Source organism: Opisthocomus hoazin, chromosome 11 (genome assembly GCF_030867145.1).
Source record: "Opisthocomus hoazin isolate bOpiHoa1 chromosome 11, bOpiHoa1.hap1, whole genome shotgun sequence".
Classification (NCBI taxonomy): domain Eukaryota; kingdom Metazoa; phylum Chordata; class Aves; order Opisthocomiformes; family Opisthocomidae; genus Opisthocomus; species Opisthocomus hoazin.
This window is the reverse complement of record NC_134424.1, coordinates 1819490-2321167: the sequence shown is the minus strand read 5'-3', so window position 1 is coordinate 2321167 and position 501678 is coordinate 1819490. Positions and strand designations below refer to the sequence as shown.

Genomic DNA, 501678 nt, shown 5'->3' with positions numbered 1-501678 from the left:
ACCAACAATCTGTTGAATCTCTTTTAGAATACAGTTGTAGTTCAAATCTCTGCAACATCCTGTGCTGATGAGCTCCACAATGTAATTACACACTATGGGCAGAAAGGCTGCTTCCTTTTGGTTGTTTTAAATCTACTGCCTAATAATTTCACTAAGTAGTGGCTGTGTTTTGTACAAAATGCTGTACGCCCATTCCTGAAGAGCCTTCTCTACACATGCTGTTTATAGAGCACTATGTATGATTGCACGTTAGTACTTCACTATTCATTCCTTTTTCTGACCAGCTACAACGACCAGCACAAATCCAGTAACTCATCTGTTTGACTAATGGAAACCTCCCTCAATTCAAATAAAGACCTTTATCCTTACCTTCTGTTTCCTGTATGCTAGCAAGTTACTAATCCATTTTACACTATAAATAAAGTGGCTTTTTGTTTTTCAGGGGACCCTGCTGAAAGTGCTCTAAAAAAAAATTAACGTATACTACATCAACTAGATCACCCTTATCCAAGTATCCACTAACTCCTTCAGACAAATCTGATTTGTCAGGCAGGACTCCCTTGCAAAGTTATATTTTCCTACTATACTGTATTTATGCATGTATCTAATAATCTTTATTATCTATTAGCATGCTGTACAGAAGCCACACTTGCTTACCCATAGTTCCCCACATCACCTCTCCTACTCTTTCACATAAAGAAGGAGGTCCTTTAAGTCTCCATAACACTGAGGCTGATTTAAATGACAGGTTACTCTACAGTTAATAGTTCATATTTAAGTTTCTTTTTCACCAAAGATGCAGCCGTCTGTTCCCGTCATTTTGTTACTTTATTGACTGTTCTGACCATCTTCTACTGACACACCAATCTGTGACAGTTCCTTAGACTATTCCCACAAGAAAAGGAGCTGACAGGGAGCCTCCCTAAGCGTTCCTACACCGCGTGCCAAGGCAAATAATGCATTTACCTCTTCTACTATCACATTCCTTTCCTTGAATGTGACTTGTATTATTGTTTATTAGTTTACTATCGATTACCTTTTAACTGCAAATGCAGGATGAGTGCCAGACTGTAAAAGACTTGGTTTCAGAGTGTTTGTGTTTCCTTTTTTTTTATATCAATTCATCAGAATCTTTTTAGCTTTTCTTGTGGTTTTACATTTAAATTAACCAGAATGTTCGTTCTTTAAGTTTTCCTTCTTTTGCTAGTATATCCACTTCTGAAGAGCCTCTTTCACTTCAATTTTAAATCATGCTACCTTTTGGTGTCCTTTCCAAGTCATTCTGCATGAAAACATTACGCTCTCAGCTGTTCCTTTAAAATTCTTTTTAAACAGCCTCTTAAATAGGTGTGTTTTTTGAAATTAAATGATTTACTGTGTCAGATTTATTGCTTCTACCAGGAGAGCAAATCTGAATAACGTGATGACCAACTTCATAGTAGTATCCCGAATCACGTCCTGTTTGCTATGCAGGATCTGCCTTTTTAGATTACATTACTTATTTTGTTCAAAAAGTCAGAGGTTTGTAAGGTTTAAAATCTTTAGATTCTTACCTTCTGCCCCAAACCCAGCCAATATATCCATAACTGCAATCTTATTACTGCTTTTGCAGCTCTTCTAATCTCACTTAGCCTTTCAAGGACATTATCAGTATAATGTGACTGTAACTTCTGTCGTTGTCTCAAGATTATAATCTTTCTACACAGATATGATTTTTTATTCATAAAATTTCACAGGTCTTTTTTATGCAATTTATTATTTTATCCTATTTGACTCAAAGCTGTCTTGAATATATATAGCACAATTCCTCCACAGCACGTCCTGCTCTACCAATCCTATATAATTTTTACCCTAGAAAAAGACCATCTCTAAGTAACTTCCCTTCTTATTCAGAGAATAAATACAAGCATACGATGCTTGCCTAAACAGGCAATTGCATGATATGCGAGAATTTAATTCAGACTTGCGCGCACGTAACACTTCAGACCTGAAAATCCATGGAGATCAGGGTAGACAGACTTTGAAGAAAAGTTTTGGTCTCTCTGGTTCCTTTATTGTACTCATCAAAATAATACCTGTATACCCAAGGCTGGATTTCAGGAGAATCAATAAAATGATTTGGTGCAAACAGTGGAAAAATCATACCAAGCTTTTAAAGAAGTGAGAAACAGCACCTGTGTGAGATGGGGACCCAGAGAGAGCGGTTCCACGGCGCAGAGGAGTGCGGGCACGCAGCACACCCGGGCGTGCCCCCGCCAGAGCCCGCTGCGGCCAGCACGGGTTACCCACCCACCCATACATTAAGCCACATGAAATGCCGTCTGGATCCAAGCACGAAAGATGAACATCAAAATTCACAGAGCTACCCGTCAGAGGGAGAAAATAAACAGAGTATTACTTCCTCTGAGTTTTATCCTAAAGGAGAGTATTTTCCAAGGCTCAGAAAGCTGGGTCTGTGTCCCACTCAGCCAGGGGCACCAAAACCTACTGCTGATGGAGAAAGGTAAACCCATGTTTGCAAGAACGGCGTGTTACATGGCAGCTGTTTTCTCAAATAGGGCTGATGAAGTACACCAAAACCTCCACCATTGCTTCGGCCATGATCTTTTGGTTTACTTCCCTCACACATCCCCTGTGCGCAGAGCTTCCAGACCTGGGTGTCACAAGAGAATACCTGTCACTTCCCCAATTCATTGCAAGAGAAAGGAAGAAGAAAGCCCCTCTCCTGACAGATTTTTTTTCAGTAACCACAGCTTTCATCATCCCTGATCCGTAAGTAGTGCTGACGTCCCCAAGACACCCAGCACAAGCCCAGCTGAAGTGAGCTCCCTCAGTTCTCCCCGGGCTCACCCCAAAGACAAGGGCACTCGCCCATACTCCCCCCTCCCCGAGGATGCCCCCCAGGGCCTGCCAGGCTTGTCAGGACCACAGCGTCAATGAACTTCACTTAAACCAGGCAACAGCATTAAGGAGCTTTTGTTGAGACTGTTCACAAGTGCTCACATCTTCACCCACACTTGAGACAAGGAGACCTAATTGATTTTCACCTCACAAATCAAACCCACCATGTTGAATCCCCACAGCTTCAGGCACTGGGAGAAGAAGGAACGGTGATGGAATTCAGCCTGGCTGATGCAAAGCGAGCTCCTGTTTTACAGTGACACACATGGACCAGGAAACCAGACCAGGACCTTTTCCTCCCTTGCAGCTCACAGGTATTCAATTGCTAAATTAGGCCAAGTTCCCTTGATTATATAAAGCGATACAAGGACTACAGACATCTTGAAACTATTCGGTATCTGTAGATGAGAAAGATTACTTTCAAAAGCTGCCTGCTGTTCTGAAATTTGGGCTGCAGCTCTGCCTGGCCCCTGAAGGTGCTCTGCCACCTCCTCAGGGGCAGGACACCAAGCACACCCTGGCCCAGCCCAGGGAACAAGCCATGCCAGGGCCAGACCCAAAGCAGCACCAGACACCCAGCTCCAGCAGGGAAGTGTTAACACAGACGTTTGCAGACAACTTTCAGCCAATTACAGACACAGAATTTAACACGCACTCAAGCAACCTCATTAACTCTACAGCCAGAAATATGCTGCTGTAACTCTTACCAGCATGAGGGTGCAAGTATCTGTCTGGTGTAAAACTCCTCCAGACACCAAAATAAAATATTTCGTCAGCTGAAGTTTCTTTATGTCCCCTGGGTCACTCTCTCAGAGTTAACGGTGTACCGTAAATCTGATTTAACTACGTTGTATAAATCTAACTTTTCAGTGACAAAAGCTTACATAAATGGATGATAAAATCGTCTTGATTCCCCCACTGGGGGCTGGAGCTAAATGAGAGACAGATTTAGGGTTTCACATGAACTGAAAATACTTACAGGCTCTTCTAAATAGGGTTTGGGAATAAAAAAAAAAGTTGTTGTTTTACCTCAGGCTGCCATGTTTCTGTCTCGGCACAGAAATACATGCATACACACTACGCTCATGCAAACAGTCCCCACGCTCCAGGAGGCAGCAGATTTACGGCACACACACGACGGCACACAGGTACCCGCAGCTCTGCCCGCTGGCCTTGCTGCAGACAAACAGTTTTCCAAGGGAACACAAGACAGCAAGAGAAACACTCAGGTGCATCTTGTTCCTTTAAGAACGCAACCTCTGAACAGAGGTCAGATGCACAACAAGGTTATTTTGGTTTGCCAAATGTTTCAAGACTTATTACTAATGAATAACTGTAGATAAAAAAAGCTGTGTTCAACTGAAATTGTTGTTGCGATTGAACAACAATTGTTATCATGCCAAAAAACCCATTTTGTCCAGAGGCACCTTTTAACCGTGTTCCTACGACAGGCAGGAAAACGCAGAACTAGGTCCCCAAGCGCAAGCCACAGCCTCATCGAGGATGCTGCCCCGGAGCCGATCCCCCTCGCTCACTCCCTCAGCACAGCCATCAGAGGAGAACCCTCACTCTTCCTTCGCCAGTGGCAGCTGGGACGCTGCCCCTTGGGAAACCATCGCACTGGGGCTGCTGCCCTCCCCTGCCCCACCTCAGCGGTGCTGGCCCCCTTCCCCTCGCCTTGCTCCCCACGCCAGCCCCAGCAGCAGCTCAAAGCCTCGCAAGCTCAGCTCGTGGTTCCGTGCCGTTCTGCTGCTAGGCCTCCCAGCTGTGCCACCGTCCCATGGCGGGTGGGGGACCAGCGTGTCCCCGTGCTGGGCGAGGCCAGCCAGCTGGGCAGAGGCCTGCGTGCCCGCCGGCAGCGCCCCAGCCCGCTCCCCAGCTCCGAGCGGTGCCGACACGCTCCAGTGCCGAGCTCGCGCTGGTTTGCCCGTTCGCTTTCACTTGCTGTTGTTCAGCTGCCATTACTTCAAAGCTGAACTCCAGAATAGTTGAGAGGAAGACCTTGTTCTGTTTCTCCTACTGAACCTGTTCTTTTTTGCATAAATAAATATTCAGGAGACACAGAATTAGAATCCAGGCTCTCTCTGTATCACTTTGTCCATCCCGGGAGTCCTCTACCCCACTGGCTATAATCACTCTTTTCCATCACTTCTCTCTCAAAGACTAAATTTTCCCTAATAAGTAGAACAACTTCAGTAGTAAAGATTGAGAAATTAATTCTGCAGAATATTCTTTAGCACAGTGCTTAGAATATTTATTGAATATTAAAGGAAAATAAAGAATTGAGCACAAATCCCATACTAGAAGAAATTAATGATGTGTATACAGGACTCTTAGCACTGAGTAAACTATTTGCACAAAGCAATCCCAAAGACACACAGCAAATGTGCCATGAAGAGCGGAAGAAAAGATGGATTTGTACCCAGAATGGCTACGATACAGGGACAAAGGGAAGAACAAAATCGTATCACTGCATGTCCTGTTCCCCAAAACAGATTTTCCAAGAAACCTGACCGTCCCCATCAGACAGATTTGCACAGGAGGCTATAGCCCTCCCCAGATCACTAAACCCAGGCAGGGAGGCACTGCTGACAGATGCAGCCCATTACAGCATCTTCCAAATCTGCAGCCTACGTATCCTAACGTACCCTGAGAAACACCAACACAACTAGCAAAAAAGGCACCTCTGGTGTGGGGCACTGATTACAGGGATGAAGCTCAGCGTGCTTCAACCCCCACCATCCCTTCGTGCATACTTTCTTTTCTGAGAGCTTCTCTCATTCATTGAAGGCAACTAAAGCTCCTATCAACACTACCAGCTACCTCAACATATTCTAATCTTCTAAAAGTGAATTAGTAAGAACTAATATCCGAAGGAGCTTCCAGGCAAACAGAACATTACTGAACAGCCCATACCTCTGAAAACTTTAGGAACTTCCCAGAACAATGCACCTGTCACCACTGATGAAGTGCGCTATCATCCACCAAACTATCTCAAAGATTTATGTATTCCCTCCATTTCACTGTTTCAAAGATCTTAGCAGATGGATAAATTGATTTTTTTTTTCTACCAGTTTCTCAGAAAAATAAGTTCTATATACAGATGAACCTGCAATTCTCTTCTGCCTTCTTTGGCCTCCTCTTTTGATCCATAGCCCCAGCTAAAAAGCTTCTAAGTCCTTCTCGGGATATTGTGCTTCTAACCTGGGCTGAGAGTATCGCGGCTGCGAATGCAGGAATTGCCTTGTCTAATGGCAGTGGAGTGCTTTGTGCTTTTGCAACAGCAAGTAGAACTTTTGCCATCTCCCTTTGGTTCATGTTTAGTCTGGTCTACCCTGACTTGTAATGGTGCTGCCACTTACCTTTGGCATATGCAGTAGGGACATTTTTAAAGGTCTTTGTTTTTCAAGCATTCTCCCAACTAGACATGGTTATTAAATCTTCTATGAGCACAAAAAGCTCTTTGAATACCTCCACAATTTCCAAAAGTGAAATACGGTTCCTTATCAGTTTTTTTAAATGAGCTGAACTCAAGTATTAACATAAAAACAGTTAGACACTAATCATCCAGCTGAAGAAAATGACATTACAAACCTAATGAAAACAGCAGGGAAGCACAGGGGAAATAAGAACAATTCTTTGCCAGCAGCAGCGTGTCTGTGGGCACACCAAAGTTACCAATGAGCTGACATTTGCTAAACAGAGCACAGATGCAACCAAGTTTTACACAGGGTTTTAGACCTCCTGAGAATTTGCCATCAGAAGGATCTCAGCTCTGAAAAGCTAATCACATCCAGCTCAGCATAGCTGTTCTCTGCAGTGAAATCGTTGAGTTTCCATACGGTTTGACTTTGGATAGGGGTACACAGCAGAAACAGCCGACTGATCAGAAGGCAGAGAGCGTACAGAAACACAATGCCAGGCAAGCAAAACGTCTTCAATGTAAAAATGCATTAGTCTGCTTTTATTAACACATAACTGTGCTAACCAGTCTCATGCACAGACCGACCAGGACAGAGGCCAGCAAGCTCACCATTCCCCAAAAGCAGCTTTTCTACATTAGAGCTCATGCTTCTGGATCTGCACATACTCCCAGCTCTTTCATGGGCAAATTTCAACCCCATGCGTGTAACAAGACTGAAACCCTGGGAGAGGCTACAGTAGCCTCTAAAAGTAAGCACCAGAACAAAATCACACCTAGATCTTGCAACAACTGGGATTTTAAATTGTAACAACTGCTTTAATAGGCAGGGATATCTCTTCTTTGGGAAGACAAAGAATTGAAGGCATGTTTTCTGTAAGGACAGCAGCATTGAAAGTATGTGTGAAATACCTTTATCAGAACACATTTAAAAAAATAACGGCCTGTTCTTCAGGAGCAGCTAACGCTCAGAGGTTCCCAAAATGCTACTTGTTTTTTGCCATAGTTTACATAGCCTCTTACGCTAAAAAAGCATGAAGTCATTTACATGATTTCATGATTTAAAAGCAGAAAAGAAAAAAAAAAACCAATAACAAATGTGCTGAGATTTATAACCGCATTTCTTGGTATAGCCCTTCACTTTCCCTGCATCTGAGGGCAGTAACAATTTCCAGAACTCTGTATTAGATCTTCACTGAAGTGCCTCTTGAGGAGGCTGGATTTATTAGAGGAAAAAGACTGAAACAACGCTGAAAGAACACATGGACTTAGTTCATCTGTATCAAAGGACAAGGCCAGTCACTGGTGTTTATTCCAACTGTGCACTCATTTTCAAAAGTTAAATGAAAATAAGGTCATCAAAGCAATTATTCTGTGCAAGTCCTTTGTCTTCTCTATCTTTTCTCATTTCCAGCGGCCAGCAGGCAGCACCTCAGTGCACGGGCTGCCAGGTACACACAACATTAATGGACAAGGTAAGCAGCCAGGAGAAATGCTGACGTGTTGGGACAAATTCAGCAGCTGAGGAAGGGCTGGGCAGCTCCACAGGAGAGGGTCCTGGCTAGTGGCTGCAAATGGGCAATGGTCTCTCCTCCTAGCTGCATCTCTGTGCAGGTACATCTGCTTTGACTTCTATCATGACCCAAGGCAAGGTGGTTTGGGGATCCCAGGATCCTAAACCCCGCTGAGGCAGTCGGGGGCTTCACACTGTCAATGGTGGGCAATTCTGCATGCACAGAAAGGGTTAGGCCACAACTGAGTATAAGTATGCAAGTGCTAGTATCACCTACTAGTATTCCCACCACCACTAACTGCTAGCACAACATGTCACGTATAGTTAGGTGCCCATGTCTCATGACATCATTGGGAGCTATTTTCTTGTATCGAGCAAGAGTATACTTTCCCACAGTAAACTGGCTGGAATGCAAATAGTTGATTATATGGAGGAACCTGCAATCCACAAAATGGAGCCAAGCCTACAGCAGAAGCCTTTGTATCACACATAAATGCAACAGTAATACATCACACTAGTTTCATCCTGGAGAATTATTGTTATGTGCTGTTACTTGCAACAAGTCCCCTTAACACTACAGCTAGACAATGTCTGCCTTTTATTATTTCTTAAGCATTCAGTGATAACAAGCCAGATCCAATTAATCCTTCTTCCTTTTGGGAGCTACGGGCACCAAGCACAATCTAGTCAAAGTCAGGGCCCTCTGGCCCATTTGACAACAAACTGCTGCCAAATGACACCGAAAGAGAAGGAAGCTGATAAATCTTTAACAAGTCTCTTACAGCCTGGATTTGGATATTCAGGGTTTTTTTCTTACCTGGTAGCAACTAGAACACCATATACCTCGAGAAAGTGAAATGTTACCAGGAGAGATTGTTATTAAGAATTAATGTCTTTATTTGTGTTAAATGATAAAATTCAGAAGCCAAGCTTCAACCCTAACAGCACAATAGAAGGCCAGCAATCAGCTAACAGAAAGGACACATTTTTCATAAATATACCTCCCCCTGGCTCTGCCTTTCTTCTTGTGTGCTCAGCTGTAGCAATTAGGAGAATAATCTATAGGAAGCCTATCCCCGAAAGCCTCTCTCAGCTTTCTCCAGCTGTTTCCTTCTTTTTGTTGCCAGCAAACTCAAGCTCTGAAGAGATGATTCACCTCAGCAGGACTCCAAACTCTACATCTGCTCTGGGGGCATAATCTTTGCTGGGTACATGGAAATGGTCTTTAAACTAATGGAGGCAGTAGACTAAGCAAAAATTTTTTTCTCAGAATCTACATACTAAGGTTTAATTTTCAATTATATTTCTAGCTGAGTTTTTTCAAGATTATCATCTTTCTTCTTTAATCATCACAATGCTGCTTTGCAACACACATTGCTCATCTAAAAGCACCTTACTGCAATCTATAAATGCAAATCTGCATCTTCTTTTTATAGACGAAAAACCCCTATCTACAGTGACCCATCCAGCAATACAGAGACAATCCCTGGAAGAAGTGCAACTGGCATTCAGTTACCTTAACTCTCCCAAACCACAACACAATGCTGCCCCATAAACAACACTGTATTATTGAACATTACAAAAATATATTTTGAAAGTGAATATGAGCTTTCCATTCTTCAAGTTCAGTGTTCTCCCTTAATTACAGCAAGTGCCTGGCAAAAAGCTGTACACCTGTAATTCATGTGAAGTTTGGCTGCAGAGTGCTCCTTAGCCCAGGGAGAAACCCACAGCAAAACTGAGATGCAGGAAGGGGGAGAAGGACACAATGGGTTGAGGAGGAAAGTGCTGAAGCAGTGAAGCTGACCTGGACAAGCCTATTGAAAATCACTTTTTTATTGGTGATGGTAGATACAGAAAGAGATGGAAGGAAAGTGATACAGACATGACCAAGGAATCGCAGATTTCACAGCCCAACCCTCTTTGTGCCTCCATGTAAGAAATACATTATTACACATCGAGGAAGGGAAAAGATAACAGATTTCTCCCTGTTCATACAGAAGGAGTTCAGATATTTGACTCCCAGGACATGTGTGGAAGAGTTTCTACAAATCAGTATTATACTGAATAAAAGCACGCTGTTGCTTATCACTCAAGACAACGTACAGAGCAGCACCTCTGCTACAACTCTGAAGGAGACTTACACTGATCTTTACATTTGATAAATAAAATTTTCCCTTCACAAGAAAGAATACATAATTTCTGTGAAGCACAGAGAAGCTGGAAAGAGAAATGCTCACCTCCATTCTAATTTCTCCAACCGAACCAAGAAAGACTGCACAGGAGGTCTAATACATGCCTTTCTTCGTGTTGTAGAACAGAAGTAGTAAACTAGAATCTTACGCTGACAGAAAGAGAATAGGTTTTGGAAAACAGCTAGTGAGTCTCTACCTTTGAGAAAAACAACAGAAGATTTCATGGGTAACTAAATGCTGTTTTAATGGAGCCTCAGGAATTTCTTTGTTCATAAATACAAGCCATAGAAGAATGATCAAGAAGAACTCTGTTCTGGAGAGAGAGATTCCTTAGCTGTGAACGAGCCTGGGATTCATTTAGTCCAGTTCTTTCATTACCACACAGAATTTGTCAGGTACAATATCCTGTTCTGAAGAACAAGGCCACAAAAAGGCATTAAAAATAATGCACAGATCAGGAGAAAATGCCAGACTGACAGCGAATCCAAAGCAAGGAGAGACTGTAGACAAGGCCACTCTTCCAAATCATGGCAGCTTCCCCAATATTAGGGCTACACACGCATGTGAAAACAACTCAAACTTCTGAAGTCCACTGGAAGAGGAGGACATCATCCACTAAAAGATATTGACTCAGAATTCAAAGGAAAAAGTTATGCAGAAGCACAAATACACATGAATCAACACTAATAGTCACAGAAAGGACACAGCACTACGGATAAAACATTGAGATTTATGCGTTTTTCTTCAAAGTAACACATTTCACTAATGCAAAGAATTATAATAGTCTTCTTCCCTTACTGGTCTTTAGTGCATTCAACACCACAGATTACAAGAACCACCCCATATTTACAATATCTAATACAGAAGAATAGAGTCATAATTTTCCTCACCCAATGGTCTCCTAAGGTTATCAGAAACTTCTCTCACAGATGGTGAACAGGCCCATTTCCACTCTCCGGAGACCAAAATTTCTCTCCTCAACTACTGTGATTGTGAATTGTCACTACCTCCATGTTCATTACACAGCCACCATCTGCCAGGAACTAATAAAAACAACAGTTACCTCATGCTCCTAAGATAACTAATCTCATCACCTTTTTAGAATCATTAACAATGAAGAAAAGCAATCTTAATAATCCCTCCCTTGGTATTTGGAGTGCTAGGAATGTATTATTATAAATAAAATTAATTTTTATTGTATATTCCACAACACAAGTTTGTGTGCAAGACATAGAAAAATTGAGGACTAGGAAACAAAGATTGAAAAAGACCAGTCGGTCATGTATTATGCTTTGCCTCCCCAGGGAGGAGAGGATGAAACATGGTCCAAAGCTCAGCCTGGAGCTTAGCTGTGGACTAGCCTTACTAAAATAATTTAACAAACATAGAAAGGGACCCCACAACCCCCAAAAGAACACTACAAGGACTCTTGAGAGTATGCATTTTAGCTTCTGAAACATAACAATAGCACCTACTCATAGTCATGGCATAAAAAAATTATTTTCTCAGTAATCAGTTTGCTGACTCCCACTAAAGTAGACACTGTTACCTACAAAGAGCTCAACAATCTGTTGTTTGAAATGCTTAGATATTTCTAGTTTTGCATTTGTCATAAAAACATTGAAGTAACCAGCCAGCTACAATCAAATACATCAAAACATCCTCCACTGGATCTGCTGACAGGCCACCTGGGCCCCAGCACGCAGGTTCACCCTCCTCCACACTAATGCAACAGCTACCAAACTTCTACTATGAAGATTAAATTTGCTACAACTTTCAATCAAAAAGAAGAAAAAACTTATTTTTCCTTCAAGGAGGAGACTTTTCAACTCAAACACTGACATAATGGCAATGGATCAACAGCAAAGCATGAAAAACAAACCTTCAACCCCAAAGGACCACCTTTACATGACCAGTCGCCCACATTCTGCTGCAATGAAACTACCACAGCTCCAATCACACCGTGCAGCTTGTGGCATCAAAGGCACGCAGAGGAAGAAAGTTTCAGCAAATTCCACATTCTGTAGCGCTGATGATACAACCTTTTTCTACAAATCTCACCTCTGTTATGGTCTCTGAATATCAAGGCTATCTTTTAATAAGATCAACTGATACAGCTGGAGGGGGATCATACAAACTTTGAAGTACTCAAATCCTGAAGAAACACCCAAAGCTGTACCTATATACCCAAAAGCTGCTTGGTTATTCTTATCCTTGTTGACAGAGTTACTTAAAAATAGCTTATATACAGTCCTCAAACTTTGCCTTTCGCTTAGTTCATTATCAGGATTTGCAGTACTGCTTGCCACACAGAAGAATGAAAGAGACTCCAAGGAAGTGATGTATTGAAGTTGGCAGCACCCTATTGCAAGGCTCTGCATTAGCTATCAGTTATTCTTCACTCTGTAGTCAAAGATGTGAAGCTCTCTTTGGTGTATGTACTTCTCAGTATCATAAAGTCCTCATTTACATCTCAGTGTTGTATATTTCTGTTCATATCAGAAAGTCTAATTAGTCTCTTGTAACTAAAACAACTTGTTTTGACTAATTGGTATCAGGCAGAAGGGAAGGACAAGAATGCCTTACTGACAGCTTAAAAACGTTAGATATGCTTCCTAAGGCCATGTGTCAGCTACACTTGTATCTTGGTTCACATCGGCCATTTTTGGGGAAGTACCCAAACACTCTTGTTGCCTTTCATACTTTGTTTTTCTTTTTGTCACACCTAGCAAGCTAGGGTCCAAACTACAAACCATCTGATATAAATGCAATTCTTACACAATATTTTAAATGAACCAAATACTGGTATAACTAAACAAACACAGCAGTTTCCATGTGCATTTTGAAATGAGTTCTCCCCTTTATTCCCTGAAGTACCGCGGTGGCCCACTGCTGCTCTGCAGGCCAAGCAGCTGCTGGTTCTCTGCAGTCTTCCCTAACATGAACTCACTTGCAGGTCTCCTGCAAATTCCTACCTGAGAAAACCACAGCTCTAGTTTTCCCAAGGTTTCTGTCTCCTACTCATCTTCCAGGCTCTGGCAGTGCTCAGCCTTTACATGAGAGCTCCAGAAAAGCTGCCCACAGTGACAGCCTGTTCCAACACCCCTGTCTCCAGCACTTTGTGTTTCACTTTGCACAGCTACAGCAGCAGCACCATCCTGCAGTCAATGTTTACAGATTTTTCCCTGTGTCTTCGACATTTCAGTGTGTCTCATCTAACTGGAGCTGCAGCAATGAGACCTCTACCTTTTCAGGAAGGCTGCCAATGTACACCAAGCTGAGACTGCAATCGGCTGCTGAGCCCAGGGACTGAATGTGGAGGTAGGTTCTCATTCAAGATGAAACTCGGCACTCTTGCTCACGTTCCGTGGGATCGTAGTTCCCTGGCATTCCCTGGAAAGAGCAACAGCGGCACGCACACCTCCAGCCTGACGGCAGGCCTGGTGGCTCGACACACAGCAAATGTTTGTCCCCTGTGGCAACAAGCCGAATTTGAATTCTGATCTATAAAATCCTTAATTTTTACTTAGTGAAAAACCTAAGGCAGATGGAAAGCAGCAAGAAGGGTTAGAGAAAACTCATTATTACAGAATATGAATTATTACCCACAAGTCTCTTAGGTCACCTCCGCTATGCTGTGAAACACACATACTCTTAGCACAAGGCTTATTAAAATACAGACTATCTGCCAGAATGGGGCTATTTTTACCTAGGCTGAACAATATCCAGGCACCTTTCTCAAGCAGTTAAATCAAATTCATACTAAAAAGCACATTAGGAAGGAACTTAAAACCAAGCAAAGTATCTCAGAGGCTAGTTTTTGCCTGTATCCCTACCCTTCTGCTGTTTCTGATGCTAAGCATGCTAAAAATAAAAAATGCTTACAGTCACCAAGAAGCTACCAAAATGCTACACAAAAGAAGCGAAATTCACAAAAGAAGTGAAATTCTCTGCACTTCGTAAACCACACAAACCTTTCCACAAGATCACAGCTGGCATCTCAGTGTGCAATCTTCCATCACAGTTATTTCGACCATGTCTACACTGTGCTGATTTTAAACCAGCTGGCTTGGCTACTCCTGATTTCAGAGCTGGAGCTGGCTGAGCTCGCTGTTACTATGGCCGCGCTGCAGCAGGGCCTGGGTTCGCCAGCCTACAGCCAGCTCCTGCACGTCCCCATCGGTGGCAAGTCAACGTAACACAGGCATCCCCTTAAAGAAAAGGTGATGCTTGCTGCCTTGTGTGCTATGGCAATTCCTGGCAAAAGAAACTTGCAAAAATACTTCAGTAAGAATCAGGATTTTCTCAGACACTCCCAGCAGTTGTTCAAGAAACAGTATCAACTATGCCGCACACTACATGGCGTCTTTGTGTGGATCACCACCAATGCTTGAAAAAGTTAACAACTTTTCACATTAGACAATTAATTAATCAATTCTGTCTTTTGTCAAGAGTGTCAATGGCGAAAGAGGGAATGGTCACTGATATCCCAAACTCCCTCCTTCAGCAAGATGAAGAAACGCTGTTCTTAAAAAAGACACTGCCTGGAATATGCTGAAACCAGTATTACATGATCTTTACTTTCTGCAATAAACCAGATGTGAATATAAAAAGCAAGAACAAATATGTGCTTTCAGCCTGCCCATTACCAGGTATCAGCAGGCTGATAAGAACTGCACACACAAGAACTGCAGTGATAAAACTGGACAGACAAGTCGTCTGGTTACAACGGTATTCCTTGGAACCGCAATATATTCACAGCCTGTGTTGACAGCATTTAGATTCCTCCTGTGAATCTCTACTGGCCCTGTAAAACGTGAAGGCCACTGATTTTTGATCGCACAGTGCTTAGCTTTTGGCTTGCGTTATGAAGTCCCCACCTACTGCACAGGATTCCCCTGAGCGCACACCCAGCCCAGCCTCCCGAAGCAGCCCCCTCGGACGCTCCCGGAGCCCCCCTCACGCTGCACACACCCAGGCACCTGAGCACGACTGCTGCCATAACAACAGCACACACGGCACGCGGGGACTGCAGCGAGCGGATAAATCAGGGTAAGGCAGCAGCAGGCTGCTGCCTGCAGTCCAGAGCCGAAGTCACCGGCGTTGCGTGTGTGCTCACCCCACCAGGACCTCAGTGCGTACCCTGATCTCACCACAGCTCTGATCATAAAGCACATACCCAACAGAACTGTAGGGAAATCTGACGGGAGAGCATCTCATCAGTGAAATGACTGTCTGTTGTCATACCTATGTGATGTTGCTTTTCACGAGTCAAACAGTACAGAAGAGGATACGGACATCTGTTAAAGCACAAACAAATCTACTTGTTAAAATTCTAGCTGGCCATAAGGGAGGTCAGAAAGGCTGTCGGAGCCCTCCTAACACCTTACTTCACGCGGTTCTCTTTGATGAGGCGTGTACATAAGAAACCTCAGACGTAAATACACTCAGAGCACCACCATGCAGGACACTGTTGCCTCTAAATTTTTATAAACAATGGCTTATCTGAAATAAATTCTTTTTTTTTTTTAAATAAGGCTTCAGCATATCAGATTTAATCACTGACTGACAATCTTCTGCCTTCTCTTATTTTACGTACATAAACTACTGTCCTCCCTTTCACACACAAAACCCTACTGAAAAGTGTTCTCTTACCTCCTACGCATCTCATGGGCCTCTTCTTACCCCTGGGCATGCTTTTAATGGCATTACCAACTGGTTGGTAATTAACTTTTACTCTGGTTTAGTTATTGACCATTTCCCAGGATAGATTATGCAGAAAATCTATTTCACCCATAGCACAGTTTTAGCCAGAGGTAAAACACAATACCTAGTAACAGATAGTCTTCTTTTTTTTTAACCTTTCTGGGAGAGTAAGTAACCATGGATGCACAAGAAACAATGCCTGCAGATAAAACAAATGCCTCCAGATAATAATGTTTGTCAGAAGAGATCTGCACATTTCTTTGTACTGATATATTTATATCCTGCTAATTATTTGAGAAAAATCTCAGAGACCTTATCACAAAGAAAGTCAATGCTATGGTTTTATGTTTTCCCCTCAAGCCTAGGTTCCTTTTAAAGTATCCCTCAAATTTTAAGTTTGCTTTTAACAGTTTTCAGTTGTTTTAGTAACTTACACCTATGCAAACACCTCCACCCTAGAATGCACCTGTACAACTTTTCATGAAACATCTTTCAGATTGACGTCCATTAAAATTTTCTACAAACAGCTTAGGTCACATTCTGAGAGACCCGACTTTACTGTTAAATACTCACTCTCTTGTTCTTACTCTGCTTTTCCATGAAAAGCATGCAACGTTGCTGTTACTGCCGCACAAACACGACACAATACAACCAACAGCTTCAGTAAGCTGTGTAAGTAGGAAGCAAACAACAGTAAGTCACCTTCGGGTCTTTTTTTTTTGCCTTTCTTGGTAAGACGTATGTCATTCTCTTTCAGAAGACGAACTGATAGAAGTGGATTGGACGGAAGCTTACATGAAACATCCCAAGTAGCCTGAGCATGCTGAACTTAGATACAACTGTAGAAAAATTAGCTCTTTCTTACAAACTACAGGAAGTCTACAGTATTCAGTACTGATGCACATTTCAATCATCACTGACAACACAGAAAAATGATTCCACACACAAAAGTATCCCTTATTATAAGGATTCAAAAAACCCCACTAAACTACAACTGCTTCTTCACCATTAGGACAATGCTTACTAAAAGAATTTCAGTCCGCAGATTGTGTCATAGGAAATGTCATTATGTTCTACTATACCAATGGGAGTTGACATATTTCAAAAATAATATGCTTAAAACCATTTTACTCTACCAAACACACAGAGTAAGCAGAAATTGCGGATGTCTTCATGGAGGAGCAGATACCTCACACACAGAGCAATTCCTTTTTTTAAAGCCCAGTGTCTCAGTAATTCAATTCCTGTTTTGTTTAAATGATTAACAGTATTCATCATACTCTAGAGTACCAGTCTACAAAATCCTAAGAGTAACTAATACAATACACTAATAATAACACTAATAATAACTAATACTGATACAACTTATACAATACATAGAGATGGGGAAAAAGGATGGCCCAGCTTATCAAATTTCCTCAAGCTGACAAAATTAAATCAATGTGTACCAGAAGGGTATATAGAAATACTAATTTGTGAACCTCGAGGACTGTGTCAGATTCCTGAATTCAGTTACTTTTCAGAAAAGAAATTTGGAAATGGCATGACAAAGTGCTTAAAGGCAAAGATAACCTTAGAACAAAACCAACCCAAAAAACAACCACAGAAACAAAAAAAAAGGGAGATTCTAACACATTCCAAACATTTCAACTCACTCCTTCAGTCCAGTAAACACCACAACACTTCCTATGTTACCGTGATACCTTCTACGTTGCTTTATTATTTCACTCAAAATTAAGTGAAACAAAACCCGTAAGTCATGGTATGTCAATCATATAGAAGCTGATCTAAGTTTATATGAAAATATTTTCATTTCTGCAATCAAACAACCACCAACCTGATGTCGCTTAGTGGTAGATTCTCAGCTGACGTCAGCTGTCACAGTTCTCTTGACCTCAATGAAGGCAGGAATATTTGTATTACCTAAGATCCATTTCTCACTGTTTTTAGAGGGGTAAATCACAATCAATCATTTAAACTTCTCCAACAACTATGTGGTCATTACCAAAACATCTGCTGGGTACAAAAACAGGAGGCATATATATTTTATGAAATATGGCTCTTTTCACCCCTGTATACAAAACATACGCAGACACTGTAAACACAGCAAAAGCTGGTACGACAGCATGATTGCGAAGGGACAGGCTCTACCATGTCCCCTGAGGAGTCTCAAACTGTGACCTCAGAACAAAGGCGAACACAATCACTTGTCTCTTCTGAAAAGTTAGCTACATAAAATTAGGTATCCAGAGATTCATTTACAGCTTGTAAGGCCAAAAAATGCCATTTCTCATCTATTCTGACCTCCAAAAAAACAGAGTCCGTTAAATTTCACCAGCTACTCGCGTAGCTAGAGCTGTATTTTACTGTATTATATTTCCCAGAAAGCACGCTTCCTTCAAGAAGAAATATCAAGAGTACAATCTCCCTTGGCAGCGAGAACCCTGAGAAGTGGCTTCGTAAGGCCAAGAACGTTTAAGTGCAGGAAACACGAAGGAATGTGCAAATGGGCGAAGATCCCTAAGATCTGGCCCTGCTCTCCACTACAACAGCTCCCTGCCAACCGCGCACCTGCAGTCCAGCGAGCGGCCAGCGAGCCCAGCAAAGGAGCCAGGAGCTGCAAGCCAGCCTGACCTCCCAGCACAGCGGGGACGCCAGGAACGCCAGGACTGGCAACATCAGGACACGCACGGCAGTGGAGTTTAACTTGTGACTAATGGCTAGGGATATTAGAACTGAAACAATCTGAAACTGATGGGTTTTGCTACACACAACGTTAGAAATGCAAAAAGTCTGTCCTCACTGCAGCCACTGTAAGCAAGCTAGGGTTTATTTCCCCTTGTTATCTCTTTCTCATGCATTAAAGAATTCGTCTGCTTTGTTTATATTGTCAATAGTACTGTGTGCCAAGTGTGATATAAAAAATTATTTAGAATTTAATTAAGTTTCCAAAGCCACCGGGAAAAAAATGGAAAGCAGGCACGTGAGGAGAGGGAAGGAAACATTTTCATAGCATGAAGTCTGAAGCTCTTTTCCAGTTCTTGCTTCAAACAGAAAATATAAAAACCCGTCTGAATCTTGGACATGAACTATTTAGTCAAATTCCTTTAACACAGTGTACCTCCTTCTCAGGTGACTGGAATTAAAATTCAAGCCATCAGAAACAAGTGCAAGTGCATTTCATGATCACAGGCTTATGTATTTGTTTATATCCTGGAGTCACTTTGAAAGCATGTCCTCAAAACAGGCCAAGCCTGGAACACCAGCATCTTCCTCCAAAAACCAAAATTACAAAGCACTGTGTTCAGTTCTCACTGAAGGGCAGCTGCTTCTAATCAATACTACCAGTTTTCTATTTGAAAGCCTATGATGCATTTAGTAAAAGAAAGCCAGCAGCCAGATTCTAATCTCTGTTATAGCGGGTAATCCAGCGTAACACAACAGCAACCAGTACACCTGCTCTGCATTTATGTCAGCATGAAACTCAAGATGACTTCCACAAAAAATAGAGGGGAAGAAACCTGGAAGGGGCAGAATATTTCAAATACACAGCTCAGAAAGGACTCCTCAACTAATTTTTCACAGTGATGAAAGAAAAGTTGTTTCATTTAGAACAGAAAACCACCTGAATCACACCAAGATTATGCAACAGAATGACACGAAACACAAAGTGTTGAAATGACATAGTGAAGGTAGAATACAAGAGCAAACCTGGATAAAAGGCCACAGGAAGAAGCAGATTCTATGCAAAAAAAGAAAAAAATTCTGGTTTTGTTACTTTCTACAAAAATCTTGTCAGAGTCTTTCCACTGGGAGGAAAGTGTCTATGTCAAAGAAAGAGAGAGAACCAGAAAGCAGCAGATCTGAGTCAGGGGAACAAAAGCAGATCAGTACAGTAGAAACAAGTCAGCAGCCAGTCCCAAAACAGCCTGGCACACAATAAAATGTACCAGTAATTACCAGCTTCTGAGCAGACTTCAGTGAGAGACAGTGGAAGAGCTGCAGATGAGATGAACAGATGGAAAGACAAAGGCAATCAGGAATCAAAACACACAGTTCCAGCAAGGAGAATCTCCGCCACTGTACATTTTGCAGTCTTTATTTCCATAACTAGGTCAAGCAATTTCCCTCCCCCCCCCCCCCCTTAACTGCTGTCTGCAGTAAAAAGTTCTGAAGTGCGAAGGACAAATCCCTAAGAACCTCAAAATAATACTCTGAGCATGGATAAGACATGGATGAATATACTCATGTTGGAAGCCCTTTAAACAAGAAGTGCAGCAAAGACATAAAGTAAATTCCAGCAATGTAAACAAATCCAGGTTTGTAGCATCAAATTTAACCAAGGTACAGAACAGTGCACTCCGTAAGAATATATGGAAGGCAATAAAATACAAAGTGCTTTTCAGAATGACTAGAAAGGGGGGGAGGGGGAATTATATACAATGGTGACAGACAGCAAAGAGCCTTGGTAATTACATTTGGTTTTCTTATCAATAGGAATTACTTCTCCTCCCTTAAAGATTCTCAATACTCTGCTATCAAACCAAACTTGTGATGTTAATAATAGTCCACTTTATTCATTAGCATTCCATGACCACAGGTTTGCAAATGTATCAACTGAAAACTCAGGAGCAAACTAATGGGTTGTTCAGGTAAGTGTAGAAAATCTAGTCAACTACTAAATAATCCAAAACATTTCAGTTAATACCGTACAGGCATTATCAACAAAAGGCTTTCTCTCTCTATTCCACCCTGCACACTCAAATCATTCAAATGCTGCAGTACTGGCATACGTGTAGATAATCCTGAGCAGGGATGATTCTGAATGCTAATAACAGTGTATTTTAACTGAGTGGGAACACAGATTGGCCATTGTACAAAGGTTCCAAGTGATAACGCACAACAGCCTCAGCATGCTTTTTGGCACAACACATGTCCATCATTTCCAAGAATTTAGTCAATATTTGATCTAAAAAACCCCTAAGCACCGCAAGAATTACAAAGATACTTAACACTCAAGATAATGTTCCCTCTTCTGCAAAACCAGGCCTAACCAAAAGCCTGCTGATGTCAATGGAAGGACTCCCACTGCCTTCACTGGTGTTTGGCTCAGCCACAGAGGAAAAGACCATCATTGCTGGAGCTGCTGGAGTCCAGGAGTAAGGAGAACCATGGCAGCAGCAGGCTTGATTGCTCTGCTGTAGCTATGGAAGTCTGGCCAGAAGACAGAGATGGACTCAGAAGACCCGAGTCCCATGCTGCATCCTGCTAGGAGATCTCTGATGAGTCATTTGTCCTCTGGACCTCACTTCTCTGGTCTTTCATTCATCTCTTTTGTAAAGTTCTCCAAGATCTCCTGATGTGATTAAAAAAAAAAGAAAAAGCACAGGACATTGAAGCTCCACTGGTCTCTGCTGACACAGATCAAGGTCCAGTCCTCTCTGGACTTCTGATTAGAGTCTAGCTTCCCGCTTTTATATCTTGTTGGCCAAGAAACATCTTTTGGTCTCCCTGCCAGCCATCTGCAATCTAGCTGAACTGAGACACGTAACCACTGAGATCATGACTGCAATCACGGCTTTATAACAGTGGCACAAATGCCAGCACCAAGGACAGCTGAGTTTACTTTTCAAATGGTTATAAATTTTTTTCACTTGCTACAAAGGTTATTCCTTCATTTTCTTCAAGTGAAGAATGTCTTTAGAACAAATATTTGTTAAAGCTTTTAGACCAATGAAATTCAACAGTAAATGAAAAAATAGACAAGATGTGCACTACATAAGAAACTTCACATTCACTCAGAAGTACAAATTATAAAATGTTATGAAATTAGAATAACTGTATAAAATATTTATTATAGTAAGGGAGACATTAGCTAGCAGTATTGGATTGTATTAAGAAATAAAAAATTTAGTCTAAGTATTAGGAAACTGCCCTGACAAAGTGCTATTGATCTGGGAAAGTAACCTCCTGTGTGAATGCAGGGAGCCTCTTCAGCTGACAACTAAAACAATTTTGGACTGAAAAAAAAAAGCCCTGCAGAGGTACAAGGGAGAATAATTTAGTAAGAAGCTGGCTGTTTCTGCCCACAGAAAGCAGTAGCATTCAGCTGTGACTACCTCAGATGGTACTCGGGTTCTCTTCCCCTCCCATCCTCCAAAATATAATCTTAACAGAGGCTTTAAAATGCTTTAGTTACAAAGAAACTCACCAGACAGTGCTTTTTATTTACTTTCCATATTCTGAACTGCAAAATCACGTATTTTAGAAACATTAGAAAGTTAATCTGAGGCAGGACCCTAGATGTAGGAGCAGTCTGATGAAGCCAGGAATATGACATTTAACATCATCTCCCACACGCAGCCAAACATGGCAAATTCTCCAGGTAAGCCTATTTCAAACAGAGCTTTTTCTCCAGGCTCAGAAGGAACGAAACCGAACTGACACCTCTCCACAGGCACCAGAATGTTTTGTTAAAGCCTTGGGTTCATTATCATCAGTCTTACAAGATCAAAAAAGAGCCACTGCATTACAAATTACAAGCAGAAGTGGGTCAGGTGTAGACCAGCTTCTCACACCAGGTGAGCCAGTATCACAGGTTCAGATCCACTGATATCTGGAGAGGAGAGGAATTTAGCTCGCTACCAGATTTTTCTGCCCCATGCCGATTACTGGTGACTTTCAGGTCATTCATGTGGAACAGTGGAAAAGCTCTTGAGAAAGACTTTAATCACCCGAGTCAGAATGCAGGTGTTGAACTCCATCACTCTCCTGACCCCACGGCACACTGGAGCATCTGGAGACCGCTCTGGTTTACATCAGTGCCGTCTGCACGCTCAAGGACCAGGCGTCCTCAGACAAGTAAATGAACAGAGCTGCACCCTGCCTCACACCTTCACCCCCTCAGCCTCCCCTGTGTCACCTCAGCGAAAGCAGGAGCACTGCGACTCGTGCAGCAGCAGCTGCCAGCAACCACTCTGCGCTTTCAGTGGCGTGCAGCTGGGGTGGGGGGACAGCGGTAGCCACAAGAGGTAACGGCCAGATCCGGACCTTCTGCTTCACACATAAAGCACGAAGGAGGTGGACTGCAGAATGGGCCAAAGTTATTCAGAAGAAAGAGTTTTTTTGATGGAGTATTTGTTCATTTGCTTTTGAAGCTCTGTCTGCTCAATATGCTGTGGAAACTGATGCCCGCAAATTCCTGCACCAAGCAGGTCCCGGGTACAGATTGCCTTTTTTTTTTTTTAACAATTTCTCTGCCTTTTTTTTTTTTTTTAAATACTGTTTTGGTATGTCTTGCCAGTCACTGCACATCCCTCGTTACTCAGAAGCAGCTAGCCAGATACAAGCTACGTCCAACATAGTTGTTACTGAGAGTAGCTGGGAAGAAATCCCAGGGGAAGCACTTAGCAGAGACACACACGGATGCCCGGCTCTATCCTGGTGGATGAGAGGTCCCTGGAGCTGCCGGCATCCCCCAACACAAACTCTGCTGCTGCTCAGGCTGGGGCTCTCTGCTGAGCAAGGCGACACCTGAAACTCACTGATCTGATGACAGAATTCAACATTCACAACCCAAGCAGGACAGAGGGAGGTTACTTACACACTTAAACTGTTAACAGACACATTGGCAAGGGAGCAAAATGTATGAGAATGTTTTGGGTTAGAATGGTATCCTTCAGCAGAAAAGCTAAGAAACGCTGCTGCCAACTGGAGAGTTAGTAAAGTAAGGTGGGGTTTTGGGGGGGGGGTTTCTTTGGTTGGTTTTGTTTTTTTAAAAAAAAAGGCTATTATTGTATCTTTCTTCACAGGTACCCAAACATATTTTTACAGGGACAAGAAGGAACATACTGCTTAGTTATGGCTACTTCACAGTCTAGTGCTAGAGTCATGGAAGCAGTCTCAGATTTGAGCAATGAACAGAAGAGTTTTCTCTACAAATATTTATTTTAAACGGGATATTCTCAAAGAACTGATTTCCATCTGGAATTTAAGCCTTTCACATGCAACGGCAAGGGAGCAGATGCAACAGGATTGCAGCGCAGCACAAACACCAGTCTCCAGTGTCCTTGGTACCGAATGCAATACACAATGTGGAATCTGCAGTGCGATTTTTGATGGTCGGTTAGCTCAGCTCAGGTGATGGTGTTTATTCTGAAGATGTACACCAAGGCTTCACTCACTCCTCGGGGGCTTCTCTTTTAAACCAGAACTCTATCAACACCAGCACTCAAACAATTGTAACCTACAGACTGCCTCCAACTGACATCAGATTACACATACACGTTACACATCTAGATGACATCTATATTACACATAGACATATAGGCAGGTACAAGCACTGACAAACTATGACAGACTTCACGTGCATCTGCCAAATGCAGGCACAACCCACTACAAGAGAACAAAGCAGCCTCTTTCAGACATTGCCTCAGTCCATTTGGTATTAACAGTGCAACGGAGCACTCTACAGCTACCCCTCTGATCTCCCACCCGCCCTTCCCAAGAAGCGCTTTGGTATTTGGAAGACAAAAAAGTTTTTCGGTATTAACATCTCTGTGCTCTGGTGTGCCTACAATGACTGACTGTAAAATGGAGATCTGAAGAAGAGCTTTCATACCAGAAATCTTGTCTGTTCTTGTACCTCTGACAAATAAGCGATATTACCTCTTTCCACAAGCCTTGCCTCACTTGAACAGATACAGCAGCTAGCAGAAATACAAGGTGATTCATACTGGGGGGGGAGAAGGTTAGGATTATTTTTCTTTTTTTTAACATTCCATAGCTAACAGAAATCAATGTTGCACCACTACTGTTAGTGGACCTACATCAGCTGTACACAGTCTCAAAATGACACCTCCCTTAGAGTTGCCTTTGGATTTCTCTTGGAGAGAGACTGAGAAGTCAGGGCACAACTTAGAAATTTACTCTGTGTGCAGGATAGAAGTGTAACGCTTTCCAGAAATGAACACAGTACTGCAAAGCAGGCAATTATTTAAAATTATCATATAGCATATAGGAAGTAAGCTGATAAATACGTCGGTCTGTTCTAGGACAGGCCAGCAAAAACCTCAGGGAAGGTGGCTCTGTATTGTCATAGCTACCAGACTTTCCTACAAACTCATCCAGCATATTGAACGGCATTGCGCTGCCATCTCTTGGCAGATATTTAGATAACAATTTAAGTTCTATACAAGTACAGGAATAAATTGACATCAAAAAGACATTAGAAGATAAATATATATACAGACATGTTTCTCTTACTAGCCTAATAAAAACAAATTGAATCTCCAGGTGAAGAATCTGGTCTGTATCCAGTCTATTTCCCTGGCTCCAAAGATCTGTATTTTATGTCAGACACACAACTGAAAAAAAAACCAACCCAACTTGTTAAGAGTTTAAGTATGGTCTAAAATCCTCTTTTTGAGGAATGAGTGGTTGAAATTCTTTGGAACACACAAACAAGGATAGAAATGCAAGTCTCCCTCAACATCAGTAAATGTTTTAACAGAGCTATTACACAGGGAGTATGTGCACACACAGCCACCTGCTTAAGCTGGGAAGAGGAGTGATTTCTGCTCCAGTTTTTGCAAGAAACAGCTGCTTCCCAAAGAGAGTGACAATCCTGTAGAAGGGGAACCTTCTGTTTAGCACTGAGTTGGGTTTCTAAATACCTTTATCAAGCCTTGGGAAAAGAGGTTCTTTACGTATCTAACTCAGAGCCGTACAATCCAGTCTAAAAGCAATTCCCTAAACAATTTGAGAATTTAGTCATACTGCAATCCAGTGACACTTAGGGGACTCTTACAAGTGTTATCTGTAATTTCTAGAACTATATGCAAGTCATCAACTGAAACGTACAGTGCAGAATTGAGTGCCTCTGCAGTATGGGATACAGAAAGTCTTGGTAGGCCCAATAGCACAGGCAGAGCAACACTCATAAAACACAGTCTTCAAGCATTGTTTTCTAGCGAGACGGCGGACAAAGAGCAAAACTCTTACAAAGCACCAAACCTTGCACCAGTGTAATTTACCGTTACTCCATTTGAGCGAACAGAAACCATCTGCAGCAGCTGAAAGTCTAGCCCATCAAATATGTCTATTTGCAACATGTTATAAAAGAATGACAACAGCATGATCTTTAAAAAAACCCCACAGAATTATGAAGTTGCAAACACTATGCTGAGATAAACAAGGTCACTCTCTACTTACTCGAGATGCAGCTATACGAATTTGACCTTTCTGTAATAAGTGGTAATTTCAGTGAAGATAACCTTTCCGTTCAGAAGGAAAGGGAAGTAAGTCATGTATCCTGTAGTTGCAGTTTATGATGAGACTCCCAGTCCTAATTTAAAGGTCACCAACAATCCTTTGAAAGCAAGATTGCTTTTCACTTTTCCCACATTGCATAGAATGTTATCAGGGCTGACTAGTCCACAACAGCAATACCACACCGCTGCCTGGCCAAGAAGGAACTTCAGCCTTCACTTCAGTACTTATCACCTAGTTAGGCATGCCAAAATTACCAGCAAGAATGCTAAGAAAAATCACTAAGAATGTTGGTACAAATAATTACTTTGCTAAACTATATTACAGTCTTTGTATCAGTATTTGCACTGGTCTACATAAAGGTTGTGACTGGACAGTCAGTCTTTGCTTCCCGTTCCCCTAAAGGGGCTCATAAAACGTGATACAGATGGAAGTTTCTCTGGTTTTGTTTGTTTGGGGTTTTTTAAGCCATTCCTAAATTGTTTCTAGAAACATCCTGATCTCTATCAAAACTGCCTATTCTTAGTGGCCATGGTACCAGGAATACTAGCTGCAGCCCATTAATTTCTTCATTTCTAAGATTAAAAAAAATATGTAGGCATGAAAACTAATGACAGTTTTTAAATCCACTGTGTTCAAATTAGTTCATGGTTTGCACTCTGAGAAGGCAGGTGCCTTACCGGCAGCTTTTATATGTACAGGTCTTCTACCTGTTCCTTATTATTCGTCTTCTGTGATGAACAAATATAATGCATTCTCTGCCACAGGGTAAGAGAGAAATATCCACAAACCAAGAAGCATTTACAGAAGTTGGGAGGAAGGGTCAAAAAACAATCCATGACTGAAAACATGATGTCATACTTGGAAAATACTGCTGTTAAATGCAATACCCCAAGCATACCTATCAGATGTTAGTTTGTAGATGTTGCCAGTTAAGTAATTCTTCTGAGGAAGAGGCTCACTCCTGTGTCTTTCATGAGATAGCTTAACTACGTAACTTTCTCTTTGTTTCTTCAAACGCTTTAAAACAAAAGAACCAAATGGCATTAATCCCAATTCATGCTATCTTCAAGTCAGAGCAGACTATTTCCACAGCGGTTCAGCCACTTCTCAAACAGGAACAGTGTTCACTCTTCACCTTTGCCTGCTCAGCCGTTTGTGATGTGGGCTGTATGCAAAGGATACGCTTCATGGAGGTTAGTATCAAAGACAGGATTAATGATGTTCGGTGATAAATTCCTAAAAAGTTAACTTCCTACATGGAGACTCCCCAGTGTAACACTGGGATTGTCACATTTGTAGTTTTAGATTTGATTTGTATGTCTGGAAATACCTGCTGTGAGATCCTTAGTAGAGCTGGGGAACACCCATGGAGGAACTCCTAATCCACAGGATGCCAGAGCCTAGAAGCATGCAAAGAGCTGTTTGTCCTTTTAACTTACACCTGAAGAATTTCTTCAAACGCTTACTTACCCCAGCAACGCTCTCTCCAGGGAAGAGACTCAAGCTGGTACTGAAAACAAATAACAAAAACTCTGCGACCACACAGCACAGCACAGCTAAGGACTTTACTGAGACAAGTGGCTGGCTACTCTTTCTCTTCACTGAGCTTGACAAGCTAATTAGTGAGGAAAGCTCCATCACGTCCCTGAGGAAGCAGGCCCTGGCAGAGAAAAGGCCACAGGTAGTCTGCTGCAAGGGAAGGAAAGGTTTACCATTATCGATGCACTGATGCACCAGTTCATCTAGCTGTTCAGCTCCTGAGGGCTACTTCCTTCTCCAAAGGAAACACTACATAACATCTGCTGGTTGCTTTTAATCCATACATTTGCGTGTCTTCAGAGATGAGCCATCTTCACCTAATCGAAACACCCAAAAACTTCACTCTCCATCACCACAGCAACAACAACAAAACTGCAAGCAAATATAAGTATTCATATACCTCCAAAAGTTTAGTTTAGCTTTAGGACTAATAAAAAATGAGGGAACCATTACAGTGCTCTGGTCCATTAAAAGCCGACTGATTTTTAATATTAATAAAAGTTTTAAAAACTTAATCATGTGTCCAAATACAAGCCTCTCCAAGAAAACTGTTACGCTCATCCCCTGCCTTATGTCTTTCCCCTAGACACTACTATTGCTTCAAGTATATTGGCTGAGCACTGCTGTAATTTTTTTATTAGTTTGTATCCTGTGAACTGAGCATTTTTCATTGTGTTTTAGTGAACTGAAAATAATTTTGAAGGCTACGACCCTGCCCCACTGATGACAAATCACCTCAATGCAGTCAAGATTTCCTCTTTGTGGTAGCCACTGTGGATCCTGCAAAATCACTATGCTTTCTTCGTTAGGGATTTTTAAATACGCACCAGCGGTGACCAAGGTTATGCTGTACTTGAGATGAAAGCAACCAGAATCCAGCTGCTACTGGGCTTCCACCTGCCTCACACTCCTTTCAGCAGCGTAAAGAGGGAAGAACATGCTCATAAAACCACATGCCCATTGTGCCTCAAAAAAAATAATACTGATCTGTATAAACATACGTGAAAAGGCTTTCATACAAGCAAAACCCCTTCTTTTTTTTCTTTCCACCTCAAAAGACTTACACTGTGATGGGAGGCAACAGGGAGAATCATAAAGTTGTCAGGAGTCCTTCTAAAGTCTTGTTCACAAGATCCTCTAACTAGCTCCCAAACTATCTGACCTGCCAGATCACTTGGGATCTTCTGTCTGAGTTTTCTCTCTCCTCAATCGGGTAATACAGCCTTCTGGTATCAATACCTTTCCTTTCCTTTTTGTTTCATACATAAGGGATTCACTGCCTCTTCTTCACAGCCTGCTCTCTCTACGAACTGGAGTCAAACCCAGGAATGTGCCCCATCCTCCTTCCCCCCCCCACCCGTTTATTATCCATTCTGTGACCTGTGCTGTGCTCTGCCAAAAGCAAACTCCGCAGAAGGAAAGTATTGTGCAGGGTTCCTTCAACACCCTGAACTGCCTCACACTGTGGCGTGGTAGAAAGCAGGTTCCCTAGGCTTTGCAACACCTGCATCCAGGCTCTCACTGACAACAGTGCTGTTGGCGTATATGTAGCTGACATGTACAGCACACAACCCCATTGTAGTCTGCTCATTTTGTACGGATGAGCACTTCCAAGTAGTCAGTGTTACAAAACAAGGATGACAGCAGGCTGGAGATGACTTAGAAACATATTCAAAACATGTCCTTTCCACAGAGTGCTGCAGATGGTTAAGACCAACACTGCTGACCTTATCAAACAATCCCTGTTCTTCCCCTCCCACACTGGCAGTGCTGTTCCTACTCCCCAGAAGTAGCAAAGGGCAAGTAACTTGCCACAGAGCAGGGGATAGCTAATAATGTTCAAAAATTTGGTGATGGCGGCGATTTCAGCTTCTTCCCAGAAAAAGAGCAATTAATATGTCTGTGTACATCTCCCAAAAAAAATTCATGGAAAAACATTTCTCTAGCTAGACCCTCACTAGACCAGTAATTCTTGAACCCCCTATCAAGCCAGTTACCTGTTTCAGGCAGGACTGTTTAGGGGAAAGCAGTATTACAAATGTAGCCACCAAGAGCAATAAGACACCTAGACACCTTCTTCGTATCTTTAAAGTCCTGTTTAGAAAATCAATTTTTACTTGCTCAGCTACTGTTCAGTTCCAACTCTTCTTTTTTTTATTCCCCTTTTTTCTGCTTTACAACCTGCAGGCATCATTTGACAGCATCACTCTACAGTACACATTCATGGTCCCAGCTCTGTAGAACTTACAGAGAGAAGCTAGAAGGGTTTCTGCAGAGAAACTGGCGGTCCAGGTACGAACAGCAATCACATTTGCTGATTTGCTCCCTGGGCATCCAGGAGGTCATGCCTCCTGCTACCTGGAGTTCGCACACACAGTGCTGTCACTTACATGAGGCTTACACATGCCTAAGGGTACAGAATTAGACCATTTCTCAAGGCTCCCAGTTATCTGGACTACACTTGACTGTCAAGCATTCTGAAAGACTGAGAGGTACTTGAAAATCTTTGTTTCATAAAACACGCAGAAATAGTGTTACAGAGAACATTATTATAATCAAGAGATTACATCAAAATTAATAGTTTTTAAAGCTAATCAGAATCTAAGCAGCTGGAATACTATGCAAACTAACTTTTTTTAATAAGGCATTTCTCTTTCTTTCTTCCTAAATTTTCTTTTAGAAGGAACATTTAGAAAGTTTTAAGCTTTATGCCTTTGAGATAAATTTTATTTAAAGGTCACAGTGCAAAACTAGATATCTTAGTGCTGTACAAGATGGCTTATTAATTGCCCTAGACACACACACACTCATAAATTTGTTCATACAATTTGACAAAGGAAACTGATTTACTATCACAGTGAAATACTACATTAAAAGTGTGTAATTCTTTCTTTATACTGCTCCTCCCCTCTTAAAAGCATTCTGCTTGACTGCATGCCATACTGAATTATTATTCTGTAATCACTAAGTGATTTAACTACTACAGTACATACAGTTAACATTCATCTATATTCCTATTCTAATTTCACCTTTATGTTTTCTGTTGTCATACCAACAAGGAAAAATTATGGATTTCATTTAAACCAAAATACAGTTATAGACCAGCAAGATAAGATAAGGGACTTTTTTAGTCTCTCGTGATGCATGTTTCACAACAATGCAAATACAAAAAAATGCAAAATATCATCTTTTTGAAAGCATAAATAGTACAGAAATCATCAGGTTGAAAACATTGTAATATATTAAGCGAATATTACTTCGGGAAAAAAACCAAACCTATTTTTTATTACTGTCAAATCATTTAATAAAGGAAAGACTGCAGACCAAGACGCTATGCGTGAGCAGAACTGGAAGGACTTGTTCCACAATCCATCATGTCAGACAGCCACTTTCGGTGAAGATGAAAATGATTATTCCTGACTCAACCTTCTACTTTATTCTCAGAGCACTACAGTTTTCCATCAGCCTTAGCTTACGTGCATTTTTAGATGACTTGCATTCCAACAATTCTGGTGAGATCTTAACCAGCAAGGTGAAATCTGATTAACACTACAGTCTCAGAGCGCACCAAGTTCATTTCACATTCAGTGCAACGGCCTATGTATGCTCATCTTATGCGGCTTGGATGATCACCACAGTCTTTGCCACGACGAAACTGTACATTTCCCTCTACACCTACACTGATTTGGGGCTCACGCTGACTGGAAATATGGCTGAGGCACAGCATGTGTGCCTGAAGACACCTCGAATTAGTACAACACACAACAGAATTGACAGTAAGCCACTGACAAGAACCACTCCAACAAGAATGTTTACATGCACATTCGCACTAGCAATGAAAAATCAAGAACAAGAACCTAAATTATTTATTTAAAAGAGAAAAAACAAGAGACTTGATCATAAGAAATTATCATTACACCATGTTTTACAGGGTATAGAAATTACAGGGTATAGAAATGAGGTAGTCAAAATCATGAAGGTTTCCAGAAGTGCCAGGGATTCTGAAGGAAGGGAGAAGGAGGGAAAGCAAGCATGCAATCTCATCCATCATCTGGGATCCTTACTCAACAGAATAGCCTGAAGTAGACCTGGAAAAAACCAGAGGCATCTAGATTCTCAACTCTGAGAAGACAATTTCCATCAATATAGTCCTTTGGAACAAATTAAGTGAGAAATTTAAGCAAAGATGAAAACGTATTAAATGTACATATATACACACACCAAGGATATATTTATACACAAAGGTACACACCAGAACACTGAGGCACACACTTGGTTGGTGCTTCTATCCTAAATGATGCAATTCCTGCTACGTCCAACAGCACCACTCTCATATTCCAGCCCACAGCTGGGAAATGTTAAGCAGCCCCAAGCTCTTGACTTTCAGTCCACAACAAATGCCTATTATCCAACGGGGCTCACTGCACCAGGGAACCACAGCACAGTGGGAACATGCTTTTCCAGGCACTGGTTTGCTAACCACACTATAGTACTAATACATCAATTTGAAACAGTGGCTTCAATCCCTTGAAACTGTCCGTTACATATGTAGTCCACAAAAGACCTGAATGGTGTGCAAATACATTTCCCTTATCTACATAGAGCTTGCCAGAGGTCACTGATGGCAAAGGAAGTTTTTGCATACAAGGCAGATGGGGAGCACAGAAGAAATTTGACATGCACTTCAAAGGGAAGAAAATCCTTCCATCTGTGAGGCAATTCTATGTCTCACTTAGTAATGAGTTTCTTCTGAAGAAATATTGTTACACAAATCTATTTAACTGGAATACTGTTATATAGCATTCTCTATTAACAAAAGTAGGGTAATATATTCAGGACAGATCCCCTGCAAAACATTAGTACAATTTTAGCCAGTAGATGTGTAGTCCATCTAGTCTTTGCAAGTGGGTCACCTACACCTGTCAGGCCAAAATACTTTACAGGTGCAAATTTATTTAACTGAAACACATCCTGAGACTAATTTTCACTGAAACACGTTGCTATCACTCAGGAAGCAATATGCAGGGTGAGATCCAAATTGTTCCCATTGTTCTCAACTTGTTTTGTTGACATCTGAGGATGTGACATAATGCTGTTATATAACTTTTTTACTCATATGAAACTCAAGACTTTCTAAGTGCATGTGTATTGGCAAAAAGATTTATGGTCCATATTACCTATGCGACGCTGCAAGAGCAGCATAAGATGAGAGGTGAAATGCAAAACTCTGTGATAACCAAGAACAATTGCTCAACCACTGGTTAACTTATTTCACATGTTTCTGCGTCAGTTTTCTTATCTGTACAAGAAAGGAAACAAAGTTCATCTATCTCTGCGAAGCACTTGGAGATATTTTGATAAGCTATGCAATTCAAACACAGCATTTTCCAAGGTCAGTCTTCTCTGCACAGTTATGGCATACTTAAATAAACGGATCTTCAACAACTTCTTTGGATTTACAAACCTGATTACCAGACATGTCATTCCAGCATTCACTGACTTATGGAAGCTTTCGCCAGCTCATGAGCACACAGCAGGAGACAGTCTCACCAGGCAGCAGCCCCAGGCTCAGGACTGACCCTTCCAAGCTTAGCGAGGGCCAGGTGTGACCCACAGACAATGAGCTCAGCCATGCAAAAAGCAGGCAGCGTGCCAGCCAACCTCCACTGCACCACACCACTGCAGACGCCTGTGAAGACTGCAGTCTCTCATCATTCCAAATTCTCAGCCCATCAAGTATTTTAATGTACTTTACAAACTACAAAGCATAAATGAATTGAGCCGTAAACGGGTAAAACCTAGTTTCCTAGATAAGCAATTCGGAGAGAGTATTAATACATTTATTATTTTTTAAAAGACAATTCAGTGCATTGAGGGGAATCATACCTGCGGTCAGTCAGATGTTAAAGAACAGTACTAAAGCACAAGTAGCACATCTTAAAATAACTGCAGAGTGGTCTGAGAACAGTTCAAAAGTAGGAAATAGAAAAATATGTATGTTTGACTCCCCATCTTCAAATGGCAGACTCCTGTGCAGAGAACAAGCAGGCAGGCAGGGCAGCTGCGTTCATCACCTGTATGTGGTAGGCATCTCATACTGACCAGGAAAAAAGAAAAAAAATCTTTACACCTGGTCTTTCCACAATTCTCTGAGCACCTATGAGCAGGCACTGGTATGGAGTACCAGATTGCTCGTGTCTATATATCCTGCCTAAACACACTGTAGAACATTTATAGTCTACTGTTCTACTACTAAAAAAAAAAACCAATAAACTGCAAGTGTCATAATAAATCAAGGTACTTTTTTGCATTACCAAAACTTGTTAAAATTTCATTGTTTGTAATGAGACTTCCAGCCATGAACGCAGGCGAACAAAACCCTAACAGGATGTGTGTGTTTCATCTTACCTGCCTAGTCAAGGCCACATAGGGAAAATACCACCACCTTAGTGTCTAGACACAATCTTTGAACTTGACGAGACTTAAGACATTGTCACTCTACTCCACTTAATGGGATACTGATTTTTTATACCTCACTCTCTGCAAATCAATATTCTAATAGAGGCACAATAGACTGGCAGAAGGATAGAGAGTACATGCCCACTAACCTGACGGAGATGATTATCCAGAAATGAAGGTCAAATCAAAGGAAAATTTAAACCTGACATCAGAAGAAAAGCAGCGCAAAGGAAGAGTCTGCAAGGAAGGGAATTAAAAAAAAAAAAGCATCTAAGATTAACTACAGAAGGAAGAAGACACAACCTAAAGAGAGAATGGATAAGGCAGCTAAACCCTCAACCTGGGAATGATAAAGTCCCTTTGGACTGTCTGCACTCAATACCGTGATTTAAGAAGCAGTTTAGGAAACATCTCCAGTATATCACACAGTAGATGTACTTCCTTTGAAAGTAAAACAGCAAGTTTAAATAAAATACTTCAAAGGAATACTTTATTCTTCCAGAGACTGGTTCTGTAGGAAAACTACGAAGCAGAAGGGAGCCTTCAAACAGGCTTTTTTAGTAAAAGACCTTCTGATCACATCTTTCTGGTGCAAGCAGCAAACAGCTTTCCATGCTATGGAATTTGAAGTGGCCATCTCGCATGGTCTATTAACTTCCTGGTGTAACTTAAGGCAAGCTTGAGACAGAAAATACTCCAATGGTCCAGACAAACAGACGACCAGAGCAAGAGTGTTCCCGGGGCAGAGTATCCCCATACTCCAGTGCACTGGGAACTGACCAAGTGGCGTTCCCACTGAAAACCACCTCAGGGGTTACAACGAAAGCCAAGCTGCAAATAAGCCCAAAATGCACTCTCCCTGCAAATATGGCAAACCTCACGCCATGCTTACACAGACAGGAACACAGATGCAGGGACGTTATTAACGCTCTCTATTTGCCATGATGAGGTAGCAATGCAAGCTGTGGCCAGTTTTGGGCCCTCCAAGCTCCATGCTTATAAATGCTTATAAATATCTGAAGGGTGGGTGTCAGGAGGATGGGGCCAGACCCTTTTCAGTGGTGCCCAGCGACAGGACAAGGGGCAATGGGCACAAACTGAAGCAGAGGAAGCTCCGTCTGAACATGAAGAAGAACTTCTTCCCTCTGAGGGTGACGGAGCCCTGGCCCAGGCTGCCCAGGGAGGTTGTGGAGTCTCCTTCTCTGGAGATATTCAAGACCCACCCGGACAAGATCCTGTGCAGCCTGCTGTAGGTGATCCAGATTCGGCATGGGAGTTGGACTAGAGGACCCACAGAGGTCCCTTCCAACTGCTAACATTCTGTGATTCTGTGAAGCTCAAAGGATATGTAGAAAAATTGGAGATGATCCAGCAAAGGGCTACCAAGATGGCCAGGAGATGAAGCATATGACCAATAAGAAAAGTCTGAGGGATATATGCTTGTTTATTTCAGCAAGGACCACACTATGGGGTAATCTAAAGGAACGCTATGAAGAGTAACCATGAAGATGACAGAGTCAAACACCTCTCAGTAGCAATAAATAAGGCATAGAGGCAAAAAAATGCAGCTAGCAAAGTTCAGCTCTGACATTTTGAAAAAACACTCACTGGGAGGACAGTACAACCCTGAAACGGGTAGCCAGAGAGGCTGTGAAATCTCAAGCCATGAGAGTTATCCAGAAGTCAGCTCAAGAAAGCCACAGATGACCTGATCGAGCACTGGTAACGCTCCCAGTTGAAGCAAGGGTTCTGCCAGATCACCAGAGTTCCCTTCCAACCAACAGTACCAATGATGACACTATGAATACATGAAATCACTGTATGAAGTGTTAATCATTTGAGATTTCTTAGCTTCCACCATATTGACTTCAGAAAGAAAACTCTTAGAAAAAGCTTCCTTGATTCCAGGGCCTTCTGCCTACCAGAAAAGAGAAGCAGCTTGTATGTAATTTCTTCTAGACTAGGATTATGCCTGGTCTCCCGAGCACAGCTCCCTCACTTGCAGTCTGAGGAGGCGCAGGTTCACACACACCCCTGAGCTCCACCACCCTGTTACAATACACAGTATCAGCCACCAAAATTCAGTGAAGTGAGATGAAGACAGCCCTCAAATGAGCTCACTGTTCCAGGCACAGTTAACCTTCCAAACTCCAGTTATCAGATGGATATTAAGAAATCTGAGAAACTACAGAGGACAGTAATAAAAATGATTAATGAGCAGAAAGCATTATTTACTTAGGTAGAAAAACCAACAGCTATATACAAGTAACTTATCAAAGAAAACTGACTCGTATTGTCTCATCCTAGACACAGCATAGTGTGTTATAAAAGAAAACCAGAGCTGCACAAGGTGCCTTAGCTCAGCATCACGAAGTTCACATACAGTTCACTCTTTCAGCTCCATTTTAAGATTTCTTCCAACAAGAATTTTACATAACAAATTAAAATGAGCTTTCTTCAATTTTTCACCCAACCTGGACATCTCAACAGTTCAACCCATTCATAGCTCAATACGACAGAAATCCTGGGTGGGAAGAGGAGGAGGAGGAGAACACTGGAATTTCCACGACCTTTTGCTGATTTCCAAAACCCTGTCTCCTGTACATGTAAGCAATCAATCTGTTTCTTTTACTACAGAGTAATGACTCATCACTTCTGTCACTTAAAAATGGAAAATAATTCCATCTGGCACTAAGGATCAGCAGCCAAATTATGTGTGTCTTGATCTAAAGATTAATTTGGTAATGACAGAAAGCCCCAAACTACAAAGTGTATTTTAGTATCTGCTATCATTCAATATTTCAGCATCTATCTCACAAAACTGACCTACCGCCTTCCCCACAACGAGAAGTGCTCACACAATGAACGCACCAGCCCCACGAAGGCCGGGCTCAGAGGCATGCACAGAAGCAGCTGCTTGGGTGGACAAACAGAGGGGGACAGGCTGTGCATGTTTGAAGCCTTCCACCACTGCCATTCTATTCAGTTACGAAGCGCTGATGCTACAGGTACATTTCCTTTACTTTCACAGCAGCGTACACGGATCCAAGGTTTACACTGACCAAAGTCTTCCCCAAAATGATACTGACCAGATGTGGGGAGGCACTGACCTCTCAGAAGTTCCTCTTCCATACCTCCCCTTCTCTTACAGGCCGAGTACAAACCCGAACAAACCCGTCCATTATCTTCCTACCAGTGCTGCTATCCCCATTAACTGTCCCACGTACAAACACAAACTTTATTGTCCAGTCTCACCTGCACCTCTCCTCGGGCTGCTCAGCTCGTCTTCAGAGGCAGGAGGAAGGGGACACAACAGGTGAAGACTCTTTCAGTTGCCTGGATGTTGCAGAAAGAGGGAACAGAAGAGTCACATCAGTAACCACCACACAGAAAGAGAGATAAAAATAACACCTTGCTGGAGGGACATGGAGCATGCTCCAGGGATTTCTGTCCTCTAAGTCTGAGGAGCTCATTTCCAGATGATTTCGAAAGAAAAACACATGGTTCACACAAAAGAAAAAAGGAGGTGAAGAGATGGCAAGAGCTTCCTCAACCTTAGGCCCCAAAACAAATGACCCAATGGGCAAATCCAAAAGCTAGCAGAACCAGCAGCATCCGAAGGACACGTCTGACTTCCCAGACACAGCTGAGTTTGCTGTTCACAGAGCAAAGATGAGGCAAGACCAGCCACGACTGCTTGAATCCTGCTGCACAGAAGCAATTTTCTCACGACTGCTTTAGAAGAACATCATATACAGTACTGCCTCCCAGATCAAGCCAGATCTTGGATCCACGGGTCCCTATCTCCCTTCACCCAGAAAACTAATTTGACTGAATTATCTCCTGGCAAAGCAGCCAAGGGGAAGATGAGGGCCTTGCTCTGCCTTCCTGTCGGTACAAACCCTGCCAACTCTCTTCCCATCCCCAGACAGGAGGCGGCCGCTGCCTCCACTGCCAGGCTGCACCTGGCAGAGTTTCCGGGCCTTGCAAGATCTGGACACAAGACTTCCCAACCACATTACAAAACATACTAACTTATTAAAAAAAAAAATATATGTATATATATATAAAGGTTAATTAAAAGTGTAAACCAGCCAGGAAGAATTTAAAAAAAAAAAGAAAAAAACAAACTTTAATACCTTCAAAATAAGCAAAGATTTACGGTCACGTGAAGCATTAAAGGAACTCAGTAGCTAGTAATTATCATTCGGAATTACTCAGTTTTGAGGACTTTCACACCCATCACACAGTGCCACAACCAGCCTCAGGAACAGCAGCCCCACCGCAGAGAGCAACCCACGGTGGCAGCCACACCGCCTTCCCCCCGCCCCTGACGGCGGGCAGCCTCATGCCGCGGGCACCCGGCGACGCGTTGCTCCCCTCATCCCCAGCCCCGCCGCGGCCTCGCCGACGCAAACCGCGCCACAAGATGGCGGCTCCCCGCCGCCGCCAGGCGACCTCCCGCTCCCGCCCCGCCGCCCCTGCGCCAATCAGAGGCAGGCTGCGCCGCGGCCAGCCAATCCCCGCCGGGCCAGGGGCCGGGGCGATGGCGGCCGGGGCGGACCTGAGCGGCGGGCTGGAGCCGGTGGCCGTGGCGCTGGGGCCGCCCGGGGAGGCCCCGCCGGCCTTTCAGGTAGGGGCGGGGGCTGCGGCTGCCCCGGGAACCGGACCAAGGCGAGGGAGGAGACCGGGGAGCGGAGCGGAGGGGAGGGAGAAGCGGCCAGCGCGGCCCCGGGCCCCTCAGGGCGCCCATTTGCCGGCGGCGTCCCCTCAGCGAGGCCGCCCCGGACGCCGCCAGCCCCTCGCTGCTGCGCTCGCTTTTCGCCTTGCGCTTTAGTTACATGCGTATACTTTTTTTTTTCTCAAAATGTGGCGTTTTGTAGGTTTTAATCACGCGGTGAAGTCGTCGCCGTCAGGAGGAAGGCGGCTGTGGCGGGGTGGGGGGGGCCGGCGGCTGAGGGCGGCGCGGCCGGCCGGAGGGTGGCGAGAAAAGCTGGGGTCTGGGAAGGCGGGACCGTGCTTTGAGCCTCTGCCGTACTTCCCCGGGCATAGCCCGGTTCCTGCCGCTTCTGTATCGCGGGCAGCAAGTTCCGAACGCGTTAGCTGGAGGCACCCCTCGGTGCCTAGGCGTTTGCTCCGGTGGTGGTAGAGAGTCCTGATAAAGCAGAATGAAGGCGCTTAGAACAAGCTTGGGGAGGGAAAAAAAAGAAAGACTTAATCCAAACAGACCCTAATCTTCCTCAGTTGTGTGGTGTGCTGGTACGTAACAGAAATGGGACAGCTTGTAGTCATTGAACAGAAGAGGGTGGGAAGAGCTAAGGGCCTGTTAACCTTGGGTTTGGGTAAAGCCGAAACCCTGAGAAAGCTGATGTTTGTGAGAACAGAAACCTGTGAATGAACTGGCGTGTTTCCCAACACCCAGAAGCTACCAGATATAAGCTGCTGTGAAATGCAACGTTTAGTAATAACACATATTCCAGGTTTTCAAATAAAGCTATGCAAACTGAATACTGAGAAGAAAGTAAAAATATACATGTGGCAGTCTATATTTTGATTTTTTGAAATTCAGCAGAGTTTCTGTCAGCTTTTATTTTGCAACAGTTTGTAGTCTTATAATCACTCACCTATTGGGGGCATTAGTGTAATTTTGAGAACCTGATTTTCAGCTTTGGTGCTTTGAACAGAACCACATCTGTTCCCACAGGCAGAATTCAGGGTGAAGCAAATACTGTCTGACGTTTTACTCTTATGACAGAGGAGTTAGCTTTTTTTCTAAAGAGGTGTGCTAGTGCAACACCATCATCATTTTGTAACAGAAGTAGAAGGAGCAGGTTTTAATACATCTTGGAGAGATAAATTGAAAGTATCTTCCTTGTTAACAAAAATGGGCGTTTGAATTTCTATAACTTAATAGCTATCAACTAATCTTTTAAGTAGCTTATTGAGCATTTTGAAGGGGGAAAAATCACTTTAACGATACTTTGCTATTTCTATAAATAAATATCTTCACTAGTAAACTAGATCCAATTAGTTGACAAGCTTTTCCTGCTTAGGATTTTTTTTTTCTTTGTACACTATTTTGAGAAATTCAGTCACTAACAGACTACTGATTGTTTTTCAGTCTATAGGGAATATCTGATTTACATTCTTTAAAACGTTTTAGAAAAGTCAGACTTTTAGTTAGAAGACATTTACAGGAAGAGGAAGTGTTCATGATTTCAGTTGCCCACATTCAGGGATCAGTCGCTGCCAGACACTGACTTGTTAAAAATCCAATAGCCTGTGTGGAAAGAAGCGTTGAACGGGACATGGATTTGACTCTTGCTCTCTTTGCAGTATAGCCCAGACAACGTGGCTGGAGGAGACGGAGATGTTGACCCCACTGAAATCACCTTTCCAGGATGTTCTTGCATTACCAGCTCCTGTGTGGTTCACGTGTGCTCGTGTCTTTGCCGGGGTGAAAATTACACCAGCTTGTGCCTCAGGCCTACAGACGAAGAGGAGGGGTACGCCAGGCCTGTTTTTGAATGCAATACCATGTGCCAGTGTGGTGAATCCTGCCAGAACAGGGTTGTTCAGAGGGGTTTGCAATTCAGACTTGAGGTGTTCAAGACTGAGAAGAAAGGGTGGGGTCTTCGCACTCTGGAATTCATAGCTAAAGGAAGATTTGTTTGTGAGTATGCTGGTGAAGTTTTAGGCTTTAATGAGGCACGTAGAAGAATTCTGGCCCAGACATCGAAGGATTCGAACTATATTATAGCAGTGAGGGAGCACCTCCATAGTGGTCAGATAATGGAGACATTTGTCGACCCTACGTACGTTGGTAACATAGGCAGATTCCTGAATCATTCTTGTGAACCAAATTTATTTATGGTGCCAGTTCGAGTTGACTCAATGGTGCCTAGACTGGCACTTTTTGCAGCTACTGATATTTCTGCTGGAGAGGAACTTTCGTATGATTATTCTGGAAGATTCCATAATTTACCAATAACTAATAGGGAACAAAAGTCTTTAGAGGAAGAGAACAGATGGAGGAAACCTTGCTACTGTGGTTCCCGCACATGTACTTCCTTCTTACCTTGGGACAGCTCCCTTTTCTCCACGCCAGAGACGTGTTCAGGGAGCTCTGCATAGCTTTTCAGTCCTTCAGCATACCTAAAGAATGTGATTTTTTTCTAGTAGTTAAACTGCAGTAAATAAAACTCTGATTGTGTATTCTGCCAAGGAAGCAGGTGTGGTTTTGAGTGACAGCTAAAAGACAAGATCTTGAGAATAACTTCATGCAGCGTCCTAGAGACTGTTTTCAAGGTGGATGATACGATGTGAGGGAGCACTGGAGCTTCAAGATGTTCCAAAATCAGTTACTAAGCCAGACCTGGTGTTTTTTTCTTATTTTCTTCTGACAGCTTGCTGTATGTTAAAGCACCTCTCTCAGTCTGTACCTTTCAGAAAGAATGAACTTTAACGTTGGTATGTGGAAAGGACGTGTGACAGCAGTGAGAAATGTCACTGAAAATAACACAAGTGAGTAAGACAAAGGAACGTTGACATTTGACAGAAGGGCATTAGGTTTCTTACGTCTCATTAAAACAATATTTTTTTAAATTACTTGCTATGGTGTGTTTTGTTCCACAAAATGTATATAACTAATTATTATTCATGTAAAAAACTTGCCCAGAAGGGTTAGCTTGAATGCTGCTTTCCCCCCCTTTTGAATCTCCAGTCACATCTAGCTGCTTGCCAAAATCTGCTTTTAAGTGCCTAGCTCAGTTTCATCACCATGTAGCTTTTGTGTAAACAGCACAGTACTGCAGGCTCTGAGAAGTACACTCGTCCCATCTTTTTAAACCACAGCTTCTCATCTGATAATATTTCTGCAGTAATAGCATGCAGCACTTCATGTTACTTGCCAGCACTGTTAGACTCTTGGGAAGCAAATTCAGACTCTGCAGTCTAAATCAGTATGATGCTGCTGCTCTGACTTCTGAAATGGATTAAAGCAGGAAATAGAAAAGCACAACAACAAACCTGTTTTTAACACTGTTGAACGACTGGCAGATACGTGAGCTTTCCTTTCAGCCACTGTCTGGTTTGTTTTCACTACTTCTGCAGAGCCAAACAGTACTGAGCAAGGCTTGTCCTTTACCAACAGAGGGAGAAGGTCATTGCCTCTATTCATCATTCCTGTGCAGGTCTAACATGCGTACCCTGTTCTACTGAGACATCTCTACACCAGGGATACACGAGAGCGTGCTGGATGGGGCATGTTCTGCAACTGCAGAATGTTACTTCACTTCCTTCCTAGAAAGATCAAATTAAGGAAGCTTCAGACAGACTTGTTTTGAATTTCCCCCAACTTTGATATACAAGACAGATAAACTGCAATGCTGCTTTTTACAGTCGTGCCACAGTGTGCCATCAGTGCCACAAAGCCCTGGGTTATTTGCTTTGTACAGTTTGATCTGCAACTGTGTCCATAACCTTTGACATAACGTACTCCAGGCAGCACATCTTGGGGTGGATCTGCTATTTTGCAGACCATTTTTTATATTCCAGCCACATTTATAGTCATGCTTGCATCATGAAGAACTGCTGTTGAGATATACATAGGGTTGTGGTTTAAGATAAAGATTACCATGTAATTTTTTTTTCTTAGGGTCAAACCATTAAGTGTCAATACAGAGAGCTTCCAAAGGATTTCAGCTGCTTGTGAAAAGTAATTTACGAGCTGAGTGGCCGTTAACTTTATTGCTTGCCTTACTAAGGGTGCCTGTTTCTTGAGAAGTTCTCCACATCCCGTAACTCGGAATGCACTCTGCGCTAGGTACCAGAACACAGCTTAGGTGCAAGTTCTCCTGTCCTGTTTAGAGGCTTATCTGGTTTTCTTCCTCCGAAGGGCATTGCGCCAGGCACTTTCAGCCTGCAGGACTGGAGGGCTGGGAGCGGGTGATCCAATCTACTTCCTCTTTCCCTCCTGGAAAAAGTTGCAGGACTGGTTTTATACCATCTGTATTCCTACTCCTCAAGATTAGGTGGGTTTTCAAGGTGACAGCACTGTTTGCTAGCTTCCTGTTATGAAAGTGTACTTGGTGTGATTTTAAATAGTTATGGAAGTATAGATGAAAAAAAAAATACAACCCCAAAACACAAACCCCCAAACAACATTGGCAATATCTAGTCCTTGCATCACCAGCCTGAAACCAGAGAACGCAGCCGAGCCTCCTCTGTCTGTGCAACCCCATCCCCTGGTCGCAGCCAGCTGATGATGTTTCTAGCAAGTGAACAGACTATCTGTTACCTGGTTAGAACAAACTTTCACAGCACAGAACAAGAGAGGGTTGTACTGTGGAAAACAGCCAGCCACATCAAAGGCCTTGCAAGGGCACAAAATAATGTGGTGGTGTTGAGTTCTAAACCCCCGTGGCAATTGTTAATGGCCTGATTTCTATACAGCGTGTGCTTTATAGCCTGCTACACCTTAGCACTACAGCTGCCTGGGGGTGTGCAGCAAAATCCTACTAAAAGAAGAAAATCTTACAAGGGACTAAAAAGGAAAATAGCCCCTTGTTTCTACCTGCTGCATTTCTGTTGACTTTCTCCTTCAGATTCCTTTCAGCTTGATCGTCCCAGTCTGTCACTTCACAGCTCAGTGTGCTCTTTCACAACGAATCCAATCAAATGGCCCAAAAAGACTGCGAGCTCTGTGTAATCCTCCCCTCCTTTCTACTCTCAGTGCAGTAATGATTTTCAGTATTTCAGTATTCAGTACTTGCTCAAGCTTGGAGATTTACTTTCCCATTGAAATCTGCTCAGATTTATTCAAGGATGTTTCATGGAAGATCTTGTAATAAAACACAGTAACTGTTATCCAAAGAGAAGCCACGTGAATGGGACACATTCCACCACCTCCGCAGGAGACCAGGAAGCCTTTCCTCCACATGCCACCCCCAGCACAATGAGTGTTGACTGACATATACCTGATGTTGTGGCATCATGAAGCTGGTTGTTAGGACTTTATTTAGAAGAATTTTCCAATATATAGAATTGTGAGTTTATCAATGATTTTTTTGATGAATAGAAAAACAAAACTAGCTCCAGGCAAAATCTTCTATAAAGTATATTCCTTCTTGGGGCAGGACAGAAATGAAGGTAGAAGGAATCTTTCCCTATTACTCAGTAAAATACATGTTTTTAGTGCATAGATTTTAAGTAAACCTGTAGTGCTGGTAAGGCAATCTTCTGAGAATATTTCCACAGCTTTTAGCATGTATATGTGAGTGCTAAGTCATAGGTGGTGTGTTCTGGAATTGTTTTTTTCTGCTTGCTAGGATTACCTTTACGCTGCGGCTGGACGCTGGTGTTTGTGGAAGGGCTCCCCGAGCATTCTCCAGTATCTTCCTTTCAACATGAAACACAGAGTGGAGAAGGAGCTGGCAAGCGATGGATTTGTACTAACCCCAAACCCAACTTACTGCAGGAAAGACAATGCTGGAAAAGGCTGGCATCAATGCAAAATTTTGTGTTAATCCACCAAATTTTTCACTGTTGGGTCTCCAAGCAGCTGACAAGATGGCCAAGCTCAATCCCTGTTCTACACCCAGGCAGTGAAGAGGCTTGTTTGAGGGTGGCAGCACAGCTGACTGCGGCATGCTTGACCCGACAGCCGTGCTGGTACAGAGCTTACTGCATAGGCGATGCCTTGTTCCGTCTCCACTTAGAGCAAGCAATTGCCTGGCACAGAAATATTACCAGGTACTGTGTCCTGGAGCAAGTGACAGTGCAAAACACTGTCTGAAAGGCCCAAAATACATTCAGATCCCCAAGTGAGGTAGCTCTCATTACTCCCATTTCCCTTCCTCCTTGCTAAAATTCCTCTCCTTTTAAGTGAAATTAAAAAAAAAAAAAAGGCAAACCAAAGAGTTTCAAAATTTACCTTATTAGGCCTTAGGGCTCACAGTCACATCTAGCATCTTTTCACCGAGATGATCTTTTATTGAAGTGGAATCATTTGTTAGCTTCAGTTTCTAATGATGCCATTTCTGCAATTTGCAAGCCCCCAAAATAAGCCTACACCACGTCCAAGAGAAATTAAAAGGAAATTGCCAGTGTTTTTCCATCAGTAAAGTCTTCAGCATAAACAAATGCTTGAAATTTTATTCAACCATACAAGATTTCTAATCATCATCACCCTGAGGATTACCATCCCTCAGCTGCAGAAGGCACTTTTCAGAAAGGAGCAAGTATCTCATCACCAGAAAAGGTACATTTCTGGAGCTGATTTTCACTGCAACAGGAATGTGATACAAGGGCTGCGCTAACTGCCCGTGTGGATAGCTGTCTGTCTGCCGGTCCTTACCTCTGCCTAACTCCTTCAGTTTTCTTTTAAAGCTGTGTAAGAATTCTACACGGTCCTCGTTTATGGGATCTGAGTGCAGAAATTCAAACGATACATCAATAAAACTATTTAATAAAGATCTTTTCTAAAGGAATAATTAACCAGAATTAACCTTTTAAAACACAATCGGCATGTTTCTGCTCAGTTTTGTGCTAGTTAACTCCAGAATACTTTTGCTATACCCAACAGAATTCACTGATAAAAAATTTGGTCAGGATAAGAGTCCACACCAGGTTCCCCACAGATAAATACAGGAAGGTTTTTCAAGCGATGTTGAATAGTGCTGGACTTTTTCCCCTCGGCAGGAAGTTTAAGCACTAGATTTTTCTCTTCTGTGTCATCAGCGAGTGACACTCCACACATCCCTTCTTCCTCGGGTGAAACTCAGCCCTTCGCGTCTCCGCGCGACAGCCCACGGGGTCACGGTAGCTCCGGCGAGGTGTCCGCTGCGCAGCGGAATCCCAGGTTTGAGGCAGAGCTGTCGGGAGTGTTCTGGCTACGGGCGGCACAGCGATACCGGTAGCAGTAAGACTGGGAGGGAAGGAAAAGAAAGAATAAGAACTTTAGGGCGTAGCACAGCTTGTGTTTCCTTAGGCAAGAGTTTGTTAGACTAATACAGCAAAACATTTCAAAAAGATCAACGGAGTGATGCAGATCAAAATCACTTCTCAGAGGAAGGGCGAGCATCTCCGTGCCTTGATCTGTGCATCAGTGCACTGAGGAACGACTGGAAACCGGCGCCTGTCACAAGCATTTCACTGAATGAGATGCAGCAAGAAGAAAGGAATAACTGGAGGCAAACTCCCTCCCAGTATTCCTACGGCTAGCAATCTAGGGATATTTATAATCAAGATATAATCTGGACTGGTGGCTATAAAAACATTTACATTTAAAATTAAGCCATTGATAAAAATGATTCAATTGCATTTCAGATATTCCCAGTAGACAACTGTGAACTCTGCAATCACACAGCAGCTGCCTCTCAGAAAACGAAAGGAGGAACCATCATTGCCATTTCATTTCTTGAAGCGAGAAAGGAGCACAAGATTATTTCACAGGACTTGTCCTCACACCCATCAGATACAGCCATTTGATGCCACTGGCGCATGTCAGTGGGAAGCACCTCCGCGCTTCCGCTCCTAGTGTTGTTTGTCTTGTGCTTGTAGGATTTGATATTTCTGTGACAGACCAATATAGATCACAAATACCATCTTAAAAGATTTAGAAAAGGACTGCTGCAGGTTGCTTTGTGCAAGTTATTGTGAGAAAGGCTGTTAACTTATACACAACCAAATGAATTGCAACAGGACAAGGTCAGCCACCTGTGGAGCCAGGGACAGGCGTTGGTCTGTAATGTGTTTTGTGCACTCCCTGGCTGTACAGATTCGGCCCTGTCTTAGTGCACGTTAATATACTGCACTCCTTGAGAAAAGGAAAACCTGTGCTATTTGCCATGCTACAGAGTCTCCATTATCTGACGTTAGGAACTGGTTTCCAAACTGCAGAACCAACCAGTTTAAGCAGCGTGCCACATTAAGTTAGACTGACTGCCCAGCAGCAGTTACCCCTCGTAGCAGGGAGGGAGGACAGTCACGCTGATAACCGCACCAACGAAGCGCTGGGGCAGCACACCGTGCGTTTATGGAGCATCTCCAGGTCAACCCATCCAGGTTCTGACCCATTTTGCTGTTACTTCAAAAGATCTGGCTCAGGCTTTTTGTTCCTGTCCCCCCTCTCATCTCCTCCAGCCCCAGGCTCCCAGCCTCTGACAAAAAACCACCACGTTCATCCAGGCTGGCTCAGCTGCAGACAACCACACTCTGAGCCAGACTTCTGGAACAGCTGGCTTAGAAAGCAAACATGTTTCGTTTCATTTCTTTTTTTATCTCCCCCCGCCTTTTTTTTTTTTTTGGGGGGAGGGGTGAGGTGGAGGGGAGCAGCAAGGAGAAGGTAGTTTTTCCTCCTTTAAACCCAGATCACTTCAGGAGTTTGGGAACAGCTACTAAACAGTTCAACCGTAGCTTTTGTCAGCCGAGAGGTAGCACAAGCAGTAGAACAGATTCATCTGAGTAGGTTTTTAGGCACCTCATAAAGAGCCCTTGCACTAATAGTTTTCAGTGGGGTTTTTTGTCTCAACACACAGCCTAGTTTTATCACCTACAAAAGAGACTAGGACATACTAGAACCTTCACAAGCCTTTAAAACGGGTCACATTATTCATCACTGAAGAGTCTATTCCAGTGTTAATTTAATCAAAACTGCTAATTAACATCTGACATTGATTTCACCTAAGGAAATCAGTGTAGAAAATGGGATCTCACTGTAGAAAATTTAATCTAATTATGAGAGCGATTTGCCAGCTGCAGTCTTTGAAAGGGAAGAAGAAAAGGACAGCTTCAATGAGCAAGGAGATCTACAATGAGCATTTTTTCCAGCACTGTGTGAACAGAGTTTAAAACATGATTTGTCATGAACAGCTATTGCACTGTAGCGGTATCCACACTTTTCAGCAAGAATTTCAAGCCTGCTATCAGCTAATTTGAAACATTCATCGCCCAGCAAGCTTTCTGCAAACACTTGATATCCTTCTGTATTGAGAATAATTCTAAAACTAAAAAAAAAAAAATTCACATCCATATTTTCTACTCTTACAAGTATGACTCAAGCACTATAATGAAAATAGTGTTAGAGGGATACCTCAGTTTTAACTTCCACACCAAAAAACCCTACCAGGTAAAGCAGGTTTTTTGTTTGTTTTAATTCCAAGGCAACAAAAAAGAATTCCTTAACAAGCATCCAGGCTGTCAGAAGACCATGTCATTGTCAAGTCAGGTACTTTCAGGGGAAAGATCAATATGAAAATATCGCAGGCCTCTTCCCATTACCTTATGGCACATATAGGATCCGCCCTTCTTCACTCTGTCCGTCCCCGATGAAGGCCCCTTCTGTGGAGCAGAGGACCCAGGTCAGTACTCAGGGAAGAACAATTACCAATTGCAGGGTAAGGGTAAAAAGCTGTAAGAACAGGGAGATGGATAAGGAGCAGCCACAAATGTTCAAAGTAAACAAATTTCAGCTATGTCTGTCTGAACCAGAAAGCTTGAAATAATTCTGTTGTAAAAGACTTGCAGACAGGTGAAAGTAAATTGTTCTCCCTCCCCGCTGCTGCAAATATTTCACATTCTAGTTGCTGCCCGCTGGCCAAGAATGCCTTGTGCTCATTTCTGTAAAGCACCTGCTAAACGCAGTAAAAAGCGCAGGGGCAGCGGTGAGGGAGTGCTGGTCCTAGGAGACACACCGGTCTCTGCAGCTTCAGACGTTCCCTAATGAGAGATTAGGAAGTTTTCACATGCTGGCCTGCAGGTGTAGTGTGATCTGTGATTCACATCAGTTCTGCTGCTGCGGAACACACACAGTCACACCCCTGAGTGGGCAACAGGAACACTGAGCACTTCATCTTTCCAAGTGCAGCAACATCGCTCAGCAGCCAGCGGCGATGAGGGGCTGAAACGCCCAGTGCCTGGTGCCGATTCTCTTTCCAGTCCAAAATCCAGTCTGAAACACAAGTTAGTGGCTGTGCTGCAAGGCATTCTGTGTCATCTCCCAGTCACCCTGCACTACATTTGTTATTGTGGGGGATCATGACAGCTAAAACAGTCTGCAGCAAGCACTGCACTTAGGAGCAACAGTTTTGTAATGGTGTGTACGCTTGCAGTGTAATGCGTGGGATTTATTTGAAATGCTTAAGAAATTGGCCCTGGAATGGATTGAACAAGGCTATTTCACCATGCTTTTTCAATTCCAACTCCAAAGGATGGCCTAATAGTTCAGGGAGAAAGCTGGGCTTCCTTGCTAAGGCACTCTTGCTCGCTTTGCGGCGTATTTATTACGCAGGTAAGCAATCCTCCCACTTCATTCCTTTTAACTTTGAAAGTTACTGCTGCATTTATCTAATGCTTGGAGACTACTGCCACACTTCATGTTTCCACAGCTGATACCAAATATTCTTACGTGCTTTCTGCACAACACATGCACTGAGAAACTACTTCTAGGAAGGAGCCACAAGAACATGTCTTACAGAAGTGACAAACGAGATCAAGAAAATAAACTGTGTTTTACTAGTTAACTGGCAAGCCTGGCCTACAAGTTAGTACCGCCACTAAAAATTATGTCAAAGTTGTAAGAAACCCGAAGAGCATGTATTTCTACTTCTGTACATGTTACGCTAGCATGCGACAAAACATTTTCTTATCCTGTACAAGCCTCCAATAAAGACTTTTTGACTGAACTCAAGGTACAAGCTGTGGTTTCGTCACTGGTTGGTAGAGTGTATAAATCCAGTCTGTGTTTCTAGACAAAACCTTATCAGAAGAATTTGTGGAATACAGGAAGAAAAAAAAAAAAATAAAGATCTGTGTTGTTCTCCAAATCCCTGCATTTTCTAAGACCATTACCTTTACCAGTAAATACAGGTTACAAGAAAGCCATCAGCCTGGTTTTCAGCAGTTAGGAAAACACAATTCATTCCTACAGAGTACGTAATTGATATGAAATAGTATTATAAAAGAGTACGATAATAGGTTAAAACCAGACAACTGCCAAAAAAGAAGTTCTGCCAATTGGTTTGTCTCCTCGCGTCCAGCAGCCAGCCATTCTCCGCGGAAGTAGCTGGAGGGTGCCGTGCTTTCAGCCAAGCCTCAGGACCACCACCTCGACCAACGTAAATGCCGTCACCAAAGAAAAACTTCACTTCTGCAGTATCTCCTGAATCCAGGAATAATTTCCCTTTAAGCAGCAGGTTCCTAAGCGGGGGATTTCTCACAGAGTGGGACCTCTCCAGCTTTTCTCAGTGACCACCACTTTGACCAGTTTGGTTCCACCTGGCCACCACACTGTCCCACCCTGTGTCAAGGGATGTGGTTGTCTCCCACCCAGCTCCTGCATTACCAAGAGGTGAAATTCTAGAAGAATCAACACAAGCATTTGTTACACAATATAAATCATTGTACTGTATAAATCGATGATACAAAAGATTTCAATTTCTTGAAAGGTGTTACGAGCTACATGTCCCTCACCAGCGAAACCGTGCTTCTGAGGCTGCACACCAGAGCTCCACGCGTGCCCTTCTGACCAAGAGCCCTTTGCTCTGGGGGGTCGTTCTCCTACCCGCATCACTTGCTTAAACTTTCTCTTGCTTTACAAAGAAAATTAGCAATCCTTACATCTGCAGATGTAGAAATGTAAACTCGTTCCTGTCTGAGCGCTGGCTGCTTGGAGAGTACTGAAAAAAAACAACCAAGCCCCAAAAAACTTCACTGCTTTGTCTTCCACAGAACCACATGGATGTGAGGTACGGCGTCCTGAAAAGCCAAGATCCCCCCAGCCAACGGCTGTGCTAGAACAGCGCATGCCTTTAACTTACTCGGTAAAGTGAGAGGGTACAAACATCATCCCACTTCGGCCAACGTGACAGCTCAACATCACCTATTTCTTATAATTAAAAAGAGGAAGGCCTCCAATGTCAGTACTTGCTCATGCTTCTATCTTCCTTGTAGATAAAGGAACCCTGCTTTGTTTGTGCTTACCCACAATAAAAACTAATGAAAGCACTGCAATTACAGTCACATTTGATTAAAACAAGCAAATCTTTGTTCCACCAAACATTGGTTTACGCCTTTACCTGGAGAAGTGTACCATCTGGCACCGGAGTGGAAGGACATTTGCTGTCCACATGCAGAGAGCCAGAGCTGTCCAGACTTTGATCCCAGATTTAAAGAACAGCATTTACTGTATATTGGCAGTTTATTTTGTAGTATAATATTGTAACAGACATATTACAGTCTGACTGCGTGATTACAAGTGCTTGTGCAGTCCATTACCAAAGCTTCTAAGTAAGATTATTCTTTAAAGACTTATTAAAATACATCATAGAAGCTTTTTTTTTAAAATGAAAAAGAAAGTTGTCTTTCTTTCATTACATCAAACAAATGCTTTCTGAAGTTGCATCATAATTTCCTATGCACAGTCAGCTACACAACCACGCTGTTTTGAGCTAAATCCATTTTCAAACGGAGAACCGCAGGTCATAAGAAGCTATGCACTGTACATAGAACACCCGAGCCAGAAGTCATGACAACTGAAGTGGCCCCATAAAGGGACTGTGCTTTGATTGATCTCACACACACACACGCTTGGCTACTGTCTGCCAAATGATTATTTACATTTTTTCAAACAAAAAAAACACAACCCACCCACCCCAGTGCTTCCTAGCCCTGCCCTTGTGCACCAAATAGTAGCTGCAAGATGTAATAATGAAACATTTTTCACGAGTTTGTCTTAAATTGGGGATTTTTTTTACCATTCATGAGAAAAATCAGCCCAGCAGCACTTCTTTCCGACAGCAGCAGTGCTCTGGCTTTTCACCCACGGCCGACCTTGGAGAAGCTGAAGTATCGGTTTTATCTTTTCACAAGTGGATTTTATTATTCCCTCCAAACTGAGTCCAACCACACAAACCCCACCTCACGCACTTGATTAAGATGCGCTGCAAGCCTGTCCTTGTCCTGCTGTGTGGCCCCACACTGTGCAGCTCCAAGATGTCTTGGAGCAAAATAATTTTGGAGAACAGCAGCAAGACAGCTCGCTGCGTCCTCTCCTGGCACTCGCTCGGGTAACGAACTCCTCCAGAGAGGAGCCCCAGAACACACGATGTGTGCTGGAGGACAGCCATGGTGCGTAACAGCCTGGCACCCTAAATCTCGATGCACGACAAAGTTCTGCTTACAAAGGCTTCTAGTGGTTTGTGAACACGGACCAGGACTATGCTGGGAGGTGAGGGGAAGTTAGAAGAACGGGTCACAATTGAGAGACGCTATTCCATCTGAAATTGAGAAAATTTAGAAGTTATTTCCATGTGTAAAAGAGTTTTCCACAGGCATCTGTTTTAGTTGTGGCTGATTCTGGTTTGTTTGGGATTCCTGATATTTGAGATTTCCACTGGACCGTCCTGCTGCACTAAGCAAGTGTTACTGGCTTGACTGCTTCCCGTGCTTTTCTGGGAGAGCACAGCACTGACCTCCACTGGTCCTGCCTGCTTGTGAAACGGAGAGGCTGCCAACAGCCAAAAGGGCTGCACAGATCCCACGAGAAGCAGACATCAAGAGAACAGCCGCTTGCCCCTTCCGTTTTGTACACGCCACTGTTACAACACAAAGAAGCGTCTGGACCGGAAGAGCTGAGGAGACTCTTAGTTGCAGAAGTGTCCAATTCAGCTCTTAACGAACGGGCTGTGCAAACAAACCCCCGGCCGCACTAACGCTCTGCTCCTACCGTCACACCCTAACCCGCGGGCCGTCTCTGCACGCCGCTGACGTGGGAGCTCTGCCTGCACCCCCAAAGCCCCGCTCCTGCTAACTGGGCCCAGCGCTCCGGCGCTGCACAGCTCAGCGCCTCAGGGACGCGGTGCCGAGCTCTGCACTCCACGGACTTGAGCTGCATGAAAATCTTTCAAGTTTGCTTATTTGGCTTCAGTATTTGCCTGCACAGGTCCTCTGCCTGGCAAAGGAGAGGAAGAACACTGTGCCACTGTTAGAGCATAATGTAGACCTAACACCTTAAAAAGTAACGGACAACTTACAAAGCACTTTCAGGTGTCCCAGTTTATTTCTGCCTTTGGTAATTACTTGTGAACACAAGCTGCTCAGTCGCAGGGGAAAAAAACCAGAATCTATGTGCAAAATTCCACACATTCCTTGTCACCAGTCCACTGTACATCCAAAATCTCTCCAGTACTAGAAAACTGCTTTGAAGATTTCAGATGTTAAACTAAGTAAGTTAAAAACTTTCATTAAGCTCTGACCCTCTAGAAGAATTCCTGGTCTCTTAGGCAGAAAGAATACATCCTATATATAGGTTATGCTGACTTGTACTCTGGAGAGACTGAAGAGATTGGCTCTGATAGATATGGTGCTAATCATTCTTAATGTCTCGGAAGATACTGCAGCCTGGCTATTTTGGGACACCTTTTCACATTATGAGAGTCAGTTTCCTTATCCATTTAATCAGAAAAACCCTTTGGAATTCACTTTGAAGTGCTCTGCCTCAGACACTAGACTCTGGCAATTAGTTTCCAACTGAAAATAAACGCACATCATCATTGTTAACACTCAACTTTTAAATATTTTCTGAAATGTCTGCAAAATGTTTGTGCCAAATCTAAAAAGCAAACTCGTAGCCGCTGAAGTTTAACAGAGCAGAAGTCACACGACCCCTCTTTCTCACCGTCACCTCAGCTCAACACCACAGCACTGCCGCATTGACCTTATAACGACAAAGCGTCTCGTTTAAGTCAGTCATTCTAATGAAGGTGCACCACTTCAGAAACAGGATTTTTTTCTATTTTTCAAGTTCATACCACAGTAGCTGTAGTTCAGCAAAATGCACGCTTCCAGCTGGTTTTGTGCAGCTTGGCCAGGTTGGGAAGGCTGCCACAGACAGAGATCTGTTGTTTTTTCTGTAACGAACCCAGATGTAGTTAACTAGCACCAACAGCAGGGAAGGGATTAGCTGCAAGCTGCAGTTTGGATGAAGACTCCTGGAGGTTTTTTCCATTATTAGCACGTAACTTCCACAGAAATTAGTCGTTTCATGGCTCTCACCTACAGAAGCCAGTCATGGTGCATGAAGAAAAGGCCTAAGACTTTGCCAGCGATGACACAGAGCCTTTAAGCAGTATCTGTTTAAACAAACGACGTGCACTACCTCATGCTAACCTACAGACCAACCCAGACAAAAACCTCTGGAACATATCTAGGTGCAACAGACCCCAGATCTGTGACTTCTAAGTTCTCTATATAAGCACCATCAAAAGTGATTTTATCCTCCAGACTTGGCCGAGTTACTCCATTCTGGTTTCCCAGCGTTGCCACTTCTTGCCAGGGCAGCAGGCTCCTGGAGAGCTGTGCCCTCCTCCCTGCCCCGCATCGTGGGCTGCCGTCACACCGAGAACCGGAGGGAGACGAGCCGGGACCGTCGACACGCTACGAGCTGCCGGGCGCTGTCTGTCCCTGGAAGGGTGCGGGTGGGCAAGGGGTCCCCTCTCCTGCCCCAGCTCAGGCAGCGTAGGCAGATCGGGGCGCATTGGTGCCAGGCACCGAGGTGAAGCTGCCTTCAGCAGCGAGCAGGGTAAAGCAGAAGCTTCTCTGGTACAAACCGTGGTGACCACAGAGGCTGGAACGCAAAGCCCAGCCTTGCTCACTCCCCTCCTCCTCCTCCTCCTCCTCCTCCCCTGACTGAGGCTGCAATCAAATCAATACTCTGCCCTGCCAGGGCAGAGGTTTGGCTAGGTTTATTGTTCTTCACCTTCATCCAATTTACATTCTGCTAGCTACTCCAGGCTTCATCTTTAGAAATGTTGCTCTTAAACTGGCCTTGTTTCCATTCATAACACACAGAAAAAAAGTTACCCTTAATTGCGTATAAAAACCCACCAGAACGGAAACAGAGCTGCAAGACAGCAGATGTTTCTCTCCTAATCAATCAGCATGCAAACAGAAAAAAAAAAAATCTGAAGAATTAGTTTGAATGCTAAGTGTAAGTTCTGTCTGAATGTCAGCTGTCTACGAGTCACTGGATGAGACGGGGTGTTTACACGTTCAGAGACCGCTCCTGCAGTACAGCCTCCCATTACTGCCGAATCAGAGACCAGCAGAAAACTTTGGCTACTGTGAAATACTCAAACCACATCATATGGATTTGTGCAGAGTGTCAAAGCACGGAACAGCAAAAAGAAAAGTTCAGCAAGTTCCTCAAGCTACTTCCAAAGGCCTCCAGCTCAGTCCGGCGTACCAGAGAGACTACACATCGTGAGAGACCGCAGCACGGGGATACTCAAATCCTGCAGCAAACAGCGAGCTCCTGCCCTGTGAGGTTTAATTGGTTTTCTCTTTACAGATAACGGTGTCTGAACAAAACAAGCTCTGTGAGAGCAGCAGTGTGGCTCTCAGATTCAGTCACCCCGGATAAATGAGAGAGCAGGAGATGTAATACCAGAACTCCAACCTGGTGCGAGATACTGCGCGAGAAGCCCCACCTACAAAGCTCACCCTGCAGGACCTCTTTCTCTGCCCGCCCCGCAGAAAACCAAAGATTAACCTCTCAAAGCCTGGCAAGCTGCTTCTCCCCATACGCTTCGGCCTTGCTACATGCTGAGTTTTAAATGAGCTATTAGAAGCCAGAAAGATAACTCATGATGGTTTGTTCTCTACCAGGAGGAAAAAAGAAAAAAAAAGTAGTACAACTTGTAGCAACATAAGTGAACAAAAAAAATCCTTCCTCCTCTCCCCTTTTCCCCCACTGCCTCCCCCCCCCCCCTCTTTTTTTTTTTAATTCCACTGCATTAGCAAATTCTTGATTTATGTAGTCTGCTGCCAGTTTGGAAGCATTCAACTACCAACCAGTTGTGAACGGCTGTCCACGAAAAACAAATCAATAAAACCCCTGCCCTACAGCACTACACCTCCAGCATCCGATTTGTGGCTTCCTAATGCCCCAGCACCCAGCCGCGCCCCGGCAGAGAGGAGCAAAGCCCAGCAGGGTTTCCAACAGCACCCAGAGCAGCACGGCAGGAGGGAGCTCTGTCCTTCACGTGAGGCCAGCGAGACACTTACAGGGTTGTGAGCTTCGCCCGCCGAGTGGCCAACAGCCCACCAGTCAGCCGTCCACTCCCAGGCGTTCCCGACCATGTTGAACAAGCCGTATCCGTTGGGAGGAAACGCAGTGACCTGCACAAGACGGGGACACAAGCGCCAGTTCTGTAAGGCACTCCAGGGAAATCCTGGTTTTAACCCTGAAGGCGCGTTTGTCTCTACCAGGAGCTTCTGCTTTCGCATCTCAAAAGCGGGCACCCAGTTCGCAGCGCAGGACTAACGCCTTACATACGCCGTTTAAATAAAAGAGAAGGAAAGAATGAGCTGTTCCTGTCCCCCATGACCTCAGCACCCCACTCCCGCCGTGGCACAGCACACCTCCTCGCGGGCTTTGGAGACTGCTCCTCTGCACAGAGCCACTGTCTGGCCAGCAGACCCAGACCTGCGCGTCGCGTTGGTGACCTGACCTCCGCGCTGACAGCTTCCAGGTTCCCCTTCCCACCAAAGAAAAGCAAGGGTAGCTGCCAGCTCACGCATCCGCAGACTTCTCTGCTGATGAAGCTTTCTGGACTTGCTTTAACTATCATTAAATAATTCATTCGCATTCTTGATGGCCTTTAAAATTCCACTCCCTTGTTTGCCATACGAGACAGGCTGAAGCTTTCCAAAAAGGGAAGTTTCATTTCTTTTAAACTATCACATGATTTTTGTGCTTTGGGAACAACTACCCAAAAAAATGAGAGTTCAAAAAATTGTAACGCCAAAAGCGCAGGCAGAAAGTATTTCAGCATCTGACTGTAAACTGACAGGAAAGGGGGAAAAGAGGTCAGTGAGAGGAACTAAAAGTTAAAATGAAAGTAATCTTTACTTTTCAATTAGCTTTTAAAAAGTATCCCTTGGTAGTACTCCAGCCTGCAGTGAAATCTACTGTAACTTTAAAAATCTAGAGGTGAGAGAGCACAGGAATGGAAAACAGACGTGGCCCAGTGTGCAGACCTCGATTTCAGGAAGGCCAAGCTGGTTTCCACAGGATTAATTCACCCTGAGACACACTTACGGGCGCGGTGCCTTTGTACCCGTCCTCGGCAGTGTTGTCAGCTGGGAACACGCCCTGCCAGATGTTGGCATAATGCTGCCCTTTCGGCTGGAGCTTGTTGCCCCACGGGAAAAGTCTATTAAGAGACACAGAAGAACAGTTGTCAGACACTTTTTCTTTTTTAAATAAAAAATGAGACACACCACACAGCCCTCCCTTCCTCCCCACCTTACCCTGGAGAACCGCTTGGATTCCAGTCCCATCTGTACCAACATCTAGCAGGCTTCCAAGGAGAGCAAGGGTTCTACGAGGACGATTCGTACACGGAGGAGGGAAAGGCAGCACTGCCCCACACAGCGCAGAGCCCAGGACACAGGATGGAGCAGACCTAAGCCTGTTCCTCACCATGTCGTCCCCTTCTCCCCACGCCCACAGTCGGATGGCAGGTGGATCCGTGGCCCTGCAGTTGCTGTGCAGTGATGTGATCCTGGGGTGCATCAAGAAGAGTGTGGCCAGCAGGACGAGGGAGGTTCTCCTTCCCCTCTACACTGCCCTGGTGAGGCCCCATCTGCAGTACTGTGTCCAGTTCTGGGCTCCCCAGTTCAAGAAAGATGAGGAGCTACTGGAGAGAGTCCAGCGGAGGGCTACGAGGATGATGAGGGGACTGGAACATCTCTCCTACGAGGAGAGGCTGAGGGAGCTGGGCTTGTTCAGCCTGAAGAAGAGAAGGCTGCGAGGGGACCTAATATATACTTATAAATACCTGAAGGGTGGGTGTCAGGAGGATGGGGCCAAGTTCTTTTCAGTGGTGCCCAGTGACAGGACAAGGGGCAACGGGCACAAACTGAAGCAGAGGAAGTTCCGTCTGAACACGAGGAAGAACTTCTTCCCTCTGAGGGTGACGGAGCACTGGAACAGGCTGCCCAGGGAGGCTGTGGAGTCTCCTTCTCTGGAGATATTCCAGCCCCGCCTGGCCGCGGTGCTGTGCAGCCTGCTCTGGGTGACCCTGCTTGGGCAGGGGGTTGGGCTGGGTGACCCACAGAGGTCCCTGCCAACCCCTACTATTCTGTGATTCTGTGATGTAGTTATTTACTGCTTCAGCTGCTTCGCAACTCTCCGGGCCTTGGCACCGAGCTCTTTCACTACACCTTTTGTCTCCTGCAATAGCCTCAGCGTTTGGCACATCTCCTCCTCTCTCGGGCTCCCTGCGCTCTCCTCCCACTACAGAGTCCAGACCACAACATACCACGTAGGCATTTCGGGAAACTCACTCACATATAGGAATCTCCGAAGAGTAAGTCAGCGATCTGTTTACCACAGATGTGCATGCTACACAGGAAAAAGACACTGAGGGTAATAAAACCCCACACGACTCCCCCTTATCTAGTAAATACCAGTTTGAAACATCTATCAGGGACCCGCCCATGACAGGTACCTATTTTCCAGGCCCCCTCGACAGCTGTATTCCCACTCAGCCTCCGTTGGTAACCGTTTCCCTGCCCATGTGCAGAATGCCACAGCATCGTTCCAGGAAACATGAAGAACGGGATGATCCATTCTGGGGAACAAAATACACAGGGCAAGATCAGCAGCAGAACTAGGCAAGCTCACAGCTACGCAGCACAAGCGCTTCACGAAACTCTTTTAGAGACGGCCACAAAGGTCTGGGAGGAAGTTCCCAGTTTGGTTACAACTGGGCATGACATCTGATTATTTTTACAGAAAAGAAGCCATTTAAAGAAAGACAGCAAGTTGCTGGAAGGGAAGTGCAGCCATCAGAGAAAAACAAGGAAGAGAAAAAAAATGAACTTCTTCGTCTCATCCCGCTTTTATGTACAGCTCTCTACAGCTACCAAAGACACTCGTGGCTTGGGCTCTCTCTTGGTCTCACCTCAGAACCTGGCTGCTGCCAGGAGCCAGCGAAGAACTATCAACATTTCCACAGAAGCCAGAGTATTAGTGCTCAGAAACCCAAAGGAAGGCACCAAGAGCCTGCAGCGTTCCTACTCCTTGCTGGCCTGGCTTAACAGGAAGCGAAGATTCTTGATAGGAAACTTTACGTTGCAGTTTAATGGCGAACACTCATCACTTCCCTGCACACTCTTCTCTTCGCTGCAGGCTCTTTGCTGTCAGCTGTGGGGCTTTTGAGGGAGAGGTGAGATGAGACAGAGTCCTTACTCTTAGCAACATCAGCATTTGCAGCACCCAATCCAGGAAACGGTGAACTGCAGAAATTTAGCAAAATCGGTATTTTTCTTCAGGTGTTTCTGCAGCCCACAGTCCACACAAAAGCTCCCATCTTCTCTTTGGTTTGGTTCCAGGGTTGCCTGTGCAATCCTGGTCTCTTTTTCCAGAAAAAGAAAGAAAAAACGCCTAGTCGTTCTTGTCACAGGGATCCCCCCCATCCAAGCCTCTACTACACCAAGGTACTTCAAGCTGCGGGTGCTGGTCCAGAAGACAGTCACAGAGGACTTCTCTTGCCTGGCCTTTCCTGCCCGATTCAAGAAGCCAGCGCCTGCCTGCTGGGCCATCAGGCTACGGCCACGTGGCAACTTCACCAGCCGCTGTCCTCGGCCAGGCTCGCGCCATACTTCTGCAAGGCGAGATTTACACGGCAGGTTCCCAGCTCTCATCAGCTGCCTGTGACCTAAATTCCTCTCTCTCCCCCTACCAACGCCTCCTGACATTATCTCTATTTTTGCCTCAGATAATTCTTTCATTGCCCTTGGAGAACAGACAACGGACTTGTTACTAAGGAGTTCAGCCATCAGGTGATCTTGCACTAACAAAGCCCTGTCCTTGGAGGACTCGGAACCACGCCAGCATCTCCCAGATCTAGGCTAGAGAGCCTGACTCCATTTCAAACAGCAGTTCTGAAACTTTAACTAGCTGATTAAGGCAGCTGGTGCCAACTTCACTGACACCTGCCTAGCGAGAGGAAGAGTTGCAGTACAAGAGGTCCCAAACCAAGACAGTCACGTCCAAGTAAGCACACGGTAACACCCGTAACCAAACAAGGGCTTTCAACATGTGCAGCCCAGGGCTAGGTCTGCAGCATCCACAAAAAGCACCTGAGAATAATGAAGCCTTTTCATTTTCTAGGCATAAAACTCATTCCACTTCTGGATGGAAAGAGATTGCATAAAGACACGGATCAGCAAGTTTCAGGGTTCATGCTGGCAAAGCACGGCACTAGCTATAGGCTGTTAAGGTAAAGAGTACAGTTTTCCAAAGCATTTAGAGCTTCCAGATAAAGTCACAAGTCGCTTCCCACAATAATCAGCCCACAAAGTCAGAATACAGTAAAAAGCACAAAACTCTTCAGTCTTCTGCTGCCAGAGATAGGCCCCCACATCCCAGATGGAGGACGCGCTGCACAGACTCCCACAGCACGCGTGGGGCTGGCATTTCATCTTCCTCTCCAGACCCAGATCTGCACCGAGTGCTCTGGAGGTACCAACCCCCTGCAGATCTGCTCTGTCTCACCGCTGGCATATGAATGCGAACAGAAAACACGTCGAAGCACGTTTCAGTGTGGTCTCTCTTCGCTCGGGTGGGAAGTGCTTACAGACCTTTCTGAAACACTACCACGCCATTGACCATACGACCACTGAATATTGCATGCAACACGCTAGAATATGGGAAAATAGTTGCATAAACAGCAGCAGACATAACTAATTAAAACCCCTTTCTTGCCCCCCACCTGTGCAAGTTTACAGGTACATTGACAAGCAGCGTGTGTTATAACTGAATGGCCATTTATGGCTTACCTGTGGGAGATACTAGAGTCAGGACCCTCAGGGTGCTTCCAGTTGGCTTCCTTCACAGGCAGCCACCAGGGAGCAGCTGCAACCTGAAAAGGGACAAGAAAGGCCAGAGAAGAAGACTTAAATTCCCAGCTAAAGGCTATTCTGAAAAACCACCATATGACAACAAAGCTTTCATTTGCAGCTCTTGGCTCTGCCTGCAGCCCGTTGACCTCTCACTCCGACGAACCAAGGCGATCATTTGATCCACATTACAACACCGCTGGCCAGGGAACAGCACAAAGAAAATACCACCCAAAAACAAGAGAGGGAGACCAAGCCCTGAGCACACCTCCGCTGCTCTACGCGCTCACCTGCGGGTCTGAGACAAGGCACGGTTTATTCTCTTTAAGGCACAGCCTTCGGCACACTGACTGTCCTCTCAGACATTCTCAGTTCTTCACCTCTGAAAACACATGCCAAGAACACTCTGACTGTAGTGGTTGGAAGAGGTGGGAAGGTCAGAGCTTTGCTCTGCTCTGCTACACCAGTATGCCCCCAGTACAGCTACACCAGTTAACCTCCTGGCTGGCTTCAGCCTGACACATTCTGCAGAGATGATAAAAAAAGACAGTTCTGGCTTAAAGAGAATTTTCACCCCAATTATTTGCTCCCTCGACTCACAGGTCTTGGAATAACCAAAACAAAATCCTGATGACATCTTTCAACTCGGGTCAAAACACGCATCTTGCCACACATTTGCCTTCCAGTTGATTAACTCCGCAAGCTGATTTTAAATTATTTGCTATCAGCTTCCAGAAGGTGGAGACAGAAGAGCCACAGAAGTCAAGCAAAGCCTTTCTCCACCCCCCAGTTGGTTTGCTGAGCAAATGGAGCTTGCAGGCAAAATACTGTGCAATAATGCAGACATCAAGTACTTCTCTCTAACCAAAAGTCACAAATTTGTTTCTGCAATGCCAAGGAATTATTCCTGGAATACCTTCATGAAGGATTTCTTCTACTAAGCTTACTTCAAAGCTGAGAAAGTCAGTGCACAGCACATTTAACTATTCTATTCTGATTCACACTCACTTAGAAATACTTAATACCGGGTCCTTTCAGAAAATTGAGGCAAAAAAGAACACTTATGCTCATCATCAATAGTGGTTTTTTCCCAGCAGCTTGAGTGCTTGTTTCTAAAATACTCCTATTACAGAGATAATTTCCATAATGAACAAAAATCAAAGTAAATAAGCCTGCAGTGCTTCAGGAGTTAAACAGCCTACCGGGTGGGTAGCCCAGACCTCAGGGATCCCGATGCTGCTCCAATACCGGCCTGCAGAGCAACCTTCAGCAGCTTCGGCCCCCTCTGCTGCCCCTCAGCTTTCCCCCTCCAGAGGTGGCAAAGGGCAGAAGCAGAATATCTATTTCTCTTCATCATGCTGCTAAACCAACTTTGCAAAGCGTTACATACACAGGTAGGAATCGTGCCCAGAGCATTATTCTTTATCTCACCAAATGCTTCACAGGAAGAGTCCAAAAATACAAGTCACTGAAAGCTGGTACTCGGGAGACAGAGCCCGGTCAAAGAGTTTTAACAGCAGCTCTGGGAGGAAGCTGCATCCCTCAACAGTGATGAGCATTTAACATGTATTTACATATATGTGAGAGAAAAAACATCCATGACAAACAGAAGTTGTTAAAAAACCCTCTGATCCAAACTACACATCAGATCCCTCACTGCAACGTTTCAGTAGGAAAATAAACTGTAGTGCCTAAGAAATAGCAGTGCTGCTAATGCACAGAGACTTCTTACTTTCTTTTTACAGCACCTGATCAATCTATGCTCGAGCATCTCCCATGACAGCTTTTCACTCTCATCCCACCATCACAAACAGATTTTGCCTACAGCGTGCAGCTGGGTGCCCTACCTAAAAGTTCACTGCAAACCAACGGCAGTGCTGGACCGAAGCGGCAGAGCTGCTGGCCCAAGCCCAGCTGAAGAGCCCCCAGCGCTCTGCGAGCCCCAGGCAAGAGCGCTGGCTTCCCCCAGCTGCTGCAGGGCTCCTCCGGGCTGGGAAGCCACCCACACGCGGGTTTGCCACACTCTTCCAGAGCCAGTGAAGAGAAGACATCGGCATTAAGGACAAAGGAAATAAAGCAGCTCTCAGCAGCTTGCTGATGACCCAGACGCTCTGTCCATGTGCTCTCCATCCAAACAGGACCCTTCAGGCATCTCCCCAGCATGCCAAGCACCCACCACACAATTCTGGCTCACTGTTTAACAAAGCCAGCAACATTCTCCCCACAACTGGAGCCCCTGCCCTTTTCAAAAGGCCACGAGAGGTATTTGATCTCTTAGTAGAAGCTACAGCTCTGTTACTGAGCACTCAAGCCCAAAGGTGGCATCTTCATTCAGTGGGATCCTCAGCTCGACTCTCATACCATTAAAGCCTTAGAATGACCAAGCTGCTAAACAGATACCACCGTCAACAGGCTCAGAACTAGTCTGATTTAACCACTTCTTTGTATATTTTCAGCTTTAACCTTTAATGTGTACTCAAGACAGGACAGAAATCCAAAGTTTGAATTTTACAGCTCTTCAAAGAAAACACGAGAGCTGCAGCACCATTTGCTAAAGGTTCTCCATGAATCAGAAAGACCACGAGTAAGATTTCATCTGGATAGTTTCAAAGCACAACACATTTTTGTAAGTTAAACTGCTGGGCTTTGGAGAAAAATCTCTGCATGAGACTGCAAAGACTTACATTTTAGAAGACTTTAATTTTGGAAAACATTTTTGTTATGCAAAAGAAAAAAACCAGATGCTTTCAATCAGAATGGTTTATTTTAAACTGAGAAAAATATAGTCTCTCTGCATGAGAGCACTACGCGTGCACATCTTCTGTTTCTGGCTCTGCTGAGCTGAGCACCAAATGGCTGCCAGCCTCTGCAGAACACCCAGATCTTTAAAGGAGTTACACATATAGTACTAGGACAGTGATAACAGGGATAGACTAAGTACAGCCTTCAATAATTAATTAGAAACTAATCTAAGTCAGCCACTGACACCGGGAGCAGGCACCAAGATGCTCTTTGCAAAAGAGAAAGTCATGTACCTGAAATTTACAGTCCTTTCAAAAAACTGCTCAGAAGTCTTTACAGCTTTTAATTGCTCTAAATCCAATTAGTAGACGAGCTAATTAGACAGAGATAATACAACATCACAGTTAATACAGCAAAGCCCTCCCTTGCCACTAACGAGCTTAGTTCCTTTCACAATACTTCGCCTTCTCCTGCTTCACTCCAGACCGTGTGCTCGGTACACCGGCAACCGGTTCATTCTGTAAAAACAGCAGCACGCGTCGCTGAACAGATCTTGGGGAGACACTGAATTAGAGGACAGCCTCACCTTCCTCCTGATGAACTCTCCCCAGCGTAGCCTATCGCGTCTGACAGACCAGGGTAGCCCTCGCTGCCTCGACAGCCGAGGCAGCGCAGTTCTAGGGGCAAAGCACACCTCGGAGGCAGAGGAGCTCAGTGCTTGGTTTGGTCTCATCCAGCCAGAAACATGGAATACCCAGCTCTCTGCTCCAGGATTAAACCTTCCGAACTCACTGTCCTGCTTACCAGAGACTGGTAGAGCTGCGGAGAAAGAGAGACCACGACACAACAACACTGGGAAGATGTACTAACAGTTAAAGCCGACCTACGAGTTTCCCACTCAAAGCAATTTGCAGAACTGATGCCTGTACTCCCACTATCGGCTTGCATAAAATTCAAAGTATCCAATTTTCTTTTCAAAGTAGGCTGGGATATCCTAAGTTTAACGGCTCCATTAACTCGTGATTTTAAGATTTTTAGACTACTTTACAATCATCTTCAAGAAAATTCCTTCCTAAACATACATAGAAAAATGAAAGGGAGGAACACCAGGAAAGTCCATTTCATGGTCAGCATTACACGGTTACTGGCACTGCAAAAGCAGTACAGGAATACCCTCAAAAACACACCCAAAAAACACCCAAAAAACCCACCCAATAACCATGAAAACATCTGTTTTGGTCTTGCCCCTAACACGGCACTGGCTGTGTTAGAAAAAACCCAACCCCCTACTTTAGCTCCAAATCTCAAATTCAAATCACCGTTATGTGTTAGAAAAATCACCAAAAATAAACTCAACTGAGTAGCTAATCTTGGCTCTAATTCCACATCTAACATGCAGCAAGTCAGTTGAAATAACAAAGCTGTAGTTTTTAACCTTAAATCAGGCCCAGAAGATAATGAGGAGTTGGTGCTGTTGTGCAGACACGTAGCACCAAACACCTTGGTGCTGTGCTACAGCGTTACAACGCCGCGGTAATATCATGCGGCCTGCACGCACTAGGTCAAGGTGAACATCTGGAAGAAGCCAAAGTTGTTGCAGAGTAAGAGCTCCAGCAATTCAGGAATCAACGGTCTGAAAAGATATTTTCTGAGTGAGAAGTAGCCTAAGTCTGGAAAACATTTCAAGAACCGTTTATTAAGTGGTGGGTTCTTAAAGAACGATACGCACGCTTCAGCTTCCGAAGCCGACTTTGTAGGTCACCACTTCTTTGAGTCCGACCGTGTTAAACACTGCACATCTTCACTCTGCAAAAGCATCTGCCAGGCTACAACAGCAACGCGTGCTTCGGCTGGAAGCAGGGAAGTTTAGAAGCATTATCTCTGGGAAATACACCCAGTGGTCCGGACACCCTCATCGCTAGCGTTGGGAGAGTGTGAGAAAAAATTAGTTATTCAGTAAAGAATATAATTTTTGGATGAGGTTTTATTCTATCCATAGATCTCTGACAATTTTCCCTCCTCTCAGCCACATGCTAAACCCTGAACAGCTGATTAATGAACTGCTGAAGAAAGAGGCAGACAGAAAATAGAACATTTTTAGTAGGGCAGGGAGTTTAAGAAATAAAAAGAATTACTGGGCAACAGATGAGCCACTGTTGTTTTCCCCTCAGAAACCACAAAGAAATCGAATCAGGTGGGGTCCCGCTCACGAGTAACTTTACACCTATTTTCTATTTACATCTATTTTTCTAAGTACCTTCCCAACAGCCCTCGAACCTCCTCCCTCGCTAAGATCCAGGGCAGAGATCTCCCCCTTATCCCCCGGCGGGGGTCGTTCCAGCATCCCTCCCTCCGGCCCGCAGCCCGCTCTGCCGCAGGTGGGGAGCGCCGGCCGACGCCTGCCCGCAGGAGCGGACCACGGCCACGGACAGAGCTGCCAAGCGCCGGGAGCGCGACTCGGCAGCCCCGCACATCGGCACGCGGCAGCTCCTCGGGGCCCGCGGAGCGTTCTGGGTGGCTTTGTCACCACCGGCGTGAAGTCGTGCTCTGGGTCAGAGCGGGAAATCAGCGGAGGGCAGAGAAAAAGCTCAGCCCTCCTCTGATTCAGCTTTTCCATTGGATTCAGAACTCATCACGACATGAGGGGCAGCTGGAAACAAGCCGGAGCCAAGCAGTGGCCTCCCGTGATCCTAAAGCCACTTTCCAAAAGCAAGGCAAAGCCCCGCAGCAGATGCATGCTCCCCGTCCACCTTCGTCAGCCTGCAGCTCTGCTCCTCCTTTCGATGGGCACGGCGAGCACGGCGTGAGCGTGACCCATTTCTGTGCCATACAGCATCGCTACAGCAACGGGCTCGTGTTTAAGCTGACACAGCTGTAAGGGAGTCGGAGACATCGCCACGTGAACAGTGTGGCAGCGAACGCCGCTCCCAGGCTCGAGACAAAGAGTAGATCCCTCCAGCCAGTTATCAAGGTTGTCATAGCAGCTGCACAAGGGAGACAAAATCCACATATGCAGCTGTAACTCGTATTTGTACTTGAAAATACTCTGCAGAGAAGAACAAACCTTCCATAATTACGTAGATAAACCAAACTGAAACATGACAGTCAAATTCTCCACCAAATCAGTAATTAAGGACGCTGAAACAGCTTAGAAGTAGACAGTTGAGTATTTTTCCAGAAGATAACTAATGCTTCACCTTGCCAGCTTCTGCAACGCTGCTGCAAAGTCCCGTGCTGTTTATTATATCAAAAGTCCCAGCTCCCCAAAAGCTCTAGTTACAGAAGAATCTGTTTTCATTCTTATTTTCTAAAGCCTCTAGCCTCCCTCATTAACTCAGAGATGAAAGCAACAAGGGTTTTTCTTTAATATGGAATACTGACCTTGTTTGCCTTAGAATCATAGAATCAATAAGGTTGGAAGAGACCTCTAAGATCATCAGGTCCAGCCGTCACCCCAACACCCCCACGCCTGCTAAGCCATGCCCTGAAGTGCCACGTCTACACATTTTTTGGACCCCTCCAGAGGTGGGGACTCCCCCACTGCCCTGGGCAGCCTGTTGGAAGCCTTGAGTGAAGCCCCAGCATTTTAAAGTAGTTTGAAGTTGCAGTGCCCCATAAAGGAAAGGCAGCAGATTTACAGAATACGAATAAATATATTTTAAGCCATCAGTTAGAGAAAAGGTTTCAGACTTGATCTGAAACTAGCACTTTTACCAAGGGGCCTTTTCCTTTGCATTAGGAAAGGTCATTGAACCTCATTTAAACAGTGTAATACTTCACAGCTGTGTCAATCCTCCAAGAAAAACAACCAAAAATATTTGATGCTAAAATCCAGTAAGATTCATTAAGTGCAAGTTTTGGAATCCAAAGAAGCTTCTTTTGAGAAACTGATATTCCTGGTGAGTTCCACCTGTGGAAGTCTGCTTTTCAGCCAACGTCCAAACCTGCGCTCAAGCTAGTCATTTTCTCCAATGACCAAGTGAACGTCAGCTTTAAGAAAATGAGGCGTGCACGGATACATCTACAGCCTGAGGCACAAGCAATGCCCCTCTTTAAAGTTTTAATTTATACTGATAAATGTGGACTAATCTTACTGGTAATGCCCACAGAGATGCTTCCTGCACGTCGTTCTTCATCCCACTAGTGGGAGCACAGGATAAGACGACAGAGATTAACCGTTCAATAGCTCCATCCTCCCAGCTCCTTCTAGGGGGTATCTGAAGCACTGGGGTCTGCAGGAAACAAGCTCACCCATCTCTTCCTTTGGTTTCAGTTCCCTCTGGGAAATGCCCCTGAAAAAGCAAAAGCCAAGTGTGGCAGGGATGAAACTTACCCTTGAAGCAGCAAGAAGCGTATTTGTCCGCTTGTGCTTACGCATCCTACGCATGTTGACATTTCACCAGTATCAGACAAGCTCTACAACAAGCCACCTGCTCTGCCCCAAGCCGCAGATAAGCAAGTTATTAGTGCACGCTGTCAGAAGGCACCTTCTCTATAGTAACTACTGCAAACACTAGCACTGCTAGCCTACCTGCAAACACTGCTCATTTCATTATTATTTTGAAATTCTCATTTGAAAGGCCTAATGTTTTCAGTGTTTTCAGAACCGGAGTATGCCCTTTGAATTACAGGCTAGAGGCACGGCTGTAAATGGGTCAGCTGCCCAGCTCAAGACCGCAGCAGTGGCTTCCATACAAACAGGGATGAAAGCAGCACCCTGTAGTTCTAGACTGGCCAGAACTCCTGAGTAGCGTTTGCTCAAGGCTGCCAGTGAACCAACTTCACTGCATTCTCAGACCAAAAATCCAGTACCTCCTACAGACGCACGCAGTACACAGGTCTGTACGCCTTCCGTCTCTTCACGGCAGAATTTATCCGGCCTACAAACAAAAATTAATTTTGATATCTTCCACAAGCCAAGAATAAAAACGCTCCCGCTACTCTCCAGTAAGGAAATCTAACTTGCACAGCACTCCAGTCTCGGCGAGCGCGATCCTGTTTACCTGTTCCAGGGCAGCCGCACAGCAAGCGAAACTCTTGCAGTTATCTGCAAGCGCCCTCAAATCCCCTCACTGACAAGCACGCCTCGGTGCCTGCTCATGTCACAGACACAACCTCCATGCTTTCTGCTCTAGGATACCTTAAAATGCCACAGAAATGGCATTTATAACGCCACGGAATAATAGCACCGGACAAGCATTTCCCCCTCTCTCCTTCCTCAATTCAGTTACTGAGATCAGAGAGTAGGAAAACCGTTTCATCATAAAATCAGAATAGCAAAATCTCTGAATTTTGAGCTTTTTCCATTTCCCAAAATCCTCAAAAAAGAGAAGGAAAGAAAAAAAAACTCTGCGTGCCAAGTTACTGGCAATTCTAGACTGGGATTCATCTATGGCATCTAAACCAAAGGCCAAGTACCCAAGAAAGGCCATAACTTAATAGCTGTAATAGATGAAGTAATTAGTAGTTGGTTTTAATCTGCAAGTCTGAGAAGAGATTTCAATATGTGAAGCTATCAAAACTTGTTAAGCCCACATAAAACATTTTGGTTTCAAAGGACCTTCCACCCTCGCCCTAGAAAATCCTTTTTTATTTGGAAAGCTCCTCGCCAATTCTATCAGTAACACCCTCATCTGTTACGGTGCCGAATTTTCGCTCTGTGCCATGTCACCCCTGCAAACTTAGAGGCCCAAACTAAAAATCGAGTTCCCAGAAATGTAGAACAATTCAACTCCTGGCTGCCACACCCCTTGTTAGGGCTTCCCTTCCAGGGCAGGGTTAGGTCCAACTTACGTTCCTGTAGCCGTGGCTATCTGGGAGACCACCTCACCTCCAGGAAACGCACACCCAGAGCTCCAACAATTATTCTACGTGCTAAGCTGGTTTGCTCCTGCACTAGCTTTCACCAGCCCCACCTCTGTTCTAATTCAGCTCTCTGCTTCCTCTGAGGGGCAATTATAAACTGGCCCGGTTTAAGAACTGGAGAAGCCAAGGTGGCCAAAGAGAGCAAAACCCCCAGCACTCCCCAACAGACATGTGCTCCTCTTTATTTATAGGAGCTGTTATACACCATTTAGTTCAACATCTTCACTTCCACCTTTCCACAATTCTTTCATTGTGTATGAAATACTACTTCCAAAATACACATTCCTGTCACTCTTCCCCTAGATTTGCATTTGCATTTAGCACCCCTGGCCTTCAGCTGGCGAAAAGCCTTATCAAAACCAGCCTGAGCCACTAAGGCAAAGTAAAAACACTGTCCTTTCTCCCATCAGTTTGGTGGAGGGATTTCCAGTACCAGTAACGCACCAATGTTTGTGTCTTAGTTCTGCTTTTCACGGTGATAGTTATGATTCAAGAAGGTACATACCACAAGCTAAAATATGAGTTGGCTAAGGTATACATTGAGAAACAAGCCTTAATCTTCTCTACTAATGATCATTCCAATCTGCTGATGCAAACCCACTTCACGCAATTCACACTTCCTCTGATTACACTTGAACAGTTACACTGCAGCAGCCAAGTTTCAAACTGTGCTCGCTTTTTTCTAATTTTAAGGTGATTTAAAAATATTAGATTCCTTTCACCATTTTTCCCCAGCAGACACTAGTAGAAATTAAATATTTTGGGCAACGTAACAAGAGGCTAGCTTTTATTTTCTATTGTTTAATTTAAGCTTGCAGATCCCTAGGAAGAATTTGCTTTTGCCCCATAGTTGGGATGCTTCTGCATCTCAGCAGTAAGAAGTTTCTTGCCAGAAAGTTGTCTAGAGAAACTTCTTTCTTGAAAGCACGATCTATAGAAAGCTGCTAATGCATTTTCTTAGTTTCCCTTAGCCGGGATAAGCATGGCCTACACAGAATTTGGTTCTCTGTGAAGCAGTCTGACCACATTATATTTGAACTCCACATCCCCATGGCCGACGTTTCCCTTCCCTTCAACAGCAGGATGCTCGCCTGTTTAGCCTACAAATTGCACTGTCACAAAACCCAAAGACCCTCAGAACACCCACGGTCTGCACAGTACTCTCAACTTTTATGACCTCTCACAGAAAATGTGTACTGGCACACCAGAAAGACATGGGTTTGAGAGGCAGAAACATACAGATAAAATTCTAAGCTGTATCTTCAGACATTAGAGCTCTTTCCAGCTCTGCCACTGAGCTGCCTTCTGATACCTTGTCCTTGCAGACAGAAGCTCCTTGCTAAAAGTTGGATTTTGTGGTATGTAGCTGGCGAGAGGGCAGGCAGACAGGAGGAAGAAAAGCAGCTTCTAGTTTGTTTTTCACCTCCTCACAATATTACCATGCTTTAGAACATAAGTTTGTCCACAGCATCAGCATAAAGTTAAGAAGTGCCAAACTACAAGGCAGGCAGTCACTATTCTCCAGCTCACTTTACCAAAATAATTAGTACAATCTCTCTCTGGATCTATTTCAACCATGCTCTGCATGCTGGCAACTCGCAACATGGCCCAATAATAAATTCTGAAAACATGGCAAAAGGACAGGCTCCGAAAGTTTACTTTTAACAAATACAGAAAAGCTTCATAAAGAAGCAGCCAGAGAGACCAGTTTGGGCTCCACGCCAGCTCTCTGGCATAATACTTGTTCTGTTAGTGCTACAGCCAACACTCTAAAATTTGGCTGACACACCCAGGAAAGTGGCTCCAAACACTCTGTGTTTACACAAGTAGCCAAGACTGAGCTCACCCCAGCATTCTTAGGGCTTATTTGTTTGTTTTAGAACAGAGAGCCCGATTTAGGGATTTCTGCATCCCTAGGATGAACAGAACTAGGGCAGGAGAAAGAATTTCTCTAATACAGACTGTTGTGAAGATGGGATGAGCCCATCTGCATTTATTCTACCTTCAGCATCAGTTATGCTAGTATTTGGGAAGTCCAGTTTAGTCTTCTTGTATCTCACACGACACAAATGCTAGTCCTGAATTAAAAGATACCAAACTACTCTTGTAATAGTCCTTTTTCTTGCGGTAGGAAACGAAACCCCACATTTCGCCAGTCATGCACAGCACACAGGGCTTCTTGGAACCTCCAGCCTGTCAGTTTGCTCCTTGAAGGTAAAGAAATCAAACTCCCCTCACCCAAGAGCATCACTTACATAGAACAATGAATATTCATAAGTTATTGCACCATGCACGTGGAAGAAAAGTTCTCTTTGTGTCATAAACTATTTTGGAGACAGTTAAATGACAAAATACTAAAGCCCCAGGTATTCTCAGTTATTTGTAATAATAAATAATAATCCTCTAAACTCTTAAAGTTGCACCTTAGATCAAATGGTGTGCATAAGAACCACCTGCCACTAACTAAGAAATACCTCCATCTCAGGCTGCCCCATCTCTTCCTCTTTGCTTATCCAGCATCAGAAGGTGCACAAGCTGGCAAGAAACAGTTGTGCTCCTCTCTGGGTGCGGTTTCACTCGCACCTTGCCAAACTACTGCCAAAAGATGCAGTTTCAGTCCCGCTACCTTATCCCTGCCTTGTGTATGTCCTGCTTCCCTGTGTTGATTCAAGCAGTTGCAGAATGAGCCAAGTTCTCTTCACTGCTCCAAAAGAAAATTAACCAAAAAAGCAAAGAAATTCCCACCCAGAGTAAATGCACCTTGAAGCCACCCCCCCTCCACAGAACGCTTCATTTCTAAGGCATGGGACAAGAGACCTGGAAATGCAGTGTGTTCATCAGACCTGAGGATAGTTCTGATGGGAACGGACCTCAGGAGGGCATCTTGTCCAAACTTCTGCTCAAAGCAGATAAATTCATCCAGGAGATGACAAGACATAATCTGCTTACTGTCAGGAGCTGTAAAGGTTAAGTGACCTGTTTAGATTAAGGAGGAGGTGAATGAAGCCTAAGAAAGGCTCAGCAACACATTCACAACAGAAAGATGGGGGGAGGGGGGCAGGGAAGCTTCGCTACCAAACTTTTGGGTTTTTTTAAAACAATATTCACTTCCACTCAATAGGAAAACTGGATCAGCTCCAGTTTAATCAGCACTGCACCTACAAGGATCACTATGCTGCCCTAGCAACGTGAAGGGAACTGAAGAAAAAAGCAAGGCATACAGGATCTTCTGCAGAGATGGAGGAAGCACAGCAAGCTGAAGTCATTCACAACATAGCAAGGAGTCTTACAGACTCTGGTCTGCCATAGAAATGGCACTTCCTTGGAACATCTGCCTCTAGTTTACCTAGAAAAAGCACTCATGCAAGCATCGCTATTGTATAAGATACACAGATTACCCTTATTTTCTTACAGCAGTAGGATCCGGGATAAGACAAGACATAATTACGTCTTAGTTTGGACATAAGACTGCGCTGGCAGAGCGTGCCAGTCACACATACCTATGCTCTTGGAGCCAGAAGTGCTCCATTTCTTCACCTGCGCAGCACATCCCTCAGCAGAGCCACTGCTGAAATCCAAATTTCCAAAGCATCACTGCGTTACGTGTAATACAAAGAAACAGCCTCATGCCTGCACCACTTACTACAGTCCTAAGTATCTCTCATTTAGGAGAGGAAAGACAAGAAGGGGTTAATACTAACTCTTGCTAATCAGGAGCAGAGTTTCATTGTTTGTTTAAAAACAATTACAGAATAGACTGTAAATCCTCCACGCTCGAGGGAGTCTCTCATTCTAGGCCAAACACCCCTCCATAAAGCCCAGTTTTGTACGTGGCTTTGGGAACATCACACCATTTAGATATTCCTACCATAATTGCTCGCCCATCTACCCCAGTGACCGCTAAGTCAGTGTTACACTGCCGAGTTACTCACTGCGTGGTGAATGCCAGCCTTCACTCCTTCACTCAGCATCCCCTCAAACACAAAGGAATCGCCAAACTTCTCTGCCTGTAGAAAGAACAGAAGATTCGACCACATTATTAAAGGAACATTACTCTTAAAACGCCACTCACGTTTACAGCTTTATTTTATCAAGGACAAGGAAATTCTCATAGTAATTTTGAGTTCTCTTTGAAGGAAGCTGTTTTGGAACAGGAGAGAAGACATTTTATCTCTGGATGATGTTGTTCTTCAAGAGCCACTGGACAGAGGGCAGCTCACAGAACTTCTGCAAATGTTTTTACCTCTATTGATTAAAAATGCAGTTCCAGTTGTCCTAACTGCTTTGAAATGCTACAGTCAATTTAACATTCAAGGGCATATTTCATTTCTCTTATTTTGCCTTTGGGAATCACAATAACAGACTTAAGCCTTGTCACTTACGGCTCCTTCAGCATCACTAGCATGTTTTAAGGTGCTGTTACAACAGCAATAAAGGGTTAAAAGTAACCCAATCATTATATGTAGCATTATATAAGGCCAAGAGAAACAAAAAATACAAATAATTTAAATGAATCACACTACACGATACTAACACAGGGTTTTTTTGCCCTTGATAAACTAAGTGAACTGATATACTAGGGAAGTCAAAACACGTTATCAGAATTCAACACGTTTGCCCTTCTCAGTTTCTTTATTATAGGCATTCAGACTGAGAACGATCACCATGAGCTGCTTCTGCATGCTCAGAACTCTTCAAGAAGCACAGTTTAAAAGAAGGGTTCCATTCACTACCCAAATGGCAACAGGTTTTAGCATAGGACTGTAATCTTTATACATTCAGTTTCAGAAAGGAAAGAGAAGAAAAAAAATAGTGAATTTCCCTCACTTGGCCAGTCCAAAAGACCCAGACAGAGGCAAACGGGTTTATCACCTAAAGGATCCTAGATTTCAGTCTGACAGCCTCCACCAAGGGTTTTTTTTTTTCTGAAGTTTATTTAAAAATACTTTTGGTTCAACAAGACAGTTGTACATGCGCAGATTTTTTCCTTCAGCTTTCTATTTATTTTCAGGCTTCATTTGCCACTGGAGTTCAGTCTAGTCCTTAAAAAAAGAAAACCAAGAAGTAGGTTGGCTCTGTTTACCCACAGTAAGTAATACAGACATTGTTTAAACACACAAAAACCAGCTCAGCTGCATCCCCAAAACACCCTGCAGAATCAGTGCTGTTTAACTCCAAGTTTGTTTTTCCAAATCCAGCGTAAAAGGGGGCCCGGTGTGAGGGAGGAAGGGAGAAAGTGTCGGTGGAGCACCCAACTCCAGCAGCTGAGCCATGAAGCAGTCTGCAGCAGACGCCGTCCGATGCAGGGCTGCCTTTAAACACCGCTGCACCTCTGCTCGTTCCAGAAGCTGCTTGCAACAGGCCAGCCCTGTTCAAACTCAAAATTGTTAGGCGACCTTTTTTCGTAACTGAGCTAGGAACATAGAAATAGCGCCGCAGATAAAAGCAGCCCTTCATCCAACCAGAAGGATCCTGTCTTCCAAGCGAGAACCAGTTTATCAAGTGAATTCAGCAAAGTGCCTCCTCTGAGACCTCATCATCACCGAAGCTTTTATAAAACCCTTTTAGGCAAATAAAAGTTGCGTAGGAACAGTCAACTGTCAGGAAAGATCAGAGCCTCAGGCAGAGGTAGCTTCTTTCTTGGAAGAACCTTAACATATTCTTTCTTAGTCCTTTGTTCCCAGCAACATGCACAAAACTATTATTATACTTGCTATTATACCTTCTTTAGACAGCAGGGCTTTCTGTTGCTCAGCTCCTTAGCAAGCAGCCGTGCTGAACTAGCCTGCAGAGTCCTCAGCTATCACCATTTTTCAAAACTGCTTCACCCCTGTTCCTCTAATGTAAGGAAAATCTAACAACACAGTTGTACTGGCACAAAGATGTCCTAGGACCCAAAGGTCCAAAAAAGAAAAAAAACAATCCCCAAACAACAAACCCCCCATCCAAAACCCTGCACAGACATCTTAAGCCATCTGTTAGCTTCACCCAGGCTGCCTCAGTCATACTGCAGCGAAGATATTAGATATTCAGATATCAGGACACTTACTAAATGTAGCAGTACACATTTAAATGCCCTTTCAGACCCCCAGGCAGCAAGGCAAGACAACTTCATTCCTCCACTACTTAGATCAGAAATATTCTACTGTGCAAATCCCAAGCAAGTATTGTGATGTCCTTCAAAAAGAAAAAAGAAAGCCTAAGTCTTTAACAAGGATTTTGCCAACACAAAGAAAGACGCCAGGAGACCGTATACCTGTCCGCCTTACCTCAGTAACGTACCCAGTAGAATTCACAAATCTCTCAAACTCCTCATTGCTGACCTCGTACTGATCCATGTAGAAACTGTTAACGTGGACTCTTCTGGCAGGCCACTCTCCATCCTGCTGTATCTCAGGCTCATCAGTGCCCATGGTGAACACTCCTCCGGGAATAGCGACCATCTGCAGACAAAACACCACCCAGGAGATTACGAAAACGAAAGACTGAAGAGTCTCTTACCAGCCTTACTCCTCCTCCACCTCATGTTTGAAGGTGCTTTTGCTTTGAGCAGCATTTCATTGACAAAACCAGCACAAAATGGCACAAGTGGCATGTGGATCACCACCTGTTTGAAGGAAATAGCAAGCAGAAAAATTGAGAATAAAAACCCCACCTGCAGCTCTTTCTACATGAAGTCTGGGTAGTTCAGAACTTCTACCGAGGGTAATGCTTGTGCTCTAATGAAGAGAAACACGTTCCCCTGCTGTACCTAGGAGCCAAGAAACAATCCTGAGTCCTTTCTACTCATTTTCAGGAGAGGAGTTTTGGCATTTCACTATTTCTAGGAAGGCTCAAAGCATCAACAAAGAATCTGGAGATTACGAAACTGTAAAGTGCTCTTTTGTGGACAAGCCAATGCTTGTTTGCATACTAACTGCATAGTTTTTCACTTAATAACTGGCACGTGCAGCATTTTATTACCAACCACGCTGCCAACTGGCAGGTAGACACAGCACCTGCAGCTCCGCGCACCAGAGAGAAGACAAACTTCCAAGTCAGTTATATTCCACTCCTCCGGAAGACTGCCCTTGGGCAAGAGCCTCAAGCTTCAGACGTAAAAGACGAGCAACAGAATAACATTTTAACTATTTCAACAAGATGCTTTCCCTCTACGGGCTCAGCCAGTTCCCGGAGAAGCAGAACACATTTTCCTTCAGCTTTAGTGGGCTCTTTCCAGGAAGACAAGGGCTCCAGAGGTCTTGTCACGCCTTGTTACATGCATCCTGAGAGTCCTCTGAAGACCACAGACTGAGCAAGGCACTCCTTGCCCCCCCAAAAAAAAAGAGCATGCATGATCCCTGCTCACAGCTTGTGCTGGAATGAAGAATGACAGCTCGGGCTGTGTAAAATCTCCCCAATGGGCACGGGAGGTTTCGAGGGCTGACTACCCAAGCGCTAGCTGGCCGAGAAGTTACCCAACTCACCATCAACAGATGAGAAAACTGGGGAAGAAAACTCCCTCTCCCGTCTTCTGGGTATTCCTGAGCTACCTCCCCCCTGCCAACTCACACGGAATTCAGCCACCTTGCTTCTCCTCGGGCAACGGTCAGAGGCTTGCGAGTGGGTGAGCCCCAGAAAGCCACGCAGCATCTCACTGTGGAAAATCATCTGGCACGCCGTACTGCACCTGAAGACACCCTGCCAGCGACCTCTGATCACACATGACTCACACAGGGAACTCAAGCGGGCAGACCAGTAACAAGACCTAAAAAGAGCAAAGCCCGTTCTAAGAGAAAGCAGCATTTTTTTTGCAAGATCCTGATGTTTGCTATGCAGGAAATTCAAATCTACTAACAGAAATATTCACTGAGAGAGAAGTTTCCAGACTAGCAAGCTTCTAACACTACTTCAGAAATTTAGTTTAACTTCTGACAGAACAAGAAGCCAGGGTTTTAGACATACACGAGTTCAAACAAAATTCCATATGCATACAGTGGAAGAACACAATATGCAACACGTATATTAAAAGCAGCCAATCTGCAGAGATAGGGTTCTAAATAAAACGTGAACTGATGAAGTTTATTATTTAGATGAAGAGGTGAGTTCACAGAACCAACCGTTAACCTCAGACTTTGCACATATAGCCATCCTGCAGCACAGCTGAGATTATAGAGCCTTGATTCTTCTATGGTTGGGTTTTTGGGGTTGTTTTCCTACAAGATTCTCCTCACAAAGTTAGATGCTTTCCCCAAAACAGTTTATCTGGATGCCCACAATGACTCACGAACCAGAAAGACAAAAAGGATCATTAGTTACGTCCCAGCTTCTGGAGCTTACTGTTATTTCTGTATTTACACCACCACCAGCATAGCAAACGACCAGTAAGTAAGTCCACCTCAGCTACCCAGCACCAATCTCCATTCTTAAGAGAGGCTGGAGTATTTGAAATAACCCTGCGTATCCAATGTCATCGTCTGCACTACAGATCTCTCCTTTTCCTTGGGTATCTCCCACGACACTTCAAATCCACACAGCTTGCAATGGGCCTGTAAGAGGTGCTACAAATACTTTTTTCCTTTGAACTAGCCACATTTGAAGCTAGCTTCATCCTCATAAATTCTTCTCTACTCGAAAGAATCTGAGTACTTACAGATTGTCTTTAACTGAATCCATAAAAGGGCTTCAGGATAAGTTTGCTTACATTTTTGAGGACTTAGGGAATGACAATGGGGTACAAAGCTGCACCGCTTCCTTCCTTCCAATCTCTTTCTAACCCACTGTAGCCAAGGCAAGCTCTCAGGCAGTCTTCAAAGCAAGACTCCGAGCTCACCAGCGAGCTGCTGTCCAAAAGCAGCAGCGAAAAATTAGCTGTCACTTTACAGCCTGGCATTTGTTTCCAAAATCTGAAAAATCTCTATGGATTGCCAATGTGCGTTCAGCTCGGAAGGTCCAAAGGCTTCCTTACCAACTGCTGCTTCCGCAGCCCCCTCACACCAACACAGCCGAGACTGCTGGCACGTCCAACGTTGTGTGCAACTGACACCAAATACAGATTCCACAGGATTCTCCTTCCCCACAAGGTTCATTTCACAGCTCCACCTCCTGTTTGGAAACAGGACCTTCCTTTGAGCTGGGAGGTGGACTACAACACTACGTCAGGAACAGATTTTCTGCACAGACATCCAGAAACCACATTTGTACAGTTAATGAAGCAGCTTTCACACCCGGTTTGAAAATACAAGTAGCTAACAGCAAGGAACTGCTCTCTAAGAAATATCTAAGTTGAACTACAGAGACAGAAACCCAACAGCAGAGGCTGACAGATGTGTCATGCTGTATTAGGTAGAGTGTGCAGCAATAACTGCCTGTATCTTCGCTATTATGACTGAGCTAGTGCATGCAGTTCACTGTCCTTGAAGCTGAACTTCAGCAACGGGGACTGCATTTCCCTATGATTACACTTCTGTTGAAAATATTATGGTAATGTAGAGCAGACCTACCAAAATACTAGCTCCCCAGTTCTAAAAGGGTAGTGGAAATAAGGAGTCTCATTTGTGGTTAAGGCAGAAGCTAATCCCTCCCTCACTTCCCTTTTGGTAAAAACAGTTTCTAGCTAAGCATAATCAAGTTATGCTGTGAATACAGCTTAAAAACGAGCAGTAATTAGTTTTCATTACCTACTGTTGAAGTTGCCAGCTGCCTTGCATAAAGAGTTAAATGATTTTTTCACCCTGCGGCGAGACCCGTGGTGAAATGCCAAAATTTATTACATACAAAGTAGACCAGCCACACAGTCCCCAGGTGCAACACAACACTCGGATTTCTCTGCTGCAGCCGGCAATAGCAAAGCCATAATTACCACCGCAGATCCTTCCCTCCATCTGCTACGTGTCCGCACTGCCTGCGTGACACCAGCTTTCCCCACCCTGACACAGCTGCCCGGAGTTACGACACCGAGAGGCACCCGGAGAGGCAGCCCCTCGCATGTTCGCTGTTTGCAAGCCACCTCACACAGGAACAAGTCTGCTGCTGTGTAATTGTGTCTGCCAAACTCATTGCCATCTTTCATGAAACGAAACAGCAATTTCTAATAACTGAAGGCGTCTCATTCAGTGAGGCATTCGGTCTCCAACGACAGGAAAATCACAGAATGTTTGGGGTTGGCAGGGACCTCTGTGGGTCACCCAGCCCAACCCCCTGCCCAAGCAGGGTCACCCAGAGCAGGCTGCACAGCACCGCGGCCAGGCGGGGCTGGAATATCTCCAGAGAAGGAGACTCCACAGCCTCCCTGGGCAGCCTGGGCCAGGGCTCCGGCACCCTCAGAGGGAAGAAGTTCTTCCTCATCTTCAGCTGGAGCTTCCTCTGCTTCAGTTTGTGCCCATTGCCCCTTGTCCTGTCGCTGGGCACCACTGGAAAGAGTCTGGCCCCGTCCTCCTGACCCCCACCCTGCAAATATTTATAGGCATTTCTAAGGTCCCCTCTCAGCCTTCTCTTCTCCAGGCTGAACAAGCCCAGCTCCCTCAGCCTTTCCTCGTGGGAGAGATGCTCCAGTCCCCTCAGCATCCTCGTAGCCCTCAGTTCCCCTCCACAGCAGGCACCGCCATCGCACATCAGCCCACTCCAAGCCCTGGCCTCGTCCAGCAGGCAGCTCGGCTGGGGACGGCTCCTTTCGGAAGGGCAGTGACGGAAAAGGACGAGCAGTCACTGAAACTTTCACTCGAAGAGAACCCAGAAGGGTCCCTAGATACGGACACACAGGCGATGGCTTCGCCGGAACGCACTCCAGAGACACGACATGCTGACACGCTGCTCGCCGGCGTTCCCGTTCCACAGCCACCAACGCAGACCGAAAAGCGGCGGGCGGGGGAAGGCAGAGCCGCGGCAGCGCTGGCGGTCACCGAGCGAGGGACTGCTCCAGGGCAAGGACACCCCGCTCAGGCCGGCGTCACCCGGCGGAGGCGGGGAAGGCCGCCAGGCCCCGGGCGGCGGAGGCCGAGCCCCGCTCCGTCCGCAGGAGAGAGGGTGGGGTCCCCGTACGAGGCCCCCGCGCCCCGGCTCTCTCAAGTGCCCCCGCTCCCGTTCCCGCGCCCACCCGCCCGCGGCTCCCCCTCGGCCCGGCCCTCAGCCGCCCGCCTCACCGGCCCAGCGCTCCGCCCGCCGCCCGCCGAGTACCGCCGCGCCGCCGCCTCCCGCCCGCCGCCCCGGCTGGCTCCGCAGCCGCAGCCCCCGCCGGGACCGGCCGCCGCGCCCGCCGCCAGCCCCAGGAGAAGGAAGAGAAGGGGGCGGCAGGACGGCGCTGCGGGCGCAGCCATCTTGGCGGGGGCACCACGTGCCGCCCGCCGTCACGTGACTCCGCGCCTTAAAGGGGCAGCGCCGCGGCCGAGGGGCGGCTGAGCGGCTCTTCCGGTGCTGCCGGGCCGCGGCCTGGAGGGAGCGCGGTGCTGAGGCGAACGTGGCGCGGGTGAGGCCCAGGCTCGGGGCCCGGCCCTCGACGTCCGCGGCCGCGGTGCAGCGGGCGCTCGGGAGGGGAACATCACCGTGGGATGAGCACAGGTGGGGCCGCGTTCCTGAAAGTCACTGCTGAACCGCCCGCCGGCGGCATCCCTGGGCACCGCGCGCTTCACCTCCACGGGAGGGAGAAACGGGGAGATGCGGGCGCTGCCCTCGTCACCGAAAATCCGGGAATAAAACCTCGTCACACCACTGCAGTGTTAACAGGCAGCATTATTTATTGCAGCGCTGGATGCACGGGGGAGAATTCCACCCAACGTGCGTACCTCATACCCCTTCCGTGCAGTTTATATAAATCAAAAATATACATATTTATTTTATTTATGCATATTCAATATTATTTTCTTTACTAATTGGTGTAAATTTCTCTCGCTTCCCGTTTAAAGGTCTAGTTCATGAAAAATCGCGAGCGCAGACTCGAAGAGGGGTGGTGGCACCTCGGAGGCGGGGAGCCTTCGGGATGGAGGTGTGTTTTGGTATTAAAATGATATTAAAACGAGCAAAGTTCACGAGAGGATAGCACCTTGGCAAGGTTTCGAAAACGTGTTGGCTCAGGGGGCCAGCTGAGCTGCTGATCAGTTCTAGAGGACCATTTCTTCCCGCTTTATCATCACGGAGCAGGGCCACGGAGTCTCCACTCCGCTCCATCCTCTATGGTGTGTTGCAGGGAGTTGCTGTGTGAGTGGATTCCTCGCCTGCCTGCTGCAGCTGTGTCCCACTCCATCATTTCTCTTGACAAAAACACAATGACTTACTATGGTTAGCATTAATGGTTACCTAGAGAATAGACCCTCCGTCCCAATGCCCAGGTGGGTCGGGTTGTACCAGGGACATAGCAGCACTGTTCATCTTTATGGTCAACTGATTCCATCACCTCGGTTACACCCTTATCGCCGCATCGAGATGTCGAAACCCGCGGTGAGTGGACGGGCGGCATTACCGAGCAGTGGCCATCGTCAGGGGACGCAGCGAGGCCTGGCCCTTCGGTGAAGTCTCCTGGAAACCATCCCCCATCGCGGCACCGGGGATGATTCGAGGCCTTGGGCTGCGGCCATCGGTGTTCCTCTGTGGTTTAAGCTCTTTCTTTCTCTTTGGCAGCAAATGGCCGCAGCGGAACTGCAGCTGCAGGACAGCCCACAGCGTGCAGGCAGTGTTAGCATCAGAGACTCACACAAGGTGCAGGTCTGAGCCCCGAGAAGTAAGTGCTGACACCTCTGTGCTCAATAGCGATACGTAATGTAGGAGTGCGTACGTGCCTCCCTCCGGCGAGAACCCTCATCCCCCCTAGTGATGGGGGATGGCGCGACTCAGCGTCGTATCAGAATAAAAACTTGGGAAAAAATAAAGAAGTGGTGAATTCCTCGGGCACTTCTGTTTGTGCATCCATCCTTGGATTTGGATTTTTCACACTTAAAAATGGATTTTACCAAGTGTGACACAACCAGTCATGATGGCAAAAACATCACCGTGGAGGGGGGAAAACATCACTGGAGGGGGGAAAAGGAGAAACCTGCTTTTCTTTCCAAGTGAACAGCAAATCCCATTACTGCAGTCTGGGGGCTGCTTCACAGGAGTTTTCAGTCCAGGTGACTGAGAAGCAGTTTGTCACAAGCCAGGTGAACGGCAACATGGTAGTGTGGAAGCCAAGCAGGTCAGGAATGGAAACGTACTTCATGGAGGCACCATGGCCTCCTGCTTCACTCTTGGGAGAGGCAGCAATTTGCTGTTAGTCACAAGAAGCCAATTACTACCCCGCTCTGTGCCAGCTCGGGTGGCTGGGACTTTGTGATCAGAGCAAAGGCTCTTCCCACTCACGGTCCCCCTGCTAGGGAGCTGGAGGAGGAGCAGGTGCAGATGCCTGCTTGCTCGTGTGCCGTAAATCCAAGGTCCTGCTGTCTCATTCCCAGGCAGAAAGGGTGCACTGCTGCTGTATTCCTGCCTTCTCACTGCACAGCCAAGGTGCATCGCCCAAGGCAGATGGTGATCTGCTGCCTCAGTCCAGAACTGTCAACACCTTCTGCCTCAGGGAATTGGTAATTCCCTTGTTTTCCTTCGTTTTCCCTGTAGTTGTTGAAGATTTTGGTGCTCTGTCATGTAAATCTTTACTTTGTGGGGGAGCTTCTGTTCAGGGCTGTCAGCAGAATGGATCTTCTCCTGGATCCTCCCCTATGCCAAAAGAAATCTTTACTCATTCTGTGGGATATTAATTCAAAATATTTAATAATTTGTTTTCTGTATACCAATTAGCACTGTGCAGCGAAAAGAAGCGTGACCATAGTGAATTGGGGGGTGGTGGGTGGTGTTTCTTTTGTATTAATACTGGAAAGGAACAGTACTCAACTGTATTTGCTGTATTAAATGTTACTGAGTGTAAAATGACAGTGCTGGGAGTCTTCACAAGGATGCATTTCAATTATCCATCATTAGTCCCTTTTGGCCTGTGACGTACTTAGAAAAGCAACAGAGCGCAGGAAAACAAATGAATACAAATTTAATTATAAAATCAAGCCTTGCTGCTTCGGGGTCAGAAAATGTAAACATTCTTTTCATGTTGAAACAGTGATCTTAGCCCCGTGCATTAATGAATCTCTATGAAAATGCAAAGTAAACATAACTTGTTTTCTCCTTCCAAATTTCCAACGCTATTTACCGAAATGACAGCAAAGTCTAGGTATCTAAATTCTGCAGTCTGCTAGAGCTGAAAACAGTCTGCCAGGATAACTTCCCCTTATTAAAGCCATGGGATTCTGGCTGTGTCATGATGGAATTCAAGAAAATCAGCTAATTTCCAGGGAGCGGGGACAGTTCTCTGGTGTACGTTGCCCACTCGTTCTCATTGCTCGCTTTCCTAGAATTCTTTTCTGCGTCATTTCTGCGCTTCCGTCGGGAAGGTTTATGCTGCTGTGTTCTCTCAGGAGAGCAGGTGAAATAGTTACAATTACAGTTTGCTTCTGAGCGACATCCAACTTCCAGTTTGTCATCCTGAGGACTTCGGAGAACTTCTGCTGCTGTCATTTACTGATCATGTTTGTGCTCCCGAGTCATTTGCTCACAGGCAGCTAATCTCTTCCACGCAGGGTTTAATTATTCTCTTTTCCTCACGCTGACTACACCATGCTTCAGGATGAAGACACTGATTTCACTGTTATTAAAATATTATAGAAATGAGAGACTTTTCATCGCTCTGCTGGAAAGCTGAGACGGTGCCTAGCATTTGTCCCTATTGTTAGTAGTGCTTTTCATCTCCTAGCGCGGCAGTGGACAGCTCTGATGACGGGAAGCTTTTGTGATCGTCCACCTCATCATGAAGACCAGCCACCAGCAAGGTTAGGCAGTCTGATCCTTAGAGTCCTGGTGGCTGCCTGGAATATATTCAGTTCTAGTTTTTCTTCCAGGCCTGCTGCTTGTGCAGCTGAACCAACAGCAGAGGCAAAAAATGTGCAAACCCACCCAGCTGGCTGGAGTGCTTTCTGACCAAAATAGTCCAGAGAAGTCAACAGTTCATTGCAAATTCCGCAGCATAAAACAAGATAATATTGTTCTTATTCTTGGCAAATAAAAGACTTCAGACTTCATCTTAACATCTTTCATCAGTGTTGAATTCATGTAATTACTACAAATAAGGTAGTGACATACCAGAATAAAGTTCAAAAAGGAGAAGAAAAACGGAGTTCTCCAATAGCAAAAAACCCCTAAAATACTCTTGCAAGGTGTTTTCCTGTGACTGAAGTCACCTGTGTGACTGGGCTAAACATCTGTGTTACAGCACTCTGAAGACTGCAGCGGTATCTGCCAAGCAGCAATTTGATTCACTGCTTCCTCTCTGAATTCTTTAACAGTTCTCCCTCCTCAGGCCCTCTCTGTGTGCATGACCTGTGCCCAACCCCCTGTTTGCTACAGAGCGAATGCGGCTCTGTGGCCTGTCTCAGGGGCTGCCTGCTGCCGTTCACATTAGCAGTGAAACGGTTGCTTCAAGAGAGTAACTCTGTGGTACTTCTGAGTGTGAAATTTTGCATCCCCAGACCGCCCTGCCATTTCATCTCTTCCTAAAGGTACAAGATTATCGGAACCGTATGAACTCACCGTGCCTGCAGCAGCATCCCAAAGCAAGTCCCTAAAGAGAATCACACAGAATCACAGAATGTTGGGGGTTAGCAGGGACCTCTGTGGGTCACCCAGCCCAACCCACTGCCGAAGTAGGGTCACCCAGAGCAGGCTGCACAGGACCATGTCCAGGCAGGTCTTGAATATCTCCAGAGAAGGAGATTCCACAGCCTCCCTGGGCAGCCTGGGCCAGGGCGCCGTCACCCTCAGAGGGAAGAAGTTCTTCCTCATGTTCAGATGGAACTTCCTCTGCTTCAGTTTGTGCCCATTGCCCCTTGTCCTGTCGCTGGGCAACATTTTCTGCAGTTGGAAATTTTCATTATTATCTTGTCTTTGCCAGTACTCCTTCAAATCTAGCAAGGTCTTTGCAGTACTTGATCAGTATTTTGGGCTGAAGGGCCTTCAGGAGCGCAAACTCCACAGCCTTTGAAGAACTGACCAACACCAAGAAGCAGATGTGGTCTGTGAGAGAAAATGTAGGCTTTGATATTCTGCCTTGTGGAGTGGCTGCAGGATCAGAGGACTGGTAGGCTGCAGAAGCAGCAGGAGACGAAGGACGTGAATGCTGCAGGAGAAGCGTGGAGAGATGTACGCAACTCCTCGGACAGCGCGCTGAGGGTCTGCAGGCTGGGACAGAGCAGACTGTCCCCAGGTCTCCTCCACCGTCTCTTCTGCGCACTCACAGGATTTCACAGGGTCAGGCTGAAGTGCTGTGTGGCTGGGGGACCCGTTCATCCTCCGTCGGTGGGAAATCCCCCCAGACTGTGGCTTACATTACGTGCAATTTCTACCATGCTGCTGCTGCTCATATTTAGCGCTCGGCAGTGAAGATATTTCAAGGCACACTGCTAGTGTAACCACTAAAGGCGTTCGGTGGGCAAAGCTCTTTGCCACTGGCTCTAGTGACAGTCCCTATGTCACTGCCTAAGTGCACGAGACGTTCTAGGCATTCGCTGTCCTCAGCCTACTGAACTCATCCAGAGATTAGATTTGATTACACAAGAATTCATTAGGATTATCTAATGATATTAGGCACCATTACTCTGCCAAATTTCTGATGAGTAATGGCTTGTAGTATCGCAGCATAAGAAAATCATAGAACTCTATTCACCGACCTTCACTTAAGTTCCTAAGTCATGGACTGCAACTTCTGCATATTAGAATCATGGAACGGTTTGGCTTGGAAGGGACCTTTAAAGGCCACCTAGTCCAACCCCCCTGCAGTGAGCAGGGACATCTTCACCTGGATCAGGCTGCTCAGAGCCCTGTCCAACATGGCCTTGAATGTTTCCAGGGATGGGGCATCTCCCATCTCTCTGGGCAACTCTTCTTCCCCATTCTTCTTCTCCTCCTCTTTTTCTTCTTCCTTCTTCTCTTCTTTTCTTCTTCTTCTTCTTCTCCATTCTTCTTCTCCTTCCTTCTTCTCTTCTTTTCTTCTTCTTCTCCATTCTTCTTCTCCTTCCTTCTTCTCTTCTTCTTCATTCTTCTTCTCCTCTTCTTCTTCTTCTTCCTTCTTCTTCTCCATTCTTCTTCTCCTCTTCTTCTTCCTTTTTCTCTCCTTTTCTTCTTTTCTTCTTCTCCATTCTTCTCCTCCTCTTCTTCTTCTTACTTCTTATCTTCTTTTCTTCTTCTTCTCTTCTTCTCCATTCTTCTTCTCCTCTTCTCCTTCTTCTTCTTCTCCCCCCCCTCCGCTCGCCTCCCCTCCCCGCAGCGGACGCGGTGCCCCCGAGTACCGCCGCCAACCCTGGGCCCCCCGCTCGAGGGGACGGAGCTCCGCGCGTCTCCCCGCCGCTTGGCGCTCCCCGAGCCGCGGGCGGACCTGCCTCCGGCGGTCTGTCTCCCCGCAGCACCGCTCCAGCCGCTTCCGTGCCCGGGGAAGCGGCGCCGGCGGACCGCGGGTCCCCGCCCGAAGCCCCCCGGCCCGGCCCAAGCACCGCTCGGAGCCCCGGCCCGGGGCGCGCCGCGGGGCACGCCGGGAGTTGTAGTCCTGCGGGGCGCTGCCCGGCGGCGGCGCGGCGGCGGCGGGACTCCGCTACCCAGAAGGCCCCACGGCGCTATATAAGGCGCGGCGGCGAGCTCCGAGCGCAGTAACCATGTGGCTGTGGAGCTGAGGCGGCGGAGGGAGCACGGCGCTGCCTCCATCCTAACGGGACCGGCCGGCATGGGGCTGCCGCGCCGCCGCTAGCCCGCCCCGCCGCCACCGGAGACAGGTAGGGCCCGGCGGGCGCTGCGGCGGCGGTCGGGGTGGGAGGCGGCGAGCCCGGGGCCGCCGGGGCAGACCCTTCCCCGGGCAGCCGCTCCGGGCGGGGCCGGGGGTCCTGGCGGGACGGGACAGGGAGCTCCCCGCCCTCCGGGCTCCGCCGAGCCCGGTCCTGCGGGCGGAGGGGCCAGCGCTGCCGGGCCGGGGCCGCTCCGCTCGGCTCCCCGGGGCGGGACGAGCCAGGCCCGGGCGGCGGGGCGGCCGGCTGCCGGGGGCGGCGGGGGAGCTGCGGGCGGACGCTTGGAGCGGTGAGGAGCCGGGCGGGCGCGGGTGGGTGCCTGCCAGGGTCTGGGTGACGGGGCCGGCGGGCCGAATATGGAGCGGTTTCCTGGACTACGATAACCGGACTGGGGTGGGCGGGCGGGGGACATCAGCGTTCCCGGTGTGCCGTCGCCTGGAGCCGGTTTGCCTCCCGCTCCCCGGGCCCTGCTGCCTGCCGGGCTGTCCCCTCGGGCACGGCGGAATGAAACCCCGCTTTGCCCCGCGCGGGGTCGGCCTGGCTCGCAGTGTTTGGGTAGAAAAGAAAGATCAAGAAAGATGAGGAGCTCCTGGAGAGAGTCCAGCGGAGGGCTGTGAGCATGGTGAGGGCACTGGAGCATCTGTCCTACGAGGAGAGGCTGAGGGAGCTGGGCTTGTTCAGCCTGGAGAAGAGAAGGCTGAGAGGGGACCTTAGAAATGCCTCTAAATATCTGCAGGGTGGGGGTCAGGAGGATGGGGCCAAGCTCTTTCCAGTGGTGCCCAGTGACAGGACAAGGGGCAATGGGCACAAACTGAAGCAGAGGAAGCTCCAGCTGAACCCGAGGAAGAACTTCTTCCCTCTGAGGGTGCCGGAGCCCTGGCCCAGGCTGCCCAGGGAGGCTGTGGAGTCTCCTTCTCTGGAGATATTCCAGCCCCGCCTGGCCGCGGTGCTGTGCAGCCTGCTCTGGGTGACCCTGCTTGGGCAGGGTGTTGGGCTGGGTGACCCACAGAGGGCCCTTACAACCCCTGCCATGCTGAGATTCTGTGAGAACTCCAGCGGGGCAGGAGGTTGGAGTTGACGCCTGCGGTGCCTCGCCTGGCATGGCGTGCAGCGGTTTGCGCCTGCCTGCTCGACGGCGGGTGGGGCGGGTGGTGGTGTTGCCCCTCGCAGACCAGGGTGGGGGGAAGCCTGGTTAACACAGCCCAGCTCCTTGCCTGATGGAGACACCGTGGCTCGAAGTCATGCGCGGAGTGGCGTGTGGTAGCTGTTCATTTTATTTACTAACGAGGGTCGGTACCTGCGCAGGTGTTTTGTTTCTTAAACGTGCGCTTGGTTATGTGCCTTTGAGTTTCTTTCCCTGTGCTCAGAAATTTGCCTGATATCCCAGGACTTCCAGACCTGCTGAGCCAAAGGACTCGGAGCCTGGTCCGAAGGCCCGTGTCCGCTCGCAGGGTCCAGCTGTGTGAGTGTGGGATGTGACCTGAAGCCTGCATCCATTTCTTTCCCTCGCTGGTTTCGCTGTGGTGAAATTACAGGGCTGCCAGGCACTGGATTATTTGTTTGTTTCTTTTCTCTACCTCTACTTTAAGTCAGTTTCCTCACACAGCAAATATTCCAGGTTCGAAACGCTCACCGGCCTTACGGCTGTAAGGTCAGTGCCCGAGACAAGAACAGCACTGCGTGGCATCGTGGCTGTAGCGAAGCGGTGGTTGTCCAGCACCGAGTGTTCGACGAGCGGAGAAAGCTGGTGGCATGGATCGGGCCAAAAACTCTGCCATGGCAGGATGCCTGGCGAAAGAAATGTGAAAGCTGCCTGCTGCAGAAACAGGCAGATTGAATGGGTGCGAGTGTGTAGCGGCCGGCGTGTGCAATCCAGAAAAGGAGTCGTTGTGGAAATGAAAAACACGGTTCCAGTGTTTTTCAAAACAAGCTGTTACAGGAGCGCTGTCAAGTAAGCTGTTTGCTGAGCTGATTATTTCTAATGTGTTCTTTAAGTCCTCTTTCGCTACTCAATAACAATTTTTTCCTTGCTGCTATACCTTATTCCACCCTGAGATTAAAGTGTTTGCTTCGATGGGTTTTTATCCCGTCTGCTTGCTTAGCAGTGTTGATTAAGCCTTGAAGCAGGGACTGCTCTGGTTTCCTCTTACAGGGGTTCATAAATTAGGAAGTAAACAAACAGCAAGAGTGACTTTGGTTTGCCTTTGCAATCGTGGGGTGGAGCTTGACGGTGGGAAATAGTCCGTTCCTCTAGGATTGGCTCATCCTGAGCACCACTGTTGGAGGGTGGAAAAGGCCCTGGTGAAGGGCTCTGAAGGGGCGAGCGCTTGGTCGGTGCGTTTCTTCGTGGCCGTTGTTGGAGCTCCAGGGCTGGGTAGGACTGGCTGGATGGAGGAGGTGTACTGGGACCGATAAACAGGGTGGAGGGTGGCATGAATGGCAGCTACGGGCCCCGGTTATGAACCAGGGGTGTAACGCCATCTTATTCATGGCGCCGTCAATCCGCTTGCATCGCCTCAACAGATCCGTGCTGGTGTTGGGGGTAGGCTAGAAGGTGGAAAAATCAAGTTCAAGGGAAGGAATAACCTCCAGTCGTGGCAGCTCACGAGCCATTGCAACTTAGAGTGAGACTTGCAAACCACAGCATCCTTCTGTTGCGTGGCCTGAGGCCTTGCTCGAATTGTATGGTGACTCTTCTTGTAAAGGCGGTGCGGAATGAGCGTTACAGATGGCAGGGTGAGAAGATGGCCTGTCGCCTGGAAGGGTGCTGGAGTTTGGATGAACTGTGCAAGCAAGGTTCCAGCTCCCCCAGTGCTCTGTGCGTGTGCCGAGGGAAAGGTAGCAGAGGCTGAGCACACACCGGCCGGTGTGGTCCAGAAGCCCATTCTGGAAGCAGGAGCTCCTTTCAGCTGCTTCCTGTGAGATGAGCTGTTCTCGTTCCTGGTGAACTGCTGGGATGGACAGTATTGAGGCGAAACATCTTTTTCAGCGCTATAAAGCGGGCTTAGAACAGGCTGCGCGTGTCTGGAGCCTTCACCTTGTACCTGGGGTGCATTAGGAGGAGCGTGGCCAGCGGGTCTAGGGAGGTTCTCCTTCCCCTCTACACTGCCCTAGTGAGGCCTCATCTGGAGTACTGTGTCCAGTTCTGGGCTCCCCAGTTCAAGAAAGATGAGGAGCTACTGGAGAGAGTCCAGCAGAGGGCTACAAGGATGATGAGGGGACTGGAGCATCTCTCCCACGAGGAAAGGCTGAGGGAGCTGGGCTTGTTCAGCCTGGAGAAGAGAAGGCTGTGAGGGGACCTTAGAAATACTTATAAATATCTTCAGGGTGGGTGTCAGGAGGACGGGGCCAAGCTCTTTCCAGTGGTGCCCAGCGACAGGACAAGGGGCAACGGGCACAAACTGAAGCAGAGGAAGCTCCAGCTGAACCCGAGGAAGAACTTCTTCCCTCTGAGGGTGCCGGAGCCCTGGCCCAGGCTGCCCAGGGAGGCTGTGGAGTCTCCTTCTCTGGAGATATTCCAGCCCCGCCTGGCCGCGGTGCTGTGCAGCCTGCTCTGGGTGACCCTGCTTGGGCAGGGGGTTGGGCTGGGTGACCCACAGAGGGCCCTGCCAACCCCAACATTCTGTGATTCTGCCCTCGGATGAAGCAGTCGGACGAGCACGTGTAGCCTGTTCCGGGGGCTCTGTTGACTGCGCGGTTCCCCTGCGCTGCCGTGCGTGGTGATTCTTCAGGGCGTAGCGTGCTCCTTAGGAGGATCTGATGTCTGAAGCTGCAGAGCGTACTGCGAGTCCTGGAGACGTTATTACCCCATAAATACAAGATAGTTGTAGGATAATGTCTTAAGGAGGGGAGGAATCTCAAGATCCCGTGGGAGGTGGGATAAGGGTAGTGGCTCTGTAGTAGCTGGCAGACGAGCTGCTGGCTTGCCCGTGGGTGAGTGCAAGGGAAGGCAGCTTCACCAAAGCAGCTTATGGAGAGCAGAGGGGTTTAGAGGTAGAAAATGGTGTGCTGCTAGAAAGTTATGTAAATGCCACGTTTCTGTCACAGTGCAACCATGGTATTAATCGGGTTTCGTAAAAATCTGCCTTACGGTACCTCGCAAATTAGTTTCTCCTGCTGCTGAGACAGCACCCTCACGAGCTGCTGTTGCGTCAGTAGTGTGGGGCCTTGCTTTCTGCTTCTGCTGTGTGCCAGCACAGGAGTTAAAAGCCATCGAGCATTTTCACAGAGTGGCCTGTGCTGGGTAGAGGCAGCTATTGCTTTACTGGGTGCTGTAAAGGAGAAGGCTTGAAAAGCCGGCGGGCAGCGTCCGCGGGCTGCTGGGCCAGATCCTGCCGGTGTCCTCAGCTATTCAAAACGATCCCTCCGCTCTTCCGCTGCGCCTCTCCCGGAGGCTGCTGCGGGAGGCAGGGTGCCAAGCAGCACGAGCTGTGGTCCGGCTCAGTGGTCCCTTCGGGTTTCTGTTCCCGACGGACACTGCAGGAGCCCTGCAGCGACCGTGGCCTGGACCGTCTCGGCGGGGCCGGTGCCTGGGCATGGAGGCAGAGCTCTGTCTCCGGGTGCTGCGGCTGCTCGCTGGGTCGCAGAGGCGGCCGTGGGGAGCGCGTGTTACTCCTGCTTGTTCTGTACCTGTTGAGAAAGTACATTTCCAAGTCTTCAGAGCAGTTGTGTTTTATGGGACTGAATTCCTTTGGGGGGAGGAAAAAAAAAAACTAAGGTAAAACGAAAACTACAGGAACTGCAATTCAAATGAGGAAAGCTGCAAAACTGAACTGCGGATTCTGAACTCAGAAAAGTTTCCTTTTCATAGTTGTGGTTTTGGTTAAGCCTATCAAAACTTAGATCAGAACTTATTTTCCCCTCCTAACAGTGTTATATTGAGAATGAAATGTCGCTTAAGATCCAGGCCATTTAACCCTCTAGAGAGAAAAACGCATGGGAAACGTGCATGGAAGCGCGCGTTATTTTGCTGATTTATGGCTTGCAGCGACGTAAGTGCATCCTCGCCTGCCAGAACGCCAGCGTGAGGAGCGTGGCAGAAAGCGGAGTGTTCACACCTCGCCGATCACTCGGCTGAACAGGTTGTCAAAGGGTGGTGAACAGCTCACAGAAAGCTGAGAGCCAGAGGAAGCAGATTTCTGGGTTAGGATGTTAGATAATGTTTCGGCTTTTGGAGTAATTGGATACTAAGCTGCATGGAAAGAGGCTTGGATGCTGGATCCAGATGTGGTGATGTACACAAACAGTTCATTCTCTCCTCGTCCCAGCCGTGCGCAGGATGTCTGCAGTCGGAAGGCTGCAGTCTCAGTGCCTATACACGTGCGAAATTTCTGATCGCAGTAGGCCAAAAAATGGCTACTGCCAAAAGCCTGTAGCCTTTTTTTTTTTAACTTCTGGGCTTGTTTAGTATGGAACTTTTGCAAACGTTTCTATTGTGCCTTGGCCCATCCTGTCCACTTCTTCAGAATTTCAGAAATCTGCCAAGAAGTTCTGAAGAAAAAAGTTTTGATTGCGGTCCAGATAGGCCCTGTCTGCGTCCTGCTGCTTCACACTGAGGCGCATGGACAGAAAGGCAGGTACTCAAGTTGGCTGGTGACGCTTGATCTAAAGGGTTAATTGAACACTTACGATTAAAATAACTCCACAGCCGTTGGCCACTCCTCCATCTGTAAGGGTTAAGTAGATTCAGTTGCTAATGCTCCTTACGAGATAAGGTTGGTATGGTATTTTGAACCTTTGCTTCAGAAGAATGACTCGTGCTTGCATTCTAGAAAATTGCTGTTGGAGGGCCAACACGTCCAAGTCAACCTGGGAACGGGAGCCTTCATCTGTAAAGGAGCCCAGCCCGTCGGGTTTTTTATAGCTCGGCAGGGCTCAAAGTAGGTCCCCTGGCCACCAGTGGTTCTCACACGTGTGGATCATGTGCTGGTAGTGGCTCCTCCTCTTCAGCTCCTTGTCCCAGGCACTTGGGTTTTAGTCTGCAGACCTGGGTGCCTGCAGAGGTGTCTAGGAGGGAAGGGAAGAGCAGCGAGCTGACCCTCGTAGGGGTTGCTGTGTCTGGAAGACGAGAGGAGACTTACAAGCCTTCAATAGGAGAGACTTGCTACTGGAAGGAGAGCGTTGACTTTGTTGCCGGCGGGGACCCAAGGCTGGCGGGAGAGGTCCAGCAAAGCCCAGCCGTGGAAGGCGACACCGGTCCCACCATGGAGGAGAGAGAACCCCCACCAAGGTGCAGTACTTGCAAAGGGAGGAATGGGAAGGGTAGGACGTGGGAAAGGTGAAAGTCTTGGGCAAGTAGGGTGAGAGGGAGATGAGCAGATGCAGGCGGATGAAGGCTAGTGAGGCCGGCAGACAGACAAGGAGAATACTTTGGTCAATTTAGGAAGTGTTGCATTTGCTAATGAGTGTGTATCTTGTGCGGAAGAAAGCGTGGAGGCTCAGGTGTGAGGAATGGGGCTGCAGGAGACAGCCCGCTTGGTGGTGAAGCCTCAGCAGATATATGGCCACGCAAAATCAAATTGGGACTGTTCTGTACCCTCTTCTTCCCTGGCCATTTTTCTGCCTTGGCCAAACTCCAGTGGGTGTTATAAACCAAGCTCACTCTCTTTCCCCGTGACATTGGTTGCCCTGTTTCTTTTGGCGTGTTCCAACTCTCTCCTTCTGACAGAAATATGCTGGAAAACATTGTGTGCTTGTAGGGGCTTTGTCCAGAGGCTGACGTCTAAGCTGCCTTCTCCCATCAGGGTTAGAGCCAGTAAGTACGAGCTTCAGTAAGTATCGACTTCACTAAATGCTTCTTACTTTTAATGGAATTAAAAAGATGCTGTCAGGTTGTGCTTCGTTTAAAACAAAAAAATGATTTTTTTCCCCTGACAGCGTCTCTCTGATAGATTTTCTTTTCCCAGCTTTCTGCAGATGCCTGTCAATAGGATCCGCCAGTCGCATTTCTCACATCAGTCTGATGGCTGCTGTGTAAGATATCGTTGTCACAGTGTAGCTTCTGAGCGCGTTACTGTCGACCCGATTTTTCTGTAACCAGCTTGTCTGGTTGCACTGGGCGAATAAAAGATGTACAGGTGCTCTGTCTGAGGAGAAAAGGACGTGTGCAAGTCTGCTTTCCTGTATTGAGGAGTTACTGAGGTTGAAGTTAACAAAATGAGTTACTTTATCTCTTTCTCCCATTTTCTTAAACTGACTTTTGTTGCGTCTATGAGATAGTAACTTCTGAATAACTTTGTCATTGATATGGTAAAAAATAAATTTAAAACTTATTTATGTTATCTGTGGAGTGGCAAGTAATATGAATAGAACATAATTAACTCGGCCATTGTCTTGCTGTATGAATTTACACGCCTCTTCCAACTTCCTTCAAGAAAAGGGGGAAATGTGTGCTTGATTAGATGTGCAACAAGACTGGGTTTTTCCTCTCAGGAGAAAAGGGGCAGTGTGGCCGGGTGGCTGGGGATTCAGGAGACCTGGATCCAAATCTGGGCGCTGAGCCTGACCCGCTGCCTGTCCTTGAGAAAGTCACAGCGCTGGGCTGCTTCCCCCTGCCACGGCCTCCATCTTGCCTCTTCAGACTGCAAACTGTAGAAAATCCTGCGGCGTTAGGAGGAAAAATACTTCCTCTGAGAAAGTGCATTTCTCCTCTTTAATCTAACGGTTCATCAAATGACAATTTGTCTGCAGATAGCAGGCTCCTGGACATGAAAGGCTGCAGTTAAATGGAAAACAAGATCCTGTGGTAGATAAAGGTACCATGCTGATATATTTTTTTCAATGTGTAATCTCTACACATGTAACTACGTGTGCATAAAATCAGCGGTGCCGAACCCTCTCAAAACCTAACGCGATCCCTGAGCTGCCTCCTGCGTGCGGGGGCGAGGACCCGGGCACTGGAGACGGTGTGGCTGTGGGTTCCCAGTGCTGTTGTCGTTTTCCACATGGTCTGAGCAGTGCTGGTGTTTGAGAAGCGGTGGGATTTCACTCTGCTGTTGGCTTGGGGCTCAGCCGAGGTCCCTGGGATGGCCCGCTCGGTGTGCGGCTCGTACCCGGCTGCTCGGGCTCTGCTGCCCGAAACCCCTCAGATTTGCCCCTGCCTCGTGTGTGCCAAGAGCTCCGTTTAGATTTGCGAAGTCAGAAGCTTTGCAAACGACAGGGCTCCGTCCTGCAGGCCCAGAAGAGTGATTATTCACTAGATGATCTTTTAAATAGAGCACTTCCTCCTTGCTTTGGCTGTTTTAATGGGATTCTTTTGAATCTTTCTCACAGCCCTCAGGGACAAAACCTTCCTCTTTTTTTTTTTTTTTTTTTTTTTTTATTGAAAGAAGAATGGGAAACTTCAGGTTTTGGTTGCAATTTTTAACGAGTTAGCTGCACCTGTAAAAATAGATACAGAATGCTGGGTGGGTGTTACTCAGAAAGCCATGGAAATCATTAAAGAAACATTTGTTAGGAGAAACATTGAATCAGGCCTGTAGGGCCAAATTTTCGGTCGAGTAATCGTGGACTCGTGGAGTGGGTTGGGTTGGAAGGGACCTTGGGCATCATCTCGGTGCAGCCCCCCTGCCGTGGGCAGAGACCCCTTCCACTGAGCGGGCTGCTCGAAGCCCCGGCCAGCCTGGCCTGGCACCCCTCCAGGACTTGCCAAGTTGTTTAAGCACCGGGCTTTCACTTAACTCCGGGGACTCAGGGGTTTGGTGCATTTTAAAAACCGTTAGCTTGCTTGGCCTAATTTACAGATATTAAGGACCCGGTTCCATTTGGTTCAAACACGCTGACTTACCCCGTCTTGTGGGTTCGCATTTGATCAGGTCTTGATGTAATGTCAGCAATACCTGTTAATTTACGGATGGTTCTTGAAATACATGGCAGTAGCTTGCGCCATTAAGCCGTCCTCCGTGTTTGCTTGTGTGTTGTCTCTCCGCTCTTAGACTTTGATCTTTTTTCTGTTAAAAACTGAACCAAGTGAAAATTTTCACTGTGGAGATTCCTGTCTGCGGGAATGAAGTTGAAGCCGTTAAATACGATTTGAGATTCTATTCTTACCTAAACAATGATAAAGTGCTGCTCCAATTTCTGTAACGGTACATATAAAATTGCCAGTCTGTATTTAATTGAGCACTAAACCACAGTGAAAATATGGTAATAGAGAACTGAGGGCATCATGGGACTGCAAGGCACAGCGAGGAGCTTTGTTGCTCAAAACAAACATCATTAGAACCATCTTAATCTTTTTAAGTCGTTCGTATCCCAGTCGCTGGAAATCAAACCGTCAGCAATAAGGCATATTTGGTCTCATTTATTTTACAAATAGGATTTGCAGTCATAGGTTAAAGTATTAAAATCCCACACAAAGCAAACATGTGAAGCATGGTATCGGCAAAATAGCTTCAGATTCTTTGAAAAGCCTTTCAGCGTTGAATTGCTTGTGATGAGGAACAGCATACTGCCGAAATCTTGTTACAACCAGTCCCTGTAGGAGGGACTTCAAAAGGGAGCCTTGACTCCGCTATTCAAGGAGAGCAAGCTTTCAGCATTGCTCTGAAGCCTGTTTTTTCTAACTGAGCATCAAGATCTAGATGAGTGATGGGAGAAATTAGCGTGAAATGTTTACAAAGCAGTTGCGTTTCCTATTCTGAGATCTTCAAAAAGCAGCTGTCTCATTAAGGTATTTGATGTTTAACAGTCAGTTTGATTTCTAAGTGTTTGCACTGTTAATTCTGCTTTCACTACTGTTATGAAATGTGTTTTCATGAGAAAATGGATTGAAATGTCTGAGAGTTGAATTTCGGTGACTATATCAAACTTATACTGGCTCATTCAAGGCCGCCAGGCTAAGCACATGTTCTGCTTGTGCCCTAAAATATGTCCGAGTCCTCTGGATGTTCCCGAAAGCCAGTGGAAACGCTTACAAGGGAGAGGCTGCAGGACCTTGGGTTGGGAGAGGAACGGTAGTGCCGGTGGTGAAGGGCTTCGTACAAACCCTGCCCAAGTGCTTGGTTTGCATTTCAGGATTGTTTCCTTTCATTAGTTTTTGCTGCATGAAACACAGCTTGTCTGGAGGACACGCACAAAATAATCAAGAAGTAAGAAAACAATAAAAACCCGAACCCTCTAATTATGGCACTTTCTGTTCAGTCAGAAGACCAAACCCGTGGTCTTGTGATACAGATTTGTGTGCACCCGAGCAGTACAGAGTAGCAGGGGAAAGGCAAGTCCTGAAACTCTCGGGGTGAGCAGAAAGTTCCCCTGTGTTTAATTCACTGCCTGGATTTACCTAATGCGTTTTCAGACCCAGTCCCGTAGAGCAACGCTATAGACTGGCAAAATGACGTGTAAAGCATAGCTTGCAATTCACATGACATTCACCAGGTTTCTATATTTATTTTTGGGGGGGTAGTTTCTTAAACAGAGACTTAATTTTATTTTCCTGTGCAAATAAACTGTATATAAAACATACTTAAAGATGCACTAACATTTATATAGATAATATACATGAGGAAGTCGTCGCCAACGTAATGAAAAGAATTCAAGCTGTCAAGGCTGAAAAAATACTCTAGAATGTGTTAATCTCAGGTATTTTTTGATCTCTGTGGGTAGATATAGTCTGCTTCTCAACGTACAGTCCATTGTTAGTGCACGTTTCATTTCTTGTCTAAAAATTAAGTCTCTCTTTTTGTCTGTCGAAATTAGAGTCTTCAGCTTGGTGGAAAAAGAACAGTATTTTAAAATCTTGTGTTGTTGTCATTGCTGCCACCTGAGTTAAGCCTTATGATACTTGTTTGGAGAAACCTGACTGGCTTTTGGTAGATGTGTGTGTTAATATTGCCACACTGCTGTCCTTTCCTTATCAGAGTACTTCTTTAGCTTCAGTTATTCAAGTAAGTTCACGTAGAAGGAACCTTGTTTCGCCCCAGTGTTTCAGTGGAAGACGACGACAACGGTCCAACGCCGGGACACTGCCGTGTTACGGCTGGAGCACGATGGATCACTTGTAGGACTCCGCTCTTGCGAGGATGTTAGAATGCCGTTAAAACTGGGGCTGTGCTGTCCACAGGGACACGCACGGATGCCATGGCTGACACGGCCAGGAGGGCCCCTTTTCTCTTAAGTCACAGAATCACAGAATCACAGAATAGTAGGGGTTGGAAGGGCCCTCTGTGGGTCATCTAGTCCAACCCCCTGCCGAAGCAGGGTCACCCACAGTAGGCTGCACAGGATCTTGTCCAGGCGGGTCTTGAATATCTCCAGAGAAGGAGACTCCACAGCATCCCTGGGCAGCCTGTTCCAGTGCTCCGTCACCCTCAGAGGGAAGAAGTTCTTCCTCATGTTCAGACGGAACTTCCTGTGCCTCCATTTGTGCCCATTGCCCCTTGTCCTGTCACTGGGCACCACTGGAAAGAGCTTGGCCCCATCCCATGGCCTGCCTGCCCTGTGAACTTGGATCGATGTGCCGATGCTGGGAGACTTTTGGTGCCTCAGCTTCGTGGTTCTCAAGCTGCAGGTTCCTGCAGAGGTCTGGTTTCGGGGGAATTAGTGTGGTCAGCTGCTGTTGACAGTCAGAGCTGTTTATGAAAGGTTTTCAAACTGGGTACCTGGAAACTTTGCTCTTGAAAACGTTCTAGTTTCACTTTTTTCTCGCGTATCCCCATTGTCCTTCTTATCAGAGGTGGAAAAAGATTCCGTTTGTGGTAGCTGATCATTTAGTGTTTAAGGCAAACAACTGATCAGTTAGTGGAGTAGTTTTGTTAGGTGTCACGAGTGCCCTGTGAGAAGCTACGAAAGCAGCTTTGAAGTAAAGCTAAATCAGTTTAGAAATTACTCGCTTTACTTGTAAATCTTGTGTGGAAGGAGGCCTGTTGGGTCATTGAGTCCCTCGCTCCATCTGCCAGTTCAGCGTGTTCCTGAGCACCGGCCAACCTCAGAAACAGCGTGTCTAAAGATAAACGTCAAGTGGACTGACTTTTGGTATTCAGTTATTAAAGAATGCAATGGATGTAGGCAGCGCTCGTCATACCGGTTATGACTGTGGGTAAGCCTTGGGATAAAGCGGTATTTTTGGGGACTGGCAGCATGCCCCATGGGAGCAGCGCAGGCACGCTCCAGCCGCGGTATCTCCTGTTGCGTTGGCGATAACGTCGCGCTGATCGGCGTTAGAACAGTCATCAAAGAGGATACAAGAACGGGATGAGTGAGAACTGAGGTGCTAAATACTGCATGCCTGAGAGGAGCCTTAGGAAGGAAGGTTGTTGTAGCCAGATCAACCCTTTGGAAACCTTAGCTCCGGCCAAGCTGGTGGCCAGCAGGCAGCCTGGGGAGCGGGGCTGGGAGAGGCTGGGGTTCAGCTTGCGCCCCGAGCTGCACGGGAGCAGAACCTGACTCTGTAGCCATGGCTTCGCAAGCTCGCCCAGAGAAACTTAAAAAGCATCTGGTGAACAGACCAGCAGTGAAATTTGATCATACCGTGTGCCTGAAATTCTTCCAGACTTGAAACTACCATTCTGTTGTCCGTAACCATCTAGTGGTTATAGGTAAGGTTGCTAAACGTTTTATGAATGGAAATGTCAGTAAATTGCAAAAGGACTTATTTTAGGGGTGACATTATCACGGTGTACAACATCCTAGGGTTACAATATCATGGTATACAACATGGTATATCAGGAACTTCCTCAGTAAAGGAAATACAAGAAAATTTAGGCTCTGTTCTGGGAAGTGATGCAGTAATTTGATTGTCCATCCTTGGGCCTGGTCTTGGTTCACGGTCTGAGATACTCCCCCCCCCCCCCCCCCCCCCCAAAAAAAAAACCAAAGAATTCTTCTCTTCTCTGTGCAAAGTCAGTGATTTTGACCTTCACATTCTCTTGGGAACAGCTGTGGTGAACATCTGCCTCTTCTAAAGGAACCATGACGTAGTCCAGTAAAGTAATCCCCCTCGCACCCCGAACGGGGTACCTTAAATGCCATTGTGAAGAGGGGTCCTGTGGAAGTATCTGCGTTTCTTGTGGACTTGGGTACCTTTTGCTTTGGTTAATTTAGAGCTGCGCTTAATTTTGAGGGCTTGAAAGTTTTTAATATGACATTCGTTGTTTATATCCAAGTCGGGCAATGAGGAAAGCTGTATTTCTAGTGATGCTAATTCAGTCACTCAGCATATTTCTGTATGTTTTTGTGGCATATATCTTAAAATAAGTAGCGATGTTTTTCTGTCCACTTACCAAGAGAGAATGGGAATGGACTGAGCAACGTGCAGTGGCTGAGGGACTTGGCATCAAACAAGCGACCTGAAGCCAAGCGGTTGCTGCTGTGCGCGCACAGATTTGATCGCAGATTTCCTTACCCTGCACATGAACTCGGCACGTTACCTTTTGTTTTTCCTGAATTTGTTTTTAATTGTACAAATGACACAGGGATTTACAGACGGGAGAATGTCTATGATGTATTTTGACTTAAGGAGAGTTGTTATTATTGCCAGCACCGCCTGCCCTTCAGGGGCGAGGCAGTGAGGAGGAGTAGCTGTTTGCAGCTTTGCAGAAGAAAAGCGTAGCTTCAGGTTTTTGCCTGCGCTTCCATATCTGCAGTACAGTATCGACATCAACTTTTAAATCCCCATGAATCTGTCCTTTTGAGCTCCAGCCTTGCCGAATCAACTTGATCCTCACACTTTTGGTAAACAAGATAGTGTTCAGTGAAAAGGAATATTCATCCCCTGTACAGTGTCAGGGCTGTGCTCCATAATAAGCTTCATTTCCTGCTGCTTAGTTCTCCTGGTGGTAGACCATTTAAAACTGATTTGGGTGTGACGTCGGAGAGGGTGGAAGTGTTCCCAGTTATTTTCCCTGCTGTCTGGGGGTCTGGTCCTGGGCGGTGTGCCCTGGCAGGGCTGCTGGCCGAGCAGGTCGCCAGCCTGCGAGAGGGAGCAGCGTGGAAGGGCTGCGTTGCTGCCTGCTGCTGGAAACCTCAGGCAGCCAAAGCTGTTTCAGCGTTTTGAACTCAGTGATCAAAAAGCATGGCTTAGGAGGAGCTCCAAGAAACCGGTAAATGGCCCTGGCAAAGACTTCTTTGGAAATCTGTGCAGTTGGGCTTCTTTTTATCTGGGCTCATGTAGTTTGTCTCTTTCTTTGTCGCTGTGACAGATAGAAACTCGTTTTTCTATATTTCTTTAAATGACAGGTAGGTGCTGTATCATTCGGTCCAGGATTTGGGGCTTTAAAGAAAATAAGGATAGTTTTTAATACTGTGGAAGCTGACAACACTAAGTGGCTGTCTCCTCAGTGTCAGCCTAGGCAATTTCTTTTAAAAACAGGACTGAAGTATTCCTGATTTCACAGGGATTTGGCTTCCTGAGACATCCGTAGTTTGAAGTATTTGACTCTGAAAAATCTTAATCTTTATGTTTTTACATGCAAAATCTGTTGTCAGGCACGTTCAGTGGGTCGTCGCCTGTTGCTGTCCTTGGGACCGCAGCTGTCAGCAGGTGGCTACCTAGGTGTTGGTCACATCAATTTTGTGACATGACCAAAAAATACTGACATGAATCACATCAGTATTTTACATTACAGTTCCCACGAGCACCACTCCAGCACACCAGAGAACCTTTAAAATGCGCTCAAACCTACCTTTGATTCTGACAAAGGAGCTGGCAAAGGCCCGCGCTGTGATTTCGGTGGTACGAATCACACGCCTTCAGCTGAGGCAGCCCACTCTTCTCCCCCCTTTCCCTCTCGCGGGTGGGATGCGACGGGTCGGTACGCCGGGGCTGCAGTGGCTGTGAGCATCTGCTGGGGTGAACACAGCTGCCCGTGGAACAGTCACACCGAGTGGGATGCCAGCAGCTGCTTGGTTTTCCATAGTTTATTTTTCTAAGCAAGCGTTTTGACATGCTGTGTTTTCTTCGATACCTGAAATTCCAGTGTGAGAACTTGTTCTGTGTTCCAAACAAATGAACAAACAAAAGCAAAGGGCCCTGTGCTTGTAATCCCCAGTAGTTTACACCGAGAAATTCTGCCTGATACACAGTAACATTGTGCTTTATTCTTCTAGGGGCAGTAAGCCAGAGATGACCGACAAGATGTCGAGCTTCCTTCATATTGGAGATATTTGTTCTCTCTATGCAGAGGGCTCAACAAATGGATTTATTAGCACTTTGGGGTAAGAACAGCTGTTCTCTTGTACTAAAAACATGCGTAAGAAGGACTAGCAGAGCTCAGCTAGCTACCCTGAGCCAGACTCCCAGGAAATACTGGGTGAAGCAAGGTGGCTTTATGTACAGATTTGGCCCTAAATTTAAAAATGGCCCAAAGCTAATACGGGAAGTTAGATTTTTGGGAGGATAGAGAGTGTATCAATGGCTGTGGTGTGGTTTTGATGTCCTTGGTGGGAGGAAGAAGCTTGTCAAGTTACGGTGTGGGTAGAGGGAATGAATGCAAGAAAATGATTTTCGTGTTGTCTGTCGCGTGTCCATCCGTGTGTCCTGTCCTGTCCCTCACTGCCTCCTTCCCAGTCAGGGATTAATAGGCCCCAGTGCAACCTGCTGACTGGAAAAAAGGATATAGCATAGGCAATGGAAGTAGTTTAAAAAAAATAAAATGTAAAAAACCCCAAAAGAAGCCCTAAGCCAAACTGTTTATACACCACTAACTTACCACTATGACTAGCTTTGCCTTCTCTTACAGTATTTGAGGTTTCTCATGCAAACAAAATTGCACTTCTCCAGTCAAAGGAGAACGTGTTTTGAATCTTCAGCTTTGCCAGCGGCCAGCACGCCGGAGCTGCGGAGAGAGCCGTGCCTTGCCAGCTCCTGCCCCCTGCGTGCTTCCCCTCAAAGACACCCGAGCAGGTGCTCTGCAGGAGAGTGCCTCTGAAGCGGTGAGAAGTGTGTGCCGCTTCAGTAAACAAAAAGTAGCCGTTCACATAGGAAGAGTTTGCAGAGAAAAGCCGTGGAATTGAAATACAGCTCTGCCGAGTGACAGGGTATGTTTTATTCTGCTCCACTGCTGCTGAGGAGGAGTCTCTCTGAACATCAGAAGCTGGCAGAGGAGCCGTGTATTGGTTTGGAAGACCTTGCAGGGGGCTGGATGAGAAGCTCAAAGAGCGCATCTGCCACCTTGTCTCAAAGCAGTGAGAAATTAGAGGGAGGGAAACAGCGTGCATGACACATTGCTGTGGTACTTCACTACTGCATGAGTAGCAAAGAAGCGACCAGGAGGCTTGACGATGTGGTGAGTGGGCACGCACACAACATGCTCTTTCTCATTTCCAGTAGCCGTAAGGGCGTCAGGGTGGGTACAGTGACAGCAAAATTTTTGATGCCTACTGTCCAGCTGCATCTGATAAATGGAGCTCCCAAGCAGGGTACAAAGACAGCATCCTGGTAAGTCTCTCGGCAGGAAACGATGGGCTGGAATCTCATCTGAGTGACTCCACACTAACTTGTAGGTTTAGTCCTCTAGCTATTAGGATTCTGGAAAATAAGGGGGCAGAGAAGGAAGCAGACACTGAAGATGCACCATGATCTATTATAGGAAAGAGAAGAAAATATGGGATGCTGCCAGAAGGGAAAGAAGGTATGATAAAAGCAAGGGATGTAGTAAGTAGGGTTGGTCGAATAGTATTTGGCGAATGTATTTGACAAATTTCCCAGGTACTCGTCAAATATGACATGTACACTCTGCAGTATTGGATCAGCTGTGTAACTGGCCAAATACTATCTGCTGAAAACCGGCAAAACGAATGGAGCGATAATATACATTTGGCTATTTTTTTTTATTTCCTAGTATTGAAGCAAATTTGGCAGTAAATGATTCCAGAACTAGTAGAAAGTTGTTATGTTATGTTCAATCCCGTACAGTGCATGATGAACATTATGCAGTGGCTGTGGCTTTTGATGGCATTGCTGAGCAGACATTTTTCACCATGGGTAGTCCTGCTAGACATTACAGGCCTTAAGCACGTGTATTTTCTAGGCTTGGTGAGATGTTCTCATGGCAGGTCTAAAGATCCCTTCGTGTTACAAGCATCCACTTTGATTTGATTAGTACTGTTTTAAGGTAACTGCATTATACAATGGCCACACATCTTCTGAGCCTAATTTAAGCCAGAAATCCCAATTGCCATGTGAAACATGAAATGCATTATCATCTTAATAAGCCTTCATAATCGAATTAGTTTTGTCCCATATTTAATTTAGTCTTTGTCCTGGAGAAAATTAAAGAAGGAAAGGAAAGATTCAATGTAACTGTACTCTATACCATGTGGAGTTTTGACAGTCTTATGTCATAACAATGTGTAATGACTTGTTCATGTGATTAATGAAGGTTGAGAAACAGATACCGCTATACATGCTAATGTCGTTTGAGGAGTGTTCCTATTTAATAGTCCTATGACATGACTGTTGCTTAATCGAGACTTTTCTCTTGCTGTTTCCCAAACTCAGTGCTGTCATCATGATGATTACCGGTGTGCCATATATCCTCTTTTGTGTTTTGTGCCCTGTAAAATTATTTTCTTAGTAGTTTGGGAAGTTCCTCTTTACTTTCAATTTAATCTCAGGATGAGAGGGATGTATTGCACTGAGATTATCTCTGTGTGGAATGATTAGAGTAACCCATTTGACTTGATATTTTTTTGGCCCTTTGTTCACTAGAAGCCCGTGTTTCAGTCAGCTCCAATGTTAGTATTAATATTACTACTATTCTTGTTGGAGCACATCTATGTATACATAATACTGAATAGGGAGAAAATCCATGGGGAAAAAAGCAATTTACTCTGAATGTTTGCATTTGCAAATTTTAGATGCATAGAACTGTAGAGTCCACGTAATCTCTCTGATCTCTTAATTTTGTGCACTTCATTATTTTCTATAATTGTTGTCTCAAGATGCTCCCTGCATGTAACCAGCCTCTGCAAGGAACAACTCTCATATTCTAGGTCTCAATCTTTTTCAAGTTGATTCTGCATGAGAATGGACCTCTCAGACCTTTAAGACCTTGGAGTTTTACTTTCTACTTTTGCGTAGAAAGCCTCTTTGACAGATTGCCTTTAAGGTGCCAAACTGAGTCATTTAGGATCAACTCAGATCCTGCAAAGTTATTTGGTTACAGCTGCATTTTCATGATTTGGAAACAGCATTTGGTAAAAGTACAATTCCACGTTGATCCTGGGCATGTGAAGGGCAGAGCAGGGGTGACAGATGCATCTTGGCAGTGTTCTTGATTCTTTGGGCTTTCATTGACCCTCTTGGGTTTTTGCTGATGTGCATTCACAGGGGAAGCTCTGTCCCGGCATTCCCTGTTGGAATCTCTTGGGTTCACTTGTCCAGTTCTCCTCCTTCCTGGTAGAACAGGAGGAGGTTCGTTCCATCCCTTGACTTACCTCGTGTTTACGACTGCTGAGCAGGAGGGTGTCTTCAGGCCTTCCTCTCTCTTGGGAGTCAATTTTTATTGCGGCAGTTATTGTTTCTGCCTTTTCTTAATACTTGAGGGGTCATAGGGCCAGCGTCCGGTTTGCACAGTTGTCATATTTTCCCGTTCTCTACCCTTCGTATAAACATATTTGCAACATTATTCAAATCTGTCCAAGAGGCAATAATTGTTCTGAGGCTGTCTCTCACCTAACTAGAATATGGGCTGTTCTGTCTGCACCTCAAGGAGGGGACATAAAGATGATGCAGTATACAGGAGCAATGACTTATTTATTGTCCCACCTATCCAGGAGCATAGCTCTGGGCAACAGTAAAAATTAGCTGCATGCTTCTTAGAAAGATTTGGCATAAGTTGGCATTTGGGGAATGTCTTCTGCTGAAGTGGCCACTCGGGTAAAATGTTGCAAAGAAACGACTTTGTTTTTGCTGACTAGGATGTAAGCAATAGCGAGGGAATAAAATCTCACTTCACTTCTCATTTCTTTGCAGCCTTGTGGATGATCGATGTGTTGTACAGCCAGAAGCAGGTGATCTTAACAACCCACCCAAAAAATTCAGAGGTAAGGTTGTTAGACAGCTTATTACCCTTCTGGCTGGAAGAGGTCCTTCGTTTTGTGCAGTCGTGTAACTATTTTTGACCTCCGCGCTTTCTGTAGGGTATTTTAGTGTCATCTGCCTCCATGAAGGGCAACTCATGAGGGGAGAAGAAGTGTGTCGGTGTGAATGTCTGCGTGAGTCAAAACGAACGCTTTGTGTGGGGATGGAGCTGGGATTGCCAACTACCGTTGGCTTTTGGGTCTGTTCAAACTTACAGGGTCTCTGTGTTTAATTTCTTTTTCTCCATACCAGCATATATGCCATTTAGTACCAAACCTATCTCAGAGAAGCAGAAAATGAAAAGGAGCAAACGTTTGTAACAACTATTGTTGTTTGACCTCATTCGATATTAACTATGTTTGACTTGACTTTCATTCTGCCAGGAAACTTATGCTTAGTGATAAAAAATTAATGCCTACTTCTTTGCACCCTTTGACTGGGGCTGATTTGTCTAAGAGCAAAATCTCAAACAGGAAGAGAAGGATGAACTGGGATTTTGGTTTTTTGTTGAAAAAACCTTCTTGAATTCTTTTTTCACTCCTTGGTTGCATCTTTTACCCAAATGACAGCTCAGCCAAATATTCTAAAAATTTGGTCTACCTTTTACTGCTGTTCTTAGAGGTAGCAGCAACTGGTTGTCTTGTTTGTTGGATAGGTCTCATTTCCTTGGTTAGGCTTTGCCTTTATCAGGGGCTCAGAATTACCATAATTCTATTCAGGTTTGGCCAGAACTGCAGGTGATTGCCCTTGAAAATAATACACCTTCTGTACTGCTGGTTTTGTTTGCTGCTGTTTGTGTTTTGGGGTTTTTTGCCATGATACAATGATGTCTCATACAATGAAACTCTGTTTTTAGAATATTGCTGAAGTCTCTGAGTTCTTGGTGGTTTTTCTCCCTTTTTACTGGAGAACTAAATAGCTGATGCTTCAAATACTTGAAGAGGCAACCTGGGGAAGTTTTGCCATTCAGTGTTAAGCTCTCCAGAAAAAGAACAATGGTGTTACGTGAACTAGAGCCCTGACTCCAGGCGTTGCTTGACGTTGAAATCATATGAAGGAATAAAGCCAGATTTGTCTGAGACTGCTGGGTGTAGAAGGAGGGGAGGGGAGATTGAGAAAAGAGAATGAGAACCAGGCAATTCTTGCTAGCACAGTTTAGGAACTGCAAGTACAGAGAGACATTTGCCTGACATAAAACATTGTGGTTAGACATTGTAAGCGTTCTCATATTACTTAGAATTTATACATGGAGAAAGAATGGTGTGAACCTTTTCCAACCTTTTGTAGTTACTTCACTAAAGCTTTCATGGGGAAGTTTATGCTTAATGGTAAATGGCAACAAAAGTCATAAAATTTTAGCAGGCATCTCTGTTCTTTATACACATGCTTTACAAGTATAGTCTAAGATAAAATGCTTTCCACGATAAATATGTTCAGAAGAAGCAATAATGAAGTTTATCGCACTGTCTTCAACACAAATGGAAAAGACCCTCTCTTCGTTGTGAAGCGAAGGCACGCAGAGGCTGCGTGGGGTGTTGGACAGGAAGGCTCTGGCGGAGGCAGGCACGGCGGCCACATCTCTGCAATCTTCCTTGGCATTTTTATGACGCTTTGCAAGAATATCTCCCTTGCAAACGCAACACAAGGTCTTCCCTGAGGTGCATTTGTCCAAATAACAACGTTTACATCTGGGATCCAAAGCAGCCTTGGGCATCTGGTGGATGTAATCCAGTAGTCCCAGTATTTAGTTTTGTTGTGCTCGAAATGTAGTCGTCGTTGCCTCGGGCGGCGTCACGGGTGCTGTGGAAACGTTCTCGTATCCAGTTGACTTTGTATGCGGTGCCTGCGTTTGTTGAGTGGTTTCATAGAGTCCATACTGGTCGCCACATCTGACAGGATCGCTGCAGCTTGAGGCCGCAGAAGAAGCGTGAGCGTGGTTTCAATTCAGATAGGTGCCAAACACTGGCACTGGTGACTGAGAAGTATCTTCTGGCAATCTCGTTAGAGCAGGAATGGGAGTGACTTACACCATAGCTTCACACAGTACTGGAAAAACGTCTCTATGCCTTGTTCTGTTTTACATCTGTGGGCGAATCCTCTTTCAAACGAGCTGTGCTTTAAGGTGTCCAGACGCAGGGCAGTGACATCTGAGGTCACCTGCTGGGAGCAACACCAACGTGTGGCTTTGTGGCTGGTCTCGAGGATCTCGCTCTGGGTAGTATTTTAAGAAATGTAATTCTGAGCTTTTCTAAGCAGATCTGTCTTCTGTGGGCAGATGTAAAACAGTTGTAAATACAATTTTCATGCTTAATCAAAGTGGTGAGAGATATCTGGAAGCAAGATTCACTGCTTAGATATGCATACATGACTCTAAGAAAATTCAGTGTGAAACTAAAGCATATATATCCAGCGGCAGAACTGATCTATCCTGCTTTTTTCTTAGCCATGGGTGTTTCAGATTTTAAAAAGTCTTGTTGCCGAGGCTACAGTTAATCAGCTGCATCTCGTGGCAGCGGCAAGGCTCTGGTCTAGAGGGTGGTGAGTTTTGTTTCCTTTCTGCTTTAGACCCTTGAAATACAGCAGAGCTGCAGTTCCCAGAGTGCTGGTGTGTATGCACTGTCCTTCTGCCCGCAGAGAGCCTCTCCCGTGCGAAAGGCAGCTGACAGTAGTACTGAGCCGTGAGTACGTGCTGTCACGAAACGCCGTAACCCGCTTGCCATGTGAAAACAAGTCCCTGCCTGAAAGCGTGGCTCGAAAAGCAAACACTTCGTAGCTGAAACGGAGGTGGGTTCTGTGTGCTAGTAAGTCACTCCTTGTAAAAACGTTGGCTTCAAGTTGTCCTCAGGAAAATTCAGTGCGGGGAGCTCGAGGTGTGTTGGGATGAGCTGGGTTGAGCAGCGTGGTTGGCAGCTGCGCGGCTGGAGTCGAGGGTGGGAGCGGTACAGCCTCCCGCTCGGCGGGGAGGAAAACCGGCAGGGGTATCCTGAGGACGCGAGGGCTTGCTTTGGTGACAAAAGTTGTGGGAAAAAGTAGGCTGACATGTTAATCTGGTGGTGGTGGAGCCCTGGGAGGGATGGAACGCAAGAGGAAGCTGGGAGTAAGACGGGATAGCGTTCAGGTAAGATGCGGAGTGTGGTGTACAAATATCAATGGGACATGAGGAAAAAAATGCAGAGGGTGTATTGGATGGAAAAACCTGAAGTGTTGGAGTTGGAAAGAAAGCTAAAAGAAGGTGTTAGTCCAGCACCCGCAAGTTACTATGAGTGTTTACCAGTAGTTGTTCCACATATTAAATGCTGTCGTGCTTCTAGGTCCTTAAAATACTAATTTGATCACTTGAAGGTGTGAAGGCTGATTTTTTTTTTCTTTCCCCCTTCCTTTTTCCCATCCCAGTCAGAAGTAGATGGTGTCTGAAGTTAGTGGTTTGAGGTTGGATGGTAAATATAGTCTGTGAGATTTCAGTGGATTGTTTTTTTATTCTGGCTTTCTGCATCCACTTACAAAAAAAGAAAAAACAACACAGCCAAACCACGATGTTTGAAGTGCAGTGTTTCTCTGGCCCGTCATATTTTCAACTCCAACTAATTCAAAAGTCCTCAAACTGCCTTGCAAAGCATTAAAACTTTAGAGTACATTCGTTGGGATGTTTCTTTTTAAAGATGTTAAAATGACAATTCTAGTGAAAGAGTATTTTACTTAACTGGTCTGAATATACTGTGTACAGATGATGTTCCTGGAAAATATCCTAGTTGTACAAGTCTCCAAGAAAAGAAAGAATGTGACAGTTCCTTGGTTATCTGCGCTGCTTTGAACAAAAAAAAGACATTTTGCATGTTTTATAAAGCTGGAATCACTGCTCTAATTGCATTTTTAAGTATGACTGTGTGTCTGAATAGTGACTATAAATGAACATCCTTTTAATATGCATGGGTTTATGTGGAAAATATGAACTACAGCTGACCCTCTAGCTAGGCTCAAAGCACGAGTGTTTCATTAGAAATCATTCCTCCTTCAATGCACGGAGACGGGTAGCTGTTCTGCAAATCGAAGTCAGACCCAGCAGTAGCGGCGACGCTGAAGCAGAGCCCAGGGCTGATGATTTTGTTCCTTAGCTGCTGTTTCTGTGCTTTGTTAGTTAGTTTGGGTGCGCTTTTTGCAGAGGTTTTGTTTGTGTTTGTTTTGTATTGGAATGTAGCACTGCGCTAAGCCAAATGTGTTTGCTTAATGCAAGACACTGCTGCTGCAGCAGAACAGTCTGTCTGACAGCCTTCTCGGGAAGTGCCCGACGGCTCTTCATTCGGATGCAGAGCTGTCTGCCAGGGACCCAGAAGCTGCACGAAACGCAGGGAGAAAGGGCGCTTACGGGGTTAATTTGTCCAGCAGCTCCCTCCTTCCAGAACATTGTTTTAGTAGTTGCTGGGCAACACTCTTTTTTTGGCAAGATGTTCAAGGAATGAACCCGTATCTTAGACTTAAAATACCCTCATGGTGAAGCAGAAGATGAGTAGTTGAAATGCTGTTTGTTCTTTTGATCCTAATCCATACTGTGTGCTCCTCCTGAACGCTGCCTCCCCGAGGCGTTCGCTCAGGCTTGGCCGGTGGGGTTGGGGGCTAGCACCGAGGGTCTCTGAGCTACAAGTTCATCTTCAACAGAAGAAATGACCTGGATGCTGCAAAGAAGCTTTAATATATAAATATATGTGCATTTTAACAAAAATTAAAAATTTATGTGTACCCACCCCAGTTCTTTTGATCGATTTCTCTTACATTCACCCTGTGCTCTGCACTGAGGAAAGTCACTACGCTTCTCCGTGACAGAAAGGCTTTCAGTTATGTTTGGTTCTTCATAGCTTTGCCATCGATGGTCTGAAGCCTATACACTACTGCTTTGTTTAATGTGAAGGAAACCAAATAATTTATGCAACACTGATAAAGGCTGTGGAGTTATGTTGCAGACATACGGGATTATTTAGCCTTATTTAGCCAAGGCAAGCTTGTTTATAGTTTGGCATTAGGACTGCGATTAAGGGAATTTTCTGTTGAAGGGTCACATACATAGTTTTCCCAAACCCTTCAGAATATTAAAAAATAAAGTAAAATGAATACCCAGATCCCTCTGCCTGTTAGTTTTGGTAAAATATTAGCAGCATGTAGAAGTGCACTTTCTAGGTAGTAAGGTGGTTCGGTACCATCCCCTGTAGTCATCAAGAAGATTTTTTTGCGGCATTAGCCTTTAGGTGCTGTGTGTGAGTGTGTGTGAGTGTGGTGAGTTCAAGTGGGTGTTTTTCAGAGGTCTGAGGACATGTCCCTGGGTGATAGGGATTAGAGGGGGGTGATGGACTGGGCTGCACGGCCAAGTTTAGGCTGCTTTTCCTCTTTGAACATGGGATTTCTAATGCTGGTGAAATGTTTGAGTGTAAATGTATTGAGGTGCTTAGATTCCTTTAAAGAATACTTAAACTAATGGCTAAATTTGGCCCTTTTTTCACTCTGACAAACATATATTAACAAATAAAATAGCAGAATTTGTTTTTTGTGTAGGAGACAGAACTTTTGAGAGTGCTTGAGTGGTGAGTTCAAGGCTTAGCATGGTGATCTTGAAGAGAAATAAATCGCTGGCAATAGAAAAGTGACTCCTTTTCAGTTTTGAGATGTCCAAGGCAGGCTCAAGTGCACTCACTGAATACCAACAGTAGGAAGTGGGGCAACAATAGTAAGCACCTACTTCTCTGGTTTTCCCAAGAGCTGAATACTATAAAAAGAAAAAAATTATGTTTGTTAGCCCTATTCAAAAAGGGTACTAAGATCATGTTTTAGTGCAAAATCAAAAACTTTAGGGTTGGCACGATGGAAGAGAAAAATTATAACAATACAGTCTGATGCTGTGCCTATATTTCTTTATTTAAAATCGAAGCATTGGCCATTTTGTGTAGGAAGACTCTTTAATTAAAATCTTGGTGAATTAGGATATAGTTATAATATCCAAAATACATTTTCACTGCCTTGATGAGGAATCCTTTAGTATGATTCCTAAGTATTTATAGAATTGTACTAGAAAACTGCCAACTGCTGGTACACATTTGAATTTGGTGCCCTTTATGCGGTGAAGCAGTCCTGTCTCTGAAATGTGACTCTTTAGCCCACTGCATCCCACGTACAAGCAGATGTTGCGGACAGTTGTCACCGTGGCATTTAGGTGTTTCGAAGAACGGGAAAGTCAGAAGCATTGCATTTTCCTGCAGATAAATGCGCTTTGTATCTGCCGAAGCTTGGCAAACCCTGTGAGAGGGGGAATCCTAACGAGGAGTGATGCACAAACAGCCTGAGCCTCCTTCCCCTCCGTGGGCAGCATGGCAGGCGACGTACCCGGCCTTCTCTGCTGGCCCCCGGTCACTGCAGAGCGATGTCGTGACCGCCTCGTCTCCAGAGGGCTTTAACCACAGCTTCTGTGGTGGTACCAGTCTCATCAGTGATCCATTATCAGCAAGCAGAGGAGGAATCAGAGCTTTACCATTATGAGTGCAGCTGGAGAAGTAGTGTTAGACCCTAACTTGTGTAGCTGCTGTGTCCTGTAATGTGTTTAAGTGTGCATAAGTGGCTTGCATTGCTTTGAAATCCAGTAGTGACTGGATGCAGGAGCCAAAGTGAAGCTTTGTCTTTACATGGGAGGAGAAATATTGTCATGGAGAGTGAATCTGAAGGCTGATTTCATTTGCCATGTCTACTGCAGTGTGGTTCCTCACTGGCCTGTTAAGCGAGACAAGCTGGCAGCCATGCGTGCTGAATCACACAGAATCACAGAATGGTCGGGGTTGGAAGGGACCTCTGTGGGTCATCTAGTCCAACCCCCCTGCCGAAGCAGGGTCACCTACAGCAGGCTGCACAGGACCTTGTCCAGGCGGGTCTTGAATATCTCCAGAGCAGGAGACTCCACAACCTCCCTGGGCAGCCTGGGCCAGTGCTCCGTCACCCTCCGGACATCCTAAAGACATCCCAACTCCCTGGTGTGCTTTGCTGAAACAGTGGGTAAAGGATTGGCTAGATAATTACTGGTTTAATGGAGGTGGTTTAGCATGGTTTTGTTGTGTCCTAGTGATGGGGTACCAACACCACACTGGGAAAGGTCTGTATGGCACAGAGTACAAGAGTGCCCGTTTAACTCCGCGTTGAAAAGTTGTCGAGGCTGAAGAGGAGGAGGAGGAGGAGGAGACAGGGCTGTTTGGGATACGAGGGACAGGCTGGGAAGATTGGCTCGGCTGCGTCTGCGTGCTGGTCTGTGCCGAGAGTCCTGTGGTCAAAGAGCTCTCTGCCAGCTTCTGGTTTTAAAGTGCTTTCATCCTGGATGTGTTGCATCTAGACTGAGGCAGAGCAGAGCCCCGCTGAAGTAGGAAGTGGCCATTAATATGCATAACTGGAACGCTGTATGACGAACACAATCTGGCGGCTGAGCTACTGCAAAAGAATGAGAGGGGACAGCACTGAACTCCCGGTGTGAAGTTTTATGATCTGTGCGCTCCGTTTGCCCATCTGAAAAACGTGGGTAGGGATTCTGTGCTGGTGAGACACGCTGTGTGGGACGGCGGGGGTGCACTGGTGTGGGGACCATGTCCTGAAGATGAAGGAATAAGCAAAGCACTGGTTTAAATGTTTGTTCTTCCTGAGCAGCTCTTGCACCCGCAAGCTAAGCTTTTTCCCCTGTGGAAGGTTCAGGGTATTTCAGGTAGGATCGAGGGAGGGGTTGCCAAAAAGCGGTGCTTAGCTATTAAGTGGAACAGTACTGTTAATAAACCTAGCCTCAACCTTGTAGACAAAAGAATACTGTGGCTTTGTTGCCATAGTTTCAGTGCAAAATCTGACCTTAGCTACAATAACATTCGGTTAGAAAGAACTAGCTAATCAGTTTTCTAAAATTAGTGTGTTCCCTAGTACATAAGCCAGTATGAACAGGATATTTAATGAAATATTATACTTAGTCACAAGAGCCCAAGGGAGCGAAATGTCTTGATGAATTGTGGGGGTGGGGTGACATTGGTGCGTATCTTTTAATATAGCAAAGTTATTAAAATTTGTGGCTTGCTTAATATTTAGGGTAGCTCAGCTGTTGTGTTCTGTGGACTCAATCTACTTTGCTCTGCTTCTTTTAAAAGCTCTTGGAGTCTGTTCTGTAAGCAGGGACCATTGAGATGCTGGTGAGTCCCATCAGTACTACGTGCTCCCAGGGGACCTGCAGATAAACCTCAGAGCTAGTGTTGCGATTTTGGGGAGTACAGCCTGAATGCTGTGCCGATGAAGCAGTATTACTCATCTAAAAGGATACAAATACTGAAGCAGATGGGTAAAGTCATGAAGTTTGTGGAGAAAAAGCGGTGTGTGAGGGAAGCAGTCTCCCAGGTATTAGCCAGTAGACATCTTCAGCTTTTCACCGGTTGTCTAAAAGTGTTGAGAAACTGAAGGGAGAGATTCCGAGAGGGGCTGGCTCGTGAGGTGTGGCGTGAAATAAAAATACTGTGATCGGTCCAGAACACCTGACTGGAGAGTGCATTTATTATGCCTGAGGCGCACTGACCTGGCCTTGGGTGAGATTTTACCAAACTGTGGTAACCTAGAGTCAAATATTGTTTCTTGGCAATATGGGAACTGCGATGAATTACCAGGTTTTCTTCTGTGCAAGTAGGTTATCTGGGTATTAATATTAGAAAAATATGTCATATGCAGATTTGGGGCAGGAGCCCAGGTAAGTTGTCACTTGTGTTTGAAATTTGAGTTCTCATTCACCTGCTCGGTGTTTCAGCTGAACCGTATTGCCCTCACAGCGTTCTGCCATCACCAACACGCTGAGTTTTTCTCCCTGTAGGGCTGTGGTAGTTTGCAACTAAGAAGCTGAGCTGCCTTCTCTGCAAGGCTGACACAGCGGATCGTGCTAGTGAAAGACAGCTTTACTGGCATCTCGTTGGCAGCACCGAGACGAGAGCCTTCGTCGTCTGGCTCTCCATCCCGAGCTGCCTGCGGTGTCGCGCAGTGACGGGCAGTGCTCACTTGCTGCTGGAGAGGTACCAAATACACGGGAAGAAGATTTAGGCAAGGAGCATCTAAAGCATCTGAGCCATGCTTACCAGTCTGGCAATAGCTTTTGTTATTTCTATTAGAGTGAGTTGCTAGTGAATCGTCTCCTCTTCTGACGGTGCTTTGCAGTTAAGGTTGAGAGTGCCTATAATTGGTCAAAAGCAATTGTCATTCACTTAATGAATTTCCTGAGGCTTTGCTTTGGGCTGTCCTGGGTGTGCAGAAGCACGAACGTTCGGTGACAAACGCAGTGGGTTTTGCTTCAGGAAAACATTTTTCACCTTGAATGCGCTGACGCTTGCATAGCTGAGCTGTCAAGCAGATCCTCTTGGCTCTCCTGGCTTTGCCTCTGCGACGTGTGGCTTGTGATTCCTGATGAGGCACACAGTCCCGGGAAGGTGCGATCTGTGTTCTTGGAGCTTCCAATTCGGCATCGGATTAGCATGTTTATGCTTCAGGCTTTGCATTTTTCTGCCTCGTAAAGCCAGCTTGCTTCCCCTGTAAACTTCAGGAAACCATACCTAGCTTGTACTTTGGCAAAGGTATGAAAGATATTCTCGAGTTTTTTCCACTTTACGTTTTTATGTGACCAGATTTCATTTCCTCTTACCCCTTGGCTTGGTGTGATCATCAGACATTTCACTTTTCCGAGGGAGCCGATAAATGTGCTGTGACACCCCTGAGGATCTCGTCTGTGTCGAACTCTTCAGTGAAGTCTGTTCTGTAGAATCTCACCTCTCTGTTGCTTTTAGGACAGAGTGAAGTTCTGTGCTGCTTGCAATGGCAGTAAGTTATACTAAAAGCTTCAATTACTTTACTTTCCCTAAAAAATAAGGCTTTATATTTAGAAAGGACTTACAGTTCAGAAATATTTTCTATGTAGTTTATTTACTTAAGAAGATAAAAGTGCTGTGTACCCATACGGAGGAGGTCTTACAGGTACTAAGTGGCACATGGAAGTCGTTAGTCAAAGATGAACCCAGCCTCAACCCAGAAGTTAAATAATTTCACTTCTCATTTTCTGGGTAGCCTGTTCTTCTCTGAGCACGAGTCCTGACTAAAGCAGTGGTATGTCCTCAGCTGCGAGCTCGGGGAAGTAACGCCGTCGGTACTTCTGCTTGTCTGAGAGCAGTCAGAGGAAAAGCGAAGAGGCTGCCAGCGTAGCCAGTCCTAGAGATGTGCTGTTACGAAAGCCAGACCGTGCCAGTTGCCTGCGGTGAGGAGGCTGTGACACTCACATCTGCCTCTGTTCCCACGTTGCTCCTGGAGATTGAATACCTTCTCCTTCTCGTTGCAGAATTTGGATTCATCTTTCAAAATGAAGTATAGTACTTAATGTGTCAACGCCTGAGTGTGATTTCTGCTCTTCAGTTACTGACACATTAATAGCACCTCCAGCTGAGGGCTTCAAATTGCTGGGTGGAGATCAAGGTGCCAGGGCAGATCTTTCAAGCTCCTTGAGATTTGGGACCTGCCAGTATAAAAATCTCCAGTCTTTCCTGCATAACTTTAAAGTTTGTGATCCAAATACTGGGAAAGGAGAGAATTGTTGGTGAAGGTTCTTGAATCTGAGAACTGCATTACATTTTTGCTGTCCAGGAAGGAGTTTGCTGCTTTGAGGCCAGTCTTGAAAAGCACCTCCTGGTTCTTTAGGAATAAACTGGAAAATACCAGTCTGTTTCCTTGTTTGATGAGTGACTGACTGGGGGAGGGAGTTACAGAAACCCCAGATTAGCCTTTAGTGGCCCCTACCAAATGCAACCAGTATGAAGAAACCTGGTGTTTGTCACCTGGAAAAATCGTAGAATCATAGAAAATTTTGGGTCGGAAGGGACCCCTAGAGGTCACCTAGTCCAACCCCCCCGCAGCGAGCAGGGAAGTATGGTTTGTAAACAGATCTATGCTGATTTTCTCCATTTGCCTGTTTTTGGAAAAACAGCGTGTGTGTGGGAGGCTGTTTCTCATGCATTTCACTTGCCTTTGAAACTTCTGACTTTGTGGTCACAGCAGAGGACAACATGCCCGCGGCGCTGGGAGTAGATTTGTGGAAGCTCAGGTGGGGGCTTTGTGCCAGCTGGTAACTGGGAAGGGAGTGGTTTGTGCTGGGCTGGGGGCAGCCTGGCAGAGGGGCTGAGGAATCGAGCTCGGGAGCTCCGACTGACTGCTGTGCCGGCTGACACGTCTCAGGTGAACGTTTCAAACCCCAGAATAGCCATTACAGGTTGACTGACACTAAATGCAGTGTGCCTTCAGAATTTTATTCTAGTGTACGACTTATTATTCAGTCAAGTAAGAGAGTTACTTATGTGTTAGGACTAACACTTCCTTCATACCTAATTTGTGAAAATAATCAGTGCTGAGTTTTCAGTGTTGGCAATTATCATCTGTTTTGATTATATAATGTACAAAAGTTCAATGAAAACATAACTCCTTGTATTTTCGTTGAAGAGTCTTTCTGTAGCTCTCAGTCAGATTTTCAGCATAAGAAATCACCTCCAAGCTCTACTGACAGCAGAGAAACCGTGACACTGCTAGAAAACGCTGCGGCAGGATCCTCTCCTGCTTTAACTACAGAAAATTATCTCCAAGTCAGATTTTATTAAGGCCACAGCAAGCTTTGCTGTACAAAAGCAATCTGGTAGCACTTAGACCTTGTATTTAGTGAATGTCAGCCCTTTTATTCGTCAAGCTTAAAAATTATGCAAGGAAAAAATAAACACAGAATTTGTCGGCATGAGGAAGTGAGGGAGCTGGATGAGGGAGCAGCCATCCTGAAAAGGAAAAAATCTTAGCTATATCTACAAAAAATCCTTCTCCCCCCAGCCCCGTCAGAGCCGCCCCTGATCCCCAGCCAGCACCAGCTGGCCTGAGACGGCCCTCGGGGCAGGGGTGCGGGGTGCTGGTGGCCCGGCACCCTCGGGGACCCGGCTGGGAAGGGCTGGTTTGGGTTAGGGATTCCAGTCCACGACCGCTCCCGATGCCGTAAGGCTGCGTTTTGTTTTTGAAGCAACAAGAATAAATCTCGGTATGATTAGAATGTAACCGGCACCTATGTGGGAGAAGTTTGCTCCCTTCGCTGCAGACCTCTGCGGTGAGGTTGTCAGAGCCTGGTGACGCCGGGATACGGAGTGCGGCCGGAGGGAGCACTGAGCTGCGTTTTTAGCTGAGCATTTTTCAAAATACCTTCAAAAAGCAGGAGTTACAGTACTGAGCTGGCAAGCGCTCCGCGGGTCCAGCCTGGAAGTTTGGAGGAGTCTGCACCACAGGCTGCAGAGAGAGGCTGAGGAGCCAAGCGTGGGTTTGGGGTGTCGCTGGGTCACGAACGGCCCAGCGCAGACGGAGACGACTTTCTCAGCTACAGCAGCTTTCTGTTCATTTAACTAGATGTTCCCATCAGAAGCATCCAGGTGCCTTTGACTCCTCCCTCGTGTCTTAACATCAGTATGAAGCGAAGGTGCTTTTTGGGGTGTAGGCAGGCATACGTACCTACAGCTCTGGGGGGGGGTTGTGCTGACTTATTTGGTTCTGTCCTTCAAAAGTGCATTTTACGTTTTGAGTAAAATGTGAATATTTATCTGTACCTGTGTGAAGACAACCAAGTGACACTAGGAAGATGAGAGCAACTCAATTATCGAGTTTTTCTGGGAAACAAAAATGATACATGATGTGGTTGCTGTAACGGCGTTTAGCTGTGGAAACAGACTGGTGGCTGCATGCCCTGCGTGTGCTCGGAATGGGCAATCCAGAGGAGAATAATCTTTCCCCGCTGCAAAGGACGCACTCCAATAGGAATGACAGCACCCTACAACCTAGTGTCTTGGGGCTCGGAAGGTAAAGTCTGAAGGCAATATAGATTTTATGGATAATTCTTGGTTATCATTGACAAGTTTTAAAATAAATGAAGAATTTATATCTTCCCACTCCTTGTCAGGCAGATGGCCTTGGTCATGGAGAATGACAATGAGGAGAAGATCCTTCAAATATGATCTACAAGATTGAATTCCAAATATATTTTTTTCCCATATGCTATCAGTCATGTGCTTAAAGTTTTTGTCTTTTGTGGAGACTTGGGAGTCTTGGCAGGTGGTAATTCTGCGTTGGGATCAGAGATTGTCTGCAGAGAACTCTTCGGAATTTAACAGTTGATTTGCCTTACACTTTCCTTGCAGGTTGTCTTGTGTGTAGAGGTGTGTGTATATATATATATAAAAATAAAAACAATTGCAAGAGAAGAGTGTACGCTATATATAGGGGATTTTAAGTTTAAATGTAGTAGCTTGTGTGCTGAATATCCACTAATAGTTCAAATCGGCTGCTTTTAACCTTAATATTATGGTGGACTTTTAATTTCTAATTTTTATCTGATGCAGAAATTGAGAGGGTGTTTTCATGTTTGTTTATTTTTAATATTTAGCTGAAGTTAGCTTGAAAGGTCAGCCGTTGTCACTATAGCTTTCCGAGTCTTCACAACCCTCAATGCTAAGTAGTAATGTTGAAGACCTTGAAGGCATATGGGTAGCAGAGAAAGCCATGAAGAGAACAAATGTGAGTTAATTAGTGCTTTGCTTCGATGAACTGTTTGATTGAGGGGAAACCCTGCAGCTGCGTTGAGGCTAAACTCATGTGGGTCGGTGTGAGCTTGGCCGGAGGAGCGGCTGCAGACCCAGCCCGCTGCGGCAGCCGAATTCACGAAGGACCACGAGGAAGCTGCCCTGTGGGGTGGGGAGCTGGGGCGAGGGCCGGGCTGCGGGCACCCAGCGCGTTTGTCCCACCTCGCATCCCGGGCCAGCAGCCGTTCGAGGGGAGGCGGAAGGGGTGGGGGAGAGGGGGTCATGCAAGGTAGAGGGCGAAGCCCCTAGCAGGGAAGTTCGTGTGGGATTCTTCTTCTTGACGTTGGTGAGACTAAATGAACGTTCAGAATAAAACTGGATAAAATGTTTTATTTTTCAGCTTCTCCAAGAATCCTTTATTGAAAAGAATATGAAAACATTGAAGTTTTTTATTTTCTGAAATTCAAAAGATAAAAAAAAAACTGTGAACCAAAACTGTGGACAAAACTGTAAAAGTTCTTGGAAAAATTTTTTTCAGAAAAAGTGGGTTTTTTTCAGACACTTTCCAGGGGGAGGGGATTTCTGTTTGCAGAAACTTCTTGCTTTCTGTGTTGAAGCATTCACGACTGGTAGCTCGCACACGTCTGTGCTGCGTTGAGGATCTTGGTGATCCTTTGCTGAGGTTTGTCCCAGCCTGCAAGGCAGCTGGCTGGTGGTGGCTGGGAAGGGGCCGAGTGGAGCTGTCTGCTGCCCGTGTGGAATTAACTCTGGCTTGCTGTACCTTGCTTTCTCTTTAGGTACTCCCAGCGCTTACATTTTCTCCTTGCTTGATTGCACTCTTTCTGTGCAGACATGACTGGGTTGGTTTGTCTGCTCTCCGCTTCGATGAGTGGAGTGAGCCTGGTCATTGCCTTGGTGGCCCTGCTGCTGCCATAGCTGCCAGACCACAGCTGGAGGTGGTAGGGAGGGCGTGCTGGTTGTGGAGCTTGGAAGGGGGGGAAAATCAAAGCCCTTGAGGTTTTAGTAAAACCTCAGCTGAGCCACACAAGCCGATGGGCGCAGAGCGTTGTGCTCGCTCCGCAGACAGGGTCCCTGTGAGACAGCGCGGTCTGGGGTCCCAAGCGGTTAAGTGCTCTGAAGAGCAGGGTGATGTTCGTGCAGGGTTTAAATTATGGCTAATACAGGATTAAAGTTAAACATTGTGTTGGGAACGAGACATCAAAGTACTCAAAAGTTTAAAAAAAAAAAAAAAAAAAAAAAGGAAAATGAGTTGCAGCCTTAGACTGAAAAACTCAGTAACTTTAAAAGAAAAACTGCTACCCTTCAGAGATTTGGAAGTCCCTGTCACTTCATGTTCATTCCTTCATGTCGTGGTTAAAGGCTCCTTTCAGAAAACCACAGTGACTCAGCTAATTTGAATATCTGTTCCGTTAGCGTGTGGCTCATGTTGGAAGCCCGAAGATTTTCTCCCACCTCCAAAGATGGTTTTTATTGGTGGGTACTTCATTGGAACTATCTGTTGCACTCTGCTAATTTTAAACATGTTTTCAATAATTAGATTTTTATGGACGTGTAAAGGCAGAGTACCCTGATATTGGCGAGTAGAGAGGAGAACATTTGTTTATAAATATTTACTGTTTTTCAAAGGCAAAGGTAAGTTTGTCTGCACTTTTTTCCCACATTTGAAAGCGACTGCTCCAGAGCAGTGCTGTGTAATGTTTGTTGCAGTTTAATGCTGGGTTATCCTGATCTCCACTGGAGGACTGAAAATCAGTTCCTTGGATGTTTTTTTGGATTGAATTGATTGACTTGAAGAAATGAACCTTTCCTCCTGCGGTGCTTCAGCCTCTTCAGATCTGTGTGCTGGTCAGGCGGGGCCTTCAGCGTAGTCCGTGGACATCTTGTCTTCGTGGTTGTGACCTGAGATGCGTTCTGCTGCGTTCCTCTGTCCAGCACTGCGTGTTCGTGAGGGCAGGACCTGCCTTGTTCTGTGCTTTATGTCCTCGAGCTCGTTGCTTGGGAGTGGTATGGGTGGCGTGGGCAGAGTCGGTTCTGGACGCAGCTTTTGCGGAATCAGTTGGGTGGCCTGGCGAGAGATGTTTCTGAACACATCAAAGGGATTTTTTGAGTAAAACATACAAATATACGTAAAACGGAGCCAGTAGATTGTACAGGAGGGAACTGTGCGAATCAGTCCTTCAGTGAGGTAGGGCTGCAGTGTATCTTTTCGTCCTTGTTGGGTGGACAGAAGCTGGAGGGTGGTAGGAGGAATAGGTGATGGCGTCCAGGTATTTGTAATGATTAAGAAAAGTAAGGTGTTTGATGGACTAACCCTTCCGTGAGAGGCAGTGACCTACAGGACGACTTTGTTAATGGTCTGAGATTGAGCTTCGTCAGGCAGCATCCTGTGTGGGTTTTCTGCGCTTGCGAGTCTGTGGCACAACCAGCTGTCAGGTTGGGCTTTTTATTTTCGTGTGGAGCTACTCCAATCTCTCGATGAAAATTTATGCAACTGACTGAATTGCTGAAGTGGACATCTTGCTTTGCAATGACTCTTGATTACTAGCATCACGCTGGTGCTGGATCTGAGGACACAGAAATAAACTCTTATTCATTTTCTCTGTGTTTCCCTGTTGGTACACAGAAGTGTTGCCATGGAGGAGAGCGTGGGGTGGGAGTAGGCAGGAGCCAGCTGCTTTAGGGCCACACTGGGAGGAAGGCTGGGGGAGGAGAACGCATGAAGTCTGCTCTCGCAAACAATCCTAGGAACTTCTTGCTGTCAAGTGTGCTGTGAGTTCGTAATGGAAGAGCTTTGAAGGCACGTAGGGAAGGGTGGGTCTTTTAAAGAGAGGAAATTGGCTTTCTCAGCACTGCTTGGGGGAAGAGGGTACGGAGCTAACGTGCACGGTGGACTTCACGGGCCTTTGTTTTTAGTCAAGAGTCCCTTGGCAATCTTGGGCGCCTTTACGCGTTGTTGAAGCAAATACTGCTTTTTAGTGATGTGGCCCTGCAAGGATGGGCAGCACAACTGGGTTACTTCTAGAAAGTGCTTTGCAAATTTTCGACCTAGCCACCACAGTAAGCTTGCTGATAATTAACACTCCTTTCCCACAGAATCACAGAATCACAGAATCCCAGCATGGCAGGGGTCGGAAGGGACCTCTGTGGGTCACCCAGCCCAACCACCTGCCCAAGCAGGGTCACCCAGAGCAGGCTGCACAGCACTGCGTCCAGGCGGGGCTGGAATATCTCCAGAGAAGGAGACTCCACAGCCTCCCTGGGCAGCCTGGGCCAGGGCTCCGTCACCCTCAGAGGGAAGAAGTTCTTCCTCGGGTTCAGCTGGAGCTTCCTCTGCTTCAGTTTGTGCCCGTTGCCCCTTGTCCTGTCGCTGGGCACCACTGGAAAGAGTCTGGCCCCGTCCTCCTGACCCCCACCCTGCAGATATTTAGAGGCATTTCTAAGGTCCTACAGAATCACAGAATAGTAGGGGTTGGAAGGGACCTCTGTGGGTCATCTAGTCCAACCCTCCTGCTGAAGCAGGGTCACCCAGAGCAGGCTGCACAGGACCTTGTCCAGGCGGGGCTGGAATATCTCCAGAGAAGGAGACTCCACAACCTCCCTGGGCAGCCTGTTCCAGTGCTCCGTCACCCTCAGAGGGAAGAAGTTCTTCCTCATGTTCAGACGGAACTTCCTGTGCCTCAGTTTGTTGCCATTGCCCCTTGTCCCCTCGCAGCCTTCTTCAGGCTGAACAAGCCCAGCTCCCTCAGCCTCTCTTGTGACCTGGCCAGCTGTGGCTTTGCGTGTGTGTCCATACACGTTCTTTTGTAAGATTTCCCGCAGCGCTGGAAACCTTTTCCCGTTGGCCATGGCCCCGCAGAGCAGCACGCTGACGGTGCGGGACGCGGTGTTCTGGTGGAATGAGACGAGACACCTTTACTGCAATGGGGTAACCCTTCTGCTAACTGCTGTCCCTGTTACCTGCTTGGGAGCGTGACGCGGTGCTCAGTCGTGGGGACGGCTGAGCGGGGTTTGGTGAAAGAATTGCTGCGCAGCCGCTCCCGCGCAGTAGGAAGTGGAGATCCTGAGTACCAAGAGATCGGGGACGATGGCGTGATGTGATGCTCTTTCCACACGCCTGCCATCTCGGTCAGTGTTGCAGTCGTTTTGCCCCATTTTTGTTAGCATTTTCCAAAGATTTCTGAAAACTTTCATCAGAAATCTACTAGAGCTTATGCAGGGATGATTTCTTCATCAGATTTCATTAGAGTAGAGCAAAAGGGTGTTCTGTTGCTGAACTGAAGGATCCATCCTTGCTACATCACAGCAGGTATATCAGCAGTCTCAGTTTAAATACTTTTAAAAAAAAAAAATTGATTTGTATACATAATAAGCAAATGGCTTAAAGCTTCTACTCGGTAGTTATTTGGATGTATTAGTAAAAGTACCATGCAGGGATGTTTGACGAGAAAAACTTGTTCCCTGGAATAAGGTTGGGGTTTATGAAGTTAATTAGTATTCCACAGGCGGCTCTCGAGTGAAGGCTGAAAGCTTTCTGATTTTAGCGGTCATTTGTGTCCCCAGACGTGGGTTGTCTGAGAGCGTGGGCTGGCTGATGACAATTTTCAAGACATGTTATTGCGAAGAAATTGAGATAATGTGCATGAAAATTATAATATTTGGCAATGTTTGTAGTAGTGCAAGTTCAGAGACGGGATACAAAAACTCTGTTATATGCTCACTCTGGCAGGCCATGTGCTGTGACCTACCAACACGCTCCCAGCCTCAATATTTCCTTGTTAAAAAATGTGATTACTCTCACAATGTCACAGAAGCGTTTTGGCTCAGAAACTTGCTGCTGTACCGTGCACACGATTCTCCAACGCTCTCCTTGAGCAGCTCATCTGTTTCTCTTTAAATCTTGAGTCTTTGTAATGTTTTTAACCATACTGTAAATGGCTTCACCTTGTAAAAGCCTTCAAAGCTTTTTGAATGACCGAGCGGGGAGAACTGCGTGGTGGAAGCCCTCCTGTGCTGCCGCACGGCAGGAGGACACAAGGTGCTAATGACCGCTGAAGGTCTTTCGAAGTCCTCTGCTTCTGTGGTGGTGGAGATCACGGGAGTAGAATTCCCTGCGTGTGAGTTCATACCAGCCAGTATCCTTTGGGTAACTCTCATAATCCTTCCTTCCTAAAAAAGTTCTTCGTTTAATAATGTGTAGTATCACCTGTGCTCTGATAATGATAATAATAATAATAAAAAAATAATGGATTTGTGCTTGAGAGTATCTAACGTGCAGTTTGTGTATTTGAGTGGAAAAGTAGCAGGCTTTTTGAATATTTTCAAAGGGCAAATAGAAGACGTGCTCAGTATCTTCAAGTTCAGCTTCTGAAAATCCAGAGACATGGCAGACAAGTAAATTGAAACCGCTGCTTCTAGCGACTTCCTTTTCGTCCTGTGAGTGACTTACTAAAATTGAAAGTCAAGGAGGAAAGTCCCAAGTGCTCATCCAGATCTAAAAGCTTGGGAAATTGCAGATAATCAACTTTTCACATCTTTGTCACTTAGTTTTTTGTTTCACATAACGTACATATCCTCCCCTTGAGGGGAGTTTTGGTTCTGCTCCTATCAGTTATCTTTGAATAAGGTCCAGATATTTAATCAGTACGGTTGGCACTTCCCATGATCAAGCCTTTGGATAGCATCAGTGCCTGGGTTTCTTTTGTGATTTGCTGAAATAGTCTTTATTTTTGAACTCCCAGGCAGAATCTATTTTTTGAGCATCTTTAATATCAAGAATACTTGCAATCCGTCTTTCATAACTCCTGTCTGGTTTATCGTGTGAGAGTCACTTGTTGGTTCAAGCGGCTGATGCACTTCTTTTTCCAAAAGCACGTGTTAAAACAGTTGTGTGTAAAAATTATCCCTGGGGTCTACCGATAAGTGACAGAGTCAAGTGCTGCCTCTTACTACTGTGATTTTCCTCTGAAGCCATGAATCTAGCAAGCATTGTTTCGGAGCTGCTCGGCGGGAGAGCTGGCATGGGACGCTGCGTGGAGTGCTCTCATAGCTGTCGGTGCCAAGGGCCGTTTTTTAGTGGCTGGGAAGAGCGGCTGGCACCGCAGCAGGTGGAAGGACGCTGCTCAGACCTCACCGCTTGTGAGCCCGGTTGAATTTAAAGCCGAGCAGGAGAGGGCTGCAGGGATTTTTCGAACACTCCATCACATCTCTGAAAGCAGCGGGATCGGGCCCTGCCTCTGGATGCTCTTTGGTCTGTGTGTGAGCGGGGCTGCCTTGGACGTGAGTCCCCGTGTCAGTCTGTCCTGGCGTCCCCCCGCCAAGGATTTCATCTCCCTGCACCGTTGCTGCTCTCCACTCTGCAGACCAGCAGTGGCAAATTGATGTTATCAAATCTGTTGGATATAATCATGGTTTTCTAGTTGCTTCTGCTGTTTCTGAATGCCAAGATCTTGTGTAGAAAAGGAAAATCAACCTGAAGTCCTGAAAATCAGGGCATAAACCTGACATAGTTCTGGAATTAGAGGCTGGACCACCTGACACAACCACAAAACGGTTTAAATACAATTATAATGTAAATAATAATTGAAAAAAAGACAGTGATTGAAATGAAGAGAAGGGAGAGGAGCAGACGATGTTAAAAGAGGACTGCAGTGCGTTTTTCTGAACTGCGAAGGTTATTGCTGCTTTGAGGCTGCTGAGAAGGGTGGCATTTGTGACCCGAGACACCTGGCTTTGCTGACTCCGTGCAAGTATGAGTGCAGGATGTGATCAGACAGCGATGCAGCTCTCACCAGCCCCTCCATCACTTCTGAATCCAGCTTTCTTCTGCACTGATTGATATGTTATCATTATGTCAATAAGGCAGCTTGAAAGATGGCTTCAAACACTGAAAATACCTAATTACTGTTCTGTATAGAAAAGGAATTTTTTAAACTGGATGTAACACTAAGTAGTTTGAGTACATTTACTTTCTCTAGACTTTTTGGAAGCAAATACCGGTAGGGATGTGTGTTGTGGTGGCAATGGTCATGCCTGGAGGGCGAGGTGATAATGCACAGTCCTTTCTGGTGTTTCCCTTGGCAATGCCTTGACGTGCTGCTGTTACAGTCCGAGGGCTTCACTGCAGTTCCATTACAGGGATCAATTAAAGGCTGGGAAAATGCACGTGAATCTCAGTGTTAAAGAAAGACTTTCAGGGCGGTAGTGATAGCTGGGTAAAAGTTTAATCATCACCTCTCCCCTCCCTTTTTTGAGCAGATGATGCGTTGCTGTGAAGGCCTCCCAGCTGTGACTCAAATACCACCCCGATGCACAGATTTGCTCATCCCTTTGCAGCTGGCAGGAGAGGGGACTGAAATAACGGATCTGTTGATTCACACACACTGTGAGAAGGCAACAATTAATAGGCTTTGAAATTCAGTGACTGGTAAATACTGTGCTCTTGAAGGTAAATTGGCTTAGGCAGCAGCAGGCGAGACTGAGGGCACAGGTGGGTGCTCCTCGCTTGGCGTTGGTCGTGCTGCAAATGAGAAAGCCAGGCATTGCAGAAGTGGAGCTTGAGGGTCTGTCACCTACATGTTCTTGCTGTGGTATCAGCATAAGGAGTTTTTTTGGGTGCTCTTATCTCCAGGATTTCAGGGAAATAAGGCAGGCGTCGTCGTGTGAAATTACAGCATCTAAAACCAAACTTGGTCTGCTTAATGGTTGGACAAGAAGTTAAAGAAATGAAACCGGTGGTTTCCTTCGCAGGTATGTTTGAACTCCCTGATTTATTGTATGAAATTTTGGTGTTCCTGGCACAGTCTCCTGCAATCTGTTCTCCAGGGACAGAATCAGTTGTGATAAACAGAGGAGCCCTAGAAGCTGCTGTGTCCGTTGGAAAGTAGACACCAAGTTACCCCAGAGTGTGTGTTTCTGCAAAAGGCTCCCATCTGGAGCCTGTATGAAACATCCCTTCGAGACAGATGATAGCGTGTTCTACTTCTTTTTTCTAGAAAATAATGTAGTAGTAGAGCAGGCTAAAATAAATTGGATGACATCCATGTGTTTAAAAAGGAAAAAAAAAAGAAAAAAGGAAGGAAAGTAAAGAAAAAACCCAACTCAGTTTCTTTTGAAGTTGAAAACGCACAGTATTCTCTTTAGCAACTCCACTGTTGTGCTTGTCCCCCTCTGGTAGCATCTTGGCAGCTTTGTACGGCAGCGTGGCGTGTGTGTCAATCGAGGATACCCAGGGCACATTTCGGATTTGGATTTTTGTCTTTGCGTGCTCACTGCACCCAGGTGCTGAGCACTCCAGGTGACGGTAAGCGCCCCACCAGCGTCTCTTTCCAGACATAATCCGTGGTGATTCCGTTGCCTGTTTAGAATGACAGCGTCGCATCGCGTTCAACAAAGTAACGCAAACCTCCCGTAAGAATGTGCTGTCGGCTCCTGCTGGCTGGGATAAATGCCGTCGGGCCTCCGCTGGCAGGCTCTGCTTCCGCTCATGGTCGCTGAACGTTTGTTCTTCCCGTTTGCAATCCGGTCTAGTGAAGCTGGCTTATTCACATTTCTATTATCCAGCTGTCTGGCGTTTTTAATACAGCACGGCTTCGCTGCTTTGGCTTCCAGCTCTCACTTGCCTTATTTGGTAAAGCAGCGCTCGTAAGCTGTTCCTGGAAGGGGCTGTTTTACTAGTTTAGGGACTGTTTTCCACTTTCATTTTTGATCTCTGGAGCTATAGATTGTGTCTCAGCAGCGGTGCTGGCATAGCTTAACTCTTCAGTGCTGTCAGACTGGAATATTGGGCTTTTTAGAAGTGCTCGAAGTGTTTTATTCTCTGCTCTAACACACTGGTGTGCGGCTGCAGACAATCTGAGCGGAGGCAAAGCACGGCAGCACTTGTGTTTACGGCATATATATACCTTGTCAGCACAGTCTGCTTCTTAAAATGACAACCAGAGAGTGATCTTCAGCGCTAAGACTACGTTATGAAGGACTCAGCCAGATTTTAATTAGCTGCATGATTTGTTGGCGTCTTCCGTGCTCTGTTCCTGTGAAGGGGAGTGGTGTACAGCGACGGAGAGGACTTGGCCAGATTGAGTAGCATCGTTTGATAGGCTTCAGCAAGAGCATCTCTGGTCCCCTGCCAAGGGGATGGTGGCTGTTTAAATAAAGAGAGGGAAAGGGCCTCAGTAAGTGAGGCGAGAGGCTCAAGCCAAGCCTAGGAGCAGAAAACAAGAAATAAAGCTTTCAGACTGGGAAAACAGATGTGGACAGTGGTGTTTTACTGTGTTTGCCTGGGAGTGCTGCGAAGTTCAGCAGCGGGACTCTGCCCTGTTCAACTCCAGGGCGGTGTTTCCTATAATTGAGACAGGTCTGGGGGTGTTTTCGCATATATCTGCTTTGCTGAGCTCTTCAAACAGTGCTGCTCGAGTTGGTCTGTAGCCAATTTACTGGAAGTCCGAACACCTGTGGGGCAGCACAGGCCTTGCGGATGCTGTCTGCGACGGCCGGCGTAGCGCCGGGCATCTGCTGCCGCGCTGCCGGTGCCCTCTGCCAGCTCCGCGGGGGAGAAGGGGACTCGGGAACGCGCTCAGAATTACCTCAAAAACTGAAGGAACCATCTGAAAACCGGCGCTGCCGTTCAGTGGGGGCATGTGTCAAAGGCTGCACTCGGCTGCCTGCATCCAGGGAGGAGGAGGAGGAGGAGGAGGAGGAGGATGGGCACACGCAGCGGTGTGGTAGGAAAGGGTCCGGGGACTGCAGGGATCACAGCGTGAACAGGAGTCGTCGGTGCTGTTACAAAAAGTGCAGTTGCCACCTTGGAATGTATAAAAAGAACCATTGCCAAAAGACATAGTAATTTTTTTTTTTTCCAATTTTACTTCCTGGCAGAGCCTCAAGTGAAGTATTTTGCTTAATATTGCACCTCGTACTTCAGAAAGATGTGAGCCAGCTAGAGAAAATCCAGAGGAGGGTAATGGTCAGGAGCAAGGGTGACGCGTCTGGCATCTCGGTGGTTGTGGGACAGGGACAGAGGAGCCTGCAAATAGTGCAGGGAGAGGGAGGAGAAGCTCTGTTCTGCGTGCCTACGTGGAGAGGGAAAGGAGTAATGGGCTTAAATTGTGAAAACCAAGCGCTTAGATACAGAAACAGTGGAGTGCCGGAACAGATGACTTGGGGAGATACGTCAGGAATGGAGCTGACATAGTTAATTCTGCCTTCGGGAGGGAGGGATGAGCCAAGTAAGCTTTGTAAGGGTCTGCCAGGCCCGTGAGCCTGTGGTACAGCAGTTCTGCAGGAGGCAGTGGGGCCAGAAACTGGGGAGACGACGCTCGGTGCAGAAAGTAGGAAACAAATGAACATTTCAGGCCAGGGGATCCCAAGCACTTCATTAGCGTAAGAAAAATTAAAGCACTGAGTTCAGCTTTACTATTTCTTCCAACCTAGACTTCAATAATATTATCAAATATTTATTTAACTTCCCTATATCTTTTTTTTTTTTGGCAATGTCGGTTGTCTTTAAGCCAAACGGATTTAAAAGCTGAAAATTGAGTTACTTTATTGAACAGCTGAGAAATTTGCCGTTTGTTTTGCGTGATGCTGTGGTGGCTCGTTTCTTACAACACACGCAGAGCATTCTTAAGTAGAACGGACTTTTATTATGTTGTTCAGTCACATCAGCTCTGTCTAATAGCACAACAGTGTTCTTTCCATACTGCTCAACATCGACGCTTGCCGAGGGTGTTTGAAATCCGATCTTTCATGTCCTTCCTGTGTCCGAGCCGTTCCCTGCCGCCTGCCCCCGCTTCCTGACCCGCTTCAGCAGGAACTTCAGTCCGGAAAAGCAGGAGCAAGTGAAGAAGCCAAGGTGAAAATGAAATCCAAGGCATGAGCGGTCGAAATAGAGTTAAATATGGCCAGCAGATGAGTACAGCTTGGTTTGCTGCCGGGGTGAAGTGCTGCTGAAAAGACCTGTGAAGATTTTGAGGAAGAATGTCCCAGGGTTTGTGTTCTGAGACTTGTGTTTTAGTGCCTTGAGGGAGAGTCATCATGGAATCTATTAAAAGGGAGATGGTGGCTGGCTTCCCAAGTGAAGAATACAGATTCCAAGGCTGGGACAAAGGCTAAGGCCACAGCAGTTTACTTAAAAATGCTTCTGCAACTCTTACACGCGTTAGTTTGCTGAATTCCCTGCATATAAACTATGAATGTTTCTCCTTGCAGCGTGTAAAACTTGAATTGCAGTACTTGTGGGAGAGAGAAGGGGTTGGCCTTGGGACTTGCCTCTTGGCAAGGTTTGCCGCTAGTCCAGGATTGCTTTTCCTGCTGGACCAGAGACGGAGATGAGCTAAGACAGTAAAAATGTTCGCTGAAACCAAGAGCTTTCATGGGTTCCTGGGTTAGCTCAGATTAATGTATGCAGTTGTGAACTCTTTGCTTCATTTCTTTTTTTCTTCTTTTTTTTTTCTTTTTTTCGTTCTTTCCTTCTTCTTTTTTTTTTGTTCTCCCTCCTTCTGATTTCCCCTCTCCTCGGCGTTAACAGGTTTCTTTTTCTGGATTGCATTTGTTACTAGTCAGGAGCCAGCATGGTGCTTTAGCTTTTTCTAAAGGCTCTTGAGATTATTCTTAAGTAGCTTCTCCTGGTCGAAGTTATCCTTTGTGTCCACAAATCAGACCTGTTCCATAATGCTCTCGGGGATGCCTGGCGCATTCACTCCCTGTCCCTGGGCATCTTGTCTGAGGCAGCTCGGTGTGGTTTTGTCTCTGCAGATCTCTTGTAGCCCTGCGTGGGCAGCACGCACGTTGCCCAAGAACACAGACGTTCTCCATCGCGGTGCCGCTCCTCAGCGACGAGGAGCCTGCCGGTTCCCTTGCGTTCCTTAATCCGACATCTTTTAGTTAAATGCATCGGTGTTTTTCTGCTTGTGTTTCTGTCCCTTCTGGCTTTGTGTTTTCAGAAAGCATCTTCACTCAGCGCTGCTCGCACCAGAGACTGGAAAACGAATCTGGTCTTTCCTGCGCATGTTTCCTTTCGGAGCTGCCTGTGTATCCCGTGTCTAAATATTTCCCTCTTTTCGAGTAGCAGTTTTCTCTTTGAAGGAGACCAAAGAGGATACATGCAGAAATAAAACAAACACTGGTGTATCTCTGGTACCAAGGATGTTTACTTAGAGGTGCATTTCTCGTGTGAGTCTTTTAGTAGTATTTTGGGCAGTTTGCTGCCGTTGTGGTGGTGAGGGCTTTGGAGGGTGTTTGCTCATCGTGTGGCGAGTCAGCTGGACCTGGCTTCTGGTTTACCCCGAGACGTGGCAGCGTGGCCAGAGCCTCACGAGGTGGTTTTCCCTGCGGGTGAGGAGCAGCTATGAGTTGGAGTAAAGGTGGAGCTTCCTTGTTGGAGTAAGGCTATCTTGCTCAGTGTTTGCTGAAGGACAGCTTTATCCCGCAGTAAATCTCAGTACGTCTAAAAGGTGGCGTTTATTGCTGTGAAGTCCCTAACAGTGTTGTGCGTGGAGTCCTGTGCGCATTTGTTACGTGGTCAAAAAGTCATTGCTTTGTAATTAATGTTGCGTTAATGGATACTGTTGATTTAGTAGGCGTTGATATTCAGTGTCCAGCTCTCAGGTATATAACTTTTCACTTTCTGAAATCATTGTTCAAGTCTTCTGCCGTTGGTTTGATGCATCAGCTCGAGGTTAATAGCAATTACATGATTTCCTGTGTTGTTACAGCTTGAAAAAATGAAGTAGCGATTTCCATTGGTAGAACTGTGCATAAATGAGTACAATGACAGGAGGGTGGTTGCCCTCATGTCTTGCAGATATGAATGGAGGGTGGTTATTTTAACATAAAAATTAAGATATATTTAGATCATAAAACATGCAGGCTCTCCATTTAAATGTTGGTTGCAAGGGTGATTTTCCTCCTTTATTCTGCTTTAAAAAGAACAGCATTGAAAGCCCTCGAAACGGGTAAGACGCAACAGCGTGCAGAAGGGAGGTAACAGACTTCACAGCACAGAAACCTCTCGTATATTTTGTCCTGTAATTAGTTCAGCATTCGAATCCTGAAGAGCTGGGCTGCTCTGCAGTGGCACGTGCGATGGTGACAAGACCTCTGGGCTTGGGGTACCAATGGCGTGCGCGTCGGTTTGCCGCGCGTGTGGCACGGCAGAACGGCGGCAGCGTGAGCTGTGACTCCAGTCGTCTCCCTGCCCCGGGCTGAGCGCGTGCGGTCCGGGTTCGTTTTCAGGCCTGTTCCACCGGGACGGCCGGGCCGGCGTTCGGTGCGCCCTGACGAAGCACATCCCGCGACGAGTTGCCACGCTCCCAGCAAAGCCTGTTCGCCGCAAATTGGAAATGAAAGGATGTCTTCTTATCACAAAGACAGTAATTTCACTAGGATCAGATGCGGTTTTTTTTCCTCCCTCTTCGTGGAAGTGCAGGAATGATTAATAATCAACACATTTCTGTAGCTGCTTTTGTTCTGTGTTCTTTGAACCTCTTAGGCTGTCATCTATTCTTTTTAAGCCACAGAGGGAACAAGTATAGAAATAGACAATGTGGGGATCCGAGGGCTGCTGGGGCGGTGCAGCTCGCCTGGGATTGAATATGTGCATTTTGTATTACTCTGTACACCTCCTGCCTGAAAATGGTTCGTTTAAACAAAAAAGAGGCCTTCAGTTTGTCTTTAAATAAATAATCTCATCATCCTGTGGAGCGTTATCAGCCTGGTGAGTGTATTAAAGCTGTGCAGCTTGCATGAATGTAAAGTCGAGAACTGCTATTTGCAGTGTTTCCATCATTGCCAGCTATGTTACTACCGCATCTTCTTTGCTGCTACTTTTTACATTTAAAATCAAAATAAGAAAATACTATCCTTATATTTATTCTCCGCTGTGAGCGGGCTCTGGCCTTGGGGAAATATCAGGTGTCTAAGTATAGATAAGTCTGAAGAGAAACTGCTAAATTTCAACAGGGAATTGCTAATTTTCTTTTAATTTTAGTATTGCTGCGCAAAAAGGAGGTGTTTTTTTCAAGTAACGAAGAAACAGCTGTGTTGGTGTTAAATATTCAGTGGGTTTTGTAAGTGACTTATTTAAATATCTTCATCTTTATAGATTTCCCTCATCTGAAAGTTCCCTAAAGTGTGATTTTTTTTGAGAGCAGGAATAATTTTTCCTGACTCTTACCTTTCTCCGGCTGGCATTTTGTAACGTCTGGGTCTCTGTTGGAAACACGAAGTAACGACAGGCCTTTTTGTTGCCAACAAAATATTTGATGCCTGCTTTCTCGAACTGCAGAGGAGTTGGTGAAGACTTTCTACTAAAGGCTTGAAATAGCCAGGGGAGATTTGGGCAGGACGCGGCCAGCCCGGCCGGAGCTGGCAGTGCTTCGTCTGGAAGCGAGCACGCGGGAGAATGGCAGAGGGTGGGAAATTGTGCGCAATTTTGGGCAAGTCTTGCATTCTATTTTATAATCAGCTTACTAACATACTACCTAAATGCTACCTAAATTCCCATGCAACAGAGACCATTTATAAAAAAGGAAGGAAGAAGAATCAGCCTGGTCAGGTTTTTGCTTTAGCTGAGAAGCAGCGATGTGCATGCCCAGCTGAACCGACCCCGGCGTGTGGAGCCTGCAAGCCGGCTGGCACTGGGCAGCGCCGGGGGGAGCTTGCCAAGCTTATGGCACATGAAACGGTGACAGTTTTGTTAAACCAGGTCCTGCATCCCGGAGCCCAGATGCTGCTACCCCTGTAGAGGGACTGAGCAGACCCACCCCCAGCCCCCGAGGCGCTTTTCCCAGATGTGTTTTTAAAGAAAGGGCTGTGTTCCTAAAATATAATTGGCAAAATGCTGTGGTGACAGTTAAGGGGAAAAACCCAGCCTTTTCTTTGTAAATTTGTTCTTCCTTATGCGTTGGGAGGGCAAGGTGCCTTGTATGGTGAAGCTGGAAAACCTCGGGAGATGAGGATTATCTGGGCAAAACATAATCCCTCCTCAGGTATTAGGTGGAGACTTGTGCAGTGCTGTCACGGGGGGAAGGGAAGGGATGGGTTAATCGGTTGTTGGGAGCAGAGTAAATCTGGGTGGAAGTAGAGAATCAGACTGGGTGGGCTTGGACTGGCAGGAAGGGTTGGGAGTTTGGAGGCTGAGACTGGGTGGGACAGGAGCAAGGTCTCGAGTACAAGAGAAGGGAGTGGAAAAGGGAGAAGAGAAAATGAAAATCATGGGGTAGAAAGAAGTGCAGTTGGAGTAAAGTAGCTGGCAAGTTTCTCTCTGTGTTGAACCCCTGAATTCTTCAGAACGTGGGATTTTCTAGCACTTCCAGTATCCTTGATTGTGATTATTCCTCTGTGATGCTGGTACATGCAGAGGATAACCCAACCCAACATTACTGAAAATATTTTTGTGAGCTTCAGGGGTCAGAGACCCATGTGGGGATCCAAATGTCCCAGCAGTGAGAGCATGAACGTATGGCCTGGTGCAGTTACGGTCTTGCTTGGTGCACTTTATTAGATGCAAAGCAACTGCTGACGAAAGAACAGGATTTAGCTTGGAAACACTGGAATGTTGAAATGAAAACATTTAACACATGTCCATATGACCTTCATTTGTCATCCTTGTGCATGTTCGTGAGGGGTTGGTATACATTTATGCAATCGCTTTTTCCTGCAGGGCCGTTGTTCGGTGGGCAGGCTGGCTGGTGTGTCGTCATTTCATCAGCAGTTGCATAGTATTTTATTCTGGTACTTCTTCGGTATGCAACTCTGCCATTTTTCACTGTATATCATGAAGATCTGAAAAGAAATTACATTCCTTCATGGTTAATATTCAACAAACAGTCTATAATAAGATGTAATTACTTTGCAGTAATAGCTTTATTTATCACTTTTCCTAGGTGGCTGAAGCAGCTTGAATCCATGATCAGAGCAGATAGCTGATGGTTCCAGCTGCTTTGGCTGCATTTTGGATCCGTTGGAAACAGCCCTAGCTTCCATAGTATAGTGTCTGACACGTCGTCGGTTTGTCTTCCACGGTCGTCACGACTGTGGGTTGCAGATCGCTGACCGTGACAGCACTCAGCTAGCACATCCTTGCATGCTGACTTCGGTGAACAGAAGCCTGTGGAGTCTGGTGATCTAAAAGTCTTCTGGCCATGAAGTTCGTGTTGTTTGACCCATGGCGAAATACACTTGATACTACCCAGCCTCTGGTTATTGTTAGGCTAAGTTTAGCTCCTCAACCACTTGAGAAATAGAGTTTGTAGAACAAATTAAAAATAAAACAACAACAAACAAAAACCCAAAACATGTTCCGTTTTCCCTTCTCATGTTGGGCAAGGTCAAACACTTGTAGACCCCTGCCCTGTGCTGCAGGGAGGAGAGGGGGCTGCTTGCAGTTAACAATTTGGGAGTTAAGCCTCACTTGACAACTTTCTTGACTGAAAAGGATGGGGGAAAAAAGTACACTTGCGCTGTGACTAAATCTGGGATACAATTAATTCTTCTATGCAGTTCTGTGTGTTAATTGCTGTCATTGTGTGAACTGATGGCTTAAGCAAAAATAGAAGATTTTATAACTGATGTGTTGCTTACAATGCATAGTCTTAGCTTAAAGTGCCAGCCTGCAGTGGCTTTTTGAATCTCTTCTGCGCTGTCAATCTCTGCGAATCATCTTTATGTAAATGAAAAATATATTGAAGAGAACAAACCTGGGAAGTGTGGTTTGCACTGTGGTTCAGAAGCTATAGGCTGGTAGTGTCAGAGTGGAGCTGAGCATTTCTGGATAGACGCAGTTAGATCTCCTTCCACGTACCCTCAGCTCTTTCTCTCCTTCCCTGGTATGTGTCACTCCATTAAAGATCCCCAGTGCCATACCCAGCTCCTGCTGTATCAGTCGCTGGTATACTGGGCCACCAGCTAAGCAGGCTGCAGGGATTGCCGTGGAGCTGTGGGACAAGGCAGTCGGCCCGTTCGGCAGCCGGTGGCTCGCTGTGAGATGAAGTGAGCATCTGCCACGGGTGCTTCACCCCGTTGGAGGGGAGCTGGGTCTGAAGACAGAGCTTCGCCCACCTGTGAAAGGTGTTTGGTATCGCCTGGTGTGCTCTAACCGTGCTCTGAGGAGGGACGAGCCAGGCAGGCAGGGCGACGTCAGACAGGTCTGTCCTTGAAGAAAGGCGTGAAGGTGTCCATCTCAACGGCATCCTGGGGTAAAATTATCAGGGGCTGTTTCTCGCAGGGCTCAGCCCCTTCAGCAGCTTTGACCTCGGGCAGAGCTGATGTAGCTTGTCTTCGGTGTGGGGTTTTTCCCTTGTTGGCTGACGTGCATCCCGTGTGTCTGTTAGCACAGCAGCCCATAAGCAGCCGTGCTTTTCAGACGGTGAAGATAAAACCCCCAGGCAGGTCTCTCCTCGGCTTGCTGCTTGCCCGGTTGCAGTGCTTGCCTGTGAGAGTGCACCAGGAGCCTGGAGAAGTACCCTGTGAGTTGGGAGCCCGAAGTCTTACCTCCACGCCGTTGCCCGAGGCGCTGGGAACAGCCTGCTGGCTTTTTTGGCACTTTGTTTAAACTTCTGAGCTGCTACTTTGGGCACTGTCTCTGAATAGCTGAATTTATTTTTCTGCGTGTTCAGTCGCTTAGCAACAGAGAAGAGGAAAAATAGTGAACACAGCTAATTTGCTTGTATTACTGATAAGTTAGCATCTCTTTGGTAGAAAAATGTATTTTTAAGAAGACTGATGAGCTGTAATCCTGGCTTTGGCCAGGCAGAATGTTAAATACACAGTGTTGGTGGACTGGGTAGAGAACCTGACGCCCCGAGGGGTTTACTGTTACCTGGAGCTGTGCTTTGAATGTCTGTGCTTGCGCCTGCTGTTTTTTGGGGGTATTTTATGCTGCTGCTACTTTATTAGGGGAGTTTCTCCAATTCTTTGTGCCTCCTTTTCCCTAGTGATAGAAGGGATTTGATTTAAAAACTAAACAAACAACAACAAAAACCAAAGACCCCAACCTGGTGTTAAGTGTGTGAAGTAGAGTACCTGCTTAAGCAGAAGATTGAAGAGTTGTGTGTGAGATGGGTCTGTTTGCCTGGGAAAGCTTAGGAACAGGTTACTGTTTTAGTATGGTAGTATTTTTGACTGGGACAAGTTACAAATTTTCTGGTCTTGCATCAGATGTTTGGCAGCAGCAGTTAATTTTTATCATTCATGGGGCAACATTCCTGTTGCTCAAAAAAGCATTTGTCTGATCAAGAGCTGTTTGGAATTTGTTTATAAACCCTTCCTTGCTGCTGGAATATTTGGACTATGCTGGCAGCAAAAATCCAGGTAATTACAAATGATTGAAGCCATCTCTCTCTTTATTTCATCTGTTTTTATAGATTGCCTGTTCAAACTATGTCCCATGAACCGGTACTCTGCTCAGAAGCAGTTCTGGAAAGCAGCAAAACCAGGAGCTAACAGCACAACAGATGCCGTGCTACTCAATAAACTGCATGTGAGTATTCATGTTTAGGCTGCTGATAATCATCAACGCTCTCATCCTTACTACCTCAAATATTTCCAATCCAGTTAACCCAGAGAAACCAAGAAAATATATAGAAATCTGTGTACGAGACTCCTTTTGAGACACTGGCTGAGACCCAGCTCTTCAAACATCCTCTGATTTATGACAACGTGCTGTTCGAGCTCTGTGTGTCCCAGTATCGGGGTGTATGATGCTGGGGTAGAGTCACGGTAGCCATTTAAGCTTTTGTCATTAACCTGTGTTAACCTGTAGTACTGCTCTACATGGGCATTTTGGGTGGTAACAGCGCAAAAATGGGACCCTTCAAACCGCACCATGCAGAGCAGAGGGTTCTCGGGCGTTGGATGTCGACGTGGGAGGTCACAGATGAGAGCCGTGCTGGTCGATGCCGTCTGAGCTACCGGTCTGATAAAGCTATTGGGATTCCTCAAACAAGCATAGCTGCTGTTGATACATGTAACGGTTGATGGGTAATTATGAGTAATTATGAGGCCAGACAGCCTCTCCTTCCTTATTAGCTCACAGTATTTAATATTTTCTGGGTAAAATGTTGACATTCAGCAGTTGAAAACCCAGTAAGGCAATTGATTGCTGTTTTTAGAACTCCTGTATAAAAAAAAGCCAACTTAACTTAAATACCATCTGTTGACTTTAGAGTTAAATAAACTCCATGTTTATGTTAAAATTACATAGCTAGAGTACTTGATGTCAAAATTACAGTTCTAAATATTTTTAGTTTCTTTAAGCCTATATTAAGCTCATTGTAGATCGAAATACGAAATGGCCCTGTAGGAGAGTGTCATTTGCTGATTGCCATATGGCTGCCTTGCTCCTGCATTTCACAAAGGCTGGCTGTTTGACTCCTTTTGCTGCTGAAAACATCATTTTATAACCTAGAAGTATTAAGCTGGCAAGGAGAATGTTTTGATGCTGGCTGTAGCACAAAGGTCCCTCACTTGTGCTGCATTTCTCCTGCCCCTTTAATGATGATGAGAGAAGTAGACCATGCCAGCAAGCTTTGAGTAGCGAGGGATGCTGGGTTTGATTTGTCTGGTGTAGAAGGGAAGGGAAGAGTTTATGCTGCAGGTTATGTGTGTGCCAGTTCGTGGCTTTTAAGAGAAAGTGTGGTCTAAATACTGCATCATGTAGAAGAAAAATACTGTTAATTGCCCTGGATCACAATGCCATTTAAAGTTGTGTTCTCTTTCCTCGGTACATGCTGGTTCAGGTGTTTGGGACCTGTTGCTATTCGTCTGACACTTTACTGTTTTGTGCCGGGGTCCTGGTAAAAATACAAGATTAGATATTTCCAGTATTTAGCTCCAGCAGAGTGATGTTTGCGCAGAAATGTACCGCCACGCGCGAACTGCTCGCTGGCTTTGGTGAAAGGCTTTAAGTACTTTACAGTTTTATTGGAGATTATTTAATATGCATCACTTTGAGATGAAAGCTCACCCTTTGTGTAGCATCTGGGATGTTGTGCTGGGGGGGTTGTGCCCGGAAACATGCGTACAGTTGTTAGCTCTGCCTGGGATTAGATTTCTTTATCAGCGCATATAATTTCTAACGGAATTGGTGATGCAAGATGTATTCATCATCACTTGCCTTTTTTGGCTTCTGTTTGTCTGCTGGTGGAATTTATTGTCTGCCGTGGAGCGCTCAATGCTGAGGTCAGGTTATTTTAAGTTAATGCCATTTAAGGGATTTAAAATCTGGGACACTTGTCTTTCTTTGGTATCAAGAATCAGTGCTGGTTGAGAAGCTGACATCTAGCGGCCAGAGAAAATGGTTCCTTCTTCTCGGGTGGGTTCGTGTGTACTTTTGAAATGCATCCGGTCTTAATCATATTTTCACAGAATACTCTATTTTCTTCATTTATAATAAATGTGGCACCCAATCCAGTGCAGACAGAGAAGTCCTTTATTCTGTGATTGCTGTTGATGGCTGAGAGGGCCCTAGTGTCTTGGAGAAATCCTTTCCCGATAGAATACTTTGAAATCAAGCCAAAAAAAAGTTATTTCAATAATAAAGAGAATATTATGCTGCATTGTATTTCTGAATATATTTTAGAGTTTGAATGAGCAGCTGTATTCCAGGTTCTTCTGGAGCAAGAACCAGCTGTCATACCTAGCACAACTTCTAAAAATAGCACATTTTGTGAAAGCTGGAGATGATGAAATTTTCTGACAGTGTACAGATAGCTCTTCCTTTGCAGTAGCGAAGCTTTGTCCCTCTTGTTACTACTTTACCTTACCACAGTTAGGAACTGTGGGCACGTTCTTCTCCTCCAGGAGTAAACTGGACCTACCATAGTCCTTGAGATCTGAGAACCAAACCATAAACATTGATGCTTAGCCTTCAAAAAGTCTAGCTTCAAATTACTCTCTACTACCGGGTATCAGTTAAAGCAAATACAGATTTATTTTTTGTTTTAATGAAAAAATCGGCTTCCATGTAAAGTAAGAGAATTTATTTACCAAATGGTTTAAAAGCAGCCTGTGCAAAATAGCTCACTTCTTTTAAAACAAAACAGAGCACAAGAGACTAGCTATAAATGAAGTTATTAAACAGAACAATGTATCCCTATGATCATTCAATTTTGCAAGGGCTCTCCCTTTGATTACCATGTTCGTGTGATGCAGAAATGCCCGGCTGCATTTTGACAGCCGGTCTGTGATGCAGCACAGAGCGTCCTTCAGCCCCGTGAAGTAGGAGCTCTGCGGGGCGGCGAAGCTGGGAGCTCACCTATCGAGAGCTGCCACGGGCATTTGTAACCATCTTCTGAATAACCCTGCTGCGTGGTGAAGGTGATGAGAGCCGTCGTTAAAAGGCAGGCTGTAGAACAGTTGGAGCCTCTATCAGTAAAAGTAAAATAAAGACACAAAGGTGCCGTCCTTTCCTTTCAGTTTCTATGGAAGTCAGTAGAAAGTATAGATTTCCTGGCTGGAGTTGTTACCCATCCCTTTTCACCTTCACTGCATAGGAGTGGTGTTGTCTTCTCATGGCTTGTCTTCTGTCTTGTCTGAGCTTTTCAGCTCATGTTTTATTCCAAAATTTTGACAAATTTTACCCAAAGGACGGGTTGCTTAAATGGTGTGTGTCTATCTTCCTAAACAACTGAACAAGGGAATTGGAAATTACGCTGATGGAAGTTGGAGAGAGGAAATTACGCTGTTTCAGATGCTCGTTGTTTTTCTGCTTCTTTGAAATACTCTTAAAGAACCTCAGGTGTTTGGTCACTTTTTTTTTTTATAAAACAGCCAGCAATTGAATTGTTCTCCTTTAATTTCAGCATGCGGCAGATTTGGAGAAGAAACAGAACGAAACGGAGAACAGAAAGCTGCTGGGAACAGTCATCCAGTACGGCAATGTTATCCAGGTAGGCTGCGAGCGTCTTTGCAAGCTGTGCCGGAGTTTGCTCCATGTGGCTTTCAATTTCTGGAACTCGGGGACGAGAGTCTGTAGTTGTGCAGGGTATGGCAGTGTCCTGAGATAGGATCCTGCGAAGCAAGAACTGGGCATAGAGCTGTGACGGAGTCACTTTTTTTATTGTGGGTTAATTGTGCGCCTTTTTTATTTGTTGAGGTCACCATGTGATTGCTTTCTTCAGAAATATTTCTTAGAGCCCTCGTTGGAGTTGGCCATTTGGAAGGTGGCACAGGCACCGTGCAGTGCCCAGTATGGTGTCTGGCAATCAAGTGTTGACATGTCAAATAGTGACCTGACACAGAGAAAGAAGATCAAGACAGACAAAGAATTGCAGTCCATTGAAGCAAAAGATATGGTAGATCCCCGGCGGGGGGGGGACATCAAAACCGATAAAAATGGAAAGTAGAGTAATTGCATAATTAAAAAAGGTTGTTCTTTAATAAATGGGGAACATAATGTGCAGCTGATGCGGGTCCACTCTGGACCCAAAGCAGAGTTGCTGCCACTGGATAGAGTGCCTCAGCACCTCAGAAGAAGGTGGGAGAGTTACCTAAGCATTTAGGTACAAAGGCTGTGAAGATGGTGAGGGGACTGGAGCATCTCTCCTATGTGGAAAGGCTGAGGGAGCTGGGCTTGTTCAGCCTGGAGAAGAGAAGGCTGAGAGAGGACTTTAGAAATGCTTATAAATATCTTCAGGGTGGGTGTCAGGAGGACGGGGCCAGACTCTTTCCAGTGGTGCTCAGCGACAGGACAAGGGGCAACGGGCACAAACTGAAGCAGAGGAAGCTCCAGCTGAACCCGAGGAAGAACTTCTTCCCTCTGAGGGTGACGGAGCCCTGGCCCAGGCTGCCCAGGGAGGTTGTGGAGTCTCCTTCTCTGGAGATATTCCAGCCCCGCCTGGACGTGGTGCTGTGCAGCCTGCTGTGGGTGACCCTGCTTGGGCAGGGGGTTGGGCTGGGTGATGCCCAGAGGTCACTTCCAAGCCCCACCACTCTGTGAGTCTGTGCCTTAGATTCAGAAATGCCTCTACCAATGTGTTCTGTTCTGCTGCCTCAGTACCGGCCCACAGAGGCGGTGGCCAGGAGTGCAGGCAGACTGGGTGCTCTTGTTGTGAGGAGTTGGGTGGCCGCCCTTCGAAGCAGCTGCAGGGTGGGGAGCGACCTGGTGGAGGTGGGGCAGGGAAGTGCCTGCCTTGCTTCAATTCAGTGCACGATTGGCCTGTCTGTTTGAGGCAAAAAAAATCTGCTTTTAATGACGAAAGAAAAATAATAATATCCGTTTTTGATTGGACTACAAACAACGCTAAGAGCAGTGAGAGATTTTTGCCCGTTTTCCCATAATTCCCTTATGTTCTGTGAGTATTTACGGCGGTCAAAAGGCATCCAAAAGGGGCTTTCTGTATAAAAGCACTTGTCTGCTGAATTTACAGGAAACTCAGCAGGGCTTGGTTGGGGCTGGGATGCATACGGACGCTGGCGGTGCGCAGCCTGTGCAGCGGAGCGTTGGTGAATGGGACTTTGGGAGGAGAGCCTTCAGAGGAGGAGGCACGGTTTCTGCTGAATGGGACAGAACAAAGCCAGACAGGAGCAGCTTTGCTCCTCACCACCCCTTCTTAGCAGGGAAAGCCGCTTCGTCCCCAGCATTCTCCAACTCACAGAATAGTAGGGGTTGGAAGGGACCTCTGTGGGTCACCCAGTCCAACCCCCCTGCCGAAGCAGGGTCACCCAGAGCAGGCTGCACAGGACCTTGTCCAGGTGGGTCTTGAATATCTCCAGAGAAGGAGACTCCACAACCTCCCTGGGCAGCCTGGGCCAGTGCTCCGTCACCCAAACTCTTGCTCCTGTGGTTTTGGGCAGACTGTCGTGAAGTGACAGGGGCTTTTCAACGTGTTTGTCCTTTGCTGGAGAGGGGATGGTAGGTTTAGCTGAAGGTGTTTTGTGCTGTAGGACTGTATATGTACTGAAAGAAGTGTAAGTGAAATTGTGCCCGAGTTCATCGCTATTTTTATGTAATTTCATTTTTATTTTAACTCCTGTGTAGTATTGTGGTTATCATTGTTATTTACTGAGGGGAGGAGAAATGAGCATTCTTAGAACTGAACTCTAATTCTTATTCTAGCTGCTTCACTTAAAAAGTAACAAATACTTAACAGTAAATAAGAGGCTTCCAGCTCTACTGGAGAAGAATGCTATGAGGGTGACCTTGGATGAAGCTGGAAATGAAGGTTCCTGGTTCTACATACAGCCCTTCTACAAGCTGCGTTCCATTGGAGACAGCGTAAGTGCTCGGGGGAGTATCTGCACTACGGCGTCGTGCGCAGCTCGGCGAAGCCCCTCTCAGGAGGCCGGTCTTGCAATTAGTGGAACGCGCAGATCTGTTAGTGCGCGATGATGCAGGAACAACCTTTTTCCTGTGCTGTCATGAGGGGGAGGAGAATTGCTATGGTAACTCGTATTTTGGAAACATGGAAAGATTTAACGTTGGAGGGAATAAGGGACCTAATTACACTGGCTTTTCACAATTCCTGTCCAATTCAAAATGGTAGGAAATGTGGAGTTCCTTCGGTAGATTTGGAATAAATAATTAATATCTTGGTTTTCAATGTTGTCAGTTTGGAATTAAAATTCATCATCATCTTGTGTATGAGGAATGAGGCAATAATGAGGTTAAATGGTCTGGTTCATGGGAAATCTGGAATATAATTGGTTCTGAGTTAAATGGGTTACCATTTTAGTCTCTTAATCTCTTTTTTACAAAATCTGAGTCACCTGGATATGCTATCTGCCTAAAACCAGGAGGTAATGAGCTTCACTGTGCTCTGTGGTATAGTGCAGGTATACATCTGGCACCTAAACACAGCAGACTTTGTCGGGTAGGAGTAATTTATCCTGTAGACTAGCCCCATATGTTCTGACGTGTTCCTTTTCTACAGGCACACACACACAGTAAAGCCAAAGCACAGGGCAGCGCAGTCCTAGTGGCCACTAAGCGCTTTTAAATCACGCCGGTTCTCAGACCCTTTATCACTAAGAATAGTGCTTTTCAATACAGAAAAGGCTTTGGGGTTTTAAGTAAGACTTTGCCCTAGAAGAAGGGAAGAACAGGAGCTTTACTGTCCATAATAAAGTGCGTTTGTCCTGAGTCATGTGCTGGGCTGGTCAAGAATCTGATTTTACAAATGAAAGTGCATCTTGGAGGAGGAGGATTTTTGGCTGACCTTTTGCTCTAGGAATTATTTGTTAAATGTTAACCAATGAAACAACTTCATGGAAAACAGCAGATAGGTTAGTTACCAGAACGCAGGCTGTGTTTCTCTGGCAAGCCTCTCAGTGCAGTAGTGTAGGGCTTTCTTTTTCTGCCTGAAAGACTGGGGTATGGTGAGCTGAATTCTGAAGCAAGCAGAATGCAAGTTTTCATACTCAGACTGGCATCTCTCCAAACTGCAAGAAGGTGATTTCCTCCCATCGCTCCCGTTAAAAAAAGAAAGAAAAAGAGCTTTCTCAGGGTGCATATTTCTGTCTGATGCTGCGCTTATCTACAGGTTGTCATTGGAGACAAAGTAGTCCTGAATCCCGTCAACGCTGGGCAGCCTCTCCACGCCAGCAGTCATCAGCTGGTTGATAACCCGGGGTGCAATGAGGTAAGGGCGGGTCGACACCGCTGGAGCAGCCTTAAAACCCTCCCTGTCTTTTGACCAACCTGCTTGGACTTGTTTTGTGAGGATCAGCAAGGTGGTCGGTACCTGTGGCGTTGTTTAGGAATGGTTACCTTGTTTATCGGCAATGTGTTAAGTTGCTTTACTAAGACTTTCCTCATATCTGTTGGGTGCTGGACAGAGGGTTGAGTCTGATCTCTTTTGCTTGACTGCCTAAAAGTAAGATTTTTCTTCAAAATCAGAAGTGGTGGTACAGTGATGTGTAGCAAGTGACTCCCTAGCAAGTCAGCTCTGTAGTTACTTGTTCTGGAGTAAGTACAGGCAAGACTTTCCTTCTCTAGAGTAATGCAGCAGGGACTGCAGTATTCTGCTGAAAATTGTCTAGAAAAAGGCAGTAGTTCATGGCAGTATCTTGTGTGGGCACAAGGCAGTGGGACTGATGGTTTTAGTTCTCCTTTTAGGTCAACTCTGTGAATTGCAATACAAGCTGGAAAATAGTCCTCTTCATGAAATGGAGCGATAACAAAGATGATATTCTCAAAGGGGTAAGACTCCAAACTCTGCTCGCTGGTAACTCGTTCGCTGCTGGGTGGCTTCTGCGTTGATGGTGCTGTCTGGGCTTTGGCAGGGGGATGTGGTGCGGCTGTTCCATGCGGAACAGGAGAAGTTTCTGACGTGCGATGAGCACAGGAAGAAGCAGCATGTCTTCCTGAGAACGACGGGGAGGCAGTCGGCCACGTCTGCAACCAGTTCGAAAGCCCTGTGGGAAGTGGAGGTAAGAATTGTACCCCAGGCTGGGGGTGGCTTTGTAGGAACAATTACTGTTTCTGTTGAAAAACAGAGTATCTGGATTTCTTTTATTAGGTAAAAGTCTTCCTGCTCTTAGAAGTTTAATCTTAAAATTTCTTTACTTACTGTGCTTTCTGTGCAAAATCAAAAAACAGAGTTCTGATCTTTAATGGTGCAGCAGATAGCTCTTAAATTCGGGTTCGTGACAATTCGGAACAACGGGACAGAGAAGCATCTAAGAAGTCATTCTCTTACCAGTCACTAAAATTTAACACCAGCTAACAATTTCAACTGTCCTGCTGAGTGTACCGAACACTCTGTTTTTGGTGTGGAATAATGTGATTATGCATATCCTCATTTCACAGGAGGTTGCAACCCTTTGCTAGTCTCTGTGCGTTGCTTGTCTGGACTGGTCTTTTGGTTTTTTTTTCTTGGCTTTTAAATAGAGTGACTAACACCTTGGCCATCACTGGCTTCTTAAAATATCCTCAATCGATTGGTATTATTAGAGTTGGTTTATGATTTTAAATGTTTGCCATGCAAACTACGTGTGAGGATCATGAGTATAAGTGTAACGGTGGGTAGGTGTTTTCATATTCTTTTTCCAGAAGTGGCTGCTTTGATATATAGCTTCTCCCATATTTGAATCGAAAGCCTACTTCCAATTAACATTACTTGGCGTGTTACAACACGTCAGTAGCTGCTGCGGTAACTCTCTGTGTGTGTGCAGTTACCGGTGGTGGAGGCGAGGCAGAGGTGAGGTAGTGCTTCCCTGAAAGGCTCAGGGCAGCTGTGCCGGGTTTTCCCGAAGGAAGCCGCTGTGCCCACAGAGCAGCCGACACGAAGCAGCAGATCTTCTGATGCTGGAGGCTCTGCTGGCCTCAGCAGAAGTTAGAGAGTAAATATGACGGTCTTCATATTGTTTTGTACAGCACCGTTGCATATGAAATATTTCCAGGTGTCTTCCCTCATCCCCTTCAAGAATGTTGAAACTTAGTTATACCAGGAAGGTAGAGGATTTGTTGCATTTCCTCAGGAAGTTTGTTTCAAGACCAAGCAACACGTGCACACCAAGAGCACCTTCTGTAATTACTTCTCTGCCAGCTTGCACCGTAATCTCCCTGCCATCATTCAGAAATTGTTGAACTGAACTAACCGTAGCCAGCTCAAAGCATTTACTGGTCGGTGTTGTTGACCTGTGAAAGGTTGTTTCATCTTTTCTGGAGCTCCTTGTTGTGTTTTAAATGCCGTGTTTGAAAGGGAGGCCGCTGGCGTAGGGCGTAAGTGTGGTTTCCCTTTCCTCGCAGGTGGTGCAGCACGATCCTTGCCGCGGTGGCGCGGGGTACTGGAACAGCCTTTTCAGGTTCAAACACCTCGCTACTGGACACTACCTGGCAGCAGAGGTAGGTGTTGGGGCTTGCTTAGGAGCTCTGCCTTTTCTTCCACGGTGTTTCCTTCCTTTTACACCTTCTGAAAATCTTTCATTTCCTGCCCTAAAATTTGACACAGGGGAGGGGAGGAGAGTGGTGTTTGGGTCCTTAGCACAGCAGTAGGTGGCTAAACATAGAAAACAAGGTGAAAGAGGCTTGAAGGAATACCACAGTGCGGGAGTAGTCTTGAGCTTATTTCACTTTTTTGTATGAATTCTAGGGGCAAGAACTCTTCTCTTGCAAAGAATAGACACTAAATAGTATCCTGTCATGTGGGCAGTAGAATCAGGATGGATTCATTCATTGATGAATAAATTGTAAATGGCTGAGAGCCTTTGGGGGAAAATGAATTCCACTGTTGTTAGTTTCTCTTGAATGACCGATTTCCGAGCAGAATTGTAGAACTGAATGTAAGATGAAAATGCAGTTAGACTTCAGACCAGTCTTCTAAGAACTGCAGGTAATGCTTAGCGGTCCAAGCACAAAATAAATTAGTCTCTTTCTCCATAGTGGACATCTTTCCCCCATTGAAATAAGATTACAAGATCTTTTGTTTAAAACAAAAAAGAAAAAAAAAAGTCTAAGGGTTATAATTTTGTAAGTTTTGCTGCTTAACAGTTGTAAATATTTGTTAGAACTACTTGTATTTACTGGAAAGCATGGATATATCTCCATGCCAGTACAGAAACCTCTGTAAGTGAAAGCTGTCCTGGATGTAAGAGTGTGTAGCAGGGCAGAATGGCTGTCTCAGCCCACAGTATTGACCCGAGAGCTGCAGTGGGAGAAGTCCAGATTAAATATCCCATTTTATATTCTTCTGATAAGCAGATTGGAAAAAACGCAGCATTTGGTCACATGCACACTTGCAAATCCTTTTCAGTAGTGATCCAGTGTAGAGCGTTTCCAGTAAATCTTGGGTTTGCTAATCAGCCCAAATAAAATCATGGTCTTACATCATGCAGTAATATACCAGGGGAGACTGCTCTCCTGATCCACAGTTAGAACAGTGTTTGTTCTAAAAGATTTCTGCCAAGCCAGTAATTCCTGGTTGGAAATTCCACTTGGGATTTAAAAAATACAAACCCTGAGACTTGGTAACTCTCTACCCATCTTGCTCCTTTGGTGATTACCCCGAACAAGATGAACCTCTCTGCATGTTTGCAGGTTACCTTGCTGCTGAACTGACGGACAGACAGATGCCCGACTAGCCGTGCGTCGGTGTGCGCGGCGTGTCTGTTCTGCATGCCTGGTAGCGCTGTAGCAGAGTGTGTTTTCCACAAAAGAAGTTTAGACCGCGCCGAGGTTGTTTCCCGCTTCCAGCTCTGTTAGAGTTTTGACGTGCCTGTGATTCTGTTTCATCAGGTAAACCCTGACTATGAGGAAGATGACCTGGAGTGTCAATCCTCAGTAAGTATAGGCAAGAGTATGATCTTGCCGCTGATTGAGGAGGGCTTGACACAGGCCCGGGTATTTACCTGGCCGCTGCGTTAAATGGTCCAGGCTTTGTTGCTAGTGAAGAAACTAAAAAACTGAGAAAGATCTGAAGGCTTTTAAGGCCTATCCATTTATCTGTTTTAGGCTTTAGTAAAGAGCAATGCACTTGGAGCTGAACTTATACATTACCTGGACCCCCTTGCCTCCCCCCTTTGTAGCAGCTCTGTTTCTGTCTTCCTGTTTCTCAAACCTTTGCTTCCTCGAAGCACTTGCTTGCATAGGTCTGAGGAGCAAGTTGCTCCAGGTGACACCGGATGGCAAGCGTCCCTAACGGGGTGTTCACAGAGTGCTGTGCCAGTCAGTCGCCTGACCTCCATGTTTAAGGGATGCGTTCCATCTCTCATGTTAGCTTGTCACAGGAAAGCCAGGGTAAAGGGTCTAGGGAGCAAGAATGGCGGGGTGAGAATGATTTCCGTGCCATTCTTCTGATTTTCCTGTGAAAGCAAGTCTGTGGTGTTTTCAGTAAATGTTGTTGTGTCAAAGATTGTGTGCTGGTGCTTTGTACTAAGAGAAGCTTCTCTTGGTGTCACAGGGAAACAGTGTTGCTTCAGTAGTTGAAAAAAAATAAAACTGGAACAGCACTTTCCTTTGTGGCTCACATTTTTGTAGTTGGATTTAATGTCGGCTTATGCAGCTTTCTTGGTCACTTATCCTGTATTATGGAAGATTTGCTCCATTTGGATATGAAAAAGAACCACTCCTCCGATTTTTAAAAATTCAGTGCTTTGAAATGCTGTGAGGTGGAGTTTTCCTCCTAAAAGGATTTGTCATTGCAGCCTGGCCATTAAAATGCTTATCCTTGCCCCCAGATACTGCACTGTTATCCTGATTAGTTCTTGGTGGTATTTGGCAGCAAACACTGATCTTCTGACAGCTTGACTTCAGTAAACATACTGGAAAAATGAAAAAATGAACAAAAAAATACCCCACCACACACAAAGCTATTGTTGGGGGAGAGAGGGATGCAACATTGAACTATTTTGTTAGATTAACTTTTGGAAGGTTAATCAGTGTCTTTTACGTAGCTATCCATCCTACTGGCGTTCCGCTGATGTCCCCATCTGATCAGCAGCGCAGTCGTGACGATAACGCGCTGGCTTCGGAGCTGTGCTGGTTCTCCCCTGCTCGGTCTCCTTACCACTAGGTGGCAAAAATGGACCATAAAGAGTAGGAGCAGGAGCACATAGCTCATTTCTGACAGAGGATCGCTGCATCGTTTAACATTGGCTGCTGACAGGGTGGTGTAGGCTGCTTTATCCAGCTTTATCCAACTGTGAGCCGTCTGCAGGATGGCAGGTTTCTCAGCGCAGCTCTGTGGCTGCTTGCCGTTTTCTCCTTACACCTCGGTGAGCTGTACAAGGATGGGCTTTAAAGGGGCATGGCCGAGATGCCAGCTGGTACCCCTGGAACGTGAAAGGGGACTGCTTTTGTCAGCTTTGGGCTTGAAGTTTTAGTTCTGCCCAGATTGCCCCGTTGCCTGCTTTCGGGTTTACTGCTCGTTTTCGGCTTTGCCACAGTGTCAGTAACTGACCAGTTGTCTTCCAAAGTACAAATTGTGAATACAGAGCAGCTGCCTTGCCGTGGGGATGGAGGAGGCAGCTGAAACTTGGAGAATTCATTCCAAGTGAGCGAGTTTCTCCTGGTGTAAAGCCTCCAGATGGACTCTACTCAGTGTACGGTTGCTCCTTCTCTTGAAGGCACACTCCCAATGTGTATTTCTGTTCCATACAGCTAGCTGTCTGTTCCCTTGTGCAAATCAGACTTTGAATGTCGCTGCTTGGCAGCCAAGTTCATTGACTACAAATGTGCTACTTGCAGAGTATGCTGAGGCGCAAGCGATGTTAGATACCTGTTCTGTGTGTTTGAGGATTGCCTTGCCTGATGCCAGGACTTTGAAAGACAGGTACTTGAGTGCTGATCGCTTTGGGTGCCTGCCTTCTGCTGGTGCCAGGATCACAGAGGAGCTGATAAATTGGTGGCTTGATCACTTTGAAAATTACATCTAGGGTTTAGGTGTGATGGGCAGCTGGTCCTGTGTTGTGTCAGACAGCACCTTTTTATCGACGAGTGATAACCAGTAGTTCCCTAGGAAAGGTTTTAGAGAAAGTTGTTGTGCCTTTTTCCTAGTTTATCTTTATTTTTTTCCTACCCTTGTGTCCTCTCATCTGAAAATCCACGATTTTACTCAGTTGATGTTAGTATCTTTACTTTGTTAAAGGAGGCTGGTAATTTGCTAGCACCTTGGAAATAAAGATACTTCTGATCCCATGTCCTTTGTAGCGTGTCATTGTGTTCGAGTGCATCGTAAGCTGACGTGTGACCAGCAAGACAGCTGACCTCTGGATTAGCTGGTGTGTCATTTGTCTGTGATTGATAGGTGCAAGTCCTGTTTTTCTGCTGAAGTTGATTATTTCCCAGCGAGATCGTTGGTACGTAGTGTTGGTGGATTTTGTAGTTGCAGCTCACATAATTACTTTGTTAGAATGATAGCTGTGGTACATCGAATACATTTCAAAAGCCAGTAGTGTCGGGGTGGGGAGCTTGGTGGGTTTGGGTCATCTGAAACGAGTCAGAGTTCCAGTGCGCTGTGGGGTGGATGGCCGGGGGATTCCGAGTCTCTTCTGGCACTGTCTGCAGGATATAACCTCTGTGATGTAGGACTTACTGTCTTTGTGATTCAGAAATAATCAGAAGTTGTTAACACTAGGGAAGGTGAAGAAATGGTTTGAGAGATAAGCGACTTGTCAGATTTACTGGTGTCCTAAAGCCCCGCTGTCTTAGCTGGTACTTGGAGTGCTTCAGAGTGATGCCTGAAAATTACAGGACACATCTATTTAACACTAGGCAGGTGGGTCTGGAGGGCTTGGTCTGACTGATGGGACTTCTTCCGCAGCTGGACCCTGAGCAGGATGCCTCCAGAAGAGGCTTGCACAGTGCTCAGGAGAAGATGGCGTACTCTCTGGTGTCTGTGCCTGAAGGAAACGATATCTCCTCCATATTTGAGTTGGACCCCACCACCTTGCGAGGAGGAGACAGCCTTGTCCCCAGGTACAGCTAAACATACTGTTAGAACTGACTGTCTGCTTTGGACTTGGATTTTTTTATTATTATTCGTTCATTTTAAGGTAAAGCTGTCTCCCACTTTTTTTTTTACATTCTTTGGCATTAAGATCCTTCCTCAAATTAATAAAGAAGTACTTAGCAAGTGCCTGAAGATTCACTTTAGTACTTTACAATTGAGTTATAAGTAACAGAATCCCATTTTAGAGATGGGAAAATCGAAATTAGGTGACTTTCTTGCCAGTGAACAAACTGGGACTGAAAGCCTTGGGCGTCCTAGCAAGCCACTCCCATGACCTGTCTGTATTATGTTAGCTAGGATGTAACATCAAGTATTTAGCATTTCATTTGCTGTTGTTTACACGTCCTTTACTGTTCCTGTGGTACCTCTTGCTACTTAAAAGATGCTGTACCTTTCGAGGACACACAGCCTGCATTTTTGCTGTCTGTCCCCCCTGAGAAAGCACAGCATATTAGTTCCTTATCTAAGCAACTCTAAATCATCAGATACTCCTAAGGTAGCAGAAGTTAACACGGTCAGCGAAAGCAGCCGTCCTGGCTGCCTCTTCTGTCCTTTGGGCTGCCACGGTTGTGTGGGGAGAGGAGGTTGTGCTGCAGCTGAGAGGCTGTTTCTTCTCCTGGCCCGAGAGGCTCATCTGTCCGTGGCTTGGTATCTTTTATCAAAAGACTGGTACACGCAAAGCAGTGTCATTGCCAGAGCTACCGGAGAAAACTAAGTCTGGGAACTGCTGTCCCCATAGGACTTCTGTTAGAGAAAATTGTTGCACGCTAGTCTCGTGTTCTGGTATCTTAACGGACCTCTGATGCGTGTACAACATTGAGTAGCTATACAGAGTCAAAAAATTCTCAGTTTAGAAAATATAAAATAGATATCAGGGAGTTGTGGGCTGAAAAGTACAAGGTAAGGGAGGAGGCTGACAGCTCGGATGCGCTGTAGCGTGTGGAAATGTGAGGACTTGCAGAGGCTTAAGCTGTTACTGTGCCGCAGCTGGGCTACAGCAGCAAAACGTAGATGTAGTTCTGTTTTACAGCAGAATCTATTTCATTATACAAGAAGACTTCTTAAGGTGAACTTATAGAATAGAATAAGGAAAGAAGAGTCGTATTCCTGCTGTGGTATGCAGCACGGATAAAGATGACACTTTTTTTTTTTTCCTCTTGTTGCTGCCAACGTCTTGCAATTCGAACAATGCAAAGATTTCCCGTCTGGGAAACTGACTCATGCTTTGAAACATTTGACTTTTTCAGAAACTCTTATGTCAGACTTAGACACCTTTGCACTAACACCTGGGTTCACAGTACCAATATCCCTATTGATAAAGAAGAGGAGAAGCCAGTGATGCTCAAAGTAAGTCCTGTTGCTTTCTATAAGCACGTCCTTTGGTTCCTATACGTCTGTGCAAGTGTTGTTGGTAGGAGAAGCTCCAGTCCCTTGAGACTGCTGCGTTTGTCGAGCAGCGTGACAGCAATGAGTAGTGCCTCTGCAAAACGTCTTATGGGAAAGGTCAGGTTTTCACAGTAGTTTGCTGGTTACGCTGTTCAATTTCTGCTGTACGACAGTCATCACGAGGAGGATTTTTTCCGGTGTTTACAACAGCATTTTGCAGTCTCTCCTGACGTTTCTCTGGATGCAGGGACACCTTTGAGCTCACAGAGAGTGGTACTGTTCTCAAAGTTTGACTTCATCAGTAGCCTCGCGCAGTCTAAGCGGAGCGTGGCTTTGCTGCTGTTTTGTTATCACTGAGTGTGTGAATCACTGCTTTGTCTGCTGCCTCTTGGTTTGGTGATAAACTTCTCTGTGTTTCAGATTGGTACTTCTCCAGTGAAAGAGGACAAAGAAGCTTTTGCTATAGTACCAGTTTCCCCTGCAGAGGTTCGGGACTTGGATTTTGCAAACGATGCAAGTAAGGTTTTAGGTTCCATTGCTGGCAAGTTGGAAAAGGGAACAATAACCCAGAATGAAAGAAGGTGAGGAGGCAAGAATCTGGTTCAGATAATGTTGTTTCCTTTATGCAGTAACTGTTTCTTTGAGAATTTTATCTGTGTATGCTATCTTCAGGAGAGGGATTTTGTTTCCTACATGATTAGGTTTTTTTTTTTTAAATGAAGTTGATGGGTCTTATTGTTGACGTGCCCATAGTGGAGGTTCTCAAGCCCGTTCTGTCACACCCTCCCTGTTGCTCTGTGAAATGGGACCATGAGAACTGTTGTTGGGAACTCGGAGGAGTAATCCGCAGCATACCTTTCTTGATGGGCTTTGCGAATGGAGTGTGGGAATTTATAATCCGTCTTGTGAAGACTGAGCATGTGACTTCTCACAAATCCTCTGACAATATCCGTGAAAAGTGCGTGGCCACACAAAAAGAGCGCAGAGTCGGCTGTGTAAAACCAGGGCCTGTGTACTTCTGCAGCCAATGTCTTTTGCCTGGCCTTGGGAGACATTGTCACCTGATTTTTATTTCTTTTTTCTAGCGATTTAAAGAGCTGCCAGATAGAACTTGGCAGGCAGATAGTTGCCTGAGAGTGATATTGTTGTCTTACTGCTGCTATGGTTTAGCTTAGACAGTAAGGCTATAGCAAAAGGGAGCATTAGTTCCTAACTTGAAGTTCTGTCCAAACCGATGTGCTTTATCCCGCATCTGAGGCAGTCTCTAACTGATACTATTTTCTCGCTTAGCAGTTTGAAATCTATGTAAACTTACACTGACATTGGTCTTTCATCAGATAGAATTTGTGGTCTTGTATTAACCACTTCTGGCCCTTTTGTAGATCTGTTACCAAATTATTGGAGGATTTGGTCTACTTCGTTACGGGTGGAACTAATTCTGGACAAGACGTTCTTGAAGTGGTATTTTCTAAACCTAATAGAGAACGGCAAAAACTGATGAGAGAGCAGAATATTCTAAAGCAGGTAGGCTGCACTTGTCTCTAAACAACGCCTGCAAGAAGTGTTGTCAGAAAAGAGAACCTAATAATAGAGAACCTGGCCAGAGTATTGGGACCAAAAGATCCTTTGAGTTTCTGGCTTTCAGCAGGCTCTTGGAGGTGGACTGTAGGCGTGCCATTGCTAGAAGAAAAAAAATTACAGAATACAGGGTTGTATAAAGGTGACAACATTGTCTTCTGCCCAGGCTACTCTATGGCCGAGAAACAAACTTGGTAGCTGTAGGGGATTCTGATGTACCTTTTAGAAATTTAAAGACGCTGACACAGTGCTTTTACATTAATTTTAATCAGATGAAGGCATTGTCTCATGGGATTTAATCTGTTTTTTAATAAATCTGTAGATTTTCAAGTTGTTGCAAGCACCATTTACGGACAGCGGTGATGGCCCGATGTTGCGGTTGGAGGAGCTTGGAGACCAGCGCCATGCTCCCTTCAGGCACATCTGCCGGCTTTGCTACAGAGTGCTGCGGCACTCTCAGCAGGACTACAGAAAGAATCAGGTTTGAAATATGTCTGTAGCTCTCAGTGACGCTAACGTTGTTCCAGTGCTCAAAAAAACTAAAAGCTGCATCCCAGTAATGAAACCGTGCTATGCCGTGCTGTGATTCCGCAGTCAGCAAGAGAGTTTTGGATTGCTCAGTTTCACTCTGTCTGGCGTTTTTCATCAGAGACTGTATGCAGCGTAATTAGTACCAGGTCTAAGGGGAATTAAAGAAAACAACAGAACTGTTGTCAAATCCAGGAGAGTTACAAGACCTGCTTCACTCTGGGGTACTACAAGCTCCGTTGAAAAGTTGACCTGTGTATTAAGGCTGTTCATTTTTTCTTGCCATTTATTAGAAACAAACTCCTATCAGATAAGGATAAATACCTTGGTGGTGTCTAGCCTGGGAGGGAGGGAGGTGTTGACATTGTCTGTCACCATTTGTTGTCTGTCAAAAGAAGAACAATTTGAATATAATCCACTTTGTTTCTTGGGATGATGGTATTGACAAACATCTTGCTGTTTTCTGTTATTGAGCATTTTCTTAAATTCTGAGAATTAATGACACCACCTTCCTTCTTCCCGCTGTGTTTTGAAGGAATACATTGCGAAGCAGTTTGGCTTCATGCAGAAGCAAATTGGCTACGACGTCTTGGCTGAGGACACTATTACAGCACTGCTTCATAACAATCGCAAGCTCTTGGAGAAGCACATCACCGCTGCCGAGATTGACACTTTTGTTAGCCTCGTGAGGAAAAATAGGGAGCCCAGGTGAGATCAAAGTGTCGGAGTTTATGATTACCCTTTTCCTCTCAACCTTCTGAGAAAAGTCTGTACCTGCCAGCTTGCTAGTGAGGAAGCACAGCTAGTTCCCTGCTTTTTTGGCACTCACCAGAACTTCCCCCTCGGGCAGCAGTCTCGCTCTGCAGTGTTAAAATGGAGTTCTGAATGTTTTCTTTCTGAAATGTAGATTGCTTCAGTCTAGATCTCAACAAGGATTGATACCCTTCTGGCGTGCGTTTTCCAACAGGTTTTTGGATTACCTCTCCGATCTGTGCGTTTCCATGAACAAGTCTATTCCAGTGACACAGGAGCTGATTTGTAAAGCCGTGCTGAATCCAGCAAATGCAGACATTCTCATTGAAACCAAGTAAGTTGATGCCTTTAAAGATGCTTTTCCTAGTGTGAAACAGAAGGAAGGTGATGCCAAGCTGCGAGCACTGCTGGCACGTCTAGAGAAAGCAGTTCAATATGCGTGGGGTCCTCTTCCAATACACAGTAGACGGGTATTGATGACAGCAGACGTCTGCCATGTGCAGCCTCAGTCCTGCAGGCAGAGAAATCTTTCGGGTATCTCACGTTTGATCAAAGTAGACAGACTTTGCGGGAAGGTGTGCAGGGTCTGGTGGGCCAGATCCTCCTCTGGGCTTCGGGCTTTCCTCCGTGAGCTGTCTGAAGCAAGCGAGCCCGTCTTGGGTGCGTGCCCACTGAGCTCGGCGTGCAGCTGATGCGTCTCGGCTCGCCCGTTTCTCCCTCTGCCGTGAGGATTTTGGTCTCCAGCTCTCCGCACGGCCCTGCCGTTGCTGAAGGATCACAGCAGGCACCAAATCCCAGTTGTCTTTCATAAAGATGGTTTTATTCAGTGCATTAAATAGGGCATAGATAATCATTATAAAAATACTGTGAAAGGAAGCAGGTCTTATCAGGTAGTCTTTAAAACACTAATGGATGAGAGTATTCTTGCACATTTAATTCTCTTCACAAAATCGTAAAGTCTCTATTTCCACCACCACTTAAAATTGCTACATCACTTATTTGTTCTTATCCTGGTGTATTTAATATCTCTTTTTTCAGATGCATGGGTGTTTTTGCTGAAAAGCTAAAAGCCCCCAAAACCTTTTTGGTTTCAGTAGCTGATTTGTTTCCAGTTATTTCACCGTGTAAGCAGAAAGAAATTCTGATCCAGCTGGCATTTATGAGATGCAGAACTAATTGATTTTCAGATATTTTTTTTTTTTTACAAAATCTTTTGCTGATCTGTTGAATGATCTTTGAACCAATTCTCCTGTAAAGATGTTTTTGAAAGTCAGCTAGACGTGTCTTTAACTTCCTTATTTCTTTAGCTTCATCAGTTGAATGAAGCTGAAATATTGGGGGTTTTAGAGACTGAATGGAAAGCTTGTAATCTAAATTAATTCTAACATAATGCTTTTAGTAATAAACCCCAAAGATTTCATGTAGTAAATTGCTACTGCTGAAAGAGTAAGATACTCTGCTTTTACTTCACAGAGTTGAGGCATGAAATTTGTGTTTTCTGAACGCAGGTGAGACCATAACATTAGTTACTTCTATGTCACCAGTACATTTTAGCAGGTGTCTTTTTTAGCAAATGTCTGGAAAGAAATGTTCTAAAAGATCTGCCTGGGTGCTGGCGGTTTGTAACCTAACCTAACCTCCTTCTGGCAGGCTGGTCCTCTCTCGATTCGAGTTCGAAGAAGTGTCAAGTGGAGAAAACGCCTTGGAAGTTGGAGAAGATGAGGAAGAAGTGTGGTTGTTCTGGAGAGACAGTAACAAGGAAATCCGCAGTAAGAGTATCAGAGAGTTGGCTCAGGATGCTAAGGAAGGGCAGAAGGAAGATCGGGACGTACTCAGCTACTACAGGTTAACAGCATGTGCAGTAGTTGGCTAGCAAAGTTCCAGGCTGTGTGGGGAAGCCTGTGGTACGTAGGCTGTAGCTGGTCTGGGGGAAAGGATACTGGTTTCGTGGACTAAGTAGCCATTAGAGAGTGAGGATGAAGTCTCTCTGAAGGGAGAGGTAAAAGCACAAAGTTATTTGTGGTGAGAACTCCAGTTATCAACACGAGCAAGTTTAAACTGAATTTAAAAAAAAAAAAAATAATCAAGTTGAGCCGTAGGGTGCGTGGAGTTTGCCCAGCACTCAGTGCCTGTACGTCTGCCTGGCTTCCTGAGAAGAGGGTGCTGCGAGAGGGCCTGCCCGTTGACCCTTTAGGGTGCCTGGATTCCGATGGTGGTTGGGGTGAACAGCTGCTTGTGGGAAGGACGGGATTTCAGCATGCAGGTGGCTTTGCTTTTGATTTTAGAGAAGTCACTGCTGTTCTCCCTGCCTGCCAAATTTCTTTCTAAGCTCAAAGCCTTTATTGGTCCTGTAGTTCTCAGCAGGAAGATATATGAAGTTACAAAAATGCCACAGGTTTGGCTTGATTAATGTGCAGTGCTCTTTTGTACGGCTTAAGCTATGCTTTTAGCAGTTTCTGACATGAAGCGATGTTTCCAGATGACTTGACAAGACACCAAGTTCTTGGCATAGCGTAAGATCAGGTTTCAGCCCAGACCAAATTCCTGTGTCTGGGTTAGAAACTTCTGAGAGTTAGTTTGAAGGACTCGATTGTGGTGATGCGGAAAGTACAACTAGAGTTTTTTATTTTTAATAGCTATCTTATTTTGCATTATCTCTTCCATTGAAATGGTTCTTGCAGTAGATCTCCTAATACGTGTTTTCGTTTGAGCCTATTGGAGGGCTCAGCTCCAAAGGAGACCTCTTACAGAGATTTTTATAAAAAAAATCTAGCTGCTTTCAAAACAGATTTTCTTGCACTTGTTTTTAAACAGCCTTGATAGTGTTATTATTTTTACTCTAGGTTATAGACTCGTGAACATGCTTAAAAAGAGTTCAGGATATGGTTTAGTCAAATTCCCTCGAGGAGTGCGGAGAGTGAGAAGGAGTCTGCTCGCAGTTAGATGTTCACTGTTTGGGAGCAGTGTTTAGGAAACCTCACAGTTGACACGATTCAACACAAGCCTGGTACGGACACTCGTGAATGTCGGGCACGTGCTTTATGGCCGAAGGCGAATGACCAGCCTGTTGAGCGTGCGTACCTTAAAGGCCCGTTGGTTGCTTTTGGCTTATGGACTGAAAAGCCTAGGAATGAAGCTTAGTTTTTCTCTACCAGTTCTTTGACTGAAGGGAGCAGAGCTCAGCAGTTGTTTCATCAGGTTCCTAATTTTTACTCATTTTATAGTCCATCTATGTTGTTGCCTCAGTGGACAACTGTGGCTTCAGCATCGCTGAGAGGTGTTTGGCCTTGAGAGGTGTTTGGTGTTCCAGCTGAGCTGCCTTCGGTGTTCTGTGGATTCTGCTGTAGCTTTCATAAACAGCGTTACTTAATTCTATGTAACTCTCAGGAAAATACGACGACTCCTTTTATTCTATTTTACCACTGTTACCGTTTACTAGTGTTTGAGAAGTACTTTATTCTTTCCTTAAGAAGCATAGCTATATTACTGGAAAGGGGAAAATTCATTCTGTTCATACAGATAAGAGCATATCGGTACTATACCTGGTGGATGTTTCTGGAAATTAAAGTATAAGCAGTCTGTTTATCTATTTTATTCTTTTTTTTTTTTCCCCCTGAAGATACCAACTAAACCTCTTTGCTAGAATGTGCCTTGATCGACAGTACTTAGCCATAAATGAAATATCTGGCCAGCTGGACGTGGACCTCATTCTCCGCTGCATGTCTGATGAAAACTTGCCGTATGATCTGAGGGCATCTTTCTGCCGGCTGATGCTTCACATGCACGTTGATCGTGACCCCCAGGAACAAGTAACACCAGTGAAGTACGCTCGTCTGTGGTCCGAGATCCCTTCCGAAATTGCTATTGATGAGTAAGTACTTGCTGGAATGGTGTGGGGGAGGAAATTACATCACTCTTGATTTGTAAAACAAAATCAGATCAATCCCAAACTCATGCATTATTTGTACTGTTTACGTTTAAAAATAAACTAAGAAAAAAAGAAAAAAAATCCGTAACATATTGAAACCCTGTAGCTTTTTGCCTGTGATGTTTGCTGGAGAGAATCTCCCTGAGAACAGGCCGACCTTCCTGCGTGTGCGTGGTGTCGGCTGTGGGGCCGCGGGGTCCGTCTCCGGCACGCGCGTGACCACAGCGACGGGCTGCCTCTGGCTCGGGGCAGGGGGACAAGTGACATGCAAGGGAGGGCTATTGCATTTTCCCTCCTGCCACATTTGATTCGAGTACAGACTCTTCAGGGCACACTGTCCCTACGGGAGCTCGCACAATCAGAAGCAAAAACAAGGGGGAAGGCACTGAAACAAGTGGTGTGCTGAGGACAGAGTCACATTCCTTAACCTCTGATGGAAAATACTCTGTACAGCGGTGACAAACCTGTGCAAATCCACAGCTGGACTGGAGACGTGATTTCTCGACCATAGGCTTGTATTAACTCTTCATAGTACAAAAAATTTAAAATTTGTAGTACTTCAGCTGTTCAGAACTCAATCTTTCAGATGGAGAAAATGAATATTTAAAATTCGTGTTAAATGTTAGGAATTTGATTCTTGTCAGTATTAGTACTGGTCTTTATCGGTCTCTGGTTTTTCCTTCCCTTCCCTCCTTACTAGCCCAGTTTTCTTTGCTGAGAGAGATGCAGTAGATCATATCCAACTTTAAATGCCAAAATAAAAACCCAAACAGCTTCAGCCCTGGCAGATGCTGAACAGTGATACGCGATCAAATGGGAAATCAGAAATAGATAGTGGAAGGTGATGGGGGCTGTCTTTTTCAAACACTCTGCACACGCTGAGAAACAAACCTAGGATTTGTATTAAGAAAAATTAATGTCTGCTTTGCATATATGTTGTTTTTATTTGGAGAAAAAAATAGGATCCAGATCCGTCATCTCCTGGCTGCATCTGCTCCCCTTAGTGCTGTACATAGCTTGTCATTGTTTCCACTAAAATAAGAAGGGTTTCTTTTTTTATTTATTGGGACAAAATTCGCTTTTTTGTTTTCCTCAGACATTTTTAAATAGTGCAGAATGAGCATATGGGAGAAAACAGCAAAAGCCAGGAAATTATGGTGTCAGCTTCCTGACTCCCCTCGTTTAGATAAATTATTTAACAGCCTTGAAATTTTCTTAGATTTTGACAAACCAATGTAAAATGGTATTGGGGGGGAAAGCCCTGTGTATTTGCATGCTAAGTTTTGTGTTTTTCTTTTTGTTTTTTTTTGTGTTGTTTTTTTCCTCTTCAGCTATGATAGCAGTGGAACTTCCAAAGATGAAATTAAGGAGAGATTTGCACAAACAATGGAATTTGTAGAGGAATATTTAAGAGATGTGGTGTGTCAGAGGTTCCCTTTCTCTGATAAAGAGAAAAATAAGCTCACTTTTGAGGTAGTTATCCAGTTCTGATTTTATCCTTTTTTTTTTTTTTTTTTTGTTTTTTCTTTTCTGTGACACGTTGGTACTTTTATCAGCACCGGGTAGATTGGCAAATAATTAGTGAGTGCTGAGCCTCGGCAGGCTGCCCCTTCCCAGTGTGGTCCTTTCTCCCTCTGCCAGCAGCCCCGCTGAAGCTTGCGAGTTTGTAGTGGTAGTTCTTGAACTGCAATTAATGAATGTGAGCTGATGTCTTAGATTTGCAGCAGCCTTGTTTACTTGTTGTGCTCTCAGTGTTATTGCAACCTCAAGCCTTACTGGAATAAATAGTCCCAAAAACTAAACACTGTGTCTGCGTGCACAGATAGTGTCTGGAGCTTGCAGTCTTACTCACAAAGCGAGCAGTGCAGTGTCCTGTGACTTACTGACCTATGAAAATAATCTGTGCAAATAAAATGTAGCAAATCCACGCAATAGTATTCCCTAAATAAGCATTAATTTAAGAAAAGATGTGATATTTGTTAAAAAAAAAAAAAAAGGCATTTGAGGGAATATGCTTCAGATAATGGAGCTATGTTAAATATTTGCACTATATGTGAAATTTTTATGTGTGGATCTCGAAGCAGTGGAGGACTTGTGGGGAAGCTTTATAACTTGGTAGCAGTAAGCTTTAGATGTGTGATAATTTTTCTTTGTAAGACAAACCATAAAAAGCATCTGTACGTTCCTGCTGGTCTTGATCTGTCTCACCTTTCCTGCAGTGAGACAGATCCAGTATGATTTTGTAGCTATAGAATATCAAATGCAGATACAGAGTGTTACTCCAGGCATTGCAGTGTTTGTAGGCAAGTAGACAACTTTCTGATGAAATGTAGAACTACACAGTCTTACAGAATTACAAGGTATTATGATAAGAATGTGGCTCGCAGCTAGGTTCTTGATCTTTTCATTGTGTTAAGACAACTTGGTTGTGATAGCAAAATGTTTAGTATTAATGAGGCTTTTTATTATTATTTTGTTAGGTTGTTAACTTAGCCAGAAATCTGATATATTTTGGTTTCTACAACTTCTGTGACCTCCTCAGACTAACCAAAATCCTCCTTGCTATATTAGACTGTGTGCACATCACTACCATCTTCCCTATTACCAAGATGGCAAAAGGCGAGGAAAGTAAAGGTAAGGCTGAAAAACGATTTGCAGAACAGATCCTTCTTGGGTAGTTTCTAGTTCATCTCAAAATGTGAGTGTGGATTTCAAATCTTCTGCTCCTTTCTGTCTGTGGCTCGGCCGTACAGCTGAGTAATGCCTGTGATGAAAGAGGGAGAGGGCAGGGGGCTTCTGCTGGCTTCCGTCTGTTCCAGGGGTTTGGGTGTCCACCTGGCCTTGTTTAATGTTGAGGCAATTTCTCTTCGTAGGGTGTTGGAGGGTCCTTGCCCTGTTACTGCAGTCTCATTACACCATCATAACCTTACCTGTTTCCCTGCCTCTCTGAAGGGAGCAACGTGATGAGGTCGATCCACGGAGTCGGTGAGCTGATGACCCAGGTGGTGCTCAGGGGCGGCGGGTTCTTGCCCATGACCCCGCTTGCTGCTGCTCCCGAGGGTAACGTCAAGCAGAGCGAGCCAGAGAAGGAGGACATCCTGGTAATGGACACAAAGCTGAAGATCATTGAAATACTTCAGGTACTAGCAAGACAAATACGTGTGGCATCTTGTGCTGTCTCTAATCTGAGCATTGCTATAGCGCCGTGCCTTCTGTGCGCCTCTTTAAACGGGTGAAGCATTACAAGGGTGACTTTTTCAGGCATGCAGCACTCAACTTGCATATGATGTTGTTATGCCATTACCGAATGTTTAATAGAAATGAGTTTGCAGTAGATATCTGCGTATTGAAGTGACTTGTAAATACCAGACTTGCTGAAGTGGAGCTCTCATTTTCCACCTTACTGTCTCAGCAATTTCACTGACTCTGCAGGACCATCTTTTTACGTGCCCCAAGGCAGAGGGAGATACTTCAAACTCCTCCTCATACGGCCATCAGCCCATTTGAAGCATGCACATTTGCCAGCCTCGCTGTCTTTTCCGTCTATGTCTGGCTTTTCTCACTTGTTTGCTCCTAAGCCTCTGGGAGACACAGAGAAAGGGTTTTCGCTTTCCCACAGCGCTGCCTTGATCTAGATGTTGCCGCAGACTCACTGCACTGAAATTTCTGGGCTCCCCAGTTCAAGAAAGATGAAGAGCTACTAGAGAGAGTCCAGCGCAGGGCTGCGAGGATGATGAGGGGACCGGAACATCTGCCCTACAAGGAGAGGCTGAGGGAGCTGGGCTTGTTCAGCCTGGAGAAGAGAAGGCTGCGAGGGGACCTTAGAAATGCTTATAAATATCTGGAGGGTGGGTGTCAGGAGGATGGGGCCAAGCTCTTTCCAGTGGTGCCCAGCGACAGGACAAGGGGCAATGGGCACAAACTGAAGCAGAGGAAGTTCCGTCTGAACATGAGGAAGAACTTCTTCCCTCTGAGGGTGACGGAGCCCTGGCCCAGGCTGCCCAGGGAGGTTGTGGAGTCTCCTTCTCTGGAGATATTCCAGCCCCGCCTGGACAAGGTCCTCTACAACCTACTGTAGGTGACCCTGCTTGGGCAGGGGGTTGGGCTGGGTGACCCACAGAGGTCCCTGCCAACCCCTACTATTCTGTGATTCTGTGATCCCCCCCCCAGTGAAGGAGTCCCTTTTCTGTTTGGTAGCTTCATGGGCAAGTTCATGGAGGCCAGAATGCTGCGAAAGCCTTGTGGGCGAAAGCGTGTGGAGCAGCGGGGAAGCTGTGGTGTGCCTTCCCCATGCCCTCGTGGGATGCTTTGCGTGTCGCTGGGTTGGGGGTGATGCTGGTCCCCTCGACAGCAGATGCATCACGCAGGGGAAGCTGGATTCACTTCATGCCACCATTGCTAATTTTAGCTAAAGCCGGAACTTCTCTTGTGGCCTGGCACGTGCAATGGGATATTTTAGCGTGCCAGTATTCCCCCTTTTACTGTGGGCTATTAAAACTGGCATTAAGCATTTTCCCCTAAATCTGAGAGAAGTGCAAGTGTTCTTTCCCTTGTACCCCTTTCCTCGAGAAGGCGGGCTGTGCCGTGCCGGAGGTTTCGCGGGCTGAGCCGGTGGCCGGGCTCTCGGGAGCTGGTGTCCGGCTTCCTCTGCCCCGCGCCCTGCGCGTCGAGACCTGCGCTGGGCTGTCGGGCTCCTGCGGTTTCGGAACGGGGGTGGATGTGCTGCTTCCCTTTCCTGGCAGCGGCGGCGGGGTGAGGGTGCCTCCGTCGGGCAGTGACGAGGAATCAAAGCTCTGCCAAAATCTTTTACTCATAAGTATTCATTACTGTGTGCATATCATACACTCATTGAAATCTATGAAAAAAAAATATCACTGAATTGTGGAGGTTTTTAAGAAAACCTTTATGTACCTCTTCTCCAAGTTAAATCCATATTTTTACTAAGTTGATCATACACGTTGGTAGCACTGCGTTATGTGTAAATCATACATGTGCTGGAAATCGGCAAGTTATTTCAACATTTTCTACTACTTTTCTGTATCATCAGTTTATTTTGAATGTGAGATTGGACTACAGAATCTCCTGCCTACTTTGTATATTTAAACATGAATTTGATGAAAGCAATGCCCAGATGTCCGAATCGCCCACTGGAAGCAGTAATCAAGAAATGCCAGCTAACGTACCAGGTTAGTTGCTTTGCAAAGAATGAATTTGTGTGGGTTGGGGAAGACTCTTTAATCTTAGAGGTGCTAATTGGATAATTGATTCAGGTTCTTGCTTTGGCACATGAACAGTCCCACTGAAGCAGAGGACCCTGCTAGCAGTGGGAGTAACAGTAGGAACCACTTCCATGTACCCCCGAAGAAACCCGGGGTTTGTGTCTGTGTGTTAAGTGTGACCGAGAGCCTGAGATGTATCCTTTAAAGAAAACCTGAAAAAAAGTCATCTGTCATCAAGCTGAATTTAAATCTTTTGTATTGATGTTTCTGGGTGAAGGACAAGGGTCCCCAGAGTAATCTGATTTCCTCCATCCCTTTCCCCTGGCCTGGTGCCTCCTCCCACCCAAATTTCTCTTTTCCAGAGGTTTTGTAGGAAGGCAAGACGTCTTGGAGGTGTCTGTGTCTCAGTGGTGTTTGAAAAGGGTGTGACAAAGCTGTTGAGGAGCTTGTCATGTCCAGTGTTCTTCCCTGAAAGCAGGCTAGGTGGTGGACAGGGTCGATGGGGTGTTGCCACTCGTTATACCACTTTCCAGGGCAAAAGGTGTCCCGTGGTTGGGACCTGTGCTGTGTGGGAATAACTGGACTTCAAAAGTTCTTCCTCAGTTTGGGGACTGTATCTCTAGATGCAAAGGAGAAAGATAAGGAAAGTGTGGTTTAGATGTGAAGCCTTCAGAGGGCGAGTGTTTCTTTTGATCTCACTTCAAAGGGGACGTGTTTACGTTTGTTTCTTGGGCTCCCTGTCCGGCAGCCCCCCGGGGTGCCAGGGCCTTCGGAGCGGGGCTGGCGGGGCGAGCAGCAGCCTTTCTGTGAGCTCAGCTTTGGAAGAAAGGGGTAAACGTTCTTGGCAAAGATGTAAAATCCCTGTGCTCTCATTCCGTTCCCCTTTCCGAATCTGTTAAATGTTGAGAGCTCCGAGTCTCTTTTACCATTTTTATTTTTTGATTTTGGAATATTGGTCGTTGGCCATCTGATAATATATACCTTCTGCTGAAAAAATGCAAAGACCTTTCTGTCTATTGAGCCACAAAGGTATTGCTGTCATTGCTGAATGTATGACTTTAGACCTTCTGAAGGCCGAAGCGTGGTGTTTCTTGTGGACGGCCCCTCTGAATGACACCAGGTCCCATCAGTGTCCTGCAGTGATGCTGGTGCACTCTGAAAATAGGCAAGAGAGGAATAAGCTTGGATGTTGCTGAAATTATTAAACAGTTTATTTTGTGAGCTGAGGACAGGTTAATTTATTGTCTTATGGTATCTAAGCAGGCTGCTTCAGTAAGCTCTCGCGTTCCTTTTGGCTTGTAATGACCCCTCGCTTACCCCTCCATCACCACTTGCTGTTTAAAACGGTTTTAGGCTGCAAAAATGTCTTTGGTGCATCTCTGACATAGCGCCTTTGTCTTGTTTATTTTCTCAGGAGCCCTCGACTTTGAACATATTGAAGAGCAAGCGGAGGGGATCTTTGGTGGAAGGAAAGTATCTCTTCACTGGTGCTAATCCAGGGGTAGCTCCGAAGTTCCCAGCTGCAGCCCTCGGGGCTCCCGAGGCGTGGGGATTGCAGCTGAACGCGAGGTGGTGGCTGGGACGAGGTTGGAAACAGCCACCACAGTGACCTAGGCTTGGTTTTCCTGAAATGCCTTTGATACAGCTCAAAGTAGTGTCCATTTGGGTTAAAAGCTACGAATAAAGGACAGGGGTCCTTCAGCCAGGAAAATCTTCACATGTGTGGGTGAAAGCCAGGTTGGAGGATTAGTGCATCTGAGCTGAACGCTGCAGTGAAATCTTAGGTGGAAAAGTTTGTGTAGGCAAGGACTGGGCCTTCTGCTGAGGTAAATGCAGCACTGAACGGCACAGGCATGACAGAGCACAGCAAGCTGTGCCTTCCCCGCCTGCCTGCCTGCCGCAGCAGCTGAGAGCCCTTCTGAAGTGGCGTGACGGCACGTCAGGGACAGGCTCCAAGTACTTGAGCTTGTCCTTAAGCTGCTCAAAGCTGCAGCTGTTTTCTGTAAACCCAAGAAAACTGGTTTCTGAAATGAAGGTAGAAGGGGAGGGAGAGATTCACTTACAGAATTAAGAGCCAGAATTTTTAATGTAAGCGTGCAGGCTCAGTTGGAAGCAGAACAGGGAGAAGATTCAGGGGGCACTGATAGGATACAACAGGAGTTTGTCATGCTCAGAAAAGAAGTGCAGGGGAAAGAGAGGGAAGAGGAGGATTTCAGGTGCTTCACATAATTAGCATTGCAACCTGGACACTGAGGTAGGGTTTTATTTCATCGGTAGTGAGAAAGGTTGGTACCAGGAATGGGCAAGAACAGTTTGAGCAATAGGGCGAGGCTGACATAGGGACAAATACTTTGGCATAGTCTGACCCTGAAAAATGTAAGCTGGACAAGGTAAGCTGAGTGAGCCGTGATTAATGAGATGCTGGAGTAGCCTCCCTATTAAGCAGTACACCGAAAAACCCTGTGTGTCTGAAGATAGTGCTTTATTTGATAAATTTCCCCTTTATTGGAAAGTAAGAAAAAAGATTTTCTGCTGCTGCTGACTGGACTTCAGACCTTGCTGGGACATTCAGTCTAATATGGTAGTGAACTCTGCGCTCTGTTTTCAGTGAGGAGAATACACCGCTGGATTTGGACGACCACGGTGGCAGAACCTTTCTCAGAGTTCTGTTGCATTTAACGATGCATGATTATCCTCCTCTGGTGTCTGGAGCGCTGCAGCTACTCTTCCGGCACTTCAGTCAGAGACAAGAAGTCCTTCAAGCTTTTAAGCAGGTATGTGTGTGTATTAAGGGAGTTATTCCTCATCTGAATATATATGTATTGCAGCTAAAAACAATCCTTTTGTGCAACTAATGAATTGCATTCGTGTAAGGTTCAACTGCTTGTTACCAGCCAAGATGTTGACAACTACAAGCAGATAAAACAAGATCTGGACCAGCTGAGGTCCATTGTGGAAAAGTCGGAGCTTTGGGTGTACAAAGGCCAAGGTCCTGATGAGGCTATGGATGGAGTGCAAGGTGAAAACGAGCACAAGAAAAAAGAGGTAATTGGGTTGTGTTTGCGCAAATTCACGTGTTAGTATTTTATGAAGATGTAACTGTTCCCAGAAATGTGATAAACCCCCCATCTTTCCAGCACGCTGCATAGCCTGGTGAGGCTCTCTGTATGGCTTTTAGATTAAGGCAAGAGTAAGAGGAGAGCTGGAGCTAGTTGATGCCCTGAAGAGGAAACTGCTCGGGATTAGCAGCCACTGAAGTGTCATCTTCAGGCTCTGCCAGAGCGGTTGGTTGGAGTTTGCTCTGGCTCCCGAGGTCTATCCTGTCAGCAATGACAGATTGCTGGGGTTCTGTATGGTCAGAAGTCCCTCAAATGGTGAGAGGGCAGAGCTGTGAACTGTTCAGGTGGTGCGTTTGGAATCATGGCACTATGGTTAAAAGAAAGAAGAGAATGGTGCTTCATCTGTACCTGATAATGCGGGACTTGCTTGGCATGCACATCTGGCTTTGAACTGATTAAACACCTTTGCCTCCATATAAATTGTGATGGAATAGAAAAGGCTGGGTGAGGGAATTCAAGAATAGTCCCTGGGTTATGAACATTGGTTGTTGGAAGTAAATAAAAGTAATTTACTTGTTGCTTTCCTTGTGCATAGTGCTGTGAGGCATCCCTTGATATCTATGGAATGGCAGTTCAGTAATAGTAGAGGGGGAGAGGAAATGAGAAGGGTTTTGGGGGGAGACATGATTACAGACAGAAGGTGACAAGCAAAGGAAAGAACAGGAGGTTGCTGTCTGTAAAGAATCATCCCACCCTCACCTTATTTTATGATACAGAGATTAGTGTGACTTGACAAGATATTTGTATGTATTTTTCTGAGACCATCAGAAAGTAGAAGGAATGGCATTCCTTTCCAGGAGGAGAGCAGGCAATATCCTAGAATGGTGATTTTAGCCTTCATGGAGGCAACTGTGTAAGCTACTAATAAATTCTCTGATTTTATCCTCAGGAAGGTCACAGCAAGTCCCAAAAGCCTGAAAGTACCAGCAGCTACAACTACCGTGTAGTAAAAGAGGTAAAACTTTGATTCTGGATAGTTATATGGAAGTGTCGATGAGTAACGCAGCTCTGGAGAGCTGCAGTCGGAGGGAGGCACCCGGGAAAGTCTGAGTCACTCTTCCATTGTGGAAACTATTTGCTGAGTAATAACATATCCCAACTTGAATGAGAAGCCAGGAATATAATAAGCACGACATGTGTATGGTTTCCTTAAGAATGGATTAGTGGGAAGCACAACATTTTGCTGCTGTTACAATGGTAACACAATATTTTTATTGTTAAGGGCATTGAAGGAAGTAAGCAAGTGGAGCAGCTGTTTAATTTTCCCTGCCCTGAGTAGCTTACACTCAAAACCACCGTGCTGTTGAAATTTAATTTCAAAAATCCCAGACCAAGAGCATGCGTTGGCGCTGGTGTGCTGTTAGCTGATGGGATTGCCATGGCACCGTGCTGTGGAGCCCGGCGCTGGGTTCAGGGGACACAGTGGCATTCTGCAGGACCAGCCCTAGTCAGAGGGGTGGTGGATGTTGCCCAGGCCGGTGAGCCAACAGATGAGGTGATAGTGCTGCTGCCACACGGCTTCCCTCGCCCGTGCCGGGTGGCACGAGGCTGTGCTGGCTGCTGCGGCGCTGGGGTGGGGGTAGCTGCTGCTCGAGCAGGCAGCACCCACCATCGCTCTCCCGGAGCTTCTTGGTTCCCCCTCGGTCCTTCTGCACCTCTGCTGTTGTTGCAGGAGCAGCCAGGCCTTAGCCTGCTCTTAGCTCCTCGACTCAAGACCCCCAAACCTCATTTTGCTGCCTAGAGCTGCTCTGGTCTGTGCAGATGCATTTCTTTCACTCTCTGCGAGCCGCCTGGCGTGTTCTGAAATAAAATGCGGAATTTCAGCTCTAAAGCCAGTGTCTTCTGCAGATCCTCCTGCGGCTGAGCAAGCTGTGTGTTCAGGAAAGCGCCTCGGTCCGGAAGAGCCGTAAGCAGCAGCAGCGACTTCTGAGGAACATGGGAGCTCACGCGGTTGTTCTGGAGCTGCTGCAGATCCCTTACGAGAAGGTTGGGTTTCTGTACGGCTGGCACCGTGCTTCACGTCACGTTGACGGGCTTTTAATACCTCCTCTGAATCTCCTTGAACCTTCCACCTTTATACTGCATGCAAAGAGACTATTTTAACTGTCCACGCTTCAAAAATAAGAGTCTTTGCCTATGCAGTGTTGTGCACTATCTCCTGAAGAAATATTTGCCCCTTGTAGGTCAGAGTAAGACCAAGGCTCAGCGCTCAGCTTTTCACGGGAGGCGTGCACTGCCTGGAAGTTCAGCTGTGCTGGTGGAAGCCAGACCCTCGTTAGTGCGACGGGGCGGCCGTGTGGCAGCCATCCCGGGAACACAGAGCGAACCAGGGTCCCCACAGGGTTCATTAGCAGGTCTGCCCAGTAGTCAGACGCAGACCCTCCCGGTTGCAGGGTCCCACACTCCCCTTTAGAAATGAAGGAACATCAGCTGGCTGTCCGGGCGAGGTCTGCTGTCCTCGTGGAGCCGTATCCGAGTGCCGTGTAATGCCAGCCACGCAGGTTGAAGCCTGCTGTGACTGGGTTGCTGTACGGTTTGAGGTTGCCCAGCACCTTGTTGTGCTGAGGAAGCACGCCCTGAGCTCGTCAACGGGTACTTATCGCTGCAGAGGTGAGGGGGCTCTGCATATTTTCCCCATCACTCTGCTGTCCTCTGTTCCAAACTCTATGGATTTCTGAGAACCCTGATTAATGTTAAGCTAAGTCTCATGCTGTCTTGCTTCATGTTTTGCTAAAAAATCAGCAGCAAGAACACCCTCCAGCACCTCTTGTCACCTTTCTGTCCCATGCATGTGAAAGCATATTGGACAGGCGGTGTGGAAGGTGTTTCACCCTTGGAAATATATGGAACTCCTTAAAAATAAAAGCAGACGCTGATTTTTCCAAACTGCATTTTATATCATCAGTGGACTGGTAATCCACACTGATGTCAGAGGAAAGGCACCAGTTCCTGAACTGTACTTGGAAGCGTGCAAGCAGTCTGCAGATTCCAGTAAATATAAATTGGGCTTGACGGTTGCAAGAATAACTTTCCATCTCCTCTTTGCCATGAACTACCTATCTGTCGCTGCTGACACGCGTTTCGATGGAACATGGCAGTCTTCCTCTGTAGCCCCAAGGTGATGATGTGTGGTTTGGCCAACGTGCTGGTATGTTCAGAAGTGTAAAAGTGACTGAAGCACGTTGCCGGCAGGCTTGGCCATGGACTATGCAATTTTAGAGAATAAACTACTGTAATTTCTATCATGGTCTTTATTTCTGGTGATCTTTAAAACTGTGAAGCAGGCCAAACTCATCCCTAATGTCTGTGAGCTGGGTGGAGGTTTGTTTTTCTTCGGAGTGTGAGAGAGACGTGACAGTTCCCTTGCAGAGCTGGAGCTGCGGCTCATCCCGTACTCACCTGAAAGTGAACCTGCAGATTCTTTTTAACCCCATCTTATTTGTCATGCAATCACAGGCTGAAGACACGAGGATGCAGGAGATAATGAAGCTTGCACACGAGTTTTTACAGAACTTTTGTGCTGGGAACCAACAGAACCAGGCATTACTGCACAAGCACATAAACCTGTTCCTTAACCCAGGGGTAAGAGTAACCTCATGCCGTGATTTATTCTTTTTTGTAGCAAGAAAAGAGAATGGATTGTCCTTGGTGATCGCCTCTGGGCTTGTTCTGATGGAAGATTGGTTGAAAGGGTCACATTTTGTTTTCATTCTGCAGCCTTGAAAGTTGGCAAGATCTGTTTGTTTCAGCGTAGAAAGTTCAAGAGGCTGAAATGGACTGAAAAACAGGCTGAGATATGAGCTGTTGTGTTGAAAGATTAGGTCCTCAGAATTGTTCTTTTCAGTCCTGCACCCTGCAGGAGAGCTGACTTTATCCTGACCTCTGTGTGGGTTTGGTGGTGTGTTTATTTTCTAATTTCTCTCTTTCTCTCATCCTCTCCATTAGATTCTGGAAGCAGTAACAATGCAGCACATTTTCATGAACAACTTCCAGCTTTGCAGTGAGATTAACGAACGCGTTGTTCAACACTTTGTCCACTGTATCGAAACACATGGCAGAAACGTTCAGTACATAAAGTTCCTGCAGACAATTGTCAAGGCGGAAGGAAAATTCATTAAGAAATGCCAAGATATGGTAATGGCTGAGGTGAGAGCTGCAGAGATTTGCAAGGTCTGAACAGAAGCTTTCGCATACCATTTGGTGAAAATGACAAATTGATCCTCTCGCTTCTGGGACTGCCAAGAAGCTGACAGTTAGCTCTCACAATGCAAAAAGAGCATACAGCTACCAGAAAGCGCAGGCTTTTTTGTGACTGAAGGCTTGCTGAGCTCTTCACCCGTAGGTATAACAAGTGGTCGGTTATTAATGGCGCTTACAAGTAACTTTGCAGGCTGCTACAGAGCAGCATATAGGTGGGCTGATGAAGCAAGGGTGCCTTTCTCTAGCAAAATTGGTTAGAAGAGAAATAGCTCCATATCAAAATCGCTAATGCAGAAGGAAAACTTTACCATGATAGTATTTTGATGGAGATTTCGTGTCTTACCAAGGTCTGCATTATTCAGCTGTGCAGGTGCTGAAGGGGGAAAAGTCTGAGGGTCTTCAGAAATTTGGGTGTCTACATAACTGGGAAGCGGAGGTGTCAGGGTAGAAGAGAGAGGTGAGAGAAGGGGGAATAAGTCCCTTGAAGTTGGATATTGGACGTGATCTGTTTGACAGCGCATCGGCGCGTCTGGTGGGATTTTTATTGGCCTCCTCAGCAGGGGGAGCCCAAGGATCAGATTTGTCAAGCGCTGGCCTTTGTGCCTCAGTCTTACTTGGATTCATCGAAGGTCTTAAATATTTCATCCTTCAGCTCAAAAATGGTTTCACGAGCTTCTCGACGCAATGTCGAGTTTGCGAGGTGCTCAGCAGTCGGCTTCTACAGGGGTCAGCGGCTGCTGAGAAAAGGGGGGCTTGCCTTGGGGTTGCCTTCTGGCTTTTATCTAGCTGAGCCCTGCGGGAGGAGAGCCCCAGGTCCCTCTGGCTGCCTACTCAGAGGTGCCCAGCCCAGAGCAGCTCTCGGTTTGCTCATTCTCATTCCCTTCGTGGAGTTAGAGGAGGTCTGAAAATGCAGGCAGCCGGGTCTCAGACGTGAAGCTGATAGAAACCTTCAGCGTGTGACTTCACGTGTCACTCGCTAGCCTTGGAAAATTGATGATGTTTGTTCAGAAGGGTGGAATTACTGAGCCCTGCAGTCCTCCCATCCGGCGAGCCCCTGGGGCGTTGCTCTGAACCAAACGGCGTGTCTGCAGCTAGCTGTGTGAAAAAGTCAGCTGAGGCCGTACGCGCGGAACGAAAAGGCACAATGGAAAGTCACAAGCTTCTTGGCACAACTTCTGTCTCAGCAGTCGCTTGGACTGCCTTTGAAGTTCCCCAGCAGTTCAGAAGTGGTAAATCCTTCAAGAGAAAATGTCATGCCCGAGCCCTCTGTCCCGTGGAGGGGGCACAGGAGGAATGCCCAGCTGACTCGGTGGGCTGCACTCCTTTTAAGTGCCTAAAGAATAGCTAAGCGGGCTTTGATCTGCTGACGGAGGGCTTTTCTCTCTCGGTAGCTGGTGAATGCAGGAGAAGACGTCCTGGTGTTTTACAATGACAGAGCCTCCTTCCAGACGCTGGTGCAAATGATGAGATCAGAGAGGGATCGGATGGATGAAAACAGCCCGCTGATGTACCACATCCACTTGGTAGAACTGCTGGCCGTCTGCACAGAAGGCAAAAATGTCTACACAGAAATAAAATGCAACTCCCTGCTTCCTTTGGATGACATTGTTAGGGTAGTAACCCACGAGGATTGCATACCTGAGGTGAGGGCTGGCCGGAGGCGCTGGCCTGTCTGTATTTGAAATGTGCTGGCTTGGAGTGGGAGATGTGGTATCCCCGAGTCTGGCCTGGGAGAGGCGGCGGGGCGGGTGACAGAGAAGACAGCGGAGAGCTGGGAAACTCTGTTCCTCCCCTGCTTCTGCTATCAGCAGCCCCACTGCGTCTGGATAGTGAGGCAAAATCGGTTTATACTGGTTTCCTTGCCCTTAAAATGGGGATGCGATGCTGTCCTTGCTTGTTTTATAGGGATCGTGAGGCCGAGAGGTTTATGGCGTGTGCTCTAACCTTGAACAGATGGTTCTGCAGAACTGGAAGTGATTGTTATGCTGACGTTTGGTCTGCAGTAATCCTGGTGGTTTTTATTGGATGATGTCTTGCTATTCATGGCATTAAATTTCACCAGTGCTTAAATAAAAGGAAGAAGTAGAACTACAAATGATTTATACAGCAGTTTTAATGTGACATTATGTTCATTCATAATACCATTCAGGTTTTTATTTTTTAATAGTAATTTTTTTCCTCCGCTTTTAGGTCAAAATTGCGTACATCAACTTCTTGAATCATTGCTACGTGGACACAGAAGTAGAAATGAAAGAGATTTACACCAGTAATCATATGTGGAAGCTGTTTGAGAACTTCCTAGTTGACATCTGTCGGGTAATGATTTCTGTATCAGAATTACAAAAGCTTAAATGAACCTGTTTAGTATACAGCAGGAAGAATAAGACAGAACAGTGCAACAAGGCAATAAGTACGCTGAATACTGCGTTCCTTCAAATTTATGCGTGCCTTCTTTTCCTTACGCCTGTGGATTTCATTAGTCATATTCCATGGAACGCATTAATATTTTCCTTGAGAAAAAAAATGAACCCGACAAACCTCAGAAAAGCCCCACACCCTGCTCTTTTGTCTAATGCGTTTTTCTGTTCTGCCACCTGGCTTGCATATTCTGGCCAGGGTAGTGAGCTCCTTCCCGAGCAATAGTCAACACTTTTTGGCAGGTCAGGACAAATTTTTTCCAAGCTTGGCATTTGTTTGGCCATATGGCTTTTTGCCTGGGATTCCAAGTATTTCCCCATACGAAAGCATTACACCTCAGTCCTCCCTACCCTACTGTTTTCTTTCCTCTAAGGCACTCTGGTTTTTTCCTTTCCTGCTAAACATGCTATATGCCAACACATTAAAGCAGTAACAATATTGGGCTTCTGCTTTTGTGTGTGCTGGAAATGCAGAGATCCAGGCGTCATAAATATCTTTGTGTCAGGGAACTGCTGTGAGCAGAACATGCAAAATCAAGAATTTTAGTCTGTAACACTAATTAATCTCCCTTGGTTGAACTGCTTCTGACCAAAGAATTGAATTGTCTTGCAGGCTTGTAACAACACCAGCGACAGAAAGCATGCTGACTCCATATTGGAGAAATACGTTACAGAAATAGTGATGAGTATAGTCACCACTTTCTTCAGTTCCCCCTTCTCTGATCAGAGCACTACTTTGCAGGTAGGACAACCTAGAGAGACAGAGAAGTGAAAATATGCTGCCAGCGCACTGATATTCATTCCACTTCGGTTTCATTTACCGGTTAAAATGGAACACGCGTGTTTGGAATGGGGGAGCAGATATGTATGCTTTGACGAGGGTGTTTCTTTGGCTGTAGAACTGGAAGGATTTATAGGTCAGGGTAGAGATGTTTTTCTAGAGAGGCTGAAGTGTCACGTTCCTTCATTAGTAGATTCAGCTCTGTGCTACCACAGAGATCACACAGGTCTTTTGGAGAGAGTTTCTATGTGTCATTATCAGGTTCCAGGTGAGAAAAATCACACTGCAAGTAGGGAAATGAAAGACTGGTCGGTGGTTTGTACTGCAGTTGTATCTAAGGGCTCCTCTTTGCAGCTGTAGATCAGAGTACGGTCGAATAAGATGATGTGGGCAGGAGCAGGAGAGCAAACAAGCGATTTTGCTCAGGGGTAGTTTGGCACGCGAGCTGTCTAGCAGTGGTGAAGCAGTAGCACGGCAGCAAGGAGTTCTCCAGAGCGCCATGAAGAAGGAAGATAAAGCTTTGGTTGCAAGCTTTGCAGACAGGAGGAGGAGGTGTTGCGTTGCAGAGGGCAGCGGTGATTGTTTAAAGAAAGCATGCTTTTATAGGAAGGTTCTAATTTCCTTTAAAAACAAAAAAAATTTGGTGTTTTTCATTAAGCTGGGTAATTCTTTGTCGTCTTCAAAAGTTGGGGAGATGTGGAGGAAAAGCTGGGAACATTTGTGAAGTGACAGAAAGTAGAGATTTCCCCTGCAGAAGAGCAGTGTCAGGACGTTGCCCTCGTGTTTGTATTGCAGCACAAAGATAACATCGTGCTTTTATTCACAAATAACATTGTGGGAGGAGTGTGGGTGGAGTGGTCAGGTGCCTGGCAGGTCTGTCAGAAGTTGGAGTGTGGTAGTTGTTGAAACTTGATGCATCCTCGTCGTGCCAAAGGCGGTCATTGGGAGTGCAAACTCCAGGTTTGTCACTGAACGCGGCTGGCAGCAGGTGAGGAGGCATCTGGCTCCCGAAAGTGGCCATAAAGGGCGCTTGGCAATTGATGTGTCAGTCCCTCATCCAAGAATTTCTGCTGACCCTTTGGATCGTGGTGCACTGCCTGGGTGCTGCGGTGCTCCAGGGCAGCGCACGTGGAACTGCGGCGTGACCGCGTCGGGTCAAGACCTTTACCTGCTCAGTATGAGCAAGAACGTTCCTGCTTTTCCCTCGCTGCCTGCCCGTATCTCTGCCCTCCCTGAGGCAGGCCGAGTGCTCAGCCCGTGTCTGGATGACCGGTGGCCAGCCTGATGTGCCAGCTGCTGGGCGTTCAGCACAGCCCTGCCTCTCGCAGGCTGACGCAGCCCTCCTTACTCCACCAAGGAGACGGTCACACCGACAGCAACCGTGCTGCGCTGGAGGTTGGCTCAGATGCTCTCAGATTGCCAAGCTATGGGCATGGCCTGCGACGAGAGCGCAGCGAGCTGCGGCGGCTGTGTTTGGGCTGAGCAGCTTTGGTAGGGTTGTGTCTCAACTCCCGCGAGCCTGAGCAGTCCAGCAGTTGGTTTGCTCCTCGTGTGACTTCAAAACGCCAGCTGCTATCGCGCTATCAGCCTCCATGCGAGTTTGTCAAAGCTTCATCTAAGGAAAATGAGAAATTGAGATCGTTAGCCTTGTTCCCCAGGGTGCTGCCCTTCTCTCTCTCCTCTGTTCCGTGCACCTTGGCTCTCACGCTTTGAATTGTCATCTCTGAGAGTGCAGCATTTGAATACACTTCCTTACCATCATATTTTACCCATCTGTCAATTTTATGTCAGCAGTTTCTCTTTAGTTTCTCAGTCTCTCCCTCTGTGTAGCAGGATGAAGTAACTTATTTCACCTCTCTCTTACCATCTCGGGTGATAGCTCTGTCTTACCCTAGATTCATCTTTCCATCTCGTCAGTTAAAAGCTCTGTTTCTCTCCCTTTTTCTGCCTGTCGAGACCCTTGCCCGTAACCAGGGACTCTCCCGTCCGTGGGGTACAGCCCGCTGGACCGCCTGGCTCCGCGCATCGCTCCTCTGGGTGGGATTTTTCCCCGCAGGGCCATCTGCGGCCGCCGCTACCCGGCCTGGTGCCGCCGTCTCCGCAGGCGAGTGGCCGTTGCCCCGCTCTCTCCGCGTTGTCTTTTGGATCCGGTGACTCCCCGTCCTTTCTGCCGCACCGTGTCATCTCGCTCCTTCCCCTGCGAGCCTCTTCTTGTCTCGTGCTCCTTCGTGTTACGGCTTGTTCGCCTGAGATTGTACCTCCTTTGAGTCAGGGCCAGCCTTGCTTGTTCAAGGAACACCTTGTACATCTGTCATGCAGTTAAAATAATACGAAATTAGGAGAACATAAATATGTCTTTTCAGAGAGCGGCTGTCCAAACCTTCCTCTTTAGCAAGTTCTGTTTAGCCCGTTTGCCTCCTAAGGGTGCTGCTGCCCAAGGCTTTGCTTCGCAGGCGTAGTTGGAGGCACGTGCAACACGGAGTAAATTTCTCATTTGATTTGTTGACCTAGTTTAAGTAAATAAAATGTCTCTGAAGCTTTTTAGGACCGAAAAGTCTCTAAATATGAACTGAAAGGAGTTCCTGGGTGGCCTAAAGTGCGGGTATTTTCAGTGCCCTTGGAGAGTAATGCTGTGTGCCGTGTGTTTGGTGATTGGGCTATTTCTAGACAGGTTAATAGCTGTTTGCCTCTTAGTAATTTTTGGTTCTTGAGTTTTGATTCTCCTTTTGTACATTTCATAATGGTGTTATTTGATTAATTGATCTAGTAGATTTAATTATCTAATAGATTTGGCTTTTGCACCTAACTCCACTTTTTTCTTACAAACAGGCATTAATCTTGACCAGAATAAAAGAGGTATTTTTTTCACTGGTTCCTAAGTCTTGTGAGCTTTGCACTGTGGTGTAGTTCACTTAGCTGATAGAAACATTACATAGCGGGTAGGCACGGGGCCACGGGATATTCCCTCTCAGTGTAAGTTAGTTTGAAATATTTAAAATGCTCTTTCCTCTACAAGTAAAATAGATGAATTGTTCTACTAAGTAATTCCTGTGCAAAACCAAGCAGGGAGTTTTGGTCAATATTGTTGGGACGTTGCAGAGATGAAAGAGCAGAGCTCGTGCATGTGTGTGTTGGAGTACCTCACCTGTCTGCGGTGGAAGATCACCTTGCAAGACACAGGGCTGAAAACCACACCTGAATTTTGGCTGATCCATAGCAGCTGCAGTGTTTGCCACTAATGACTACCTGTGTGCGAAGTAACAAGCGCGCAGCTGGCTGCTTCAGTAAATTAGATACCAGCTAATAACACTTGAAATGATGAGTTTTCAACTCTGGAGCAGTGCTGCTGTTTAGCCAAGAGCAAAGCCCCATTTACCTGTGGACTATCGAGTCAGCTACTGGTCAACGCTAAAAGAAGGATCGCTGTGTGCCAGGCTTGCTGATAACTCTGATGAAACAGATGAAGATGACTGCTTATTTCCTTTGCTTAGTCAGCCTTCAATTACTTGAGGCTTTACGCTTTAGAAGCTGTCTATTTAATATTTCCCTTCCAGCCCTCGTTCCCACCCTTCCCATTCAGTTGCTGATGGTGTGGTAGATCTGCTGTCTACATCGTGAAGTTGCCTGACGAGTGGATGCAGACCAGTTAGAAGTGACTGGTGTGCGGGGAGTAACCGGTATGACCTCAAGGTGATGCTGATGCATCTCAGTATGGCGTGAAGAGTTTGATTTTTCTTTTCTTTGCCCTTGTGTTCTAGACTCGCCAGCCTGTGTTTGTACAGTTGCTGCAAGGGGTGTTCAGAGTGTACCATTGCAACTGGCTAATGCCGAGCCAAAAGGCGTCAGTGGAAAGCTGCATTCGGGTCCTCTCAGATGTAGGTAAGAAATGGATGTAGTCAGACCTAACTGCTGCAAACGTGGTCACCCCGTGTTTGCTGCTTCCATGTCATCCTTCCGAAAAGAAACTGGAGGTTACTTCCAGCGGGTGCCACTTGCAGATAACTCGGAGCCAAGGCAACGTACAGAGCCAGAATTATGTTGATGTGTTGTCCTGGTTGGGCAATAGGTGTTGTCACTGTAACCTGCAGTGCTTTCTCCATTTAACCTCAAAACTCCCCGCAGTCCTGCTGAGCTGCAGCAGGGAAATAGTTCTGTGCCGCTCCTCCCAGTCATTTGCTCCACTGTTACTAGCAAGAGGAGTAATTTGTACTGCGTATGAGGCCAAACACGGTTGGATAGGTGTACGTGTGTGTTAACGTGAGATGTTGGGAGTGTGTGTATAAGGCTGGGTTCCTACTCCCACACTTCAGAGACAGTGAAGAGCTCTGAGGTGTGAAAGCCTTTCAACATAATGCTGCACAGAGGTCTGACCCGTTACCCAGGGACTGAGCGTTGCGTTGTTTCAAATGCACACGGAGGCGGTCGTAGAAGGAATTGCAAGTAGAGCTTGTCTTGTTCTTGCCTTGGTTGCAGTATGTGGGCTGCAGGAGTCGATTCTTACCAACTTTTGCTTGTTGCAGCCAAAAGCCGAGCCATTGCCATTCCTGTAGACTTGGACAGCCAGGTGAACAATCTCTTCCTGAAATCTCATAACATTGTGCAGAAGACTGCAATGAACTGGCGAATGACTGCAAGGAATGCTGCCCGCAGAGACTCGGTGCTCGCTGCCTCCAGGGATTACCGAAACATAATTGAAAGATTACAGGTGACTGCACAGCACCCCTTCCTCCTTTGATTAGCGCTTGCTCCCGGGCCTGCACAAAAGGAGGAATTTACAAAGTAGAAAGACCTTTGGGAATGAATTAACTAGTCAAAGTGCCACATGGTAATCAAGTAAGCTGATGCTGAATGTAATAATACTGTAACCCTGTGTGTAAAATCAAATGTAAGCCATTATATCAGGACAGGTAACGGATCGTGCACGGCTAATGGGTGTAGAAGTACTCACCGCAGGAGATGTTGGTATTTGAAGGTAGTGGTACTTGAAGCATTCTTGTTCCACCGTTAGTAATATTTCTTTGATAGGACAGGACTTGTGCATCATCACAGCCTTCCAAACTCCAGTGCTTTGCTCCTTCTACACCAAAACTGTCCGTACAATGAAAGGTGCCACAGCCCCGCCTGGAAGCCACAGTGGAGCCTGAAGTAGATAGGTGTATGGATTCCTTGTCAACCGGTTGCAGCCACAGTCATTCCCTGAAACAAAGTGTGCCCATTCCTATGCTGTTTTTGCTAAAAAGGCTGTTAAAACATGACGCTTCAATAGGGACTGACGTGTTACAGCTGTACTTTGTGTTCGGATCTGTAGGCAGTTCAGTGAGGCCTTGTTTATACCAAATGAAAGTCGTCATCTTGAATGTCACCTTTATCCTTGGAAGATTCAGTCTCTCTTCAAAAGCTTTTTCTGGCAAACAGTTCAAACTTTACATAAACTTAACATTACGTCATGTAAAAACACCTCCCAACCCATTCTCATGGAAATAGCTTCTCCCCCTGTATCTGTTCCTGTCTGTTTGTCCATCTTGATTGGATTCAGCTTCCTTTCTGGCGTGAGAAGTATTTTCTGCATGTTGAAGTGTTAGGATTAATGTGTTCACTTTTAAGGTAGCTACAGCTTTCCGAATGTCAAGGAAAAGGGGAAGAATTTGATTTTTGCAGAATTTGAACAGTAGTACTTTTTTGTCAGTTTGTGTAAGCATAAACAGCCTGATCGTTATCACAGACTTTCAGTGCAGCTGTGAGTCTGCATTTTTCTTCCTTGTATATCAACAAGAGCACCTACAAAGATGGGGCGGGTAGGGGAGCCAGGTAATCTGGGGGACTGCTGGAAATCAGGGCTTCCTTTGCTAAGACAACTACTGAACAGTAAAACTGAAAGTCTTCTCTGACCAAACTCTGAGGTCTTTAATGTAGTTTGTCCAGGCTGGACAGACCTAACTGTCCTGTCCCTCTTTTGCGGTTTGTAAAATTAAATTTTCATGTAAATTTATTTGTATTTAAAGTTTGTTTCAAATCTTGATATGATTATGTTCTAGGACATAGTATCAGCTTTAGAGGATCGCTTACGGCCCCTTGTGCAGGCAGAGTTATCAGTACTGGTGGACGTGCTCCACAGGCCTGAACTCCTCTTCCCAGAGAACACCGATGCGAGGAGGAAATGTGAAAGCGGAGGCTTCATCTGCAAGTGAGTTGTCCTGAAGTCTGTCTTGTTGGGAGGGTTTTGTTATGTTTTACTTTTTCCCAGTTTTCCCTTGCCCTCTGGAGCGATGCCCTCCTGCCCAGCTTTACGTAAAGCAGAGTATTTCGTGATAGGGTAAATGCAGTTTGTCCTCGGGATGGGGGAGGACTGCTTGACGTGCTCTCACAGCTAATGCTTAAAAGCCTCTGGCTTTTCTGCAGGATGGAAGCGTCACAAACAGTAGTATAAACTAGTCAAAAATTGTGAGCTTATCCCTATCCCTGCCTCTAACCCTGGCAGTGCTTGCAAGGTGCTCGATCTTGTAGCGCTTGGCGCTGGCTAGCTGTGTCCGAATGGCTTGTGGTCATCTGCATGGCCCAGTGCAGATGCCTCCCAAATTTGGGGGGAAGGAAAAGGAAGGATTACAAGGTCATTTGTAGGGCAAGAATCCAGCTTCTCGGCTCCCCTCCTGGAGGGGTGGATTATACAGAGAGTTTGTGGAAACGAGGTACCAGAGTAGCAAAGAAATTCTGGGTGGGATGGATTTGTAATGGTGCTATCCAGGACTCGCGGTATATTTTTTTTTTTAACATAGTAGTATGTGGAATAGTTTTCTTTCTCACTGTTAAGTGTTTGTTCTGGAGCACTATCAAGTCCTAAATCCCCCTGCCCCCTCCCCAATTCCTTTCCGCCTGCAGTCAGGGGGTTTATCTGGCTGTCCTCCTGCCTGCGGAGCTTCTCCAAAGCCTGTGGTCGCAGGTTTGCTGCTGCTCCTGAGAGAACGGTCCCGAGATGGTTGGGTAATGGGGTGGTAGTAAAACTTGTTTGCAGCTTCAACTAGTTAAGTAAGATAGCCACATATGTCTTAGCCCATTTTTAGAATAGTAGTACTAAAACAAGCTGTGATTGATTATTTTCAGGTTAATAAAGCATACTAAGCAGCTGCTGGAGGAGAATGAGGAGAAACTATGTATTAAAGTATTGCAAACGCTCAGGGAAATGATGACCAAAGATAGAGGCTATGGAGAAAAGGTAATGTAATTTACAGTTCATCATTCTGTGTTAAACACGCTGTCTTTATTATTCAGTAAAGGAAAATAAAATTCTCACTTTTTCAAGCTGTGTTTTGTATGTGTAAGCACTTGTCTGTACTGGATCAGGAACAAAACGTTTTTAGTCAACTAATAACTTTAAATATAATTTGAAAGGTAAGCTTGTTTCTGTTGCTTTTCTACTTTAGACTTGCAAGTTTAAGTCTAACTCCTGCAGTTGCCGGCATTGTAAAAATATTTAATTTTGTTACCTTTTTATGAAGGATATAACCTCTTTAATTGCTTTCTGAGTCTAGGTGATTCTTCATCAGGTCACATAATCTTAGAACGAGGATATTTTGTAGTTTAATTTACATACATCTGAGTCGTTATCTTGTTAATCATAGCTGGAAACTGTCCATGCACCCACGGTCCTTTTCTTTCCTACATGCAGCTCTTTTGCCTTGAGAAGAACGTTTTTCTGTAGGTACAGCCCTGTTCTCTATTTGCATCAGAAGAGTGTGGATATGCCCATGTGTTTGTGTATCTAGACGTTCCTACAGTCAGTCTCAGAACCCTCGGCCAAGGTATCCTGGGCATTTCTAAGCAGCCTAGGTTATTAACGTGCCCCACGGTGGGTGTACGGAGCGAATATGTGTATGCATACCCCCCAGTGACTGTGTTCATGAGCAGCTGAGAACTGGCAGTTGGGACTGGGGTTGGTGGTGGGGTGGAAGGACGCTCGCTGCAACCGGGAGTCCGTGCCCGGGGCCAGACGGCGTCTCCTGTCCCGAAAGTCGTTGCATAGTGCTAGATTCACAGCACAAAAAGGCAGAAGCTGTAGAGGTCAGACAGCTTTGTAACAGTACTAGCTGTTTGTAGCTGGAGTTGCAGCCACAAGGGAGGGAGATGCTCTGGAGGCAGAGGAACCCGTAGCGCGGCCGCGCCGACCGGCAGCTGGGACCTCGCACACGACCCCCGCTTTGGCCAGCCTAGCTGGGAGCGAGGAGGACGCAGCGCAGAACAGGGCGCTCTGCAGCCAGCCCGGCGAGAGGCGGGCGCTGGGGACCCGAGGAGGGAGAGCACCGGGCTGCGTGGGTGTGCACGTGCACGGGCTGTCACCCCAGCACACCCAGCTGAGCGCGGGGCGGGAGGCTCCTAGGAGGACACCCGAAGGGTAGGGACGGCCGGCGCTGTGCTCTTTCCGCGTTCTGGTGGAGGTCCAGCCCACCCCCTGCTCCCGCTTTGCTCTAGACCTGCAACCCTACCTAGGGATTTTCTCTTGGAGTAAACTCGTTGGCTTTGGAGGAATGCCCTCGCTGACTGCAAGAAAGCAGCCTGTCCCTGCGGGAGGAGAAGGGGAGCAGGGTAGGTAGGAAAGGGCAGCAACCACAGGTTTGGACTTACAGCGCGTTGTCCTTTTCTGCTGGAGTGGCAATATCGTGTCCAGTTCTGGGCTCCCCAGTTCAAGAAAGATGAGGAGCTACTGGAGAGAGTCCAGTGGAGGGCTACGAGGATGAGGAGGGGACTGGAGCATCTCCCCTACGAGGAGAGGCTGAGGGAACTGGGCTTGTTCAGCCTGGAGAAGAGAAGGCTGCGAGGGGACCTTATAAATGCCTACAAATATCTGAAGGGTGGGTGTCAGGAGGATGGGGCCAAGCTCTTTTCAGTGGTGCCCAGTGACAGGACAAGGGGCAATGGGCACAAACTGAGGCACAAGAAGTTCCGTCTGAACATGAGGAAGAACTTCTTCCCTCTGAGGGTGACGGAGCACTGGAACAGGCTGCCCAGGGAGGTTGTGGAGTCTCCTTCTCTGGAGATATTCAAGACCCGCCTGGACAAGGTCCTGTGCAGCCTGCTGTAGCTGACCCTGCTTCGGCAGGGGGGTTGGACTAGATGACCCACAGAGGTCCCTTCCAACCCCTACTATTCTGTGATTCTGTGATTCTGTGTGCTGGGTCGTAACAGCACGAGGTGAAGCCATGTGGAGACCTTCTGTCCTCTCCTCAAGGTTCCTCTACCAAGACATCTGCCATACAGTAGGAGTCTGTGCTGGAAGGGGACAGGTCGTAGCCTGCAGAAGTTGGTCTGCTCCTGCAGAAGGGAGTTGGGCGAGGTGATCCTCTTTAACGAGTGCAGGGTGCTGATACTTACTGTTGCCCAACGCTGCGCATGTAAAAGATTAAGTGCAATCATGGATTTGAGTTTTATACTTTGTTAGCACATCAGTGTACGTTCTCCTGTTAAAAACAGCCAAGAGAGACTATCCAAGGTCACCTTAAGTAGTACGAAGGGTGGGTGATAACATACCACATGTATACTATACACCCAACAAAACCCAAATGAGAACTTTGATTTTTTTTTTTTTTTTTTTTTTTTTAAATGCAATAGGCCACTCACATTTTTCTAAATGGAAATTCATTTGCAGGAGTTCCTTAGACTTTATTTGGCCAACTCGGGTGAAGCAGTATTTCTAGAAGATGCAGTTAACCTAACTTGCACCATTCAGACCGTGGAGAACCCCACAAGATTCTAAAAATCTTCAAAGTGTAGAAAATGCATTAATTTCTGGAACAGTCGACCAGTTACATAATGCAAGATAAGAATACGCTTGCCTGCGAAGTGGATTTCCGAATATGAAAAAGCAGCTGATTGCTTACAGATAGACTGCTAGTAGTAGTAGAACAGCTTTTGCTGTCTGGCTGTGAGAAGCGCAATCGTATTTATTCTCCCTTGTGACTCATCTAACTGTATTTAGTCACCACTTCAAAGGAAATACCTTTTGTTTTTGAAATCGTCCTGCAGTGTAAAAAAAAAAAACAAAAAAACACAAAAAAAACCCCAAAAAAACCAAAAAACAAAAAAACAAAAAAAACCCCAAAAAAACCCAAAAAAACAAAAGAAAGGGGGGGAAAAACTGGACCTATCCTAAACCACAGGAGTCCCTACATACATAAAGGCAGCAAAACTCATCGTGCAGGCAGTGCTGCTGGTGGGCCCGGCGTTGGCAGGACTGAGAGCAGCCACGTCAGAGCAGCGTTCAGCCGCAGAGCGCCCAGGAAGCTTTGGCGTAGCGTGTGATTTTTGCCGTAATGCCACGTGGTGCTTGCAATCTGATTTCGAAAAAGATTGCGCTCCTCCTCCCGCACTCAATCTCGCAGCACAGATAATAAAATAACCGCACCCTCCTGGCCTGTGCTCGTCCCTTTTGTGGGTGGGCAGCGGAGTGAGGGCGCGGTGTTGGCCGCTGCCATTAGCGAAGGCCTTCGTTCAGCAGCTGGGATTCCTCTGCAGCGTGCGAAAGCCGTGGGGAGAGCACAGATGTACAGAAGCCTGTGGGAAGGCTCGAAGTTTTACATATTGCTGAAGACTCCTCGTCTTGGCACGCGCTCGGGCTCGCTCAGTGATGGGTAGCAGACTGTGGTATATTTAATAGGCAGAAAACTTTACTACGTTGACAGTGTAGGCTAGACCCAAGTTTTTTACTTTGCTGAAACATGTCATTCACGCACGCCTTCCCGGGCGCCTACCAGATGATGAGCCTCGCTTCTGCAGGACTCGTATTTTAAAACTCCGTTTCTCTGCCCAAACTGGAAATCCAGCCTCTGCGCTCCTCCCGCTGCTCGCAGCTCTTACGCCCAAGGGTGAAGTTCTGGGACCTCGGTCAGCCGCCCGCCTGGTCTGTCACCTGGCAGAGGAACAAAGCCGGGCGCATCCCGCCTCCGAAGCTGCGGGCGCGGCGCTTGCAGCCGCCCCGGTTCCCCATCCCACTGCGTGCCGGGCGCTTGCAAGCGTTCCTCACGCCGGCTGTAACGCACTCGCGATGTTGGACGGCAGCATTGAAGTGTTAAATGATTTATAAGTTCCTAACGTGAAATTTATTGGTAATTTCTCTTACTAACGCTTGCTTTCAATTCTTCCCCTTCTTTCTTTCCCGGCAGATTACCATTGAATTGGATAATGCTGAGGTTTAAATTTTATTCATTTTCTACAGTGTCGCTTCTATGGTGTTTGTTTTATGAGTAGCCCTGTGACCTGTCCTGTTGTCTCTTCAGTATCAAGCTTCCCACCTCCTATGCCTGTGTCAGTTAGTTGAGTTTTCAGTCTGCTGTGTGTCTACGCTGGGAATAGTTACCATAACTAATTCCATGTGTCATTACTTGGGATATTAGCGTGTAATCATCATTTAGACTGGATATTAGGAAAAATATCTTTACTGAAAGGGTGGTCGAGCATTGGACCAGGCTGCCCAGGGCAGTGGTGGAGTCGCCATCCCTGGAGGGGTTCAAAAAACGTGTAGACGTGGCACTTCAGGGCATGGTTTAGCAGGCGTGGGGGTGTTGGGGTGATGGTTGGACTTGATGATCTTGGAGGTCTTTTCCAACTTTAATGATTCTACAGTTCTACGATCCGGTGCCATAGTAGATCCCATGAAGTTTAGGACCAGAGCTGAGTGCCTTTGTGGCACCAGCTGCCGCAAGCGCCATGAAAACGTCAGCATTTAGCACCTGGAATCGGTGAACAGGCTCCTTAGCGAAGCCAAATACTGAGGTTCAGTGATGTTCATGTGGGTTGGAAGAACCCGGAGCAGCCCCTGGATGCGGCGTCCCCGCTTGCTGCCTCGCGAGAGCCATTGCCCGGGGCACGGTGAAGAGCTTCCTACCATCCAAACCCTGCCTTCGGCTGGCAGTGCCGCAGCCCGGCTGTGGCCGTGCTGTCTGTAGCTGTTCGACAGGCGGAAAAGCCATTATTTGAGCGAGAACTTTCAGCTGAACAGCAGTGAAGCTTTCTGAGGACATGGAGAAGCAGTGTGTCTGGTTCAGGCACCGGCGCACGGGGTGGAGGGAGGGAGCCGAGCTGTCTCTGCTGCTGCAGCTTCCTCATCCAGCTCAAAAAAACCCACGTGTGGGCGCTAAATTGGAGATTTTTTTTGCATAAATGTATAATACTGAGGAAGTGATTGACTGACACCTTATTTTACTGAAATACCAAGAAAAAAAGAAATATTTTCCTCTCTGCTTTGTTTCCTGCGTTGTTTCCCAAGGAACCTTTTATTTGGAACAAAATTTAACCACTTAAAATGCTTAAAATGTTACTGCTCTCTATTGAATAGAGTAGATAATGAAATACACCGTAAATTGCTTTCTGTAGAACTTGTTAATTTTGATGTTGATCAGCTGAATTCACCTGGGTGAGCTTCATTCTGAGAACCAAATAATATTTGGGGACCTTGCCTGTTGAAGTGGAGTTAAAATCAAACAGTTTGCTGCAAAAGTAGACCCAGGAGTGGGCAGATCGCCCAGGGCTGGGGTGCAGGGTCCCTGCTGTTCAGTGGGGCTGTTAGGGGACGGCAGGAGCAGACTGCCTTGTGAGAACGAACCCAAGTTGGGGCTTTTTCGCCTCGTTTTTAACCTCTCCTCGGGTTGGGATGCTCGGGCGCTGGCTGTGCTGCGGTCGGTGCCGTCGCTGCCATCCCGGCGTGCGCTGGGGTCCCCGCTCCAGGCTGGAGCAGAAGGTCCAGCCAGGGTCCGAGGTACCGCTCCTCAGGAAGATTCAACGAGACTCCCATGGCTACTTTCAGCTTCAACGAAAAGCTTTTTATGGGAAAATCCGCAGCAAGAGCTGCTCGGAGCGTTCCCTTTTCTGTCTGCTGGTGGGAATTTCAGCCTGAAGAAGAGAAGGCTGCGAGGGGACCTAATATATACTTACAAATATCTGCAGGGTGGGTGTCAGGAGGACGGGGCCAGACTCTTTCCAGTGGTGCCCAGCGACAGGACAAGGGGCAATGGGCACAAACTGAAGCAGAGGAAGCTCCAGCTGAACCCGAGGAAGAACTTCTTCCCTCTGAGGGTGACGGAGCCCTGGCCCAGGCTGCCCAGGGAGGCTGTGGAGTCTCCTTCTCTGGAGATATTCCAGCCCTGCCTGGACAAGGTCCTCTACAACCTACTGTAGGTGACCCTGCTTCGGCAGGAGGGTTGGACTAGATGACCCACAGAGGTCCCTTCCAACCCCGACCATTCTGTGATTCTGTGAATTCTCTGCTCGTGGCGTGCCCTCCCCGCTGGCACGCGTGGAAAGTCACTGGTGGGCAGGATGACACCGCGGGCGAGAGTCTGGTTTTGGTCTGCAGGACAGCGTTCTGCGGGGCCCTTCCCTAGCACAGAACACCTCGGGTGTGTTGCGAGCCCCGCACCAGGCGTTAGCATTGCGTAGCTGCAGAGATGCTGCAGCATCAGACCTCTGGGGTCATTATTTTCTCAAGATTATTTTTTTTCCCCCTCTTACCTGGGGAGCGCGCGCCAGCAGCGTGCTCTGCTTTTGAGAAGTTCACCTGTAGCACGGGAACGTTTCCATCGGGCGCTAGACCCCGTAGCTTGCGTGGCACTGCAGCTGCCCAGAATAGCATAGAGAGATATATATAAATATATATAATTTTAGCTTGGAGAAACTTCAGACAAACTTGAATGGTTTAATTGCAAATTAAGTCGTAATGTGAAAGTCTTTCCCCTGCAGTTTCTGGCTGCAACGTGCTGTCTTTGCCTGCAATAAATCAGCCGGAGCGTGCAGAGCAATTTAGGATTTGGTTTGGAGTCTGCAGAGGAGGAACTTTATTGCTCCTCCGTGGAGCTCCTGCGTGGAGGGAGCAGGTGTGTTCATAACCGTCGGCAACGAGCGCGGGCTGCTTGTAGAAAGGCGTTCGGACGGGGCTTGAACCCAGGACAAGTCTCAAAGGAAATCCTGAGGTTTCCTTTTTTTTTTTGTTTTTTTCCCCTTGCCAATCCTGGAAGCTATAAACGTTTAGGGCAAAGAATAACGAAATCTCTGTTATTAGTAAAATTATTAACTCCCCTTTCTACCAAGTTCTGCACAATTTAATTTTTCTGATCAGCTGAAATGCTTTTTATTGCCTTAGGGTGAAACTCTGTTAAAGTAACCATCTTATGGCATGATTTCATAGTATTCATGTGAGAGAGAGAGAGATACAGAGATATATATACACTTATATGTAGATTATAAGTAGATTTATTTATCTTAGTTGCTTACTGCAAGGTAATTTCAGTGAGTGGTGGGTCCAGGTAGTAAAATACACTATTCATGTGAGATATATATATATATATGTGTGTGTATATATATGTGTGTGTGTGTATATATATATATATATATATGCACTTACATGTATACATAAGTAGGCTTATATATCTTAGGTGCTTATTGCAAGGTACTTTCAGTGAGTGGTGGGTCCAAGTAACAAAAGATGCCAGGAGGTCTGTGCGTTTGTTAACGAAAGTTGTGACAGAAAATTGGCATTCCAGTTGCCCTTGGTGTTGTTGTGAATGAGGAGAGGGAGAGCCCGTTTCCTGGGGTGGAGAACGCTGGAATTCACTCCGCAGAGCCCAGGGGGGTGGACCTGGCTGTGCTGGGGTGTTTGGGGCGCAGGGGGTGCGGTGGGAGCAGAGGGAAGGGGTGGCATGGTGACACGCTGCTGCCCTTACCCGGCCTGCTTCGCCTGCTCCCGTTGAGGGGTTTGTCTGGCGTTTGCTTTTGGCTTCGCTTGGAAAGGAGGGACGGGAGGGAACCGGAGTTTTCCGAGGAGAAGCAGTGTGGCGTGGGGTTTGTTCTTAGCATACTTTGAGGACCGTGATCTGGTCCGGCAGAAACACGGTGACAGCATCTCTGAGCTCTTGTAGATGTTTTTTGAACTTTGCAGTATCCGTTGTTGTGGCAGGGTTCATGCAAAAGGTTTTTCTTCTGGGGACGGGATTCAGGATACACGAAGAACGAGAGTCATCTTGCGGTATTTCCAAAACTTTTGGGTTCCTGTAAACCTGTCAAAAGGCATCGACCTCTGGGATAGCGGCTGCGTAAGACTGGTGTTAAAATGAAGAGCAGAAAAGGTAGCTTGCAAGATGGATGGAAAGCGTGATTTGTTTTGATAGAAACCCAAAACCCTCGGAAAATGTGAAGCATTTTGCACCTGATTTGTCCTGTACTTGCAACGCGGTCGCGTTGGTTTTGTCCCGATGTTGGGGAGCTGTGTGCTCAGAGCTTGCCCTTCGGTTTGCGTCGGGTCCCCTGTTCCTCTGGCTCCACGGGCTCTCCCGGAGCGTCGGGTGGGCGTCAGCTTGGCGCAGACCCCTTCGGCTCCTGGAGAGCTCAACAGGGTGGGCTTAGCGCTGGCTCTCTGCAGGTGTCTTGAGCAATAAAGCAAGCAGAAACACCCATGACAAGGCACTGGCACGTTGTCTATGAGATTCTCGGGCTGAGATTGGCTTGATCGACTCCTCACTGGGCTGGAGCCGATGCAGTCCCATTCTTGGTGGAGCTGTGGATTGAGCTGGCCTCTGGGAGAAGAGGTTCATCACCAAGGTAAATTCTTCTCGACTGCCATCAAGTGTGAATCTTCACACAGCAGTGATGACTAAACCCTGGTTGTCATTAGACACAACAGCTTAATTCACTTTTAATGCAATCCTCAGCCCACTGAGAAGCCCAGGCGTGGTACCAACGCGGGTTTTCAGGGTGCTGCACAGCCGCAGAGGGGCCGGTGAGCTGCTCCGTGGGCTCCCTGCGCTCCAGGACAGCGCAGCCAGCGCTAACCCTCCCCGCGGAGACGTTTCTGTCTGCGGCGCGACGTGCCCGGCCGCTCTCCCGGTCCCGGGCAGGCGCGCGGGGACAGCGCGGCCCCGTTTCCACCTGCTTGGACACCGAGCTGCGTACGTCCTCGAGAAACACGCTCCTATTTTACAGAGTAAAAAGGAGAGACGTCTTAGTGCTGACCTGCAGGTGGCATGCTCAGGATGCTGAATGTGCCTGGGAGATGGCCTACTTTTTATTTCATTTATTTCCCCCCCCTCCCAGGCACATGGCAGCGAGCGGCTCGGCTGGGCACCTGCCAACAGCCAGGCAGCGGTTACATAAGAACGGCTTTTTTTCCTGGAATTTGGGCCCGCCGCCGATGCGTGACCTTCAGCGGGAATTGCCGGCGAGCGCCGTGGAGATGTTGACGGGCACCGCGCCGGGGGCTGCCGGTGCTCGCCGTGGTCCCACGCCCGTCGAGCTGGGGGTTGTTTTTCAGGGTGAAGAGGGGGTGCTCTGCTGCTCCCCCCCTATGGGGCTGTGGGGCAGGGGCCAGCAAACACCCAGACGACCAACTCCAGCAAAACCCTGCACGCACCCAGAGCTCCCCGTGCCGTTATTTAGCCCTTTATAGGATCTGAAGCTAAAAATCTCAATTAATTAAACCCCCAGGGTTTTTTTTTTGTTGTGGGGGTTTTTCTATTTTTATTCGGTAGTGACCCTTCTTTATGCAACTGATAAAGCGGTATCCAGCAAAATACACCTGCAGACCCACTCAGTATAGTTTGGGCTGTTTTTTTTTCACCTCTTCACTTTGGTCTTGAGGTTTCAAGTAGGCGAAAAGGGAACTGAAAATCCTGGTTCGAAGGGGCTGACTGAAGTACCCTTCTCAGTGCTCTTTATCAGTGATAAACTAAAACTATGACAGCCAACTAAGGTGACAAATACGTGCTATTTTATGGGTCTTCTGACTGGGATTGGAAAATGTATTAACTGCTTAAGTGCTGGAGAGATGCACTTGTAAATTATTTTCCTTGTAGAGAGAGTCATTTCTCCTGTGTATTTTGCACTTAGACAGTGCTTCACTTGTTATGTCTCAGGCAGAGGAAATGCAGGCTCTCATAAATTTTTGTGGGCTGCCTTGATATTTTTTTTCCTTCAGAAATCCTGCAATCTTTGGACTGTTTTTATTGCATGAACTGGAACTGGTGAGCTCTTTGGAAAAGGAGCCTGGAACATTTCTTATAGTTATTTGTAACCAAAAAAAAAATTATAACAAGTATTTAGACTTTAAAAAAAACTGCTAATGTAAAATGTGTAGCAAAGATAGTTCTTGCCATATTCAGTTATTGTAGAAGACCTGCAAGGTTGAGGATTTAAAGAGCAGCAAGTGGTTGCACTCCCGTTGAAGGGCAGTGGCGTATCAGAGGCTGAGGTCTCTAACTCCGGGAAAGCCCCAGCCCAAGTAAAACATGCTTTCTCAACTGAAAACTCTGGAAAACGAGCAAAGGCACTCTCGTAGGCAGAGCTCGGTGACCTTTCAGCGCAGGCACTGGCAGCCCTTACGCCAAATTTCCCACCTCCTCATCTGGCAGCGCGCAAAGCCTTTCCAAATTCACCGAGATAAGGAGGGGGGGGGGTGCTTTGCCAGGTCCCCACCGCGGGTGCCGGCGAGGCGAGGGGGTGCGAGCGTGTGGCTGCTGCTCCGTCACGTGCCGGTGGGAACCCGGGGGGCCCCTCTGCCCCCCTAAATCCCACGGCTCTTCTGCGGGGGCCTGGAGGGCTGCGTGGCTCGAAGGAGCCCGTGCCAGGACAAGGGGCTGCTTCACGTCTCGTGCTGCCTCTTCATGTATGCAGGTGTGAGAGCCTCCATGGCTAAAAATACACCGCTGGGCTGCGGGTCTGTTACGGTGGTAAGCTGTGACGTGGGAAGCTTGTCAAAGCAGTTCAGTGCTCCTGGCTCCCAGCTATTCCCCTCTGCCCTGAAACCTATCCACAGCAAGTCAAATGTGTGTTTGACAAACACCTACGCAGCATCTGCAGAGGCTAGAAATTTCCTATCCGCGTTTTTTCTCGGTTCTGCGAGGTAGCAGTGTTGGCCTTACAGAGGCGGCTTGGCAAGCAGGTCACCTACGTGGAGTTCTCTGGTCTTGCTGACGAGTTAGGAAGGACGGCAACGTAATTAGTGGCTCTCGTCTGCTGTCACAGATCGGACCAGGCGGTGCTTTTGCTGCGTGTCCGTCGAGTAAGAGCGATGCTGAATGCATTTCACAGAGAAAAGAGGAGAAATTCAGAGGAGGGAGGAAGAGTGGAAAGGGACTTGCAGGGCTGTATCCAACAGCTTGGAACTCCAGCGGATGGGGGCGATGGTAGCGCAGGAGCTGAGGCAGACAAAGCAGGGCTTTCAGAATCACAACCGAGATCTGCACTGGAGTTCTTGGCATCTGGATATCCAGCCTATCTATCAAAAGCTTAATGTGACCTTTGGCTGATTGACTCTGTAGTTGTGGTTTTCCCCCGTTTATTTCCTCGTCTATGCCAAGTCTCTCCCCCCGCCACCTCGATAATTAGATGCCATATGCATGGAGTTGGGTTGGTTCCTGAATTCACAGATTTCAGGACCAGAAGGGACCGCTCAGTAATTTAACCCAACTTCCTGCGCAGGGCAGCTCAGTTCTCACCATGGCTTCCCCGCTGAGCCAAATCAACTGAGTTTGGCTGAGCTTCTGCAGAACCTTCTGTGTGATCCTTAAGACCTCCCAGGACAGGCATCAATTGACTATGGCCTGCACCAGCGAGTCACCTTCCCCTCCAACTTAGATACTGACTGGAGAATGACCTGAAGGAGCTGTGTGGTAGCTTGGAAAATGGCATCAGCCTGTGGAGGTCAAGCAGTCTGAGGTTGGTCACCTCCCAGTCCTTTGAACTTGGAGATGGCCTGGAGAGGAGGAGGTTTCTGCTTGTACATGTGCTGCTTTGTGCATTGTTTTGTCACAATTCCAACGTTTGGTGATGCTGAAGAGAGAAGGATTGGGTTTTTGAAAACGTTCATATGTGTGTGCTCGCAGAAACATGCAGGTTTTTCTGAAAAGTTTGTTTCCCACCCATCTTTACCATTACAATATGAGATGTTTTTCACCCTGTTTTGCTGAAGCCACTGTCCGGAGCAGACCCAGTCCATGTGAGCTGGAATCTCCAGCTGCCTTTGAAATGCGTTTCAAGCCTTTTCAGCGCTCAGTGTTCTGGATGTTTAGAGTTGAGTTAAAAAAAAATTTGAGAAAAGCAGTCCTGAGGCTTTAAACCTGAATGAAAATCTTTCTGGATTTCCTCAACTCCTTTCCTCTTTTTTTATCCACAGTGGTAGTTTGAATTTTCCATGAAAGACAGGATTAGACAACTTTCATCTTGATTGTTATTTTGAAAGCAAATGAAAACAAAATTTTCATGCCTTCCTCAAAACCATGAAGGAAAAGGACTGAAACCTCTTCCATATCTCATAAGTTGAGATCTACTGAGTTCAGACTTGGTGTCACTTGCTGTGGTGGTTTTTGAGGTGGACACATCCACTGTTGAGTCAGATAAAGACCGTTCTGGGAACCACACATAGTCTGTGTTGGGGAAATGGATGCTTAGAAGCATTACGGTCACCAACAGGTCAAAGAAATTCTAATTCTTCTGTTCTGGCTAATGATGAGTGGTTTATTCGCCAGCCTTGCAGGAATGGAAACTTCAAAGGAAGAGGGGGTTTTGCTCAGCAAGGTGAAAAGAACTTTTGCTACTGCTAGCAAAAAGTGAAGACTTTGTACTCTTCCCTGACCCTGCCACCCACTGCGTTCCAGTTTAAAAGCTGGCTGCTGTGTCCGTGGCACTCACCTGGCTGCTGTCCAGTATTCCACAGGCTTGCCCCTGCCCAACAGACCATCATTTTTGTTCTAGGTTGAGAGCTGAGGTATAGGGAGGCACAAGAAATGTAGCAAAATTACTGCTTCAGTCTACTCTCCTGCCCTAGTCAATCCTTCGTGTAAGGCATAAGGTGATACTTTGCTGTTGCAGTACACGGGGTAGTACAAAGCGTAGCACAGTAACCGTAGCTCAGTAATTCTTTGCCATTTTAACCCATTTTGACTCAAAGAATAAACAATTTCAGTCTCTGGCATTTATATTCTTACTGAAAGATTGCTGAAGGCCGTGCTTGCTTGGAATGATCCATCCGAGCATTGCCAAGGGCAGTGGCTTTTGCTTGCAGGCGAGTTTGTGGGGCTGGTTGTAACATGCTGAGCTATTTATACGTGCTGCCTGCGCTGCGGTGGGAAGGCACAGGAATCTGCTAGCTAGAAGATGTGGGTTCTTCCTTCTCCAGTTTAAGTTGGAAAGATCAAACTAATTTCATGCTGATTCTTCGTCTGTCCTGGTTTTCAGCCCCAAAATGTAGGCATATGTTTGATTAATTTGGGGTCATGGTGTAAGCCCAGGAGTAAGGAAGCTCTCATCAGGAATCCAACGTCCAGTACTTTGTCTTGTGGCAGCGGTGTCCGCTCGACCTGCCAGCTTCGGTCTCCCCTTCCCTGGAAGGAAGGTGCCTGCTGTCTCTTACAGGGAAACACGCACAATTTCCTTGCTGCTGTTGCCTACTTAAGAATGGAGGATTTTTTTTGCTTTGCTCTGAAGCACGTTGTGCGGGGGGTGTCTGCAACCAGAGCAACGTGCCCGGGTGGCCTAATGACTTGGTGTGACATGTCCAGTGTCCCGGCTCCGAGCAGCGCGGGCGTCCGAAGCGGGCTGGGCAGGAACCGGGTGTTCCTCCCCGTAAATGAGGTTCTTCCTGTGCGCTTCTGGTCCTCTGGCTTGGATTCTCCCCGCTTCAGTTCGAGCCGGGGAGAAATGGTTTGCATGCTGGTGAAGTTTCCGAGAGTGGTGACAATGCGAGGAAGTGGCGTACCACAGGCCGCGTGAGCTGGCCAGGAGGAAAGTCCATTAGGAGCAGAACGGAGAACAGTCCTTCCCGGCCAAGGAGCCCCTGCCCACGGAGCACTGCAGGGGAAGCGCTCGCTCCTCTGGCTCCTTCCTGGGAAGCCGCCTCGCTCCATATTTAGCCTCCTGGATCTCGTGGCCTTCCTCTCCCTTTGCTGCGCGTTTCCTAGGCTGCAGCGGATAGCGGGTTAAAACACCACGGTTTGCTGTAGGTGACCCTGCTTCGGCAGGAGGGTTGGACTAGATGACCCACAGAGGTCCCTTCCAACCCCTACTATTCTGTGATTCTGTGATTCTGTTGCTCTCCCAGCCTGTGCTTGGTTTGTCTGTCTAGTTCGTGTGTCCTCCGGGCAGGCACGGACAGCGCGTGGCCGACTGCATTCGGTATCACCCTGTCGTCCTTGTCTCAGTGTCTGTTCCTGAGAAGTTAAATTAATTTGCCCACGATGAAGCAGGCAGTTTCATCTGACTGTTTAGGTCTCTGTTGTGTGTCTAGGCTCTGCTAGATAAAAGTTGCTCGTCTTCATCTGTTTCAATGTGACGATCAGCATTTTAAATTTGAAAAGCTGTCACCGTTAAGCCTCTTGTTTCGTTGCTCGTGTTTGGTGCTGTATCACGTACCTTTTATCTCGGGGAAAAGTATGTTCATAGATGAGAATCCCCTGAAATCAATTTTTTTTTTTTTTTTAAATGAATGTTGTAAGGCTGCTGCCTGTCTGCAGCAGCCCTGGCTTCCTCCTCCTCCTCCTCGCTGCTGGGGCTGGCGGTGCTGCCTTCACCCTCTGCGCATCGCAGATCTGGGGGCACGGCCCGAGCAGGCTGCCCAAAAAAGTGCATTTCTGGATTGCACCTGAAACTGCAGCGTTTGGCCTGTGCCTCTGTGTCCGTGCCAAGTAGCTGGGGATGTTCCAAGGGTGGCAGCGATATTTTCAGGCCGTAGCCCTCTCGGAGGTGGGCGGGAGGCTGTAAACAGGGATTATGGCTGTAATTCGTTTGTGATGATTCAGCTCGAGTCGAGTGCTTTGCTAGCTCCCTTCCCCTAAGTGTTGACCACTAGATTTCTGTTGGGATGGAAGATTCTCGAAGAATGACTAATTTTTCTGCGTTTTACTTTCAACTAGCTGCCGCAGCCTCCAGAAACGGAAAGCCCTGTAGAGGTGTGTTGCTCACCTATATTTGTACAACAGGCAAATATCGGTGTTTCGAAGTGGTGCTGGTGGAGTGTCTTGTTGGTAAAAAACCCTGTGAAATGTGTGTTCCCGTGTGGTGTCAGACTGTGAAACGTTGGTAGATCTGTTGAAGTGGTTTAATCCAATACAGCATCAGCTTGTTAGTCTGAAAATATATTTAAAAAAAAAAAAAACAGTAAACCAGTCCCAAGTCTTTGTTCTCTTCAGCTGCTTCCCGTGTGCTTTGGAGGGAGGCACCGTGAAAAGCCGCCGCTGAAATCCCCCTGCATTAGCAAAATGAGACCGCTTTTCTCTGGCTCCTAATACAGAATTTGGTTTCCCCTTGGTCTCACTTTTTTAAAACCTTTGCTAAGGAGAGGGAGGTGTCAGAAGTTGCTGGCGGAAGCTGCGTAATCCCGGAGCAGCCGGGGTGTCCCATTGGAAGTGCCACCGTGAAGCAGGTAGCAGTCACCTCGCAGCTTCAGGGTTACCAACTCTGTAGTGAGTTGGGTACACAGGCGCATTGCCCTTAGGAGACACCCCAGCATCAGCTCTCATCAGGCAGGTTATTTGCTGAAGTGAAGGCGTAACAATTTATGAAAACTCAAATTCTACTGAAAATAATGGGATATCCAGAGATGGCGTTGGTAGGTTGTGCGACTGGGTGCTGCACCGGTGCAAAGGTAGGTAGGACAGAGGTAGGTAGGGCAGAGTCAATTCTCTGAGCTATGTAAATATGAAGATTATAACTATGTTTTGAAATAATGAAGAAAAAAAATGTAGTTTGTGGTGGTTTAGACCTTTGTGTTTGTAAGTTTTGTGGAGTAGTGTTTAAATGTAAACTGAAACTGAGTGGTCATAGAATGACTTTGAGATGTTTGGGAGGTGGCTCCTGGTTTGAGATGGGTCCCTGTGTAGGCTGGTTGTTCCTACACGTTTTCAGAATGCGTTAAAGCAGCAAAAACTCAACAAACTTCAGGTTTACAAAGTGCCCGTTCCATTCCTGAAAAGTGAGATCTGAAATATAAGAGATTTGATTTGGAAACACGCACATGCCGAGGGGCTTGGTTTAGCGAAACCCCGCTGGAGTCCGTGGCACTGGAACAGAAACCCCCAGGCTGTGTCAGGCCCTCCGCAGTCTCAAAAGAGCTTCGCTGACCACGGGCAGGTACCCTGAAGTACCTACACTTCCTCGCGAAGTGTGCGTGCGGCGGGCCGGGGTGTCCGTGTGTGCGTGTACCTGTGTATATGTGTGCATGGGCATGCATGGTTTGGGTTCCCAAAAACCCCCGTGTGTTACCGGTAACTGGAAAATCAGACGGCCTTTGTGTTTTCTTGAAACCCGTGCGAATGCGTTGGCGTCCGTGCATGGCGCGGGGGTCCGCGGGAGGGTGGCAGGGCGGACGGGCCGAGTGCTGCCGGAGCTGACCGCGGGCAGATGCTCTGTCGGTGGCTTGTCAGCCGGTCTTCCTCATCTCCCCCCTTGCTTTCAGCTGTCCCTCCCCTTAATATTTTCCATGAGTGCAAAGATGTTAGTGTCTCTTTAGTGTTCTTCTGCTTTAAAATGAAATTTCTGCATGTGCAGCAGGAGCTTGATCAAAGTCTACCGCAGAGGCAACTGGAGGATCATAGAAGGGTACGTACTGCAGTCGAGAACGTTCAGAGCTAATCCTCTACCTTTTCCTTTTGAACAGTGAAGCGCAGGTCGTGTAGGAGACTTCTGTGGTTAACTGCTTGCTGTCGGTCACCTGGAAAATCTGAAATGATCAGCCACGCTTACAAAACGGGGTGCTGGAGCACCTGCTCCTGCATTAAATAGAAGGAGCGAGCACTTGGCTGCTCTGAATTAAACCCTCAGATCGGGTCTAGTCCGTTCACGCTTTCAAAGCACTCCCCTTCGGTGATGGGCACGCCGTTGTGAAGGGAGATTAATCAGTGCTTGTGGAGTTCGCCTGCTCTGGCCACAGCTCCCGCTCTGTAAACAGCCAAGCTGCAAAATCCGCGTCGCTGGTACATGTCTCGATTTCTTCTGCTCTTGTAGCTGGAAACGGAAGAGCAGCAACTTCCAACTGCTTCACTCTGAAATATTATTAAACCTGCTCCGTTTCAAAGGTTTTTGGTACCACTTAAACCAAGTTGTGCATTGCATCCACATTACTGACACGTGCAGTAGTGTTGGTGTGCTGCTTGCTGTTAGTTTACCTCGACGGTGAACGCAGCTGATACTGAATCCGGTTGGGTTTTTTTTTTTCCTAGGTAGCATATTTGATTTTTCTTACTGCCGCCAAACATCTGATATTTGTTTGCATACCGTACGCATCAAAGTGGTGTACAACCGTAACATGATGGTTAAAGAACTGTTCTGGAGCCAAGCATTGCAGCTGAATTAATTAGAACATTTCTTAAATACCACTTATTTTTTCTCCCCTCTGCTTTGATCGCGTACTCATACACTTATTGGCTAGCACAGTGGGTTTGAATAATTTTGTAGGAAGCAAAGTTTTTCTGCCCAGTTAGAAGTCAAAATGCTGGTGACTGCAGATTGCCCAACCTCCAAAACCGTGGATCAGCACGCTCTCAGGCTGGAAACGCCAAATGCTCCGTACGTGTTCCCGCTTCTGTTTTCTGGTTACTGGTCCGGTTTTGGATACGCTGCTCCTACAGACAGCGGAGCTGCCATGGGTCTGTCCTCGAGCCGCAGCTCCCAGCGAGGCTTATCTGCTCGCCCCGACAGAAGTTGCCTTCTGCTCCGTGGTGGACCAGAAGGAAAGTCTAGAGACAGCACCAGGAGCTTCCGCTACCCTGCTGAATGCAGGAGGAGGAGGAGTTCACTGGGCAGCAGTTCTTGTGGTTCGATGTCTGGTGGTGTCTTTGTAGCGAGCAGTAAAAATTACTGGTTTGAAATGCCAGTTGGTACGATGACAGCCGGTTAGTTTAACAGAAGAGGAAAAAGGTTACGTGAGAACACCATTGTAACTTGATTTTTGGCATTGGGCTTGTATGGGTGTCGAGTTGCCTTTCTAATCAGTACACGTGTAGAAAGAAGATGTAGTTAAGGGTGTTCTTGTCTGGCTCGGCCTTGTTCTGTCATGTAGCCTTCCTCGCCTGCCAGACTGCGAGTGGGAAGATGGGGAAAGCACTACATCGTCTACTAAACACTCTCATGTCGCTGTCAGTCAGAGTGGCTCCTCTGGGATAAGATTTTGCGTGAGCTTTTGAATTTCGTCTTTTGCCTCTCCTACACGTTCAGTGTTTGGCCCAAGCGGTGATGGGAAGCGTATGCCCCTTGGAAAAGAGCTCATCTTCTCCTGTTGCTTCCAGAGTGACTTGTCTTTTTGTCTCTTTTGGGGGACTTTTGGAAGCAGCTGGTTGGAAAGCACTCTTCGTGTTTATTTTACGTCGTGTCTCCCTGCCGCTTCCCCCCGTCCCCCTCTGATTCCATCAAGCACCGCTCCTGTGCCGCAGCTTTCACGCTGAGAACCCCGAGGAGCAATTCTGAACCTGCTGAACTGCAGGGACAGAAGCGGGCGGCGGGAGCCGAGCCGCGACCACCGGCCTTGCGGGCAGGGCAGCCATCCCCGACCGGCTCCCGGCAGGCGTTGGGCTTCCCCCGGCCGAAGCGGTGGCTGAAGTTTGGGAGAGGATCGTCAATCCCCAGGCAGGTTTTTGTCTTTCCAGGGCGCTGGGGTGCAGGGGTTTCTCTGAGCTACCCATCGTGGGTGCCAGCTTTGTAGCCACAGCAGCGTGGCTGCAGCAGTGCTGGAGTTTTGTATGAGCCAGTTAATGCACGTTTACGTTGCTCAATTTAGTTATTTGGATTTTAAAGGCCTCTTGTGAAAGTTTGAAAAGTGAGGCTTTGCTTGCTTAACAGCTAATATTGAACTTCACGGTTCATGACATTTTGAATCTATAGCCAGGCAACTTGAAATGCAACTCAAAATTGGTGTCAAGCGCTTGTTTTGTGAGTGAAGATCAAGATACTGTACTTCATCCCGACATATTGGGTTTTTTTAATATGAAAATGTTCTTGGCTTTTTTTCTTTTTTTTTTTTTCCCCATTTTTTGGAAATCCCTTTCCTTCCCTCTCAGGGCCATTAGCAACGCAGTAGCTCCCAGCTGAAATAATCACCAGTTTTCCTTTTTGCCCAAAGATCTTAAAAAAATCCATTAATCCAGCTGTGTCTGCCCTTCGCTGGCAGCACCACCAGCCTTTGTGCAGTGCTCTGAATTTCTGGGAGTTCCTGCCCAGCCTGCAGTGAGAGCAGCGCGGGGTCCCCAGGATGATGCCAGCCGGGGCCGCGTGTGTCCCCTCCGGCCGGCGCTGACGGCAGCGGACGCGCTCGGCGGGGACGTGCTGGGCGCTCCGGGATGTCGGGGTTATCCGAGGACCGGTGTCCGCGGGCTCATGTGCTCGGATGCTGACTGCCGGCGTGACCGGGCGGCTGCCGGCGGGGACGTGGGGAACAAAGAGCTGGGATGCAGCGGGAAGCGCTCGGCAGCGCTGGATCGCGTCGGTTGCTGACGGAGGGGAGAAAAGAGTGCGTTCCTGGAACACTGGTGAAATGGCAAAGTAGGATACGTGTGAGAAGACGGGATTGCTCGCTCACAAAACCATTTCCAACATTACTCTTTCTCTAATCCTCCTCTTCATTTTGTGCTGGTGCTGTACAGATGCAAATTTTTCACATTTAAGACAGAGACAATAGATGCTAATTAAAAAAAAAACCCCTCCTTGAGAATAAAATCTGTCTAGAAAGCTTTACGCAAAAACTGAGCTGTAGCTGTTTCTGGTGCTAGGAACCTGTACTCTGATTTGAGCCCTGTGAGCCCCCCCCGAGTGTCCCAGCCTGCCCGAGCACATCGGGAGACGCTCAGTGGATTTTTTCCAGATCTCCAGGGTTTCAGTTCCCCCTCCCTCACTACCACTAGGCTAATGATAACAGCAGCCCCCTTGCTACTGACTGTTAGCGGTTTGTTTATTCATTAAGCTCACATCATGATTTCGTTGTCCTCTTTGACTCAAGGGTGAGGCACTCAGGCAAGTTTTGGTCAACCGTTACTATGGCAATGTGAGACCGGCGGGACGGCGGGAGAGCCTCACCACCTTCGGCAACGGCCCCTTGTCTGCCGGCGGCGCCAGCAAAGCCGGGGCAGGAGGTAGGACGGGCTCCTGCTCATCGCCGCTTCGTGCCAGCTGCCCTGCCAGGTGCTGTGTGTCTGTGTCTGCCTCGCAGATCGGGTGGAATAGGGGTTTTTTCCCCGTTTTGGACTTCTCCCCTACTGTTCTGTTCTATGAAATCCCAAAAAAGAAGGAACTGTTCACATGGATGGAAACTCCAACGTGTTTTAACTGCCCGTGAGGGATTCCGCTTTAGGCTGAGTGGGCATCGCTCCCCTGTCTGGTCATGTCAGCTGCTTTCTCCTCATGCAGATGAGAGCAGTGTTCTTTCTCTCCTGACTGTATTTGAGAAAGTACCTCAAAATTAAGCAGGCAGAGCTGTTTGTACTTTCTAGAGGCTGTCTGGGGTTGGCTTGAATTTTGCGACTTTGCTTTGAATCAGTGTACTTGGAAAACCTCATCGATTTAATGTTTGCAATAATGTTTGGGAGATGTGCTCAGAAGGATGTCAGATTATTAATCACATCTGAAACAAAAACATTTCATTGTGTTACAGAGAGATTGCGGGGTAGGATGAGCAAAAATTCAATCTGAAGCCGGTTATAAAGTGCCGTTTATTTAATTTGAGACCACTGCTAAAAAAGTCAGTCAAGTCAAGCGTGTTTTGTCAAAACACAGTTTGGTGGGTTTTACCCCTCCAAAGTACAGACTGTGGGTAGTTCTGTTGAATGCAGGCCTGGTTGGAAACAAAAACCAAAGCAACCAAACAGAAAAACCCCTATTTCCCCCTATTTTGTGAAGTTTATGTATATATTTCATTAGTCCTTGTGCTGTGCTGCCTACTGCCATGCTCTTCTACTTTCTGGAGCATTTTGCTTCTGTTCTTGTTCTTCCTGCCTCTGCCACAAACTCTTGCTTGCTTCTCGCTTGCTCTGTTGATCCGTGAAGTTCACGGCCCCGTGCTTGCACAGAAGGGTAGCGTTGGCTTTGCCGTCCTCTGCAATTTGTTTCGCCTTTTCTCCATCCCCTCACCGGTCCTGCAGAGCCGTCACCTCTCTCTGCGTCCCTGAATCCACGCTGTTTCCAGCGTCCTCTTCCAATACCCCACCGGCCGTCCTTCCATTTTCTGCTGCTGCTGGAGGGAGCAGGGGCAGGAACGCTTTCCCGTTGCCAGCCTAGGCTGTCCTCCCTCGGGACACCACCTCCTGCAGACTCGCACATGCCAAGGCCCTGTGAAGTGCCCATCTTACACCGTGCCCAACACGTGCGTCAAGTTACAAGCTCTCCCTTGCAGAAAGCCTAGGAGCCAAGCTCATCGCTGTTAATAGTGTGCGCGTCGTTCAGCGTAGCTTAATAACTGAAACCAGAAGAGAGGTGGCCATCACCGTAGGGTGACGGGGTTTGAATCTCAGCCTGTTTCTCATGATCGCTTTTATAGGAGGAAGCTCCGGATCGAGTTCAGTGAGCCGAGGTGAGATGAGTTTGGCAGATGTCCAGTGTCATCTGGATAAAGAAGGTGCATCCAACCTGGTCATAGATCTCATCATGAATGCCACCAGTGACAGAGTCTTCCACGAGAGCATCCTACTGGCCATTGCCCTGCTGGAAGGTGGGAACACGACAATCCAGGTAGGGAAACGGACGACTTCAGGCTCGCAACTACAACGTGTTGGGAAGGGAAATGTTTTTATGAAATTCAGGAAGCTTGAGGCAGCTAAGGAGGTGGGAGAGGAAATGACTAAATGTTCTTTGACCTGTAATTAAGAAAAATATTGGCATCTACCGTGCAAAAGTTAACTTATTAAATGTTTGCGTGGACACTTGGTAATTGAGGTATTTCCCAGGGCAATATAGAGTAATGTATAACAGAACAGCCTTGTAGCATAAGTTCATGTGACTGCTTTTATGAGGAAGTTTCACCAACTGCAACATGCTCAGAGACTTTCACAACTCGCTGTTAGATCTCGGGCTGGAATTTAAAAGAATGGTGTAAGGTAAACTCCAGCCCGGCACCGTTCTGCTGTAGTGTCGCCGTCCTGTGTTTCTGCGGTCCAAGTACGGGTTCACAGAATCACAGAATAGTAGGGGTTGGAAGGGACCTCTGTGGGTCATCTAGTCCAACCCCCCTGCCGAAGCAGGGTCACCTACAGTAGGCTGCACAGGATCTTGTCCAGGCGGGTCTTGAATATCTCCAGAGAAGGAGACTCCATAACCTCCCTGGGCAGCCTGTTCCAGTGCTCCGTCACCCTCAGAGGGAAGAAGTTCCTCCTCATGTTCAGACGGAACTTCCTGTGCCTCAGTTTGTGCCCATTGCCCCTTGTCCTGTCACTGGGCACCACTGAAAAGAGCTTGGCCCCATCCTCCTGACACCCACCCTTCAGATATTTGTAGGCATTTATAAGGTCCCCTCGCAGCCTTCTCTTCTTCAGGCTGAACAAGCCCAGTTCCCTCAACCTCTCCTCGTAGTGGAGATGCTCCAGTCCCCTCCTCATCCTTGTAGCCCTCCGCTGGACTCTCTCCAGTAGCTCTTCATCCTTCTTGAACTGGGGAGCCCAGAACTGGACACAGTACTCCAGATGAGGCCTCACCAGGGCAGTGTAGAGGGGAAGGAGAACCTCCCTTGTCCTGCTGGCCACACTCTTCTTGATGCAAGAAGATTCAGGGTTGGGTTTCCCTGAATGAGAATCGCACCCGGGATGGAGCTGAACACCAACCAGCTTCTACGTTTTCTCCCAAACAGAAAGCAAAACCTTTTTACGGCGCAACACGCCTACAAAGATTATTGAACTTGTAGGCTCTTACTGGTTTGACTGGGCGCGTGTTCAGTCCTGGGCGCTGGGCTTTGTGCGTCGCTGTTCCGGAGAGCGTTGCCCCTCTTCTAGCCCGCTGCCACGCGTTTCGCCTCTGAGCAAAGCAGTCGGTGGTTGGTTGAAGAAGGTCAAGTTTGCAGATTGTTCCTTTCACTCAGGGAAGTGATGCATCCAAATGTTGGACCCACATACAGATTTAGGCTTATAATTTGGTGCCATTTGTGCTGCATCCTAATTAGGAACGTTTATTTAGGTACTTAAAGATAAAATATGCTATCATTTTCAGAAGAGCTTGGGCAAAGAGAACTAAAAAACTCTCATACGTGTGGCCCGCTGTTCCCGGTGTGGTATAACCGCTCCCCAGGCCTTTATTTTTCTGCCCTGAAAACCAAACTGCCCGAGAGACCCTGTCTGTCTCTGGTATCGCTGCAGCAGCTGAGCGCCACGGCCGTGACGATGCTGTTCTTACCAGCCCTCCACGGCAGCCCCTGGGAGCGATGTTTGACCAGCCCGAGGGCAGCGTTCCACGGTCTGATCTCGCCGCCAGCCCCGCTCGTCCCCTTGCTGTGGGGGAGGACCAGCCTGCCGGCAAAAACGGATTTGATCCCGTAGAAAGGTCTGGCTCAGACCTGGCTGGGGACGTGCCACCGAGCAGCCGTGTGCTTTGGGTGAGACCTGACGCGTTCCCCCTGGTCGCTGTGGTGGAAACGGGCACTGGGTCTCTCCAGCAGCACCTCTCGCGTTGGTGTGAACGGCGGTTGAGAGGAGAGGGAGCCCTTTGGGGCTCCTTCACTGGCTCTGTCGTCCGTACCCTCTTTTTTTCCCGTGTATATTCTCTAGATTGAAGCTTCTTTGACTCCCACTTTGCCTTTTGCAAGCCTTTAAAATCCCGTGTCACCTTTAAAATCCCGTGTCACCTCTAAAATCCCGTGTCACCTTTAAAATCCTGTGTCACCTTAGACTGCAGTGACAGGATGAACGCTCCCTGGGGAGAGTCAATCCTTTGAATTTCCTGCTCTTCTCCAGTGTAAAGGAAGCTGAGCTTTCATCTTCCTAGCTCTCGGGGAGCCTCGGGTAACCTCACGCTGTCGTGCTGGAAGGAGAAAGAAGTTCTGCACCAGCCTGACGTGGAGAGATGCTCTGCTTGTGCTGGAACCCAGAACTGATGGACTGCGCAGAGTCCCCTCCCGCTGAGGGAGTGGTGTGGAGCAGATTCCTCAGCTCGTCTGGTCAAAACAAACAGGGAGATCTGCAGTCCATCTCCAAAGACACCTTCGTCACCAAAAAGGGAGATTCTTTAGGTTGCCCTCGCTGCCTGTAGCTGGGAGGCTGTGAAATAGCTGTGCAGTTAGGAGGGAGCTGTCGGCGCAGGGCGTTCGCAGAGTCACAGAATGGTCGGGGTTGGCAGGGACCTCTGTGGGTCACCCAGTCCCACCCCCTGCCGAAGCAGGGTCACCCAGAGCAGGCTGCACAGCACCGCATCCAGGCGGGGCTGGAATATCTCCAGAGAAGGAGACTCCACAGCCTCCCTGGGCAGCCTGGGCCAGGGCTCCGTCACCCTCAGAGGGAAGAAGTTCTTCCTCGGGTTCAGCTGGAACTTCCTCTGCTTCAGTTTGTGCCCGTTGCCCCTTGTCCTGTCGCTGGGCACCACTGAAAAGAGTCTGGCCCCGTCCTCCTGACACCCACCCTGCAGATATTTAAAAGCATTTCTAAGGTCCCCTCGCAGCCTTCTCTTCTCCAGGCTGAACAAGCCCAGCTCCCTCAGCCTTTTCTCGTAGGAGAGATGTTCCAGTCCCCTCCTCATCCTCGTAGCCCTCCGCTGGACTCTCTCCAGTAGCTCTTCACCTTTCTTGAACTGGGGAGCCCAGAACTGGACAGAGTACTGCAGATGAGGCCTCACCAGGGCAGTGTAGAGGGGAAGGAGAACCTCCCTCATCCTGCTGGCCACACTCTTCTTGATGCCGTTCGTTCGCAGCAAACGGCGTCGGTGCTCTCACATCCGCGCCTCGCGATCCTGCCGGCTGCTGCTACCCCCTCGCCCTTGCAGGCGTTGCTTCCGCAAGCCAGGGTGCCTCTTTTCCGTCCTTTCCCCCTCAGGAAGGAGCGCTTGGCCACTGTCTCTAGCTGCAGAGGATGTTCTGGGCCGCCGGCAGCGGCTCGGCGCGTGTGCGTGCTCGGCTGCAGCGGCGCGGGGCTGGGAGGGGGCTCTGGTGGGGGCTGCTTTGGAGCACGGAATGTTTTATAAACCAAATGGCTTGCGACGCCCGCAGCTAATGCGGTGAGCTCCGAGGTCTCAGACACACCCGGGAGCTCTTACTCATGCAGAGTACGGAGGAGACTTTATTGGAAATAAAATCCCATGGAGCGGTTGCAGTGTAGATACGCTGTGCGGTAGCAATCCAGCAGCCTGATGGCAAACGGCGAAAAAAGGAGTTTTATCAGTGCACAGAGCCGTTCCCTGCCTGACCCCTCTGTGTTTGCTCCTCTCCTGGCGCTAGGTAGCCAGCTCCCCGGCGCTTCGCTTCGCTTGCGCTGGCTCTGGCGCAGTCGGGGCCCGTGGGGACTGCTGCAGTGCCGGTCACGAACAGCACGTATTCGGCGCTCTGATCTTCCAGTAGTGCTTGAGTCATGAAAGCCAAGCAAGTAAAACTTTAATGGAAAAAAGCGGCGACCACAAAGCTTAGCTTCTGGGAGAACAGCTGGCTCCACGCCGGTGAATCAAAGCGAAGGTGGAGGTTTTGCTCCGTAGGAAAATCACGATTTCGGGTCTGTATCTCCCAGAGTAATCGCTGAATGATGTCCAAGATAAACTGGGGTCCTGAGCCGGTAAATTCACGTGACCAAGCTTTTATCTCGTCGCACAGGAAGAACAGTGTGTCTGCTCACCCAGAAAATGCAGAAGGCTCTGGGTGCAGCCCGGCTGCGTGGGGTGCAGCTCCAACCCCAGCGGGTCGTGCTCGAGAGTCTGCACAGCTCCAACCCCAGCGGGTCGTGCTCGAGAGTCTGCACAGCTCCAACCCCAGCGGGTCCGATGCAGCTGCTCTGTGCCACAGCGTGGTGCAGATCCATGGGGTGCAGCAGTGGGATGGTCTCCTGCTTAGTGAGATTTCGTTTTTATGAAATGCACCGTAAAATTTGTCTGCCTATGGAAGCTAAATGCACTGACGAAAGCGAACCCAGTACTTCCCGTGGTCCTTTATCCTGATCTGTGTCCTTCTGGTGAGTTGGGCAGATTAGGCAGGTAGGGCTGCACCACCTCTGCAACCTGCAGAGTGGATTTTCTGAAGTTCTGCGGCAGTTTCCAGTAACTGCCAGTGGAAGAGTCATCTGCAGTCTCTGGACTAATAACTGCGTTCATTTTGCATCAGATATGTTTGTCATTGTGAAAGTCGACGTCGCCAAATCGGCCAGCTTTGTCTTTGAGGTCTAACACAGTTTTAACTTCACAATTTTTTTTTTTTTGGTTATTATCAGCAGCTCTTGATTTGTACTGTTCTGAGCGAGTTCATTCTGTGCTCAGTCTGAATAATTTTTACTGAGCTTAAATTGCTTAGATCTAGGGCCTTTGAGAATAGGAAACCGGTGGGATAGGGACAGGTTATGTAAAAAGGCTTTTTGGCAGCAAAGCCAGAAATGTGTCACCCCCTGCGTGGCACGTTCTTAGCTCCAGGTTTTCACACGGGAAATGAATTCGGCCTGAAGTTAAGCAAAAGGTTTGCACTGACACACAGGAACTTGCAGATGATGATTGTAATATGGTTAATAATGGGAGTTCCCGGGTAACTCCCAGGAGCTTCAGTGGGAGAGCAGATCCCCGTGCTGCTGGGAAGGGATAACTGGAATAGGTGTTACCGTTTCATTAGGCACATCCAGGGCCAATATTAAGGCTAGGCAAAGTAGGTGGTTGCCAACTCTAGCAGAAAAGCAAATCTAGAAATGTTCCTGCTTATAACTGGCAGGAGTGATTTTTTTTCTTTTTTTTTTTTATTGTATTGTTAAGAAAATTAATGTGGAGGAGGAGCAGGACAAGAAAAAGTACTCGCAGTTTACCTTAGGAAAGAGGTGAAGCTGGTAGCGTGTGGCACAGTGGGTCCCGTGCTGCTCTGGGTTTTGCTGTAGGGGTGAATGTCAGCGTGATACATTAGTGTTCTGGGAGAAAGGCAGGGGTCTTTGCCCACTTAAAGCTCCCTGGATAGAAACTTTTCTGGGTTATTTTCAGTTTTTGGAATTCGCTTTAGAAACGCTGTCAGGTTCTTTGGTAGCAGAGACGCTGGTGGAAGTGCTGTGGCTGTGTCCGGTGAGCTGGTCGCTCCCCTCAGCAGGAGCTCGGGGGGGTTTCAGTGGGAAGCCTGCCCTCGTTTGTAAGGAGACAGGAGCGGAGGTGGAACCGCAGGGTCAAAACCGGATGACAAATTAACTTGACAAATGCTGCAGCTCACTGAACTGAAAATTACATAAACCCCTCGAATTTATGTAACCCTCAGCATCCACCTCGCGAGAGCTGGCGTCAGCGGTTCTGCGCGGAGCAGCCCGGGGGATGCTCTCCTCCGACGCGGCGAGGGGTGAGCGTGCCCCCGGGCTGCGGCTGTGCATCCCCTTTGGGAGAGGCGAAGGCTTGGTCCCGTCTCTGCTGCAACACAGTGAGTTTTCCTCCTTTAAAGCAACCCCAGCAAGTGAATGACAGCGGAGGAAATTGCTGAGGACTTCTGCTGCAACGCTTGCCTCTCAGCTGCCAAATGAAAATGATATGCGCCGTTACTCTGGCTCACCTCCGCGGAGTTTCGGCTTTCCTTGGTCCGTGGAAGTTAATGGCAAGTCAAGTCCCTTACATAACTGCCTCTCCATGGAGACTTTGGTCTGCTCTTTAATTAGGGATCTTCTCAAAAGTTGGATTGCGTGACAAATTACCCACGTGCCCAAGTTGGTATTTTCGGCAAGGGAAGGTAAAATGAGGTCGATGGCGTTAGTTTAGTTTCGGGCGTTTTTGAAGCGCTACCCCGCAGCGACGTGATGCAGAGCCATCGCTTCCAGGTGTGGCCGTGCCACCTTTCCCCCTTCATCCACAGCTCTGCCCGAGGAGGGCTGCAAGCACAGAGGAAGAGGCGATGGGAGTCAGCACCTCAGCAAAAGGTGATTATTCTTCAGGAGAGAAGTGGGATTTGCGCCTAGCTTGAAGGCATCTGAGCAGAGTCACTGCTCCTGCACAGAGGATGATGATGGTACCTGCTCTGCACCTCTCCTTCCCCCGGCAGCTGAGTGTGGGTTGAGGACCAAGGGCCACCATGGCTGGAGACAGCACCAGGAAGCCCATGGCGGTGGACTGGAGGGCTATGCCTCCATCATGGCACGGCAAGAGCAGATTGGTGGTGTGCCGAGCCGAGGTTTGGAGCTCTCAATATGGGTGAGAGGCTCCTTTGAGGCGTGACTGTACAAAAAACCACGTGGCTTTGAGTTGGTTTGACTTCCAGAGCTCTTCAAAGAAGAGCTGTGCGTTTTGTGTGCCCTCCTTGAGTGCTCGTTAGGGTTAGAGGCTATGGCCACATGGTACCACTCACTGCAGACCTACCCAGGGGGTCTCTGAACAAGCGAGACACCAGAAATCACAGCAGCCAGCTCTTTGTCAGTCTGGTTTAGTAGGAAATACTGGTTTGGGTAACGTGCTGGACTAACACGACTTTCCTGTCTCCAGCTCTGTCTTGCACCATATATGGGTTTGGACTTATTCTGACTTTTCTTCTCATGCGATGCCACCAGTAAGAACGCTCCAGCATGATGAATGGTGGTCTCTTTGCAGAGGCTGGTTCCTCAAACTGCCCAAACATGATGGACAGCTATTGAATAACTGCAGAATTGCTGCAGAAAAGGAGCTGAATCCAGAGCTGTCCACCAGCGTTCCTGGTGCGTGGGAGAGCTGCAGAATGCGGCGAGCTTGGGTGCTCCGGCGGGTGGAGGTGGGCTCGCTCCTGCAGCCGCCTGCCGCGGCCCTCGGCTTGGAGGGACCCGTAGCTCGGAGGCAGATCAGTGTCCTGGCCGTGAAACGCCGTGACACAAGTGGAAGGAGAAGCAACGCTGACCAGATCAGCAGTGAAATAGCTGGAACCAGCCAGTCAACCTCCCGCGTTTTTTTCACTTTCGCCGTTGGCCTAAAGGTGTCCTGTCCTGTTCGGCTGCCAAAACACTTCCAGCTTCTTTTTCTCCACAACTGTAACTGCCCTTCAACATCAGGAGGAAGTTTTACAGAACGTTACGGAAGTATTGATGATACAAAACGTAGATGTAGTGACACAGTCGTGCCTTAGCGCTGGTGGTTTGGACTTTTTAAGGCAGATTTACTGCTTACGAAGTTTGCAGCAGCCACAGATATCTGCAAAGACACAGAATCGTGCGTGGTGGTGAATGCTCCGGAGGCGAGAGTCTCTTTGGATCGCTAAGCTTTTGTAAATAGTACTTTTGGTTGCTGATAAAAAATGCCTCCTAAAATTTGTACTGTTTGTTGTTTGTTTATAATGGGCAGAATTCTTTGGTATAGGATGTTATATCTTTTCTACGTGGTTTTAATACCTGTTTAGGAAACTAATGCAAAACCAGCAAGCTATCAGCACGTATTAAGTAATTACCTATGTCTTTCTCCATTTTAATGAGCTTTTCTCAAGTTAATAATACATCACAATTTATTGGGTTTTTTATGTTCTGAGTATGTAATTTCAGAACATGGCATTAAAAAAAAAAAGTGAGTGTTGGTAAGGACCTACATCAGCCGTCGCAGTGGGCCGTGGGCAGTGAGCGTGTCCCTTTGTGGCAGAGAGCCGTCCCCGAAGCGCGGCAAGCCCCGGCCCCAGCCCTCCTTCGCGGCACAGACACCTCCCGAGCCAGGCACGGAGTCGGCGCCGAGGCCGTCCGCACCCCGATGCTCCGCTGGTCGGTGGCCCGTGAGGGGACTGGGGACATCCAGCCCCTGGGAGCACGCCGTCTCCTGCACGTGCATTTTAGTGTCTTCAGCACAGAGGAGTCTCGGTCTCACTTCGCCATTGGGCACCACCGTGTTACAAACAGACGAGCCCTACTAATAATGCGGGGAGAGACGGAACCAAAAGCTGCGAGGAATTTTTCCTGCAGAGGTGATTATTTTTTTTATCTTCGGGGGCAGCGAGATGCATAGGTGAGATGGAGAACAAGGTGGGCGAGGTGAGATTGTAATGATGCCACGCGTAGTCTTGCTGCTGCGGCTGAGAACACTTCTCTGAAGCATGTGTGGGCCGTCGGTGCTCCTATACCACAGCATCCCTCGGCCTTTTTGCCCAACGGGGGGTTTGACACTTGGATTTCGAGGTGCCCATCTGTGCAACTGAGTGATGGAGGTGAGAAAAGGAGAGGTGCCGTGCCGGGGTCCGGCTGCGTGGCTGCTCCCCCGGTCTCAGGAGCCTCGCATCGTTCATAGCTGTTACCAGGGACCTCTGGCGTGGCAATCCTCTCGGCATGCAGGTGTGGTCCTGGTCCTCTGAGGAGCAGGGGTTAAATCGCTCATCGTCCCTATTGCTCTCCGTGGGATCCGGGTCCAACATAAACTTTGAAGATGATCCCTAGCAGGATTAAAGCCCTCCGGGAGCAGGCAGAGGCAAGCTATTCCGAAAAACAAGGTCACACCGACTTTTTTTCTTTCCTTTTTTTTTTTTCTTTTTGGTAAGCAGAGGAATCAACAAAGCGCAGTTATGTAACTTCTATTTATATCCCCCCAGCTCCCTGGCTGCAGGCACACAAGGGGAGCCGAGGAGGGAATTTAATGAGCTCGCAGGGCTTGCTCACCTTCCCCGGCGGGTGGGAGCCGGCTTGTTTTTCAAGTGCGTCAGCAAATGAAACTGGTGGTGGGTGGGTGGTTTGGGTAGGTGGACTGACTTGTTGCTATGGTTTTCTTTAATTCCTCTGTCTCTCAAGAAGATCTTACACCGGGTTTTTTTGTGATTTTTTTTTTTTTTTCTTTTTCCTTTCTTCTGGGGAGCCTGCAGACTTCCTTGTTTCTCACACCTACACGGAGCCCGCTGGTTCGGCGTGGAAGCGGGATCCGTGCTCCTGCCACGCTCTCCCACGGGTGTGCCAGAGCAGCTCCAGCCCAGCTCCCCGCCAAACGTGGGTCAGGCCCCCCACTCTCCCATGCTTCGGTGGCCGTCTGCTCCGTCGGGGGGGATCTAAAACCCAGCCACCCATTTCTACCTGTCGCTCCCCCCGTGTGCCTTCGCTCCTGGTGATCACCCAGCGTCTCTTCACCCTCCCAGGGGTTTTACCCTGGCTCTGGGAGGGCACTGCCTCGCTGGGAAGTTTGTTCTTACTGTGTGAAATGACTTCAAATTGCACCGAGATTTTTGGCGTTGCGGTAGCAGAGTGCGCAGGGCAGAAGGGCTCTTCCCGAAAGGAGCGGTGTGATTCTGCTGCTGCTTTCATCTAGAGCCGGTTGGGAAGGCCGCGCGTTTACACGGGTGGGTCTGCGTGCACTCGTCCCCCCGAGAAGCACCCTGCGTACGGTGGGGCAGGGTCCCCAGCCAGGAGCCGAGCCGTGCAGCGTGGCGTCTGGGTGCCCCTGGCAGAGAGGGTTTCGTGTTTGTGGAGAGCGGAGCTGGGAAGTCCCCCTTCTGCTTTCGGGACAAAGTTTATTTTGCAGTTTGCAAAAAAACCCCAAAAACCAAGAAAAACCCGACCAGGCAATTGAGGTGTTCTGGCAGATTTTGCTTATGAGTTTATTTCAATCTGCGAAACATGCTCAGCATGAAATATTTCAGCTGCCGTTTCCTTAAGCTATGCAAGACTAATGATACCCGTCACTCCCGCCCCAGAGTGATGGATCTTCACCGAGCTGGGACGTATGAAAGACTGCAAGGAAAGAGAGGCATCGGTGATATTTAAAATAAATAAAGGAGGGGGGAGAGGAAGCAAAGTTAGGTTGGAATTTTCTGCAGTGGAAGCCCTCGCAATATGGTTAGGCAGAAGGTAAGGGGTTGGCATTTGTACTGAATTCAGGGCTTGTGCTAGCAGCGCGGCTCCCCTTCCAATGTGGCTGCTTTGAAGGAGCCCAGCTAGGAGAAGCGGTACGGGGGTGGCAAGCTCCTTCCGCAAACATGAAGCAGCACAGAAGTTTTGCATTAGTTCGTGCTGGCAGCCTGTCCGGATAACCCGAGCAAGTTAACATCCCCGTAAGAATTTCTCTCTAGAGTTGGAATAAAATGTCCCGAGTTGAAGCCAGAGAGCTGATCTTTCTCTTGCATCTGGAGGGACTTTCCTCTTTGAAAGATCGCTGACCAGTCAGGGTCGTGGGGTATTTTCTGTTTGCTGGCATTCGAGAAGTGGGGAGGGAGATGACGATGGTTTGCTCTAATTTGTGAGGTGTTTGCTGACGCTTTGCTTTCCCTTATTTATTGGCAATTCAATGTTAGTTTTTGTGGGGAACTCTTGGGGATCTGTGCGGATGGCCTGGCAGGGCTGGACGGCTGCGGTCGGTTGGAGCAGCGTTGCGAACGACCGAGGCCGCGGTCCGGGAAGCGCTGCGTCCTCGGCGCGGTGACGGCAGTCTGGGCTCGGGTTCTGCGGCCGTGCGCCTGCCGACAGCCAGGCCACCCCTCCTTCGGGAGGCGGCGTCGGAGCCGGGGCTCTGACACCCGGCGCGGTAGTTAGGGTTCTCGCAACGCAGTGCAGACAGCGCGTGCGGTCCAGCCTGGAATTACCGGGTCTGGGGCGGAAAGCCAAGCTGTTCGATGCAAAACAAGCCAACGGTTTTTCCTTTTCTTGGTTGGCAAAACGGTTGTGACTTCGGGGCAGGTCCAGCGAGCTGGTAACAGCGTAGAGGAAGGTGCTCCCAGTAAAGGTGACAGCACACACGGGCAGAACTGGAAAGCCTTTCGAAGCCAAGAGCTAGAAAGAAGCTGCCTTCAGCTGGCTGCTTTCATTTTCTTTTTCCATTGAACAGTCCTACGCTGGGCACAGCCTCGCTTCTCCGTGCCGTGTGGCTGTCCTGCCTCCGTCATCCCACTGCCCTCAACTGCTGGGTGGTCAGCTGAGCTGCTCCTCCACCCGTCACTGGAAATCACGTGTATCCCATGTCAGCGACCTTGGGAGGCAAGGCAGGAAGGGAGAAGAGGTGAAGTGGTAACGCTAGGAAAAGTGCCCGTTCTGTGCTGGTTTTTTTTTTTTTTAATGTGATTCTACCATCCAGATTGTTAATGATCTGCAATATTTAAGAACATGCCAAAAAAATAACCACCACAGAAAATGAGAGTAATTCTGAATAAAATGCCAGCAAGCAAAAATAGTATTTCCAGTTTAGCAAAAAAGCTAGGTAAATATTTAATAGTGTATGTAAATAATTTGAAGGGGAGAGGATACCAAGTTCCCGGGAATAACTACAGAAGAGACATAAACTTAAATTTTTTTTTCAAAAATCAGTGACTGGAAGTTAGTGACATAAAAAGGAGCTTAATCACATGATTCTAACACTGATTAACCGCTGGAACAGACTACAGACAGACACAGGTCATCTGTGATGCCTTCCAAAGAAAGACCGGATGCTTTTCTCGAGAAGATCCGTTAATTAAACACGCCTGTGGGCTCAGTGAAGGAGCAAGAGCGCAGGGCTGGTGGTGCTCAGAGGTGGGCCAGGCTGTAGCTCATCAACGCGCTGCAATTTAAACTTGGCCTTCGATTTATTTTCTAGTGAAATGAGTCACTTATGTCGCAGAAGAAGAAGCTGCAAACTGTTTTGCGTGGACCAGGGAAATAAAGTCGTAGATGGCACGGTGCTGGTGTTTACTTGCCCTCCTCCTCGGGCTCCGAGGCGGTGTGCCGGAGGGGCAGAGGAGGAAGGGGGGTGTTCTGCTGGGCGTGAGGTTTCTGCTTGGAGTTCTTCAGGAGCAGAGCCGGTTGATGGAGAGGAGCAGGAAGGAGAAGGAAAGCCAACTTCCAGCTCTTCAAGGAATCAGTCAGTAGGACCCCCTGGGCAATGGTCCTCAGGGACAGGGGAGCAGAACAGAGCTGGCAGATCTTTAAGGATGATTTCCAGAGAGCTCAGGAGCTCTCGGTCCCCAGGTGTGAGAAATTGGGAAAGGAAGGGAAGAGACGGGCATGGCTGAGTCGGGACCTGCTGGTCAAACTGAAGGGCAAGAGGGATCCACACAGGCAGTGGAAGCAGGGACAGGGATCCTGCGAAGAGTATAGGGACACTGCCCGGTTGTCTAGGGGTGACATCAGGAGGGCCAAGGCACGGCTGGAGCTGAACTTGGCGAGGGATGCTAAGGATAACAAGGAGGGCTTCTCCAGGTATGTCAGCCAGAACAGGTTAAAGGAAGCGTACCCCCCCGATGAACAAGAGTGGCAACCTCGTATCAACAGACGAGGAGAAGGCTGAGGTACTCAACTCTTTGGCCTCAGTCTTCACTGGCAACCTCTCTGCTCACCCCTCCCGAGTCGATGGACCGCAAGATGGGAACTGGGGGGTAAAGCCCTCTGCACTGTAAGGGAAGATCAGGTTTGTGACCACCTGAGGAACCTGAACATACATAAGTCTATGGGACCTGACGAGATGCATCCCAGAGTCCTGAGGGAACTGGCTGATGGAGTTGCCAAGCCACTCTCCGTGGTATCTGAAAAGTCCTGGCAGTCAGGGGAAGTCCCCAGAGACTGGAAGAAGAGAAGCGTTGCACCCATTTTTAAAAAGGGTAGGAAGGAGGATCCTGGGCTGGAACCCCTCTGCTGGGAGGAAAGGCTGGGAGAGCTGGGACTGGTCAGCCTGAGGAAGAGAAGGCTGCAGGGAGACCTCAGAGCAGCTGCCAGTGACTGGAGGGGGCTTGTAAGGAAGACAGGGAGAATCTTTTTAGCAAGGCCTGTTGTGACAGGACAAGGGGTAATGGTTTTAAACTAAGGGAGGGGAGATTTAGACTGGATAGAAGGAAGAAATTCTTTACAATGAGAGTGGTGAGGCACTGGCGCAGGTTTCCCAGAGAGGTGGTCGATGCCCCATCCCTGGAAACACTCAAGGCCAGGTTGGACGGGGCTCTGAGCAGCCTGATCCAGTTGGAGATGTCCCTGCTAACTGCAGGGAGGGTGGACCGGGTGGCCTTTAAAGGTCCCTTCCAACCCAAACCGTTCCATGGTTCTAAGTTACTCCACAAGTTTCCTGGTACCTGGTGGTGTTGGTTATTTTCCTCTGTGGTATTTTTGTAGAGCACGTTGGACATCGGGAGGAGGAACTGGTCCGACTGGCTTTGCAGACGTGCAATGCCTGTGCTGGATGGTTCTCCTTCCATCTCTTTGAAACAAAGACAGGCTCGTCATACCACTTGGTGTATCGTGTGCCTGTAAGAGAAGCAGCGTACTGCTGCTTGCCTGGCGTTTCATGCCTGCGTGGAAGCCGTGCACCACAAAAATATATTTACTCTCCAGACACCTGCAAGACTTTGAGCTGGCAAACCTTTACGCAAGAAGATTTTTCCCCTTGTGTGTCTTAACAAAGCTCTTTCCGTTGCCCCATGTTAGTCTTGAATGAGTTCATGTAGGTGGTGGTTGCTCCACCTTTAAAAATGATCGAGAACTCTTTGTGTGATGCCCTTAGGCGCAGTGAGCGCAGCCATCGTGTTAGAAGCTCGTGCGTGTCATATGCAGATGTTTTTGAGTTTGTTTCATTCTGTGGCCATGTAATTTATTACGGTCACATTATCTCTGGTATTCTCGCCTCAGAGAGAAGTCATGGTTCATTTAATCGGATGGTTGCTGGCTCTGGAGACGTATTGCGTCCCGTTGAGGTGTGTGTGCTTGTAAAGCTGTTTGCTGAATCTGGCATTCAGAAAACCAACCTCATGATCTTCTGTTTCATGTGATGTTGCTTGTTCAATGACAACAACAAAACAGAGCTGAAATGAAATACAGTTTCATACTGCATGGTTTTAGCGCTCTAAGAGCAGGCAACTGGTCCACCGCCAGCATCTCGAGCACAAGGTGAAGCTCGTACCTTCGCTTGCCTTTCAGGTAGCTTCTCCTCCGATCCCTTGTCCGGGGATAGCCAGCTGCAGTCCACGTACTGGTGTGTTACGGGTCACGGTTCCCTGCCCTGCGGTCGGTCTGTAGAAGATCACAAGTCCCAGCTGGCTGGTGGCCGAATCGGCAGGGTAAGGCTGGGCGATGAGGAGCCAGCTTGGGCTTCTCCACCTGGGCGCCGAGGACAGCGCTCGCTCTCGCTGACCAGATGCTTGGCTTCTGGGTTTGCGTCACCTTCGTCAGGGGCCCTCGAAGGAAGGGCTGATGCCAAATGCTCCCGTGTCAGTGGTACGTTAAAAGAACGATTCTCCAAAAATGCGTACAAGCAGAGTCTGCTGTTCTCTTCGTTCCAGGCTGCTCTCCTGTAGCACGCTTGCTGTCTCTGCAGCCTTGCTTGTGGTTGCACGACATCGATGTGCAAGCCAGGACAGTGGCATGTGGTAGTCTAAAGTAGCCGCTCTTTCCCTTTTAAAACAGGAGATTTTTCCAGTTTTTATTTTGAGGCTATATCTGTAAATAAATTTTAGGATTTCTGTCGTAATTATCACCACCAATTACCTGCTCTGGCACAACTTGCAAGATCACACCTCTTGAAACACAGTGTCTTTGATAGCTGGCATGTGGTTGATTCATATGTGTGAAGGTGTTAGGCATCCTGACCTAAACTGAAACAATCATTTTGTGACAACCATTGAACGTATGCGCAGCACGCCCAAGAAAGCTTTACTGGAAATGCTCGTTTCATGTGTTTTTTCTCTGAAGTACAGTGGAAAGTCAGTTAAGAAGCTTGAAAAGACGACAAAAATCAAGCCTGTCAGCAAGTAACAATTACAAGCATGCAAGAATTTCTTCAACGTGGTTCATTAAAAAAAATTTTTTTTCCTCCACAGCTGCTTGATGGCAGGGAGACTCCTCCTGTGCGTGCTCTTGAGCTGTGCAGCCAGGGGAACACCCATGGCTCAGCCGACGAGCAAATCGCCTGCTTTTGCAGTAAATGGCTTGTGTTGGTCTGTCCGTAAAAGATCATGATGGGTGTTCTTGTGGCGTGAGACTGGTAAAATTTTCAAGGTGCAACGTAGATGCAGACTCTTCCTCTGCCTCTGCTTGTAGCCACCAAGTAAGAGATGGTGCTGCGAAGGGGTGGCTCTGTCAGGTCACCAGCCCTGGCTTTGGTTACTGGTCTGCAGCTCGGGGTAACCGTGTCCATGCATCTCTTGGGTCCACTGGGTCTGGTCAGGTCAAAGAACCGGCTTAGAACAACAAAACATCTGGAGAAGTAAACGGTCATCAGACGAAGGGTGGTTTTATTTGGATATATTTTATGAGAAAACGTTAAAATTCTTGGTATGAAGTATTGGATTAGAGAACAATTCTACAAATACTGTTAAACGAATCGGGGGCCCAGATCTGCTTGCATCGTGTCCCGGGGCCCAGCCCAGTTTCTCTTGCAACGGCTTTTGGCAGAAGGCGTCTCTCGCCGTGCTCTGGCACGTCTGTTTCAGCGGGCTGCGCAGCGGGTGTCAGGAGAAGGCACCGGTGTGGCTGGCCGTGCTGACGTGCGATGCCCGCGCTGGGTTCTCCCTTCCATCCTCTCTGTTCAACACTAGGAGTAAGAATGAACTCTGAAGAGTTCACCTGAGATTCTCTGGGCAGGTAGAAGGTATTGCAGTGGTGGGAGGGATCTCTCGTGTGAGTCTTGACCAACTTCTCTAGATGGTCGCGCTGCTCCTCTGTAATCACAGATGCAGCGGTACGAGCGTGTCAAAGTCATTCTGCGCTGTTCTGACTGCAGCTGCTCGGGAGCGATCAAAGGCAGGCGTACCAGAGACGGCCTCGTGTGCTCCGCTGCGCAGGAAAGCGGGCAGGATATATTGCTATTCCCATTTTAATTTGTTTTTTCAATAAATCAGGCTTCGTTCCTATTCATCATGTAAAGCTGTTGGATCGTGAGCCGCTGCAGAATGCTAACTACTTTCATAATACCCTGCATAAGGTGACCCACTTACAAGTTCATCCTTCAGTCGTGTTTAAGCTCTGGTCCTGATTTATGTAACAGCATATTGGTTTCATCAAGAGTTGTCTGATCGCTCACTGTGTTGGCTCCTTGCTGACCTGCACATGATTTGTATTCTCCTCAATTTTAGGAAGAACTTTCTGTCTCTGTGCACATAGGGGCAGAAGAACATTCATAAACCTTTTTAAAAGTCGTCAATGCTTTCAGTTTTCCTGTCACTTAAAGACAGATTAGAGTAGGAATTAAAAGGAGTGTTAAGAAGTCTGCTGCAAACAGGGCAACGGAAACTTCGCCTGAAATATCCCTCGTTACATGTTTGTACTTTTTTGGACTGTGATTAACATTGACTATTGCATGTTATGAGTCACCGTCCCTTTGGTTTGAGGGCGGGAAGGCAGGACAGTTCTCCGTATTTTGCTCATGCTCTTTTGTTTCTGAGCTAAGAATCAAATTGTCGATAATTCCATTGTCGCTGCCTTACCTTAGCTCCATTGTTGGGAGAGAAGCGTGCTGCCTGAATGTATTAGGGCTAGTCTGATTTACTGCACTCACTTTTTTTAAAAAATGTATTTGGAAGCTGTTAATAAGGGAGCTAACGTAGCTGACACACTCGGGCTTCCCTAACGGTAAAGTACGAGTTTCCATTGCTCTAGGTTTCGGTGTACTGAAAACTAATTAACCTGCCAGTCCTTCAGGACAGCACGCAGTGCAGAGAGGTGAGGCAATCTGTATTGAAACCTGTGTATGAAGGTATAGATCCTGCTCCATTTTCTCTTGTAGCATTCGTTCTTCTGCCGACTGACGGAAGATAAGAAATCTGAGAAGTTCTTCAAGGTTTTTTATGATCGCATGAAAGTGGCACAGCAAGAAATTAAGACGACTGTCACAGTCAACACGAGTGACTTAGGAAATAAAAAGAAAGATGAAGACTCAGACAGAGATGTACCGAGCAGGAAGAGAGGTAATCCCCAGCTGTTCCGTTTCTGAAGTGACAAGGGAGTGAAATGCTGTGTTTTGAACTCCTTGCAACTGCTGCAATAATGCTCTGATCTCTGATCCCACAGAGCAAAGTTCAGAGATCAGTGGTGCCCTGGCTCGGGATTTCAAGAGCTGCATCCCCTCTTCATCCATGTGTGAGATTGTGCTATTGAAATGATGAAAAATATTTCTGAGATGAGACTCTGCCGCCTTGTCTGTCGTGACAAGCTGCCCAAATCTGATCCGTAGTAACGACCCTGGACTGTGGGTTGTGGTCAGTGCCTTCTCTAACAATAAGTGCAGCAATCCTAATTTTCTTCTATAGCAGGTCCTTTTATCGTAACCCCTGATAGTGCTAGATGTGTGTGCCCTAACCAATTAATACCAGAGTTGATAACTTTAATGTGGCTCGCATAAAAGGTGCAAAGAGAGTGACATGATACCCTTCTAAACTGGAGACCCTCACGTCACACTAAACGTACTTACCAAAAGAACGGACGATGAGTAGCTGGCCTGCGTGTGAAACTGTAACGGGAAACGTGTGAATAGATTCTCTGGTCTCCGTTATTCGCTTTGCCTGAGGAAGATCTGTTCTTGTGTGTTTTAGTGAGAGAGCCTATGACCCAAATTACCGAGGAGGTCCGGGACCAGCTACTGGAGGCCTCTGCGGCTACAAGAAAGGCTTACAACACTTACCGGCGGGAGGCTGATCCTGATGACCATTATTCAGCAGGAGAAGGAGCGCAGTCTGCGGCAGACAAGAGCAAGGATGACCTGGAGATGAGTGCTGTGATCTCAATAATGCAGCCCATCCTCCGGTTCTTGCAGCTGCTCTGTGAAAACCACAACCGGGATTTGCAGGTACAGCCTGGTTCCTGTGCAGGAGTGCTCGTCTCGCCTCGTGCAGTCACTGCTGTCGCATCGGTCCCGTGCTTTTTTAAACTGATATGTGACCGACTATTTTCTTTGGCCTTAAAGATAATCCAAAAAAACTATTGAGACCTTTCTGGGCAAACAGAGGGAAGTCCGGTTAGCCGGTGTTCAGTGGTCTTCTCAATGTATGTAAAAGGTGGTGGGGTCAGCACTTGATGGGGCTTTTTAGAAGTATATACTTAAAGCAAGCAAGTGTTTACTGATCTACTCTTGAGAGGGGAAGGAAAGAAAAAAAAAATCGTGTAGGAAAATAAAGAGAGCATTGGGACTTTGGTCCCAGCAGCCCTCAGGCATGTGCTTGCTTTCCAGTGAACAGGTTCAATTCTCATGAGTTTGCACGGACCTGTTCACGTACATAGAGTTGAGCACGTGGGGATGGTATCAGGAAAGCCTCAGCTGGAGCTGAATCTGGTGAGGGACATGAAGGGCAACAAGAAGGGTTTCTAGGTTGTATCTGCAGCAGGAGGAGACTAGGGAGAGCATGGGTCTGCTGCTGAAGGGGGCGGAGGCCGTGGTGATAAAGGACATGGAGAAGGCCAAGGTGCTCAATGCCACCTGCAACTTGGTCTTCCCTGGTAAGACCATCCTTCACAAACCCTGGGTTCCTGAGACCAGAGCGGGGAGATCTGGAGCAAGGATGACTTACCCTCAAGGGAGGAGAACAGGTTTAGGAAACCTTCCAACAAGCTGGACATGCACAAGTCCACCGTGCCTGGTGGGATACCCCAGGCCCCCTGTGGAGTGCTGGGTCCAGTCCTGGGCTGCTGAGTCCAGCAGGGAGTCTCGGAGATGACTAAGGGACTGGAGCATCCCATGGTCAAGGAGAGGCAGAGGGAGCTGGAGAGGTCAGGCTGGAGAGAAGAAGGCTCAAGGTGTCTCACCCGTGCATATAAATACCTGACGGGGGGGCATGAAGAGGACGGAGCCAGGCTCTGCTCGGTGGTGCCCCACGACAGGGCGAGGGGGTTGGAGTAGACGCTCTCCGAAGGTGCCTGCCAGCCTCCACTGTTTTGTGATACTCTCCGATGTGTTTTATAATTTCAAATAGCGAGCCCAGAACTTGCACATCAGTAATCCCATCTAGCGCGTGCCTCCACGGGAGATAAGATCTTTTGCTTACAAATGGCCTGCAATTACCATGATTTTTGTTCAGCGTAACCGCTGCCGCCGGGTTAGAACCGGATGCGAGCGAGGAGCTGGTGAGACGCGGTGCAATGCACTCAACGCCCTCGCGAAGGAGGAGTAATTGCCGTGATTGCGTATTGTCGTGCGGCACGCCAGAAACGCGGGACCCTGCGTGAGCGCTTTTCAGACCTGCCAAATGGCTTCTGCTGAACTGGCGTGCCCTGCTGCTGGCAAGGTGTGGAATCCAATCTGCATGGTAATGCTCGTGCTCTGCGAACATGGCATCGCTTTAGCGATTTGTAGGCGCCGGGGTTACATACATCAGGGTTTCTCCTAATTTTTTTCAAAAAAAAAAACTATTTGATCTTTGTTTTGTCAAGCAATTTTCATGCCGTTAGCGATGTCGGAGACAAGTAGGACGGCAGTTTTCTGTGGCAGGGGTCCAAACCGCAACGCACATGATGCCTTGCTGCTGCTGCCTTTGCCTGGGCACCGAAAGCTATAGGAGCAAAGCTGGATTCAAGCCAGCGCAGACACTCGCCCTGAGCTGTTCACCACCCCGAACAGTTAAATTCCCCAGACAGCAGGTAGCTGCAGTCAGCTCTGGGAGGAAAGAGGGGTTTTTTTTTTTTTAAAAAAAAAAAAAAAAGGTGCGAGGAACAACTTTTTCAAATATAATCCTCTTGCTGCTTGCCTGCCATGGTGCTTGCCTTTCTCCTTCAGCCCTGAAGGGAGGCAGGAGTGGCTGAAGCTTCAAAAGCTTTGCGTCTGCAGGTAGTACGTCGTAGCTGAACTCCGTCTCAGTATTGCCAATGGACTCGCTGCTCAAAGGAGTAAGACCTACTCTGGAAGTGTGTGTCTTCCAAGACTGAGTAAGTCAGATTTGAATTAGAAGTGGATAGGAATCACCTGCCCAGTTGCAGGTTTGACAAACCAAGTGTTTTACCAGCCGCTAGCAATTATGGGTAGCCTGATGTTGTGCAAAAACAGGACAATGAAAGTCCCGGCTGTAGGAGCTGGTATGTGCTTTTGAGCCTGGAGAAGGCTGAGAGGGGACCTTAGAAATATCTGCAGGGTGGGTGTCAGGAGGACGGGGCCAGACTCATTCCAGTGGTGCCCAGCGACAGGACAAGGGGCAATGGGCACAAACTGAGGCAGAGGAAGCTCCAGCTGAACCCGAGGAAGAACTTCTTCCCTTTGAGGGTGACGGAGCCCTGGCCCAGGCTGCCCAGGGAGGCTGTGGAGTCTCCTTCTCTGGAGATATTCCAGCCCCGCCTGGCCGCGGTGCTGTGCAGCCTGCTCTGGGTGACCCTGCTTGGGCAGGGGGTTGGGCTGGGTGACCCACAGAGGTCCCTTCCAACCCCCACCATTCTGTGACTCTGTGAGATGGCTTAGGGAGTTGCAGTGCTGTGCACTTTGCATCGCTCGGTTGTTCCCTTCGCAGACAGAACTGCGGTTTGCTCCGTGTTGCGCGGTCAGGATGCTGTCCCCCTCCAGCTCACTCCGTGGGTCTGGAGGAGGAGTTGCAATATTTTCTGCAAACTGATGCCAAGGCCTGGGACAACCAGGTGGATGCTTAGGTCTGTTTTGTTACCCGCGTCAGGCTGGGTGCATCAAATTTTGCTGGGGAGTACTCTTGATATCTCTGTGTCTCTCTCGGCACACGGGTACTTGGGTGCTCTTATTAAACTTGGATTAGGTCTGACCCGTGATTCGGTGCAAGAGCTTGGCCTTGCCAGCAAAGCTGTGGCGGCTCTGAATTGCTGTCACCAGGCTGGTTGCTACCCTCCCTCCAGTGCTGGTGGCACCCAGCAGCCTTCCGCCCAGCTCCAGCGCTACGCTTCAAAATCCCATCTTCGGGGGAAAAACATACTGCTCCGATTCTTTTTTTTTTTTTTTTTTCTTACCAAGTGAGTTATTTCTGTGAAATAAAAATATTGTAGTAATAGGCTAGCCGGTCATGCTCAGATTAAAGGTCTAAGCTGACAGGTTACGTACTGCTTTTGTGCAAACAGAGCAGGAATTGATACAATGGTTATCACTGGGTTTGACAGTTTCTTTTATTCATGATCCCTGGAGACGTAGCCTAGGTAGTGAAGAACAGCAAAGCTCTGCGTGCTGCAGGAGAGGGGTTCGATAATTCGGCTAGCGGAGCAGGACTGCTGAATGCAGAGCATGAACTGGTTTAGCTCGTCGTGGTTTAGGCAAGAAGCACGTGTGAGAATTAACTTTGTGAGACCAAGGAGGGAGCCTGTATTCAGTGACAGATGCCTTGCCTTACCTGGCTGCTTGTGAAGAAAAATCCGATCGCTTAAAAATATCTCTTTATTAAGACTTTCTTCTTATTTATGTTCTTTCTTTGCGAACTCTTTCCAGTTGGGGATCAGATTTCTGCTAAAACAAAGACTGCCCAAAGAAAACATTCAGGCTTTTGGGGGAATTACCCACTTCGATGGCAGAACTGTTCCTTCCAAGGGTTCCGTGTCCATCCCTCCTTGAGCTAACCAAGCTAGCGTTCCCAAAGCAGCCAGTTTTGGTTGTAGTCATCGTGTTTTCTCTGAAGGGTGCTTGGCTTTCGGCTGTGTGCTGGGAAGTGGTCTCCAACACCCCGGCGTGCCGTAGAGGCATTCCGAACCGGCTGCCGATGCTGCCTTTGCAGGCGTAGCCCTGTCTGCTCGTGTACCCCAGAAACGGGGAGGACGGGGCTCCCTGAAGATGAACGGTAGCCTGAAGTCCGCTCAGCGTCTCCAGAAGGTGATTCGCAAAGGTGGGAGTTTAAAGAGTGCCTGGCTTTGAGTGCACTTGGTCCCATCAGAAGGTATTTCTCTCTCAGGATCAGAGATCTCTCAGGATCATGTAGGATCCTGAAACTCGGGCAGTATGGATGCTGTTTTCCCCCTGTTCTCCTCGGGATCCCACAAGCTGCACGTTTTTCATGTGTTCTAGCTGAACCTGTAGCTCCTTATTCTGAACTCGGGGTCCTGTGGATGGTATCTTGGGTTCGTTCCCGCTGAAAGCAGTGGGATGGCACGTTCGATACCGCAGAGTGGTGTTCCCACTGTGCAGCCTGCGAGATGCTCTGGATGTCAGAAACTGAAGAGCTCGATCTGTACTGGCGGAGACGGCAACAGACGTTCCCCATGGGCAGTTTCTCACAGTGCAGCAGGGTCTTGTTTTCTAGGATTTTTTCCTTCCCCTTGTTTAGCTGTCTGACATCGGCCTTTTGCCTCCTGTGCCTCATTCCTCCTCTTTCCTTTGTGTTTATTGACTTTGGATCAAGAAGCTAAGGCTGGTATAAACCTAGCTGTAATCAGAGTAAATGCCATACTGCAGCCAGGGAGTGTTTTGTGTCATTGCTTTCAGTATTATCCATTATTTTTGCTTTTCTCCAGGAGGGAAGGCACGAGCTCTGATTTCTGTAGCATCAACCTTTCCACGTTCTGACAAGTTAATCAAAAGTCAGGATACTAAATGAGCAATCAGCTGAAATGTGCTGAATCACTGTCACCTTTAGTCTGCATTCGTAGACAGCATTTTCCTTTTTTAGCTTAGCCTTCGATTGAATCTGGCAATTTCTCAGTCTGTTTGCCTTAAAAGACTTAGTCTGACGCAGGCACTGGAGGCAATCAGTTAACCGCGCTCCTCTGCAGCCTGGCAGAAAAGACCTCGCCGGCTCCGTAGTCCCGTGCGTCTTGTTCATCTGAGGGGTTTGGAGTCCACTTTGTGAAGTGGTGTGTAACCTGCTAGAATTAAGCAGGATAGGAGTTCTCTTTGAGGAACTTTGAGAACTTCTTTGAGAACTTCTTCCCTCTGAGGGTGACGGAGCACTAGCCCAGGCTGCCCAGGGAGGTTGTGGAGTCTCCTTCTCTGGAGATATTCCAGACCCGCCTGGACAAGGTCCTGTGCAGCCTGCTGTAGGTGACCCTGCTTCAGCAGGAGGGTTGGACCAGATGACCCACAGAGGTCCCTTCCAACCCCTACTATTCTGTAGTAGTAGTAGTTTTCTGTGAAAAGAAGGTGGTGGTGGCTATCCGTTTTTACAGCGTGCCGCTGGAACACACCGACAGTGTCTGAGTCACTGGGACGTTGTTTGTCACGAGTTGTCCTTCTTTGTTTTGGTTGGGTTGGGTTTTTTTTTTTCTTTCAGAACAGAGGAGAGAGGAAACATGTTTAATCCATGCTGATAAATCTGGCGTTTCATTAGAGGAGCTGCTCCTAATCAGCAGCTTCAAGCAGGGATTGCAGTAATTACGTGGGAAGCCGTGCAGCTGAGAGAGCTGCGTTTCAGGAGGCCTTCCTCCGAGGCGTGCGGTCGGGTGCCTCCGTGCCGCGGGTGCGGGTGGAGCTGCCGTGAAGCCAGAGCCGGGGAATCGCTGCTGCTGTCATGGAGAAGGGGCTCGGGAGGGGAGAGCCCGCGGTGGTGGTGAGCACGGAGGCGAGAAGGGAGGCTTCCAGGCTCAGGAGAGCTTGCTGATCCACAGCGAATGGCCGGTTCCGTGCTGGGTCTCAGCGCTCTGATGGATGCGCTCTGTTCATTGCTGCGTGTCTGCTGCAGAGCTTGGAGCCCACGAGCTGCCCAAGAGAGCAGCGCACTGCAAGCAAGCCCCGAGAGAGGCTTAAATCGCTTGTCCAGGCTCCGGTGAAATTAGAGCGATGCGCCCTGCAGTGCAACTGCACGTCGATGAACTTAATAAAACGTGACGATCCCAACGTCGGTTTGTCTGTTGTTTTCTTCCCCTTCCCTCCCGGCTTCGACACTCTCCTCGCAGAATTTCCTTCGCTGCCAGAACAACAAGACCAACTACAACTTGGTGTGCGAGACCCTGCAGTTCCTGGACTGCATCTGTGGGAGCACAACTGGCGGGCTGGGACTGCTTGGTCTGTACATCAACGAGAAAAACGTCGCGCTGATCAACCAGACGCTGGAAAGTTTGACCGAGTACTGCCAGGGGCCTTGCCACGAAAATCAGGTAAAGCATCCATCGCGGCGCAAAGCGTTGCCCCTCCTCCCTACGCCTGGCGTGCGCTCTGCTGGGCTGGGCTCTCGGTCTTACGGACTGGTGGTGTCTTACAACGCTGCTCCCTTTACTTGCCCTACAAAGGGGGTTTGGTTTGGGGTTTTTTTTTTCTTTATAAACTCATAATAATCAAATTCTCTTTCTGAAGGCCCTCTCTGAGTTGAACCACTCAAAGCAGTAGAGATTCTTCTGCTTTGCCTAGGATTTAAGTTGCATTATTAGACTTGAGAGAGAGAGTGGGGAATTTTTGTACTTGAAATACTTTATAGTAAAAATATTGCTAAAACCAAACTCTGTTGCAAATGAGGCCAGAAATGTGGCTCCGCAGCCGGATGGGAGAAGGTTGAGCTCTGGAGGTCCGTTAATGAAGGTGATAACCGTGGGGTTGAGGTTGCTTTCAGACACAGTCTTGTGGGTAGAGCCAGGTGCGTGTCCCTGCCGACTGTCCCTGCGCTGGTCTAAACATGACTCTTGGTAGAACTGTTTCAACGAGTCCGCTGAAGTCTGAGGTCTAGAATAAACCAGACTAAAGAGAGAGCTGCGCAGGTCAGCTCAGAACCGGAAGTTTCTCTCTGTAGTACGGAGCGGGTGGAATAACACCCTTTAGATATGGGTGTGCATCCCTGCAACTCGGCGACAGCAGGGAGCTGGATTTTGAGGGCAGCAAGCTACCATCAGCTTGTACGTTTTCGTTATTGGCTGTTACCAAAGCAAGGTTAAAGGGTAAGCAAGAAGGCTACGGAAATTCACGTTCTTTGGTTAGACAGGACTGAAGTAGGTGTTGACTGGCACATCTGAAATAAAGAAAACTCTCCCTAATCTTAGTAAAACAGTCTACTTCCTTAGCTATGGGTTAAGCCTGGATGCTTTGGCATGTAAACGCTTGGTTTATCAGCTGTGTTGCTTTCTGCTTCTGCAGCTGGGTGGTTTCAGTAGGACATGCCGTGGCTGATGGTGATAGGAAAACCTTGAGACAAAATGCCTTAATCACTTATTATTCCACTGACGGGAGTTTTCTGTTCAATTATCCATCTCAAACAGCTTACGAGGTGATGAAAGAGGTGACTCTTCTGGCTGGGTCACCAGCCTAGGCTGCATTTTTAGTGTAGACAGTTAGTGCAGTTTGATGAATTTTCTTTGGACAGAACTGCATTGCTACTCACGAGTCCAACGGCATTGACATCATCACAGCGCTAATTCTCAATGACATCAACCCTTTGGGGAAGAAGAGGATGGACCTTGTGCTGGAACTGAAGGCAAGTGACTATTTTGTGTGTTCCCCATGAATAGTAAGCTGAAACATAGTTTTACTGTTGGAATTATGTGGGTGTTTGTTATATCCCAATATTCATAAGTACCAAAAAATTATATGCATCAGTGAGCTGGAGGCAGCGCCCAAAGATTGTTTGTCATGGGTATTTCATATTTTGATTGATAACATGGAGCCACCAGTTTTCAGATGGGGGGGTGCAGGCCGTCAGGATATGCTGAAGAATCCTAAGGTAATTTCCTGTTAAAAATGGAAAGCCAACCAAAACTTCTGTGTTGTCGGTGAGCTTTTTCATGTACAATGGAAGTGAGGTTTCTCATGCTACGTGCAGTTCCTTAATACTTTATTGCTGCTGTTTAATCAGTTGATGTTTAATCATCAAGAATTTTTTAGGGCTGTTCATATTAGTGGTGAAATAATGAGCCCTGGTGCTGGGTTCAAAATACGCTAGCAGGCTGTCTTCTAGCAAGAGTAGTCACAGAGCACTCCTGCTTCAGCCTGTGTTTTAGAAAGGAAATATTTCTGACTTATTGTCCTGTCTTATAGCGCAAAGTCTAGTTGTTTTCCGTTGCCGACTCACGCCATTATTATGGGTAATGTGGGTTTTTTATTATTCTAAATAAAAAATGCTTTTAGACTCAATTAGCATTATACTTCAAAATTAAATACTTTTATTGGTTTTTATTGTCAGTCATGATGGATTTTAATCTTAATTGTTCATATTAAAGTAGTCTGGTGCCTTGTGGTAGTTTCCCATTTCCTCCCTGTATTTCTTGGCATGAGCAGGTCGCAGAGTAATTTTCAGTTAAAAGCAGCAAAGCACGTCTGTGTCTTCAGCCTTGGCTGTCCTTTGATTTAATCAACAGTGCCTTCGGTAAAGCTGAGCTGCACCATTTTGGAGTTGAGAGCTTGTAGTAATGCTGCAGCTTCTCTAAAACAAAAAAAATTCTAATACAAGTTTGAAACGTCAGCATTTTAGAAATCTGAAGCTTGACGTGGGTTAATTTAATGTCTCCCAGTAAGTAGGGTTTGAGAAATATACAGCTTAATAGTATTTTTTACCAGTTTATGTGAATAATTAGAGGAGAGGGAGTGCTTGGCGAGGGAAGGCTGTAGAGTCCTGCAGTGGTCACCCTCAGCAAGTTTGCTGATGACACCACACTGGGAGGAGTGGTGGATACACCAGCAGGCTGTGCTGCCATCCAGCGAGACCTGGACAGGCTGGAGAGTTGGGCAGAGAGGAACCTGATGAGGTTCAACAAGGGCAAGGGCAGGGTCCTGCCCCTGGGGAGGAACAACCCCAGGCACCAGTACAGGCTGGGGCTGACCTGCTGGAGAGCAGCTCTGTGGAGAGGGACCTGGGTGTCCTGGTGGACGACAGGGTGACCATGAGCCAGCAGCGTGCCCTGGGTGCCAAGAAGGCCAATGGGATCCTGGGGTGCATCAAGAAGAGTGTGGCCAGCAGGACGAGGGAGGTTCTCCTTCCCCTCTACACTGCCCTGGTGAGGCCTCATCTGGAGTACTGTGTCCAGTTCTGGGCTCCCCAGTTCAAGAAAGATGAGGAGCTACTGGAGAGAGTCCAGCGGAGGGCTACGAGGATGAGGAGGGGACTGGAGCATCTCTCCTACGAGGAGAGGCTGAGGGAGCTGGGCTTGTTCAACCTGGAGAAGAGAAGGCTGCGAGGGGACCTAATAAATGCCCATAAATATCTGCAGGGTGGGGGTCAGGAGGACGGGGCCGGACTCGTTCCAGTGGTGCCCAGCGACAGGACAAGGGGCAACGGGCACAAACTGAAGCAGAGGAAGCTCCAGCTGAACCCGAGGAAGAACTTCTTCCCTCTGAGGGTGACGGAGCCCTGGCCCAGGCTGCCCAGGGAGGCTGTGGAGTCTCCTTCTCTGGAGATATTCCAGCCCCGCCTGGCCGCGGTGCTGTGCCCCCTGCTCTGGGTGACCCTGCTTGGGCAGGGGGTTGGGCTGGGTGACCCACAGAGGTCCCTTCCAACCCCTACCATTCTGTGATTCTGTGGTCTGGCTGGGAAGATCTGCCTTGCCCGCAGGTTGTGTTTGTAGACACGAGGGTCTCCAGCCCTGCTGGGCAGCAGGGATGGTACTGCTCAAGCTGGGTACCCTCGTTTTCTGACTCCTGGCAGTGATTGCCGTTGTTTTCTGCTCCCTTCAGAACAACGCTTCCAAACTGCTCCTGGCGATCATGGAGAGCAGGCATGACAGCGAGAACGCGGAGAGGATCCTCTACAACATGAGGCCCAAAGAGCTGGTGAGTCCCTGGGTCACCCCAAAGCTCCCAACTCCCTTCAAGCCAGGTAGAGCAGTGCTGGGGAGACTGGGGTGGCCATGGTGTCCACCTCGGGTGTGCTGCCAGAGGTCTGCGCATGGGTTGCGGGCAGCTGGGAGACCTTTCAAGGATTTGGTTGAACGAGTGCAGTATCCACAGGGGACAGGTCTGTCTTGTTCCCAGGCAGCACGAGCAGTTAGGGAAGCCACAGTGAATGGTACAGAGGAGGCATTCAGCATCCTGAGTAGGGCAGGGAAGAAGCATCATCTGACGCTTTGAACGTAGAAGCCGTTTGCACAAGAGACCGAGAGAACCAAAAATTCCTTGTGACCTAAAAGCTGTGCAGTAGACTGTAGCAGGCTTTTGGGCTGGTTAATGTGTTAACCGGTGAAAACACAAACAGGACATTCAAAGTACAGCTGAAACACTGTCGGCTTGTCTCGGTGGGGGCCGGAGGTCGGAATGCGATGCAGCGTGCCACGAGGGTGGCCCAGAATGCATTACTTGGAGGGGAACGTAAAGTTTAGCTGCTTGTGTTGATGAGCTGGGCTGAAGATGCTGAGTTCAGGTCTCCTGCTTTATCCTGGACATTGAGAAGCCCCCTGACCTTCCTCTTCAATGCGTATGCTCGGCTGCCTTTCACTTCTGTAAGAGTGGTGTGTGTATACTGGCCTTGGCAGACTTCGACCCTCAGCCTGAGCTGTCCTCATTGGCCTGTGTCTGTCTTTCTAGGTGGAAGTGATAAAGAAGGCTTATTTACAAGGAGAAGTAGAATTTGAGGATGGAGAGAATGGGGAAGATCTTGCGGCATCTCCGAGGAACGTGGGACACAACATTTATATATTAGCTCATCAGGTAGAATCTCACCTACAGCTTTTGTAGCACCAAGTGTCACGAACTGTGAATAGCAAGAGGTCCGCTTTTCCCTGAAATTGTTTCAACGGCTCACCTCTGAGACAAACTTGCTGCACGTTCTCCTTTTACCAGAGCAAGTTCCAGCCCTTAGAGAATCAGAAAAGAAAATGCTATAACGTAAGAAAATTTTTCGAGCTTGCTTTTATAATGGGCAGCAGGCAGGCTGCTGACCAAGTTGCTGAAGACACGTGATTCGGGTTCTTGGCAGTGCTGGGGAGCAAGGTATTATTTTTCAGCCGTATCAAAGGTTCCTTTATACTCCCAAAGAAATTCTACTCACGGATCGCTTAAATCGTAAGCAGAAATCTCGCTCTGCTTTTATGGCTCTTGCTGCATTCTCTCTGTGTTGGAGCCAGTCGGGCTTGTTGTATTGGTACGATGTGGTGGTTGAAAGGTAAAAGACTGAGGTGGGGAAAAATATCAAGATCTACTTAGTATATTGATGTGGCATAGATCAGTCCATTAGAGACTTCTTGCTCCTTTAGCATCTGAGAAGAACCACCATCGTTGCGCTGTAGGATGAATTTAGAGCGTCCAGAAGCGTTCGTGGAGCGGTGCTCGGTGCATCTGCTTTTCAGTTGATGCTAATTTTCCCTTCCACCCCTGCCTAGATACTGCAATTAGCAGACCTTTGAATTAGGGTGGGTGTAGAAGGATAGACCTAGACTGAACGCGACTGTTCAGAAAGTTTCCCAAGTCAGGCAAAGGGTGGGAGAGGATGGGGAAAAGAGGAGTACCACACAGATATTAAAAAAATACATATTTGAATCATTCTGACTTGCTCCCAAAATAGAGCTGCAGGGTGTCGGGTTGGAATAGAACAAGCCTTCTGTCAACTTTGCCCTTTCTTAGCAGCTGACTGCGTACTATTTCTTTTTTTATGCCAAAAATCAGAAATCTAATATCATAGAGAGACATCTGGTGTCTCCCACTCCCTGTGCATTCCTTTATTTTAGTTGGCTCGTCATAACAAAGAGCTGCAGAACATGCTGAAGCCGGGAGGTCAGATAGAGGGAGACGAGGCGCTGGAGTTCTACGCCAAGCACACGGCACAGATTGAGGTGCGGGGGAACTGGTGGCTGCTGGGAGGGGTGGGGGGGGTGATCTGCTGCGCAGAGAGCTGCTGGGAAGAGAGGCGGTGGAGTTCAACGCCGGCTCCATTATACGTGGTCTTTTGGTTGAACTGACTACCTGTGTGTGGACTGTCATCTTTGGCATGAGAATAGAAGGGCACTTTTTTTTTTAATTTATTTTATTTTTCGACAGCCGCTGGGGGGGAGCTATTTTTGAGCTGTCATGTGTGGGCTTTAAGATGGAGCTGAGCAGAGCTCTGTTGGCAGGAGGAAGTGTAGCTTCGCTTCTGTTACATTTTGGCCGGTGCTACTGCTGAATCCCAAAAGTTAGCGGTAGCTTTTGCCATTCTTTCTGTATTAAAATGACATTTTGGCCTGATGCGCAGTCTAAGATGCCTTTGAAAAGTACAACACGCACAAACGTGGAGAGCTCACAAAACTCTGTAATAAGCAATGTAACAATTATTCCTCACACTTGCATGTGAGATGCATGGCTAAAATTTGTGAAGGTTCCTGAGCTGGGTGACCAGATGGCTCTGAAATCCAGTGCAGCTTTGGAGCAGGATTCACGGGGCCCCTTGGAAGTCCGAGCTGAGAACGGTATTGTTGGGATAAGACTGCAGCATAGAAATCATCAGTCTTGGAGCTAAATGTAGGCCTGCTTTGAAAGGTAAATTAAGTGAAGTCTCTACCAAGCTGCTGTTCTGCAAACCGTGCCCAAGTTTCTACGTGTAGCTGGTTTGGAAGGGGAGGGGGGAGAAGCAGACAAACCAAGAAATAAAAGCGTTTAATAACTAGGAAGAAGTCTAACAAGGCTGCTCTTCAGATCGTCAGGTCGGACCGTACCATGGAGCAAATTGTCTTCCCTGTGCCCAGCATCTGTGAATTCCTCACGAAGGAGTCCAAGCTGCGGATATATTACACCACGGAGAGGGATGAGCAAGGCAGCAAGATCAATGACTTCTTCATGAAATCAGAAGACCTCTTTAATGAGATGAACTGGCAAAAGAAATTGCGAGGTAGGTTGCTGGTGCCGGCGTGGCTGCGTGGAGCGTTACCAGCGGGGCGCTGAGGTCGGGTTTGCGGCGTTGGAGACACTGACTCGGTAGCAGATGGTTCCCCAGTGTGGCAGCAACCCTGATAATTGTTTGAAAGAGCCTGCTCCTCTGCACGACAGCAACATGCTGTAACGAAGGCAAGCTTAATGCGAGAGCAATATGGACCAGCTGGAGGGGATCCAGGGGAGAGCGGTAAGAAGGAGCACAGGTCGTCTTTTTTAAGATCCAACAGGAAGGAACAAATTTGTGGAGGCTTAGCTTAAATGAGAAGGCATTTGGGGGCACGGAGGAATGGAGAGGACTCAGCTGAAGAAGGCGGTGGTCTGTTCTCCCTCCCTGCGCTGGAGACACGGAGCAGTTCCCTTGCATTGCGAGGAGGAGTAGGGCTGGGTGATGCCGCACGGACTTATGGCACCTCCAGCAATGGAGGTATTTAAGAACAGGTTGAACATGCATTTTCTAGCAATAGTAGAAGCAGAATTTGTCCTTTCTTTGGGCGAGGAATAAACTGGCGTATGTGTTGGTTAAGTCCTTTCCAGCCCCATCATGCTAAAATATCTGAAAGCAAGCATTTTCAAGCACTGCTTTTCCTTCCTTCCAGGTTCCTGCTGGCAGCTAGCAAAACTTTTAAAATTATGTTTTATTCCATTTTACTCCATACAGTGCCACTACTTCTCCCAGCAAACTAACTCATTTGCTTACAATTATTTAAAAAAAAATGAAATTCTTGTTTTGCTAAAGGAGAGATGTTGCACACGAGGCTCAGCTTCCGTGGGCAGCGATGAGCGGTTAGAATTTACCAACAACGACCCCCTGAAATGGGAGAGATAAAGCAGTTATTTCCTGCTCCAGTCAACGTCTGCCATCTGATACCACTGTTGTTCCCCATGCTCGAACCAGCTCCACTCCAGTTACGAGGGCAGGAGCGCGGACTGGTCCAGAAGTCCCTCCTGGAGCGCATGTGGGAGTGGAGCTGCGTGCAGCGGCGGGGTCCGCAAAGGCTCTGCCCCAGACAGAGACCCAGTCCTCGCTCAGCGTCCCCTATCACAGGAAAGCATGGGGCGAGAAGGGACCTCTTGACCTTCCTCATTGTGAAAGTTATTCTTTATGAAACGATTTCCCTTGTTGCAACCTCTGACGGCCGCGTTCTGCCCTCTCACTGTGCACCTCCGAGAAGAGCCTGGACTCTTCCCGGTTTCTTTTTAGGCTGCGTAGGCACAGTCCGCACCAGACCTGACAACGGGTTGCACCTTTGGTAACGGAAACTCAGTATTTGCTTCTGATTGCTGGGGTGTGTATATATATATAGTTAATATCTCTCTTAACAGAGAAAAGCAATTGTAATCACTTTATTTAAAATTACCAAAGTCAGGTATAGATAAGACTGCCTGAAACGTGGTCAGCTCTACTGCATTATTTTTCGTGTGTATGAATACTAAACAGAGTGGAGCTATTTCCACTGAGCAATGGATTAGTACTTCTGACAGCATCAAAATCCCCAGGAAGCTGCTTCCTACAATGACTTCTAAGAGCTCTGCAAGAAATATGGGAGTAGAGGACATCCTAAGCAAATGGGCAGCTTTGTCTTTGGCAGCATCCATATATTCTGTGAGATTTCACTGTTTGAGTTATTTTATTTGTCTTTGAGGCTATCTCCCGGCAAGCCGTGAAGACATCCGTCATTAACAACAGAGCACAAATTAATCAAGAACCACCTGCAGAAGTGGAGAATATTTCTTTTTTGTCTTTAAGAAACTGTTATCATTTAGTCAGTCTCCGAATATTCTGGTCTTGTTTGGCCTCGAAGTGATATTCTGTGCTTATACAATTGCTTCTCACATCTCAAGTGGAGGTTTGGGTTTTCGAGCAGTGCCCTGTGCTGCGCCCGTGTGACCCCACTTACAGTTGATTCCAACCTGAGAAAGACTTTTTGAAAAATATCTTTATAAAGACCCATGTACTTCCCGCTTCAGCTCATGGTGCCAGCCCATGGTCTGAGCACTGTAAGTCTCCCAAGGTCTTGATTACGAATTCTAATGAGCCTGCCAAAACCAGGCAGAACTGCTACACAGGGCAGATAGCCTATGCCCATCCCCAAAGGAAGGTTTAAAGTAAAACCTGGAACTTCATAATGGCCCTTCTTATAACAATTTCATACAAATGAATGCAGCCTGCTTACAAATTCTCCCGGTTAAAATGAAATTGAGAGCAGAGCTAATACAGAAATGAGTGTATTGTGTATTCGAAACATTGCTCCATCGCGTTTCAGTGAGGCTTGGCGTGTGCTGGCTAATGAGGTGCAGTGAGGCTTGTACTCCTGCAGTGACAGGGCACCTTTCTGCAGCCCTTCCCTTGGCATTCAGCTGGTCCATACCTTGGCTTTTTATGTGCATTTCAACGCAGTATAATGAGGCATTGTGTAATTCTTTTAACCTTTTATTTTTTTTTGGCTTAGGATGCTAGAAGAGGTGATTTGCTGAAGAGAAGTGGTGGCTGCTGTGAGGCTCAGAGTTGCTGCACTCGTTAATTTATTCTTTTCAGCCCCAGAGTTTGCATTTTCATCTTCTCCCTAAATTTCACTGTGAGCTTCTTTTCCTTTGCTCTCAGATATCTGTACACATTACCGTCTTCCAACAGGGGAAAACATTAGTTCTTTCCCTTCTTTGTGAGCAGTTTGAATAGATTTTCTTTTTTTTTTTTTTGCCACTCTGGGTTTCAGCGGTGCCCAGCTTGCAGTACAGCGAGCCTGCAGGAGCTGGAATCGGGGGGCTTTGGCCGCGATGCAGATGCAGTTACTGCAAGGCAGCTCCTTCGCTGTCCCTGTCGTCCTCTGCTCCACCACCGCTGCAGAAAGTGAACCTTTTTGCTTCCCGGGCCTCTTGATTCGAGCTGCAGAGATTATGAAATATTAGGAATCTTTTTTGAAAACGATTTATGTGTGAGGTTAAGAATTTAAACCGTGCAGCTGTTACGCTGTAGGCTTGGCTCTGTGCGGGTGTGCTCGTGCCCTGTGCCCCCAGCCGAGCTTCGACTGGGTGATCGTTCTGGGGCTGTGTTGGTCGTGAAGTAACGTCGCCTTGCTTGGCAGCCGCTCCTCAGCGTTGTAGCTTTACTGTCACGTCGCTACGCTGCGTTCTGTGTCCTCACTGTCCCCCTTGCACTCTCTTCGCTGCGTTTTTTCTGGCAGAGAAGTAGTCTGGAGGTGGGCAGCGTCTGGGGTAGGTGAGCTGCTGGCAGCAGCGTGACCGGGAGGGATGGGGCTGGATCTAGCCGGTGATAACGTGCACGGATTTTCTTCCTCCTAATTGTTCTGTGTGTGACTCAAAGTATATTGTTAGGGCAAACCTGAAGTCCTTGACCTCTGGCATTCCTGAACTTGTTCTCATGCTGCCGCTAAATCAATTAATGTTTGAAAACGCCTTCCTTTTTAACGAGAGTCCTTTGCCTGGAAGTACCATCTAGGAAACTGGAAGTACCCCAAAGATAAAGAGTGATCAGATAAACTTCAGAAGAAGCCATGATATTACTGCTGCGCTCTTGGGCAAACTGAAAACAATCTGAGTTTTGGTGGAGATTATTTTTTTTTATGTAGCACTCTTATTCTTTTTTTTGAATGCTCCATTAAAAGGAATTATTTTTCTCTTTTGCAGCTCAGCCTTTCCTGTACTGGTGTGCTCGCAACATGTCCTTCTGGAGCAGTATTTCCTTTAACTTGGCTGTCCTTATGAACCTGCTCGTGGCATTTTTCTATCCATTCAAAGGAATTCGAGGAGGTACCAATATTTAACTTACACCTTATTTGTTCACGTATTTTTGTAACGAGCCAAATTCTGTCCCCCACTTGTGCCTCTGCATCCCTGTTTACTTCAGTGGGGACAGTAGAACAGAAAATGGCTTTTTTTTTTGGATTGCCTTGATTTAAATTGTGCTGCTCTGACCTCTTTGTCAGGCATTTGTAAGGAAAATGTAGAGCTGTGCTTTTTTGTAAGGGAAAAAATTATCACAGACAGACATCCACCTGTAATTATGTGACTGTTCTACTTTGTTTTAAAGTTCTGTAATTAAGTATTGAACTAAAAAGATGGGAAATGTTGTTGTTTGACTTGAGCTTGCGCTTTGTTAATGCCGTTTTCCATAAAACTTCCGTGGCTATGTGGCACTTCAGGAGGGTGGGTGTCAGGAGGACGGGGCCAGGCTCTTTCCAGTGGTGCCCAGCGACAGGACAAGGGGCAACGGGCACAAACTGAAGCAGAGGAAGCTCCAGCTGAACCCGAGGAAGAACTTCTTCCCTCTGAGGGTGCCGGAGCCCTGGCCCAGGCTGCCCAGGGAGGCTGTGGAGTCTCCTTCTGTGGAGATATTCCAGACCCGCCTGGACAAGCTCCTCTACAGCCTGCTGTAGGTGACCCTGCTTCGGCAGCAGGGTTGGACTGGGTGACCCACAGAGGTCCCTGCCAAACCCTACCATGCTGTGATTCTGTGAGGCCCCTGCGTGTTGGGGCCGGGTGAGCGAGGTCACCCTGCGCTGGCAGGCGAGGCGACGGGAGCGACGTGACCTGCCTCGCGCCGTTAGAAATCGATGGAGGACACGGGGAAGGAGCCCATCTCCCCTCGGTTGCTGTCTCTCCATGGAGCCCCTCACCCCTGCGAGCGCTTAGAGCTGAGGCTGCCCTGGGGAGCGGGGAGGTGCCCACCGTGTCCCCTGCCGCCCCGAGGTTCCTCGCCGTTGTTTCGGACGTAAGGCAGGGGTTAACGTGTGCGGTTCCTGGGGGATCACACAGTCTTGCAGCAGTAGGTATCTCAGAAGTTGCCTTCGGTCCAGCCCGTGGGTTTGTGTGACGGCGACGGTTCCGAGAGCCAACTCTGAACGCTCCCAGTCGAGTCCTGATGAGATGCAGCTGCTCTTGCTCGGAGCCAGCCTCTCCCAAGAGATGCGCCCCAGGGCAGGTCAAGGGGTGGATTCGTGGCAGCGAGAGTCGGGAAGTCTGGAGAAATGATCTTGTGAACGCCCCTACCATGATTGTCACCTGCAAAGCCGGTGGAAGGGGGATGCCTGGGTAGGAGGTTTTGCCACATCTGTGTCAGCTGGAGTAAAGGAGGACTCCCGCAGCAGAAGCTCCTCCTGGAGAGGGTGATTCACGTTCAGGCCTTCACTTCCTTTTCTTGGAGATTCACAATGCAACAGGGCCAGTTCGATGCTGATCTTTTCCTGCTTAACTTCCCTCTGCATCTTTCTCGCGTTCATTGCCAACTACAGAACCCAAAGACAAGGCAGCCCGAAGACAGCAGAAGCCTGAGCATAAGAAAATGATCGGCTGGGGTCTGTGTGTGCGGCATAAAAGCCGCTTCACCCTTTTTGTGGCTCACGGGTTAATTTAGGTTGAGCAGAGCCCTAGTTTTGTCCGAGTAGTGTTTGATAACAGCTTATGGGCGCAGTGGGGTAAAGGCAGTGGGCACGGAAAACTTGCGTGCAGGAGTTCTGCATCCTGATAAAGCCTGTCAGAAGGTACAGGGTATTTTAGACCAAAATCTGGTGTTCCTGAGAGGTGGAAGAGTGCAGTTACCTTCTGCAGCGTTCAGGCTGTGGTTTCGGCCGCTGTGCCTCTGCGTCGCAGCCCCTGGGGCTGCCCGGATCCTGCTCTGGCCAGCAGCTGGGTGAAAGGTTTTAACAAGCATGAAGAAGAGCAGCTGAATTTTCTGTCTCTAGTTTCAAAGATCAAGAGTTAAAACCTAAAGGTGTGTACTTACGGCTGCTAGGAAGGCTGGTAATGAAGTGAGTTTGTGGAGATTACAAGTTGCAAGACTTGGGGGGGATCATTAGGCATTTTGAAGATGCCCTACCCTGCATATTTGAAATACTTTATTTATCAGGTTACGTTTTGATAAAATCTCTTCCTCTACTAGTTACAATCAAGAGAGAAAAATAAATAAATATATGTGTATTTTATATTTAGCTTTAAAAACACAAAAGACTCTTCAAAACAGACCGTTTGGGGGAAGTTGTCAGTGTCTTGAATTGCTCAGACATGGTGAGCTGAGCAGCTGACTGGCATCCGACTGTAGCAGAAGCAGTGAAACTTCTGACTTGAGGAGCAGAAACAGAACTGGAAGCCTGGAGTTCGGTGCTGGAACGGTGAGAATTCCCGAGACAGGGAGAGCTTCCTCCCGGCGACGTGCTCCTCCTGCCAGCAGTCGCAGGATGGGCTGCACGTGTTTGCAGCAAGCGCTTTGATGTTAGGTTGGGTGCGGACAGTTGATGTCAAGTTGCCACTGGCTTGGAGAGCTTCGCCAAGGGCCAAGACACCGCTCCCAGTCTGCTCCCAGTCTCCCTCCATCACTGGGGAGCAGAGACGAGCCCGTGCGCCGAGCCCCGCTCTTCCCTGGCAGCGCTCCGCTGACCCGCGTCCCGTGAAGGTCTTTTCACGCCGTGGCATTGCCCTCCTCGTGCTGATGGGTCGGGCCCTTCCCAGGTGGCTGTTGCAGGCGACAGTTGAGGACTTTGTTAACTCTAGTTATTTTTGCAGGCCTGCTGGGAACAACTCGTGGAAGCGAGTGTATTCCTGTGCCGTGGACGGCTTTGTGGTAGCTGGGGTGTGCAGACCCCTGTGCAGCTGCAGGCAGGATCCTGCAGGATCCATCCCTCGCAGCAATTCCCGAGCTGTTCCTGCTGAGCTTCCACGCGTTCTGCTCGCTCTCCCCTCCCTGTGCTATCGTTCCCACTCGGGTGACTCTGTTCCGAGCTCGGCACCGTTTGCTGTTTGACAGCTCGAGCGGCGGCGGCGTTGCTCTGGGATCCCAGACTCCCTTCAGACAGCGGAAACATCTGTTCAACTTTACGCTTATTAAGTTTTAATTTCCATCTATCCTCCGCTGTCTTTATTAATCTACAGTGATTTGGAACAAAATTAAATGGCTGCTCGTGATAGTCAGATGAGAGTAATATCTCCTAAGCCTTCTGAGTTTGGGCAGGGGGAGAAGGAAGCCCGCGGTGGATGTCTTGCCAGTAAGGCACAGCAGTCTGCTGAGCACGTGCTAGGGCTGCGGCACGCGGTGAAACCAGGGGGGGTTGCCTTTTGGTCTGTGGAGGGGACCAGCTGCTCGAAGAAAAGAAAAAAGATGTCCTTTGTATTCTGCATAAACCCAGGGTAAGCGGCATTTTCGGCTGAGTATTTTTCATGGCTCTTTCAGTGAAGTCTATTTTTAGCCCCACGGGCTGATGTTATGCAAGCAGACAGTCTCACGGGACAGTCCAAACAGGACCAGAAATGGCAAGAGATGACAAAAATGGGTACGAGGTTTTTGACCAGAAGCGTAATGGGAGAGTCAGGACCTGGAAGAGTGCGGTGTCTGTCCTCACCCACCCAGTCAGGGCCTCCGCGGGACGCAGCAGCAGAATGCCTCTCCTTTTCAGCATTCCAGGTGTATAAGTAATGAACACGAAAATGAAGAATCCTATAATACTGGCGCTTATCATTTACATAATGCTTTAGTTACAAGTTTGTAATTAAACCCTGCTGAAGGCATTGGGCTCAGATGTTCCACTTACCGCTTTGAAATCAGTGATGTCTGAGCATCAGGCTTAATGACGCTCCGCCAAAGATAAGATAAAATTACATTGATTTGGTTATTTTGGATTTGTTTGGTTATACAACGTATTGAAATGGGGTTTGGTTTTTCCCTCTCCACCCTAGGTACGCTGGAGCCCCACTTGTCAGGCTTGCTGTGGACTGCTATGCTGATATCTCTGGCCATCGTTATAGCTCTTCCGAAGCCCCACGGCATCCGAGCCTTAATCGCTTCCACAATATTACGACTAATATTTTCAGTTGGTTTACAACCTACTTTATTTCTTTTGGGTGCATTCAACGTGAGTATCGAGTGGGCTTTTCTGAAGTTCTCTTGCGTCTTATGTAAGGGTTTCTTACCTGCTTGTGAAGATGTCAGGCAAAAATATCCTGGGAGGTCGGTGGAAGTGGTGGGAGGAGTAATTCCTTCTTTGGAGCGTTTCTACCAGAACTGCTTTGCTGCTGCTTGTTTAATCCTGGTTCCCCAGGCTGGAGCCCTCTAAGGTTTCGCTGAGTTTTGCCACAGTGCAGTGACATCTCCCACCCCAGCCAGAAATGAGCAGGAGTCTCCGTGACCCTAAGTCCACGGTTATTCACCCAAACCCGTCTCCCATTCAGCGACTAATCGACGGTATTTTCGGGGTTGTGTAAGATTCGCTACACAAGGCACTTCCCCAACGCCTGCCTGCAGTCTGCCAGCCAGCCAAAAGCTGACACCAAGCAGTTTTGGTAGCGATGCGTGGACTGAGGATGTGAGCTGAGCCACCAGAGAACCTCATTAACGCCCAGACCCGGATACCTGTGGTCTCTTGTGGCAAGCGAGCCAAAAATGTTTCTCTCGGACTGAGTCAGCAGCTGTGCAAAGATGCATCTTCTCAAAGGCCTTGCCTTCATTACGAAGTGCCCAGCTTTCAAGTGCATCATTTAATAGCACTCCTTGTCCTCAGAATACGTCACTGGGTGCCTGGGCTATGGGGCCAGAGTTGCGTTGGGAGGGGGGGGGTGGTTGTTACCCATAATCGTAGCATTTAGCAGGTTCCAGGGAGGCAGCTTTCCTTTGGCGTTGGTGGCGGGTGCTGCTCGGGAGCAGTACCGGGTGCGTGATCCGAGGGCGAGTTGCTGAGGGAGTCTGGAGCACTTGCTTTGCAGCTCGGAGCAGTGAGGGTTGCTGGAGGCTGGAGAGTTCTCTGACTGCGGGAAGTGCCGTGCCTAGAACATGGTTGGGGTTTTTTGGGGGGAAGGTTTGCCTCTCACGCCAGGGAGCGGTTTGACTTTCTGCTTTAAATCTTAATCTTGATGCCCTTCGACAAGAAGCTGGAGACGGGAGTCAGCGCGCACGCTTTAGTAGCCGTGTCCTGTTTCAGTTTTGGCTCGCTGTCCCGGCTGTGCAGAGAACGCAACAGAAAGCAGGTTCTGACTGAGGGGTAAAAGGCTGTCGTGTAACAGACACTCTGAAGATGAGGAAGAACTTCTTCCCTCTGAGGGTGACGGAGCCCTGGCCCAGGCTGCCCAGGGAGGCTGTGGAGTCTCCTTCTCTGGAGATATTCCAGCCCCGCCTGGCCGCGGTGCTGTGCTCCCTGCTCTGGGTGACCCTGCTTGGGCAGGGGGTTGGGCTGGGTGACCCCAGAGGTCCCTGCCAGCCCCCACCATTCTGTGATTGATATCCTCACGGTGCCAAGTGATTTCCGGCTTTGAAAATTTGCTGCTTTTTCCTGAAAGCCACACGTTGTAACTAATTTATGGTTAATCTTTCCTTAGGTTTGTAATAAAATCATTTTTCTGATGAGTTTTGTGGGTAACTGTGGAACCTTCACTAGAGGATACAAGGCGATGATCATGGATGTAGAGTTTCTTTATCACCTGCTGTACCTGCTGATTTGCGCTCTGGGGCTCTTCGTGCACGAATTCTTTTATAGCTTGTTGGTAGGTATTCACTTGGCCCTGAGAACGTTGTTCTGCCTGTGTGTCTGTAAAGTCCCATCCTGGGCACGTCCGGGTGTGTCGTGCACCGCTCGCTTTCTGGGTTACTGCTGGGAAGCTGCGGTGTGGGTGCTCCTTTGAGGGCTGCACGCTGGGTGTTTGGCTTGGGAGAGGCTGTGGGACTCCTGCCACATCTCTGCTTCCCGGTCGGTACGGACAAGCAGAGACTTCTTTGTTCTTCTCAAGTGTATTAGACAAGACATGTTTAAATTTAAAATTCCTCGTGGTAATAAATGTGCCCGCAGTTGCAATGAAGGGCTCTAGCATTGCTCTGTATGTTACTCCTCCACTTCTAAGATGCAAGTTTTCTGGGCTAGATGTATTGCTTGTGACCCTGCTCTGACATCCAAGGTAATAAAATGATTTAAAATGCGTGACTCCGAGTAATATCAGCTCCTGGTGAAGGTTTAAGCCTTCTTAAGATCATCTAAAAGAAACAAGTGACTGAAGAACGTAGCCATAGAAATGTTCGCTGAACAGCAGGCACTTGGGGAGTTACCGTGCTCGGAGTGAGAGGCACACGGTCTCGGAGGTGGCTTACTCTGTCATTGTCGATAACCAGAACATCGTGTCCGTGCTTCTTGAGCAGCTGGTTGACTCTGGAGTGTCTCCTTAGCTGTAGCTAGTCTCCAGACCTGAGACGGCTGCCCCGGGTGCCTGGCGTACATGGTTTTGCTGTTTGGGGTGGGATTCATCTTGCAGAGGACAATACTTGTACTCCTTCAGTGCTTGTTCTTATATCTCGTGTTGGTGGAGAAAATGTGTCACTTTTAAAGCAAACCTGAAATCCCATTCAGAACACTCTATTTTTATCCCTTTGTTTGATGCTTGCTGCATCCTCTGGTACCTGAACTGGGTGTTTGCTGTGTTCCTGTAGGTCTGGTTTAGCAAACACTTGTTCTCTCGCTGGCAGCCGGCATCGCCAGCAGCCTGCCCGGGCTCTGCTGGGGAATGTCACAGACCCGGGGGAGTGAGAAGTGAAGGCAACGTCTGTAAAGAAATTTAAACAAAGAATTTGGGAAAAAAATACTGCTTATTTAATTATACACTCAATAAGCTAAGACTTAAAGGAGATGGCTAACTGCATTTTTGAAATGAGCTGTTCTGAGGTGCTGATGGGGCAGGTGATACTATGAAAAAGACACAGCGGTGTGTGTTAGCAGCTTTACGTTTAAAGCACGCACTGTACATCTAGCACTTCAGCAAGAAGCCCTGCCCTCACACCAGGCAGGGACTGCGTCCCGAGCTGCTGCTCAGGGCTGGAGTCCGTCAAGTGCAGATGAAGAGGAGGGTACAGCTGCCTCCATCCTTCGTGTTTCAAAGTGCGTGGCACAAGGCTGGTACAAGTGGGGGAGAGGGACCCCTTCTCCCTCACCTCCTGCTATATTTTTCTTTGCTAATGTGTTAAATTTCAAAAAAATGTGCTTTAAATGCTCTCTAAACCGTCAGGTTGGTATTGTTAACATGCAGCCCCACGTTGTGCCAACACATAGCATGCCACCAGCGGGGCTGGTAGTGCGTGTGAGAAGCAGCCTTTTATTTTGTCCGTTGTCCCCCAGCTCTTTGACTTGGTGTACCGAGAAGAGACCTTGCTGAACGTCATCAAGAGTGTCACTCGCAATGGCCGTTCCATCATCCTGACGGCTGTGCTCGCTCTCATCTTGGTCTACCTGTTCTCCATAGTGGGGTACCTCTTCTTCAAAGATGACTTTATCCTGGAAGTAGACAAGCTCCCTAACGAGACGTTATTGCCAGGTTGGTACCGGCAACTCGTTTTGACGGCTTGTGTTGAAGAAAGTAATGGGCTTTTCCTCCCCAGGGCATGCTGAGCGTCTTCCACCTTCTGCAAGACGTACTGATTACCTCACCAGTTTGACAGTTTCTTTCCCACAAAGGACACTGCTTAACTACAGAATAAAATTTGAAACCAATCAAACTGACTGGGGCAAATGGTTACCCCAGTATTTTTACAAAACGCTGTCATCTGCTGCAGCACAAAGATGGGTGGGGAGGAGGAACCCTTGAGGAACCCCTGGAGATAGTGCTTAGGCTCCTCTGCACATGGCTGAGATTTCTCCCCTCGCTGTTTGCTCAAGCAGTTGAGATTATCTAATTCAGCTACACCTACTCCTCCCCCGGTTTAATTACAAGCAGACTTTAGGTAGGCCATCGTGGAGAAGGCTCTGCACTGGAGAATTCACTTCTGCCTTGGTTTGCCAGATAACAAATGCTTATATTGGCTTTTAATGGTGGGGTTCCTTTCAACATAAAAAAAATTAATATTTTAGTCTGAAATAATAGACTGAATATAAATGAAGGGCGTCAGAGGGCATCAGAGATGCTTCTCTGAAGCAGAGGTTTATCTCTCTAACCCTGGTTTGATCACAGTCCTTATAGACTGTATTAACCTCTCTCAGATACTTGGTAGGGCGTAACCTCTGTGGCAGACTTCTCTGTGCTGACCTTAGATTGCTTATTGTAAGTTCAAATCTGGGGGGTTTTCCACCCTGCAGCATCAAGCTACTAATTCAGTGGGCGGGAAGCACAGAGATGAAATTTGTTACAGGAGAGGCTTGGGTTTTGTCTTGTTCCGACTTTGTCTCTGACACTCGAGCTATTCAGACAAGTATTATTTGATGTTCCCACTATTTTTTCTAATTTACTGCCAAACCTGTGAGAGACCGAAACCTCACTGACCCTCTTATTTCACGTTTCTGTGCCAAAGAAGTCTTAGGATGTGGCAGTAGGTTTGGTTTGCTACTTGCAAGGCATCGAAAGGCAAGTTTTCAAGGCACTTTGATGGAACGTAGTATTTCCAGAAGAATTTCAAATACTCTCTCAACTTGGGAGCTGATGCAAAATGGATGCACAAATTTGGTCTTTAATTCATAGAAATAAGAAGTTTTATGTTGGAATTTAAAATCCTTGAATGTGTAAATCGGAAAGTACTGTGCCCTGCTAAACTCTAGGATGATATACCATTCGAAATCTGCCTGGTAATTGCACACTGGTTGTGCTGGGGTACCTTAATATCTGAGAAGTAATCTTGCAAGATACAGGAAACGTTAAACTATCCATTTGATTCATCACCTTCTGTTTTTAGATCGCACAGAATCCGGCGAGACCATGACCGGAGAGTTTCTCTATTCAGATGTATGCAAAGCAGGTAGCAGTGAAAACTGTTCTTCAGTCATTCCTTCAGACCGTAAGTATCTGCTGTTGGATTCATAACTCACTCCTGGAGTTTTCATGCTTTTTCTAGCTAAGCACCTTAAATGAAAAAAAAAGTAATTTCTTTAAAAATCCTGTGTAATACATTTGGGAACAAAGCTATCGTGAGAGTATTTAACTTGAGAAAGGGTTCATTTAGGCCAACAGCATAAATGACATTTGTTACATCCAGTGATTAAACTAGAGAAACTTAGAACTAAACCATACTTTGATGAAACAGTCGTGTCCTTTATTTTTCTCCCTTACCAACTTGAGAAGGAAGCGATGCAGTTCACCTCTTTGCAAAGTTTATTATTTTAAAACATTAGGCTATTAAATGTGACCTCAGAGGATAATACCCTGTGAAATATGGAACAGAATGTTGTTTATTGTCAGCATTATTCTATGTAGATAAGCAAGGAAACTGTTTTTAATATCATGGCAGGAAGTCCTCAATGGATGAAGTAGACGGGGTAGCTTTGGGGGCTTTTGAGATCAAAAAAGTGCATGTGAGATACTGCTTGTGGCGCAGTTGCCAGCCTCGGCTTGGGCATTGAAATATTTCAGTTTTATTTTCTAGAAAATGTAATTTGCTTCTGGGAGATTTACGAGGCTGGCTGCGAGAGCCAGACCACACATCAGTATTTCTCTTAGAAGTGGAGCTCTCATATGGTCAGATGTTTCAAAGGTCAATCATGGCCACGAGCCCATGCTCGCAGGAGGAGACGGCTCTGTTTGGCTCAAGTGTCCTCTCTGATAAACGAAAATTCAACACTGATACGAGAACAGCTCTGTTCAGCTCTGGGAGTGTGCTGCTTTGGCTCGGTACGCTCTGGCTGCGGAGAGGAGAACTCCAGAGAGGTTTTTATATCATGAATGATCAACCTGATGTCAGGGTCTTGGGATGGACTGGGACATGGCCAGGGATATTAACAGTGCCCAAATCTTTGGCCATTTCTCTGCCATCTTGGGTTTTGGCTATTTCTGGATGGCACGGGGATTTGGGCCTCTCTGAGGCTGCCTGTGGGAAGGTGGGATCTGCTGGTGAGCGTTTGTACGAGGAAAGCAAAGTCATGAAACTTGTAATGGCTACAGGGAGAGTATATGAGATCAGGTAATTAATTCTAGCAGTTCTGTGACTGCAACAGTGAAGTTGGAGGCTTCAGCCAAATGAAGAAAGGGTCAAAAAAAGTGTGTTATTTTTTTAGTAAAATGCTGTTTCCATAAGCAGTGATATTTTAGCCATTTGAGAAGTACAAGTCGAAGTTGCCATTTTGAGTGCAGCCCAAAGGCTGTGCAATCTGTTAGGCACCAAGGGAGAGTGTAAGAGGCAACACTTTGTCCTCTGAGCTGTCAAAAAGCTATGATTCTGTATAAACAGGCAGCTGGTGATCCGAGCTATGCATGCGAACAGAAATGGAAAGAGAGATCTCACCAAGTCAGAGACAGCAGTTCATGCACAAAAGAAAACTCTGCCGGTGGGGAGAGGAGGGCAGGCTGAGCCGGAGCGGAGACCCGCTCCGATGGTCGGCTCCTTGCGAGAGCTGAGGAGGTCTGCAACGCTGGCTGGGAATCTGGCAGAGGGGGGAGAGAGCATAACCAGCAGGGAATGGAGAGAATTATGTAAAACTGGTCGTCTTGCCTTTTAAACGTGTCTTTGCTTGCTGTGTGAACAGAACTGGTTGCCGAAGAAATGGAGGAAGAGAATAAAGAGCATACGTGCGAGACGCTGCTGATGTGCATTGTTACTGTACTGAGTCACGGGCTGAGGAGTGGGGGTGGAGTAGGTGATGTGCTCAGGAAACCATCCAAAGAGGTAAATTATCACTGAAGGGGGGCGGGAGGCTGAGAACCATGCAGGGCTGGGGGGCTGGTGGGGAAAATGTGTCTGCGCTCCTTTCAAACAGACGTAGGACACATCGCGACTGGAAGGGACCACGCGTTAACTCTGTGCAATAGAGTTAAATCTCTGGAGGACCACATTAATCAGCAGCTGGTTCAAGCAAGCTGCTACCCATCCTTTCTTTAGGGCTTTTCTAGCTTGGGGGCTGTCCAGAATGGGGCCCCAAGGAACAGAAACGGGGTGACCAACAGGCTGTGCTTTGGGAGGTCAGGATCTGAAGAAGTGAGATCAGTACAAGCTAGCGAGCAACTCGCGTGAGGCAGCAGAACGAAAATGCAGTGGTAGCTGATGCCGTGCTAATGGCAGGAGTTTCTGCAGGGAGCATCCCTAGGGAAAGGTGAGGGGTGTAAAACAGGGAATGGGTGAGAGGACAGGAACCAAGATGGGCTGGAGCTGGGACTGCAGGAAGGAAGGGTGTTGTTTGGAGGCATCGTCAGAGAGCCAGCACCCGTCAAAGCAGCAGGAGTTTTTCATAATAATAATAAAAGCTGCCCATATAGCTGCTGCGTCAGCTCTTGGTGCCCATCTGGGTCTCAGGCTGCCCTTCCTCTGGTCGTTCCCCAAAACCACGTTGGGGCCAAGGAGCAGTCGTGGTCAGAGCGAATGCTGATCTGTGTTGTCTGCAATTTCGAAGTGTTATCTAGTGTTTAGCCTTATTTTCATCTTAAAGTGGTTTAAAATTTACATAATTCTTAATAAAAGTTTGGCACCCAACTGGCAGGACGATACTGAAAATGGGGGTTAGGTATTTGGGTATTCAGGCCTGCAATAAATATGAAATGCATACCTGGAGGTCCAACTTGGTGTCCTCATACATGGGCTGTTAGCATGAATGAAATGAATGCTCTTAAATTCCAGTGAAAGACTTTATGGTCACCACTGGTACTATATTGATCCGTCAGGAGATTAATACAAGGGCATAATTTGGATGGGCTTGCAGGGTGGGGGTGAGGAGAGAACAAATTTCAGAGTGTGAGAGAGACGAGGGCAGACGTGGACACAGTAAGCAGAACAACTCCGTAGCCATCGCGTACGGGTCGCTGACTAATTTGGCTCTTCTTTCAGTAGCCTTGCACTTTAGTTTCACTTGATGTTTTGAGTTGTAAGTTATCACTGGAGAGCATCAGAAATGGCGACTCGAAAGGGAGGGGTTGTGGGGCCGCGTGCTCGGTTGCTGAGCCGAGTTAATTATTGCGACCTGTATCTTGCAGGAACCTCTCTTTGCTGCTAGAGTGATCTATGATCTGCTGTTCTTCTTCATGGTCATCATTATTGTCCTCAACCTGATTTTTGGTGTGATCATTGACACTTTTGCTGATTTAAGGAGTGAAAAACAGAAGAAAGAAGAAATTTTGAAAACTACTTGCTTTATTTGTGGTAAGTGTAGAACCACGGTTAAGAATAAGGGGGTTACGCTGTCGAAGGCAGAGGCAGCTGCAAACTCACAGGAAACGGGAGGCTTGAATGCTGGCTGTGCCTACCTTGCGCTCCTCAGCTCGTCGATGTGCCCGGGTGCCACGTGCGCAGGAGCTTGGCAGCAGGAAGAGATGGGGAATGGATGCTCGGTGTACCATTTTTTTCCTAAAATGCTTAGTTTCTGTTTCTCCAGTGCTTCAAAGACTGGCTTGCTGTTGGAGTGGGACAGGTTTCTATAGCTGGTCATTTTTTCTGAGGGTGCGGGGTGTTGAGCAGCGCCTGCGGAAGTTTTCCCCGTCGGTAGGCTGGGAGCGAAGCTGCCGGCGGTGTAACGGGGTGGTCACGCGGCAGCGCGTCACGCACGGGCTGACAGCGGTAACCTTGGGAAGCCTGCTGCAAAGCACATGTTGCTTTTGGTATCATTTTGCCTAAAAATAGGAGATGGGTTATGAAATCCAGCAAACCGATCGCATACGAGGCAGCTACCCCTTTTTAACGGCAAGTTTTCCATTCTCTGCAGTAAGCGCCAGCGGTGCTGGTGATGCCTCCTCTCCTCCTCGCGCTGCGGCCGTTTGCTGCGAGAGGTCATGCCTGCTGCTCAGCATCTGTTTAAGAATGGTTGTGACTGTTCAGAAGGGCAGCAGGCTGCAGAATCAAGTTTTGTTCTTAGAGCTCGTTTTCTTGGTACCGGTTCGTAAATGCTAAGTGTCTGTCACTCTTGTAGGTCTGGAAAGAGATAAGTTTGATAACAAGACGGTCACATTTGAAGAGCACATTAAAGAAGAGCACAATATGTGGCATTATTTGTGCTTTATTGTGCTAGTGAAAGTAAAAGATTCAACAGAATATACAGGACCAGAAAGTTACGTGGCAGAGATGATCAAGGTGAGTTCAGAGTTCTGCTCTTTTCCCCCGAGATCAGACCAACCTGCTGGCATGTTGGGTCAATACAGTATTTTACATTTTATGCATTTTGTAAGCAAAAACTTGGGAGTAAGGCTTTTTCTGCAGCAGTAATCCAATGCCTTTGCTTCTAGAAGCATCCTCTAAAGCCAAGGCACTAAGGCTGTGCTCGGCCAGGGGACTCAATGAGAGGCGTTGCGCTGCTGGCAGCGCTGCGCCGGCTCCGACGCGCTCCCTGCGTGCGCCGGAGGAGGTGGCGGCGAGCGGTGGCAGCTCGGTCGTCTCCACGGTTTTAGACGGGGGGAAGAGAAGCTGTTCTGTTGTGAACACTAGTGTTGGAGGGAGAACAGGCTGCCCAGGGAGGCTGGGGAGTCTCCTTCTCTGGAGATATTCCAGCCCCGCCTGGACGTGGTGCTGTGCAGCCTGCTCTGGGTGACCCTGCTTGGGCAGGGGGTTGGGCTGGGTGACCCCCAGAGGTCCCTTCCAACCCTGACCATTCTGTGATTCTGTGATTCTGTAATATTTTCAAGCTGGTGGAAGTGTCTAGACTATAACAAACAGGTTACAACCTGTCCCAGTAGAAATATCTTAAACTGACTTGTAGGATTTGTTGTCATATGATTTTAGCTTATTAATGTAAGAAACTAAAATTAATATCTACTCAATTGCAAGGCCTTCTAATGAAGGAATTAGAAGCCTCGCCTCTGCCAAGCTGCAGGCTTAGAGCTCCTGGAATTAGACCCCAAACCCCAACTACTAATTTGTGCATCTTCAAACAGCAAAAGCTGTTTCTGATTTACAACATTTCAATTAGTTGTTTCTTTATTTGCCCTCAGACAAATAAATAGCAGCATACTTTTCTGTATTTGTCTGTAGCTTTTCTGCTGCGGAGGTACAACCCGCCTTCAGCGGGCGATGTGCCGTGGCCTGGTCAGAATGTAAATCCCACCGGGATCTGGCGGAGGTGAAACATGTTACTTCGGGGTCACTAAAGTGTACGTCCTGGTTCTGGATTTCTGCCTCTGTGACCAGGGCTTAAAGAAATCTTGTGAGCAGTCACCTGACAGAGGATTAGCACGGTCAGATAGCCAAGTACATCCCTGCTGCTTTCCAGCCTGACTGATCATACTGCTCCCTTTATTTATCCCACTGCGGCGGGCACTGCTTTGGGGGAGCACCAGGCTCTTTCAGATGTTTCTGCTTGTGAAAGATCTTGTGTTGTGTTAAAACTTGTTTGTTTTTTTTTAAAAGTTTCCATTAACAAACAATTTATTAACTAACTGTTATTTCAGATTAACAGTTCAAATTAGGTACGAACCAGAAACCAGTCGCTGAATAGGTTTGCAATAAATGTAAAAACTGGAGAAGTTTTATCAGAATTCCCATTCATGGAAGTGTCAGCGAGGGCTAATGTCTATGTGACGAATGGATAAATTATGGATAGACCAAGTGTCTCATACAGATGCAATTTTACATAACTGTATGCTCTAGGTAGAGCCTTGGAGTATGTCTCGTAGTCGGTGGGTTTCTGCGTGTCGTGAGCCAGTTTTAGATCGAGAACTGACAGCAGGGTCTCAGTGCAGCGCTCTTGAAAGCGAGGTGTAGCCCTACGAGCTGTGGAAGTGGGGAGTGAATCTGCTTTGCACCCCGGTGGGCTGCCACGACCCGGCACAGGCGTGACCGGAGCGGCTCGGGCTGCTGCCGCCCTGACGCCGTAGCTCTCGGCAGCGTTTTGCAGTCGGCGTATTCCTGAGGACTGGTCTGGCAAAGCTGACTCGGAAAACCAGAAGCAATTTCTTTCTGTCATCCTCTAATGTTAAAAACACTCTTTTCTGCCCTAGAAAATCTGAGTGTAAAGCACAATGAATAGATTTCTCTACCGGAGATGTTTCAAATACTTCTGTGAGAGTCAGAAATCCTTTCTTCTGCCTAAGGTGTATCTAGGAGTAGCTTGGGACGTGGGGCATCTTTTACTCAAGCCTTCCGTCTTCATCCCGTGAACCCAGAAGGACAGCAGAAGGAAAGCCTTGGGTGTGTCAGGGGTCCCAGAGCTGGAGGCTCACCCGTTGGAGGCGATGGCTGCTTCTGTGTTTGGACAGAGGGCGGGTGGGAGCCTGCGGCTGCCGCATTCTCCCAGAAAGCCTACGTGTGGCATGGTTAGATGTCAAAGGGATTTGCTCCCCACATTTTCAGACTGAAGGTGGCACTCCAACATCTTTGATAATGACAAAGGTGGGGCATGTCTTTGGTACCATTGTTCCGCTGCGATTTATACCCATTTTTAGTAGCTGGGGGTAGGAAGCATAACGTGCTCCAAATCATACCGTGATCACAGAACACGCCTCAGATACACTTCACCTTTGCTCTGACTCCCAACAGAGTATCTTTGGAAAACTCTTGGGTTTCTGGCTTTTGGCAATAGTGGGAAGAAAAATGTATTTTTTAAAAAAAATTGCCTCTGCCATTTAGTATTTGTGTGTTGTTCCAACACCACAGAACATTTAAAAAAAAAAAAACAAACCCAAACTACCCCGAGTTTAGGACACTGAAATTACATTCACCATCAGTTTGAGAGTTGCATCCGGTGCTGCTGTGCAGAGCTTTAAAGATATTTTTAAGCGCTGTGGTATCGAAAGAATCCTGGACAGTTTCAGTTATGCCGGTTGGTGAATATTCAGAAGCTTTAGGAGTGATCTTGAATTTTGATGTTTTCTTGTCTAAAAATAATGTGTGCAGAAAGGCGGTTCTGAGGATATCCACTGCACTGGGTATGGCGGAGCTGACTCTCGCCCATCAAATTCATCTCGTAGCCTGCAGGAATCTGAGCCAGCATGAAAAGCAATTGTAGCCTTGAAAAATCAATGATTAACTACCATTCTTTAGTGAATGTTATATTTCTTCATGGATAGAAGCTCGTTAAGGTAAAATGCAATATGCAGAAAGAAGTCAGCAGTTAAACTTGGAAACACAATTTAAGGTTTAGCAGCATTTTGAACACTGTAAGCCTGACTAAAACAAACGGTGATCAGACAAAAGAAAACGTGGTCTACTGCGTTTCAGGACTGACTCGTAAGCAGACCTTCCGTAACGCTTTTCTGATGCCATGGGGGTCTGTTGGTGCTTGCAGCCTCAGACCGTCTCTGCTGTCGTCGCCCCGTGCCGCGGAGCCCGCTGCGGTTGCGTGCCGCCGCCTGGGAAGCCGGGCTCCTGGGCTCTTGTAGCTACAAGTCAGGAGGCCTGGAATTCCTCGCCAGCTTTTTCCCCTGTCAACAGGGATAACACTCACTTTCATCACTAAGGTGAGCGTGTGCCCGCTGTGATACATGGTGTGAAACTGGAGATGTCTTAAGAACCTGAGCTGGGAATTGCTAGAGCAATGCGAGGAGGGAGATGGGCTTGCTGGTTCTGTTTGATGGAGAAGCTGAGCTTGCGTCCACACCCGAGCTGCTGCGGTGAATCATCGGCTCTCCTGCGGTCCTCCCCAGCCCTGGCGAGGCTGATAACCTCGTGGGTTTCGGGAGATGGCAAGCAGAAGCCTGGCATGAAGCAGCTCACCTTCAAAATGCACTCTTGAGCCACCTCCTAATATCTCTTTAATAGCACAGGCAGTACTGCAGGATGTGAGAAGACATCCAGCAGCAGTAGGTCTTTAATTCTTGGTGTTTATAAAGCCCTCCTGATGACCTAACTTGTGTTCATCTGCCTAAATCACTGCAGATGTGCGTGTAAGACAGCGAGGCTTCCAGATGGATGGATGCCTCTCGATCAGTGTTGATCTGGAAGGCAGGGTAATGGTGCTGTGGAGCGGGCAGTCCAGTGCCTCCCCTGTTCCCAGGAACAGAGGCGCACGGTTCAGCTGCTTCGTGGCTTCGCCGTCACCGGGGAAGATCAGGTGATGTCTGAATAATGCCGTGTGTGTAGGAGGTGGGGGGATCCACTTGGCCAGACACCGACATCCCCACCCAAATGACTAATGTGAACTCCATGCAACTCCCTGCAGATTAGTTCATTCAAATGCCTTATCTCCCCGTCCTGTCTCGAGAATTTCTCCGGAAGGTTTCTGCGTTTGCCCGCGGCAGCCTCGCCAGCAGCAGCCCCAGCAGTACGGCTGGCACGGGGGTCTTGGCAAAGGGCTGCTACCAACAGCTGTCTGCAGGCATTTGCGATACGTAAAGATCCTTCCTCCGAAGCCCGATACGTGGAAAGCCACACCTACGCTTGGGCTTTCTCCGCGTCCGTGAGCCGGGGTGCGCGCGGCTGCGGTGTCGGCGTGCACGCAGCTGCAGTGTGCTGTCACCTGCACGGACAAATATTTGCATACATAATTCTTGCATCCCCCAACGTGGGGATTTGCAGGCGCACCTTCGCCTCGGTGTCTGAGCAGCGTGGGCAAGAGCCGCGCGGCTGCCAGGGGTTCTGTGCACGCAGAAGCGCAGATGAAAAAATAAAGGCTTGTTTGGCAAAGTTTTTAGCACAGCTTCCTAACTGGCTCTTGCAGCTTCCACAGATTTTTAATCTGGTGTTGCACCGAGCAGGACACGTGTCATTCACCTCTGTTACAAAAGCGGGGTAGAGAGGTGCAAGGGATTGCCCAAGCTCACGTGTCCAGGTGGAGAGCGCCGAGTCCGGAGCCTTCGCCGGGGCTGTGCTGTCATCTGAACCACTTCTAAATGGGAGCGATGGCACAGATCTCCCTAAAGGAATTTGGAATGGAAAGGAAGGCCAAAGGTTTCCTTTTGTGCCCTAATTCACCTCTTTGTACCAAAGCGGAGATTTAAATATACTATTGGGCTTTTTTACTTACCACAATTAGAAAGTGTTTCTTATTGCTGTTTTGAGTGCTCTCCACTTCAAGAAAGATGAGGAGCTACTGGAGAGAGTCCAGCGGAGGGCTACGAGGATGGTGAGGGCACTGGAGCATCTCTCCCACGAGGAGAGGCTGAGGGAGCTGGGCTTGTTCAGCTTGGAGAAGAGAAGGCTGAGGGGGGACCTTAGAAATGCCTCTAAATATCTGCAGGGTGGGGGTCAGGAGGATGGGGCCAAGCTCTTTCCAGTGGTGCCCAGCGACAGGACAAGGGGCAACGGGCACAAACTGAAGCAGAGGAAGCTCCAGCTGAACCCGAGGAAGAACTTCTTCCCTCTGAGGGTGACGGAGCCCTGGCCCAGGCTGCCCAGGGAGGCTGTGGAGTCTCCTTCTCTGGAGATATTCCAGCCCCGCCTGGACGCGGTGCTGTGCAGCCTGCTCTGGGTGACCCTGCTTCGGCAGGGGGTTGGACTAGATGACCCACAGAGGTCCCTTCCAACCCCTACTATTCTGTGATTCTGTGATTCTGTGACGTGCTGGGCTTCGGGTGGATCCCAGGGCAGCGTGCAGGGTGGGCACCGTGTCCTGAGCCTGGGGCTGTACGGAGGGGGAAGGCTTCCAGCTGGAAACCATCAAGGGGGACTCGCTGGGGACAATAAACCGCTCGGTCTGCATGGCTGGCCGGGACGTAGAAGCCCCATGTGTGCCGAGGAGGTGGCCCAGGGCTGCGGCGGGGCGGCCGTACCCTGAGTCATCGCTGCCGCCTCCTCCAGCCCGGCAGTGCCGTGGAGCCCGTGACCCCGTGCCGCGGGTGCTCCGGGCCGTGCCCCGTGCCTTGTGCAAGAGCAGGTGGGTGACTGCAGCCATCGCCGCCAGCAGCTTCGCGTGCTGAGTTGTTTTGTCCTGCCCGGCTGATCGTGGCGTAACACGTCCTGCCTAAAACGTCGCTGCCGACAGCCCGGAGGAGGTTGCCGCGGTGAGGTGGCACTGTGCTTTCTGCACCAGTGAGGAGATCGCCTTCAGGGCTTCCCACCGGCGCCGTCTGCCCCAGTCGCACCGAGCTGGGCGATGCTGGGTGGGTGCCGTCACCGCTGGCAAATGGGGAGGCTCCAGGGAGTCGCCCGCGGCAGAGCTGTCCCTGGGACGTGCGGGGGGATCATTTCATGTAGGGACGCGGTGGTCGTCCGCCTGTGGACGTGGTGTCTGTCTTCCAGGTTCCCTGCTCTGCACCAGTGCAAAAGCCATATAGGTATTTAATCTGTGGGAAGAGTGAAAAAAGAGATTTTTATATCATTAGCCTTCTGTTTAAAGATGTGGTAGATGTGAGGGCTGGAAAATACTCTGTGTGGAGGGGGGACGCTGTCAAGTGCCGTTCTTCGGGGAGAAGTGCAGCTTGGTGTGGAAGAGGTGATGGTGGGCCCTTTGCAGAAGAGACGGAGAACCTGACGCGGGGCTTTTTCCAGGAAGCGCAAGAAAGAACCAAGAGCAGTTTCATCTCTCTGCAAACAAAGAAAAAAATTAATTTTCAGAGCGCTTCACAAAGCTGTTTATTAGCTGCGTGGGTATGATTTTTAATGACACGAGACAGAAACTGCAATTTGCTGCTGCCACCTTCCCCTACTGAACGACGGCTGCTGGGCAGCCTTCCTATGGCAGCCTACGGGGATTTATTTTGACGAGCGTTGAATTAGCCCTGAGGCACCCCATAAATGCTAGGTGCAGGGGGAGCAGAATAAATGGAGACCCAGCAGAGGAGCGGTGACTTCCTCGGGGCGGCGAGGACGAGCCCCGGTCCGTGCCGGCAGCGGCCACCTCCCGCCCGAGGAGCCGAGCTAATGCATCTCTTGGCACGGCTCGCGCTGAGGTTGCCTCAGAAACCTTTCTCAGAACAAACTCTTCGGCAGAAGCCGGGAGGAGCGGGCGCTTCTCAGAATGAATTGCATCTGCATCATGCAGCGCCGCTTCCTCTTTTTCAAATTTCCAGTCGTGGACGGTCAGCATCGCCCCCATGTCTGAGATTTAATGATATTTGCTTTACAAGAGGGACTTTTCCAACTTTACCTAGAAAAGAGCTAACCCGAAACGCAGCGCTTGCGGTTAGCCAGCTTCCGTCAGGGGCTTCAGTCAGTTCGTCCGCTGAAGCGGAGGCAGCTGCGACGGTGCCGGGAAGAGGGAGCTGACTGCACGCCAGGATCCCGCTGCCTGCGCGTGCGGCAGGACCGCAGCGGTCGGGGCACGGCCGGGACGGGGACCTCGCTCTCCAAACCTACCGAACCCCCGGGGAGAGATGGAAGGCTGCGCCTTTACAAAGCGTTCAGTGAACGCTCAGCAGAAACTAGATCCATCGAGATAGAAACCTTTTGATTCGCCCTCGGATAGAAGCGCTGCGCGGAGGGAGCGCTGCCGGGCTCGCCAGCCGCCGGCATTTCTGCATTCCTGCTTCTTCCCCTTTTCACCGTCTCCGCCTGAGGCACCGTTATTTGTTTATTTGAAAGAAAACACCCCCACCCCCCCCATCCCTGGCCTGCGTCTGAGCAGCGTGGTCGCATCAAGCCGCTCTCTGCGGTGCTGCTGGAGGTGGTAGGAGCAGGCTGGGAGCTTCCCATGCAAAGCCAGGGCGCAGGGCTTTGAGACGACAGTGTAAGCACGGAGGAGGAGGAGGAGGAGGAGGAGGAATGCCCCTGCATGCTGGCAGTGTCCCTGCTGCCCTCTCAGAGCGTCCCAGCAGCCGCCGCGGGTCAGCGAGCGCTGGTACCCGTTTCACCGGCGTCGATGCGGCTTTACCTGCGCGTCCGTCCCCGCGGTGCCTCACCTCAGGGTTTTTGCCCAGGCTGTCTGGGTGGGCGTCCCCTTATTTCTTGCTGGGTGGCAGCTGGACACTTCCAGGTGAACTGGAAGGTTTTGGGAGGTTTAGGTTGGCTATTAGGAAAAATTTCTCTACTGAAAGAGTGGTCAGACATTGGACCAGGCTGCCCAGGGCAGTGGTGGAGTCCCCATCCCTGGAGGGGTTCAAAAACCATGTAGGTGTGGCACTTGGGGACATGGTTTAGCAGGCATGGGGTTGTTGGGTGGATGGTTGGACTTGATGGTCTTAGAGGTCTTTCCCAGCCTGAATGATTCCTTGATTCTAACCTGGGGTTTGAGTCTACGAGGGTGGTGAGGCCCTGGCCCAGGCTGCCCAGAGAAGCTGTGGCTGCCCCCTCCCTGGCAGTGCTCAAGACGAGGTTGGATGGAGCTCTGAGCACCCTGGGCTGGTGGAAGATGTCCCTGCCCATGGCAGGGGGGTGGAACTGGATGATCTGTAAGCTGCCTGCCAACCCAACCCATTCTGTGTTTCTAGGAGTCGTGCCAGCAAGCAATAAGAAACCTGAACGGGAGCGCAGGTTAGGTCCAGCCCCGTGGCGTGGGCTGGCAGAGTGACGCTGGGTCCTTCCCTAAGCTGCCTCTGCGCAGAAGGTTTCCAGGTGCCCCATTAACTCTTTCTGCAGATGGATCGGGGCTTCGCGGGGTGTTGTCAGCGCCAGGCTCCGAGGCGAGCCCTGCCTGCACAGCTCAGCAGCCTGCCCGAGGGTCGTGACTCTCGTCTCCTCTCCGTTAGCCTTCTCCTTTCGCAGCTGGCGGAGCTCACATGGAGCACTTTTGGTTTTAATCTTTCACCATTGAGAACTAGAGAGGCGCTTTGTTGTTTTTTCAACTGAAAACCAAGATTTCCCATACTCAAGTGACTTCAAGAGCTGGGGCTTTCAGCAAAGCAGCGAGTCTGAAACTTCTGACGAGCCTGCAGAAGCTGGCGATGCTCTGATGCTGGTTTGATGTCCCCACGCGAGACTGCCCGTCACCCTCCCTGCCTGCAGTGACCAAGCTGCAGCCTCTGCGGCAGCGCCAGCGTTTGCCGGGATTGCAAAGGAACGTTCGCAAAGGCTTGGGGTGTTTGTGAAGGAAACCTTGCCCGTAGGGAAGGGTTGGTGTTTCCCGGTCCTGCTCCCTCGTCCTCTTCATCCTTCACGAGGATGGGGCCTGGGAGCACCCTGGGGACGGGCTTGGAGAGCTCACCTCTGGGAGCAAGTGAAGCAGTAATGTTTCTACAGCGAGCAAGGAGTGGGCAGGAGATGGGCAGGAGCTTCAGGGCTCTGCTCTTGCGTCTGCCTGGGAGCCGTAGGGCGTGGACCTGAGGGTCCAGGAGATCCTGCGAATACAAATGGAGTTTCACTCCAATTTGCTTTGTCCTTGGAAAGCTCTCGCCTGGAGGAGAGCAGGGAGGGGAACAGCAGTTGGTTTAGTTGGTTTTCCCTGCGTGGGGAGAGAGATACTGGGGGGGATGCTGCTGGACCAGAGCAGACGCGAGGAGCCTGCCCTCTCTTCCCTAACGAGGATTTTACTACGGCTGTGGAAGAATGCAGTGAAATGTTGCCTGTTGCTACTATTAAATCTTAATTGTGGGACTGTTGTTTCCTAAAGTCCAAAATATTTTGGCACTTGTCTTGATAAAGGCATATTTTTTGGTACATACATTTTTTTTTCCTCTTTTATTAGCAGAAACCATCTGCCCTGTAAACAGAGACCAGGAGAAGGAAGCCTCCCTGGCAGTTTTGCATCGTATGGGCACGCTGTGGTGCGGGGCGCGGGAAAGGGCCTGCTTTCTGCCTTGGACCTCGGCACGGGCAAACTCCAGGCAGATCAGAGGCAACAAATTCCAGCTGATGAGTCTTGGCATCGCAGCCGAGCTGCAGAAGGGCTGCGACCGACACTCTCCGTAGAGGTGCACGGCCCTGATTGAGCAGGGCGGACGCTCCCGGGAGTGGGCGAGCGTGGAGGGGGGAGCAGAGCGATGCGGAGCGGGTTCCAGGTGGAGATTTAGGCAGGGAATGGCGAAAAGCCGAAGAAGAGCATCTCCCCTACGAGGAGAGGCTGAGGGAACTGGGCTTGTTCAGCCTGAAGAAGAGAAGGCTGTGAGGGGACCTTATAAATGCCTACAAATATCTGAAGGGTGGGTGTCAGGAGGATGGGGACAAGCTCTTTTCAGTGGTGCCCAGTGACAGGACAAGGGGCAATGGGCACAAACTGAGGCACAGGAAGTTCCGTCTGAACATGAGGAGGAACTTCTTCCCTCTGAGGGTGACGGAGCCCTGGCCCAGGCTGCCCAGGGAGGTTGTGGAGTCTCCTTCTCTGGAGATATTCAAGACCCGCCTGGACAAGATCCTGTGCAGCCTGCTCTGGGTGACCCTGCTTGGGCAGGGGGGTTGGACTAGATGACCCACAGAGGTCCCTTCCAACCCCTACTATTCTGTGATTCTGTGATTCTGTGAAGAGAGTTGGCGGTGCCGTAAAAATAAGCCGTAGGTTTGAGAGAGAGCCCGGCCTGCGAAACGGGGCGAACGTCGGCCGCCGTCCATCAGGGCTGTTGGTCGCTCTTTGCGCTGGGGTGCTGTTAATCCCGTAGCCTATCACCGTTTCACCAGGTTTGTTTAAAATATTGCCAGCTGTTGCGGTGTCACCTACGAGAGTGCTCTCATCCGTACCTCATCCAGCCTTAGTTTAACTTCCAGTTCAGAAAGTATCTCCAGCGTGGGAGGAGAACCAGACGAGATAGGAAACCAGCTCGGTGCTGAAATGTAAGGTGTCAAGATGCGGTATGCACCCCTCCTCCTCTTTTGTGGCTTTCTGTTCCGTTCCTGCTGTTATTTTTAACGTCACTGGCGCGTACGTGAGTGTATGTGCGAGCCTCTGTGTACACACTGATAAAACGGAGCACGTGTCCACGGAAGTTCCTGGCTGCAGCTCAGCCCTGCAATATCACAGAATCTGTACACCTGAATGAAAGCTTTCTGATAAGCAATTCATTGCAGCTTAAGCTGTCCCACGTTTTAGCCTGAACCAGCCAACCAGAATATGAATTTTTTTCATTAAAAAGGAAGTATTTCAGCAGTGAAATTGTTTACAGGTAGGACATGGTTTCTTTCACTAGAAAGCACAGCCAAACTTGGCTTCACCAAAAAAGCAAACCGGCTTTATCAATAAAAAATCTTCAGCGCGCACAAATTCGAAGACTGTAGGATGGCAGCAGATTTCTAGTGCTGGCAAACGTTGGGACTGGAGCATCTCTCCTCCGAGGAGAGGCTGAGGGAGCTGGGCTTGTTCAGCCTGGAGAAGAGAAGGATGAGAGGGGACCTTATAAATGCTTACAAATATCTGCAGGGTGGGTGTCAGGAGGATGGGGCCAGACTCTTTCCAGTGGTGCCCAGTGACAGGACAAGGGGCAACGGGCACAAACTGAAGCAGAGGAAGCTCCAGCTGAAGATGAGGAAGAACTTCTTCCCTCTGAGGGTGCCGGAGCCCTGGCCCAGGCTGCCCAGAGGGGCTGTGGAGTCTCCTTCTCTGGAGATATTCCAGCCTCGCCTGGCCGCGGTGCTGTGCCCCCTGCTCTGGGTGACCCTGCTTCGGCAGGGGGTTGGGCTGGGTGACCCACAGAGGTCCCTGCCAACCCCTGCCATGCTGGGATTCTGTGAAACGCTTGTCCAGACCTGCAGCCTGGGCTGGGTTAGTGGCCGGTGCCCGTGTATTGCGCTGAAGCGTACCCAGAGAAGGAATGGCTGCGGGGAGAGAGAGCTGCTGGAAAGGAAAAGCCAGCAAAAAGCAGCCTCAGTTTTCAGTAGCTATGTCTGAAGTGCCTCACTGCCTCTAGCAGGCAATTTTGCAGACCTTCCAGTAAGATGCAACGAAAATAACTGCAGAGGTTGCGTGTCTGAGGAGTCCCCACCTGGCACCGAGGACCTGCCTGCGCCCAGCCGCGCCGGGGCAGGTTTTCACCCGGCAAATGCTAATTGTGCCCTTGTCTGCTTCTCAGGAGAGAAACCTGGACTGGTTCCCCCGGATGCGCGCCATGTCGCTCGTCAGCAGCGACGCGGAAGGAGAGCAGAACGAGCTGAGGAACTTGCAGGAGAAGCTGGAGTCCACCATGAAGCTTGTGACCAACCTCTCTGGCCAGCTGTCAGAGCTGAAAGATCAGGTAAGGGCGAGACGGCTGCCGAGGCTCGGGGCAGGAAGAAGGGTCCGCGAGCCTCTTGTGCAGCGTAGCTGCTCCACAGCCCCATGGCTTCTGCAAGCCCCAGGAAGGACCTTTCTGAAGGAACTCCTCTTTGGGAAAAGCGAACAAACCCAGTGTCCCCCCAGAGCCCCGTGCCCCAGCCTGGCAGCGCTGACCAAGCCGGTGCAGTCCAGCGTAGCGGCCTCCAGAAAGCGAAAACTCGCCTTAAAAAAAAAACCCAGAGCTGAAGTTGACTTCAACCAGTCCCCACTGGTGCAGGGAGCCTGTGTGTCTGTGGTGGTGGTGGTGGTGGTGATGGTGTTGTGATGGGTCTTAGCCCTCTGAGCTTAGCGCGATCCTGCAAGCCAGAAGGTGTGATACTGTCTTGTTTAACTTCTTCATCAATGACCTGGATGAAGAGTTAGAGCGTACCCTCAGCAAGTTTGCTGATGACACCACACTGGGAGGAGTGGTGGATACACCAGCAGGCTGTGCTGCCATCCAGCGAGACCTGGACAGGCTGGAGAGTTGGGCAGAGAGGAACCTGATGAGGTTCAACAAGGGCAAGGGCAGGGTCCTGCACCTGGGGAGGAACAACCCCAGGCACCAGCACAGGCTGGGGTGACCTGCTGGAGAGCAGCTCTGCAGAGAGGGACTGGGAGTGCTGGGGGACGACAGGGTGACCATGAGCCAGCAGCGTGCCCTGGGTGCCAAGAAGGCCAATGGGATCCTGGGGTGCATCACGAGGAGCATGGCCAGCAGGTCGAGGGAGGTTCTCCTTCCCCTCTGCTCTGCCCTGGTGAGGCCCCATCTGGAGTACTGTGTCCAGTGCTGGGCTCCCCAGTTCAAGAAAGATGAGGAGCTACTGGAGAGAGTCTAGCGGAGGGCTACGAGGATGATGAGGGGGCTGGAGCATCTCTCCTACGAGGAGAGGCTGAGGGAGCTGGGCTTGTTCAGCCTGGAGAAGAGAAGGCTGAGAGGGGACCTTAGAAATGCTTATAAATATCTGCAGGGTGGGTGTCAGGAGGACGGGGCCAGACTCTTTCCAGTGGTGCCCAGCGACAGGACAAGGGGCAACAGGCACAAACTGAAGCAGAGGAAGCTCCAGCTGAAGATGAGGAAGAACTTCTTCCCTCTGAGGGTGCCGGAGCCCTGGCCCAGGCTGCCCAGGGAGGCTGTGGAGTCTGCTTCTCTGGAGATATTCAAGACCCACCTGGACGCGGTGCTGTGCAGCCTGCTCTGGGTGACCCTGCTTGGGCAGGGGGTTGGGCTGGGTGACCCACAGAGGGCCCTGCCAACCCTGACCATGCTGGGATTCTGTGAACCTGTGTTAACCCTGGGGCTTGGAGGGACGGTGGGTGCTGTCCCCAGCCCAGACCCGGCGATGGCTCTGTGAACGCCGCAGGGCTGTGTTTCGCGTGGTCCGTGCCGGTTGCAGCCCGGCTGGAAGTCAGAGGGCAGATGCTGTCGCCTGCCCTGGTGGGAGCTGTTGGAGGCGGTGAAGGGACTGGCTGCTCATCTTTATGGATTAACAGCCCGAGCCCGGTGGTGCAATTAGTGAAGTTCGTATCACTACTGGCACCAGACAGAATGACTTGCACACGGTGGTGTCCCGGGGCAGTCGATGGAGATGCCCGGGGCAGAAATGGCCGACAGGTTTGGTTCGTTATCTCTCCGGCGGCGCGGTTGGCCCAACTCTCTCCAATGCTGATGGGGTTCCTGCTTCCCGGCCCTGCTCTGGGTCGGCCGGGTGTCTCTGCGAGGCGGTTATCTTCACGGAGACGTGAGTCTCTGGAAGCCAGAACTGACGGAGATCCCGGCTCCCCGCCTTCCGACCACGCTCTGGAGCTGGGCCCTTCCACCCACCGAGCACGAGGAAGGGATTAACGCGTAGGATTGGGAGCGGAAAGCCTTGCTGCTCTGGGCTGTAATTAGTCTGCGGACACGGTGCCACGGACCCCCTTGCTCTGGTGGGTTTTGAGGACGGAGGACAAGGGACGGTTGGTTTTTCCTCTGTGCTCCAATACTTGCTGGGTAGCGGTTTTGCTGTTTTGCCTGGAAATAATTATCGTGAAACACGTGTCCCGCGTCTTCTTGTCGAAGGGTCTGACTCCAAGTGGTCTGCAGACCCCGGGAGCCGTTCCACCAGCCGCAGCCAGCTCTGGATCGGGACGCATTGATTGCTGAAGCTCGCAGCTCCTGGCTGAGCAAGCACTAGAAACCCTTCTCGCTCTTTGTGAAAATAAGAATGAAGGATTTAGCTTTTAGAGAGCCATTTGACTGTAAAAGCGAAAGAGGAAACCAGCTCCATTAACGTTGTGATGGCTTTTAGGAAGTCCCCTGAGTGCGGTTACTGCGAGCCCTGCCTAAGTTGCAGGGTGCTCCAGGTAGGTGACAGAACCAGCGTATCCCTCCTCCCCGTCAGGAGCTGTCTCCAGGAAAAGGGACTGACTCGGGGGAACTTTTATTTGTAATTATTTTCTCGTATTTAAACAAAGGGAAAACCTCTCATTCATTTGCTTTTCAAGCTCGTTAGGTTTCTGGATCCCGTAATTGTCAGAAACTGAAATCCAGCACGCCTGCTGTCATAGAGAAGGTGCGCCACGAGCCGTTAAAATCTTGACCGCTTTAATTCTGTGCAAAAAAGTAACGAGGCGACTGTCTGCGGCGGCCGGGGCTCGGACGCGGGCACCCAGCACCCCCCTCACTGCCCGCAGCCCTGCTCCCGACCCCGGGGCAGCTCCAGCTCAGCCCCAGCCCTGGGCAGCGGGCGGCTGGGCGGCTGTGTGCCCTCACTGGGGAGCCCGCCCCGACCCAGATGAACTTCAGGCCCCTTGGTTTCGTTTTCCGACGCTGGCGGCGTCGCCCCAGCAGCTGGCAGCTGCCCATCCCGCAGCCCTGCGCCCTCCGGACACGCGGGAGGCAGCTTGCGGGATGGGGAACGCCGTGCGGCCACGCTGCCATCGCGTCGCTCGCTCTGCTCCGCGTTCGGTGGGTTTATTCTGCCCTGTTTCTGGCAGGCACGGCTGCTGGAGCCTGTAGGAAAGATGGGGACAATCTTTTTGGTAGAGACAGCAGTGACAGGACCAGGGGTAATGGTTTTAAACTAAAACAGGGTAGGTTTAGGCTGGATATAAGGAAAAAATTCCTTACAATGAGGGTTGTGAAACACTGGAACGGGTTGCCCAGAGAGGTGGTGGAGGCCCCATCCCTGGAAACACTCAAGACCAGGTTGGACAGGGCTCTGAGCACCCTGATCTAGTTAGCGGTGTCCCTGCTCGCTGCGGGGGGGTTGGACTAGATGACCTCTGGGTGTCCCTTCCGACCCAAACCTTTCTGTGATTCTGTGCTGCATATGCCTGCGTCGGGCTGCACCATCCCTTGTTCTGCACAGCATGAAAAATGCCGATTCCAGTCCCTTGCCATTGTTTTTTTTCTTTCCATTTTTATTTCGTGTGTCCTCTGAACCAGTTTATTGGCCGTGTGAAATCACAGTTTGCTCCTGGTGTGCTCGGTGAAGCTTATTAGTGCAGCAGGGCGCTTTTAAAATGAAGTCCTCATCGCCTCAGTGCATCTCCAGCTTGTGGGCTGTCTTGAAATACTGAAAACCCAAGGAATGACCGCGTTTCAGGCCTTTCCCGGGGGTGCAGTGAGCGTGACGACACGCAGCTAGCGGCGTGCACGGTGCTGGGCGGCCCGTGGGGCACGCAGGAGCCTTTCGGGGGGTGCCCAGAGCTCCCCATTGTGACCAGTTCCTCTCCCCACAACCAACTCCACACCAGCAGTCGGCCACCGGCCGGCTGCCCCGGCACCCTGGGTACCCCACGTGATGGGAAGACCGCTCAGCATCGCTGGAACTGGAGTTTTTAAACAAATACATTCAGATTTGGTTACAAACGAGCCGGATGTGTGAGCGTGCGGTCTCCCTTCTCCCGGAGCTGCTTCCAGAAACAGTTATATCGGCTGATATTTGTTGTTAAATATCCGAAAACTGGGAAAAATTAGGTTGTGGATGTAGACGCTGCAGGAAGAGCATTGCAGAGAACTTGGTTAATTCTCATGAAGAAAAAATACTCTGAAAAATGACTTTATCAGGCAAGCCAGCCAGGTTTTCCGGCGCGTGGGCGAGGGGCCGGCGGGGCCCGGCGGACCCCAGGGGAAGGAGCAGCGGAAGCGGGACGTGAGCGCGGCTGCTCGTCCACGCTGCCCGGGTACCGCCCCGCGCGATGGCACAGCAGCGCGGCTGCACGTCGCTGCGAGGGTGCCCGGGGCCCAGGTCCTGGCATCCTCCTCCTCCTCCTCGGCGCGGCTGCCGCACGCCGTCCCACGCGTCGGCTGCTCCGGCACCGGGGAGCACGTGTGGGGATCCAGCTGCTGGAGTCGCTGCCCGCGCCGGAGCTGTTCCGTACGTGGCGTGTCGGCTTATGCAAGCTGTCGGAAACCTCCCAAGTTCTGGGGGGGGAAAAAAAAAAGAAAAGAGTGGAGAATTGGATCGTGGCCGTTTTTTAACGTCGGTGATAAAGAGTGATGATCCATTTTCAGGTCTGATCAGGAGAAAGGTGGTTTTCTCAGGTGGGGAGCCGCTGCCGAAGCTGCGGCGGTCCGGCAGCGAGGCGGTTAACCTCCCGTCCCGGCCCCGCGTCTTGGCTCGCTGCAGATGGCGAGCGATGTTGGCTGGCTCCCGGCAGCGCTCGCGTCTGTTCCAGCGCAGACCAGGGTATTCCCAGCCTGACTTGAGGGCTCGTCCCTTTTTTCCGCCCTCTGCGTCTCGTCTGCCGGGCGCGTTGGACCGCTGACAAAGAATTCCGAACGGGGGGGGGTTCTGGGAGCACCAGTTCGCGCCGGGCTCTCCCGAGCGGTTTTCTTTTTGGTGGGCGTCCCCGGCGAGGGCACGGGCCGGGGCTGCGGCCGCCTCTTCCACCCCTCGGCGCCTGGCACGGCGTTGTTTGTAGCCGACGGGTTTCGGAGCGCGCGCTGACGATGCTGGGCTTGTTCAGCCTGGAGAAGAGAAGGCTGAGAGGGGACCTTAGAAATGTTTCTAAATATCTGCAGGGTGGGGGTCAGGAGGATGGGGCCAGACTCTTTCCAGTGGTGCCCAGTGACAGGACAAGGGGCAATGGGCACAAACTGAAGCAGAGGAAGCTCCAGCTGAACCCGAGGAAGAACTTCTTCCCTCTGAGGGTGACGGAGCCCTGGCCCAGGCTGCCCAGGGAGGCTGTGGAGTCTCCTTCTCTGGAGATATTCCAGCCCTGCCTGGACGCGGTGCTGTGCAGCCTGCTCTGGGTGACCCTGCTTGGGCAGGGGGTTGGGCTGGGTGACCCACAGAGGTCCCTTCCAACCCCCACCACTGTGTGATTCTGTGATTGTGATGCATGGGAAGCGCCTTGGCCTCACGAGCAAACTTTTTCCTTTTCCAGATGACGGAGCAGAGGAAGCAGAAGCAGCGCATCGGGCTCCTCGGACACCCTCCGCCCGTCAGCGCGCAGCAGCCGGCGTAGGTGGGAAGGGCCGCTTGCCCCGGGTCCGGAGCCCACCGCGGAGGCTGCTTCCGCCTGTACGCTCGGTCCTGTTTGTAAATAACCTGTTTTTATACTGTATGTATATGACTGCTACCATATAAAGTTTGGGGCGTACGTATTGTAATTAGAACTGCTGGCACGGGGCGGAGGTGAAACTTTGTGCCAAAACTATCAAAATTGCCTTTTTCTTGGAAGGACTAAAGAGAGCACCTGAATTGCACTTGAAAAGAATTATTTGACTACGTGACATGTATTTTGTATTTAAGAAAAAAGAAAATAAAATACAATAGCTAGTATTTATGTTTTTATACAATTGTGCAATATGAATTATGCAATCACAATATCTTTGTAACTCCGGAGTGTCCCCAAGGGAGTGCACAACTTCGAGTCCGGTGTGTTCGTACAATGTCATAAATGGTATCGAACTGCAGGTGTCAATGAGGCTGCTGCAAAACTGTGTTCCCGGTGATTTTTTTCCTACCCCTCGGACATTTTTGTACCATGTGTGTAAATACCTTGCAATGCCATATCTGTCGCCTCTTCCTCCCAGAGCGAACGCTGGGAATCCGCCGGCTGTTAATTGGTGGCAATTAAAGCGAACCCTGACTTGGAAGCTTCCGAGCGAGGCAAGCAGGAGGTATTTTTTCAAGTGACTTCTTCGAAGTGCTGCGGCCAGTAGGGCTCAGACACCGGGTTTTTTTTAAACGCTGAGATTTCTTAAAGGGAATTTTTTACGCGAAAGGAGGTTTGGGATGAGGATGCGCTGCCGGCGAGTCGGTGCAGTCTCCTGCGGGCGTGTGGTGCCACGGCACCTCGGCCTCTCCCGGGGCCGCCCAGGCTCGGCGTTCTCCATGTGTAGGATCCTTTCCTTTCTGTTTTTCCCTTGGAGACCTACGTGCCTGCTGAAGCTGTAGCGAACAGGCATTGCACCGACCGAACCGTGACCCGGCCCGTTAGGACTGGCCTACGTACCGCTTGTGAGAGAGCCGCTGGCCTGAGGCTGGGCTGTCCCACCCCTTCCTCCCCCCCTCCATTCCGCCACTTTCTTTCGGGTTGGATTCTAGAGAATATGAAAGTAAACTTGGTTTTTGGTTTGGTTTTTTTCCCCCTCCAATCCGTTGCATAGTTTTATACATGGACCTCATTTTACAAAAGCTAACTTCTCTGCAATACTGTCTACAGAAAAAAAAAAAAAAAAAAAAGCTACAAACAGAGCTATGAAAATTTGTAAATGCATAAATATAGGTATTTAAATAAATGATGCCAAATACTCTACGGCCAGAGGCTGCTGGTGGTTTGTCGCTTCCCTCCGAGGTGCTGGTTGCTTCGCCGGTGCCATGGGGAGCCAAGCTGCAGGGGCTGTGCAGGTAAGGACGGTGCTTTCCCCGCTCCGAGGGGCAGAGCGGGGGCTTCTGACACAGAGCGAGTGCTTCCTCCTCCTCCTCCTCCTCCTCCGGCAGCGAGAGGACCTGCTGCCCAGGAGCCTCGCCAGCCACCACTCCCGTTCAGGATGCTTCAGCCCCTTCCCACTGGTGGTTTAGGCTTGCCATCCTCAGACTGGAGCGGGCGAGAGGTAAAAAACCCCGGCTCCAGCTCCACGTAGCTGATGGTGGGCGCTGGATCAAGATGCAGCAGGGACTGCCCGGCGCAAGGAACCGTCCTTAAGCTGTCCGAGGAGGGTGCGTCCCCCTGCCCCGGGCCCTCCCGAAAGGTCCCAGCGAGCGGATCCGAGGAGGGCAGGAGGTTGGGCGGCCTGCCCAGCAGTCTCCGAGCCATTTACTGGTGACATTGTGACTTCTGCATCACACCTGGTTTCCATACGAATCCTGGTATAGGTGTCCTTCTCCCCTGGCAGCCACTGGCTCCTAGCAAGGTGCATGTAGAGGGAGTGCGACGGGTACGACTGCCATCGGGGTTGTGCCATGAAGGAGCCGAATTTCATTTTCTCTGAGCGGCAGAGACGCCTATCTGACTCCCTCCTTCCCCTCCTGCCATCCAGGGATAAGCAGGCGCACGGATATTCATCGCCAGGCGAGAGGGAGGAGGCTGCGGTGCAGCCCGGGACGACAGCTGCTTCAAGAAGGCATCGGTACAAACGCTCAGCGTCGCTTCGCCGTGACCTTAGAAATACATATATTTACAAATATCTGCAGGGTGGGGGTGAGGAGGATGGGTCCAAGCTCTTTCCAGTGGTGCCCAGCGATAGGACAAGGGGCAATGGGCACAAACTGAAGCAGAGGAAGCTCCAGCTGAACCCGAGGAAGAACTTCTTCCCTCTGAGGGTGACGGAGCCCTGGCCCAGGCTGCCCAGGGAGGCTGTGGAGTCTCCTTCTCTGGAGATATTCCTGGCCGCGGTGCTGTGCAGCCTGCTCTGGGTGACCCTGCTTGGGCAGGGGGTTGGGCTGGGTGACACACAGAGGGCCCTGCCAACCCTGAACATTCTGTGATTCTGTGAAAGGCAAAAACACCGGGCACTTCAGCAGCAGCCCGCACCCCGCTCGGCGCCGTGCTCCGTGTCAGCGGCGGCTGTGAAAACCGGGTGCTGTCACGCGTGGTGCTCCCTTCCCAGGAGACGCGGGGAGATGCAAAGAGCAGTGGGTTTTTTTCCCTTCCTCTGGTCCAGCTGCGGCACAGCGGCTGGGGGGAGAAACGGGCTGCGGCGTGGGGCGGGTGGGCTGGCCGGGGGGAGCCCGTCGCGGGGTGACGCAGAGGGCTCCATGGTCCTGCTTCTTCCCCAGCCTGAGCACCGGCTCGCTCGGCTGCCAGTCGGCAGAGGAAGCCTCCGGCCGCCTTCCTCCCCTCCGCCATTCACTGCCGCAGATCCAGCATCGCAACGAAATCTCAGGCACAACCACCGCACATTTTTTCATTTTTTTCTTCTTGCGCTGTTTGGCTCTCCAGACTCGGTTCTCCAGGCTGGCAGCAGGTCTGACCCCGAGGTGAACGCCTGCGGGTGGGCTTTCCCGTCCTGGGCCGGGATCTCGTCGCTGATCTCCGGGAAACGCTGCGTGAGGGATCTCTTCAGACGCCACATTTGGTGCATTCTTCTCCGCAAAAGCTGAGTATCTCGCGAAACCACAAAAGGTTTTATTAACAATTTGTAGACTCTAAAGTGGAAAAAGCCCCTCCAAAACCCGAGATCGGCATCTGTCGCCGTGCCTGCAGCTTCTTCAGGCCAGGAGCCGGGAGCCTGCGCCTCACCTCCGGAGATGCTGTCAGGCGGGGCACGTGGCTCTGGCCGTCCCCCTCCGCCGAGGTTTCGCCGTGGTGTTTCTCGGGGACATCAGAAATGAAGTGTCATCCCGCCCGGGGAAGCCTTCGGACGCGCTGAGGTTGGGGTGCGTGGTTAATTAGCTGTGAAAGTCATTAGACAGCTTCAAGGAACAAAACCAGCGCGTGCAGACCACGGCAGAGGCGCGGACGGGGTGCGGGAGCGGACTTTCCTCTCGGTGCAGAGCCCACGTGTGGCCGTGGCCGGGAGGAACCGGCCCTCGCAGCCCGGCGATGGGTGCAGAGCAGTGGAGATGGTCCAGCAGGGCCCATCGGAGGAGGCTGGGCTGGCAGCACGCTCCCGGGTACGGGGCAGGGGGTGAGTATGTGTGGAAAGGGCTCGCTCCACTCCGGTGGCCCCTGAAGCCCTTCTGGAGAACCTTCTGGTTCCATCCCACCTCCGGAAAAAGTGCTGTGGCCGTGCAGGAGGAAGAAAGCGAGAAGGATTTCTGGATTTGGGAAAAGGTGACTTGTGAGGACCTGGGATTGTGCAGCCTGGAAGACTGGGAAGGAGGAAGGGAGAAGTCCCACGTACTACCAGAGAGAAGATGATGTTCACCGAGGATGTGAGAAGGAACCACTCAACAGAGTCCAGGAGGTTTAGCTCCTACACGGTGCGGAGCTTTTTGGCTCTAGAAACAGTTTCCTGATGACCGGTAAAACTGATGATTTGGTGACCCTGACAGACGGCCGTTAGTGTAAGGACTGGACTGGGACTGGGGAGTTCCCAGTGGCCTTGCAGGCACCGGAGATTTTGTCTGGCATCGGGTGTCTCTAGGCAGGATGGCTGTACGCTAAAGTTTGGGAAGATGACGATTTTGTCTTTTAAATAAGAACTTTCATTCAGAGGTGAAAATGAAAGTGGCCTTCCGAGAAGGAAGGAACAAAAAGAATCTACCAATTTTGCTAATAATGGAAAGCCCTAGAGGGGAAGGATCTCCGGGTACTCGTCAATTTGCATGAATGGCTGAGTCTGTGGACAAGAGTTTTCTTCGCTAACGAAGCAGCTGAGACGTTCATCAAGGCAATGCAAATAACTGCTCCGAAAGCACAGCCGCCGCCCCGCGACCGCCACAACGGCGAATTCAAGGCTCGTCCTCGATTCTGCGGCGGATTGGCAGAGGGCAGGACAAAGGAGCCGGGATTGCGGTCGCCGTGCTCGCGGCGGGGACTCGCGATGGGGCGCGTGTGATGGGTACCTCGTTACATAATGGGGCCTTGATTGATGCCGTGTCGGGAAAGTCATAATATAGCTCCGTAGAACAATTCAACTCGTCTCCCAGAACGGGAAATGCTCCTACACACGTACTTAATAGGGTTTTTTAAATTGCCCATTGTATTTCTGAACAAGAGAAACTTATTTGGAGTGCTTTCCCTTTTACGCTTCCAACACAAGCACCCGACGACGTCGCCACGCGTGTTCGCTGCACTCCCGCAGACCCGCTCGCCGTTCCTCCAGCCCCCAAAGCAAGGCGTTGAAGGGCTGCCATGCCGAGACACCCAGAACAAGCCCTGCACCCACACGGGACACGGAGGGGCCGTCAGCCGACCGAGCGCCGATCCGGCGGGGTCTTTGCTGCAACCGCCCGGCTTTGCGCCGACGTCGCCGGGTTCTCACGTGCCACGATGGGCGTTGGGTCCTGAGGGGTGAAATTCCTGGCCCTGAACAGCGTCGAGCGTAACCCGTGCATCCGGCGCGGTTGCATCTGCTTTTACAGCCAGACCGACCCCCGTCCCTAGCCTTCGGTCAGCACCAGGCGCCAGTGTTTGGAGCAGAATCGGTACAAACGCTCCAGCGAGGTGAAACTGGCACTTTAACTGAGACCTAAGGAATAACTTCTGGCGAGACGCCGTGCTTCTGTGTCCAATTTTTTATTTACTACCTTTCCAACCTTCTTTCAGACTAAACATGTTAATGAGATGAATGTCAAAACCACCCACAAGTAAACTGAGCTGTCCCATCCAGTAGGCTAATGTTGATTTGTTTTTAGTAACTAGCAAGGATGCTGGAAAACCCCTATAAAGATATCATTTTTAACAAAAAGTACCAAAAACTCCACCAGTTTTGCATCACAAAGTAGTGGTTAAAGTAAAGATTTGAGTAAAGCAGCATGTCTGTGGTTTTTGTGGGTGGATGCCTCTCGGAATGACTATCCATCTGTCAGAGGGGAGCTCTGCGTGTCGTCTCTGCAGATGACGAGCAAAACCTGCAGTGACAAGCATCTTTCCAGCGCTCGGCTGCGCTGCGAGCCTCGCACCCCTCCTGCCACCCGTAATAGTCAAGGCTTGCAGCGTATGAACCCACTGGGTTTATTTTCTTTTTTTAAACCGAGACAAACCGAGGAAGGGAAGCGAAGCACGGAGCAGTGCTCTGAAGATGCCATCAGCCACCACTGCCAATGTGCTGAGTCATATCGAAATTCAGCTCCGGTGCGCACACGGGAGATGCCACGCCGAACAGTTGTGTATCAGACCAGCTAGCTCCCTTCTGGCATGCTCCCAGGAGTTTTTGCAGTGCTTCTCAGCTATATGCACGATGGGACACGTGGAAATGGAATTATGTAAGGCTGGAAGGGAAAAAAAAATAAATATGAGAACAACTGTTGACCTAATCAAAGCAACTCTAGGGAAGTCTGAGCACGGATGCAATTGGAATTGCACCTAGAGAAGTTTGCAGAAAGAAAACAGAAAATGATTTAGCCCTGAAGTGCTGGCAGGAAAATGCAGAAAAGCAACAGCGCTTCTGCTGCCGGTGCCGCGGCCGCAGCGACGGAGCGCGCTGCGCAGTCCCCGGCTGCGGGGAGCTGCGGTCCCCGCAGGGAAAACGGAGCAAAAAGGTCTGAAACGTCAAAAATAATCACGAGGTGGGAAAGCCACCCTGCTGCTGGCCAAAGACACAATCCCGGGACGCGTTCGTGGCCTACGTGGAAGCAAGCCGACGGCCGGCTCCAAGGCAGGAGCACCAGGGAGCAGGGGTCACGTCAAGTCAGCCTTCCCGTGCGGAGCAGCTACCCTCCCTCAGAGCCGCCCCTCGGCTCTCCCACCCCCCAGCCCTCCTCAGCCGGCTGCTCGCAGCCCGGCACTCGGTCCTCTGTCCCCCCTTCTCTCCGCCGTCTCCCTTCGGGAGTGACTTTGCAGCTCTGGCTTGCCCAGAGCCCTGCCACTGCCTGGAAACGGTTCCCGGTCCGGAGGGACAGGGCAGAAGCGAAGCCCGTTCCCGGGGCTTACTGAGGCAGCGGGTTTGTTTTCACTTTCCTTTTCTAGCGCTAAGTAAATACGGAGAGCACCAAATCCGAAGGCAGCGCAGAGTGGAATTGCGTCTCTGTTCCATGTGTTTCAATATGACTCTTAAAATAGCGGAGATGCTGTGTTATGATTTCCATTTCCCTTGTGTCCATAATACTGTTTTTACACAACAGAGATGGAAACGCAATCTGTTAAGTCGGTAAGAAACTTTTACTTATGAATGACGGGAGCAAACATCGCGTACAACTAAATTACAGGAAGAAAATTATATCCCCTCGGTGTTAGCATACCTGAAAGCAGTGAAAAATTGCCTTTTGCCTCTATTTACAGAGCATGGGAGTTCTCACATCGGTTTAGTCGCAGGGTGATTCATTATTCGTAGACCGAAGAACCGTTATAATCAAGTAGCACAACTACCAGCAGGATCCAAATCTTTTCCATCTTCCATTTCAAAATCTTTCCGTTTTCAATCCAGATCCATCTCCCAGTGGTTCCCACGCCCAGCCCCATAACCGGTGGGTAAGCTGCCCGGTAAATGGGCTGTAGACCTTAGCAGCGTGCCCTGGTGACTTTACTGGTAAAGGCACTTCTTTAGTTTGAGTTTTTGCAGCCACTGAATCTCATTCAAGTAGGAAAGGTCATCTCAACGGCTAGGAGGCTTTTGTGGAGAGCAATCTGGGTTGCGTCCGCTTAGGTCTAGAGCTAAGAGGATCGATCCATCTGAACCCAAACTGCAGATCATCAGAAATCCAGACGCACCCTGAAGACACCCCCAGACCTACGGCTGCCCCGGGTCTGGCAGAAGGCAGGACTGGAGCTGCGGAAACCCCAGAGCGGCAGGGCTGGCCAGGGCGGACGCGCCGTCCGCGGGGAACGCTGCCGACGGGCCCGTCCCCAGCGCACTCCCAGGCACTGCCCAGGAGCCGCTCGCGCAAGGCGTGCGCTTGCGGTCGGCAGCCACGAGAGCTGCCTCCTTTTTCCCCCTAAAATTATGAAGTGGGAGCAACAGGAGGAAACAGTGACCTCCAAACCTGCTCCGTGTAAACGCTGGGAAGGGAGATGGAAAGGCAGGTTCCTCGCGGTGCCTTTGGTGTCACTGCCATCACGGCCGCTCCCAAGTTTCTTCATGACCCCGTGCAGATCTCCCGCACAGAGCCAACGGCACCGGCAGCGGTGCAGAGGATACCCAGGCTGGATGGCCCCCGATGTGGGGGACCTGGCTGGCACCACCCCAGAGAGCCCAGTCCGTTTTCTCGGGGAATGCCCCACCAGCTAACCCTCAGCATTACCAGTGAGGACTCGCCATGGGGACTTCCTTCTTGTTGTGCCCCAGCAGGTCTCTCTGCAGGGCGGCCGGCGGGTGCCGGCACGTTTGGAGGGCTCAGCTGTGGCAGAAGCGGTTTGGTGTGCTGCAGCCTGAAGGCTCGGCCCCAGCAGGGACTGGATGAGCTCCAGGGCGCTGCCGGCATGAACCGAGGGCAAGCGTTACGGGAAACGCTGACGTGCCTGGGGAGTTTGAGCAATCGCTGGTGAGGACCGAGCGGAGATGCATGTCAGGCAGTTCACGCTGATGCAGACAGAATCCCAGAATCACAGAATCACAGAATGTTCAGGGTTGGAAGGGACCTCTGTGGGTCACCCAGCCCAATCCCCTGCCCAAGCAGGGTCACCCAGAGCAGGGGGCACAGCACCGCGTCCAGGTGGGGCTGGAATATCTCCAGAGAAGAAGACTCCACAGCCTCCCTGGGCAGCCTGGGCCAGGGCTCCGTCACCCTCAAAGGGAAGAAGTTCTTCCTCGTATTCAGCTGGAGCTTCCTCTGCTTCAGTTTGTGCCCATTGCCCCTTGTCCTGTCACTGGGCACCACTGGAAAGAGTCTGGCCCCGTCCTCCTGACCCCCACCCTGCAGATATTTATAAGCATTTATTAGGTCCCCTCTCAGCCTTCTCTTCTCCAGGCTGAACAAGCCCAGCTCCCTCAGCCTCTCCTCGTAGGGGAGATGCTCCAGTCCCCTCCTCATCCTCATAGCCCTCCGCTGGACTCTCTCCAGTAGCTCCTCATCTTTCTTGAACTGGGGAGCCCAGCACTGGACCCAGCCCTGCAGATGGGGCCTCACTAGGGCAGAGTAGCGGGGAAGGAGAACCTCCCTCGCCCTGCTGGCCATGCGCCCGTGTCGCTTAGAGCCCGCTCTCCAGCAGTGACCGGCCAAAAATGTGCCACCAGAGACTCGGGAGTCTGCCCTGCCCGACCAGCTCCGTAATAATCCACCCCAGCTCCTAAATACTGATTTATTGCCATCCTTGGGATAATCTAGGTGTGACACCTTGTGTGCATCCAAGCCCTCAGCCCCTCACCGGTGCAATCTGATCAAGTTCACGTTTTCAGAGCTGAGATGGGGTCAGACGTGTTTAAAATGCAGAGGGACCCAGCGTTTTAGCAGGGAGCCATGCACAAGAAAATGGTTCAGGCTGAAAGCTCGCTTCTGATGGCAGCCACCTTCCCAACAAGCATTTCCACAGCCAGAGCAGGGAGGATGCCGCCGTCTCCTCCTGAAACTGCTCTGCTTCACGTCTGGTAGCATTTATTGGACCGAAGAGAGCGACGACAGGCGCTGGTAGCACTCCGGGAAGCCGACCTGTGTGCAGTTGCTGGTTTTGTGAGTATGGAATGAGAACACTGACCTGTTGCCTGGAGCAGGCAGGGACAGCAGGGCTGCTGCACCCCAGAGCAGCGTGCTGCCTCGCCTTCTCACCGGGGGACAGCCCAGCGCTGCTGGGTTCAAAAGACCACACGCACAAGCAGGAATGAAGGAGCTCCTGTCACAGGGATATCTTGCTAGTTAGAGCTTTCACCTGGAGGAACTAGATTAAAATCTTCCCCGGGCATGGAAGGGCATTGCCCCCGGCTCCCACTGTAGGATGCTCTGCCTGGCTCCTCCGTGCTGCCTGCCCTGCGGTTTGCCCCCCACCTCGCCCCCGGGCAGAGCTCCCCGCCATGAGCACAGCGCGGAGAGGAGCAGCTCGGAGCACGGTGCCGGGTCTGCCGGCCGCTGCGGGAGGCTCTCGGGCCGCCCTCCTCCCCGGCACAGCCACCCTGCTCTCCCCATCGCCTGGCCAGCAGCCGAGGCCGCCAGCTCGGGGCTCGGGCTGGTGCCTACAGAGTAAGAAACAAAACACTCTTTTTGGTTTTGACACCTTTTCTTGGGTCTAGTCCCTAGTCTTTTTACGGGTCTGGTACTCAGTCTGACAGCACGGCAGGGAGAAGTCTTGCTCCTTACCCACAGCCTCACCCTAGCTCTGAGCAATCGGCACGGTAAAGCAAACGGGAAGGTCACACGCCTGTGAAATACCTACGGTGCTGCCCCCCAACCTCTCCCCCAGCTTCTCCCTCTGGGAGAGCAGGGTTATCTCAGCCTGTGCCAAAGCCAAATTTTATACCGTGGAAACATAACGAGGCAGGACCTTCAGTTTTCCTGAGCCGAAAAAGCAGAGGTGGTGCATGAAATCGTGCAAGAGCAAGCCGGGCAGACAGCATGAATCAGAGGGAGCAGTGACAGCACGGAGGAGGAAAGCCCTCCTGGCAGCCAGCCGGGATGAGGCAGAGCTCCCGTTGCGTGCGTTCCCGCAGCACCCTGCCCACCCAGCCTGACAAACCCTTTCAGTCAATAATGAATAACAGCGGGAAGCTGGCGAGCAGCGTCCTTCATCCGGCGGCAGCTCAGCCGCCTCGGCTGGGGTGACTGTCCAACGCGCCGTCTGAAAGCGAACTGCTCTGAAATTCAGAGCCATCACGTTTTGGCTTGCACGAGGCAGACCTGTGATTCAGGTCTATCATATACGCATGGGAAATATGCATGATGAATAATCATATATTAACAGACGAGAAATGTTCAGTTGCCACCTCCAGAAAGGAAAAGCACCTGGTTTCAGCCCCACACGCCCTCGGGTGCCGGGCTCGGCTGCTCCCCGGCGCTGGAGGCAGGCGTGGGTACGGCCGCTTCCAGCTGTTGTGGTCACCTTCTCCGGTCGCAGGTCACCTTCAGCAGCCTCTCCCCGCTCCGCTGGGTCCCTTCCAACCCCTACTATTCTGTGATTCTGTGATTCTGTTTACCGTAACTGCGGGGTGGCTGATGCCTGCAAATTACTGTGCTTGCATTGCATTCGGCCATTACTACACTTTTTGAGGGGGATGAACTTAGTTTTTAACTCAAAATCGAGCTAGAATTGATATAAACCATTAACCCATAAATCCTGCCTAAATCAACATAGCGCAGTCTTTAATGTAGACACTGACGAGCGTGCATGAGCCTTCTGGGATGGGCTGTGAAGGGAGAGGGCATTTTCTGCTCTGCTCTTGGAATTAGCATGCCAGGCCTGGCTCGGCAGGGCTGGAGCGCGCGGTCCCTCCGCGGCAGCGGGCACCGTAAAGGTCACGCCTGCCGCAGGCTGTTGTACCCAGCAGCACCGCTTGGCTGGTCTTCGCAGTCTAATTGCCACCGACCCCGTGACAATGAGGTAATGTCTCTGACTCCCGGGTCAGATAAACGCTGCTCGTTTTGTAACCGCCAGACACGTTACTGAAAAACGGATCGGAAACAACTGAAAGTCCCATGACTGGTAGAATATAAACTCTGGCACTCCTGGTCTTTAATTGAACACTCAGGGTTTTTGCTCCTGATGCCTGCTTAGAATCGGAGCCCTCGCCCCGGCTCTGGCCAGGGATGCTTCTCCTCCAGCCTTCGCCTCAGGTGGCCTCACCGAAACCAAGAGGGAGAGATGGGAAACGGCCAGGAAAACGCGCGGGTGGGAGGACGCCATCGGTGAGGAACAACGTGGCTGAAGACGATGTTCAAACGGATTTCCAAACCCCAGGCTCCAAACCAGCCGGGGCAGGAATCGAAGGGAAGAGCTGTGCCAGGGACTGCCAGCCGGCAACTCGCCTCACGCGAGCTCAGGGCTGCTGGCACGGCAACTCCGAACAGCGCGAGATCAACGCTGGCCTTCATTCTTCATCAATGACCTGGATGAAGAGTTAGAGCGTACCCTCAGCAAGTTTGCTGATGACACCAAACTGGGAGGAGTGGTGGACACACCGGCAGGCTGTGCTGCCATCCAGCAAGACCTGGACAGGCTGGAGAGTTGGGCAGAGAGGAACCTGATGAGGTTCAACAAGGGCAAGGGCAGGGTCCTGCACCTGGGGAGGAACAACCCCAGGCACCAGTACAGGCTGGGGCTGACCTGCTGGAGAGCAGCTCTGTGGAGAGGGACTGGGAGTGCTGGGGGATGACAGGGTGACCATGAGCCAGCAGCGTGCCCTGGGTGCCAAGAAGGCCAATGGCATCCTGGGGTGCATTAGGAGGAGTGTGGGCAGCAGGGCGAGGGAGATTCTCCTCCCCCTGCTACTCTGCCCTAGTGAGGCCCCATCTGGAGTCCTGTGTCCAGTGCTGGGCTCCCCAGTTCAAGAAAGATGAGGAGCTACTGGAGAGAGTCCAGTGGAGGGCTACGAGGATGGTGAGGGGACTGGAGCATCTCTCCTATGAGGAAAGGCTGAGGGAGCTGGGCTTATTCAGCCTGGAGAAGAGAAGGCTGAGAGGGGACCTTAGAAATGCTTACAAATATCTGCAGGGTGGGTGTCAGGAGGACGGGGCCAGACTCTTTGCAGTGGTGCCCAGCGACAGGACAAGGGGCAACGGGCACAAACTGAAGCAGAGGAAGCTCCAGCTGAACATGAGGAAGAACTTCTTCCCTCTGAGGGTGACGGAGCCCTGGCCCAGGCTGCCCAGGGAGGCTGTGGAGTCTCCTTCTCTGGAGATATTCCAGCCCCGCCTGGACGCGGTGCTGTGCAGCCTGCTCTGGGTGACCCTGCTTGGGCAGGGGGGTTGGGCTGGGTGACCCACAGAGATCCCTTCCAACCCCCAACATTCTGTGATTCTGTGATTCTGTAGAACTGCCGATGTGGCCATGGTTTCAGCCCAAAGTCCTCATTCCCACCTCCCTCCCTCTGCCCCGTCTGAGCTCCGTAATGACCGGAGCCCTTGAAGATAAACGCCCGAGTGACGCCCGGATGGCGACGAGGACTTTGCGCCCTGCCAAGAGCAGGCGCAGCACCAGCAGGACGTGGGCGTCGATGAGCGCGGCCGAGACGGAGCCGCGCGGGTCAGCGCTAACCCTGCTCCAAACGCCTCGGCCACGCCGCTCCTGGCACGGAAAGCCCAGAGCTCTTCTTCTGGCGTAGCGAAGCAGCATTTCTGCCCGCTGTGTCCAGAGCCGCAGGCACCCCCCGGCACCGCTCCGCGTCCCCAGCGCCGAGAAAACCAGGGCTGAGAGAAACCCTGCTGCAGAGGCACGCGGTCCATGCATGGTCCCAGTCTTGAACCAGAAACTCTGCAGAACAGCCCCCAAATATTTAGAGAAATTAACCCAGAAGGACTTCAATAATCATCCCCACTGATACATTCTTATTTTATATAAATAAGCCCACAGCTGCTAGCTGGTTTTGCTACTGTTCAGATTTTCAGCCATCTACTCTGCTGCACCTTTGATTTTATGAAGTTGAGGGAGCTTCTTTTAAGCTCTTGAAAGATGCTGAGATGAAAAACATTTTTGCTCTTCCTCACCTGATACTGACAATGATTTTGGCTTTTTAAGAGTTTAATTTGAATTGTTAAAGTGCTTCTCTTCCCTTGACATACTGTCCCCTGACTGTACACTGTGACGTCCCACACAAAATTCAAAAGCTGCAGGATGATTTTTTTTCTCTCCCTCACATTAGTTTTCAGCTCACATTTTAAGTCAACTTTTTTTCCCCACGCTGGCCGTGACTCGGCAGTGTCAGTGCGCATTGGTCTGACACTTTGCATACAAGCTGCACAAAAGCTATTTAAACACCAAATGGTCAAGTATTTTGCCGACCTCCTTCAACCTTCCCCCCCTTCCTGTACTACCAATTTCTTTTCCACCCGTGTTTCGGTGGGAAGGGAGATCCCTGGCACGGGATGGGCTTTTGCCACCGTTCTCCACATAACCAGCACCTCTCTGCACCAGCACCGCTGGCATTTGGCTTTGCCACGTCTTGCACTGGCGAAAAAGTTTCCTGCTCAATACCCAGCTGCACAACTGCTCCACTTCTTGTGCCTTTGTTTAAGAGTTTGTCTTCTAGAGGTGCCAGCAGCTCTGGGGAAGGAGTGTTCTGGTACATCAGGGCTGTTTTGTCCTTGCTGTCCAGCGCTGTCGGCCGTCAGTCGCCGTGTTGGCTGGGCAGGCGCCGGGGTCCCGCAGCGCGGCGGGTGCCGACCTTGCGGGTGAGCCTGAGCGCAGCCGTGCCAGCTCTGCCTGCCGTCCCCGCGGGCAAGCCGATCCGAGACCCAGGCAGTACGTGCAGGACAACAAGTGGCACTTCTTCAGACAGAAGAACTGGTACAATTAAACCAAAATGCATTTGGTAAAGTCACTGGTACTTGCAGTGACCGTTTGCCGAAACACTTTTTAAAAAAGCTTTAAAGTAAGCAGCCCCACGTAGCACTAAACTGCCTTTTTCATGTCAGGCTTTTACCTTACGAAACCTCCCCAAAAGTAGCCTTCCTAAATGTGTTAAATGCCACAGGACCAGGGAAAAGACTCAAAAGAGCTCAGCTACACCAGCTCTGTTGACTTCTGTTAGTTGGTCAGATGGGGGGTCTCTGTGGCCCAGCGCCACGCTGCGCAGCGAGCCCCGTGGCCGGGCAGACCCCAGCACCAGGTCCCACGGCGCAGAGGGACCCCCGGGCTGCGAGGAGGGGCTCACAGCCAAGCCCCTGGAGCTCCCCACACGGCTGTCAGCAAGGGCCACCCGCCCGGGCAGAGCCAAGTTTGGATCCACCGACGGCCATTTCGAATGGCAAAGGCAGCGGCAATTTCTTCAAAGCCCCTCGACGTCCCGGTCATGTGGAAAAACGGCAGCGCATCTTCTCCCCCTGGGCTTGGCACAACCGATACGTCTGACTTTACAAATGACTGCGCTGGTTTGGCTTTTTTTTTCGTTTGGTTCTTGCTAACGATCATCGCCTTTTCCTTTATTACTGGAACAAACATATTTGAACCACGTTACGCGCTGTTTTGAAGAGAGATAATGTCAAGCGCTCTTGCTATGCGCTGTCAGAGTTAAAGGAGGTTTACTTAAGGCATCCGTTATATATTAAGCATATCTTATTCAAGAGATGGAATGACAATTTTTTTTCAGGATTGCACTGGGGAAATACAATGCCTGCAGCAGGCTAGGAGGCACTGAATTAAAAACCCTGGAAGGTTTCTTTCTTAAAGGAAGCGAGACATCGCCCGAGCGACGGTGCGAAATCACCGGTTTCTGCTGACCCAAGCGAACGCAGCAGCCGGGGCGGAAGCGGCGTCTATGACCAGCCCGGATGGCCGCCAACGCACACCGGCACATCGGGTGGGACGAGGTAGCCACGAATCTCCCACTTCGGTTCCGGATATACGAGCCCCACCACGACGTAAGGACTCAGTCTGGAAAATCACGTCTTCTTTGCAGGACCGAGTCAAGCGGGTCCCGCTAAGGCTGCCAAGTGAAGCCAATTCTGGGCTGATAAATAATAAACTGCCTGACAAACAGTGCTTTTCAGGAGTAAGTTGAAAACTTCACAGAATCCCAGCATGGCAGGGGTTGGCAGGGACCTCTGTGGGTCACCCAGCCCAACCCCCTGCCCAAGCAGGGTCACCCAGAGCAGGGGGCACAGCACCGCGGCCAGGCGGGGCTGGAATATCTCCAGAGAAGGAGACTCCACAGCCTCCCTGGGCAGCTTGGGCCAGGGCTCCGTCACCCTCAGAGGGAAGAAGTTCGTCCTTACTTTTAAGCAGAATGTTAACTACAAAGTGTTAAAAAGCAGGAATATTAGTTCCTGCAAAGCGAAGTTCTAACTGAACTTTATTATTGTGAAAAGTAAAACCTGGTGCAATTACAGGGATAATATCTCAATATTATGCAAGCGCACGCTCAGGCCTTTTGGAAAGAACGAGGTCTCACGTGTTCTTCTATTTTAATCGCCCGCCGCACCTCCCGAGATCTCCGGGGAACGCGCTCAGCTAAAGGTGAGCTCAGCGTTTCCAAAATAACACGCTCCGCACGCCCAAGCTCCGAAATCACGTCCGCCGGCGGGGACGGGAGCCCTGACACGGGAACCCAGGCTGGGGGGCCAAAGGCCGAAGACGCCATAGCGTTATTTTATCCCGAGGCAAAGGGGAGAAGCTGGGGAAGGCCCACGCGATGGGCCGTGAGGCGGCGGCTGCCTGCCCGGCTGTCGTGTGGTCGCATTTTATTTTGCCCCCTTTTATTAAAACCCCGCCCCAGGCCGCGGGCCAGGGGTCGGCTGGGACCCGCCCGCCAGTCTCCGCGGGGCCCGGCCGTGAGGACGCCATTTCGCCAGCCCCGCTCCATGCTGGGGGGTGGTGGGGGGGGGGGGGTGGTGGGGGTGTCCCCCCATTTTTGCTCCCCCCCTCGCAAGGCCTCAGCCGCGGCCCCGGGCTGCCCGCCGGCTCCCTGCCAGCGCCGGCCGCCCCCGGGGCGGGGGAACGGCCTGGAAAGCCCCGCGGCGGCGGCTGCCAGCCCGTCCCGGGGGCGGGGAGCGGGGGAGCGGCAGGAAGGCCGGCGGACACGGGCGGGCCGCGGCCCTGCCCGCGGGGGGGGCGAGGCCCTGGCTGCCGGCCCGCCAGCGGCGCGCCTGGGCCGCCCGCCTGGCCCCGCCGCACCCACCCCCGCGCCGGGACCGGGACCGGGACCGGGATGGGAGGCGGCGCCGGCCCCCCCGCGCCCCCTCCCCGCTCCGCACGGCCCGGCCCGGCCCCGCGGCCCTCAGCGGCCTGGGCGGGCGGGGAGCGGCCTAGGCGGGAAGCCCCGCGGCCCGGTGGGAAGGCCCCGCCGGGAGCCGTGGGACCCCCCCCCGCCCCCCAGCTGTGCCAGGCGTCGGGCCGGGGGCCGCGGGCGGGCTGTGCTCCACTGCCGCCCTGCCCGCTCATGCCCTGCCCGGCCGCTCCCGCTCTCCTCTCCAGCCCTGCCCCTCCCCGAGCTGCCGAAAAACGAGTTTTTGTGGAAAAACACCCAGTTTCTCCAACGCAAGTTCTCCAGCACGGGGCAGCTCCCAGCCCCAAAGGCTGCTGAGAACGGGAGGAGGCTCCGTGCCCTCCCTCCGGTCCTGGTGCGAGCCCGGAGCATGGCGGCCCACGCCTGGAGCTGCGGAGGAGACCCCGCTGGGCCCCACGCAGATGTTGGGGATGGTGGGCAAGCTGCGGCTCCTCGGCAGCTTCATCGTGGAGACGGGAAAGCTCACCCTTCCCTCCGCCATTTTGGGCTGCAGCCCATGGTGGCATGAGGCCTCTTCACAAAAAAAGCGTTTTTAGAATTATTTTAGCGTGGAGACAAGATCCCTGCCCCACCTTGCTTCCTTGGCTGAAAACCAACGAAGTTTTCGAAGACGTAATCAACGTAAAACAGGGTTTTTATGGTGGAAAGTATGGAATAACCTTTGTGATAGGTGTTCCGGTCCTGCCTGGAGCAGGCACGGCAGCAATAAGAGCAGGGCGGCTGAAGGTGTGCGTGGGTTATGGAGATAAATGTCTGGGAGGGAAGTTCAGTCTCGGCGCTTTCTATGACCGAAGAAACCCGAACGACGGGCGCCATCCAAGAAACGACACCGAGAGCGTGACAGCGAGCAGCGAGTTCAGAGTCCGCCGAGAACGCGTCTGCTGGGCAGGCACTGCTGACGCGACAGCTGCCCGTGGCCCTGCGCTCGCCCAGCAGCTCCGGGCTGGGACAAGCCCGTTTCACCAAGCAGACCGAGCTGCGGAGCTCCGCTTCGATATAAAACAGGAGCTTTGATAGAACAAGTAGCTAAAAGAGGAGGGAGGGATGCAGCTGTCCCAGCCGGGGGACGCAGCAACAGTGCGCTCTCCGGGCATGAGCTCATTCTCGTGAGGGAGGAAGGGACAGACGGCGGCAGGATGCCACTGACGGGCTCAGCTCTGTGCAGCCTGCAGTCGGTCCTTGGGGCTTCGCAGGAGCCGAACTCATGCGAGCAGCAGTCTCCTAAGTTTGCAAGAAATGACGTTTCCTTAGTCCCACAGCTCGCTCACCTCCTTGTCAGGAAACAGAAAAGAAGCGTTAAATAAGAAACACGGAGCATTTGTTTAAAGCTGAGGGCTCGTATTCCACTGAAAATTGTCTTTGAGTAACCCCACTGAAGTGAAAAATGGGTTAAATTAATCCTGGGTCTAACTACTGAATTACAACAGGCAATTATGCAGAGTTAAGCCTGTGTAAGAGCCAAACCGTGTAAAATTTAAAAGAAAGTATTAACTTAAATTGTCTGAGCCTAATGTTACTGGAGGCGTACGAGTGAGGGGAGCACGGAGAGGGGCCTGTGCTGGGATGTGCAGAGCGCGGAGGCTGCCGCGACGCGGTGGTCCCCGGCCCGGAGGGCTGTGCTGACCGGCGAGAGGTGCCCGCGCCGCCGGCAGCGTCCCTTGGCGAGCACTGTGCGTTTGCTGAAGGTCTCTCTCGCAAAGCCATGGTAACGGCAGCCGTGCTCGGTGTCTCCCGGGGAGATGAGGCACCCGCAGAGCCCTGCGGAGCACGGCGGGAAGGGATGGATGCCTTCGCACTGCTGCCGGCTGCGCCTCGTTCGCCGTGGAAGCAGTCCGCGTGCCAGGGGACACTGTTCATACCGAGATACCACCCCAAACTCAGCCCCGGGTTTACTATTCCCAGCATTCTGCTGCAACTCCTCCTTAATGTGGCTGTAAACCTGCGTCTCTGTCGATGACTTCTGTGCTCAGGTTGGCCGGCAGCTGCTGCGCAGTGACTCCCCACACCTGGGCAGGACCCTAAGAGGAGCTGTGACAGGTCAGACCTGGGTTGACCTGGTGGTCCATCAAGCAGCTCTGCAAATACATCGGAGTCGGAGTGTGATGGCGGAGATAAATCCTCATACGACCGTATGTTTCCGTATAACAAGATACAGTCGCCTCTCCTCTGTGCCCAGCGGTGATGAATGTTCTTGTCTGGGTGAAGTAGTGCCCTTCAAAAGTCTGTCTTGTAGCGAGTGTCACAGGTTTGATTAAAAAATCGCGTGCCCTTTCTTCCGAGCGTGGCTCGTAAAACAAAATAAATCTGACATACAATTGGCTTGCTCGTAAGTGCAATTAGGCAGTATGAGGGCTTAGTTTTCTCAAAGCTTATTGGGAAAACTACAGAATATTTTATGAAGCTTGTTTCACCGTAATGAAATGATTGATAGTTTTGCGGAGGAATGCCGTGGAAATCCTTCTTTTGTTTCCTGGCTCGGAAGACGTACGCCATTTTTCAGTGTGAAGGAATTCGTTTGGCTCTTCTTTGTTATTTACAATTACTTTATGAACCTGTCACCCACGGACCTCTGTGTGGTGGTCCCACTTGAAGAACCTCACCAGTGGGTCAGATAAAGTATACGTCAATGCCGTGCAAAATACAGCTGTTTGTTAATAATGCAGTGAGAAACCAGGCACGATCAAAGAAAAATTATCCATCTTGCTTGACCTATGGAGTCTGAAAATGCTGTAGCCCCACGCTTGCAGTTTTCCATAGAGCCGTGGGGAAGTTGTAGGAGGTGTCGCGACTCCACAGAGCTGTCTTCTTTGATTTCTGCGTGGCTGGTGCTCCGCTCGTCGGGAACGGGGACCAAGGCCTGACCCAAGCCCTGCCCGGCCATCTTCAGAGCGCTGCGTGTTGACGAACTTCTGCAGGGACCCCAGCAAGCTATTTTTAGGGCATGACTTCCTTTAAAGGGAAATACGTTGCTGGAAATATTGTGCCTGTGTATTAATTTGGAGATGATTTTGAAGAGACCGGGAACCTGTAGAGCTCTGTGCCGTCGTCTCTACGCAGAAGCTAAGAAACGGGAGGAATTGGTGAAATAAAGCGTAGACCACCCCTCTGGTAACCAAACGTTCGGTGAAATAAGTTGTGAACGAATGGAATGGACTCCTGAGCCCCCCGACGAGGAGGACAAGCAGGAAAGGAGGAGGGTTTGCAGGCCATGGATTTATCAGAGGGCACAGCGCGGAGACAGCCGTTAGCACAAAACAGCTGCTGGAGCGATCAGATCGATATCGACCGATGTGGAAAAGGGAAGGGAGAGCGAGACAACCGTCCTGTGAAAGCAGGCACTGACACCAGGAGAGAGGAGCGGGCAGCCGGGTGGGTTGGGCCTGGGTTGTTTTTCAGGAAAAGAAAACTTCATCGAGTGAGAATCATAAAAGGTTGTAAAATCAGAGAGTCAAAGACTGGAAGGGCTTTGGAAAATATTAAAATAAATAAGGACGTGCATGCTTTTACAGACTAAATGAAAGGCTGTCAGTAAGGTCCTGAAGGAAGTCCGGAAGAGCCTTTGGAGCCATTGAAATGCCTTGAGGTCCGGTCTTTCGCGAGCGCTGTGCCACGGGCTCCGAGCTGCGTGGTGGCTGCAGCGGCGCTGGGAGCTGGGACCCCACGCTCCTGCGTTCGTTACGGGCTCGTTACGCCGAGCGTCAGCCTGCTGCTCTAACGAGAGGGCAGTGTCAGCAGCCGGTGCGTGACGCTGAAGACACGCAGCACGCCTTGAGATGCTTCGGAGTGAATCTCCCTGCAAGGTGGGAGCGAGAAGAGGCACGAGAGAAGTCAGCGAGCTCAGGAACTGAGGGGGACCCGGGGTGGAGGGGCTCAGTGGCAACAGCAGCTCCTCCAGCCCACCTCTATAAATGAAGGTTTTGTCAGTGCCATCGCTGAACTTCGTCCTCTCTCCATAATTTCGTGTTTCCATGATAGCCCTTCTCGCTTGTCTTCACCTCAGCATTTATCTAGCAGCAGGCGACGATTATCTCGGGGCAGCTCTGTGTGCCTTTGACATCCCTTAATTAAACTATGACGTTTGCGAAGTATGGAAGAGAAAAATGCTGGAGGAAAAAACCCCGCTGCATTCTCATTAGACCACTGTATTCATGAGGCTTTGGGTGCCACGCAGGAGAGCGGTACAAAGGATATTTTTAATGAGCTTCAGTAAAGGTGCCCTTGATTTTAGTCTGTCCATAACTGTATGAGCTTTGATCTTGATTTCTTCAAGGGGACTCTTACTGTGCACTTCGATATAGCTGACAAACCTGAGCAGTTTTTCTTTGGCCAGTTTCTAAGAGAGGAAAAAAGTTTCCACTGGGAAAAGGTTCCAGGCAAAGTTTAAGCGAGCAGCATCTTCAGGATCTGGCCCGATAATTGTCTACAAATAGGTTCTGCATAAGGAAGGAAGCATGCTGAAGTGATACATAACGCATGCACCGGGACGGATGAAGTCAAATGCTAAATCGAAGGACGTGTTTCATGCTTAGCTGTCGTGTGCAGTGGTGAGGAAAGCTTTAGGAACACGTGAAAGCGGCTGAGGAATATTGCAATGCTGCGTAGCTGCACAAGCCCAGCTAACGGCTTGAGGCGTCTTGGCCAGCTCACTCCCCTTCGCATTACGTCTCCAGCGAGGCTGGAAGCCTGGTGGAAGGGCACTTCTGCTCTTATCCCTCCGGAGTGCCTTGATTCAGGGTTAGCACCGGCCCTGCCTTAGAAGACCACTGAAACCTAGAATCATTTAGTGTTTTTCATATTAGTAAAGCAATCAAACAAGATGCAAATTCAGAGTAATTTTAAAGCTGCTTTGAACTTTATCTTGGCATTTTGCTGCTTGACAAATCCAGAAGCCGGGGCCTCTGAAACCATTGCAAGGGTACGGCATGGCTGTCGCAAGCAAAGTTTTTGTTCGGGAGAGATGAATTCTAGAGCTTTTTCTGTTTGCAGTTGTGGCTTTACAGCGAAGGTTGCCAGCAGTGAAGCTTACTCGAACTCGACTGAGCTCACCGAGTGAAGAGCCTTCACTTCAGAGCGAGCTCAGGCACTTACTTGCAGGCTGCCTAAGATGAATACTTCTTCATTCACCGGAGCCTTAGATTTGAGTTTAGGGGTAGCTGGCATCAAGACAATCCTGGAGGATAATCTACAGTATAAGAACAGCCGTACTTAGGCTGTGAACCTTCCTCTCCCCAGCAAGAGCCCAGGATAAAACCTGCTGAGACGCCCTTGGTACCCCTGCCACGAGCTGCCTTCTCCGGTGCCTTTTCATCCTCCCTTCCGTGAATATTAACAAATGTTCCTTCGCTCTGCAAAACGGCGCTGCTAAAACACATCCAGATACGGCATCTCGAGTCTTAGCGGCGCTCACTCGGCCTCGCCGAGTTCGGGTTTGCGGTGAGGCAGCTCCGGCAGACCTGGACGGTCCGTTGTTGTCAGCGCCTTCACTTAGCCCGTCGACATATAGGACGCTTGAGCAATCACATACGCCAGCGACTTGTTGCCATGACTGAACTAGGTTGGATTTAATCAGCAGCCGTGGAGAGCGCGCCGTTTCCAGAGCTGCAGCCGTCAGCGTCGGGTGTTTGGAGGTCACAGGCTGGAGGGAACGGCAGCCTGGGCGTCAGGTCTTCCCTGGCGAGGGCCTTGCAAGAGGCAGGGGAAAAAAAATTTAACCCTGAAGCTTCAGGTATTGCCTGGGCTGAAGTTCCAGCGCAGTGAAAGTTAGCTGCAGTTCTGCCGTTCGGCATGCGTCTGCAGCTCATTAATCGTGACTCAGGGGAAAACCTCATTTTCACTGGCGTGAGCGAGTGCGGCGGAGGGGCAGGTCTGCTGCGGAGGGTGGCATCCCGCTAGCGAGGGACAGAGCTGCCCTTTAGAGGTGCTGCAAAAGCAATTTTGCCCTGTTGTCTTCTGGATGTTTATTTGCTCTTTTTTTTTTCTTTTTGAGCTATCGGCAGATTACTCCGATTAAATTACTCGGGGAATAAATCACTGCCCCATGAAAAGAGCCTAATCAAACAGCTAAGTCTTGCGTTTCACCCTCGTCTCTCTCACTCCCACACATGACTTTGCATGTGAATCTTTAAGACCTGTATGCCCTATATTTTCTCACTCTAATGCTGCAATTAATCACATTACATAACCAGCCTACTGCTGTTTCTAATTAAATTTTTCGGGGGGGGGGGGGGGGGGGGGTGAGGCAGGAGTGAGGGGAGGAAGAAAGAACCCTGCACTTAAATACCGTGAAGGGTCTGTCTTGAAATGACAATGCCAGGAAGCGGCGAGGGAAGGCTCCCTCCATCCTCCTCCTCGCACCCCCGTGCGCGGCGCGGGCCCCGTCTTATGCAACGGCCCACGCCGGGGTCTGACTCACGCGCACTTACCTCACCGGGGACAGGCTAAAAATAGGGTTTCATTCTTAACTCTGCGCAGCCGGGCTCTGCCTCGCTTCCAAGAAGACCCTTGACGGGATTAAAATAGAGCGAGTCCTGCGCTTTGCTTCCTGCTGGAGATCTCCGCGCCGCGCCCGTACGCTGTTTATTTATCCGGCCTTTCAGCGCGGCACGGAGCGGGCTGGGTGCTCTCGGAGGCAGAGGAAATACGGCCCTTTGCTGGCGTTATTTGCCAACGGGTTCCAGACAGGGTGCCACGAGGAGGGACTGGGCACTGGGAAGCGTCGCGGTCGTAGCTGCCTGCGGCAGTTCCCGCAGCGCTGGGAAGGGCTGCTGGGCTGGAAGGATGTGAAATCAGCCCCGGGCTGGGCGGGAGGAGGTTGCCAGTCCCGGAGTAGGGATGCACCGGTGACTGGGGGAAGAAGCCTCCCTTAAAACCCTCCCTGCAGCCGCAGCGTAGACCCGAGCGCTGCCCTGTGCGCCCCGCACGCCCCTCTCCTCTGCTCCTTCACCCATCACCCTCGCGTCTCCTCCTGGGACATGTCCATGTCTGCAGCGCGTGGGGCCGGAGCGGCGGCATCGCCAGGCTGCTGGGCGGCGTGCGGAGGGGATGCGGGACAGGCACGGGCTGAGTCGGGGCTGGCCGCGGCCACGGCACGGGGCTGGCACGGCTCGTCCTCCCCCAGCACGGGCAGCGATGGCGGGGCCCTTCCAGGCGTGCACATCATTCCGTGATTCCAGGATCCTCTCACCTCGTTTCAGCAGCCCCGGCCCTGCTTCGTGAGGCTCGCGGCGCGGGCAGAGCTCCCAGACGCGACGGGGGGTGACTGCCCAGGAGCTCCGCGTCTGGTTTAAAACAAAGCGACTTTCTGGTGGCTGCGGGAGGACTGAAAGTGCAGACCAGCATCTCAAAAGTCAGAGAGCGAGTAAACTTCCGGGTGAATGAGAAAACTTAAGCTAGCAATTGATACATCACTCCACTGAATTCTCTGGCTGGCCTGAAGAGCAAGTTCTGAAGCTTTGGGCTGGTGTAACTGGTGTGTAACTGGTACAGGGCTGCTTCCCCTCCGCTTTCTCAGCGTGTGGACCTTAGAGTCGTTAGAGGGTCTGGAGACATTCTTCCCTACAAATTCTGACTTCAACAATTTGAGAGTGAAAAAGGGATATGTAAAACCATCCTCGTTTTGCTCCCGTCTGCCTTTTTTGAAATCATCTGCTCCTAGGCTGGCTCATTTTACAGAATATCACAGAATATCACAGAATAGTAGGGGTTGGAAGGGACCTCTGTGGGTCATCTAGTCCAACCCCCCTGCCGAAGCAGGGTCACCCAGAGCAGGCTGCACAGGACCTTGTCCAGGCGGGTCTTGAATATCTCCAGAGAAGGATTCTTACCTGGGATTTCAGCTCGGGCCCTTCCCTAAAATGGCAGCAGGGACGAGCACGGGGAGCTGGAGGCTCTTGCGGTGTTTGCTGTCCCTCCTTAGCCAGCTGGACACGCTCTTTGTCGGTTTACCGTAACGACGGAGCTCCTTAAACATAAATCCTGCGCTCAGGGAGATGCGTGACCACTCATTGATTCCACAGCTAACTTTGCAGCGTATTTACAAGGAATTTTAATTGGATTATAATGAACACATCTACTCCCTAAAAGCCGCATGAAGGCTTGTCTTTAACTTTCTGCTGCTCCCTGAGGGCACAGGCACTAGCAGGGCAAGGTATTTGTGGCTGGGTTATTTTGCCTTGGGCTTTCCACCCTTGAGCAGCCGTCAGCTCAGTCCTCTCCCTGCCGCTTGCACCGGGACCGGGAGCAGCAGCATCATTCCCTGCACTTTATTTTTCGCGTGGCCGGAGCAGGAGGGCTGCCCTTCGTGGCCTGGACTGCGGCACAGCGTGGCGTCGGGGCGGTCGGCATCGACAGGACGCGTACTGGGGAGCGCAGGGGAGAGGGGTGCGCTGGGAACGGCTCCGTGGCGGGGGATGATGCCTCATACACCCCAGCACGTCGCTGCGAGGTGAAGCCGAGCTTCTGCTTTGCAGAGCCAGCGTTCGGTGAGGTTTTGCGAGCGGAGGTGGCAGGAGGCTTTGGTGCCATGGGGATGTCTGAGGTGTTTCCCTGGTTGCTGCTAAATTGAAATCACCTGTTTGATGTGAGGGAGCAGGAATGCAAATGGCCATGCAGGAAACCTCAGGGAAGAGGAAGGAGACGCTGGTTGACTGGGAGAAAGAGAAGATGATAACAAAAGGGAAGAAGGAATAAGAGAGAGAGAGGAGCTTATTTAAGGAAACAGGCACCTTAAAAAAAAAAAAAAGTGAGACCAGGATATGGGGCCAGACTCTTTCCAGTGGTGCCCAGCGACAGGACAAGGGGCAACGGGCACAAACTGAAGCAGAGGAAGCTCCAGCTGAACATGAGGAAGAACTTCTTCCCTCTGAGGGTGATGGAGCCCTGGCCCAGGTTGCCCAGGGAGGCTGTGGAGTCTCCTTCTCTGGAGATATTCCAGCCCCGCCTGGACGCGGTGCTGTGCAGCCTGCTCTGGGTGACCCTGCTTGGGCAGGGGGTTGGGCTGGGTGACCCACAGAGGTCCCTGCCAACCCCCACCATGCTGGGATCCTGTGATAAGAGGCAGCAACAAGAAAAAAAGAAAAAAGTTTAAACATGGAGGGGAACAAAGCTCATAGACAAGAGGACAGAGCGAAGGAGAAAAATGCAAAGAGAGGAGCTGATGTATGAAACAGACTCCCGCAGCCTGCATCTTAACAGCACGTCCGTGGTACCTGCCCTACATCCCTGCAGCAGCGTGGGGAAGGGTGCAGCGGAGGGATGCTGCTTGGGAAGTGCTGGAGCCTAATTACTGCCTCCTGTTATTTGGGACAAGTGTTTTAAATTTGCGTTCTGCCCTGAGAGGCATTGCTCCCTCTAGTAATTTCAAGCCTTGGGTTGGAGCTGGGAGAAGGAGATTTTTGAACAGCGTGAAAGTAAGTCCCGGGCCTTGGAGGTGGGAGCAGAAGTGGTGCTGGTGCGTTAGGAGCTGGCTGCTTGGTCCTGTTGTTTCTTTAATGCTGTTTGGTGGCCTGCTCTTGGCTGTGTCCACCTGGCTGTCACCTCAGCACGGTGGATGGAGGGTTGAGGGAGGCTCTCTCCTTCATGTCAGGGTTTCATCCTTCTTCACTGTGGGCCAGATTCTGTGTGCTGGTTGTGCTGCTCCATGTAATGTTATATGGAACTCAGCCAGCCAGAGGGTTCCACAGGAGAATTCCCGTTTATATAAAGCGAAGAGAAATGGCATCGTTGCTTGCTACAGCATCGGAGCGTGGTTTGCTCTGACAGAAGGGACAGAAAGTGCTTCCCCTGTGAGTTTGATGTGATTAACTATGGACAGGGTTACAAAGGTTGTAAATCATAGAATCATATAGAATGCTTTGGGTTGGAAGAGACCTTCAGAGGCCATCTAGCCAACCCCCCTGCAGTGAGCAGGGACATCTGCAACAAGACCAGGCTGCTCAGAGCCCCGTCCAACCTGGCCTTGGATGTTTCCAGGGATGGGGCCTCCACTACTTCTCTGGGCAACCTGTACCTGTGTTTCACCACCCTCATCGTAAAAAATCTCTTCCTTCTATCTAGTCTAAATCTGCCCTCTCTTAGATGTGGGACAGGCATCCCTGATGCTGCGGTTTTCACAGGAATGAGGCAGATGGAAGCTGAGGAGGCGAAGCTTGCTCCTGAGGGTTGCCATCCCATGGAGAAACCGGGGCCGTGCAGCACGTGGCTGACATGGCCCAAGGCTCCGTGTCGGTAGCGCGGCTTTGTGTGTAGCCCTGCTGAAATGAGTGATTTTTTTTTTTTGTGTGTGTGTAGATCTGCTGAAATGGGAGCAGGGGGAGCGATATTCTCCCGTTTTCCCTACGAAGGATAGCGGAGCAACGTGGCCCACCGCTGCACTGGTTGTAGGCTACAGAGCTCCGAGGTGCTTTTGCCAGGTCTTGCTGAGACCTGTGCATATCCCGTGCGCCGATCCCACTCTCGGAGTTTCCTAACTGGGCCATTAAATAAACAAACACAGAATAAACCCCGTGTGGGCAGTAAGTTTCTCAGGCTGGAGAGCCCAGAGAAATCATTGCATTGCTGGGGGATTTCTACACTGTAATTGCAGGCCAAGGGAGGGAGTTTGGAGTTAAAGCGGGGTGGGGGGGAAGCTCTGACGCAAGACCGAAAAGGAGGAGGGAGACAAAAGCAGGGAAATTCTTGCATTCCTTTACTATGGATTGGAATCCTTAACGGAATTCACCCAAATCCCATCGGGTGCAGCCCAAAGGGACGCAGTTAGGTGGGAACGCGCACGTGGCACCCTTGGCGTTCGGTTTCTGCAGACATTTGCTTCTTTGCAGTTAACCAGCATCGTGCCGGAGGGATGCGGGCAGTCACGGGGCGCGGGAGCTCGCCGGAGGGGCACCGAGGCAGCTCTGCTGCGGGTCGCTCAGCGGAGCAGCACAACCGGGGCTTTGCAGCCCCTCTGGACCTGGGGACCTCGGCCACCGACGCTGAAGCCCTCCCGCGGGGTGCAGGGGTTACACGGGCAGGCACGGGCGGTCCGTAGAGGTCTGCGCGCGCTGCACGGGCAAGCCCCATCAGATAGGGAAGGCAGAGCCGTTGCCAAGTGGTTAATCTGCTGATGGGGTTGGTGTTTGGCCCTCTCCCATCCTGCTCTGAGGTCTGCGCTGGAGGGCTCGGGGGTTGTCAGCTGATGGCTTTGTTGGCTGTGGTCTGATTGAGCAACATGCTCAGACGCTCGCTCCTGCCTGGGTAAGGGAGTTTGCAGGAGTTACTGTGAGTAGAGGTCTTGTTAGAAACACTGGGGGGGGGGAAAAATAGGCTACGGTCCCCCAGAAAATAGCAGCCAGTTCCCCAAAACTCCCTTCATGACCTGAAGGGAATGAGGACGTCTTGGGAGTACAACACAGGCGCAAAATTCATCGCTGGCCCCAGCGCGGCCTCGCTCGCTCTGCTGCTGTGACGCACTGCTCGTGCGCGGAGCGCCCGCGGTCCTTCTGCTGCCAGCGGAACAAAGCACATCGCCCGGGAGCAGATTTTACTCAGAACAAATATTCACAAGAAACCTTCGTTCGTTTCTGTGAAGCTGGGACTTGTGTTTGCTCTAGTGGCATTCTGGGAGGATTGCTGCTGTTTTTCTAGAGAGTAGCCCATTTTTTTTCCCTTTTACAGTAACCAGCTCGCTGTTCACTGCTTATCCACCCCGGAGCTGAGGTCTGACCGTGGTGGTGGCCGTGATCTGCCGTAGTGTCCCCTGGCAGGGGGAAAGCCCATCCCATCCCAGGACTACATGGAGTGCAGAAAATCCAACAGCCTGATTGATTGACTTTTTGACGTGAGGATTCATGTCTTGCCTGAGCTTGCAGGCCCAGGTCAAGTCCTTTGGGTGTGGAGGGAGAGCACTGCTGGGTGGTACTGATATATGGAGGACCGGTGCTTGATTCTGAGAACACTGCTGGGTGTAATTAGGAGAAGCACCCAAAAATGTTGCTGCTAGCAATGAAATACTGGAATGTATGGCTAGCAGGGGGGGAAACCCCCAAACCTTTCACTGAGAGCTGAGATGTTGAGATTGCCATTGGGAATCTTGGGAAATTTGAACCTCCCCAACAGTCGATGATAATTTTCATATTTACAAACTTTTTAGGGGAAACGATTTTACTTTTCTCATTTTGGACAATGGCATTTGTATGCCAGCGGAAAGCCTCTTCAGGCAACATATTATGTTCATTTAATATCACACGCAAAACACAGAAATCTGAATTGGGAGCTGAAAAAAAACCCCACAGAAGTGTTTCTCCATCTTTTCCTAATCCTCCGAGGGGTGAAGTGGCAGCTCTTGCTGAGGGAGGAGCGTGCTTAAGGATTGTAACTAACTTGTGGAGTCCCCTTCTGATGGGCTCAGACTTCAGCCCGTGTTTCAAAGCCTTCACGTCTCAAAGAGCAGCTTCTCCCCCTTCCCTGACTTCTGTCCCTAGAACGAGGGGGTTTGTTCTGCATCACACGATGCTCAGGCTGTTTTATTTACAGCCGCTTGCAAATACAGTTAGGGAGTCTGTGGGCATTTCTGTCCCGGCCCCGGCACAGGACTGTCGCTGGGTGGGCTCGGCAGCGCAGGTCGTGGAGCCTCGAGCGTTCCAGCCTGGGTTCACCCCGTTCCTTGGGGCTCCCCAGGCACCCTCGGGCACTGGCTGCCTGCCGTGCTGGTGTGATTCAGCTGTTGATGCTATAGTTAAGCCATAAGTTTAATATCTTTCTTAACTGCTGTACTTTGATTAAAGAGAAACCTATCTAAAGGAAACGTCTCTTCAAAGCAGCACGGCGGTGCGCGTTTCATTTGCGAAGGACGAGCTCGCGTTGTCCCAGCACCGCGGTCTGGGAAGCGGCCCAGCGCCCATCACCTGCGTGCAAGCCGGCCCGCCGTCTGGGCTCCGCGTCTGCGGGGAAGCCGGCGTTCCTCTGCCGGGAGTCATCTGGTGAGGGTGCAGAGCATCAATCAGGCTGGACTTCTCTGATGGTTTCCTAGCCAGAGTCTTCAAGCAAATATGTACTTTTGCATCCTAACAGCTGCTGCCCTTGCTGCCAGTTTCTAACACTTGCGGTTGCCAGCTTGGCTTTCATACCTGCTTCCACCCAGCGTAAACAAATCCCACCCGTGTCGTGTTTTTTTAGATGAAAGCAAAGATCTGTGCGTGAAACGTCGAACAGAGTGTGGGAAACGGGGACGCGTGCTGCTTAGCAATGTGGTCAAGCGTGGTTATCGGGAAGCGCGCGAGCTCCCCACCGCCCCTTCCCTGGTCATGAACCCCAGTGCGCAGTCTTTAGCTGATGCGTTGCACGGGGGCAACGGTATCGCTAATGTAAAGTCATCCCTGCTTAAAATGAGGAGGTCAGGTGGCTTCATGGCATAATCAGCCTGAAGAAGAGGAGGCTGCGAGGGGACCTAATAAATGCTTATAAATATCTGCAGGGTGGGTGTCAGGAGGACGGGGCCAGACTCTTTCCAGTGGTGCCCAGTGACAGGACAAGGGGCAACGGGCACAAACTGAAGCAGAGGAAGCTCCAGCTGAACCCGAGGAAGAACTTCTTCCCTCTGAGGATGACGGAGCCCTGGCCCAGGCTGCCCAGGGGGGCTGTGGAGTCTCCTTCTCTGGAGATATTCCAGCCCCGCCTGGACGCGGTGCTGTGCAGCCTGCTCTGGGTGACCCTGCTTGGGCAGGGGGTTGGGCTGGGTGACCCACAGAGGGCCCTCCCGACCCCGAACATTCTGTGATTCTGTGATTCACAAACATTAAGTGGCACAGCTATGGTTTTCCCTGAAGTTTTCCTGGGAAAAGGCATTCTTTGTCTTCATACTTTGGAGTCTCCAAGAAGCTGGGCTCGTAGATGTCTTCTGATGTCCTGCGTTTGCGACTGACTGAGGGAGCACTAAGCAGTTAGGTCTCTGAGTAATAAACGCTCCAGAGAGAGAGCCTGGAGTGAAAAGTATATGGCACTGACAGGCAAGATACCGAGCAGCGATTCGGGAAGGGTCAGGGCGGTGACAGAGCAGATGAGAGAGCACTTCTGCTCCTCTATCCAGACGAGGAGCTGCAGGGAGGAGGAACTCTGTGCTGATCACTCACGGCCTCTCCCTTCCCTGAGAGGAGGAGTAATGCAGGAGCTCTTTTTCCTAACCTCATTCGTATGAGCTGCTTGTGCTTTAATGGCACTCGGCATTTACATGTCTTTTTTTTCCCCAGTAATGCATTTTTTGGCATGTCAGACCTTTAAGTGGGTGAAGAGGATAAAAGTGCAGATCTGTATTTTGATTTCGGTGCGTTGTGATTTCCGTGTCTGCCCTTGCAAAGCTGGCACTGCCGGAGGCTGAGTCGACCTTTGTGTCCCGGGCTGCGTCGGCGCCCGCCGGAGCCGGTGCGGAGGTGCCGGCCGGCTGCAGGGCTCTTCGCGGCTGCCTGGGAGCCCACCGAGAAAGAAACACGTTTGAGGAACAGCAGTCAAAGCTTTCCTGTGACCGTCCCTCTCCCTTTACCTGAAGGGAGTTCCCTGCCTTTGGAAAGATTGTTCGGTCTCGGGAGCTGCAGCCAAGGTGCCGAGTCACGCAGCCAAGGTCCCAATAGCTGTCGTGGCAATGAAGGAGCAACAGGGACGCTCCCTCCCTGGCGGCAGTCCTGGAAGCGGTGCCGTATCGATTCCCTTAGGGTGGGAAAAAGGTAATAAAAGGAGGCTTTATACCTACGAACACATGGCCTTGAAAGGCAAGTTCATGCTGGAGAACTGGCGAGGCGAAAGCTCACTGTTGAGAGGTTGCTGCTGTCCGGTCCCAGCCTCAGATGAGCTGTGGGAATGGGGAGCAAACCAAAACTAGGGAGCAAGGGAACGGCAGGGAAGAAAATAGGAGACATTAGAAGACTCAAGACAGTTGTGTGTAGAGTTTTGCATAATCAAAGGGGTTATTTTGAGGCCTTTTGCATTTTACTTGGGGTTTTCATGCCTCTCGACTCTCGATTCGCACCCGACGTATCCCCGCAGCCCGCTCCCACGAGGAAGTTCCATGAGAACTGCGGTGCCTGCAGAAGCACAGCCCATGCACCATGAATCTGACCCCGTCCTGGCTGCCTCGCCAGGGAGACGCGCGTCCCAGCTGATGTCAGCCTCCAGAGACGCATCTCCCGTTCGTCTGAGGTTTCCCAATGGTTTGAAACATTCTTCTCAGAAAACATTATCTGGTTGACAAGTGCTGCTTGGCGACCACTAACAGCATCTTGGGGTCATCTGCAGTGATTTCCTTAACGTCGCACGCACACGTGAAACACCTGCAGAAAAAGCCTTGTGAAAGAAAGTAAGAAGCTTTCAAAAATTCTTTGGACCTAAATTTTGTGATGACCCCTCTCCTGGTTCAACCCCAGCTCGCAGCAGCCAGCCAGTCCGTGCTGTTAACGGTCAGGATGACTCAAGCGGTGCTGGGATCTGCGGAGGGGACGGGTTCACACCCGGGCCAGGAGCCTGCAGGAGGTGATGGCTTGGGGAGCAGGCGATGGGCTGAGCTCCCTCCTGCCCGCCCCGCTCCGTGCCCGGTTGGCACCGCAGGGCCCGTGGAGCTCGTGGAAGGGCGTTGGAATACCCTGGGCATCGCGGCAGCACACTCGCCCTCCTCAAAGCCAGCTTTTGTACCCAAACACACAAGGGCTGTAGCCGTTATTTCCCCTTGCTCTGTCACTGGCTGTGTGTATTTAATTTAACGCCTCCTTAATTAAATCTAACTTCAACTGAACTCCCTTAGCAGTCACCCCCTAAAATGCTTTGCGATCCCCTGGACATCACAGTGAGGACACCAGGCTTTTCCTGAGCAAGGGTGAGGAGGAGGTTTGAAAGAAGCACTATTGATTAAATAATTAAATGGATGCAAATGTCACCTACAGCAGGCTGCACAGGACCTTGTCCAGGCAGGTCTTGAATATCTCCAGAGAAGGAGACTCCACAGCCTCCCTGGGCAGCCTGGGCCAGGGCTCCGTCACCCTCAGAGGGAAGAAGTTCTTCCTCATCTTCATCTGGAGCTTCCTCTGCTTCAGTTTGTGCCCGTTGCCCCTTGTCCTGTCGCTGGGCACCACTGAAAAGACCCTGCTTTGGCAGGGGGTTGGACTAGGTGACCCACAGAGGTCCCTTCCAACCCCTACCATTCTGTGATTCTGTGAAATGTGCTTTTCTTGGGATTTTGTTTAGCTGGGCCTTGGGTGGATAAAAGTAGGTGGCCTGAGAAGACCAGCGTTCTGGCTGGTCTCATTCCTGTTCGAAATGGGTCTGCTGAAGTTCTCCCTGCTGGCGCTCTGGCAGGAAACTGCATCACCATCAATAATTTTATTTTTTTTCCTTTCACGACACCTGCGTTACGAGCCTGTCCTCCCAGCAAACCCAGCTCCCTTCCCCCAGCCCCACCGGAGACTCGCCGCCAGTTCCAGTGTGGGATTTCTCTGACTCCCACCGAAAGCAGCGTCAGAGTCCCTCGGTGTCGGGGAGAAACGGGGGGTTTTGCGGGTCTGCTCCCACCGCAGCCGAGCTCCCGTGCTCAAAGATGCAACGCTCTTCCGCTGCAGCCTGCTCTCCCCGGGGTCTCCGGGTCTCCCAGGAGGGCACGGAGCCCTCAGCTCGCTTGGCTGTGGTGGATGTGCCGGCTTTCCTTACAATAACGCCCGTCTGATAGATTATATGATGATAGATTTATGCGGCGCGTGCTGTTGAGAGCTTTTTAGCAGCTTTCGGAGGATATCTGCGTTTCTGGTGAGGTCCCCCGGGTGCCGGGGCAGTGCTGGAGGCACCGCCTCGCGTTCCTGGAGATGCTTCGGGAACCGCTGGGCGCCGGAGGGTCCCTGGAAAGGGAGGATCGCAGCCCCGGCACGCAGCGGCGTGAGCCAACGCCGTGCCGCCGCCTCCCCGCAGCCCGGATTTGGCTGGGCTTTCCGGGGCTGGCGTTCATTTTTGGGTCCTCAGTTCACCTGTTAAAAAGTTGGACTCCGACGCCTCATTAAATGTGATGGTTGTTGTCTAAACATGCACCCTTCCCTGTAAAGCTTCTTTTAAATTCTTTTTCTAAGCATTAAAAATAGCTTAGCATGAGAAAAAGCTTGCAGAGATGTTTCAGTATTAAAGCAGGGTGATTCCTACAGTCTTTCCCCCTTTTTTATTTTGTTTTGAATTGATGGGAACTGTCTGGAAAAGATAGCTGGAAAAGTTAATTTTTGAATAGAAAATGCCCCTGAAGAGGGGGGAGAGGGAAGAGAAAGAATGGTCCTTTCAAAGAATCATTGACCTAAATTGCACTTTAATGCACATACCGTGCTGTCCACACCACCTACGTGTCTCCAGGAATACTGCTAAATAACAAGCCCTAAATGTTTAGTCATTTCCTGCATCACGTTTGCAGGAGCCGGTGGCTCCGCGCGATTAGCGTGTGCCAGCGCGCCGCAGCTCCGACGGCCGCTTTCCATATCAGCAGCTGCTGGCTTTCATCTCCTTTTGGGAAAGGTGCCACCGGAGCGCGGCAGCCAGCCCCGGGTTAATATTTCAGGCGGCTTTTCCGCAGAACTTCCAGCGAAGGGCCGCGCGGACGCCGTGACGCCTCGCACTCGGGGTTTTTTTTTCAAAGCACGCTGGGCTAAAACCCAGCTGCTGAGCGGGCAGCATCTGGGCTCGCTGGCAGGAGCCGGCTTTCTTCCTTTCTGCAGCAGGGCTTGGGAGGAGGTTGTATTTTATTTTTTTTTTTGCATTTTCTGAAGCTGGCACGTTTCTGGGCTGGGCGGCGAGGAGCCTGGCAGGAAATGGCAGAGGCTGCTCGCCCCGTCGCCGGGATGCCGGCGTCTCCCACCCGCTGCGGGGACCACGGTCCCGCTCGGGGGCTCGGTGCCCTCTTACCTGGGGCTCCCTCCAGATTTCTGGAGCCATTAACTCAGCTTTTACTCAGCCTCGCAGGGAAGATGCGCTCTTACCCGGAGAGGTTTGCAGCCATCGCAGGCTGGCACCGGAGCCCAAGGAATCGAGGGCTAAATCCTCTCACTTTTTTTAAGCGTCTGCCTTCAAAATGGTGGCTGCTTCTCGCTTGAAGCTTGCGGTAACAGATGGCTGGATCTCAAAGACATTAGTTAAAAGCTATAGGGTGTTTTTCACCACATGTCTTGCTAGTTTCCCTCCTGAAAGAAAAAAAAAAAAACAACCCGTGTGAGAGCCCTCCAGCATGGCAGGCCAGATCTGACCGTCTGTCAGGCTTATTTTATATAAAATAATCCCTGCGCACCGCGCGGCGGCCTCCAAGCAGGCAGGGCTCCTCGCCGGGCGAGGTGCGGAGCTGCGATCCCCAGCCAAGAAGCATCCTCTTGCAGATATGTGATTTTGGGGTCTAGAGAAGGGGGGGAATCTGGCCAGAGCGCCTTTCGTAGGGGCTGTGCGGGGGCCCGGGGATTCGTGTGCGTTTTCAGGGCATAGTAAGGGCTCATGAGACAGCGCGCACCTTCTGTGCGGCCCACCAGCGCTCGCAGTCTCATTTAGCAGAGAGAACAAGCAGAAATCTCACAACTCGAGTAAGAGCATATGCTCCGGGAGACCTCGCTACATTGCATAAGCCTTCCCATTAAAGGAGCTGGCTTTGCGAGCGCAGCACATGAGTCAACAGCACAGCTAGACTTGTAACGTGGGAGTCACACCTACTCTTGGCTGCAGAATTATCCAGAGAAACAGAAGGTTAATAGGAACAAAATAAAGACTAAGGAACCCTTAAAGGTTAGTTACAGGATTGGATTCAGTTGGCAAGAGGGGAAAAAACGAAAGGAAACGGGTCAAGCCAAGGGAGAGAGAGCAGGGTAACGCAAAGCCACGTTGCCTGCCTCCTCAGGGAAGGCGGTTCAGTTTAGATCAGTTAAAATGTGATCAATAAAACATATTTTTTCCCAATTAGCTAGTTCTGGAGGGGGGTCATTATCGATCACAGAAAGAAAAAGTCACTTGACTAATGAGAAAGAGAGCGGAGCGAGCTCCGGGATGCTGGAGAAATATTAACGCTGCTTGAAAGCAGTTCTGCAAGACGGGGGACGACTCCCCAGAGCATGTAAATACAGGCAAAGCAAGCGCCCGGCCCGGAGCACCAGCAGCAACAGCGCATTCCTTGGCTTTGCTTCTGCCTTCACAGAGCCTCACTGGGGCTTGGGACATTTCAGAAATGCAAACCGAAGGGGCACATCTGCCTGCGGTACGTGGAGAGCCTGAGCATCTCTAGTGCCGGTGGAGGGTGCTGGGTGGGCGAAGCTGGGTGGCAGCTCTGGGGAAGGGACCGGCAGCGGAGGGGGAGCGGGCTCGGCTCCCGGCTCGGCTCCTGGGCTGCGCAGGCACCGGGCTCTCGCCGCTTTGACCCGTGTTCAGTGCCTGGATACCCGTAAGGCCTCGAGGCTGACGGGTCTGCTGGGGTTTGCAGAGAAGGCGGTCGCAGCTCTGCGTATCTGATCTGATCCAAACCTCACTGGAGAGGCTCCGAGTGGGCTCTGGGGCAGCATCAGGAGCCAGGGATATCCTGAACAGATGAATCCACGGCGTTTCCAGTTTAGAAAGATGTTCCACTGAGCAAAACTTATCCTGATGCTGAATCCTTACTGTAGGCTGGAGCCAGTTTCCATATAAATTAATCGAGGGCACTGCATTTTTATTTTTTCAAGAATGCAGTGGCCTCGCTGGCCTCGTGAGAAGAAAAAGAAAGGATAGAGAAAGTCACGTTTAGTTTCCAGGGTGTTATCTTTGGCTTTTCCCCTGAGAAACAAGACTTCACAAGGCCAGATCTGGTGTTGCTCACGGCGTAGGCTTGCCTGCCGAAGGTTCACCTCAGTCCTAAATCAGTGCCGTAAAGTAATCGGGGATTACCAAGACGGGAGTGAAAAAACCTTGAGAGCTCAGAGCTTCTGGTCAGAGCTTATAGAAGAGCCCCACACGAGGCTGCCCTGGAATTGCTCTCCTTATTACGCTGGCTTCTTGGCTCTCCTCCACGTATACCACGGTCTAAGTGGAACATGTCCGTGGGGGAGGCGTTGGGCAACAGCAGCGGTGTTTCATCCCTCGCTCTCAGCGCTCTTGCAGAGGGAGAGATCATCTTGTGATCAAGGCACAAGACCAGGAGTCAGACGACCTGGGTTACTGCAAAGTTTGATGTGCCAACGTTCGTTAGCAGTTCTGACAGCTCCGAACGCAGAGGCGCTCGGGGGATGTGCGGGTTGCCTGCTGCCACAGACGCAGCTTATTTTGGGGTCCTTGCGCTGTGCTTGTTGCATGAATAACTGCTTATTTATGTTATTTAGTGAAATAATTTACCGGTGATGAACTGCACTGTGATGGAGTCAAAGTAGCCTTTGCCTGAAGTTTTTGAAAATGGCTGTGAAGAGTGATTTGTGCAGGAGGGACTAGTAAGGGGTAGCGGAGGGAGGAAGACAGAGCAGGTCTGAAGGGCTGGACTTCCCGTGCATCCGAGCGAGAGAGCACTTGTGCAGTGCTTGCCTCGCCGTAAAACCCTGCACTCGAGGTAATGAACATGGCATCTCTCTTCTGAAAGTCGGCCGATCACCTTTCCTCATGCAGAAATCCCACCGCACAGCGTCCGTCCTGCTGTAGGCACGCAGGGGGACACACATCCCCGTGCCTGCGTTCGTGGCGTGTGCTCAGGTCATGCCGTGCAGGAGAGACCACCGAGCATCCACCTCCCGGTGAGGCGAGCTGGGGCACGAGGTCTCACCCCGTCCCTCCCTGTCCCGGGGCTTGCCCGGACTCCAGCCACGCATCCGACCAAACGGCTCCTCCGACACACGGCCCCGCGGGGCGGGAGGAAGGCTGCCGGGGGTCCCGTGTAGTCATCGGGGAGCGACAGGACTTCTGCAGCCCAACGCCTCTCTTCCCCGAGGGGACCCCCACCTGCGCAGAGCCCGAACGGCGGGGGGTCCCTACAGAGAGCGGAGCCTGGAGTAAATTCAGTAAATCCAATTGGCTCCTGCAACTGAAAAGCAGGCACAGAGACTTGAGGAGCTGGAAGAAGATGGAGAGGAGGGAGAAATCCCAGTGGAAGAGGCCCTGCCTGGCGCGTCAAGGCGGCGAGAGCCGAGCGGTGCTCCCCGCGCCGTGCTCCGGCTGCGGGCACCCTCCCTGCGCCGCCCGCCTCCGAGCTGCCCGTCTTGTGATCGCTCTCTTTTTTTTTTTTTTAATTCTTATTATTTCAGTCCCATGATTTTGTTTTTGCTGTTCCTAATTCTTTGCCTTGGGGAAGGGAGGCAGGGAACAGCACAGGATTTGTACTGCCGCGGTCTGCTGGGTGTCGCGGGCCGTGACCTGACATTTAACTGACGAGGCACTGCCATCCAGGCTGCAGAAATCAGGTTTGGTGATAAACAGCGGGTAGCGCGGTTCTCCTAACGAAGCTGTGTTTTCAGCATAACTCATGGTTTCACTTCTATTCATTTCACTAGTTCACTTCTTTCCTTCTCTTTATCCAAGCAGTGAAAATCAATCCATCGTCAGCCTAACAGCAGAAATTGTGGCATTGTGCTCACTTTGGGGCAGTTGCTAAGGCATCTTGGTGGAGTACAAGAATGTTCTTGGCCAATGGCAGGTAAAGATTAAATCCTGCATCACGCTGAGTCTCCAGGACTGAAGGGATTACATTATTTCTAGGTAGTTTTCATGGCACTGAGAGATAGAGTTTTAAACTTACACAGTGCTTTGCAAACTAAAAAGTCCCAGTGCACTTGACTGGCAGAATTTGCTGCAGAAACTGTCCACAGAGGTAAAATATGACAATTGAGTGACAGCACCGGCAATAAAAGTAAAGAAAACCCTTATATTCTGGATGCCGGGGGAGGGGGGCAGCCGGGCAGACGTACGCATGCATCTACCCACGTTGTGCACCCTCGTGAGAGACGCAAGAACGAGCACTGGTTCCTAAATTTCATCTGAGAGCAAGCGTAGAGACGGCTCTGCGTGCCCACCTGACCCGCTGCTGACCTCCTCGGTGCCAGCTTGCCCGGCTTCCCCATCTCACTTCCCCGTGGGACTCGACCTGGAAGTCTCCCCAGCTCTGAGTCACCCTACTCCTCCGCAGCTGCCCTCGGGACGTGGCCCTCATCAGGCTCAGGGGGGGTTTCCGTGCCTTGCAGTTGGGAAGGAACAAGTGAGGACAGCGGTGGCAAGGGATGGTGGCTCACGGCTGTCCCGTCGGTGACGTGGCTGTGCTCCTGCCTCGTCTGCCGCCCACCGCCGGCTCTGCTGGCATCACCGCGGCTCCATGGCAGTGCCGAGCGGAGGACACGAGGCACAGGGACCATCAGGTGTGGGCGAAAGGTGCCTCTGGAGCCAGCTGAGAGCACCACAAAGGGCCGGTTGTCCTGCGGCGGGGTGGAACGGAGGCCAGGCCGTCCGTTGGCCGCTCGCGTCTTCTTCTTAGTTGGGAGCTGGAGCCCGCGCCAGAGGCAGGAGTCGGCTCCCGACACGGCAGTGCCGTCTGTTTGCGCGCTCTCCTGGCCAAGGACGAAGGCCATCGCTCCCACCGCCTTCCAGCGCCGGTCTGGCAGGGTCTCGACGCGGTCCCCACCGTTGCCCAAACTTTAGCACGTGCTGGGGTTATGATTACAGAGCCTGGGTGAGGCTGCAGCTCCGGCACGCCGCAGCCCATCGCCCGAAACTTTCTTCACCACTTTTCTCTAGAACATGCAGAATGGGAATAGAAGCTCCTGCCAGGGAATTTCCACCCCAGATCAGTAATGTTTGACTAGTGGGAACGAGATGCCAAAAGAGTAGATTTTTAAATTTTTTTTCTTTTTTTCTGGAAAGTTGGCTGGGTGGCTGTGTGAATTGGTAGTGGGTGTGGTGACCCCGGCACGGCACAAACTCCTGCTCGCAAACGTTGCTAAGTGATGAACAAAATGAGAGCCGTGGCTGGCCGTAGGAGAGGCGAGGGCCCCGCCGAAGCAAGCGCAGAATGTGCTTCCAAATTGCTTTATGGTTAAAGGAGGTTTCAGAGTTTTCTTTGCAAAGAGAAATAGAATTTATTTGTATTTTAAAAAAAAAAGTAAGAAAACCCAAACTAAAGATCTCCCACTAACTTTCTGAGGAAGTTACCTTCTGATGAAAATAGTGTGGTATCCAAAGTACACAAGGGTAAGGCAGCTCGGAGGAGGTCACGGCAGTCAGCCGAACTGGTCCTGTTACTCAGCGCTCTGACACGCTCCGAGAGGGCTTTCGCTGGAAATCTGGAGGAGGCTTCACGATGGAAGATCGGGCTAAATAAAGGTCTTCCACCTCCATAATTCCGGCAGCTGAATTTCAGCACAGTATCTAGTCACAATGTGACACGGCTTCTCACGTTGTAAAGCTAACCTCAACCCTCTCTAATTTTGGCGACGCCGAGTTGCAGCCAAAATGATTAACGGAGCAATCTCTGCTAAGGTGGGTTGTTCCTGAGGTCGCCTGCTTTGTATTTCCCCTACACCTATCTGTGAAGATTATCTGAAACGAGTCCTGGTTTTGGTTAGCTGGCAGCGGTAAAATTCATTTTTAAAAGATCTGTCTTCAGGAGGTGCCTTTTGCCGTGCGTTAGCTCCGAGCGGGCCGGGGTCTGGGCGGTGGCAAAGCCGCAGCACCAGGCTGTCCAGCTCAGCACCGTGACTTCCAGTGAAACTGGGGCTGCCAGAGGCGTTGAGCCGGTCGGGTCACGCTCTGGGCATCCTGACAGCTCCTCGCTGCTGGCTGGGAGCAACACTGGCGTTCCCAAGGGATGGCTAGCAAAAATCTGTGGATTTTAGCATTTCCGATGAGTTTTTAAAGAGCGGCCAAAACTGATGGGCTTCAGCCTGGGGATGAAAAGGGATGTTTCTACTGGAGAGAGTCCAGTGGAGGGCTACGAGGATGGTGAGGGGACTGGAGCATCTCTCCTGTGAGGAGAGGCTGAGGGAGCTGGGCTTGTTCAGCCTGGAGAAGAGAAGGCTGAGAGGGGACCTTATAAATGCCTCTAAATATCTGCAGGGTGGGTGTCAGGAGGACGGGGCCAGACTCTTTCCAGTGGTGCCCAGCGACAGGACAAGGGGCAACGGGCACAAACTGAAGCAGAGGAAGCTCCAGCTGAACCCGAGGAAGAACTTCTTCCCTCTGAGGGTGCCGGAGCCCTGGCCCAGGCTGCCCAGGGAGGCTGTGGAGTCTCCTTCTCTGGAGATATTCCAGCCCCGCCTGGACGCGGTGCTGTGCCCCCTGCTCTGGGTGACCCTGCTTGGGCAGGGGGTTGGGCTGGGTGACCCACAGAGGGCCCTGCCAACCCGGAACATTCTGTGATTCTGTTTGATTTCCCTGTGCGGTTCCTAATTCCCTGCTGCCTGGGTGTGGTTATCGGTGGGAAGGGGCCCGGGTGCCCCCGGCCGATCCCCCCACTGCTCCCGACGGCGGGGTGGCAGGGGAAGGGCCACTCCCTGGGAGGGGATGCTGCTGTGGCGAGCGGGAGAGACCTGGAGGGTGGTTCCTCTAACCTGAAGAGACGAGGAGAGTGGGGCAGGCAGGCGGTGTCCGACCTCCTGGCTCAGGTTTTCAAAGGGAGTTGCTTTGCGGGAGGAGGAGACAGGGAGACGTGGAACTGATCCAAACCCTCCGCTGAGAAAGAGGGTGAGGCCAGACAGGAGTGATTTGGGACTTTATTTGTGTGTGCTTGGAATTGCCTGGGCCCGGGGAAGCACCGGGAGCCGGAGGATGAAGATGGCTGTGGGCAGAGGGTGCTGGCTGGAGCCGGGCCCCGGGCTGCCGGCGGGAGGGTGAATCACCCATCCGCACCCGCAGAAAGCACCTTGCTGGCTGGAGTCGCAGCAATCTTTGCTGAACTGTGCTCTTTTCGTTTGATGTGAATAGGAAATGACTGCTGCAGCTGAGCTCTTTGCGGGCACAGGGCTATAAAAGGCACTGCCATTTTACATACCGCATTTTAGCTTGAGAGAGAGGAAGGAGGCTTTGCTGTTGCAGTCACATAGTTAATAAGCAAATATATGTGGCTCCATAGGGCTTGAATAACTTTTGGAAGCAAAGTAGTTATGAGGGCTGAGTCCTTTGCCTGCTCTAAATGACTAAAACTGATTGGTTTTGTTTCGCTTACAAAGTCACAGAACCCAAATGTTTCCGTACAAGGTGCCTGACTCGGGCTCGTCGTCTTTGTGGCTCACAAGGAATGACCCTGCCGCCGTCACCTGCCGGCTGCGCCCGTTGCCGCCGGGCCTGGACTCCGCTAACCGTCCTGCCGGGTTTCTGCCCGCTCGCGCAGCGTGCTCTGGCTTGGACAGCCCGAAACCTGCAGCCTCTCGCCGCGGGAAGGAGCGGCGAGAGGAGGAGATCGCTGTCGGGGCAACCGCAGCTGCAGCCTGCGCTACGCAGGGCGCGGGCGGGACGACGGCAAGGAGCTCCTCGGGCTTTGAGGGCCACCAAAGCCACCGGGCGGGCTGGCCGCGGCGGCCGCGAGTGGAGTGGGCCCCCATTTCCATGACAGCGTATCATAAGGGCGTGATTCAGCGGCTTTCTAGAAATGCAGGGATCTAAAAGAAGTAAAGAAGGAAGTCTTCCTTCTCTGTCTCATTCTACATTAAGAAATAAAGCAGCTTGGGTTCTCCCTTTAGGGAAAAGGGAAATTTGGCACAAAAAAGCCCCTCCCTACCTCCACACATCTCTGCACCACGTGTCTCCGCTTCGCTATTCACTTGTTTTGACATAAAGTACTTTCCCCAAAAAATATTAGTCACAGCTTTGGCTTCGACCAGCCAACTCTTAACCTTCCTCAAAACAGTTTGGAAGGGGTGACGTTAGGCGTGCGTGATGGTGATGGGTAGGGGTGGGTGGGTTTATTGTTTGTGGAAGGTTCTGCACCGAGGGCTGGGAGCCCAAAAGCTGCAGGGGCTGCGGTGGGGGAGCCCTGAAGGACCTGCTGGCAGAGCAGAGGGTCTTTGGTGGGTCCCTTGAACGCGGGTGGGAAACCAGAACCCCCGGCAATGGCACCGTGGGGATGCTTATGTGCGTTTTGTCCAGGGAGGCTGAGGAACCGGAGCGAGGACCATGGTGTGAGGTTGGCGAAGCCACACGGATGGGCGTCAGGTTTGAACTAGCTGCCCAAAATCCTGGTTTCAAGCTGCTTTATCCAGCACTTCAGCACCAAGGGGAAGAAAAAAACCCCCACATGGCGTGTCGGATCAGGTACAGGTTCCCAAGAGCTCCTGGGCAGGAAGGGGCAAGGGATGTCTGAGTTAGACAGAGCTGGAAAATTATATTCCAGGCCTGCAGCAGCCACACACGCAAGCAAGCTTGCAGTCGCTCTGGGATCCAGAGTGAAACGAGCCCTGCCATCCCCGTGCTTCCTCAAGTAATTATTACATGCTTTGCACCCTAATGAGAACCTGCTCCATTTTCTCATCCCTCCGCTCTGCTGCTCTTTCCTCATGGCTGCTGCTTCAGAGCTCTTCTTTGTGAAACCCATCTGGCAAAGGGCTCATATTTTATTTTAAAAGAGAGGAATATTTGGAAATTAGTAGTTTTGCTGTGCGTTACCATGCTTATAATCCTCTAATTTGGTAATAAGCCTCTAATCATAGCCGTGCAGAGCGCCGAGCAGCGCCGGCCTGGAAAGGAGCCCCTCCGGGTTTCCCGGGCGTAGCACCCACCGCGTGCCCCATGGACCACCGGCTCCATGGCTGCTCCCTGGGGAAGGCACGGAGAGCAGGGAGCGCAGTGGCACCCTGCACTGACACCAGTGCGAAATCAGCGATTCCCAGCAACGGCGTCAGGCCGAGGGAACGCGACCACGTACGGATAACGTAAAGCTGTTCTCGAAATGGGGTCAAACCTGGGCCGTTGGTGAGGAACCCCTGAAACGAGAGGTGTTGCCACGGGCAGCTCGGGGCGGTTGCTGCGTGACGGTGCCGTTCGGGACAGCGGGGCAGTGCGGGCCACGGGTTTTAATGCCTCACGCTGGTTCAGCTTTTCTCGGTGTAGCAGAGGAAGGAGGGCAGTCGGAGGGGCTCAGGGCCCAGTGCTCAGATAGGCGGTGAGACCGTGTTTTATAGTGGTAAAGGATGTCAGGATGTTTCAGCTGGCCAGCCTCTTCCACCAGCTGCAGCAGTCAGAAACTGTAAGACATGAAGACGAAAAAATGCTCGTGAGGAGGAAGAAAAAAAGTAAATAAAGCCCAGGTACCTGCCAGGGCGGCAGACCCCATTTCCAGACTCAGCACCCAGCCTGGGGATGGTCGGACGCCCAGAACGGGCGTTGGAGCTGACGAGGAGCCACCGGAGCAGGAGCCCTGCGGTCGCCGGGACTGCTGCACGGTGCTCCAGGCGGCAGCGAGCCCGAGCTGGCGGCGGTCGTGAAGGGTCCTTGTCAGCCCTGGGAAGAAGTGGTTTTCTGCAGAGAAGGAACCGTGGGCCGTGCTCGCGGGGCTGGAGACGAGGGGCAGGAGCTGCCGGCCGGGCGCGCAGGGGGTCTCTGCAGAGCGGCAGGTCGCGTGGTCACCTCTGTTCTGTGTCGCGCCGGTGTCACGCAGGGCTCTACGGCCACCTCTCAGCCTGCACTCAACTCTGCAATGCCTGTGCTGCACTGGTGTGTGCACAGAAAGAGGAGGGGAAAAAGGAAAACCTTTGGAGAAACAGGTCTATAAATAGCAATTTAGCTTGACAACCCCATCCCTCCACCAAACAGGCAGGAGAAAACAACAAATTCCATCCCTTTGCCAGGGATACTTTCTGCTCAGGAGCGCTGTTCACAGCTGTCTCTTGTGCAGAGGAGTTCTCAGGATGCTGGGGAAGGTGCGGTCTGGGAGCCGGGTCCTCCCAGACCCTAACTACAGCCTCCTGCTCTCGGGGCTTCTGCCCAGCCCGCTCCCGTGATGGGATTTTTCCCACTTCCAACACTGCAAAGAGGCAAATCAGTGCAAACATGCTGCTTGCCGAGTGCAGCGTCTGGTGCCGAGCCACACCTTTGGGGAAAAAAAAAAAGGGGGGGGACTTCCAGATCATTAGATTTGAAAGATGGCAGGAGCTAATTGGGTTCTGCAGAAGCTGGCTCCCCGGGCGGGAAAGCCGCCCCTCTGCTGGGGCTGGTGGCCAGCCAGGCTGCTGGTCATTCCCACCTTCCTGCGCCCTAAGGGACAGCGTCTTTACATCGTGCCACCCTTCTAGACTGCAAGGCGGTGGCAACAGATCCCTCGCTCTCAGCAGAGCCAAGCCCTGAGTAAACCCCTGGTGAGCACCGTGAAAAGGAGACCGGAGCAGGTCTGGCTCAGGTTAGAGACGGGTTATGCTCTCGGGAACACCGCAGGCTCGGTCCCAGTGTCGGAGAGGTGGACGGGAGAGGTTCCCCGGGGGGGTGACGGGGAAAGCCGAAACGCGAGCCCCGGCGGGCAGACTGGAGCCGGGGATGTCTTTGCTCAGCGCCGCAGCTGGCTCAGAGATCTCGGGGAAAGCTCCAAGCCCGGAGAAGCGAGGGACTAGAAATGCAGAGTCGGGTAAGATGAAAATGAGACAAAAAGTCATCACTTCCCAAAACCTTCACAGTGAAGGAAACACCTCCCACTGTCTGGAGGATCCATGGGAATATTATAATATTTGTTCCAAAAACATGACTGGGTGGATGCAGAATTACTGACGCAGACACAAGCAGCTAATTGAATTCATACGTAGAAGCCCTGGACACCATATGGCCTCAATAAAACGTGGGTCCGTAGCTGTTTCTTAGCAGATGGTTATTCATTTTCATAATCTTAAATCGAAAGATCATTTTTATATCTGGAGATCAAAGGCACTTAATGCCTCCTTGGTCGAGGTTTGTAAAACGAACCCTCTCCTGTCCTCCGGTTTGGCGTTACGTGCAAGGCAGACGGGGGTTTTCCCCCGAAACCTTCGCAGAGGCTCCGGGCAACCACATCTGGGCAGCAGCTGCAGATGTTCGCAGCTCTTCAGGGCTGGGACTTGCTTTTCATTACACGGACGTGCAGTTTATAAAATCAGAAGGGACGGTTGCAATGAGCTTGTGTGGCCATTTCTGTTTCCCCAGATTACTGGGATGCAGGCCATGCGAATATTTTGCGATGAAATAATTCTTTTTCCCCTTAGGAAAAAAAAAAAAAAACAAGAAAAATGCTCAAAGCACCGTCTGACCTCACCAATCCCACGCTCAGCCCCGCAGAGTGGTTTGGTGAGGCCAGCGCTGCACGTCCGCTGGCATCCCCGCGGGAGACGACCCCGCAAGTCTCGGACCCCTCGTCGGCCGTGCGCGAGAGGGTGGGCGAGAGCTCGCCGCGGCGGCTGCGCGTCAGTGCCGCTCCGCCGGCAGCCAGTGCAGGGGAGGAGAAGGGGGCGAGATGCAGCTACGGGGAAAGTACTTCCACACCCACAACCACCCTCTAGGATAGACGTGATCTTTGCCACCTAAGAATGAAAGGTGTGCGGTTACTCCGAGCACCGGAGGTACAGGTTGCAACAAACCGAGTCCTGCAGCCTGTTAATGAACCTCGTTTTTCGCAGCGGCTACCTGCTGCGCGGTTCTCATCGGCGTGAAGGCGGAACCGAAACGCACCTCCTCCCCTGCAAGCCCATGCCGTCGAGCGCTCTTTGCATTTCAAACACGGGTGCGTGCGGTTAATATTTGCGCCGCGATCAGCAGGCATCTGGGAGAAGAGAACGAGCGCTTCCCGGCCCTCGTGCGGGTTCCGCCTCGCCGCCTCACCGCGCTATGGAAATGATCCTCCCCGGCAGACAGCAGAGTCCCACCTCGGCTCCCATTCACCTGGAGATGAAAGTGCTCAGGCTGCCAGTGTAGGCGGGGCAAAACTATTTAAAAACCTCATTAGAGAAAGTATTTGGGGAAGACAGCAGCACCCTCAGTTGTGGTTTGCTCCGGGACTTCTCAGCCAGATCACTTCTGATACAGAGGGAAGGGCACTGTGAGAGACATTCCTGTCAGCGAGCACCTCTCGCAGGGATGCCCTGGGTGCACTCTGCCTTTTTCTCTGTCCCGGTGGGCTGTATTTTCCATGTAAATGCGAGCACGCTCCCCTGCAGGTGCTGTGTAGGTGAGGAGCCCGACGGCAGCACGGCAGCAGAGTGGTCCTGTTCCGTGCCAGAGGAACGCAGTCAGCAGAACCGTGTGTCATCTTGATTAGGCACAAATCCACCATGAATATTTTCTATTCCCTTTAATTCCTGTTTGTACTGACTTCAGCTGAATGTGCAGCAGGAGTAATGCCCAAGCCACATCTGGCTCGTGATGCGCATGGGAGCAGGCCGGGAGTTTGGGAGGAGGTGGGTCTGGATTCAGAGGTTTGGCTTCTTATTTAGCAAATGACTGGTTACATTCTCCCACAGCTGCTCCAGACTACCCCAGAACTTAATGACGTTCACATCCAAGTGTTTTTTTTAAGTCTGCATCACTGGGAAACCATCTCATGTGTATGGTTTGTCTGGCCTGTTACGAAGGAGCCCGCGCACCTGCGTTTCCCCTACCGCCTGGGTTTTCTTTGCGTCTCATTCATCCAAAGAGGTCAAATGTTCGTTAACTACCACTAAGTTAGTGCCAATAAGCCCTTTTTCTCTCCCAGCGCAGCCAGCTGCCCCCGGTGAATCGGGTCAGCTGCCGCCCCGGCCAGCCGTGGGGACATCCCGGTCCCTCGCGAGCGGGCGCTTGGTCCCCTCCGCTCGCGCAAGCCTGCGGAGACCAGGCTGGGCTGGGCGAGCCCACGCGCAGTACCGGCGCTGCTTCTCCCGCGTCTCCAGCCCCGGGAGCCGACGGCGGCCCTGTCAGCTCAGCCGGGTTCCCCGCACCGCTGCGCGAGCCGCCTGCCAGGCCTTGTCCCGGCCAGCTTCCCACGCCGAACTGCTGCGCTCGTCGGCTCCGCCGCCAGCCCCGGCAAACAGCCTTTGCTCTGCTGCGGCTGCGAACGGCGTTCACGGGTTGAACCAAGCCGCCCCGGACTGATCGACAGGCGCCTTACACGCCACGAGCACGCAGATCGCACGGACTTGGCCAGCAGGCTCAGGTCCGGAGGTCAAGGTTTAACTCATCGGTGTCCTGACCTCAACCACGGGAGCAACACAGGAACATGCTCCCTGTCTCCTCTTCTGCCTGTTCTGCTTTTATTTTGTTATCTTTACGGGGGGCTGTGTGTATTTTTAAAATCCAGTTGGCAAATTCAGAATACTTTTTGTGCTGGTATTTGGCTCGGCGGCAATGTATTTTGGCCCTGTAGCTGTTGTTACCTACACACACCGGAAAGAAGGAAATCTCGCTAGACTGCGAGCCCCGGCGGTATTGATTCCCGCTGGAGTGCGTGGATGCCAGTGAAAAATACAGAATGCTGTAGTTAAAAGGTGTGGTATTTTCTAAGTCATAGGTCTAAAGGCACCCTACTTTCCTTGCTTTGCATACTCGCAGAGCACCATCCTTTCTGCTTTTCAGATATGAAAGCCGAAGCAGAGAGACATCTGATGAGGCTTCATCGCTGACTCACTGTTTGATGTTAGGCAGGAGGAGGAATGTGATCAGATACCATTGTGCAAAGCATCCACCAGGCAGCTCCGTCACTCGGGAGGAGAGGCAGCTCCTGCTCCCGAGCGGGCTGGGTTGGCAGCCCCGCCGTCCCCCGAGCGGGGTGGGCAGCCTCGCCGTCCCCTGCCCCACCGCAGCTCCGTAAGGCCACGCAGCCGCAGGGACGTCACCTTTGAGACTGCTCCCAGGCCATGTGCAGGCGGAGGCTCGGGGCTCTGCTCGGGCTGGCAGGGTCAGCCGGCGGTGCGGGAGAGGCTGCGGGCATGGGTGTGCACGCCCGGAGTTCTTTCTCACGAGATGGTGCAACCAGCCGGCGGGGAACTGGTTAAACGGCGTGAGCTCCTTGGCGGCCCGGGTTTGGCTGGCGGTGCGAGGCAGGGCAGGATGTCACCGGGAAGCCGGCATGTTTTATTAAACAGAGTATCAAAGTGGGCTAAAGTCTCTTATTATGAATTGTAATGTCCACAAATTTTGCCACTTCCAAATAGTTTCCACCTACAGATTCCTCCCACTGCTACGCTGGGTGCTGGCAAACGTCTCCGCTCAAGGAGAGGAATGGCTTTCATTTGAATAGTCCTCGGGCGAGTTTCACTGCGCGGTGCCAGCGTCCTTCCCGCAGCTCTCACGTGCCCAGCAGCGATCCCGGGGAGTGCCGGAGGGAGGGAGGGCCCCTCGCTGGCCCAGCGCTCCGCAGAGACGACACCTCTCGCTAGGCTTTCCCAGGGTTTTACCCAAGCAGAGTCCACGGTAGCCTAAACCGATGTAATTAAGCAGCGATGGGTGCACGTACTCGCAACACTCAATCTCATTCCAGCGTGCGGACGATCCCTTTCATCGCGGCAGCGAGCGTGGCCAGCTGTGCTGTTGAGATAGTGAGTCACGCACACACGCAGCTGAACCCACCAGACTTCATGCTCAGCTCGAGTTTTTGCAGCTCCCTCCAGGCTGGTAGAAGGACAAGGCAGAGCCCTGCTGGGGGACAAACCGCCCCTCGGAGCCTGCACTGCCAAGTCCCACGGTGTCCCTTTCGGGGTCCTGCCTTCCGCTGACGGGCGCGGGCTCTGCTTGGGCACCGCGCTCGGGAAATGAGACCTGTGGGTCTCCCGGGAGCTGCCGATCCCGAGCGCTCCTGGCTCGGTGCATCCCACGCTGAGCAGGACGCTGCAGTAGTGCAGAGCTCAGGCTGCAGCAGGGCGGCGGGGGTCCGATGGAGGTACCGTCCTGCGCAGCCGACAGCGCGCTGCTGCCCGCTGAGGGCTTCCACCGCCTCGCCAGAGGCTTCCATGGCCAAGCCAGAGGCTTCCACGGCCATGCCAGAGGCTGGAGACGTGCCCGTCTGGGCAGCAAAGCCACTCTGCTTCCCAAGTGAGGGCTGGGCAAGGAGAGCACCCCGCTCCCCCGCTCTCTCAGAGACAGTTTGGCTCCCACGGAAACTTTTCCTTCTGCAAAAAGTAATGGGCATTAATTAGGGAGGCCTTGAGGCTGTCTGTCAGACGCTGAGGGCTGCAGGCAGAGCGTCCCGCACGGCGTAACCTCAGCGTCCAGCCGTGGCTGCGGGGCCGGGTCACGGCTGTTCTTTCACCTCCGGTGCCAGTAACCTGAAACGAGATTGCTGGAAATGAGGGAGAGGGAGAGTCAGCGATTTGATTACAGGCCACAGGCACATGCCTGGCCTTCATGGATATATTAAGTAAGAGACATTTTAAAACAAAACCACCCTCAGTAACCTTATCGTAAGCTTGAATCCACAACCCATCTGTTAACTCCCAGCGCTGCCCACATAGGCTCCGATCAGACGTCAGTGACGGGGATTTTCGGAGCGTTTCCCCCCAAATGGCGGTGGTCGGGAGGGGACGGGGATGGGGCAGGTCCTGGGGCTCGAACCCCCTGCCCGCCTTCGGCACACCTTCAAAACACCCCCAACCCTTGCCTCTCACTGCCTCTTGCCAGGAACTTCAGCCCCCCTCGGACACGCGCTCCCGCTGTCCTGGGACCCTCAGCCCTCCTGAAACAAGTGCCCGGGAGACCCGCGGCTCGACGAACGGCTTCAGAAAATTAAGCCCTTCTAAACATTCTGCTGCTGCCTTAACCGTGTGCTGTAAAGGAACGAACCCTCCACGTACAAATAATTCAGCAAACAAAATCAAGAAGGCAAATTGGCGATTGCATCAGCCCCAGCTTATGAAAACTGATCCCCAGGAAAATGTAATTCAACTCTCCAGCAATCTAACTTGATGCCCAAGAATGCAGTAACTTCATTTGGATCCTCTTTTTAGGGGGACTCCTAAATCCTTGGCAACGTCCCTTAAGGTCATGAGCAAAGCCTGATACGGAGGATTGTTTGGCAAGCATGAGAACAGTAAAAGGGCTAAATAATTGGGGATTACCTCTGACCCTGATTTGTAGCTCACCACCCACTGCAGGAATGCACCGAATATCTGAAAGAGCATGCGGGAGTCAGACGATTCGCGGGCATGAAGCTGTCCACGTACACTTGGGAGTCTGAACTCAAAAGGCAGAGCAGGTTGGCCCCAAACCCGGTTTTCATTAGCAGTCAGCTGCAGCAAGCTCTGATTATTTCTCTTGCCTTGGACAGAGGGTCAGAGGTGGGACAGGTTAAAAATCGTACGTATTTTTTTCACCCTTCGTTTGGAAAATGACAGCTTGGGTCTTGAGGGCAGAGAGAGGATGGACCCCCCGACTCAGCGCCCGTTGTTTAGGCTGGCTGCTCTCCCCTGAACTGCGGGGAGGGACGAGCACATCACTTCCATTGGCTTCTGGTGGTTATTGGTGAATGTGCTCAGCACCCGTACGGCAGACAGTCTCCGCTTTGAGCAGTCCGTGGCCCGGAGCTGCGACCCTGTCCCCGTTGACACCCCGGGGCTCCGTTTTTCCTCCCTCCCCGGCGCCGGGCTGGGTGCGAAGCGTCGCGGCCGGTGAGCGGGTGGTGGCCATGGCCACTGGGCACCAGACACCAAGCAGGCCACGGCCAGCGGGGCCAACCTGAGGACCTGCTTTCGGGGTCGGACTCGGTGATCTGAGGGGTCCTTCCCAACCGTGGCGATTCTGCGGGGGCCAGCGTGGCGTCGGCCGAGAGCTGCATGGTTTGTGCCAGAGACGCAGCTGGGACCTCGCGGAGGGGTTTTTGGGTTTTAAAACCCTCGCGTTTAGCGGCTTAGCAGATTTCTGTGAGGGTCCGTCTTCTTCCCTTGGGATAGAGGGCTACGAGGGCTACAAGGATGATGAGGGGACTGGAGCATCTCTCCTACAAGGAGAGGCTGAGGGAGCTGGGCTTGTTCAGCCTGAAAAAGAGAAGGCTGCGAGGGGACCTTATAAATGCTTACAAATATCTGAAGGGTGGGTGTCAGGAGGATGGGGCCAAGCTCTTTCCAGTGGTGCCCAGTGACAGGACAAGGGGCAACGGGCACAAACTGAAGCAGAGGAAGCTCCAGCTGAACCCGAGGAAGAACTTCTTCCCTCTGAGGGTGACGGAGCCCTGGCCCAGGCTGCCCAGGGAGGCTGTGGAGTCTCCTTCTCTGGAGATATTCCAGCCCCGCCTGGCCGCGGTGCTGTGCAGCCTGCTCTGGGTGACCCTGCTTGGGCAGGGGGTTGGGCTGGGTGACCCACGGAGGTCCCTGCCAACCCCGACCATGCTGGGATGCTGGGATTCCATCCCCATTGCCCGTGCAAAACCCCTCTCTGCTCCCACCTAACGCCTCCCGCCCTCGGCGGACCCACAGCGGGGGCTTCAGCAGGGGCCCTGCCTCGGCGGGTGCGGTGGGGGGGGCTGGACCAGGCCCTCCAGAGCCCCCTTCCAGCCGCCGCTATCCTGCGGCCCCGCTCCCGCCTTCCCTCCGAGGAGCCCGCCGCGGCTCCCGGGGCAGGGGCCACGGCCGCGGCCCTTCCAGGGGAGAACCCTGCGCCATCACCGCCCCAGAGCTCTGAGGGGACGTGGGGCTGCGCTCCGGCCTCGGGGGGGGGGGGAGTGTCTGTGTGAGGGGATCGCGGCCCGCCCCCGCCTCTCGGCACCGGAAGGTCCCACCGCAATGGCGCGGGGGGGGGTCAAGGTTGCTGCCGCCCCCGGCCCCACCCCCGCCTCTCGGCAGCGGAGGGTCCCACCGAGATGGGGGGGGGGGGGGGATTCGGGGTTGCCGCCGCCGCCCCCGCCTCTCGGCACCGGAGGGTCCCACCGCTATGGAGGGGGGGGTGTCTGTGTGAGAGGATCGCACCCCCTCCCGCCCTTCGGCACCGGAGGGTCCCACCACGATGGGGGGGGCTGTCAGTGTGAGGGGATCGCGCCCCGCCCCCGCCTCTCGGACACCGGAAGGTCCCACCGCGATGCCGGGGGGGTTGTCGGGGTTGCCACCGCCCCCGCTCCCAGCCCCGCCTCCCCCCGTCGCGCCGCCGCCACGTGAGGCTCACGTGAGGGCCGGCCCCGCCCGCGCCGCCGGCCGCCAGACGTGCCGGCAGTCACAGGGTTCGGCGCGTCGCTCCCGTCCCCCCCCCCGTCCCCCCCCCCCCCGCCCGCATTTAACCCGGCCCGCCGCCGCCCCGCGCTCCTCAGCCGGCTCGGCGCGGCGCGGCATGAGCAGCCCGCCCTGAGCGCGCACCCCCCCCTCCCCTTCCTTCCCCGCGGCCATGGAGCGGGTCCCCGGCGCGCAGCCCCCGCCCGGCTGCCTGGGCAAGCTGCCCGCCCTGGACGGCGGCGACCTCCCGGGGTAAGCGGCGAGCGGGGGGCTCGGGGGGCTGAGGGGGTCCCCTGGATGGGGGTGTCCCCCGGGGGACTGAGGTAACCTGGCTGCTCGCGTCTCCCCCGTGCAGGCTGGACTTTGCGCACATGTACCAAGTTTACAAGCCCAGGAGAGGGTTAAAGAGGAGCGAGGACAATAAGGTAACTTGGGGGTGGGGGGGGTTGGGGGGCACCCCTTCATGGCAGCCGGAGCCCCCCCGGGTTGGGGGGTGGGGGGGGGTGATGGCGGCGCTGACCCGCTGCCGCCCCGCAGGAGACCTACAAGCTGCCCCACCGGCTGATCGAGAAGAAGAGGCGAGACCGGATCAACGAGTGCATCGCCCAGCTGAAGGACCTGCTGCCCGAGCACCTCAAGCTGACGGTAGGCGATGGCGGGGGTCGGGGGCTTCGGCTTCCCTTAGCCCCCCCCTCACCCGGGTCGGGCTTCCAGCAGTGCGGGTGAATCCTCCCCAAGCTGAGCGAGTGGTCCGCAAACACCCGTGGGACCCCATGGTGGCTTCCCCTGCAGCCTGCCCGTTCACCCATTTCCCCACAGCCTGGCCACCGACGGTCCCGCACCCCCCGGGACGGGGGCTCTGCCTTTACCCCTCCTCCCCGGTCCCCTCCGCCAACCCCTCGGCCGACGCCGACCTGTCCCTTTGCCCCCCAGACCCTGGGTCACCTGGAGAAGGCTGTGGTGCTGGAGCTCACCTTGAAGCACGTGAAAGCGCTGACCAACCTCATCGAGCAGCAGCAGCAGAAAATCATCGCGTTGCAGAACGGTCTGCAAGCGGGTGAGCGTCGCCACCGCGGGAGAACCCACGCGCGCGGGCTTTCTCTCGGGGGCTTTGGGATGCAGTTGTGACCCTGTGTTCCTGGGAAGGGAGGAGGCAGGAGTTCTTGCCTTTAATCGCCGTCGTTTTCTCCTGCTTTGCTTTGTGAGCTTTCGCAGAGAAAGGAGCGTTTCTCAGTGCGGAGTGCCCCGTGCAGCTGTTTTGAAATCAAATTAGCTTTTAAGCAGTTTTACTTAAAGCCTGGGTTTGCCGTGAGGTTCTCTCCAAAGCCATTCGAATCGTTCCGTGCGTGTTCATGAGCTTTGGGTCAAACCCAGTTTTGTTTGTTTGTTTTTTCTGAAAATACCCATAAATCTGCTATTTGCAGACACCTTCTCCAGGTGTCTCTCGGCGAGCCAGCCCGTGCTCCGCAGGCAGAGCGGGGACCCGGCGCGGCAGCTCATCGTGCCGCAGCCGTACTTCCTCCTCCCGCGTTCACATGCGGCGCTCACGTGAATCTGATAAAGTAAAATTGAGTTTTTCTGACGAGCCTTCCGCTGCTCCGGCAGCCGCAGGGAGTGCGGTCGAGCTGCGCGCTGAAGCGAAGCCGCCCGCGCTGCCGGGGGGGCTCTGCCCGGGGGGTCCCTCCCTCCCCGGGGTCTTCCCCGGAGCAGGCACCGGCGTGGCTCGCTGCTCCGCTCCGCGCGTCGGCATCTGTGGGAGGTGGCACAGTGAATACAGAACAAAAAAATAAAAATACAGTTGTTGTGGGGAAGCGGGCAGGCGGATGGCCAAGCACAAACGTGCGCTGGGGTAGAAACTGGGGGAGCGTGCGCCAAATCCAGCTTGACCATCGAGCTCACCTCTGCGGCCGTGCTGTCACCCGAAGTTCAGTATCGCCCCCAGCCCGCCTCGGAGATGGTAATGGAGCTATTTAGCACGCCGTTAATTTTTAATTCCTCTCTGTTAACGTTTCCTCAGGTGACCTGTCGTCAAGAAACCTCGATTCCAGCCAGGAAATGTTCCGATCCGGTTTCCAGATGTGTGCCAAGGAGATGCTGCAATACCTGGCCAAGCACGAGAACGGCAAGGACCTGAAGTCCTCACAGCTGGCCGGCCACCTGCACCGAATGGCCTCCGAGGTGCTCCAGGGCGGAGCCGGCCGCAAGGCCGGAGACATCCCTCCTAAAATGGTGGACTTGAAGGAGAAGCCCGTCTCCTTGACCAAAGCGGCGGAGGGGCACGGGAAGAACTGCGTGCCCGTCATCCAGAGGACATTCGCTCACTCCAGCGGGGAGCAGAGCGGCAGCGACACGGACACGGACAGCGGGTACGGGGGGGAGCTGGAGAAAAGCGACTCCAAATCCGAACAGCAGTATTTCAAAAAGGATACCGAACTCAAGTACGCTGTCCAGGAGAGAATAAGCTCGATTAAGCAAGAGACTGAGGACCCGCCGGCCAAAAGGAGCAGGCTGGAGTCGCCGGAGGACGAGGGCCCGTTTGGCAGCGACGTGATGGGCTCGTCCGGCGGCTTCCTGGGCCCCCACGCTCACCAGCCGCCCCTGTGCCTGCCTTTCTACCTGATCCCGCCGTCCGCAACAGCCTACCTGCCCATGCTGGAGAAGTGCTGGTACCCGGCGTCCGTCCCCGTGCTGTACCCCAGCCTGCCAGCCTCTGCCGCGGCGCTGACGGGGTTCATGAACCCCGACAAAATCTCCCCGCCTCTGCTGATGCCCCAGAGACTCCCTTCTCCCGTACCGGCCCATTCCCCCATCGACTCCTCAGCTCTGCTTCAAGCTTTGAAGCAGATCCCTCCTTTGAACTTGGAAACCAAAGACTAAGTGCAGTGTGACTTTTTTTTTTCCCCCTTTTTTTTTTTCTTTTTTTTAGTTTGAGACTTTCACTTTTATATATTGGCTGGACTGAGGTGTGGGGACAAGGTTCACTGCGCGTAGGAAGCGAAATCCCCTGTTCTCTGACTTGTCAGGTAGCTCGGAGGAGGATGAAGGATGCGCCCAAGTTAGCGATGCAGAACTACTTCCAAAAGTTGAAAAAGGATTTTGAGCTTTACCCCTTACCTTCTTCCCTCTTCTCCGCGTCGACAAAGCAACGGTTGACTCGGTCAGCTGCGACGGTATTGCAAAGCTGTGAAAAAAATATTCCATTAGGCAGACTTGGTTTTAGGGTCTGTGAATATAAACCCACGGTACTTCTGATAAGGGCTTCTGAGGCGGCGGCCCCGCGGCCGGCGGGCTGAGCTGAGCTGGCGGGGTGGTCTGCGGCACCGGGGCCGTGCGGTGGCCGTGCCACCGAGCGCGGAGGAGGAGCGGAGCAGCGGTCACCGCTTGGTCACGCACAGTCAGGTAGACTTAAGACGGGTTTCTCTCCACACCTTTGCTGATATATATATATATATATAAAATATATATTTGGTTTTTTTAAGAAGTAAAACTTAGATGCTGCTTGGAAGCTTTACATGACGTACATCTAATAAGTAAATTAACACGCGCCCCTTCCTGTCATTTGAGCTGCTAGTTTGGGCTGGGTAGGGGAGAAAATCCCCCGAGGATCACTTTGCTTCTTGCACCTGACTCCAGGCCCCTCTCTCGCTGCTGCTGTACAGTTTCGCCGGGTCTGGTCTACTGGAAATGGCAAATGGTTTTATGAGTCCCGTCGGCGGGGGCCCAGCCGGCGGGTGGCTGCTGCCCGACCGGGGCGAGCCCGGAGCCGCGCGGCGGAGGGAGCGATGTGGCCGAAGTCGGCAGCACGGTGCCCGCCGAATGCGCCCCTGTCAGTGCCTTTGAGAAATGAAAAGGCCGGGATTTTCAGAGGAGTCTGGTCCCGGTGGGGTCCGAGCATCCGAGTTCCTCGGTCTCCTTGGCGAGCCCTGGCCCGCGTTGCGGGGTTAAAGAACGAGGGTTAGGGCTGGGACACTCGTCCCATGAAATCCTAGACCTGCGGAGGTCCTTCTCCGCAGAGGAGCATCCTGTCCAGTTTGGCTTGGTTCTTATTTAAAAAAAAAAAAAAAGAATAAAACCACCACGAAAAACTTGACTGCAAAATGCAGTGCTGGTGGTTTGGGGTTTGTTTTTGGGTTTTTGTTTTGTTTTTTTTTTTTTCCTTCCTTGCTGGTTTTGCGACCTCGTGTCCGGAAAGCCTCTTGTATGGATTCCCCTCTCGCCCTCCCGTTGCACCAGCTGTTGAGATGCACTATGCCTGATTGCAGATTGTGTTCTAACGTTTATTTCGTTGTTGATTTTTGTTCTTTTGGTATACAGTTGTTGCCTTTATTTGTAAAATCCTGTTATAAATATATATATTATATAAATATATTAAAGGTAAAGCGTTTCAGATGTCTATTATTTGTATAACTACTTGAGCATAAAGAAGTGAGAAATATGAATGTATTCTTGTTTCTGGGTTGTCTTTTTTTTTTTGAAGAGAATTTTTTGTTTTTCTCTAGGGAGAGGTACAGTGTTTATATTTTGGAGCCTTCTTCAAGGTGGGATATTGTACATATTTTTATCTTGAGTAAATGTTAAGTAGTTGTTTAAAAATACTTAATAAAATAATTCTTTTCCTGTGGAAGATAAGGGTTTGCCTCGTGTGCTTGTCAATATTTGAGCAGGGTCGTTTGGTAGGGCCCGATGCGGCAGCCGAGGGCGAGCGGGAGCTCCCCGGGCAGCTCCCGCGCCCTCCGTGCCCCCGCCACCCGTGTCCCCAGGGGTATTTATTGAACTCCCTTGGCACCTGCGGGGCTGCTTCTGCTCCCGGAGCCACGTGAGGTGCCAGCAGAGCCTGGCTGGCTCTTCTGCTTGCTCCTCATTGCCCTGAGTGCTCCCTGGGCCTGGCTTTGTGCCTCGTCTGCCCCAAGCACAGCAGGGAGGAGGAGGAGGAGGAGGAGGAGGAGGAGGCAGCAGCCCCTCTCTGTGGGGGATCCGTCTGGAGGCAAAATGGGCTTTTTAAGAACAGGGCCTTCGCTTTGCCAGCATGCTGCAGCCTCGGGAAGCCGCTGCCTCCCCTCGAGGCCGAGGGGCATGAGGGCGTGCGACGGGGCACAGGAGGTGTGCGAGGGGGCAGAAGGGGCGTGTAACGGGGCATGAGGGTGTGCAACAGGGCACAAGGGGTGTGCAACAGGGCACGAGGGCATGTGATGGGGCACAAGGGGTGGGCAAGGGGGCAGAAGGGGGTGTAACAGGGCATGAGGGTGTGCAACAGGGCACAAGGGGTGTGCAACAGGGCACGAGGGCATGTGACGGGGCACAAGGGGTGGGCAAGGGGGCAGAAGGGGCATGTAACGGGGCACGAGGGCGTGTAACAGGGCATGAGGGTGTGCAACAGGGCACAAGGGGTGTGTAACGGGGCACGAGGGCATGTGACGGGGCACAAGGGGTGTGCAAGGGGGCAAAGGAGGTGTGTGAGGGGGCACAAGGGGATGCGAGGGGGCACAAGGGGTGTGCAACAGGGCACAAGGGCATGGGACAGGGCATGAGGGCGTGTGATGGGGGGCATGAAGGTGTGCAAGGGGGCACAAGGGCATGTGACAGGGCACGAGGGCGTGTGATGGGGCACGAGGGCGTGTAACCCAGAAGAGACCCCAGACCTCTCCCCAACGGCCCCAGATGGGCGAAGCGGAGGGTCTGGGACGGGCGGGAGGATTCGCTTTCCCGGCAGCGCTGCCTACACGTGCGCGGGGCACGGGCGCTTCGGGGGGAGATTTCAGCTTTTCACCGTGCAGACGAGTGACAGCACGTGGTGAGGGGTCAGACGCCCGAGAGGGACAGCGCTGCTGGGCCCCGGGCCGCAGCATCGCCGGGACCCCGCTGGAGGAGACGCAGGGGCCCGGGGGCTGCTCTGCGACCGCGGTCAGCCTCAGCTGAGAGGAACGTTGGCTGAAGTGATGCCAGACCAAAACACAGGGCTGCCGTGTTAATTATCCGGGGCCTCCATACCGCCTGATGTTTATGTTGTGTTTGTTTTAATTAGGGCTCAATATTGATCTCGCCGTAAGTCACCCCGCTTTGGAGACGGCATTTGGTGCTCAGCGCAGCAGCGTCTGCAGCCTCGTTAACGGCGGCATCTCTGGCTCGTTTCCACGGCTCCCGCTCCCCCTCGGCCCCCGTCTTCTGACCCACCTTGTCGTACGGTGGGAGGACTCACGGCAGCTCCAGAGCCTCAGCCACGGAGGGGAGAAAAATAAAATTGCGGGGAAAAAAAGTGGAAGAGATGAAGTTAATGCAGGAAGCGAAGGCTAATTACGGGCCGGGGATTTTCTCGGCAGTGCTGGCCGGGCTCCAGCGGGGTAGGTGAGCTCTCCGGGGCGGAGAGGGGTCCGGTGGTCCCCAGTCGTCGCCGGCCGGCAGCGTGGCATGGGAGATGCTGGGCCCCGCGCTGCCCTGCTTGCCACCACCCCATCCCATTCCATCCCATCCCGTCCCGTCCCATCCCATCCCGTCCCATCCCATCCCATCCCACCTCATCCCACCCCATCCTGTCCCGTCCCACCCCATCCCACCCCATCCCATCCCATCCCATCCCATCCCATCCCATCCCATCCCACCCCATCCCATCCCATCCCATCCCATCACATCCCATCCCACCTCATCCCACCCCATCCCATCCCATCCCATCCCATCCCATCCCATCCCATCCCATCCCATCCCATCTCATCCCATCCCACCCCATCCCACCCCATCACGTCCCATCCCATCCCATCCCATCCCATCCCATCCCATCCCATCCCATCCCATCCCATCTCATCCCATCCCACCCCATCCCACCCCATCACGTCCCATCCCATCCCATCCCATCCCATCCCATCCCATCCCGTCCCACCCCACCCTACCCCATCCCATCCCACCCCATCCCATCTCGTCCCATCCCACCCCACCCCACCCCATCCCACCCCACCGCCGCGGAGAGGAGCGGGGCCACGCGGGCGGCCGCGGGAGGAAGGCGACGGAGGGGCCGAGCCCCGGCATGGCGCCAGGTCACGGCAGCCCGTGCCGCGCCGGCGGGGACTGCTGAGTTCCCCGGACTTGTTTTCATGGTCTCACCCAGCTCTGACCTGCCTCAAATGTTGACACAATGTCACGTTTCCGACTGCAGTCTTTCATGTGCAGCCGGAGGCTAAATACGGCTGCTGGTTCCTGGAAAAAGACGTGCCTGGCACCCTTTCAGCAGAAACCCGATCCCCACGCAGGCTTGGCACGGCAGCTGAATAACATGGCAATAACTCTTTCAGCAGCATTTCAACCCATAAATAGGGCTTCCCGAGCGACTCCTTGAAGCGAGGCAAAGAGGAGACAACGATTTTCAGAAAAAGCCAAAAACCAAGCCAGCGCGCGTGAAAAGTGCGTGCGGGGAGGCAGCCCGGCCCGGAGCGGCTCGCAGGCGAGCGGGGAGATGCTGAGCGCGGCGGGGTTCGTGCGAGCGCACGATTGCCTCAAAAGGAAAGCAACGCTCTTGAGTTTTTTTACCGTCCCGGTCCCGTTCCGTCCCGGCCCTGCGGAGGTAGGGTGAGAGGCTCCCTGATGGCGAGGGCCCTGGCTGACCCCGGCCGGGACACGCGGACACGTCCTTACGGCTTTTCCCCACCTGTTTGGAAAGCTCCTGCAGCCGAGCGCTGCGGGACGGGATGGCTTTTACAGGCAGCTACCCCGGGAGCTGCTTATTTGCATTATGCATGGACCAGGGCCTAAAATAATCTGCAGTGACGCACATTTTTTGCTGTGATTTTTTTTTTCCCCCCCCTTTTATTTATTTATTATTTTTTTTTTTTCCCTCTCCTGCTTTTCCAGGACTCCATTCCTTCTGAACGTGCCGTGCCTTTGGAGGACCACGCGTGGTTAAGCAGCCCCAGGGCTCCCGAGTCCCTGAATCAGCACGTCGGGGCCGGGGGAGCCGAGGGGGAGCGCTCCCCCCGGCCGTGACGCGGGGAGCAGGGCCCTTCTGCTCGGCCCTGGCTCCCGTCCGCGGAGCGTGTCGCTGCAAGCGCCGCGTGTTTACAAATGCAGGCATTGCAAGATCCCTTGAACTGTGTCCTAGTACAAAAGAGGCTTTGAAACCAGAAACACGTTGTCATGGCATGTTCCAGGCCAGCAGCGCCAGGCTGAACCAGATAATTGCTGCTGCTTCTGCCTTAGCTGCTTCGTCGTGGAAAAAGCAGCAGGTCTTGAGCAAGTCTTCTTTCCCTTCGGACGTCTGGTGTGATGCTCGGGATGGAAGGAGAGGGTCAGGAATCCCAGAATCCCAGAATCCCAGCATGGCAGGGGCTGTCAGGGACCTCTGTGGGTCACCCAGCCCAACCCCCTGCCCAAGCAGGGTCACCTACAGCAGGCTGCACAGCACCGTGTCCTGGCGGGGCTGGAATATCTCCAGAGAAGGAGACTCCACAGCCTCCCTGGGCAGCCTGGGCCAAGGCTCCGGCACCCTCAGAGGGAAGAAGTTCTTCCTCATGCTCAGCTGGATCTTCCTCGGCTTCAGTTTGTGCCCATTGCCCCTTGTCCTGTCACTGGGCACCACTGGAAAGAGTCTGGCCCCGTCCTCCTGACACCCACCCTGCAGATATTTGTAAGCATTTATTAGGCCCCTCTCAGCCTTCTCTTCTCCAGGCTGAACAAGCCCAGCTCCCTCAGCCCTTCCTCGTGGGAGAGATGCTCCAGTCCCCTCCTCATCCTCGTAGCCCTCCGCTGGACTCTCTCCAGTAGCTCCTCATCTTTCTTGAACTGGGGAGCCCAGCACTGGACACAGCACTGCAGATGGGGCCTCACCAGGGCAGTGTAGAGGGGCAGGAGAACCTCCTTTGACCTACTGGCCACACTCCTCTTGATGCACCCCAGGATCCCATTGGCCTTCTTGGCAGCCAGGGCACGCTGCTGGCTCATGGTCACCCTGTCGTACCCCAGCACTCCCAGTCCCTCTCCGCAGAGCTGCTCTCCAGCAGGTCCGTCCCAGCCTGTCCTGGTGCCTGGGGTTGTTCCTCCCCAGGTGCAGGACCCTGCCCTTGCCCTTGTTGAACCTCATCAGGTTCCTCTCTGCCCAACTCTCCAGCCTGTCCAGGTCTCGCTGGATGGCAGCACAGCCTTCTGGTGTAGACCCAGGCAGGACGAGCTCCCAAGCTCCGCAGCACCGGAGGCAAATCTCTCCGCCAGGTTCAGGTCACGTAGCCACAGACAGCAGGGCCGGCGACGCTGCCCCTCGCCTCGTGACACGGGATGTCCGCGTTCTGTCACCCTGGCGCTGGGCGGTGCGGCTCTCACGGCTCTCACCCTGCAGAGCTTCCCCGCCGCCCTGCCCCGGGCGCTCCATGGCACCCCAGGAATACCCACACGCCGCGGCAGCCGGCCAGGTAGACACTGCTAATTGGCCCCTGCATCGAGCGCGTCCGTTAGCGCCGTGGGCTCGGTGGCCGGGCGAGCAGCGCCTCGGCCCCGCTGGAAGTGGTGGGTGCGACGTGATGGGTGTCTGCAACCCCACACAGGGGTTTTAAGAAGTGGAGGGTAATACTTCTACCCGCCGTCTTGAAATATTTATTTCTCGCACAGTTCTCTTTCTCCTGGGTGTGTTTTTGCTCCGGGCACGTCACTCCGTGGAGCCGGCTGCTGCCATTACGCCCAGTGCCTTCAGACACAGCCAAACTGGGAAGCTCTGGCTGGGAAGGGCCCCTCACCGCGTGTGCCCCGTTAAGGGCTGCCGGAGGGGGAAGGCTGGGTCACGCCGCGCAGCCGGGAAGCAGAGGGCTGCGGGGCTGGCTTGCCAGAGGGCAAAGCTGCAGAACCCCTGAAAAGGCAGATCCCTGTCTCCTGCTGCCCTCAGGAAAACGGGACCTGGACAGGGTCTGTCCCGGGATGGGTGCTCCCGGCATCGCCGTACCCGGCTCGTCACATCCACACGGAGCCACAGGCGTGCCCGGGGCCCGGGCTGCTGGCAGCCTGCGGCGTGGCGGGCGAAGGCAGCTCGGGAGAAAGCAACTTGGGCGAAGGCAGTGCTGGTGAAGGCAGGCTGGGTTAAGGCAGGTCTGGTTAAGGCAGGCTGGGTTAAGGCAGCTCTGGTTAAGGCAGGCTGGGTTAAGGCAGGCTGGGTTAAGGCAGGTCTGGTTAAGGCAGGCTGGGTTAAGGCAGATCTGGTTAAGGCAGGCTGGGTTAAGGCAGGCTGGGTTAAGGCAGGCTGGGTTAAGGCAGGTCTGGTTAAGGCAGGCTGGGTTAAGGCAGGCTGGGTTAAGGCAGGTCTGGTTAAGGCAGGCTGGGTTAAGGCAGGCTGGGTTAAGGCAGGCTGGGTTAAGGTAGGCTGGGTTAAGGCAGCTCTGGCTAAGGCAGCACTGGTGAAGGCAGCTCTGGTTAATGCAGGCTGGGTTAAGGCAGGCCTGGTTAATGCAGGCTGGGTTAAGGCAGCTCTGGTTAATGCAGGCTGGGTTAAGGCAGGCCTGGTTAATGCAGGCTGGGTTAAGGCAGCTCTGGTTAAGGCAGGCTGGGTTAAGGCAGGCTGGGTTAAGGCAGCTCTGGTTAAGGCAGGCTGGGTTAATGCAGGCTGGGTTAAGGCAGCTCTGGCTAAGGCAGGTGGGTGTCTGCGGCAGGACGCTGGCCCCTCGGCCGGCTCCGCGCTGCCCCGCGCCCGTGCGTCTCCATCTGCCTCCGCGCTGCGGCCGGGGAACCCCGCTCTGGGGGGGACAAAAACAACGGCCGGGGAAGAGCTGGGTCAGCCACGTGCAGCCTTGGGCTTGTCCCCCGAGGTCGCTTTATCCGCCCTCCCGACCTCTGCTTTTCAGTCCGCTACCCAGGGCTGGACGCTGCTTCGTTGTTTTCCGAGCAGGGCCAAAAAACGGTGGCAGCGGTTTGTCGTCGCCAGCGCTGCCGCACGAGGAGGGAGAATCAGTTTTCTCTCTGTGAGACAGCTCTGCCTTTCCGTGGAGCGGCTGGAAGCAGCGCAGCGCGCTCTTCCCCCGTCCCGGGCTCTCCCGGCAGCCTCGCCGCGTGCCTCCTTTCTGCGGCAGCTAGAAAAAAGGCAAAGACGGATCAGGCTTTGGAAGGACTGATGAATATGCAAACAGTTCGGCCTGAAATACGACTTCTCCTTGTCACGGGGTACGCACCGAGTTCGTATTTGCACTTTTGCCTGAGGATGTCTGCAACACGAACGCGGGGCTGAGCAGCTTACGGAAGATTTAACTCTTATTTCTATTCCTGACGCTGAATCATTAATAAGGTTATGGCCATGCTCAGGGCCCTTCCCGGCGCTCTGCTCCCGCCGCAGCGGGGCTTCGGGAACCCGCCGGCGGAGTTGTGCCTCAGCCATCGATGGGCGCGCAGCGGGGGTAACGTTTCATCCCCAGTGGAAGCAGTGGCTGATGATTATCTCATGGTATTAGCACGTGTCGTTGTGGAACCGGAGCGGTTTGAGGGGAAACGTGACCGACGGGCTCAGGCAACCCCACTCGAACGTGTTCCAGCTGCGTTACGCTGCGTGGGTGACGCCGGGGCTCGACTGGGGTCCCAGTCACTGCCGCTGGGACCGTGCCGATTAAAACCCCCGGCTCGGTCCCGCTCCCGTTGCAGCCGGTGGGAATCTGTCGCTGCCTCCGGTGAGGGCTGGGACGGCTCCAGATTCCACTCCATCCGATGCGTTATTCCACACGATGACAGAGGTGCGGGGAGCGGGATTCCAATCCCTCACCCACCTCTGCTGCGTGGATGCTTGCCTTGGAGCTGGTCGGGACGCGAGGTGCCCGACCTGGTTTCGGTGACTACCCAGGGAGGGGATGAGAGGGGTTTCCTCCATGGTGGCTGCTCTGGGGGTGCGGGTTAAACGCGAGGTGCTGGGCAGCCCCTCCGAAGGAGCGTACCCAGGGGAAGTGGGGACGTGGGACGGGGAGGCAGGGATGCCCGGCACTGCTGCCCGTACAGTCACAGCGTTCAACTTTGAGCCTTTCCTACGAGGAGAGGCTGAGGGACCTGGGCTTGTTCAGCCTGGAGAAGAGAAGGCTGCGAGGGGACCTTAGAAATGCCCATAAATATCTGCAGGGTGGGGGTCAGGAGGATGGGGCCAGACTCTTTCCAGTGGTGCCCAGCGACAGGACAAGGGGCAATGGGCACAAACTGAAGCAGAGGAAGCTCCAGCTGAACCCAAGGAAGAACTTCTTCCCTCTGAGGGTGACGGAGCCCTGGCCCAGGCTGCCCAGGGAGGCTGTGGAGTCTCCTTCTCTGGAGATATTCCAGCCCCGCCTGGACAAGGTGCTGTGCAGCCTGCTCTGGGTGACCCTGCTTGGGCAGGGGGTTGGGCTGGGTGACCCCAGAGGTCCCTGCCAACCCCGACCATGCTGGTATCCTATGACTCTGTGATTCTGTGATTCTGTGACCACTCCAGAACGCCGGAGCCCCGGCTGACGAACGACACAGCCCGAGCACGCCCCGGGAGCCTCGGAGAGGGCCCTGGCTCTGCGCACGCCGGTCAGGAGTCGGTTGGGGAGGGTTTTTTTTTCTCTGGTTCTTGGTTTCAAACAAGCGTTTGACCTCAAAGCGGTACCGGCTGCTCCGGGGCTGAATTCCCCTCGGGGTGTGGGAGGGCTGCTGGGGCGGCTGCGGGTCCCACGGGGCCATGTCCTGCCCGGCCCCAGCGGCCGAGCCTTTGGGTGGAGGGTGACTCAGGGCCCTGTGCAGGAAGGGCTGCGGGGAGAAGGGGTGCCAGTGACCCCCCCCCCAGCGCTGCCGGGGAGCTGAAGCAATCTGTTTATCATGGAAAAACTGCTCTTTGCAGCAATTCAAATGGAAACTTCCCAGAATGACTGTTGCAGAGCTTTCCCCTTGAATCACCGCGACTCCGAAGAGCCGCTCTCTGAGGCGATGCCCTCGGGAAAGCCATCACCGGCCACGGCTGTGCCGCCATGGCTCCCTCCCCGCCGCATGGCCGCTGCTCTCGGTCTCTCCTCGGGACTGGAGCATCTCTGTCCAGTTCGGCTGGACGGCAGCGTCTGATGAGCAAAGGCAGGTCCAGGCATGCAGGAGCCTCTGAAGACCCCGCGTTGGGGGTCACCTTGGGGGGGGCTGAGCCCGGCTTTTGGTCTCGCAGACCACGGCAGGGGTTTGCCCCAGGTAAGCGACCTGGTGACCCTGCTTCGGCAGGGGGGTTGGACTAGATGACCCACAGAGGTCCCTTCCAACCCCTACTATTCTGTGATTCTGTGATTCTGTGATTCTGTGACCGCCGGCACGGAGGGGTCCCGCGAGCCGCACCGCTCGGTTTTGGGGCACAAAAGTCCCGAGGACGGCGGCCAGCCCCTCACCCCGCGCCACGCACCGGGCGCTCGCCCCAGCTCGGGGACCACCCCGGGCCGGCAGCGGTCGGCTGCCACCTCACGCAGCTTTTCCCTGCCCGCTGGCTGCCTCTCACCCTTTCCACGGTTTCAGTGAGTGTCCAAAGGTCGCGGAGAATTCAGCCTCTCCCGCAGCCGAATGAATAAGCGTGCAGCGCCTGACTCAGCCCGCTCCCACGTGCAAACCCGCTGGGCGCTGGCACGGTTGCCACGTGTGGCCCGCCACGCTCTGCCCACTGCCCATGTGCCCGGCGTGGGGACCCTCGCCCGGCACAGGGACCCCGAGGGATGCTCCCGGCGTGGCCGGGCAGCGCGGCGGGCACGCTGCGTAACCGCAGCTGCGTGTAAAGCTCTGAGCTGTCGTCCTCGCAGGGTGGGAAAAGGAGCTGGGTGTCGCAGGGGGTGGGCAGCCACGGAGCTGGGCAGCAGGGGCAGGTTGTGGCCCCCCAGCGAACCCCGCTGCTGCCCTCGGAGAGAAGCTGGCAGGGATTTTTCTTCATTTATTCCTGCCGTCCCCATAGTAACAGAGCAGCCCGGCACTGCGGCGCTGGGTGACATCCCCGGACGCTGATGTGCCCGCCGATGCCTCGGTGGGGTACGCGAGCCCGAGGACGGGTTTTCTGTGCTTCGGAGCACGCTGAGCTGTCGCTGTGTCCCCGCAGGCCTGGGACAGCAAACCGGAGCTGCCGGCTGAGGGTGGCAGAGCCGGGCAGGAGCTCGCCCCGGGTGAGGGACAGCGGGCGGCGGAGGCTTGGTCCCCAGGGCAGCAGCTCGTCCCCAGCGCCCGCAGCAAGCGATCATGCCGGGGCTCACGGGGTGCACTGGTCAGCTGGGCAGCCGGCACCAAAGCCGTGTGCCGAGCCCGAGCCCCGGCTGCTGCGTGCTGCTGAGCCATTAACCACCGAGGGGTTCTCCAGCTCCAGCAAACACCTGGGCACCTGAGGTCAACAGGAGCTTTTGGAACCCAGGAGCGAGGCGGAGGTGTTTTGAAGGAGACCGGCAAGAGCGAGATCTCGGTGCTGATCCCGGAGCTGCTCGGAAGGTGAGTCAAGGGATTCCTGAAACGGATTCCTGTGCCGCAGCACCGACCCATCCACCATCGGCAGCACTGCCAGGCCCCCTCGGCCAGCTGCTCGTGCTTTCCGTTTATATGAGATGCATTGGGCAATCTCCCATTAAAAATGTTTATGGGAATATGTAAATATTCACTTATACAGGACTGGTCTGGCCCAATGCGCACGGAGCGGCGGCGAGAAGGACTTGAGTTGTTAGAAACCTGCTAAGAAAACTGGAGCTGGAGCCTGCAGCGTGGTGAGGAGATGGACGTCCTGGAGCCTTGCTGGGGCTGAGGTCCTCGCTCAGGGGGATGTAGAATCACAGAATCATAGAATCATAGAAAGTTTTGGGTCGGAAGGGACCCTCAGAGCCCATCTAGTCCAACCCCCCCGCAGCGAGCAGGGACACCGCTAACTGGATCAGGGTGCTCAGAGCCCCGTCCAACCTGGTCTTGAGTGTTTCCAGGGATGGGGCCTCCACCACCTCTCTGGGCAACCCATTCCAGTGTTTCACCACCCTCATTGTAAAGAATTTCTTCCTTATATCCAGCCTAAACCTACCCTGTTTTAGTTTAAAACCATTACCCCTGGTCCTGTCACCGCTGTCTCTACTAAAAAGATTGTCCCCATCTTTCCTACAGGCTCCCTTTAAGTACTGGAAGGCTGCAATCAGGTCTCCCCGCATCCTTCTCTTCTCCAGGCTGAACAAGCCCAACTCTCTCAGCCTGTCCTCACAGGAGAGGTGCTCCAGCCCTCAGATCATTTTTGTAGCCCTCCTTTGGACCTGCTCCAACAGTTCCACGTCCTTCTTGTGCTGAGGGCTCCAGAGCTAGATGTAGCACCCCACCGAGCAGGACGGGGCCACCACGGGACTGGTGCCACCTCCCTCAGCGCCCTGCCGCAGGCAGCGTGGGCCGGGTTTTCCCTCGTGTGATTTCCCAATGGCCACAGGAAGAGCACGCACAGACCCGCTCTGGATTAAATCAAAGGAATTTTTTTTTTTTTTTTTCATGTGCCTTCTTACGTGCTGACCACCAAACCACATCCTTCGAGCCTGAGCGCAGCGCAGTGAAACAAAAACTAGGCCAGGGCTTTTTGCTCTTTTTTTTTTTTTTAAAAAAATTTCTTTTCCCTTAGAGCATCAGTTGGGTGCAAACCTGGCACGTGCCTCCCCTCCAGCCCCTCCGCTCCCCACGGAGCCCCGCGCATCCCCGTGGGATTGCCCCCACCCCGACTGCCCCGAGCGAACCACTTGCAGCTCCACGTGAAACCTGGGAATGATCCAGATTACGTCCGCTGAGCGCGGCGTCAGCGGGGAGCAAACCGAGAGGAGTAAGAAGTAATGACGTCCTGGCGGATCGTGTTGTCGGGACCTAGCACGACGCAACGTGGGGGCTGCATTTAGCTCTCACCCGACTCTATTAAGCACGCGAGCGTTTTACAGTCCGGCCGTGAGATGGGAGCAGACTGGATAGCATCATTCCTGGTTAACTCCGGTCTGAGAGTTCAGATCTTCTCAGCAGCTTTTGCAACGTTCACTTCTGAACACTTCAAATTAAATTTCAGACAATGAATTCTTCCATTTCAGATCTTTCTTCTACTACCACTAAAGAAACCGCTGTGATTACATGAAAGTTTTGTTCATAGTAACGTAGCAAAGGCTTTTTTAATTGACAGCCACTGTGTGAGCAACTGACCCCTGAAAGAGAAAAAAAAAATGAACCCAGAACTTCGGTGTGTGATAGATTACCCTTGTATATTGTCCAATCTCACTAAAATAGTGACATACATGTAAAAACGTGTAGATGTGGCACTTCAGGATATGGTTTAGTAGGAATGGGGGTGTTGGGTGCATGGTTGGGCTCGATGATCTTAGAGGTCTTTTCCAACCTATGATTCTCTGATTCTATGGAGCGGCTCCATCGCAAAGAGCCCCTGGGCGCTGGCGGGGGTGGTGGCCGCAGTGGGACACCGGTCCCCGGGCAGCGTCTCGAGAGCGGGGCTTGCATCAGTCGCGATCCGCCTGCCTAGGGAAGTTCTCACGTTTACAGAACAGAGAGCAGCTTTATTGTTTTATTTTGCAAACCAAAACCAGCTGGGAGTTTCTGAAGTGTCTGCCATCCCCGCAGAGAGCTGTTTAGTCATGCCTGGTGTGTATGCATGTGAGACAGAGTGCAGGGGAGGGAGTCTCTAGGACTTTGCAAAGATTAAAGATTTATGCTGACCCTTGAATCTGATCCAAGGCTACTAATCTGCCCTGATCCTATCGGCTGCTCAGGGTGGATCTATTTCACTTTCCTTTACGGCACTCCTGACTCACTCCACTCCCACTCCAGGCCAGCCCAGTGGGAATGGGAAGCACTACCACATATTTGTTTGGGTTTGCATTTAAAGCTCTGGACCTGTAGTGGGTGCAGCTCATAAAGGAAACCAGTGTGGATAAGATACGGGTGAGCTGAATGCTTGGAAACCACTCCCAAGCGCAAGCCGAAGCGGTTTGAAATCAAGGTGGAGCGAGGTACAGAAGGCACAATGCCGGGCAGCTACGCCCAGCGTGTGAGAACGGCATTTAAACCCAGGGTGGCACGGCGGGCAGGGCGTGCAGCCTGCTCCTGAGGGACACGGCCTTTTGCCTGGCGGGGTCCGTAATGCTGGGTGTCCCCTCACCCAGCAGAGAGCTGGGCATCGGCCCCCTCCGTCTGCCCACCCGCCCTCTCCGACGCCGCACTCTGCACCCCTGCGAGCTCTCCGTGGGGAGCTGTGCAGGGGGTGCTGCTCGCAGCCCGGCACCGCTCCGCCCGGGAAACGCCTTGCTTGTGCTCCATCGCTCCGTACTGAACCGCTCCCGATGCCTGCTGGAGGTTTACAGAATCACAGAATGGTTGGGGTTGGCAGGGACCTCTGTGGGTCACCCAGCCCAACCCCCTGCTGAAGCAGGGTCACCCAGAGCAGGCTGTAGAGGAGCTTGTCCAGGCAGGTCTTGAATATCTCCAGAGAAGGAGACTCCACAGCCTCCCTGGGCAGCCTGGGCCAGGGCTCCGTCACCCTCAGAGGGAAGAAGTTCTTCCTCATGTTCAGCTGGAGCTTCCTCTGCTTCAGTTTGTGCCCGTTGCCCCTTGTCCTGTCGCTGGGCACCACTGGAAATGAAAAACAAAGCGCAGAGAAAAATACAGACCTGATTTTGGTGAAGGCAGAACTATTCTCCTCTGCCCTTGCGAAAAAAAGTGTGGCAGAAAGAGAAACAGGAGCTTCCCACTCTTCCTCCCCCCGCAGCTCTCCTCTGCCCCAGCCACACGTGTCGGATGGGGCTGGAGGAAGGCTGGGGATGCCAGGGCGGCTCGGCCCGCGTGCCAGCGGGGCTGGGGATGGACAGCACGGCCGGGCACTGCCGGCGGCACCGGGGCCACGGGCAGACGAGCAAACAGCATCAGTCGTAGGGACCTGGCCCGCAGCGGCTGAGCTGCCGGGGAGGTGGAGAGCTCGGTGTATCCCGTTTCAGGTCCCCTGGGACACCCTGTTCTCCTGATCGCGGACGGTATGTAAATATAGCAAACGCAAAGCGAGGCACTTTCCTGCCGTGCCCTGCTCAGGCTGCACGCAGCAAGGGGCTGAAACGGAGCAGCGCAGTTGGAAACACCCATCTGCAACCGCGAAACAGGCATCGTGCTTTATTTTTAGTTTAAAATGAAGTTCCTGTTTGTAAGGCCAGAAGGGTTACAGGAAAAAAAAAAAAAATGACGAAGCGGGATCATTTACTGCTATTTTTCTTTTCACGTGTCCTTCCTTCCTTCCTCCCTCCTGAGAAATAGGACGTGGCCCATCGCTATTCCAGGCTGCGACGCTCGATCCCGGGAAGGCTGCTCTCCGCTCCGCGCGCCGAGCCCGCGACGCCTGGCGCAGCAGCAGACGCCAGCTCCCCGCCACACCGGTTGCCCTTGGTTTCGAGTTGCTACACGAAGGCACTTATCTCCCGTAAACGAAACGCCGGCTTCGCAGCGACGCGCGCTTCCTTTCTCTTTCATCAGAGTTTTGGGCTGCCCCTGCCAGGCGGGGTGAAGGGCAGGTCAGGCAGCGGCACCGGGGATCCCCCCCGTCCCATCCTCCGAATCCCCCCCTCTTCATCCCACCCAGCAGTGCGGGGTACACCGAAGGGTTTGCTCGGGTCAGCCAAACGAGCCTTTTTAACTAGCAGAGCCGAGCGCTGAGTCCGGTGTCTACCCCAGCGGGGTCGTGCGCTCGCCCTTGGGGTGCGGGTCACGGGGCGCTGCGGAAGCAGAGCTGTGGGACGCGTTTCGGCAGGCGCCCACGCGTTTCGCTGCTCCCCGCGCCCCAGCAGGGAGAGGTAATGGCGAGCTGGAGGGGGAGAGACTGTGAGCTGCGGCCGGGGATCCCCAGCCGAGGGGCTCCAGCAGCGGCGGGAGCTTTGGCGTAGGGGTTAGGCTGCTGATATCTAGGGGTTAGGTCGAGGGAGGTTCTCCTTCCCCTCTACACTGCCCTGGTGAGGCCCCATCTGCAGTGCTGTGTCCAGTGCTGGGCTCCCCACTTCAAGAAAGATGAGGAGCTACTGGAGAGAGTCCAGCGGAGGACTACGAGGATGAAGAAGGGACTGGAGCATCTCTCCTGCGAGGAGAGGCTGAGGGAGCTGGGTTTGTTCAGCCTGGAGAAGAGAAGGCTGCGAGGGGACCTTAGAAATGCTTACAAATATCTGCAGGGTGGGTGTCAGGAGGACGGGGCCAGACTCTTTCCAGTGGTGCCCAGCGACAGGACAAGGGGCAACGGGCACAAACTGAAGCAGAGGAAGCTCCAGCTGAACCCGAGGAAGAACTTCTTCCCTCTGAGGGTGACAGAGCCCTGGGCCAGGCTGCCCAGGGAGGCTGTGGAGTCTCCTGCTCTGGAGATATTCCAGACCCACCTGGACAAGGTCCTCTACAACCTGCTGTAGGTGACCCTGCTTCGGCAGGAGGGTTGGACTAGATGACCCACAGAGGTCCCTTCCAACCCCTACCATTCTGTGATTCTGTGATTCTGTGATATACTATAGTGCGAAGGAAAACAGGCGGTTTTGCTAATTCCCTTGCACTTTAGTTTAATAAAGTAGGATTTGTCTCGTGGGAAAGTGTAACAGTGGGATTTAGGCTGTGTGGGTCTCATGACTGGTGCTCGCCCAGCGGGGTGGGAAGCAGGGATGCATCGTTTGCATTCTGTCTCTGCTATGTTCTCACGTTTTCAAACGTAATTTCTGAGTGCCCACAGCTTCGGAGGAGATTTATTTGGGGTTAAGTTTATTAAAAAAAACCCATACACAGATATTTGTGATAAATTCTGTAGCCCGTTTTTTTCAGAAACCAGAGTGCTCTATGTCTCGGGGGAACCCAGGCGGCTCGGTTTGTTGAGCACCTCACGTCAAGAGCCACCTACGCTGAAAAAGGATGAAGATGGGGATGGACAGCACACAGAGGGAGAAGGGGCAAATTAGCATCTGTTACAGCCTCTGCAGGGAAACGAGACCCTTCTGCTTCTGGTTTTAATGAGGAAGGCCCAAAAAGCAATTTTAAATCTGGATCTGCACCAAATCCTCACAGTTCAGGGAGGTTAGAACAAGGAGTTCGGCCCAGTTTGTCACACAGAGAGCGATCTGCAAAACTCACATCCGAACACTTTTTTCCAGTGACAAATTCTGCCAAAGATGCGTGCTGGACGTGAGGCATTTTTCTTCTTTTTCATCCCTTTTGCTAATTTAATTTCCAGATCTAACCCAAATTTTTCCAGCTCAGACTTCCACGAGCTGGGTCGCCTTGTTTGCAGTTGCGAAGCTGCTGGGGCTCTGTTGTGCCCGAGACCGCACGTTGCAGTGTCGGAGGGGTTTACCTGCCGGCAACGGCAACGACCGAGCGACGGGGAGGCCTCGAGGTTGGACACTGGGTTGCTTTGTTGCCAAATGGAGTCAAAGTTTTCTGATGTGCTAGTGAGCAAATCATTACATCGCTCCTGCCCCTCTTTTCCTCATCATTCGAAGAGGATGAAAGCCAACCAGCTGTTGGGGTACGCACAAATACGCCATCGGTGAGGGCCCTGAGCAACCGGGCAGATTTTCTGAGGAGCCCTGAAGCAGCAAGGCACAGAAGCCACATGCTGGGCTCTTCCTTATTTTTATTCTTTTTAGTTTGTTGCAGGATAAGAGCTAATCAGAGTGATGCTCTCCAGTAGGCTTTTGTGTATGGCATTACAGTAAAATCCTAAATTCCCTTTCCTGCCGCCGCATATAAAGCAGGAATAACAAGGATGGCTGCAGACTATTTCTATTTTCAGGTGATTTAACCAAGGAGGAAATAACGGGATGGCTGGAAGAAGCAGCGTTTGATAGGGAATAACCTTGGAGCGTGGCTCGCTGACGTGACGGTGTGCGAGCTGCCCAGCTTCCTGAGACGACCGTGAAATGCCAGGGGGGAAGGTAACTTCCAGAGGAGACGACAAAGGACAGTAAAGACAACCAGAGCACGCAGAATCCAACGCAAGAGAGAGCGCAGAGCGGGCTGGGTGCTCTCCTCTGCTGCTGATCAAGAAACAGTTTCAGCATCGACACACGTAAAGTTCCTCCTGTTCAGTTTAGGGTCCCTACTAGGTGCTGAGGCAGTGAGCTGAGTATCTGGCTGGTGCAAATCGGCGCAGCTCCACTGACTTGGTTCGTACGAGGACGGTTGTACCTGCAGGCGTGCTCCTTCTTCCCCCACCAAAGGCAAAGGCGTCACCTGGGACTTGCCCCTCGCGCCTGGAGATGCTCCCTCGCCGCAAGGCGAGAGCACGGGCGGCTTCCCTGCGCTGATGCTGTAGGACCGGAGCAGAGAGCGACACCTGAGCAAAAACTCAGGCCTCCATGCCCATCGCTTCATGGTATCTGGCCTGAAGCCCGCAAGCGAAACCGCGGCTCCCAGCGCCTGGGATCGGCGCCTGACTCCGGCTGCCTGCTGCCTTCGGGCACATCGCTTCTCCTGTCGCTGCCTCAGCCTCCCCGGCCGTACGACACTTTGTGAAGCACTTTGAATTTCACTGATTCAAAGGCATTAAATGAGACCATCTCATCCTTCAGGCTTGATAGATGTTACGCAGCCACTGCGGCTGGGAATAAGCACCCCTCTGTCTCCCTCATGTCAGAGACGCCCGGTTCCCAGGATTATCTCCCCGTTTCGCCCGTGACAACACCAGGGAAAACCACAGACGTCCAGACCGCGGAGGCTGGGGCTGACACGTGGACATCGCCTTGCTGTTTGCGTCCATTCATCTCTGCTCACAGCTTACCGCAGATCAAATCCCTCGCTTCGGATTTATTACGTGCAATGAAGAAGATCTGCTGGACCCCAGGGTGCCCGTGCGCCCGGGGAGCGCTGGGGTGTGGGTGCCCGCACTGCCACGCTGCGCAGGGAGCTCATTCCGGGGTGAGGGTGAGGATGCAGGTGAGGGTGAGGATGAAGGTGAGGGCATGTTTGAAGGCTTCAGGCGAGGAGGACAGTTTTGGTGAGGTTGCATCCCCCTCTGCTGGAAAATCCAAGCAAAGGCAGACGGGCACCCGCCGGCCAGGGAGAAAAATGGGGTGAGAAAGGGGAAATCAAGGTGTGAAGCAAGCCAGCGGGCCCGGGGTCTGCAGGGAGCAGAGAGGACATCGCAGGCAGCCGGCCTGGTCTGCTGTTGGGGGCTCGTCCGCTGCCGGCCAGGATGAGAGGGTTCTCGTGGGGATGATCAGGCCCTCTGCAGAAACTGGGACCCCGTCTCGTTTGTGCCAGGCGTGATCCCGCTCCCCATCACGGGAACGGGCAAGTGGGGCAGCGACTTTGGCTGCTGGCAAACACACGCAGATGCCGGCTGGCAAGAGGGGAGATGGACGGAGAGGAGCTGGGCACTGGGTGTCCCTGTGGGACCGACCTCCTCTGGGGGCTGGGACACCGCGCTGGGTGACACCATGGGTCGGGCAGGTCCTCACTGCGTGGCAGGCTCTGACAGCAGCCAGAAAATCAGGCTGAGTCGCACAGCGCTTTGGTGCTGAATTCGAATTTCTTCGCAGCCCGGGAGGTGCCGAAGGGCCACGGCTGATGGGCACTGAGGCGCAAAACACCTCGGTGGGACTTCAACACGTAAGGGAACCTGAACCACAGGCACCTAAACTTGTCAGTGCTGCAGAGCGGTCTGCGGCTTCCTGCCAAGCAGCCAGCGGGGAGCCGTGCTTCAAGCCGGAGGCTGGAGAAAATGCCTCCCCCGTCCCGTCCCGGTGGGCCACCTCTTGTCCTCCGTGCCGGGAAGGCAGACACCGGCATGGCCCCGTGTGCGCGGTGCCTGGGTGGGCAGCTCCTGGCTCGGCCCAGCCCAGGACCCCGACGAGGTCGCTAGGGGCTTCCCCTCGCTGGCTGCCTCTAAATTGGGCAGTACCCGTGCCTGCACAGAGCTGGAGGCTCAGGGCTCTGTGCCCTTCTTTCAGAGGCTCCCGTGGAGACTGTTTGTGCTTAGACTTAACGCTGGAAGAATGGGTTTGTTTCTTTTTGGATTTTAAATCTAAATTACAGAAAGGATGAAATGCCGTGACTGAGCTGGTGAAGGCCCTGACTGTGCAATAAATCTGCAGGCATGGGCCTGGCTTTTGCGCAAGGGTCTGTGCAACTGCCAAGGTCTCTGCTAATAAATCTGACTGGAGGACCGGGGGGAAACTTTTTTAACTTACTGCTAACAGCAGGCTCTTTTTAAACCATCATTTTTTCCCCCTCTCTCTTCTGCTGATTCATGCTCCTGCTGCTTCGCCACGGGGAGACTCCAGCATTCCTGAAGGTCATCACTTGCCTGCAACAGCTCACACTGCAAAGTGTTTGCCAGCACCTACCAGATCAAAATGCTAAAACGACTGCGATCATTTGTATTTTCGCTGTCAGTGATGGAAAATCCTACCACTTGCCAGCCTCGTAGCTGCCACATCTCCAGTCTGCTAAACTACTAGAAGGTAGAGGAGGTGCATGAAAGGCGATGCCTCCCAACAAACCCGACACCGGGTCATCTCGGTGGCATGGCAGCCTGCGGATTTTCACCCGGGCTCACCTATGCGCAGTCCCCTCAGAGATCTGGAATACCTAGGGTCCGAGCACGCACCGCTCTGACATACCAGTCTGTCTCTCAGACAAACACGCAAGGCGTGAGGAAACGAGATACTTCTGCTCACGTCAGGTTTCACGCAGGAGTCACGCTGCTGCCTGCAGCCCCGGGCTCCCTGGGGAAGTTGGGCTGCGCTTCCCTCGCCGGCAGCTCCCTCCCCTTCTGCGTCTCTCCTCGGCGTGCTGAAGACTTTGCGCTGTGCTGGGCTGCAGAAAAGAGGCAGGACCAAAAGGCGTGCTAGCAGCATGCAAACAGCTCTAAGAAAAGAAGAGTTATGGTTTAGTTTTCAAGGCGTGTCTTCCTCTTAATGGCAAAGGACTATTTCTGGTTTAGCTCAAGCAGTAACAGCACAGCAGACACGTTTCTTTTTCAGGAAAGCTGTGGGGAAGACACCGTGAAATCCTTCCCTCGCTTCTTCAGGTTCTTTAGTGAGTACTTACACTGCGGCAGCACCCAAAAGTCTTGCAAAAGAGCGAGCCCTGAGTAAAATTATGGGAAGACAGAGGACACCAAGGATGACACGTATCTCATATACCCTACCGTACGCCTCTGTTTCTTTTGCTAATATTTGAAGTGGGGTTTGAAAATGCAGAGCTGGAAACAGACCCCGCCGGCCGGTGGTGCGGAGCAGGCTCCCAGCCAGGCCCGCCTGCACGCTCCCTCCGGACCCTCCCCAGCTCAGAGAGCCTCTTCCTCCCGCAGCAAGGGAGCTGCCCGACATGGAAGGCACCCGCAGCTTCTGAGACATTTTACAAGCGGCTGGCTCGATCCTCCTTGAAAGAAAATCAGTGTCGAAGCGAACTGACGGCACAAACAGGGCACGGGTATTTGCCTTCTGAGAGTACAAAACGTGAACAAGCAGAAACGCAGAATCTCGGAGCAATATTGGCACTATTATTTTTGCACGGTTCCTTGCTCAGCAGCAGGGCACAGTGCCACACAGCAGGCTTCTGCAGCTCGTCAAACCAATTAGTCTCTTTGTCTGCATCAGCTAGTGGGAGTAGTCTTTAGCTGAAGACAAATTAAAGAAACGTCCAGTAAGATATTCTATTTTGAGAGGAGCTGCCCTATTTTCTCATACTACCGACAGACTCAGAAATCTGTGCACAATTTAGCTCGTTATTAGACCTAATTGGTGCCAGGCATTCCATCCGCTTTGATACGGCTAACCCTGGGTATGAAATTTTCTGAGCTAACGAACCATAAAATAGATTAAAAACTTTCAAAGTGCAGTTCATATCACAGCTTAATTGGAAGAAGTGTATTAGCCGGCTTTTTACGGATACAAAGGAAAGCTGTGTTTTGGGGTGGAAAAGCACGTGCACAGCCGCCTTCCCTGCCCCTGGGGAGCTGGGAAATTTCAAATTTTGGTGCCACGGAGTAGTGGCATTTGATGGCAGGCGCCTTCCACAAACGCTCCACAGCAGCCGAGAAGGACAGGAAAGGGCTTTTTTCTCCGCGTGCGGTAGTTAGCATTCCTCCTGCGCAACGCCCTGCGGAGAGAAACCAATTAGTACAGCTCTCCCAGCGAGGTCGGGGAGCTGCCACGCAGACAAAGCGCCAGGCGGGGTGCTGCGGATGCTACCGTGCCCCAGCGTGCGGCCCCACGGGCTTCACACCTATCTCATTCCGGTTGTTTTTTCACACCTGTTTGACACTGCTCTGTAAAAGCAGATTTCTGCCCCCTCCCTTTTCTCAGAAAAATAACGCAGCGTGATTTAGAAAATTTCCTTCTGGCCGTGACGGAGAGGGAGAGCCCTTTGCAGGCGGCCCAGGCGCAGCACGTAGCAGCGGGCTGCAGGATCCTCGTGACAAACACAGCTCGCTGCGATGACTCGGAGGCCTAAGGTCACCGGGCGAAACGCAATATCCTCACACACCCCTCCCCCCCTTACTGGTCAGCGCTGATTTGGCCCCGTATAACACTGATTAATTACTCCCTGTCAGCTTTTGTGATGTCAATATTTTCCTGAACGGGCATGAAAAAATCCGAAGCTTTTGTCCTTCGTAGCAGTAACAGAGCATTTTTACTTTCATTATCCAAATATTATGAACTTTTATGCTTCATCTGAGGATACAGCAACATACCATTTCATATTTTTACAGAACTTTGGTAATTTAGGTAGTTTGTAATTTAAGCAAATGCCAAATAAACTGTGTACCCATTCAAAGTATGTTTGGAAGGACGTATTGTATCACTGGGTGAATCCAGTGGTTCTCCTCTTGTGTCGCGCAACCTCCAACCTCCAGAGAGTTTCCAGGAAATGTTCCGACACAGAAAGTGATGAGCTGATCCTGGTTTTACGTGCTCATTTCTTCTGATACAGCCATCTCCAGACTGGTCCTCCTCAGATGCCAGAAACATCCTGCAAGCCGCGGCATCACTAATTGCTTACCGCACTAACGAGTGCAAAGGTTCCCGGGGTGCTTACGCAGACAGCTGACGGTGGAAATGGGAGGTCCAAAGGCCTGAGAAACCCTGTGTGGAAGAGCCACCAGAGTTACGTATCCAGATCAGCGCTCAGTGCTGCCTTTGTGATCACAGTGAAAGGCATCGTGGAGAGTCCCATCATTCGACGTGAATGCCAAGAACACACTGTTCACTTAATGTAGTGAGTTTTATCACTCCTTTGCGCTTAGGCACGCTTACACAGCTTTTGTTATGCCACACGTTATAGCAGGATTTTATCGGGAGAAATATTCACGGTGTTCAAACACGGACATACGAGAACCCGAAATACTCTGCGACTTCACCAGGCTGGAGAGAACCGAGACAGCATCCCCATTTGCTGGCTCTGGAAGCAGCTGATAGTAAATCACAAGTCTGTTGCCTGAAAACACGCCACAAATGAGATTTCCTCAGCGCAGAATTTGCAGTCCATGTACAAAGCGCCTGTGATATCTTTGCAGTACAGGGAGAGGGGGCATCATGCTGTTGTCTTCAGCTATAAAAGTGTTCTTGCACTATTTTGTTCCAGTGGGTGAATTAGCAAATTGGATTTGCTCCCAGGAGTAAAATATTCATTTATCACTTCATGGAAAACATGGCTGCTGTATAAGATGTGCTGTTGCCTGTTCCACATCTGGTTGCACTCAGCTGCGACGTGCACCTCAGGAAGCTTTTCTCTCTGAAATAATGATGGACTTAGAGAACCACCTGACCACGCAGAGCGGCTCTTAGCTGGCTCTTGTAATCTCAGTGCCTCGGCATAGCTTCTGCCTTCCGTGAAATCTTGAACGTACACAAGTGCAAACCACAGTCAGAAAGGGAATTCTGGAGACATCATTCTCCTGTGCAATTTTCATATGCAGCATTCACAGTGCTGCATTTACCTCATGCATGCTGGCAACGCAGGAGTGCAAACCAGAGGAAAGCCTGCAAGGCATGCAGAGGCAGGCCACGCAGGAACCGCATCTCTGCGACGGACCGATCCTGCCTCCAAATACGGTTGGTCTCAGCTATTAAATGCGTAATTCCGACGTGTCTGGGGTGAACTGTGACCTTGAGGCAGTAGAGGGGAGAGCGGAGCCGCAGGGGAGCCTCGGGAGGACAGTGCACGCAGCGCTTGGCTGCCCGAAACTCATCAGCTGCACGCGCCGACGCTCTCTCTTCATCCGGGAGCAGAACAGCAATCTGCCAGCTGCATGCATTGTACCACGGCCTGCCCGTGTTTAAAATGTGGTTCTTGTTAGCCAGGGACCAGGCTAGCTAAGCTGTAGCATTCCCCTCCAATAAAGGCCTGTTAGCTCCTGCTGGAACTTGGTTATACCTGGCGCTGTATTTGCAAATCTGAGCCATGCCAAACGATGCCAAAATGCCCAGGTACTGATCGTACTGCTTCCTTGTGCGCTTTTCTGCACCGTCTGAGCTGCCTGGCCCCTCTCTCTTCATTACTCAGCCTCCACAAAACTACTTAACCTGCTTCCCCGCTCCCCTCGGAGCTGGGACGCCCGTATCCAGGTAGCCTGGCCAGGATGAGCAGGGAATGGAGCCCAGCCCGTGCGGGTCCCTCATCTCCCAGTGCGGTGCTGGGATGGGGAGGACTGGCCTCTCGCCTGTGTTGGGTGAGCCCTTTGGGGTACGGCGGCTGCGTGGCTGGGGCTGCGGGTCCCCAGCAGCCGTGGAGCGGGTGCGTGTCCGGAGCCAGAAGGTCACCAGCTTTGCTAGGGCCACTTTGCACTTCAGCTCTCACTGGGGAAGAAAGATGTCCTCAGCCTGATCATGGTGCCCTGAAAAATGCTGCAGAATTAAAGTGCAGCAAACTAATAAAGCATGGCAGACAGCCTTGACTCTGTTTCCACTCTTTGTGCAGTGGCTTAGGTCCTCAGTATCTGTGAGATATTTTGAGAACCATTGCAGCCAAGCACAAAACAGTAGCTGTTTTCCCACCTACTGACAACCAACAAATCCTGTTTAATATCAACTAATATCTCTTAATGGAGTTGATTTATATGAATCATGAAAGTTTTTCTGCAGCATCATAAGAAATCCTGAGGAAAAAGACTGTACTTTAGGTGAAGGGAAAACATTCTTATTCCTTCGGCATCTTGTCCACTCCTCATGATTTTTTTTCAGCTGCATCTTCATTTGCTCAGCTCATGTCCCTCCTGCCTTCACCTCACACTGCAGAAGTCACCACTTAACTACCTGGAGAGCCGGGGGTACGTGATTTGTGAACAGTACACACACCAGGATCCTCGGTGGGGTCTCTCTGGAGGACACATGTTTAGAGAAGCTATGGAATTTATTATGTAAATGAAGATGTCTACAGCTTGTAAATCTGTATCACCCCAGTCACCCTTCCTTTCTAAAAACATCCATGCCTGCGCACTGGTTTGCTTCCTCACGCTGCTGTTCCTCGGACTCAGGGGATTTCTGGTCTCCACCTGCTGCTGGCCGTACTGTACAGAACTAGGCTCAGGGATGAAAATAAATGGGTACAGCTACCTGACCGGCACAGCAGCACGGTCTGCAGTAAATTACCTGGAAAAGTCCCCACAACATGCATGGATTCGTGGCAGAAACTTCTAGAGAATGGCTGCTGATGTGAGGTGCAACTGAGAGTAACGAGGTTGTGCAGGCTGACCCTTGGTTTTCTGAAGTTCTAAGAGCACGCACAGGGGTTTATGAGCTACTCCACTCTCTCAAAAAACACAATGCATTCCTCACGTGAAAATACTACGGTTAGTATTTCTTAATCCCTAGTGCTCTGCAGGGCCGGGGCGTGCCGGCAGACCGGCCGCAGCTCAGTGGGTCAGGGGACGACACAGCAGCTCTCGCCGGGCCAGCGCCAGAGGCCGCACCAAGAGCGGCCCCCACAGCCCGCGGCCACCGGAGCTCCGGCCCAGCACGCAGGCCTGGCGGGGCCCTGCCCTGCACCCTGCTGCGCGGCCGGGCTGGCTCCGCGGGCCTCACCGGGCGGCTAGGGAAGGATCGGGGGTGCGGGCCGGGGTGGTACCGAGGACACCGGTGGCCTGAGGGGCGGGGACAGCGGCACTCCCAAGATGGCGGCGCCCGGGCTGAGGGAGAGGCCGCCTCCCGCCCCGCCCCAAGATGGCGCGGCCCCGCCCCGCCGCCGCCGGTCCTCCCCGGGCGCAGCGCGGGCGGCCGCCGGCAGGGGGAGACGCAGCGCGTCGCGGCGGCCTCTCGTGGCGAGGCGTCACGTGACCGCGGCGCGGGGGCGAGCCGGGCCGTGTGGGAGCGCGCGGGTGCCCGAGAGCCGCCGCCGCCGCCGGACCGAGCCTGCCCGCGCCCCGGCCCCGGCCCCCCGCCGCCGCCGCCATGCTGGCGCTGCTCTCCCGGCTGCTCGACTGGTTCCGCTCGCTCTTCTGGAAGGAGGAGATGGAGCTCACCCTGGTGGGGCTGCAGTACTCCGGCAAGACCACCTTCGTCAACGTCATCGCGGTGAGCGGGCCGCGGCGGGGCCTGGGGGGACGCCGCGGCCTGCGCGGGGCCGGGAGCGGCCCGGTGTCCGGCCTGAGCCCCCCCCACCATCGCAGGTCGAGCCGGGGCGAGGCTGCTGGGAGCGGGAGGCCTGGCTCGGCGGGGTGGGCGCCGAGGCGGGGGGAGGGAGGGGGCCGAGCCGGCCGCGCCCCGGGGCCCCTCGGTGTGCGGGTGGGAGCCGCCGGCAGCCGTGTCCGAGCGCAGCTCCGCAGCGTGCTGCCAGGGCTCCCCTGGCTCGGCGCGGCGTCGAGAGGGGCTTCAGCCGCTTGCTTCCCTTTGACCTTTCTCAGCTTAAATGTTTCCCACGCACGGTTCTCCTCTCAGGTTTTTCCTCATCCCAGTCGCTGAAACCTGTAGCGAATAATTTACTTTCTCTAGAGGTATGCGCTAAGAAGTGCGACTTCCAAGCCTGACGGCAGCAGGCTGCTGAACCTGGGCCTGCTTATCTGGTGATCTGCCTGGAGCAGCTGAAGGAAGGGTGTGGGAATCCTCCTACGTGAAGCTTTTCCATTGTCGAACAAGATAAAGAGTGGCTTGCTTAAATGGCTTGCTCGGCTTCATCAGTGTCCTGTTCTGCGGGTGCGTGTGACAGAAAACATCCAGAGAGACAAGCTGGAGTTTGGAAGCCCTTTTAGGGAGACTGAAATGGGGAACCGGGGTGCATTTTGGTTTTGCAGGGAACCTGGCTGACTTGAGTCTAGTGCACCTAGAGTGAGAAAGCTGATGTCTTCAACCTCGGACCTGAGCAGACCTTCAGCTTTTTGTCTCCTTAACGTTACTGCATATTTTTATGAATACATTTATTTAAGTGTCAGTTGAATGAGTTACTGGGTAGGAAAAGGACTCTCATTCTCTTGCAGTTGTACATAATCCTTGTTACGCTGACTCGCTCTCAGAATGTAACCAAGCTCTTGTGCAGCTGAGGATGTTTGCACTCAGTGGGCTTCGTGGTAATCATCTGAAATGGGTCTGCCCTCATCAAAGGTAACTCCTCCTCTGCCTAGGTATGTTAAATAAGAGAGGCTGGGCTAACCTGAGAGCACCAGAAGCCTTTTCTTTCACACACAGTAGTGGCTGTCACTACCTCTGGGCTTGGATTTCTGGAAATGGAGCTCTGAAATTATTGAACGACCTCAGTCTGTGGCTGCCGAGCTGATACTCATTGGTGTGTTCTTGCAGCTCTGGGTACTGAGGTTACTCTGCAGGTTTCTTGTCTTCTGGAGTCCTGGATGGTGATGGCACTTGACAAAGTACTGCTTTGCTGTTCTGTCTGTACAGTGCCAGCAGCACGTCTCCTCTGGGGAGTTATCTGTGAAGCCGCGCTGTGGACGTGTGGAGTGGTGCAGAATGGTCGCGGCAGTTGCACGTCAGTTTAGTCCATCTAAGTTGTCTCAAATGGTAAAAAAGTACTCCTAAGTAAAGCTGACATCTGTATCCAGCGTGCTTTGCTCGGGGTTGAATCTTGCAAGGTTTCAACCGCACGTTAGGATCACACCCAGAAATTTATCTGAGTGTCATTCAAATAGCCTTGCAAAACTGATGAAATAAGGAAGTTGTTATGCGTGATGGTGCAGCCTAGTTAGCTGTTTCAGGCTTGGAAGTAGCAAGTTGCGTTTCTGAAGTTTTTAATTAGGGAATCTTGTGACTCTTTACAAAAAGCAGAGTGAGGGGACTTGCTCAGGTTATTATTATCGGTTTTTAAAGAATAATAGCATGAGCTTCAGTTATCAGCACGATATTGCTTCTTACAGAAGGACTAGTGCCATCCGTGGCGTGAAGAGCTAACTTCTTGTTAGTTGCTTCACTGACTGACTTTAGTTCAGAGAATGCATTTGGAAACAAGTGCCGGAAAAGAATAACTGCTCTCTGCAGGCCAGTTAATGGTGTGGATGGATGTAGCTGTCAAGTGCTGGGATTCCATAAAACTAAGATGAAAGGAATGACACAGCAAGATGCTAGTCCAGCTCTAAAAGCTAGATTGCATACCAGGAACCTGGTATGGCTTAGAAGGTTGCATTCTGCCTAACAAAGAGCTGTTACCAGTCTCTTGACAACAGTGAGTTTAATCTAATATAAATCTCTAATGTAATCTATGCCAATCAAATCAGGCATACGTAACTAGAGGAAGAACTCAAGCCAATTACACAGGAGGCTTGATACAAGGCCTTGCCACTGGAATGGAAAGGCCGTGGAAGGCTGACAGTCCAGTTATTCTAGAATAATCTTTTTCTAGGTTGGTAGCTGGTTTGGGCCATATTTCTTCCCCCAGTGTAAACAAGCACTTAGTTTTTAATCAGACCAAACTTAGTTTGACTAGAAGGTTTAAAAACCAGCCTTAGCAGTGAAATCTAGTTACAGCTGGATACAACTAATGCAGCTTCTGCTTTGCTAAGGCTCCGTATTAGTCACTGTCTCTAATTAGATATTAAGCATAAGTTTTCCGTATGCGTGAGTAAACTTGCTCACAAGGGAGGATATAATTTCTTCCTGGTCCTAATTTCCATAATGTAGATGGCCTATGGCTCTTATTCAGAGAAACTGCATGTCATCCCGGTGTCGCATCTTGAATTGTGAGCTGCTTATCCGAGGGCTTGAAGTGCCCATTATTTCCTGGAGTCCTCAGTATCTTCTGTCGTTTGCGTCTCTGCAGCTCGTGCCTGTGAACAGGCTTTCCTCAGACTCGCTGTCCGAGCCACGCTGGTGTGGGGAGGAAGGGGAGGCAGCCCAGCTCCGCAGCCACGTGACGTGACTGAAACATGACTCGAGTCAACCGACTCTGCTTCCAGGCTGCGGGCAGCGCGTGCGGGTTAATAATGGGACGCTGGTTTGGTTCCTAAAACGTGCTTTGTGGAAGAGTGGTGTTTCCCACTGTGAAGTCTTGCTTCAAGCCTGGTAGATCGATCCTTGGTGCTGGGACACTGGAGCTTGATAGCCCGATGATCAGTGGGCAGGAGAGGAGAACTGCAGGGGTGGGAGGGAGTCAGGCTTTCCTGATAGGGTTGTCGGGTTGAAGAGCTAAACTCAACCTGTTCTGTTTGTGGTGGCAGGATAAAGAAGATCCTTTTTAGGATTTGTGTCAAAGCCTGAATTAGGATGGTTTGTTTTTTAACTTTGGAATATCTGACAAGCCTTTGAATGAGGCCTTGGTTTCTAGAGAAAGGCAATTTTTGAAGCGCCTCTTGACAAGAGATTCCTTTGGCCAGTTGGGAGCTGTGACTTCCTTCTGTCCTCATAACTATTTTAAGTAACTTTGACTTAAAGAAGTCACACCAGAGAAGTGTGGAAAAAGATTGTCCTAAAGAGCTTTGCTGCTGCTTTAGTGCCTTGTGAAACACCCAGGTGGGTCCTGAATAGCGTGTGTTGTCACTTCATGCACATCGCAGTTAAGTGAGAAGGTTGATACATTTTTAAGTGAAGTGTTTCTTAATCGCAGAAGTCTCTTGAAATGGGTTGCCTCACTTTGTTAGGTAGTAAAGCTAATCAGAGGTGACTCATAGTCCAGTTAATACTCTTTCTTTGAGGTTCTGCTGGCTCTAAACCACATGGTCTGAAACAGATGACTGAAATCGGAAGTTACTTTTTCTGTTGTGGTCTTAAGTTCCTGTGTAGCACTCTTTCGGCAATGGAAGATCTTTCAGCAGTAACACCTGGAGAAAGATGCTTTCATGACTGTCAGAGGTGTGAAATATCCTAAGTTCTGACATGACTGACTTCTAGATAGAAATACGTCTTTTTAGCTCGTGTTTCACTGCTGTGTGACAGTTACATGATAAGCAGTCCATGTCCTTTTAAATATTCCATTGAAGTTGGGGTTGGGGAAGTAAAAAAATGCATTTTCTTGTCAGATACTGCTATTTTGTTTTCTGCAGCAATCGTTCATAGAAGTGCTGTTGCAAAGCTTTCGAGGGACTCGTAGCTCACAAGGATTGAAGCATCCAAACTAGAGTTCAAGCTTCTGAATGTGATCACGACAAGTAGCTGAAACACCGAAGTATTTCAAGAAGGAAGCTAGGCTACAGAAACTAGTTATGTGTCCATATATGATGCGCTTGTCGGTGGAGGCTGTGAATGTTGCAGAGAAGGCTTAGTGTAGGGGTAGCTTTATATAATGCTAAAATGACTCTGCTTTTTTTTTTTTTTTTTAAGAAGAGATTTCTGGGAGATGTGGTGCTTTTCTTAGTGTGAACAGAAAGAAATTTAGGGATGAACAGTGAGGCTTAAGGTAATATGCTGGTTCAGGTGGACTGGGAGTGTCCTGGCTGGAATCCATGCTCCAGTGATGTCTGCTAGTTGGCTAAGCTTGTTCGTGATCTCTTCTAGATGGATGAAAAGTATTACGAATAAAGATAAAAATCTTTGTTGTGTAGTAAGAAAGCCTATATGAAGAAACTTGTCCTGTGACAGTAATGAATCACGTTTGCTTTATGAGATGCAAGCTAAAGGCTGCCCTGACCTTTCTTGCCCATACAGAGATTCTCCTTGTGCAGGCTGTGGAATCAACATCTGGTAGCTGTGAATTGGTGGTGGAGGACCATGTGGATGGGCCACTGCAGGCAGCGTGCCCCGCAGTGCCAGCAGGAGAGAGCTTCCGCTCTCGCTGGAAAGGAAGAGGAGGGAACACCCGTTCCACTGCTGCAGTTTGCGCTCTGCCTGTAATGGTTCCTTTAATGTATTGAAAGGAGTTTTAAAGGAAGATGCAGGAAGCAGGAGTTCTGGTCTTGCACTCAATTACTTGGTCAAGCTGCTTAGGCCTTGGTGCTATCAGTCTGATGAGTGTAACTCCCTGGAAGCTGGCAGTCTGCTGGCTGTAGCTTACGGCGATGGAGCAGCAGATGAAGTAGCCAGAGTGTGGTTGGTTTGTGGGGTTTTTGACTTGAAACAACTGGAAATGGTAGGTTTAGTAAGTAGCTTATTTTAATATTAACTAAATATTAAAAAAGACTAAACTTGCATCCTTTGTACGCTTCTGGAATGTTAGGTGACACGAAGTTAAACACTCACCTGAAGTCTTGTGGCCCTGCCCTCTGGGAATGAGCTGTGCCTGAGGCTGGCACGCTGTGGGCCAGTTCCCGAGGCAAAACTTGTGCGGGAGCTGGCTCTCAGAGCCCGGCCCCTTGGTGGGCTGCGGGAGAGCCGCTCTGCCGGGGTTACAGGTGGAGGTGGTTCAGAGCACACACCGAAGCTGGTGTTAGCCGGTGTGTTACCGGTGGGCCAGGCTTGGATCTGGCAGCGAGACGGAGAGTGCAATTCATAAATGCTACAGTGTGTGCAAGAGTTGGTGCAAGTACTCGATACGAGGTGAGCTGAACCCAGACTGATCCGTGCAGGTAGGTGTCGGCCCTGCCCTGGAATACAGTGCTGGGACTTTGTTCAGTCTGGAAGCAGTTTTCCTCTGAATAATCCTTATCCAACATAAGTACTCAGGCAGATAAATGGGTTCATGTTGCACTAAAATCACGTGCTTGGGTTCTCCAGGAGCTTGGAATATTGAAGAGGGAGCATCTCTTAAATCAGGAGGCTTAAAGACCAGTCCTGCACGTTCTTTCTGCATGTGGTCTCTGGAATTTGGTCTGTTTAGTCTCCCTCTTTCTTATCTTTCACACAGGGGCTAGAGTTAACTTTGTTTTGTGACCTTCAGCAAACAGTTTGTATTAGTGCTGTATGGTCTGTGTGACCTCAGAGCTAATGGCTTAATTCATAATCACTTCTAGTACACAAGGCTGACCTTCCAGGAGGCCTGCATGAAGTACAGTGTCTGCCCGCTGGAATATTCACAAGTGCTGAAAACAGATGCTGTTGCTAGACTTGTAAGCAACTACTCTTGCTGTCCTTGATGAGTGTTTGAGCAATGCTACTGCATATGACAACAGCCAAGCACTTTCAGATCGGGAATTGAAAATATTTCTGTGCTTATCAAACTTGGCTGGTGCCTATTTTAGAAGGAGAAAGCATCGTATTGTGAACACAGAGGGATAGGACTGAGTAATCTGCTCGGGGGGGGTTGCTGAGGGAAGTCTGATTCAAGCAGAACTGCCTGCTAATAAAAGCATATTCTTTTTCTGCTGTGCGAGTAGCTTTTTCATATGGATACTCGTAAGATGCAGCTGAATTCCTGGCTTTTTTTCTCTGTAGAGGTAGTAAACAAAAGCCTTATAAATTCTGGGTTTAGAGAACTGTTTCTGGGCCTAGACAGTTGGATACAATAGCGGAACCTGTCAAAGGAGATCACTGTCTGCTAGCAAAATCTATTGCAATTGTTTTAACGATGTTTTTACCTGTTTTAAGCGTAAAGTGGCTGCCAGTAGCTTTCTTCAGGTACACTAACTGTGAACAGAGGAACACCCACGCTTGTACCAAAGACTTTCAAACGAAGATCTGACGTGATCAGTATGCTCAAAACCTGCAGTCAGGTGTGCCTCTCAAAGCTGTGGAGTGTCCGCCTCAGCTCAGAACCCGCAGCCTCCGAACTGCTATGGAGAGGAAGGGCGTGCTCGTGTTTCGGAGGCAGCTCGGTGAAGGCACCTGCTACCCTTTCCTTCTGCTTCTGCCAGTTCAGAAAGTATGCCAGAGCGGGCTGGTTTGTCTCGCTTACAAAGCAGAGTACAGAAAGCTGAAACTTGAGTTGTAGCTGAGTGACTCTAGTGTAGTTTTTAAGCAAGTCAGAACAAGTTTTTATGCCACCTGGATGTGTAGCGTGGGTAGAGGGCTCTTGGAAAGTAGTCTAAGGTGCAGCAGCTTTTCTGAAGATTCTGTAAAAGCTTCCTTGTGGTGGATCCACAGGGCTACGAGGATGGTGAGGGGACTGGAGCATCTCCCCTACGAGGAGAGGTTGAGGGAACTGGGCTTGTTCAGCCTGAAGAAGAGAAGGCTGCGAGGGGACCTTATAAATGCCTGCAAATATCTGCAGGGTGGGTGTCAGGAGGATGGGGCCAAGCTCTTTTCAGTGGTGCCCAGTGACAGGACAAGGGGCAACGGGCACAAACTGAGGCACAGGAAGTTCCAGCTGAACACGAGGAAGAACTTCTTCCCTCTGAGGGTGACGGAGCACTGGAACAGGCTGCCCAGGGAGGTTGTGGAGTCTCTTTCTCTGGAGATATTCAAGCCCCGCCTGGACAAGGTCCTGTGCAGCCTACTGTGGGTGACCCTGCTTGGGCAGGGGGGTTGGACTGGGTGACCCACAGAGGTCCCTTCCAACGCCTACTATTCTGTGATTCTGTGATTCTGTGATTCTGTGATCACAGTCGTTTCTTCAGCATTACATTAAACACATGGCAAATGAAGTGTTGGTCCAATCTGAGGGAATCTGTATCCTAGAAGAGCGGTGAGAGAGCATGAGCTATTGATAGGAACAGCTCTGGAGTGAAGAATCGGGAAGTACCCGGGTGGGAATAGCTGGCAGCGTATGGGATAATAGGAAGTAGCACAAAGAGATGGAGGTTCAGGGAGTGCTTGGGAGATCAGCTGGAAGGTGTGGGTGTAGGGTGTGACTGTAGAGGCAGGAATGCAGTGGTTCTTGAGCAACCATGGCGAGCTGACCCTTCAAAGGCAAGATGGGCACTGCGGCCTTTATGAGCTGAAGTAAACTGCATCAGACATGGAAGGCACAGTTAACCATGGGCTGCTGAGCTGCGCGTGATCAAACTGGCTGAAAGGGACAGCTCACGCCCTGGGCTTCTGGGCAGGAGCAGGAGGCTAATGAACGTTGGGGTTGGGCACCTACCTTGCTAAGTTAGCAGAAAGGCTAGAGTAGTTTCTGAAACAGTGCTGCATGAGACTGATACGTGCTCTTCTGTATAGCTTAGACAGTTGAAACTTCTTTTGAGTGAGAATGCAGAACACCTGCCTAATGAGGTTTAAGCTGTCCGTTTTTCAGGTCATCACTGGTTTTTAGTGTTGTCTTCCTTGGATTCAAGGACTTAGTTGGTTTTTTTACTCCTTTTAAAAGACGGTTAGTCTGTGTAGCCATGCATCTGGAAGGAAGATCTTAAATGTGAAAAGTCACCACCTGTTCAGGGAACTGCTAGCTTCAAAACCAAGCTCTGGATGTATTTGTTTTGGAGGTCAACAGCAGGATGAACGTGCCATTTAACTGAAAGACTTGGCCAAATAAGCCCAACCGAGATGCCATCTGTATGTTTTCAGTTGATTTCTAATATTTATCAGCATTATACCGGAGTCTGTATTGTGTGAAGCTTGCAGCTTTGGTTTTCTAGTAGAATATTACACAGTGGCAGGGGGGGTGAGGTAGGGGGAACAAGCTGAAGGAAGTGTGGGCTTCTAGGCATGGGATGGAATGACAAAGCATCGGTATTACAAGCTGATCATCTTCTGGTTGCAAACTCTGAACAGCATGTACTCAAAGCATGTCCAGTCAGTTACTGCTTCCAGCTTGTGTTGGGTCCTGACTACGGGGTGATGTGACGTCAGCTTCATAGATGCTGAAGGGCTTTTGACTCGAGCTAGCTTCTCTGTGCAGCGTCAGGGGAGAGAAGCAGACTTTCTGCTGCTATGATTTCGAACCCTGATTAAACATCTGAATGCATCTGAGTTGACCTTTTTCCAAATCTGGTTGGCTGTCTGGTTCTATTACACGTAATGGATGTAGCGAGATGCATAATGACCACCGTGGCTGAGATTCACTTTCTGCTGAACAGCCGAGGGAGCATGGGAGAAATCTGTACGACTGTTGATAACACTTGTTATGGCTCCTCGGTTACCTACAGGAGATAGCTGCGAACTTGGCTTTCAAGCTGTTGCAGATAAAAGTGTAACAGATAGTGAAACATCTGCCACTAGAGAACCTCTCTAATATAACACTGTTTTGCAGCAGTTAATGTCAGTGCTTAAAGTGATCCTGAACTTCTGGTGGAAACAGGATGAAATACTCTCTGCTTGCGTTTCGATTGCCTCTTCCGCTGCTGAGCAAGTTGGACACTGTGTAGCTTAGCAGGAAGCAGACCTGTCAGGTCCTTCCACTTTCCAGCCTCTTAAAACTCCTCAGGGAGTTAACCCACACCTGTGGGTTGGAGGCTTACTCCACGAGTGATTTATTACTGTGAATGTTGTCTGTAGAGTCGCTTGCATCAGAGGAAAATTTTCTGGCTGTTTCTAGCTTCCAGGTAACTAGGAGATCCTGCCATACAGAATTTGGCTCCAGCAGAAGTAGGTGAATGGCTCTTTTCCTATACTTGCCCCCCCGGCTGTCCATCTGTTAAGCTGTGCACAGCACTTCTCCCCAAGTAACTTTGCTCCCCTGACTGCCTCAAGGTTTGGAAAATTATGTAAGTGCCTGTAAGAAATGACTGACTTTGCAGAAGCTTCAGTGCACGTGAATATAATATCTATGACTTCTTGGCTATAAAGCCTTCAGTTGGAAGGCAAATGGTTACAAAAAGCTTATGGTGTTTTACTGTGTAAACTAACTGCATCAGATAAGCACTAAATCTAGCCTTTTTTTTTTTCCAGTCAGGTCAATTCAGTGAAGATATGATTCCTACTGTAGGCTTCAACATGAGAAAAGTTACGAAGGGTAATGTTACAATAAAGGTATGTTACCATTGTTAATTCTCTTTTTAAATCCATGCAAGGTTGTCTTCAGCTTCTAGTTTAGAATTTATATGCTTGCTCTGTTTTGCTTCCACTGTTAGGACAAATACAGGAAACTGAAGAGGCTCAGCTAAATCTGTGAAGTAGCTTAAGAATATGCTTATGTTTATTCATGGGATTTCTTAAATGGGAATCTGTGTGTGGTTTCCAGGTTTATGGCCTAGTTAAAGCAGTGTTCTGACAATGCTGTCTGGCTTTATCCGAGTTAATTTTCACATGTGTAGGGCCCAGAGATCCTCCTCTTCTGATCATCAGCACTGCTTAAGGGAGGGCTTACATCAAAAGCAAAGTTTTAAGTCAATATATCTTATTTTATTTGCATGTATACCACGGTGGGTAAACTTAGTACGTGGGTGTGTTCTTGTGTCTGGTGTAAGATGGTGTGGTTTGCATCTGATGCTATTGGGCCTGCAAGCTTTGAGCAGCTGTACAAGGGATTATTTCTGTTCTGATATGTGACAGATCCTGCAGCTGGCCTAAGGAGAAAGGAAAAACTGTGGTTTGATTTCTTGTCTTATCTTCATGTGACATGTTTAAACAGAGTGCATGGCTAAATTGTCTTTTTCCCCTTGCCTTAAGATTTGGGATATAGGAGGGCAACCACGATTCCGAAGCATGTGGGAGCGATATTGCAGAGGAGTTAATGCTATTGTGTAAGTGTCGTCTTCCTTCAGGTAGTACTTAACCTCAGATGTGCTTCTCTGCTGTGAGTAGCCTTTCTAACAGTGCATGCCTGACTCGGTAGTACTCATTTTAATTTTGAAACTGTACTGCAACTGTATTGACCTTTTTTTACCCTTAAGTTCAGGGCTCAAGATGGGTTATTTTCTTATCAGTGTCTGATCTGGAGTACTAACTGCTTCCTGTCTGAACTGGGTGGCAGTGCTGTCTAACTCAAAGAATCTTTCTTCTACTCTGATCTTAGAATTTTTTTAAAAGAACCAAATTCTTTGCTCAGAAGACCTAGCTTTGTTTAAAGCCCCGTTGAATGTGCTTAGAAATGACACTGTAAAGGAACCACTGCTGTTTCTGAAGTAGTTCAGTCTCACTGACCTAACCTTAAATTCTCTTTAAAGCTACATGGTAGATGCTGCAGATCGTGAAAAAATAGAAGCCTCTCGAAATGAGCTGCACAATCTTCTAGATAAGCCACAGTTACAAGGAATCCCTGTAAGTAATATCGCCTTACAAAATATTAAACTTGCTTGAGGAACGTGCATAACTTCAGCATTTCTGAAGTCTGGCTTGAACTCTTAAGTCAAGTGTAAGGCCTAACCTTACTGGTTAGTATAAGCATGAACAATACCTGGCCCTAGTGCCTTAGATCAAACTGTTGACCTTGGTCAATCCTTCAGTGATTTTATTCTTGTTCAGTGGCTGCTAAAAAAAAAGAAATTGGAACAGTAGTTTAGAGTATTCCACAGTATGAGTTGTGCTCTCTTCTAGAGTCTACCGTAGTGCAGGTTAACCAGAGTGTAGTACAGAAGTATAGAGTAAGTTTGGGGAATCTCAGCTGAAAGTCTACTGGGATTGTTCTCAGTTTTATCAGCTGGTGTGTTCTCATGCTTGGTTTTTGCACATAACAGTTTATTTGTACCCCCTTTTTCCCTGTGACTACGTCTGGCTTCCTTCTTGGTCTGATTTAGAAGTGAATGTCTCATTCTGTCGGATTTGATAGCCTAATGCAGACTGCTTGTTAGACTCCCCTGAAGTTTACTGTTTGTGGGATTTTTTTGTAGTTTTATTTAAAAAAAAAAAAAAAAACAAAAACCAAAAGCAAAGCTGCAACTGTTTCCTTCTGCTCTGGATTTCAGGTTCTAGTACTTGGAAATAAAAGAGACCTTCCTAATGCTTTGGATGAGAAACAGCTAATTGAAAAGATGTAAGTCTAACCCTTCCTGAGAAAGGCTGCTTTAACTCAATAAATGAATTTATGTACATGGGGTTGTTAGATCAAGAAGCTTGCATTTATAAGTAGAAAATCCAGCAGTAGGAGGTAGGTGAAACACTGTACAGAAACAAGTTATGTGGAGAAGATGAACGGGGAACAGTTTAGATTCTCAGTGTAAGAGTCCTTGTTATGAGTGAAGTGTATCTTGAAATGTTTTCTCTTTCATAGGAACCTTGCTGCTATTCAGGACAGAGAAATCTGCTGCTACTCAATTTCTTGCAAAGAGAAAGATAATATAGGTAACTATGAACCTAAAATGCTAAGTATTCTGAAGAGCTGTCAGAGGATGGATTTGGGGATTGTAACTTCTTAAGCTTCAGGAAACTGGTAACAAATCAAAGAACAATGTGCCAGTGCACTGGTTAAATTCAGCATGACTCCTGCTGGCAGTGAGGAAGCTTGACTGGTGTCAAAGTTGTAGGGGTTGTAGTTACCAAAACGGATGTCAGTCTCCTGTGAAATCTGCTGCCTTTCTTTAGTTTGCAGCAAGTAGGTGACTAGTCTCACTGTTAGCTTGGCCTAAATGGTTTTGTACTCCTGTCAGGTACTCTCAAGTCTCCCTCACTTCATGAGACTAGCAGGTACTTGCAGCAAGTTTTTCCTCAGTGGTCATTCCCTTGAAATAATCATCTTCCCCTGCTGTCTTATCAAAGCGATTCGTGTTGTGGCCTGTGCTAGCCACTACTCCATGCAGCCAAACAGTAAATTTTTCTGTTGCTGACATCAATTGCTTTAGAATTTCTGGAGTTCAAAGGCAGAAACCATGGTACTGTGTGATACCAAGTACTTGACACTCGCATTGCAAATAGACCGCGTTATCTCAACTGAACGAAAACACAGTGCTTAGCAACACGTGCCATCCTTCTCCGGGTGCCTTCTTGTGGCTGCCATGAGGTTAACCCTGGGTCATTGGTGGCTAACGTGGATTGACTGATCAGGGAGACTTTGGGCTGGTGGTCCCAGGAACAAGTGGTCGAGGATACCAGAACTGCTTTCTATTAAAGACTCAGTGGCTTTCCAGGAAAAACGAAGAGCCTGTGGAGTTCTGGCTGCTAATCCAAGAAGCCTTTGTCACCTTACTGTCAGTTAAAGATTCAAACGTAGTGGATAGGAGAAGCAGATCCTCCCTTCTATCATATCTCCTGCACAGGGCTCACAGCACAGCTGAGCATCGCTGCTGCTGTAGGGAAGGTGCTGCTGGAAGCATTGGGCTGGTGTGATACTAGTGCATTTGGCTTCCTTAGGAGGACCTCTTTCAAGGAGCCTGATGCCTTGTCCTGTAGGGCTAAACTAACTTGGTTGGCATCAGGTGAGGAGAGGCAGACTGGCTAAATAGAGCAGTGTTGATCTTAAAACTAGTTATGTGAGCAATACCAAAGTATCAGATTAAGGGATGTCTTTTTCCTAGAGGTGCAGTTGACTGAGGAACCAGGATGTCTGGGACCATTCCTTTAAATGTTACTTAAAGGAAGCTGGGCAGTTATAGGACCAAAGCACAGACAGCAAGCATTCCAAAAAATCATTCTGTTCATTGGTCTTGGACCATCCTCTAGAGAAGGGCTGGATATTCTTGTCATGTATTTGAGGATGGTGGCATATCAAAGTGATGCCAGTTATACAAATACAGGTAGACACTTGAATATGGAACTTCTCTTCTCTCTCTCTAGATATCACGCTTCAGTGGCTTATTCAGCATTCAAAATCTAGAAGAAGCTGAAGTCTTCCTGGAATCTCCAGTACCAGTTGGCCATAATCTCAATTGTCCACTTCCCTCCATAATGAGATATTACCCAAAAGTCCTGGATCAAGAATCTGCCTTTTCACGGTTCATTTCTCATGTGCACTGCTGAAGACTTGTATTCCTATTCTGTCACAAAACAACTAGAGTTGTCATGATAAAGTCAGCACAAATATTTATTTTACAACCATCTGTGGTGGGAGGGTTGTGGGGGGGCTTTTTAAAAAAAAAAATCTCTCTACCATGTTAACTATGATGGTACACTCTGTTCTGGTTTTTCAGGGCCAGGTTTTTATATGATTTTCAGCAAGTGTTTTATTTCTAGTGTTTAGTGGCTTGAAGATGCTGATGCTTGACAGCATTAAGATTCTGTAAGATGCCACATACAGTAGTTAGAAAACATTTAAGCGTGAGTTGTGGGATGCTGATTTATCTCACAGATGCATGTGATGTGTGTATGTAAGCAGAGAAATGGAAGCTGTTTGCAGAGGGGAGCACAAGGCATAGATCAGCATCACTAATGTACAGCTGAGATCTTATCCTGTCACTTGAAAAAGAAAACTCTCGTGATGAATTAGGAAAGAGCCAAACGTTTAAAATCATTTTGTTGCTTCTGTTTAACATGTGTGGTGGATGGGAATGGACTGTTCTGTCAAGCTTTCAAAAATTGGAGTATTCCAGCATGAAAACAAATTGCTAGGAACATCAGACTGTGTTCAAATACATTTTTCTATCTACAGATACTAGTGGTCTCTATCTGAATCCAGAACACGCATTCTGAGCAGCTGCATGACACTTAAATTACTGATGTTTTTTGTATAGAGTCAGTTGTTGACCTTTAGCACAATATCTGTGTAATTGTCTAGTGTCTCTCCTGCTCATGGAATGGCTGGGCACAGTTTCACTGGTGCTATGGAACATCTAGGCTATTGTGACAACTCTAGGCCTGCCTGCTTTCTTGATGTAACCATGTGCGAAGTGGAAGTTGCAAGATGAAATGTTCTGCTGTGTCAAAGCACAAGAGAGCCAATGAATTGATCCTGTTTCTTGACTAGCTCCTACGGTATAGGGAAGTATGTATAAACTAAAGATTGTAATGTTTTTGTAGCTTTACTTTCTCAATGACTTCAGTATATTTAAAGGGACAGACTTGTTAAGACTGGTTTGTTCATACAGTAGCGTCGGCATCGCTTACTAGTGTATGCAAATACATGGTACACCTGCTTGTGTTGCCTCACACTGTGTGTGATTCTTCACCTAAATGTAGTTTGCATTATGTCGGAGCCTTTGGTTGTTTAGTCCATATCAGTTACGACAAGCCAGTTTTAATGTAGACTGCCATGGCCTTACTGTTCTGTACCAACTGTCGCATTGTTGCACAGACACTACATCCTGCCTGCATTCACTCTGAACTTGCATTTTAACTTCTTGTCCCCTTTCAGTTCTCTGAAGCATGGTTTCAATTAATTCATACTCTGGTGCTGTAGAGGAGAGGGTGTATTAACTTGCTACTGTAGTCCCTAGTTCACCGGGAACTGCTACAGTTACTTTTATTTAGCAAACTTGCTTGTGCCTAAAATAAGGAATCTAAATTAGAATGTGTGAATCTTTGTGAGGGACCAGGTCACTGTTTAGTTAACTGGCCTATAGCTAAACTTGATGTGTTTGGTGTTTATATACTTCACTGCTTTCAGCATTTATGGCATCCAAACACTACCAATTGTTAACCTGTGCATTACTCTCTGCATGTGAACAACTTATACAATTACTGAACTTTGTAAATACGTGAATTTTTTTATTTAGGTGGATGCGTATGTTGGTTTACTGCTCTTCGGCTTTATTCAATAAACTTATGTTTTGAGGGTTGTATTGACACTTAACTGACTGACTTGAGTTGATGTGGCTTAACTCGTGGCAATATGTTATGGGGTGTCTGTCTCTTCTCCCACAAGATCACAGCGGGGGAAGAAGGCTCGGTAAAGCCTTGAGCTTCTGTATGTTCTGTGGTTCGACTATTCAAGTGAAATGCTTACAAAACTACCTTTTGGGCCTGGGGCTTTCTCAGCTTACGTGAGCAAGCTTAGCTAGTCAGTCTCAGCAGACCTCAGTGCTTTTTTGTGTTTATGGAAAGCGCTAATTAGTGAGATTGGAGGGTCTTAAGTAGGGGCAGCCTTCTGGAGCTCTGTCTTCAGGAGAAAAACGCGTGTGCCTACAAGCTTGTTTCTTGTTTTCAAGCCTAGAGCTTTTTTCCTATCACAAGTGTCAGATCTAGCAGTGCCTGATCGTTCACTGCCAGTTAAAGCATAAAGATTCTTACCTCATTGGAACGTGAGGCTTTTGTTGACTGAGGTCTTGAACGAAATCTTTGCCACGATTTTCATCTGAAGTTACGCTGACTGTTCTTCCCAAATGCTTTGTTGCATAGATTTCTCTTAGGTCACGGCTTAACTTACAGGGTCATACGTCAACCTCTTCCAAGGAACAGTAACAAATTGGATGTCTTCTGTTCACAGCCTGCCTCCATGTAAGCTTTCGAACTTACTGAGCTGCAGCAGGTTGGTTTTTAGGCCTGAGTACTGGTCAGTTAGCATCCTTCACGGGTAACTCGGCGGGTGGGAAGGACTAACGAACTCTTGAGTAAAGAATCGTGTGCGTGTTTCTTCAGTTGATGGGAGTTTCCTGCATGCAGAACAAGTTACCTGAAGTTAACATTCAAAGCAAAATGCCTCAACACAAAATCTGAAAACAGTGTTACTGCTGTAGGATTTGTCACCCTGGGTGGTCTGATACCAGTACTAAGCACTTAAATCGGCTGTGGTGTGAACTTGGCCAGCAGCTGATTGCTTGGTATTTAAGTAACAGTTTCTACTTCTAAATGTAAATAGCGAGGAGAGCTACGCTGGCTGCCTGTGAGGTGTGTACTGGAAAAAGTACATTTGCATTTCTTCTCTCCACCTAGGTTTTCACAGCTGTTCTTGTACTGTTCTTCCAGATGTCTTTAGTTACTCACACAGCAGAAATGTAGACCTTGAAGAGACTATTAGAATCCAGGGCAGAGGATCATGCTGTTTCTGTTTCAGAGCTGATTAACTTGCCAGCTACCTTCATTTTGAAACAGAAGTGTAATAAGTCTTTTCAGAGAAGTGAGGCTGTTCTTGCCACCTTTCAGCCTTGGACTAAAGAAATTACTCACTCATCTGGCACAGTTAAGTCCAAGTTTAAACCTTTTCTCTAGTAATAAAGGTTTGGAGCCTAAGACGGGCGTTAGCAGTGTTGTCTGCTGAACTTGGGTGCTCTAACTGGGTTCTGCTTCTAGAAATCTGTTGGGCCAGTCGAATCTCTCATGATGATTACTTGTCTCAGGCTCTGTAATGAGCTTGGACAATAAAGAGACTGATTAAATTTCCCATCCTCTTAACAAGTTGCTTTTGGAGATGCGTTTTGGTAATGTAAAATATTGTACTTAAACATTAATAGCTGTAGTCCTGAAACTCTTCTGGTGTATCTGCAGGAGGCCTTGACCGCTATTAAGAAAAATGGTCTTATGAACAGGCAAGCACTGAGCCAGAGAGAACTCCTGGTCGTGAATGGGCATGCAAGTTAGACACCAGTCATACCTTTCTGGCCTCATGATGCGTTGGCATTGTATGGTGTCCTGATAATTTAAGATAGCCATCAACTCTAAATACTTGTTGTTGGTTCTGTTCAGTCCAAGTGACTGCGCTGACTGCTCACAGAGCAGCAGGTCTCTGGACTAGACTGGGAAGAAGTGTTTGTGCGTGCACCCACAGCGCTGGGCTGTGTGGAAGTTTTGCTTGGAGTGTTCACGTCCCGTCGATGTCGGTGTGGATGGTGGTTTCAAGCGCAGTTACAGCGCAGTGTAATTCTCGTCATCACCCCGAGTACAGCTGAGTGTCTCGGCAGTCGCACAGAGCAGTTCTGTCCTACCGCTTGGCAGCATGGAAGATGCACAGGTGTGGAGCTGTTTCAAAATCTGTGGAGCTAGTAATCTAGTTTTACTGATCTGTGTTCTCTCCTTACATCTTTATGGAAACAGGCTGGGAAGATGGTCCTTTTTGGATGCTGATAGATAAAACTTCATAATCTTCACTTTCTGGTAGAAGGAAGGAGGCCAAAGAAAATGCCTTAAACAGTCTCTCTGGTTAAATTAATACAGGAATGTTGTGCAGGGATCTATAATAACTTGAAGTATGGCTTAGCTGGATTATCAAGCTTTTAACTTTTCTAATGTTTAATTTTATAGTTACTGTGGCTGTGCAGTGGCATGTCATGGTTTGCTTTGTGCGTGTTTACTCAATGTGAAAGAAATGTGCTTCCTCGGGTAGCATGCCCCAGCACTGCTCCCTCCTGGCTTGCTTTCGCACTGACCCTGACTAGAGAGCTGTGTAAATTCTGTGTGTGGGGGTGTAAATCAGGTTATCCGAGCTGTCTCGCTAAGAGCAGTGCGTTGCCGATGACACGAACAGCAAAGCCGTGGGTCCTGTTAAGGGAGAAGCAGCGTGGGAATGCCTGAGTGGTACGTGCTTCAGGACTTACACCCAAAAGATGAGTGTGCAAGGACTTGTCTCACTGGGTCGTAAACCTGCCATGAGTAGTCCATTGCTGCAGGACCGCAGATGCCGAACGTTGAAGTATGCCTTGGTGAAACATTGGGGTTTGCTTTTCCGTGTCACTTGGATGCAAACGCGGGGTGGCACTGAGAGGGGGTCTGCACTTTCAGAGGAGGAGTAAAATACTTGATGTTTTTATTTCCGTCACAGTGGAAGGTGGGTAAGTAGACCTTTGTGCCAGGATTAGTGCCTTTTAATTATGACATTACAGATTTTATTCTGTTAAAGGCAACATCTATCATTGTGATCGTTTTGAAGTGCTTCAATAAAGTGCTGTTGAAAACCATTCTTTTGCATGTTCATCTGTAGTAGTACAGCTGCTTTTATTATTAGAAATGCATAAGAAGCCTTCATTACCAAATTGTGGGAAACATTGTTATGCTCAAGCTAAACTAAGCACATCTATGCTACAACTTAATTCTTTAGATGCTGTGAGAGGAGCAAACCAGCTGACCCCCTGAAGCACTCTGCTGACAGCGAAGAGAGCCAGGCGGTACCGCTTCCGTGCTGATACGTTCCAGTAGCAAATTCAGGAAGTCTTTCCTGGCCGAATTAGGAAACTTCACGTTTTGAACAGTGTCATAAAATGGTGATCTTGAGTATACAGAATCACAGAATCACAGAATAGTAGGGGTTGGAAGGGACCTCTGTGGGTCATCTAGTCCAACCCCCCTGCCGAAGCAGGGTCACCTACAGCAGGCTGCACAGGATCTTGTCCAGGCGGGTCTTGAATATCTCCAGAGAAGGAGACTCCACAACCTCTCTGGGCAGCCTGGGCCAGGGCTCCGTCACCCTCAGAGGGAAGAAGTTCTTCCTCATGTTCAGACGGAACTTCCTGTGCCTCAGTTTGTGCCCATTGCCCCTTGTCCTGTCACTGGGCACCACTGAAAAGAGCTTGGCCCCATCCTCCTGACACCCACCCTGCAGATATTTGTAGGCATTTATAAGGTCCCCTCGCAGCCTTCTCTTCTTCAGGCTGAACAAGCCCAGTTCCCTCAACCTCTCGTAGTGGAGATGCTCCAGTCCCCTCACCATCCTTGTAGCCCTCCGCTGGACTCTCTCCAGTAGCTCTTCATCCTTCTTGAACTGGGGAGCCCAGAACTGGACACAGTACGAATGAGGCTAATTCTAAATGAATGCTAAATGTCATGGTTTAAAAAATGTAAGTGGTTGAATGCTGTCGCCTGGTTGGTGCTGGGTCAGTGTGTGCTGTGCGTTCGGACAGGGCTTTCTGCAGGAGCTGTAACTGCCGAACCTCATCTGGAGAGGGACCGGGAGCCTCGCGCTCGGCGGGGGACGGCGTGCCGGGTAGTCGGTCTGCGAAACTCTGCCCTTTCTCATCACGACTTCGCTTTGGGTGCTGAAGGCATTGGTCGGTCTCGTTTGTGTTCCTGAAAAGGCCTATTGGGTTGGAACTCCATAAACTGTATTATTCCATAAACAAAGCACATGCGTGAGTAGAGAAGGAAAAAGCTGTTGTGTGAAATTTAAAGCTAAACTTGACTCTCACAGAGTCTGAAGTAAACTGCTAAGTTGCTCCTGTGTTTAGATGGGATGTGGAAGGAGATTTCAGTCTTCTCAATAATGAGAAATTTCCCTCATTTTTTAGAGTCAATAAACGAATCCCCGTCTCGGTGTGCATAGATAATATTTCTGCTGCAGAAGGGGAAAAAAATTAAAAAGATGCCTGAATTCCACAGATTGCGGGAAGGATCTGAAGGAGCAGCCTCAGGCTGCTGGGTCTGAAGAGGCCAGCGCATCTGACCAGGAGCCAGCCCGCGGAAGCCGTCAGGGACCGCTGAAGGGTGAGGGGTTGTTTTGTAGATTTATTTGTTCTGCTGGTTTTGTTGTGATGAATGGAAAACAAAGAGCAAGATCTGACTTCTGAAATAGAAAGGATAAAGTGCAGGCTGAGGACAAATCAGGAGTGTCTGTCTGTGCAGAAGTCTTTATTTTTTTTTACCCCATGTAGGGATTTTTCATATTATTTCTGTCAATTTTCTTCCTAACACATCCTGCCCTTTCTGGCTGAAGGGACGCAGCGCCGGAGGGAGCACCAGCTCAGCGACCCGGCAGTGACTGGTGCTGCTGCTGGGGTCTCGGGGTAGCTCAGGGGCAGGGGTCCCCTCTCTGCCTCCCCAGCCGTAGTTTCCTCGCTGACTTTTCTGCTCTTTTCACTCTCTGAGGGGTTTTGCTTCGTTTCTATGCTTTGCACGGGGCCTTTCTCAGCTGTTCCCTTCGTGCTGCTTCCCGGAAAGGCCCCCGGGCCTGGAGCACCCCTCGCTCCCCTTCCCAGCCCGCGGCTGGAGCGCGGACTTCACTGAAAGGGGGGGGGCGTTGGGGCGTTTTGGGGGAGAAAACCCTGTTTCTCAGCCTTTGCCTTGTCCTCTTATTCCCTTATACGAGGCCCCGCCCCCTGGGGCAGCCACCGACGCCCCGCCCCCGAGGGGCAGCCACCGCCTCCCTACGCCCCGCCCCCCGCCTCCCCACGCCCCGCCCCCGGGCACTGCCACGACAGCCCTCCGCGCCCCGGCCCTTTAAGCCTCGCCGGGGCTTTTGAGTGACGTCGCTGCGCGCCCTATGACCGAAGGGCGGCCCCGCCTCCGGCTCGGCTCGGCTAATGGAAGGCGGGCGGGGCGGTCCCGGCGCCGGCCGCCCCGGGTGTGCCCCTTCCGCCGCCGTTAGCGCTGCCGAGCGGGCGGGGGTCGGGCGGCGCCTTTGAACTATGCGCGCGGGGCGGGGGCCGCCATGCAGTGGCGGTCGGTGCTGCTGGGGCTGCTGCTGCTGAGGCTGGGGCTGCAGGCGCTGCTGGCGCTGCTCCCCGCGCTGGCGCCCGGCCTCTGCCTGCGCCGCCGCTTCCCCTTCGCCTTCCCGCCGCCGCCCGGCGCCGCGCACTGGGGCTCGCTGCTGCGGCGGGGCGGCGGGGAGGCGGCGGGGGGCGGCTTCGATGAGTACGAGCGGCGGTACAGCGGCGCCTTCCCGCCTCAGCTGCGGGCCCGGCTGCGCGACGCCGCCCGCGGCATGTTCGTCTTCGGCTACGACAGCTACATGCGGCACGCCTTCCCCCGGGACGAGCTCGACCCGCTCCACTGCCGCGGCCGCGGCCCCGACCGCCGCGACCCGTGAGGCGCCGGGCCGGGGGGGAAGGGGGGGGACACGCGGGACCGGGCGCGGCGGGGCCTGACCCTCGGTTCTCCCCTTCCAGCTCCAACCTCAACATCAACGACGTGCTGGGGAACTACTCGCTGACGCTGATCGAGGCGCTGGACACGCTGGCGGTGAGCGCTGGGGGGGGCGGCCCCGGAGCCCGCCCGGGCCCTGCCAGGGGGAGCTGGGCCCGCCCGGGTGCGGTCACCGCTGGCGGGAGGGGCCGGGGCGAGGCCGGTCTGACCGGGGCGGGGGGGGGGGTCAGGCTGGGTAGGGGGAAGACATTTTCTGTCGTGGGGGTGGTGAAACCCTGGCACGGGTTGCCCAGAGCCGTGGTCACAGAATGGCAGCGTGGTGCGGGTTGGCAGGGACCTCTGGGGTCACCCAGCCCAACCCCCTGCCCAAGCAGGGTCACCCAGAGCAGGCTGCACAGCACCGCGTCCAGGCGGGGCTGGAATATCTCCAGAGAAGGAGACTCCACAGCCTCCCTGGGCAGCCTGGGCCAGGGCTCCATCACCCTCAGAGGGAAGAAGTTCTTCCTCGGGTTCAGCTGGAGCTTCCTCTGCTTCAGTTTGTGCCCGTTGCCCCTTGTCCTGTCGCTGGGCACCACTGGAGAGAGTCTGGCCCCATCCTCCTGACACCCACCCTGCAGATATTTATAAGTATATATTAGGTCCCCTCTCAGCCTTCTCTTCTCCAGGCTGAACAAGCCCAGCTCCCTCAGCCTCTCCTCATAGGAGAGATGCTCCAGTCCCCTCCTCATCCTCGTAGCCTTCCGCTGGACTTTCTCCAGTAGCTCCTCATCTTTCTTGAACTGGGAAGCCCAGCACTGGACAGAATACTCCAGATGGGGCCTCACCAGGGCAGCGTAGAGCGGGAGGAGAACCTCAGTGCCCCATCCCTGGAAACATCCAAAGCCAGGTTGGATGGGGCTCTGAGCAGCCTGGTCTGGTTGGAGATGTCCCTGCTCACTGCAGTGGGGTCAGACTGGATGGGCTGTAAAGGTCCTTTCCAACCCAAACCATGCTGTGATTGTGTTGGTCTGGCTGTTCGCAGCACAGCGGGTGCCAGGCATGGGTCAGCGAGGGGTTTGCTCCCAGCCCCGGTGTCAGAAACTGGGAGTTGGAGCTGGTGCTCGGGCGCGGAGCTGCGTTCAGAAGGGCTGTGAAGCTGCAGGTCTCGGTCGGTGGTTGGATTGAGGTGGGAGCGGGAGCTTGAGCTGTCGCCTCGACAGCAGGCAACATGCTGGAATGGATGCTGAAGGAAGGAGTTAAAGGGGAAAATGGTGTAGTACAGCATTGTTTTTTTTAATGTTCTCTTGAAGATGGGTCTTGCTGGGTTCATTTGCCCCGCTACTCAACAACACTGATGGTATCCATTGCTCTGCGGTTGAACTTCAAACCACAGTAAAACTGGTATCTTGAATCACCTCCATATTAAAAAAACCCAAAAAGCTGGTGGAGCAGGAGATGGGTACTTGGCAGAGAAACTTGATGAGGAGTTGAAGAAAGACAGGAACAGAAAGTCTCAAAAAGTGCTGATGTTTCGTGCACAGCTGCTGATAGAAATAGAGATCAATTCTAAACATGGAGAGTGGGTAAGATGACATCGTCAGGAACCGATTAAAATTGTAATGAGCTTCAGTAATACGCAGTAAAAGGTCTAATAGTTTCTGAGAGGTTATTAAATCCTTCAGTTCTGAGGAGAAGGTGGTGCTGGGTGTAGGTCAGCTAAGAGCTGGATCCCGAGCTAGCAGTGTTACACATGCAGGGAGGGGTAAGAGTACGGGAGGGTGGAGGTATCAGGAGAGGCTTCCACAAGAGATGGAGGGAATTTCGGAGATCTTCCCCACAGCTCAGGTGAGGTCTCTTTCGGAACACTGCCGTACTCTGATGTTCAGGAAGGGTGGATTTGAGCTGGAATCCGCATGGGCTGCTGAGAGAGATGTCAGGAGGAGAGTTCCTCTTGTTCAAGACGACTGAAAGAGCGCTGATTGTGTTGCTTGGCAGAGAGGGCCTGGCTGACGTGTAAGTCCACATGAAGAGTGGTGAAAGGAAGGAGGGGAGAAGCTGTACATCTGCTTCTCGCCTGCTGAGATAGACCATCATTTGCATTTCTGATAAAATTTGAAGGGAATATTAGAAGCAAGTCGTTTTTAGCTTAGTAGTACCAGTAGGATGGTGGCATGGCGAAGAGCCCCTTCTGTGAACTCCTTATGCATATTGAGAAAACCCCCTTATGCTTCGTAGTCTTGTTTTTGCAGCCAGGGCAGATTCTTGGCGTTCTGGCGTGTGACCAGGGCCCCTTGGTGCGCGTGATCCATAACGTGTTTCTCTCGTCTTGAGGAGGAGGTGGTGTGTACGATGGCTGTACATGTGCGATGGAACTGCAGCTCTGCGGTGAGAAGGTCTCGGCTGTGTGACCAAATGCGGCAGTAATGAACAGAACTGAAAGCAGGAAGGGAGGAAAACGTTGGTTTTAACCAAAACAGAAGTTAGGGATCCGTGCTGCGCGGCTGGTGGCGTGTTGGCTCAGCAGTGGCCTCCCCGTCCTCGCTCGCCAGCAGCTCGGTGTCCTGTCCACACCTTTTGGGGCAGGACCGAGCTGTTTTGGTTTTTTTTCTCAAATATAAAACTTGGAATTCTTAGAGCCTCTTGTGTTTGAGAAGCTTCTGCGTGATGAAAGCCTGTTTTGTTCTCCATCCGCCCAGATCTGTGCGAATGCTGTCCCACTAGGTCTGGGTATGGGGAAGGGCAGAGTGGCTGGTGCGTGGGTTTTTTGGTGGTTAAAGACCTAGGTAGGTTCCCAGTCTCATCATGAACTTAACCAAGCAGGAGCCTGCGCTTTTTTTCCACATTCCTGCTTCGTTGGAGCTGGGGCTGAGTTTACGTCTTGTCTCTGGATGTAGTGGAGATCAGTTGCTAAGGAATAGCTACGGAAAACCAGCGTGAGGGAGCTCCTGGGCACAGCAGGCAGCGTTGGGCCGAGAGCCCGAGAGGCTGGACTCCCCTGGTCAGATAAATGTCGGATCAGACTTCGTTGTTCTGCGAGTTTTGTTGCCTTTTAAGCTAGACTTCACTCTTAAGCTGATAGTTTAACCAGTCAAACCACTGAGTGCGCTAGGTCTGGAGAGTTTTTAGACTCCTGCTCTGAGAGATCACCCACAAAGCTGATGCTGGAGGTGGAAGAGTACACGAGTGCGTAGATTAGTAAAACAGACAAAAATGTGTCTTTGTGGATTTCTCTGTTTTAACAAACTTTTTAAAAAATGCGCTTTTATGGGTCAGTGGGACTGGTAACTTTCCGGAAAGTCTTTTTAGCAGGAGCTGGAAATACTCTGTTCTGTATCGAGGTAATATGACTGTTGGTCTAAGATGTTAACCTGCCGTTCTTTTCCCCAACCGTCTTAGACATCTATTAGACAAAATGTCTTTGTTTTTCTGTAAAAGGTGATGGGAAACTCCTCAGAATTCCAGAAAGCAGTGAAGTTGGTGATTGACACGGTTTCGTTTGATAAAGACTCAACGGTCCAAGTTTTCGAGGCGACTATCAGGTACGTCGCTCTAAGTTTCTGTTTTTAGAACAGTACCAAGGTGAAAGACTTGGTCTGCGTAGATGGGAGAACCAAAGTAAAATCATCGGTAAGGATGTTTTTGGTGGGCTTTATTCCATAATTGTTCCTTGAGTAAGTTGTTTTTTAACTTTTTGTGAAAATATTCCATGCTTTGATCATTAAAACAAGTTTAACGGGTCACATGTGACTTGAAGCAGTGATACAGTGGTAGTCTCAACTGTCTTTGGCTTGCAGACTGCTACTTTTCTGTTGTTGCTCCTGCAGCAGAGGCTCAGATCTGTGCACAACAAACCACCCTGCTGACGGGTTTTCCTGGTTTTGCTTTTCTTCCATGGACCTCCTGCTTGCTTTCACTTTTGTCTTAGTTGAAAAACAGGCCTCTCTGTCTTGGAGACGAGTTTAAGATACTGTCTGATTTTAATTGGCTTAATTTTCTGAATGTCTTAAAACAGTTTTATTCAATTGCTGCTTAACTTGGCTAGACTTTCTGTTTTCTCAGTATGAACTTCATATACAACCTTACTACCATTTGCAGCAGCAAAAGCAGTGGGGGCAAGGAGGTCTTTGCATATAAATAGACTTGGTGTGTTGCAAGGAGCTGCTGGGTTAGGTAAATTTTGCAGAACCGGATTTTGGGATTGCTGTGGGTGACAGGCAGCGTGACTTCTAGATGTTTTCACTGCTGGTGGGGAAAAAAGCAGATCTCTTCCTGTGGTGCCTGTAAGGTGCGCAGAATAATACTTATGTTAAACATGCTGGGAAGGGTTTAACTGAAGAACTAGGCTCAGATCAGATTTAAAAACTGAAGATCTTTTCCTTTTCCCCGTAGGGTTTTGGGAAGCCTGCTTTCTGCCCACATCATAATAACAGATACCAAACAGCCTTTCGGTGATATGACCATTAAGGATTACGACAACGAGCTGCTGCATATGGCTCATGACCTGGCAGTGAGGCTGCTTCCAGCCTTCGAGAACACCAAAACTGGCATTCCGTATCCTCGGGTAAGCGAGCGCATCAGCACAGCAGGGAAATGGTCTAAGAGCAGTAATTCTCCTGTCCTGCACCTGGAGTTCTGTGTGCTGTGTGTGCCTGTGTACGGGCGCTGGTGGTATTGAACCTGCTCGAAGTTACGCTGAAATGGCGTGGGGCGAGAAACTGCGCTGCGTTGTGGTGACATGGATGATACCTGAGTTGGTCCTTATGTCTGGTAAATGTTTTCTTGAGGCTGTTTTTGCACTCTGTCTATATAGAATTGTTCCATACAGGTCAGTAGTCATTTGTTTCTGTGCTGTTCGGCTGGAACGTGCCCTGCCCTGTGCTTTCTTCTATTCCATGCAGCAACAAACAGTGCTGTTGGAAGGAAGCTTAGCAAGAAATCCTGTCAAGGGAAATAGCCAAGGAAAGTGACTATTGGTGACTTGGTACTAAGTTAACTGTGGTGATAAAATAAAACTTGTCCAAAATATTTGTCATACGGGGAGCAGGATCTGTCATTTTCTTGAGCGCTGCGTAGTGAGTACTCTGGAATACTGCGGTGTTCTCGAGTGGTGCATCCCCTTGTTTTGAGCAAGTTTTTTTTAGAGGAGTTCTACTGGAAGAACTCTAAACTGTGCAACTAATTAGCCCTTGCCTGACTACTTTGACTTTCTGGGGACAGCAGCACAGCTTTTCCTCCAGACCTGTCAGGCTGTGGAAACGTGACCTTTCACTTCTGTTCAGAGTCCAGTAAAGCAGTTGCAGGCGGTCTAACTTCCCTTCAGCGTTCTGCTCTGTGGGGAAGTTGAGGAGCATTCACTGAGGAAACTCTTGGTTTCAAGAACGCTGGGTGAGGAGAAGCAGTACTTGCATCGCCCTTGGAAGAACCTGAATGTTTAGTAGAAAGGGTGAAAAAGTGGACTGAAATTTGGAAGGATTAGCGAGAGTAGCAAAATTGGGATTGCCTACCTTGAGCATGATGCTATAAAGTTGGAAGATGAATTTCAGGCATTCTTCAGGAAAGCTTTTTGAATAAGCAGTGATAACACTGGCTTTCTAACTATATATGTATTGCATGCTACGTACTGCAAAAGCCGATAAAAGGGCTTTATAATAAATACAAGACTGCAGGTTCGAGCCCAGCTGTGTGAGGTGCAGCCTGCCTTCCTGCTGCTGTCACTCTCTCTGCCTACTTCACAGGTCAATCTGAAGACGGGGGTGCCTCCAGACAGCAATAATGAAACTTGTACTGCAGGAGCCGGGTCCTTGCTGGTGGAGTTTGGTATCCTGAGCAGGCTGCTGGGTGATTCCACGTTTGAGTGGGTGGCCAGGCGAGCTGTCAAAGCACTCTGGAGCCTCAGGAGCAATAACACGGGACTGCTAGGTAATCTCTTCTGGGGTGATGCTGTGGTGACCGGCTCCGTGTTTTAACCTGCCTCAGTCTCCTGGAGCAGAATGCCATCACGCTACAGGCTGCTTTCATGTATCGTAAACTTTGTCGGCCTGCTTCCTCTGGAGCTGTGAAGTCATACTCTCCTCATGTGCTCGTGGTTTCTGCTAACCGAATGGCGCTTGGTAGTTTCGTCAGAGAAACGGAGTATCTGAATGACTTCTTAGGGCACAGGTTGTCAAAGACAGATTTTTCATGAAACTGGGAAATGAAACTGAAGTTCTTGCACTTGTATCCCCGTGAATATAATTTAGATTGGCAGATGACTAAAAGTACTTAAAACACCTGCATGCGTGTGCCAGTTCCTTGGGTGAATGCACTGTGACACTTCATTTTGATAGCAATCTTTGATTGTTCCTCCTTAGGACGTTTGGAAGATGTAGTATTTCTAAGTTCTTGATGATTTTTCTCTGATGTGCTTGGCACCTTTAGACTAAACTTTCTGTCTGTTCTGAAAGGAAATGTTGTGAATATTCAAACTGGTCATTGGGTTGGAAGGCAAAGTGGATTGGGAGCAGGGTCGGATTCGTTCTACGAATACCTTCTGAAGTCTTACATCCTCTTTGGAGAAAAGGAAGACTTGGAGATGTTCAGTGATGCTTATCGGAGCATTCAGAACCACTTAAGAAGAGGGTATGTTATTTCGTATGAGTATCAATTCCTTAAGCAACGAGTACTTCAGCAAGATATGAGAGATTGTATAGTGTTTGGTGTTATGCTTTAGGAAATCTGTGTTCTCTTTTTTTCTTTAAAGAAACAAAATCTTATTTCTGTGGTAGTCAGTATGGAAATAAATTTTAAGGTTCCCTTCACTCCTTAGTCAACTGATCTGTACAGCATTATTGCTGCAAAGCTAAACTGGTTACCGTCCAAGTTAGCGAATGTTTGAGAGAAGGCTGTAGAACTGCAAGGGAAATGTATTAAACTGAGAGGTTTAATACTTCCGACAGCCTGATCTTACCTAGCATGACTTTTTTGGTAGAGATTCTGCTGATGTAACTTTAGGATATGATGTACATACCCATATGAATTAATTTTTCTGAGAGTGACTGACATTTTGGTTCTTTTCAAAATGGCTTTGAGCGTAGCACGACAAATCTGTGACTGCTTCTCTCTGCTAGTGGCAGTGCTGTGAGATGAAACACGCATTGTGTTCGTTTCAAATGGTGAGTATTGACACGCTCTTATTGTTACTTGGCAGTCGAGAAGCTTGCAACGAAGGTGAAGGTGACCCTCCTTTGTACGTTAATGTTAACATGTTCACCGGACAGCTGATGAACACGTGGATCGACTCTTTGCAAGCCTTTTTCCCTGGACTACAGGTAAACTTTCGGTCTGTTAAAGACCAAACAACACAGCGGAGGGGTGTCAGAAGGGCTCGTTCTAATCCTAGGCTGTGAGCAAGCCTAAGCATCTCTTCCGAGATGAGCTTCGACCTGTGAGCTTACCTCTGGCCGCTCTGGTAGGAGAATCTTCTGGAAGGCCTCACCTGCTCGCTACGAGGTTTGAGATACTTTTTTAACCTCAGCATTTGTAGACCATGCTGTGAGGCTGAGCTCTGCTAAAGCTTTTACCACAAAGGAATTAATACCCAGTTTTGGGGTCGTTGGGGTTGTCTCTTCTCATGAGGGGAGCGTTTTATTAAGTGGCATGTTCTTATACAGAGCGGAAAGCAATTTGCTGGCTTGCAGTACCAGGCGTGCGTGTTTATGGCTGTTGTTCTGCCTAGGTGTTGATAGGAGATGTGGAAGATGCTATTTGTCTCCATGCTTTTTATTATGCCATATGGAAACGATACGGAGCTCTCCCAGAAAGATACAACTGGCAGTTGCAAGCACCAGATGTTTCTTTTTATCCACTGAGGCCAGAGTTAGTGGAATCCACATATCTTCTTTATCAGGTACTTGACTTTTCTGAGCTTACAGCTCATGTTTTGGCAAAAATGGTTTTGTTCAGAATGTCACTTTTGCTACCCCTAGCCGCTGGCCTGCTAATGAATTCTTCATTACCCCTGCCTCTGGAGCTGCCTGTTCTTACACGGAGGTCTCTGTTTGGGCACTAGATTGTTATGCAATGTAGTTGCTATGTTGTTTGCTCAAAAAGTAGCCTTTTTTTATAAAACAGCCAAAAATGAGACTAAACAACCTTTTCAAAAAAGAGCCGGCGGATTTTTGCAAGGTAGAGACTTGTGACTTCTTAATAGAAATCGTTGAAGTAAATGTAATAGCTTTGCTTGCTGTATTGTCTATGCAAAGTCTCCAGCTGGCAGAAGATACAGTGAACTAAAATAACTTTCTGGCTGCAAGAAAACTGTTGGAGAGTTTGAGTTTACTACAAGTTTTATTAGGATTTGCACTAAAGCAAATGCAAGAAGTTTGCACAGAGTAATCAAAGTCATGTTCCTATAAAGATAAGTTTCCTGTAATATACGAGAATCTGATACTACTAGGCCTCTGTTGTAAGTGTTATTTTTACAAGATTTTGAAATTGCTGACTCTTCACTCGTCTGTCTTCCTTATTTAGGCCACAAAGAACCCATTTTACCTTCATGTGGGAATGGATATTCTGCAGAGTTTGGAAAAATACACAAAAGCAAAGTCAGTCTTCCATGTTCTTTGCATTCTCTCAGTCCTATGTACATATTTTATTATATAAATATTATATAGAATCCAGTCTGCCAAATGTAGGTAAACCAGAAAACCCAGCCCTCCATGAAAGCCGCAAGTGATGATTGGTTTAGTGAGCAATTATTTCTTTCTTGTCTGAAAATGGACCCATAGTCCAGTGACAACTTTATGCCTTCAGAATTTTATAACAACCTTTCGGAGTGCATTGCTGATGATCAGTTGCTAAAAACTGGGAAAATTGGTAGTTTTTTTTATTTTTTGTGAATCCTACAAGAATATTTGTAACCTCCCGGGCCCATGGTGTTTAACTAAACTAGAGGGATGGCCTCAAAGTTAGATGCTGTTGCCTATCAGCTTTCATCTCAAGGCAGTAACAGTGAATCCTGAGTCTCTGAACTCCTTGCAAGAGTCAGAGGGAAGATAGTGAATTTTTATTCAGCTGTTGGTATCTGCTGATTTTGTAGACAAGGCTGTACCAGCCATAGGACAGTATAAACCAGTGCCGTTCTGCAGTGAAGTGGGATTCAGATGCTGTGTAGGGGCTTGACTGAAAGAAGTGCGCTGTGTGACAGCTTGCAGCTTCGTCATTTGTTAAGTGTTGGTGGGAGGGAAGAGTAGGTAGGTCGGGAAGAAGCCTTTGCATGAGACCAGACTTCCAGACCTGGGTTTTTCATGTGCTTGGTTCGGGGGAAGTTACCTGTTTTGTGTGGGGTGCCTTGAGAGCGTCTTGCTGCTTTGAGAGACTCTTAGTAAATCTGCACGATGGAGTAGACAACACAGGGTCAATGCTTACAGCCTCATCAGAACACCAGAAACCAATCAGCACTCGCTTGTAGAAGAGGCTTGCTTCATGTTGACTTCACCCCTAGTGACAACTGGAGTGGTCTGAGGTTGTGAGGTATCTAGGGAGCGCTTTGAGATCGGAATGCGTGGGAACTAAACCCGAACTAATCTTCAATCTTGCAGGTGTGGCTATGCAACGTTACACCACGTTGTAGAGAAGACAAAGGAAGATCGAATGGAGAGCTTTTTTCTCAGTGAAACCTGTAAATATTTGTACCTGGTATGTATAGGTTCTTCCTTTCCAATGTACTCTCTTGCCTGCGCTGTGCACAAGCGTGGCACGGCAGGGAGACAGGGCCTCGTTAATTAGAAACTGCTGAGCTCTGGAGAAGAGGGGGGTTTAGTTATCAGAATGTGTCAGAGAATGCGCTGCACTTCTTTCTTTGACCCTACCCTAGTCTTGGAGGCTTAGGCAGCTGCTGGCTGGAGAGCGGGCAGCTCTGCTGGGGGGGAGCTGGGGAGGACAGGAGGCAGGACTGGAGGAAGCCACTGCTCAGCTCTGAGCTAGGTTACTGCTTGCAGCCATTTTGCCTGCCTTGCAGCAGCCTCCGATTTCTCCCCGTCAGGCTTTGGCAGTCACAGGAGAAAGCATTTCAGCCAACACTGCTTAAGCTACTGTTCTCAATCTCCTTTAGTGTAGAAAAGCAAATAAATCTGTGACTGAGTGGAAACAGTGGATGCCAGCCTAGAAAAGCCTGCATAATGCAGCTTAGAAAAATAAGGGCAGTTTAGTTGTGTGAGAAGTTTTTCTTTTGCTCTCCCCTTTTAACCGTTAAAATAAATCCCTTGCGTGAGAACTCTTTATTTCCATTTGCTCTGACAGCAGTTATCCATTTAGCACTAAAAGGTTGCGTTTTGTGTGATGCTTCGCATGCGTGAGTGCATGCGTTTGAACTTGTCCTTGATGGGACTGATGAGTGTTGCACACATCCTACAGCGGTCTCTGCCATCTCTTGTTTAGTTGTTTGATGAAGAGAATCCACTGCATAAATCTGGAAATAAGTATATGTTTACTACTGAGGGACATATAGTGTCTGTGGACGAGCGTTTCCGTAACTCGCTGTGGCAAGACATCCTCCCTGGAGAAGAGGACAGCGCAGAGAAAATGAAACCGAGCGAGTTAAAGGCAGTCAACTTCAGCTCTAATGTAAGGAATACACAGTGTTCCTGGCTGCGTTGCTGGGGAGGGGATGTGTGTTGAACTGGGTTAGGCGGTAGAAAAAGTCATTTGGAAGTGTTTCCTTTATAAATGTCAAATATCTGAGAAGCTCCCTTATGAAAAACACTTTCGATAGTGGAATGAATGGATTAGGATAAACGTGGGAGTGATTATGCTGAAGGTGAAACCTGTCCCCTTTTAAATATTGTGCAGCAATTGTTTTTTTCTATGTTCATTTATTCCCAGTTATTTTTCCTTCCCCTTTTCTTTGCCCTTAAAATCTTCCAGTGTTGCAGTGATGGGGAAGGAGCAAAGGAGAGGGTCATTTAAACAAAGCTTTTTGTCCTCAGAATGGTTTTGAAGGCATGTAAAGGTGACCTTTCTTAGCCAGGCATCACCCGAGTAGAGTGCTGTGGACCCAGTGCCTATCACCGACGCAAACAGATACGGTTTTACTACAGAACAGTTGTTTTAGATCTCTGCTAGTAGGTTCTAGCTGGTTCCTACCCTCCTCCCCCCCAGTCCTGCAGAAAAAGAGCATTATTTTAAAAAACATTCACAGTTGTCATAGTGAAGGAAGTCTCAGTTGAACAACAAGCTGCAGTAGCTTGGCGTGTGTTTGGAAGCTCGCAGCCTGCACGAAGGAAACACTTGCTGTTCATTTATGTGGTTTGTGCTGGAAGTTTGCAGAGAGCGAGGGACAGCCGGGACCAAAAGTGTTCCTGGGTACAATTTTCTGTGCTGGGAGGAAATCTGTGGTTACTGATGCTGAAATGCCTGCTAGACTGCATGGGATTGCCTGTTTTCGTATTGGAGTTCTTAAAAATATTCTCATTTTGTTAACAGTGCAACAGAGTTCCTGATGAGCGGCGATACTTACTGCCACTGAAGAGCAACTACATGAGGCAGATTGATCGAATGGTGGGCTTGATCTGAATGGTTCTTCGGAGTAACTTGCGTCGTGCGTTAGGAGGAGCGTGGGATTTGGCTGTAGACATTCCTCTCCTCTCCAGCTACTCACCTGCCCGTGCCGAGTCACTTGGGTAACCCCCATGCTTGTTAGTTTTCAGTTACCGGCGTGAAGGGAGATCAAGTTCTCTTACGAGTTCCGTCTTCTGAACTGTGGTAACTCCGTGTGCCATCTGAATAGAGATTTCTTGTTTTAAGACTTCCTAGGAAAAATGTTGTTGCAAATGAAGGCTGAACATACTTTTTTTTTAGAAAAAAAAAAAAAAAAGCAAATTGGCATGTGCCACGTAGCTACCTCTCTGTAGCTGTATTACAAATGTCCCTTTGGAAAAGGGTCTAGTATTTAATTTGAAATGATCTTGGGATTGGGGAAGGAGTGGGAAAGTGCAATTTCTTACACCAAGTTTAATCATTGAATTATTCTGACTAACAATACACAACTTTAAGTACTACTCAGGTAGGAACCCACTGGTAATGGGTTTTGCTAAAAGAAAAATGCTGTATTTAGAATAGTATCTTGGAGAGATAACTCTTGATTGTATAAGAAGCTATCAGTATAGTCACGATATCCCTCGTATGCGCAGTTGTATAGAACTGCACGGTCGCAAAAGCCTGTGGCTACAGAAACCAGTAACAAAACAAATCAGGTGCCTTTTTTTTGTAAGGGAACGGGGGGGTGGGAAGGGGAAATTGCAGAGCCACTCAGCTGTCCAAGCGGCTAACTTCAAATAGCTTAGCTGAGCAGAAGTGCCAAAAGTTTCGTTGCTTGCCAAGTATCTAGTGCCTTTTCAGGAGAGATGCTGCTAAGAACTGGTGTAACAGTACCTGAAGAACAAACTATTTCACATTCCTGACAGCATTAATGTGTTGGTGCCTTCAGCTTTATTCACTAGCAGGAAAAACTGGGCTTGCTTGGGAAGACGGATGAAGTGTTTCTGATTAGCTGGTTACAAAATGCAGTGGATCCCAAAGTAACTGAAAAAGTGACTTACGTATGAGATGACTTATGTTGTGTTTTTTTCTTCAAAGATACTGGAAGAATATCAACTGCTGTGCCCATCCCAAAGATCACTGGTGGGCTGGATTTATTCTCGGTGTCAGTCTAGTTACAGGGCTGCCTCTGCATCACCCTGGGGATGGGGTTCGTAGGAGCTCTGAGCCTGCGGTGTGCTGGCTTCCCTCTGCCGCCAGACGCTGCGGAGCCCGCCGTCGCGACGGGGCCCCGGCTGCGCTGCCGGCCATGCTGTACTGGACCTGCAAACTGGGCCTGCTGGTTCCCCTCAGGAGCGGTGGGAGGATGCTGTTGCTTCATCCCACAGTCTTGAAGTACAGCTCAGATAGGTTTGAGGAATAACTGTCTATGAGCTTTCAGGAAGGGAGTAGTTAAAGTCAGGCAGGGCTGTTGAGGGATGACAACAAACTGAGGCCAGAACAACTGATTCTAAGTATAAGAGAGTTTGGGTTTTTTTTTTAAGTGGCTTCCCGTTGCTTACGTGCCTTTTACTTTTCACTACAGTTGAAGTAGTTGAATGTTACTCTTGGGTTAATGATTTTTAAATGAAGACTTAAATATAAGGGCAAACTTGATCTGCTGTATTTTCACCTTCTTATACCACCGTTGGTTTTCATAAACCATATGTTGCAACTCAGAACTTTTCTAATAACTATGAAGTTAGTGCAGAAGGGGTTATTGTTCAAATCTTTTAGTATACAGATGCATCTCAGGGACTTCACTGTAGAATTTTTATTCCACGATAGTTGGATCTTGTATTCAAGCAAAAAAAAACCCCAGTAATCCTGTCTTCTGAGTCTTACTGTGTGTATTTTAAGGGGGGGTGAGGGAAGGAAATATCTTAAGGTTTCCCAAAACATTGCGATAGAGTCAGTTGCCTTGGTAGCTGGGACAGCTGGCAGTTCCAGCCCTGCAGAACTGGCTTTGCAAACCCGTTACTGGAGTGTCTTGGTTGCTTGTCCAATTGCCTATTTCGGAGCAAAACCTGAATTCAAGGTGTTGTGATCCAGAGAGGTATCAGGAGGGGTCCAAGACGTCGTTCACCTGGGCATGCAGGTGTGCTCCGGTGGGTGAAAGCGTGAAGAAGCGCGGGAGGACGCGTGCAGGGAGTGCTGTCTGCCGACGGAGGGAGGGAGGAAGCCGAGATATCTGGGCTTTCTGAAATGCTGCGTCTGGGCCAGGTCTTCTCACCGTAACTCTGCCGTGGGAAGCGCAGGGAGCGTGGAAGCCAGCTCGGCGTTCCACCGCTGGCCGTTTGCCGTGGCGGGTGCCGGGACGGACACTGCCCTGGGTGCGTTTGTGGCTGCAGCCGGTTGTGATTTTTGCCCGACTCGCAGTTCAGCTCTCTGAACGTGCGTCGTACACCCGTCAGTCACCTCTCGGGGCTTTGTGCCTTCCGAAGCACCCGAGCCCTGGTAAGGTTCCAGCCGGGCGTTACGCACAGAAAGCTGTGTCAGAGTTTTCCGCAGAGAATTACGCGACTGTAGTGAAGTTGCACAACTGTTCTGCCACCGCGCTTTTCCCTCCTGTGCGTTGCCAGAAGCAGAGCGAGAGGTAGGACGGGAGCAGCACGGGCAGGGATGGCAGCCTTTCAGCCCTTGGTGACGTGGGCCGCTAGTTACGGTGCCAAATCGTGTATGTGGTCAGCTTCTCGTTAGCAGCTGCGTTGCAATTTGTGTTGCCAAGGTGATCTGACAGTCACCTTTCCATAGGAAGGGTTTTTGCCTACAAGGAGACTGGTGCTGACTACGTGGTAAAGAGCTTTGTATTCTTTTAAGGAGCCAATTTTTCTTCCTCTTTGTTTTAAAAATGCTTTGGTACATTTTTACTCTGTAACGACAGGGCACATGCTATGCACTAAAATTCAAACCTTTGTATAAGTCAATGATATCAAAATGAAATTGATAACACTGCTGGAATAACTTGCTGAAACAGACTTCTGTATTTCTTGGTATAATGTGCAATATCAATTTTTTCCTAATTAAAAATGCAATGTATGCTTAATTGTTCTTTTTCCATGAAGTATTTAATTGGGGATGGGAAATTTTTAAAAGGACCAAATGTTCTTTCATGAAATGTCCAAAATTTTCAAAACTGAGCTTCAATTTTACAAATCTGCATTAAAAAATGGTGTATTTGACCACTTTTCTGTGTGTTTTTGTTATAGCGTAGTTCTTGTAAGGCCACCGTGAAGCTTGCAGGTGGTCTCCCAAACGCAGGGAGAAGGTCGCTATGGGTGCAGGTAGCTGATCTTTGCCATTCACCGGACAGGAGTGACCTGGGAGTAGGGGTGAGTGAAGGAGAACAGACCTGAAGTGTGCGTTCAGGCAGATCCGTGGCTCTTCTGCAAGTTCTCCATGGCTTGGCCCATCTGAAGAGCTCAAGATCTCTGGCTTCAGTAACAGAAGTCCCCAATCAGTTCTCCAGCTCTGTCGTGGTGTCCGTGGCATCTGGCTGTGCCTGAAGCTCTCTGTCCCAAAGAGGGAGGCTGGGAATTTACTTTTTATTTCTGAGCCAGCCGTAGTCATGAGCTGTCGCTGCGAGGATCGTTGCTGTCTGTTACAGCAAATAACGTGTTACTGCGCTTCCGTAGAGGCTGGGCACACTGCTGGGTGCTTTGGGGAGGAAGGAAAAGACTGCCTCAGCCAGGACTGAACAGTTTTTTGTCTCCAAGGATAGCTTGGCTCTGCCTTTGCCTTAGACCCGGTTAGCTCAGGAACGCAGAATTGAGGTGTGCAAGAAATAGCTTTTGGTTTCCCTGAGGGAAATGAGACTTCTCAACCATATCCGTGCAATAACACACAAAATAAGTTCATGGTTTGGAGAAGGGATTGCTCTCTGGTGAGGGCTTTCTTGCCAGCTAAATCTGCCTTGGTTTCTAGACATGAGATGTCTTATGTATGTGGGATTTTCATTGAGTTAGCTCAAGGGATGGCTCGAATGGGACGGCGGCAAAATAAAAAACCGATCCCGCCTCCAAAACAAAAAAGCCTCTTTCTTCTCCCCTCATCCCCCTTTGATTCTCCCTGCATGACGATTCGAGGGGCAGCTTCCATGAAAGCAGTGATTTGATGTGGAATGATGAGATGAAGTGTGGCGACATCAAGCTGTTGGCCCCGTGAGTAGGTGGTGGAGTCTGGGTAAGTACTGGCTACTTACTGGTGTTCCCTCGTCCCGCTTTCTCCAAGTCGATCCATGAAGAACCTAGAGGAGGTGGGAATTCTGTGCTGAGAACCTTCCTGGGCTCTTCCCAGTCTGTGGATAACTGTACACTGGGAAATAGCTTGTGCTGTGTTTTAAAACAAGAATGCAGAAGCAAGCTATGTGACCATCACTTTGTTTTATTTTTCTTTCTTTTTTTTTCTTCTGGATTCGTTTTCTCTTTGGCAGTATCTCTTCTGTTTTGTAGTCCTGTTTCAAAGGCCGCTGAAGCTGACAAGACATTTTGTGTTGTCTGTCGTGATCAAGCTTCAAGTTACAAGGAAATTTCTATTGAACATCAGTGATTGGATTTTTGCAATGTTTTTAAAGTTCCTCTGCATTTAGATGATGAGATTTTTGTCCATCTCGTGCTGCTTTGGCTGAGTGTCAGCTCTGAAGTAAGCACAAGTGGCTGAAATCCTGATTTTGGGGAAGGAACCCAAGCTCCGATGTTTTCGCCGTGGTTGCCTGTTTTGGAGCGGTGTCGCTGCTGTGAGGGACGCCTTGCTGTCTTGTCTTGCCTGGTCTTGCTGCCTTACCTGGTGTCGGGTGGTTGGTTGGTCGAAGTGTTACAGCTCTGAAGTGGGACTGAGCGTTGTGGTCACTGTTTCTCCTAAGTCCACGTTTAAGAAAACGCCTCAGAAAGGCTGCTCTTCCCTTTCCTGGTTTTCTGGCAGATTGGAGTACGGTAAGACCGTATGTGCTGAACGGTCTGAAGTCCAAAAGTGTGCGTGAGAGCTCGTTTTTGTAGGGTATCATGCATCAGGCTAACCTAGTGTGATCGCTAAGAAGTGGCTTCTGGCAGCTGCGGACGGAGGTGGTTGGCTTGGGTTCCCGTGCGTTTGGTGGCCCTGCTGTAGATCGATCTCCTTCCACCAGAGACCACTCTTGTGCCACTGTTTGGAGACTTCTGGCTGTTGCACAGCAGCAAGACGCAAGCAGCAGTCTGAAGGTGGAGTGCTGGAAAATACAGCTTCACAGCTTCATGGAGCAGCGCTTCTCCTTTGGGGGGAGCCGCAAATCCTTGAGGAAAGATGATTGTGAGAGGCAAAGAGGAGCTGTGCTGCCAGCACCCCGTCCCAGCCCACCGCTCCCTGCGCGAGCCGAGGGATCATCTCTTCTGCTTCCCGGAGATGTTTGCCGTTATCCTTGCTTGAAACTTCTTTTAGAGAGAAATTTTCTTTCGCTGATCGCCACTGGTATCGTTTATTCACCTAGAAGAGATCAGCAAGTGTTCGCCATAAGCTGCTTTGTACTACTTCTGCCATATTTGTTCTCCACTTGACTTACGCTGATGAGAAGGCCGTTTGATGGCAAAGACTAGATTGAAAAGCAGCTTCCCCCCCCGCCAAGATAATGCAATTTCTGTCGCCTTAGATTTTGCATGGCTGTAGAAGATGACAGCTTGGGAGAGCTGCTCCAGCCTCGTTAGCGCAAGTTGGCGTTCCAGGGATGAGAGCCGCTCGCTCCCATTTTCCAGGAGGAGACAGCAGGTTTGATTCGTACAACTGTAACTCCATGAAGTTCTGTAAAGTTGTTTTTTATTTCGGTAGTGCTAATAAGGGTGGAAAAGGTACCTGTGCATCCCAGCCCGTGACTGGTGGAGATGCCCCGACCTCCTGTGAGCTGCGCAGGTCACGGGCAGGAACGCTGCCGATGGGCCTGGAGCAGGAGCTGCTGCCGTGGCTGGGTGAACTGGGGGAGCTGGGACCAGCCACGGCCCATGATTTTTGATCGGGTGTGGATTTACCGGGTCGGGGAAGGAGCTGGAGGAGGTTTAGACCTTTCCCACTCCCTGTCCGTGTCTCTCCTGCCCAGAGACGCAGCTCAGCCCGGTCTCGTGGTGTAAATCTCTGCCCGTGCCGCAACCTCAGCGTGAGCGCTCATCAAGCGGATGCTTAAATTCAAATGACTTCTCCCACTGTTCCAAATGAAAAAATCTGAGGGAGGAAGCCTCCCGAGCATACTGGAGTCCGGCACCGTGTTCCAGTCCCCGCAGGGAGATCGTCCTGCTGGCTCCCTGCACTAGCATCTCCTTGGAGGACCTCGTGGCACGTCGCAGAACGCAGCGGCGTTTGCACACTCGAGGCAGGTTCTCTAAAAAAGTCAAAAACCAGAATAGAAAAAGGAAAGAAAAAAAAGAGAAAACCCCCAAAAAACCAAACAAATTTTACTTTGTTAATGTTTTTGAATAGTTGTAATTACTTGCCCTGTAAGGCCCAGAGGCTTTTGCAGTAATGGCAATCTGCATACTATTAATTTTTTATAATGTTCATTTGGTGGAATAAGTAATTCTTAACATTAATAGCTTTTGAAAAGTACCATGAATCAATTATGTTCATCATGTAATGGTAGTGCTAACAGTCTGGCGTGGTATGGTTTTGTCAAGGAGCTGCGTTTTGTGAGCTTCAGATGAAATACAAAACTCTGCTCTGAAAAAAATCAGTGCTTTTTCCTCCTCTTTTAGAGGAGATTGGTTTTTAAAGCAGCCTTCAGGAGGAAAAATTAACTCTAAAAAGAGTTTTTAAATAAGCATTTTTAATAGAACAAATATCCCCTCGCTCTCAGATGCTGCTTAATGAAAAAGCAAATTATGCAATAGCTACAGATTAATTTTTATTTTTTTTTTGCAGATGATTGCTCCTGCCTTCCTTGTGCTTCCATAGCTGCAGGAGTGCAGCACTGACACGCCACAGCAGCCGGGCTCTGCAGCCGGGGCGCACCAGCAGGCGCTTTGCTGTTTTCATGGGCTGTCGTTAAGCAGTGTGGCACTTTGCGGAGTGTAGTAAGAATGATGAATCCATAATTCAGCTGAAGAAAAATCAGATCCAGCAGGGCTGGGGTGGGGTTGTTTCTAGCCTTTTTTCTGCTTTTCTGTTTTTCCTCCCTTTTTTTTTTCTGTTTTTCCTCCCTTTTTTATTCCATTTTTCCTTCCTTTTTTTCTGTTTTTCCTCCTTTTTTTTTCTGCTTTTCCTTTTTTTCTGCTTTTTCTCCCTTTTTTCCTGTTTTTCCTCCCCTTTTTTCCCTGTTTTTCCTCCCCTTTTTTCCCTGTTTTTCCTCCCCTTTTTTCCCTGTTTTTCCTCCCCTTTTTTCTGTTTTTCCTCCCCTTTTTTCTGTTTTTCCTCCCTTTTTTCCCTGTTTTTCCTCCCCTTTTTTCTGTTTTTCCTCCCTTTTTTCCCTGTTTTTCCTCCCTTTTTTTCCTTGTTTTTCCTCCCCTTTTTCCTGTTTTTCCTCCCCTTTTTCCTGTTTTTCCTCCCCTTTTTCCTGTTTTTCCTCCCCTTTTTCCTGTTTTTCCTCCCTTTTTTTCCTGTTTTTCCTCCCTTTTTTTCCTGTTTTTCCTCCCTTTTTTTCCTGTTTTTCCTCCCTTTTTTCTGTTTCCTTCCTTTCCCCTGTTTTTCCTTCCTTTTTGTCTTTCCTTCTCTCCTTTCTCTTTCCCCCGGTAAGAGCCCCAGGCAGTGCATTTTGCACCCAGTCGCCCAAGCCTTGGGGACCGAGGGGCTGCAGTGCTGTGCTGCCCGCGGGGCCGAGCAGGTTGTGTCACATCACGCGAAGCCGTGCTGACAGCCCGTGGCACTGTGATGGCACCGACCTGCAAAAAACCCAGAGAAAAGCTCCTTAAGGATGCCAGAATTGACGCTTTTCATTAAAGGTGGGTGAGATTCCTGAAAACAGTTGAATTGCAGCACGGACACAGTTGTGCCTTGGAGTAGGTGGAAGGTTCTCTCCGCTGCTGCTGTTACAGCTTGGCGCTCAGCTTCATCCTCTTTGTCCGCAGCCTGCCCAAAACCCCTCCTCAGATCTCGGCAGCTGCCAGACCCGTGTGAGAATCACAGAATCACAGAATGGTCGGGGTTGGCAGGGACCTCTGTGGATCACCCAGTCCAACCCCCTGCCGAAGCAGGGTCACCTACAGCAGGCTGTAGAGGACCTTGTCCAGGCGGGTCTTGAATATCTCCAGAGAAGGAGACTCCGCAACCTCCCTGGGCAGCCTGGGCCAGGGCTCCGTCACCCTCAGAGGGAAGAAGTTCTTCCTCATGTTCAGCTGGAGCTTCCCAGGCTTCAGTTTGTGCCCGTTGCCCCTTGTCCTGTCGCTGGGCACCACTGGAAAGAGTCTGGCCCCATCCTCCTGACACCCACCCTTCAGATATTTATAAATACATATTAGGTCCCCTCTCAACCTTCTCTTCTCCAGGCTGAACAAGCCCAGCTCCCTCAGCCTCTCCTCGTGGGAGAGATGCTCCAGTCCCCTCACCATCCTGTGTGAGGCTCAAACACCCGCAGTGCCCCGCTCTTCAGCTAGAAGAAACCTTGAACGACACCTGTTTGGTACGGCCCTGCGTACCTGTGAGCACCTGGTGGGAGCAGGACAAGGGGCACCGCGATCAGACACCGGTGAACCGGGGGCTGCCAACGCTCTGTTTGTGCTCGGCCTGGCCATGTGAAAGCTCCCGTTCGTTAGAAAATTTGGGTGAGTGCATGTCCTTTTTCCTTCACAGAATCACAAACTGGTAGGGGTTGGAAGGGACCTCTGGGGTCACCCAGTCCAACCCGCTGCCGAAGCAGGGTCCTGGAGACGCTAAAGCAGCAAAGCCCTGAACTTTGGGGTTTGTTGGCCGAGCTGGCCATGATCCTCCACTTCGGGTAGACCTGTGTGCGATGGCGGGGGGTGATGTCATACGCGTGTCACAGCCCGCGTCGCGTGTCCCGCTCACTGGCAGAGCCGCAGCTTTGCCTTCACCCCCCAGCTCCCCCCACACCACCTTTTGGGGAAGAAAAACGTGCTCAGCGCATCTTTTCCTTTTCCAGTCTTCTCCCTAGCTGGAAAGATTTCTCTTCAGTGAGTGAGGAATGTTTCAGTTTGGTGATTAATTAGTATTGCTATTAATACAAGATGCGATTCCATTAGATTAATCTATCTTATTGGTCAGGCTTTAATTAATTAGGTAATAAAAGCGACCCTAAAAAAAAAATCTTGAGCACTGGTTAATGAAACCCATGGATCTACTTATTAAGAATTAAAACCTTTCTTCCTTTAATATTTTTCTGCATTATTAAACCCTGCTCGGTTTCTTTGTATGGTTTGTCCCATCAATAATGGGAGTCTTCTTTCTGAACCGCTTTGTGTGAGCCAAGAAATCTAATATTATCTAATTAGGGACAGCTCTTCCTGCATAATAAATACAGGAGCAGCAAAATCAATTTGTTCCAGGCATTTTGTGCTACTGTTGAAAAAGTCCAGTCTGATACGCCGTGTGCCAGTTTAAATAGGAAAAAAAAAAGCCTCTGTGGATGAAGAGCTGGTCCCGTCGTGGGCAGCCTGGCTGGGGACAGCACCGTCCCGAAGGCGCTGTACCAAAAAGGCATCGTTTTGGAGAATTTGTGCGGTCTGAATGCATCCGTCCCCTCCCTGCCTCTCGGAAGTGTGAGGGATTTTGGAGACGAGCTCGGGCGGCTGCCGGCGCAGCCCGGCACGCGGGGAGGACCGAGGGCCACACGCCGGCTCCCGAAACCGGGCGCTGCTTTCCCCGGGGACAGAGGGGACAGGGCAGGTGAGAGCTGCAGGAGGCTGAGCCAGAGGTTGGGCTGACTGCTGGTGCTACAGCTGGTGGTGAAGCTGCCGTTTTGAGAAAAAGAGGAGACTAAAATCTGCTTCAAAGGTAATTAGAAAAGATATAAGTGGATGCAACACGAAAACAACAACAAAAAAGATGAATACAAACAATAAGAGGGAGAAAAATCTAGGAGATGTAAGTAGTGTTCCAGCCCCAGGAGAAGTCAAAACCAGTTCGAATGGTGATCCATAGTGGAACGACGACTTTAATCATCATGGGTGGACACAGGGTCCCTCCTCGCCCCGTGGCTTCTGCCAAATGTCACCAGCGAGTGACAGCAGGGCTGGCACAAGCTGAACGCGGTGGAAGCGCAGGCAGATGGTTCAAACCTTGGAGCTCAGGTAGGGATGCTTTGGGAGGGGGCTGGCGTGTCATTTGTCACTGCTCTTTCAAGAGGGAGATTGCTTTTCTAAGCAACAACAAGAAAAGATTTATTTTCCTTTAGTGCTACAGTCTGTCTGGTCTGAGGAAAAAAGTCTTGATGACGCTCCGCATGAAGCTTTACAAACTGTGCTGGCAGCGGGTGGTTCTGCTGCCGACTTCACTGGGCCCTGGGCAGGGCTGGGTGAAGGGAAAATATTGTAGAGAATAAAAAAATAATCAAGTCATTAGGCAGCTCGACACTTATTTCTGAGTAATTACCTTTGGCAATAGGCTTAGTTTTAAAATAAAGGGAAATGACTGTAAAATAACAATTAAACTCCTCAACGTTGTATAAATTTGTTGTGTCGCCAGTTATCGCAGACCCTCAGACCAAAGGTGTTCTTGCTGGGTGGTGTAAAAAATGCCGTAGCAACGCTGCGATGCGACAGCTCTCGCATCAGCATCATCACAGAAGGGAAATGTTGGTAAAGATACCCAGACTCAGGACAAAATTAATAAGAAGATATTTAAATAACAAATACACATTTAAGTCTTCCGACAGCCGCAGTTTGCCCAGAGGTTGCGCGGAGGGAAGGGTCCTCACACCAGTTCGCCCTCCCCAGTACCACGTGCCCCAGACTGGTCACTGCCCGTCGGCGCTGCGGGGAGGACGGAGCGCATCTGGAAACGTAAAGAATCTCCGACACGGTGACACCCGAGGGGTTTCTCTCTGCTGTTGCCGCTCTTGAGGACGCAGCTGCTGCTCAGCATCCCTTCCAGCTCGTGAATCTCGGGTAAGGGGTGTGCGGACTGGGGGCGCGTGGGAACGCTGCCGGGTCTCGTGCTCTGTCGCGTATCCGCGGTCGGACCCCGAAGGAGGAGCGCGGGTTTGGCGGGGATTTGGCCAGAAAGGCGGGAGCACGGTGCTCCCCACAACCCTTTAGCAACTTTTGGAGGGGTGTGGGGAAGGCGGTGAGGGCGCAAAGCAGCGTCGGTGCGCGACTGCACCGCGGGGATGGGAGAACGCAGGCTTGGTCACTGGGAAATGGGGGAATGAGTTGAGCCGAAGCCGGGAAGAAAAATGTCACGCCTGTAGAATTATCACTTGAGCTTTTGTAATTTGGCAAGAACAGGCACGATAAATTAGCAGTACCCTGAAATTAAAATCTCCTATTTGGGACGTTTGAGGCTTGTGCTGCTGAAAACCCCATCATGAGTGATTACCTGGTGATAAAGCTGCGGGTTTCAGTCGATACTGGAGCTTGTGTGTACTTGCCCGTTTAATTTAGAGGTTATGATTTTTAAACGCTATTCTCAACCTTGCTATTAGATTAAGGGCTGCTTTGAGGTCTGTGCCATGAGGCCTGTTTGCTCATACTTCTCTCGGTCACAATCAAGAGGTTATTCTATACTTCCAGCTCAGTCTTTGAGCAGAAGGCGGAATCGAGAGCCCCTGCGGAAACCCAGGTCCCCCCGGGAGTCCGGGCAGCCTGCTGCTGCTCCGGCCGCTCCGGCAGCCCTTGCTCCTGGAAGGAGGTTTATTTCCCAACTCAACAGCTGATTTTCCCTTCCTGAATCGCACCAGTTACTCCACAGTCACTTCTGATTCCTCAGCCTTGTATCGTTTGCATTCTAAATATCAATGACAGCATGAAAGCAGGAGGGGTTTGTTTCCTTGGGAGGTAAGTGGAGGGGCTTCGGGGCTCAGCCGATGCCTCGCTACACGCGGAAGAGCTGCTGCTGTGCTTGTGCTGGTGGTGCTGGGGGGGAAGATGCTGGGTTTGGGGCAGGTCTGCTAGTCTTGTTGTGAAAGGGCCTGCCACAGCCAAGAGAAGCTGTGGAAAGCATCAGTGTGACCTGCTAGGTTTCACTCAAACCTCGAAAAAAAGAATCACAGAATGTTTGGGGTTGGCAGGGCCCTCTGTGGGTCACCCAGCCCAACCCCCTGCCCAAGCAGGGTCACCCAGAGCAGGCTGCACAGCACCGCGGCCAGGCGGGGCTGGAATATCTCCAGAGAAGGAGACTCCACAGCCTCCCTGGGCAGCCTGGGCCAGGGCTCCGTCACCCTCAGAGGGAAGAAGTTCTTCCTCGGGGTCAGCTGGAGCTTCCTGTGCTTCAGTTTGTGCTCATTGCCCCTTGTCCTGTCACTGGGCACCACTGACAAAGAGTCTGGCCCCATCCTCCTGACCCCCACCCTGCAGATATTTAAAAGCATTTCTAAGGTCCCCTCGCAGCCTTCTCTTCTCCAGGCTGAACAAGCCCGGCTCCCTCAGCCTCTCCTCGCAGGAGAGATGCCCCAGTCCCCTCCTCATCCTCGTAGCCCACTGCTGGACTCTCTCCAGTAGCTCCTCATCTTTCTTGACCTGGGGAGCCCAGCACTGGACACAGCACTGCAGATGGGGCCTCACCAGGGCAAAGTAGAGGGGGAGGAGAACCTCCCTGACCTGCTGGCCACACTCCTCTTGATGCACCCCAGGATGCCATTGGCCTTCTTGGCACCCAGGGCACGCTGCTGCCTCATGGTCACCCTGTCATCCACCAGATGAAGAACATAAAACGGGATGGCTAGGAATTTGTTTGAGTTGCTCTGACTGACGCTGTGTACAGGCGGGTGAGCGCAGCCTTTGGAGGAAATACTCGACAGCAATTTAATTTTAAGTCTGTTTATGTGAAATCCTTTTTGGGCAGAGAGAGGAATTGTCATCCTTCGCCGTGCGATGCTCAGACTCCTGTTGCACCGCAGTCGCGTCGTCATTTCTGTTTCGCTGCTGGTGAGGCTTTGGGGTCTGATCTTGTTCTCCTTGGCTGTGAGCAGCGCTAACCTGTGTCTGTTGTGTAGCGTCCCTGCTGCGACTTCTAGGTTGTTGTAGCGGTGAGCTTGCCACTATAATTACGATGCGTAATTTATCTTTGGTCCTCAGATTCTGCAGCGTAATTTCCTGGAGGGGGAACTCAAATGGTAATGAATGCATTGTTATGAGAGTTGCATTGCCTTGTAATAACAGTAAAAATGAAAAGTAAATTAAACAAAAGATACTAGGGCAAGTTATACCGAAACGGAGCAGCGTTCGCCGCCGGTTTGGCTGCAGTTTGGGGTGAGGGGTTTGCTGGAGCGGGTGGGTCAGCAGGGGGGATCCCCTCCAACAGCCCTGGCTCTGGCGATGTGGGGCTCAGCAGCCAGCCTGGGGACCAGGAGAGCCGCTGGGACCTGTGGGGCTCAGTACGGGTGATGTGGGGGAAATGGATTTGTGTAAAATGGTATTTTGTCAGCAAGGCAGCAATCGACAAGGCTGCTCGAACCCTGGATTCTTGCAACTTGTGCAGATCTTGGTTTGTAGGAATCGTAGAGCAGAACTCAACGAACGCAATTAGCTGTGCTGCAAGCCCTGAGCGGGGTCTGTAAGAGCTTCCGAACCCAGGCTTTGGTCAGACGTTGGACCAGGCTGCCCAGGGCAGTGGGGGAGTCCCCATCCCTGGAGGGGTTCAAAAACCGTGTGGATGTGGCACTTGGGGACATGGTTTAGCAGGCATGGGGGTGTTGGGGTGACGGTTGGACTTGATGATCTTAGAGGTCTTTTCCAACCGGAATGATTCTATGGTTCTAAGATTATAAAAGCTTTGGAGAATGAAAATTGCTCAAGAGAAGAGAGGGGGAAAAAAAGGAAAGAACAAAGAGAAGAAGTGTGAAAAGGAGCCCCGGTGGTTTCCCCCGCGGAGGCTGTTCCCGTGGCAGTGCTGCTGCCGGGTGTCCAGGCTCCTGTTTCTCCGAGGGGTTGGACGCGCTGCTTCTTGCCGTAAACCCTGCGCGAGGCCGTTGTAAACCTACACGCTGCAGCGCGAAGGCAGCTGCTCGGGAAACGTGGTGCCGTGTAAGCCCCAAAGTGTTCTCGTAGGGATCTGCTTTCCCTGCTACGGGCAGAGCATCGCATCGCCCGCCGCAGCCTGATCCCTGGACGGGAAGGGACCTGCGCTCCTCGGGGCGATTTCAGAGCAAGAAATCACAACTTTGCTTTACAAATGGGGATGAAAGGCATTGGCCTCCCTGGTGTGTTCAGCGCTGCGTCCCGCTCGAAGGGATGCGCTTGCTTTCTTGCCACTGCTGTGGCTGGCACGGGCTGTGCTCGTGGGGAGGTCGCGGCAGCCCTGCAGCCTGCCCAGACCCCAGCGGGGCGGGTGCTGCGAGACGGCACCAACCGTCTGAGGTCTTTAACTCGGAAGATATTGAAGGGATATAGAATCATAGAATCATAGCATGGTAAGGGTTGGAAGGGACCATAAAGATCATCTGGTTCCAACCCCCCTGCCATCAGCAGGGACATCTCCCACCAGACCAGGTTTCTCAGAGCTCCATCCAACCTGGCCTTGAACCCTGCCAGGGAGGGGGCAGCCACAGCTTCTCTGGGCAACCTGGGCCAGGGCCTCACCACCCTCATGGGGAAGAATTTCTTCCTAATATCTCATCTAAATCTGCCCTCTTTGAGTTTAGAGCCGTTCCCCCTTGTCCTGTCACTACACCCCCTTGTGAAAAGCCCCTCTCCATCCTTTCTGTTGGCCCCTTCAGGCACTGGCAGCTGCTCTAAGGTCACCCCGGAGCCTTCTCTTCTCCAGGCTGAACAGCCCCAGCTCCCTCAGCCTGTCCTCATAGGAGAGGTGCTCCAGCCCTCGGATCATCTTCGTGGCCTCCTCTGGACCCGCTCCAACACATCCATGTCCTTCCTATGTTGGGGGCTCCAGAGCTGGACGCAGGACTCCAGGTGGGGTCTCAGGAGAGGGGAGTAAAGGGGCAGAATCCCCTCCCTCGCCCTGCTGGCCACGCTGCTCTTGATACAGCCTAGGATACAGTTGGCTTTCTGGGCTGCAAGTGCGCATTGCCGGCTCATGTTGAGTTTCTTTGCCTAGAGGAGCAGCAAACTTTGCATAATACTGACTTTAAAAGTTTTTTTAATTGAGCATAAATAAAAATATGATACTTTTTTTTTGTTTTGTTCTTCTAGTTTTGTCCCAGTCACGTACAGAAACTCAAACCAGGGTTGAGACCATAGTGACCAGTACACCGTAATGTTCTCTTCCATTGAAGACCATGAAGAAATGTGGCGATCCACAGGGAATGTGGGATTTCAGCCCTGCCGTTCCCCTATCTCTGTGCATAGATTTGATCCCAGAACTACCGGAAGAAAAACTCCTGATCTGTCCATCGTGTTTCCTGCAAGTTGAAGGTATGGAGAAGTTTTGTGACTACAGGTCAGCACAAAGCCGTGCACACGGCAGTGAAATGGAGCGGCTCCCACCAGGGCCTTGGCAATATTTCCCCACAGAAACCAGTGCCATTAACTTAGACACCACCGCAGCTTCACATCTGAAATATGAAATCTACGGTGCTGTAAATCACAGTGGAAATTTCACACTGTGCTTCCTAAGCAGAAGCATGTGCGGTGCATAACTCTCATTTCCTCATTTAACTATCACTGAAATTAAGTGCTGGCTGGAGTCGATGGTACGTGAAGGGAGACCTTGTCATTAAGATTGAACTGGAACCTCGGTGCATTATACAAATTAATTGAGCTGAGAGCCCTCAAAGGAAACAAAGACGTAATTAACAACTTCTGTATCGGTTCCAATAGCTTAAGAAGAAAACTAAAATGTGATGCTTTTTAAGCGTAGCAGAGACTGGCAGCGTCACTCTGCAAAGTTTCCTTGCTGCCCTTGCCCTTCCTTTGCTCTCTGCCGTACTGGGAATAGTCAAGGCTCGGTGCTGGCAGGCTGACGAAGGGTTAAACCAAAGCACTTTGCAGCTTTGGGCTGCGTTTAGCATGAAGGACACGCTCAGTTACTGGGCTCGTCCAGGGCGCTGCGGGCTGGGCAGTGCTGGAGGTCCAAGCCCTAGAGCAATATTTTCCAGGGCTGCTGGCAGGAGATTGGTCTCTCTGCCGGGACTTGTTAATGATGTTCATCTTTACATTCTCATGTAATGAGTGTTCATCTTGAAGTGATGTCTTCAAATTACAGATATTGAAGAACTGAGTCTGGTCAGACCTCAAATGCTGTCCTGCAGCCCCAGCAGAGTCCCCTGCCACGACCAGCTCAAAACATCCTCTGCGAAGGAAAATTCAGAGACTGTGGTGCAGAAGAACACCATAAGCTTCAGGAAAAGAGGAATAAAGGCCTGAGATGGGATACATTTTGAAGTCAAGGCTTTGCACAAAGTCCTCTGACATTGACAAAAGCAGTTCCCGTGCATTTTGCAGGCGCTGGGTCCTCCAGGCCCTCTCCCCAGTGTTGGTGTGCGGGGCGTTTGCAGGTGGAGACGTGTCTGCTCTACACGGGGCCCCAGAGCCTCCAGCTTGTTACAGGATCTTCATTAATTTTAGTAATCTCACGTGTATTTAATTTCCCTAACTTCTGAAAACATGAATGGGTTTAACAGCTTTGCTCACCGCTTGGTCCTGATTTGGGACCGGGGACACGGGAGGTTGGAAGTCATCTTCTGCGTGCCACCTTTTGCTCTGCCCTGCTTCGCCTCCACCACCTGAAAATCAGCAAGTGCTGGGCTGTCAGGTCGTGTCTGCTGAAAGTCGTCTTCTGCTTGGCAAAATCTGCTTCTCTTGGTGGCTCACATGGCAAAGAAAACAGCCTTGGCTTCGATATTTTCAAAAGTGCTGTTAGAGAGCGGTGTGTGTGTTTTGGACTGTGCCCTGGCCCCGCCGAGGGATGCTGGCGTAAATCACTTCATCTCTCTCAGCCTCGCTCTCCGTTGCTTTTCTAGTTTATTTACTCTGTAAAAACCTGGAGTTAAAATGCTGTTTTGCCTGTTATGACTGATGGAAACAGAAGGTGCAGGAAAGCTTTTTTAAGAAATAACCGGTTTGGAAAAAGCCAAGGAGGTACAAAATTATTCTTGAGATCTAATTATTCCAAGGAATGAAAAAAACAGGCTGCTTGATCTTGCCTTCTCAGGGTTGTATTAATATGAAGCATGTAATCGTTAGGGAGATGAAATTACTTCACCTAGATTGATCTCTAAGCTGAACTGGAAAGTTGGACAAAATAATAATTTCATAAACTTCCTTAGAATAATAATTTTCCTGAACAATTATGCTGAAGGACATCAGCTAGTAACCTTGCGGGGCTCTGATACCCGCTTCTCCTGCGTCTGAGAAGAAAGATGAGAAAGCATTGCTGCTGTTTTCAGAAACCGGAGGGGGAACGTTTGGTCTCCGATGCACGTGTGCACAGCGGTGGGTGCTGAGGGGGTCTCGGACCTCGTGGGAAGGCCTCAAAGACCTTCAGCGTTTGTGCTTCTTTTGTTAAACGGGAAGGTTTGGTTTGTGAGGGTTGAAGGGAAGCGCCTTTCTGCTCCCAGTGTTCAGTTTCCTGGCAGGAATTGTGATTTTAGCAGCTCCTGTTCAGTTTTTTAGTCCTGAGTCTAGACCGGTAAAAGTGTCAGAATTTGTCTGAAGGGTGGAAAAAACAGAACAACAATTAAAGAAAAGGGTGGCCAGGGGTTACAGTGATATCGCAAAAACCAGGGGGAGTGTGATTACCAGCCCGTCATCAGAGGGTCTTCACAGAGGGTCAGGACCTGCGTGTCCAGCTGCTCTTGTCCTCAAGGGACTGGGCTGGTAGGAGAACGCTGGGGAGATGTTCCTCAGCTGCGGTTGAGGCTGCGGTGGAGCGTGCTCTGGTTGGCACTCGGGGGTGAGAGGGCATTGCACGAGTCTGCATGAAAGGTCTTGACCCTTTCTGCCATTGGGCTGGATTAGACCAAATGCGTTCTCGTTTTTATAAACCCTGTTCAGGTCAGAGGATGAAAAGAGGTGGAATAACTGCAGATCATCACTGATGCTTGTGCTTGTCCATGTGATGCAGGAACACGTGGTTGGGCTCTGGTTTACCCCCACCTATAATTTACAGAATATTGGTCTGAGCATGGCGGGTTTTCGCGGAACAATTTGCGTTTCGCTGGCTTTAGTGTTTGAGATTAGAAATTATCCCTGAGCCAAATCTGGTGGGTAAGAACCAGGGCGCAGAGCCTCCCTGGCAGAGAAACTGAATGTCATTCAGGATTTACCTAACTTCTGTTCACTGCAGATTGGTAGAGGACTTCCAGTCTGAACTGGGAGCCAACCAGGTTGACAGCTGTCCATTAGGGGCACAGCCAGTTCATCACCTGACTTATTTTCGTGAAGTGCTTCTCAAGCTGTTCAAATGGAGAGAAGACCTTCAGTATGTCATGAAAGTTTAGTATAAGAAAAAAAAATTTATAGAATCATAGAATGGTTTGGTTTGGAAGGGACCTTAAAGATCATCTGGTTCCAACCCTCCTGCCATCAGCAGGGACATCTCCCACCAGACCAGGTTGCTCAGAGCTCCATCCAACCTGGCCTTGAACCCTGCCAGGGAGGGGGCAGCCACAGCCTCCCTGGGCAACCTGTGCCAGGGCCTCACCACCCTCACGGGGAAGAATTTCTTCCTAATATCTCATCTAAATCTGCCCTCTTGTAATTTAGAGCCGTTCCCCCTTGTCCTGTCACTACACCCCCTTGTGAAAAGCCCCTCTCCATCCTTCCTGTACAACCAAAGAAATGACTTAGTTTTAAACGAAATGAGTATGTATACCGGAGTGTGTTGTAGGTGCTTTCAGGAGTGAAGATCAGCTGTGTAATCTGCAGCAACACTTCAAAATGTATCCCAAAAAACATGCTGAAATAGTTGTATTGCCAGAATCAGCAGGGGACCAGGGAAAAATGGCATATTTTATAGCCTAACTGCCTGCAGAAAGGGCCAGGCACTGGTGTCTGGAGGAGACAGCCCCAGCGAGCATTTCAGGGATGTACTCGTAATAGAGCTTTCAGGAGGAGACAAAAAGTGTCTGTAGCTGGCTATTGCCAGATGACTCAGAATAATGACAGTGTTAGCAGTAAACAGTTTTAATTTATACAGGTGACATTTAAAATGCAAATCAGACCTTAAGATAATTGCTGGAAATAAGGAAGCCTCTGTTGGTTTAGGGAATATTTCCAGTTTCTATGGAAATTATTTATAATGCGGTGAGATCAATGAAGAAGCTCACGTCTAAGAAGACTTCGCTGGAGTCGCTCCTCTGTGGAGTCAAGAGACTGGTTCAAAGTGAGCGTGTGGGGACGGGAGCGTGCGGTCAAGGTAGTACGCTGGGAATAAAGTACTCAAATCTGTTGAAAAAGATGTTTTTTCTCTTGACATAGCAAATGCAGATGGACCAAAATCAGACGGTGTTGCCGCAGTTCTGCGTGCCTAACTCTGCTCCCTGAAGGAAGCTGAAGTTGCACGTCTGCTTTCGAATCCAGGGGTGACTTTTAGTTTTTATGCTTCTTTTACACATGCTATTGTAGGAGAGAGGGCTGAAGATTGAAAATGTGTTTTGCTGGCCCGTACTGGAGGTTATGGTGTGGTGAGCTACTCAGCGGGTCCACCACTTGCTTTGGCAGGGCCCATGAGAAGCAGCTAAGGGAAAACACACATTTGGGGGGGTTTGCATGCCGTCGGTAAGAAACGATGCTGCAGGAGGACTGTGGGGCTCTGCCGTGCAGACCTGGTCCCAGCTGCGGTTCTCCAGCACCAACGCAGCACCGATGGTCGCAGAGGTGCCTGCCGGGGTGGGCTTTCCCAGCCGGCGCCTCGTGCTTGCCATCGGCAGGAGGGCTGAGCCGCGGGACGGGCGCTGCTCGCGCCGGCGACCCTGCGTTTGGTCTCCTGCAGCGACCCGCGTCTTCCCTCTTCTGAAGCCTGGTTGAGCAAAGGAAATCCGGGGCCGCCGGTGCTTCACATTTCAATGCGGTTTGTGTTGCTTGGTGGGCTTTTGAGAGCTCTGTGCTGACCTCTTCCAAAGCAGTTATTTCCTCCCTGCGGTAGGTGAACGCTGCCGGAGAGCGTCCTCATGGGGACCTCAGCATCTTTATCTGGTTCATAACAGATTTCTCCACTCTTTACAACCACCAGTCTTGTTTTCCGCTTTGATTTCATCTTCCTCCATTGAAGCTGGACTTCTAGCTGGAGGCTTTGGGGATTTTTTGATGGTAATTGTCTGAGTGCTTTCTTCCCGATCAGCCTCCTGCCAACCCTTTAATTTCTTTGATATTCATCCTTCTTTGTACCTCGCTTCCAGGTTTATTATTCCAGGTTTCAGAGCACCATGCCGTTTACCCGGTTAGCTATGAGATACAATCTCGTTGTTTCCATCTGAATGGTTTCTCATTAGTTCGTGTGGGTGGGCATGTGTAACACGCACGTCTGCGTGTGCTCCCACCACTGTGTGTATAAGAACCTAGCTTTTGGCTGAAGAAAATGAATAAAAATGCAATTCTGAGCAGAAAAAGGACAGCTTACATAATTTTTGCTTGCAGTCTGCGTATGTGTTCAATGCAGTTGTGAAGCGTGAGGTGTGGCTGGCGGACCGTGCGTGTGCACGGCAGAGATGGAGCAGTCTGTGCTCACACACATGTGCTTATAAGAAAAATGTTTGTTTTCTAAGCAAAAATGGATGGCTTCAGAGGTCAGTTTCAAATTAGAATAAAAATTTACTTTCATAAGCAAAGATGGGTGATGGGTGCAGCCTCTGCTCCTTCTCTAAACACCTCTCACTTGTGTATGTTTTTTTTTCCCCCTCTGCCAGACGAAACCAGGACACCCACCTGAGTAAAGCCTGGATTAAATTCAACTATTAGGATCGGAATATAAAACGCTGCTGTCCCTGGCTGGGCTGTAGTGGCACTGGCACAAGGGACTGCACCGGCGAGCGGCCGTTGGGAGCAGAAAGTGCAGACGATGGAGCGAGTCCGCAGCCGGCGAGGAGCGTGGGCACGGGGGCTGTCATCGCCTGAGCCACAGCCGGGAGGTCGGCTCCCTCCTCCTGCGAGAGCTGCCAGCGGAGGGCTAATGGCCACGGGCTGCCGAGACCTCTGTTTCACACAGCCTCTGAGTACACAGAGTGCAAAAGTAATTTAATTCAGGCATCACAATTAAGGAAACAATTATCTCGCGTGTCTTGGGCTGATCTGCAGGTCATCTTAGCATTATCCCTTTTGATCTCATTATGAATTTAAAATATGCAATAAATTGGCTCTTAATTCGATAGAAAAGGTCAAGCTTGCTTTCTGCAGGAGTCAGGGGTGTGTTTAATGGAAAGATCTCAAGGACAAGGGGAACATTTGTTAACAACTACAGGAATGAGTGCCAGCCCACCTCCTGGGGACCGCTGCGCAGGACTTCTGCACATGCACATTTCCATGGGCAAGTCCTGCCTACAGCTGCCGTCTCAAGAGGTAAATTCCAGCCAAGGTACCAATTAAATGTTGGTGTTTCAAGACAAATTGTCCTTGGGTAATCCAACAATGGGGCAAGCCTAATTTTGCCAATGGAGCATAGGGGTGACCTGAGACTCAGGGACCTTCAGAACTTCGTTCCCTCAGGTATGTTTGACAACCTGCTTGAGGAAGCGGGTTAGCAGGTCATTTTGTGGTGAACAGGTCATTTTGTGGTTAACCATAGCTTTGGCAAGTGGCGTAAGATTAATTGCACTGCGCTGAGCTACGTTGGCTTACCCCTGTTTAAGTCCTGGCTTAGGTAGTTTTTGCTCTTTTTTAAAAAAGAATTGTTATGTGTTTATACTATTACATCAGAATAAAAGAGTCCATTCAAAGAAAGTTTGGTATGAAAAAGAAGCAACTACATAACTTCATTTTATTTTCTCAAACACATAATTACAGCTAAACCACACAGTGCTGGGCACGAATGCCAAGCACTGTGTCACTGCCAGAGATGTTTGCAACCCCGACACGGCAGCAGGACTGGGGGGTTGGACTAGATGACCCACAGAGGTCCCTTCCAACCCCGACCATTCTGTGATTCTGTGATTCTGTGACGGCTGTGTGCAAACCAGGTGAGACAGACCTGCTTCCCTTCCCCACGCCCGAGCAAGCAGAGCGTGCGCACAGTCTGTACGAATTTACCTTCACTGCTTTTCTAACGCGCATCTGCGCGGGCTCGCGGACCCGGAGCGGTTTGCCCTGTTGTCCGACTGGCACCTCCATTCTGAAGCACGTGGGTAAGCTCGTAACGCAACAGTTCGTCAGAGTGCATTTTTTAAAATGTCCCTTTTTAAATGCTACTTATTTTTCAAAGGATTGGGATGTTCCTGTTGATCTTGTGCGAGAGAGGCAGAGACGGGCAGCGTCGAACGCTGTTGCTGTGAAGCCGCGGACTGTTGCGGCGCGGTGGCTGTCGGTGCATCACGTGTCAGCTCTGGTTGTTCCCCAGGAATTTTAAAGCCCAACCCGTTGGACGAGCTGGATGCAGATCCCCATGGAGTTAGCCCAGTTGTGCGCTGAGAGCAGGGTGGGCAATGCGTGCTCGGTAATTTTAGCAATCGTGTTTCTCAGGGTGGGATGCGGGGAAGAGCAGCTTACAAGCCCCTGCTCCGTTAAAGCTCTGCGGGTTTGATAAACTGAACTGGAGGGCTTGGTGACTGATGATTTCCCTTCCTCTGTCAAATATTTCATAATGAAAAACTCGCTCAGATGAAGACTGCTGTGTTTCTGGTTTGTTCCTGCAAATGGAATTAGTTAAATGATGAATCCCACTGATCGAGGTTTTAATATAAACATAGAAATCCTTTGAAGTGTAAAGGGTGCTGCTAAAATGCTGCATTTGTGTAACTTAGGTAAACTTCAATTTAAAAGAAAGAAGAGGAGAATTTTTATCTTTCATTGGTTATTCTATTCACTTCTACTTTTTATGCTTTCCAGAAGGCAAAAATGAATCGACACTGGACTTACTGCAGTATTCTCTATTCAAACATTTTAATATACATTGCCTGCCAGTGCGAAGGACAGATAATTATGTAGGCCTATCTTTTCTGCAGAAATGGATTATTTGGGTCCACGTTTCCAAAAGCACTGAGCGTACAAAGTCTTGGTTGTGGTGTGAGGAGCTGGAAGCATCCGTCCCCTCCCGGAGCGGCTCCTGGTCCAGGCAAGCCGAGGTCCCCGACACGGCAGCGGTTCGGAGCAGAGCCGTGACCGGTGACCAAACCACAGGCTTTGGTAAAGTGGATGCTTGAGTAAAACCAGCCTCATCGGACTCTGGTGAGCGGTTCCCGGTGGCGTGGGTAATGCATTCGTGGTCTGCCCCATGACATCCACCACCAGCCATGACTGGGGTGTGCTGGTGGGACACAGGCTTCGCCTCTCGCATGGGGCGGGGGGGATATGCCCCTCTCTATTATACCATTTTGCCAAAATGTTTTAGTTAAGCTGGGATAATTTTCAAAACCCTGGTGCCTAAGTAACTTAAAGAACACGGCTGATTTACTAACATCAGTTGTAGATGGTTCAGCTTGCCTAGAGGAATGCATTTCTGACAGAGCTTTGGACGTGTGCCTCGTCGTGGGACCATGCCCTTTTCTCTCGCAGCCTGTGAACTGTGAGTGCAGTTCAGTGTTTACTGATTTTTTCCTTTTGTGCCATGTTTTATCTAGCTTTGTAGCTAAAATGGCAGCTGGTCACAGAGGGAAGTGAATTCAAGGTGGAAACGTAGACTTTTACCGTGTGAATCTTGTGCTTTGATTCCCTGAGGAGGTAACAAGATTGAGGAGAAAGCTTGGTGCAGATTTAAACCGTCAGCCACACGTACTCTTCACCCACTACCGATGTGAAAAGTGAAATAATGCGCCAGGCAGCTGTCACAGCTGTTGCACGGTAGCTCCGAAAGCCTGGCCTGGCGAGGTTCGTATGCCGTGGGCTGCTGGCAGTGATGGATGATGGCTTCGGGGCAGCCGGATCGGAGCACCTGAGGTAGGGACTTAGGGAGGGCGAGCGTGGGAATCCTATGTGGAAGTACAGCTTGCTCAGCTTCCTTTGAAAATCACACCTTCGCTTGGCTCCTGCACACAGAGCTCTGTGATGCGGCTCTGCACGAAGCGCTGAGCTCCCGGGGCAAGGCACCCGCCTGCTTCACAGCTGCCCGGCCTGTGGAGGTACTGGGGGGCTCCCGGGGGAGGCTGGGTGGCTTCCGTGCCCAGCCACGCTTGAAGTGATGGCTGGGTATTTAAAAAGCATGTAGAAATGAATCCTGAATTGAATTGATGCATCATTTATGGATACCATGCAAGCAAAACTCGAGTTTTCCCCGCTGTACGAGATATGAGCCAAATCAATCATTTATCAGGCTGAGAATAAAGACACCCCAGACAATCGGCTGGACCTGCTGGGGGCTGGGGATGACAAAGCCGGTTCAATGGGGGACCAAGCCCTTCTCTAAAATTCACACTGCAATTTTAGGAAGGCAAGGATGATCAAAGCGGTGAGGACACCCGCTTTCTGTCGGTCCTGGGAGTTTTCTGTCCCCAACACAAGGCTAATGCCCTAGAAAGCATTTCCTGAAGACAAAATGGATCTTGATATGCTTACTTTTATGCCCTCCATGTTTAAATAATTCTTTCTGGGGACAAACTGCTTTAAAGTACTTAAAAAATAAACTAAAACCATTTTAAAAGGTTCCTTTCTCACCCTCTTTTACAGTAAATACTTGATACAGTTGCCAAAAGATGGAGGATGAGCACTCAGCCCTCGTCCTTCTCTCGGTGAAAGCAGGTTGGATCACTAACGCCTACCTGGGAGATCTGAAAGGCAAATCACCTCATGAACAAAAACCATGGTGGTTTGAGCTGCTACTGAACCTCAATAAATAGAAAAGGTACGTATTCTCTCTCCCAGCATAAAACCAGCTAATTTTTCTTTCCACTGAGGCTGCTTGAAAGGAGGTTCAAAGCTGGGGTGAAGGTGTCTATATGATATCGGACATGGGGTGCTTTCCCTTCATGACTTCTTTTCCAGAAAAGTGTGTAGCTCGTGCACGTTTCTAGGGCTTTTGGCTTCACTCCATCCAGCCATGCCACGCTGAGTCCATCTGCGTGGCTCCCTACACCCCCTTCCCTTCCCCAGCTCCATCACGGGGCGGGAGGACACACGGTCCCGCATCCTCAGCATCCAACCTCCCCGAGCCCTGAAATCCCTGCTGCTTTCGCTCCCCACGTAACAGCAAAGCGAGGGTCAGTGCCGCTCCGGCACAAAGCGGGCTGTGGAGTGGGATCCCCAGCGCTGCTGGTGGCCTGGACCTCGGGGACACCAGGGTCACCCCGGGGAGCCCAGCAGAGAGAGGGCAGTGGGCAGTTCGGGGGTGAGCGTGGTAAACCCCCAGTTACGCTAACGGCACGGGTTTGCCAGGGTAGGGACTGTGCCTGAGGACAGGACTCAGTAAGAACCAGGAGATACCTGGTGTTTGCTAGGGTGTATGGCCACAGCCCGCTTGTCATAAATTATTTTGAATCCTAATAAGAATGAACAAGCTTATTCAGGAGATGCTTCACGAACCTGGAGAGCAGGGGAAAGCAAAGGGCTGTGTGTGCATTTTGCTGCAGTGAGCGAGCCTGAGAAAACAAACCCTGCAGAGACCCAGGGATTTTTATTTTTTAGGTTTGTTTTTTCTTTTAAAGAAATCAAGATACCTAACAAGCTCCAAAGATATAAAGCTTTCAACCTCCTTATATTTATCTGGAGAAATATTCTGTGAGAGAAATGAAATGGAACAGACTCATCGAGTCCTTTAGCATTTCTAAATGGATAAATATATTTATTGGCCATGCCCCTTAGGGGTGTGTAATACCTGTTCTTTCTGCTGATGGCTCGCTGGATTTCCTCCCTAGCACTTAGCTCTATAATGACGTTAGACTGCGAGTACCGAGCTGTCTTGGCAATGTTTGTGTTTTACCTCTTAGCCTCCGGCTGTTTCGCAGACGAGGTGGTTTGGGGGTCTGGGTTGTCTCTGGAAATTTGCCGTAATGGAAGCCAGCGAAGCGAGGAGTTTGCTGCGTGCGGCAGCGGGGCTGTGCTGGTTACGGGCAGCGGTGCCCTACGCAGCATCGTTAGATGTCGAGTGATGCAGTCGAGCATCCTCCCGCGGAGGTGCGGCTGCTGAGCCCGTCCGTGCTGAGACCGCCTTGCCGGTAGCTCCCCGGGTGCTGGGCTGGGTAAAGCCTGCACAGCCCAGCCATGAAAGAATATTTAAAATTTGCAGCGTTCTCTTTGGTTTTTTCCAAGGCAAAATGCAAGTGGGCTCCTTACCTCCTGTTGGGGTATGGCACAGGATCGCGCATTCTCACGGTGCTGGGAAGTGGGTTGAGAAAACCAGCCAGAGCCTGGTTTGCTTTTAAATTAGACAGAAGGTCCTGCACCCCCTGCGCACCCCAGCCCCGCGGGAGCGGGGACCTTGTGCTGAAGGTGCCGGGGCTCGGTCCCAGGGAGGCAGCTGGGAGCTCCAGCCGCTCCGGTGCTTCCCACACGGCTGCGAGTTTCGTGGCCTTGGTCATGTTTCCGCCGTGGAAATTAGAAAGCAGATGTTTGTTGCCCTTCTAAAACAGAGGATAATAAAACTTAGCTTGCTTAGAGCTCCAAGGGGCCCTCTAGGGTAAGGTATATTTTATGTTAACAGAGTAAAACGTATTTATAATTTTAATAATTAAAAATAATTTAGATATATTTTATGTTTATACTTCAAAGCACCCTTTTAAAGGTGGTTTTTGTTTTCCACCTGGAGATGTGAAACTATTTAATTTCTAGAAAACATCTTTCTTCCCGTTTTGACCAAATTTTTTTTCTCCTGTTTTTCCGAGCTGGCTTGCTGCCTCATTCCTGCTTCAAAGCACTCGCTGTTCCAGCCTGGCATCCCGGCAGGTGCGGCTCTCAGCAAATTCAGTGCTGCGTTTGTGTTGTAGATGCCACCACCTTCAATTCCTTCCCTCTCCAGTGAAAAAAATACAAAAGTTAGCAGGAGAGAAGGCGAGAGCGCTCTGAAGTTTGGCCATAAATGCCCAGTTATTGTTTATAGCCATGGCCCCGCGCTGAAATGCCACGGGAAGATGAGAGTGACAGCGGGTAACAAATATCAGACTGCTCTGATGGGACAGAACTTTCCCGTTGAGGAGGCGTGCGGCCACGTACCCGCTCGATCAGCCACAGTTACTTTTTAAGAAATTAGGCCTAACAGCCTTGCACCTCCCAGCACAGGCGTGATTTAACGTGCTCCTCTGTGCTTTTTCCCAACACAAGTTTTTCTTCCCTGGTTCGGTGTGCTCGCCGCGAATCGTAATTCTGGGGCACCGGGGTGCAGCGGGCACAGCTAAGGGTTTTTTCTTTAATAGCTTTGTTGTCCTTTTTAGTTACTCACTCATTAAACAGGATTTAAGTCACACCTTTGTCCCACAGGACTGAGTGATGTAGAGAGGACATTGCTGTCGATTAAACGTGTCTGTGGCGTCTCGCGCTGGTGCCCGATTTCTTGCAGTCTGTGGTGTCTGGCTGGGCTCTGCATGCAGAATGGAAAGTTCACTCTTCTTGTGCTGAGCCTGCCAGCAGCCCTGGGCACCAAAAATGAGGCGCTGAGCTGTGAAGCAGCACTTGAGGGACGGCTTTATTTCATACCGCCTGTTTTTCCGGCTGCGCTGCAAGTGGTGTGCTGGGGCTTGGCAGAGGAGGGCAGTGAGGAGCATCAGGACCCAGCTTTGTGGTGACGTGGTGCCTTGCTGGCGTAATTTCAGGTGTTTCAGACCATTTTTGGGTGGTCTCGTGGCTCCCACGGGTGTAACGTGTCGCTGGGTTGTCTGCCTGCTCCTCGTGGGTCTCGGTCCCCAGCCGGCGTGGAAGGTCTCTGCCGAAGCCATGGCACCCGCCTCAGCAGGTAGCAAATAGGAGGGGTCCAGCTAATTTCTGTGCTGTGCTTAAAATCCTTTGTGACACGCTTAAACAACGCTCCATCTGTTTTTTTTTTAAAAAGGCAAGTGTAAATTATTCCTGCAGAAGATTTTTCTGTTGAACCTGAGCAGCTCTGTCTGCCCAGGGCCCATGCGGGCGGTGCTCGGTCACTCGACGGGTGGTGCCACCTCCGTAAAACCCCGCGCTGTTCCCGTCCCGTGAGCACTCCCCACTCCTCCGCGCTGCAGCTCTCCCCTTGCCTCCTGCGGATTTGTCCTGGGGGTGTTTGCGGAGGGTCACCCCCGCCGCTTCCGTCTGGGTTTGGGTCACAAACCGGTGAAGCTCTCGTCTCGTCTCTGATAGCACTGCGACTCTTAATGCCCCAAACTGAACTCTTCTTCACTATATAGCCCACGTGTGGCCTGCCCTGCCCTGCTAGACGCTAATTAAGACTACCCGTGTAGCAATTTGGCAATGTACCGTTGATGGACAGCTATTTAGTAAAGAGCTCAACTGCTTTATTAACATTAATGAATGATGGTAGACTTCTTCTGCCCTTTTTACAAAGGTCGTGCTCAAATCACCGAATTATCAGACTTAATTACAAGAAGTTAATTTGTTGCTTGCCTGCCTCGCAGATGTTTAGGAAAACACATTTTGTACTTCATATACCACGCATCTATGGGATTGCTCTCTATGCTAGATTGCTATAGTCATTACAACTGGCCAAGGATGATGGTGATGGGGATTGCTGATGAACTCTTTTCCAGTGCCTTGACAGCCAAATCCATCAGTGCTCGTGCTGTGCTTAGTACAGTGCTGTCCCTGTCCCCAGCTGTATGCCACGTCTACCTTTGCTTCTAGAAGAACACAACTAGTCCCCTCTACTCTGCCCTAGTGAGGCCCCATCTGCAGTGCTCTATCCAGTTCTGGGCTCCCCAGTTCAAGAAAGATGAGGAGCTACTGGAGAGAGTCCAGCGGAGGGCTACGAGGATGAGGAGGGGACTGGAGCATCTCTCCTACGAGGAGAGGCTGAGGCAGCTGGGCTTGTTCAGACCGGAGAAGAGAAGGCTGAGAGGGGACCTTAGAAATGCCTCTAAATATCTGCAGGGTGGGTGTCAGGAGGATGGGGCCAGACTCTTTCCAGTGGTGCCCAGTGACAGGACAAGGGGCAACGAGCACAAACTGAAGCAGAAGAAGTTCCAGCTGAAGGTGAGGAAGAACTTCTTGCCCCGAGACCCTGCAGCTCAAAATGCTAGTCCCTGCCGGGCTTCCTCACAAAAACACTATTAGTAGTAAAGTCCTACAAGCAAAGTTCAGAGAAAGAAGTGGGAAAAGCCCTGTGGGTGTGCCAAAGTGAGATCCCTGTCACACGGGAGGGGAAAGGGAGCACGGACATCCCTGTCATGGGGGCACTTTGCATTTTTTCGGATGGCAAACATAGCAGGAAGTCTGATATTGAGGTCGGGGGGTGTGTGTGTTGGCAGGATGGGTGCCCTAGCTTCAGGAGGGCTGCTGGAGGGGGACGGAGGGTGCTGTGCCTCTGCTCCGTGCCCTCCGGAGAGCACAGGCTGGGGAACCCGATGTGGGAGCGCGGTGGATTGAGACATCGCAGGGCGAAATCCCGAAGACTTGAGCAAAGCTGTCGTGAACACGGGACAAGAAATACCCGGTTACAAAAGCACTGGTAGTGGTCTTGTATTTTGTATTCTGCAGCTTCACAGCCTGAGCTGGGGCTCGGCATGGCACCGCTCGCGCTCCATGAGATGATTTCCATCAGAGGCGTTTGGCAGGCTGTCCGCATCGTTACCCACCGCAGGAACGAGCAGAACTCGCAGCCGTCGTGCCGGCTGTCCGGCAGACACTGCCCGCTACCTCAAGCCCACATCAATTAACTTTTGCTCGGAGCACGGTTTGATGAGCCAACAGCCAGCATCGCTTCCAGCTCCTGGGCTGCCCGGAGTGGGAGCCACAGCCTCAGGAACAGCCGAGCCGTGTGCGGGGGCAGAAGCTGAGCCCTGGCCCAAATCTCTGGGGTGAGGTTGGTTTTGCAGAAAAATGCTCTTTCTGGGTACTCACCTCAGGCAGCGGGCGAGCAGCAGCCGCGTAGCAGCATCCCGTCCCTCTGTCCCCGCAGCCATGCCGGGGCTGAAGCAGCTTTAGCCGCGGTGCCCACAGCTACGCGTCAGCGAGAGGGGACATGGATGGGGTTCGTGGGCGGTGAGATGAGGTTGGTGAGGGCCCCTTCGTGTAACGCCCAGGAAAACTACGCTCTGTGTGTGGTTGTGTCCTACTGATCCTTTGGTAATAAGAGGATGACACAGAATTTTCACACAAAGATGGAATGGAATGCACTTTTGAGCAGTTAAGATGACTTTTAAATTTGAATATATTGTTGGGATCAAAACATTTTTGATTAGTAATTATGAATTAGTTTTTCCTGTAGCTAATGATGTTTTGCAATGCAGGGCTTCGCTGGATAATTTTAATTAGAAGCTAGGACACAGATTCAAGTTCCAAAACTATCATATGCTTATGCTCATCCATTTTCTTGAGTCTTTCTGGAGACAGAGTCCTGCCTCCCTTCCACAGTGTCAAATTCAAGTTTGACCTTTTTGCTTGTAAACAGATTAGAAAAATTAATCCCAGTCTGTAATAAGGTCTTTCATTATGCTATGGGGAAGGTTATTTATGCTTATAAAGCTTGTTCCAACCTAATAGGTGTAAAAGGAAAGAACACTTCAGCTCTCTACTGCTGACAAGAATAGTGCATGTGGAAAATATAAGTCATGGTGGGTTCATTGTGCTGACATTATTTAAGATAAATATCAGCACAGCAAGCATGAACTGGAAGATATATCTTTAAAGATAAGGGAAATGGGTTTTACCCTGGCACATCTCAAACGCAATTACAGCTGCACACAGCTGTGCGTGGGGGAAAAGTGGGCAAGCGGGACAGCAGTTTCCTTCCCAGCCAGTTTCTGGCAGCTCGTGTAAATCAGCTGGGCGATGCCCATTTGCAGTAGTTTCTCACTTGCTTTGGCTATTTTCTCCCAAAATGGATTAAATGAGCTTTCTAGTCTCAGCTGATCAAAGGTGATTAAAGCTGGCTGTGGAACGTGCGATGCTGCTCGGTGCCTCTGACAGAAATCGATGTTGTGATGGGAACCAGAGCAACGCGAACAGGAAAGCAGGCCCACAGCCCAAACGGCGATGGGAGCTCCTCGCTGCCATCACCTGGCGCGAGCTCTCCTTCTCGAAGTCTTCAAGAAAAGGCTGGGGAGCAGTAGCAAGGGGTGTGGAGATGTCACCGATATCGGGAGTAAAACTTCTTCATGCCAATGTAGCAGAAAAAGCCGGCATTTTTTACTATGGTGCCAGATCCATGGGGGATCGCTCCGCAGAACTTGCATGCCGGAGGTTGCCTCTCTCCAAGCTTCCATCACCCTGTTGCATACATGTGCATTAAGTTTCCCAGAATGTTCATATGTATTTATTCTATTTTCTGGAACTAATTATCATATTTGCATAGTCATTACACACGTGGCCCGAGTCTCTGTGGGGCTTCCATGGGCTCCTTGATGGTCTCTGGTGGTCTCTGGTGGCTGTAGAACTGATAATGCTTAGCATCCTTTCCATGAATTCTGGGTCTTTTCTCCCACATATGGTCACGAGCTGGCTCACTGAGCAGTTTGTGGATTTCTCAGGTTCCTTATCTTGCTGTCTGCTGGTTTTTCTGCACTTCTTTTGGGTGTGCTAGCTATGTGTCCTTGGATCTGTTCTTGCCTGAGGCCTCAGATAGTCAGTCCTTTGTTTCTGCTTAATCTTTGTGAAGTTTCTTATCACTCTTATAAATTACATACCCCCCTGGACGTAGTATCATGTACCCCATTTCACAACAGAGGGGTTGGCAGGGCTCTGCCGGACACTGAGGCCGATGCCTCTGCCCGGTGCTTCTCACCAGCTGCGTGCTTTGGCGTGCAAGTCCTTGTGCAGAGGGGTTTGTCCTTGCGTTGCCGTGTCCCTGGCTGTCCCTGCTGGTGGGCTCTGCACAAGTGCTAGGAGAGCATGTATTAAAAAATTCCGTTATAAAGGAATGATCTCGCAGACAGCTTTGCCTTCAGTTGACATCAAAATTAAGAGGAACTGATGCTCAGGTGAAGAACACTGATATTATTTTTTTTTCCCCTGCATCATCTGGGGATTTGCTCTAATAATGTCAAAATCCATGCAAGCGGAAGGGAAGATTTGGCTTCATTTTCTTGGCTTTGTTCATGTTCAGTTCCCTTGTAATTTGTGAGTAGCTCCTCAGCAGGCCTGTGGTCCCTTGGACTTTGGGTAGGGTGAAGGTTTTGGAAACCCAGATCAGAGACAAAAATAGCCCAACTAGAAAGTCGTAGGGTATGAAAAAATGTTTTTGTCTGTGTAGGAAAAAGGGAGCGTAATTCTTTTTCAGAGGCTACTGTGCAGTAAGTGTGGAGCACCAGCCTTTTGTCTCTGGATTCTGCAATTCAAATCTGGCTTTGGAGGCAAAATAACTGATGGTTTCACCTCTGCAAAAGCAGAGTTAGAAAAGTCGATAAGCCCGGTTCCAACCCCGGGGTAGGGTGGGGAAAGGCAGAGTAGAGCTGGAGAATTGATGACAGTTGTGAAAATGCCCCCAAAGCCTGGCTGACCCTTGCTTGGGTTGGACCCTGCAACTTCCACCAGCGCTTTTTGTTTTCTTCATAATAGTTCTCTTAAAAAAAAAAAAATAGTCCCAAACTGTTCCTGAGAAAGGGAATGGAAAGGCTCTCTTGACATGAACTTGATCTAAATAATCATGGGGTCAAACCCTGTTCTCAGGTAAAGCCACCAGTGGCAGATGACTCCCCAGATCGCCCATTTAGCGCCTTTTGTTGTGACCTGCCCGAGGGAGGCTGCAAAAGGTCTTTCCCAAAGGTGAGGTCTCTCCTGACTCTGATTGCTCAGCGTGTTTGAAATTAGTGGAAAGCTGTGCCTCGCAGAACTACTGCTTTCCTAATTAGCCTTGTGTACTTTGCTATGGCTTAATAAAGGGACTGAATGCCTAGGGAGAGGCAAAAAACAAGCTCTGCTTTACTTCGGATAAGAAAGGAATTTTCATCTGAAGGTAGTTGTTTAGGAGTTGCTTTAATTATAATGAGTAAATAGAGGGTGCTTATATTAATATAATTGATGTTATTACATTGAATTTATAGTTACTGAAGCAGTAATAAAAAGTAACTTATAATAACAGTTCAATGATTTGCTGACAGCTTACAAGCAGGCCACGTTCTGAATAAATGAGAGGTACACGTGCAGTCCTCAGGAAGGAAGGAACCTGGGGCAGGTGAACGCTGCCAGGTCAGGCCGCCCACTGCCCCGCTGCTGGCATCCACCTCTGTGTCCCACCACTTCGACAAATGTTCTGTATCATAACTGCGCTCAGGTTATTGCTGTCTTTACTACCCTTCTATCTATGGAAAATGAGACAGAAGTTGATTTTCTAGCCTGAGGGAGTGGCTGAGCCCAGGCTGGAGCTCACCTAGGCTCGACCCGAAGTCCTGCCCGCTCTCCGGGAACTGCTCTATATGCAGCTCGGCAGTTGGGTTCTATTTATACCCAGATAACTTCCTTTCCATTATGAAATTTCTTTCCTGGCAGGGTATGCATCTATCATTAAATCAAAATCTTTCTGGAAGCAGAACAGAGACTCGAACTTCAAAGCTTGCCACTGTTTTCGGTGGAGCTCTTCTTGCTGGTTGCCTGGGAGGCTTATTTGAAATTATGCATGGAGACGGGCGGCGAGGAATGATTTCCAAAGTCGTCATAATTATGCCCCTGAGTGGGCGAGACTTGGAAACCGCTCGGGGTGCAGGAGGCGGCGGGAGGAGAGGCAGCGTGCCCCGAGATGCTCTGCGCTCCAGCGCACTCAGCACCCTCCAACCCGAGAAAAACCTCAGGGACCAAACCCCTGCAGGGATGCTCCAAATACTCTGTGGCCTCTTTCCACCCCCTCCACCTGCAGACCTTCTAGCAAGCCCTCGGTTTACATCTGCTCTCCTCATCATCTGCTCTCGCTGATTTTAGAAGCCTGATGGTGTTGTAAGACAGGGTACATGATGTACAGGGGGGGTATGTGATGTACAGGGGGGGTATGTGATGTACGGGGGGGTATGTGATGTAGAGGGGGATATGTGATGTACAGGGGGGGTACATGATGCATAAGAGTGATAAGGAACCGCACAATGATTAAGCACAAACTAAGGACTGACTGTCAGAGGCCTCAGGCAAGAATAGATCCAAGGACACACAGCTAGCACACCCAAAAGAAGTGCAGATAAACCAGCAGACAGCAAGATAAGGAACCTGAGAAATCCACAAACTGCTCAGTGAGCCAGCTCATGACCATATGTGGGAGAAAAGACTCAGAATTCATGGAAAGGACGCTAAGCAGTACCAGTTCTACAGCCACCAGGGACAACCAGAGACCATCAAGGAGCCCATGGAAGCCCCACAGAGACTCGGGCCACATGTGTAACGACTATGCAAATATGATAATTTGTTCCAGGAACTAATAGAATGATAATAGAGCAAATATGTGTGAGCATTCTGGGAAACTTAATGCACATGTATGTTACAGGGTGATGGAAGCTTGGAGAGAAGCAACCTACGGCAGAGCGATCCCCCATGCATCCAGTGCTGCGATGAAGGGAATGCCTGCTTCTCAACGCTGCAGTGGTGGTAAGAGGTTTATTCCTGGTTTCGGTGACAGTGGGTACAAAGAAGACCAAGCACTGTCTGACCTAGTGCCTCTGCAGCCCTCTGCCAAAAGAGGAACCTCACTTTCTTACGACAGCCTGGAATCTCAGCCACGCTGTCCTTAAAAATATTTTTTTAAAGGCCCTTTTGCCTTAAAATAGTTTTGCTTTTTTGAGCCTTACATAGCTACGGCAGTGCATTTCTGTTCGTGTAGTCGTGACGCGTGGAAATGGAAGGTAATTAAGTCTCAGACAGACAAAGAGTTTTCCAGTGTCTGGGAGAATTCAGTGTGCCTCAGTACACACAGCCGCTCTCCAGCTAGAAACCTCCATCTGGTGGGTCTCGGGTCAGAAATGATTATTTTTAACAACTTCTAAATAGTAAGGAAGTGTCTGCTGTGTGCTACAAACAGCAAAGAAAGGCATTGCTCTGCGGGTTGATGCGGAGGATGAGCTGTCAGGAGCGGGGTCCTGATGCGCTAATCGGCGTGTTTCCGATGGGAGAACGCTCTTAACTTGTGGGGTTTGTTGCTGAAGCGTGTTGGGTACAAAAGAGAGGGTTCAGGTGGCTTGGTGGGAGCTCACAGACGAACGTTTGGTTAAATGTGCAAGTCGATTCTTCTCCCCTCTTACAAGGATCCTCTCCTCAGCCTGGGAAGCTCTGCACAGGAATGGCTCCAGGTTTTGTTGTTGGGGAATTTGTTTTCAGCTCCCTTGTGCAGGGCTGGCGGTGTCAGGGGACACTGGCAGCAGAAGTGCTTTGCATGCTGCCTTTTGTCCTTTTCAATTTACTGTAATAGCAGCCAACGTGGCAGAAGATGTGCAGTTTTGGGTAGTTTCAAGGTTGCCTCATTTTTTAAAAGAATCATTATAGCTGCATAGAACAGGACCGCGTTTGGAGCCCATGACACTGTACCCACCTCTGAATAATTGCCTAATATCTCCCAGAGTCAAAAAGCATCTCAGACCGGTCCTTTCCTGGGGTTTTGGTGCAGCCCCAACCTGTGCCATCTCCCTGCAGAAGGGAAATGCTGTGAAGGACGTGCTTTGGGCAGCAAAAGGACAGTAACTCGCTAATGCAATAGAAACCTTTCTATCCCTGTGTTTTACAGTTCAAAATGCATGCTGTGTGGGCACAGAGCTTCGTGGTACCTGTGCCCGTGGCTGCCTTCCCTGCCTCTCCCTCTGTGCCGTGCCCTTCCCTCGGTGGTCTGCTTGCTCTCCTTATGGCCAGGGAACTGTTAATCCGTACGGAGTACTCACAGATCCAATGAGTGACTCAAAAATGTATATTTTTTTAACTTATGCAAACTTTTATGAGCATTGGATTATTAAATGCCCAGTATAATTGTGTCTTGTACGTATTTAATTTGGTTTCCATAGAAGTCGACGGAAGCAATTCTATGATTTTGCTGGGTATTTGTGTACCTGATAAATATCTGGAAACAGGTCCCACTGCAATACAGTGGGAAAAATGGAAGGTCGCTATCTTGTTTTTAGAGTCTAATACACAGTCAGACACTACTTTGATCTTATTAATGTCTGCTTAATTAGGGTCAAGTGAAAGATCTCAGAACATGAAGCCCAGTGGAGGGATAGCTGATAACACGAAGCCCAGTGGATATAGTTGATAACGTTGTTATTTAGAAGATTCAGAGTGTGTCTGAGTTTGCCCGAAAGGTTTCGTGTGCAAACTGAAACACAGCCCACATTGATGCCTGTCACCTCATGGACAAGCCCTCCCGCTCCCTGTGCCTTCCACCAGCGCTGCTCACGGTTCCGCCAGCTGAGCACGAAGGAGCTGCAAACCAAACTCTGCTCCAAGATGTCCTCTGCCCCGGCCGCGCCGTCCCAGCTTCGCGGCGTTACTGTGCCCTGTCCTCGCCGCGAGCCCAGCGCCGGCCCCGTGCCCTGCGCAGCTCCCGCTCTGCCGTGGGGCTCCGGCACCCGGCTCGCGCCCGCGGAGGGGCTGCTTGCTCCGCTTCCGCCATGTTGAGCGTTTGACCTGAACTCCTCTTCAAATGGGAATTTACTCGCAGCACAGGTTCGTGCCAGCCACCACGCTCCAAAGTCAGGGGTAAGAAAGGGCAGGGCTGGCTCCTTCGCGTGATCCCTGCTGATTCATGAATCAATTCTCAGTTAATAGCAGAATTATAAGCTATTTATTCACTCCTGGTTACTTGGGTTGTCCCAGAAGAGGTTCAACTTGAGGGATTATGCTCTCTCACTAAAGGTTTAGATAAAGAATGGAAATACCCTTTTGTTTTCTTGCAAGCCATTGTGTTCACATGACAAAAATGATTTTATACCCGACTCTACATATTAATCAAAAAGGTCAGCACAATAAATAGTTTTTATCTTTTCTGTCAGAATCCTTACCTCCCCACGGTCTTAGGGGCTGGTTATAAGAGAAGATGTAGACAAAAGAACAGGATCTCAAAGACTGGTTTAATCAATGCGACTCAGAGACATGAATTGCTGTTGAGTACTTAGGGGGAGAAACAGAGTGCTTTGATGCCACGGAGCAGTAAGATTGCCTGAGTTCTCAATCTCCAGGCGTCAAAGGTGAATGAGGTAGCTTTATGCATCTTAGTAAATTTATGTCTGGCATCTGGTTCTGAATGAGATTGATTTTCCTTTTCTGGAGATATAGATGTGTGTGAATATGTATATCTACCTCTATCACCCATACCTTTCAGAAACCTGACCGTGAAACTACTGATTGTTTTTCCAGTGTATATGGCTGCAAACTTAGGGTCAAGATGGAGTTTCTGCTTGGTAAAGCCCTGGGTTTTGCACTGATTAGCCTGCTCACTGATGTCTGCCTGGAATCGTCACCCTGTCAGAGCTGGAGGTGCTGGCAGAGTCACCGATTTTACAGCAAGGTGTTCAGGTGAGGTGCTGCCAGGACGTCTGACACATGTGGTACCGTGGAGTGGACTTCCCGTGGGAATCTGCAGGTCCTGCTGATTCTGTGGGCTTTGTCCTTTGCTTCATTAATATTTTGCTCATCTGCAGCAACCCCTCCCTTCCCCTTGATTCCAGGAAGACTCTGGCAGCTTGGACACGCAGAATATCCAGCGGCTTCTCCTGCCCGAACAGGACGTTTGAGCTGGAGGAAGCACGTGAGCCACTGCAAATGTCACGATTAGAAAAAAAGCCACAAGTGGCATTTACCTTTCTGATTATTCCTTCTCATCCCCAGTGCAGAGCGTGCGTTTCCATTACAAGATTGCATGTGACAGAGTAGTTAGATTTGCACTACAAATTCATCTTTAAATATGCTCACGTCCTCCCGGAGCCGGTCCAGGAGCGGCTGCGCTCTCCCGGCACACCGTGGTCTGTCATCCCTCCAGCGCCTGGAGATACGAGTACCACCTGTGGCCTCTCTTTTTTCAGATGCCTCTTTCACTGCCACTTCTCTGCACCCTAAATCTTGAGGCGCATCGGTAAAAATGAGGCCACCTACACGATGTGAAGCAGTTCTCCGAGTCCATCATCCGATTGTCGCGCCTATCGAACCTCTGACAGGGCAACAAATCCAGTGCCATGTGCAGGGCTGGCCTCCAACGCCTAGTAAATTACTCAGCGTATAGAAATGAGGATATATACAGGTGTCTTAATGGATATAGCACTGCTGTAGCTGCGCTGTGGATATCTGAAAATAACTTTCTGCCGTGAATGTTAAAATACCAGCTCGCAAAGTGGTGTGAAGAGAACAGATGGATATTTTGCCATGTGACGTAGCCTAGAAGACAGCTTTGATTTAGTGTACCATGCTTCTCTGACTTTTAAACTTGTATTAAACAGAATTTCATAAAGGCAAACTCGACATAAAAATCCCGAATAGCGGGACACTTGGTGGGAGGTTACTAAGCTATGAAAATTATTGATTCATTCTCCTTTCATTTCAAATGGGCAGATGTGCATGAATATTTACTTACTTTTAGGGCTTTTTTTAGAGGGGAAAAAGGTCTTCAGGAGGTGTTTTGATTTCACAGCACAATCAAGGGAATTAGTACTATGTATAAAACAGTAATTAGAGACATTATATTTCTGAACGTGCACTGACATGGGAGAACTTCCCCTCCCAATATAAAGCTGTTTCTTTTTGCTGCAGTGCTCTTGACGTTCAGCCTTTGAGATTATTACGTAGTGTCATCTCCTCGTCTCTTCAAGATCTAACCACTCGTGGAGAGCTGTCGCAAGATACTGTAGCATTCTCAGCATCTCAGGTAAAGGCTTCATGCTTTTCACTAACTGGCTGACTGCTGTGTGTAGGCATGCCAAAATAGTGGCCAGCTTACAAACGTTTGATGTGGGAAGGCCACTCGGTTTTTGCTTCAATGGTTGGTCCAGCTGTGTTGAGATAAACAGAAAGGTTACCTCTGCCTTTTCCTGAAATGGCAGGTTTATTAGGTCTTTCGGGAGAAGATCTCTGTTGTTCCTGGGCTGGTTCTGCAGACACGGTGTGAGAAATTCATGCAGTTACACAGGTAGTGCCAAAAGGGCTTCAGACCCTATTGCCGGTGGTTTGGGGGTGCCCAGCACCTCTGGGTACGCAGAAGTCCCCTCTAATGACACTGTTCAATGTGAGGAGTGCTAAGGTTGGCTTGGAAATGTCCCTCACGTGCCTATGGTCTGCCTCCCGGGTGCTCTGTGTCCTGTCCAATCCAAAGTCATATTACAGTGTCGTCAGCTCGTGGAGGGTGGTTTTATTCACCTTTCACACGCGTGTGGTGGCTCTGCAGAGGGTACGGTGCAGCAGATGACCAGACCTACCATGCCCGGGGCGTAATGGCTGATGAGAAGGTGCAGGTCTGCATCCGGTGGTTCCAACAGTTTGACTTGCCTCTTGCTAGACCAACAACAGAAATACAAAAGGGTAAAATGTTTCCTGAGCAGAACTTGCTGGCTCTTCTCCAGAAGTGCCGGAGACACCCTGACATCTATTTTGGAAACTCTGATGCTGTTGAGAGCATGTTTGAAAATGCACGTGAGGCAGCAGGACAAAATCTTGCAGCAACCTCAGAGAAGCAGGGCTGGATTCCATGCAGCCTCAGCTGCCTTGGCAAGCAGCAACCCCGTGCAGAGCACTTCTGCTGAGCATCAGGAAAAGAGTTTGTGTTAGTCAAAGGCAGTTCAGGGGACAGTTTTGGATGGGCGTAACCAATAATCATAGAATCATAGAATGATTTGGGCTGGAAGGGACCTTATAGATTACCCAGTTCCACCCCGCTCCCATGGGCAGGGACCCCTTCCACCAGCCCAGGGTGCTCCAAGCCCCGTCCAACCTGGCCTTGAGCCCTGCCAGGGAGGGGGCAGCCACAGCTTCTCTGGGCAGCCTGGGCCAGGTCCTCACCACCATCACGGAAAATAGTTTCTTCCTGATATCTTATCTAAATCTCCCCTCTTTCAGTTTAAAACCATTACCCATTGTCCTGTCACTACACAGGCCTGCAATATATCAGATACTCCAAACAGAATAAAAAAAAGTGTTGGTCAACATTACATGAATATTTTCAATATTGTTGCATTAAGCAACATAGTTTTTAATTATTTCTTATATTAATAATATACCATTATTTTATAGTAATAGAGAATATTATATCATTAAATATTATAGATTAATATAATGTATATATTTGTTATGTACTGTATTTATTATATTAATTATTTTGCTTGCTTCCTAATAGGCCAGATGGTCTTTCAACAATAACGTTGACATCTGGAATCAGGCAAAATAGGGAATTATCACTGTAAGAAAAGAGAGTGTTGAGGCAGTATCACTCTGTAGATGCACCATACGTGCTTTTTATAGCTGGGATGAAGTAGGAGAGAAGAGGAGGAGTAGATTGCCCTTGATTTGGAAAATCACGGTGTACCAGCATGACCTGTTTTTATGGATGAGAACCTTCAGTCTACAAAGTTCTTGTTAAAAGACTTTATCTCACTGACCAGATGGTGCAATTTGTCTGGCATTGACATTTGGGAATATCTGCTGAATTTTGCATAAGGACAACTGTTTTAATTATCCAGTGTCTTGCTGTGTTAATCTTATTTGTCTGCAATGACCAACTCTTTTCTTATTTCTGGCGATCCTGTAACTGTATTGTCTGCACTTTTATCCAAACTTCTCATCGCTGCTATTTTATTGTCTACCCCTTGGATATTTCTTTGGGTTGAACTCCTCCTGTTGAGGGGAAGTCATGTACTATGGAGAACAGCCCAGATGTGCATGAGCCTGAGATATTTAAAATCTCTCTTCCAAGTTAATCCTTTCATCAGAATAAATGCAAGATTCTCTTAAGAAGAAAGCATTATATAAGATTAGGGCAAAGAATGAGCTGTGAAGCTTGGTTTTACGGCTGCAAAGGAGATTGGAGTTGTAGCAGCAGCTGCTTGCGTGACTGGGTTGCATGAAGGAAGGAAAACAGAGGATTCAAATATTTGCAGAAATATTAAAAAGCAGCTCTGTAAGACAGAAAAGCCATTGACCTCCTTTCCATTACCCGAAGGCAAAAATGTTTACTGCAGTCTCTCGTGCCTTGCCGCGCCGCGGGCTGCTGCGTCTGCAGCGGTGCCGGTGGGGATGGTCCCGGCGCGGTGGCAGTGCCCTGCACTCGGTGGCACGCTCTCCGGCACCGTGTGTGGGGACAGAGGTGTGGTTTGGACATGGCAGAAACAGGCATCCCTCAGCCCTCCTCCTCACTTACTCCGGAGCCCCTCTGCCCATCCCAGTGTCCCCCAGAAATAAAGGAAAAAGCGCAAGTGGATTTATGCCCAACAGAGCCCCCGTCCTGCCCCCTATTTGGATCATTCATTACAGTTTAGCTTAGGAAATTCAGCATCAGGTTTGTGTGTGCAGAGGAGGAAGCTCATTACAGCTTAATTGCTCATATGGCCTGGAGCAATACATCTGTATTGATACAGCGCAGCACAGTAATGTGCTACCCATTAAAGCCAGCATATTAGTCCTCTGTTATGATGGTAAGGTTTATTATTTAATATTTAGACTGCATTTGTGATCACGCAAGGCAGGGCATCCTCCAGCTCCCAGTGGCAGCCCCTGCTCGTGCAGCTGTCTCCGGAGACAGCTCTGTGCAGTGCCCAGCTGGGGATTTACGTAGCGTGCGTGAAGGCTGTCCTTGCGCACAGGGATGCTGGGGCTGTAAGCACACTGCTGTCTCATGGCCACCCGGGCTCCTCCAAAGAAGCCCATGCAAGCCCCAGCTTGGCTGCTGTCCCCAGGAGGCCGTGGTCCCCCCGGATGGCATCCTGGCATGCCGGAGGGCTGGCACCTCCCCTTGTCATGCCTGGCTAGGAAATGTAATGGGGAATTTGTGCTTGCCAGCACCAGTCCTTGGGCTCAGCGCCTGTCGTAGCTCCGGCAGTTTGCTGCAGGAAAGGCTCCCTCTCCCCTGGAAGTCACCAGTCCTTGGCAGACACATGGCACACGGCTGTGGGTGCCCCAGTTTCCTCTTCTTGCAAATTATTAAAAGCTCTTTGCACTCGCTTTGGCTGCTGTTACATGCTGGGGCACTCAGGCTACAGCCTTTGTCTCCACCTCAGATTTTCCTGGAGAGATAACAATTTGATCAGTTAGGTTGGCAACTCCCGGCCATGCCAAGGCTACTGAATTTTGTAGCTGAGGATGTGTTTAATGAGCTGTTACCAGTGGAAACTGTGATGGATTATGTGCAACAGCAATGGTATGCAACTGAAGAACCTGGTAGTTAATTACTGCAATTATAACATGTTATGAAAAGGAATTGCATTCATGATCGTCGTTATGATGATGGATTTCCCACATTTTGTTACTGGTCATCTGCATCACTCGAACAACAAATGGCCAGAGTCCCATGCAGGAGGAGAACACTCCCCTTTTCCCTCCCGTACATACAGGAGAAGGTGTTGCTGATGTGACAATGTCGAATTGCTCTGGTGCCCAGGTTCAATACTTGTATTCATTTGTATGTGTTGCTCACATCTGAGTATTCTGTTACACGCTGCGTGGCTAGCTTTTACAGACAAATTTATGGTTGGCTTTCTATGACCAGTCTAATACATATAAATGCTGGTCTTAAATCTGCGGAGAGACTAGGGAGTGAGATGTTTTGGCAAATTGTGTAGAGCAAGTGAAATGACAGGAATTGGAAAGTGGGAGTATTGCTTGGTACAAGATCCTTGACTCTTGTTGAGTGATAAATTTTCCAGTACTAAATAGCTGGCACATTATGTTACACGAGGTTGATGGGTGCAAATTATCGGCTTGGTTGTTTCTAGACAGACTGTTATTAGCTGTAGGGAAATATGGCAAACAGCCAGGAGCAGAGCGTGAACTTCTGTGTACATTGTCTTGAATTGCAAAAGCAATTGTGAGTGCCTATTCGAATTGGCAATAGGAAAGTCACTACCAAAGCTATATTTAAAGTGAAGAGATTGAGCTTTTTCCAATACGGACCTGAGACCCTGATTGCATGGGGAATATCAGAATGGCACATTAATTAGAAACAGCCTGTAATCAAATAGCTAAATTTCCTACCACATTGAGATCCTAATAAGCAGGACTCAAAAAAAGGATTGCAATTATGTGGTGTGAAAACCTAGAGTAATAAATATTTCAGAGACGATATTGAGCTCCATAGTTCAACCATTCTGCAAAAAAAATCAGTGAGAGACCTCGTAAATGGATGGATAATCCCCTGCCCTCCATATCTGCTGTGGGGTCCTTGCACCTCCTTTCCACGCGCTGGATGCCTCCCACAAGCAGAGGCTGATGTTGGGTCAGTGCCTCGTCTGGGCTGGCTGCTCGTGTTTTCCTTTTTTGTGCTGACCTCCACAACGTGCGATGTTACACCAGCGCATACATGCACAGCATCCCATTTTCATAGCGATTTATTTTTGGCAGTCAGCAGGCAAAAATTCTGAAACCAAATAATTAGCTCAAAAACGCTTGTAATGTGACTATTCAGCAATGGAAAATTTTCCCTCGTCTCCTCCAAGCTGTGGAACATTGGAAGTCACTGTCTTTTTTTTCAGTCCTGAATACGACTCAAGGTCTCCCATCCTCGCTTCTGAACGTCTGAACCTACAGCCCCAAGCAGATTATTATCCCAGTGATGTTTTATTCATCGTAATGCTGCCAAAATGGAAATCAAATTTTTTCGTGTTAATGAGCAGTAATTTGAGCATTTGGAAAAATTCTAACCTACGGAGAAGCAAAGAATTATTAAGAAAGAAAAGAAAGCAGTGCCAAAACCGACGGAGTCACCGTGCTGCGGATGACCGGTTGTTCGGCGATGAGGATGACACCTCCTGCCAGGCGCAGGGATGCGGGACAGGGTGCTCACAGCCCTCCCAGCACGCGAGGATGCTCTGCGGGTGCGCCCGCAGCCCTGCTTGTGCCGCGGTGCCCGGGGAAGAACGGCTCCAGGAGCCGGCTGGGTGGTCAACGTCACTGACCCACTTTTACTGACCCTTCTGGAGATGTTGTGCCAAAGGCATTGAGAATGCACTCTGGGATTAATGTCAGTTGTGTCTACTATATGTAAGAAGTTAATAATTTATTAGTCTGCAATCAGTCCATGCTCAGAAAGCGACTCCGGAGAGCGATAGGCGCATCGGCACAGAAGAGCACTCTGTGAGCTGCTGTCTTCCTCCCAGCCCGGGGGCTTTGCTCTGGTGTCCATCCCCCTTTGCACGACCAGCTCTGATGCTCCTTTATGCACATTTTCTGCTTCCTAAATAAAGCTGGCTAAGCCTCAGATAAATAATTAACTACAGAGTGCAATGGCCAATGTTAGAATGGGTAATATTCTTCCCAGGAGGAATCAGGGCAGCTGCGTCCTTAGTCTTCCCTGCAGAGATCCCCTGGATCACGAAATACTGGTGAGATTGGTGTCTCTGCTGCTGGACCTGCTGCTCTGCTGAGCCATACCTGCTCCAGTGATTTTTATTTTAAATAGACATTTGAAATGTATCATATGATTCACGACTAAAGCCACAGTTTGCCACAGTGCTTGTGGAAATGATGGATTTCCATTGATTAAGGAATGGGTGGAGAAGGGTGCTTGATGCCAGATGGAGCCAACAGGTCTCTTGCTCAGTGAGGTTACTGACGGCCAGTCGAAGCCTGGGGAGCACGTCTGGGTATGTGGCTTGTTCAGACCAGAAATGGGGCAAGGACAGGCAGAAATACTGTGGAGAAGAAAATGATGCCTCAAGGTGGCAACAGAAGGTGCGGATGAAACGGGGCACGTGCTCACGACGGAGGTGGTGGCGTGGTGTTCTCTGTGGGGTGGGTACAAGGTGGGTGTCCACTGAAGAGCGGGATGGAGGAAACCTCCTGAGTGTGCATTCTGTCAGTGGTAACTGTGAGCAGAGCAAAAAACATATAAAATACATGCGAGTGATTCTTTGCGAAGCCAGAGGGGTGAAGGCTGCGGTGAAAGGAAGAGCTGCCTCGGAGGACTTGTGGCACTGCAGGTGCTCCAGTTCAGGTCCCAGACAGCCTGACTGCAGAAGGCCCTGTGAAAAACATCCGTGTTGTATCCTGTTTGGATCAAATGAGGAAAACATTCTCACTGAAACATTCTGAAATTCAAATCAATCAGCTGAAATGAGGGCTGAAAGATTCTCTCTGGTGTTAGGTGAGATGAGAGCTGCTGAAGACCCTCTGCTGAAGCATGGATGGAGTGCCAGGTTGGTGTAATTGTTTCTTGAGGTCTGGGAAACAGGGGTTTAAATTTGATTTCTGTTCCCTGGTGGCCAGCATTTGTTTGGAAACACTAAGCTTTAAAATAATAAGCATGTGTAGAAACACTTCAGAAATACTGAGTTTCTGTGTGCGTGTCAGTGACCAAATATTGAATATACAACAATACCAAGACAACTTTGACGTGAGGTTTTTCATGTAGCATTTACGAGATGCTCGGTGCAGTTGCTCTGCTTCATTAGCAACCACAAATATTTCATCCACACATTGCTATTAAATAGCTTGTTACTACAGAAATCAACCTGCCTTACCAACCAGGAATGACTTAAACCAATAGAGGTACGACCGCCACTCATCGCTGGGAAGTGCAGCAGCTGGCTGGAAGCTGCTCTGCTCTCCCGGCAGCCCCCTGCGCTTCTTTCTCAGGGCATCAGCAGCAGAGTTGATGGTGAGAACTCCTCCTTCGCTTTCCTCAGCGAAGCAGGCACCGATTCATCCGTAGCAGTGTTTGCTCGAAGAACGATGCTGTGCGAACGCGTGGTGTGATCCTGCCAGCTGGGCTGGGCTGTGCGGGCAAACGACTCGAAAACAGCGTTCGCTGAGAAAATCCCTTCTGAGGGAAGCAGAAAAACTGCTCTGCACAGAAACCGCGCGGTTTTGCCAAGCTGCAGCCGGCTTGTTTTCAGGACATGCCAAATATTTGTTCGCAGTCGAGGCAAACATACTGATCTGGTGTCAATAAAAGTCTTGATTCAACTCAGTGTTTGACAACAGCGTGTTGGCCACAGCCAGATTCATCGGTGTCACCAGCGCCGATTCCTACACAAACTGCTTAAACTGCAGTTCTGTTTTGACATAACTTAGAAGATCATTTTTCATCGCTACCGGTAACTGCTTTGAGAAGTCTCTGGAGCTGACAGTCACGTAGACGTACTGCATGAGCACTGTACGCTGTAAGGAATTGTACCGGATTTTGTTTTCCTTCAAAGATATCTGGTGCAGCTTTGTGCGTAATGGCTCTATGTAGAGCATGTTTTGGGCTTGAGGAAAACCGGCTACAAAATCCCATTTTTACTGTTACAGAAATTCATAGCTGTAATTTTCAGTTTCTGCTGGTTTTTGTTACATTTTAGTATTAAGAATGTTTAACTTTTAATTTTAAATTTCCTATGTCTGTTATCCTTCACGAACATGTGCTACCCTGTGCCTCCGCAGTGAAATTCAGCATAAATTCCCATTCCAGAACAGCTGTCTCGTAACCCAGCCATTACCGAGCATCACTACTCTGCTCCCGTTTCTTTCCTGAAGTCACCCTGCCACGGGATAAAATAAACCTTCACCAGGTAGGTGACACCCGCCTGCGTTATTCCAGCTGGTCCGTGGCCCCGGGGAAGGCCGGTTCTGGCAGCGGCAGAGCTGCTGCCTCAGCCTTGCTGTCAGCTCCCGCCCCAGCACGCGACGTACCCGCGTCCCACCCGGAGGCACCTTGCCCAGGGCACCCTGCCTAAGCCCCAAAGGCTTTGGGAGCTGCTGGAAAATGCCAATGAGGGTGATCCCACACTGCTGTTCAACACACGCGTGGGTGCTCCATCAGGTCACTCTGCCCCGGCGCAGCTCCCCTTAGGTGGTGTTTCCCCTACACATTCACATCTCACTAATCGTAATTGAATAATTTCACATTTTTCTGCCTTTATATCTTCATTAGCCCTCCACTAGCTTCTGGAGGAAACACCGGTACCCTCTTCCACTTGCACGGGTGGCAGTGGCCATGAAACCACCCGGAGCAGAGGAGGAGCCGGGCTCTGCCCTCGGCTGTCCTCCCTTCCCCAGCACTGGGACTCACAAGAGGCTGCTCCAGGCCACGAGCAAAGGGTAAATTGCTGTTCAGACTAACTACGAGGGTGATGGAGCCCTGGCCCAGGCTGCCCAGGGAGGCTGTGGAGTCTCCTTCTCTGGAGATATTCCAGCCCCCCTGGCCGCGGTGCTGTGCAGCCTGCTCTGGGTGACCCTGCTTGGGCAGGGGGTTGGGCTGGGTGACCCACAGAGGGCCCTGCCAACCCCTACCATTCTGTGATTCTGTGACCACACAAGTTTTGTTAATATCAAAAGTAGCTACAGGCTTTGATAAAGGAACGTTGCTTATAGCTTTCATGAAAGAAAGTCTGTTTGCTGCATTAGCTCCCCAATGACAGATTAATTTCCTCCCTTTATAATAATTATAGCCATGCGTACAATTATTGTATGACTCATTCAGTCTCTCACATATGACACCATGGCCCTATGCAAAGATGCTGAGCGACCTGCAGGCTCCGTTGGCTTCAAGCATCTCACAACTATTTCGGCGATGTAAACACAGAACTGTTTTTTTTTTCCCCCCAACTGAAATACAAAAGCCAAACAGCAAGTTAGGAGCTTCTTTTTGTCCAGTATCTTATTTTAGTGGTCCTATACAGGAATTTAAGACAAAGTTCCTTGGCCAGAAAAATAACTGTAGATGTCCAGCCATGGTATGACATGTGTATACACAGGTGTCAGCCTGAGGCTTTGAAAATGCCCAGGCTTGACAGTGTGCTGATTTGTTCACTCCTGCAATCAGATACATGTTGTGGACTTACATCAAAATTGTATCAAATATTTATACAGAATTTGTTAGAGAATTCTGTCTCTGTGGATATTGCAGGTTATACAGAGCTCCAGCTTTACCTGGGTAAGGTAAACCTTTAGTTTAGTAAATCATGAAGTGGGATCATGTCCCACGTTGGCACAGTTTGAATCCAGTCCTGATTTAGACAAGAGAACTGACGTCTCCCGGTGGAGCCGTGCTCCATTTCCCAGCCTTCATAGTTAGAAAATTGGCTGGGTTGGGTCTTGCACTGCAAGTTGTCATGATGTGAATATTATTCATGGAAATGAATATCTCTGTTGGCATGAACGAGAGGTTTGTGTTATTATGAACTCCTTAGGAGGGCAGGAGTCTGCAAGTTCAGCTCAAATACCAAAGAGTACACTTTGAACTTTGTGTTCTATGTAAAACAAACCATCAGCATAAACAACAAATCGCTGTACTTTATGGATTTGGTAAATGGCAGTATGCAGGATCTGGTCCTCACCAGCAAATCGTAGGGCACCGGTGTGCGTGGAGAAGGGAGTCTTTCTCCCAGTGATGCGACGTGCTGGCAATGGCAACAAACGGGGCAGAACTCCCAGAAGACTTCCTACTCATCACAGAGACTTTCTCCTGCTCTTGTCACAGACCCGTGGATTTTTGTTCGCTGCGTAGATTCGCACCACGTGTTGTGAGACCGAGGTGGGGTGGGGAGGACGGTGTGCACGCGCAGCTACATTTTGCTCTAGTTAACTTGCTTAAAAATAGGCGAAGCAGGCCATTTGAAATTCATGATAATTAAATGGCGTTAGAGCTAGCTTTTAGGAGCTTGGCATGAGTCACTGTGCACAGACTTAAAAGAAACAACAAATGCACTATCAATCATTCCTTCTGCTATTTTATGTTACATGGGGAAAATAAGTCTCACTTGGAGCCTACTGAAGTGAATGGGATGACTTCATTAATTTAAGGCGCTTTTGGTTTATATTTTAGGACCTTACGTAAGAGCTGCCTACGTCCTCCCCCTTCCCTGAGCAGTCGGAGGGAAGCTGAACACATGCTCCCCTGCATAGGCTGTCTCCTCGGTGGATAAGGCAAGTGAAGTTAACCGACGGTTAATTCATCATTTGACTGCAAAAGGTTGGTGGAATAATGTACTTGAGAAAGACTCCTGGGTAACACAACACTGATTTGTGCCAGAGGCTTTGGCGAGATACAGATTAATAGAGAGGGCATGATGTTTTCCAGATTTTTCAAAAAGCTGACCTTTTGGGATCGGTCTAAAGTAATAGTCTGCCTTTGATCTCTACTTGTCCATAGGAAGAGGTAATTTCTGCAGCTTTTGACATGGTTTATTTCTCATGCTTTAAAAAAAAGAAAAGGAAAGCCTTTTCAACTCCATGTTTGTTGCATGAGGTTCATTTAATAAGTGGCTGAGACTAAAATAGAGAAAATACTTCTTGGGCACAGTTTTGAGAGAATTACAGGCTTGATGCAATGCCTGCTGCCATCAAGGCATGGACTTGTTGCCTCAGACCACATCTCAAAGACTGCTTGTCCATATCAGGAGTAAAACTTGATAATGGGGTTAGGGTATTAGCAGACGATCTACGAAAAGAGAGTGCTTGCTGCTCCTGCAACAGCCCCGTGCCTGCTGCCGCAGCTGCTGTGCCGTGCGGCTGGCGTCCAGGGACAGGACCAGGGCTCTGTGTCATCTCCTGAAGCTGTGCTCTGGACCCAGCAAACGTAGAGGGGATGTTGCATTTTATTGGGGTTGCCTTAAATGACTGCATAGCTATAAACCAGCTGCACCGAGGTGCCCCAGCCCGAGCTAGCTGGGCTCTGGGGGGCCGTGCGGGTGCTGTAGGCAGATGGGATTGTGTTTCTCTCCTCCGCACCGATCTCTCAGATGCTGAAATTACTCCGGGAAACGTCCTGTCCGCCGGGAACGCTCACAGCCGGGAGAACCGAGCTGTGTTTGAAGCCGTGGTTCCTCCTCTGTTTCCCCTAAGGAATCTTGCTTGTGCATTCAGACCCACAGAAGGGCTGTAGCATTGAATTTCCTTTGATGTAAGAGATATTTATTAGTATTACTCACACGTAAATAGGCTTCCCGGCTCTGGCCTCTAAGGCAGAGGAGATATTGCTGCCTGAGAGCCACAGAGAGAGGATTTCAACGATTTCCACATGAGAAATCCACTTGGATGGTTGTTGATCTGAAAGCAAAGCTGGTTTCTAAATTCTGACTTTGCTTTCCACAAGCTTGCTACTCCTCTGCTGTTATTTCTTCCATTTTCTTTGTAAATACAGATTGACATCCATAAACTTTCTGCCTATTAAAAATGTGCCTTCGTCAGCATCTCTTCCTGCAGGAACTTTGTGTGATAATTTCTAGAAGCTATTCTTTGTCTTCCAGAAGTCTAATCTTAGGCAGTAAACAAACCCAGACAAATGCTTCTTCAGTCTGGAAAGGCATAAATAACTAACCTGCACTTGTTAAATTAGGCACTGTAAAAATGCTGAGCTTTAAATCATTGTCCTAGCAATTATTGTCATCATTGTCATTATTAGATGACATAAGATTTTATTGCTGATAATTTGGAGGCTTTGATACATTTATTTGAACTGACTGCTCCTTTGGCTAAGAATAATTGCTTAAATTCCTCTCATGGGCTTTTGCTTCTATAAAAAGATTGTTGACCTTGAAGCTTTTACTTGATTTCAAATTCTTATTGAAATGCAAATACTAATAACTTAGAGAAAAAGAAGTAACTTGCTAAGTAGGTGTTCCTTTTGAGTTCTGGGGACCTTGTACAGAAAAGTCGGGGTATTTTTTGCATTGTCAGAGACCCCCCAGCCTCTCTCTTAATCCTTTCTTTTTTTGAAGAGTGGGAAGTTAAGGCTTTCTTTTTCATAAACAGATGTTGATGGCATTGAAGTGCTTTGACCTCTGAAGATCTGCGCTTTGTGGTTTGATGGACCTCTTGGCAAATGTGTTGTTTGGTCTGGATTTTCATGTTCAGGAAAGGGTATTACGAAGGGCAGTACTGAGTACCTCCTGCATCATGTTTTCTTTCTGCCGTATTCTAGGTCTTTTAACACCAGAGGTGTCTATGTAGTTCCGACAGTAAGCTTTTTCTCTTACCTTTATTTGGTGAAGAATAAGCGTGGGCTTTTGATGCTTCTTCAAGAGTAATGTTCTCAAAATTATCGACAGCAAATGTGAGCCTTAGTTTTACACAGAATCACAGAATCACAGAATGGTAGGGGTTGGAAGGGACCTCTGTGGGTCATCTAGTCCAACCCTCCTGCCGAAGCAGGGTCACCTACAGTAGGTTGTAGAGGACAACCTAATTATCTCTCTCAAAAAAGAGATTTCAGGGCTTTTGAGACAATTAGGTGATACGCTAGAACATCAGCGTGGAGGCGGGGATTTCCACGCTCTCCCATGGTCTTGCTGAGTAGTTTTCGGCAGGTTGTGTCTACCTCTCTGAGCACTTGTGTCACCTTCTGCATGGAGGTGATAGTGCCAGCTTTCTTGGTGAACCATTTTCAGTTTTGCTCACTGTCCTGGGTGTAGCTGGGGCAGGGTTAACCCTCCCAAGAAGCTGGCTGGCTGACCCACCCCAGCCGATCAGCTGGGATATTCTGTACCACGCGGTCTCATGCGCAGTACTGAAGTGGGGAGCTGGCTCAAGGGAGGGGATTTGCTCCTCAGGAGCCAGCTGAGCATCGGGCAGTGAGGTCATTGCATGCTGTTTGTTCTTTTTATCAGTATTATTGTAGTTATTTTCTTCTCCCGTTGCTGTTCTGTTGAACTGTTTTTATCCAAACCCATGAATTTTGCCTTTTCCTTCTGATTCTCCTCCCCATCCCACCAGGGAGGAGTGAGAGAGCAACTGCGTGGTTCTGTGTGGCCAATGAAGGCTAAATCAGAACTCTGACAAAGCAGAGGATACTTTCTTTTGTAGCAATTGTGTGTTGCCTTTCTTGTCGGATTCTCACTGAGATACTGAATGTCTCCACGTCCCGCTTCAGCTTCCATCGCTCCTGGCGCTCCCCAGAACCTGCTCAGCACTTGGCACCGCTGACTTTCAGAGGCAGGAGCAGTTTTGGAGGGAAGGTCTGCATGTGGATCTGACTGTTATGGGAGGAGAAAGACGTAGTTTACTTTGTTTTATGTTTTTTCTTTGTTAAAATGTTGTGGATCCTGGACTTCCAAATCGGTGATTTCTGTAAGGATATTTCCAAGGAGCTTGGTACAAAGACTGTGCATCTGCCCCCCCAAAGCAGCTCCAGAGCCTTCTGCAGAAAGGTACCACTGTCTTCCATGGAAAATAATCTCATGAAGACAAGTGAGAGGCTTAGGTGAATCCATAAGGAGAAATGGCTGGTTTGCAAGAGGCAAGCTTTTGGTTACACTGGTAAGGAGTGACGGAAGTCTGAAAAAATATGGACATAAGTATTTGAGAATTTGTATGCTTATTGAATCCCTGTCAGGTGCAGCAGCCTAATTCACATGGTAAGCAAGACTTTTGCGACAGGATCTCATGGAGATGTTCAAATAATTAAAACTCAGATATATTTCTTTAGATCTATATCTTTATATCTAGACGTAGTGTATTCATCTTGTCCAGTGGGAAGAGTGCTTGATGGCTGTGCAGCAAACAAGAGAGATCTGGACAGACAGGTAATCAAAGATTTCTAAAAATGAGCTCCAGGTTTGCGAAGCGATGTAAATCACAGTGTTCCGGGTCGTGGGCATTCGTCTCGGAGGAAAGGGTGTGAACTGAGTGTGTCCGTGTGTTTGTGCGTCTGTGCTGGTTGCTTCCCAGCTGTGATTATTTCAAGGTGTTTTGTTATTTCTACAAGACCGCTTGTTTCCTCCTCCTGTAGCTGCTGTTGGAAAGAGGCGGTGGCCAGCAGCCTGCTCCAGTCCTGGCCATTTCGCTCTTCACCTCCAGAAGCTGTGTTGCACGAAACAGCGTGCATTTGGGTGGTGTACCTATTCAGCTGTGGTAATAACAAAGAATGTTTTGGGAACTAAATTAAGAACAAAAAGAGTTAGATAACTATATATAATAGAGCCAGGCAGTGTAAAGACTCTGGAGAGCTCCAAAATGTCATGGTTTCATGCAGTGTGCAAATAAGAATGAAATTGAACATCAGCTGTTTTGGGAAAGGTAACTCTTAATTTGCATGAAATAATGATCAAACAATTATCAGGCCACCTTAAACAGCAATATTGAAGGTCACTTATCAGCACAGAATGACACAATACAGTAAGGTATACCTGGCATAAGTTTTTAAGCAGAAGTATAATTACTGATAGGATTTGTTAATTTTTATTGTGAATAATCACGTGTATGTTTCTGTATAATAACTGACCTTAGTCTGCAAACATCTAAAAAAGTTTGACTCTGTGATGCTTCTGTAGCATTGAACTCCAAGTGTTAGAAACTGTCAGATCACTGACAGCAGAAACGGTAGGAAACTGAGGCAACGCATAAATAAGACACAAAGACTTTCAATGGTTTTTAATCAAGCAAGTAAAGATTAATGAGACCAATGACAAAAAGACTTCTCCTTGTGATGTCTTACAGGCTCTGTCGGATAAAAAGCCAGATGATTCAGAGTTGTCTCATGAATAATTTTAAAATATTTCCTTTGTTTATGAAAAAGAAGAGGACACCTTTGTTCCAGCTAGCTGCTAAAGTGTATTTTGAGAATTGCAAACCGTAGGAGATGGCTTCCAAAGGGCCGTTATTACAATATGTCAGAGATGATCACTTGCTGCTTTGACATTCTCTGCCTAGGTCTTGCTTTCCTTTCTGTGAAAAGGCTGGAATCTTGGCAGCATACAGAAAAAACAAATGAGTGCCTGCTCAAGTGTGGTGCAAATGAGTTGAACTTCATGGTCAAAAAGTGGAAGGCCAGCAGTTTTAGATGACTTTTAACGGCAGCACTAGCGTGTCACTTCTTGGCTCCAGCTTCAAAGATGAAAGAAGCAATAAAACAATTCTGTCTATGTTAAATGATTTAAACTATGTATTCTATATTAGGCTCAGACAGAAATTTGAGTGTTATACCAGTAATATGGTCTATAAGCAGTACATTGTTTTCATTATTCTTCACATCCATGCCTCATATGATCTCTTTTATTGGGGTTAAAGGAAAATACTCTTAGGTAATAACAGGGGCGCAGGTTAATTATTCAGCAACTACTGCTAAAGAATGCAATGTTTCCACTCGCGGTACAAAAAGGCTTCATTTTCCATCATGTCGTTAAACATCCTCACTTAAGCATCCTGGGAATGAATCATTGCCTCTGACTTAGGATCCTCAAAAAGTACATAGTTTCTGCCCTTTTTTAATAGACTTGTGATTTAATGTTAGCGAAATCCGTGTATCTCTGCTTTTATGTTTTAAAATGGAACTTGTCTGGGTTATATCTGAGCCAGTGGAACCCAGCTGTGGTGCACCATGATCACAGATCTCTGTTGATGGTGATGTCCCACGCAAATCCCAGAGTGCTGAACTCTACTGAGAGCAGCACATCACAGTCTGGACACTGTGTTGCAGAAGAAGATCCGTTCCTCTGCAGATGTTTGTCCGAAAACCCTGCATCACTTCAGCTGTTAATGTTTAAAAACCTGTGCTGGGTTTAAGTAGTCAGCTAAGGGAACAGTCACTGTGGTAGGTTGCTAGAGATGTGGTTTTTCTGTGCTGAACAACCCTTTGCTGCCTGTGCGTGCCCGGATGTGTGTCTGCTGGGGCTGTGGTGTGATGGAGCCCAGGGGTCCTGCACGCTGGGCAGAGCCTGTGTGGGAGCAAGCCAGGCAGGAGAGCAAGCGACGGTGCAGTGCTGAGGTTTCACAGGACCGCTGCTGGTGGGTGTTCCTCCTGTCCCCTCTCCCAGCTGCAGCAGGGCTGGAGGATGCTGGGACAGGAACCTGCGTGTTGCACCCGTAGGGACTCCCCAGCTCATACAGTCATTCCTCCCTGGCTTTTCTGTACACATATACAAAGGCCAGAATCTTCTCCAGTGATTCCTTGCTCTGCTCATCGGTACAGGGGCTACGTGGGGCCCTGGTGACACTGGGACAGCTGAGCGGTGAGCCATGAGAAGTCTGCAGTCACAGATGGGAGAGGAAGCATTTGGCAAGGACCTTTGGAGGAAAGAAGTTGGAAATCTGGAAGGGAGACAATTATTCCCAGCTCAGAAAAATGAATTAGTAAACATGCAGTGTGATACAACTTAATAGCAAGGTGTTTATTTGCCCCATCTCCCACGGGTGAATCGTCCACCTCAGCCCAACCACAGGGCTTGTCCTGCCGAACCCCCTGCTGTTCCGGGGGGCAGGAGGGGCTGTCCTCTGCTTTTCTTCCTCCTCTCCTCTCCCTTGTGTCTGCATGAAATTCAGAGTGACCACAGGCTGCAGGAAGGCAACAGCAATTCTTTTCCTTGAGGGCCAGGAATTTGTAGCAATGATTAATTAATAATAAGAATAAATCCTCTCAACTCATCAGTCTCCCACAGCTTAGGTGAGCACTATCACAGAGACAAAACTGGGGGCACCGGGGTTAATTAACTTGCTCCTGGCTGGTTTTTGAGCCAGATGGGATCTTCAGTCAAGAAAACCCCACAGTCAAATGTAAGGAAATTCGGAGTGTTGCAGTCTCTGCGGAGGCTGCGTAGGCAGCAACAACAAGGTCACAGAAGGCACAGAAGGAGCAAAATGAGAAATGCACGTACAAAGCACAAACAAGCAAAGGCAAAAAGAGGAAGAAAAGGTCTCGGGAGGAAGATGGGCTGTATTGTGGGATTTAACTGGTAACTAACATGTTTTTGCTCTTTGTCCCCTCACCCCTCCGTACATGAGGCCAGATCTTCAGGATACTGCTGGGCACACACCAGCTCCTCCTGCCTCTGGCCTGATTGCAGATAAGCAGCCTGTGTCTATGATAGGTGTCTTCATCCCAAAATATGAGCAGCAAAGTGTGTATTTCAAGTAATCAGCCTGTAGGCTACAGAACAACAGCATTTTCTGCTTCCTGCAGCTTCTTGAAGGAGTCAAGTTTTCCTCTTCATTTGGATGTGTGCATCCTCTAAGCCAGCTGATAAATTGTTCTTCCCTAACTCAATTAAATGTGGTTGTGTTTTCCTGTAGTGCTACAGTTTAATTCACAGCATTGCAGCGAATGTACTGTAACGACGTTTCTTGTAAGTTATTTGTACATGTTGCAGTTTTGTCTAAAAGAGCTACTGCTGTAAAGTGAAATATGGATTTCTACAGAGAAACAAAGGCTTCTTGAGCTGCACCTCTAATAAGACCTCCAAAATCGGTGCGTGGAGAGCTGTGAATGTCAGCAGAAGACCTCTGAGCTGTGCCTGTTCACCCTGATGCACCTGGGTGCTGTGGAGGTTGAGTGATGGGTTGTTCATGATTTGGGCGGGAGCTTCTGCTGATAAAAATTGCCATGATTCATTACAGTCATGGGGAGTGGTGGCAGCTGGCACCACCTGTAGCTCAGCCCTGTTCAATGCACAGCCCCGAACCTTCCGTTGCTGTGCCTGGAAAGGATTACGTTAAGTCAGATGATGATCTCCGTTTTCCCATCTGATATGCAGCCTCTTCTACAGCAAGCTATTGTCAAAGTGTTAAATCAGTTCAAATTAACATCTGAAGCCTCCTTCCATTTTGGGGGGGTTTGGAAGACTTGGGTGATCTATCAATGACCAAATGTAATCGCTTTCTCTAAAATAGAGTCTTCTAAACGGAAATCTGACTTGGATGTGTGTAGTGAATGATTTAATTTATGTAGAAGCAATGGGTCTGAAAAAGGAGGAGGAGGAAATGTTGTGATGTGGAGGCTGAATTCATCTTAAGTTATGAATAATAGATGACTCACATGGGAATATTTTTTGCTATATTTAAATTAAATCTTGTCAAGTACATGATAATTGGATATATTTATAAACCTGCAAAGCCCACTCAAGGGGATTTCAGTAATATTGTCAATACCACAGGTTAACCGTAAAACTAGTCAGAATTAATTATTGCAAGCAGTTGTACCTGGCTGCAATAGTAATTCATCACAGTAATCCCTGGAAACTGAGGTTTTAACAGTCTGTCTCCTCATTTTGGATTTGGCTTTTAAATTGCCTCCCAGAAATCAGGAAGTGCTTCTTGGCTCAGTAAAGCGAGGATTCCTTCTCACCAGCCTGGTTCAAAGTACTTTTAGGACGTTTACTCACAGTAGTGTTGTGTTGTGGTTTACCAGGCACTCCAGAACAGTCAAGTTATTCATGACTCATAAACCTGCCTTCCTAGGCACTGCTATGTCCCAGCTAGGTCTGCTGAGGTCTGAGTGTCTTGCTACTTTTCATTAATCAGGACATTCCTATACATACTGGTGATCCTGTGTGGTCTTGTTTGTGTTTTACATGGGCTGTACCAACGAGGGCTCTGTCCTTCAGCTGGCCAGATATTTCTCCTGGCACCCGCAGGAGCTGTGAGGATGCTAGCGAGGGGAAATTTGATAGAGTTGGCCAACAAATTCAAATCTTGGTCATGTTTGCTCTCCTGGTCAGAGAAAACCATTGGTCTGAAAATTTCTTAGTCTTCTGCTCCTGCGACGTCCGAGCTGCTGCAGTGTTTGCAAGGCCCTTGCAAGATGAGAGAGAGCAGAAGACTGCTCTTGGCTTGCAACCTCAGGTGCTCATCCTTTTCTCCTACCATTCTGTGCCAGGTTCTCTAGAATTTGTTCTCCACTAAGTGGTACAAGCTATCTCTCCGTCTGCCCTTCTGGTTTTTGCACAGGAGAATACGGTCATGGTTCTTTCAGCATGGTCTACAACCCCCTAGTTCTGTTGAGTTGGTCTGGCTGTTCCAGGTGGCGTTTGCCTCATCTGCATGCAGTAAGGCACTTCTCCATCGCTTTAAGGATGGCAGCATTCTCTCCTGACAAAAATAGTTATAAACTTTTTTTTCCCTACAAATTACCAGGTCATTTAAAAAAATGAGCTCATTTTAATCTAATTCTGCATGTGCAACTGTCTGGAGAGTTATTTTCAGCTCCAGTAGTTGCAGTTTGCAATTATTATGCTTCTTTTAAGAAAAGAAAAGTAATAGCTCTATATTTTATGCGGATAACTGGTGATCTTTCAGAACAGCTTGTGTTTAAGAGAAGTAACACAAAAAAAAAGAGGCCAAATGGATAGTAGTGCAGACTTGAAAAAGCACAGAGGAAGTAGCAATGAAGGTCAAGATTACAAAATATTAACATTTGACCACTTAGGCACGAACATTTCAATTAAAAACCAAGTAGTTCTTATTAAAGTGAAATCAACAGTTCCTAACTAGCCATGGCTTCTGGTCGTAAAAAGGCAACATTTTTATTTCGTTTACTTAATTGCTGTGGTTCATGAGTGCACTCAGACACATCTGCACGCTGTCTCCTGCATCTGCCATGTAGGTCACAGGTTTGAAGCAGGGGGGTCAAGAAGTGCCTCAAGCACCTTCCTTCACTCCCAGCAGGAGAGTGCACGTAGGGGTGCAGTGTGTTCCTCCGTATTTGCACCCACGTCTTGAGCACTTTTTCAGTAGAGGATGCTGGTTTTTGTGCCTTGTCCAAGTGCTGCTAGTACAGGCGTGGCTGAAGGTCACATCCAATTTCAATGCACTTCGAAATTTGACGCTTATTCTGTGCATTTCCATGGAACTTGCAACCAATTTGAACACTTCAAATTCAGCAGCATTTTGTCAGTTTATTTACTGGAGAAAAGCTGACGACTAGAATATGTGCTTAAGGCTGTCTTAGATTTCACATTTATTTTGATTTAAAGGCATAAATCAACTTCTCTGTCCCTTGTATAAAAATGTTGCACCAATAATTTTTTTTTTTGTATCACTGGAGTTTTAATCAGATACGTTTTTGACCTCAGCAGTGTTGCTTGGCCCTGGAGCCGGGCGTGCCGTGGGGACACGCGTGGCCATGTGTGTCTGCCTGTGTGTAGGGGTGGGTGGTGGGTGCCGGGGGAGCGTGCAGATAATGTCACATGAGGAGGGATGGATTTCATACCGATTTCTCCATGACACTCTGTGATCAAAAAGAGAGTTTAGTCGTGAATTCGCTTCCCACACTGTGCTTGACTGATGCTTTCACCATTTCCAGCTGTCCTCTCCTCCCCTGTCCCGGGGGCTGCTGATGCCGCAGCAGGGGTGTTTATGTGCTTCTCAACTGTTATTTTTTCACAGAATCACAGAATGGTGGGGGTTGGAAGGGACCTCTGTGGGTCATCTAGTCCAACCCTCCTGCTGAAGCAGGGTCACCTAGCGTCAGCTTCTATTAATACCTCTGTCTGCAGCCATTCCCACTCACATGTAAATATTACCAAGAACCTCAGACCCTAATTTTGCAGACACCTTGAGCAAACGGGCAGACAACTTCCCCTGCAAGCTACACCATGGAGGCGTCACCCATAGAGCAGCAGTGAATCTCCTGCCAGGGGCTCCCCAGCCAAGCTGACTTGTTGCCTCCAAACGATGCGTAACGCTCTTCCAAATGAGCCACACCGTGTTAACGTTGTAGAGAAACCTCTGGAGCATTTGGCCTAAGTTGTTGTAACATTCTCCTGCAAAAACAGCTGCTGCACTGCTTTGCTTTCCTCTCCCCGGCATTGGGAACAGGGAGAGAGAGGAGAGTGAACGCGAGGAATTACGATGCTTGGAAAGAGGGAGAATGAGCCTGAAAAGGCTTGGGAGATTTGAGACTGCCACCAGAGGAACTGAATGCTGAAACCAGGGGTAGTAAATACTTCTGGTCTCTTTGATGAGATTTAAGATTTACTGAAGAGGATTTTTTGAAATGTTTTCTGTGTTAGTAAGCCAAAGATTTTTTGATACAGAGGAGGTACTTCCAGAAATTTAATACAGATTGTCAACAATCTGTCTAGTGTTTAACAAAGGGAGCAGGTTAATCCGGCGAGTGCGAGACAGGAGTGCATGATAAACAGCACCAGTACGTGAGGGAGTGAGGCAATGCAGAAAAGTGGAGCAGAAGAAGCAGCGATTGGCTTCTATACAGCTTTACGAGGGATTTCTGGATTTGCTGAACCCAGTGTAAAGCGTGTGCCTGTAACCCTGCGCATCTCTCCGTTGTCTGCTTTGAGTTTGTGTCGCTGGGCTTGATTCTTGTTTGCATATTCTGGTGTAAATCAGGAGGGACATTGGACAAATCCTCTGTAAGGTGTGAGCGGGGTCCAGCGTGGTGCTGGGTGTGGATCATCAGGTTGCTGCCTGCAGCCATCCAAACCCTGTGGATATGCGTGTGCAAACATAAAAGGAACCCTTTTCCTTCTCGCCATGGCTTGGGGCTGCAGGGCCGGGCAGCGCAGGGCTCGGGCTGCTGCACCGCTGCCGAGCAGGGATGCGGTGACCTGGTGTGGCTTTGGGTACCGTTCAGCTGTGCTGCCCAGGTCACCTCCCAGCAGCTTGGCACCACGTGGGTCTGTGCTCTGAAAAGTGCCTTATTCTCGTTTCAGCATCCACAGCCTGAAAATTCAATATCCACCCGGCTTAGCAATAATTAAGTTTTTTTCCTGTACCTCATCCCTGTTGTGAGAGAAGAGCCTTGTGAGGGGCAGGTCAGAGTTCAGAGTGACAGAATCTGATAGTGGGCTGGACGGGCATCCTGAAAATGTGTCACTAAATGAGAGGACCCACTATGGGCGTGATCCTGAATGACACCGCTCATCTAAGCTCTCTTAATATACTGCAAGTAGGTATTAGTACAAATGAGATTCAAAGCTGATGGTTTCTTAATTAGATTTTAGCATTGCGTTGTTAATTAATTTACTGAAATGTTTCAGGATGTTTTCCCGCACTGCATCCCTCTCCCCCCTCGCTCCTCCCTGAGGAGCAGCCGACAGCAGTGAGATGTAGCACAAATTAATCTTTACAACTGCCACATGTCATTTCACCATTTGGAATATTTGTTCTCTACAAAATATAATGTGACTGAACATCTTTCTCAACAAAGGAATAACAAAGTTTAAATAAGCATGTTAAAATATCCTTTCGAAAGATTTCTGGTTTGGTTGCCTAATAGTTGTAATTTACTATAGTTTCCCCCCGAGAAACTGTATTACTGGGGAGGCCATACAAGTTCCCAAAGGGGTGACTTCATTTCTGCAGATACGGAAGTTTTCTTAGAAAGAAGGAGATCTAGGAGGGTTTTGTCACCAGCCGGGAACTCATCCTGAAAGCTCTTACCTCAATAAAATCCACACTATCACTGGCGTTCAAGCTGGTTAGCGTGTATCACAGAAATAACAGTTCTGTCTTGATTCTAAATAGCTCACTTTGCTGGTAAACATAGTGGAGTTATCTTCAGGGTGGGAGGACTCCATTGCAAGTGCTGCCGGCCAGGCTGGGCAGTCGGCCTCGACCTTCCCCAGCAGGGTCTGGGACGAGCTTGGTTTTTTGACCACGTTAGAGCAGTTTTGTTTTTGCATCATGATTGTGAAGTTGCCAGTATGTGACACGTGGAGGATAGTCCCTGTGACTAAGAAAGTCCACAACTGTGTGCAGGGAGGTGGGACAGTGTTACGGCTGGGTTTCATGCTTAAGCTGATGGGACTCCGTTAGCTTACTCTGCTTTTTTCCGCCCCTCTTCCATGCTGTTTGTTCTCTGGTTCAGGTTAATTTCCTTTCCAGCACAAAAGCTATTTCAGAACGTGCTCCCCAGCACCGCTCTCTCCCTCCAAAATACTGAGAAGATGAAGCGAGTGGCCCAGCAGCCCAGCGTCCTGCGCTGCACCTCCCCGGGCACTGCGGAGAGCCAGGATTGTGCCCTGCGAATCCAACAGCCAACACTCACATCGCACCCCGGCAGGCAGCAGAGGCTCAGAGCACCTTGCAGAGACGACCGGTTAAATGAAATGGAATTTAGAAAGCACGTGAATACCCTTATATATGGTAAAATACAACGGCTGAAGTGTTTCCAGTAAGTCATTTCCCAGGGTTTCTAAGATAATTTCTGAAATGACACCATTCATTGCCCTCATTATGCCAATTCCAGCTAGAAGTCAAGGCCAAAAATCAAGGCCATGTACTCCACTGTACAAATGTGAAGGAAAATTTTTCAGGGCCCTTTAAACTGTGTAAGTTCCTGCTAAAGTGCCTGATGCAGTACCTGGGATTGAACTTTGAGGGTGTTGAAAATATGTTCCTTGCAACTCAGGTCCTATTCGTTTGATTTGTGCATGTTCTTTTAGGCATGTGACAAAAACAAAGAGTTTTCAGGAAAACAGCTCACATGCTTATCAAACTGGTAGAGTTTATTCTCCTGACCTCTCATTCCTTACCAGAAATTTTTGTGATAAGGGGAAAACCACCAGATGAGACAACCTTTACCTTTTGGGGATCTGAAGGATGCCATTCTTATATTGAGAGTGGTGATGATGAGGATGAGTGTGAAGAGGAGGACAGAGGACCCTTGGAGGTACGCAGTTAGTTATGTTTGGTTTGGAACTGGCCTGTGGCACAGCTGAAGGACGGATCTTGCTTTGAGGCCGAAGCAGAAAAGGCAAAAGTAGAAGACATTAAAACATCAGGATGCCGTTCTCTGAGACTTCGATGCGTAGGGTTTAGGAGCCCTTGGTGTGAGGATTGGCCCGGAATCACAAATGAGGAGGAAGGAGAAAGCCTCAGGGAGTCCAGTACTCTGAGAAGTAAAAGATTTTAGACATGTGTTTCTAAGTTCTGGTGACCTGCCATTTTTTATGAACTTTTATTTTAAATTAATTTTTAAAACTCCACCGTTTTGCAGCAGGAACAGTAAGAGAAAGGAAAACCCCAAATCATGTAGCCAGCTGTGGTCCGGGATGACAGTGTATGAGGAATAAGCAACCTGTGAAATCCTAAATGGAGAGTTCTTGAGGAGGGGCAAGAAAAATGGCAAAAAGTAAGAGTCCTTTAGGCAAAGTAGATAATTGAACTGCGATGGATATGTGATTTTTTTGTTATGTATTCAGGCAGCTATTTGCTTTAGACATAATGACTGTTATAAATCACAGAATGAAGTTTGTAACCCCAACACATGCCTGGAACGGAGCTGTTGATGCTATCCAGCTAATAAAGCAGATTTCTGGAAGCAACAACAGGTCCCCTGTCCCTGTGTCGCTCACCCTGGTGACATGCTTACAGCTTAGGCAGGGCATCGTTTAGGACACGTACTTTGAGCAGCTGTAGCCTTGTGTCCAGAAACAGCAAAAAACTGAAGGATCCGTATGACTTACCAACAAATCATGTCCTCTAACCTGTGAATTTCTGAATGGCACACCTAGATTTGCGGTATGATGATCTGAGATGGTTCCTCTCTCCCTTTGCTTTTGTTAGGGCTGCCATTCCTCCCGAGTGGGATGGAGACCTGGGGCCTGGGGACCAAAAGAGAGGTGCAGGGATGCAAGACCTGAAGATGAAGATTCTGGAGAAAAAAACCCCTCCACTTCGGAAGCTGTGTATTTTATACCATTCTCTAGCTCTGACTTTTACAGCTGGATTACTTTTTGGTTTACTGGAGTACTGTTTGGCTTTGTGGGAACTATGACCTTAAATAGGGTTATCTGAATTGAAGGATTGCAAAGTTTGGTGTTTGGCAATATACTCTTCCTGAATTTAAGAGACAAAGGCATGCGCTACGGCGATTTGAAAAAAGCAATGCTGTTTTTTTCTTTGGTGTGTGAAAAACGAGCTATTCATTGAAAGAAGAGCTCGTTCCACACTGCTATATGTGTTTCATGCATATTCACAAAGAAGCAGTTTTGAAAAATATGCTGCTGTGCTTTTGCTGCTGGAGGTAGAGGAGAATATTAAAAATCCCATTTTTTCCTCCTGCTTTGCTTCTGCTGCTGTGTAAACATCGAGTGCTCACTGTCCTGTTGGGATTAACTGATGTTTGTTCAAGGTGGGCGAGGTGTTTTCAGAAAGCAGATAGTTTTGGACCGTTTGTTTCCCCCAGGAATTGGTGAAATGGAAAATGATTTAGAATGATTCTCTGTAATTTTTACTATTGGTTCTAATGAAAAAGACCTCAATGCTGAGCACCTGTGCGACAGGTACTCCTTTACCTTGGTCCTCTCCAACACGTGGCATCTTCAGTTAAAACATCTACATGCTGCACTCTGCTCATGGTGCACTGAAAAATCAGAAGTGCTCTGAAAAATCACATGTTAAGACTTGGATTCATCACCCAACTTTGAGGGTCTTTTTGACCTTCTATTTTGGGCTTTGTTAGGGACAATAATATTACTTTACCATGCAGGGCGGTTGTGCAAATAAATGGAGTATTGGTAGGTGAAACACTCGGATAACTTCATGATCAGTGCCACAGAAAAAGGTCCAGAGGGAAATTACTAATTCAGAGTGTGGCTGGAACAACACGTGCCCTAAGGAAAACTCAAGAGCAGCTGGTGGGGACGGAGCAGGACTTCGCATATCTGCTTATTTTGCTGCGCTTGGCTGTCTTTGCTCTTCAGTCTCCAGGTGAGGTGATTATCGCAGACATAAGTGGTAACAGGATTTTCCAGGTTGCAGTCAACAAGTAAAGAGCATGTTTTGAATTTTAGTGCCAAAAGCTGCATGTTTGACTCACTGTAGAGCTCAGAGGAAAAGCTTCGGAGCTCTGTTGCTGATATGCATCAGCTGCCCATTGAAGTCATTAGGTGCTTCTTGGAGTTATCAAGAGGTAAGTAGACATGTGAGATTACGAACAAAAAGGCCCTTTGTTAACACATTTTTAGCCAAGTGTTGAAAATATCCAGAGTTTAAGGAAAAAGAAGCTCTTTTGCATCTAACTTCCAATGGCCTAGTAGGGGGAAAGCCCCTGTTTGGTGTTTATTTTAATTATCAGGACACATGGATGGTGCTGTCTGGATTACCACTGATGTGAAGAACCCACAAATCTCAATCCACCCTTTTCATTTCCAGTACAAACAATTACAAAAGCAAAGAAATAAAATTCCAGGCATCAGAAGAGAATGCACCAAGTGTCTCCTCTGTTGTACGTTAGTTCAGTTCAGCCACCTGAAACAGCACCTTCTCCTGCAGAGAGGATTTGAGAAATGCTAAATGTATCAGTACTCGGGGAAAAAAAAAAGAAATCGTTAAGGTAATGATAGCCATCACACCAGAGCGAGGAAAAGTGCAGAGAGCTGCATAACTGTTTTTCCAGCTTTCAGAAATGTCTTGCTGTTACAGACGAAAAACAAGCGCTGCTTGGAATCTGATGGGGTTTGGATTGTCCCTGGGGATTGATTTGATGTATGATGTGACTGGGAGTAGTCAGGTAGAGAGAAACGCTTTAGATTTTGAGCGCAGTGGACCGTAGCCCAATAATTCAAGAGAAGTTTTACTGTAGTGGGAGCTGGGAAGTGGCAGGAGCGGGATGTGGTGGGATCTCTGTGGATCTGGCATGCTTTGCTTTCAAAATGTGGAGCGGACCTGCGCTGCCCACCAGGCCCTCATTCCCTCTGCTGCTGGAAGACGGCTGTGGTCTGCAGGACACCCTCCCTGCCTTCCCACGGTGAGCTCCTGCCAACGGCGAGAGGACGCGGAAACTCTGCGTTCATTGACGCGTGGAAGTTTGGCAGCTTCAGTATCAATTATCAGGACTGTAATGCACTATCCATTTTATTTTCCCTGCTTTTCCTGAAAGTTGTGCATGGGCCATGGAGATGTCCTGCCATATTCTAGCTTGAAAAACTGATCATCAAAATATAATGAGTGGGTAGAGTTTATCACCATACTTGATCTAGTATTCTCATGACCACGAGGGCTCGAGGGGCATCCTGCTGTTACACCAAGGTGACATCCAGGTGGGGAGAAGGTCCCCAGCACCCCCCATTCACACCAGGACCAGCGGGAGGGGGTGCAAACCCCGTGGTGACCCATGGCCGTCTCCCTTTCTGCAGGGGAAGGGCATAGCCCTTCTCTAGCGATCTCTGTGCCAGGGTAACAAGATAATTAAGGTTGGCATTGCCCTTAGACTTACTCCTAACATTTGCAAGAAAATGTCTTGGGTCAGGGTTAATATACGGCAATTTTTATGTGTGTGCAGAAGTGTTGTCACCCACAAACAATTAGGAAGCGAAGTGTTTACATGATTAGCTGATTTGTGGACGCTGTCTGTCAGCAAAGTGTGTAAATGCTGTTATTAGCTCTAGTGCAGTTCAACACAGTTCTGATTTCAATTGCAGGGAAGTTAATAATAGATTGTCACATCTGTTTAAGCTACGAGGTCTGCGAGGCGTGGATATATTTATGCTCCATATACATCCTCACAGCGCAGGAAACAAGTCTTGACTGAGATTTCAAGGACGGTTTAAGAGAGATGACTGAAAACCAGCTATAAGGAAGATATTTTCACGGGATTGTAAAGCAAGAAAGTAAAGGTTTTACATTTGCTTGGACTTTTTTTTTGAAGTGAGATTGCTAGGAAAATGGTACCAAAGAGCGCAAAATGCTCCCTTCATTACAAAGAAAAGTATAATGTCTTTTAAAGTACAATAAGTAGAGTGTATTCAGGTTATTCTGACTTTCTGATACAATGTGTGTTTTACTGAAGCGCCAGTATTTTAGTATTGTGTGTGATTGTATTAGAGCTATTGAGAAGTTTAGAGCATTTATATTTCTGTGATCAGATAAGAATATATTTATAGAAGCTTTCTCCTGAGTACTGTGTTTAGGCAGCAAATACTTCATTTCTGTTTTAGTTCCCAGTCTTTTTAATTGCATTCCCTTGGCAGTAGGTAGGCTGAATTCAGCAGTGACAGTGTGTAATGAGGTTGATGTCATCCTGCAGGAGAAGCACAGATGTGCATCCTGGGAAGCCAAGCTCTTGACCGCTGGAGCGTCTCTCCCGTTGATGTGAACCAAGCAAGACCATCACGGGCAGGGTGGCCTCATCAGACCCTTTTCAGACCTACTTTTCTATCTTCTTTTCCCAGCACAAGACTGAACATTATTTTCTCTTTCATGATGCTATTCTTAATCCCCGGGAACTTTTTTTTTGGCTTTGGCATCAAAACAACAAACAGCTAGGACACTGTCAGCGTGCGGGCAGCAAGGGTCCGACGGCTGGGTGGCACGGCGCAGATGACAGGCTCACTGCACGATTTCTGCCCCAGAGCAGTTACTGAATGTGTCAGCCCTGAGCAGATGTGTTTCGAAAGCCCTCTTCTGCACTTTATCATGTCCCAGAAAACCTCCTGAGGCGTGAGTTGTATCGTAAAGATCTCTTACTCGGAAAGATGTCTATGAACCCGTGGTTAGGTCTGGTTCCAACATACTTCCCTCAGTCATACCCACGTAAACAAGACTCAGCCTTTTCCTGCATAATTCAAATACGTCCATTTTAAGTTTTGCACCTGGAAAATGCAAGCCCTTCTCCCAGGCTCGATCCCCTCTCCCTGCTCGCATCACGTAGAGCTGCTACGGTTTCAGGGTCAGGAGCTCTGATCTGGCCACGGAAAGGGTGTCAGCAAAAGAGCCCTAACCCAGGCGGGGAAAGAAAGGGTGCGAGTCTCGTAAAGGACAGGAAGAGCTGGTGAGCGAAAAGCTATCCTAGAATAAATCCTAAAATCAACATAGTTTTGGGCTGGAATTGATTAGCAGTAGGTAAGACAAATTTGTGGTGACATGGCTGAGAAGAGATTTTGAAGGCTGCTTTGTCTGACGTGTTTTCCCCCCGTGTCCTCGCTGTCTGGTTGCTGCAGGTGTTGCACGACGCCTGGGTTGAGCAGCAGGTTACTGCCCTCGCCATCCTCCACGCTCTCCCGCAGCGCAGTGCTCAAAGTGTGGAGCTCTGCAGAAAGGTGACCCCTGCTACTAAATCGTTGTCCCTCTGTTTGGCTCAAGGGAGGTATGTTGGCCGGATATAACTGTGTTCCTCTGATTTAGACAGGAAATGGCAATGCTGCTATCAGACTGCTAACAGTATTTTTTTTTTTAAATGAAAGAAATAAAATTTTTTCCCAAGAATTTTTTGCTTGGAGAAAACAATTATAAATCTATTCTGATATTCGGCTAGGTTTATCTTACTTCTCTCCAATTTCAGTAGAGCAAGGGACTACAAAGCTCACAGAGATGCGCTTATTTGATCACAAATATGAAGATGGTTCATGACGGTAATTAAATTTTTACTCTCAAATAATTTAATTTGTTAGCAAAACAGGGAGAAAGGCTTTATTGCAAATGGGAAGAGGCAGCTTCTTACACCTGACTTTTCTCATTCTTGACTAACTACTTCATTAGACCATAGGCAAGCCTGGTGACAGACCATTAATTTTCATGGATGTAATTTGGGAAGCCAAGTATTAGTAGAAGGCTGGTCTGCCAAAACCAGCTTAACTGTATTAATGCTTATTAAAGCTAAGCTATAATTCTGTTTTCATGCTGCCTCTGTCGTGTTATGGATTAATCGCTTAAATGTATTAAGTCAGAAAATACAAAGAGAAGAGATTACTTTGTGTTATATCAAAGAGTAGAAAAGGATGCGGTTTTCTACTTAAAAGACCGACCTCTCCAGAACTGGTAATGTCTCTTAGGAAGTGGGCCACTGATGAAACTGGATGCTATGTCTAAGCAAAGGCAATGATATGTTGCACCATTTGGCCTCCTTTGTCAAAGTATGTTTATGCCCTTGCAGTTCAAGTTCATTTCAGTAAAATGCTTTCTTTGTATTAAAAAATATATAACACTGGGTGGTGAAGCGGCAAGGGCTGTTTATTGTATGCAATCCGACAGCTCTGCTAGAGGAAGAATTTGTCTGCACAGTGCCGGACGTGCAGGTGCTGGGGTAGCTCAGCAGCCGAGCTGCACCCACGAGCCTTGCGACGGCCGGGAGCCGCGTCCCTGCACCCCCTGCCCCCGGGATGCCGCGGCGCCGGCGGCCCTCTGGGTTATTGCCTTTATGGTTGATGCTGACTTCAAAGTCTGCTGGACATGTGGTGATTTACTGATATGTCAGAAACAGAAACTTATTTAAGAATGTACAAAACGTTTATTTTCCTCATCTATCATATCATTAGTGCTCTTGCTTGTTTTTTTCGTTGCAAAACTATTATTGCAAGCTACAGAAATCTGTGCTGCCCCAGTTTCTCCGTCCAACTGTTTTCTGCAGTGAGTGGCATCCTTTATTTTTTTACCTGTTGATAATAAGATTTTTATTTCAGTTTCTAACTATTTTTTTCTTTGCCTTTATTTCTTGCATCAAGAAGAACCCACTTCAATTGCCAATAAAACCCACAGTCAGTAGCGCTGGAAACATGATTTTCACAGCAGAAAATATTCTGCCCAAACACGTTGTAAAATTAGGACAGATGCATTGTTTTTTTGAAATACACAGACATGAAATTTGATGGTAGCATTTCAAGCTTCATTCATTTCTTTCCAGGCTCTGGTAAAGCGGCATTAATAGAAAACATTTTCAGAGATGTGTTGTTACCTGTTTCAGTGGGAGCAGTATTACAGCATGGCAACAGCAGGCACAGGAAGAAGAAAATAACATTATTTCATGCTCTCTACATGCCAGCTGATGAGACGGAGTGAGGCTGTGTAATGCGAGGCACAAGAAATACGATGTACTTCCAAGTATTTTTAACATCTCTCCCAGTAGCCTGTCAAATCACATGCTTTCTATGTGTCCTGCCACGTATTCACACATACAAATCCTAAAAAGCTTACAGTTTTTTGAGGTTCCTTGATTTAGACGTAGGATATGAAGCCCAGGAGAGGAAAATGCAAATCACTGGGGATTCAGTGGCAGGAGAGGTCGCGTCGTTTCAGAAGTCATGCAAACCGTAAACTCATGACAAAGCTAACAGGCTTCGAGGGCTCTTAGTGAGGTAAGGGTGGTTTAAACACTTTACAAGATTGGTCTCAGAGTTGTTATAATATTATATATGGTATAAGCAAATCTGCCTCTCCCCAAAGACTAAAAAGGAAGACTGGCAGGAGTAAACATAATTCTGTTTACTGTTCTGCAGCTTCACAAAAGATTTTGTTGATTTCCAGCGTGGTTAAATTGATTTTATACCTTTCTAAGCACACAAAATAGCAATTAGTCAGTCTTGTATATTGGATTTTTGACAGGTATAAAATTATACTGCCAATTATTTTATGGAAGTCGATGAACAACAGCCATTTCAAGCAGCAGAGGTTTCTAAACAATCTTTAAGACAGTGCTGACAGTAGAAGCATGCCAATTCACTGTATTAAAGGTATGAATGTATTAAAGGTAGGACTAGTTTCCAATAAAATTGAATAAAAACATTTGTTATGTGTGTATGCCATGTGCATGGTGCAATTTTTATTATAATGATGGTCACTTCGTTACTGACACATACTAACATTTGTTCAGCCTTAACCAGGTAAGAGTAACGTAGCAGCTGGGGTCTCTTTGGTCTTCACACTTCCCAGAGGCATAATGGAACGAGTACTGAGCTTCCTCCATAAAGGAAATAAATTTGTATCACCTGACCACGGAAAAGCTCTACCCATTTGTAGCATTTATTTGGTCTTTCGTGTAGCTGAAACATAACATTTTACTCCAAGGCAAGTGAAATTTCACACCTCCAAAGAGGTTGGTGCTTGCATAAAGGTCTGGTCTAATTTTTATTTAATTTGAATTATTTCATCTATCTATTTGTCAAATGAGAAAATGACAAGTTGAACAAGCTCTGCAACTCGGCCCTGCCACTTGCTTGACTTCGGTTGTTGGTGAAAGACAGGTTATTAGCTATGCTCCATTATTCCAGAGTAGGTAGCATTTTTAAAACAGAAATGCATTATATAGGAAACTTCTGAACTCATACACCTCTCAATAGAACAGTTACATCAATTACAGTAATTTTGTAAATTACATATTTCAGAGATTGCCTTCAAAGTTTGCTGCTCTGAAAGCAGGATTTTAAAGGAACACTGTGTTCTTCACTGGTGATATTCTTGTTCTAATAAAAGCATGCAAATAATAGAAACTTGTTATAAACATGATTCCCTTGTAATTTGGAAGCCTGGCTGAAGTGAATTGCTTTTATGACTTGTGGGGAAGAGATACACAATTGGTTGTGATGAGTACAGCAGGAGGCGATTTCAGAAAAAACACTGAAGAAAGCTCCTGAGGTCTTTCTGCTGAGAAGTTGTCCAAGTAAACGTCAATGAAAAGTCCCTGCACTGATGACAGCTCTCTACCTCCAAAGTGGGGAGGAAAACCCTACCATAGTCGTGGGAAGTCTCTGTCTTGTCTGATACGGGAGAAATGTAGGCAGTATTCCAATATTCTTTGAAGACCTGATTGCTCAGGACCTTTACTTGCGCTACCTTCATTACTCAACATTTGTGCACGGGCAGCCAGCCCTCACCCATCTGTTTATGCCCCCGGCATTGTGGCTCGCATGGGTAGGTGTCTTCAGTAGGAGGTGGATCTGGCTCTCTCGTGAGGCATTAGGTTGGTATCATTTTCTCTTCAGTGGTCTAGGAGAGGAATGGTGCCTGTTCTTGCCATGTTCCACCCTCAACCAAAGGCCAGAAGCACGTGTATATGGGTTATAAGAGAAAAGGGGAACCAGTGGAGGGTGGAGGGACTTGAGAACGCTCCATTGCTCCATGCGCATCAGGCACCCTCAGTACGGGAAGGGTGCTGGGTGTGGGTTCTGGCTCCCGAGCAAGACCAGCTCAGCTGAGGAATGGCAGAGGGAGGGAGAAGGGAGTCAGCTGTCCACACTCTTACTCGCTGAGGTACAGCTCACCCCTGAGGTTCCTTTCAGGCTTCATACCGAAGAATAAACTGGTACCACCCCAAACTGTATTTGCTTTCTTTTTTTTGAAGGATTTTTTCCCTCCTCAGAATATCCTCTGTTGGCTATTATTGGTGTCGGAAATAATCAGACTGATGCAGTACAAATTCTACTAGCCAAAATATTTTATAGAACTAATATCAGAAAATTACATATCATAGGAACACATAATTAGTTATGTGGTCCTCAATAATCCATGTTTTTTTCAGTTCTTAATGTAAAATACAGTTGCTAGTATGCTTCCTAATTTCAAACATTGTAAGTGAGGAGGTTATTATCTCTTCCCTGACTCTGAACACTTCTTAATTGTTTTCGTATTTTACTAGATAAAATAGTCAGTTAGTACATGACTTCCAACATCTCCTTTTCTAACACTTAAGAAAGCACTGTTTATCCTTTTCAAACCTTCCTTTGCTTCCAGTCATTCTCAGCACCACTGGAAGTGCTTCTCAGGTTTCTGGTTTTGCAGCTCTGCTATGGAGCAGCATCTTCTGGCAGAGGCCCCAGGCGACGGATGTACGGGTCCTGAGGCTGTGGCAATCAGAGGGATACGTGAAGCCTGCACAAGGCTCGTAGACAAAATACATTGAGAGATAGCGGTTGTTATGAAGTTAGCGTTCCCTGTGCTGTAGCAAGGCTTGATGTGATGATGGTTCTTCCTCATGCTTAACTCTTTTTATAGTGATGCCACCTGCAACTGAAGAGGTTCGTGTTGACAACATAAACCTACGAGCCTGTTCAAGGAAACCATGATCCAGCTGTACGGCTCTTCTGGATACGTATTTTTGTTAATGGTGCACATAACCGTTTTAATTTGAAAGCAGGTCTTCCCTTCCTAACATAGCTTTAGTTAAATAGCAATTCTATTTTCTAGCTTTGTGACATAGGGATTAAAGATTGGAGAAATGATTTGGCGAATATCTGTGGAAAAAATACAGGACTTCACATTTTTATTAATCATTTCTCTCCCAAGCTTAAGCTCTATTTTACCAGCATAACTTAAAAAGTAGAGAATTTCATTGCCTTTAGAATACTGAAGCTTTGACTGATCAAGATTGAACTACCCAGCTAACGGCATCATTTCTTTTTTGCAAACAAATGAGGACATTAGAGGCATGATTTATCATTACTCCAGAGAGCTTTCCTATTGGTATTTCTAACCACATCACTTGAGTTTTATAAACTTCATTAGGTTACAATCAATGCATGTGTGAGACTGAGGGGGATAAGATGTATGATTTCTTATTCTTGACTGTCATAGTAAACGTTTATTAAGGCAAACTTTTCCTGGGATGGCACTATGAGACAGAAATATCGAGAAGCAGCAGGCATCCCACAGGGCAGGGCTTGGTAATGAAGATTGCATTAATGCTAATGACAGCGCCTGCACAGCTGATTTCCTATGAGGTAAACCAACAGCTTTTGTTTTAGAGGGGGAAACTGGGAAAATTTCAGGCTCGTGCACGACCTCTGATATATCATATGGGAAACAAGTCCGTTTGGAAAGACAAGCACTGCCGGTGACAGCCTCGGGGTTGTCAAAGATGCGTGATCAGCTCTTTAGGGTTGCTCTGGCAAGCACAGGGCTACTGCCCCGCCTGAACCCCAAAGTGTACAATTTTGCACTTGCTTTGGTTGAATTGTATCCTTTTGGGTGCTGGCTTTGTTTTTTCCTCTCCTCCAGGCTGTTTTTGAAGTTTGGCAAGGTCATTTCAAATGCTGCGCTTGTCTTCACGTGTATTCGTTGTCACTCTGAGCATCTTGTCATGAGCGCTGTAATCAGGACAGTCTCTAGTCCATCACCCAAATCATTCGTGGAGACTTTGAGTAGTACTGGATGCTGGGCAAACCCTGGTGGACTTCCTGCGATACGTGGGCATGGTTGGACAGTGAGCTGTCCGTAATCGTTCTTCGTGTTTCTCAGTGGGTTATGCAGACAGTTCAGCATCCTGGAGACAGGAGTTTCTGCCACTGGCCTGTGACAACGTTGTGTGGGACAGGGTCAAAATCCTTGTCATTCCTAAGGCTGCTCTACCCACTGACCCTATTACCTTACTGCAGAGGGAAACGGGATGGGCTTGATGTGATTTGCTCTTTGCTAAACTATGTCAGCTGTTGTGCATCTCCTTGTTTTTGCTCAATAGCTGAGTGCTCCCAGCTGTTTTCAGGGGTGGAGGTAGAGATGGCTGATATATAGCTTCCTACCTTCCTCTGCTGTCTTCCTTTCTGAATTGGGACCTTGTTTGCCCTTTCCCTGAAACAAGAGAGACCGTGACCAACCTTCATGAGTTTCTAAAGGTAATTGCTAAGGGCTCTGAGGTTGCACCAGCTGGTGCCAGAGACAACTTCAGAGAAGTTTGAACCTTTTCTGCTTCTTGATATTGTTATTTACATATTAGAGTTTTAACAATTTGATAAAAATTTGTTAGGTGGAAATTTGGGCTGAAAATACAAATGACTCCCAAATTAAAGCCTTACTAGTGAATATAAGGGAAAAACTAAATTCCTTCATCCAGCCACTGTCTTTTTGGTTAAGAGGAATGTTTGTGCTTGTGCCAAGAAAAGTCAATGTCTTTTTATGGGAAGCTTTAGGAAGGTAACTTTGTGCTTTTGGATTTGAACGGGTGAATCGGGACAGGGGGCTGAATAAGGAAAAATGGTTGTAACATCTCCTGGTTGCTTTTAAGGTGTGCTAAATTTGAACCGAATTGTATACTCACAGCAGATGATCCTGGAGAAAAGGTTTCGCAGTGCGCTCTGCTGGGAGAGATGGGATGGCTCTTTCCTGGGTAGCTTTCCTGCTGAGCATCCTCCCACATCTGGTGGGGTATCTGCTGGAGACTCGCTGGGCTGCTGAGCGGGGCATTTTAGATCAAATGTAAAAACCAGGAAAAGATGTGTGTAAAATATCTGAAATATAAATCCATACGAAGGGCATGATCATGTAGAAGTAAATGACACTCTGGCTTTTGTTGTCATTTGGCTGCTTCATTGAGAAGGCGATGCTTGATCCAATGTAAGCTCTAACAGCCATTGTTTTTCAGATCAATTTTTGGTTTTAATCAAGTGGAATAAATGACTTTGAATTAGTTATCACGCTAAGCAGATGAAAGAGCATAAAAGCATTCAGTTGATTCGACAGGTCAGGCAAAATATTTCACAAATTAGCAGCACATTTAACTCTAACGAGATATGATGAGCCAAATTTCTCTGTGTAATGTTATCAGCTGGAATGGAATTATGCCAGCATGCACTTGGCAGAATAAATTGGCTAAAACTATGCAGTCTTAAGTTCTTTTAGAAGCATAATAGGGTATAAAACCCAGGTGCAGAAATAGATTTTTTTTGAATTAAAAATGAACCTGATCATTCTGGGAGATCTTAACACATCTGGTTTTGAAATAGCTTGGAGCTGCAGCTGAGCCTGGTGAGTGCAAACAGTCTTTGATTCCTTTTCATTTGCGGTGCTTGGGACAGTAATGAAGGAATTTGGGTGGTGACGTAATGTGCTTTGTTAACTTGAGCAATTTTCAAGTGCAGCCTTCAGGGACTTTGTGTGGCTTCTGTGTGAAATCCTATTACTTAATAGTTTTTCTACATTAACTTGGAAGAAGTTACTCACAGAACTTTGTTCTTACTATGTCTTTTGTCAGAATAATGTAAAATATTGCTAGGGAACCACTGAACAGTTTTCTGTACCACTTTAAATATTTATATGTTCAGTGTGTGTATATAACAGCCCATGGCAATACCTATCCTTTGTCCTAGCAGCCGTCAGAACTAAGAACAGAATAGATTCCTGCTCCTTACCTGCCCTGGCAAAAACGCTTTGAAACCTGGTGGCTTGGACCACTCAGTAGTTCTTCAAGGTCAGGAGTGCTCTAGGTCCATATTTCATCTGTCAGGGTTTGTCTAGAAAGGCACACGGAGTAGCATCTCTGCTGCTCCTCCCTGGCAGCGATGCGCACTTTGCACGCTGCCTTCTCCACGTTATTGATGTTCTCCAGACTCTTTAGTGGTAGAGTTTGTTTAGAAGGCTTTCCCTTTTGGGAAATGCTACTTCATTTTTGAAGAAGCCTTTTTCATTTAGGTGGCCAGAAATTTCATATATGTTGTAGTTCCCCTCTGTAGGGAGTCCAGAGCGTCTGGGTTTGTACGTCAAAGAAATTGGGGTTGATGTGAAGAGAAAAGTGACTGGCCAAAGGCAAGTGGGTCACTGCCTCCAGCACCGCATTCCTGGGGAGGAGGGTCCTGAGTGCTCTGTTCCCTCTAGAGTGGGGAGAAGTCCAGGACAGTGATACATGCTGTGGTACGTGGATGTTTTTGCTGAGTTTCATCAGAACTATCTTGCACTTACTGCATCCGTAGGCATTTTTTTCCTTTTATTTTCTGTGTCCCAGTAGCTAAATGTAAACAGTCTGTTCATATTTTCTTAACAAAAGCAATTTGTGGCACTTGCCAGTAGTTAGATATCATGAATAATTGAATAAATTTTTGTAACTTTGAGAAAGCAATGAGAGTATGAAATGGTTAGACAAAACACTTGAATCTAATTAAGAAACAATTCAGTGAAGAAGAAAACCTTGACGCTTATTTTTAGTATTTGATTCCCTACAATATGAATTTCAATGTAAATAGTGCCTTGGAGAAGAGTGCTTCCATCAAAGGCTGAAAGCATGTGTTGTATGCTTAGTATTTTACAGATGGATTATCTCAGACCTGGGTTTATAGTTATTGCCTGTGGGCAAAATTCCACGTTAGCACTTAGTACAAAGAGTAATACAGTTGTACAGATATTTTTCTGCTCTGCACATTGTTGATAGAATTGTGTGACTGAGTAAGATATGTTACTGTGTTTTTTCTGTGGTAGATAGCATTCAGTATATTTAGGTTTGATTTTGTATATAAAACTTCTGGTCTGAGAACAAGTAGGCTAAGAAATAAGTTACAGGTTGAGTTGTTACTGGCAGAATTTAAGTGCTGAGATCTCAAATATTTAAAAGCTGAAGGATTAATGCTGTCTTTGGGAGTCTTGAGCTGTGTTTAATTGCAGGTAATGAGCTGTGTTCGTGACCGTGTTTAATCATTTCAGAGCGGATATACGGGGCTGTGTTCAGCTTGGTCCCAAACACTTTCTCCTTGTAGCTGATCTGTGGTAACAACTCTTTCAGGAGAGCATTACCTCTATTTCATGCCCCCAGCGTAACAGCAAACATCAGACCTGTAGCATGGGTACACGCAGCTGCTCTGAGCGTACTCGGGTGTGCGGCTGGGGAAAAGCTTTTCTGAACTTGTCATTTCCAAGCTCTGCAACCCTTTCCCACGTTGGAAGTCAGACAGAGGGGTTGCCTCTCTTCTAGAAGACAGCTCTAATTGGAAATGCAGCGTTAGACAGAGGGAGCCGGGGAAGTGTCCAAAGTAGTTTTATGGTTTTCTGCTTCAGGATGAAGTGTCAGGTCCAAGTGAGCTGGAGAGACTTACCCAGCAATGGCGGCTGCTGCTGTGGTGGGACATAGACTTGTGAACCAGGAGACTCATTCTCCTCCTTTTGGTAGGATTCACCATCTCCACCATCTTTGTAAGCGTTGAGCTGTCAGGCTATAAGGTCAGTCTATTTCTCTGAACAACCCAGTGGATATTTAACAAAGGCATACATGGAGCTTAACTGGTGGCTGGTTTACAATTGTTCTACAGATTAGAGGTTGCCTTACGCTGCCCTGCAAGTGGGCATTGGTCCCATCCTATTTTTAACAAGTATTTGTTATGTCTTAATTGTACTGATGTACAAGGCTTTTTCTTTTATATCAAAAAATGTAGATCTTGGCATTTGGCAACTTCTTTCTTGAGTCTTGTTGATATAATCTCTTAATATTTTTAAAGGATGTGCTCTATATCCAGAAAATAAATTCAGAGGTGGAGGGCACTCGTGTGAAACAGCCCGGCAGCTTGGGTGTCAAAGGTAGATAAAATACATCGGTTACTGACAAGCATTAGGTTTTGTCACTGTGTTAATGCTGGTTACTTATCACTCAGATAGGACAAACACTTGCTTCTTGATTTATGCTCACTGACAATGAAATGTCCAGGATGATTAATTGCAGCCCTAAATGATAGTGCCCTTATTCATACTCCCTGGTCTGAATGACTGAAATTAATAAATATATATGTATTGCTGTGGAATGTGCCATCAGCTGTTAAAATATTTGTGCATTTGACACACTGTGAAGGGATTTAGTTGAGGTGTATTCTTGTAATCACTAACCCTTTGCAGAGACGGAAAGAAGCAGAGGATTCTGGAACTGATTAGAAGGTTGTGGATAATAAGGTGAAAATATTTTCAGAGAAATTGTTATGAAATTTCTTCGGCAATTTGAGTCCTTAAACCACCACTTTCTGCAGCATTGTAAGGATTTTGCCTTTATATTTTGTCATTTATTTCTGAAAATGTTGGCTTTTGAAGTCTATAAAATACCTTGAGAAACTCTGTTTTCAATAGATCAGACCCAGGCATGTGTCTGGACGAAGTTACTGAACTCTGTCTTGTCAAGAGGAGATTACAGTTACTGGGGCGTTCAGAAACATCTTACTTGCATAAACACAATTTGACACCTATATTTACCACTCATTTGGGTGCCTTTTATTAGATTCATTTGTTTCAATGAATTTTTATGCAAGTTGACACTCACTGCATCAGGAAGGAACAGAACTGTATTCAATAACAGGCTTGGGTAATTTGTAATATATTCAGTGGCTGTTTATAACTGAAAAAAAAATTGCAAAGCCCCCAGAGTAGTCATATTTGGCTTGATTTTTCTAGATCCTACAGGTTATTCTCTGAGTACTTCTTGCCCACGTCAGGCGAAGATGCAGGTTTCTGAAAACTTGCAGCCTGCAGATGAAATTGTCTTTACTTTGTCAATGGTGCTGGTGTCTGTCACAGGCCTGTCAGGTTATACATCTGCTCTTCTCTCCGTTGCTCCAGGGCTACGCAGGTTAAATCAGATTTTTTTTTTATCAGATAATGGAAAACATTGCAAAGCTGAACAATGGAGTGAAGAGAGGAGATGCCTTCAAAGCGTCAGTGCTCGAAACGGAGTTCTCTGTACCACTCCAGAGGCAAGTAGAGACACGTATGCTACATTGATCCCTTCGAGATCTGAGGTTGCACAGTGAAGTTCGCTTCTTCAGCAGTGCTGCGGTTTAGAAACCTTTAGTTTAGGTCCCTCAGCACTGCCTTTGGATTGGTTTGCTTCAAATCCCGCTAGTACTTTTGTGTAGCTGTGCTACAGTGAACATCCAACGTGAGTGGCTATGTTTAACTGCTATTGAACACAAAACCTGCTAAAATCATAACTCGAAGTTTTCAAGCTGGAACTGCAAATTCAAACTTTCGAAGATATCTGCTAAATGGAAATGCCATTTTCTGTCTGAAGATTGGAATTGCTGGCTCTTTACGCTCTGTGCTTCATCCACCCAGAACCTGTGGTGCCTGTTCAGGTCTTTGCCTTTAAATTAAATCATTTGGTAATGCTTTCTTTTGTAGATTGTATTTCAGCTACAATATTTTTGTGAAGTTTATGGCTAGCTTTACTTTTGACTTTAACTTCTCTGTGCCTCAGTACCCCATGTGTAAAATTGAGATAGTCCTGCTGCCTTACCTTGTCAGTTTAATTAATGTTGTGAAGCACTCAGATAGTGACAAACAGCAGAGAAAAGCCCAAAGGAAATGAAAAATTCTTTATTCAGAGCAGTGTTTGGACAGTAAGCAGAAGATAAGGCCTCAGACACACACTGAAAAATGAGGCAAACCCAAAATATTAAACATATGCTCATGAAGTAAGAAGGATTCATCCCATGTGCTCAGGGAGGCAGAAGAACATGAGAAAATGTTGGTGTAAATAAAGAAGCTGCCAAGACGGTGGAGCTGAGATTAGAGGCAACATTATGTCATGCTTTTCTGTAGTCTTTGGGTGCCTTATACTAGATGTTCCTTCTGGCTTTTTGTGGTCGATTTTTTTATGTAAACAGTAACTGTAATAAAAAACCTTTAAAACAAAAACACTTTTATTAAAAAAGTTGACCACTTCAACTTCAGTTATAAAAATATTTCCCTGTGAAAGTCAGTATCTTTTCTTATTACTGCTGAGTAAGTTTTGATAGGAAAATATGTTGTGGATTACAGGGCCAGGTAGTCTGTGAGGAGAAAAACGCGCAACTTCTTCTGGGTTTAACCTTTAAAGGAAAAAGAAACGTAGACAGGCATTAAAGTTGAGTTCTTTAGTTGGGCTTTTTGATTAATACAAGCAGGTTCCTCTGACATGCCTCCAAAGCTTCATGCTTCAGGATGAGCTACTTTTGCCATGCTTACAGTTTTGTGTCAGTGTCGTCAGGGAAATGACACTTGGTGCTCTGGGTCTTCCAGAAGTATTTCAGCAGTTGGGAGGTGCTGGGATGAGTGGCTACCACATATATCAATTAATTCATCATTTTGCTGCTAGAGCATCTACAAGTAGACACCTTTATTTAGATTTTATTGTAAGAAATCTTATGTTTTGGTTTACTGATGCTGAGAGGAAGCTTGAGGTGAAGCTCATTTAAGAAAATGTAACCAGTGCATGTTTGAGCTCTTGTGTGTTTTAGAGGAAATATGAAACACATCTTAAATATTTACTGCCACCCTGGCCCGGCACTCACTTTTGGGTCAGGCTTCAGTAATGTTCTCTGCACACGAAGTCTGCAGCTATCTTCAGGACATGGTTTAGCAGGCATGGTGGTGATGGGGTGATGGTTGGACTTGATGGTCTTAGAGGTCTCTTCCAACCTTAATGATTCTACGATTCTACCTGTTCACCCATTTGGCTGTGCTAACCCAAACCAACTGCACGCTTTGCGAGAGCAGGGAGTTTATTAACGGGTGACTTCCTAAGCAATAAACTGGAGTGAATTGGATTAGAAAGCTCCTGACCTGTAGTCAAGATAACAGGTATACTGATATATAGTCCAAAGGCAGCCAAAATGTCAGTCTAGTGAAATCTTCAGCCTTTCAAGAGACTACAAAATTTAGTGGTGTATTACAGAAGACTTTTGAATAGTGATACACAGGGCCCAGAGATCATAATTGTTTTGTGGAGAACTATTGTGGTGTTTGGTGGATTGTTTTCAGTAGCTCTTGAGCTCAGAGGATGAGCATGAAAGTACTGTCATTGCTTGGACGTGTTGGATATTCAAGACCTGCCTGGACAATATCCTGTGCAGCCGGCTCTGGGTGACCCTGCTTCGGCAGGGGGTTGGACTGGATGACCCACAGAGGTCCCTTCCAACCCCCACTGTTCTGTGATTCTATGTCTGTTCCACTTCTACAAAACCTTTTCAGATGTCTTTTTCCCACCCCCTGTTCTACAAGCAAGGTCTTCATACGTGTCTGAGTTTCCTTTCTGAGATGCATTGGTGCCCTTTGTCATGTTATACCCTCCACCAAGGAAGATGCTGATATTTCTCTTAGCATTCAGAAAGACCCTACTCATGCTTTGTTGACCTTCTGCTAGCTGGATGTCTGACCCCCTTTGAGGCATGCGCTGCTGATCACAGCGGGGTCATTTACCTGCCACCGTGGAGATCGTGTGGGGTGAATGAAAATGTTATCCAGGGACTTTATTCAGTTTTTGTGTAAAATAGTAACAGCTGCATTGTGTACACCATGTGGGTTCCTGCTGCCTTGTTAGTGTTGTCCCACAGAGTGTCATTATTTTTTTTTTTTTTGTCTGAGCTTTGCCCGAGCATTTATGTAATGCTGACCTGGCCACGATGCCACAGCTGCTCCTGCTGTGTCAGAACAGTTTCAAAAAAAAGGGGGGGTGGGGAGAAAAAGGGGGAAGGGGAAGAAACTAGAAAGAGGCGGGGAGGCATTTGCAGCCAGATTGGGTAAAGGTCCCCATATGGAGTCCATATGAGGGTAAAATATGGCTTCTAAAGTCATGTAACCATCTGTGATATGCGAGACTCCTGACATGCTCCGGGTTGCAGCAGTCCAATGCCCCAGTGACAGACCTCCGGTCCTCCTCCTCCTCCTCCCAAAGAGAGGGGCGAGTTAATCTCTGCCTGTTAGTTAACACTGTGGGACTAATGATATGCAGAAAGATTGCTGTCCTTCATCTGTCTGGTGAAGGCCCCTTGACATACCTATACACAGGGCTCCCACTTGCAATGTTAAAATTATTGAAATTAATTGCAATTTAATTCGTATCTTTCCCAAAATGATTTTTCATTTTCTTTGAATGGCAAGCAATTATGGATTTTTTTTCAGGGTCTGCATCAGGAGATATAATGTCTCTGAAACTCTTTCAGGTAAGTAGTCAAACTATGTTCATAATTGAGGGCTACATTAATAAGTATAAAGTGTAATTGTGAATAAGGAATGAAATATAAGATTTTTTTAATCATCTAGAGCTATTGTTGAATTATGTATGTTTAAGTAGTATGTGGTACTTTCTCACCAAAACTTTGAAAAGAAATAATATGGAATAATCTGTAAACTATGGAGGGATAGAATGAATTTTAGTGGAGTGACTTACATCTGTCTTCTGATTCTCAGAAAAGACAAAATACTTTTGCTTGTGTATGCATAAAGTAATTCGAATAGAGTATCTTACTGCGAATTTCCTGTGTTCTGAGCCAATTAAATCTTTTTCAGCTGGTTAAAAACAGGTGGGAGTTTTCTTTACAAGTGAAGGCATCTCTTTGTTACTGCCTGGTAAGAATGATGACTTTTCTGAAATGTCCATGCGCTTTCTGCATGCCCGTGAATCTTCTCATGTTTCTGCAGAGCAGTCCTTTCCGGGAGGCTTCCTGGCACTTTTGCCTGGCATCACCTTTTATTCCGAGTGCAGGCTGGTTTGACATTTTCTGTGATACAGTGCAAAGCCATCTGACTTTGCCTATGATCTCCAGGATTTGGGGGTGGAGGGTCCTATGGCAATAAAATAAAATTTTTGACAGTAGCAAATGTCTGAGTCCTCCATCATTCTTGCCACTTCTTTCTTGCTTTGATGAAGGGACATGAGAAGTGATAAATGCTAAGTGCAAAGCCCCATGTGATAGCAGTGTGGTATTGCTGTCACAGGAGAAGGAAAACTCTGCTTAGAAAGTAGATGTGAAATGTTCAGCAGAAAGTCTGTATAGATCTATACCTGTTCAAAGTACGTCATTGTAAAGTCAGTGCTGCAGGTGGCAGGGAGAACAATTTAAGTACTGTATATATATGCATGTAAGTATGCTCATTTACATAGTTTTCTAAAGAAGTAATAAATTGTGTTAGCACTTCTAATTTCTCTGGCTTTCTGTATTTGCATCCAGATCAAAACAAAGTAGTACGCTAGCCTCTGTATTGACTTGGAGGAGAAAATCATGGCTTTTATTGAAATGATGAGAAAATCATTTAGGAGGGACTAACGAGGTAGTTAATTGTGGTTCTATCCTATGTGGTGTGAAATGTCTTTGGCCAATGGTGAATGTTTCTGATGTGTATTGAATGGATTTTCTTCATCTGTTTAGATCTTGTGACCAGCAAGATCTGCTATTTAAATAAGATCTGTGAATACGGACTAAGACAGTGGACGCATTCTCCTTTGACAGAAGCATGACCCTTAGCAAACCCTCCCTACGCAGACATGCATCCTTCAACATATGGCTGGAATGGAGAGAACTGGTTTCCTGGATTACTGCAGTGATTTCCTACAGTGTTCTTCACTTGGCTGGCTGATGTTGGTTGGCATTGCTGTTCCTGCCAACCCATGCACAGAGAAATGAGCCTGCCGAGCTGGCATGCAAACTCCTCAAGACAGGGAGCGACCTGTGCCCCTGGCTGCTCCAGCCCTCGTGATGTTCTGCTTGAAATGCGCTCAGTTGCAGAAAGAAGCAATTTTAGAGCAGCTGCCTGTCTGACCAAATTCAAAGGACAGATATGAACTGAAGGCACTGTTTTTCTGGTCTAAATACCCATTATCTTCAGCCTTGATGCCTGCTTTTATGCCACTGGGGTGAGGCCGCAGTCTGTTTCAGCATCTACCAGCCTGATGCCGAGACCTTGCTGCGGCTGCATGAGAATGCTCGTGAAAACATGTGAGGTTAATCCGCATGAGGCAAACTCCTGACTCAGGACCTGAACACACCTCTGCCTCAGAGCTTGGGCAAATCACTTCAAGGGTTCTCAATCAATGTGTGAGAAGAGAGTAGTACTATACAGCAGTCTTACAGGGATGTTGAGAGCTATAGCTAACTGCTACCTGTGCGACTGCAGCACGCTGAGGTTCTTGGCTGAAAACCTTGCTCTGAATACAGAGTATTATTAAGCAAGGTCTTGCAATAAGTCTGAAAGCAAGAGATATATCAACTCTGCATTTGTCACAGCTGCGTGGCTCTGAATGCATTAGCTCCCTTAGCCTTCCCTCTGCCAGCCTGGCAGCAAGTGGGTTTCCTGTTCTGATGGCCCTTGTAGGCAACTGTCATGGGGAATTGTCTGGAAGTAAGGATTTATGTCAGGAATGGCACAAGTAAACCCTTACTACTTTGAGCTGCTTCCTTTTATTTATTGGCTTGCTGCCAGTTTTAAAAGATTGTCCAAAAAAATAAAAATGGAGAAGGAAATAAAGTGTCAGTATGCTCTGGAGAAGTACGGGGCCGGTGGAGAAGGCACAGTTTGTGCAGCTCCTTGGAGATCAGAATAAATTGCTTTTTATGGGTATACTAGAAAATCACATTGAAAGAGGGAAGGAAGAATGTGTTCTGGTTAATTCCTACTCAATTGGATGTCATGGATTGCAAGTTCAGAAATGAATTTAAACTTCTGTTAATTCTTTGGGCTTTCTATATCCTGCAGCAAAACCTCATCTGCTGCTCTGCATCTGGAGTACGAGGTCGGGAAGAGCGAGGTTTGCTTCCCAGCTGGGTGCCACTCTTCCCCTGTGCACTGCTTGGGGCATTTAAGGTGAAATCCAGCATACTGCATGCTTAGATCTTAATCTGCCTCTACTTTTTTTTTTTTGGCTCTTCGTGAAATGGATGCTGCTGTTTTCTTTATTTGTACACTTCGTTGTAAACTCTTTGAAATAGGGTTTTTTCCTTGTCATGTGGATGCATAGATACCTATTAAGCCTCCAACAATGGACCTTTGGTTTCGACTGTGGTCTCGTAGTGCTACTGCAATACAGATGATAATGACACTACACGTGGATTTACCCCCGATCACTTCTTGGAAGTTGATTACAGAGGCTACACAGACCCACACGCTGTGAGGCCCCCGACTTGCACAGGTTCTGTCACCCTGTAATTCTTGTGACAGAAGGAAACCTGTTGAGAAATGAATTCCTGCACAGGTTGCGGTAAGACAACGAATAAATTTCCCCAAAGGTCTTCTAATGCATACAGTCAGCCTCCTAGGTATGTTTTTATCTCTCTGCCACAGCGTAAAAGCCATGTTTGTAGCATGCCGTGGATTTCTTCTTCACATATGAACACACGTTGTACGTTTGAACTGGGAATTTGGAGGGGAAACAGGGGTGTCAGCTGCTGCCCGTATTCTGTGTTTGGGAACTGTTGCTGGATAACCCAAGAATTCTGGCTTTTGCCTGGTTTTAAAGGGGTAGGGGAAATGGGTGCTTTGAATTGCCATGCATATATAGGATTTCTTGCTTGACCTGCTATCATGTTCACAGACTTGGAAAATGGCTCAGTACGCTAATTCTGATTTTTGGAGTGGAGTTCTGTTTCCTATAGGCAGCATCCCCTTCTCTCCCTGTGTTTATACTGATTTATTCTGATTGTTCTCGAAATCCCTTGTGAAAGAACTAATTATCTCTTGGCATTTCACATACTTTTTAATTAAAAGTTAAAGAATGGAAAATCCTGCAAAAGTAAACAAAAAAAATTAACTAATCATGGTTAGTAGTTGAAAAGTAATGGAAAAGAAAGGGAAGAAGCTACAGGTGTCATAAAGAGCTTACTCTGACTTTTTAATTCTGCTTTGTACCTGATGTGATGTATCAGCGAAACTGAACTTGCCAGCTTTATGGATCTGCTACATTAGATTGAGACACATGCCTATAAAATTCTTGGTGTGTTGTAGAAGTCTTAAGAACGTAACTCATGTTGTTCTGGAACTTTTTTATTCTCTAGTTCCTTTGCCATAAACCAGCATCCCCTGTGGCTTCTTGTTTGTGTGTGTGCAGATGTGGATCTGGAGCCAAGCACTTCCACGAATGGCATCAATAGGTGAATACTTGATGTCTGGAAAACCGAGCAGCTACACTGCATAAAAGTAAGATCAACAGTAATTTTGCATTATTTAGTCTTGAAATAGTACGCAGGGAGTTGGGAATATTGCTGGCAACTAAATGCAATGATGAATTCTGTTTGTTCATAATTACTAAATACAGTTTGGTGATACTCATGTTGCCTTGAATTAGCTGTGCTGCAGGATGTAGAAAGCTCTTGCCTACTGAGGCAGCATTTGAACCCTTTTAATTGTGCTTCTCAGAAATAGATTTTCTCATTGTTATTCACCAATACTCACAGTTACCCAGTGCAAATTCATGAATGGATATCAATTCTTATGGCTCAGTGTGATATCTGTTGTTAGATTAGCACCTGTGCTTTCTTCAGGGAAATCACAGAAATTGGATCTCTTGTGACTTGATACAAAATACGTTTTCCCAAAGAATCTGCGTATGAAGAGAAAAAGATCCCTGCTATAACCAGTTAACAAATGTCTCGTAAAATAATTTCTAGAATTTTTTTTTTATCAGGAAACTATTCTCAAGGAAGCTGTCAGTAAATTAAACTACTCTGCTTCCTTGGCAAAAGGGGCCTAAGCGTCTCCCAGAAAGGCTGACTGAGTGAAAGGTGGTGGAGAGGTGGGTGTGAGGGGCCGTCAGCGTCCGCAGAAGCGTTTATGGAGGGTTGGAGCCAGTGCCGGACCGGGAACAGATCCTTCCAGGTAGGGACGGGTCACTGCCCGCTGGCGGGGGATGGGATAGGAGAGGCGGTACGGGGACAAGTGGGGTGGGGATGGAGAATGGATGTGGTATAGGACGGGGGTCCACCCAGGCATTTCAGATGTGTCCTTTCACCAGGTCCTTTGTGCTGGTGTTAAACCTTGCCCTGCTTGAGTGCTGCAAGCACTTTTGGGGTAAATAAGAAATGCACTGCTACTGAGATGCTGAATTTCTTATCCTGGACCAAGCTGACATTTAGAAAACCAATTAAAAAGCAAGTAAGTCAGAATGATCAGTCACCCCCGAGCTGTGAGGTGAGATCTTGGCTTTGGTATCCTTGTGGTGGCCACAGCAGGAGCTCCCCGTGAAGGCAGCAGTGGTTGTTTGGAAGGCAGTGGGGCAGTGGCTGCCTGCAGGGCCGGTTGCCTTGTGTGGGAGGAGAAGTGGGGCTGCTTGTGTGGCTGGAGTTCACTACCGTACAAAGTACATTTGCCCTCCTTTGTGTGGGCTTTTACCCCAACAAAGCACAGGCTGAAGCAGCCTTTAGCACCAGGGATCTCATCTGAAGAGAAACGTAACCCAGAAAAGAAGTAGGGGGGTTGTGTTTGTGCCACGAACCTCCGTGCGTGCCAGAGCAGACAGTGCTGAGTTAGTCTATACTCCTGTTGCTGGTTTTTTTTCCTTTTTTTTTAAATAAAAAAGCAGTTAAAATCGCCAACTGTACTTTTTACTTCTTTCTCTGGTGAAAAGATGCTATCCACATAAACAACCCTACTGAAATCTGTGTGACTACTCCTAGTTATTTGTGTTACTTTTATCGGAATTTTTGGCTGCTCTTCAGGCTTCCTTACGCCTCTGCGAAGGACCAGGACAGCCTTCACAAAGCTGTAACCCTAAAACTGAGGGGGGAAGTAGCTACAGCTTTTTCCTAAGGTGCTTCAGGTGGCCAGCAGCTAGGGTGGCTGCATCTCAACGTTTGTTTTCATTTCACTGTTTATACAAATTGGCATCTACAAATAGCAATATTTCTGCAGAGGTAAAACAGACAAAGAATTTAAACGAAATCTTGTTTAGGTATTTCACCCATCTTCTGATTGATTGCACATGGTCACTTCATTAGATGCAGTATTCTTCTAACAGTTCCCAGTCTGTGGCTTGGAGGCAATTTGAGTGTTGAACTTGTGCTGTTTTGTTGCCTTTCATGGGTTTCTCGCCTGAACAGCAGGTTCTGCTTCCAGGTCTGTGGAGATTGGCACTGTTCAGCTGTGTGAAGAAGTTGGTAGCAAGTCTTACAATGTCCCCAAACTGCTGTTGGTATGGACAGCTCAAAGCGTGGATCGTGGAGCTCTTGGATCCCTCCCGTGCCTCAGTTTCCTCTGTAAAACAGGCTTCCCGCCCATGTGGCTGAGAGGTTAATGTAAGCCCTCTTTTCAAATGGTTTGAGACAAATTTACTGAGATAAAGGAGTTACTGTATAAAAAATACAATAACACCGATAAAATGAATTATACCGAGGAGGCTCACAAAACTCTTTATAGACATACAAGGTAACTCATTAGCAATATTCCACTACCATGTAATTGTTTAAGGATTTAATTTTCAAATTAGTATTAAATTGCTTAGAGAATACTTATTCACTTCCCCTATACACTCAGCTTACCCTATAATATTTGATATCCTGTTGTCATCCTATCATTAGAGACACTGCAGTCCGAAGCCTTGGACTGCCTATTTGGGAAGAAATAGAATTCTTCATTTTGGAATCGCTTTGAGTGCTAATTGTTCTTGCATCAGGGCTCCTTAAGTGTTAAAATGTAACGTGCAGGGATGGCTGTGGATTCTTCAAAGTCTTTCTAGAACTTACAAAAGACAAAGCTTGAATCTTAAACAAAAAGGGATGCTTCTTCCAAAACGTAGCTACAGTATCTGAGCAGGGGTCCGTGAGGATTCGGTCTGTGTTGGTCAGAAGAGAATGTAACTTGGTACATTTTTCTCAATTTCTTCAAAGTTTAACTCCCTTCTAGTTAAACAGTGTGTAAACAAAATGACCCCATTTTAATTAATTATCTCTGCTTTTGACTGTTACTAGGGAAGAAATCCAAGGGACTTGGCTGTGAATTCATTTTAAGTCACTTTTGGCATGACAAAACACGGCAGAGCGCATGGAACCAACGCTTTCCAGTTAATTTGTGTACCAAAGCCCCCAGAATTTCCCCTATGAAGGACTCCTGCTCTATTTCAGGTGACAGCTTCCCCTCTTGCAGTTCAGAATCTGAAAAGAAAAGATAAGGAGCTCTTATCCTGCAAGCATTTATTGCCTGAAAGTTGCGGTTTGCGTCCGTATCATCGAGAACAGGATCCAGCAGAATGGCAGCACGCTTGGAATAGGCATTTGGGAGAATATCAGCACTCGTGGTTCTTTGACGATTGCACCATTGCTATCTTCTCTGGCTGTTTCTGATGGACTGGATAAATACTGCTGACCGATTTCAAAGAGGAAAATGTGCTTATCCCACTTCAAAAATTATTGCTGCCTGTGGATGCTGAGCGGATGGGCATTTTTCCTTGGACCTGCGGTGAGTCTGCGAGTTTGAGTGTGGTGTCAGACTCTAAGCTTCTGGGTGCTCCAGTACTTTTTTGGTGTTACTAGGGGTGCATTCTTTGCCAAAAAAAGGTATTAAATCTGCTACATGCTTAGTAATAAAATATCTAGCTGAATAGTACAATGCAAATACTAAAAGCTCATTTACAGCTACGTAGACTTCATTTTGTTATTTGTATCCACCGATTAATTCCTGTTAGAATCCATGTTTGAAATTTTTGAGGAATTGCGTATTGCTGAAGACGTTCTGCTTTTAAATGTTCTCACTCTCCTGTGAAAATTATCTGAGCTGATCTCTTCTAGCTTACCTTTCACTGTAAGGTGGTCATCTCCAGCTGGCCTCTGCTCCTGGGGTCATGCTCGCAGCACTGCAGCTGTAACTTCTTAATCTTCCTCCTTCAAGAGAAGGTCTCTGCTTACCAGGTTCTGGCATCCCCTTAGCACCCTTCCTGTGGGTGTCTCCTCGGGTACGCCCACCGCTGTCTGCAGAAACTGGGTGTCATCCGTAAGTCTTACAGCCAGTGATATCAGTGGTTTCCCTTCCAGCTGGCAAGGAAGAGGGTCACGTTTGGTCAGGTATGGCGAGTGTTTCTGCAGTCAAGGCTGCTGATGTTCAGAGAAGCTCTGTAACAATAAAAAAAACAAATTAAAGCGGTTAAGAAAATCAAAAGTCCCTCTATATTTCCTGACGGGCTTTTCTGTTAGAAAATTTGAAGATTTGGACATGATTTTTATTAAAAAATCAAATATTTTGCATGATTTCTAACTGTAATACAGGTGCTCTAGAAAAAATAGAGATAAACTTGGCTAAAATGCCCCTTTTCACTGCCTGGGAGATGCTGACTGGTTTTGCTTGGTATGTCGGTCACTGGGGCTGTCACTACAACGGTGCAGTTCACGGCTGCGTTTGTGGGCAACCACTGATTGTGCAGTTGCAGCACCGGACTTTGCTACTTTTAACACTTATATTTACTGCTTTTTAGATGTACTCCTGTTTACTCCTCTGTTGCAGAGGGGAACATTTTTCATTCTCTTTGGGTCTTTTTCCCTGGTGAAAAGTAGGGATGGTAACGGCCTGCTGCTCAGAAGCAATCTGAGTGTCCATGTTACCGAAATGGCTGGGTGTTCGTGTGCTGGGGACATAATGACTGATAAATAGAGAAATACTGAAGTTTGGTCTGGACTTAAAAGCTCTCCTGGTATAAAGTGCTGGGAGTGCAGAAGCAACTGCGTATTTAAGGTAGCAAGAAGCAGCGTGTGGGTAACAAATGATGCTGGTACTTTCCATTAAAATAATGTAACTTATGCCAGCAGAAGAATTGTGTATGAAAACTGAAGGGGCTTTCACAGAATGCCCAACAACACGTCTTTTTAAGTGGAGGCAGACTATCGCAGTGTACAGCTTATGTCGCTTTTTTTTTTGTGATCTTCAGCACACGGCTTAGTGTGGTCCTGCTCCGTGACTGACGTGCTGTCGTGGTGTAAATAACAAAACCGGCCGTGAGATGCTTCAGGCTGAAGAACACGCATATTTGTGGGCACAAAACAAGATGATTCTCTTTGAGCTAGAAACTGTGTTCTGCTAATTTATTTCTGGAAGATATTTTAGTTATAGAGATACAGCAGCATTAAACTCTTCTATATATTCCCTTTCTAATCTCAAGTAGCAATAAGTATGGTAATAAGCTTTCACAAAAATTAGGTATTCAAAGGAAGCTTAATTGCATAAAGTCAAGTGTACATATAAGCTGATAATTTGCTTACACAAGGCCTCAGGCAGGGCAAATATTTGAATAATTGCATTTGGCCAGAAGCCTGTGGTGTTTGTGCGGGAGGCACAGTCAGGGGCTTGGCCATCTGGGCGGCGGCGGCTGTGTAAAGCATTCGCGGAGACGCTTCGGCAGAGCTGCGGATAAACAATCAGGTGGAGTTATTCCCTGCCGGGGATTTGGAGTCGTAGCTCATTAAATTCTTTGGCATAGTACAAGTTATTCTTTTCTTGTGTGAGGCGCAGGCAGTGCTTTGTTTTGGGCCGATTCAAGTGGTGCATGCAATTTATCCCAAGGTGCCTGACTGAAAATACCTCATCAGAACTGCAAGGTGTGCTGACGGTGCTTTTGAAGTTGTTGTGTAACACCAGAGTTTACCGAATTATTCTGCTTTTTTTGCTTCATACTGTGAATTATTCTAATTAAATAGATTGATGTTTTCCTGGTAAGATTGATGAATATAGTTGGATGAAATTTAATTTTAGGTCTTAAATGCAGTTATTGTGTTCTGGCTTTTATGACAAACCACAAGATAGCTGCCTCCTTCCCAAACTCTGCTCATCTTCCCTGGAGAGGTCTAGCATGTCGATATCTGTATTTTTACTCTGTGTGTTATATTTCCTGATATAAAACTTAAAAACCCCCAAGAATCTCGTAGACAACTGCCATAAAGTCCCCACAGGATAGGATCTGGCTCTGCAGCTTATTTGTCAGCATGGTGAGAGTGTCTCTGACCTGCATTGTGGATGGGAACTTGTTGATGTAAGTTTAACACAAACACACCTACTACAGGTCTGCATAGGCTGGCTGCAAGCGCCAGCTCCAAGACAGTAAGGCTGTGTACATTTCCTGCTACCAAAGTTGATTTTTTTTTTTTTAACTCCTATAGCATCTGCAAAGGACACCTTAGTAGCTGAAGTTCTGTCTGATCACCTACATGGATGACGATTTAATGTTTAATTGGAGGTGAACAATGAATTTATTACACACGAAACCCCTAATGCTCTCAAATACCCGTGAAGTCTCAGGAGCGTGACGATTTTAAATGTCAGATGACAGTATGAAAATTGTGGTTCTTTCTGCACCACTGTTCACACCTTGGCATGAGGGTGTAGAGAGAATGAATGCAGTGGGCTGTGGTTGGGGATGAAACTGTAGCAACTAGAATAGAAGTCTTGGTCTCCTTTGTGTCAAGTTGGTGATGTTGACTCCATCAGATGATGTGCCAAACCAATGCGTGCTGCAGCTGAGAAATTACAGGGTCTGTGGATGGAGGTTAATTTGCATGCACTTTGCAAGTCTTACGATCTTTCTTCTTTTTAGGGCCACATTCAAAGATCAGGAGCTAACTTGGAGTTCTTAGTGGCACAGAAGGTGGCTGACTAAAATGTTATCGTATTAGATCCCTCAAGGAATTTAGTGGACAAGAAAGATACAGACAGAGAGCCTTAGGCCAAACACTTGCCTCCAGTGAAATCCTGTTAAGAAGCAAGGCTTTCAACACAGGAACATCTAAAGTCAGGGGATGCCTGTTCCAGCTTTGGTTGCATTTGGGTAATGACACAGGACAGCCTCTGGAAAGCATTTTTGGTGAAGTATTCACTGTTCACTCCTTGTCTGGTGAGACTGTAAGGTAATGAGAACTGTTTCATTTTTACCTGTTATATTCTACTATTGTTTTTCAGCACAGGAGGGAACAGCCAGAGTACACTCTTGATTTTATAATCAACATTTTGTTTGAACCGCAGGCATTTCGATAGAGAGACCACAAACTTTCTTAGGTGTTTGTGAAAGACTTACGTGGCTGCGTTCTGCCACACAGCTTTTGCAGGTGATGATGAAACACAGACAGTGAGCGCTTGTGGCAATAATCAGGGCACGAGTCTGATATGAAGGACGAGCTGGGGGAATTTTGTGAATCGGGACCTGAGAATGCAGGATTCTGAGAACTGGGTCAGACCAAAGGCTGTTCAAATCCAGTGGCGGTAATGGATGATGAAGTGTAAGGGTGGTGCAATCGCACGTTGATACGTCCTCGGTACCTTCTCCATCGTTCCAGCAGTTCGTTGCTCAGACTGCCTGAGCTAGGAACAGCTACTCCATGTTTAATACCCTTCGTTAAGTTCTCCTCTGCTAATTTCTCTGAGTATTTTCCTGAATTATGTCTGATTTATTATGCATAGCAAAGAGCTGGGTAGACTGAAAAAATGCATATTTTTGGAAATCACGCAATGGTTTTAATTTTCTGTTATAACCTCAAACAAAATACATTTCCTCATATATACACGCAAACAGTAATTCCAAATTAGTGTCATAATTCTAACAATCAACTGTGTGGAGTACACAACTGAAAGTTATTTGTTTCAGGGGAAAAAAATCCCTAATGAAACCACTGGGAAAAGTCTCTGTAGAGATTATAACTTTATAAAAAAACCTTTTCCCTTGACCTGATCTGTGGAAGTTGGTGGAAATTGTCTTCATACAACTTTACTGTCACCTTTACAATCTACAGAGCCTGATGGCTTTTCATCTTGCTGCCTGTCTTTACAATATTTTTTTTTTAAAAAAAAGGCAGGAATTTTCTTTTTTTAGGTAACCTAAGTACCAGGTCCTGGAAAGTCTGAAGTAGCACATACTTAATGCTAGAACTTGGCTTTTTCTAGGCAGTCATTGCTTCAATAGGCTCATAGGAAGTCAACGCTGAGAGAATTATTTCAGCAGTTGTTCTCTTGTCTGAGATTAAATAGGAGAAGTTCTTATATATATCCTATTGAACTGAACACAAAAAAGGAAAGTACAAGTAGTTTTGCGTAATTTCTTCAAGTAGTGATAGAAGTGGATTTATACGGTAATAGTTGCAGCATATTATCACGAGTGGGCCATTTAAAATGAAAGGACCAAGGAACTATATCCTAAATAAAGAAAATTGACATTGCTTCAGACATTTAACTTCTCAAAATCCCTCTGGACTTCACTTATTTATTGGAAGTGCCTGTGCTGAAGATCTCTTTTGTACCCTAGGGATGAATTGTCCTCAGTGTCTGAATCGCGGTCTAGTTGTGCTTCTCCCTCTCAACTAATTTTAGAGATAGGTAAGCTGGCTGTTGCCAAAGAGGATTTTTATGTCTTGCTATAGCAATTTGATATTCTTAGCAGAAATCTTAAGCTTCTGGTTTTATGGTTTAAGGTCAGATATACTCAGTTTACATGATCAATACTCAGTTTACACTCTGGTTCCAGGTCACAAATAAATGGTAAGGTATCACCTTGATTCCTGATATTTAGTAACTAATTGGTTTGAGGCTAGAGGAAATTCTAGATCCAGACTAACAAGGTAATCTGAAAGTTTTTCTGCTCAGGAAACACTCTGAGACCAGAATTAGTTGGACCTTAGGAAAACCTGTTATGTTTATGCCATGGATATCAGTTTCCATTCTCTCTTTATTAGCAGGTTGATATGATGCTCCTCAATTCCTAAATGATGACCTCCCCCTCCCCCCCCCTTACTAGTGGAGTTTATAGAGAGAAGAGTTTATACATAACTGCTATTGGCAGATCTAGTGTTGATAGACCACATTTCAATTCAGATATTTTATTCATCATAAAAAAAATCAGAAATTATATCTAAAATAAGAGAAAACAGCAGTAAAGTCACAAGCAGAATAACTCAGCTTTAAGGAATGTTATTTCAAATCAAAGACTGAAACTTTTGGAGGGAGGTAGACATAGCTCTATATATACCTCTAGATAAACGCTTTTGTTCTGACATTGGAAGTCGGTTTCTGATTGTTTCAGGGTGTTACTATTTCTGCAATATGAAGTGATTGGTTAACTGACAGAAAACTGTCTGTCTTCATCTTTTCATGATTTTAAATGCTTGGGTGAAGCTGATTCAAACCCTTTTATCAAGGCTTTCTTCTTCAGAGTTATCGAGAAAGACTAAACAGCATATATTGCTGTGACCCAGTGGCTTTATTCTAAATTGCAGCTCTAGTTCTAGATGTAAGTAGCAGTAACAGTCTACTGAAGAGGCAAGTATAAAATCCAGCATTATTTTTGCGTTCTGGATTTATGTTACTTTGTACATAATACAATTTAAATCGTATATCATAATTTAAGCTGCAGAACGCACACGCAAGCAACTTAATACTTGATTGGTTTCTTTGGGATCAATTGCAAGAGTAAAATGGAACAAATAATTGTATTTTGGGTCAAGCGAGTGGCAGAATGAAGTTGACTATATTGCTCAAGGATATAGCAACTTCAGCATCAATAATGCATTACATATAGCTATATGAATAAATCTTTTTGGTATTCAATTCGGTGGCTCCTCATCCTTAGAAGATTAGTTTTGTAAACGCGCTCTGCAGTGGTGTGGAAATTATTACCTTTGAAGAAGTATAGTACATTTAGTGGAGAGCTCCTTGGAAGGTTCAACAGTAAGCTCCTCAGTAATGTCCGAGAAGCACTGATCTTGGATAAATGCACCAGGGCCAGCTATCATGACTGCCGTACGGTAGGGTAAAATGAATACAAATTGCAAAGGAGTCCATTACTCTAATAGAGCCAGTTCATGGATCCTGTCGAATTGTGCAATAACAGGACAAAGTACCTCATTTCTTGTTCTGGTTCATGTTCATCTGAACAATAAAAAGATGGGGGTGAATTTAGACTTTATTGCTGTCATACTGACATAAGCCGCTAAAACATTTTCTTTGTATTTTATTAAAGAATTCAAAGCATATTTTCTGAGGTTTTGTGTGAAAGGATCTCTTAATGAATCACTTCTGAAGATATAATCAATCACTTTTGAAAAATCACTATATATAGTGGTCATATAGTACTAAGGGGGGATGGAACTGTAATCTCTCCCAGGCACAAATAAATCACGATCAGTACTCTTAATAAAACTGGATTGTACTTGGCAATGTCTCCTAAGACAGGGGCCTCAATTATTCTTACTGCTTAATATTGGTATTTTGCGGCAACCATGATGGTCTGATGGTAAATGAGGCAAGGCTGTAGCGAGTGGTAAGAAATGGGAGAAATTCCCTCTTCTGCTCTCTGCCTCTAACCATCCCCAACTCAAGGACTTCCTAAGTTGGAGGTGGCTTCAATAACCCAGCGACGCTGTTAGAGAGCAAAGAAGTCGCCCTCCCCACAACCTTCACCTCTCTGTACTGTGTGGCTGTGGTAGGTGCTGAACCTGCGTGTTAACCGCTGAAGTTCAAGTCACTTCAAACTAAGGATGATTGAAAATGTTTGGAAAACATTTGCTCTGGTGGGATTTGCCATCATCAAAATGAGGGCATTGCTGTATATTGCCTTTATTAAACTCTTGTCTGGGTGATTGGCAGCTTGTGTGGGGGGCTGGTGCTGAACCTGATCTCCAGCCCTTTGGTGTCCCAATGTTTGGGACTACCAGAACTTCTTGGAAACCCTCCTGTTGTTTCTAGGCTCCGTGGCCCTGGGATAGTCCATCAGCAGGGATAGACAAGACTCCCATTCTGTTTTCAAAAGTGATTTGGAAATGTACTATATTCTGAATTGCTTCAGAAATTGTTTTTTTTTTCTTTTCTTTGAAATGCTGTAGTTCTCTCCTTGTCTTGGTTCGTACTTGCAGGCTACAGCAATACCAGACGAGAATGATTTTATTGGCTCTGCTGTAGTGACAAACGGACTTCCACAGGGGTGTAAAAGCAGTTGTAGAGACTTAGGCTTCAAGGCAACTGGTATGTAACAGCAAGGTAGCTTTGCAGTACAGAGCCTGCTCACCTTACTCCTTTCCCCAGCCCTTCAGCGACTCAATCTTGTGTCTGTCATAACCCGAGCGCTTTCTCTCCTCTTATTCCGAGCACTTCATGCCGAAAGCCCCCACCCTGCTCTTCTGTCCCAAAATTCAGGGCACACCTTTTCTCATGCTGCTTATCTAGGGGATTGTATTTCCTATGTATTATTTAATAACCTTTTTACTGAGAGGATGCATTTTTGGAAGATTGTAGTGTGCATAGTATGCCAGTGCAATCTACTGGTGGAAAATACAGGCTGAAATGCCAAACATCCTTTAAAATATATACTTCTGAACACAATGTGATAAAGAATTTCCACCTCATGGTTCTAGGCAACCTGATGATGCCAGGAGCACTGACAGATCCTTCTGGAAGGATTAGGGTAGATCCAAAGTGTGTGAAAGTGTTTTGGAAGTAGCATAGCAAAACACAACAATCTGATTTATGAATAAAAGGAAATTAAAGTGATATACCATACCAAATTGGTTTTGTTTTTGACTTAGGAATATCATAACTGTCATAAACCAAAATTGCCTTTTGATTGTAGCAATATGCATTGAAATCACTTGCAGGAAAGTTAATCTTCTGAAGTTATGAAATATTTTTGTACAGAGGATACACTTCTAAAAGTTTTTTCCAACTAAAATATTTAATTTTAAGACTGAAATAGAGCTACAGATCGCACAGATGTTCCGGTGAGATGTTGCTGCATAGGAGGAGCAGGAGGGCGGGCAGGCTGGCTGATAGCCTGTCTACGTGTTGGCTGCAAATATTTGTACCTGGGAACTCCTTGACGTTCTGCTATTTTTGTGTTGGGGAATAAGCAGTGCAAAAGATGAGGTGGTCTCGTGTGGAAGCGACCAGTCCTCAAACTGGTTTTACCGTAGGTGTCCTCTGTGATTGTAAGCAAGTTACTTCAGCCTCTTTCCTTCAGGATGTGCCTGTGGGGAAAGTCTAACAGAACCTTTTATAGAGATTTTTGTTCTTCTGAGGATGAGACCGAGCATCCCAGTGAGAGCAGTAGGTGTAACGGCTTATGTTAGATGTTGTAGAAACACAAAGCTCCTCGCCCGGCAGCCCTGGCTGTCAGGTTGTCTGACACCTGGCCTGACGGCAGAGGTGAAGTTTTAAATATCATATTTTGTGCATCATTGGCCAAATCAGAATGGACTGATTTATATTCAACATCAAGACTGGATTTCAAAATACTTTTAGGAGTGTTGCAAGAAGGCAGCTGGCCTAACAAGAAGATGATTCTGTGACACCAGTGCATAACGTGGCTAATGAATTAAATCTAACCGCCTAAGGTTAAATCCGTTCAAGACATATAAAAATGCATATAAAAATGAGTTTTTCTATTAAGAATATAACTGTAATCTTTTACATCATCCAGAACATACATTACATAAATACATCATATGTACAGTTGTAAAGTGAATGCTGTTACACCACACACATTTAATCTAAATATTTAATTAAATTTTGTAAATAAATACTTATTTACTTATTTTTACATTTCTGTCATAAACAGGGTGGCTCTTCACAGTGCATCTGTGTCAGAAATCGTTTGAGCAATGATACCCTATATAGGTACAATGTTCACCTGTTCAGGCAGGTGAGGAATTATGTCACATTGATCAGAATTATTTTTAATTCTCAAATGATCTCAGGTTTGTTACTCGAGTGGAAGAATAATTTTCTTAAGTTGACCTGTTATGTACAGTAAGTTTAATTTTAGAAGAACATGTAATCTTATTTTAATGATTCATTAAAATGCTATTTTGTTTATGGCCTATCTTCACTTAAGGCAATGTTTGAGAATTTTTGTTGCCTGTAACAGTGAAGTATAATAACTTAAACTGAACTATTTCCATCTATGAATTCTCTATGGAAAAGGTGCAATGATTGGTTAGTTGCTGAGCTGTTAATAATATTTACATGGGCACTGGAATTTTTCAACACATGTTTCCTGAAGCATTCCTTTGTTGATTGACTTTTTTTTTTTGAATAAAAAAGTTGAAGATTCTAGTGGGGCAGTGGGATTGAAATGATCGACAGTGGAATGAATCATTCTGGGCTATCGCATAAATGATCTTTGTATAAAAATGGATTTATTCACTGAACCTTAACAGCTTCCTCAAAAAGCCTTTCCAATTTATCAAATTAATAAATTTGTGCTTTTTTAAAAGTGCCGGTATATTAATATTAAAAGAAATTGCATGTATCAAAAGGACAGGAAGAATCAGCAGGCTTTCTGGATGGACATGTATATCTGTTGTAACAAACCGCAGTCCCTTCCAGCCTTTCAAGCTTGTGGGACCTGTGTGATTACCCTCGAGCTGTACCCAGTTCAGCGAACCCCATGGAGTCCACCACTGCCGCATCTAAGCTGTTCCTCAGCAAGCAGCAGGCCCAGGTTGCTGCCCTTGTACCCTTAACAGGCATCGCAGTTGTATTTATACCGCCGTATGTACGTGACTTGGGCTGGAGGAATTAATTTACTTTTTCAGTTGGCAGAGTATCAAGCATCGTCCTTGCAGGAAGCTCTGAACCCGTGTGTTCCTCCTGGATGTGGGATCCTCACTGCAGGAGGTGATGAGGCGGAGCGTGGGCTTACTGCAGAGTCCCCTTTCCCCAGAAAATACAATCAAACGTTTACCTGTGAATGTTGATTATAAAGAGCACATCAGGTAAACTCAGCACCTGATTTCTGGTTTTCCTCATTTACCTGTGAGTATTCTGAGCATTGACTAACCAAATTATGGACCAGATTGTCCTGATGGCAAGGTCACTTCGGTTTTTCAAAGCTGTAGTGATGTTTGAGGACTGATTCTCATCTCATGATTGATGTTAAGACCTTGTCTCATATTCCTAAATATTATAATATCTATAATTCTACAGAAGTTTGAGAACCTCCCTTCACAGTGCAGCACTTCTTTTGCCTTGATATTGGAGGTGTCAATCTGAATAAGTTAAAATGTTACAGCTGTCAGATGTCCTGAAGTTCTCTCTGGCTTCAGTGCTGCACTCCCCAATTTGGATGTTGACACTCTGCCTCAAGTCAGATATTTATATGTTTGTGTGTATGTCTATGATTATGGTGCAACTGTGTTTTACATTTCTTGCATAGGATTAGGGATATATTGGTTGGGTTTATCGGCTTTAGCAACCGTTAGCTGGCATGCATCTGATGGGTCCAACGGTAAAGGCTTCTGGAAATGGTGGTAAGCAGTGTATCAAATGGGGAAAAGTCCACAGGCAAGCAGAGCAGGGACAGTCAGCACCAGCATTTGGCTTTGGGCTCAGTGCAACCTGTATCCGCGGTTTGGCTCAGTCAACCTTCATTTCAGGTACCATCTCTTGTCTTGACAGTGATGGACTGTTGGGTACCTTCTCCTGTTGCATCCTTATTCTCAGAGTGTCAGAAATGCAATGGGATAATGGCAGCGTGTCATTAAAACTCTTGCTGTCTGGCTGTGTTTCAGAAGGTGTAAATTAAATGTATTAAAAGCAATTCAGGGCATAGTATCTTCCTGACAAGCCATGGTAACTGTCAGAGAGGCAGGAATTAGCCTTGTCTGGGTACAGAAGCACAGAAATGTTTATGTATTTTGATGAGAGGTGAAATAAAATACATACATATAGGTTGAAGCTAAAGCATGCGAACAGGGTTGGCTGTAATGAGATGATATGTCTTACAACCACTAACAATTATATTCCCATTACTAAAATGTACATAAGGAATGGAGATAATTATACTGCAATCGCTGTGGAGCTGTGAACACATTACAGAGTATACCCGGGAATCAGGCACATATTTTATATATTGACTTCTGTACTTGAGCTCTCACACTGGCACGTATGGGGAATATTTCTCCTGAAATCAGTGGAGTTAGAGGAATTGAGAGAGAAAAACAGGTCAACTGAATAAATATTTCTTGTAAGAGGGAAGGCAGGCCGAAAGCGTTCTTTTGCTAACAATCAACATCTTAGTAAAGTTAAGTTTGCTTAAAATGTGTTCTGCTGGAATAAGCAGTGTCACGTGGGTTCTGGGTTTTTAGCAGGTATATGGTCTTACTTCCCATGTGATGTATATAAAACATTGTAGAAGCTTGTACACTCACTCAGCCTGAGACCTGTTTGGGTGGGGGTATGCTGGACCCCTTCCAGAGGTGCTGTGCAATATAACTTATTATTTTCCGATGATTTCCCTTCTCTTGGCCATCATGTGTGGTTTCTTTATTTTACGCTTTTTAGGACAGGAAGTAGCTTTTCATTCTGTGGTTGTGATGCTTCTAGCATAATGAAATCATGGCGTGCAACTTGAGATGCAAATAACTTAATTGATAGCTGCTCAGCAGCTAGATCTGTCCAGTCATGCCGTTAAGAGAGAGGTTGTGCACGCAGAGGAAATTGCTTGCCTGGAGGGTGTCCTGGAGCCCAGTATCCTTGGCAGAACATTGGGCAACCAGGTCAGAACGTATAGAAAATATTTTATCATACGTGGTACGATGGCAGTGGAAAGAGTCACTTCCTCATTTTGAATCTTTCTGCAGGAACCCATTGCAGGAAATGTAAATGTTTCTTTGTCACATTCTCTAATTTGAAGTCAGTCAAGATGTTTTAAAAATTCTTCCAGATAAATTTTAAAATAATTATTCCAGGTGAAATTCAGAAAATTCCTGATACTCAAACAATTTTCCTCAGGCTCAACGACAGAACTGCGACCCGTAATATTTGGATGTGAAGAACTGCTTTCCTAGACAGCGCTCCTGCAAGCTTCTAAGGTGTGATCAAACCTGTTTGTGTTGTGTTCTGTATATAAATAGCTGTGTGGTACATTTTATTTCTGTGTTTCATCCCACTGTGGGGAGAAAAATAATCATTTTTGCTGTCAAGGACTTGTCTCTTGGAAAGTTTTGATGCGAGCACGACAACACAAAAAAATGTCCATTGTCAGCTTCACAGCTGGCTCTTTCTAGTGCCTTTGGCAATCAGGTTCAAGGGGGATATTAGAGAAGATTTGGCCAACTGTCTCATAATATGCTGGGGAGCTTATTTATTTCTTTAAAAATAGCTAATTTGTATGCTTTATTTATTTATCATTATGCGTTTAGTCTGGAGAAGAGGAGGCTGAGGGGGGACCTTGTTGCTCTCTACATCTAACTGAAAGGAGGTTGTAGTGAGGCAGGTGTTGGTCTCTTCTCCCAAGTAACCCGCAATAGGATGAGAGGAAATGGCCTCAAGTTGTATAGATTGGATATTAGGAAAAATTTCTCTACTGAGAGAGTGGTCAGGCATTGGACCAGGCTGCCCGGGGAAGTGGGGGAGTCCCCATCCCTGGAGGGGTTAAAAAAAAATGTGTAGATGTGGCACTTGGGGACATGGTTTAGCAGGCATGGTGGTGTTGGGGTAATGGTTGGACTTGATGATCTTAGAGGTCTTCTCCAACCTTAATAATTCTATAATTTTAGAAGACTGTTATCCCTGAGTTGCCTCTTAACCAGCTGAACTCTGAGAAATTCTCGTTGACCTGGACTCCAGTCCCATGGGTATCTATTGTAGTGACAAGTGATCATTTCTCTGCTGTTGCAGATAAAAAAATACTTATTGTATGCTTGTGATAATTCTCCTGTCTCAACAATGTCCTCTTCAAGCGTCTCCGCACAATTCTTCCAGGTCTTCTTCTATGTGTAGATGCATGGAGGTGATAAATGAGCCTCACCTGGAGGATGAACACAAGAGCTCGGGGTGACCTCTTGCATTTCAATATCAGTGCTAGCGACATGGCCTTCAGCAAGACATCTCCCTCAGAGAAATCGTGTATTGTACTCAGAGGCATTTTGTTCACTACCTAGTATTAAGAAAGTGTACATGAAAAGAGCCTTCAAAAGGTACTTTCTGCCACTTAAGCTGTACAATAAACTGAGTTTTATTTCATGTGATAGTTGTTTACTGTTAAATAGCATCAGCAAAGCCTCATTTCAAATTAACCTGTATACCAAGGGATTTCCCTTTATCTCTTGGAAGATATGTGTTCAGACCATCAATTCAGCTGTTCTAGTGAAAGGTATGCAAGTGTGTATGCAAAATAGCCAGACAAGCCTATGACTCTTCTCAAATTTCCAGTACAGGCCTTGTTGTTACAAGCTTTTGATCAGATACAATCTTTTCTCAAACTCAGTCTAATGTCCCTAGATGGCAGCTTCTTCTTTACTTTTTGTTCCACTCTTCTAATTTTATCAGGCAGCCTTCTCATCAATTTTCTCCTCTTTTTTTCTCCCTACAGGAGCTCAAACACAGAGCAGTTTTGATGCAGTTACGTTCTTAAATATGGAGCTGAAAAAGCGATGGTGCCAGACGAGACAATTTGGTCTGTCCTGGAGCTCAGCTCAGTCCCTGCTGTCTAAGTAAGGCAGAAAACACACACACACTGGCTAGAGGTTTGGGAGATACAAAGCCTTTCCACCTCGCTCCTCTCCTCCCAGAGATATCTTCAAAAGCCTTGCCTTGTAGCTATGCTGCCGTATCACTCAGCTTAAGCGCACAGTCTCATAGGCAGGACATGATTTTGCACAACACGTTATTTTTATTGAACAGTCATTCTGCACGTAGCCTACCATGGTGTTTGGTTAATCTGGTCCATCTGAACCAGGCGTTCAAAGGTCCTCGTGCAACTTGGGGGGGGAAAAAGAGAAGGGTAGATGGACAGGCTGAACACCTAGCTGCCATGGAAATGAATTGAAATTAGGAAATCAACTAAAGCCTAAAAAAGCGTTATCGCTTTAGGAAACTAACTAAATGCTTCTCTGCAGCTTCTTCCATCTTAGAAATGCAGATAGCTTTTTTAATTTGTTACCGTGTATCAGCTTAATGAAAGAATCTCTAAATTAACCTGAATTACCTTGCATTAGCTACAGACTGGGTATATACATAAAAGTAGAACTCCAGCTGCCTTATGAGAAGCGGCACTTGCACAATAACCCACTTGTGTACCTGAACTCTCGGAACATTTAGCCCGGAGGGCTAACTTTTGAAATGAACCTGGAAAAGTCTCGTTGTCAGAGAGGGAAACATGGCATCTGTGTCATGTTAATGACATAGCCGGTCAGTCTGGAGAACAGTTCTGGATAAACAGGAATTTTCTGTTTCTGCTGATTTAAAATACTACAGAAAATACTCAGTGGTGATGATAACTGGCTGTAAGTAGGCAATGTTTATTTTAATAACTGTCCGGATGCGGCGCGTGGAACACATGGAACCTACTTTGGGCTTCACCCGCTCGCAGCTCCTGCCTGCTCTCCCTGGCCATGGCTGGGGAGCTGCCGCTGGACGCAGCTCTCCTGCTGCCGGAGCTGCGTTGTGTTCCAGCCACCTCTCCTCGCTCCCTTGGGGTTCACCCTACCCCTGGGCTCACGCTGCTCGGACCCGGAGAATGGGAGTCTGGAGCAGAAGCTGCATGGTCTAAAGCATCCCTTTAGCCTCTTGCAGGTAGATTAATAACTCTACTGGCATGTATTTCTATTTCAAAAGAGCATTTTTAAATAAGTCCAGGAGATGGAACACTTCAAAGGCCCTGAAGGTGCTGAAGGCCCGTACCCAGGTGTAATTTGGTGGCAATCAAATCCTAGTCAAAAGTTCTAACTTTCTGACTTCTTTAATTGACACTTAGAGATTTTCAGCTGTTCTGGGAGATAAAGTTCCACTGAAAACCAATGGGACTTATACACTTCTAATGCCTGAAATGCCTTCAGAAATTCCATCTTTAGGGCTCTAAATTACTATCTCATTTTCAAAAGTGCTCAGCAGCTTTGACGGGGTTTTACTGCTGCTAAGTACCACCTGGGCCTTCCTGCATCTCCTGCCTTAACGATGAGCAGAGCTGTGGGAGCTGTGCTTGGGACACCTGGAACTAGGGCACATGTTTTTGGATTCTTTAATTAAATTTTTAAAACACTTGCTGAAAAACTGTAGCATAGAGGTGAAGCCTTGTATTATTCCTCCATCCCTTTCTGTCCAGTTTTCAATTCCTTATTTGATGTACAGGATCTAAATAAAATTGGCATGTTTGCCTATCTTATGCAATGTCTAATTAAATATGAAGATTACAGATGTATTCAAACCGAAAAATGAAGGCTTGATATATTTTCGTTGAGATCTGGATTTGTAATGAAATGATTTATTACTTCCAAATTAGAAGTGTTAGATAAAGTTACAGTGTTTGTGCTTGTGATTGTTACAAACTGCTTATATTTGCATCTCATGTTTTTTACACAAACACCTTCCATCTTTCGTAGAGAACACCTCTGAGATGATGATGATCTTGTCCTTTTGAGATTTTTTTTTTCATTCTCCTCTGACTGTACATTTTTAACAGAGTGCAATGCCTGAAGGAGAAGCTGAGCTTTAATCTATCACATTTCTAGTTCCAGTAACAGAACTCAATCTGAGACATGAAATGCCATGCAGAAAATAACATTTGGGGTGGCTACAATTGTTTGCTTGCCTATAGTTTTAATTTCAGATGAATGCCATAAACTTGATTTAACTTTAGTATCTGGTTTGATTTCTTTTCTTTCAGGAATATTTTTCAATTGCCCCTTACTGGAAGCAAACTTGTGGAAGAAATAAACGATGACCTTCCCTCCAAAAAGCTGCTGAGATGAATATGGAGAAATGATAAAGTTCTGCATAAATCACTACTTATCTTCATGGCAATGAGATCACTTATTCAATGAGCAAGTTGTCCTGTATTTTGAGAGAGAAGTATGACTGATGAGAAGGGAAGCAAGATGAAAGGTGTTATAGTAGTTCAGAAATACAAGAGTATGTTTCTGAGAAGCAGGTATAGTAGATGATGAATTCTGGCTGGTAGAGAGATGTGTGTGCAGGACGTCACGCTATGCATCCAGCATAGTCAGGTGGGGAGGCACTGCTCAACCGTGTTTCATGATAATTAAAACAAGAAGATATTGAAGGGAAAAACCAAACATACAGAGACTGATGGAAAAGTCCTCTTTTGCTGCTCACCTGGAATGCAGACCACAAAATAGCTGAGTGTGAGTACAGAGTGTGGCTGGGACATGGAGATTTCTTCTCTGGAGATGAATCGAAATCGTAGCAGAGGAAGACAAGGCTGCATTGTGTTAGCAGGCGGAGTCCCGGGGTTATAATGCTACTTCTTAATCTGAGGGGGTTGTTTTCCCCAGAATGAGACCTTTGAATTACTAGCATTGGAAAAGAATTTGCAGTCAGTTTTGTCTTGACTTCTATGTGTTATTTGCAATATTGAATAGATATTTGACAAATAACTGAAATTAAGAAAAAGAGCTTGGTCATTTAACTAAGAACTATATATATGGTGGCACATAATAGAAAAAAAAATCTGTCATCTTTGCTTTGGGTTTCCCCTAATCTGGCATAAAAATAATGTAAAATATGAATGTGTTTATACCTTAGTGTATCTTGTTAAGCCGTTTAAGGTTAACTAATGTTTGTCTGTTTCAAAACTTTAATTAACATTTAACAAGAAAGCAACAGTAAAGCCAATTAGAGATCTAAGCAATAACACACACTTACTTCCATTTTCTAGCAATTAATTGATAACTAGTTTACTGTGGGCTAATAATTAAATGAGAAAACATTCTGAGCAAATTGAAAGCACTGATGCAAATGAGTTCTGCATTTATTCTTTTCAAATTCACTGACCACATTATCTAATCTGTCGGGAACAGAGAAATCCTGAATTATACTAAATATATACGCAGGCTGTCTAACCAACCCTTAAAGCAACATTAGTCACTTTCTGGAAGCTTTGATTGCTTTGCTGAAGGAAAATTGTGAGACGGCACTGAAGCTGGTGAGTGCAGCGCAGGATCTCTGGCACGTGGGGCGGCTGCAGCTCTGCAGCCCAGCTTATCCCTGTCTGGTTGGCAGATTGGTTTCTCTCTCTTTGTTGTGTGGAGATAGCAACACGGAACAGACACAGTAGGGATGCATGGTGAGGTTGTGCAATCAGTTAATCACATCCCTGTCTTTCCCAAGAAGAAAAATCTCAACCACGTCGGAAAACAAGGAGGTCACCGTTTCAGCTACGCTGGTGTTGGCAGCAGACATGACTCTTGTGCCTTCTGCCAGCTACAAGATAAATGAAATGTTTGATGGAGAAGAATGTGAGTTGGCAAAATAATTTGGTACATGCTGTACATGAAAATTGAAGACATTTTTCTGCTGAATGTAGCAGTGATCATTGGGAATAGCTCCTTACAAGCAGGAAATATCCCCATCACCCGCACTTGAAGTGTAGCAATCTCCAGTGCACGTAGGAGAAAGTCTCATTTTGTCTTGAAGTTCATCTATTTATGATGTCTTCCTCATCTGGATGGGCAGTACGGTGAAATTGCCTGAGCTCTGTTAAGCTTTAAACACCAGCCATCCATTCCAAGAAAACATTCCCCAAAAGACAGTGTTTCTCGGTACCACTCTCAGCCCTGACTGTTGCAAAACTGCCACGTTGATAGGCGGGGAATAACCCTGACCTTTCAATTGCTTCTCCGGCGTCATGGAACTGTAAAACAAGATGATGACACTGGATATTTTAGAAGACTTAGCCCCACCCTAGCTCTAATTTGTTTATTTTATCTAATTGAAGTGGCACTGTTTCACTAGTCTGAAATCAGTATATGGGACCTTATGGCAGTACTTGAACAAGTATTACCTAAAATAATTTGTGTTCATGTGTTAATGCACAATGATTTCACTCACTAGTGCAGATTGGGAGATTATGGAGAATTAAAAACGTAAACTATGTCTGGTTCCTTGTTTAAGACTTGTATCCTTCCATTTCCCATGTAAACACAGCCTTAGGAAAGCAGCAGGCGAGAGATGCTGAGGACAAGCACTGGAAGCACCCATCAGAGTGATGCTGACCTGCGACATCTCCCATGAGTGAAGATCACCCGGTTCCCCCCACCAGGTACCTTCACCTTGGGATGAGGACCCCTTTTCTTGGTTGCTTTATTCCCAGAGACCCCATTCACTATTTGTTTCATGGGCTGTCTTGATTACTATAAATGTAATTTCTCTAGAGGTTTTTTATGATCATCTCTAGACAAGGTGAGTGATGATATGTCACTTCCTTGTTTATTTAATAAGTAGCATTTACTGGTATCTTCAGTAAGAGTTTCTGATTTGAAGCAGTCTCAAATTCTGTCTGAGCTGAAAAACAGATAATACTGAAAGTAACTTAGACATTTTGGGATATTTCATGTCAAAGAAATATGGTAGAATCACAGAATAAGTATTGATTCACATTTATCACTGTTTCATAATATTTTTTTATTAAGCTTTATTTAATCCTTGCTTTCCAACTCATTACTTTGTCTCTGTTTGTGACAGACTTCTATGATTTATTGTGTTCTCTTAATAGATATACATTTTGAGTTACTGAGTGGTAGAGCCATATTAGTTCTTTCAATCTTTTCTAGAGCCAACAGAGGATTACTTTGGGAAATACTTGCTTAAAAAGGCTTTCTAAAGCTTCTTTCTAGTTTGATATAACTTCAGCAATGGGTTTTATAGCAACTCGACCCATCGTGTGCAGAGAAGTTTACTGTATAAGAGTCTGGATACTTAGGCATTTTATAGTATTTGGGTTTGCCCTTCCTCAGGAGCGTCATATGCCTTAGCATTGGGAGTTACAGAGTTGTTCTGCTTAGAAATAAGGGCAAATCAGACCTTAGTCTTACAAATTTTCACTCATTTCTACCAGCTGTTGCAAACACAAATGTTGTCATACTATATATGCACAGCTATAATTTGAAATTATAAGTAGTGCCTAATTTTACTGGTATTTACTACACAGACATAAATAGAGCTAAAACAAACTGGAGAATAAAATAAAAGAACATTTACATCTCATATAGATGTCAACACTAACTTGAATTTATTTTGGTTTGATTAAGTATTGCATATAATTTTTCATTGAACCACATATTTAGCAAAACTAGTCTGTGATGTAATAATCAGAAGAAAAATATTGGCAAATATAAATGCTATTTATTAAATAGCAAATAACCATGTCCAGTCACCGAAAGAATTTCTGTTTATATTAAGTGAACACAGTACAAATCTGATACAACTATCATCGACATCTGAGGAAAAAAATTTACTAATTTTTTATGGGCAGACTGGAAGTTCTGAAATTTGGCAGCCTTATTTGCCATAATAATCACTAAGTAATTTATTCAAGAAATACAGTTCTTTACCGTTTGTGGAGTTCTAGATGTTTCTTGCACTTATTCATGATGTGTTCAGAGCTCCCTTCAAAACTGTTTGTTCTGTGCAGTGAACAGACGTTCTGACATTGCAATGTGCATTGGTGGATCCCTCAAGAAATGCCCTGTATTGAATTAATCTATTGATGTGATGAACATTTGAGTGCTTTTGTCTTGTTTTAAACTTGCTAATTTCTCCTGGAGATTTGTGATGGTCATAACATAGTGTACAGTGTTATCAAAATCAAAGTATGTCCTCCAAATTCTTCCAGGGAGCAACTGGGACAATTTCTAATGAGATGATATCTGGAATGGCTTCTAATATTGCGTAGCACCTTAGACCTTTTTTATTCCTTGTTGTTAATACCTTATTATTTCCCTATTATCATGACTATTATTTATTAATGGCTCTTCCATTGCTTCGGTCATGCTCATAATCCAGTTTTACGTTAGCAATATCAGTATGCTCACCGTGTCCCATGTTACCATGGTGTCAGCTTGACTATCCGGAGTGCAGCCTGCCAGGGCAGAGATGTCTGGAGGTTACTTTGCTGCAAGTGAGCACAAAATACCTACTTTGATACGAATAACCTCTGCTAGTGTTATTTCATAGGAGGCCTGATTTAGTCTACTGCTGGAAAGTTGCAGTTGCTTTTGAAAACCCCCAAGCCGTCGGATCCTCAGAATCCCACAGAACCACCTTTTGATCCTTCGGAGCTTTGCCTGGTCCTGTTCGAAACCAATGACAGGAAAGCTGTTTAAAGGCTCCTGTTAAGAAGAAGATACTGCAAGTGCTCTGGAGTGTCAGCACTCGGTGACTTGAAACCACTGGTACAGACCTCATTGTGGTTAACAGTCACGGGTCTATCCCGAATCCCAACTTTGGAGTGCAAGCGGTAAGTGGCTCCTATCTATCCTACGGAATGATTGTCTTTTGCAGGAGTCTCTGCTTGAAGGAAGAGATAACGCTTTGCTGAGAGATATGGAAATTCAGAAAAAACCCTAGGTGGGCAAGATGAACACTATTCTTTAAGTTCAGCAAGCAGGATTTTTTGAATTTTTGGAATTTTTGGACCTGCAGAAAATTTCAGGAACTGAAGGAAAAGTAACATGGAGAACCCTACACATAGCAGATAGATTTTCAGGCTGCCAACTTAATCAGCCGTCTCAGTCAGTGGGAGAGTAACATGAATATTATCCGAATAGTCTCTGAGTGCTGGACACATCATGGTAAAATCTTTTGTGAACCATATGCTTTACAGGCAGTGCTTGATCATCAGAACACTTGGCTTTGAGCCCTCACTTCACAGTGAGTTACAACACCTCATTGTCAATAAGAAAGACTCAGAAAACGTTTGTGTTTATTTTATGCCCTTATAGAGATATTGAGTCTCAAAAATGCACTGATTAAAGCTATTATCAGATGACCAGTATAGTTTAAGACCCCTTTACACCATGAGAATATCAATAGCGCAGTTTTAGTGCAATAGGGAAACTCAGTTTTTCTGATGGGGACAAGGAGTGTGTTCTGAACATGAAATGTTGTAATTAAAACACTTTCTAATCAAGTGGCCTTTTTACACTCCTGAATTTAACCAACTTTAACCAAAAGCCCCTTTAGTGTGTGAAACAGTTTTCTATGTCCTTTCTCCTATTCCATTACTGAAGCTTCTAGGACATGTGATGTTTTTTCAGAGAAATGTCGAAGAAACCCTCCCCTTGGTGCATTCCGTGGCACCGGGCTCTCGCTGAGCACGCTCGAGTGGGTAACTCGGAATTTTTCCTTTATACTAAGATTAGATTTTTTGACCTTTGCTGAAAATATTGATTAACCTTCTTATTCATAGCCTCATGAACATAAAATGATTTACTATTTTTTCATTTCTCTGCCTTTTCCTGGATCCTGGCAAGACTGGAAGCCAATACCAAGATAAACCTGGCTATATCAACGTTGACATTGAGATCTACATAGTAGGTATGAAGCTACTTTGTACATTTGTGCCTCTCTTCTGTTTTTCATCACTAGTCAAATGTTAGATTCTGCATATTCACTGTGTATTGGTTAAGGTTATGTACGTGCTTATAGGGTTTTTTATATGAAAGCTTTGTGAATTCATCACTGCAAGTTGGAAGAATGCAAGGGACTCGCCCCAGGCACAGGACGCCTCATCAGCTGTCGCGTGTTGCCCCGACTGCAGAGCTGCTCCTGTCATACACTGGGCTCGTCTTCCGTGGTCACTCCAGCGTTTCTCACCGCTTGCCAGGATTTTTTTCTTCTTTTCTTCCAGCAGGGTGCATTGCAGTAGTGCTGTTCGTTTTTTCTCAAGCTAACCCCGCTTTTCTTGTTTTGTTCTGCCTGTAGTTATTGATGGGCTTTTTTTTATGGATTTCTTTCTGGGAAATCATTACCAAACATATAAAGAACAGGCGGACTGTCCTTTCTGTAAGACATGCAAAGCATAATCCCCAGCTGAGATGCGATTAGCAAAAGCTTCTGCTGTCTCAGACAAGAGGAGCCTCTTTCTTTTCACCTGTGGGATACGTTTCTTACAGTGCCTTACCTGGCTGCAAAGCTGCGCCTGGGGAGATGGAGCAGTGGCGCAGGGATGTGCTGCCCAGGGCAGCCTGCTGCTGGGGGGACGGGGGACAGCGGGGAGCGTGGGGTCTGCTCCTGGGCACCGCTCTGCTTCCACCACCTACGCCAGCAGCAGTGCCCACTGCCAGTTTGCAAATCGAATGGCATTCTAGATGTGGCTGGCTTCTATTTAGATTTAGGAAAAATTCCTGTTATTCTGACATCCAAGAGAAATCTGTTAGGTAACTAAAAGTATTCAGCAAAACTTTCCAGTTTCCATGTAAACAGATTTCCAGGGGTGGATACCCCTCTCCTCCCCCAGACTCAGATGCCACCCTTCTTTTTCTTTCTAACCAGAAATATTTGTTTAAATAGTTTGATTTGCCTATATTGACTCACAGCTTAATGGGATTTTTAATCTGTTTATCTCAGTGTCTCACTCTAGTCTGTGTGTCTGCTCCCTGGGACAAACTGTATCTCCCATGGCATGCAACCCCAAAGACAGGTCAAGCTCTGTCGGCGCTGCAAGACCCCGACCTGCAGAGGTGAACAAGAGCTTAGGTGGTTCATTCTCTGCACAAAACTTCTGCAAGGCAACACATCTTCTCCCAGTTTTATTGGTTTGACTGTATTACAGTTTTTTATGGAGGAAAAAAAAAAGAACTTTACGGAGCCTTCTATGTTATTTTTTTATTAGCTCTACTCATAATGCTCTCTGTATCTTTGCAGTGTTCAAGATCTCATGAATTTAAAAAAACAAACCCAGAGCCAAACAAAACATGATTCTACCCAGAAGGATCTTTTATGACTGTACTGTGAGATGCTTGTGTTCATAGCTCCCGCTGCAAAGCTGGAATGCTTACCTTGGACACACTTCTAAATCTTTTGTGCTTATCCTTGGGCTTGGATGCTTGCAGCTGTCACAGGAGTGCGAGACCTCTGACTTTGACCTTGCTGATATGAAGACTTAAATGTGAAGCACTCAGTACTTGACACTAAAGCAGACATTTTCTGGGGTGGCCACTGAGGCATCTCTTGGAGACTCTCTCCCTAGACTACCATCCACAAGCATCCATCTGAACCAGGCCGGCAGCACACTGCCCACCAGCAGTGCCACACGAAATGGGAGCAAGAAACACCTCTTCCCATTAGCAAATCTTTGTTCAAGTACATATTTTGGTGATTTTCTATAAGGAAACGTGTGTTCAAGAGTTACGTATCTGTTTGAAAGGTCTTTGTGTTACGTTAAAACAAACAAACACACAAGAAAGCCCCCATAAACCGCTTGTCTGTGGCGTCTGAAGACTCTCACAAGGCTCCTGTGAAAGCCAAGGCTTTTATCCTACCTGCACTGAAGAGCGTGTCCAAGCAAAGAGGAGGACAACCTCTGCCACGGGGTACATCTTCCTAGGGAAGGAGCAACCACTCTGCCGGTCCCTGTCCCGCTGTGTGAGGGCTGCCCTGAGGAGCTGAGCCAGAGACCCTGGGCCTCTGCAAACGTTGGTTGCTGGAAGATACAACACAAGGGGTTCTACAAGGTTCTACGTCTGCCAAGCAGCTCCAGAGGCATTGCCTTTTACTAACCTCACCGTTTTTTTTTGTTTCCTGGATCAGTTCTCAGTATCTCTGCCTGAGATTAACATTGTTCTGTGGAGAGAATTTTTTTCTTTTCTGCAGTCGTTCTGATATTTTTTTCATTCCCTTCTGGTCCATTTTGTGGGAAAATTGAAGCATCTTCCAGGATATGTTGTTTTGACAGAAAGGAAAAAAACCCTTTTTTCTTTCCTAGTGGGAGCAGCACTGTCCAAATTGGTAGATTTCTTCCACCCCCAGACATTTCTGCCCTCCTGGAAGAGAAGCCGGGCAGTTATTCTCTTGCGATGTGGAAAATGAGTTTTGGTGTTGGATTTTAAAACTATAACAGGATGCATATGCCTACATGACACGAGAAAACAGTATTGCAACATCAGCTACAAAAGGCACATTCAGAAAAATTGCCCATGACAACGGGCTAGCACTTTTAATCCTGTTTTTTACGATTTACAGAAAATCAGTTGTCTGCCTTAGCTGGCTTCTGGGGATACATCATCTTGTGCAACAGTCCTGGAGGGTGAGGGAATGAGGAGGGGACCAAACCCAGCAGAGATATTTTGAAATGAAGCAGTTCAGCTTCTGTTTGGGTCTCTATCACTGGGCTCTTCATAGAATATTATCTTCTGAGAGAGGCTTCCTGGGGTGGAAGTATTTTCCAGTTCTCCATCCATTGATAATTCTCTGAGAGAGCAAAATGCTGCCCTGATTTTCAGGGGGGGTGACTTTTTTCTAAATATCTGCAGATCTTGAACCAGACACGGCGTGCAGGCTGTACTGAGTGAAGCAGCAAGTCTTGCCGTTGTCTGCAGGTGTGAAGGTAGCTCACGGTTGGACCTTTGCTTTGTCAGTGGCTCCACAGGTGTGAAACAAGGCTTGTCCTGAATTGTCTGAAGTAAGTGAGCACTGTACACCTTGTTTCTCCTCTTCAGTGACTGTGCACAGAATCTGGAGTCATATGCCAACAGCGCAAACAAAGTAAAAAATGCAATTAAGATCGGAGAGTTCTCAGTCTTGAACAATTTAATCCTACAGGCTAGAAAACCCTTGGTATAGCAAAATCCAGGAAAAAATACAGCTTTTATGGCCTTTAAATCAAAGATTCCTGACAATCTAGTAATGGGCTACTGTGCTCTTGGTGACAACCATTTTGCAGTGGCAGGGGTTAGGTATTGCCTTTGTCCTTGCTCCCGGCTGGATGCGGACTGGTTTATATACAGACCCTTCGCAGGAGGTGCTGCAGAGCAGGAGGAGCAGGCATGCTGGTTAAATCAATCTAACTTCCCCTCTTAGGCGAAGGTTGAAGGGGGGTAATTGCAGGCAATAACATGGCAAAAGTGTTTGAGTAGCAGCGGATTGCCACAAGGACTTTATCTTTGCAACGTGATGTGGCTGAAGTTTTTGTTCTTGCTGCGACTGGTTGTTGAATGTTTTGATAAACATATTTACTCTTCAGAACGCAGAGGGTCAAGGTCAGCTCTTCAGGGAGATGTTATATCAATAAACTGCTTTTATAGACTTTCTTGTACTTTTAAGGCTTCGTAAGAAAAGACGTAGGCATTTTAGCCTTGATCTTCTAAGCTGCTTTAATACATCTTACAGTGAAATTATTTATGTGCTGAAAATTATATGTGTGCTTAAGTGCTGTGCTAGACTGAGGCCAGCATGACCTTGACAGGGAGAATTCTCCATTTTCCTAGCACCTACAATGTTGTTTTTATCAGCTTCCAAAGTGCATCTCGGTGAAAAACTCTTGAATCTTCCCTGGCTAGCACAAACATATATTTATCCAGAGTTTCTGAGGATGTTTCTGGGTTGTTAGTTTAAAAGCCTATTTGAGCTGCTTTTCTTCATTCCAAAGGTGTAATGAATTCCCAAGGAGTGGATTTTTAATGTGATTTTTCAGATTTGTTTTCCACATCCCCATTTCTGTGTATGTGGCTTACCCATGCGTTTTTACATGTGTAATTACATGCCTGTGGTGCCTGTGCAGCTCCTAGAACGTGCTTCGTCTGACAGCGTTTTGCTGTGCTCTGCATTTGCTGGATTGGTGCACAACAAATGAGCCTTCACAAGAGCAACTTTGGGAGTGCAAACACATGTGAGGCTATGAAAATCCATCCTGAATCCTCAGTGACACATGGTGAAAGACTATGCTCTTCCAGAGCTGGGTGCAGAACTCCCCAACAGCCCTGGAAGTGCAACCCGTGCTTATATCTCAGCCTTTCCAGGTCCATGTCCTGTACACTGTATGTGTTGTGTGGTTTCCAGGTGCAACGACCAGTGAAGAGCAACAGCTCACAAGTGCACAAGGTATGGTGCGGTTTCCAACCTGTGCTCACACAGATATTTGGTTTATTAGTGCAGCACAGGTGTCTACATGCGAAGAAAGGTGATGTATCTTGCCTAAAGATGCAGAATTCCATTTTCACAAAGCAAAGCCTCTACCGATGTGAAAGGGCAATTTTGGATGGCAAAGCAGATGATAACGGGGAATGGCAGTGTACACAGGTAAGGAGTAAGTTCTGCAACTCGTATATTTTGCAGGTCAGCTTTGGAAAGTCTTCCAAACAAGATCGTTTATCCTATCTACATTGTATTTCTATTTTGAAGAGTTCATTGGAAGGGACGTCAGATATACATCAAGTAAACAGCTTAGTAGAACAAAACTGTCAGGCAACTATAAATTAAATTGAGTTATATTAGAGTTTATCGTTTCTGCAACTCTTAACACACCTTGCAGCTTTAGAGTAGTAGTTGGGCTCACAGTAAGACAACAGTTGACAGGGTTATATTTTATTTTAAGAAGCATACATTTTAAGAAGCCCATTTGCTGCTTCCTTCCTCTCCTACTTCTGTTTCTGTCTTGGTAACAAATGATTATAGAACTTGGGCTTCCTTGTGTCTGCCTGAACTCCCCCCTCAGTTCACTCCCCACATAGTCCTGGAGTCCTATGAGAAAACACTTCAAAATATTCTGAACGATTCCATGCACTCATACTTCTGAATATAGATTTTTCTTGTTGTTTTATTTATTACCTTTTTCTTGTTCTTGAATCATGTTTGTGCTGGTCCTTCAATTACAAACTGTGGACATCACTAGAACATGATTAAAAATGATAAATAAAAGATATTGTGGAAAAAAAAAATCAATAAAACACTAACTGAAAATATAGCAAAGGAGAAATACTGAGCCCCTGTGCTTTGCAAGTTATTATTGACCCGCACTCTGGTAAAATATCTTTCCTGCTATAATTGTTTCCTTGGGTGGCACCCATAACAGATTATTACTGGTTTTGTTGGATAATGTTTTAAACAGTTATCATGGAATTTCCCAAGATTTCTAAATAAAAGGACCTGAATTTCAGAGATGTATTTTTTGTCTTTGATCACTAGGTTCCAAGCTGAGATGCCTAATGAATGGTTTTGGTGCCTACCCAATTCGTAATGCAGAAATCATAGTAACCCCCCAAAAACTTAAATGAACTTCTTCTGATAGCGGTTCCTACACAAAA

General features: G+C 48.4%; 6 protein-coding genes and 2 long non-coding RNA genes across 19 annotated transcripts; 6 read left to right on the top strand and 2 right to left on the bottom strand.

Moving 5' to 3' along the window:
* The first annotated feature begins 38549 nt into the window (after window positions 1-38549).
* Window positions 38550-41608, top strand: LOC104338379 (histone-lysine N-methyltransferase SETMAR). Its single transcript, XM_075433059.1, has 2 exons — window positions 38550-38639; window positions 40343-41608. Exons 1-2 carry the CDS (start codon window positions 38553-38555, stop codon window positions 41138-41140), a joined length of 885 nt encoding a protein of 294 aa, XP_075289174.1. The 5' UTR covers window positions 38550-38552; the 3' UTR covers window positions 41141-41608.
* A 3506-nt stretch (window positions 41609-45114) lies between these two features.
* On the bottom strand, window positions 45115-80815 carry SUMF1 (sulfatase modifying factor 1). Of its 6 annotated transcripts, none has more exons than XM_075432690.1 (11): window positions 80641-80815; window positions 75790-75963; window positions 73453-73527; window positions 60854-60936; window positions 58519-58641; window positions 58359-58412; window positions 57317-57570; window positions 57105-57219; window positions 56069-56182; window positions 48287-48346; window positions 45845-45932 (listed from the first exon to the last, which is right to left on the bottom strand). In XM_075432690.1, the coding sequence occupies exons 1-10, from the start codon at window positions 80812-80814 to the stop codon at window positions 48316-48318; spliced, it is 1197 nt and encodes a 398-aa protein (XP_075288805.1). In that variant the 5' UTR covers window position 80815; the 3' UTR covers window positions 45845-45932; window positions 48287-48315. The 6 variants fall into 6 exon arrangements, with proteins under 6 accessions (XP_075288807.1, XP_075288806.1, XP_075288805.1 ...); XM_075432688.1 differs by lacking the exon at window positions 80641-80815 and adding an exon at window positions 77072-77488; XM_075432689.1 differs by lacking the exons at window positions 45845-45932; window positions 80641-80815 and adding an exon at window positions 77072-77527 and having other exon boundaries at window positions 48328-48416.
* Window positions 80816-80892: 77 nt separating this feature from the next.
* Window positions 80893-82372, top strand: LOC142362710 (uncharacterized). Its single transcript, XR_012765241.1, has 3 exons — window positions 80893-81271; window positions 81400-81479; window positions 82112-82372. It is a non-coding gene; the product is annotated as an uncharacterized LOC142362710 (long non-coding RNA).
* Window positions 82373-87219: 4847 nt separating this feature from the next.
* ITPR1 (inositol 1,4,5-trisphosphate receptor type 1) lies at window positions 87220-271402 on the top strand. 7 transcript variants are annotated; one of them, XM_075433109.1, is made up of 61 exons: window positions 87220-87327; window positions 102379-102486; window positions 106247-106317; window positions 138348-138463; window positions 141786-141872; window positions 144041-144199; window positions 145464-145562; window positions 146039-146122; window positions 146206-146352; window positions 147674-147769; window positions 149159-149203; window positions 152184-152338; window positions 153620-153719; window positions 154179-154339; window positions 155141-155282; window positions 155659-155817; window positions 156400-156572; window positions 156832-156951; window positions 158268-158462; window positions 160237-160488; window positions 161877-162018; window positions 163026-163179; window positions 163498-163685; window positions 165593-165731; window positions 167179-167233; window positions 168373-168538; window positions 168639-168809; window positions 169773-169838; window positions 170732-170869; window positions 172340-172465; window positions 172829-173029; window positions 174475-174726; window positions 175274-175399; window positions 176114-176242; window positions 180040-180160; window positions 180802-180986; window positions 182317-182465; window positions 183380-183491; window positions 187432-187458; window positions 198160-198195; window positions 199796-199843; window positions 203232-203364; window positions 204765-204955; window positions 221942-222122; window positions 222747-223000; window positions 228967-229167; window positions 230361-230471; window positions 232664-232759; window positions 233510-233632; window positions 234649-234753; window positions 235592-235784; window positions 239474-239596; window positions 243512-243687; window positions 245144-245308; window positions 246925-247120; window positions 248469-248570; window positions 250252-250391; window positions 251690-251855; window positions 252619-252779; window positions 264446-264607; window positions 270043-271402. In XM_075433109.1, exons 2-61 carry the CDS (start codon window positions 102395-102397, stop codon window positions 270121-270123), a joined length of 8244 nt encoding a protein of 2747 aa, XP_075289224.1. In that variant the 5' UTR covers window positions 87220-87327; window positions 102379-102394; the 3' UTR covers window positions 270124-271402. The 7 variants fall into 7 exon arrangements, with proteins under 7 accessions (XP_075289224.1, XP_075289223.1, XP_075289229.1 ...); XM_075433108.1 differs by having other exon boundaries at window positions 199793-199843; XM_075433114.1 differs by lacking the exon at window positions 149159-149203.
* Window positions 271403-322602: 51200 nt separating this feature from the next.
* On the top strand, window positions 322603-327155 carry BHLHE40 (basic helix-loop-helix family member e40). Its single transcript, XM_075432829.1, has 5 exons — window positions 322603-322776; window positions 322880-322949; window positions 323062-323169; window positions 323458-323581; window positions 324542-327155. Exons 1-5 carry the CDS (start codon window positions 322697-322699, stop codon window positions 325399-325401), a joined length of 1242 nt encoding a protein of 413 aa, XP_075288944.1. The 5' UTR covers window positions 322603-322696; the 3' UTR covers window positions 325402-327155.
* Window positions 327156-328523: 1368 nt separating this feature from the next.
* Window positions 328524-330209, bottom strand: LOC142362729 (uncharacterized). Its single transcript, XR_012765251.1, has 3 exons — window positions 330040-330209; window positions 329628-329843; window positions 328524-328734 (listed from the first exon to the last, which is right to left on the bottom strand). It is a non-coding gene; the product is annotated as an uncharacterized LOC142362729 (long non-coding RNA).
* Window positions 330210-351763: 21554 nt separating this feature from the next.
* ARL8B (ARF like GTPase 8B) lies at window positions 351764-367170 on the top strand. The gene is made up of 7 exons (XM_075432484.1): window positions 351764-351956; window positions 361461-361541; window positions 362181-362254; window positions 362678-362771; window positions 363416-363483; window positions 363721-363791; window positions 365220-367170. The coding sequence occupies exons 1-7, from the start codon at window positions 351834-351836 to the stop codon at window positions 365267-365269; spliced, it is 561 nt and encodes a 186-aa protein (XP_075288599.1). The 5' UTR covers window positions 351764-351833; the 3' UTR covers window positions 365270-367170.
* Window positions 367171-372576: 5406 nt separating this feature from the next.
* On the top strand, window positions 372577-387681 carry EDEM1 (ER degradation enhancing alpha-mannosidase like protein 1). Its single transcript, XM_075432765.1, has 12 exons — window positions 372577-373043; window positions 373127-373199; window positions 376518-376621; window positions 377472-377643; window positions 378818-379001; window positions 379526-379700; window positions 380269-380389; window positions 380797-380967; window positions 381591-381664; window positions 382661-382757; window positions 383499-383684; window positions 384543-387681. The coding sequence occupies exons 1-12, from the start codon at window positions 372670-372672 to the stop codon at window positions 384630-384632; spliced, it is 1821 nt and encodes a 606-aa protein (XP_075288880.1). The 5' UTR covers window positions 372577-372669; the 3' UTR covers window positions 384633-387681.
* Window positions 387682-501678: the final 113997 nt, after the last annotated feature.

What these genes read in the sequence shown, in the direction of transcription:
- EDEM1 (XM_075432765.1), top strand. Translation starts at nt 372,670, where the DNA reads ATGCAGTGGCGGTCGGTGCTGCTGGGGCTGCTGCTGCTGAGGCTGGGG. An exon ending in CCTTTTTCCCTGGACTACAG is followed by an intron (nt 380,390 to 380,796) that starts GTAAACTTTCGG and finishes TGTTCTGCCTAG; the next exon opens with GTGTTGATAGGAGATGTGGA. An exon ending in CCACATATCTTCTTTATCAG is followed by an intron (nt 380,968 to 381,590) that starts GTACTTGACTTT and finishes TTCCTTATTTAG; the next exon opens with GCCACAAAGAACCCATTTTA.
- SUMF1 (XM_075432688.1), bottom strand. Translation starts at nt 77,305, where the DNA reads ATGCTGCTTTCTCTTAGAACGGGCTTTGCTCTTTTTAGGTCTTGTTAC. An exon ending in GACTCTAGTATCTCCCACAG is followed by an intron (nt 58,642 to 60,853) that starts GTAAGCCATAAA and finishes TTTGTTCCCCAG; the next exon opens with AATGGATCATCCCGTTCTTC. An exon ending in CGGGCGAAGCTCACAACCCT is followed by an intron (nt 48,347 to 56,068) that starts GTAAGTGTCTCG and finishes TCTGCTCCACAG; the next exon opens with AAGGGGCCTTCATCGGGGAC.
- LOC104338379 (XM_075433059.1), top strand. Translation starts at nt 38,553, where the DNA reads ATGGCGGCCGGGGCGGACCTGAGCGGCGGGCTGGAGCCGGTGGCCGTG. An exon ending in AGGCCCCGCCGGCCTTTCAG is followed by an intron (nt 38,640 to 40,342) that starts GTAGGGGCGGGG and finishes CTCTCTTTGCAG; the next exon opens with TATAGCCCAGACAACGTGGC.
- BHLHE40 (XM_075432829.1), top strand. Translation starts at nt 322,697, where the DNA reads ATGGAGCGGGTCCCCGGCGCGCAGCCCCCGCCCGGCTGCCTGGGCAAG. An exon ending in AGAGGAGCGAGGACAATAAG is followed by an intron (nt 322,950 to 323,061) that starts GTAACTTGGGGG and finishes GCCGCCCCGCAG; the next exon opens with GAGACCTACAAGCTGCCCCA. An exon ending in GCAGAACGGTCTGCAAGCGG is followed by an intron (nt 323,582 to 324,541) that starts GTGAGCGTCGCC and finishes ACGTTTCCTCAG; the next exon opens with GTGACCTGTCGTCAAGAAAC.
- ITPR1 (XM_075433108.1), top strand. Translation starts at nt 102,395, where the DNA reads ATGACCGACAAGATGTCGAGCTTCCTTCATATTGGAGATATTTGTTCT. An exon ending in GACACTACCTGGCAGCAGAG is followed by an intron (nt 147,770 to 149,158) that starts GTAGGTGTTGGG and finishes CTGTTTCATCAG; the next exon opens with GTAAACCCTGACTATGAGGA. An exon ending in AACTGGAGGATCATAGAAGG is followed by an intron (nt 199,844 to 203,231) that starts GTACGTACTGCA and finishes CTTTGACTCAAG; the next exon opens with GGTGAGGCACTCAGGCAAGT.
- ARL8B (XM_075432484.1), top strand. Translation starts at nt 351,834, where the DNA reads ATGCTGGCGCTGCTCTCCCGGCTGCTCGACTGGTTCCGCTCGCTCTTC. An exon ending in AGGGTAATGTTACAATAAAG is followed by an intron (nt 361,542 to 362,180) that starts GTATGTTACCAT and finishes CCTTGCCTTAAG; the next exon opens with ATTTGGGATATAGGAGGGCA. An exon ending in AAACAGCTAATTGAAAAGAT is followed by an intron (nt 363,484 to 363,720) that starts GTAAGTCTAACC and finishes TCTCTTTCATAG; the next exon opens with GAACCTTGCTGCTATTCAGG.